This window comes from Malaya genurostris, chromosome 2, assembly GCF_030247185.1.
Source record: "Malaya genurostris strain Urasoe2022 chromosome 2, Malgen_1.1, whole genome shotgun sequence".
NCBI lineage: Eukaryota > Metazoa > Arthropoda > Insecta > Diptera > Culicidae > Malaya > Malaya genurostris.
Window position 1 is genome coordinate 41662892 of NC_080571.1, and position 576716 is coordinate 42239607.

General features: G+C 37.9%; 11 protein-coding genes and 1 long non-coding RNA gene across 37 annotated transcripts; 4 read left to right on the top strand and 8 right to left on the bottom strand.

The window, feature by feature from the left end:
- Window positions 1-119170: 119170 nt before the first annotated feature.
- Window positions 119171-208187, bottom strand: LOC131432430 (long-chain-fatty-acid--CoA ligase 4). Of its 8 annotated transcripts, none has more exons than XM_058598690.1 (11): window positions 207327-207536; window positions 206782-207048; window positions 162130-162659; window positions 144417-144552; window positions 128917-129562; window positions 128517-128851; window positions 128315-128454; window positions 128086-128258; window positions 127757-128020; window positions 127417-127692; window positions 119171-121473 (listed from the first exon to the last, which is right to left on the bottom strand). In XM_058598690.1, the coding sequence occupies exons 3-11, from the start codon at window positions 162150-162152 to the stop codon at window positions 121319-121321; spliced, it is 2148 nt and encodes a 715-aa protein (XP_058454673.1). In that variant the 5' UTR covers window positions 162153-162659; window positions 206782-207048; window positions 207327-207536; the 3' UTR covers window positions 119171-121318. The 8 variants fall into 8 exon arrangements, with proteins under 8 accessions (XP_058454673.1, XP_058454672.1, XP_058454675.1 ...); XM_058598689.1 differs by having other exon boundaries at window positions 206782-207051; XM_058598692.1 differs by lacking the exons at window positions 206782-207048; window positions 207327-207536 and adding an exon at window positions 208049-208187.
- Window positions 208188-214725: 6538 nt separating this feature from the next.
- Window positions 214726-216322, top strand: LOC131432339 (queuine tRNA-ribosyltransferase catalytic subunit). Its single transcript, XM_058598553.1, has 3 exons — window positions 214726-215082; window positions 215139-216041; window positions 216095-216322. The coding sequence occupies exons 1-3, from the start codon at window positions 214786-214788 to the stop codon at window positions 216239-216241; spliced, it is 1347 nt and encodes a 448-aa protein (XP_058454536.1). The 5' UTR covers window positions 214726-214785; the 3' UTR covers window positions 216242-216322.
- LOC131432340 (coiled-coil domain-containing protein 25-like) lies at window positions 216299-217301 on the bottom strand. Its single transcript, XM_058598554.1, has 3 exons — window positions 217083-217301; window positions 216869-216960; window positions 216299-216807 (listed from the first exon to the last, which is right to left on the bottom strand). The coding sequence occupies exons 1-3, from the start codon at window positions 217153-217155 to the stop codon at window positions 216346-216348; spliced, it is 627 nt and encodes a 208-aa protein (XP_058454537.1). The 5' UTR covers window positions 217156-217301; the 3' UTR covers window positions 216299-216345.
- Window positions 217302-217713: 412 nt separating this feature from the next.
- Window positions 217714-218546, bottom strand: LOC131432341 (coiled-coil domain-containing protein 25-like). Of its 3 annotated transcripts, none has more exons than XM_058598555.1 (3): window positions 218325-218546; window positions 218111-218202; window positions 217714-218049 (listed from the first exon to the last, which is right to left on the bottom strand). In XM_058598555.1, exons 1-3 carry the CDS (start codon window positions 218395-218397, stop codon window positions 217744-217746), a joined length of 471 nt encoding a protein of 156 aa, XP_058454538.1. In that variant the 5' UTR covers window positions 218398-218546; the 3' UTR covers window positions 217714-217743. The 3 variants fall into 3 exon arrangements, with proteins under 3 accessions (XP_058454538.1, XP_058454541.1, XP_058454539.1); XM_058598558.1 differs by having other exon boundaries at window positions 217715-218049; window positions 218107-218202; window positions 218325-218545; XM_058598556.1 differs by having other exon boundaries at window positions 217715-218202; window positions 218333-218545.
- Window positions 218547-224009: 5463 nt separating this feature from the next.
- Window positions 224010-320362, bottom strand: LOC131432337 (G-box-binding factor-like). Of its 6 annotated transcripts, none has more exons than XM_058598548.1 (7): window positions 261844-261985; window positions 245973-246440; window positions 245575-245826; window positions 244938-245505; window positions 244639-244796; window positions 244302-244474; window positions 224010-225450 (listed from the first exon to the last, which is right to left on the bottom strand). In XM_058598548.1, exons 2-7 carry the CDS (start codon window positions 246202-246204, stop codon window positions 225301-225303), a joined length of 1533 nt encoding a protein of 510 aa, XP_058454531.1. In that variant the 5' UTR covers window positions 246205-246440; window positions 261844-261985; the 3' UTR covers window positions 224010-225300. The 6 variants fall into 6 exon arrangements, with proteins under 6 accessions (XP_058454531.1, XP_058454534.1, XP_058454532.1 ...); XM_058598551.1 differs by having other exon boundaries at window positions 245973-246409; window positions 261844-261970; XM_058598549.1 differs by having other exon boundaries at window positions 261298-261927.
- Window positions 320363-333418: 13056 nt separating this feature from the next.
- LOC131432620 (protein ultraspiracle homolog) lies at window positions 333419-467809 on the bottom strand. Of its 9 annotated transcripts, none has more exons than XM_058599002.1 (8): window positions 415837-416445; window positions 384818-385309; window positions 344362-344770; window positions 343413-343620; window positions 343197-343346; window positions 334297-334467; window positions 334002-334227; window positions 333420-333934 (listed from the first exon to the last, which is right to left on the bottom strand). In XM_058599002.1, the coding sequence occupies exons 2-8, from the start codon at window positions 384909-384911 to the stop codon at window positions 333690-333692; spliced, it is 1503 nt and encodes a 500-aa protein (XP_058454985.1). In that variant the 5' UTR covers window positions 384912-385309; window positions 415837-416445; the 3' UTR covers window positions 333420-333689. The 9 variants fall into 9 exon arrangements, with proteins under 9 accessions (XP_058454987.1, XP_058454985.1, XP_058454984.1 ...); XM_058599003.1 differs by having other exon boundaries at window positions 333421-333934; window positions 343419-343620; window positions 415837-416417; XM_058599001.1 differs by having other exon boundaries at window positions 343197-343620; window positions 416210-416467.
- A 3415-nt stretch (window positions 467810-471224) lies between these two features.
- LOC131431208 (beta-1,3-galactosyltransferase brn) lies at window positions 471225-473135 on the bottom strand. Its single transcript, XM_058596790.1, has 3 exons — window positions 472868-473135; window positions 471796-472809; window positions 471225-471727 (listed from the first exon to the last, which is right to left on the bottom strand). The coding sequence occupies exons 2-3, from the start codon at window positions 472788-472790 to the stop codon at window positions 471532-471534; spliced, it is 1191 nt and encodes a 396-aa protein (XP_058452773.1). The 5' UTR covers window positions 472791-472809; window positions 472868-473135; the 3' UTR covers window positions 471225-471531.
- A 3810-nt stretch (window positions 473136-476945) lies between these two features.
- Window positions 476946-477688, top strand: LOC131426968 (uncharacterized). Of its 2 annotated transcripts, none has more exons than XR_009229225.1 (3): window positions 476946-477064; window positions 477189-477294; window positions 477353-477688. It is a non-coding gene; the product is annotated as an uncharacterized LOC131426968 (long non-coding RNA). The 2 variants fall into 2 exon arrangements; XR_009229224.1 differs by having other exon boundaries at window positions 476952-477064; window positions 477148-477294.
- Window positions 477689-477954: 266 nt separating this feature from the next.
- On the top strand, window positions 477955-480397 carry LOC131430929 (transmembrane protein 104 homolog). Its single transcript, XM_058596219.1, has 4 exons — window positions 477955-478195; window positions 478334-478848; window positions 478906-479865; window positions 479921-480397. The coding sequence occupies exons 1-3, from the start codon at window positions 478157-478159 to the stop codon at window positions 479861-479863; spliced, it is 1512 nt and encodes a 503-aa protein (XP_058452202.1). The 5' UTR covers window positions 477955-478156; the 3' UTR covers window positions 479864-479865; window positions 479921-480397.
- A 4520-nt stretch (window positions 480398-484917) lies between these two features.
- LOC131428489 (general transcription and DNA repair factor IIH helicase subunit XPD) lies at window positions 484918-495790 on the bottom strand. 2 transcript variants are annotated; one of them, XM_058592474.1, is made up of 9 exons: window positions 495177-495790; window positions 494929-495029; window positions 487036-487624; window positions 486848-486971; window positions 486680-486776; window positions 485937-486600; window positions 485356-485882; window positions 485149-485287; window positions 484918-485088 (listed from the first exon to the last, which is right to left on the bottom strand). In XM_058592474.1, the coding sequence occupies exons 3-9, from the start codon at window positions 487555-487557 to the stop codon at window positions 484951-484953; spliced, it is 2211 nt and encodes a 736-aa protein (XP_058448457.1). In that variant the 5' UTR covers window positions 487558-487624; window positions 494929-495029; window positions 495177-495790; the 3' UTR covers window positions 484918-484950. The 2 variants fall into 2 exon arrangements, with proteins under 2 accessions (XP_058448457.1, XP_058448456.1); XM_058592473.1 differs by lacking the exons at window positions 494929-495029; window positions 495177-495790 and adding an exon at window positions 487693-487849.
- Window positions 492778-523967, top strand: LOC131428488 (dynein axonemal assembly factor 5). Its single transcript, XM_058592471.1, has 6 exons — window positions 492778-493754; window positions 493810-494842; window positions 494990-495068; window positions 501533-501642; window positions 522686-523025; window positions 523259-523967. Exons 1-6 carry the CDS (start codon window positions 492940-492942, stop codon window positions 523372-523374), a joined length of 2493 nt encoding a protein of 830 aa, XP_058448454.1. The 5' UTR covers window positions 492778-492939; the 3' UTR covers window positions 523375-523967.
- LOC131428490 (uncharacterized) lies at window positions 496121-500510 on the bottom strand. 2 transcript variants are annotated; one of them, XR_009229387.1, is made up of 2 exons: window positions 500436-500510; window positions 496121-496456 (listed from the first exon to the last, which is right to left on the bottom strand). XR_009229387.1 is itself a non-coding variant. In XM_058592475.1 (2 exons), exons 1-2 carry the CDS (start codon window positions 500233-500235, stop codon window positions 496404-496406), a joined length of 930 nt encoding a protein of 309 aa, XP_058448458.1. In that variant the 3' UTR covers window positions 496121-496403. The 2 variants fall into 2 exon arrangements, 1 of the variants encoding a protein (XP_058448458.1); XM_058592475.1 differs by lacking the exon at window positions 500436-500510 and adding an exon at window positions 499359-500235.
- Window positions 523968-576716: the final 52749 nt, after the last annotated feature.

Here is a 576716-nt window from a genome sequence, read left to right on the forward strand (position 1 = left end):
TGTTTTGTTCTTCCCGCTAAAATATACTAGCCGAGAACAGTCGAAAGGCATTCATTACTGGTTAGTCATTATTTTCCTGCATGCTGCATAGCAGACAGAAACTTAACGGAGAAAAAGTAGCGCTTGAAATGTGGTATAACAATATTACCGGTAATCATTGTTATTTTTTTTTTTTTTATTCAATAATATAACTATTTTTTTAGGCACACTGCTTTAGCTCTAAGGTGCCAAGGACTTTTTCTAATTTTATTAACGACTAACTTAAAACTAGGATAGTATGATTGGATAATGTTGTATTGGGGTCGCAGTGGTCGACTTTGGCAGATCCAACCTTCAGCTGGCGATCGGCACCGGCCGGTGGGTGGAATATATCATGAGTCTTCCAGATGACGTTGGCCGCATCCCTCGGTCTGTGTGGGTCCGCGGGAAACACCCCCAGGCTACGAATACCCGGCGGGTGGCCCGCATGACTAGAGCGACCTTCCGTGGGCGATGATGGTGATGTAAATATAACGAAAAAATATAGAGAAGTAAATATTGCGGAAAACGAAGTAAAATGGGGATATGGGAACGAAATGACTAAGAACGACAGAGATCTAATTAGTTGACATCGAGATGGAGAAGAGACGGGGAGGGGGGAAGCGAAAAGGTTAGTGACAGCAAAAAGATCTTGTTAGTTCCGATGAAGATGGTGAACAGATGAGGAATCGGGATAATCGGCGGAAGTTAGTGTCGAGCCTGCAGGTGAAAATAATTCTTAGCCACAGTTGAAATAACGTCGATAAATAGGAGGAACTTTCTAAGCAAGATGTAACAGATTACACTTGTATATTAATGTGTTTGAGGAACTGGTATATCAGAAGCATATATGAACTATCCCGACTCGCCAACACATCCCGAACCGGAACCTCAGTCGGTCTACCTCGGGCCCTGAGGGATTCCAATAGCTCCGATCTGGCGTCGCGATACTCTACGCACGACCACACGACATGCTCGATGTCCTGATAACCGTCGCCACAGGTGCAGAGCCCGTTCTCCACGATCCCGATACGCCGGAGATGTGCGTTGAATGTATAGTGATTTGACATGAGTCGTGACATAACGCGAATGAAATCACGACTCACGTTCATCCCCTTGAACCAAGGTTTCGTCGATACCTTAGGGATAATGGAGTGTAGCCATCGTCCCAGTTCGTCATTCGTCCATGAAGTTTGCCAACTTTCGAGAGTTTTCTGACGAGAAATACTGAAAAATTCATTGAAGCAGATTGGTCTTTCATAAATGTCACCTTGTAATGCGCCCACCTTAGCCAATGAGTCTGCCTTTTCATTGCCCGGAATGGAACAATGCGAAGGGACCCAGACTAACGATATTGAATAAGACCGTTCAGATAAAGTTCGCAAGTGTTCCCGTATTTTCCCCAGGAAATATGGGGGATACTTTCCTGGCTTCATTGCCCGGAGAGCTTCTATTGAACTTAGACTGTCCGTGACAATGACGTAATGGTCTTTGGGCAATGTTTCAATGATCTCGAGGGTGTACTGAATAGCAGCTAATTCTGCGACGTAAACTGAAGCCGGATCACTGAGTTTGTAAGAAGCGGTGATGTTTTGATTGAAGATGCCGAAGCCTGTGGACCTGTCGATGTTTGATCCATCAGTGTAAAACACCTTTTCACAGTTGACTGTTCTAAATTTATTATAAAATATATTAGGGGCCACTCGAGGGCGTACGTGTTCCGGAATTCCACGAATCTCTTCTCTCATGGAAGTATCGAAAAACACAGTATAATCAGAAGTATCCAAGAAATGAGCACGGTTGGGAGCAAACGAAGAAGGATTAATATTCTGAGCCATGTAATCAAAATACAAGGACATAAAACGGGTTTGAGAATTAAGCTCAACTAACCTTTCGAAGTTTTCAATCACCAGAGGATTCAAAATGTCGCATCGAATGAGCAAACGATATGAGAGATCCCAGAACCGGTTTTTCAACGGTAAGACGCCCGCCAACACTTCAAGACTCATCGTATGAGTTGATTGCATGCAACCCAAGGCAATACGCAAACAACGATACTGAATTCTTTCCAGCTTAATGAAATGGGTGTTCGCGGCGGATCGGAAGCAGAAGCATCCATATTCCATAACGGACAATATCGTTGTTTGGTACAATCTGATCAGGTCTCCTGGGTGGGCACCCCACAAAGTTCCGGTTATTGTACGAAGAAAATTGATTCTCTGCTGGCATTTTTGTTTCAGATACCTAATGTGACATCCCCAGGTGCCTTTGGAGTCGAACCAGACCCCGAGATATTTGAATGTGAAGACCTGAGCTATGTTTTCACCCCCTAGTTGAAGCTGTAGTTGTGCTGGTTCTCGCTTCCTTGAAAATACAACCAGCTCAGTTTTCTCCGTAGAGAACTCGATACCCATTTGAAGAGCCCATGTGGATAAGTTGGCAAGAGTATCTTGTAACGGCCCTTGCAGATCGCCAGCTTTGGGTCCTATAATGGACACAACGCTGTCGTCGGCAAGTTGTCTTAGCGTGCAAGATGTGTTGATACATTTATCGATGTCGTTTACGTAAAAATTGTATAAAAGGGGGCTTAAGCATGAGCCCTGAGGAAGACCCATGTAACTGAATCGTATTGTCGACAAATCACCATGCGCGAAATACATGTATTTTTCGGACAATAGATTGTACAAAAAGTTATTCAAAATTGGTGAAAGACCATGCTGATGCAACTTCTCAGATAGGATATTTATAGAAACTGAGTCAAAAGCCCCCTTGATGTCTAGGAAAACTGACGCCATTTGTTCCTTACGAGCAAATGCCATTTGAATTTCGGTTGAGAGCAACGCAAGACAATCGTTCGTTCCTTTGCCCCTGCGGAAACCAAATTGTGTATCTGAAAGTAAGCCATTAGTCTCGACCCAATTGTCTAGACGAAACAGAATCATTTTTTCGAACAATTTCCGGATACAGGAAAGCATAGCAATCGGCCGATACGAATTGTGATCGGAGGCTGGTTTTCCTGGTTTTTGAATGGATATCACTTTCACTTGTCTCCAGTCATGTGGAACAATGTTGTCCTCAAGGAACTTATTGAATAAACTCAGCAAGCGCCTTTTGGCGGGGTCAGGCAGATTTTTCAACAAATTGAATTTTATTCTGTCTAATCCCTGGGCTTTATTGTTACATGACAAGAGCGCAAGTGAGAGCTCTACCATCGAAAACGGTGTTTCGTTTGTATTTGGTGTCGCGGCGCGGGTGATCTTCTGTTCCGGAACAGAGTCTGGACATACTTTTTTAGCGAAATCGAATATCCAGCGGTTAGAATATTCCTCGCTTTCATTCGTTGTGTTATGATTGCGCATTCGTCGGGCTGTGTTCCAAAGAGTGCTCATAGATGTTTCTTTTGTTAGGCCGTCTACGAACCGACGCCAGTAACCGCGTTTCTTAGCTCTAATCAAGTTCTTAATTTTAACGTCTAACGCCGCGTAATTCCGGTAATTATCAGGTGTTCCATTTTTTCTGAATATTTTATACGCGGAGGCTCTCTCCGCGTTTAAATTTGTGCACTCTTTGTCCCACCACGGGTTGGGAGGACGGATGTTAGTTTTTGCGCCGGGTACACGTTTCGTCTGAGCTTGAGTCGCGGTGTCGAGAATCAAGCCAGCCAAAAACGTGTACTCTTCCTCCGGAGGAAGTTGTTGTGTTCTTTCAAGTTTCTCAGATATCGCGGTCGCATAGCTATTCCAATCAATATTTCGTGTGAGGTCATAGGAAACATTGATTGTCTTCGATGGTTTTGAGCCGCTGGTGATTGATATTACGATCGGTAGATGATCGCTACCGTGGGGATCAGGAATTACCTCCCACGTGCAATCCAACCGTAGCGATGTCGAGCAAAGTGATAAATCCAGCGCACTTGGTCTTGCTGGTGGTGCAGGAATCCGTGTCATTTCTCCCGTATTCAAGATTGTCATATTGAAGTTGTCGCAGATATCATGGATCATAGTTGATCTGTTATCGTCGTGAAGACAGCCCCATCCCGTACCGTGTGAGTTAAAATCTCCTAAAACCAACGTCGGTGCGGGAAGGAGCTCAATGATATCACTGAGCCACCGATGCCCAACCGAGGCTCTTGGGGGAATATAGATTGAAGCAATGCAAAGATCCTTGCCTTTGATTGTAACATGACATGCGACAGTTTCAATACCTGATATCGAGGGGAGGTTAATTCGATAAAAAGAATAGCACTTTTTGATCCCCAAAAGTACTCCTCCGTAGGGATCATCTCGATCCAGGCGAATAATGTTAAAATCGTGGAAGTTTAAGGATATTTCAGAAGTTAGCCAAGTTTCGCACAATGCAAATGCGTCACATTTCAGATTATTTACTAGAAATTTAAGGGAATCTATTTTTGGGATAATACTTCTGCAATTCCACTGTAAAACAGTGATTAGATCCGTGACCTCGATGGATGATTTAGCCATCGAAGGATACAATCGCTGAGAGAAGGGGCCAATTTGCAGTCAACTGCTTTAAATATGTTTTTACTGTTGGCATGAAAGCAATTAAAATGCTTTTAAGAGGGTCAGAAATATTAAAAGTTGTAAAAATCCAGTCCACAACATCAGAGAACTTGATAAGTCCAGCACCTAGTTGGTTCTCTGATAGATTTTCAGGGACGTTTGGGGATTTTGTTGTCCCGGGAAGTGGTGGGAATTCCATCTCGGAACTGAGTTTTCCGAGACCAGGAGCCTTTTGCTTCGGTGGTTTGTCCCGATTCCCGTTAGCTGTAACTTTTCGAAGCCCTTCGGAAGACACCTTCGAGCCCTTACTAGGTAGCTTATGAGAGGATTTATTCATTCTTTTCCTACAGCTATGAGGGACCGCCGATGATGGACCTTCCAAAGGGTCGTCAGAATCGCTCTCGTCAGTTGACAAGCAGGCATATGGGTTCGTTGTCAGTTTAGGAGGGGTGGCACTCTTAAGCATCTCGGCAAAAGAACGCTTGGAGTGTTCCTTCAGGGAACGCTTCATCCGATCTCCTCGCAGCTTATACGCAGGACATGCCATTAGGTCATGCGGACCCTCCTTGCAGTAGAGACACTTTTCAGCATCCTTACCGCAAGAGCCATCCGCATGAGCCTCCCCACAGTTAGCACACCGGGGCTTATTGCAGCAATGAGAAGCTGTATGCCCCAATTGTTTGCAATTGGTACAATTCATTACTCGAGGTACAAAAAGACGAACAGGCAGACGAACCCGGTCCAAGAGGATGTTGTTGGGCAAAGCAGAGCCGGCGAAGGTCACACGATAAGAGTCAGATTGGGGATAAGACTTTGTTCCATCCCCGGCGATCGATACTGAATGCAATCGCTTGCAGTCCAGTATCTTGACGTTCTTAAGTGAGGGGTCCTTAAAACAGCCCTCTCCGTACTTAAGAACGTCCTCGCAAGTCAAACTCGAATCGGTGACCACACCGTCGATTTCTACTTCGCGAGCTGGCACGTAGACGCGGTACTCCCGCGTAAAATGGTCATTTTGAACGAGCTCATTTGCCTGCTTTGAGCTGGTGAACAGAACCCTGAGCTTATCTGGTCGTATTTTATCAATACTTTTTATAGTATTGTATCGCGAGGACAGATCCCGCGATATTTTCAAAACATTCAATTTTTTTTCTTTAGCCTTGGTCCGGAAATAAACCGAGTAAGGCCCGGCCGAGAGTGCAAGCCCATCGGGATAACTCTTTATGCGAGACTTATTGCTGCCAACAGAAGTCTCCATCTGATCATCGAGAACGGAGGGGTCGGGAGTCAAATTTGACATGTCGCGGAGTTACCTCCGCGCAGAAATAAATGATTCGAAGGGGGGGGGGGTAATGAACGGTCGAATGAAGAAGAAAAAAAAATATACAAAATAATAGTACTTAACTTTTAATCCAACGGGGGCCACCAAGGCCAAGCCCTCGTCGATCGGCGTATCGCCGCTTCGAGGGTGTGCAAAAAACCTCCGAGAGGAAAAAGCACACTCACTTATAATCCGCACAGTATAATCACAATGGCCACTGAAATCTGGCCTTGATCGATCAAACAATCACCGGCTAACGGTACTGTTTCGATCGTCCGCTCACAACAATGCACTGCTTAAGTATATAATGTACAAAAAACCTCTCACAGAAAAAAGCACTATTGTCTATTACACAATAGCGATATAATCTAGTTTTGATCGTCCGGTCACGTTATCACACACGGCACTGGTTTTTTTCGCAGTAAACACAAAGCACGTCCGTTCGCTCGGAAGGTTGAAACGGCAATGAATCATTGTTATTTCGAGTATCGAGGTTCAATAACGAGTTTGGAATACGATCTTTTGGAACTCGTTATAGACGTAATAATGATTTCTGATTAGTTCAAAACATTTTTAATGATCTAGTAAGAGTAAAAGAGAATTCATTCGGGTTGCATTGTCTAATGTAATTAATCACAATCCAAGGTAGCTCAGCAGCAGAGCAGTTCTACGAACGGAAGAGTTTTACTATTTCGGCAATGCTTCCGAAAGGGTTTTCGCAAAATTGATCTTCTGTGACTAAACTCATGTGATTATTATGCAAACAAAAATTTCAATCGGCGTACTGTTTTCTGGTTTGCGCTGCGGACGTTGGGTAGCACTTGACCACGAATAAATAAATCTAGAGACCGAAGTATATTAGTAATATAATAGAGCGATCAGTGACACCAAAAGCGTCATGAATTGGAGAAAAGTAAATCCTCTTCTCACTAAAAGCGCTGTCAGTGTCTTCGCACAGTAGGAAATCTACATTAATTTCCAAAAACTTTCACTCGTACCCGAGATTAATCTTTCTTCGCAAGCCGAATCCGACCCGTACCCGATAAAAAAAGTACAATCCTTACCCGTGCACAGTGGTTCAAAAGCGCAATTTCACGATCTTAATTGATAGCTCATAGAAACGTGGTTTTTGAGGTGCAGTATTTTCAGCAAAGTTGCTTTTGGCAAATTTTGTTTATGTGATTAATCCCCCTAAAAGTGAAATAAAAATATTATTTATGCTCAGGGCCAACATAGGGGCTAAGTTACTTCAACAAAGTTATGCAGAAAGTTATTTCAAACAATATTGCTGAAGGAACTGTTCCCGTAACATGAGTGTAATTCATGATATAATGTATTTTCTGAAAAGGTATCTTAAACCAGTTTTACCTTTTTCTATATATATAAAAAATAGGTATAGAATTCGCTCAAACTTTCGAAATTTTTTCCGAGGCCCGGAGGGCCGAATGACATATACCAATCGATTCAGCTCGACGAACTGAGCAAATGTCTGTGTGTGTGTGTATGTGTGTGTCTGTATGTGTGTTGTCAACTAAGAGGTCGAGATCTCAGAGATGGCTGGACCGATTTTGATCAAACTAGTCGCAAATGAAAGGTCTCCCCGTCACCCAAAACGCTATTGAATGGTTTTGAGATCGGATGTTTATTTTTTGAGTTATTCGAAGTTTTATGTCAAAATTTTCAGTTTTTTGACAGTATCTGTCACAATTGACCTTGAAAACGGAATATGTTTTCAGACTTAGATTCCGCACGATAATACCTATTCAACAAGCCATAGATTGTTAAAATCCGTCCATTTTTAACGGAGATATCGAAATTTTTGTGTAAACGACTTTTCCCCCTATTCCAGCAGTAGGAGTTTTGAGCGCTGTATGACAAAGAAATGCTTGGGAGCAACGGAAAACACGATTTTTTATACTGTTACATACAATTGTTTCTAAGTACCAAAAAGACTGTGTACAGCATCCTTTTTCATGACAATTTGCCTCGGACCGATTTTAGCACGGCTCGTTTTTGGCAACATAATCGTTCGAATATGACATATATAAACCAGATGATGGCAGATTTTTTTTAATTATATTGTTTTAAACTACTTACAGCAATAAATGCTGGAAGAACATAACATCCATATACCATTCGAATCAGTTCGTCGAGATCAGCAAATGCGTGTGTGACAAATAATTTCACTCAATTTTCTCTGAAAATTTCTTTTCTAAAAATTCAGATTCATACGAAAATTCGTATGCTCCCAAACAAAGTTCCTGAATTATGTTTGGTTCCGACCTCTGGTTCCGGAACTACAGGATGATATATGAAACGAAATCAAAATTGTGTAACTCATTCTTCTCGTAGATGGCTGAACCGATCTAAGATTCAAATGAAATCTAAGAATCATCTAAGATGCAAATGAAAAGTTTCAAGATTCTTTAAAACATCTTGCTCTTCAGTCAGATCCAACTTCCGGTTTCGGGGATACAGGGTGATTAGTATAAAAATGTCTATTCCACATAAATTAATCAGGTTTATCGGGTTAGCAGATTTGGATAGTCGATAAAAAAAATTAACTTTTTTCAGTTTTAGTGGTATTCAGTTGTCGATTCAGAAGGCACCTAAAAATTTAATTCATGCTATGATTTCTCAAAGATGTCTTCACTGATTTTCAAATATTTTGAAACAAATGTAAACTATACAGCTATTCAGGTGAATTTATCTGACTTCGGCCATACCAATTTTAGAATTCCGGTTCCAGTATAAAATCGTTTCTCAAAGCTCAATCGTTTTCTCAAAAAAGCCTAATCAAAATCTCTAATCTAATCAGAAACAAAAATTCAAATTGAATTAAACTTATATACAAAATTAATTAGTTTTATACATACATACAAAAATTAATGAATTTTATCCAAGCTTCAAAGTTGTACTCAAAACTGTAATTTATTCGTCATATGGCCATAGGAATCGGTTTGGGTTATGCTGGTTCCTGAATACCGGCTCTGGAAGTACCTTAAATTACCGTAAACTCTAAAGTGCAACTTACATATCATGGCATGTTTAATCGATTATCACACTTCTAGATTTAAATTCGATTGTTTCGACATTACAGAGTAATGAGTGATTACAATCTCAAATTGTTGCTTAAAACGACGGTCACTAAAATAATGTAATGAAAACTTAAACACCGAAGAATATTCATGCAAAAAACACATGCGAATTGATAAAAAAAGATATCATCTCACTGCTAGGTGGATTAATCACGTTTTTGTAAGAAAATATACTTATTTTCAATTTATATGAGTTTTTTATGTTCTACAAAGTTTTTCATCATTAAAAACGACACAACTTTCTCAAACATACTATGATGCTATAATTTCAGTTCAATGAAATAGAGCCATTTTTCATGATTTTTTTAACAAAATTCCAACTTGTCTATCATCAAAAGGCGCAGGAAGGTGCAGGTACCGTGGTTGAGTTACTCGTCTGCGATCGTCTGCAGGCGAGGTATGTTCATTTCAAATATCCTTGTCCTTGACATTTGCAATGATAAGGTTAATTGTATATCAGATCAGATTTCAGTATATATTCAATACCATTGCACAAAATTTGATTTTTTTTGCACATTGAAGTCTATAAATTGAATAGCTTAATAACTGTTTTGTCACGACTTTAAAAAAAGCAATCATCAAATCGAATTAAATTATGTCATCTTCTAGTAGAGCAAAGCATGTTCAAAACTCAATTTTTAGTTATTTGTATTTATTTTATGATAGCTGACAATGTTCTTAACCAGCTAAAAGACTCCTGGCATCATCCGACAGATTCTTCTTGGACTATTTTGGCCATTCACGAATATTTGTAACCAATGAATCCGATGAAACTAATAACCAATTCATGAAATCCCGATTCGAAATTCACATAATACTCTCGAAATATGTATGAAAGAAACTTCTTAATCATTGTAAACAGTACAATATAGCGATCTCCACTTCAATTGATGAATAGAGGATATTTATCCGCAGTCATCATTCAGTAAAAACCATTCAAGCGTTCGTTCCGCTGCAAACTCTCATATTATCAAACTGGAGCGAATTCAGTATCGTTGTTTGCGAAATGTTTTAGGCTGCATGCATTCGACAGCATTCGACACATACAATGAGTCTTAAGGTTCTGGCGGGAGTTCTTCCATTGAAAGATCGTTTTTGGGAGCTTTCATCGCGACTGCTAATAAGATGTGATGTACTCAATCCCCTGATTATTAATAACTTCGAAAGGCTAGTTGAGCTTTAATTTCAAACAAGATTCATGACAGTATACTTTAACCATGTGTCACAGGAAAGCGACCTTTTAAAATATATTCCTAGCCGTGTCAGCCCCCTAAATGTCCCTGACTTTTTCGACACATCCATGCAGCGCGAAGTGCGTGGAATCCCGGAACACCTACGATCGATGGAAATCCCAAAAATATTTACAAGTAAGTTCAGGCTTATTGACTCTGAGAAAATTTTTTACACGGACGGATCACGAATTGAAAAGGCTACTGTGTTTGGTATATTCAACAGTAATGTTTCGCCCTCATTCAAGCTTCAAGAACCTGCATCTGTTTATATAGCAGAGTTAGCATCAGTTTGTTATAGTTTGAGTGTAATTGTCACATTATCTCCAAACCATTATTTTCTCTTCACAGATAGTCTGAGTGCAATTGAATTCGCTCAAACGCTGCTGGCAAAAATGAACCGTTTTTCTTGGGCAAAATAACAGTACCTGAACGACATATTGAATAATAATTATCAAATTACAATAGTTTGGGTCCCGGCTCAATTCTCCATTCCAGGCAATGAAAGAGCCGATATTTTAGCCAAACGTGGTGCTATTGAGGGTGAAATTTGTGAGAGACCGATTGATTTCAACGAATTCTATAGCGCGTCTCGACAAAGAACACTTACCAGTTGGCAAGCTTCTTGGGATAAAGATGATCTGGGTCTGTGGATGCACTCAATTAGTCCTAAAATATCGACAAAGGTATGGTTCAGGGGACTGGATGTGAGTAGGGACTTCATTCGTGTGATGTCCAGACTCATGTCCAATTACTACACGTTAGATGCACATCTCCTTCGAATTGGACTTTCCGAAACTAATCATTGTGCTTGTGGCGAAGGTTATCGCGATAATGATCATGTCATTTGGACAGTATCGTGATGTCAGATCTCAACTAATAAATTCCTTGGGTACCCAAGGTAGACTATCCAATGTCCCAGTTCGCGACATTCTTGCTTGTCGTGACCTTCCTTACTTGAAACTTCTTTATTATTTCATTAAGTCCATTGGAGTTCCAATTTAAATTTTGTTTTATGTTAGACTGTTTTCTCTGCCATCTTACATTGAATAAAAGTGATGAACTGATACAAACAACCTTGAAATAGTTATAAGATCATGTACAAAATAAATGTATTTCATTTAATGTAATTTATAATAGCAAATCGCTTGATAAAAACAGTGTTTAGATTAACTAATGAATACCAACATACTAATATGATATTCGAAATGTATTAGGTTTAAAGTACTATGTATTGTGGATGCCACGGCGAAGAAAAACTTATGTTTTATTATGTTGTATGGTATCATACTGCATTGCATTATATCATATTATATTGTATTATATTATTTTGTATTATGTTATATCACAGAGAACAGATATCCAACAGACATTCATGCGTGCAAAGTCGTATGCAACGGTGATTTTTAACTAATTTCACATGTATGCTTTACACAGCTTTTTAAGAAGGTTGTACTAGCTTGGATATCTGTTCTCTGTAGTTATATATTTTAATATCATGATGTATTGAATTATATTATGTTATGTTGTATTATATTAAATTGTTTTACATTGTATTGTATGATATTATATTATATTCTATAATATTGTATTGTTTTATATTATATTTTTTATATTAATCTATATTATACTATATTATATTGTACTAACGAACCCCTGCACACTTCATAGCACAATAATATTAGATTAGATGTAGAAAATCAAAACCACTGATTAATTTTAATTATCATTGAAGAAAAATATTATTATAATGCTGTATGATAGTGGCCCCAACCTTTTTATATCGCGGCCAACAGGACAAAATATATAAAACCGATGGTTTGCCGAAACGCAAACAGGTAGCGTACAATTTACCATCCGAAAAAGACTCTAAATTCACGCTACAGACCCATAACGATTATTGACGGTAATAGAAAAGTTAAACGGATGAGAAAATGACGTTCAAATTGAAATGGCATAGCAGTTGGCATCGTTGGAATGCGTGGAATGAAAACTTTTTTTCTTCTAATTTGCCATTCAAAATTGTTGTCTCGACAACATTTGCGAATAACTTTTGAACTTTTGACTTTTTTCTGTACTTGTTCCTCTATTGTCTGCACTTTATTTTGTACTTTATGTGCTTGTTTCTGTAATTTGTGTGTTTGTTCCTGCTTGTTTCCAAATTTGTTTCTGTACTTTACGTACCTGCTCCAGTATTTTCTGTGTTTGGTCCAGTAACTTCTGTTCTTATATCTGTACCATCTGCACATTGTGTACCTTTTTATGTACTCAATTGTGCCAGTACTTCCTATGCTTGTTTCTCGCATTTCTGTACTTGGTTTTGTACTTTCCTCACTCACTCACTCACTCACTCACCTTCTTTATTTTTTCCTAAACTTAGCTTCTGTACTGTACTCCTTTTATTTCTGTACCTGTAGCTGTCCCTGTGAATTTCTCACAGCTCAAAAATTATCTTTGGATGGAAATTATTTCAAATACTCTTAAATTAGAATAATCGAACGACCTTCATGATTACTCGGATTTAGTGAAGTAGAATGGTAGAGTGTTCTGTAAAAATGAATCATCTGACAATTGTTTTTGATTCGATCTCAACATTTTTCCCCAATTCAGGTACACACGTACACAGCAGTTTTTACCTGCTCTGAAAAGTCTTAAATGATTCAAGCAAAATACAACAAAATCAGTTTGACGGTTTATGAGCAAGAGAGTGAATCATACGAATAGGTAAAACATGTCGATGAGTTCCCAAATCTCGGTTCAATCGATGTAATTTAAAAACAGAGGACAAACGGGATGGTTGGAGTACATTGGACTCAAGTTACTCAAATGAAAATAATTTGAAATTTCGGAATACTCTGGGTTGATATAATTCGAATCGCGTTTGGGCCAATTGAAGACGTTTGGACTCAAATAAATAACCGAACTTGCAATTTGAAGCAATTGACGAGGTCGTTTCGAGAAAAAAATATACAAAATCCCGTCCAAAAAATCCTTCAAAGGTATAGCACGGGAAATGCTTATGAAAAATTTAAGCCGAAAAAAACAGAAAACATCCTTCTAATTCGAATGGAATTGTTCCAAAAAGTAGAGAGCCGAACAGTTTTGGTGTTTGAGTTAACGGTCTTAATTTGAAGTGGCAGCTGAGGTGTGCTGATCCTGTTGTCTCAATGCATTGTGAAAGCAATAATTATATCTATCAAGAAGATACAATTCACATTTCTATAATTTTAGGAAAACAATGAATCATAAAAAAAACGTTAATCAGTTTCTTTTCTTATAGTCGTTTTATAATTTTACTTCACGGTATTGAACCCAAATTTATATATCGGAAAATGGAAACCTGTACGCTGTTCATGTGGCACCCTTACTTTATTGAACATGTGATTCTAAATAAAGAAACACGTGAATCAAGTAGGCTCAGTGAAATTTTTGCACAAATCAGCTCGTTAGACGCCAAACAGTTTTATTAATAATCTAGGATTCATATACCCAGTAAATCCGAGCATCGGACGCATCGTGCAAGAAAGCTTTTGACTGCGTTTCAAGCTTACATAGTGTATCGATAGAACAAAAGAGTGATGAAAATACCAAAGCAGAGAGCGGATGTCTTATACGCAGAGGATGGGATATATCGGGGTTGGATTTTCAACTCCGAGCATAGGGCCAGAGTTTTTCTGGCCCTAAGAGGCGAATGACCTTAAGGTTAAAGCCTCTATGGTCGAAACAAAAGAATGTTTAACACTATACCACACCTTATCGGGAAGACGTCGGCTTGAAAATGCCTTGTTTGATATTCCTTCGCTCTGTTTCTCTAGCGATACATAATGTAAAAATAAAGATTTCTTAGGACGACGCGGTTGATGCAAATGGTGCAGAATTGTCCGATGACGGGCCGATCGAAGCGCTACGATCGGCCCCATATCGTGCTCAATCGGTCCGATAATCGGGCCGATGATCGGACCGATACGGGTCGACAAATTTCATAGGGTATTGCTCTCCAGCCCGCATACGCATGGCTGCCAGATGGGTGACTAAACGCTGCCAGCTGGAAAAATATGGCTGGTAGACATTCTGATGACCGACTGCCTCACCGCTGCCAGATATACAACTCAAACGATACAACCGTATGCACCAGGATTTTTCCACATTGAACTCTTTGACATTTTCAGCGAATGTGAGAAGATGAAAACGCTCGGCTTACTTAGATACAGGCGACTTTGTTTCGTCAAATTGGATTTGGCAACCGTCACTGTATCAATTTTGGTAGCCGTCTGGTGGCTATGGCTGCCCAGGTAGCCAAAATACTATGCGGGAGCGGGCAGCAGCATTGCATAACTCGATACGCGCCAAACAATCATTGAAGATCTAGCTTGCATTGAATGGAAAATTTCCAATTCTAAACGAACCAATTTTCTAGTTTTTCTCTACTTTCCCGAAGGATTTTCCTTATGTACTATAACCTAAAATCTCCGCATAAACGTCACCTTTCGAACAAAAAAAATCATTTGAAGATCGTCCCACGCATACCAGAAAACATTAGCAACAACACTTTTTTCGCTATTATTATATCGACAACGGGGAGGGGCAGGGAGTGCATCAGGGTATCCTACAAGTGAATGACTGGATGATGGAGTGGATTGCCAACCGGAGTCACGTGGGGGAAGCTTTGTGTTTTTCCCTTAAGGTCTGAAATGAGTAAGACGCATCCTTCTAACAAACAAACCATCAGGCGGGTTTAAGCTGGTACAGCGAAATTCTTTATTATATAGTCGTATGTTCTTGCTGGAAGACGCCGGGTCCTCAAAAACCATTTTGGCCTTTTTAACTGCAATTATCTAAAAGTTATCTGATAATCAAATTCGGATCTACTGTAAGTCTACCCGTATACACTGGTACTGCCTTGAACTGATGGTGGCTTCACACATACATACATACATTACTCAAATTTGAAAAAGAAAATCTTGATTGAATCTTCTAGTGACAAAAAACATAAGTAATATGAGAAAGGCATCATTACACCAGCAGGTGGATTAAAAAATTAGAAGGTTGTATGCAAGACACGACCGAACACAATAACATTAAAAATGAAACGTTTCTAGGGTCTCCATAATAAATACAAAAATAAAGATGATAATGATGATGATACATTAAACTTAAAGCTTATTCAATTGACTAATTACAAACTTGCTCTAGTTTAAGCGCTTAGATTGTTAGCGAATGATAAAATTGACAATTTGCAATGATTTGGAAGGCGATCATAATTCCGGTCAGCCGGAACATTTGACCCTTTTTTGTGGAAGAAAACCATAGTCACAACAGGTTGGAGTTTCCTTCATTCGTTTTTGTGAATTTGTGTTGTTTTTTGTAATCTGAAAATCCATAATTTTAACCAAAAGAAAACAAACAAACAAAAAATTACCGAACAATCAGTTAGATCCAATTGGTTTACAGTTTTCGGTAGTTGTTTGACAGTTCAGCAATTACCGAACGATCGGTAATCAATTTAATTACCGAACGTTCAGCTGCTGGAAATTCGGTAAAAAATTACCGAATTCTGCGAAATTTTCTAAGTGTGTAGATGATAAATAAGATATTCAAGCGAACACGGTGTTGCGCAGACAGTCATCAGCTCACTGGACGAGCTACTTGTTTCATTCACAGGTAAGCATCAACTAGGCAAATAAATATTGTGCAGCATACACACTTAGAAAATTTCGCAGTATTCGGTAATTTTTTACCGAATTTTCAACAGCTGAACGTTCGGTAATCAGTTCGGTAATTGAATTGATTACCGATCGTTCGGTAATTGCTGAACTGTCAAACAACTACCGTAAACTGTAAACCAAATGGATCTAACAGATTGTTCGGTAATTTTTGTTTGTTTGTTTTCCTTTGATTAAAATTCTGGATTTTCGGATGTCAAAAAACAACACATATTCACAAAAACGAATGGAGAAAATGGTTTTATTCCACGAGAAATTTAAAACGTGTCAGATGTTCCGACTGACCGGAATTATGAGCGCCTTCCAAAACACTGAACAATCCGTCGAGTTCAACAAAAATTACCCTTGAACGATTTGTGTTGGCAGCAAGTGAACAAGTGATACAAAATTATTTTCTGCCTATAAGTAAACAAAAAGCTGTTAGTGGTTCTAATGTCTTAAAAACTTGTTATCATCTGTACCTCAATCCATCCGATGAACCCTTCAACATTTTTTTCGTTTGGTTAATAAAAAGACACTCACTGAATATTTTAATAACTGTTTGACAGTTAGCTTCATGACAATCAGTTTTCACAGAAGTTCGGTTATTGGAAGATAACTTTACCAAATGGACAGTATGATTTTTACCGTATTCGTCGACTATTCAGCTTTACCGTATCAATTGTATATCTAATACAGAATTCTGTAGTGAAAATTTACGTTAAACTGATCGTTCGGTGAAAATTTGCATAATTGTTGTAAAATAAAACCCATGTACCGAAATATCGGTTATTTCTATAGATTACCGAAAGATCTCGTCAAAAATATTACCGAACAAAGGAATTAAATCTTAGTGTGTATATTTATAGATTTCTCTTCATACTACGCAGAACGATGCGGTGTTTTTTATGCATGATGCCGAACAAGAAGCCTTCTATGCCGAACAAGAAGTTGACGTCATTTTGTACAACTGGGATTGGTGGATGAAAACATAGGTCCACTTTAACCATTTTTTTTCAATAGTATGCTATTGAAATACTGAAACGACGTTGTCATACATGTTTAAGTTAAAAGTTTCCGAATCGATTAGTTGTTAAATTATATCAATCCGTCAACGAATGACTGAGCTATTAACGTTCAAAAATTATGACACAAAAAAACGCGTTGTTTTTTTTACCCCGGCGGTTAAAAGCCTATTCACACTATTCCGGGACTATCTGGGACGTTTTTTTCCTCATCGGCGATGACTGAGCTGCCAGCGTGTGCATGTATTGGAATCCTGGAATATTTATCCCGGATCCGGGATTCCAATACATGCACACGCCGGCAGCTCAGTTATCGCCGATGAGGAAAAAAAACGTTCCAGATAGTCCCGGAATAGTGTGAATAATCTTTAGGGTTTGAAAATTTTCGACCTTAAAGTATCACCATAGGTGGGAGTTTTTTTATGTCGAGTGTCTTAGAGTGACATGAAAAGTCGAGATTTTAGAAACATAACAAAAAATAGTATCGAACAGCCAGTCAACAGTGATTCACAGTAACTTCCTACTTTCTATCGGCACGCTAAACTGTCTGTAACCTAGCCACATTAATTGAATTGAATCTGTGTGAGTACGACCGATAATTTAGTGAAGCAGTTTTGCAATTTTTTTCTGTTTCCTTAAATATTCCTAAATTTTGCTCTGTTTCCAATCTAATTTTAGATCAAAGCAGTTACGCCCCACTGGCCGCTTGCAACCACGCGAAATATTCTTTCCCAGCAGAACATCGAAACGAAATTGTTTTGCGCCCGGAATTGTGTTGGTTGAACCGGCGAAGGGAGGGCTCATTCACAAATTGATTAACGTTGCTGGATGGTGGTCACATGGCAAACAAGGATTCTGTTTACTGTAGGGGAAAGAGGAACCAACGAAGCTACTGTTCGCTGAGGGTTGCCTAGAAAGCGCTGCGGGGTAGAGTTCGAAAAAAAAAATGGAAATGGAAATAACTCAGATTATTCGATACAATTCTATTTGATGATCGCCAATCTAAAAATACACGGAGCTTCGAGAGTACGCATACTGCTGACGGTTCAAGTGACAGCTTTTTTCGGTTCCCACTTTGCTTTCTTTGCTTCATACATAGCAAAAAAAAGCCAGTATCGGATCGTAAATCGAAGCAAACAAAACGGATAATGTTTTAAGAGGCCATTAATTTTAGTTCACTAAATTTCATTGTTTCACTCTTGATTGCATTTGATTTCGGTTCTCCACTCCACTAAGACGGAATTCGCATCATCAATAAAAGTCAATCACACCGTTCATGACTCGAATAAAGTTGGTCGAAGAGGAAGAAGCGAACAGCTCAAATCAAATACCAGAGATATGCTAATTGAACAAGTCTCTCTCTTTTTCATTTAGCAACTTTGGCAAAGCATGTATTGTGTAATCGGACCATTATGTCCCGTCGCCAGAACCGAACGGGATTTGGCACGACTGGCAGCCGTTTCATGAGGCAGTGGCCAAAGCTTGCACAGGTGTGAATGACCACCGCCAGTCGTCGTTCAGGAGGTCCACGTTGCTGAATTGGACGAGTGATGGTCACCCAGCCCTCCGCCTCCCAACCCTGCGTGACGGCAGTACTCATCAACTATTCATTACAGGAGGCAGGTACCTAATGTGTGATCGTTCTGTGGCCGAACTGCAACGGCCAGCAACCGGCCTCTGGAATCGGATGGGGAAACAGACGAATAGAACAGTCGTGCCGTTTTTCCCCCCGGTTAATCGGGACGATGAGGGCGATGAAGCTGATGATGTTGTTAGACCACTTGAGCCCGTATGATCCGGCATGAATAAGCAAACTCGAGTGTGGCTAACCATCGTCATCGCCTTTCGTGCTGAAAAGCTCTTCTGGCAGGCTGCTTCTGCTGCTGCCTAGGTTCTGCACTCAGGTCTGATAACCAAGCCCAACAGCGAAGGTGGGCAGAATGTTGATGGCTTCTGTTAATTTTTTCAGCATAATAATCTTGTTTTCGAGTAGCGCCTGTTCTGGAGGATGTTGCCTCCCATCGAGAAAAAGCACTACAACTATAGGATGAGGATCGCAGTCCGGTTGACTCGTCCAGATGTTGAACATTTATTTGAGTCTCTGCGTTCGCCTGTTCGGACCCAGCGATGGAATGGCCTCTACAGCCCCGCTTGATTGCGTACTTGTTCAGAGAGGAACTTTTTATTGTTTCCTAGCAAAGGCAGAACAAAAAAAATCGCGAAAAACGTGTTGAAAGCCAACCAAAGTGGACACTCTTGGGAAGCGCACAGGAATGTGGCTACTGTTGGCTAGAAGGCATTGCACCCGTTCGGAAGATCGGAGCGATTACACAATGCCGCTGCCGGAGCATGGTTATGTCACGGAGTTCTGAGAATGGGCAACCGGTTGATTTGATAGTTTTGCTGCTGGTGGCAGAATACCTAACTGGATGACTGATAAAGCACAAATGAACTGGATGTGATAGAACCTGGTGGTCAATTAGTAATGCTTTCCTCTTATTTAGTGCAAAAATTGTGGGATCCAATTTCGGGATCCAGGCTTGTTCCAGACAAAATCTGGAAATAAATTTTAGAAAAAAAAACAAATTTCCTGTTTGGTCAATCCAATAAGGAGTGTATCGATTAGTAGTTAGCAACATTCAAACAGTTATTACTCTAAAATGGCTTAATTTTTTGCGGTGACATGTTTCTTTACATGTCAATAACAGCTGCGCAATCGATTGGTTTCGGTACGGTTTATCGTTTCAATGATGAGTCGAATTGATCCGGAAACGCGAAAGAAAATTCTGCACCCTTGGTGCTCAGAGAGTGGTGTCACGTACAACGGAATTGGAAACCGGGTGAAAGTGCACCACACCAGTGTCAAAAATATTATTGAGAAGTTCGGTAAGACCCTTTCCATGAAGGAAGCCAGCCCAGCCGGGACTTAAAAGTGGTTGAGTACATCAGGAAAAACCCATCGGCATCGACGCGGGATTTGGCCAAGCAGTTCAACACCAGCATCGGGATGATTCAACGGATCAAAGTTCGGAACTCCTTGAAAACGTACAAGAAACAGAAGGTGCCGAAAAAGTCACTGGTACAGCAAGTTCAGGCCAAAACAAGAGCGCGAAAACTGTATAACCGGATCCTACAGAATAAAGACGGATGCATCCCGATCGACGACGAAAACTACGCCAAGGAAGACTCTCGAGCGCTGCTCGGACCGCAATACTATACAAAATCGGTGTACCAGGACCTGGACGACGCTGACACCACGGTGGCGATGGAAAAGTTTGGGCAGAAGGTGTTGGTTTGGCAAGCAATTTGTACCTGTGGTTTTCGGACGTCGATTTTTTTAACGAAGGGCACAATTAACGCCAAGGTGTACGAGGAAGAATGTTTGAAGAAGAGAATGCTGCCACTGTACAGAAAGCATAAGGCTCCTCCTCTCTTCTGGCCGGATTTGGCTTCAGCCCCCTACGCCAACTCCGTTCTACAGTGGCTGTCAAAAAATAATGTACAATTCGTGAAAAAAAAAACATCAACCCACCGAACTGCCCGGATCTCCGGCCAATTGACAGGTATTGGGCAATTGTCAAGCGGCACTTTCGGAAGGAAGGTACAGTGTCCTAAAACATGTAGGAGTTAAAAAAAACTGGACATCTGTCTCCAGGAAAGTCACAAAAGTAACTTTGCAGAATTTAATGAAGAATGTCAAGTCCAAAGTGCGAGCGTTTCACAGAAACTAGGATTCAATATAATCAGTGAAATGCATAAAAATATAATTTTTCTACAATATATCGAGAGCTGATGTCAAAATATGTTTTCTTTTCGCTTTTAATCAATGTTGCTAACTACTTTTCGATACACTCCTTATGCATTATTAGTCATCAAAATCTGTGCAGAACTCTCTGCAACTTATTTACCTGCTTTTGTCCAAAACTTTCGAAATTTCTGTGGTATCCTGAGTTATGTGATAAGGAGTATATCGAAAATAAGCTATCCACATACATTTGTGTTGTAAAAACTGTCCCAGAAAGTATGGACGCACTTTGATTTCGCTGTAAATAATTAACAAGTGTTAGATATTCAAATTTTATTCGATATGCTGATAATATTAGACTACAACAACAGAATATTATACTCAACATTTGCTACTTAGCCATTGTAGACTAGCTGGCGCACCTTCTTGCGAACGTTCCTCATTAAATTCCGTACAGACTTTTTAACGACAAGTTTTGATACTTTTTTCCAATCTTTTTCGAACTGTTGAATGGTTTCGGCTGCCGAGACATGTTTCCTAAGATGTGCCTTCGTTAATGCCCAAAATTCCTCAATTGATCGAAGTTGTGGGCAATTTGGAGGATTCATGTCTTTTGGGACGAAAGTGACATTTTTGGTAGTTTACCATTCTACCGTTGATTTCGAGTAGTGGCAAGAAGCAAGATCTGGCTAGAAGACAACAGGATCCTTGTGGCTTCGAATCATGGGTAGAAGTCGTTTTTGTAAACATTCCTTGATGTATATTTCGCTTTTTGCTTTTATATTTATGACTTCTGGTCAGTCAGTAATTTTTACTTTTTTCGAGTTTTAACGATATCAAACTAACTATAGATTATAAGAAGAGAAAGAATATGAAATTATAGAGCCATAGTACTCTAGGAAGAGCAAGGATGTGAAGAATAAAGTGCGGAAAAATGAGACGTGACAAGGGTCATTTAAGTAAGCAGAAGGCATCTCGTATCTAAACTTTTACCTTCTACCAGAGGAGTCGAACTTAGGCATCTTAGCGATACGAGTCATCCGAGTCTCTGATATGCCAGAAAGTAAAGGCAAAGAAAAGACTCGGATGACTCGTATCGCTAAGATGCCTAAGTTCGACTCCTCTGGTAGAAGGTAAAAGTTTAGATACGAGAAGCCTTCTGCTTACTTAAATGACCCTTGTCACGTCTCATTTTTCCGCACTTTATTCTTCACATCCTTGCTCTTCCTAGAGAACTATGGCTCTATAATTTCATATTCTTTCACTTCTTATAATCTCTAATTAAATTGATATCGTTAAAAATCGAAAAAAGTATATTTCGCTGTTCATTGAAGCAGTGGTGATGAAGGGTTTCAAAATCTTACCGCAACTACAAATTGCTTGCCAGACCATAGCTTTCATACCAAATATTTCGACTTCAATCGATTTCTCGGACTGGTTTAAGACTTGCCCTTCTCGTACCGTATAATATTGTGGTCCCGGAAAGGATTTGTAATCGAGTTTCACGTAGGATTCGTCGTCCATGATTATGCAGTTCAAATTTCCAGCAAGAATCGTATTGTACAGCTTTCGAACCCTCGCCCTGATCGATGCTTCTTGTTTCGGGCTACGTTTTGGTTGTTTCTGCTTCTTATAGGTTCGAAGATTCAAATGTTCTTTAGCAAGAAGAACATTTGACTTCGAAGTGTCCACTTTTATGGCCACATCCCGAACTGAAACCTCTTTTTTTGCTCGAACGCCTTCAGTATACGTTTATCCAACTGCGGGTCAATTTTTTCGACCCGTTTTCGATTTATCCTCAAAGGTGTTATCCTCACCTAACTTCCTGATTGCATTTCCCACGGCTTTTTCACTTACTCTTTTCATTTTTGCTACTTTTCTCAGTGACAGTCAGCGTTCTGTGCACCATTTTTACACAATTTTTCGACATTGTTCTGCTGAAAGTCCACGCATTTCGAAACAACCTAATGAAAACGAATAAACAACTGCACAAGTGGTTAGAGAATAGTGTAAACAACAGGACGCAGCCATAAAAATTGACAGATTCTGAACCATTGCGAAATGGCAGCGGTTTTTGGTTGCGTCCATACTTTCTGGGACAGTCTTTACAATGAAGGATCAATTTTTAGTTTGAATAAAATATCGTTTTTTATCACAATTAGAAAGAAAAAATTGTGGATAGCTTAATAATTTGGTTGTTAGTCAACCGATTTTTGAAATTTGTTTATCATTGGAAAGGTACTACTTCCAGAAATAAAATGCAAACGAAAAATTGAGTTGTGAACTTAAAGTTATAATGAAAACTGTAGATAGATGACCTCAGAAATGGTGAGACTTTTTACAATGAATATCTCGAAATTCAAAGCGATGACCTATATATTTTTATACATCATTCGATTACTAGTGATACCAGTTACAATTTTCGCCCAACTACCATTCTTGCACTATCGAAAGAAAACCTTAAAAAATCAATAAATTTAGATGTATATATATATATGTATTTATATATAAAAAATTTATATATATATATATATATATATATATATATATATATATATATATATATATATATATATATATATATATATATATATATATATATATATATATATATATATATATATATATATATATAGATATATATATATATATATATATATATATATATATATATATATATATATATATATATATATATATAATTTTTTTTGAGATGACACTATATCTCGACTTTTCATGCAGTTTCAAGAGTTTCGGTATAAAAAACTCCCCCCTATGGTGCTTCTTCAAGAGGTGATCCCAAAATATTGGCACCCTTATATGCATAAGAGCGGAAAAAATCAACGTGTTTTGACGGTTACGGCACTTATACAATCATATCTCCGGAACCAAAAGTCACAGCCGATTGATATTTGAACTTGATCAATGGCCCAACAGTAGCTTTCAAACGAGCATAAGTTTGTTAAAATTGGTTCAGCCATCTCTGAGAAAATTGAGCGCGTTCAAATATCTTCTAAAAGTGCACACACACACACATTTTCCGATCTCGTCAAACTGAGTCGAATGGTATATAACACTATGGGTCTCCGAGGCTCCGTTCGAAAGTCGCTTTTTCCAGCAATTCTAATACCTTTCTATAGAGAAAGGCAAAAACGGCCTAGGTTTTTTACCTTTCTCATATAGGAATCACTGTGAAATTCACAAACTTATATTCAAATGGAAGGTCTCTGTTTCCCAAAGACTGCTATTGAATCTTATTCGGATCCGGTTCGAAAGTAACGGGATAAAATGTGCAAAAAAAGTGCAGTTTCTCTTTTTAGTAGAAAATAAATTAAAGCTGCTCATTAAATTTTCACAAGCATAGATTCAAATGAAAGGTCCAGAACAACAGGGTGAAGTATGTTTAGAATTTATACCGTCATGTAGAGCAAAAAAGTGAGAGAAAACTAATAAGTCCTGTAAACTTCACTCAAAACTATTTATTTTATTGGAAAGGTTGTGCTAGCGTACGCTTAAACAAACGTTTTCGTTTTAATTCAAAATTCAAAAAAAAATTGAAGAATCCCTTATTGATATTTTTTAAATATGAGTTATATGAGAAAGGACTTCATTGCACCACTTTGTGCATTTAATCAGGTTTTTCTTAAATAAATTATTTATTGCAATATGTGTAGAATTTAAATTGTAAAGATTTGAGTGTTCAGTCTCAAGTGGAGACTTTTCAGCTCTACTAATCGGACAAGTTTGAGAAATTGTTTTCAGAACCACTATATTGAGAAAAAAATTTAAGAGGAGTGATTTGCGAACCTACCATCCCGTATAATTTTTGATCCACTATCACCTCCTTTTGGATGTAACGCCTAGTACTAGTCACCGTGTATATAAAAATTAGTCAGATGAATGAGTCCAACGAACAAAAAAATGAGAATTATATGATGTATCGTTAAATTTAATTGAACAGATTTTAATAAAGTGAGATTTATTCTTCCACCAAACGCATAGAGAATTTCACCTTCGTTATGCTCTGTAATGTTGATTGTCTCCTGTTAAGAGGCCGGATTCTAGTTAATAAAAAGCGCATCTCCCGGATCTGTCGCCATCGGGCGAATTTATACCAATGTGTAATTTCAGTCACATTTGATTACACCCTTTTGAAAATATCATGGCGTTTCAATCACTATCATTAATTTGACTTATTCTCGGTGAGGCGTCTCCGTCGTGGCCCCTCACGGAGGACCATAAAGGAGGCAAACCCCGTCCATAGATCATACGATGCCGATGCTGATGGCCCCGACCCTTCAGTTGATAGCCATAACTTCCCGTTGAAGCGGAGTGAGAGTTCAACAGCCTCGCGATATTCTATCGTCCATCTATACCAAAGCCGAAGAAGAAGCCGCTTCTATTTATAGACTCATAATTTACCTCGCACATCGCATTTATCATTACTCTGTTCAACTTGGCACACACGTGCAGAGAGAGAGAGAAAGAGAGTGAGTGAGAAAGAGACAGAGAGGGGTGGTCATGATCGAATGGGGAAAGGGGGCAAACGGTCAATTATGTGTATACGCGAAATGCCATTGCTGCTGACGCCGGGAGATAGTAACTGACCACTGCTGCTGCTGCTGGCTGCGACTTCGACTGCGACGGTCTCTCTTTTGCTGTCCTGAAAAGATCAACCGCCCGATGTCCGGGAAAGCTTGTATCGCTTGTGTGCACGCCCGCATCTTCTCTGATTTATTTATAAATAACTCAGCCTGCAGCCAACTTACTACATCGGAGTCATTTGCGAGTGCGCCGCATCCGGTCAAACAGAAGCGCACTGGTTGCCCACGTTTGTGCAGCAGCTAGGATCCGTTTGCGAAAAGGCCATAAGAAGTTTACGAGGGGAGCAAAAATGCTGATTAGAACTTGCCGAGATCGTATCTCCTGAATGGTGCAAAATTGCCGAAGCCTTTTCTTCCTTCTCCTGTGGCAAAGTACTTTTTTGATCAACCGGATCTCGTTGCTGCTAGGCTTCCCAACGCATACGATGAACACCGGACAGTTTGTTCCCGTCGGGGGCTATAAGTATCCTTTTATGGTTATCTCTGCCGTGGGCATCAGCTTCGATTTTTTACTCTCCACTAGATTAAGTCTCAGATTATTTCTTAAGCAATTGGCATTGTGCTGCTTATTTCGATATAATACGAGAATTCACCATCAGATGCGATATTCGAAGCTACTCCCACGGATTGGACGGAGATTAGATGGGGAAAACAGTTTGCCATCCATTTGTAGACGGTACGAGAAGCTGAGATTATCTCGAATAGAATTAATGAAGTTTTATTTTATTTAAGAGTAAGCCTTGATTGTGCTTAGGATGTATAACTACTGTAGACAAACTAGAATTTCTGCTTTTGTCTGCATATCAGTTCAAATAGAAGACGAAACTCAAGGAAGTCTAAATATTCATGAGCACGTTTAATTGGAATTTAACACTCCAAATACCAAGCCTGAAAAAAAGTTGGAACGGTAACTTCGAGCTGTCATAGCTCAGCTGTTTTTCAACGAATCTCAAAAAATTTTACACCCTCGAATTTTGTGAAGTTCGTAGATTTATTCAAAAACTTTGTAGGAGACGAATGGTAAAGGAAAACCAATGAAAATTTGATTTTTCCCGTTCCAGGTTTATTTCACGCGCCCAATAAGGAGTGTATCGAAAATAAGCTATCCACATACATTTGTGTTGTACACATGTATTTGTGATAGTTTTTTATGCTCAGATCACAGCATGCTGTGTGTTTGGCTGTCAGCTTTCGTTTGTTTACTTGTTTGTGCGGTTGAAATTCTGCGTTTTCAAAATGTCGCATATTGAAAAGGAAGTGAAAATTAAGGTTCTGGCGAAGCGGTTTGGAATTTATCATGCCAGTGTTAAAACCATCATTAATAAGTTTGGGGAACACTATTCTTTGGATGAGCTACCAGGAAAAGGTAGAAAACCCGGTTCTTCCAACCCGAAACTGGACCAGAATGTGGTATCTCTAATCACGAAGAACAAATCAATGTCAATACGTGATTTGACCAAAAAAGCAGGAACGAGTGTCGGAATGATTCAGCGTATCAAGAGGCGAAATCACCTGAAGACCTACAAGAAGCAGAAAATCTCGAAACAAACTGTAGAACAGAAGAAGCGAGCAGCAACAAGAGCCCGGAACTAGTATTCGCTTCTTTTGCAGTGTCCGGATGCATGCGTTTTGATGGACGATGAGACTTATGTAAAGGAGGACTCAAAAACCCATCTCCAGAAGAGATGGCTGCCTTTATATAAGTAGCATAGTACACTCCACTGTTTTGGCCGGATTTAGCGTCGGCTCACTATGCCAAAACCACTCTCAATTGGTTTGCGGAAAAGGGTATAAATTTCGTTGAGAAAAATATCAATCCACCAAATTGCCCTCAGCTTCGACCCATCAAACGTTACTGGGCAATCGTGAAGAGGTTCTTCAAGAAGACTGGTAAGGCAGCTGTGAACATGCAGGAGTTCAAAAAAATTTGGGCTCAAGCGTCCAAAAAATGCGATGCAACACCGGACAAGTGAACTTGATGAAAAGCGTTCGATCAAAAGTTCGAAAATTCGTGTTGGAATAATTTAAATTTCATCTGGTTTTAATTATGCTCAAGTTTAACCTCGTACAATGAAGGGTAAATTTTTATCATAATTTGAAAGAAAAAATTGTGGATAGCTTATTTTCGATACACTCTTTATGCCCTATCTGCTTTCCAATTTTCTTTCCTTTGGCATAAACATCGCATAGAAACTTCACCGAGTCATAACTTTGTTGTTAGACAACCGATTTTCGAAATTTGTTCACCATTGGAAAGGTACTACATCCAGGAATAAAATGCAAACGAAAAATTGGGTTGTCTACCTAAAGTTATAATGAAAACTGTAGATAGATGACCTCAGAAAAGGTGAGACTTTTTACAATGATCGTAAATATCTCGAAATTCAAAGCGATGACCTATATATTTTTTATACATCATTCGATTACTAGTGATACCAGTTACAATTTTCGCCCAACTACCATTCTTGCACTATCAAAAGAAAAGCTTAAAAAATCAATAAATTTATAAATAAAGAGTGTATCGAAAAGTAGTAAGCAACATTGATTATTGAATAAAAAAGCTAAGAAAAAAAAAACATATTTTGACAACAGTTTTCGATATATTGTAGAAAAATTACATTTTTATGCATTTCACTGATTATATTAAAGAAAATCCTAGTTTCTGTGAAACGCTCGCACTTTGGACTTGACATTCTTCATTAAATTATGCACAGTTACTTTTGTGACTTTCCTGGTGACAGAAGTCCAGTTTTTTTTAACTCCTGCATGTTTTGGGACACTGTACCTTCCTTCCGAAAGTGCCCCTTGACATTTGCCCAATACCTTTCAATTGGCCGAAGATCCGGGCAGTTCGGTGGGTTGATGTTTTTTTCCACGAACTGTACATTATTTTTTGACAGCCACTGTAGAACGGAGTTGGCGTAGTGGGCTGAAGCCAAATCCGGCCAGAAGAGAGGAGGAGCCTTATGCTTTCTGTACAGTGGCAGCATTCTCTTCTTCAAACATTCTTCATCGTACACTTGGCGTTAATTGTGCCCTTCGTTAAAAAAAAATCGACGTCCGAAAACCACAGGTACAAATTGCTTGCCAGACCAACACCTTTTCCATCGCCACCGTGGTGTCAGCGTTGTCCAGGTCCTGGTACACCGATTTTGTATAATATTGCGGTCCGGGCAGCGCTCGAGAGTCTTCCTTGGCGTAGGTTTCGTCGTCGATCGGGATGCATCCGTCTTTATTCTGTAGAATCCGGTTATACAGTTTTCGCGCTCGTGATTTGGCCTGAACTTGCTGTACCAGTGACTTTTTCGGTACCTTCTGTTTCTTGTACGTTTTCAAGGAGTTCCGAACTTTGATCCGTTGAATCATCCTGATGCTGGTGTTGAACTGCTTGGCCAAATCCCGCGTCGACGCCGATGGGTTTCTTCTGATGTACTCAACCACTTTTAAGTACCGGCCGGGCTGGCTGGGACCCGTTTTCCTACCGGATCGGGGCAAATCCTTCATGGAAAGGGTCTTACCGAACTTCTCGATAATATTTTTGACACTGGTGTGGTGCACTTTCACCCGTTTTACAATTTCGTTGTACGTGACACCACTTTCTGAGCACCAAGTGTGCAGAATTTTCTTTCGCGTTTCCGGATCAATTCGACTCATCATTGAAACGATAAACCGTACCGAAACCAATCGATTGCGCAGCTGTTATTGACATGTAAACAAACATGTCACCGAAAAACACCCTGCAAAAAGTTAAACTATTTCAGAGTAATAACTGTTTGAATGTTGCTAACTACTTATCGAGACACTCCTGAATTCGGAGACATTCACCTTACGAAGAGACAGCGACTTTTAAAATACAAGCAACATATTAATTTTTAATCTCAATATTGAAATCACTGCTCATTTGTGCAAATGGCTTATACTGATCAAGATCTTGATTTTGCTTCTCGATGTCTAGTCTTTCAAAATAGCACAACGGCACTCGCAGAGGTTAAGTAACATATACATGCAGTGATGGTGTTTCGCTAGAGTGATATACGGTGGTGTAAGTTTTATGTCTATTTCTGGGTATGCAGCAAGCGAACACCACACTAAAAGAGAAGCGTCAAATAGACAGACTTTGATGTCGTTTTTCATCGATTCCACTCGCTCGGTGCCAGTGTTTTGCCCTGACAGTTGATCGATGAATCGGTTTTGTAAAGTTTGGTTTGCACGCTTGCTGCTCTGAAAAGAAGACGGATGCAAAATAGTTGCCCGCGAATTGCCCCGAAAGTGCGGTGCAAATAAATGAAACACAGTGCACCTGTTTTGATTGCCCGACTGTACGAAAAGTGCACGAATCGAGCAAAACTCTTCACGAGTGTTCTTAATGAAAAACGACATGAGTGTGTGATTGTGTTTAAAGAACAAAAAGCGAAATTTCAACGATAAATTGTATTTTTGCTGAATATGCATGGCTTGAAATATAGTCAAAACTTTTCGTCTTGTTTAAACGTACATAAATAACCTTGACAGGATGAGAAATGATATTATCGTCCATCTTCCGAAAGAAACGATTATAAATGATTGTACCAAACTGAAAAAAAAAATAATTTAATGGTTTAAATTTGGAACAACTAATCAACTCAGTGGGTTAAACAAAAATGCCTATTGTTATAAATGTATTTTTTAACTACTAGTCCCCTTGAAACATATAACGATGTAATCTAATTGAATGTAATTCTCAATTGGGAGACAGTTAATAGTAGACCTTTTTTCTACGAAATGTTGAAATCAGTTTAATTAAGACCGTTTTTGCATTGAAAAGGCAGTAAATTGCGCTGTTTGAATTGCGTACTTATACCTAGGAAGTTGCTTAAAATCTCGACACGAAATTTAGCGATAAACTAAAAATGCAACACCGGATTTTAATTAATGAGATAGAAGTTTTCGGCAAAATTTCGGAGCATCAAGTAGCTACTACAACACCTTAAATTGGCTCGTAAAAATAATGCTAGTACTTCAGCACTTATTTTCAAGCGAGAAGCATTTTCGGATACGTTGTCTTAAACTGCCCGAAAGTTTAAGACAACGTATCTTAAGCGTTCATTACGTGGAGAGGACACTGAATCTTCGTAGCAAAAATCGTAAAGCGAATGTTTCTTGTGCGATATAAAGCTTAAAGCTAGAAATTTTATTGGTACTAGTTAATATTACAAGCAATCAATGCATGTTCTTCCCGTACTTACAAAATCGGTTTTCGCTCAGATTAGAATAAGTAATACAAATGTAGGTTTAAGCATAGCATCTAATGTAGCTATAAGTAGTAATAAATCACCATACTATTACTAATAAGAAAATTTAGTGATAAGTAATATAGTTTAACGTACAAATATCAAATCTGACTTATCTACCACCACGTTTACTGTTGCGATGTAAACAATAATGAATCTACACCTCTGATGACAGCTAAACGTTTCCGCCAACGGTACTGTGTTGCTGACGTCTTCCATCCGCTGTCTTGATTCACAGACCGCCCGCATAGCGTTTTGGCTACCTGGGCAGCCATGGCCACCAGACGGCTACCAAAGTTGATTCAGTGACGGTTGTCAAATCCAATTTGACAAAACAAAGTCGCCTGTATCTAAGTTAGCCGAGCGTTTTCATCTTCTCACCTTCGCTGAAAATGTCAAAGATTTCAATGTGGAAAAATCCTGGTGGATACGGTTGTATCGTTTAAGTTGTATATCTGGCAGTCGGTCACCAGAATGTCAGCCAGCCATATTTTTCCAGCTGGCGTTTAGTCAGCCATCTGGCAGCCATGCGTATGCGGGCGGCAGCTTTCGACCGAGGGACATGGTTGACAATTGCCGTGGAAGTGCTGCTAGTGTCCGCAACATTACTATTTGCAGTATGGGTGTTCTCCGTGTGCTACGAACAATCCGAACTCAAATAATTGCAGTTAGATAAAAAATCTAAGCTATGGCAAATTTATCATTGTCATCCCAGTAATTGTCCTGTCCACAACATTATCGCCCAAGAATCCCGCTCTAACCGATGACCAACATTTCTCGATTTGCTTGAAATACAAATGGTTCGAATTTCTAGAGCAGCGATTTCTTATTTCTTCGAATATGGACGAGACATATAGGTTCTGTTATTCCATTCTATACTGCATTTTGCTTTGAATCTTCCGTTAATTGTGCACATATCTGAATTTTTCCATCAGTTTTCTTGTTCAAAATAAGCTATGATAATAGTAAGTATAGCTACTTTTCTCGCATGTAGTTAAAATTAAATCGAAACAATGTTTCGTAACCAATTTTACCGTTGACTTTATCTAGATTTTTTAAATTGAAAGGGACTGAAGAACAGCATCCTCCAAGAATGAGAAGCACTTCAGTATACTTCAGCATACCACATACTTTTGGGGTACCGAGAAAAAATTACCAATTGCCATTAAATGTCTTACGGAGCCGGCATTGCTGGCACTTTTCCTAAGTCTTAACAGGATTGTGTCACAAGTTGTAAAACATCAGCTGCTCGTTCTCAGCAGCCAGCCATCTTCCACAGCTAGTCTGAGATGCATAGTTTTTCGTTTTGTTCCATAAGACTTTTCAACTGGTGTAAAACGCACCGAGAGTCCAGATTACGCAGTCGGTTTTAAGTATACCTCAGTGACGGACGAAAACACTTGACAAATGAACATAAAATTTAGAAAAATTTACTTGGAAGAATTTAGAAAAAAATGTTTATAGGAAGTAAAGGTATAAACTATTATTCAAAACCCTGCACATTTTACAGTTTCCCCCTAACTGCCCCAGCTGACTGACTGTTTCTAGATAGTGTCTATATCGTGCCGAGATGCATCGCGAAAGTCTAGCAGAACGAAAGAGTTTAATCCAATTTTCTGTGCTGCTTTGCTTCTTAGCAAATTTCCTTCCGACGACTTATACATTTACTATCTATTTCATTGTTGGCGAAAACTAAAAAAAAATACCCAAAAGCACATCCTCTGAAATATTGCGTCCAAAGAACAAAGCAAAAGACTCTATCGAGCTCCATTCCGGGACGGCAACAATCGAGAAAGGATTTCCTTCCGAACGATCGTTTTCCTACTTGACGGTTGGATTACGACGGCGATTGGATAGCTGTTAGCCCTCTTTATTCGTTCGTCACTTTCAATTTATCCAACCAGTTGTGATAGAAACCAAAATTTTTCTCTGTGATGACAGAATCAATTTGTTTCAAAATAATATGGCGCATAGGGATTTACGTTTACGGTTATCATGTTTCGAAAAGTATTGCTTTCATGCTTTGTTTAAATAGATAATTTCAAGATAAAAACATTTTTGCGAATTTTAAATATGTAGTATTATTTCGAAGAATAATAAAATATATGCTCACAACATTTCTGATTTATAAAACGCCGGAGTATGAGATTCATGAATACCTCAAGTAAATTGAAATGATTAACTAAAAATTTCCATATCGTTCTGCGGCTAATCAAATTATTGGCTCTATTAGCTCCGCCTTATTCACTGTAAACGTGTGGTGACGTAGTATTTAAAGCGAATCTTTTCTTTCAGTTTGCGCCACTTCATTCGCACCGTACACAATTCTGTGACCGGGTAAATTTTTTGCTTTCGTATGCCACACCTGGTTGCAATGTGTGTTAGTCAACCAATTCGTACGACTATTGGTATAATGATTTTTAAATGAAGCGTGTCAGTTTTATTAGAATTCTCGTCATCCAGGTACGTTTCTAACAGTAACCACCCACCTTTTTTTTATTCGTTCATTTATACCACTCATTCAAGATTTGTAAATGCTAAACAGAATCGAGTTATCATATAAGTCAGTGGACCACTTATTTATAATATTTGAAACACTTCACAATTTGAACATTAATTTTGTTTTGAATTCCATTTGATTGGAAAAGGTTTATATAATATGTTGCAAAATATAGAGGAAGGAGTTCGGTTGCCGGCAACCCACTGCAACTTTTGACAGAAAGCAGATAGCGTCATTCCGACAAATATCATGTGTGTGTAATAACAGCACGTTCTTTTTTGTGCCGAATACCGAAGCAAACAGACGCTTGTACTTTTTGTTGCGTTCAAAACAAATTTCATTTGCGTGAAAATCAACACAAAAGTTTTTTCTGACTTTTTTATGGTATCATAACAGTTCGGTTGAAAAGTTCGTATCGTTTAATAGAAACACACATTTTTTTGCCAAAATTCGTTTCTATTGTTCAACATAATTGCCATCAGAGGCGATACAGCGATTATAGCGATCTTCCAACTTTTCGATACCATTTTTGTAGTACGATTTGTCCTTTGCCTCAAAATAGGCCTCAGTTTCAGCGATTACCTCTTCATTGCTTCTAAATTTTTTACCAGCGAGCATTCTCTTGAGGTCTGAGAACAGGAAAAAGTCACTGGGGGCCAAATCTGGAGAATACGGTGGATGAGGGAGCAATTCGAAGCCCAATTCGTTCAATTACAGCGTCTTTGTCTCGATGAAACAAAACTTTTTTCTTCTTCAAATGAGGCCGTTTTTTTGAAATTTCGTCCTTCAAACGCTCTAATAACGCTATATAATAGTCACTGTTGATGGTTTTTCACTTTTCAGGGTAGTCGATGAAAATTATACCATGCGAATCCCAAAATACAGACGCCATAACCTTACCGGCCGATTGTTGAGTCTTTCTACGCTTTGGGTTCGGTTCATCGCGTGCAGTCCACTCAGCTGACTGTCGATTGGACTCCGGAGTGAAGTGATGGAGCCATGTTTCGTCCATTGTTATATATCGACGAAAAAAATCGGTTTTATTTCGAAATATAACAGCTCCAAACACTGCTCAGAATCATCAATTCGTTGTTGTTTTTGATCGATTGTGAGCTCACGCAGCACCCATTTTGCACAAAGCTTTCTCATATCCAAATATTCGTGAATAATATGTCCAACACGTTCCTTTGATATCTTTAGGGTGTCAGCTATCTCGATCAACTTCACTTTACGGTCATTGAAAATCATTTTGTGGATTTTTTTCACGTTTTCATCGGTAACAGCCTCTTTTGGATGTCCACTGCGTTCATCGTCTTCGGTGCTCATATGACCAGTACGAAATTTTGCAAACCACTTACGAATTGTTGCTTCGCCCGGTGCAGAGTCTGGATAACACTCATCAAGCCATTTTTTGGTATCGGCGGCACTTTTTTTCATCAAAAAGTAGTGTTTCATCAACACACGAAATTCCTTTTTTCCATTTTTTTCACAATAACAAAAGTAGCTTCACTCAAAATGCAATATCTCACAAACTAATAATCAGACAGCTGTCAAATTTATACACGCATCTTTTGAAGGTTGGTACTAACTGAAAATGGTATGGATTTAATTCTAGTGGCGCCCTCTCATAGAAACGATACGAACTTTTCAGCCGATCTGTTAAATGAAAAGTCTTGTGGTCTTGTGATTCGTGAATATTATTTGGATCCGGCTTTCGGTTCCGGAATTATGGGGTAAAATGTGCCAAAAATTGTGAAAATAAGTGCACTACCTTTTCTCATAGATGGGGCGACCGATTTTCATAAACGTAGGTTAAAATAAAAGATCCTGTGGTCCCATACGTAGCTCCTGAATTTCATCCGGATCCGACTTCCGGATCCGGAAATATAGGGTAGAGTGTGTTAAAAATTTTACACCATCACTGAAAAAGACGGAAAACCGTAAGAAAATTTCTAAATCGACCTCAAATCTTCTCCAATTGATAGTTTTTATCAGTAGACGGTCATACAAACTGATTTCGGTTATTCTTTTTAGAATTGAAGAAAATTATTTTGAAGAATATCACAGTATTTTATATGCTAGTATGATTGACATGAGAAAGGCATCATTACACTACTAGGTGGATTAAAACAGGGTTTTTCAATCAAATGAATCAACTTTTTTTCTTAGTCAGTTGTTAGCTAGGGACTTTTGCTTTCCATTGATTAATAGATGTCCGCATAATGTGCCCTAAGTCAGAAGTTATGAGCCTAAAATAAATGGGTGCCGGTAACCGAACACTCTCCCCTATCATTTTTTTTTTTATTCGATACATCTATTTGCAACGTTTCATTCGTTGCTGTCGTTGTTGTTTAATCCAAAGCAGACTTGTCCAAAGTTGATCTGAGTTTTACCAATTTAAATTATGTTACAGCTGATTTCTGGAATAGGAATTTTAATTTAAGGCAATTATCTTCGCCACCTACATTTTTAGAAGAGAATTTTAAAGGAGAAACTGAATTTTTTCTTGTCTAATGTAATGATATTTGTAAATATAGGGCAACAAACTATTTTTTTAAATTTACTCACAAATTCAGTTTTATTGGATTCTTGGATGATTTTTTTTTTATAATAAAATTTTTATTCTGGCCTTTTTGCGTAAAAGCTTTCTGTGGCCGATTGGCTTACATTTTTGTTACTTAAAATTTTTTTCTTGCTATTGGATCTCATTGTCACCCTTTTTCTAGGGGGAGATGAGTTTCCATTTCCATCCAACGAGGATCGGGGGTCACTTCGTCCGCGGCCCATCTCATCATCCATTGATTCATCGTCGGTGTTGTGTGTGATTTCCGTTTTCTTTTCGTTTTCCTTGTTGATCGTAGTCTTGGGCTCGTTGAGAGTTGCTGTAGATGCGCCTTGTTGTACATTGGTTGCAATTGCTGGTTGGTTGGAGGGTAAGTTGTTAACTGCAGCTGGTGCACTTTGTTCTATAGGGGATGATGATGGATTCATTGAAGGGGATGCTTCATTGTTGTTGGTGGCTGTCACAGGTGTACTGGGGTTGCTTAGGGTTGGTGTGAAGGAAGCACCTTTTTTTTGTGTAGTTGTCTCGTTGTCCAGTTTATCACATGGCTTACCGTAGTGAACAGTTTTTTGGCAATATTGACATGTGGCTATCTGATTCTCATAGGTAACAAGTGATTTGCACGGAATTCTTGTATCCTGGCCGAAAGTCACATTAGAAGGTATAGGCCTCTTCAAGCGCATGCGTAACAAACGTACGCCATTTAGAATACCGGGAAAAAAATTCTTCCACTTTTCTTTTTCGATAGAGAGAAGCTCTCAGTATTGGGACATAGTTGCGCGAATATAAGAATCGTTGACGCTTGAGAGAAGATCATGAACACGCACTTCTATAGCACTATTTTCCATATATACTGGAATGTTGTACTTGATGTTTTCGTGCTCCACATAGTGCACATTGTTATTGTCTTTTGCGAATTGAATTGCGTCCAACTCTTTATAAAAATGAATTTAAACGACATTATTTGTCTTATTGCATTGAAGTAAATGCACACTTTTAATGTCAAGATGCATTTGCTCTCTTTAAGCAAATCTTCAAGTTCTCGTATCGAAGGTCGAATTTTGCACTGCCTGAAGTCAATAATAATTGTATACTTTCATAGCGGCGGTAGGTTTTGTTCGTTTGGTTCACTCATTTCGAGATCGTTCTATTGTTCACTACACAATACTGTACTTGGTTTCTTCCGTCCCGAACGTAAGCTGTTTTGTTTTATCGACTGACTTGGATGAGATGTGAAAGCGAACTGTCTTGAATGATTGTTTAGTTTAGTTTTTGATAAAAAGGTACTGAAAAAAATCTGCTTGGATAAGAAAATGTGTTAGTTGGAAAAACATTTTTCCCTAAAAGTGCCCATCTTGCAACGTTCCTTAAACCAAAACTACCGACCAAAAAAATTTGAACTTTATCATAGTACTTGTATAATCATATCCACGAATCTTGATTCTGTCACAGCCATATGATCTTCGAACTCGCCTAAAATAGCAAGCCTAAAATTATTGAATTCATATCAGAGAAAATTGAATATTGTCCGGAACCAGAAGTGATGGGCATTTCATCTTCAAACTTCTCCGAGTAAGTTCCTAGATAAGAAAATTCTTTGAAACGCAGTCTTCCCAAATAAACATCATGCACGCGAAAGTTCTGTTCTCATACAGAACTCTCAATTCCTGTACATTTGTACACGAACGCGTGCACATGTTCGGTGGTACAATCAAACACCATGCACGTACATCGTGTACGGACTCGATGTTCGCTTACTGCTAAACAGTGATTCCAGATTATCACAATGTCCATTCCGAAAGCTGTCAAGAATTTTCAAGTGAGAATATGAGAAATGTCATTTCAGAATCAACATCACTTGATACTGTTCGAATGCATTTTGTATGAGGGATCCAATATATTTAGAACCTCAAGCACTTTTTATGTTCGAAGGCTTTAATGATCACTCAAATAATCGATTCTCGTAAAACCTCCCAGTAGCTTCTGTATCGTACATTTCTCTGCAGTTTTTGTAAATGAATGATGTATAGGATGTTGTGCCACATTAATCAAACTTTGGATTGTTCTAGTACAAGATCTAAAAAATCGTAAAACACGGTACCGGCTCTGAACCAATATTAAACAAATTCGGAATACTATTTTTGGATTTTATTCTTTAAGAAATATGTGTAAATAAACGACAACAACAACATCCTCAGTTTTGTTTCGCTCCTATTATACTTACCCTTCTCTCACTCTGTTTACTACCGAACTGGTTTTGCTCTGTCTTTTCTCTATCACTGGTTCAACCGTATCTAGCATGCGCCCGGTGTGCGTGCGCGGAAACTTGAACCAATGTACGTACTGTGTCCGTTTGTGTACGATGCTCGGGATGAACTTAAACATGGACACGCAGTAAGTTTGAGGCTGTTGAGAAATGCAGAAACCCTATATGGAAGACCGGAGCTGGTTGGCCGAAGGGGCAGTGATTTTGGTGGAGTATTAGCTCACCTACAGATATTAAGGTAATTTCTGGTGTTTTTGTGTTGAAAAGGGCATTCAAAACCCTACAAATGGTACAACGGTTTCCAGTGTAACCTTTGTGTTGTTTACTGTAAATCGTGATTGTTCGCGAAAATATTCATTGAGGAATGTTGGCCGCTTTTAGCTTAAAACAATGTGCACTTGAATATTCGTGAATTTTTTTTACAAGAATTGAATATTATACTATTAGGTGTACAACTTTGCTTCCGCCGTTTTTTTCAATAATTTGAAGCTTTGTTGCGAAAAAGTGCTTACAGATGTATTATTCAAAGTATTGTCCGTCGCTAGTGACAACTTTCTCCCATCTTTCCGGAAATTTTCGGATCCCGGATTTCGAAAAAAAGGAATCCTTTTTTGACGCTATCCATGAAGCAATCCATTTTTCAAACTCTTCGAAGGATTGAAAATGTTGATCTGCCAGGCCGTGTGCCATTGAACGGAATAGGTGGAAGTCAGAAGGGGCGACATCTGGGTAATACGGCGGGTGGGCGGCTCGCTCTTGACACTGTGGCCGTTTTTCTTTTAGCGCACGACTAAGGCGCATCAGTTGCGTTCGGTAGCGATCTCCTGTGATCGTTTCGCCCGGTTTTAAGAGCTCGTAGTAAATTGTTATTCATTTTTAAAGGTTTTTTCTCTTCCACCATCATGATTGTATTCGACTTCGAAATCACCATATTTAAAACGTTGAAACCACTCCCGACACGTTCTTTTACTCAGAGCAGCATCACCGTAAGTTTCTGAAAGCATTCGATGCGCTTCAGTTGCATTTTTTTTCGAATTTTAACAGAAAAGTAAAACTTACCGCAAATGGCGAGAACTGGGCACATAAACAGACATTTTCTAGCGTGAATAATACGAAAACAAGAACAACTGTCACTGAAATAGCGATGACAATTCGTTAGGCACTGTACACACTCACTTTAAAGGCATTATCATCTATGTATTTTAACCAGCCTCAGCCGGTACAGCCACCTATCGGAAAACGGCGGAAGCAAAGTTGTACACCTGATAATATTGATGATTATTATGAAAAATATACTTAGTATAAGTAATAAATAAGTAAATAAAACAAAAATGGAAATGATTAACAAATAGAAACAAGATATTAGACTCATTAAAAGTTGGACATTATTGATAAAAAAATATTCTATTTTTTACTATTAAAAATTATCCATTGTACATTTCACACGTAAACTTATTCTATTACAGAATTACAACTAGCACAGAAGTAAAAAATTATTTTTTCTTTCAGAAAAATTGCTTCAAAGTTACAACGTTCGAGAAACATTAAAAAATGACCGAAAGTTATAGATTTCCAATAATAGTTAATTTAAATTTGCTATATCTTCAAAACAAAAGCATTTAGACAATATTTTTTAAATCCATTTCTATTGTAAATTGACCCGTGTGTGTGTATGTGTGTGTATGTAACAAAAATATGCACTCACTTTTCTCAGAGATGGCTGAACCGATTTTCTCAAACAAAGATTCAAATGAAATGTCTCATAGTCCCATAGCCTGCTATTGAATTGCATTCCGATCCGACTTCCGGTTCCGGAGATATAGGATGATATGTACCAAAAAAGTGAAAAAAATATGCACCCACTTTTTTCAGAGATGGCTGAACCGATTTTCACAAACTAAGATTCAAATGAAAGGTATTATGGTCCCATAGCTTGCTATTGAATTTCATTTGAATGTTACTTCCGGTTCCGGAGTTATATGGTAATATGTGAAAATTTGAGAAAAAGTTTACACTCAATTATCTCTGAAACAACTCAACCGGTTTAACTACGTTCAAAACTGTTCCAATTTGTAGGTCATATTCGTTGGTAGCAAATGAACCAACTTCGGTTATTCCGTTTATCAGAATTCAGTTTCGAAAGAATTGGAAATAGTGATTAAACATTGCAAAAAGGATCTCATTCACTTTTCTTGGAGATGGCTAAATCGATTTTCACAAACTTATAGGTTCAAAAGAAAAGTCTTACAGTTTCATACGGAATTCTTTAATTTGTTGTGGATACTACTTTCGGTTCCGGAACTACAGGGTAAACAGGATTTGTAGAGTTTGTGAGATTAGGTCCGATAAAATTTTCCTATTTCTATTCAATAAACAGTTGTTTTTGCGAATGTCACGGTTATATTGATGATGTAATGAGTAATATGAGAAAGGCATCATTACACCACTAGGTGGATTAAAATAGGTTTTTTTGCTAATATCAATCGATTTCAATCAATTTGGGGCAAAAGGGGCAGAATAGTAAATTTTACGGCTATTCTAATTATCATCAATCCGTTCTAAGGACACTTTGCGATGTTTGTAAGCCAAGTGAAACACGATTTTCGGTGTCTGCGGGACGAATTTTCACAATTTTAGAAGCAAATCTTGTTTTAAAAACATTACAAAAGGTATAGAATTCGCTCTGACTTTGGCAAACTTTTCCGTCATATTCCAATCGATTCAGCTCGACAAACTGAGAGAATATCCGTGTGTGTGTGTGTTTGGTTAACTTAATCCAAGCCCCACTGGTAGCAAAGGTTTACAGAAAAATGAAGTTTCCAAATGTGTTTTGTTCATACTAGCAAAAAACTTAATTCCAAGACTCAGGGAGATGTTGACTCAATCGAATTCCGATAACCCATTTCGTATACAGAGCAAACCGTGTTCCGAGGTCACAGTTCCATCGACCAGCCCTGCCTAATTGAAATGTTTTCATCAAATGGATTCAAACATTTCAGAACGACTTTCGATCTCTTGCAATTGGCAAGCAATCGACGCGTATTAAGTTTACCTTATGATCAAAAATTAGCCGGAATTTTATTAAAAAACCCAAAATTTCAATTTTTAATAAATTTCTTTATTATCGCCTTCAAAGTACTCTCCTCCTGCGGCAATACATGCATGCCAACGCTTGATCCAATTTTCCATACAAGTTTTATAGGCCGCCGAAGGTATGGCCTTTAGTTCACGCAGCGAATTCTCTTTTATGGTCTTTATGGTCTCAAAACGCGTTCCCCGCAATGGCAATTTGAGTCTGGGGCAGAGGAAAAAGTCACACGGGGCCATATCTGGAGAGTACGGTGCTTGGTTGATGATATTGGTCACTATCTGCGTTGGAAATCATCTCTTTGGCCACATCAACACGACGCTGTTTTTGAATGAAATTCAGCTTTTTTGGCACCAGCCGGGAAGCGACGCGTTTCAAACCCAAAACATCAGTTAAAATGTGTTCGGCTGATCCATAAGAGATGCCCAACAACACAGCAATCTCTCTAATCGGTACAGAACGATTTTGCAACACGATTTGCTTCGCCGATTCAATGTTTTCTTCAGTAACAGATGTTGTTGGGCGGCCAGGGATCTCATCATGATCCAAGCTTGTACGACCACCTTTGAAACGTTTATACCACTCGTATGCCTGTGTTTTTCTTAGACACGATTCACCAAAGGCCTTTTCTAACACTTTCAACGTTTCGGAACACTTAAATCCATTTGCAACACAAAATTTGATGCACGCACATTGTTCTAAATTTTCATCCATTATAAAAATCGTCACACGAAAATTTTTCAACTTCTTTGTATAGACGCCAAACAAAAACTAATCGTACAATATGCGTCAAAGTTTGACAGAATGTGTATAAAAGTGTTGCCAACGTTGAGAGAATAAAAGTTTACCGATTGGACAAGCGCGGGAATTTTAAAATGAAAATTCCGGGTTGGCGGTTCAAGGGCGCTAGTCTTACAAGCCAGTGGTCGTATGTTCGAGGCTCGACCTGGAAGGATCCTTAGTGTCAGTAGAATCGTAGTACTAGCCATGTAATTACTATGTACGCTAAGAATCGGCTGCGAAGTCTGTTGAAACATTATAAACTTTTCATCTGGAATGAAATATTGAATTTTTTGTCATTCGTGCAAATAAAATATGTTACGCAACTAGATGGGACCCATATGCGAGTACTTTTAATAACGAACGAAAAGATACTCGCTCACCGGTCCCATCCTAGCATGCTATGTTTCTCTTGCACGTGGTAAAATATCAAATTTGATTTTTCATTCGTATTAGACCCAAGATGAAACCTTTAATCGTTCGATACAGAAAACTTTCAAAATCTTATTTAGTTAACGAGTCCCGCATTCGAGGTCACCAATGACGGTTTCAAGTGTATTTAATTGTGGTGTTCTCTTCAATAAGGTGCGGTAATACACAGTAGCAATGTGATATTATCTTCACGGGTAAATTCCACTGGTGAACGGATGCTTATGGGCGGAGTGCGACCGAATTTAGACTAGAACAAAATTTTATGTCACCGCTACAAGACACGTGAAACCAAAGAAAGTTTCTGGTTCAATTTCAGTTGCGCTACAAGAATTTACTCAAATGCACTTCGAGGTGATACTAGAGTGACATAACCCACCCAACGCCATCGAGTACTAGCCCACTTTCTGAAGCTTAGACCGCTCGGCTCCGGCAAAAAGGGTGATGAAACTTCAATAGGTTCACCCTCCTGAGACGTGCCACATTTGAGCCACTAGTACCTAGCAGGTGCTGGAGTACCCATCGAACAACCAATGCACCGGTCTTTCAGACGTTTACCAAGCAAGGATTAGCAACGAGCAGCTTACTTTGAAATGATAATTTGTCGGTCGTCCCGATTCCCCCCCTCGGGTTCTCGCTTCTTTTGACAGTCAAGGAGCTACCAAATCGAGGGTACTTTCCGATATTAATTTTCATACCCAGCAAGTGCCACTCGGCATTGGCATCGAAAATGTGGCTTCATCTTTCCGTCGATGCTGTCGAGTCAAGTGTGGAAATGTTAATGAACCGCCAAACAATTATAATTATTATCGTAGTCTCGTTTCCTCTCGGGGCGAACCGGAGAGGTTATTCACTTTTTGACCGAGAAGATTCTGCGTTCTACGACGTTCCTTAATCGGTTCCGGATGACATAAATATACATTGGCGGTCAGACAGCTGCAGATAAAAGTCTTCGGAGAACACACACACACACCCCACCGTACGTACTAAATGCTAATAAAGTTTGAATAAAAAGCGGGCCTGTCCCGCTGCCAATGGCCCCGAGTTATGGAAGAACGGAAAATTATGTCTCTTAATTAAAACTAACGGTGAACGTGGTTTCACGCGATTTTACACCAGAACCAGACCACGCTCTCCCCGATGAAGCGCGAGGCGGAAGCTTTCACGAAGAGCACCATTTAGCGAGGTATGTTTTATAAACATAATGGTTTGCGTGTGTCGGCCCTTCCTCCTCCCCCTAGCTTCCTACCTCTCCCATTCTCTATGGCAGTCGTACGCTGATTACACACATCACTAGGTGGCGTGCCAATGCGGGGCACTCGACTGCTGATGCTCGCCGAAGAACAGTATCATCGTAAATCTAGGTGAAATTTTATATGTTTAAATATTTTGCCTCGTGTTCACGGAAACATTTAGCAACTTATTTGAAAAATCTTGTAATTATGCCTACGATCAACAGTACACGTATCAGTTACCATAATTGCCGTAGAATTCCAGCAAAGGGGAATTTTGAACTACGGCATTCCCCCATTGGAACTTCTTATGCAGAAAGTGGATCAACATGGCAACAGTTCACCGGCACAACAATTGCTGGTACTAATTTCCCAGTGACTGTAATGGCCCTAAGCGACAAACCTCATTCGTTTGTAATGCAACTGTAACAATGTGTGTCAAACAAATAACTCACGGCTGCGGCTACGTGTTGCAGTTTTTGCCCGTTATGAAGGTTAATTGAGGGAAATGTTTTGCAGTTGGTTGGTGCAATTCACCTGGATGTAACATCCGCATGGTTTTGCTTCGGGCAAGGATGGGAAAAATCACTTAATGTTCGATGGTAAACTGCAGTTGTGAAATTCAATGTTTTCCCGATCAACAGATCATAACAGGATTCTATCAAAATTATATATGATCCTGATATTTATATCTCATTATGTTATAAATATGATTCCAAATTTATTTATTATTTATTAAGATTATAGCAAGTCCAGATATTATATTAAGAGCCGTTATATTTCAGATAAAACTATACTAGAGAATTGAGAAAAAGAGAGTTCAAACACTTTTGTCGATCAGGTTTTAGACTTTCAACCCGAAAAATGTCTGAGGTCTGTTTTTTATGCGGTCTTTTTTTATGCGTTTTTTACGCGACTTTTTTATGCGAATTTTCAGAGTTATGCGGTTTTTTATACGAATTTTCAGAGTTATGCGGTTTTTTACCTTTCTCATATAGAAAGGTTATGCAATCACTGTGAAAACCGACTTTTGAACCGAGGCCCGGAGGGCCGAGTGTCATATATCATTCGACTCAGTTCGTCGAGTACGCAAAATGTCTCTGTGTGTGTGTGTGTGTGTGTGTGCGTATGTATATGTGCGTATGTGTGTATGTAACGTTTTTTTGCACTAACTTTTCTCGGAGATGGCTGAACCGATTTTCACAAACTTAGATTCAAATGAAAGGTCTTGTGGTCCCATACAAAATTCCTGAATATCATTTGGATCCGACTTCCGGTTCCGGAATTATGGGGTAAAATGTGAAAAAAAATGTAAAAATAAGTGCACTAACTTTTCTCATAGATGGCTGAACCGATTTTCACAAACTTAGGTTCAAATGAAAGGTCCTGTAGACCCATATGTAATTTCTGAATTTCAAGCGGATCCGACTTCCGGATCCGGAAATATAGAGTAAACCTTAAAAAAAACTCTAAATCGACCTCAAATCTTTTCCAATTGATAGTTTTTATCAGTAGACAGTCAAACAAACCGATTTCGGTTATTCTTTTAGGAATCGAAGAAAATTATTTTGAAGAATACCACAGTATTTTATATGATAATATGATTGATATGAGAAAGGCATCATTACACCACTAGGTGGATTAAAACGGTTTTTTTTATGCGGTACGTAAATTCGCCTAAAAAAGACTTCAGTGTACTTCAATAAACAGCAGTAACAAACATATTTTCCAATTCCACATTCCTGAAGATGCTTTTGAAAACAATAATTTGATATTTGATTTCAAAATGACGGCCTAAATTTCAAATGTGAGGACGTTCCTAAGTAATTCCTACTACAATTGTGTTTTATTCAAATATTAATTTTAAATTAAAACTAAATATTCTTCAAGATGATTTTTCGCTTTTCTCTTACGAACAACGAAAGGTAAGGTAAAAGCTTTTAAACTGGACTAAAAAATATTGGAAAAAGTGGATTATCGGTGACCGATTTTTGTTTCCGAAAACACAGAGTGATAAGTGTCAACAATTTCAAAACGTCTTCAAAAGTGACGCTGCAATAAACGGAAAACAAAATCTAAACTGGGCGCAAAACCAAAATCTAAACTCAGCCCCTGGCTCCTCCCTAAATCAAAAACAGATATATAATTATTTAGAAGGTCTCAGACATGTGTTACACAAATTACAAGACAGTAAACGTAATGAAATGTAATGCAGTATCAGTTCAAAAGGAACAGTTTAAAGTTTAACACCCGTAAAAGGCACACCGAGAATTAGATACATAAGCAATCTTCGGTAAAATTATTTTTAATCTTTGGGCCCCTCCCGAAAGGAAATCCTGGGTACGGGCCTGATTCATGAATGAGACAAAAACGATTTATCGCACCATAATACCTTCGATTTGGAAAGTTCAATCTATCTATATCTAATAAATTGATGATAGCCTCATTTCGTAGTACTTTGATTACTTCCATTTTGGAACCACGAGCTGGAATTCGAAATTTGCAATGTAGAGTTTAAAGCAACCGACCCGAATTATGAGATTTTCCATTTAAATAATTTTTCTGTGAGTCAATCTAAGTGGATATCTATCAATCAAACCGGAATGAAAGTTCAATTTTGATGGTTTTTGAACATTAATTGCTGGGCTTCTGGCTGCGGATATCGCAAACTAATGTGACTAGGCAATTGGTTGATGATCACTCATAAAAACTTGCTATTCGAATCAATGTTATGTACACTTCTTCTAATTTTTCACTGTCTTTCAAACGAATTTTTATTCTAATATAAATTTACGAAAATCGATTCAGCCATCTCCGAGAAAATAAAGATCACATTTTAATCAAATATGCCCGCCAATACACACATACACATACGACACACAATGGCCGACAGAAAATTCACTACTTCAAGTGAACGAGCGAGCTGATTCGAATGTTATTGGAAAGTCGGCCCTCTTGGTACGAAGAATAAAAAACTGAAAAACTATCATTCATTAGTTAATTTACTCAGATTCTATAAGGTAGTTTTGTTTCACTGAATTTAGTCATTTCCGTTCATTCACAACTTTTCGTCAGTACCAAAAGAAAGCTTGCTCATAATTCTAAAATAGCCCTTTTGTCATTCCTATGCCGGTTGAAAGGGAACGACGAAAGAGGGAGCGAGAAGAGCGATAGATTATTTTTGTAGTAATATGGACTTACACTAGTTATTATATGATGCCAATATATCCTTCCAACATCAGTTGGTTCTCATGCCCGATGCAATCGTAGCGTATGTTGGCAACTCAAAACTTCCCGGTTCGGAACCAGTCGCTTATAACCGTGCAAATCAAATCGCCTAAAGGTATGCAATTTCATCTCACTTCGTGAAATCTATTTTTAGAATTGCACGGTAAAGCCTTTCCCCCCCAAAAAATGAGTAATAACAGCTGATAATTCGTACTAAATTTGTAACAAATTTAGATTTAATATTGATATTTACATATCAAGGTTTGTAACAATTTTATTATCACCTAGGTTAAATTGAGTTATAATTTTTGTTATTTTAACTATTAACGAGGCCAAGATTATGACTAGTTTAGATAGAAAAAACAAAACAACCCCAGATACAATTTTGTTCTCCCTTGTTGATCGGGTTGCTTTTCAATTTATTACCGATTTGTTTTTAATTTTGATTAAATGTAGAACCGTTTTGAGATTAATTTAAGATTTTCATAAGCATTTAATTAGAGTAGGTTTTGCCGGATGAAGAAAAATTGCGAGTTCCAATCCCGTAAGTCCCGTTCACCCATTTTATGAAACTGTTTAACTTAACTGCGGTTTATGTTGAAATAAACTACTAATGCGCTGATGAGTCGAATTCAAAACGTAAAATTAAGCTAATTCGCACAATAATAATAATAATAATAATAATAATAATAATAATAATAATAATAATAATAATAATAATAATAATAATAACAAACATTATTACATATATAATAAATTAATTCGTACCCTCTCATTTTGCTAGTGGTTCGTAAGTCGATTCATGATTAAATTATAGAACAAACTGAACAATTTTGACAATGCCCCAAGACACAATTCACGCGTGATCTGTCAAAAATTGTGCCAAAAAGACACCAACATAAAAATCACCCTTAAATGTTTTTTTTTGTTGTGATATAGAAGGTATTAGAATTGCTGGAAAAACCGACTTTCGAACAGAACCAATTTCGAATGACTTAAACTCGTTTTTGCCTTTCTCATATAGAAAGGCTATACAATAACTGCAAAAACCGACTTTTGAACCGAGGCCCGGAGGGCCGAATGTCATATACCATTCGACTTAGCTCGACGAACTGAGCAAATGTCTGTGTGTGTGTGTGTGTGTGTGTGTGACAAATATTGTCACTCACTGTTCTCAGCGATGGCTTAACCGATTTTCACAAACTTAGATTCAAATGAAAGGTCCCACGGTCCCATTAAAACGTTCCTGAATTCATTTGGATCCGACTTCCGGTACCGGAGTTACAGGGTGATATGCACCAAAAATGTAAAAATAATGTCAACCTTTTTACTCGGAGATGGCTGAACCGATTTTCACAAACTTAGATTCAAATGAAAGATCTCCTAGTCCCATACAAAGTTTCTTAGTTTCATTAGCATCCGACTTCCGGTTCCGGAATTACCAGGTGATATGCACCAAAAAGGGGGAAAAATTCATTAAAAATCTGGAAAAAAGTCACTAAACTTTTCTCGGAGATGGCTGAACCGATTTTCACAAACTTAGATGAAAGGTCCCACGGTCCCATACAAAGTTCCTGAAGCTTACTTGAACTTATTAGTTGGGAGATGGAGGTTACCCTACTGAGCCATGGCTTCTTGTGCCGTCTGCCAGGACTATGAGACAAGCGGAAACCGATTTCAACACAGCTCATTGTAAGGCTCGAAACCCTATCGAACGGCGTAACGGTTGTCTGAAATCCAGATTTAGATGTATTTCTCGTGACTCGCTTCTGCGTGCGATATTATAAAGATCTGTGTGGTCAGATTATTAATTGTTGTGTGATAATTCACAACTTCCTTGTCAAATATCCAATAGAAGAAATATTGGATGAAAATCTGAATAATGAGGGTAACGACGTTATCCAGGAAGCGAATCAATTTGGTTATGATGATGATAATGATAGATTATTGGACGTAGGAAGAAGAGAAAGGCAATGCTATTGCTGAGAACTACTTCCGTTAAAATTTGTAATTCAACAGTCAATGTAATTTCCTTATAGTTTCCTTATATTACATTTTGGTGGGGAAAGGGTTCCAATCAGCTTTTTACAGCCCTGTCCAAAATGTATTGCCCTCCCCGTTAATTTGTATCAGGCCGAATTAGCGCATGCGCGCCATATAAACGCCTCTTTCAATATGAGAAAATTATATTATTACCCAACAGTTTCTATTATTTATTCATGTTGGTTTTCTTACCTTTGGTCATAGTTTATATTCTGTTTTACCTTAATTCCAGTGTTCTATTCAATTGTGTTTCGTAAGTGTCTTTTGTTGTCCTTCTATTTTATTTCCATTCCGTACTTTTGCTGATGTTATTTTATTCCCTGAAATGTAAAAGTTAGTTGTATGCAGTGGTGTTTTTATTCTTACCGATGTCCCATTTTGTATCTAAGATTTCCTAAGAATGTTAATTAAATTATTTTCCAATTTTCAGCTTCACATCTATCACATTTGTTCCTGCTTTTCTTGAGTATCTTATTCTTTATTCCGGATTTCTTGTTCATGCTCAGTCATCCATTTCCGAAAAAAAGAGAGACAAAAAAGGATTAGTGTTTTTTTAATGACATCTTTGTACGGCCGGTCATGATGGTTTGACGGAAAAAAACTGAGAACATGCATTTTTATTTAAATTATATTGACACTTGGTCCCATAAGTACTGCTACAGCATGTTCACATTTAGTTGTCTTCGGTTGATCCTTGACAGTGCTACCATCCGCTCAGGCACTTTTGAGCATCTGGTGTACACTGACCCACAATCGAAATGCATCACTACCAATTTGGTACAACGCACTCAAAGGCACGGTAAAATGTATATTGTATGTACACACAAAAACACATACATACACACACAGTCACACACATACACACATGCATACATACCCACATGTATTCCACACGCAAGAATTACAACATTGAGTTACTATTTCTACTTTGATAGATCCTAACTAAAACTAGTGTGCCAATAGTCATCTCATTAGTAGAGTTACCATGTCATTTTAGCGATCCCTCAACTTTTAATAAACGAATTGTGATAAATACAAAGTCTTTGCCTTGTCTCTAAGAAGCAATAACGCATAGCAGTAGTTCGGAAGTGGTTCAATACTGCTGTTTTAGCGAAGCAAAATGCTCCACAATTCATGTTACTTCTGAAATTAATCTATCAAACAGAGATAACAGATCTCACTATAACTAATGGTTCTCGTATGTGAAATGACTAATGGATTTGAGATGAATGGGGGTACCGTTACTCAATTTCTATCTCTTCTAATGGTCGATCGCTAATCCTGAGCTAAAACGGTGGTCTTTATTACCATTCTTGCATGCAGTTACTCTTACACTTCACTCACACATCATCCCACCCATCAGGTCCCAGACGATACATCCTCACAATACAAACTGGATGAACATCGTTTGACAGCCATCAGTGGTTTGTCCATTGGTTAAGTCATTATTATTTCGTTCTATTCTACAAATATTCTATCTCATTCAACAGTAATCCATTGTACACAAACCACCAATAAACGTCAAATATGGACTCGATTCACCGTTCACCTGCTGTCATCGTGTGAAACCCAATTGGGATACGTTCACTCCATTTAACTTCCACTTCACACTGGTAATAGGGACCGGTAGTATGAAAATAAAACATAAAAAGAGCTCAGTTAAGCCCTACCGGCCTCTCCAACCCCGGATGTTGGAGCGTAATGCAATCAACATCTCATTCACTCACAATCGAAAGGTATCACCATATACGGTTTGATACAACGCATACATTTATACATGTATAAATATATACAGGCACCAAGGCATACTGACGTACACACATATAACATACATACACACACATGTGTATATACATATACATATATACAAATATGTATTTCACACGCAAATATTGTAACATTGATTTACTATTTCTATTCTAATAGATTTTAACTAAATTCATTGTGCCAATGGTCATTTCATTAATAGAGTCACCATATTATTCTACCGATTACTCAACTTTCAATAAATGAATTGTGATGAAATCAAATACAAAATCTTCATCTCTGATAAGCAATACCGCATAAAAGTAGTTCAGAAAATGTACGATATCGCTGTTATAGCGACGCGAAATACTCCTAACCTCATCTCACTCTCGAAGTCAATCTATCGAACAGATACAACAGATCTCGCTCTAACCAATGGTTTTCATACATGAGATGACTAATGGATTTGAGATGAATGGGGGTCCCGTCACCCAATTTCTATCTCTTCTATCGGTCGATCGTTAGTCCTGAGCTGAAACGGTGGCCTTTATTACCGTTCTTACATTCTCTTTCACTTACACTTCACTCACATATCACCTCATCCATCAGATCCCACACGAACACCACACAACCTCATAGAATAAACGTCAAAGATGAACTTGATTCACCATTCAACTATTCCGTTATCGTGTGAAATCTGACTGGGGTACGTTCATTTCGCTTAATTTCCACTTCACACCGGTAATAAGGGCCGGTAGTATGAAAATGAAACATAAAAAAGAGCTCAGTTAAGCCCTACCGGCCTCTCCAACCCCGGATGTTGGAGCGTATTGCAATCAACATCTTATTCAAATCGTTTCATGCCTCACTCAATAAACTCAATAATTAAACTAAAAGTTATGACACATATTTATATTAAATTGTAACAATAATTAATCGTATCTGATGATGTTTGCAATACCGTCAAGCCCATCAACCACGGGAGGGATAATTCAACAGTCAATGTAATTTACAAGAAAAAAAAACAAAAATTATTCTTTACGTTCACATCATTCTCGATTAAGTATCAGTACGATTAAGAAGCATCTGTAGGGATTTGTTCATTGACATCAGTTCCTCAATTTTTTGTTGTTTGGTTACAAGCTTTGCCACTTCAATATTCAGCATTTTCTCCTTCAGCAGAAGCTTTCGCTTCATGTATTCTGTCTTGTCCGCTTGTATGGTTTCAAGGCACTTGAACACGCTGATTTCGAAGCTCTGCATTCTGGTATCGGAATATCGTTGGCCTCGGCCGAGTTGTCTTCCTCTTGGAAGTTCCGCAGTTATACTTGGCCGTCTAGCTGTAGGTTTTGAATCACCAACCACTTTTCCTTGGTTTTTTTGTTTAAGATCCCGCCACGATAGCTACTACTGATCGAGTGTCTTGGTAGCTCCTTCTATAGCGTTTAATATGTTGCTTAACGCAGTTCATTTTTGTTTTTGGAGATCTTTGCCTCGTGAAGACTGAAATCGGTTATTGGCGAAGACACTAAATTTTCAGCCATGTAGTCCACCAAATGCTTCTTTTGTTCCATGGACAGGTATTTTTCAAGCCTGCAAACAACAATAAATTGAAAAATTTATTGCAATTTCACCCAATGCTACTTACTCACTTACGCTGAGGAAGTTGCCATTATCAATATTTTGTTGTCACTTTTCCTTCGTTAACCCCCATATTCGAACTGCATTCGAATGTTCACAAAACAAGCTTTTCAACACAAACATGGAAAAACATCGCGGGTTACTTTGATGCGTGTGCAGTCCAAATTTCGGTGCGGCTCGTTATAGAATCTCTTTCTCGTCGATTGTTCGGAATACGTTGAGAAGAAAAGAAAATGTTTTAAAGAGAAAGACATTCTACGATTTTCTTCTCTTCTGCCAATGGAATTCACCGTAAAAGTAAAACAAGTACAAATAATTGGAACTATTGTTGTTTTTTAAAAGTACCATTTATTGTTATATGAGTTAACTTTAAATTAAAATCTAAGTTGAGTGTTCATCATAAGTGATCACAAACTCTATTATATATATATCTAAATATATATATATATCTAAATTATCAATAAATGCCTATATTATTTTTAGGAAAAATATGCGAACATTGTAAAGTTGAAGTTTTGTCATTTGTATACCTGACCAATGGGCCTGTTTTATCATCTAAAAGTGGTAAGAATGTGTTCATATTATAATCACCCTAAATAAATAGACGCGCATGGTCGTAAACTGCGAAGACTTGAAAATTTCAAAAAAATTTATCTCAAAAACAAAAAGCGCATCGCTAATTTTTGGATATGTTATGTAAAAATGTTTAAGCTTTCAAAAAAGAATATAGAATTACATAGTGCCCATCGGTCTACCTACCATGAAAACCGTTCAAAGGGTATACAAATGATGTTCTAAAACACAATACTTCAACTTTACAATATTCGTATATTATTCTTAAAAACTACAAACATTTATTGATAACATATTCAAGAATTAACAGAATCGATTTTTTTTTATCCAATAATCGGTTTTTTTATCTACCCTAACACAGAAATGGTCACCCATATGATAAAAAAAAATAATACTAATATTTTTCGATCGAGAACGATTCTTCCAAACATTACGGAATTCCGAGAAATACATACATACATACACACACATAAACACATACAAACATTTTTCGTACTCGACGAACTGAGTCGAATGGTATATGACACTCGGCCCTCCGGGCCTCGGTTCAAGAGTCGGTTATAATAACAAAATATCTTCCAGACCATGACGGGAATTCCAATTTAAGAAAATAGGTGAAATCTCTATGCCATTTTCTTTTCTTCAAAGAACTTTGTGAGCAAAGCTCAGCTGTTGAATTCGCAAAAAAGAAAAATAGATTTTGAGAAGAGAAAGACATTTTATGATTTTCTTCTCTTCGGGAAAATTGTGATAAATTTTTTTTGCCACCGGAATTCGGCTACTGGTTTGTCTTTCATCTATTATCTTGAACTAATTCGAATGCCTACATAAACGTCATTTGAAGGCCGCTCTCACACTGTTGAAAGAGATATTTTGTTACTTCAAGAGGTGGTTAAACTGAGTTTTGTTTTGAAGAGAATCGAATGAAGAACTGAATGCTTGAAATGATCAGAAAAAGGTGCAAATCCCATAGAACTGCCTGATAAAAGCTTATAGTTTGCAGAAGTTGTTAGTTTGTGGCACATACACTTAATACGGTACTACTGGCCCCCCTTTTCTTGTTCCGGAAGCACCGAAAGTAGTAAAGAAAAACTTCAAAAAGTAGAACTCAGTCCGATTTCTCAGCGATGCTTGAGCCGATTTTCACAAATCTTAGTTTAAATTAAAGCTCACATTGTCTCAAACGGATCCGACTCCCGGTTCCGCAGTTGCAACGCGACGAGTGTCAAAGTTTTCAAATCACCATATAGAATGACAATATAACAATAACACCGGTACGTGGAACGTGGAAAAAGAAAACACAAAACGAACGATGCGTGATTTGTTCTATTTTGTACACGCTATAAAGAAAACTACTGGTGTGTGATTATGGTAAAACGATAATAATTATAGCAACAATAGCAGTAATCCTACTACATGTTTTATGCTGCTGACTCATGCTGTTTAGTTTGATTTAGTTTAATTGGTTTAATCGAAATAGAACTGGAATTGGAATTTAAACAAAGTCTTTGTCTCTATAATCAATGCTCAGAATGAAATATTATTTCACGAAATTTTTGCTCTTCTCATATGAAAAGGTTATACAATCACTGCGAATATCAATCTTTTAACCGAGGGCCGCAATCCCGAGTGTCATATATCATTCGAATCAGTTCATTGAGTACGTAAAATGTCTGTGTATGTAGCACTTTTGTGCACTCACTTTTCTCGGAGATGGCTAAACCGATTTTCACAACCTCAGATTATAAGAAAAAATGTTAAGGTGTCTTTCAGAATTTAAAATTTATCCGATTTTCGTTCTCAGAATTACAATTTAAAAGTCATAGTTTATGACTACTTACTCACATACCTCAGATTTACCGATTTTCACAAACTTTGATTGAAATTGACCTTTTATGGTCTCATACAATACTTTCGAATTTTAGACTTTTGGTACCAGAATAACAGGGTAAAGAGTATTTAAAAAGTCACTTGAAGCGGCGAAGCAAAAAACGTAAAAATATTTCAAAACTGCGCTCGAAAATATTTCAATCGTTAGTAATTGTTAGTAGACGGCCTATCACATTAACTGCGGTTATCCTAGCTTCCGCTGATCTTTTTTGTCAGAAATGGTTGGAACGATTCTCACGAACTTAAGATCAAGTAGAAGGTCTTATTGTTTCATATAAAATTCCTGAATTGCATGCAGGCCCGACCTATGGTTTCGGATCTACTGGGTTAAGCGTTAAAAATTGTATACCGTCTACTGAAGCGACGAAATGAAAGAGGTAAAAATTATTTTCAAACAGGTTCAAAACTGTTCCAATTTGTAGGCCATATTTGTTGCTGGCCATACGAACCAACTTCGGCTAATCCGGTTTCGGAAGTATTGAAAATATTCGTCAAAAACTGCAACAAGGATCTTACTCACTTGTCTTCAAGATGCCCATATCGATTTTCACAAATCTATGGATTCAAAGGAAAAGTCTTACGGTTTCATATGGAATCACTGAATTTGATGTGAATGCTACTTCCGGTTTCAGTGTTTTGATTTGTAGATCTTGCTAGATCAGTTGTTTTTAAAAATCCACAGCAATATTAATATTACTTATAACATCAGTAATATGAATAAGGCATCATTACACCACCAGATGGATTAAAAAGGGTTTTTGTCATACGAAAAACCCTGAAAATTCCAAGCCATTCAATTTGATAACGTGATGTTTATTTAGTTTAGGAAAAGAAACACTGTATGAAAGAATTGAATTAAAAGCAAAGTATTAAAGGTTCTTATTAAGAAAATTTTTTTAAATAGGTTGTTTGAAAGCAATATTGATAACGTATATTGTATAATTCTTGCTCTAAGGAGTGTATCGAAAATAAGCTATCCACATACATTTGTGTTGTACGCAATGGTTTTCTATGCTGAGATCACAGCATGCTGTGTGTTTGGCTGTCAGCTTTCGTTTGTTTACTTGTTTGTGCGTTTTCAAAATGAAAAAGAAGTGAAAATTAAGGTTCTGGACACACGGCTAAGTGAGAAGGGTATTACTATGCGAAAATTAGTGAAGCGGTTTGGAATTCATCATTAATAATTTTGGGGAACACTATTCTTTAAATGAGCTACCAGGAAGAGTCAGAAAATCCGTTTTTTTTTCAACCCGAAATTGGACCAGAAAGTGGTATCTCTAATCATGAAGAACAAATCAATGTCAATACGTGATTCGGCCAAAAAAGCAGAAACGAGTGTCGAAATGATCCAGCATATCAAGAGGCGAAATCATCTGAAGACCTACAAGCAGTGCGGTAAAATTTCATTTTCAATCAAATAATTTAAGATGAAAATGATATTTATGGCCGCTGACCGTCAGCATATCCCTACTAATTCATTTGACTTTTGCTGCTATTTTCAAGTGAAGCTCTCGGAATTCATCGTCAGTTTAATAATCGTACCTAGTCATTTGAAGTTTTGCTTGCTCAATTTCGAGTGCCAAGTAGTCTAGCTCCTTCATTGCCTTCGCTCTTGGTAGTAAGCGAGTTCGAACGAATAGAATTATAAATGGAGTAAAGTATTAAAAATGAAAACTGAAGGAGGAAACAATTAATTTATGTGTATTCTGTGATTGATATTTCAGCTATCTGGTTTGTCTTTCATCTATTATCTTGAACCAATTCGAATGTTTACATGAACCTCATTTAAAGGCCGCTCTCACACTATTGAAAGAGATATTTTGTTACTTCAAGAAATCAACTGAAGGTGGTTAAACTGAGCCTCGATTGAAGAGAAACGAGTGATGAACTGAATGCTGCCCGTTCGGGCCGTCAGCAAACATTGTGTGTGTCAGAGAGTGAAGTTTACTGCATCAGAGAGATCGTCAATGTGTTCCACATTCAGTTTCAATTGAATTGAATGAAGTTTTACAGCACTGCCTACAAGAAGCAGAAAATCTCGAAACAAAGTGTAGAACTGAAGAAGCGAGCATCAATCAATGGCCCGAAAATTGTAATCCCGTCTTTTGCAGTGTCCGGATGCATGCGTTTTGATGGACGATGAGACTTATGTAAAGGAGGACTCAATAACCCTTCCAGGTCCACGATACTTTACTGTCGTCGTTGGGGAGTATGTGAGCGATGCGGACAGGTCGATTCAAGTGGATTTCGGTCGAAAGGTACTGGTATGGCAAGCAAAATGTTCCTGTGGTTTGAAGTCAACCATTCTTTACACTACCGGAACTATAAATGCAGAAATCTATCGATCTGAGTATCTCCAGAAGAGATTGCTGCCTTTATATAAGAAGCATAGTACACCTTCACTGTTTTGGCCGGATTTAGCGTCGGCTCACTATGCCAAAACCACTCTCAATTGGCTTGCGGAAAGTGTACAAATATCAATCCACCAAATTACCCTCAGCTTCGACCCATCGAACGTTACTGGGAAATCTTGAAGAGGGTCTTCAAGAAGACTGGTAAGGCAGCTGGGAACATGCAAGAGTTCAAAAAAATTTGGGCTCAAGCGTCCAAAAAATGCGATGCAACACTTGTCCGGAACATGATGAAAAGCGTTCGATTAAAATTTCGAAAAATTCGTGAAGGAATGACTTAAATTTCATCCGGTTTTCATTATGCTCAAGTTTAACCTCGTACAATGAAGGATTAATTTTTAGTTTGAATAGAATTTCGTTTTTTATCAAAATTTGAAAGAAAAATTTGTGGATAGCTTATTTTCGATACACTCCTTAGTTATTTTACTTTTAGTGAGTTACTATCCAACTAAAAAACCAATGGCTTAGCCAAAGCCCTACAAAGTTTTTCGTCCATGTTTAAAAAGTTTTATAACAGCTTCAAAAACAACCTTAAAACTATTGTATTACTTTGTCGAAAGAGGAATAATTTATAGCAATCTTAAAACACGTAGTCATTACTGAAACAAAACCCTCATGAATTTCAATTGAAATTTCAAGGAATTCAAATTGTTACTTGGGTATAGGTTATATGTACATAGCATGAACCACTACAAGAGATAGTACTTTGGATTTGTTCGATTTGTTGACGTAGGACAACACAAATATGATCGAAATCCCTGGTAATTCCTATGTCCAACAATTAGGCTGCTTTGTGTTTCTTATACTTATTTGTTTTGTGTTTCTTATACTTATTTGAAATATATTTTCTTTTTTTTTATTTTCCTCAAAAGTACTGATCGTTTGGTTATGATGGTGATGATCAGAGATGACATTTCACTAAAGTGATACACCAGGACGTAGGTTTCAATTATACACTGCGGATATATTTGCTGCGCTCCACACAAAGAGGAACTCGCACTTCTTCTCAGTGTCCAGACAGACAGACTTTGAGTGCGTGCTTGTGTTGAAAGAAGCTGGTGCGAGAGAATAACATTCTCTTCGCACGAATCGCTCTCACGTGCTCTCGCTTAAATACACTCAAGCGATCACTGGCGCGTGATGGTGAGCGAACACTTCTGTGAAAGTATCTGCATCCACCTCAGAGAATCTATTAGCTAATGCTCTAGAACTTTGGTGCGATTCAGTGGAGGAGGTAAAAGGAAATAAATAGATGCACTCATGATGCGGGCACACTTTATACAATAGTGGTGTATATGTGTGAAAGAGAAGAGGTCTCATTGAAGTTGTCAGTGCGAGGGGAGAAATTTTGCTCGCTTTTCGTCACACAGAGGAAATGGACATCTCTGGTGATGATCCTTTTTCCCGGCGTTAACGGACCCGCACAGAGTGCAAGTCGGTTCAGTACTAATTTTAATTGTGCGAAGAGACTCAGTTTGAATGCTTCCGTCCATGCTATGAAAAATTCAAACTGATCTTATGTATACGAAATTGTCGTCTCTGCTAGGAAAAGCTATGGAACAATTAAACATTGTATGTTACGTTTTTTATTGAGGTTTCGATTATCAATTATCTGAAATATATATTTGACCAGTATTTAACGGAGTAAACAGATTGGAGAAATGACATGTGAGTGAGTGCCCAACCGGGGAAATTGTTTTGCCAATTAAACTACCCCGCATATGAATTCACATGAAGAGAAAGCCTAATCGACTAGAAGAACCAAACATGCTTCGCTTTACTTGGCCACCACAGCATTCAATTTTTACAAATTTTTACTGAATTATTTCCTCCAACGTACGAAATTCCCTTTTTAGCAAAAACTTAATTACTTTTATCATCATCATCGTCGTCAATGTCAACTTGCACCGTTTCTTCATCATTTTAATCATTTTAATAATTTTCGTTTTCGGCTGGGATTTTCGTCAGACTCCGAATGAGACTTTCTCTCAACAATAATTTATTTTATTTTCTTTACAGTGAATTCATTGTTGTTCCGCTTTTTATCTAGAATCGTTAAACTTTTCAAATCGATAAACTTTTTGGCCACTTTGTTTTCCAGCCATGCCATCTTTCTCTCGAAAGCTTCATTGGAAGACGTGATCAGTCTCTCGATACCACTCTGCAGCTGAAATTACACAAGAAATCGCAGAAGTTATTAGACCGGCTTATTGGAAAAGTCGGATAAATGCAATTTTGTTCAGGAAACCCATTTATGTATTTGTATGGAAAAAGTTTAAGTACTTGAAATGCAAAAACCGGATAAAAACAATGAGTGCAAAAGCCGGACATAGTAACATGCAAAAATCATGGCAATGCAAAAATTGTTAATAAACATCTGTTTTCCATGAACCGGACAAAAACAAACTTTTATTGCAAAAACCGGACAAATACTATGAAACAAATGTTTCATTCGGTTCATACACTCAAAGTATGAAATAAAAACATTCGTGTCGAAAGAAATTTTAGTCCGGTCTTGGCATTTAAAGTTTTTTGTCTGGTTTCTGCAAAAAAGACGTTTTTAAAACGGTATTTGCTTTGCATGATCCGAACCCGGGTTCTTTTACACAATGTTTTTATCCAGTTTTTGCATTCCAAAATACTTCATCGGGTCTTCCAAGCTTATTTACGCCTATCTGATTGTTGCATTCAGTCGTTCATGTCTCAAAGGTATTGACTTTTAATAGAGAATGTTGCTTTAGAGAGACTCTTCCGGCTGCTAAATGTAAGACGGTCCTCGAATGATTAAGGAATAAGTCAATCGATCACTGTAATTATGACTAATTCGAAATACACGACTATCTCTATGGTTTTCCTGATATTGAGTACAGTGTTTACAAGCTAATAATTGAGCAGAATAGAAAACATAATTCGCATAGTTACGGAAAACACGAAACTCACAAGTTTTTGTCTCGTCCTCTGTTGAAGCCGTGATTCATCCCTCCCTATAATAGCAAGTCAACATCCATCAATTAAGGATTCCAACCGGAACGGCGTTGTTCCTTTGTTGTAATACGAAAACTGCTTGACAACGATCCGACCCCGTCCGCGCGTCGTCGCCTACTCCCACCATGAACCACGGGAACACCTAAGCGATCGGCTATGCCGTTGACATTTTCCCATCGAAGCAAATCGATTCGATTTACCCATGGCCCTGGTCTGAACCGTCGTGGGTACATAAATAAACGCAGTAAGTGCTTGTCTTTCTCCTCTTTCTCTATCTTTTTTTTCTTTTTCTCGTTCTTACTCGTGCTAGCTTTTTTTTCTTTCTTTCTTCGGTCTGCGTCTAGTCATTATTAAACACACCTCCTCCACCCACCTTCTAGCGTGCGGAAGTCAATCTTCTTTCGAGCATCAGCCCTACAGCATTGCGGCCGAGTCGACAGCATCTTCTTGCCAGCAGATTTCCATAGTGGAACTTGGAGAAGAATCGCTTCTCAAAGCCATGTGGCTGCAGCAGAAACCTTCCCAACGTAAGGTAGATGAGCCGGATACTCCCTTGATTTTTTTACGATTGAATTTCGCTGCAGAAGGTGCAAAACAGGAGCACTTACCGTACGTATGCTTCCGCAATTCAGCTCATCAATAAGTCATGATTTAAATGGGTAAGAGTGAAAATGAACATAAATCATGACTATCGGACGGGTAAGGACAGCTCTTTGTTCGATCATCACCATCTCAGCAGACGAAATGGCATCCTTTACCTTTACCTTGATCCTGAGATTGGCTCAATATTTACTGCTGCCATGCAACCGGTTCTAATGAAACCGGGCTATGCATATATTGGATCGTTTGTGTCTGGACCTGGACCCAACTGAACAGTAATTGGATGTCAGTTGAGGCTGACGAGGAATTCACCCTGGCCGGAGCTGAGAATGGCTTTTGTGTTAATCATTATCTTGTCGGATCAGAAAATCTGCCGTCCTGTCCACAGGAAGAATGATTTTAATTAAGACTAAAATTTCATTCATTTCTGGCCCCATGAATCCGTTGAAAAGCTAATCCGATTTGATAGGCAACCGGAATTGTACCACTTGAATATTATTACAGTTGCCGGTTACAAAAAAATGTCATTCAGACTTGTTGGAATTTCCTGAATGCGACAAATAAATAGAAGCTTGTTTTCTGAATTTTGCATAGCTCTTTTGAAATTGGCCGCTCTATAGACGTACCAGCTGAGCACTTCACTTGGTCCAAATAGTTGAATCTTTCATCAACATTTACCTGCTTTCGTTATTTGGAAACACTAGACGGAACATTGCCGGCGGTGGTTGATAAAGACGAAAATGAAACGAACATTTAGCTACAAAAGTTGATATTTTCTAGGCAAAGCTTTGTGCGGTGGAAATTTACGAAGCAAGGTATCTGAGTAAACGGGTTCTGATTTCTTTTCGAGTAAGTCACATCAATTTCATGAGGAAAAGACAAACGATCTCTCAGAAATTCGTTATATTTGGTGTGATCGTTCTTCATTTAAAACTATAAGAGTCGTGATTTTTTATTTTGCATAAGAGTGACCATTACCATGTCAGGGTGGATAAAAAAATCGCTTTGTTCGATTTTTTAAAAAAGCCAGACATAACTAGAGGATTTCACACCTCCGAATATTATTAATCGTTCATATTAGTTGATTGATCGTGTGAATTGTAAAGGGTGATTTTTTAAGAGCTTGAGAACTTCTTTAAACAATAAAACGCATAAAATTTGCAAAATCTCATCGGTTCTTTATTTTAAACGTTAGATTGGTACATGACATTTACTTTTTGAAGATAATTTCATTTAAATGTTGACCGCGGCTGCGTCTTAGGTGGTCCATTCGGAAAGTCCAATTTTGGGCAACTTTTTCGAGCATTTCGGCCGGAATAGCCCGAATTTCTTCGGAAATGTTGTCTTCCAAAGCTGGAATAGTTACTGGCTTATTTCTGTAGACTTTAGACTTGACGTAGCCCCACAAAAAATAGTCTAAAGGCGTCAAATCGCATGATCTTGGTGGCCAACTTACCGGTCCATTTCTTGAGATGAATTGTTCTCCGAAGTTTTCCCTCAAAATGGCCATAGAATCGCGAGCTGTGTGGCATGTAGCGCCATCTTGTTGAAACCACATGTCAACCAAGTTCAGTTCTTCCATTTTTGGCAACAAAAAGTTTGTTAGCATCGAACGATAGCGATCGCCATTCACTGTAACGTTGCGTCCAACAGCATCTTTGAAAAAATACGGTCCAATGATTCCACCAGCGTACAAACCACACCAAACAGTGCATTTTTCGGGATGCATGGGCAGTTCTTGAACGGCTTCTGGTTGCTCTTCACTCCAAATGCGGCAATTTTGCTTATTTACGTAGCCATTCAACCAGAAATGAGCCTCATCGCTGAACAAAATTTGTCGATAAAAAAGCGGATTTTCCGAATGGACCACCTAAGACGCAGCCGCGGTCAACATTTAAATGAAATTATCTTCAAAAAGTAAATGTCATGTACCAATCTAACGTTTAAAATAAAGAACCGATGAGATTTTGCAAATTTTATGCGTTTTATTGTTTAAAAAAGTTCTCAAGCTCTTAAAAAATCACCCTTTATAACATTTACTGCTTCTCTCCTAGAATTTTAACTGAGCATTTATAATGAAGTATGACTGGAACCAAATTTGGAACATAGGACTAGCTCCGAATTCAGTAGCAAAATTCAGGTTCGGAATCCAGATAAAGAATTCGATTCACTAATTTAGTTTCAGAACTCTAGAAATGAACTCATGTTCACAATTCAGGATCCAAATTTAATTCTAGAACTGAATACTGAACCTGAATTCCGAGCCCGACTCGAAACACTGAATCCAGTTTTAAATTCTTGTTCCAGAATTCAATTCTAGCATGCTGAATCTGAATAAGGGCAATGAACCTAGAAACTGGAATCAGGAGTTCTATCCAGGTTTTGAAATCAGTTTCAAAATTCTGGTTCAGATTTAAAATTTTGTTCCAAAATCCAGATCTAGAGTTCATATCAAGAATTCTATTTCAGAATTCTGAATTTTTGTTCTAGAATGAGAATTCTAGATACGAATTCTGAACTCAAATTAAAGCACTTAATTTAGTTTCACATCTAGTCAAAGAACCCGTTTTCAAAAATCTAGCTTCAGAATCTAGAATTAGAATATAGTTTCAGAGTCCAAGTTCTATCTTTTGAACACGTATTTTGAAACTAAATTTTGAAAATAAATTCCAAAACTATCCAAAATTCGGTTTTAGAATTCAGTTCCGAAATCCAATCCAAATGAGGCTTTACAAGCGAATGATAGCGCAACCTTCATATCTCACAGAAGGTCTTTTTTTTAGGTCTGGTTCCAAGTTTTTTTTCAAGCTCGAAATATGCCCTATCTGCATTATTGCGGCACCTGCATCGCGAGTAGGATATTGAGAACTTCGAGTCATAACTTTGTTGTTAGTCAACCGATTTTCGAAATTTATTTACCATTGGAAAGGTACTACTTCCAGAAATAAAATGCACTGAAAAAAAAACGAAAAACAGGGTTGTCTACCCAAAGTTATAATGAAAACTGTAGATAAATGAGCTCAGAAAAGGTGAAACTTTTTACAATGATCGTAAATATCTCGAATTTCAAAGCGATGACCTATATATTTTTACACGTCATTCGATTGCTAGTGATACCAGCTACAATTTTTGTCCAACTACCATTCTTGTACTTTCAAAAGAAAACCTTAAAAAATCGATGAATTTATAAATGTATATGAATTTTTTCATTATTTTTCACATGTTTGTATATAAATCAAAAATTAGAGCGATGCCATGTACATTTTTCTGCTCCAAAATATTTGCATCATTACCAGAAACAATGTATTGATGAACAAAATTATATATCCGTTCAAAGAATCTCAAGAAATTTGGTACAAATACGGAGAATTTTTCTTATTGGGGAAATTTTGCCAAACAAAATCAAATCAAGACTTTTGAATTTTATGACATATAATTTTTTATTATTTTAGATGGAAATTGATTATGAACAAAATTTACAGAATAACTAGATAAGCCATATTTTGATGTACATGGTATTAGGGTGGCTCTTATTATAAAAATTGGCAAAATTGTAGACAAACTTATATCGAGCAGCTTTGCTGAAGACACCATTGTGGTATCGCCAACAATTTTAGTGTTACAGCTATTTTTAAAGAGCAACTTAGGGTGTTCCTAAAAAAACAGATTTTTTACTGTAGCATTTTTTTTCACTTTTCGTACTAGGCATTTTTTAACATTGCTAAAACCAATTTTTTGATGACTGTCGCATTCAGGTAGCGTTTTCTTAACCGAAGCTATGAGCAAAACTAGTTCAAAAATGGATTATTTTTAAACTGTTATATCTAATATTGAGGCAAACGAAAAGATTCGGATTCTTGCATTTGACAGAAAATACTTTCGAGCATGTTTATAAATAAAAGGCGGAGGAGATATTTTTTTAAAAATGTTTAAATTGTGTTCAAACATTGGGTTTTTTCATTGAAAAATACTCTAGTAACTGTACTCTAAGGCATTTATTAGCTACATATGAAAATAAGGTATTTTTGTCTTCTAGAGTGTTAAAACTAATTCAGGTGCATATTCGGGAAGATGAAGTTTACTCACGTTGGTTGTTACTCTATTTGATAATGCTATCGATTATAATTGATGTCATTTAGGATAGCGGAAAATTTAAGACATGAGGTTTTGTTCTCAATTGCTTGTAAAACAAAAATCATGCAATGTATTGTTTTTAAATTGTAGTTTTTTTTGCCATGGGTTAGTATATTTTTACGTTCTATACCTTATTGTATAGAGCCATTGGAATGATTTAAAATTTTTGTATTATCACAAAACCTGTTTTTTTGGAAAAATTCAAATTCTACGTCTCTATAAAATAGATGAAATCAACATCCGTTGGCAATTTTGACATTTCCGATCTTCTACCGATTTTTTTGAGATTCGACGAAAACCTAAAACAAAATCAGAATTTTAGTAATTATCAATTGCGTTTGGGTTGTGCATAAAAATTTTTTTTATCTTTTGTCCAATAAAAAAATATAATTATTTGCAGAGTTTAGGCATATTTACCAAAAACTTTAAGATTGCCAGTGAAATCCAAGTTTCAATTTTTTTATAAATTTTTTTCATAATAAACTAGAATAATAAAAAAAAAATATGTAATACAATTTAAAAGTTTTGTTTTGATTTTGTTTTTGGCAAAATTATCCCAATAATAAAAATTCTCTGTATTTGTTCCAAATTTCTTGAGATTCTTTGAACGGATAAACAATTTTGTTCATCAATACATTGTTTCTGGTAACGATTCAAATATTTTGATAGTGCAAGAAAGGTAGTTGGACAAAAATTGTAGCTGGTATCACTAGCAATCGAATGATGCGTAAAAATATATAGGTCATTTCAAGATATTTACGATCATTGTAAAAAGTCTCACGTTTTCTGAGGTCGTATATCTACAGTTTTCATTATAACTTTGGGTAGACAACCCTATTTTTCGTTTTTTGGTGCATTTTATTTTTGGAAGTAGTACCTTTCCAATGGTGAATAAATTTCGAAAATCGGTTGACTAACAACAAAGTTATGACTCGGTGAAGTTGAAGTTTTCAATATTTTCTCTGCGACGTTTATGCCAAAGGAAAGAAATTTGGGAAGCAGATAGGGCATCAAATTTTCATTGGGTTTCCTTTGCCAATCGTCTGCTACAAAGTTTTTGAATCAATCTACGAACTTCACGAAATTCGGGGGTGTAAAATTTATTGAGATTCGTTGAAAAACAGCTGAGTTATGACAGCTCGAAGTTACCGTTCCAACTTTTTTTCAGGTTTGGTATTTGGAGTGCTAATGAGTCTTCCTCATTGTTTCCAAAAGTTTGAGAAAGCTTAGTTTTTGAACGATTTGTGTTTTAGTCTTTGTTAAGACGTAGAGTCGTCTTGAGCTAATTTTAAATATTTGTATGAAATTGGAAATTTCCCACTCACTGCATGCTAGATCTTCGTTAATTGTTTGGCGCGTATCGAGTTGCCGCTGTAGAGTAAAATATGAATACTAAATTATTCATAAGATCGTTTGACGCGCAACGAGCGGTTTTGTGTACTGAGCCTACTTGATCCATGTGCACCAGTATTTCGAACCACATGTTTAATTCAGTATGGGAGTCAAATGAACAGGGATTTTTATTAAGATTCGTGGTTTTCTTCAAATTTCAGAGATGTGAATTTCTACCTTCACTAATAGGATTGAGATGTGCATGTGGCAATGTTAACTCAATGTTAACTCAAACACCAAAACTATCTAGTCCTCAATCTTATGGAGTAATTTTATTTGAATTCGCATGATGATTTTTGACTTAGTATTCAAATGCAAAAACATATGATTATTTTCCAAAATACTTATTTATTTTGTTCGCAGTTGAAACTATACCGCATTGTAAAAATTGTTGAGTGTATTTTGATAATGACGTTTAAACAATCAAGCAAACAATTTTCAATACTAATCTGCGAGCACCCTCTTCTTCGTTACTTACCGCCATATGCATTTCGAGCAATTTTCACAGCTTACAATCACGTAATTTACGCATAAGGCGTAAACGCTGTACACTTAAAAGTTATCGAGATTTCAATTAAAAATTATAAATAAACATATAAATGCTACATGATGCATACGAATATAATGGTGTGGGCTTTTTTCAATAAGTATGTGATTTTCCACGTAAAACCAATGGGAGATTTTGGCTCAGTGTAGAAAAAGAAAATAAAACATATGCTATACATAATGGCAAAGACATCATATTAACAAGATATCCAGCTCTCACATTTCCCGAACAAATCATTGGCAACATCCTTTTTTGCGAGCATGGAGCCCTCAGGCGAGTCCGCATCGAATCTCGTACATGAAAAAAGAGGAGAGAAATGTCAAATCCGTGCGCGCCAAAGCAGCAGCACTGCGCATCCATACAATTGACATGATATGTTGAATGTGATGCCGTGCGATGGCGTTGCTGAACTGAAGATTGAGATCGCTCCAAGCTGACAGGGTCGGCTGTTTGCATCAGTTTCGTTAGCTTTACGTTATATTTGACAGTTCGTTAGTTCGTTTCATAGATGTCAGATATTTTCATATGAAATCTGTATTGCCCTGAATAAAAAATCTGTATATATCTGTATTCATAATTAAATCGAAATTCTTGAAATAAAATAATGTTGGAAGAATGTTATTGAAACATTTAATGGCTTAAGAATTAGGAATTCTATGAGCGTTCAATACTCATATCTTCATAACTCACTCTAAAACAACGAAATTAAATATATGTAAATATTTTCATTGCCAATCGGAATAAACAAAACATAATTTCTATTTCATGTACCTTCAAAATGTTGACTTCGTAAGCTCACGTGGGATTTCGGCGCATTACGTGCAACCTTAGGTCATGTCATCCAAATCTCAGTCTAACAATAACAATAAGTTTCAACTATTGATATCTATAATTCAGGGCTATCAACTAATTTTACAATTTTATGATCAATTCATGATTCGTCCATTGATTACGACACTTTTATCTCGTCACTGCTACCAAAGTGAGCTCAGACAAAAAAGTTTATTTTCCTATTTTTTGTGGAATCTGTAGAATTTGTATTGAATTTGAAAAATCTGTATAAAATCTGTATACCGTAAGTCCGTCTGTATGCGCATGTAAAAATCTGTATAATACAGATAAATCTGTATAAATGGCATCTCTGGTTCGTTTGGAACGGTACTGTTTAAAATGTGTCTTCCAAACGAACAGCTGTCGTCACTGTGGTTTTAGGCACTCTAAGATGAAAAAGTGCAGAATAAACAGGAACAGTTGTAGAAGGAATAGGAACTGGTCCAGAAAGTACTGAAACAAGAACATGAATCAGAAATACAAGTACAGAAATAGCTGGAAAAAATGCCAAGAGTGCATGAGTAGGCATAGAAAGTACAGAAACATGTACAGAGTACTGGAACACATAAAGAAAGTTCGGGAAGTACAGGAACAGGTACTAGAATCCAGGAAATGCCCTCGGCAACTTAGTGCTTAAGCAATGTGCCTTTAAACTTATATTATTAAAAAAAAATCCAGAAACAAGTACAGAAAGTATAGGAACCATATCTGAAAGTACAGAAGCAAGTTCAGAAAGTACAGAAGCAAATACAAAAATTACAGTAACAAGTACTGAACAAAAAATTTAAGTTTAGAAGTTGATGGCAAATATTATCGGGGCAACGAATGGTAAATTCAAAGGTGAAAAAGTTTTTTTGCACACGTTTCAATGATACTCTCTGATATGCCATTTGAATTTTAACGTTAATTTCCCAATCGTTATGAGTTGGTCGCGTGAATTTGGAGTTACCGAAAAAGAAAAAAAATACAACGAATAATATAATATAGTACAATATAATAAAATATAATATAATATAATATAATATAATATAATATAATATAATATAATATAATATAATATAATATAATATAATATAATATAATATAATATAATATAATATAATATAATATAATATAATATAATATAATATAATATAATATAATATAATATAATATAATATAATTTAATATAATATAATATAATATAATATATAACTAGAACTGATTTCATAAACTGAATTCTTGAATTGATTTCCTAACCTGAACTTTGCAACTGAATTCTGAGCATATCCCAGGTTCCAAACACAGTCCATAAATTCAGTTCCAGTTCCTGAATCCCGATCCAGAATTTAGATTCTAGTGTAGATGAATGAATGACAACAACAAGTTCTCATCAATTGTAAACATCAGATAAAGTCAATAAATCGCTTCTTTATAGAACCGTGAAAAAAGTCCAAAGGATTATGCGAAGTTAATCTGAGTATATAAATCGACAAAAACGCATTGTTTGTTATATATATTTACTCTCACTTGTTCCACGCTATTTAATTGTGTGGTAAAATATGTTTGTCATCAACAAGTCAAATTGTAGTATTCCGGTACAATTCCGGAAGCAAAACACATAAAATTACCGAATTCACGTAAACAAACAACTGATACGAACAATTATCGATATTCGAGAGCGTGAAAAAATCTTGTAAATTTTATTCGTAACATAGCTTTAATATCAATGTCATGTAAACAATTACTTCGATGATCACATCTTGTTTGGTCGTAATACTCCGGATCACAATTTTAAAAGTCTAACAACGTCCAAATTAGGTAGTTCGCTCAACAAAATAATCTCTTTCACATACTTCTCTCTCTCTCTCTCTGTCGATCGATAGAATGCACACTGCACAATAAAGTTCAATCAATTAGAATGACTTGTACAATCGCGATGCGAACCACGCAATGTAATAACAATGTAATGATCCTGATAGTAACTCGTCGCTCCGTGCGGGAGATTGTGCATTGAAAGCTTTGTTCCGCCTCGGGTCTTGTCCCGCCGCGGGAGAATCGGTTATCACTTTGCTCTGATCTTGCTGACCGTCCGTCGAGACGGGGCTGAAAGCAGAAGGAGTCCACAATGCCAAACCCAAATGCTTCCCAGTTGATGGAGGGGGAGGAGGAAGGGAAACTTTAAAGCTTGCTATTGAAATGGACGGCGAGAGGCGATAAATTTTCAACGCCCTGATAACGGTTCTAGACGTCGTCGTCGTCGTCGTCGTCGTCTCCGTCATTGTGTTTCACCGTTTGACCCAACGCTCGCAGTCGAAAGGCAAACGAGGCAAGTTTGGTTCGGTGGACGAATTCCCAGCCTGCGTGACCTCGATATCGGTGTGGATTAAATAACGCGAGGTTCGAAACTCGGATGCTGCCAATTAGTGAAGCTTTTAATCATCGCCATCGCTGCTGCATTAACTCACGATTGGAATCTGATTCGGGTTTGTCGCAAAGTGTCAAAGTAAATTGATTTTATTTAATGACACAACGCTGGAAGCGTTGCTCGTGGCGTACGGGGTGCTCCGTTAGATCCGATAATCATCTGAAACGGGACTGTTGAACCTTTTTTTTTTTTCGATGGAGGCGTTTTGCACTGTTTGCCGGTTTTCGAATGCAGCAGAATGTGCGACGAGAATAGAGATGTTATCCAGGAGGATAACGAAATGAAAGCAGAAACCATTAAACGCCGGAATCATCGATTATAGTTGATGATTATATTACTTTTTGGCGGTTTATTTTAAAATCAAAACTAAATCATTCCAGCAAACTGCCTGAGGAAACTAGTTTGTTATTCATAGGGGATTTCCGATATCATTATTTTCAATATGGGAATACAGCTAAAAAACGCAAAACTAAATATGCACGGTGATGTTATTTGGTTTTAAACGGTAATAACTAAGCCATTCCTGAATTCTTATTCAACATTTTCGTACCAATGCACAGTGGGAAAAAACCTAGAAAACCCGTAAAGAAATCGGAAACCATGGAAAAAGGTAACAAACAAGAGTGTTTCTTATGTAAAAAGATCCAAGAAATTCAATGAAATGATTTTTAATGGCCGCACGAATCGCCACCCTGCTCATTTTACCCCAAATTCCCAGAAGCTTTAAGGTTTTCTGTAGTATTTGTTCTGTAACTTGAAAAGAAATCGAGTGCAGTCTACTGAAATAGTTTGATTTCTTGTAAAAATGTCTGGAGAATCGAATGGAAGAGTGAATACTGGCCGCACGAAACGTTTTGGTGTCTATTTTACCCCATTTACTTCATTTCATGATATCTTATTGTAAATCGTCCTTAAATCTCTGTAAAACTTATTGGAAGTTACTTATACTAAATCTAGCTTATATACAACTTTGCTTCCGCCGTTTTCCGATAGGTGGCTGTACCGGCTGAGGCTGGTCAAAATACATAGATGATAATGCCTTTAAAGTGAGTGTGTACAGTGCCTAACAAATTGTCATTGCCGTTTCAGTGACAGTTGTTCTTGTTTTCGTATTATTAACGCTCGAAAATGTCTGTTTATGTGTCCAATTCTCGCCATTTGCGGGAAGTTTTACTTTTCTGTTACAATTCGAAAAAAAATGCAACTGAAGCGCATCGAATGCTTTCAGAAACTTACGGTGATGCTGCTCTGAGTAAAAGAACGTGTCGGGAGTGGTTTTAACGTTTCAAAAATGGTGATTTCGATGTCGAAGACAAACATGATGGTGAAAGAGAAAAAACCTTCAAATATGAATAACAATTTACTACGAGCTCCTAAAACCGGGTGAAACCATCACAGGAGATCGCTACCGAACGCAACTGATGCGCCTTAGTCGCGCGCTAAAAGAAAAGCGGCCACAGTATCAAGAGCGACATGGCAAAGTCATTCTCCAACACGACAATTCTCGGCCTCACGTCGCAAAAGTGGTCAAAAAGTACTTGGAAACGCTGAAATGGGAAGTCTTGCCTCACCCGCCGTATTCCCCAGATGTCGCCCCTTCTGACTTCCACCTATTCCGTTCGCCTGGCAGATCAACATTTTCAATCTTTCGAATAGTTGGAAAAATGGATTGCTTCATGGATAGCGTCAAAAGAGGACTATCGAGCCGAGATCTGAAAATTTCCGGAAAGATGGGAGAAAGTTGTCGCTAGCGACGAACAATATTTTGAACAATACATCAGTAAGCACTTTTTCGCAATAAAGCTTTAAATTTTGAAAAAAAAAAACGGTGGAAGCAAAGTTGTACACCAAATATATAAAAAAAAAGTCTGTAGAACCGTTTTGGTGGTTATCTTACGCCAATTCCTCTATTTCAGGATATCTTATTGTAAATCGTGCTTAAATCTCGGTAAAACTTATTGGAAGTTTACTAAATCTAGCTTATCTTATGTAAAAAGGTCAACAATAATTGTATTTCTTCGTAGCGGCGTACTTTTGATCGTTCGGTTCACTCATTTCGAGATCATTCTATTGTTCACTACACAATATTGTACTTGGTTTCTTCCATCCCGAACGTAAGTGAACTTTGTTGCTTGTTGTTTGTTGTTTGTTGTTTGTTGTTTGTTGTTTGTTGTTTGTTGTTTGTTGTTTGTTGTTTGTTGTTTGTTGTTTGTTGTTTGTTGTTTGTTGTTTGTTGTTTGTTGTTTGTTGTTTGTTGTTTGTTGTTTGTTGTTTGTTGTTTGTTGTTTGTTGTTTGTTGTTTGTTGTTTGTTGTTTGTTGTTTGTTGTTTGTTGTTTGTTGTTTGTTGTTTGTTGTTTGTTGTTTGTTGTTTGTTGTTTGTTGTTTGTTGTTTGTTGTTTGTTGTTTGTTGTTTGTTGTTTGTTGTTTGTTGTTTGTTGTTTGTTGTTTGTTGTTTGTTGTTTGTTGTTTGTTGTTTGTTGTTTGTTGTTTGTTGTTTGTTGTTTGTTGTTTGTTGTTTGTTGTTTGTTGTTTGTTGTTTGTTGTTTGTTGTTTGTTGTTTGTTGTTTGTTGTTTGTTGTTTGTTGTTTGTTGTTTGTTGTTTGTTGTTTGTTGTTTGTTGTTTGTTGTTTGTTGTTTGTTGTTTGTTGTTTGTTGTTTGTTGTTTGTTGTTTGTTGTTTGTTGTTTGTTGTTTGTTGTTTGTTGTTTGTTGTTTGTTGTTTGTTGTTTGTTGTTTGTTGTTTGTTGTTTGTTGTTTGTTGTTTGTTGTTTGTTGTTTGTTGTTTGTTGTTTGTTGTTTGTTGTTTGTTGTTTGTTGTTTGTTGTTTGTTGTTTGTTGTTTGTTGTTTGTTGTTTGTTGTTTGTTGTTTGTTGTTTGTTGTTTGTTGTTTGTTGTTTGTTGTTTGTTGTTTGTTGTTTGTTGTTTGTTGTTTGTTGTTTGTTGTTTGTTGTTTGTTGTTTGTTGTTTGTTGTTTGTTGTTTGTTGTTTGTTGTTTGTTGTTTGTTGTTTGTTGTTTGTTGTTTGTTGTTTGTTGTTTGTTGTTTGTTGTTTGTTGTTTGTTGTTTGTTGTTTGTTGTTTGTTGTTTGTTGTTTGTTGTTTGTTGTTTGTTGTTTGTTGTTTGTTGTTTGTTGTTTGTTGTTTGTTGTTTGTTGTTTGTTGTTTGTTGTTTGTTGTTTGTTGTTTGTTGTTTGTTGTTTGTTGTTTGTTGTTTGTTGTTTGTTGTTTGTTGTTTGTTGTTTGTTGTTTGTTGTTTGTTGTTTGTTGTTTGTTGTTTGTTGTTTGTTGTTTGTTGTTTGTTGTTTGTTGTTTGTTGTTTGTTGTTTGTTGTTTGTTGTTTGTTGTTTGTTGTTTGTTGTTTGTTGTTTGTTGTTTGTTGTTTGTTGTTTGTTGTTTGTTGTTTGTTGTTTGTTGTTTGTTGTTTGTTGTTTGTTGTTTGTTGTTTGTTGTTTGTTGTTTGTTGTTTGTTGTTTGTTGTTTGTTGTTTGTTGTTTGTTGTAGTTCTTTTGGTATAAAGTAATTTTCAGGGAACGGATTTCCATTTTTTCCTATAAACCCAGTTTTCCACTATAAACTTCATACCCATCTCAAATTTCACCCTTTCATCGATATGAATTTGTAACTCATTGGATTTGAGATATGCGTCGTTTGTGCGAACCAACCCTTGAATATTCAAACAAGGTTTACTTCAATTTTTTATGTAATGCAAGGCTTGCAAACCGTTAACTCTATAATACTCGTGTACATTTTCTCACATCGTAATTTTCTACCGCAATATTTTGCAATAAAACAGTAACTAATGCAGAGAATAAAATCTCAAATTAGCAAGCAACCATCAGACCGATTCCCTCTCATTTGGCCACATGCACACCAAAGAAGAACCCGGTGTGAATAAAACAAAATCATGTGATGCGTAAATATCAGAAAAAGTTACCGCCATAACTTGTTTATTATTACTTTTAAGTGTTATGATACAACTCAAGCCAAACTTGATGTTCTTTCGCATCACATCACTCTCTCGCACTCGAAATAACAAGCTCATACGAACACATCCATAAACTTTTAAGCTTCCTTCTGCCGGATGGTTCTAAATCCTAGCATATTTTTGCGAAAAGAACGGCCCCCGATAAGAAAACAAACTGCCGTCTTCGTAAGAGGCTTACGAAGGTACGGCCAATTGTCGTCCGGGTGTTCGCAAAAACAACGTCAACAAAAAACTGTCGGTGCACAATCAAAGCTCCGAAATACTATAAAAAGCTGCCCTTCTTCTGATTCAGGCTCATAAGGCGAAGACTAATTTCTAGGAAATCATTCCCAAGTGGAATCTTCACCGCCTTTTGTGACTCGACAAGTCAAGGCCGAAGTGTGTGCGGAAGAAAAACGGCAGGCCGAGAAGCCACATGGTGATGAATATAAAAATTACCCATGCTTGAAAAACCAATGATCCGTACCCGTAACAGCCTGATCTCAGCAGCCTGGCAGATGAGTTGTGAAAATCAGTTCGGGTAATTTTTCTTCCCGTTTGCTGACCCATCGATTAACAAACGAAAAAAAAATCCTTGCGTTAGACGAAATGCGTTTATCGGGGTTCGAAACCGTGAAAAAAAAACCCGACCGACCTGACCGAGTAGGCAAATTTTGGTTGATAAGGAGATTTTGGGTTTTTGATTTATTGCTTTCGCTCCGGAAATCGAGCCCTTGATTGTGAAATAATGGCAACAGCAAAATCGCATTAGGTCGGTAACCACCAGCAACGCTATAAACAAACTAGTTTCGCTAGCTGGTTAGGTTTGAAGTTTTGTGAGCTCAATACGCCGCAATGATACTTGTGCACATACACAGCTGCTACTCTCACAAGAAATCAATTTTATTTGTACCATAAAATGTTTGACAACTGGATAGCTGTTGTGCTGATTTCACAATTTTTTTAGGTCCGCTAATATTACTTGCGAGCTGTTGTCTGCTAGCGGTATTGTCCATTAAGGTCATTCGCCACATACTTACTCACATTATAAAATGTTTAACCCATTTACTGTGGATACAGTTGTAATATTAATGGAAGAAATAAAAACGACGAGTGCATGAGAAATTGTTTTTTCGTGGCGTTTGTTCACGATTAGGTCAGTTGAAAACGAATGAAAACTATAATTTATCCGATGAGTTCAAAACTATGCGAATATCAGTTTCAAAATGTTCCATGGGTGTGTAGCAAGAGCCTTAATAGGGGGTCATGACAAAATTCTAATTAAAAATGAATCGACACTGTTTGAAGACGATACATACTATTTACACAATTCTGATATGGTCTTAAAGGTATTTGTGAGGAACGGATGTAGTAAGTGTCTCTATAAAAAGGATATGGAGGGTGGATGTAGCAAGTGCCCTCAACAGTGGGCGGAGGGGCGGACTGGGGGACAAAGACCACCAAACTTGACACAAGTACAGTGGGGTCTCGTACAACGCGGATTCGGTTTTGCCGGTATTCGTTTTTGCCGGATTCGTTATTGCCGGATAATCGCGATAAACGGGACCCAAAGCATATGGGATTTCGACTGATTGGGGCTGTGAACGGTTATCTCGCTTCGGTCGACAGATAGAGCCACACAATCTTCGGTAAACTTGTTGTAGATACTCAGACCAACAATTTAGTGTAGTTTGACAGACAATTAGTTGAGAACTGCTCCACTAGGGGCGCTTTGAAAAATGCATGATATAAATCATTCGCTTTACACATACAAAACGATTTGAGCTTCAAGTAACTCGCAAATTATAGTATTTTGAAGAATGCGGGAATTCAAAGTTTGTCAAACAGCGAAAGTATTAACTCGGACTTACTCCATCAGATGTAGCTAGTGTGCTTGAATAGAAATATCAATTATCAGAATTATGTTCTTATAAAAAACCAAAACTTATAAAGCGGTTTTGTTTGTTGAAAAGTTGTTGGGAATGCTATAGTTTACATTATAAAAACTATGTTTTGAGAACTTGCCCACAGAATGGCGCCAGTGTGATTACAATCTTACGATATAAAATTTATTATGTGATATCTCTAAAACCTGATGATATAGATTGGCGGTGTTTTCGGAAAGAAAGTAGAGGAGGTAAAAACAGATTAAATAGTGTGAACAGTTGTAAAAAGTTTTCTCACTTGGTGACGCTGGTGTGCAATTCTGGGTTGGAAATTCCTGTAATCTTGATTTATTTGGATTTATTAGGATCGTTTTTTCGAGGGTTTACAAACTGGTTAGAAGATTGATAAAAGCTTGTGTGTGAATTTAAGAGCAGTGTATCTTCCTCAACATTGCTTGGGATATCAAAAAGTATTCGATAATGTGAACAGTAGTTCAATATTCGAAAAAAATGTTGCGTTATTGCGATCATGTTGACTTAGAAAGCTATTTTTTGAGAAAATTATATTTGTTTGTTTCGTGATTTATACTAGTTGACGGTAGAGATTTCTTCTACAATGCTTGTGTAGGAATTACTAGCTGTCTGGTCGCGGACAAACTTGATAAGAAATGCGATTTCTATATATTTTTCTGAATTTTTCGGTTTGCTAAAATAGCTGTTATTTCAATGGATTCGCAAAATGATGCAAAATTTTGTGTCATGCGATTCTCTAACAAATCTACTAAACATGCATCCTACGTAGGGATGTCGTAATATTGATCGATTAATCGAGTAATCGATTAATAAACCAGATAATCGAGTAATATTTAATCGAATAGCTTAAAACTAATATTCGATTATTGAGCTAATCGAATAATTTAAAAAATTCCCATAGTAATAATCGAATGAATAATCGAGTAATCGATTGATAACCCAGATAATCGAATAAATTTCAATCGATTAGTTTAAAAATTATACTCGATTATTGAATAATTGAGTAATTCGAAACTTCCGACATCTTTAATCCTACGCGACGCTATCGTAATTGTGTTAGTGTGTTTCTGCAGAATTACTTCATTGCATACATACTACTATATACTAGTTGAGTCGCGTTGAAAGCTAAAATATAAAAACAACTACAGTGCAACAGAGAGATTCGTTCTTTCGTTTCATTTGGTTGTGTTAGAGACGTGAATATGTAATTCTTTCCTATATATACGTTGTAGCTAACTTTCTGATCATCCAGTAGAAATCAAGCAGATAGGGCATTTTGGGCGCGTGAAAAAAAACCTGGAACGGGAAAAATCCAATTTTCATTGGTTTTCCTGCTACAAAGTTTTTGAATTATTTACGAACTCCACAAAATTCGAGGGTGTAAAATTTATTGAGATTCGTTGAAAAACAGCTAAGATATGACAGCTCGAAGTTACCGTTCCAACTTTTTTCAGGCTTGGTATTTGGAGTGTTAATAATGTAGCTAATTCACGTGCTTTAAAAAAATTGCAGCGTTAGAACAGCACAGTACACTACCGGAGCAATAAAAAAAGGCTGAATGACTCGAGAAATTTTCCAAAATTGGGTGCAAAACTGTTTCATTCCCGAGTTAGAACAATTTTTCTTAAATCGCAATATCGGATTCAAGGCTCTTTTATTGTTGGATAATGCCCCTTCTCATTCACCTGCATTCAATCAGTTTTAGTTCAAATTAAGTCATCAACGTTGAACAATTGCTGGATAAAACTACTTCCATCCTTTTTTTGGAGCCTGGTACACAAATCGATGATATTGAGAACGAAAGAATAATTTCTGAAATTAAGGATTTCGTTGAAAAGATGGGAGCTGAACATATTTCTCGTGAAGAAATTGATGACATCATCGCTGATAAATTGATTACGGCAGAAGAAATTGTCGCTGATGTTACGCAGATACAGATGATATAGACGATATTATCATTCCACAACCAAGTGCTGAAGAAATTAACTCAAAAATTTTGCTACTCAACGAATTGGAGAACTTTTGTTCTTTGGATAACAACATCGAACGACGAGAACAAATGCAACACATCCTTAGACAATCTAATACACAACTAAAGAACTTATTGATTGAATGGAAGAACTATCAAAGTGAACAAAACTAACCACAAATATAACTTACTGTACGATTATTAATTTGAATAATATCTTCATTTTCGACTATTTTTGATACTATTTGTTATTTAAATAAATTATTTAAATAAATTCATAACAATTCCTAAAACTAACTTTAGCCAATGATTTTAAATTAATTAATCCTTTTAAAGATCTGGGTAATATCAAATTCCTGCAGAAACAGTTCGATTGTTTTCTCCAATTTATGCGGTCTCAATAGAATGGTTTTCTATGCATTAAAATTATTCATAAATTCTTTCTATCGCAAACGCTCAACAGTCGTATTCGACCATATAGTTTCCCGAAATGTTTTCAAACGGAATTCGACCATAGAGGATTTGAGCGTCCTGTTGTAAACAAAACTTAATTTTGAGGATAACATCAATCCCTGATCCCTGTTCAATATAAAAGGTTTAATTCAAATAAAAAATAGAATGAAACTATATGAGCAATATATGTCACATAATTGTATAAATAATCAAAACATTAAGTATGAAATTCGAGTTTTCACTTTATCAAGTTCCTCAGATTTCAGATTGCGATAGCTTATTCATCTTAATACTTTAGTAACTTACTAACGCCTTCTAGAAAAACAGTTTAAAATCTGTCTCTCCTTCATCAACTAGTTCAAAAATTGATCGATAAGATCACTCTCATAAACAAGTATGGTATTCAGTTACAGAAGATCACATTGTAGAAACAATAAGAACTGTTTCATCAATCATTCAATAGGTATTGGAATCTTAAAACACCTTCTCGAAGAAACCATCTTAATAAGTCAACATGATTTTGAGTTGCAGGAATTTCGAACGATGAATTGCACACTAGTGTCAGCCATGCGAGAAATTTCAATTACTATTTACACCATTTGATCTGTTTTGACCTCCGGAACATTCTTTCCGAAAACACCGACACCACCGAAAATAAAATATTCACGATATTTCATGTTTAAACTGTTTTTCTATTGTGAACATATGAATTATTTCATGCTCTTTTCAAAGCGCTCCTGGCGGAGCAGTTCTCAACCAATTGTCGGTCAAACTACACTAAATTGTTGGTCTAAGTATCTACAACAAGTTTGCCGAAGATTGTATAGCTCTATCTGTCGACCGAAGCGAGATAATCGTTCACAGCCCCAATCAGTCGAAATCCCATATGCTCTGGGTCCCGTTTATCGCGGATTCGCTTTTCACGCCCCCGGTGTACCGCGTTATACGAGACCCCTCTGTACTAAAGGTATTTGAAGGGGGGTAAGGTTTAGTAAGTGTTCCTAACAAGAGGAGTCGAAATATTTCGAATTTGGTGAAAATCGATATTTTTGACGAGTACAAATCTGTCTTGCAACTCAAAGGTGGTCGTAAGGATAATTTTACGTGTGAAATGGTAGCAAATGTCTCTAACAAAGAAAATGTTTGCATGTTTCAGCATAATTTTGGAATGACTCAGTATCTTGACATACAAACACTTTCTGCACTTCAGAGAGGGTCAAAAGTGTATTTTTGGAGTAAGAGAGGGGTCGTGACATGTGTTACTAACAGAGATAATATCTGTCACTGTCAATTAGCTTATGTCACTGGACAGCTGCCAACCAGGCTCTACAAATCACCATGTATTGAGTGTCTGAGAGTGGGTATGTCAAACCTACAATTCTCTCGATATTTCACTCATCAGATCGCTCATTGATTACCGATGCAATTGATAACCGATTTATATTTCTGTTAGTACTCTCTTTGTTTTATTTACTTCAACAGAAAATAGGAGGATGTAAGAGAAAACTGAAAGAGTCGTTTGTCTTTGACTGAGTATACTTCTACATGGTCATAGAACCAAATACAAATAATAATACCCCTAAGTCCCATACAAATGTATCGCTTTTGTTTGGTTCACCGAATGTTCGATTTAGCCTAGCCTGTTTTACAGTTTTGTATTGACAGCTGTTAAGTTGTTGAAAAAGGTAAAACTGGCAACGTTACCTGGGGTTGCTAGGTTTGAATTTGCTTGTTTATGTGGTCATAACAAAATTGAAAATATAATCTTACAAACGAGTGTTTCGGGCGATTTACGAAGTTTGCTTGACGAATCCGAAAAATGTTTTAAAAATCCGCGAAACAAGTACGTTTGTAAGTTCATTTAAAGTGTGTTAAACTTATTATAGCTTTCAAAATTCCTAGATTCGAAACATTGCGCTTTACTAGAACCTATAGAACAGTCATGTGACTTGGACCTTAAAAATTTACCTAATACCACTGATCAAGTTTGCAGACCTCACTTTGCACCGCCCACTCGAAGCCAATCTTTCTAGACAATATGTACACTTAAATAGAATGAAAGGAAGTACACCTTAACTGTATTGTCCAGGCTTATTGTAACTAACCATTCTGTTCCAAAGAGTCCAATAAATTGTCTATATGGTGATAAAATAACTTAATGCTATGTATTTCGAACGAAGCGTAAATTCAGTATCAGATTCGAACCCAACAAACATTCTGTTTCTGAACCCGAACTTGAACCGTACCCATCAGATTATGATCGGAGCTCGGATGCAAATACCTGAAACCCGACCATCTATAATGCAAAATATATGCTTCCCCGATCGTTCAATGTTTAACTTGTAACAAAGTTTTATTGATTGTAAATGTAGTAATGGAAAATATCGTTTTACATCATCTATTTATTTGACTTGGTTCAAACTCAAACTCAACGTATTTTTACAATGAAATTTGGGTGGGATGTATCTCCTAATTCCAGCTATGGATTGACCATACTGCCTTACGAAATAAAACTCGACCTTCGATATTTTTCCTTCTTGGTGTATCTGGTCTGTATCTAGTAGAATTCGAACTGCTTACGTACCCCCGAACTATTCGTTCATTTCGTCTGAGCTTACTAAAGTGACTATCATTAAAATCTTCTATTAGGTTTTTTACCGTCACTGCTAACCTCAATCGGATGAACACTTTTTGACAGTCCAGCAGTACTGTTTGTAAACAGAAATTTCTTTTGTTTGTTTATTGAAAAATTGGATCAGACCATTTACGGTCCGTATCGCCTAAATAAAGTTTTAAAACATTTGTTCACGATTGAATACGGTTCGTTTTTGATATCTATTAAATAAAAGTGACTAGTTGCAAACTGTAAAGATGATTGTATTAGATGTGCTCTTCGATTTTTGTTTAAGCTTGTTTGTAAACAGTACCGCTGAACTGTCAAGGATGAATAATTATTCATTTGTGTCGTCACGATAAAAAACCTAATTCTCAGCACACCAAAGCGTTCATTGATCACCGAAAATGGAGGTTTGGGTGTACTCTGTTCTATATTTTGTCTCTTCATTAGATTTTTTATCATGACGTCACAAATGAACAAAAATTCATCCTTGACAGCAGCGATGCCAACCCTACGGATTTATCCATAGATCTACGGATTTCTGTCTTTTCTACGGATCTACGGACGAACCATTCAAAATCTACGGATTTGCCAACATTTTCCAGAATTCAATATATTCCACCTTCTTTCAACTAATCTGCACCCTCCTTTTTGGTATCCTGCATTTATCTCTCCAAACTGTGTAGTTATTGACGAGTGTGTGAAATTGTTGATGTTCCCACCTTCGAAACAGCAGCAGTTATTTTTCAGTATCTGCGTATATTTTTCCCAAACTGTGTAGCTTCTAATAAGCGTGTGAAATTGCTGATGTTCCCACCTTCAAATCAACCATAATATATTTTTTGTTTACAGAATTGCTGGATGCATTGGTTTGCTGCTATAGTGATTTTCACAGTCGGCTAGAAAAGATTGCGACGCGATAAGATAGCGACAAAATGCCGCAAAGATAGCGAAACTGTCATTCGCATCGATTCAACCCCTTCGAAACCACAAACCAGAAAAAAATATTTTTTAAATTGACCGTTACAATGACTAATTTTTTATTTATTATTAAGAAAACTTCAGTCATAATGAATTCATATTGATAATGCGTATGTGGCAGATTACGGCTACAACTTGCACGGATTTTTGAAGCGTGTGCTATTTATTTGACATAATGTGCGATTCGTCACCGTCACCGGAACGTCAGCTTTCGTCAAAATTAATTTAATACTTTCTTTACCGGAACGTTCACACGCTCCGTCCGTCCGTTACGAGTGAATGACTCCATAAGAATGCATGTAATTAATGTTGACGGTGCCGGTGGCGGAGATTGACTGTGACAAAAAAAGACGGATCGTCTGAATCGCACATAATGGTTATTTTGTGCTTAGTACACTGATAAAAGAACCATAGTAACCGCAACCTGTTTTTCATTGTCATTTCAACTATACGCTAAAATAGTAGCAAAGAGCATGATATATGACTATTCACCATCTGTATTGTATAAATTACTAGACTACGACTTAACTAAACTATTTGTATTTATGACTTTTCTGGCATGGTCATACTGACAATGGTAGTCATCTCAAATATAGGAACGAATAGTTAAACTCACAATTTCTAGTAAGGTGAAATTGCTCTTGAGACTTGATATATGAGAAGCGAAATAGTAATTGCTACCATGTGAATATGTTCACAGTATAATAATGTTACCATAAATAGATACATGGTTTGATAGACGATTATGAAGTTTGAAAACACTATTCATGTAGTCCATATCAACAGAATTTATGGAGTAAGCACATTATCGTGTATTCTTTGTTTTTTAACCGACTATGTATTTCATTTGTGCTGACTATACAAATTGTCAATAAACGAATGTTCTATGTTATTGTCACATAAAGTTACAATATAACGGAAAATTTCGTACGTGGGTAACACATCAGTGATTGATATGAAAAAATTAGAGGGTTGTATTCAAGACACGACCGAGCACAATAACATTAAAAATGGAACGTTTCTAGGGTCTTCGTAATAAATACAAAAATAAAGATGATAATGATGATGATACACTAAACTAAAAACTTTTTCAATTGACTAATTACAAACTTACTCTAGTTGAGGCGCTTAGATTGTTAGCGAATGATAAAATTGACAATCAGATTCTTTCTTGATAATTAATTATATTCAATTTTGATCATGTAAAATCGCAAGTAAACTTACCTTTAGTTTATCTTTGATACTATATGATATTGCATCTAATTGTACTGTATATGTGAGCCTGTGGAACTCATTTATACTACCAAACCGAGGAGGCCGCTTTTAGATAAGTTTCAGAATTTAATTTTGAATCTTTAGAAGCGTTTAATTCCTGGTGGGACAACAACTCGTTCAGTCACATTGTCACGTTTTGTTCGTATGGGAATGGAGATTTAAGTATGCAAACCGATCCGTTGACAAATTAAAACATTTTTAAGCTTACAATATTGAAGCTTTGGAATCATTTAAATGAGGAAAACCCATTAACAAATCATCGAGGAACAAGCGCTGCAAATTAGATCCGAATTAGATCTAGTGCCGTTAATACTAAATTAGCCTGATAGTTACCAGAGAACCAAAATAAAATACTCATTTCAAATAAATTTTTCGAAGGAATGCAATTGAATTATTCAAATGACGTTATCTCATAAGTTTAAGTTAAATGTTTCCGAATCGATTGGTTGTTGAATTATATGAATCCATCAACAAATGACTGAGGTGTGAGCGTTCAAAATTATGGCAGAAAAATATTACGCGATTAGTTTTGCATGTTTTAATTTGACACCCAGCCTCGGGAAGCGAAATATAAGGCATTTTTAATGGCAAAATCGACCAACAATTTGCTTAATACATGGGATATTTCAAAAGAACCGATAACCACGCTGATTCGGTTCTTCAATAGCTAGATGATATATAAGATATTCAAGCGAACACGAAGCGGTGTTGTGCAGACAGCAGGAAATTTCACCAACACATAATGCAAAAGCGACAATCCAGCAAGTGAACGCATATACAATCCAGTCATCAGCTCACTGGACGAGCTACTTGTTTCATTCACAGTCAAACATCAACTAGGCAAAGAAATATTGTGCAGCCTATATTTATAGATTTCTCTTCATACTACGCAGAACGATGCGGTGTTTTTTATGCATGACGCAAAGCCTCCTATGCCGAACAAGAAGTTGACGTCATTTTGTATAACGGGGATTGGTGGATGAAAACATAGGTCGATTCCAACCATTTTTTCAATAGTATGCTATTGAAATACTGAAATGACGTCGTTATACATGTTTAAGTTAAAAGTTTCCGAATCGATTGGTTGTTAAATTATAACAATCCATCAACAAATGACCGAGTTATTAACGTTCAAAATTATGACACAAAAAGGTTACGCGGCTATTTTTGAAACTTTTAATTGACACCCGGCCCCGTATAGTGAAGAGTAAGGCATTTTTAATGCCAAAAAATATTTTATATGATGACTTTGTGTATTTTGGTAGGTCTTGCAGGTGAGTAAAGTTTGTAGCCTTACTAGTTTCCGGCATTGAAATTCAATTTTTCAACCATTTTTCCGGCAACGGCTACGTTTTCCAGTGAAATCAACGTCTCGTATACGATTTATTATTCATTATCGGTCGCTGTAGAAACAACATCCAACATATCGCAGGTGGGTAACGAGGTTTACATCTGGACTTGGCTATTAATTTCTTTCATGCTGCTCATTCCTGCTTCAGGAAAAAATCCACCGGACATCAGAGCCTTTGATCAACTGCTGCTACCAAACAATGCTTCTCAGTGTCTACGTTGCTATTCAACATTTCACTAGGCATGTTATCATTTAATATGATGTGAAAATAAAATAAAATTCCATGAAACTGTTTTGTTGTTCTTGTTCTAGAATTCAAATTCATAAAACTTTTTAACATAAACTCATGTTTTGCTGATCTTCAGCATTGTTGAATCAACCACTGCCTTTAATTTCGAAATAACTAGAAGCGAAATGTTAAAAATACCATGGCTCTGGTTATAGCGAAAACTACAATGTAAATAAAGATTCGGTAATGGTTAGTCTAACCATCTCAATCGTATTAGTTATTCATACAATATACTGTTCAATATTACTATTCTAGAGCCGCTACCATTTATAGTAAACATGAACTTGACTATTGTTGAAATCATCAGATTCAATAGTCGGCTGAAAACCACTATACTCGCATGGTCAGATTGGCCCTCTATATAGTAACTGTTACCATAATATTTTTCTGAGTGTATGTTCCCTTGTCATTTATATTTTGTATTAATCGACCTTGGTTTTCAAAACCTCGTGCTTTATTCGATTGCGCTATTTGTTTACTCCAAAAAGTTGGTCGTCTTTGACAGATATACATTTGTTGATGCTTTCGATGAACAATGAAATAACAATTGTCGCTAAGGAATTTTACCAGTTGAAAATGCAATTGGCCTCAATCCAACAGCCGATTAATTTTTCTTTTGGCTCTAATGCTAGTTAATTTCAATACAACAGACAGCGAAGGGGTTAAAACAACTGTCCAATTTTCTGGCAGCGATGGCAGATGAAATTTTAGGCGTCTGCGTATTAGAAATGGTCCTATGCGACCTCAATATTTAGAAGTATGACGAAAAAACTAAACGAAAACCCTACAGTAATGGCAAATGTCATTAAAATGGACGATTGTTTATAAAAATTTCGAAAATCTGCAAAAAAGTCGGGTTAATTGCACAGTCTGCTAACAAACGAAATTGCAAATTTACATATCAATCTGCAAACCTGGCATCAGTGGTTCTGACGCTCATTATTTCGCTATCCTTCGACGATTCCGTCGCATTCTATGTCCAGCTGAAAACCACTATAACAAATTTAAAATTACAATGAACCGAATTATGCGAGGTTTCCTGAATCGAGGAGTATTAACGACGAAGCAAGGTAAGTTAATAGTACATGCAAACATAATATTGTGAAAGTACGAAAAAACGCATATTTTAGATTCTGATATTGTTCCACCGCCACTGAAACAAGTTAAAAGATGTGATGAAGAGGATCTCTCTGACAGTGAGAAGGAAGAAGAAGCATCTGAAAAGCAGAGCAAATCCGTTGAGTCTGTTGCGTTGGAAGACAGCGACAGTGTCAGCAACGATGGAAACAGTACGGAAAATGGCAAAAAATTGTCTGTGGAAAGGTTAGTTGAATCAATTTTAAAATGATCCACTTTTGATGACTTCGAGAATATCAATGTATCTATCAGAGCGTAGAGAGGTTGTTTCTCTCACCAAATGAAATAATGAATTGTAAAAATCTTAGAGTTCATTATTTCATTTGGTGAGAAATATATAATAATTCGCATAATCATTCACGGCAGATTTGTTCTTTCTAATTGTTATTTTCCTTTACATATTGTAGGTTCAAAACGTTATGAACAAAGGTTCAAATATTCTTGGGAGAAGGAACTCCCTTGGCTTAAAAATATAAACAAAAAGCATATTGTGAGGTGTGTGAAGTATTTTTAAAGTACGAAAATGGAGGTTTAAAAAATCTGAAAAACAAAGAGTGTCACAAACAGAACGCTCTTAAAACATTTCTCAAACCCTCTGCAAAAATATCTAATATTATGGTATCAGAAAATAAAAACATCGACGCCTGCATAAGATTACCCGAATAAAAAATATTGTAGGAAAACAATACGATTTACTGTTACAAAACCTGCCACAATTTGGCTGTGACCATTGAAAAATATTTTAATGTATTGTTATACACTATTCAATTAATTGTGAACTTGCTTTTTACAATAGAATATATAGGTTGTACTGTTTGCATATTGTTTCAAACACCACGTGTACAATAAATTCAATTGTAGAATCGTAGAAACAATATATTGAAATGTTGGAAATGAAAAAAATCTTGTCAAGATACAATAAAATGTATTGTAACCCATATATGTAATTGTGAATCAGTTGTTTATGTTGTAAAATCAATGGTTTATTTTTTTACGGGTATGCTTGTACGCTGTGGATAAAAATGTATCTTTCAAGGCTGTAGAGTCATTGGTTCCAGTTCTAAAAATAACATTTCCGGATTCTCAAATAGTTTCATCGTAGCTGTAACAGGAGAAACTCAAAAAGAACGGCTCATCAGAATTATACAAAAAGCTTTCTTCAGTATTATCGTTGACGAGTCTATTGATATATCCACGGAAAAGGTACTTTGTGTTACTCTACGTTATTTCGATGAAGATGTCAATAGCATCTGTGATGCATTCGTGGATTTGATACCAGTGGAATCAGCAAACGCAAGATCTTTATACAGTGCTATACGAGAAATATTTTGCAAGAATAATATTTCCTATAAAATCAATTTGATTGGGATTGGTAGTGACAACGCGGCAGTGATGGTCGTAGAAAATCTTTCTGTGACATCGTTATTACGAAAAGATTGTCCGCATTTGATTAATGTACGATGTATTTGCCACTCTATAGCGCTTTGTGCCTCATATGCAACAAAAAAACTTCCAGATCATTTGGAACAATTGTTGAAGGATATTTACAGCTACATATCGGCTAGTCCGTTTCGTTTGAAACAGTTCGAAAAAATACAAGATCTTTAAGAGTACAGACCGACTCGAATTCCCAGATTACATGATGTAAGATTTCCTTCACGAGAACAAGTAGTCAACGCAATTGCTATCCGTTTTGAGCCAATCAAAATTTATTTTGGTTGAGCAGCAAATGTAGACAATTTATCCAAGGCCATGAAAATTCACAATATATTGTTGGATCCAATAACTGAGTTGTATATCGAATTTCTGAATTTTATTCTTCCAATTATCGATGGAATCAAATTATTTCAATCGGAAAAACCTGAAGTTTTACTGTTATACAGCACATTAATAAGAAAAGTTAGACAAATTTTGGGATATTTTGTTAAACCAGAGATAATGAAATCTGCTCCAAATTTGCATGACCTAGAATTTAGTGCTAAAAATTTAAATATTTTGGCGTGCGAGTGACAGCGGTATTGAGCTCAAGAAAACTGCGGATCCCGTAAATCTTGAACACTTTTGTAAAAGGTGTCAGGACTTCTATATCGAGCTATCGACACAAATGATTGCGAGACTTCCATTCCAGAATCGACTGTTCTACAGTTGGAAATGTTTAGAACCGATTAACGTGAAAAACAGGAAATTCGACAGTGTTGGGTCATTATTACCACACTTACCACATGTGGTAGACAGAACCAAATGGCAGTCTTTGAATAATGAATATAATGAAGTTATGAGTCTGGATTTTGGAAATTATGCTTTGGAAGAAACAGTAAATGAACAAGATTTCTGGGTCAGTATTATTTCGATGAGGAGAAGAGATGGGCAACTGTGTTTCCCGTTACTACGAAAATTATTGTTGGCCGTTCTAGCAATACCTCATTCTTCAGCTGCAGCAGAACGAATTTTTTCGGCTCAAAACTTAAACAAGACAAAAGTTAGGAATCGTTTGTCTAACGAAACGATGGTTGGAATTTTGCGAACGAAGGATTTCTTGAATAATTTTGGATGTCCGAGCACTCTGATAATACCTTGAGAAATGAGGCAAAAATTAAAAAAGTCCATGTACGGGGCCTGAGATGTTTTGTTTGTCTGTTAACAATTTGGATGAGACCACTTACGCTCCATATCGCCTAAATAGAGTTTTAAAACATTTGTTCACGATTGGATACGGTTTGTTTTTGAGATTTATTAAATAAAAGTGACTAGTTGCAAAGTGTAATGATGTTTGTTCAAAGCGTGTTCTTCGATTTTTGTTTAAGCTTGTTTGTAAACAGTACCGCTGAACTGTCAAGGATGAATGCTTGTTCATTTGTGACGTCACGATAAAAAATCTATTGACAATTGCAAAATCAATAGATATGTTAGTTACTTCACAACATTTTAGATGAAACAAGCGGGGCGTGAAACAGCAATTGCAATATTGTAATGTTGTGAGCGTGTAAATTCCGAATTCAATCATCAATTCCTCAAGCTGTTATGAGCACTTCAGTGAACGAGAAATTCTTCCATTAAGCATTTTGATCTTCGTCCTAATTTCTGTGGCATCCTTAAAAAATCTAAACACGACCTGGAATTTTAATAACTAACAATTTGCAGTTATGAATCGAAATATTTGAATGAGCCACTTAGCCGAGAGCAGTTCATGACGTAGATGGAAACGATTGTGATTGCGCAGCTGGCATCCAAGATCGTTGGTTCCCGCAAAAGTTCGGCAGATAGATACTGGATCCATCCAGAAGAAGTACCATAAGTACTGTGATTGAAGCCCTTCATTGGCAACAAAGAACTGATCAGACACAAATGGACCAAAATGTAAAACAAATTATGGCTCATTGAAGCCAAAAACGAAGTACCAACCAAAGTTGGCACACATTCGTGGATTTCCACTTTTCGCTAATGCTCCCGGTGACCCCGTCCGTCTCTGCGCCTTGAGCCATTGGCAATGAAAGCCACGTTTATCCGCAACTCTCAAAAGGAAGGCTGCACGGAATCTATTGAACCCCTTTTCTAACGGTTTCCACCGTTTGTTACGGACAAATTATAGCACAGAAGAAACGTTGACTGCAATCCAAAACCGACAATAATACAGTAATTATAGAAATAAACAACAAAGAAGTGCACGTCTGTTTCCCTGGGCTGTGGGACGTGCCATGCCAGGCTTTCTTCGTGAGAAAATTGCTCCCTCCTCTGGGTACGGATCAGCACCAACTGCAGCAGCAGCAGTAACAGCAGCAGCACCTTGACTGCAGCTAACAGATAACAGCAACCAGATAAGCCTCGGTACAAAATGGCACAAGCGCTAGCAGGAAGAAAAGAAGGGTTTGTACCTACCGTGCCGAGACTGGCCATCATTTAACCATGAAAAGCGGAGCCACTTCCTCGATCATCCTCCCGCCGTCCTCCCCCATCATCTCTCACCTCGGATGGATGCATTGGATCCGACCCAGCTCCGTTCAAGAATCTCGCACCAATCACGTCGTCATAATTCATGTCGAGTTGCATGACTCGATACAACCAATAATTGTTCTCGATTGCCCATGCAACTATTCAACGCTGGCTGGTAGTCTCTTCAGTGTGTCCCGTTATGGCCCGCCCTTGTTAATCCAGTTGGGGACGAACCTGGGGACCCGGACAACACGGACGGTTCCAGTGTATATGGCAGTAAGTGGGACCACCACCGTCGGAGTAGTGTCCTTGTTTAACGACGAACCGGGAGGAAATCTCATCAATCTTTTCGTGGAGGTGGCTGTCATTTTCACGGCCCTCGTCGTTGGCTCATTAGGTGGCGTGTCTGTTTTAGGTCAGCTCTAAAATACGTAGAGTTAATTTGAAGTTGCAATTTTGACGCTGAAAGTAATAACAAATATTTCAGTTATAAAGGGTTTCGTTTTTGAGAAAACATTCGCTTATGAAATTAGAAAAGAACCTTCTTTCTTACCTAAAATTGAGTGGGACCTCAATTTTCTATTTTTTTTAGCGTAACATGTTTAAAAATATTATAGCTGACTAAAAGTAAATTCGTGATTCAGCAAGTTAAAAAAAGTCCATGGGTTGCTTTACGGTACTATTATTAAAATTGCAACATTACAGCATTAACATTGGTTACCTTTCTCCTGTTCAAACCAAATCTCGGACTTAACTCTTAATGGAGTCCACCAGTGCACAGTGGTTCAAAAGCGCAATTTCACGCTCTTAATTGATAACTCATAGGATCATGGTTTTTGAGGTACAGTATCTTCAGCAAAGTTGCTCAAAATGATAGACGCCATCTTTTGGCAAATTTTATTTATGTGATTAATCCCCCTAAAAGTGAGATAAACATTTTATTTTAGCTCAGGGCAAACATAGGGGCTAAGCTACTTCGACAAAGTTGTGCAGACAGTTATTTCAAACAAGTTTGCTGAAGGTACTATTCCCATAACTTGAGTGTAATTCAAGATATAATGTATTTTCTGAAAAGGGTGTCTAAAAACCAGTTTTTGTAAGAAAACATATATATTTTCAATTTATATGAGTTTTTCATGTTCTACAAAGCTTTTCATCTTTAAAAACTACACAACTTTCTCGAATATACTATGCTGCAATCATTTCAGTTTAATGAAATAGAGCAATTTTTCATGTTTTTTTAAAATAAAATTCTAACTTGTCTATTGTCAAAAGGCGCAGAAATGTGCAGATGAGACTACTTACATATTAAACTATTTCAAAAGAGCTTTCATATCGTGGTTGAATTACTCGTTTGCGATGGTCTGCAGGCTTGATATGTTCTTTTCAAATATCCTTGTCCTTGACATTTTCAATGATAAGGTTCATTGTATTTCAGATCAGATTTCAGTATATATTCATTACCATGGTACTTGCCACAAAATATAAATTTTTTTGTGCATATTGAAGTCTATAAATTGAATAGTTTAGTAACTGTTTTGTCACGACTTTAAAAAAGTCATCATCAAATTGAATTAAGTTAAGTCATCTTCTGGTAGGGAAAAGTATGATCAAAACTCATTTTTTAGTTATTTGTATTTATTTTATGATAGCTGACAATGTTCTTAATCAGCTAAAAGACTCTTAGCATCGTTCGACAGATTCTTCTTGGACTGTTTTGGCCATTCACGAATATTTGTAACCAAAGGATCCAATGAAACTAATTACCAATTCATGGGATCCCGATTCGTAAGTGATCTGGATTGCTCGCGTGTATAATACTCCCGACATCTGTATAAAAGAAACTTCTTAATCATTATGAACAGTACAATATAGCAAGCGTTTATCGATCTCCACTTTAATTGATGAATAGAAGATATTTATCCACAGAGCTTTTCTATAGAAAAAAAAACTTACCAGAAAATGACATAACGTAATTCGACATGATAATTGCCTTTTTTCAAAGTCGTGGCTTCTTATCTCACTTTTAAAAAACGTCGGACAGTTACTTTCAAAAAACAGTCTGTAATATTACTAAACTTTTCTATTTGTGAACTTCGATGTCCATAAAAACCTTTTATTGAAAGAGTTTCCATGGTAACGAAAATATACTGAAATCTGATCTGAAATACAATGAACCTTATCATTGAAAATGTCAAGGACAAGGATATTTGAAAAGAACATATCTCGCATGCAGACGATCGCAGACGAGTAATTCAACCACGATATGAAAGCTCTTTTGAAGTAGTTAAATATGTAAGTAGTCTCATCTGCACCTTCCTGCGCCTTTTGATAATAGACAAGTTAGAATTTTATTTAAAAAAACATGAAAAATTTATCTATTTCATTAAACTAAAATGATAGCAGCATAGTATGTTCGAAAAAGTTGTGTAGTTTTTAAAGATGAAAAACTTTGTATAACATGAAAAACTCATATAAATTGAGAATATGTATGTTTTCTTACAAAAACTGTTTTTTGGACACCCTTTTCAGAAAATACATTGGCCCTTATTACCATTCTCACTTTCACTTTCACATTCACTTCACACCTCACTTGATTTTACCTATTACCAGTGTCACGCATAGTGAAGTAATCACTGTTGTGGAAAAAACTTATTTTTTCAACAAAATGTTGGTGGCGTGATGTTCATAACGACATCAAGTTCTTCCAAGTAATTACTTTTGTCTCTGCAGCGACTTCCGTAATAAGGACCTACATTCACTTCACTTGATTTCCACCGTGAAGTGATACCCATAATAAGGGTCACAGTCATTTCACTTGGTTTTCACCGTGTAGTGATACCGGTAATAAGGGCCATTATATCTTGAATTACACTCAAGTTACGGGAATAGTACCTTCAGCAAACTTGTTTGAAATAACTGTCTGCACAACTTTGTCGAAGTAATTTATCCCCTATTTCGGCCCTGAGCTAAACTAAAATGTTTATCTCACTTTTAGGGGGATTAATCACATAAATAAAATTTGCCAAAAGATGGCGTCTATCATTCTGAGCAACTTTGCTGAAGATACTGTACCTCAAAAACCATGATCCTATGAGTTATCAATTAAGAGCGTGAAATTGCGCTTTTGAACCACTGTGCAGTGCCAGCCCGATGGAAACGGACATGGTACCCGTATTTATTCAATTTGCTGGATATCCTTGACTGTCTTGATTGCCCAGTATTTTTATTCAACAAAGCTCTGAGTAATTCGGATGATTGCTTAGCTTAGGAACAAAATCAATCATGATGGCAGCTTACCAGTCCAGATCCATCTTGAAGTTGTAATGATGCCTTTCTCATATATAATATTGTGGTATTCTGTTCAAAATTTTTCTTTTCCATTTTTGAAAGAAACCATGAGATTGTTTGTGCATTAACTAGTATAACATACAGAATGAAACAGGGGTGGAATCATGTAAGGTGATTATCACCAAGTTCTGTCACCACTGCTGAAAAGCTAACATCACTTTCAAATTTTTGGACAATTGGTTGCTGCTAATCATAGTGGATATTCGTAGTACCGGTGGATAAAATTTCCAAAATGGAACTAGCATTTGAAAGCTCCGTGAAATGCCATAATCGTAAAGTGAATGAAAACTATACACAAAATTATTTAACGGATTTTTCTCATTTGAGAGGAATGCCATCCGTTGTGAAACATCAAGAAGATCTAACAATTCGGGTCATTTCAAAGCTAGCAAATTTATCCCAAAGAACTGACTGTGACATTGATTTCCATTGAAAAATAAAAATCGGCACTAAATTAAACCAACATGTGAATTTTTTTATTTGTTTGTGTGCAGTTTGCCATACTCGCGATGCAATTTTTTTTCAACTTTACTCTTCGATCCATACAAATCATCATTGATAAACATGACTCGAATTAATGAAAAGGATTGAAAACTATAGGAATAAAAATTTAGATTTTAAAATATTATATGGGTATACGCCACTTTCATATGTTACTCCTCCTAATATCAACAGTATACGCCACATTCATATTTTACTCATGAAAAATTGACGTTTCTTGACAGGTGATAAATGGAGTGAAGTTGGCTCAATCACCGGTGATGGTGATAGTAAAAGTGATCACCTTCGGTGATTCCAAACATTCTGGTGATCACCTCTTTATCACCAGGAGGTGATAGTCACTTATCACCTCAGAGCCGTAGCAATTCAGTTTTTCGTGGGGGGGCAAATTTTTTAGATTAAATTTAACGTATATTAAAAAAAAGCTGCATTACATGCGTATCAAACAATCTAGATAGCAATTTGAGGCACCATATGCCTGCATATTGTACGCGACGAACGTCACTCACTGACAGCGTTTTCAAGTAAACCCTCTAAGATCACTCTGAGAGTGGTTTCGGATTCATTTCTGAGCAGGTTTCAGCAGCCATGAAAATGACAGATCGTTTCATAAAAAACGATGCCATTCTCACAGCTATCGATACAGCAAATGAGATGGATTTGGAAAAGCTGCAGCCTTTGACCGAGTTAGGCATCAAATTGCCAAATGAAATTGAGCTAAAAATTGCCAAAGAATACATTGATAAAATTCGTGCAAAAAATGAGAAATTGAACAATTTGAAGAGGCCGATAGATAAAAAAATTAAGACTGTAATACTGACAGAGCTGTATAAGGTGTGCCAAGGAATGGAAAACGTATACAACCTTTTTGCAACCATTGAAACTTTTCCGTCCGGAACGGCAGTATGCGAATCATCATTTTCGGCATTGACACGGATCATGCGGCCTCAACGTATTAGCATGTCCACTGATAGATTAAACAATTTATCGTTTCTGGCATTCGAGCACAAGCGACTGGATTTTTTAGACGTGGACACAGTCCTTTTAAGATTCAACGAACAAAAAAATCGCAAAGTGCAATTATATTAAAAAAGTGGTTGAATATCATTGTTCAAAATAATAAAAGAACTGTGAACGCAGTATAAACTATACAAATAGATCTCTTTATTGCTTTTTATTTTATAATTCTTTAATTTTTTTCCTTTCTACTATCAATTTCATATACGAGAAAAATACGTGGTGAGGCGGAAACCGCGTGGTGGGGCAAAGCCCCCCCTTGCCCCCTAGGTTGCTACGGCTCTGTATCACCTTACATGATTCCACCCCAGTACTTTGGTTTGCTTTCCAGCACCGGAATCCGAAAACCGGTATAATCGAAGTCGGTTCGTAACTCTACTAGTTTTTGTTCAAATTTTAAAGATTTTGTTTTCAATTTCGCCATCGTACTCTAAACGTCGATTTTAATTTTTTTTCATAAATACGTTTATTTCTTAAGGCAGTTTACATAAGTTTTTCTTCGCCGTAGCATCACTTTTACATACATTTCTTATCTTAATTTAATTCTAACATATTCACCACGATTTGAATTTATTAAAACATATTCCTCTTATCACTTAAATATCATCTTAGGTAATTCGTCATTAATTATGAAATCTACTCGGAAATATTATTTGAACCAAACGATTAACTTCTATAAATTATAAAATAAGCTGTTATTTTCAGACATTTTATTGATAATTTCATAAACTGTTTCGAGTTTGTTTGTATCATTACATAATTTCTATTCTAATTTAGCTATTGGTTGAACTCATGGACGCAGCTGGAATCAGAACTAAGTCTTAAAAGGGGCCTTTATTAAATTGAAACTTCAATTTTCTTTATGAAATGATAAATAAGTTTCATGTATGGAAGGTCACGACAAGCAAGAATGTCTCGAACTGGGGCATTGGATTGTCTACCTTGGGTACGCAAAGAATTTATTAGTTGAGATCTGACATCACGATACTCCACGCATGTCCAAACGACATGATCAATATCTCGATAACCTTCGCCACAAGCACAATGATTAGTCTCGGAGAGCCCAATTCGAAGGAGATGTGCGTCTAACGTGTAGTGATTGGACATGAGTCTGGACATCACACGAATGAAATCCCTACTCACATCCAGTCCCCTAAACCATGCCTTTGTCGATATTTTCGGAACAATTGAGTGCATCCACCGACCCAGATCATCTTTATCCCAAGAAGCTCTTCAGCTGGCAAGTGTTCTTTGGCGAGACGAGCTATAGAATCCGTTGAAAGCAATCGGTCTCTCATAAATTTCACCCTCAATAGCACCACGATTGGCTAAAATATCGGCTCTTTCATTGCCAGGAATGAAGCAATGAGTCGGGACCCAGACTATAGTGATTAGATAATTATTGTTCAATATGTCGTTCAGGCACTGTTTTATTTTGCCCAGGAAAAACGGTTCAGTCTTGCCAGTCATGTTTGAGCGAATGGCTTCAATTGCACTCAGACTATCTGTGAAGAGGAAATAATGGTTTGGAGATAATGTGACGATTACACTCAAACTATAATGAACTGCTGCTAACTCTGCAATATAAACAGATGCAGGTTCTTGAAAAAACGAAGCATTATCGTGTGGTGCTACACAAGAAACATCACACTTAATCGTCAGCAAGAGCTGCAACGCTGTATCTAAGGTCAGGTACAGACAGCGTACAGACCAAGCTCAGCGAAGACCACGACGGCAGAGCAACGGAGATAGAAGACAGCAAATTTAAAACAGTTGGAGCGAGTTTCAACGTGTACAACGTTTTTTTTTTTTTTCAATAGTATAATATATATTTTTAGGCACACTGCTTAAGCTCTAAGATGCCAAGGGTATTTCCTAATCTTAATTAACGACTAACTTAAAACTAGAATAGTATCATTAGATTATGTCGTCTAGAATTTTTGGAAAAAGCTTTTAGCTGGCGTTCGGCAGTGGTAGGTGAATTGAATATTGCATGACTTCCAGTTGGTGCTATCTATGGCCGCTTCCTTTCAGTTCTAACGTGTACAACGTTGTACGCGTACAACGATGAGGTGACAGACATGTTTTGCGCACAGAATGAATACTGTGAAACGAAAATTCTCAAAATTTTGCTTAATTTCCCAGCTCCGATGATCGATAATATAGAAACCAAAAATTTTTATGGTTTGAAGATTATTACTAGCAACTAATTTATGACAGATATAATCTTGTCTCTCTGTCTTAGCTATTAAACTATTTGCGTGTGAGTGTTCATTGGATGACAGTATCACTCATATCATTGTTTAAATGTAATTAGCATTAGAGAAAATAAGATCTACCGTAACATTCACTGATAAAAATAAAAAACAAATATAAATATAGAATGGAGGAAATATGAAAGGCTTTTAGAACTAATTTTCGGAACACGAGCACTATTTTTTGCAACGACGCTGATTTCTACCAAAATGGTGATGAATCACTAAATTTTGTTTGTAAATCTTACCGACTTTTGCCAAATCCGCATAAATTTCACGGTGTTCAGTCATAATTCCTTTTTCACCCGCATATTCACGTTAAAAATAATAGCGCATAAACTTTTAAGATTGAGTCTCAAAATAGTAAATAAATCTAGGATATTATTGGTATGTAACCATTAGAAACGGCATGGCACACACATATTTCAGAAAAATTCTGTCAACGTAACAGTTTATTCATCACGAAATTTTCATAAAAAGGATTATGTTCATCATAAAACTGAATTTAAAACCTTCTTGAATTTTAAATCATTCCGAAATAGATTTGACATTGGTTTGATGCTATTACATAATCGCAAAGTGCTTCAGAAATCTTATGAAAAACGGTCTACTACACTGGAATATAATCTGATAATGGTTTTATTATGATTTTGAGAAGTTTAAAGTTGTTATGCAATGTTCATGAAGTAACACTGAAAACTATTACAAGTATTTCTTAAATTGAATATGTAACTTGGTACGTGTTCTGCTTCAATTTACTCACACTGAAAGACATGATTCGCTGTTCTCTCTATTCATACCCAAAATAATACTCTTTCTAAACAATTTAAAAACAAGTTTTCTTTCCATCGAACGGCATTCAACCCGATGACACAAGACGAAGTAATAAGAAGATTTAGAGTTTCCAGAAGTGAATATAGGGGACCAATGTTATAAATGGAATTTCGATAGGTCATCAATAAACCGGATGATTACACAATTTGTTTATTCATGTATTGGATATTTATCGTTTATTATTACCACATGTGCATTTAAAATATGAATCATTATGTTTTTAAATCCATTTCAACAATAATCTTACTTATTATTGAATAGAAAACAATTACTCAATAGTGCTGATTTTTTGTACAAATATGAATAAATTGTTTTCCATTTGTATTTCAAAACTTCAACAAATGCTACAAAGTATATAAGTTTTATGCTGCTTGTTAACATTTTACCGAGATTTGTTTCAAAATATGACGATGGTTGTTTATTATTTGATGCTCAGAAGAAGGAAATATTATTTCATGAGTTCACCATCGCTCGCCAATGGCGCTGGTAGCAGTAAACAGTGATATAATTTTGCGCAGTACAACGATGAATGACCGTAGTACGGAAATCACCGTTGTATCATGATGCTCGCGTGATACCACCGTGATTCAGGGTGACAGACATGTGATTTCATGGTGTAAAGTGATACCGATATCATGTCTGTCATAAGCATAACAGGTAGATCTATAATTTTATTTTATTTCACTTCAAAGAATATTCTCGTTTATATAATTCAGTTGAGATCAATTAGTTAAAGATATTTATGTAATGGATGATCTAATGGATGAGAATTCAGGAGATCCATCTCTGCCACCAGGCGAAAATTTAACGGTTCCTAACTCGCAGAGAACGAAGTTTTACAATGAAAATTTCTGCGGGCCCATGGATAGTCTACTTTCGGCGTAAAATGAAGGCATTAAATTTATTTAGTATATCTAAAGAATTGACATCACGATTTCCCGCTTTTGTTTGTGAATTATTTACCCGCGAATATCGCGTATATATTCCTTCGAAAGACGTTGAAATAGACGGTGTTATCACCGAAGCGGGCCTTTCGGTTAAAGAGTTGCTTGAGCATGGAGTTGGACGTTTTAAAAACTCTATGCTTGAGGGAGTAAGGATACTCGAGTGCAAGCAATTGTACTCAGCATCTCCCGAAAAAGGAAACAAAACTTATCGACCTTCAGATTCGTATCGAGTAACATTCGCTGGATCTGCCTTGCCTAGCCATGTCCACATCGATAGAGTTCGCCTTCCTGTTCGGCTTTTCATACCATTTTCATTTTTTTTTGGCCACACAGCTACTTACTGTAGTAATAAGTCGAAATGTAAAAATGTCAAGGGCCTCATAAGGATAATCTTTGCGATAAAGACATTGAAAAATGTGTTTATTGTGGGAAGAGCCCTCATGATGATCTTTCAGTATGCGCTGCATTTAAGTTGCGTAAGGACAAAATGAAGCTTTCTTTAAAAGCACGGTCTAAGCGCACATATGCAGAAATGCTTAAAACGGTCATTGATGTCCCTCCTTTGGAAACCGAAAACGGTTTTTCAAATCTTGCGGAGCCAGAGGAATCTGACTCTGACGGAAATAGTGAAGATACCTCGTTTGTCACTCCTCAAGGGTCTATTAAGATTAACAAACCACAAAATACTAAAAAAGACACCTAAAATTACACATTAAAAAAAAGAGTGTGTTAAATCTAAAAAGCCAAATTTAAAACCAAAAACTGTGCCTCCTGGTTTGTCAAATTTACAAACCAATCCAGGAACTATCACAAGAAAAGACAATAATCCAGTGGGCTCCGTTTCACAGCCACCATCAGGATTACTGAAGTTTTCGGAAATTGTAGAATGGATTTTCGCAGCATTCAATATTTCTGAACCTCTAAAGACCATCATAACAGCATTCCTTCCAATAGCTAGAACTTTTTTGAAACAGTTATCAGCTCAATGGCCAGTTCTCTCAGGTTTTGTATCATTTGATGGATAATTTATCATCCGCCGCAAATGATTCAATCACTGTCCTGCAGTGGAATTGTCGAAGCATCATGCCAAAACTTGATTCATTTAAAGTTTTGTTACATAGTCAAAAATGTGATGTATTTGCTTAATGCGAAACATGGCTTACATCAAACATAGCCTTAAATTTTAATGACTCCAACATTATACGTCTCGATAGAGACTCCCCGTATGGTGGAGTGATTTTAGGAATGAAGAAATGTTATTCCTTTTATAGATTAAACATTCCTTCGACTTCTAGTATAGAAGTTGTTGCTTGTCAAATAAACATTAAAGGAAAGGATATTTGCATTGCTTCGGTATATATTCCTCCAAGAGCTCAAGTTGGACAGTGACAGCTTAATGAAATTGTCGAAGCCCTTCCTGCTCTACGATTGATTCTGGGAGATTTCAATTCGCACGGAATGATGTGGGGTTCCGTTTACAATGATAGCAGATCATCTTTAATATATAATATATGCGACAATTTCAACATGACAGTATTGAATATGGGTAGCATGACACGGATTTCAAGACCTCCTGCATGTCCAAGTGCATTAGATTTATCTCTTTGCTCGACTTAAATTCGACTAGATTGCACCTGGAAAGTATTTCCTGATTTACACGGTAGCGATCATTTACCAATCATCATCTCAATTAGCAGTAACAAAGGCATTACTAATTCAGTTAATATTCCATATGATTTGACAAAAAATATTGACTGGATTAAATACCAAAGTAATATTTCAAGTGTCTTTACTTCAATGGAAGAGCTCCCCCCACTTGAAGAATATAACTTCCACGTTTGTTCGATTCTGGAGGCCGCAGAACAAGCCCAAACCAAACGATTTCTTGACTCATCGCCTAACAGAAGGCCTCCAAACCCTTGGTGGGACAAAGAGTGGTCAGATGCTAAACATGCGAAACAAAATGCTTTCGAAACGTTTTTAAAACGAGGAGGAGGAACTCCTCAGAATTTTGAAAAATTCTTGACTTTAGAAACCAAGTACAAGAGCATACTTCGGGCTCAGAAATGTAGCTATTGGAGACATTTTGTCGAAGGATTGTCAAGAGAAATCTCAACGAGCACTCTTTGGAATACGGCCACACGAATGAGGAATCGTAACGTAGGAAATGAGAGTGAGGAATACTCGAACCGATGGATATTTGATTTTGCGAGGAAAGTTTGTCCAGATTCTGTTCCTACGCATAGCATTATTAGGGAGTCTTCTCCAAATAATGGTTCCATTGATAGCCCCTTTTCAATGATGGAATTTTCCATAGCACTCATGTCTTGTAACAATAACGCTCCTGGGTTGAACAGAATTAAATACAACTTGGTGAAGAATCGGCCCGACCTCGTAAAAAGACGTTTGTTGGAATTGTTCAACAAGTTTCTTGAGCAAAATATTGTTTCACCTGACTGGAAGCAAGTGAAAGTTATCGCCATTCAAAAGTCAGCTTCCAATCACAACTCATATAGGCCCATTGCGATGTTGTCCTGCATCAGAAAATTGTTCGAAAAAATTATTCTACGACGTCTCGACACTTGGGTCAAAACGAAAGGTTTGTCAGATACTCAGTTTGGTTTCTGTAGAAATAAAGGGACGAATGATTGCCTTGCATTGCTTTCGTCTGACATCCAAATTGCCTTCGCTCAAAAACAACAAATGGCATCTGTATTTTTAGACATTAAAAGAGCATTTGATTCAGTATCCATTGACTCCCAGCGGTTATAAATAATTATTTGCACAACCTTTTGTCAGAGAAGTGCAGCTTGTCCGTTTGGGCTGTTCATCTGGGTATCGAATTCTCTGCGGAGAAAACAGAGCTGGTCGTCTTTTCAAGAAAGCATGATCCCGCGCAGCTTCAGCTTCATATGATGGGAAGAATGATCCAACAGGTTTTGACTTTCAAATACCTCGGGGTGTGGTTTGATTCCAAATGCACGTGGAGAGGACACATTAGGTTTCTGATAACAAAATGCCAACAAAGAGTAAATTTTCTTCGAACAATAACAAGATCTTGGTGGGGTGCTCATTCGGAAGATCTAATAAAATTGTATCAGACAACGATACTTTCAGTGATGGAATATGGATGCGTTTGCTTTCGTTCCGCTGCAAACTCTCATATTATCAAACTGGAGCGAATTCAGTATCGTTGTTTGCGAATTGCTTTAGGGTGCATGCATTCGAAACATACAAAGAGTCTTGAAGTTCTGGCGGGAGTTCTTCCATTGAAAGATCGTTTTTGGGAGCTTTCATCGCGACTGCTAATAAGATGTGAGGTGCTTAATGCCCTGGTTATTAATAACTTCGAAAGGCTAGTTGAGCTTCATTCACAAACAAGATTTATGACAGTATATTTTAACCATATGTCACAGGAAATCAACCCTTCAAGATATATTCCTATCCGTGTCAGCATCCTAAGTGCCCCTGACTCAACTTTATTTTTCGATACATCCATGCAGCGCGAAGTACCTGGAATCCCGGAAACCTACGCTCGTTGGAAATCCCAAAAATATTTACAAGTAAGTTCAGGCATATTGACTCTGAGAAAATGTTTTACACGGACGGATCACGAATTGAAGAGGCTACTGGGTTTGGTATATTCAACAATAATGTTTCGGTCTCATTTAAGCTTCAAGAACCTGCATCTGTTTATATAGCAGAGTTAGCAGCAGTTCATTATAGTTTGAGTGTAATCGTCACATTATCTCCAAACCATTATTTTCTTTTCACAGATAGTCGGAGTGCAATTGAAGCCATTCGCTCAAACGCTGCTGGTAAAAATGAACCGTTTTTCTTGGGCAAAAAAAAACAGTGCCTGAACGACATATTGAACAATAATTATCAAATTACAATAGTTTGGGTCCCGGCTCATTGCTCCATTCCAGGCAATGAACGAGCCGATATTTTAGCCAAACGTGGTGCTATTGAGGTTGAAATTTATGAGAGACCGATTGCTTTCAACAAATTCTATACCGCGTCTCGCCAAAGAACACTTGCCAGCTAGCAAGCTTCTTGGGAGAAAGATGATCTGGGTCGGTGGATGCACTCAATTATTTCTAAAATTTCGACAAAGGCATGGTTCAGGGGACTGGATGTGAGTGGGGGCTTCATTCGTGTGATGTCCAGACTCATGTCCAATCACTACAATCCGAGACTAATCATTGTGCTTGTGGCGAAGGTTACCGCGATATTGACCATGTCGTTTGGACATGCGTGGAGTATCGTGATGTCAGATCTTAACTAATAAATTCCTTGCGTACCCAAGGTAGACTATCCAATGTCCCAGTTCGCGACATTCTTGCTTGTCGTGACGTTCCTTACATGAAACTTCTTTATTATTTCATGAGGTCCATTGGAGTTCCAATTTAAATTTTATTTTATGTTAGACTGTTTTTTCTTCCATGAGTTCAACCAATAGCCAGCTATCTTATATTAAATAAAAGTGATGAACTGATACAAACGAACCTGAAATAGTTATAAGATCATGTAGAAAATAAATGTATTTCATTTAATGTAATTTATAATAGCAACTCGCTTGATAAAAACAGTGTTTAGATTACCTAATGAATACCAACATACTAATATGATATTCGAAATGTATTAGGTTTAAGGTACTATGTACTGTGGATGCCACGGCGAAGAAAAACTTATGTATATTGCCTATGAAATAAACATATTTATGAAAAAAAGCTCTGGGTAATTCGGATGATTGCTTAGCTTAGGAACAAAATCAATCATGATGGCAGCTTACCAGTCCAGATCCATCTTAAAGTTGTAATGATGCCTTTATCATATATAATATTGTGGTATTCGTTTCAAAAATTTTCTCTTCCATTTTTTAAAGAAACCAAGATATTGTTTGTGCATTAACTAGTATAACATACAGAATGAAACAGTACTTTGGTTTGCTTTCCAGCACCGGAATCCGAAAACCGGTATAATCGAAGTCGGTTCGTAACTCTACTAGTTATTGTTAAAATTTTAGATTTTTTACAATTTCACCATCGTACTCTAAACGTCGATTTGAATTTTTGTTGTATCCGAAATATGCATTAATTTTTGGTAGGACCATAAGACCTTTCATTTTACCCAAAGATTGGGAATGACAGTTTTGTGTTTAGAAATATTTTTACTTTTTTTGTTTAGCTGGTTTAAGTGATGGTGTACAATATTTAACACACTTTACCCTATAACTCCGGAACCGGAAGTCGGATCCGGATGAAATTCAGGAATTCGTATGGGACCGTAGGACCTTTCATTTGAATCTAAGTTTGTGTTCCACACACACACACACACACACACACACACACACACACACACACACACACACACACACACACACACACACACACACACACACACACACACACACACACACACACAACAGAGAGAGACAGCAGTGGGACAACGCGGAGAAGGGAAGGTGGACGCATCGATTAATTCCTAACCTGTCGGTTTGGACAACTCGAGTGCACGGCTAGGTAAACTTCCAACTGACGCAATTCCTGTCTGGACATGGCTGTTTTAAGCAATATTTGCACAGATTTGACCACGCCGTTGTGTCTTGAGTGCCAGGACACAGAAGAAACGCCGGAGCACGTAATATTCAGTTGCCCACGGTTTATTCAACCGCGTAGCGAAATGACTGCCATCGTTGGCGCCGATGTCAGCGTGGAGAACATAGTTCAAAGGATGTGCAGTGAGGAAGGAAAATGGAACGCGGTGAACCGGACAGTTGTTCAGATTATGTCCACACTGCAGAGGAGTTGGCGAGAAGAGCAGCGTCAAATGACCTAGGTCCAAAAACGAAGAATGCCGGACTGTTTTCGGCATCCTAAGAAGACGGACGAAGCGTGTGGAATGCTGCTCGGTTTTCGGGATAGGTTTCTTCGCCGGGAAATTCTCCGTCGGGTAGGCTAGACCCACCACCGTGGGCTAGTTGAGTAGGCGCGTCGTAAACCGGTTTCGGAACGTCGGTTTCGAGAGAACTTCCAGCGTCGAGGAACTCTCTGTCGCGGTAGGCTAGATCCTTCGGCGGGGACTAGTCGAGTAGCCACCACAACACCGACTTGTGTCGTCGGGGCGCCAGCACCAGCTATGCTCCAACTGGAATCGCCGGACCGACCTCGGCACTCTCTCGTGTGTCCCGTGTGGTGCAATAGGGGACTCGGTGTCGGGAGAGCCTCTTTTGCCGGAGAACTCTCCGTCGGTGTAGTCTAGATCTTTCATCGGGGATTAGACGAGTAGATCGTGGCGTAGCACCGTTAAGATAGTCGGGGCACCAGTGAACCGGAAGCCATCCTCCAACCGGCATCATTGGATCGACCCAGGCATCCTTATGGTCGGGCCGTGGACGGGTATCGAAAACGTCGGTTTCGGGAGAACTTCCATCGTCGGGGAACTCTCTGTCGGTGTAGGCTAGATCCATCACCGGGGACTAGTCGAGTAGACGCCACAACACCGATTCGAGTCGTCGGGGCATCAGCGAACCGGAAGCCATGCTCCAACCGGAATCGCAGAGCAGACCTCGGCACTCCTTCGGGTGTCCCGCGTGGCATAAAAGGGGAAACTCTCAGTCTGTGTAGGCTAGATCCATCGTCGGGGATCAGTCGAGTAGTGTGGCGTGACGTAGCGGCATTGGGTCGTCGAGGCGCTAAAGGTGGATCGAGATGGATAAAGAGAGAAACTCAGTAGCTCATTTTCTCCCAAACGAAGAAGTGCATGAGCACAGCCTCCCCCGAAGTATTGAGCTAAGTTTAGTTCCGGGGGGATCGAGGCAAGATGTCCAAGGTGTTTTAGTGAGTAAGGTTCAGCCAGTCCCACTCGCTGGTTCACAATAGCGGTAGCTTGACAACTACCGAGCGCGTGAGCTGGGAAAGTACATAAGGTATTTCACCTTGTAAAAAAAACACACACACAAAGCTCGGTGGACTGAGTCGAATGGTAAATGTATGTGACACTAGTCTAGTCGGTTTTTTCAAATGATTGCATAAACTTTCTATATGAGAACGGCTAAATATTGCAAACTTTGATTTTTTTTCAACGGCCTTATTGAATGAATTTGTGATTTTTGATATGTTAAATATTTATGCCTTTGATTTTCATCATTTCCTCAAATCTTATCATGCTCTAAACTTTTTTATTTGACCAAGCACTTGACAATCGTTATGTAACAATGTTTCAAGCTAGAATCAACATGACGCTTTTTCTATGCAAATATCAAAAGTTGACAAAGTTGATTCCCTTCTTTACGAGACCTTTTGTGCGATTGAATGAATGGCAGAAAACTCTTCCGGAGACATTCTTTCTCGCAAAATTCGGCAAATGCGGAAATTCAAAGACGAAGTTTGAAACTCTCTGATATTGATATTGGTTGAAAGATTTTGTCCCTCTGAATTCAATGAAGTAAAATAAATCAATTACTTTACAGATAGGAATCAAATTATCCCGATTGTCCCACAAAGCGGAATGGAACCAGGGAGGAAATGGGAAACGAAACTGCTCCAGGGATGCAAGAGGAAGGGAAACAGAAGTACATACAGCCGAAATGAAATCTTGCAAACACAAAAGCTGCTGTTTCAACAAAGCAAATGCCTAAACAGGAAGCGGTGGAATTAATTGGAGCTGAAATTAAAAAGATCTAATCAAATCATCCGGAAGTGACCATGTTTAATTAATTTGCGGAAACATTTTTGACCTGTATTTAATCGTAGATTCACAGCAAAAAGACAAGAAATCTAATTTTCAAAGCTTCAAGTTACTAAGAACTTGATTAAGGTGATACTGAAACTTCCAAAACTTCAATCACCATAAGGTTTTTTACAAGTTTGACCTAACGTCAAACAGATTTGAGTGACACATAACGGAATACAGGTTAGTTTAAATCACTGATATACATTTTGCATGATTTTACTTCTTTACTATCAAATACTGTACAAATTTTACTATTTTTACAGAACAGCAACCTTAGTGGTTTGAGGAATAAAATCGATTTATAAAAACACGAATCTATTAACAACTCCGTGAACCGCACCTTCCGACAACTTCGATGACAATATATATGTGCATATTTTGGAATAATTTTCCGGATTTTTGCTTGGGGGATGCACAAATTGTTTGCGGTAGGATTCTCGTTAAAATACAATGTCTTCCAGCCACCGTCGATAGTACAAATAGTGTCGGTACGGTCAGTCAGGATACCACGCGATGCAACCGTTGCCGGGTCCCGGTGATGGGCTGAGTGAGTGAGGAATGTGGGGAATGTGAAAGAACTACCCGGTTAGGAAGTTCTTGGAAGCTAATTCCCATATCGGAAATCTCCACTTGTGCATTCTTATCGCAAGACTCAAATCGACAGGTCGTGGATGCGATGGTGAGTAAGTGACCGGTTCTTCCAGTCTTCCTACTGTGCACTTTTGCCGGCTGATACGAGCCCCGAACGGCCTGAACGAAATATGCAAATTTCGTGGCATCGCGGGAAGGCTTGAAATAAAAACAGCAAAACGGAAGCCAATCACGGATGCACGTTCGGAATTCGAAATGTATCGCGCTAGTAATATTTTTCTGATGCTCTGGGGTTCTGGCGTTACGATGATGTTTTGCAGATATGCAAATTCCAAACGCGTCTCGAATGTAATCACAGCACGCTACGATATACAGTATAACAACAATGAACCGAGATAAAGGGGCCAACCGTAGTTGGCTGTGACGCGAACTTTCGACATTGTCTGGTGCGGTTTTTCGTTCGAATTGACGACGTTGTACTGTATTTTGACTGCTCCATTCGAAATTATTCATATTGCCCCGTTTACACTTCTGCTGGCTGCCAGCATGCTGGCGTCAGTGTACTGCCCTCTTAGGAAAAAACGTTCAACTGTGGTCCAATGATCAAAAGTATTAGACCAACAAAGGACCACCGTTGAACGTTTTTTTCCTAAGAGGGCAGTACACTGACACCAGCATGCTGGCAGCCAGCAGAAGTGTAAACGGGGCATATCCTGCCTGAAGCGAATTGCATTAAGGTAAAAGTTACTCTTTAACTCGTCTCGGGGATTCTGAATTTTAAATCTCTGCTGCGATTGACTTTCAGTCCTCCAGCAGAAGCTACTGAATTTTCCTACGGATCGAAATTCACAATCTAAATTGGAAACATTGCTCGTAGCAAATTAGGACTTTTAAGAAAGCGCATATATTATAGTACTTGGGAAAGAGTGGCACATTCTTATCGGTGAATATAAATACACTGAAGCGAACCGGTTTAACATTCTGGTAGCTGCTACAAGTCTAATTCAATTAGGGACTTTTCAATTCGATTTCAATTTCTGTGCCATATATGGTAACGACTCTATATTTCATCTCATTTGTAGGGACGGTACCTCAAAAACCAGATTTAGCCACTGTAAAATCACTATAATTATTTCATATTTCTGCTTAATTCACCTTGTTCCACATTGGGAACTGATTCACATTTGTTGGAAGTCAAACTAGTATTCAAAACCTCGCTAAAAGCGTTTCTGATATGTTCACTATTCTGTTCCTAATTTCATCTCAATGGAGTTTGATTCATCCTATCGTAGGTCCTTTATTCATCCTAAAAATTAGCAATGGCGACAGCAATCAAAACAAAATATTGCACTATTACACCCCTCTCAGCAGGCCGTTCAATTTTGTTGGTTTCTGAGCGCTTGTTGAACGACATATTGCACGAAATATTCGTTCAATTTGCTGGAACGGTTTGTTGTTGTATTTTCTCTTGCAAAAATAGTGTGAAAATAAGTGTTACCTTTACATAGAAAGATAATTTGTTGTTATTCTACGTGAAGTAGAAGTATTGTGCAGGTATGTATTGTTAGTTTAAACAAATAAGTGGAAAAAACTTCAGAAATTCTGCAGTAAAACTAGTCCAACGGGGCTCCAACTCCTCATGTTAAAAATGGCTCAACAATGGACCTCTGTCTGCCGGGTTTGTTGAACGAAAAAAATGGCATTCAGTTCGACGGTCTGTTTCAAAATCGGCAAACGAAGGTCCCGTGTTGGCCTCCCGTTGAACGATTGATTGGACTTTCATTGGACCAATGATCCAACGTATTGGACCAATAAAGGACCACCGTTGAACGATTTTTTCTAAGCGGGACGCTCAGGTTTAAAATGTCAGAATTCTTCTTAAAAAAGGCCTAATGAAACCGATTAGACAACACACGATATTTTTAGGCTGTGAACCATTTCGCAGTTAATTTTAACTTTTGGTTAAAATCTGACACTCGAGCGGTTAATTTGATGTTGTCAAAAATAACCCTGTTCGAAAGCATGGTTATTTTTGACAGATCGATGGTTATTTTCCGACACTGAAAAAAATCTTGCAATGAAAATTCTAATATTAATTCTTTAGTTGAAATTATTTCCAGTGCAAAATGAACCCAAATAACTTTCCATCCGTCAAACTTTGAAATGGGCCGCAATTATAGTTAAATTTAACTGCTCGACACAAAATAACCACTCAAGTGTCAAATTTTAACCAAAAGTTAAAATTAACCGCGAAATGGTTCACAGCCTTAGAACCAGTTCTGAAACATATCGGCGTTCAATAATTTTCGGGCCGTTTTCCTTACCTTTCGTTTTAAATTTAAAATTTTAGCAGTAAATGAGCAGTTTTATTTGGTAACCTTAAAAAACAGTAATTGTTACTATTTAGACATTAGCCCTTCTACAGATTTGTCTGTATTGTATAGATTTTTGCATTCGCATACTGTTTTAAATCAGAGTACAGATTGTATATAGATGTCCTAAATTTAATACAGATTTGTACAGGCTCATAAAAAGTGAGAAGTAAAACATTAGACTTTTCTGTCTGAGTATCTATTAGTATTTGATTGCAGTGATAGTGATTGCAGTGATTGCAGTGATTGCAGTGATTGCAGTGATAGTTTATTAATCAACGGACAAATCACATGTTAAAATGTAAATCTTTTGTGCAGATATTTGATGATGAACACTGACAAACATTTATATTATAATTTTAAAACAATTTAAACGGATATATTAAATTCAATTGTTATTGAAAAAAAAATGTCGTTGAATATTCTAGTGAATGCGGCAATGACTTGCGAAGATATGAAGAATTATCTTTTAACATCATTTCATTGGTGAAAACGGATAGAGCAGATAAAGACTTTTTATGCAAAGCAATACATATTTTCTATGAAAATATCTGGCATCTCGATGAAACATATACACACTTAACAGCGTTATGTTGACGTATAGCGGAATGAAACCAGTGCTACTAGATTTGCCACAATGGTTATTTCATTAGTATTTAACACGCTCTTCCTGTTAATATTCGAAGCCGAAACAGTTTTATTGAAATAATAATATCAATAATATAATTAAACTAATGTCACGGATACCAAAAAAATACTTGTATTTTAAGGAGCAAGACTCTTCGCAAGCGTATGAGTAATGTCAAAAATGTGTGCGTAAAAACAAATTCCGGCGCTTCTTCTCCTGGTTTTAATTAACAAATCTTCCATATGGTTGAAAAATAAACCAATCGGATCATTCTGCTTAAAATTGCAATTCAAGAAAAAGAATTCTTAGTCTAAAACTCTTCCGATTTCCTTAAAACTGCTCGAGAAAAAATATTTCAGTTTCAGCTTACATCCACTAACACATTTGATTAGCGACAAACACATTCAAATATGGATTTCCTGTTGCAGAAATTATTGCGCTATAAAGATTTACGTACCTTCTATAAGTAAGGCAATGGGTATGGAACATTGTCATAAAACTATTTATTTTTCCAGAAAACTGCTTTTGTAACAGGAAATATTTAGTTTTGTTTATTTTGTGTAGCGCAATCTAATACAAATCCATTGAAGCAGTGTTGCTAACTTCTTATTAGGAAATTGAAATCTACAGTCATAAAATGTAAGCAATTTTCATCAAAGGGTGGTGAAAAATTTATCAAAACTGATATTTCATCCAAAAAGTCTGGCTTAACGTTCGTTTGAGAATAAATTATTGCTGAAAAAGATTGTTTGAAACTGAATCGTGCAAGCCACTTTGATAAACTGGTTGCACTGCATATATGAATACATAGATCTATGACATACGTACAAAATAAAATGTACGTAGTACACAAATTACCAACACAAGTTAACTTGGTTTACTCTTGATCCTTAATACGATAAATTAATGTCTCTCTCAGCTTCGCTTGCAAACTATGAGAAAAAAATTCATGTCCAGTCAATGACATAAGCGGAACAGTAGTTTCAAAATTGTGTTCTTTCTTTCATTTGCCTTCTCAGTCGTTTGCGGTTTTCAGTGAAAATCTATGCAGTATGCTGTGTCGATATTCAACCGAAGCTTTGAGAATCGAAAGAGACAGTAAAAGGTTTCACAATGACTTATACCTGTTGGTGCTTGAATCTGTAGTAGTTTTGGTTTCCAAAGAGGCTCTGGGATGTAATTACTTCGATTTGTCACATTTTAGTCACTCTTTGTAGCCAAGCCTCACAGATTTTCAATACATCGATGAAAGAGTAAGAATTGAAATTCCGCTGGTGCTTCCTGCAGACGTAAGTTTGGTTTCGTCATGTCATAAAGTAAAGAGTGACGTTGGCAATTATACCCTCTCATTTTTTCGATGAGAAACGAAAATGCTTCGTCTCTCTTCGTTTGTTCTGGTGTCGGTCATTTACGAATGAGGCAGAAAAATATTGAAAATAAGACTGTTGAATTGGATTCTTTCATTGAGAATGCGTGACAATTCTAGAGCTCTGGTACTTTTTATTGGGTGGAATCACTGCACTGATTTTCGGCGAACGATTAAAATTTTCATTAAAAGAAAATCAACACTTAATTCGATTTTTTTACCATAAAATGCAATCCAAAATACTTGCAACATACATATTTCTTTGTAAAAATGTCTCGCTTTTTGATAAAAATATTTTGAAAATTGAAAAACAATGATAATATCCTCAAACCCCACTATTTTAAAAAAAAAAACCGATTTTATTTTATATTTAACATTTTTAGTCGACTCCTTGTTGTTTTCCACATTTCAATCTTGAAAAATATGAGACTCTTTTTGGAACAAGAGCAGCTGAAACGCAAAAGAAATTACCAGAACATTGTATCTTACCCTGCAAAGTATTTAATTCACGCTCCACGAACAGAATCTTCTCACTTTAATTATTGGATGTTTTATCATTTGTCGTATAATCAGTTGAAACGGAATTTCTTCTTAGTCGCCTGTTTATCAAGGTGTGTTAACTATTTATAAGAATTTTCTGTATTACCAGTCTTCTTGAAGACCCTCTTCAGGATTGTCCAGGAACGTTCGATGGGTCGAAGCTGAGGGTAATTTGGTGGATTGATATTTTTCTCAACGAAACTTATACCCTTTTCCGTAAGCCAATTGAGACTGATTTTGGCATAGTGAGCCGACGCTAAATCCGGCCAAAAAAGTGGAGTGTACTATGCTTCTTATATGAAGGCAGCCATCTCTTCTGGAGATGGGTTTTTGAGTCCTCCTTTACATAAGTCTTATCGTCCATCAAAACTCATGCATCCGGACACTGCAAATGACGCAAATACAATTTCCGGGCCCTTGTTGCTGCTCGCTTTTTCTGTTCTACACGTTGTTTCAAGATTTTCTGCTTCTTTTAGGTCTTCAGTTGATTTCGCCTCTTAATACGCTGGATCATTCCGACACTCGTTCCTACTTTTTTGGCCAAATCACGTATTGACAATGATTTGTTCTTCATGATTAGAGATACCACTTTCTGGTCCTGTTTCGGGTTGGAAGAACCGGATTTTCTGCCACTTCCTGGTAGCTCATCCAAAGAATTGTGTTCCTCAAACTTATTAATGATGGTTTTAACACTGGCATGATGAATTCCAAACCGCTTCGCCAATTTTCGCATAGTAATACCCTTCTCACTCAGCCATGTGTCCCGAACCTTAATTTTCACTTTCTTTCCAATACGCGACATTTTGAAAACGCAGAATTTCAACCGCACAAACAAGTAAACAAACGAAAGCTGACAGCCAAACGCACAGCATGCTGTGATCTGAGCATAAAAAACCATCACAAATACATGCGTACAACTCAAATGTTTGTGGATAGCTTATTTTCGATACACTCCTTATATTTATGAAATGAGTTCTCCTAGGTCAAGGCTCAAACATACAAATGACATTGACTGGCACCGTTCTTCCTGGAATACAAACGTAATCATCCGTAAAAAAATAGACTTTTCCAGGACTTCAAAGGCTCTAACGGTCATTTTCAAGACCCTAAAAGTAACGAAAAGAACTTGATTAGAAAACGGCCTCTTAGAATACAAACGCAATCTTCCGAAACCAAATGGTGCTTTTTAGGACTAGAAACCTTAACCGGTCAAACGGTATCAAATCAGTTAATATTTATACATATTTCGAATGCAGTCTCGCGGTTATATCTCTGACATTATCTACTCCAAGTTTTATTGCAATTCATGAGCTACAATGATTGTAAAAAAAATGACGCAAATAAATGACAACATGAGCTTTTGATATGGAACCCATCTTTATTTTCTATATAGGGGTGCAAATCAGAAACTCAAGGAAAAATACACGTAGAAATGTGGTCAGGATTTAAGCACTTACAGCTCAGTCTATTTTGTATCAATTATTAATATTATTTAATCATTTGATTGGCAATATATTTAAGTTTCGATTGGAATGTATCAAGTCACGTATTTTCAATTATATATGATTGAAATTTTGAATAATAGCGAGCAGTGTCCTATTTTGTCTGCTAAAAATCTCCGACACACCGGATTTCCCTGCCATTGACAACGGTTTTGAAGGAGTAAGCGATATGTCAATGGGCAAGCGTCGCTCTGATTGGACAATCGATGCAAAAGCGAAGCATGATGGAAGCACGCGAATCTATAAATAGAAGCGAAATTATGCTAATGTTTCAGTCCTACGCGTAGCATGGTAGAGGTAGGTTGTTGCTAGTCAGTACGACGAAAAGTGTCATACAACAATTTGAAGCTTTAATTGGTATGCCCTGATCTTGTGTCATGCAAGTTCGAATGAAATTATGTCGTTTCGCCTGAGAAATTGACAACTACCCCAGGGTAAATTTTGAGTGCTTAAGATTATTTCTAATTAATATAAGATGAACTCGATTGATAATGATAAAAAGTTTATCGCTTCAACCGAAATCGCAGAATGGTAAAGAAACAACGGTATTAAAATAACTGCTTGCATACAAAACTTTAACACAAGCTTGGAGAAGAGAAGCTTAAATATTGAAATCCGTTTCGTAAGTATTTACGAAGATATAATTGCATACATTTGGGATATTGGTGTAATTTCGTCGGCTAGAAAACAATGTTCGGTGTTGGTTCCTAATCAAGATTAATCTAAACACTCTCGTGCAGTTGCAGATTCAAAAGTGTGACGTTTGATTGAACTGTTTGATTGTAGATCATTAGAAATTTTGGAAGTGTTGTTCTACATCAATGGCTCGAACAACCCCATGAGTCTGATCCTTGTAGTCAGAACTTCCAGCGAACGTCTATCTCTAAGAGAAAAGTAACCATGAGCGAATTTATTGCTATTTATCTGTCAAAACAATTTATAGTATTGAAATGACTATTTTTTATCAAGAAACTATATTCACAAAAAAAGACTATCGTATGAATGTGATTGTGGTAGGTTTAGGAAAACATATTGAACAATACGCGATGCGTTTTTTTAGTAAATTTTTGAATTCTTGAAAAAGTTTCATTCAATAAGCTGAAATTAGATGAATAGTATTCAGTCTAAAATTGAGTCAATAAAACTTCACCATTGAGTCTTTTTTTACAATTGAGTTGATATAACTCACATCAAGGTGAGGTAATTTCCCTGTAGCATTTCTTTTGCGATATAGTTTTTCTACTAATAACAGTTTCTGAGTAACATTGATTTGAAGAAGTTTCCATACTTAAATATATTCACATTTTCTTAAAAAATAGTCTCTTGTCAAATTGGTTTCTCCATCCGTGAAAAATAAATGGTTTGTCTTACTGAAGACATGTGCTCAGTTTCATCCAATTCGGAGCAAGTCAATCCTGATTATTCCATCTTTTCCATAGTTAATTATAGGTTCATAGTATCTCTACAAGTTTAAGACTAAGGCAAAAGTTAACTAGTTTTGCAGTAAGCAAGAGTTTATAGAGTACATTGCAATGGAAAAAAAATGCTTCAATCTCAGTTCGAAATGAGCAACTCGGGGTAAGGAATGCATTTCGATCCACAAGAGGGAGAGCTCCGACATCTATAATCTGTGCTGTTCCAAATAAATCGCTTTCCATCATCACCTCCTGCACGCAGTCTGTGTTAAGAGGCATTCCAGGAGTTTTCAGCTTAAACCGAAGCATAGATTACGAGCGCGTTAAGATCATGTGCGAGTAGGAGTAGGCAACAACTGAAACCATTAATCAGCAGCAGATTACAGCTCATCCATCATAACGCATAAGATATGGCACTGCTACACTACAGGTTTATGATTTTTTTTTCTCCAACTCGCATCCAAAGAAGGAGGATGCACTGTTTTAAGCGATTATAAGTTCTCAGGCGGGTTCTTGGAGTCAATATCAAATTAAACATTTCCTTCGTTTCTTTACATGAATGAGTCTCTGTTCATAGTCCCAAATTGCGATTAGTGTAGCCTAGATGGCAACATAATGAACCCATATACTTTGTACTGGGTTAGCTCCACTCAACAATCGTTTATCTTGGGACAGGGGTTGGAAACCTATTGAGTCGAAAGAACCTAAAACGACAATTTACCAAATTTCAAAGCTTTCAAAGAGTCACAAAATATTTGCTTATCAACTACCATATAAATAGTAATTGAGTGAATAAAGTTAAAACAAAAACTAACCAACTCGATGTTGCTCAATGTACTGTATGGTCCTTACTATTTGTGTTAGAATACTCTGACTATCAACTGCTGATTCATCTTAAATTGCTGAGCAATTTAAAACAAAATAATTTATGCACTGGATGTCTTCTGCAGAAAAAATAATTTCTCTTTGAAACAAACCAATTCTTTCATCGAAATCTAGGCTGAGTTTCCCTTAGAATGGTTGAAATGTCGTCACTCTGATATTCCAGGCATTCTGGTTTCCCTATTCTTGTAGTTTTATTTTATTTTACCAAGCACACATAGATTTTATTTCACTGATTTGTAATTTTTATAACAACAACTTTCGGAAACCCTAAAAAATGATCAATTTTTTGGTAAATCCAAATTATTTTACAGAGAATGTGCGAGTTTTTGCTGAACTTCGGTAAATGAAATGGCCAATGACGATTAAACGTCAAACTGTGCCTATTGAATAAATTTGAAAAGTGTGACACTTTTTAGAAACAGTTGAAAAGAGTGACTTTTTCTCTGAACCGGTGATTAGACTATATTAACTAATTCGAATTTTGAACTCTTTCAAACATGGGGTTTTGGTACCTCACGTGTACCGGTTTGTGCTAAAGTGCACAACACTAATTTAAATTATTTACGTTTCACATTCAGCTCATCAGTGCATTAGCATATTATGTTTAACTACTGTCACATAATCCGCTAAATATACGTGATTTCAATGTATTTTCAATTTACCCCTGATTGACAGCAATCTGTTGGCGGCCAGTTAGCCGTCAATTTGTCAATTAGAATATCCGCCTGGAATACATCGACACTTATCAACGTCTAACACATTATTTATTGCAATTTATAGCGTTGCAGTGGAAAAATCAATCAAATAAATAATCAGAATCAAAACATAACTGTTTATTGGTATTTGCTCAACAATTATCGAACTGATTACCGAACAGTCAGCGGCTGGAGATTTTGTAGAAAATTACCGAATATTTTGTTTTATTCTGCATTCATTTGCCGTTCTCTAATTGAAGGATATTAATACCTTGTTCATTGAGGAATGTATTTTTTCTATTGAAGCACAAAGTGAAACGATTGAACGTCGTACTTTTGGAAAACCTTCGCGATGGTCGAGGTCGAAAAACTAAGCGTCCATGATACAATGCCACAGAAATGTTCAAAAATCGTTGTGAAATGCTTGAGTTGTATTAAAATTAAGGTTAATTAACAGCGAATTTTGACGTATTTCGGGACTTTATGAACAAAAATGTATATTTTATTGAAAAATTTACCAAACCCAAATATTATTAACACTCAAACGCTCGGGTTGGGATTTTCATCGATTTTTTTTTCAAAAATCTGTAAGTACTGAATAAATTGACCGATCTTGATGCATTTGGTGTCAGAAAAACCGGCTATTCTTTAATTTTATTCTGCCATAATCGGTGTTGATATGGTCCAAAAACACCGGTGTTATTCCAGATCGCCTTGGGGTAAGTCGGTTTTGCCATTTGGGGTATTCTATCTAAAAAACTAATGTCGTTTTTTATTGATTCCACTCGCTCGGTGCCAGTGTTTTGCCCTGACAGTTGATTAATGAAACAGTTTTGTAAAGTTTGGTTTGCACGCTTGCTGCTCTGAAAAGAAAACGGGTGCAAAATAGTTGCCCGCGAATTGACCCGAAAGTGCACTTTTTTCGTTCGGTGCAAATCAATGAAACACAGCCCACTTGGAATAAAACGTTCAACGGTTGTCCTTCATTGGTCCAATACGTTGGATCATTGGTCCAATGAAAGTCAAATCAATCGTTCAACGGGAGGCCAACACGGGACCTTCGTTTGCCGATTTTGAAACAGACCGTTGAACCGAATGCCATTTTTTTCGTTCAACAAACCCGGCAGACAGAGGTCCATTGTTGAGCCATTTTTAACATGAGGAGTTGGAACCACGTTGGACTAGTTTTACTGCAGAGTTTCTGAAGTTTTCTCCTCTTATTTGTTTAAACTAACAATACATACCTGCACAATACTTCTACTTCACGTAGAATAACAACAAATTATCTTTCTATGTAAAGGTAACACTTAATTTTCACACTATTTTTGCAAGAGAAAAAACAACAAACCGTTCCAGCAAATTGAACGAATATTTCGTGCAATATGTCGTTCAACAAGCGCTAAAAAATCAACAAAATTGAACGGCCTGCTGAGAGGGAGTGCACCTGTTTTGATTGCCCGACTGCACGAAAAGTGCACGAATCGAGCAAAACACTCCACGAGTGTTGTCAATGAAAAACGACATAAAAATGTATATGGGAACAGTTCTGGAACAATCTGAAATGTGCAAGATTTACTAAAACGCATCAATTTGAATAAACTAATCATTTGGCAAACCATCCCAGATGGTACTGGAACCAGTTCCAGTACCCCGACAGCTGTTCGTTAGGAATGACAACTTTGTTCCAAACGAGCAAACGACCTGTCAGATACAATGGAAATCTATCGAAACTGCCAACATTTCGAATAAAATGTTTTGATTTGTTGCCAACATTTGTTTGGATAAGACATCGTCACTCTGGTTATAGGCACTCTACTTCACCCGCACTAACGAAACTACCCATGCAGAATCAATCATAGTGACCCATGAGTCAGCAGATAAAATTTGACAGCTTTATCAGTCGAACTCTAATCATGATGACAAAAAAACTGAAGCAACTCCGTTAAGAAATGTGTGCGATAAAAGAAACGGCATCCCGCCGTGTCGAAAACGTATATTATTCTTGCACTTTGTAGTCCCCGGCTACATTCGTTTCGGCATCTACAACATCTTGGCACTATTAGACAACAATCAGAACATCGAAAAAAAATCCCAGTTCCGGACTGCCGATGACTCTGAGCGACAAGAAGCCCCGAAGGAATCCGAAGAGGAAGACCGCGTGCGCTTGGCCGGGAGGTCGGTGCAACCGGTCAAACAGTGAAAAAGTACCTGGCGAACATGTCAGGAAACGGAAGTCACATCCACTGGTTTCGGAGCTTCAGGCAATGAAGCGAGGCGGTGGGATAGGTGACCTACGGGACCTATCTCACCCTGGATGGCAACGACTGTCAGGGCACTTCGTATTCTATTACCTCCACGAAGAAAGTGAGCTCCGCGGTGAAGTTCATTTTACACACCAAAATCCCCAAGAAGGTGCTGCTGTGGCTGATAATCAGCGTGAAGAGCGCTTTTCTCTCACTCCGAACCTGCCATGAACGGGGTAATTTATAGTACGAAATGCCTGCCGGAAGTTGCGTGGTTCATCAAGAAATTCCATAAAGGCGAAGACGCGATGTTCTGGCCGGATTTGGCGACGCGCCACTACTCGAAGCGATCGAAGCTGAATATCGATGTGGTACCAAAGGTCAAAGATCGATTACCCTGGAAATCTACTAGTTATTAGGTTGCGATTCGGACACAGAATAACAATATAATGGGCGAATTTCTTAAAGGCGAGAGCAAGCGGCTATACGACATATTCCATCACTTGATCGGTATGATCTTGAAGGGAAATTGGACTGACTGAAGACTTGGATTTTCTCAATATTTTCTTGCGAAATCAAGCTGCAACCGGTATTCTTTGTTCTATATATTTCGCCATCTGAGTTTTACGTAGGACCAGTAAAGATAATGAAATTTACGTGCTGCTTCCTTTCGTTCGTGTTACTACCATCCTAAACTAAACTAATCCATTCCTCTATTATATCTAGCCTTTTATTGTGTCCACTGGATGTGTTTCAATTTCATCGACTCCGTTCCTTTGATTATTTTGTCTTATTTTTTTTCTAGACTACAATCCTATCAACTGAAAACCGATCCGCAAAACAACAAGCAGTATATAGGGCTTTAACTTAGACCAAATAATACATACTCATTAGTGCTGCTTAGTCAATGGTTGAATATAATTGCTTTTCATTTCGATTGAAGTTATCCTTTATGTCGCCGGTGCAGTCTTACAAGGAATACTGCTGTCTCGTCACGTTAGAATTGAACATAACAATGATATGGAAAGATGTGGTGCCACGACGTTTCCGTTCTATTCCCACGAAGTAGGGCACACATTCGCCAGTCTAATTCGAAACCATTGCAATGTTTTTGGACATTCCAAAACTTCCAAGTAACGTCAACCTACAGGACTTAATCAAAGTTTAAAAATCTATCAACACTAAACCCGAGATTGGATTAAACTTGATCATCAAACTATTATTCTTCCGAAAACTTCCAAATAAGTTCCTGTTTCTGGAAAACCTTTGTTTGATTTTGGCATATACTCGACCAAACACGTGTTTATTTCATACGACCCTAGCCAACAATTTCAAGTGTTTCGATTCAATCGGTAAAAAAACCTGATGGTCATGGTTTTTAACATTGGGAATCCTGATCTCATACAGCTCGATAATTAAAAAAAACAAGACTTCTATGAAACTGTAAACCTGCAGGCCATGGGCTATCGTCTACCATAATCGGCTTTTACATGACAACACTAGAAACGACGTTCGCCCTCTATCCGTCAGAATAGCAAACCGAAGCGTTTTATAGCAAACTGAATACCCGGAGTTCGTTATAGCACCCTAGCCAGAAGAGAACGAAAGTAATTAAACGCAAAGCATTTTACTATTTACAAAATGTTTTCTCTAGTGCAATAAAAATCCACCTAATAGGAATTAACTACATTACTTTCTAATCAGACACATTCAGTCGTCATTTTGTCATAATTAAAAGATATTGAAAACCGACTCCAACTATGAAATAGTTGATGGAGTCTTTTTTTATTATTTACATATACGGAAAGTAGGTTCACGGTTTTCTCTTGCCCTCTGCTTATGCGAAAGATTATTTTCCTGTGTTCATCTTATGAACAAATTCTTTTTCCTAGGACTTACCAAGATAGGGATTAGATACACTAAGGTTGAAGGTTTCAATTTGTTAGTATTAACCATATCTACTTGTTTGTGATTACAATGCCCTTCCCCAGTTTTGCTCTCAAGCACACTGATCAAACTGTGATCCACTGGGCAGCGAAATCACACGCTACTGTTTCCATTTTGCACACCACACTCAGTCACCTTAATTTACTTTTCTCGCATTCGATTAGTTTATAGTTTTATGTTGCCTCATAGCGTGTGGCGGCCAAACAAACAAGTTGAGAGACAAAAAGTAGAAATATGTACAATATTTTCTTTATTGTTTGCTCGTACTACAGGTAAATAACAAAATCAAAGAGAAGAAGAATAATAACAAAACAAAAGAAAAAAAAAACAAACTAATTTCCGCTTACGAAATTCCATGACAAACGAAAAGAAAACAAAAGTTTGACAAACATTGTCAATTATCTCTATACAATTAATCGATTTTCCCGAAATCGATTCAAAAAAACTCTTTCACTCTTTTCTATCCATTCTACGCTGACTCTAGGTAATTATGATGATGCTGATAACAACCGGATGAAGACCGATGGCTTCGTTTGGGTCACACAATTAAAACCGCCACCGCCGCAAACCCGCCCGCAACTGGTAGTTAGACAGACGGTAACGTAGTGTGTGTGTGTGTGTGTGATCCGGTACGCGCCCATCGCGTCCTGAAGTTGTGTTGTGGTGATGTTTGAAGCTACAATTTATATTCGCCGAAAATTATGTTTGTTTGCGAGGTCGTCGATCGGCATCGAGGCCGCTCATCGATTCCCTCACCCCCCGCCATCCATCCACCGGCGGACCTCGACCGTCTACGACGCGTACATTCGGCTGATTTCGTTCTTGTACCGCTCCTGGATGTCTTTGCGTTTCAGCTTGAAGGCGGCCGTTACCAGACCCATGTCCGGCGTCCAGATGTCCTTACAGAGTGTTACCGCCGTGGGGATCTCGAAGCGATGTAGTTTACCTGTGGTAGGGAGAAAAGAAAATGAGAAACTAGAGGTTTGGAGATATTTGTTTAAAATCTATTCGTTGTGTTTAACTAATCATCCGCTTGTAAAATCCTGGGTTGCCTGGATGCTGGATGAAATCCGTCACCAACGTCCTAGAAACGGGAAAGTGAACTGGGAGCTTTTTTTCCAGCAATATCCGAACATTTCAACGCGAAATTATCGTTGAATTTCGTTCAGAAGGTCAGAGATGATTCGTATTGATCAGGCACAGGGCACAGGGATCAATGGTGAAACCAAAGGCTGATGTCGGACCAAAGACGGACTGACGGATTTTAATCAGTTTCCGGAATCAGACGGATTTCACAGGTAGGGAACAATTTTTAATGGGTAATCATCTCAGACGAAAGAAAATGACGAAAGTCGTCTCGAAGTATCCGATCTAGTAGGCCATAGCTATTTGTGTAACTAAACTCTCCATAAACGTAAAGAGTTACGAATCTTAAGTTTCTCTAAGCAGCGTTTTGTCGTTTCTAAAACTACCATGGGGACAAAAATAAGCAAATTTTGGTACGATTTTACATCATGCCATTACTCGAAAGCCGTGCAGGAGTGGTTTCAAAAGCGATGAAATCACCAAACTGCCTTGAACTCCATGCGATCGAAACCTATTGGGCCGTGATGAACTGCAAATTTCCGGTAACCAAAAATGAATAACGAATAATGAGAAAATGAAAAAAGGGGGATGGGTAATGTCAGAGACATAACTGGAAGGTCGTGAATACAAATAACATTGACAAGCTTCTATCAAATTTCCGAATGATCGTTGCATTAAATGATTGATTGATTTTATGAATTGTGAAACTGTGCAACACTTCAAGACTAAAGTACAACTTACACAAATCACACATATTCTGACACACAATACAACATATGAAATAATTATTAGTGATGTTAACGGTAATATTTTCAGACTGAACTTTTTGCTTGTGTCTGAGCGAGTTAATACTAAGTGTGAAGCTGCTTCCTGCTGAATACTGATGAAAAAAATGTTCACATCAGAAAAAAAAATTCACTGAATACGATTTGACACTAACTGAATCAAAAGGCTCTCTTTAAATATTCACGTCATAACACATTTACGCTCAATAAGGTAGATCTAACGGAACTAGAAACGGAACAAAACATTAAATAGATATTTGTAATCGGTTTTTAGTTGAAAGAAGTAAATAGTTCGGTTTATTCTATGTTGAACGAATAGCGGAACTGATATTCAGCTGACGACATTTAAATTATCTATGATTATCTCACACTGCTGAACTCTTGAGTATTATTACAGATCATTTTTCCGATTATATGGAGAAAGAATGACGTTATTACGATTGATATTACGAGACATTTGTGATCTAAAACGTCAAAAACATCGTTGTTTTTCTTTGAGAAAAATGATGGAGACTCTGGAAAAAACGAGTAATGATGCTATACAATATTGATGTCATTTGGATGGAATGTCCCACGCAGGGACAGCGGAGTATTCCTCCTCCAATTGAAACTGAATGCATGATATTGTATCTGAAACTGTAACTTTATTCAAGAACTGGATTCTTGATACTGGAACTGATATCTGGACCAGAACGAACTGAGCTGCTCAAGATGCGCGCAGATATGAAATGTCGCTTACTACCTCAAAACCGTCGTCGTGGGTATGAGAAAGGCAAACACTCGTCCTGGGATTACTTCTTTGATACTCGTTGATACCAAACATTGCAAAAAATTTTAATTTTGAATTATTTGATATTGTCATACAACTTAAGGAGCAAGTCTCTTGGCAAGCGTATGAGTAATGCCAACCATGTGTGCATAAAAACAAATTCCGGCGCTTCTTTTCCTGATTTTACTCAATAAATCTTTCATGTGGTTGAAAAATAAACTAATCGGTTCATACTGCTTGGAATTGCAATTCAGGAAAAGCGAAAATCTTAGTCTAAAACTCTTCCGTTTTCCTTAAAACTGCTCGAGAAAAATTATTTCAGTTTCAGCTTACTTCCATTGACACATTTGATTAGCAACAAACACATTCCTATATGGATTTCCTCTTGCAGAAATTATTGCGATATAAATATTTACGTACCTTCTATAAGTAAACCCGCAAAATAGGAACTTTTTATTTAACACGCGAAAGGCAATGGATATGGAATGTTGTCGTAAAACTATTTATTTTCCCGGTAAACTGCTTTTGTAACAGAAAATATTTAGCTTTGGTTATTTTGTGTAGCGCAATCTAATACACATGCATTGAAGCAGAGCTGCTAACTTTTTTATCAGGGAATTAAAATCTACATTCATAAAATGTAAACAATTTGCCATCAAACGTTGCTGAAGAATTGATCAAAACTGATATTTTATCCGAGAAGTCAGGCTTAACATTCATTTGAGGATAAATTATTGTGAAAAAAGATTGTTTCAAACTCAATCGTGCAATCCACTTTGATAAACTCGGTGCACTGCATATATGAATACACAGATCAATGGCATACGTACCAAATAAAATGTACGTAATACACAAATTACCAACACAAGTTAACTTGCTGTACTCTTGATCCTTGAAATGTAATCATTAATTGATGATCATATTTTTGATGGCATGTAGAAAAACGTATGTTGATACAAGTTGGGTACAAGAGATATTCTCGATCAAAATTTATCATTCTCTCAGAGGGTAAATTTTGAACATGTGGCCCATAGTAAAGTAAGATGTGTTCACGTAAATGAGTGAAATCGTCTCAAAAGTTCATTCCCTTACAGGAAAAATCGCAAAATTAAGTTGCAGGAGATAGCTCACATCGTAAAGATATCAAAAGAAGGTGCATTCACAATTTTCCAATAGCACTTGAATATGTTTGCCAAGTGAATGCCACGAAACAGCTAATCTGTGTCGCACTAACATGTCACAAGTCGATCGCTACAATGGCTAAACTCCATCAATTGAAATTCTAATTGCTACCGCATACACCATATTTGTCAGATTTAGCCCCTAGCGACTATTTTCTGTTCTTCTTTTTAAAAAACGAAGTTGAAAGTTCATCACTGAGACTGCGTTTTTTTTAGATTAAGAAGAAACCGTGGAATAAAAATGGTGTAGAAATGTTGGAACACCGTGGGAACAATTGGATTGCTTTTTAAAAAAAATATATATTGATGAATGAGGTGTTGTTTATTTTTTTTGTCAAACTAGGGACTCCTTGACCGACGAATTACGATTGATTACTAAACTAAGTACGTGCGACTATGGTATTTAGCATCGTATTGCTTGTTTATGCGGTAAAAAATTTTTTTATGAACAGAAGAATCGCATTGCTTGTTTCAATTTCTTTGCTATAACCTAAAGCCGTTGTCAATTAAGTGTAAGTGTAATGTTCTTCAATTCGCAATACTGCTATTCTAATTGGGGAAACCACATTTTGGTATTTCCCCGGCGAGCAGAACACCGTACACTCCTCACAAGCAAACATTCACACACTACCTAATTTAGATATCTGTCTACAACAGCATATGCCTTGTCAAATTTAAACTTGTTGGATGAAGCTGCCTTAAGCTTAATGAGGTAAAAATTTTTGTCCTGCTGGGGCACGCTTGTAGGCGCCGATAAAACTGAAATTGTTCTGGTAAAAAAGTTCACCGAACTATATTTTACGCGAAGCTAAACTTTTTCGCTAAATCACGGCCGGAGATCCCAGCATTTGATTTTGATGTTCATATTCCCAAGGGTATTAGCGACTCATGATTGATTATGTCCATCTGATTCCGCCAGATGACTTATTCTCGTGACCGATTTGTGTTACACAGTTACAATAAGTCATTTGATATCTGGACACAAAAACAAAACTGATTTATCTCGAAACTCTACAAATGAAAAGACAATGTTAAGTGCTTAAAAAACAAATAGCAGCGAAATTGTTCCAACTTGGTTTTAATGAAATCTCGAGCATTTCTTCGAATATCACTCGTAAGATACTCTGTTTGTTAACCTGAGCGGTCATTTCGTTTCACCATTTCTTCTACTATGTCGCATCTGTTTTATAACTGTCCAATAGATATAGGCAAAACCGTTTATTTCAAAGAACCGCTCAAAACTTAATAGTTCTACCGAAGGAAATAGTTTTATTGAACCTTTCCTCGTTCTTCTGAAACTTTGTATGTTTCTTTGAAAATGGCAAGAGAGCTACAAAAATAGTTAGTGCATTTTGCATGTATTTCTACCAATAATCATTCTCCTTTCTATATACATTTTCGAAGGTCGCGAACGTATGGAACTTCTATCAGATTTCTGAAACCAGCAATCGTTCCGAAAGATGCAACTAATTTGTATACAACCTCAAAGGATTCGATTACTTTCATTTCTATTGCGAAGAATAGAGAACTATCATTTTTCAATAAAGAACTTCAGTTCACTCATTCTTCGAGGAGAACAAGTTGTTTTGGACCGTTCGCAAACGCATTGCCCACTTCTACTGCCCAATATTTCTCAATTGGGCTGAATAAGGAGCAGTTGAATGGATTGATGCCCTTTCCGAAGAAATCCACCCCGTTGTCCCGATATTACTGTAGCCCTTCTTCTCTGCTGCGATGACAGCAGCAATGTGAGCATTAATGTACGAAAGATAATGCTTTTTCAGGTACTCCTACTTGAACATTTGGAGATCGATAGACTTGTTTGCCACGAAAACTTGTTTTTGTTTTGTCTGTAGCTGCAAATACCTTGTTAGATAACAAGCTTTCTTGAAAATTTATTGGTAAAATCAAATTTAAACTTGCTGGGGAAATCATCTCAAACAACAAGCGTATAGAACCTTTGCATGATTGATACCCTGATAGGTTGATAGTAACCTAACGCAATAGTTTAAGCAATTCACAGAGGAAGCACTTAACACCATAGTCCGAGCTAGATTGGTTTCCTGCATAAATTATGATTAAAATGAAAAATGTAATATTGCCTTTTATTGAAATAATTTTTTTGGGTGGCTTTAATTTTAGTTCCAAGAACCAAGATCTGGGACTACCATTTTATCAAAAGCAACGAAACCTCCTAGAAAGAATAAAATCTAGTTTAACTTTACAGTTACTAGCCATTCCAAATCCAAATCATATATGACAATCGCATGGAATATTTAAGATTTTACTTACAATCTTAGGAAAACAGCCGTAATTGAAAACCGCAAAAACAGTTTTCTCCGCTACTGCTCGATGAATCTTCAAAAAACATCTAAATAATCTAGAAAAATGTGCCAAACAAACTGATATTTCTCTCTTTTGAAATTCCGCTCAACGATAGCGAAGAAAACTAGGCGTTTTCTAGAGAGCTCTTCTTTTGCACTGAAGAAGTAAAAGTGGCACAATATCGATATTGAATTACGGAACCTAAGCTGATTCTGATTGAAGAGACTTCCCAACATATTCTTTTTAAATGAGACAGTTGCATGGTTAGCTCGCTATTAATGCTAAGAACCCTTCCAGATTGGAATTCTATCCTATGATAATGGGCATCTCTTGCGACGTACTCTACGTCTTTAGGAGAAAAAAATCTGCGCTCAACACTCAGTGGTAAAAAACAAAATGAAATATGGCCCAAACGCATGACTCCCGAGCTGTACCAAGTATACAAACATGCGGACATTGAAAGGCTGATAGATTACGGTAGACTACAGTGGACTGGGCATGTATCAAGAATGCCGAAAAAAAGAATGGCCTACGTGATGCTCGGCAGGGAATCTAGAAGAGGTTGTCGACTGTGGAGCAAACCTCGCACTCGCTGGGTGTGTGGAATCGAGGAAGATGCACGTACAGTGGGATTACAACTGGAGAACGAAGGCCCAAGATCGAGTATGCTGGAAATCTACAATTCGTTCGGTCATGTTCCGGAGACGGAATGTGCACCGTTGAAGTAAAGTAAAGTAGCTTACATTTCTTTCCGTGATCCGCCAATTCCTGCACCACGGCTTTCTCCATCACTGGCGAACTGCACAGTTGATCAAACTCCATACCCTTGAGACCTTGCCGTTCGGCAATTTCTTCCAAGTGCTGAGGATTCGGTACCACCAAGGCCACCGTGTGCTGCTTCGTTGATTCACCGTAAACACAAATATTCTCAACCACCGGACACGTCTTCAGTTCGGCTTCCACCTTACCGAGCGAAACGTATTCTCCGGCTTGCAGTTTGACGAGGTCCTTCTTGCGATCTGAAATAAAACAACAGAGTAAAATATTGCTATTCGCAAATTGCCCTCCCTCTAACGAACTCACCGATGATCTTCAGTACACCATCATGATGGACTTCACCGACGTCTCCCGTTCGGAACCACCGCTGACCGTCTTCTTCGAAGAATTCCTCTTCGGTTTTACCCGGCAATTTGTAGTAACCCTTCGACACGGTAGTTCCTCCAACAACAATCTCACCCTGTGGGTATGGTTTGTTCGTCACGCGATAGTTACCTTCCTCCCAGTTGATTAGCCGGATGTCGTTGCTTGAGCATGGTGCTCCAACCACGCTGTACTCCATGCACCATTCTAATGAAATTAAGTTGATAAATTTGAATAAGTTTCCCTCTAACCACAAACCCTAGAACACCTACTGTCCGTTACGGTAGCTCCAGCACACGTTTCCGTTAGTCCGTATCCCTGGATCATGTCCACACACAGGCACAGTGAAATCTGCTCGTGGGTGTCCGGAGCCAGCGGAGCACCACCGGACATGCAACTGCGAATACGTCCCCCAAGTAACCGGGCAATCTTCTTGAAGATGATTCTACAGTGAAATAAAACAAATGTGAATAGTGGACATGTGTAGGAAATAGAACATACTTGTCCAAAATTGGTGTCTGGAATCCTCGTGCAACCCACTTCGATTTGTACTTGTAGGCAAACTTGAAGAAAGCCTTTTTCATTGGTGTTTCGGCGTTCACTTTTGCGTTGATACCTTTCGAAATGCGATCCAGGATGAGCTGAAAAGGATAAGTTATTATCAGCTATGATTATTTACAACCGAGAAAAAAAACCAACTCACCGGTACTGATGTCATGCAGGTCGGTTTCAGCACCGAAGCGTCACCCTTGCAGCCACGCATGATCTTCGAACTGGAATCGATCAGAGTCAGTGGGGTGGAATATCCAATCGGGACACCGGTCAAAAGACAGACACTTTCGGCCAACAGCTCGAACACGTGAGCCAGCGGCAGAAATCCGATCAGCACATCGTCCGGATAGATTTTGAAGATATCGCAGAAATTCTTCATCGTCCCGATGCAGTTAGCATGCGACAGTAGGACTCCCTTCGGGGTACCGGTGGAGCCGGAAGTGTACATGATGATGGCGGTATCGTCGGCCGTGGGTGAACAACCAGCTGTTGAATAAAATGGAAACAGTTATAACTGAACAACAAACTTCCCAGTACTACAAAATACTTACCAATCTTACTTTTATCTCCTAGCTCTACCACCTTCGAAAACGGAATGATCTCTACCCCCTCCTTGAAACCGGTAGTGTCACTCTTGTGCAGCTGGTCTTCCATGAAAATGATCCTCTTCACGCTCGGCGTTACCTTCAGCACCGTTTTGAACTTGGGCAGCAGCTCGTGCGACGTTATCACCGTCGTCACTTCCGTTTCGTTGATACCGTGGGTGATGCCTTCGTCGCCGAGCGTGGCGTAGATCGTAACCAGCGGCATGTTCTGCTTGAAACACCCGTGGGCCGCAATCAACCACTCGGCTCGCGTTTCGGCAAAGATCACTATGTTCTCGCGGGGTTGCGAACCCAGCTCGCGCAAACCCCGTCCGAAACAGGCCGCCGCATATTCCGTCTCGATGAAGTTACGCCACATGTAGTCACCCATGTTGAACTTCTTGAACACCCGCCCGTTCGGTTGCATCTCGTCCTCCTCGCTGATGATCTTGCGCGTTCCGATGCAACGCTTGGTACTGTGCACCTTCGTCACGAAATTGAACATCCGCTCCAGCGTGTCGATGTTGTTCTGCAGCATCTTGATGTGCATCTCGTTGGGCGAGTCGACGCCACGGTACGTGATCGAGGTGGCATCCTGTTGGATTATTTTAGCCTGAAAGTGGAAACGACGTAATGGAATTGTAGTTATTTTCAAAAATCTTCATTTATTTCGTTAAGTTTCATATCATCTCTTATTCTTTTCTAACTTCACAATTTGCCAGAAATTCATATTATTCTTTTTCGCATTTCGCAGTGGCGTACCAAAAAAAATTGGCACCCGGCGCAAATTAAGATTTGCCGCCCAACTGACGCTGAACTCCCTATCCGGAGAGATCGGTATGACGAGTAAGAAAAAGGTCCCAAAGCTTGATTTGCCGCCCGATTTATTGAGTGCCCCCTTTCGCCCCTACTAGATACCCTACTGGTTAGAGTCGCCAAACCATTTCTGATCATCTTCGACATCATGGGAAAGATTCTGAAGGTAGGAAAATGGGTTCCTCGTGAACTGAACAATTGACAGAAGGAAAAACAAAAAACGGTATGCGAAACGGTGCTTTCTGGGTATGAAACAAAGGGTTTACTGCACCGGATCTCAACGGAAGATGACGAATGGTTTTGTTTTGAGAATCCCAAGCGCAGGAAATCATGGGTCGACATGCGAAACCAAATCACTTCGGAATGAAAACGATTCTGTGCATTTGGTGGGACTAAAAAGGTGTCTTTTACTAATAGCTTTTCAAACCAGAGGAAACTGTAAATACTGAAAACCGCTACCGCTACGAAGCATTACTAGAAAAAACGGCCTCAATGCTCCACTATACATGAGAAAGTCATTTTACAGTACGACACATAGCGAAAGCGATCAGATAGGAACATTTGTCCCACCCGCCATACTGCCCAGACTTGCCCCCTTCCGAACATCATTCATCGATGTCTCACACATTTGCTGAGCAGCACTTCACAATTCAAATTCTCTCGACGTGGTATTCGTGAATTGGTGGAAGGATGAAAATAATGCATAATTTTCGAAAAACTTACTACTCAAAGTAGTATTTTGAACCAGTTACTTTCAATCAATATGTGCGCTAGGTCTTTTTTATGCGATTTTTTATGCGAATTTTCAGAGTTATGCGGTTTCCTTTCTGCGGTTTTTTATGCGAAGTTTCAGAGTTATGCGGTTTTTCTTTATGCAAATTTTTAGAGTTATGCGTTTTTCTATGCGGTACGTAAACTCGCATAAAAAAAGACTTCAGTGTAGTAGCTTTCTAACGAGTCTAAGTCTTTCGATTCTTTCAGCTCCGAGAAATATTTTTGCCTAGAAAAATACTGGGATTTGTCGGTTACGTCATATAAAGGGTGATTTTTTAAGAGCTTGAGAACTTTTTTAAACAATAAAACGCATAAAATTTGCAAAATCTCATCGGTTCTTTATTTTAAACGTTAGATTGGTACATGACATTTACTTTTTGAAGATAATTTCATTTAAATGTTGACCGCGGCTGCGTCTTAGGTGGTCCATTCGGAAAGTCCAATTTTGGGCAACTTTTTCGAGCATTTCGGCCGGAATAGCCCGAATTTCTTCGGAAATGTTGTCTTCCAAAGCTGGAATAGTTACTGGCTTATTTCTGTAGACTTTAGACTTGACGTAGCCCCACAAAAAATAGTCTAAAGGCGTCAAATCGCATGATCTTGGTGGCCAACTTACCGGTCCATTTCTTGAGATGAATTGTTCTCCGAAGTTTTCCCTCAAAATGGCCATAGAATCGCGAGCTGTGTGGCATGTAGCGCCATCTTGTTGAAACCACATGTCAACCAAGTTCAGTTCTTCCATTTTTGGCAACAAAAAGTTTGTTAGCATCGAACGATAGCGATCGCCATTCACTGTAACGTTGCGTCCAACAGCATCTTTGAAAAAATACGGTCCAATGATTCCACCAGCGTACAAACCACACCAAACAGTGCATTTTTCGGGATGCATGGGCAGTTCTTGAACGGCTTCTGGTTGCTCTTCACTCCAAATGCGGCAATTTTGCTTATTTACGTAGCCATTCAACCAGAAATGAGCCTCATCGCTGAACAAAATTTGTCGATAAAAAAGCGGATTTTCCGAATGGACCACCTAAGACGCAGCCGCGGTCAACATTTAAATGAAATTATTTTCAAAAAGTAAATGTCATGTACCAATCTAACGTTTAAAATAAAGAACCGATGAGATTTTGCAAATTTTATGCGTTTTATTGTTTAAAAAAGTTCTCAAGCTCTTAAAAAATCACCCTTTATAACATAATATTTTTCCAACCGGAAATGTTCGTCACAACCTTTCCAAATTTGATTAACATTGTTAGCCTTCAAATAAGTCTATGTTTATCGAGATTTGTTGAGTCATCTTCGAGAGAATTCAGCCGTTGAAGATATGTGCGATTATTCGTTTACGTCACTTATACCATTATATGTTCGGAACCAGAAGTGCCAGCCATTCGATCTTCGAGCTTGGTCTATATATCAATAGTAAGTTTCAAATGAGAGCCTAGACTTGTTAAATACGATTGAACCAACACTGAGAAAATTGAGCGGTAAAAAACAACGTGTGTTGTCGCTTATGTCACTTGTACCATTATATCTCCGGAACCAGTGGCGTCTCGTGACAAAACATACGGGTTGTGCACTGATTATGTGGTATGACATATGATGTAACAGTTCGTTTTAAGTGAAAACTAAAGATCGAGGAAGGGCTACTCGACTGTGTTTCTCAATACAATGGAATAACGATATACTTTTGAATGGGAGTTTTTAAAAGCTCATTTTTGTCAATAATAATATAAATTAATAATCTATACAATAGAAGAAAAACTTCATCAAAAATCGCTTCGACGTTACAACTGAAACAACAATTTGTTTTCAACTACCATAAACATAAGCTACTGAAGCCTCTCCTGAAGGTATGCATACAAATTCTCACAGAGTCAAACGTGACAGAGAGAACAACAAATCTCAGAACTGAGCTGAGTAATTCTTCATTAACTTTTCGTTTGAGTGTTTGAACAGAATGATTTTACAAGGATAAATTATTTAATATTACCATTTAATTCTGTTATAAGTATATCACGTCACTATACAAATTCACTATGTATCTCACAACACTATAAATCATGTATAATGAATGTCACATCACGTCACGTCACATCACATATACGTATTTGTGAGTAATTCTTTCTTTTCTTGAATCTATGCTGTAACTCATGTTCACGGAAAAGACACTAACACTGCGACAAGAGATACTTGAAATTTCATGTTGGATGTATATGAGATGTGTGTAAATACACGCAATTTCAGTGCATAAGTTCGGGTTCAGAGCGTCACGTATTGACTACAGCAATGCGATATGAAAAGATCGTTTGGCTGTCATTGACAAGCAAACGCAAGCATCTTAGGGTTAATTTGTGCATATTGATCTGTTTTCATCAAATAAATAGAGAGAATACAGTTAATTCCTTCAATTTTTACCGATTGTGCAAAGCACGAGGTGCACATAAGGACGAGACGCCACTGTCCGGAGCCGGAATAACCGCCATTTGATTTTCGAACTTAATTAATAACTTAATAAGCTTAGGGTGGCAAGTAAAATGCCGATTTCGATTCCCCGTTTTTTTCAGTTTGCGAGATAAAAATTACCAGTTTTTAGAATGGGATCAAATTGCCTCTGTTTACATTGTGTCAATTCGTTTGCTATCACGTTTATTCAATGAACGATACCCTCAGAAGAATAGTCACGCCCGACAAAAAAAATCAAAGTCTCATCTCAACATAAAAATTTCAGTCAGGAGTGCAGGGCAGTCTATTTCGTGAATGTCGCAGGTTGTATTTAAGGTAGCAATGTAATATTTTCTTCATACCATCGGAATTATGTTCAGCAATTTAGGAAAAATTTTAAGTAGTATAACTCTAAATAACTCAAAACTGAAACCTTCTAAAATGTTTGGTATGAACGAGCATTAGGATAAAATTCAGTGCGCGCAAAATTCCAAACAACGAATCATCCCACAAAGCGTATCGTGCAAAACCGACACACGGAAATACGAAATATTTTTCAGTGATTGAGTGCATTGGGCTTACGACACGTTTTGTTCGCTAGTGAAACAGGCACTAACTATGGATGGTTTTGAACCTTGAGTATTTTTAACTGACTAACTGGGGGAGACATATTTGTTCATGCTGTTCAAGACGGTCAATTTAGTCATTCAATTTATAACCAAAATGCTCGTATAATTGAAATTGTTCATTACTAATCGATATCTTTGGCATGAGCTGTGTGCTACTCATTTGGTTCATAAGCAAGAGATGTGAATACTGAATATCATACTTGTTGTGGTCGACCTATACATCTATGTAAGTCTTTAAAAACTCTTTAATACTCGGATACATGATAGTTCTCAAAGACAATACGAGAAGTCAAAATTTAGCAATTCATAATAATACACTACAACTTCTTGAGTTGACGAATCCGATCAGTTTTTATAAATCTCCTAAAAATCTTTTTTTTCTAATATTCGAATGAACTTTGAGTTTTGAATTCATAAACTCATAGTTTTATTCGTATTCACGTCATCCAGTTGTCTCTGACATTACCCACCCGTCGTTTTTCTTAAAGGGGTTCTAAACGCTAGATATCTTTCCTGGAATAACCAGAAAAAAAACGACCAGAAAGTACGAGTTCCTCATATTCAACTCTCCGCTGGTTTCTAACCAGTTTTATTACCAAATAGCCCAACTAGTGCATCTTCTATAAGAAATTATCCTGCAATTGACCTGGTTTTAGCAGATTAATGTAACATTTGTAGTGAACTAATTACTCAAACTGACTTCGATTCATTAGTTCTATATTCTACCACCTAACAGGGTGACCGGCAAGTGAATAGCCGATATCAATTTTCCGGTTTTATCCCGGTTTTTTTAGATGAAAATTCCCGGTTTTGGAATAAGCTCAAATCGCCTCTGTTTAGTTTGTTTTACATATTCTTTAATTCAAACTTTAAACAGATATCCGATGTCCAAAAATGATCATTATAATTTGAAGTACTCTTCGGGTATCTCGATGTATAGAAGGAAATATTCATTATTACATGTGCATATAAGAAAAGCATACAGCCTTTTTCTAGCCATCTAGGGGTTTTGGTTACACGTAACCAATTTCTTCCGAGCGCACATGACTGTTTTTATTTTTTTTAGGTATACATATGATTGAAAATAAATCAAAAAGAAACAACAATCCCAAAAACGGACGCTTGCCACTCTGTACGGAGGTGAAAGGGGAATTTTCAGTTTGGCGGAAAATTTATAAACGGCATGATGGTACAGCGAACCTAACATAATATCGTCATTACCAGTGCTTCGGCCATGGTACAACAAATTGTCATATGGACATACGCTGTTTTAATTGTAGAAGTTCGTTTGTAAGGACTTCTGTTCAATGAACGATAACCTCAGATGAATTGTTATGCTCTAATTGTGATGGAAACCATAAAACTAATTATTAACAATGTCCCATCAAACCAAAAATTTTTAATTTTCATGTAATAAAATTTAATTTAAAATCCTTAGATGTAATATATCTAAGATTTAATGAAACCGTCTGGCTGTCACGACTGGTTCTTCTAAAACACCAACTTTTTTCTAATGTATTTATAGGTACATCATTAATTTATTTATAGGTACATCATGCCATTTAAAAAAAAACAGCATATTTACGATTTCAATGCGTTGATAAGCATCAAATGATAGCTGCAAAAACGCACAAGATATCGATCTATTTTTTTCTAATAGGATTCTAAGTGCCAAGCATCTGTCGTGAAGTAATCAGAATATACAAGTTCTTCATGCTGATTATTAGCCGGTTTTATTTCCATACAGCCCAACTAATTTCAGGGTTGTTACGAAAAAAATTTCGAAATCTAAACGCGCGAAATCCGCGCGAAGTCGAAAACTAAAACGCGCGAAATCCGCGCAAAGTTGCAAACTAAAACGCGCGATAATCGAGCAAAGCGTTTACACCATTATTTTTAAGCAGGTGTTACTTTCCGCAGAACTTGAAAATAATCTAAAAATCTGCATAAGTTTGTCATATAAACAAAATAAATAAGTCCGCATACAACACGTCAATTTGAGAAACCTCATCAAAACGTTATCTTTTCAATTCTCCATCTTTTTCGATGTCCTTAGTTAATATATACTCTCTAATGTACGGGAAATGTAAAAGCGAAAATAAAATTGTCCACAATTGTGTGATTTGAAAGAAGTTAAACAGATTTCAGCGAAAACAATTTTTTTTTTTTTGTAATTTGAAGGGGAAAAAGCTTGTTTTTACCCCCAAATTTATGCTAGGTGCACATAACCATTTTCTTAAGTTTACGTTTCGTCTTCGACTCATCAAGCTTTTTCCCCTTCAAATTACCACAATCTGTACGGCCAGTAAGCCGAAACTTGTTTCGTTCGAGACGTCACACAGTGGTTCGAATCAATAAAAACGTGGACAAAAATCAGTAGCTGCCAAACCGTTCTTTTAATGCATATAGTTGCTTTGAAGAAATTATTTACAAATATATACCGCGTAATTTGATCATATCATTAATTGTTCATGGCCTACTTTGACAAAAAATGTAACCATAACTTTTTTATCTGAAGAGATAGAAATTTTTTTTCTTCTACAAAGTTTTAGAACTATTAAAAATAATTAACTTTGTCAAATATACCAAAAGTCTAAGTCGCACCGTTTCGGATATACAAAGCATTTTTATGGCAACCCCCTTAAAATCAGTTTTTTATTCATAAATTGTTTCGAGTTATTTTGTTATGCATACTTTGTTTGGAATAATTTTAGAATTTATAAAATCGCATATTTTTGTTGAAGATAGTGCATAGGTTTGTTCTTTCTTGGCAAAGTTATGCAACATTTTACCTTTTTTTTACCTAGGATAAAACCTTGCACCGAAGCGAAATATGCAACTTTATGCAGCTGATTTTTACAAAATTTGTAGGAAAAGATGTGCCCAATATCATAAAAAAAAATCTAAGTGGAACTCGGTGGAACTTTTTTTTTAGGTCTTTTCAAAGTTAGTTTTAATTACTGAATTATGGCAACCCCCTTAAAACTAGTTTTCTAGTCATAACTTGTTTCGTGTTATTTTTTATGCATACTTCGTTTGGAATAATTGTAGAAAATATAGAATTTCATAATTTTGTAGAAGCCAATGCATAAGTTTATTCTTTTCTGGAAAATTTTTGCATAATTTTACCTTTTTCACCTAGAAAACCTTGTGCCGAAGCGAAATATGCAACTTAATGCAGCAGACTTTTATAATACTTATAGGAGAACATGTACCTTATCCAATTTATTTTCCAATGAGTATATCTTGAGCAGTGCTGTAAAACTTCATTCAATTCAATTGAAACTGAATGTGGAACACATTGACAATCTCTCTAATGCAGTAAACTTCACTCTCTGACACACACAATGTTTGCTGACGGCCCGAACGGGCAGCATTCAATTCATCACTCGTTTCTCTTCAATCGAGGCTCAGTTTAACCACCGTCAGTTGATCTCTTGAAATGACAAAATATCTCTTTCAATAGTGTGAGAGCGGCCTTCAAATGAGGTTTATGTAAACATTCGAATTGGTTCAAGATAATAGATGAAAGACAAACCAGATAGCTGAAATATCAATCACAGAATACACATAAATTAATTGTTTCCTGCTTTAGTTTTCATTTTTAATACTGTATTCCATTTATAATTCTATTCGTTCGAATTTGCTTACTACCAAGAGCGAAGGCATTGAAGCAGGTAGACTACTTGGCACTCGAAGCTGAGCAAGCAAAACTTCAAATGACTAGGTACGATTAATCAACTGACGATTAATTCCGGGAGCTTCACTTGAAAATAGCAGCAAAAGTCAAATGAATTAGTAGGGAAATGCTGACTGTTAGCGGCCATAAATTTCATTTTCATCTTATATTATTCGATTGAAAATGAAATTTTACCGCACTGATCTTGAGTACTCTTCGTGTGACTCATTTTCACTATGGTTATGCTGAAACCATGAATGGTTAAGAAACAGAGGGCGTCACGCGTCTGTTATTTCTGTAACTCACTTTTGCAGTGAGCGTCGCCCGATCAACATCTCGTCTTAAAAATCGTGTTGCTTCGCGATAACTCAATTTATTTACACGTTTAAACATGAAATCTCTTCGTAAAGGTTTGTACTTTAACAATACTTTATCATATTTTGTCTAGAAAACATTTTTCCATTTTTTTAATATGTGTTGAAGTTTTGATAATTTTTCGGATTTTCAATAATTAAAACTAAATTTGAAAAGGCTTAAAATTGCATCTAGTTCCACTTAGATTTATTCTAATATTGTCAATTGTAAAAAATAACAAAATAAAAATCGCAACAATTTGCTTAAGTTGCGCGTGCAAGCATGAACTTGTTTATGCGTGTTTACGCGCGTCCAGACTGGTAGTCGGAAATAGGATAGAAATATCTTTCATATATTTGCATACGTGCATAGCATGTATAGTAATAATCCATGGGGTATTTCACACAAAGCCTTTTTTCAACAGCCTGTAAAATATAACAAAGATACGAAAATTCGTCCAAGGCATGAAATGTACGGTTTTTTCTCAGGTTTCAAATAAGCGATTCCATAAAACAACCTTTATAGTTTATTGAATGAAAAAAGTTAAAAATTAATAAACAAATAAAAAAATCCAATCTTGGGCACGAGGAAAAACAGCCGTGAAAAAACGATGACAGATGTTTTTTGTAGACTCCTAGTAGCGTCTGACCCACTGATTTCGAATATTTATTACTAACCTATCAAAACTGGAAAGAAATTGTCACTGGAAGCAATTGATATGCTAGAACTTACAACAAAACAAGAAATTAGCGATACGGAAAACTCGGACGATAGCGTGACTGATACTGATTGATCGAATGCAATGCGACTAAGTGACATATTGTAATGATTTATTAGGTAACATTAACTACCTAGTTGATTGATTAGGTTGTGAAAAGTATTGGGAAAAGTTACTCATTTGAATGCTAACTTTGTAGTAGATACTTAGGTAATAGAGATAAGTTCTACGTAGGTAAATCCAAAAATAAGCTGTTTTTAAAATAAAGCGAATATCTCAAAAAATATTTTTTATACATTATTCATATCTTCAGAAAAAATACTTGAAATGTTTTTTTCTTTGAAATGAGATAGAAAAAAAAATGTTCGTCAAAAACAAAATTATTTTTTTTTTCGAAATCGGTGCTTAACAAAAATTAAGGTGCTACTTTCAAAAGAAGCGTTATATAATTTTGTAAAATTTCTTCGAAGACACATTAGCTCTTAAAAATCAGTGAAAGTCTGTACAGACTTGTGACCGTCTTTTTCTAGTTTTGGACCACTGTGCGCCCTCTGTTTCTTAATCATTCATGGTTTCAGCATGACCATAGTGAAAATGAGTCACACGAAGAGTACTCAAGATATACTCATTGGAAAATAAATTGGATAAGGTACATGTTCTCCTATAAGTATTATTAAAGTTTGCTGCATTAAGTTGCATATTTCGCTTCGGCACAAGGTTTCCTAGGTAAAAAAAAGGTAAAATTATGCATAAATTTTCCAGAAAAGAATAAACTAAGCTTCTACAAAATTATGAAATTCTATATTTTCTACAATTATTCCAAACGAAGTATGCATAAAAAAATAACACGAAACAAGTTATGACTAGAAAACTAGTTTTAAGGGGGTTGCCATAATTCAGTAATTAAAACTAACTTTGAAAAGACCTAAAAAAAGTTGCACCGAGTTCCACTTAGATTTTTTTTTATGATATTGGGCACATCTTTTCCTACAAATTTTGTAAAAATCAGCTGCATAAAGTTGCATATTTCGCTTCGGTGCAAGGTTTTATCCTAGGTAAAAAAAAGGTAAAATGTTGCATAACTTTGCCAAGAAAGAACAAACCTATGCACTATCTTCAACAAAAATATGCGATTTTATAAATTCTAAAATTATTCCAAACAAAGTATGCATAACAAAATAACTCGAAACAATTTATGAACAAAAAACTGATTTTAAGGGGGTTGCCATAAAAATGCTTTGTATATCCGAAACGGTGCGACTTAGACTTTTGGTATATTTGACAAAGTTAATTATTTTTAATAGTTCTAAAACTTTGTAGAAGAAAAAAAATTTCTATCTCTTCAGATAAAAAAGTTATGGTTACATTTTTTGTCAAAGTAGGCCATGAACAATTAGTGATATGATCAAATTACGCGGTATATATTTGTAAATAATTTCTTCAAAGCAACTATATGCATTAAAAGAACGGTTTGGCAGCTACTGATTTTTGTCCACGTTTTTATTGATTCGAACCACTGTGCGTCAGTTTAGACGTTGCACTCCTTTGTGTAATAAAAAAAGTGTCTTGCGAATAGCATTAACTTTATGTCTGCCTAGCGGATTATGTTGATCCGGGGGTTTGCGTCAGCATAATCTGCTGACGCACTGATGAGTCGAAGACGAAACGTAAACTTAAGAATTTTTTTTTGTTTCAAGATCTTCTTGCTCGACAAGCTTTACCTTCTCGATTAGAAGAATTTTAAAGTAGACTACATCAGGATGATCTGATTTAATATTTATAATTTCAGTTTCAATTATTTATCGCCTCCTGTTTAGCTTTTGTTTTCTGAGACAGCGCCTTCTCTTGTTGTCGGATTTTACTCTGAATGTCTTTCTTTTGCTCCTCATCTTTTATGCTTTTAATTGGAGCAGAGAAAAGCCCACTGGAGTTAGTTTCTGTCAAATTTGCTCTCTAGCAGACATAAAACCTCCTCATCTTTTGCATGAATAGATTACAATCATCCAAATGATACATTTCCTTGAATATAGTGCAATAGCTCAGAGCAATCGACTGAAGTAGGTCTGCCACAAAACTAGCCTTACAAACATCGCGACGTGCCGATAATAAATCGAGACTAATCAGTTTGCAGCGTTCATGGTAACTCGGTAAGTATAAAGGATATCTCCATGGAAGACGTCGGAGAGCTAATCGGACAAATTTGCGTTGAATCACTTCAATGCGTTGGATATCGTTTTGGTAATAAGATGACCAGATAACAGCAGCATATTCGTGAGTTGAGCGAAATGAAGCGCAATACAGAGCTTTCAAGCAATGTACATCCGAGAGTTTTTTAGTAGCACAGAAAATACAACCTAATAGCTTAGAGGCTTTAGAGACAGTAAACTCTATGTGCTCCTTAAAATTTAACTTGGAATCCAGAAGAACACCCAGGTCCTAAAAGTCCAGCTAAAAGAGATGACAGAGCATTTAGAGGCATTTAAAACAATTCTGTTGATGTTACACCAATTAGCTGAATTATACAATTGTTTTTATAAAAACTCTGAGTCAGCTACAGATTTCATTATATCGGCGAACGATAGTTTCATACACTTGAACGAAAAATTTGGATCGTTGAAATACAATAAAAATATAAACGGTGCAAGGTGAATTCCAGAGGTAAAAGCAAATGGTGAGGTTTTACAGTCTCATATTTTCACTATTATTTCACGACTAGTTAGATATGATCGAAGCCAATTAAAAATTATCCGTTAAGGTGAAATGTAGCGGAATGCGCGAATCGCGTTTTTGATCCATTATTCAAAAACTAGACCGATTTTCGAAAAACCAAAAACTTAACGATTTTTGCTTGATCGGAGAAATAGGTATAAAGCGAGAGGACTAGTGTTTGATGGACAGAGAAGATGTTTGGATAGAAGGTATCGGTCGGGCGACGGCCAGGATGTAGACCATGTTCGATGTACGTTCGTATGTCTGTCTGGCGTTTTAGAGTGACTAAAATAAGATTCAGAGTGGCGAAATGGTAGCGCGTATGCACGGAATGCATAAGAACGCAGGTTCGAGTCCTGTCTCTGAGCGTATCTTTTTCCAAAAATTCATCTTTTCTGTTAGTTTTTCTTTCATTTGGCTTCTCCAATATATGTTTCCGCTTAGTCATTGCAAAACCAAAAACTTCAGTTTTCAAAATCAAATTTATCACAACTAAGTATTCTTAGAATTTTGAAATGTATAAACGGTTACTGTTTCGTTCCACGGGGATGGTTTTAGAACTGAAAAGTAGTGTTTGTTGCAGAATTACACAAAGAATCCGCATTCCTCATTTTTTTTATTGCATGCGCGCTGCTGTTTCGTATTGAGGTGGTGTGAGAAATGCACGGTAGACTCGGTGGCATTATATCGTGAGCAAAAATTACATATCAAATAATGACGCGAATTTATGCATCATTGGGTTTTGTGTTGAAATAAAAACGAGTTGAATACAATAAAATGGGTATTGTAAGAAATCGTTTATTTTCTAAGTAACTGTCATTTATGATGCTAAAAATGTCTAGCTCTGTTGAGTTCAACGCTTTGATGTTGCTGAAGCAACAATGCTTGGCTGTGTAATATCATATAATAGGTATAATCTTAGATTGTAGCAATTTTTATAGCAAAACTAAAACTTCAACCTTGACAGGCTACTGAATGAAATGAATACAAGCCAAGTATTATCGTTCATGTAGGATATTTGAACATATAACTATAACTGATATATAACTAATACAAACAATGTGGCCTGGGATATCGAAAATACTTGAATGTTCTCTTGTCTTCAATCGTTCTTTTGAAGAAGAATCCATGCTTGCTACTAAACTCAGGCATATATATGGTTAGCAAGTTGGTCAATACATATACATATAACCTCATGTTAGTCATTCATAATTACTCATGATTCATAGCTCTAGTGTAAGAGTAACAATAACGATTGAATTAGCATATATTCGAAGTTTGAAAGATTCAAAAATCCATTACGTCCAGTTATTTTTACAAGCCAACATAACGAGAAGTAAGCCCACTGCGCTCAATCACTGAACAAAATTCTGCTTTCTATGTGTCGTTTTTTCTTGTTATGCTTTGTGCGACGGTTCGTTCAACTGAAGCGGATAAAATTTTGCGCGCATTTTATGACGCTACCTTTCACCTTAAATCCCAGTCTACTTCACTTGGAGATCGTTATGTGATGATTGATTTTGACGAACGCAGCAGAGAAATCGGTGTACACTGAGGTTTTTTTACGTGGATTTCCGAAGCTGCGCGGTTTTCTTGTTTTGCCTTATAAATGCATGTAACGTCTACAGTTTATCTGATTCTAGCAGATCAATGTCACATTTGTGGTGAACTGACTTTGATTCAGATTGAAAAAAAAATTTGATCATATACCAATATTGTTCAGGATTTCAAATTAAGGAATGATTAATTCAATTTGCATGATTTTTTTTTTCGATATAAAACCAGATCTCCATGTTTCCAATTCGTAGTTATGCCCCTGTTGAACACTTCTTACTACGAAACCCCAATTTTCAATTCACCCTTTGTTCCCGCTTCTGTATCTGCAGTATTTCTTTCGCAAATTTCCATTTCTGCTATTTATTTTCGTCAGTTCTTTCGCAATCTGTTTTCCCCTTTGGGTACTAATAATAGTGAAAAATGAAAAACAATTTGTGTTAGTCTGCTGCATCTGAGGAAAGACAACAGCTCGCCAGGACAAGTATAAAAATGAGCGAAAAAAGTTGTTAGAAAGGGTTCTAAGATACTAGTAACAGTATCCTAAATTCAGTTTTAAACGAAATGGGGTTTATGCAAATACATACCAATGGGAATTCAACGATTCAACGAAATGGTCTTCAAAAATCGATTAACCTAAACCTAGAAAAAGCGTTGGGATGAACTTAGTTACAACAGACTTTCGGATCGTGCAGCACATTCATAAATATACTTAAAGTAATGAGCTATGAATAAAAGATATTTTACTCGCTCATGCAAGCCCCAGGCGACGAATTACATTTAACATAGTTTCGGTTGTATGTATGTTCTACTTTTCCGTGAATTGTGTACCGCAAAACTTTCGCTATGTTAGCTTCCCGAAGAAAAAGCTCTGCACTTCGAATAGAGGACCTTGGATTATTTATAGCTGTCGAATTGCTTGTCGCTACACGTGTTCATGTGTCGTATGTCCAATTTACATCTTATTCATAACGTTTCTCATCTGCCTAGTGAAACCGTTGGAAAATAATTATACGGTCCAACAGCACGTTCGTTAAAGCCACTCTATGCAGCTCACTGGTTAGCAATAAAAGCAATTAACCCTCATTTAAAGGATGCTGTAACTCTGCTGGGAAATTTGAATACAGTACAGAAGTTGAAATTTTCCTGTCGCTTCCGAAAGACAGCATAACAATCTTAGGTACCACAGACGGATCCCACAAATGGCTTCCCTATTGAACGGTTACAAATCTCATAGCAAACCTTTAGTATAGGTTGGGCCTTGCCGATAGTTCATCCGAATGGAACGCAAACACGTTTCAAGAGCTATGCCGTCGGACACGCGAACGATTTAATACGACACGAAGCACGTACACGTGAGCAGTTTCAGGCAAAGGCGGGGGCGTAGAAAACCGATGCGGATGAGCGTGGCCGTCACATCACATCACGTTGTTTGTTTCTCTTTATTTTTGAATCCCAACAAATAAATTTAAAGATATTTAGTTTGGAAGTGAATTCCAAACGAAGAAAATTCTCCTATCACTAAGTTCGCTCCCGCCATCGAAATCGCATACCAAAAAGGAAACGCGTGTGTAATTACATTTTAATTTATAGCCCGAGCTGGTACGGATTTATCGTTTGGCGGGAGCAGCTTACCGCTCTAGGAAATCCCCACGGGCAAAAATAATCAGCTTCCTATCTTGCCACCACCACCGTTGACAGATTACCGAAAATCTTTTATCAGATAATCGGACAGTGAGTGATTGGTGGGAACCGTAACTGTTACGTAATTGTCAGGTGCAAATCTGCATACCTTGATCCGTTTGGCTAGCGCTCTCCGCTTCCAGGGTCGCTGAAGGATTAAGTAGATCGGCATAGTGATGATGTCGTAGACCATGGCGATGATCTTGATCGCCCCGATGGCGGTCTGCACCCAGAAGCTTTCCATGCTGAAAGTGGGGAAATTAAAAGAATTAAACATTAGCTGCCAGTTAATGGGTATTAGTTTTCGGGACGTATGCATGAATTAGTGTGTTAGTGAAAACGGAAATGTACTACTAGGCCAAAGATGCAACAAAGAAAACACATGCAAATAATTAATGGAGTTTTGTCATTGTCAATCAATTACATAAAAATTGCATTCTATATAGAATATAGCACGAAATACAAGAGATGTCGAGTACAAGGAAGAGAACTTCCGGATGGCTACGTTGCCCACATGAACACTATCAACGCAGAATCTATGCTTTTTTTTAAAAAATGTACGGTTGGTACTGTCACCAATCAAGTATTGATCTGGGCTCGATAAAATTCATGAGTATGCATGCCATTTTAAGAACACACGTGTTATCGAGAATTCGACCGCAATGTATCCGCGATTCACCGATTTGAAAAAAAAATCATCAGATGGAATTGCAAATAGAGCCAAGTTGGTTGAAAATTGATTATGCACTTCAATCTACTAATTTGGAAAATTTGTTGAAATTTCTGTTTTTCAATTAAAAGAAAACTTTCGAAATCGAAAAAAATCTAAAACAAACGTGGATTTTTTTATGCTAAATATCAAATGATTAATTTTTTTCTCGAGAAAACATCGGATCTCGACGATTCATGCCAAAAAAAAATATTATGTATTATTATGAATATTTTTTGCGATTAACGAAGGTCATCACAGTAACACTTCGATGACAAAAAAGGTTAGTAACCTTTTTTTACAGCCCAACAAAAAACTGTTTTTTAATACATGTGACAGCTTTTTCGATGATCGTCAAAAGGTGAGATAACTTAATGCTCTCAAGTTTCTATCCCATGCCTCCCCGTGTGTCTATTATGACACTTGGTCAATAGAACGTCCTCGACTGGGGGCTATCGCCTTCTGCGAATGAGAGGGTGCGAATTGGTTTGTATAAAGAGTGTATCGAAAATAAGCTATCCACAATTCTTTCATTCAAATTATGATAAAAGACGATATTTGATTCAAACTAAAAATTGACCCTTTATTGTACGAGGTTAAACTTGAGCATAATGAAAACCGGATGAAATCCAAATTATTCCTTCACGAATTTTCGAACATTTGATCGAACGCTCTTCATCAAGTTCCGGACAAGTGTTGCATCGCATTTTTTGGACGCTTGACCCCAATTTTTTTTAAACTCCTGCATGTTCCCAGCTGCCTTACCAGTCTTCTTGAAATCCTTCTTCATGATTGGCCAATAACGTTCGATGGGTCTGATGGCAATTTGGTGGACTGATATTTTTCTCAACGAAATTTATACCCTTTTCCACAATCCAATTGAAGTGGTTTTGGCATAGTGAGCCGACGCTAAATCCGGCCAAAACAGTGGAGGTGTACTATGCTTCTTATATAAAGGTAGCAATCTCTTCTGGAGACATTCAGATCGATAGATTTCTGCATTTATAGTTCCGGTAGTGTAAAAAATAGTTGACTTCAAATCACAGGAACATATTGCTTGCCATACCAGTACCTCTCGACCGAATTTCTCCACTTGAATCGACCTGTCCGCCTCGCTCACATCCTCCCCAACGACGACAATAAAGTATTGTGGACCTGGAAGGGTTTTGAGTCCTCCTTTACATAAGTCTCATCGTCCATCAAAACGCATGCATCTGGACACTGCAAAAGACGCGAATACAATTTCCGGGCCCTTGTTGCTGCTCGCTTCTTCTGTTCTACACTTTGTTTCGAGATTTTCTACTTCTTGTAGGTGTTCAGGTCATTTCGCCTCTTGATACACTGAATCATCCCCATTCTCGTTCCTGCTTTTTTGGCCAAATCACGTTGATTTGTTCTTCATGATTAGAGATACCACTTTCTAGTCCAGTTTCGGGTTGGAAGAACCGGGTTTTCTGCCTCTTCCTGGTAGCTCATCCAAAGAATAGTGTTCTCCAAACTTATTAATGATGGTTTTAACACTGGCATGATGAATTCCAAACCGCTTCGCCAATTTTCGCACAGTAATACCCTTCTACTTAGCCATGTGTCCAGAACCTTAATTTTCATTTCCTTTTCAATACGCGACATTTTGAAAAAGCAGAATTTCAATCGCACAAACAAGTAAACAAACGAAAGCTGACAGCCAAACGCACAGCATGCTGTGATATGAGCACAAAAAACCATCACAAATACATGCGTACAACACAAATGTATGTGGATAGCTTATTCTCGATACACTCCTTATATGTATGTATGTTTGTCGCGTTAATTATTGAAAATCTTTAACATAGGTCAAGTGTTTCGCTTTGACGTCTTATTGCTAAAGTGTATTTAAATCCATAATGTGACTTTAAATTGTCAACTATATTTTCATGAAAACCGCTTGCAGCATTCCTTATGATTCACAAATTAACATTTTTCACACCATCCTTACATACATTGACGTATAATGCAAAATACATCAAGCAAGAGTAACTGGTATAACAAAATAATTCTATAGAAAAAATATTCAGAAGTGTGCAATATCATACTATATTTCAAGGGTGTAATTGGCTGGTTAAGCAGACTGAAGGTTTGGAAAAATTTCGATACGGTAAGAAATGGAACATTGAATGCAAACTCGAGTATTGGTAGATTAGAAAATGTTAATTTTTCATAATTGGAAAACATGAACTAAATACGCGTCGGCTGTCCCGGGTTGGCGGTTCAATGCATTAGGCAATGGTCTTAGAAACCAGTTGTTGTATGTTTAAGCCCCGACCTGGAAGGATTCGTAGTGTCAGTAGAATCGTAGCACCAGCCATGCACTGGTTCTGTACACTCTGAATCGGCTGCGAAGTCTGTTGAAACAGAAGGTCAAATTCCACTACAGGAATGTAATACCAAGGCTTTGCTAAACATGCGTCGATTGCTTGCTGATTGCAAGGGATCGAAAGTCTTTCTATAATGTTTAAATCCATTTGATGGACACATTTCATTTAGACGGGGCTGGTCAATGGAACGGTCACCTCAAAACACGAATTTCTCTGTATACGAAATGAGTCATCGGAATTCACTGAGTCCTGGACTAAAATTATTTGTATGGATAAACAAAACACATGGAAACTTTTTTTTTCTGTAAACCGTAACAACCCCCAATATATAAAACATTTCTTCATATGCACTGTACGATAAAATAGGCTGTGAATTCGGTTTACATTGTTCTATTAATTGTTTAATTTCAGCCAAGTTGAACACTACTGCATAACCTTTGAATGACGATAAGTAAAAAAAAAGAACTAATTCTACACTGAACTTTGAACGGTTTGTTATTTCGATTACCGTATTGTTTATACCCCGGTAACCAACTGAACTGAATTAAGGCCGACTTTGACAAAATACACGGCTATTCATTGATAGTGCTTATTTATGGTTGGTGTGCATTATAAAAACTGAATTCTGATTGATTCGTTTGACCGTCAACGTATAATGACTACTGATTGGAGTAGTTTTGAGGCCGATTCAGATTTTTTTTTGCGATTTTTGTTTCGCCTCTTTGTGTGACGACAGAAACATTTTTAACACACTTTACACTATAATTTCGGAATCGGAAGTCGGATTCAAATGAAATTCACAAGTTTTGTAAAGGTGTTTTGTAAAGTGAGTAATTAATTTAAAATCGAAATTTTTATACTAATTACCCTGTAATATCGGAACCGGAAGTTGGATAGAGATGAAATTCAGGAACTTTTATACGATCATAAGACCATTCGTTCGAATTTGATTTTGTGGAAATCGATTCAGTCATCTCCGAGAAAAGTTAATATACATATTTTTCGGTTTTTAAATATTTTTCCCCATATCTCCGGAACCGGAAGTCATATCCAAACAAAATTCAGGAAATTTGTATAGAACCTGTATGCGTCGGGAATAATTCAAATGCAAACGACTAGAGTTTCTGGTGCACTCAAATCTAATTGTATGGGGTTTTTTTCTTATGCTACATTTTTATGCGAATTTTTCAAGTTATGCTGTTTTATTTTCATACAATTTTTCGAACCAATGTGATGTTTTCAATGTGGATTTTCGAAGTTATGCCGATTCTTTAGGACGTTCAAAATGTTCTCGATGTTTCATACATTTCTAAGAAAAAAATTGATTTCGGAGATCTTAGAAAAAATCCCTGTCGACTTTTTTTCAAAAAAAATCCGGGATAATACCAGCTCTCGTCGATTCATAAAGTTTGTATACATCTGACAGAATAAAAAAACATATTCCTTAGTTTGGTGGTATTTTATGAGATATATTAAAGCTATGCGATTTCTATGCGGTAAGTATCCCGTACACAAAAAAGGTTTGAGTGCGATTTGAAGCTACTACAAAGTACCGGGCGACTACAAAGTACCGGGAAACAAAAACTGAATTTATTACCGTAGCCAAAAAATAAAAAGCCTACACGGCTGCTCGGCCACCATTGGAAACTGATCTCTTTCTGAGCAGCCTAGATAGCCGTCGGTAGCGGTTCTCAAATGGCTAAGAATAATACTACGGTCCACCTGTCCCGGTGGTATAAGTCCACCAAACAGATAAGCCATGTGGCATCCGGCAGTATTATTTCAATACGATGAATTGATCCGATGGTTTCCTGTCCCATGTCGTAAAAGGCCACTAAAACGGGAGCTCGCAAGTCAAGGTGTATTTCCGTGCCGATGACTGAATGACTACAAGAGCCTAAAAAGGCAGTCCTAAATGGAAAAATTGTGGGCTTTTCCCTTGCGGAGCTCAAAACTTCGTGTCACAGTAAGACTGACTAATTGAAGGCCTTGACAAAAAATATGTCTATTTTTCGGCATATTTGCCGCATAACCGGTCTCCACCCAGCGATGACTTCATATTCTTCATATTATATGAATTCCAGTGGAGCTAAAGCCATCAATAGTATGTTCATTTCTGTTTATTTGCTCTCATACAATACTTAGTTGTTTATAGTGTTAATTCATCACGCTGCCAAGCAAAGTTTGTTATCCTACATAATCTTTCTTATCTCTCTTGAACACAGACGATTACGGATCGTTCGTTGTTTCTGCAAAGCAAAATTCTTTTGGTAAGGCTTGTTGAGATGTAACTTTTGCATCTTCATCCTACGAGACGAAACCTCAAAAGATGGATGATGCAGCTGGGATTTAACCCACCGTTGCAAATTGTCAGTCATCAACTATCTCGGACGAGTTGGCTAGAGCTGGTACCACGAATGAAAGATCGAGCTTTATCACTGTCAACTAGTTGGATAAAGCACAGGATTCATTCTAGGGCTACATCCAAACATGCCAACTACTGGCACGGCTTGCAAACTTGAATCTGAAAATGTTAAAATTTCCACTGCATTTTTCCAAGCAGGATTCTGGTTAGAGCTCTGACTGGACATTGCAAACCATCGACCATCACATGGTTACTATTCAGCGTACTGAGTATTATTTTTGTGATTTGTCTAAGTGCGATTACGGTTCTTCATATCATCTGTTATGTAACTGTCCCGCATTGACGCAACTACGTATCCGGGTTTTTGGTTCTCCATACTTGATTGAATTTGTGTATGGTGAGTTGAGATTGAAGGATATTTTATCGTTTTTCACCAAATATGGTAAGGACCTATAGTCGGTAGAGTTCATCGTTCTTCCTGGAGTGAATGAATCCCGTTCTATTTCTACCCTAAAAGTTTTAGCAGATTGTTTGGCATACCGTATGGGGTGCCGAATTTATTCCTACTCATACATATTGCGAATCGTTCTGCATTCTTTCAGGAATGCAGAATGGTGTCACTTTTGTAAAATCTCTAAATCTTCTCGGGGGTTGGATGTTACTTTTATGCTTCCCTTTATGTTCCATGTTCCTTTTCTACTTCCCTTTATATGATGAGAAGCCACGAAAAGACACAGATCTCCAATTAACTAGGGGAACGTGCCAATTAGTTTACATCCATCTAAATTCTGGTCCGGAGTTCAGATCTAACAGTTAATTTCCGATATAATATTCATATCATGCATTTTGTTCCAGTTGAAACCCTAAATCAGAGGCCTAGATTGCAATTTTAAACATAAATTAAGATACTAAATTCAGTTCCGAAATAAAGTCAAGACACCAGTTCTGGGACCAAGAACTAGGACTCAGTTCCAGTGTCATGGTTCTAGTTTCTGAACCAGCCTGAAACGAGATTCCATACCTAAAATTAAGTTTAGAATTTTGTTACAGATCCCGATCCAGAATTTTTTTCCCGAATCCAGAGACACCGCGACCAGAGAGTTTACGGCTTTGTACCACGCAGATCAATCTGTTTTTTTTTGCTGTTGTTGGTGGTAAGTCCTTACGACGACGTCCAGTAAAGTAAGACGTATTCACGTCAAAAGTGCACTCGATTTTCTCGAAAACCGCTGAACCAATTTTTGCAAACGTTAATAAAAATGTAAGGTCTTTTTGCCTTTCTCATATAGAAAGGCTATACAATTACAGCAAAAACCGACTTTCGAACCGAGGCCCGGAAGGCCGAATGTCATATACCATTCGACTCAGCTCGACGAACTGAGCAAATGTCTGTGTGTGAGTGTGTGTGTGTGTGTGTGTGTGTGTGTGTGTGTGACAAATATTGTCACTCACTTTTCTCGGAGATGGCTCAACCGATTTTTACAAACTTAGATTCAAATGAAAGGTCTCATAGCCCCATACAAAGTTCCTGCATTTCATTTGGATCCGACTTCCGGTTCCGAGTTGCAGGGTGATATATACCAAAATTGTGAGAATAATGTCACTCACTTTTCTCCGAGAAGGCTGAACCGATTTTCACAATTTTAGATTCAAATTAAAGGTCTCATGGTCCCATACAAAGTTCCTGAATTTCATTTGGATCCGACTTCCGGTTCCGGAGCTACAGGGTGATATATACCAAAATTGTGAAAATAATGTCACTCACTTTTCTCCGAGAAGGCTGAACCGATTTTCACAAACTTAGATTCAAATCAAAGATCTCATGGTCCCATACAAAGTTCCTGGATTTTATTTGGATATGACTTCCTGTTCCGGAGTTACAGGGTGATATGCACCAAAAATTTGGAAATAATGCATTAAAAATGTGAAAAAAATGTCACTCACTTTTCTCAGAGATGGCTCAACCGATTTTCACAGTCTTTGATTCAGTCTGAATTTCATTTGGATCCGACTTCCGGTTCCGGAGCTACAGGGTGATATATACCAAAATTGTGAAAATAATGTCACTCACTTTTCTCCGAGAAGGCTGAACCGATTTTCACAAACTTAGATTCAAATCAAAGATCTCATGGTCCCATACAAAGTTCCTGGATTTTATTTGGATATGACTTCCTGTTCCGGAGTTACAGGGTGATATGCACCAAAAATTTGGAAATAATGCATTAAAAATGTGAAAAAAATGTCACTCACTTTTCTCAGAGATGGCTCAACCGATTTTCACAGTCTTTGATTCAGTCTGAATTTCATTTGGATCCGACTTCCGGTTCCGGAGCTACAGGGTGATATATACCAAAATTGTGAAAATAATGTCACTCACTTTTCTCCGAGAAGGCTGAACCGATTTTCACAATCTTTGATTCAAATGAAAGGTGTTATGGTCCCATACAAAGTTCCTGAATTTGATTTGGATCCGACTTCCGGTTCCGGAATTACAGAGTGATATGCACCAAATATGTGGAAACAATGCATTAAAAATGTGAAAAAAAATGTCACTCACTTTTCTCGGAAATGACTAAACCGATTTTCACAAACTTAGATTCAGGTCTTATGGTCTCATATAAAGTTCCGGAATTTCGTTTGGATCCGACTTCTGGATACGGAATTACCGGGTGTTACCCACGAAAAATGTGAAAAAATGTCACTCACTTTTCTCGGAGATGGCTGAACTGATTTCCACAAACGTTCAATTTTCATTCGGCTTGAACCCCTGCTTTCGGGAGTAGGGTGCTTAGTGTAAAAATGACAGTTTCAAAAATTTTGTTTTTCACCTTTATTATATTTGCTAGTTAATTTCCCTGCTTGCCCACCATGAGAATCTATAACCAAATAAACCAACCATTGAAAATCCCGTAAAAGATCTGCTGAATTTTATTCAAGTCCGATTACCGGTACGTTTTTTCCAAAATTCAAGTCTTCATAGAGAATCATAAATAAATTTGTAGGTCATATTAGTGTATGGTTGAATGAACCGAATGTCACTATGCCGATATCTAGCTTTTGGTTGCGGAAGTACCAACAATAGTAATCAAATGTAATAGGGTAACAGATATTTTGGCCCACCTAACAAACTTTATGGATTTAGTCGCTTTAAAGTAACCCATGTTGCATCAATTTGAAGCTAATCACATTAAATTATCTATTGCGAAAGAGGTTTTCGAAGATATTACAACATTTGATGGATGTTTTTACAAAGTGGGCAAAAATAAAATCAATCCTAAAGTGGAGCAAAATACCTCTGTTACCCTAAAATGTAGCTCACTTCACTTTCTCAAATAGGATTGAACAGTTTTTCACCAACTTGAATTCAACTGTAGTGTACGAATGTAGCAAATTTATGCAACAGCAATCTTCAAAACTATTTTCTAAACTTTTTTAAATTGTAGTATTTTGGGGAATTTCTGCTGTGGTATACAGGAGGAAATGAAAATGAGAAAGGTCCACTAGGTGGATTAAAACAGGTTTTGTCACATAGCCACCAGTGCATTTTTTTCGGGTCCGACTGGATAACTAAGATTCCCAAAGATAGTTATGCACGGTGAGTACAGTTGACATTCATTCGATTCCGTCGTGTGTTCTGCTGGAATATATTCACTTGCCATCAATCTTTAACACTTCATTTAACGAATTTTCATACCAGAATTCGAATACTACATGGTAGAATCTCAAAACTGTATGTTGAACAGAAATAAACTGAAAATTATTGTGATCGAATTTTAAGGTTTGGTTAATGTACATTTTTTGAAAAAAATTGCTTCTGAAATGAGCACTACAAATGACTACCAGTGAGTTAGAGTACAATTAAAAAAATATGAGTATTCTTGGTTGGTTGCGAGATGAATGGCATTACACTGAAAAGTCCATCCGTTCAAAACTATTCCCTTGATGCTAAACGATATTACCAAATCCAGTCGGACTGCGTTGCAAGCGAACTAAACATTCGATAAAGTCTTCGACCTCATCATGACGTTTTGGAAAACAGCTACACATTACCGATTGGCATACGAAAACAAATATGCAAATGCACAGCCTCGTGTTCTCTTCCTTTCCATACTTGTTTCGGATCAATGAACGAACGTTTATTCATCCACGATCAAATGCTTACTTGTTCGTTGATCTGTTCTGAGCGGCTCAAACAAAATAAGAAGAAGAACAGCCGGAGTTCCACGCTACCGATCGACCTGGATTCGGAACTACCGCGTGATGAACGAAATACCACACACTAGGAGGTTTAGGAAACTTCACACTGCACCGAAGCAAGTCAAGTTTCGAACTAAACTCAAATCTGATGCCACAGTTACTAGTGACTTCCACTAGAGCCTTATCGATCGATATCTTATCGACGATATCCGTCACTGAAAGTGATAAGCAAGAGTGGCAGTCCCCAACCTGTCGGAAGAAGCAGCAGAACCACCATGAGAGTATCATAATTTGGCACAAGCCAGATGAAAATTCGATAAGATACCGGGAGCTTTCTATCTAAGCTACTATCTGAGGCAGATCAAGACAGACTGCAGAACTTTTTTTTTCTACACAACCAACGTCAGAGTTACTTGTTTTTAATTTACCAAATCTGATTACATAACCGCCACCATTCGAATGATATCGACAGAGTCTCGTTTCACTCCAAAGGCTTAAGTTGTAAGCCGCGGCCACTGCCCTCGGTAAATCTAGGAGATTGTACCGAGCCGGCCGGTTTGTGGTTGAACGTTGCTGTGCAGCCTAAAATAAACGGTTCGAATCAACATTGTAAATTATATTTGAAATTAAAAAAAAACTTATTGGAATGTCCGGTTCATACACGGCTTATCCAATGATATAAGTGATAATACCGTTTGATAGTGAGTCGATGAATTTCGATCCGGACAAATGTATTATCCGCGTTATCGGTGAACGAAAACTGTTACAGGCTGGACTTTGGTATGGTCTATAAAGATAAGAGCTTGGTGGTGTTTACGAGTTCAAACGCTTTACTGATATGTTAAAAGTTTTGAACTCTGCTTTGAATCAAATATTGGACATCACTAAGCCACGTAGATCGTTGAATGATAGCAGCCAACCGAACTGAGAAGCATAGTTTTCATCATTCTGAGTCATATTGCTCGATCAAACGTAAGTCCGAGTTACCGGTTCTTATCGCATACTAATAACCCACCACTCGGTAAATATCACTTATCACTCTATCGTGAAAAACGGATTCACATGCAAGGTGCAAATTTATTCTGCGGGTTTTTAAATTGATAGTTTCAAATGAGGATAATATTCTCTGAACTACCATGAAAAATGTTCTATCGAAAAACATAATTTCTGGGCCTTTTCGTCAACAATCATTCCACCGAATGAATCAAATCGTTGAGAAATAGTTCGTAGAATCGTAAAGGCTGTCCGCGTTAAATTTCAGACACTTTTCTTTCAGTGTAGATTTTCAATTAACTCGAAACTAAAACTCCCGAAAATTGCCGTGTTTTGGGTTTGCAAATTAAAGGCTGCGCGAAATGTGGCTCGCAAATACGTACGAAAAGTAAAGCAAGAACTGAAAGCGTATAAACTGATAAAATGCGGGTGGGAAATGTCAGAGACATAACCGGATTGACGGGAATACGAATAATATTGGCTCGCTAAAACTCGAACCTGTGCCCCTATAATGCCCAATAAAAAAATAAAAAAAACCTGTTTTAATCCACCTTGTGATATAATGATACCTTTTTCATATCAATCATACTATCATATCAGGTGTACAACTTTGCTTCCGCCGATTTTTTCCCAAAATTAATAGCTTTATTGCGAAAAAGTGCTTACAGATGTATTATTCAAAGTATTGTCCGTCGCTAGCGACAACTTACTCCCATCTTCCCGGCAATTTTCGGATCCCGGCTCGAAAAAAGGGTCCTCTTTTGAAGCTATCCATGAAGCAATCCATTTTTCCAACTCTTCGAAGGATTGAAAATGTTGATCAGCCAGGCCGTGTGCCATCGAACGGAATAGGTGGAAGTCAGAAGGGGCGACATCTGGGGAATACGGCGGATCAGGCAAGACTTCCCATTTCAGCGTTTCCAGGTACTTTTTGACCACTTTTGCGACGTGAGGCCGAGCATTGTCGTGTTGGAGGATGACTTTGTCATGTCGCTCTTGATATTGTGGCCGTTTTTCTTTTAGCGCGCGACTAAAGCGCATCAGTTGCGTTCGGTAGCGATCTCCTGTGATGGTTTCACCCGGTTTTAAGAGCTTGTAGTAAATCACACCGAGCTGATCCCACCAAATAGTTGTTCATCTTTGACGGTTTTTCCTCTTCCACCACCATGTTTGTCTTCGACATCGAAATCACCATTTTTTAAACGTTGAAACCACTCCCGACACGTTATTTTACTCAGAGCAGCATCAGCGTAAGTATCTGAGAACATTCGATGCGCTTCAGCTGCATTTTTTTTGGAATTGTAACAGAGAAGTGAAACTTCCCGCAAATGGCGAGAATTGAGCACATCAACAGACATTTTCGAGGGTGAATAATACGAAAACAAGAACAACTGTCACTGAAACGGCGATGACAATTCGTTAGGCTCTGTACACATTCACTTTAAAGGCATTATCATTTATGTATTTTGACCAGCCTCATCCGGTACAACTACCTATCGGAAAACGGCGGAAGCAAAGTTGTACACCTGATAGATAATACTGTGGTATTCTTCAAAATAATTTTCTTCAATTATAAAAAAAAATAACCGAAATCGGTTTGTTTAACCGTCTACTGATAATGACTACCAATTGGAGTAGTTTTGTCGATTTAGAAATTTTTTTAAACTTTTTGTTTCATCACTTTGAGTAATGGTATAAAACTTTTAACACACTTTACCCTATAATTCCGGAACCGTAAGTCGGATCCGGATGATTTTCAGGGATTCCGTATGAGCTTCCATAAAGGACGGGTGCTTTCTTTTGAATCCAAGCTTGTGAAAATCGGTCAAACCATCGCTGAGAAAAATGAGTGAGATCAATTTGGGCAAATATGATTACTATTCCCGGTGCCTCCAGAATCGACAACTGGGAACCAGGATAGCCGAAATCAGTTTGTTTGGTCGTCTACAATAAGGTCTCTTTCTATGCGGTTTTTTTTTTTTGCGGGATTTTAGAACAAAATTTCTTAAATTTTGCGTTTTTTATGCGCGGTTTTTTACGTGATTTCCGAAGTTACGCAGTGTACAAATAATGACTATCGAACGAAGTAGTTTAGAATTCTTTTGATTCGCTCTTTAATGATATATAATTTTTAACACACTGGACCCTGTAATTCCAGGAGGAGAAATCGGATTCAGATGAAATTCAGAAGATTTTTATAGATCCACAAGACCATTCATTTATTTCTAAGTTTGTAAAAATCGATCACGCCATCTAACACATGGATCAATAAGTCCCGAGACTAACAATGGAAACAACATTTTTTTTGCAAAATTTTTTTTTATTCATCAACATAATCACCTTTTAGGGTGATACAATGGTTCTAACGTTTTTCCAATTTTTCAATACCATGTTTATAAAAAAATTTATCTTTCGCTTCAAAATAAGCTTCAGTTTCAGCGATGACCTCCTCATTTGAGCTAAATCTTTTTCCCTAGAGCATTTTTTTAAGATCAGCAAAAAGCCAGTAGTCACTGGGGGCTAAATCTGGCGAGTATGGGGGGTGGGGAAGCAGATCAAAGCACAATTCGTTCAATTTCGCCATTGTTTTCATCGACTTGTTTTTGTTCCATCGAAAGCAATCGCGGCACCCACTTGGAAAAAAACTTTTTCATGCTCAATTTAGCATGAAAGATAGTAAATACACTTCCATATGATATCTGTGTCATCTCAGTAATCTCACGGAGCTTCACTTTACGATCTTTCATTATAATTTTTGTCACTTCACTCACATTTTCCGGTGTAACGGCTTCCACACGTCTACCCGAGCGTTCCGCGTCATTTGTGTCGGTACGACCACGTTTAAACTCGGCGAACCACCGACAAATCGTTGCTTTTGATGGACAAGAGTCCGGATAACATTTTTCAATCCATTGTTTCGCTTGCACGGTGTTTTTACCCATTAAAAAACAATGTTTTATCAAAACACGAAACTCGGTTTTTTCCATTTTTTAAACAAATTTCAAAACGACTTTACTCCAACCTCGATAACTCAGCTGTTTCTGGTCGGATCGACTTAATATTTTGACCCGTTTCAAGCAAAGGTTAGTACTCTAGAAAGACGTGGTTACTGGTTTACTACGAGCGCCATCTCTGCTTTAGTCTCGGGACTTATTGATCCATGTGTTATGAGAAAAGTGAGCAAGTAATTTGAAATTGTAATTTATACACTAATCACCCAATAATTCCGGAATCGGAATTCGGATTCAGATGAAATTCAGAGACCTAAAAATAAGACAACAAATGAATGACCGCACGAATCTTGAAGTTTTCTAAAGGACCATATGACAGTTCGTTTGATTCTATGTTTGTAAAAATTGGTCACGTCATCTCTGAGAAAAATTAGTACGCATAATTCCGTTTTTTTACACATTTTACCCCATAACTCCGGAACAGGAGGTCAGAATCAAACATAATTCAGAAATTTTTAATGGGGTCACAAGACCTTTCACTTGAATCTCTCGGAGATGGAGTAATTTGCTAAGTTCATATGAAGGTAATGAAACATCTATCTCAAATAAGCTTAAAAACAATAGAAATCCACTGGATAATATGTTGCTCATAAGTTAATAATTAACACAAGGGCTGAAAAGTCTCGGGCCTAACACATAGATGGCGCTAGTTTTTTTTTTTTTTGCAGTCACCTTTTTTCAGTCAATACTAACCTTTCAAAGACAGATGTTAAAATTTCATGATATTCTATTCATTAGTTTGTGAGTTATTAGGAGTTACTAAGAGTGACGCTACTTTCCGTTATTTTCAGAACAAAGAATCAAAAACAATTTCGAATTTCAATTTTACACTGCTTCTTGATGGAACAAAAAACCGTTCAAGCGAAGCAATGGCTTGAAGTGTTATGGAGACTCCGCTCCACCAGAAACAACAATAAAACGTTGGTTTGCTGACTTCAAACGTGGTCGTAGAGACTGCGATGATGCAAAACGCAGTGGATGTCCAAACGAGGCGGTAACACGTGTTGGCTTTATATTGCATGAACGTTTGACTAAAAGAAAGCTTTGTTCAAAGTGGGTGCCTCGTTTGCTCACTGCTGACCAAAAACGAGAACGTGTTAATGATTCTATGCAGTGTTTGGCCATGTTAAAGCGTAACAAACCGTAATTTTTGCGTCGATATGTGACAATGGATGAAACATGGATTCATCACTTCACTCCGGAATCAAAACGATCGTCATCTGAATGGACAGCAACTGGTGAATCGCATCCAATGCACCCAAATGCACAACAATCAGCTGCAAATGTTATAGTCTCGGTATTTTGGGATGTGCGTTGTGTAAAATTTTTGACAATCTTGAGAAAGGAAATACCATTGACAGTGAATATTATATAGCGTTATTGGAGAGTTTGAAGGCTGAAATTGCAAAGAAACGACCGCATATGGCAAAGAAAAAATATTTGTTTCACAAGTCAATCAAAACAATGGAAAAACTACATGAATTGAACTTCGAATTGCTCCCACATCCACCGTATTCGCCAAATTCGACTCCCAACGACTACTGGCTGTTTACAGACCTGAAAAAATTTCGCTCGTCTGAAGAGGTTGTGGCTAAAACTAAGGCCTATTTTGAGGCAAAAGATAAATCGTTCTACAAAAGGGGTACTGAAATGTTAGAGCGGCGCTGGAATGATTGCGTTACTCTTGATGGAGATTGCGTTGATGAATAAAGTTAATTTTGAACCAAAAAACGTGTTCTCTTTGTTAGGCTCGGGACCTTTCAGTCCATGTGTCTAACAAATCGAAAACATACCCTAAAAGAAAACAACATAATTATTTGCTCTAAGCGCAAAGAACAGAAATAACCCCTAACCAAAAAGTGAGTAGCCCATAATTTTTCATAACGATTCACACTTTGCAACATCCTACAACTATATGTTTGTATTATCAGCCTAATCTACAAAAATGTTTCAAGGAGTGTATCGAAAATTGGCTATCCACAAATTTTTCTTTCAAATTATGATAAAAAACGATATTTTATTCAAACTAAAAATTGATCCTTTATTTTACGAGGTTAAACTTGAGCATAATGAAAAACCGGATGAAATTTAAGTTATTCCTTCACGAATTTTCGAACTTTCGATCGAACGCTCTTCATCAAGTTCCGGACAAGTATTGCATCGCATTTTATGGACGCTTTATTTCAAATTTTTTTGAACTCCTATACGTTCCCAGCTGCCTTATCAGTCTTCTTGAAGAGCCTCTTCACGATTGCCCAGTAACGTTGGATGGATCGTAGCTGAGGGCAATTTGGTGGATTGATATTTTTCTCAACAAAATTTATACCCTTTTCCGAAAGCCAATTGAGAATGGTTTTGGCATAGTGAGCCGACGCTAAATCCGGCCAAAATCGTGGAGGTGTTCTATGCTTTTTATATAAAGACAGCAATCTCTTCTGGGGACACTCAGATCGATAGATTTCTGCATTTATAGTTCCGGTAGTGTAAAAGATGGTTGACTTCAAACCACAGGAACATATTGCTTGCCATATCAGTACCGATCGAATTTCTTTCCGACACTCGTTCGAATTTCGAATTTCATTCCGACATTCGTTCCTGCTTTTTTGGTTAAACCACTTATTGACATTGATTTTTTCTTCATGATTAGAGTTACCACTTTCTGGTCCAATTTCGGGTTGGAAGAACCGGGTTTTCTACCTCTAGTGTTCCCCAATCCTATTAATGATGGTTTTAACACTGGCCTGATGAATTCCAAACCGCTTCGCCAAATTTTCGCATAGTAATATCCTTCTTACTTAGCCATGCGTCCAGAACCTTAATTTTCACTTCCTTTTCAATACGCGGCATTTTGAAAACGCAGAATTTAAACAGCACAAACAAGTAAACAAACGAAAGGTGACAGCGCACAGCATGCTGTGAAGCAAAGCAAAGTCCTGGCATTACATTCCTTTTGTGGAATTTGGCCTTTCTGTTTCAACAGACTTCGCAGCCGATTCTTAGTGTACAGAACCATTGCATGGCTAGTACTATGGATCCTACTGACACTAAGAATCCTTCCAGATTGGGGCTCGAACATACGACAACTGTCTTGTAAGACCAGCGCCCTATGCATTGAACCACCAACCCGGGTAAGCATGCTGTGATCTGAGCATAAAAAACCATCACAAATACATGCGTACAACACAAAAGTATGTGGATAGCTTATTTTCGATACACTCCTTAACGAAACATAATTCACTTCTGAAAATTCTGAATTTGAAAATTAGAGATTAGGCTCCTTCTTAGGTACAAAATATGAGAAATTGTTCCAATGCGCAATTTTTCGAAAAGTCAGAACGATAATGAAGGTTTCGATAGACGACCAACTTGTCATCGAAGGTCGTCAAAAGGTGAGATAACTAAGTGCTCACAAGATCCTATCTCATGCCTCGCCGTGTGTCTATTCGGTGACATTTGGTCAATAGAACAACGTCGACTGGATGCTATCGCCTTCTGCATTATAAGCAGAATCAGATGGTGCGAATAGGTTTGTATGTAATAACTCATTTAAAATGTGCAACTTTTTTTAAATCCTTCAAACAGGTTAAGTATTTCGGCGTGACGTCCTATTGTTGCACTTTACAAAGTGGTTTTAAATTATCGTTAATTTATCCTGACCTTTTTTTTCAATTATTTTTTTCTTCAAACCTCTGTCAAAAAACTAAATCCATAATTCAATTTAAACTATCATCTAATGAGTGCAAACGGGTATGCGTAGAAAGAAAAAGGTTCACAATGATTCCAAAGTTTAATGGCTTGTCAAAATTTTTGTTTTATCACGTTTAATTATTTACGTATAAAAGCTGCAAAATGTTCCAATGTCATTGAATCATTCCATCTACGTCAGTTTACATATTTGTTGATCGCTTCCTTTTAGTTTTAGCTTCAAGTTTTAGTAAAATTTAGTTAAAATAAAAATTACGCATGCAAGTTAGAGTGACCAAATAATAATAACAGATTTAGAAACATCGCCAACAAAGCAATTGATCTATCGAAAATAAGAAAATTGATTAGACTAATAAAAAGTACCACTCACAAACCGAAAAAAACAGATACTACGTTGTTCGTTAGTTTCAGCTGAGAAGAACGTGAGCATGCATTAAGAAACATCATGCCTCATCGGTAGTAATTGGCATCTGCCGTTCATTACTTACTGGACATCTTCTTCGATAAACATTTTTGAAGCACTAGATTGTTTGCTACAATCTGACAGTAAACGTTTTACCTTAGGATTATTTTAATTACACTTATTTTTGAATAGTAGATTATCTACTGGCGGTTTCGCCGCGCAATTGGTAACACTAATATTTTATGGAATATTTCTGATATTTGCTTGGATTCACTCGCACACTCACTTTTTGCCTAAGGGCTATATTTTTTCTTTCTTTTCTGGATGACCTTGATCAAATCCGACGTTTGCTGCGCCGGTAGTCAACACAACAAACTCGTTAACAGACCAATCCTAAATCACGAAACCGCGGATTGTCTGGGGCATCCTCCAGGGCTGTTCTCGGATAGAGTGGGAAAAAAAGTGATGCTGACAGATTGACGAACTTCTGTGAACTGATCGTCGTGTCAAGCAACGAAGGGACTGCTGCTCGCGACGATAATTGCTCTGCGTACAGCGATCTGCTGATCGTCGTCGTCGTCGTCGTTGTTGTCGTCGTCACTGTTGTTAAGTTTCCTGCAAATAGAACAAAAAAGGACGGACATGAGTTAAAATGAATTGTTTAGTGGTGTGATAGATAATAAATGCCCAGTTGTGGAATGATAAAGAAAATTCTCCGGCTGACAATGAAATACGGTTTCTGAAGTGTGGGCCGCCGAGCGATCAAGATTTGCATTTGATAAGATAAGATGTTGAAATTTTTGATTTTTTTTTCTAGAAAAGCTGGTTCTAAAGCTGCGGACTATGTAGAAAAGAACCTTATCGGGGTGTTCACCTCAAAATCACTAATCAAGTAAATAACATACTAAATCCTGTAATGATCGGTAATTTTCTGTTTCCGGTAGCAAACGCATACTGTCTTACGTCTAAGCAGCATCTATCGCACCAAGCCGGAGCATAGTCTCAAAGTAATTTTTACACCAACACCATCGGGCGCTCTCCACTCGCCACCGGCTCATTAAATCAATAGTGCACACCACCCCCCTCACCCTCATTCGCGCCGTGTCTCACCCCCATGCAATGTGCGGCATTCTAGTAGGGGACGGCTAATCTATCAATTGCTGCCTTGACTGATGATAGCTCTGCAGGCGAGAAAAGTCTGATAACGATCGTATGTTGTATCTTATGGCGTTTTCGTTTTTAATTTGCACTACACCGGTGCAGTGCTACACTGAGGCATGAATAAACGAACAAAAATGACGAAAACATAAACAGTAACCATTGACTACAATACACGATTCCATTGCACAGAGCTACACCAAACTTTTGATGAGTGCTACACCGATGGTATCGGTGCAGAAAAAGTGTAGCACTGGTGTAGTGCAATTGGTAAAAACGAACGGTTTAGGTGGAGCTTTCGCTACACCGGTGTAGTGCAATTTGAAAACGAAAACGACATTAACTTCGTGTGCCCGTACAACAATCAAATCTCTTTGCGCCTTCAGCGCGTAAATTGAACTCGAGCGGCCGAGTAAGAAACCACCCTAGCCTACTAGTGCAGCACTATTTCTCTTCTTGATGAAGCGAGGGGTCGCCAAATGATAATCACTGGCAGATTTGGAAACGTTTTTTTTTTTTCGAGAGAAAATATAGCAAGAAGTGTAAGACGACCGCATTACACGCAGCCTACTAGGGTTAGTTTCTTGAGCAAACTGAGTTTATAATTGTTTTTCATCACTCTTCAGTTTATGACAGTTTATAATCGGATATGTCGAACAAAAACATGATTTTTATTTATTCAACATTACTCTTCACAAAATAGTAGTATGAGTTAGCAAAAGAAACATCCGAAAAAGCTGCACTATTATGGGCAAAATATGCGAATTCACGTTTTACGAATACTTTTTGTCGCAGTCGATGAGACACACAGAAAAAAATAAATGAATGGACTGCAAAAATTTTAAAATTTGCGTGACATCCTCAAAGGATGTCACTTTTTCTTTTATGTACCAGTTACGACCGAATCAAAATATTTTTACATTCAAGAATTTATTTTGGATTTGCGTTATGATAAAAAAGTCATCATCTACTCAGTTTTAACTGTTTATCCTTATTTGATTTGGCGAAAAAAATATAACCCAAAGGCAAAACTATTGCATCGGGTTACTTTCTGAATTGTGTTCCTGCATATACCTTATAATAAAAAAAGAACCGGAATTTTATTAAAAAACCTGTTTTAATCCACCTAGTGGTGTAATGATGCCTTTCTCGTATCAATCATACTATCATATATAATACTGTGGTATTCTTCAAAATAATTTTCTCCGATTCCTGAAAAGAATAACCGAAATCGGTTTGTTTAACCATCTACTGATAAAAACTATTAATTGGAGAAGATTTGTGGTCGATTTAGGAAACTTTTTACGGTCTTTCGCCCTTGTCAGTGATGGTATACAATTTTTAACACACTTTACCTCATATTTCTGGATCCCGAAGTCGGATCCAGATGAAACTCAGGAATTACGTATGGGACCACAGGACCTTTCATTTGAACCTAAATTTATGAAAATCGGTTGCGCCATCTATGAGAAAAGATAGAAAACATATTTTGATTTTTTCGTGCATTTTACCCCATAACTCCAGAACCGGAAGTCGGATCCTAACAATATTCAGGAATTTTGTATGGGACTACAAGACCTTTCATTTGAACCCAAGTATCTGAAAATCGGTTTAGCCATTTCTGAGAAAAGTTAGTGCACTTATTTTCACATTTCTTTGCACATTTTACCCCCTGATTCCGGAACCGAAAGTCGGATTCAAATAATATTCAGGAATTTTGTATGGCACCACAAGACCTTTCATTTGAATCTAAGTTTGTGAAAATCGGTTCAGCCATCTCCGTGAACATACACATACACACACAGACATTTTGCGTACTCGACGAACTGAGTCGAATGGTATATGACACTCGGCCCTCCGGGCCTCGGTTCAAAAGTCGGTTTTCACAGTTATTGCATAACCTTTCTATATGAGAAAGGCAAAACGCGAAATTTCAATTTTTAATAAATTTCTTTATCATCGCCTTCAAAGTACTCTCCTCCTGCATCAATACATGAATGCCAACGCTTGATCCAATTTTCCATACAAGTTTTATAGGCCGCCGAAGGTATGGCCTTTAGTTCACGCAGCGAATTCTCTTTTATGGTCTCAATGTCTCAAAACGCGTTCCCCGCAATGGCAATTTGAGTCTAGGGAAGAGTAAAAAGTCACACGGGGCCATATCTGGAGAGTACGGTGCTTGGTTGATGATATTGGTTGAGTTTTTAGCCAAAAACTGCGACACAACCAACGCTGTGTGAGCCGGCGCATTATCGTGAAATTCAGCTTTTTTGGCACCAGCCGAAAAGCGACGCGTTTCAAACCCAAAACATCAGTTAAAATGTGTTCGGTTGATTCATAAGAGATGCCCAACAACGCAGCAATCTGCCTAATCGATACAGAACGATTTTGCAACACGATTTGCATCGCCGATTCAATGTTTTCTTCAGTAACAGATGTTGTTGGGCGGCCAGGGATCTCATCATGATCCAAGCTTGTACGACCACCTTTGAAGCGTTTATACCACTCGTATGCTTGTGTTTTTCCTAGACACGATTCACCAAAGGCCTTTTCTAACATTTTCAACGTTTCGGAACACTTAAATCCATTTGCAACACAAAATTTGATGCACGCACGTTGTTCTAAATTTTCATCCATTATAAAAATCGCCACACGAAAATTTTTCAACTTCTTCGTATAGACGCCAAACAAAAACTAATCGTACGATATGCGTCAAAATTTGACAGAATGTGTATAAAAGTACTGCCAACGTTGAGAGAATAAAAGTTTACCGATTGGACAAGCGCGGGAATTTTAAAACGAAAATTCCGGTTATTTTTTGATCATAAGGTATGTGTATAGCTCATCGACTTACAACATCTCAGCTGTAAGAGTAAGAAGAAAAAGATCGAATCTTTGCTCTGACGCTAGTTTTCTGCAACGGTGCACTTTTACATTACGAGTTCATCCATCATTAATTACTCACTAAGGAAAATCAGCTCGACAATGCATTGTATTATTTGAGTTATTTGAATTATTTGTATGATTTGTATTATTTGTATTATTTGTATTATTTGTATTATTTGTATTACTTGTATTATTTGTATTATTTGTATTATTTGTATTATTTGTATTATTTGTATTATTTGTTTTATTTGTTTCATGTGTATTATTTGAATTATTTGTATTATTTGTAATATTTGTATTATTTGTATTATTTGTATTTTTTGTATTTTTTGTATTGTTTGTATGATTTGTATTATTTATATCATTTGTATTATTTGTATTATTTGTATTATTTGTTTTATTTGTATTATTTGAATTATGTGAATTATTTGTATTATTTGTATTCTTTATATTATTTGTATTATTTGTATTATGTGAATTATTTGTATTATTTGTATTATTTGTACTATTTGTATTATATGTTTATTGCATTATTGCAATGTATGAAGGAACAAATCGAGGAGAAAGGTGGTTTCAGGGAAGCACACTTATAGAGATAAACGCTTCGCCCATATGTTCAACGAAAATGATGAGAAATGTGCTTCCAATAACTTATGAGTTTGTAATGGAATTAGTGTCGATAGGATTTACTTGCTCCGATTTGGGTGCACACATCTTCAATGTGGCAAACCATTTGTTTTGCACAGATGGCGAGACCAATCCGAGCAAACTCTGAGCCGACTTTTAAAAACGGCCAATGTATTTATTTCACTTTCTTCAAATCAATGTAACTGAGAAACTTAAAAAAATACAACTTAAAAAAAATTATTTCCTTTTCGGTAATTGAAAAAAATCACGGTATCTTTTTTTTGTAATATTTTTATTTGGAACTCATTAGAAACAATATTTAACGTTAATTTTTATAATGCCTTTTTAAAATAGAAGCGATAACAGCTAAAACAATTTCATAGTATTCGGAAAGTTCGAAATTAAAAAAAAACATATTTTAATCCACCTAGTGGTGTAATGATGCCTTTCTCATATCAACCATACTATCATATGTAATACTGTGGTATTCTTCAGAACAATTTTCCGATATTCTTGAAAGAATAACCGGAATCGGTTAACTGATAATGACTACCGATTGTAGTAGTTTTGATAGCCATTTTTACATTTTTTACGTGTTTTGTATCGCCCCTTTAAGTGATAGTACGAAATATTTTACATACTTTACCCTATAATTCCGGAACCGGAGGCCAGATCCAGATGAAATTCAGGAATTCCGTACCACAAGAGCTTTCATTTGAACCTAATCTTGTGAAAATCGGTCAAACCAACGCTGAGAAAAGAGAGTGAGATCCATTTGAGAAAATATGATCACTATTTCCTTTGTCTCCGAAATCACAAACCCGAAACCAGGATAACCGAATACAGTTTGTTTGGCCGTCTACTGATAATGACTAACGAATGAAGTTGTTTTGAGGCCAGTTTAGAAAAATCTACGTTTTTTGCTTCGCCCCTTTGGTATAAAATTTTAAACACTTTTTACCCAATAATTCTAAAACCGGATGTCCGATCCAGGTCAAATCCAGAATTTTTCTAAAGGACCATAAGATCATTCATTTGAATCTAAGTTTGTAAAAATCGGTCATCCCATCTCTGAGAAAAGTTAGTACACATGTTTTCCTTTTTTGCACCTTTTAACCCATAATTCCGGAACCGGTAGTCGGATCTAACTAAAATTCAGGAATTTTGTATGGGATCACAAAACCATCCGTTTGAGTCTTAGTTTGTCAATAATCTCCGAGGCAAGTCCAAAAAAATATTACATACACACATAGACATTTTGCGTATCCGCGTAAAGAAGGCCTTTTTTAATCAACTTATTGCATAAAAAGTGGACAGTTGTTTGGTACCATTTTTTAAAAGTAGAAAAAGGTACAACACAAGAAATCTAGAAATACACATTCATTGAACATTCCTTACAGATACATATGAAATTACTTATCTAACACAAGCCCCACATAAAATATTTTATAAGAATTGCGAAACAGGAGTTTAAACAAGGTAAAATTGCTACAAAATAGTTTAAGTGGAAGTCAGCTCATCACCACCAATTGTGCAATGAAACAAATTAAGTCTTTTAGTCAAGTTTCCACACAGGAAAATATTGTTCTCCATCTAGCCGCTGCCGGGCGTAGTGACTCCGGATCAAAAAACAAACCATCGCGAGTGCACTTCGGAAGCATGTTTGGCCATGCTATTGCTGTTCGGGTGAAATTTTGGTGTCGATTGATGTTGTTTAAACCTGAATCCACGAGAACAGAATGAGCGCCCGGCAATATACTATAGCCGGTACAACTGTTCCGAAGCGACCTACGTTTTCTTGAATTCCCAAGGCATGCTTTAAAAACCATATACTGCGAGCATTACTGCGCAATATTGAAGCAATTTAAAGATGGAAGCGCTGCAAAAAGGCCTCGCTTGCAGCGAAATAATTGTTTGTACAAGACACACAAAGTTATCCCGTCTGCCATTGCCTTATTTACCCAATTTGACTCTCTCGAATTATTTTCTACTCCCAAACATTAAAAGATGACTATGAATTGAAAATAACTCTGGATCACTGACACCGCGAAGGAGTATTTTGCAGACCTTCCGAAAAATTAGTTTTCGGACGAGATAAAAAATTAAGAATGTTTTTCGGATTAGGATGTTTTGGGGTTCACGATTTTACTACAATGGTTACAATAAAATAAAATGCACCCCAAGTAGGTTATTTTTCCCTCCGCCTAGTAGAATGATAAGATAAAAATGGTTTTCTAGTATTTATTTATTCTAGTGGTTATTAAATTTACAAGTTCTGGATTGCAAATTTGTGTGAACTGCGAGGTTCCTTTTTCGTTACATCTTATGCGATGTAAAATCACAAGAGATTTTAGAACTCTGTAGGGATTAAAAATTATTCCAATTCATGGTCACTCTCTATTTTCCGTACGTTTCATCGTGAACTTATGAAAACAACAGCTCCAGCAGAGTTAAAGCTTCTGCTCTATATGAGAAACAACTACGACACAACAAATGCGAATCTGTTTGACACAGATAAGTCGAAGGCGAATCGTTCAAAATTAGAAAAAAATTATAGTTCTGAGTGATAATACCGAGAGACGAAACTCTGCTTCTCGCCGATACGAATGATGAACAATATATTTAATCGAAATCCATTTACAAAAATTTAAAATCAAAATGAAATTTGGAAGTATTTCAACGAATCATCCTGCTGGAAAAATCATAACTGAAACAATTTTATTTGAGTTTGTGATAAAAGTAAACGTACTAGAAATTATTATTTTATTTTTGCCTAATATTAAAACTAATACACTATTAATCAACAATCGCCTTCCATTCCTCTAGAAAAGCGATGTTTACAAATGGTTTATGAGTCGTAATCATGAATAAAAAATCTATATTCTGCACCTAAGCCTAAGTTACTTAGCTGGACCCCTCGCAAAAAATATAACAGCCAAGCAATATATTATGCTAGAGAAAAAAACCTACTTACAGCACATATCGGCAGACTGGAAACAACAAGAGAGCACTCATTTAGTTCGTGTCCATCGTCTGTACATGCGAGCGAGCAAAATGCATTGTTTTTTTTCTCGCATGACTGCAGCAAATCACTGCCGAGATGCGGGAATCACGTGTCGTAGTTCAAAGTACAAGCACGATTTGCGTTCTTCAAGTCGCCTACAAAACTTCCCATCTCTTCATTGCCTTTTTCATGGCGAGCCGTGAGTGTGGTGTTTTTATTTTTTCAAGTGACATCAGTCAGTCGGATTGGATGGCGGTCGTCGTGATTTTATAGCAACCAGCATTATTATGGGAATCGCTTAGTAGGCTGAAAGTTGCTGAAACAGTGCAGGGATGGATAAACGAAGACGCTCTCTGGGATTGCAGTGATGAGTTAACTATTATTATCAACGAAGTTTTTTCTTGAGAGAATGAGTGTCATAGCTGAGAGGTGTTTATCTCTCAAATGTTAAACGATTAGCACACATCTGCTTATTTTGCAATATTGAGAGAAGGAAACGATTTGCTAAACATAATCGCATTGAAATTACCTTGTTGACGACTAATTCTAAAAATAAAAAGTACCTGTTTGTTTGCACCTCTTTTATCGTTAAGTAAACAGTCTATCATGAAATGTTTATGACCCATTAGAGTTTATGCTGCTGATAACTTTATCGCACTTATATCATACTGGTAAATCGTATTTGCTGACGGCACCTTTTCCAAATGTTTCGTACTGCAAAAGCATTTCAATGACTTTAAAGTAAATTAGAAATTATCGAATGTTCACAGTCGCTCCGGAAGAACTAGTTCATCTGAAATACTACCTTAAAATAATAACTGTAAACAAATCCAATTCGCGCCTGTAAGGACTGCATTATTAAAAACCCCTACACAAGAGAAGCTTATTAAAAATTTCAGGCATGGAAATATCGTCGAATTAAGAAGTATTTAAATACATTTACTTGAAAAGCTAATTTACTTGACAAATGTGTTTATATTTTCCTTTTTTGTTCATTATGAAGAAATAAAAATAACTTAAAATCTTCGATTTTTTTCCGTGGCCCCTGACCGGAAAAAGCTTGGGCCCCGTTCCTCCTACCTCTCGGAGACCCTGTTCCACGAAAGCAACGTAGTACAATGTCTTTAGAAAAAGTCGAAAACGCGTTTTCCTTCGGCACATCAGTAAAGATATTGTACTTTGTTGTAAATCAAAAGTGTTCTGCAACAACAGAAAATACTTTACGTTAACAATAACACCATATCTCGATGATTCATAAACATATAAGGTTTATAAACACTATGAACGTTTTTTTTCTAAAGAAGCGATTTTCAGGCGAATTTTCGAAATTTACTAATAAATAGTTATTCATTCGCGAAATACATATAAATCAATTTTAGATAATATGGCATTCATCGATTTGTGATTCATTTAAAGTAAAATTACATGCTAAAGACTGTCCCAGAAAGTAAGGACGCAACCAAAAACCGTTGCCATTTCGCAATGGTTCAGAATCTGTCAATTTTTATGGCTGCGTCCTGTTGTTTACACTCTTCTCTAACCACTTGTGCAGTTGTTTATTCGTTTTCATTAGTTTGTTTCGAAATGCGTGGACTTTCAGCAGAACAACGTCGAAAAATTGTGTACAAATGGTGCACAGAACGCGGACTGTGACTGAGAAAGATAGCAAAAATGGAAGGAGTAAGTGAAAAAACCGTGCGAAATGCAATCAGGATGTTCGGTGAAGATAACACCTTTGAGGATAAACCGAAAACGGGTTGAAAAAAAAAGGTCATGCTAACCCTCAGTTGGATAAACGTATACTGAAGGCGTTCGAGCAAAAGAAGGAGATTTCAGTTCGGGATGTGGCCAAAAAAGTGGGCAATTCGAAGTCAAATGTTCTTCGTGCTAAAGAACGTTCGAATCTTCGAACCTATAAGAAGCAGAAACAACCAAAACGTAGTCCGAAACAAGAAGCATCGATCAGGCCGAGGGTTCGAAAGCTGTACAATACGATTCTTGCAGGAAATTTGAACTACATAATCATGGACGACGAAACCTACGTGAAACTTGATTACAAATTCATGCCGGGACCACAATATTATACGGTGCGAGAAGGGCAAGTGTTAAACCAGTCCGAGACATCGATTGAAGTCGAAAAATTTGGTAAGAAAGCTATGGTCTGGCAAGCAATTTGTAGCTGCGGTAAGATTTCGAAATCCTTCATCATCACTGCTTCAATGAACAGCGAAATATACATCAAGGAATGTTTACAAAAACGACTTCTACCCATGATTCGAAGCCACAAGGATCCTGTTGTCTTCTGGCCAGATCTTGCTTCTTGCCACTACTCGAAATCAACGGTAGAATGGTATACTACCAAAAATGTCACTTTCGTCCCAAAAGACATGAATCCACCAAATTACCCACAACTTCGACCAATTGATGAATTTTGGGCATTAACGAAGGCACATCTTAGGAAACATGTCTCGCAGCCGAAACCATTCAATAGTTCGAAACAGAGCTACTAAATGTCACTATCAACTAGCAACTTTGCACGACGAAGATTGGAAAGTTTATGTCACTGGACTGCTGCCAACAAGGCTCTACCAATCATCATATATTGAGTGTCTGAGAGCCGATCTGTCATAACATATTACTCACCAGGACGCTCATTGATTGCCGATGCGATTGATATTATTTTCATTTCTTCTGTCACTGCTTGATTACGATGTGACTAAATATTAATCAAGCAGCATAAACATTGAATTAAATTCATTTACACCAATAAACTCCGAAGTCCGATGCCTTTTCGCAAAGAACAATGAACTTTATCAATTTATGTTTATGTTTGTACTCTCATGGAATTTTTTTACTTCAACAGAGAATGAGAGAGAAAACACAAAAGTCGTCTGTCTTTGACTGAGTTTACTTCTACTTGGTCATAGAACTATCGAGTATCTCATTTGACAGACACTTTGACCGTACCGATTACAGTTGACGATGAATTTAGTCAGTCTGTCAAGGTCGTTTGACAAGACTGACAATTTGCAACTCTGGTTCGAAAAAGATTGGAAAAAAGTGTCAAAATTTGTCGCCAAGAAGTCTGTACGAAATTTAATGAGGAACGTTCGCAAGAAGGTGCGCCAGCTAGTCTACAATGGCTAAGTAGCAAATGTTAAGAATAATATTCTGTTGTTTTAGTCTAATATTATCAGTATATCGAATAAAATTTGAATATCTAACACTTTTGAATTATTTACAGCGAAATCAAAGTGCGTCCATACTTCAAAACCGCTTTTAGCTGATATTAGCCCATTTTCCAATAGATAGAACATGTATGGGAGAATTGGGTGTTTCAAAACTTTTCACTTCTTGAATCAAAACAGGCGGGTGAGTAGTGTCAGAGACATAACTGGATGTCGTGAATACGAAAACAACTGACATGTTCCTCAACACTTCCGAATATCAATTAGTTGATCAATTGTATGAATTATGCAAGCATTCCCCTTTTCCACATTTTTCGCAAAAACAAAGAAGGCTTCACTTGATCTAGATTATTGTGAATTTCACACAGCGAAAAGTGCAAAAATCAAATCAAACAGTTCTAGATTTGCACTAAATTGAGGATGTTTCCCTTCGATTTGCGAGCAAGAAATCCTAATAGTTCTTTAGAAAACTTTTAGAGCCATTAGAACAGCTGATTTTGTGTAATGCTCTCCACCGTTGCTTTTTCACCAATGCAAATGACTGGCAGCTGTGATGTAATCGCTCTTGTCGGAGGCGAAACTAGCCTTGCAAACGACACAAAATACATCTGCTCGCAGTGGCGATAGAATCCAAACTGATCCAATTTTTGTTGAGAGGCTTGTTTTTACCTGATTTCGTTTGTAGCTGTTTTACTAATGGGCGGTCCTAACGGCTATAAAAATAGCCGCATACAGAATTTTAATGTCGATTATTTCATTTCGGATTTGCATTTCATTGAAAAAAACTATCCGGATGCTGTACGGGATTCATTCCTGCCTTTCAGAAGGACCAAATTGTGGAACTCACTACGATATTGAACACTGTTCGGAACATTTTCTCGATCGATTTGTTGTACAGCAGCAAATATTTTATTCTCTTCCTCAGAACGCGTTCTGATTGGCTGGTGTTGACATGGGTAAAATGAGACAGGGTTTTCAATAGTGTACTATTGGAATACTTCAATGCTTCAAAAACTTATCACTCTCTCAGAGGGTAAATTTTGAAAAGGCACCCCATAGTAAAGTAAGTCGTATTCACGACAAAAATCATGATGCTACAGAAAATCGTTACTCAGATTTGAGCTAGAATTCGGTTTTAAACTACAAAATTTATTTCCGAAATTTAGTTCCAGAGTGCAGGTCCAGAATCAAGTTCCTGATTTCAGTTTCAGATTTCGGTTCCAAAATCCAGACTAAGAATTAAACTCTCAAATTCAGTTAAAGTTCCAGTATTCTGAACTTTGATTTTATCCTCGGATTCTGATTGTGGAACTGAATTTCAGAACTGAACTGAACTGCTGATCATAAGGCTCATTCCGATCGCGACACAATCTGGACAAATAATTGTGCATTATTAGTCATCTTAGAACTAATTACAGTTACTTGTTCAATACATACTTATCTTAAGTTACTTGTTCAGACTTGTTGTAGCTTATTGTTTACAATAAGAAAGTTATCTCTTCACGAGAGCAGGTCGCAAAGTCCGGGTAGTTAGGTGAATTCACCTCTTTTGGTACTACATGGACTTCATTCGTTTTATACCATTCCAAAACGTCTTTGACGTAGTGACTGTTTACGCATTTAGGTTCTGGTCGGCACTGCACTTGCGAATCACAGAATGGGAAGCTATCGGAAATACTAACTTAGATATTAACTAGAAAACACTTCGTATTGTGGACTGTATGATGCATATATTTTCACCGATCGGTGGTTGATACTCTACAGATTCGATTAAATGCTCTGTCTGAGCGAGGCTGGTGTGATCCTCATGGATCACTACTACTATAAACTTATCACAATAGGTAAAGTGGGTATAGTGACGGATTGATCTAAATTGGTACTGCAAATTCAATGCTTGCAGATAAATACGTAACAGTGACAAGATGCCAAATCTAGCCAAAATAGCGAGAGAGCGTCAAGGCTGCATAGAAATGGTAACAATCGCTTCGTTAGGCATTCTTCACGGTATATTTTCTTGTTTACCGTTCCGGTAGTGATGAAGGTTTAGGTTGCTCGACCACAGCTGCATATTGCCTGCCAAACCACATATTTTTTAAGAAACTTGGCCTTTTTCTTCGTCCTCAAATGCTCCTCTACACTGTTTTCTTATATGGTAGTATAAAAAGACATTCCGGGAAGCTACTTAAGTCCATTATCAAGCAGGAAAACTTCGTCAAACATTCAAACAAACAACAACTGACGAGCCAGGGTTTCAGTCGTCACATTTTGTTTATCATTTCGGTTCGGTACAGTGAACCTTTTGTAGCCACCGTACCGAAAGATCTGGACTTTTCTCACATAGTCCAATTACCAACAACATTGCTGACGATAGAAACCGCTATGCATACAAAAATTTAAAAAATATATTCGACTAAGCTTATGCTAAATCAAAAAGCACAACGAATTTCTCTTTGGGACTAATCGACGCCTCAAAGCACCCAATGTATTTCATTGATTAAAACAAATAAATCTGATGTTTTTTTTTCGAATAGCTATCAATAATTCGCCACCGGTCAAGTATCACTATTTTTACCACCAGTCAATTATTGCAAAACGAGAAGCATCATACGAGTATTGCGGTGCTAGCAGTTTCATAACTGGATCGGTACAGAAATTCTTCATCAATTCATCCCATACCAGACGTCTTCTCCAATAAGAAGCTTGACGATACGCGATGCGATGCGATGCTCCTACACTGTCCTGACCGAGAAGATATTTGAGTAAATTTACGTCAACGAGATAGCGAGATAACTTGAACTTGAACTTGTGGACTTTGAACGCCACCGACACCGCAATCAGTCGAACGCGGAAAGATGAGAGATGGGACTGTTTTCGGTTCATTCAAAATTCTAGCACGATACGAATAGGAACCAAAGAACACACCGGTTTGGTGGATACTCTTTTATTTCGGTCAAGTCATTCAGCTTTTATCAAACGGACGAAGAACCGCGGCACATACCCCCCGTAGACTTGTTTAGTTATGCAAATGGCTTCAAAATAAAACCGAGTACAGTGCCACCAAGACCGAACCAATAACAACAACAATTGGAATGTGATCTTCGTGCCCGGATCGAACGATGTAAACAAACGAACAAACGTGCCTTTGTGTGGGTCGAACTTTGCACATCACACAGTGGCCATCCAGTCAAGTCAAGTTTACCGTATGTCTATGAACTCATCAATTGCATGCGCCGTCGATATAGGAAGCGGAGCAGCAATCTTCGCTGATTGACGATCCGGTTTTCAGCGGGTTCTTGCCTCGGCAGTTTCGCTATCGCCGCGCGCCAGGCGCTAATTGACATCGAACTGGGTCAATTGTACACGCGTTAACACTTCTCGTGATACGTCCGTTCGGTCGGTGTCGATAAGCCCCGGAAGATTTATGCTCTCCAAGGAGATAAGGTTAAAAGAAAAAAAAATTTCTTTGAATTCAAAATTCCGTGTTTTACTGTAACGATAGCTGGAAGTTGACAAGGGGAACATTATAATAAATTTTATTGCTCATGATTTTGATACCGTGGAAAAAAACTGTAGATGCTTTAAATGCACAAACTCAAACAGCCCACGAGAATAAACATGCAAGATAGGGCTTGTTTACTTTCTCTCATCCGGGCTATAGCGTATCAATAATAGGAAGAAATCAGTTTAAATGCAAAATCGAACCGGAAAATAAATCAGTACACTCATTTCAGCAGTATTGATCAGTTCTTGCACAGTTCAAAACCTAGTTGCTAATCAGCCATGATGGATAGCAGAAAAGTACAATAGCACCGTGAACCGGTTGATGACCGTCGGTGATGTGTGAAAACTAACGACAAATCGAAAACAAACTCGCCACAGAGAAGGACCGCTAAGCGTACGGTGCTGCTTCATTAAAAAAAAAGATTCTACTTCAAAATGTCTGTCACCTTGTCAGTGTAGTAAACGAAAAAGTCTGTTTGTAGCTGCTTGCGATGGGACGATTTTCGTTAGACATTTGGTGCGAGAGTAAGTTTCCGTAATGTTACAAAAGATTGTATCGCCACCAACAGCCTCATATTCGTTTTTTTTACTGTCTCATTCGTAAATGATCGCATCAAAAACAAACGAAGAGTTACGAAGCATTTTCGTCTGCCACTGCAACTGAAGACAGTATCAATGCCAACGTCACTCGTTCCCCTACCACAGGACGAAACCAAAATGACGCCTGCAGGAAGAATCAGACGAATATCAATTCTCATTCTCTCATCGATACGATAAAAGTCTGTAAAGTTTGGCTATAGAGAGTGTCTGAAATATTATATATCGAGGTAATTACACCCCAGAACCTCTTTGGAAAGAAAAACTTCGGTAGATACGAGCACCCACAGCTAAAAATCATTGTACATCATTTTCTGTCATTATCGATTCTCGGAGGTTCGCTTGAACTGCACAAAAGGGTGCTAATAGTTAAGAACCTCGAAAAAAGTCCCAATGTAAAATTTGAGCTTTTCGATCTCCAAAAATCACCGTAGGGGTTGTGGGGGGTGAGGGAGGATATGAAATTTCCGAAATCGAAATTTTGTTTGATGCCAAAAGACTTATGGCATTTTTCACTGGAAAAACACTGGTGGTGTGGATTGCTCTGGTTTTACACTTTCGAGCAGAATTGTTGTTGACTTCAGGCAGTGCAAAATTCGACCTTCGATACGAGAACTTGAAGGTTTGCTGAAGGAGCAATTCAATGCAATAAGACGAATAATGTTGTTTACATTCAGTTTTATAAAGAGTTGGATGCAATTCAATTCGCAAAAGACAATAACAATATGCACTATGTGGAGCACGAAAACATTTAGTACTACATTCCAGTATATATGGAAGATAGTGCTATAGAAGTGCATGTGCATGATCTTCCCTCACCGATTCTTATATTCGCAAAACTATGTCCTAATACGGAGAGATTCTCTCTCTCGAAAAAGGAAGGTGGAAGAACTTTTTCCACAGTATTCTAAATGGCGTACGTTTGTTACGCATGCGCTTGAAGATGCCTATACCTTCTTATGTGACTTTCGGTCAGGATACAAGAATCCCGTGCAAAACACTTGTTACCTATGACAAACAGATGACCACATGCCAATATTGCCAAAAAGCTGTTCACTACGGTAAGCCATGCGATAAACTGGACAAGGAGACAACTACACCAAAGGACAACGGCGCTTCCTTCACACCAACCCCAAGCAACCCTAGTACACCTGTGACAGCCACCAACAACAATGAAGCATCCCCTTCAACGAAACCATCCAACGTATCCCCTATAGAACAAAGTACACCAGCTGCAGTTAACAACTTACCCTCCAACCAACCAACAACTGCAACCAGGCGCGTAGCCAGAGAAAATTTTCGGGGGGGGTTTTAGAACATGGTGATAAATCAACACATGTACAATTTATATCACAATGTTTCCCATGGGTTATAATTTTTTGTTTCGGGGGGGGGGGGGGGTTTGAACCCCTAAACCCCCCCCCCCTGTATACGCGCCTGACTGCAACCAATGTACAACAAGGCGCATCTACAGCAACTCTCAACGAGCCCAAGACTACGATCAACAAGGACAACGAAAATAAAACGGAAATCACACACAACACCGACGATGAAGCAATGGATGATGAGATAAGCCGCGGACGAAGTGACCCCCGATCCTCGTTGGATGGAAATGGAAACTCATCTCCCCCTAGAAAAAGGGTGACAACGAGATCCAATAGCAAAAAAAATGTTCTTAAGTAACAAAAATGTAAGCCAATCGGCCTACCCGCCATGGACGCACTTTGATTTCGGTGTAAATAATTCACAAGTGTTAGATATTCAAATTTTATTCGATATACTGATAATATTAGACTACAACAACAGAATATTATTCTCAACATATGCTACTTAGCCATTGTAGACTAGCTGGCGCACCCTCTTGCGAACGTTCCTCATTAAATTCCGTACAGACTTCTTGGCAACAAGTTTTGACACTTTTTTCCAATCTTTTTCGAACTGTTGAATGGTTTCGGCTGCCAAGACATGTTTCCTAAGATGTGCCTTCGTTAATGCCCAAAATTCCTCAATTGGTCGAAGTTGTGGGCAATTTGGTGGATTCATGTCTTTTGGGACGAAAGTGACATTTTTGGTAGTATACCATTCTACCGTTGATTTCGAGTAGTGGCAAGAAGCAAGATCTAACCAGAAGACAACAGGATCCTTGTGGCTTCGAATCATGGGTAGAAATCGTTTTTGTAAACATTCCTTGAGGTATATTTCGCTGTACATTGAAGCAGTGGTGATGAAGTGTTTCGAAATCTTACCGCAGCTACAAATTGCTTGTCAGACCATAGCTTTCTTACCAAATTTTTCGACTTCAATCGATGTCTCGGACTGGTTTAAGACTTGCCCTTCTCGCACCGTATAATATTGTGGTCCCGGCAAGGATTTGTAATCGAGTTTCACGTAGGTTTCGTCGTCCATGATTATGCAGTTCAAATTTCCAGCAAGAAACGTATTATACAGCTTTCAAGCCCTCGGCCTGATCGATGCTTCTTGTTTCGGACTACGTTTTAGTTGTTTCTGCTTCTTATAGGTTCGAAGATTCAAACGTTCTTTAGCACGAAGAACATTTGACTTTGAAGTGCCCACTTTTTTGGCCACATCCCGAACTAAAACCTCCTTCTTTTGTTCGAACGCCTTCAGTATACGTTTACCAAACTGAGGGTTAGCAGGACCTTTTTTTCGACCCGTTTTCGGTTTATCCTCAAAGGTGTTATCCTCACCGAACTTCCTGATTGCATTTCGCACGGCTTTTTCACTTACTCCTTCCATTTTTGCTATCTTTCTCAGTGACAGTCCGCGTTCTGTGCATCATTTGTACACAATTTTTCGACGTTGTTCTGCTGAAAGTCCACGCATTTCGAAACAAACTAATGAAAACGAATAAACAACTGCACAAGTGGTTAGAGAAAAGTGAAAACAACAGGACGCAGCCATAAAAATTAATTCTGAACCATTGCGAAATGGCAGCGGTTTTTGGTTGCGTCCATACTTTCTGGGACAGTCTTTAAATGACTAATTATTGTCGTTCACCGGGTTTGTATCAGATTGGGGTAGGGATTTCGGGGTGGTTGAGAGATATAAGGTGGGGGATTTAGGGGAAAGGGGGAGAGCTTTTACATAGTCAGTAATAATAGTTACATTTCATGGTATCGGTTTACATGTCATAGATTGTGATGTTTTACGGCATTAGTATTGTATGAAACCTCGAGATTTAATGTCATATCAAATGTTTTTTTTTTGACAGAAAGAACTTACTGGGAAATTTTTTTTGAGATTTCTAAAATCTAACGATATTTTTCAACACCCAAATGTCTGAAACGTCGAGATCTGGATGACATCTCGAATGTTTTTTTTTCGAAAAAATTCGACTGGGAATTTAACAGCTCCTTTTTTCTTAAAGAAAATCAAAGTTCTAAAAAAATAAGGGACGGGTATTGCGTGATGGCTAAGTCGATGCCTTTCACTCAGCCCACCTGGGTTCGATTTCAACCCCGAATTTTTCGATTTCGGAAATTTCATGTACTTTCCCCTATGGTTCGAAAGTCGGTTTTTGCAGCAATTCTAATACCTTTCTATACAGAAAGGCAAAAACTATACTAAAAATAGACCAATAAATCAAGTGACAAGCATTCAGAAGCTGTAGACTTCACAATGGAAAATATTTGTATTTCTATTCGATTAGCTAGTAAAATATTATCATCTAACTTATACTGAATCATACATTATTTGATCATCGATTTAGAATATTAGTTAATAATTTCAGATGATTATTGTAAGGAATCATATAATCTACTCGTGATTGATGAAAAATAAATAAATAGTAACCTACACAAATACTAGTATTTTGGACTGCTTTTTGCATTCTGCATAATACAAAGCATCATTCGAACAACATTTTGTAACTGTTTTATGGGAAAATATTGAGAAATAAATCGGCGAAGACATTTTTGAGAACGCTTCCTAAAAATCAAGATTTGCGGTGTCCACTGTATCTCAGCGCAAACTAATCAGAGGTCAACAAATCAAAGTAGCATAGACAAAAAAGATTAGAGTTTTTCTAGACCCCTACGTTTCTGTTCAATTTTTTTATTCTCCAATTGATAGTTTTTATCAGTAGACGGTCAAACAAACCGATTCCGGTTGTTGTTTTAAGAATCGAAGAACATTATTTTGAAGAATACCACAGTATTATATAAAGGGTGATTTTTTAAGAGCTTGAGAACTTTTTTAAACAATAAAACGCATAAAATTTGCAAAATCTCATCGGTTCTTTATTTTAAACGTTAGATTGGTACATGACATTTACTTTTTGAAGATAATTTCATTTAAATGTTGACCGCGGCTGTGTCTTAGGTGGTCCATTCGGAAAGTCCAATTTTGGGCAACTTTTTCGAGCATTTCGGCCGGAATAGCCCGAATTTCTTCGGAAATTTATTTATTTATTTATTTATTTATTATTCCTTCATCTGACCAGATATAGTCTACATGAAGCATTGGAAGGGGAAAAGCCCAATTGAAGATCCAAACAGAAACTATCTTCAATTTGGCATAAAAACCCCTTCTTCTTTTCTAATTTCTATGGTTGGCTGAACTGACAATATAATCAAAATGTTGTCTTCCAAAGCTGGAATAGTTACTGGCTTATTTCTGTAGACTTTAGACTTGACGTAGCCCCACAAAAAATAGTCTAAAGGCGTCAAATCGCATGATCTTGGTGGCCAACTTACCGGTCCATTTCTTGAGATGAATTGTTCTCCGAAGTTTTCCCTCAAAATGGCCATAGAATCGCGAGCTGTGTGGCATGTAGCGCCATCTTGTTGAAACCACATGTCAACCAAGTTCAGTTCTTCCATTTTTGGCAACAAAAAGTTTGTTAGCATCGAACGATAGCGATCGCCATTCACTGTAACGTTGCGTCCAACAGCATCTTTGAAAAAATACGGTCCAATGATTCCACCAGCGTACAAACCACACCAAACAGTGCATTTTTCGGGATGCATGGGCAGTTCTTGAACGGCTTCTGGTTGCTCTTCACTCCAAATGCGGCAATTTTGCTTATTTACGTAGCCATTCAACCAGAAATGAGCCTCATCGCTGAACAAAATTTGTCGATAAAAAAGCGGATTTTCCGAATGGACCACCTAAGACGCAGCCGCGGTCAACATTTAAATGAAATTATCTTCAAAAAGTAAATGTCATGTACCAATCTAACGTTTAAAATAAAGAACCGATGAGATTTTGCAAATTTTATGCGTTTTATTGTTTAAAAAAGTTCTCAAGCTCTTAAAAAATCACCCTTTATGATAGTATGATTGATATGAGAAAGGCATCGTTACACCACTAGGTGGATTAAAACAGTGGTGCAGCAGTTTGACGATGGACACGGAATTTCAAAACTTGGTGGAGAGGCCAACTAGAGGCAAGTCCAGCAACAAATTCACATATTTTCAAGGCTTTCAATTTTAATTGGTCGAAAATTAATCATTTGTGTTGTTTGCCGAATTGTTGGTTTAGAATTGAATATAACAGAACAGTCTATTTTCTCCAGTGCAATGACTTTCGGTCACTGGAGTTGTGAAATAACTGTTATTAGTCATTATTTTATTCTCTTACTACATTAAAAATTTTTTTTGTTGTTTTACGGACTGTTCAATGATTGCAATATTTTTGTTTGTTTAACCAAAAATCACTATATTGGCTAGATAGCGGCGCTGAAAAGTTTCCTTTGGTTGAAAATGTCTTTTTCGCAGTTTTCCGTGATAGCTGGTTCTCGTAGGAAACTAGCGTTTTACACAAAATCCCTGCAACCCAGACCACAAATATAAAATGGAATTGCTTTATGTAGTCGAATACGTAACACTCGCATGCCATTCTGGATACCGGAGAAAAAAACCCGCCACATTCCGTTTTGATGGAAAGAATTTTTCCGTATTGTTGTGACATGACAATGAGAAGATCATGTAGTAACCGCAGGGTTCCGACTCCTGGTTTAAAGCGAACCCTAGCCTTTAAAGTCATCGAAAACAACGAACTCTGCTGAGTCGTCGGTGTGTTGGTAAGTATCGGTAAGTAAGTTAAGTTCGATTACCTATTTTAAAAGAAGGTTTTCCGATAATTATTTCTTACCATTACCATTAGAACAGTTTAATACTAAGCAAGCGGAAAGTATTAGGTAGCAAGGTCTGTAGATTGCGGTTGACATAGTGAATTAGTGTAATTTTCCTTCTATGAAGGAGGAATGCAATTCCAACGTGTTTCGATAAATCAGAGGAAAAACCTTCGTACATTCGTGTTCTTCCTATGATTAATTAATATTGAATCCATTTTCCTTGTATACTAAAGCTCCTTCCCTGTGCCATTAACTCCAATGCGTTGCACATATACTCCGCTACTTCCGATCTGAAACTTGTTTGGTATCCTTGCAAAATCGCCACCGGTCAGCTGACGATGACGGGGTTAGGTGAACCACATAAACAATCCGAATAATTATCGCTCTGGAACGCCAGTACTCCAGTACTTAGAGCTAGTCTAGAGCGGACCCCCTGTTCGTCTAAGGTTCTAGTTGCGTTATTCGAGCGATTTATGTGCACGGATCATGAAACGTCACGGTTCGAGCGGTACAATCATGCTTTAAAGGGCATCCAAACAGGTTTCGCATTAGTTTATAATTACACTGTAATAAACCTGGAAGACCTTGGAAACCTAAAAAGGAGGGTACCAAGGGTGTTGCTCTCGCGGTGAGCTACTCGCTACGAGCTCCTGCGGTACGCCCGGTGCCGTCACGTGTGACGTGTGTTGCCGGTTTAGCCTTACTACTCTGCATACTCGTTCTAGGGCCAGACAGTGGATAGTCTATAAATAAACCTCAACAAAACTGCAAATATGCATCCGCAATGCATCATACGAACTTTGCCCACCTATAAAAATCTACCAACCGGCCAAAGTCTGTGAATGCACACTTTTGGCCTCCCGATGCGATTGGTCCTCTTGGCGGGGCTCGATGTTTTTTTGTTTTTGCTTTTGCTTCTCTCGCTAGCATGTTCTATTATTAACATTTTCTCATTGCAGTATTTGTCCGTCCACAGTCCAAAGTAGTTTAGTCATCCGCGGAAATTGGTGGACAAGTACGGTCTCCGAGTGCCATTCAAATGTTGTTTCTGACAGTCGTGTTCAAATGGGCGAATTTTACAAATTTTACGTACATGAATCGACGTACTCTGCTACTAAGGTTATTACTGGATTTAATATTCAGAAAATGCTTAGCTAACTTGCGCATACATTTCTGAATTCAATCCGTGCACTGGCCGTCGATGATTACAAAAGCACACAAGATAACTGGTTACCGGCTTTGACATGTGTTCTGCAGTCTAAGAAAGAAAAAAAACATCACGAGGCCGTTGACCGGTTGCTAGAAAAATGAAAATCTGAGTTCAGGTTGTTCGTTGAGTTTGTCAAATTATGAAACCGAGTAGTTGAGCAATTTTGATACGTTCGTTGCCTTGAAGCCGAAAGCCGAAGTGTTTACTCATTTTTGTAATTGACCGACCCCTGAAACATGACTACTGTTTATTTCTTGTTGGTTCTCGGTTCTTTTCGAAAGACACATTCTACGACATTCGAATGAACTTGCTCGTGTCGGTCCGTTGGATACCGGTTCTTGACAAAATACGAATGCCTACCTTTGTTTTGTTTCAAAGTTAAATGTAATTTTTGCTAATGTGTCTTTCCTTCGAAATAACATCTTCAAATATTCCGAGAATCGTATCGTTTGAGCCAAAATTGATTTGATAGTACTGTCATATGAGTACTAGATCGGAATCTGGAATCAACACAATTTGGCTCCGATAGCACGTTCTCCGTTTCGACTGTTTCAAGTGAAAATATTTATAGAGTACGTTTCGACTTTTTACTCTTCTACCATCAAGAATTTTGGTATGATCTCCTCTCCCGACGTTTCGATCCTTAGTGGATCTTCTATTCCTTAATATATGGAATCAGTGTTAGTGAAGTCCGCAAATTTGACAGAAGCTGCTCGATATTTATCAATATTGTATACAACATTGTCAATCCGGTAGAAGATGCTACAAGAACTCGAGTCTCTCAATGCATTAACCGCGAGAGAATTTTTCTACATTTCTTCGCTCCACTTCATACTCTGAGTATTTCATGGCCCTTAAAAAAATTACAGTCTGATAATGATTGGTGCTGTGTGGAATTTACCAAGAGAGAATCGCAAGTTGACAATTATCGCAGAAAATCGAATCGATGATTCGACTTGATGATTCTCATACTAGGTTGCAATATTTCAAACCCTTGTGTGGAGCATTCACAAACATTTTCATAGACAAAACTTATACAAAGGTTATATGCACATAGTTAGAATAAGTCGCAATAGTAAAATGATTCTATCGCAATTATCAACTGCCCGTATAGAATCGGATCGCGAAACGACAATTAGCGACCGTTTGTTACTTCAGAGAGAATCCCCACAGCAACGAGCTAACCTTTGATTCTAACAGGTCATCGAGAGAAATTCGCTCTCGCACTGGTGTCTAATTTTATGTTAAATGAACCATGCCGGTTTTTTGCTGCTGAGATGATATCCGTCTTTCTTTGATGGCACTGATTGAATCGTGTGAAGAGTTGCTAGTGAGCGTTCTTTGATACCATAAATGCCATCTTTTTATGGAATTGTAGAAAGGATTGCACAACTTCATAGAAATGTCATAGTACAGTAACAATCTGTAACAATACACTGACTCATAACACATTTTCGCGTTAGAATGATCTAAAAAATCTTTTGTTTTTTAAATGCGATAAATAATTGTTTTAAAAGTCTATATTTTTGAGATAATTAAACCAATATTTCCTTTGCCAGCGGAAAGACGAAGGAACAAGGGTTTGAAGAGTGTACTTTGACTATAGTTTCACACCACATTGGGTGAGAAACGAGAGAATATCCTTTAATTGTAGCTCCGCATACACAGACTCAATCATGTATGGGGAAACCCGGATACGTAGTTGCGTCAATGCGGGACAGTTACATACCAGATGATATGAAGTACCATAATCGCATTCACACAAATCACATGAATAATACTCAGTATGTTGAATAATAGCCATGTGATAATTGAGTTTGCAATGTCCAGTCAGAGCTCTGATCAGAATACTGCAATGATGTTTGGAAAAATGCAGTAGACATTTTAACATTTTCAGATTCAAATATGGTCAAAATGCTTTTGTCTGAGCGCAACTTTACAAGTTGCACCAGCAGCTGGCATGTTTGGATGCAGCCCAAGAATGATCCATCTCTGCGTCGATGGTTCCAAGCTCTTCTGCATAGTTTTCTTAGTCTAGCAAGTTCAGCATTTAACCAAGGAGTTTCTGTAGTAGCTCGCACAGTTTAAAGTGGACAAGCCTATTCATATGCTGCAACTATGAGTGACTTTGCCTCGTCGACAACATTTTCCAAATCAATCGAGGTTTCAATTGTTGCTTGTTACCCGTAAAAGCTGGTCGCCAAATCCTCTTCATAGAGGATCCAGTTTTTAGATTTGGTTTTACGATATGTGACAATATCAAATTTAACATTTGAATGATAAAAAATTATGTACTTTTGATCAGATAACGAAGTTTTGAGCTCATCAGAGACGTGCCAATTTACCAACTCATGCGCAATTCTATCAGAGCAGAGAGCCACGTCCAAAACTCCTCTATTCCAGATCTCGCAAAAGTTGGACGATTTCTTGCATTGACTATGTGCAGGTCTGCACTTCCATCATATTAGAGTCTCTCGAATTTATATTTGTGCTGCCCCAAACGATATGGTTAGCATTTACGTCACTACCGATTATAAGCGGTAAATCACTTTTGCAGCAGTATTATACAACCTTTTTGAAGTCATCGCTTGGTGAAGGTTGGTTATGCGGAAAATATACCGAACAATAGGCATTTTTCCTGTCAATGCCATCAATAGTCATACCAACTATGACAGCACAAATATCCCGAGTTGTGAGCTCCGATATGAGAGAAACATCGAGAGCACTATTTGCAAGTATGCATGCTCGAGGCATTTCACGTGGATTGGTCATACCGTTCTTGCTGAAGGCAACGAATGCTGGGTTTAACAACTTTCCAACGTAGAAATATGGTTCTTAAACCAAAGCTGTAGAAGCTTTACCTTCTCGCAAAAGTCTGGATAGACTCATAGTTGCTGCACTTTTATGCTGGAGATTGATTTGTGGTACTCTAACCATTGAAAATTAGCGGCTTATATTCGCCTATAGTGAACCATGAAGGGTTTTCTTGGGATAGTTCAAGAATTTAAAATCCTACGGAAAGGTCCACTGTGTCAGAGCATCGCCTAACACAGTAAGGGCAAATGCCAAGATATTCCGTTCACGGCTGCATTATTTAAGCTCCTGCAACCATTAACTAACATGACCTTTAAATTGAATTAGTCTTGAGTCCAGTTTAGAAGAGTTTTTACGGATTTTGGATAGCCATTCTAAACGACGATTTGAATCTTCAAACACTCATCAACGTGTAACTCCAGAACCGGAAGGCGGATCCGTAAAATATCAGGAGTATTGTTTGGGAGCATAGGATTAAATATTTTGAATCTTAGTATGTGAAAAATCGAGTTCCATATTGATGATTTAGACTACTACTACTACTACCTTGATCAAAAAGTTCTCGGAATTTATTCAAAAAATCAAAAATATAAGATTATTCATCTAAATCGATATTGTCCTTTTCAAAGTATTTCCCCATCGACTGCAACACAATTGATCCAATTCTCGAAACATTTTTTATATTCAGTTTTCGGTATGGCCATCAGAGTGGCCATCTGCGATTTTTCCATAATCTCATCCTGGGTGCTGAAACGCGTTCCACGGAACGGTTCCTTGAGTCGACCGAATAGAAAAAAGTCACAGGGAACCAAATCAGGTGAATTCGGTGGTTGCTGAATGGTATTCGTTTCGTGTTTAGCCAAATGTTCACGGACAACGATGGCATAGTGTGACCAGAGCTAATGAAAGTCATTTTCATTGACTCGAAATAGACGAAAATGTCGAGAAATTACTGTCACTCTAAGCTTCGCTTGCAAACTATGAGAACGAAATCCATGTCCAGTCAATGACATAAGCGGAACAGTAGTTTCAAAATTGTGTTTTCTTCTTTCATTTGCCCTTTCAGTCATTTGCAGTTTTCAGTGAAAATCCCATTGTATGCAGTGTCAATATTCAACCGAAGCTGTGAGAATCTAAAATGACAGAAAAAGGTTTCACAATAACTTTTATCTGTTGGTGCTCGAATTTGTAGTAGTTTTGGTTTCCAAAGAGGCTCTTGAATGTAATTACTTCGATTTGCCATATTTTAGTCACTATTTATAGCCAAGCGTCACAGATTTTCAATACATCGATGAAAGAATGAGAATTGAAATTCTGCTGATGCTCCCTGAAGACGTTAGTTTGGTTTCGTCTTGTCGTCTTGTTGGAAATTATTCTGTCTCTTTTTTTTTAATGAGAAACGAGAATTCTTCGTCTCTCTTCGTTTGTTCTGGTGTCGGTCATTTACGAATGATACAGTAAAATATTGAAAATGAGGCTGTTGGATTGGATTCTTCCATTGAGAATGCGTGACAATTTTAAGCTCTGAGTGTGACGATGCGTTATCGTGATGCAAGATCCACGAGTTGTTTGCACACAAATCTGGTCTTTTCCGACAAATAGCTTCACGCAAACGTCTCATAACGCCCAAATAATACTCCTAATAGTCAACTCGCAGTCTACGGTCATACATTCTTTGATTTTGTTGATGTTTTCGTCGGTTTTCGATGTCGATGGCCTACCGCTTCTCTCATCATCATTCACAGACTCACAGCCACTTCTGAAACGTTCGAGCCACTGATAATTCACTGTTTTCTTTAGAGTATCGTTACCGAAACACTCTTCTAACATTTGCAATGTCATTGAACCCGTTTTAAACGCAAAATCCAATGCAAACTCGTTGTTGCAACTTCTACAAATGTACAGGTATCAAGCTGAATATTTGATAGAATATCAATGACAGATTTCATTTGAGTCTCCGTTTGGTAGAGGATGAGGTTCAATGGGAGATTGCTAAGGAGTGTATCGAAAATAATCTATCCACATACATTTGTGTTGTACGCATGTATTTGTGATGGCTTTTTATGCTCAGATCACAGCATGCTGTGGTTTTAGCTGTCAGCTTCCGTTTGTTTACTTGTTTGTGCGGTTAAAATTCTGCGTTTTTGAAATGTCGCGTATTGAAAAGGAAGTGAAAATAAAGGTTCTGGACACATGGCTAAGTGAGAAGGGTATTACTGTGCGAAAATTGGTGAAGCGGTTTGGAATTCATCATGCCAGTATTAAAAACATAATTAATAAGTTTGGGGAACATAATTCTTAGGATGAGCTACCAGGAAGAGGCAGAAAAACCCGGTTCTTCCAACTCGAAACTGGACCAGAAAGTTGTATCTTTCATCATGAAGAACAAATCAATGTCAATACGTGATTTTATCAAAACAGCAGGAACGAATGGTCCAGCGTATCAAGAGGCGAAATCACCTAAAGACCTACAAGAAGCAGAAAATCTCGGAACAAAGTGTAAAACAGAAGAAGCAAACAGCAACAAGGGCCCGAAAATTGTATTCGCGTCTTTTGCAGGGTCCGGATGCATGCGTTTTGAAGAACGATGAGACGATGTAAAGGAGGACTCTAAAACCCTTCCAGGTCCACAATACTTTACTGTCGTCGTTGGAAAGGATGTGAGCGATGCTGACAGGTCGATTCAAGTGGAGAAACTCGGTCGAATGGTACTGGTATGGCAAGCAATATGTTCCTGTGGTGTGAAGTCAACCATTTTTTACACTACCGGAACTATAAATGCAGAAATCTATCGATCTGAGTGTTTCCAGAAGAGTTGGCTGCCTTTATATAAGAAGCATAGTACACCTCCACTGTTTTGGCCGGATTTAGCGTTGGCTCACTATGCCAAAACCATTCTCAATTGGCTTGCGGAAAAGGGTATAAATTTCGTTGAGAAAAATATCAATCCACCAAATTACCCTCAGCTTCGACCCATCGAACGTTACTGGGCAAACGTGAAGAGGGTCTTCAAGAAGACTGGTTAGGCAGCTGGGAACATGCAGGAGTTCAAAAAATTTGGGCTCAAGCGTCCAAAAAATGTGATGCAACACTTGTCCGGAACTTGATGAAGAGCGTTCGATCAAAAGCTCGAAAACTCGTGAAGGAATAACTTAAATTTCATCCGGTTTTCTTTATGTTCAAGTTTAACCTCGTACAATAAAGGATCAATTTTTAGTTTGAATAAAATATCGTTTTTTATCATAATTTGAAAGAAAAATTTGTGAATAGCTTATTTTCGATACACTCCTTAGTACTTATTATCTCTCTCCGAACAGGACCAGCCGAGATCCGGAGGCAAAATAAATGTAGCCAAGAGTAGATCCACTGGGTCCTGGCTTCCAAGTCGTAAATAGCCACAATTGAAATGCAAATTTTATAGATCTGGCACACATATTTTCTAGCTAAATATGCTGTTTTAATGCTTTGTTTAGTGTTTGTATGACCAACTAGGAATCTGTCCAGAAGAAATACGAATTATAAGTCTGAGTAATGATTTGTTCTAGTCTCGTTAAGATGAAAACCACGAAAAACTTACCGCAAAGACGGGACTCCTAATCGGGGAATTTTTTTTTTGCCGAATAAATTATCCTGCATATGAAAACACATGAAGAGACAACCCAATTGACTAGAAGAACCAATCATGCTTCGCTTTACTTGGTCGCCACAGCATTCAATTGTAGTCCTATCTCTATGGAAACACATTTAACAGAAAAAACGGCACACACTGCACCACAAGTCTTTCTACACTTCTGCTCTGCCGTTAGACGCTGAATTGAGATTTTGTTTTTGTCTCTTTCCACCCGTGAGTTTCCCGTGATTGATCAGAAAGAGTCTTTCTGATCAATCACGGGAAACTCACGGGTGGTCAACTAAGCTAAGCTAAACTTTCATCTGGGGAAACGAAAACTGGGACGCCAAAGTCGGTTCGATTGGTCATCAACTAACAAGGCTTACGAATTGGAATAATTGTCAGCCCAGTTCCGAAAAGTTTTAACTTTCCTAGCAACGCAACTTGGAATGACGGTTCAAAGTATTAAACAATCATCACCTTATAATAGGGGAAGATGTTCGGTTGCCGGTACCCCACCGTAACTTTTGACAGAAAGTAGGTAGCGTGCTATCAAAATTTATGCAACTAAAGTTTTTTTTTAGTAATTTTCAAAATGTCTACCGATTTCGGTTACCGGTACCCCATTTATTTCGACAAATCGCGAAAAATTGTCAGTGATATGCAGAGATGCCATGTCTGCAAAATTGACTTCAAATTATTAAATTTCTTGGTTAACATGTAAACCTTTTTTCGTCTAAAGACTTTTTACAGACTTTTGAAACTTCGATTGTTTGCAGACATTCGTCAGAAATTACAGACTTTTGAAAACTGGCGCGATCTGTTCAGTTTTGCTAGCTAAACTTAGTGTATTACCTGGCATTTCGGGTGATATGCAAAACGTGGACAACTTGACGGCTTCAATACATCCGTCATATAAGTCAAAACTTTGGTTCTCTGGTTCTGTTAGCCATGGCGACTTCAAACAAATCGTCCCAGTCAAGGAAAATGAACTTTAATGCACTGATTAATGCCATTAAACGTTGCTTAGTGGATAAGAAGCCAATAAATTCGACTGCAGCAATGTATTCCATCCTGCGAAGCCTGTAGAAAACCGGCCAAATCAACCACCATCCAAATCATTGGCCAAGAGAGCCAAGGCGAAGTCACCATCAGACAATGAAGACTTTTGTCTAAAACACCTCCGAAATAAAATAAATTCCGTTTTTTCTTTGAATAATTGCAGTTTTTACTTATATTTTTCCATTTTTAGCGAAATTTCTGGGGGTGCCGGTAACCGAACACCTTTTTTGAAATGGCCAAAATTTATCACTTTACTAAATTGATAATAATGTTTTTTCAATCGATGGATTCAACTTATTTTTTTATTCAGTTGTTAGCTTAGGGACTTTAGCTTTCCATTGATGTATATATGACCGCATAGTGTGCGTTTAGTCAGAAGTTATAAGCTTAAAAGAAAAAGGTGCCGGTGACCGAACACTCTCCCCTACCACAACCGAAAATCGGAACCAGATAAAATTTAGAGCATACCTAAAGCACCTTCTATTTAAATTCAAGTCTTTGAAAATCGGTTAGACATTCACTGTGATATCGATGTGAGTTTAAATGTAGAGTTTTTGATCATTTTTTTCCGATATAACCGGAACCGGAATCCGAGTGCCGAGTAAGACTTTTCATTTGAATCCTAGTTTGCGAAAATTGATTAAGCAATTTTTGAAAAATGGGAGAAATAGTGCCATTCCAAGTAAATGCTAAAGTTGATCACGAGACTAACAATTTTTCAAGTAGAACAAATTTTTCCGACAGTAAAAAGAATGCCAGCTCTGCTGCCAGTTGTGCGATTCTCCGCAAAAATAGTTCAACTTGTTTTTGTCCGACCGTTAGTTTCACAAGGTTGGCCATCACTCAGTCGGTGGCGTTTCAGCGTCACAGTTTTCGTCACTTTTGACAGCCGAGAGCCGAGACTGTGCTAGTTATAAATAGATTGCGGAAGACACATCAACCTGAGTGATGAACTACGATAGCATGTCAGCATGTTTTGTTATATTGTATTATTTGACTTGGAGTCGTAGTTTTGAGCTTAGAAGCGAGTATGCAAAAATGATAAAAAAATAACTGCAAGTTATAAATTATTGAAATCGTTGTTATCTTCGATGTGAGCTTAATACAAAATTCGTTTATTTTACTTTGCACGCTAGGATAATGTTTTATCCAAAGGTTTTTTTCGAATCAATCCACTATTGTTCGGTTTGATCTGCAAACAAACAATCAGTAAATAAAGCAAATCTTCCAGCTTGAAACCATTCCCTCTAACCTTGAACTGCAATTTGTCTACTACGACCGTCATCCATTTATTGTCCCTAACCTTTCGCAACATAAACCAGATTGGACTAGTGTATTGAGTTGGGTAGGGCAGCGTGTCCGATCGAATAAAAATACACGCACACATCGTTACACGTGTTGGTTGGAAGAATAACCTTTCTTTTCCAATGCATCATCCTCAGACCGCGTCGCAAAAAGCAGCCTCTAGTCCCTCGCTCCTTTCAGTTGGTTGCCCAAAATCGAACGTTCGTACTACGGTTCGTTCCAAGCATAGATAAGCAATGGAACAAGTCAACCACCAACCACCAGGTTTCAGTGAAGGAAAACTAAAAGAGATGATAAAAACTCAAAGTTGCAAAACCAGTTTCCGTTTTCTATATTTTTTCTGTTCGGTTTCACTCATTTTCAACCGATCCATCCGGATAAAAATGGTTCCAAACCCGTTATGGTGATATGGGAGCTGTTCGGGAAAGTTGTCTCTGTTTATCGTCGAACACAAGCGCAAACTCTCACAGACACCCCCCTCCCCACCCCCCGTTTTGGTGCGAGGAAATGTGTGCCAATGCCGGTACGTGTTTGTTATTGGGAACGAATGATGATTAGGTGATGGTTGGATTTGGCTTTGAAGAACGTTGGATGTTTTGTGTATTGAAAATGATCGGTTGGTGTTATACGCAAATTAGCCGAACATCATAAATTGGTATAAACAACGGAGTACTGAATCGTTTTTAAAAGAAAATAAATTACATTTCATTCTACTAAATTGGAAAATCTTCACTTTTTCGCCACTCATATCACGAATTAATAGCAGCCACAGATACCAGTATTTCGGTGTGCTATTTGCAACCTTCATCAGTGTATCAGTTCTTATTTTTGAACGAAGCATTGGTTCTAATTTTCGTGAAATGAAATGATTTCGTTAATTCATTAGTATACGATCAACGATGAATTTATGTCACGAAGATTAACTGGTAATTGGTGAGTCCCGTCCAAAAATGTATTATGATTTAGTATTAGAATAATATCTGGATTTGAAAATTATAATTTCATTACCGGTATCCGGTATGTGTACCCGAAATTCGACCCGACAGGTATTGGTCGGTTTCGGGTACAGAAAAAGATATTTATGTCGGGTCCGTCCCATGGTTCCAAGTAAACAAGGAAAACACACACATCTAATATTTCTTTTGCTGTACATGCAGTGATCACTGGCAATCTAACAAATGGACTGAAAAATCTCCGGCCTAACACATAGATGGCGCTAGTTTTATTGCAGTCACCTTTTTACAGTTAATACTAATCTTTGGAAGACAGCTGTAGAAATTTCATAATATTCTATTCATTAGTGTGTGAGTTATTGTGCTAAGAGTGATGCTACTTTTGTTATTTTCAGAACAATGGATCAAAAACATGTTCGTGTTTTAATTTTACACTGCTTCTGGATGGGAAAAATTACCGTTCAAGGGAAGCAATGGCTTGAAATGTGTCATGGAGACTTACAATAAAACGTTGGTTTGCTGACTTCAAACTTGGTCGTAGAGACACCGATGATGCAGAACGCAGTGGACGTCCAAATGAGGCGGTAACACCCGAAAACTTTTTAGGAAATCCACAAAATTGTTTTGAACGATCGAAAAGTGAAGTTGCGTGAGTTAGCTGACATCGTAAAGATATGAACAATTCCAGAAATGCTTAGCAGATCATCAGACTCGACCTTCTCCGATTTGGATGAAAATTTGCACTATGGCTTCAGTATGGCAAACCATAAGTTTTGAACCGATTGAGAGGTCAATCCGACTCACGACTGATTTTTAAAAAGGGTGTATGTATTTTTGCATTTCACAAAAATAACCTTTTTTCAAATCGTTGTAACTCGGAAACCGTTAATTGTAGAAAAAATGGCGTTCAGGAAGAAGTTGTAGAGAATCGATTGGGCATTCTAAAAAAATATACACTGAAAATTTTTTTTGATTTTTTTCTCAATAATTACAAAATAATCCGAAAAAGTTAAATATAAAAAAATCAGGATTTTAATTTTTTTTATAGTTTTTATTTTAAAGCTGTTAGTAAAACCTACAGAGTGATGGCTATCCCATCCGTGCCTTCTGAAAAATGAAGAAGTTGCAGCTAAAACAATTTACATATATTCGAAATTTGAAGTTTTCAGCCATTAATCCGTAGGTTTTAATAAGAGCTTTAAAATAGAAATTATCAAAAAAAAATCGAAACCCAATTGTTTTTTTTTACCGTAAAGACTGTCCCAGAAAGTATGGACGCAACCAAAAACCGCTGCCATTTCGCAATGGTTCAGAATCTGTCAATTTTTATGGCTGCGTCCTGTTGTTTACACTCTTCTCTAACCACTTGTGCAGTTGTTTATTCGTTTTCATTAGTTTGTTTCGAAATGCGTGGACTTTCAGCAGAACAACGTCGAAAAATTGTGTACATAACGCGGACTGTCACTGAGAAAGATGGCAAAAATGGAAGGAGTAAGTGAGAAAGCCGTGCGAAATGCAATCAGGAAGTTCGGTGAGGACAACACCTTTGAGGATAAACCGAAAACGGGTCGAGGTCCTGCTAACCCTCAGTTGGATAAACGTATACTGAAGGCGTTCGAGCAAATGAAGGAGGTTTCAGTTCGGGATGTGGCCAAAAAAGTGGGCTCTTCGAAGTCAAATGTTCTCCGTGCTAAAGAACGTGCTAAAACGTAATCTGAAACAAGAAGTATCGATCAGGCCGAGGGTTCGAAAGCTGTACAATACGATTCTTGCTGGAAATTTGAACTGCATAATCATGGATGACGAAACCTACGTGAAACTCGATTACAAATCCTTGCCGGGATCACAATATTATACGGTGCGAGAAGGGCAAGTGTTAAACCAGTCCGAGACATCGATTGAAGTCGAAAAATTTGGTAAGAAAGCTATGGTCTGGCAAGTAATTTGTAGCTGCGGTAAGATTTCCCCTTTAATCACCACTGCTTCAATGTACAGCGAAATATACAACAAGGGATGTTTACAAAAACGACTTCTTCTCATGATTCGAAGCCACAAGAATCCTGTTGTCTTCTGGCTAGATCTTGCTTCTTACCACTACTCGAAATCAACGGTAGAATGTATACTACCAAAAATGTCACGTTCGTCCCAAAAGACATGAATCCACCAAATTGCCCACAACTACGATCAATTGAGGAATTTTGGGCATTAACGAAGGCACATCTTAGGAAACATGTCTCGGCAGCCGAAACCATTCAACAGTTCGAAAAAGATTGGAAAAAAGGGTCAAAACTTGTCGCCAAGAAGTCTGTACGGAATTTAATGAGGAACGTTCGCAAGAAGGTGCGCCAGTTAGTCTACAATGGCTAAGTAGCAAATGTTGAGAATAATATTTTGTTGTTGTAGTCTAATATTATCAGTATATCGAATAAAATTTGAATATCTAACACTTGTGAATTATTTACAGCGAAATCAAAGTGCGTCCATACTTTCTGGGACTGTCTTTATATTTTTTGGTTATTGTGTGTGAAATGCTTTCTTGTGAAACGATATCATATGAGTGAGACTATCGTTGCGTTTCCTAAACAGGTACGTAGTTTTCTTCAACCACGTAACATTTTGAATTGGGCTTCATCACATCCAGAGTAGTTCAATTGGCGAACGTAGTTCTTCCATTAAGCACTGTTTAAATACAATAGTGTTCTACTAGCATTGCACATTCTTCTAGCAGTAAATAAGCAGATAATCACTTTAAATGCACACTACAAAATAAATAGCCAAGTAGCTTGCCAAAAATGGCTTTACCGCAGCGATGACAGATTTACGGATTCGGAGATTTTCTACGAGTCTACGGGCTAAGTGATATGATAAGTTGTATTGATTTTCAATGTGTGCGCGTGTGTGTATGTGTGTTTGCGTATAAGGAAATCGGCCGCGTTCAGTACACAACCCTATGATTTTTTCAGAAAAAGTAGGTAATTTTTAACCTCTATGCTTGTAGTAATTCTGTAATATACTAATTTTATATCGTACTACATTGTGTAAAAAAAAAACAAACTTGGCAGCGTTAGGAAAGTAGACGATTGATTTCAGTCTGAAAAAATTGTCGAACGCACCTGTTATCTTAAAGAAGAAGAAAAAATCGATAGGTAATGTCAGAGACATAGCTGGGTGACGTGAATACGTGAATATCTTCACACTTCTGAATATCTGAAATCGTTCTCATATATTTGTATGTTGTGTGAATTGTTCAAGGTTTCATTTCATTACTTGCATAAGTGTAACGGTGCACCTATACCAAAGAAGAAAACCGAGTTATTTGTGATTTATGAAATTTTTTTCATGAATTGCTGATCATATTTCCGATAGCATACAGAAAAAAAATGTTATTGGGTTAAGAACAACAAGAGATTTTCACGATTGAGTTCTGCTCATTCTTGTACAGGGTAAGTTTTAAAAAGGTGCCCCATAGTAAAGTGAGTCATATTTACGACAAAATCAATTCCTGCTATTATTGCTTACAACTCAATATCTCTATCCAACAAGAAATACTTTCAAATACCAAACAGTAAAAATGGAAACCTACGGGAAAATATTCCTCAGGGGTAGAACTGTAACCAGCGACCATATTCAAACCGTGGAAATGCTTTACCATTGAGCTACAGTGAAACGCATATTCAAGCAAATTAGTTTGTTTTAACACATGAACAACCGCGTATTGAGTGCTGCGTATAACAGTTAATTGCTTTTATGTTTTCCTGCATACTATTAAATGAATAATTATCGTACGATGCTTCTCAAAATAGATATAATCAGTAAAGCCGATCGCAGTGCATTTTCAGTGGCGTGAAGGATGTAGCACAAGGCCACAACAACCGCGCCAAATGCACTTGAAAAGTCCAGTCTGCAACGCAAACCAACGCAACAGGGCACACGATAGACGCACTGGCGGAACACGGTTCACCTGTACCGGAGTAGAGAAAGAAATAGAAAGAGATAGAGAGAGAGCAAGTCAACCCTTATCACGTGTAAGGAAACGTGGCAGAATCGATGGCCAGATTGGTTACCTGTGGGCGTACGACGTACCGACGGCAGTTCCATGGCCGAACCGGAGCGAGAGAAAAGTACGGCGACGGAGCGGATCAGAAGAGGTACTGGACCTGCGCCGTTTGGTGTCAACATCGTACGATATGTGCCGATGTGCGTTGTTCGCATGCATTTTCGTAGCAGAATACCGCTACCAGACGGTGGTGGTGAGCAAGAATGGGTGGGCGTAATCAACATCTGATTTTCAGAAACCACGACAACGGCATCGAATTTCATTGTCGGAGAGTTTCCGGAGACGTCAGTATAGACAAAAAATAAAATGATTCATTCCCACGCGAGAGAAGTATACAGTTTCATTAGCTAAATATTGCGGCAATTTCCAATAGCGGCCCTTACACGATCATTAAAAGTGTCATTACTAAAAAGTAATGGCACTTTTAATGATCGTGTAAGGTCTACGAGTTCAGTAATGATGGAATTGTGGATTTTCCATCATTACCAACATTATTTCTTCTTCTTATTTTTTTGTGGAAGTGATGAATATCTTTAGAACTATACGCGAAAAAATGACAAAGTGTAGATTTAAATTGTTAATATTTCATTAACCTTAACGTTTCAATGGCAAATCAAATTTATTTTCAGCTAAACGAAAATAAAAATATTGCTATTGCTGGAGTAGTTACAAATACTCATCATTAATAATGAACGTGTAATGCTAAAAAGTAATGATGTACAGTAATGCAGTAATGACGAGCGTTTGAGCAGAAGTGTCATTACTTAGTAATGACACTTTTAATGATCGTGTAAGGGCCACTAATGGATCGAAGAATCGCAGCAAACAGTCACGAATGCGCTGACATAAACAACGGGAATTCCGAGCCATCACACCACGTACCGAAGAAAATCTGCCGATTCGAGAGAAAGAGTCCAAAGAAAGAGGGAAATAATAAAAAAAAGTGGGACATGCACAGCACATGGTTGCGCACAGAACGAATCTGTGTTGCCATAGCGTAGGAAATGAAACTCCGATCAAATTCGTAACAAATTTCGCCTGTCAACCATCATGAATGAACAATGTGATTTACAGTGAAATTATTAGAAAACATGATGTTTCACTACAACTGTACCTTGAAGGACAGCAATGAAGTGAGTCTGTTTGTCGGCAAAATAGAATTGTTCGCTGTTAACAGCTCGTCGAAAGATGAAAACATTGACAAGCGAAATTTGAATTAAATAACGAAAACCTGTTTTAATCCATCTAGTGGTACAAAGATGCCTTTCTCATATTACTCATTACATCAAAAATATTACTGTGGAATTCGCAAAAACAACTGTTCATTGAATATAAATAAGAAAGTTTGTTCGGACTTAATGTAACAAACTCTACAATTCCTGTTTACCCTGTAGTTCCGTAACCGGAAGTAGTATCCACAACAAATTTAGGAATTCCGTATGAAACTGTAAGTCTTTTCCTTTGAACCTACAAGTTTGTGAAAATCAATTTGGCCATCTTGAAGGAAAGTGAGTACCCTTTTGCAGTTTTTAATCATCATTTCCATTTCTTCCGAAACGGGATTCAGATGACCGGTATAGCCGAAGTTGGTTTGTTTGTCAGCAACAAATATGACCTATAAAATTGGAACAGTTTTGAACTGTTCTCCCATGAAAATTAATCATGGTTCGAAAATGCGTTACTTGAAGAATGCATTTCTTTTGAAGCTCATAACTTTAATTTCTTACTCGGATATCACTTTGAACCCTCTGCTTCAAACGATGTCATAGATTGCTTTATAGATTAATGGTAAAACAAAAAGCAGATATTGAAAAGCAAGAACTACTGAAAATGTTTACTTGATCCTGAAGCATGTTCATTTAATAATCGTGTTGTTTTACCCACTGACTGATAGAGAACGGCTACGCTTTTCATTTGAAAAACATTAATGTTTCATTTTGTTTGAATGTATTCTTACATATTTGATGTGACCGTTGTTGCTAGAATAATATTCCGAGAGCTAGCGTAAACCAAAAAATAAATTCGATTGTGAATTTGGAACACCATCTAACAAAAATCAGAAAAATATTTTGTTCAACCACTTTTATTAATTTGTTTCATAGATATAACAACACAAGCTGTATTTATTTACCTAAATATTATAAATAAGACTATTTTTTTGCAAGAATTCGACATAGAGTTTCTTTTTAAGAGGTTGGATTCACACGTGTTTTTTCGTGCAGTTCGTTTAAGTGTTTAAATTCTGAAACACAAAATCAAAGCTCTAGCAATGAACGCAAGTAAACACGTTATTTTTCCAAAATTGCTAAAGCCGGGGTAAAATAAATGATACAAAAAAATAATAATAAACACGTTATTCTGGGCGTCGTCGTTTTTCAAAAAACATAATATTTTAATTGTTAATGATTTTGATTAAAAGAAGTTCGTCGAGCTTTTCACTGAATTTATGTTGCAAAAATCACACTTAACGCCTGAATTTATGTTGCAAAAATTACCATCGTAGTAGAAACACGCCTGAAGTTATACTCAACAACGTCAAGTGCGTTACGATCAAATTTCAGCGAAATCAGTCCAAATACATCATGATCCGAGAAGTTTTAATCATGGTGTATTATCGTAACATGAAAATATAATATTTTCCCCAAATCATGACTCGTTTTGCTCATTTTTAAAATCGGAATTTTGCCCGTGTGAGCCTCAATTCAAATTAAGATATGTGAAAATCGGTTCAAGCATCACAGAGAAATCGAAGTGAGTTCTATTTTTTAAGTTTTTCTGCACCACTTTCGGTGCTTCCGGAACAGAAAAAGGGGGGACCAGTAGTGCCGAATTAAGCTTTTATGCTCACAAACTAACAAGCTCTGCAAACTAGAAGAATTTATCAGACAGTTTTATGGAATTTGTACCTGTTTTGTGAAAAAATACTGATGAAATTGGTAATTTTCCACTTATCACGGTTTAGTTCCAGAACCGGAGGTCGGATCTGGATAAAATGTTCTAGAAATTTTTAGGAAACTATAAGACCTTTCGTTTGAATCTTAGTTTGTGAAAATCGGTTGAGCTGTTTCAGAGAAAATTAAATGCACACCTTTTCTCCAGTTTTTACATATTACCATGTAACTCCGGAACCGGAAGACAGATCCAAATGAAATTCAATAGCTGGCTATGGGACCATAAGTCTTTTTATTTGAATCTTAGTTTGTGAAAATCGGATCAGCCATCTCCGAGAAAAGTGAGTGCATATTTTTGTTACATACTTACACACATACACACACAGACATTTGTTCAGTTCGTCGAGCTTAGTCGAATAGTATATGACATTGGGCCCCTCCGGGCCTCGGTTGAAAAGTCTGTTTTCACAGTGATTGCATAGCCTTTCTTTATGAGAAAGGCAAAAACAAATGAACCGAAATTCACCTCGACATCAATATCTGACGAATCTCAGTGCGAGGCCAGTCGAAATGTAATCTCAGCAAAAAAAATCATGATTCACCACTTGTTTGTCTTCAAGACTACGAAGAGTTCTGTCGGTTAATGAAAGTCTCTCTTTTGTTCACTTCCTCTTTCAATTTATGCTACATTTTGGCACATATCGGAAGATGGTTCAAGTCATCACATTATTCAAAAATCGGAATGAAAATGTCGAAACTTAGTCTTATATAATCATTCAGAAACCTTACAGTTTAAAAATATTTCCATTGTGACTAATTATCGAAAAAAGATGCTTTCGAATTGATGGAAATGAGTGTTAGATAGAAGATTTATTGAAGTTTTGTATATTTTGAATTACAACTTAAAACTTGGAGTAGATAATTTCTGAGACAAAACCGCGAGATTGACATAGGGCTGCTGTCGAGCTAAATATTGGATAAAAATCTGTGTCTTAATACTACTCGAAATCCTGTAGCTGATATTTCGAATTTGCCGAATACGTTCTCTTTCGATGTTCTGAAAAGAACCGTATGAGGCTTCAATTTTGGTCTACGTGATTTATAAACGAACTCAAAGCTGATTCCAATCGTCCGTTTCCTACTAACGCAGTAGGCCAGGGAAATACTTGCAGTTAGCTTTGTTCATCCGTCCGGCAGCAGAACTGCTCACAATGCGGATTGATTCAATACTGAAGCAGTTTTGTGAAGGGTTTTCTTTTTACGCGAACACTGTTCGGTGCATTTTTCCTGTAGCGCAAAGTAGCTGAATGTTGATTTGTTTGGTGCAAAGTTCGTTACACTAAAATGATGATTTTCACTTCGGATCCACAAGTTTTAACAGTTGAATAATACTAGCTTTTTTGTAAACAATTAAAGCCCTCAGAAGAGCTGATTTGTGCAAATTTCTCCGCTGTTCACTTTACGGTATATTTTGCTCCAATGAAAACGACCAGCAGCGGGGCACATTGTCGCAAAACATAATTTCCGGTGGCGACACCTGCCAATGAAAAAAGACGGGTGAGTAATGTCACAGACATAACTGGAGGACGTGAATACGAATAAAAATGATAAGCGTTTGCATTAGTTGATTGTGTGAGTTTTGCAACTTTTACTGCTGCCTTTCTACTAAATATTGACTTATTGACAACAAATACTTTCTACCACACAATTAATCAACGCGGAACAAATGAGTCCAAAAATGTTGTACGGGATTATTTTTTGGCATTCATTCCTCTACGATCCTAAACACTGTTTTGATATAAACGATATTATTTAATATATCTGCAAAAATTGCAGTAAGCTAATCAAATTATGCAGATTTGCACAATACTGATGGTTTTAATCTCCGATTTGCAAAGAAGCCATTTTAATAGTTCTTTAGATAACATTTGAAGCCATTAGAAGGGCTGATTTTGCATAATGTTCCCCATTGTTGTCCGTTTTTCGTTGTATTTTACATCAACGCAAACGACCAGCAGCAGGATGACGCAATCGATCTCCTTTGAAACTGGCTCTGTGAACGTCCCGCAATTGATTCAATACTGAACTGAATTATTGGTACTGGAACTGAGCTCTGGACTTGAATCAACCGGAATGATAAATTTACATAGTAAGAATTCATAGTTTAGTTCTTTGGGAATATATTAGTTCTATAAAGAACCGATTTATAGAATTCAGAAAGTGGACCTCAGCTCAAGAACTAAACACTACTAAAAAACTGGCAATTCAGTTCTAGAGCTGAATGCTGAATTTAAAGTTCGAAACTGAATTTAGCAGTTCAGTTCGGTAGAGAGCGCGATCTGACCGTTTGGGGTTTTAAACAACGACAAAAGGTTTACAACGACAAAAGGTTTATATTGCCGACGACTGCTACTACTGACGACCGAAGTCCAAATCAGAGCATTATGTCTGATTTGTTCTGCTGGTGGGAGAACCTCACCTCGACATTCAGTTCCGTCTGAAGCACTAGAAGAAATGAACAATTTTCAAAGTTTACCTTTTATACTCGTCCAGTAGATATTCGGAACTGAAATGTGCCTGACTATCTCAAAAGCTTCATCCGGATGCGAAAAAGCGTGATGAATTTTCCTTATTATTTTCAAAAGTTTTAGTAAACTTTGATTTTCAGTTATTTATGGTTCTCTCACGATGTTGAAAATTTAATCACAAATTCCTTATCATATTCCCGATAGCTTGGAGAATATTATTTAATGCATAGAACACTGGTCTTACAAACCAGTTGTCGTATGTTTGAACCCCAACCAAGGATTCCTATTATCAGTGAAATTGATATGAATTGGATGATTGATTTAAGGTGCATTTTTTTGCAATACTCATTTTCACTTCAGATATTTAACCTGGACTTTTAATGGCGTTTTCGTTTTTAATTTGCACTACACCGGTGCAGTGCTACACTGAGGCATGAATAAACGAACAAAAATGACGAAAACATAAACAGTAACCATTGACTACAATAAACGATTCCATTGCACAGAGCTACACCAAACTTTTGATAAGTGCTACACCAGTGATATCGGTGCAGAAAAAGTGTAGCACTGGTGTAATGCAATTGGTAAAAACGAACGGTTTAGGTGCAGCTTTCGCTACACCGCACAGTGGTCCAAAACGGCAATTTCATGCCTTTAATTATTTTTCAGCAAAACCGTAGACTTTTCATCATTGGTGTCTTATGAAAAGTTGCACGGGTTGTTACTGCGGTTTTATATCCACGGACGGCCATGTTCCAGTACACGTGTAAAGACAGATAAAAAAATTAACTTTTTACTGGAAGCAGCTAGAGAATTTTCGTCTTCGACAATATTGTAGAAAATTAAATTTCGTGTAACTTTACTTAAGAAAAATTTTTTCTAACTCTAGCTGGTTATTAATTTTAGGTGGTTTAAATAATAAAGTTTTAAAAATCAGTTTTTTTGTTCTAACAAGTTTTATATTCTTCTGAGAGTAATGAATTTTTCTACAAAACTAGATTTTGTGCAAATACTTAACAGTCTATAACATTTCAAAGTGCTATGATAAATTTCAAAAGAGTTATGAATATTTTTATGTAAAATACAGTCGAAATTCAAACTTATATATAGCAGAAGAGTGCAAAAACTAACAGATCAAACAGTTTAGGTTGGATAATAATTTCGATTTAGAACAAAACCTCGAAGGAATGGTTTGTATCCGATTGTATCCAAGGATTTCATCAATAAATATAACTGGAAAATTTGAAGCCGCTGTAATATAAAACGAATATAATAATAATAATAATAATAATAATAATAACAATAAGAATAATAATAACGATAATAATAATGATAAAATTAATAATATGTAACTGTGAATATCTTCAATATATTTTAGAAATATTTTGTTTTTTATTAGCGATTTTTATTCAGCGATGCTGGTGGAGACATTCAAGATGGCGACGGAATGAAATTAATGTATATCTTGCACGAATTTCATGTTTTTCTTAGTTAAAAGTATTTGTTCGCCCAAAGTGGATCAATATCATTAATAAGCATGATGATTTAAGTATTTTAAAGATGTTTTTTATTGTTTTTTATAGTTTTTACAAATTTTTCCAGCAAGAAATTTCCAGCAATAGTGTAAACATTGCCAGCTGCTGGCGTGTCAGTATACTGACACCAGCATGCTGGCTACCACCAATAGTGTAAACGCCACATTTGTCTTTGTTATACAGCACATCCACCAATGTTCACAGGTTAGAGCTCGAGAATCGCCGGTTGCTTTGATGTTGTGTTATTTTCAAATTGGATTACATTTACAACAATGTGTTAGCTAAGAAAAATTTATTTAATTATAATAAAAAACAAAATATTTCTAAAATATATTGAAGATATTCACAATTACATATTATTATTTTTATCATTATTATTATCGTTATTATTATTCTTATTGTTATTATTCTTATTATTATTATTATTCTTATTATTATTATCGTTATTCTTATTCTTATAGATATTATTTTTATTATTATTACTATTATTATATTCGTTTTATATTACAGCGGCTTCAAATTTTCCAGTTATATTTATTGATGAAATCCTTGGATACAATCGGATACATACCATTCCTTCGAGGTTTTGTTCTAAATCGAAATTATTATCCAACCTAAACTGTTTGATCTGCTACTTTTTGCACTCTTCTGCGATATATAAGTTTGAATTTCGACTGTATTTTACATAAAAATATTCATAAATCTTTTGAAATTTATCATAGCACTTTGAAATGTTATAGATTGTTAAGTATTTGCACAAAATCTAGTTTTGTAGAAAAATTCATTACTCTCAGAAGAATATAAAACTTGTTAGAACAAAAAAAACTGATTTTTAAAACTTTATTATTGAAACCATCTAAAATTAATTAACGGCTAGAGTTAGAAAAAAAATTTCTTAAGTAAAGTTACTCGAAATTTAATTTTCTACAATATTGTCGAAGACGAAAATTCTCTAGCTGCTTCCAGTAAATAGTTAATTTTTTTATCTGTCTTTACACGTGTACTGGAACATGGCCGTCCATGTACATAAAACCGCAGTAACAACTCGTGCAACTTTTCATAAGACACCAATGATGAAAAGTCTACGGTTTTGCTGAAAAATAATTAAAGGCATGAAATTGCCGTTTTGGACCACTGTGCACCGGTGTAGTTTTTTTTTTGCACAATCGACACGATTCTATACTAAAAAAATGTCTGCGTAAAATGAAAGTAATTGTTCTCCCAAAAATTCCTTTAAAATTCAAAAGTTGAGCACTTTTTCGTAATCAATCATCAATGAGATGATTGAGATCACCTCTCATCAGTATTTCTGGCTACCTTGCCAACCAAACCAGCCACGAAGCAGTCAGCCGGTTACTTTCGCATTCTGTCGGTACGCACCACACGAAGAAACGGTGGAATGTACCGCCTTGCGTATGTGCGGGGCACGATGGTGGTCGAAGCAACCGACCTGTCCTACGCCTTTCACCATCACAGAAACAGGAAAGCGAACACGGTTTGCAAGAAGAAACGTCAAAAGTGAGGTTAGAAATCCGGGGAGTGGAACACTCTGAAGTATTGATTTAAATTGCTTTCTTCACTGTAACAATCGAGCCTCCCGAATGCTTCTTACTTCCGGGGGTGGGTTTTCGGCATTACCTTGTGGAAGGTTGTTTTTCACAGTATCGTTTGATTGAGAAATGAAGTTGATACATAAAATCGAGGAAAACATTACCTATGCGTTAGCTGCGGAATCCAGTATCGATTACGTCAGGATGTCTGCTCATTAGCACTTTATTCCAACTAACAATGATTGAATTTTTCTATATTCCAACAATTTTACATAAATTTAGACTCAAACCACAATTTTTCAATAAACTTTTCACTATTTTGTCCATTAATTTCTTTATATGGTTTATTAGGGAACACTTTCACAAGACAACACTTGCTTCCTTCCCACGTCAGACGATGCTGAACTTTTTCTTGCCGATGGCGAAATAACCTACTGAACAAAAATACTGTTACTTCATTCGCTCGCAATAGTTCTTCGAATTGCCAACTGTGGAAACACGTCAGACAATTCTCTCTACCGAAACCGAAACTTCCGATTAGTGCTAAATCAAGCAATATGATTCACCCGTTGAACAAAGCTTCCAATAAAGGAATTCACACTACATCAGTCCCTGTCCTTTCACCATCAGCAGTTCTTCTGCTGCGGTACTCGTTTTTCGCAATGTGTGCAAGTATCGATTTGACACACAAAAACGGAAACAATTTTACCAATTCACCGTACGACCACGCAACACCGGATAACTAATTGAGTTTGATTGCGAACTGAGGTTTATTCGGCGAGGACAATCGACCTGCTGAAAAATCACGAGATTATTGTTTCATCCGCACTCATCTGATGCTGATACGTAAATAGAAGACCTCCTCACTAAACGAGAAAACGAATGGGGCAAAATGCGAGAGCGCGCAACGAGAACGAAGAGAATAGAGCGAATGCGCGAAATCGATACAAAAAATAACAAACTATCCGACTAGTGAAAAGATATCCATTTTTAAACATGTCATGTTTTTTTATAACTCATTACCTAGCACAAATAACCATTACTTTTAATCACATTCCACCGAAACTTACTTGTAATGACGATTTTCAACCAAATCATCCGCGAATTGACGTCGATCATTCAATCGAGGTGATACTTGACAGCGTGCCACGAGAGAACACACAAAATAGTTACTGCACATGGACGGAGTGAGAAACCAACGGATCGGGGAAAAGCGGACCAATCACGAAACGGAAAATAGTGGCGTGATGTTTACGTCATCATGTTTTTGTATGCTCTCCGTTGTCTATTCTCTCCTTTGCGATTTGTTTGTCAACGAACTTTTGACAGCTATTTGCACCTGGATCTTTTTTCGTTTCACTATATTGTCAGTTAACGGTTCGGATTATGATATTCCGTTCAATCAACGATTAAAAATTATCCTAAACTTACCTCTATTACACTATGGCATTATATTATCGATTAAAGCCCTCACAATTTCACTGATAAAACGTCGTTATCAAAGAAACGAATTGAACAAGCGCGCAATAAATTTTGAATCTCGTTTCACTTCGCTTTGTTTTGTGACCCACTGTTAATGAGCTAGCGAAATGTACACGATACGAACAAACTACCCATTACTTTAAATAATTGTGTTCATGTAAAACAGGGTTGACATTGATTACGATTTATGGCAAAAAACATTTAAGAAAAATGAACTGAAATAACTTCGAATGATCGTTTCTTTTATAATTGTAATAACGTATACGAAAGTACTTGATTCATAGAGTTTTTTTTTCCAAACCACAACAATAATGAGGCCAATATAAGCAAACGATTGAATATGTGAAGTGCATATTCTTAGAGTAACAATAGCCAAAAGTTAATTTGCAACAATCGTTCTAACTGTTTTTAAAGTGACTTGTAAAGAAATTGAAAGTAATATTCGAAGCGAACAGAGTGATACGCTTTCGTTTGTATTACAGTTCAAGTTTTATGTTTTATAGTTATTTTATTTTATGTACCCTGGTGGCAAGATTGTCTTCTGCACAATTAGCTTCAAGCCGATTTTTTTGGTTCTTTGGTTCATTTTCGATTGTTTAAGAAGTGTTCATATCTTTTTTCATGCGTTTACACCAATACAAGAAATCTGCTTCGAAAGAATATAATCTAACTAGAATAAATTTGTTTTCAAATTCAAATGGAAGTTAAATCACATGTTTTATAGAAAATAAAATACTAGAATTATATTAGTATTGAATGTAACATAATTTTACTGGGATTCGATTGTACTAACTTTTTAACATCAATACTTTATCGTTTATTCAGAACCACATTAACTACAACAGTGTTTCCGGATTTATGGAAAGCTTCGTTTATGTATCCGGTTTACAAGAAAGGCGACAACATGAACAACTACCGCGGTATCAGTTCTCTTAGCGCAATTCCTAAATTATTCGAAAAAGTCATTCTGACTCAAATTTTTAACCATTGCAAGCAGTACATTGATGATACTCAACACGGGTTTAAGCCGAAGCGTTCAACAGCTACTAACCTCGTATCTTTCACATCTTACATAACAAACGCTATGTCAGACGGGCTGCAGATCTCTCTTCTGCTTTCGATAGAATCAATCATGACATCACAATTGCAAAATGAAATCGACTTGGCTTTGGTGCAAACGTCATTCAATGGATACAATCGTATCTCAGCAATCGACGTCTTACTATCAAAATTGATGATTGTGTTTCCGAAGAATTTGTTGCAACGTCTGGAATTCCACAGGGGAGTCATCTTGGCCCTTTGATTTTCTTACTGTATTTCAATGATGTAAATCTTTGTCTGAATGGACCACGAGTTTCTTTCGCTGATGACCTCAAGATCTATAATACCATCCGCAGCTCAGAAGATGCGGCATTCCTTCAACGGCAATTGGAAATCTTTGCGAATTGGTGCAAAACCAATCATATGATAGTGAATACCGAAAAGTGCTCAATCATTACGTTCACAAGGAAAAAGTTACCGTTCAAATTCGAATATTATCCTGAGGGATTCATGATTAGTAGATCGACATGCGTCAAAGATCTTGGTGTCTTTCTCGATGAGCAGTTATCATTCAAACAGCACATTAACTACATTGTTGCAAAAGCTTCACGCTGTTTGGGATTCATATTTAGAAAGGAATAATCCACATCAACTGCCGTGCTATGAAAGTCGCGGATTGCTGATTGGTCTTGACACACTACAAGTACGACGAGAGCTGTCGCGTGCTTTGATGATAGCTGATGTTTTGAATGATAGGATTGACTGCCCCGCTTTGCTCCGTGAGGTTAATATCAATGTTCATCCCCGTGCTCTCCGTAACAACGCCTTTCTTCGACTACCTCTACGTCGCACCAACTATGAAACAAACGGCGTTATAGGCTTGCAAAGATCGTTCAATCGTGAATCATCTGGATTTGACTTCAACCTTTCACGGGAAACAATTCAAGCAAATTTTTTACTTAGTATTAGAAATTATCATTAGGACTACAATGTGTCTGTTGATTTTACAATAATAATAATAAAGTATCAATACTCTACTCTCTTGTGTTAACATTCAAATATTACCTAATGAAATTTTCAAAATTGACATGATTCTGAAACACTAAGCCATTTCTTGTTTACAGGGTGCGCCGTGTAACTTTTTTTTAAACATGCAATAAAACACAAACGGTTCATCCGATTTCAAAATTTATTTTTTCATATTAAAGTGCAATCCTTCCGGTTAATTGTGAAGTATAATTTCATTCAAATGGCTACGGTCGGTCCAGTTTTTTAGTACATTTTCGATTGTATGCAGCTTTATTTCAGCTATGGCTGCACGAATGTTGTCCTTCAAGGCTTGAATTGTCTCTGGCTTGTCCACATAACACTTATCTTTGATAGCCCCCGAAAGATAATAGTCTAACGGCGTCAAATCACAGCTCCGAGGCGACCAAACGTCATCCGAATTTCGACTGATAATTCGATCTTCGAAGACTGTGCGCAGAAGATCGATCGTAGCGCTGGCTGTGTGGCACGGAGCGCCGTCTTGTTGGAACCAAATGGTATCCTCTTCAAGTAACGGGAAGAACCAGTCGCTAATCATGGCGCGGTAGCGCTCGCCATTGACCGTGGCGGCGGCTCCTGCCTCATTTTCGAAGAAAAATGGTCCAATGATGCCGCCAGACAAAAATCCGCACCAAATCTTCACTCTCTGAGCATGCATCGGCTTCTCCATGATAACGTGCGGGTTTTCCGTCCCCCAGATGCGACGATTTTGCTTATTAACATACCCGCCGAGATGAAAATGTGTCTCACCCGAGAAGATGATTTTTTGACAAAAATCGGCGTCTTCTTCAAGTATTTTCTACCATGATTTTCAAAGTAAAGTGCACTATTTCCACGCGTTACCAATGTCGAAATAACCGCTAGTTCAAAAAAACGTTGGATGGCGGACCCTGTATATAGACCGGTTAGAAGAAGAAGTTTTGGAAAATCATTTTATTAGCTAAGATATTCTCTAATTTCGCTTACATTTGAATTTTGTACAACTCGACATTTCATATCTGCATATAACCATAAATCAAATCTTGTTTCCGTTCGGCACGTCAGGAAAGACTAAGCACTTCGGTGCATATTACAAGTGTGTTGCAAATAGCAATAACATTACGTCTGCTAAGCGTTTCAAATTGAACTGTTTAAGTTTGCAGTAAGCAGTTCAATTTGAACTGCTGTGCATTGGTGAGTCTAAGACGAAACGAAAAGATAGTGAAATTGGTTATGTGCCCTAGCACAAAACAAGGTTAACCCCAAAATGATTATTTTAACATTTTTAGTGCATTATTTTCACATTTTTTATATACATAACCCTGTAATTCCGGAACCAGAAGTTGGTTCCAAATGAAATTCCGAAACTTTGTATGGGACCATAAGACCTTTTATTTGAATCTAAGTTTGTGAAAATCGGTTTAGCCATCTCTGAGAAAAGTGAGTGACATAATTTTCCCATTTGAAATGCATTATTTCCACATTTTTTGTTCATATCACCATGTAACTCCGGAAGTCAGATTCAAATGAAGTTCATGAACTTTCCATAAGACCTTTTATTTGAATCTAAGTTTGCGAAAATCGGTTCAGCCATCTTTGAGAAAAGTGAGTGACATTATTTTCCCGTTTTTAATACATTATTTTAACATTTTTCGTGCATATCACCATGTATTTCCGGAACTGGAAGCAGGATATCAATGAAATTCTGGGGCTTTATATAGGACCATAAGACCTTTCATTTGAATCTAAGGTTTCGAAAATCGGTTTAGCCATCTTTTAAAAAATTGAGTGACATTTTTGGTGCATATCACCCTGTAACTCCGGAACCGGAAGTCGGATCTGAATGAAATTCAAGAACATTGTATGGAACCGTGAGACCTTTCATTTGAATCTAAGTTTGTGAAAATCGGTTAAGCCATTTCGCGTGACAACATTTGTCACACACATACACACACAGATATTTGTTCAGCTCGATGAGCTGAGTCGAATGGTATATGACATTCGGCCCTCTGGGCCTCGATTCAAAAGTCGGTTTTTGCAGTGATTGCATGTACACTGTAGTCTTTTTTATGCGACTTTTTTATGCGAATTTTCAGAGTTATGCGGTTTTTATGCGAAGTTTCAGAGTTATGCGGTTTTTTTATGCGAATTTTCAGAGTTATGTCGACGACACGACCCGACACTCAGAACAAAAATTGGTTCGAAAAATGTCCATTGATGATTTACCATCAGTTACCAAAAATTGAGCGATCCCTCGTATTTGATAAAAACTATCTTTTCAAGCAACACTGTTTAGTTGCTTCGAACTAGTTGCCAAGGATTCCCAATACAAACAAACAAACAGTTTTCGGAACAGAACATGGATTTGCTGCAGGTAAATAATAAAATGCTATCATAAAAAAGCAAAGTCCTGGCATTACATTCCTTTTGTGGAATTTGGCCTTTCTGTTTCAACAGACTTCGCAGCCGATTCTTAGTGTACAGAATCATTGCATGGCTAGTACTATGGATCCTACTGACACTAAGAATCCTAAAATGGTATCATACTAACGACGAATCGGTCCTGAAACTTTTTCTTTCAGGGCACGGTGGTTGTTCAATCTCTACACATTCACGGAAAATCGATTGTATGTTGCAACAATGAAGATTTTTTCGAAACAGACTTGCACCAAGAGTACGAGCCGAAAACGACCTCCCCGTCTGGTGAGAGTATTCTCTTCTTCTTCTTCTTCACTTCTGGTGGCGTCACTTCACTTGAGATGACGCCGATTGATGGCACAGCGATTTAGCTATATTGCCAGTTAGTTTTCGTTTATAGTCCAATGGGCTTTCTTTTCACTGGACTACAAGTGAAACCCTCGCTATGTGACAACGTGGAGTCACCGAAATACGGATGAAAATTCTTTCTTTCTCGCGAAATACTCGAATTTTCACCGCACTAACACGATACGACGTGTTCACTCGTTGAGGGTTTCACCGGAAGTGAGAGTATTCTCTGATGGCGTTTTTAATGAAATAAAAATTCCTGGTGTTTATGTTACCTGAAATGTCTAGCAATTAAATCGGATGAATTTTTACAAGAAATAAAATTAAATTTCAGTACAAGAACAAAGAAAAAGTTGTATCAATGTCTATTTTTTTTAATTATACAATGTGAACACTTTCAATTCAGGATGTAAATATTGAAATAATGTCATTGTGTTGCGATAGCTGCTCACGCATCGTCGAGATATTGATCGTCATGGAGACCATGCTGAGGTGTGGATCGCTACCGGCTACTGTACCGACATCTTTGTAGTTTTTACTATTGCCCAGATCATATCACTGTTTGATTGAGGACCAGTCCTTGCCAGTGTTGTTTTGATGTGCGCAATGCTCCATGCTGCAGTGGCGAGTGAATCGTTTTGTAACTAGCTACGACGCGTGGGTCATGCGCTATCTAGAATAATCAGAGTTAGATGCAGAATCACTGTGATGTTTTATGCATCGGACCAACCTTCTGCTCGTGGGGCATTGACCTCCGCTGGTAGAGTGGAACAGGGGGTTATCATTGTCAGAACTAATAGACTCAAATTTTGTAGGCCCAGTAGGAGGTCTTAGAATTAATTTCGCATTTGATTTAGAAAGCATATAATTGCGAAAGCTGGTCAGATGATGTTGAGCAGATAATTCCAGTTGCATCTGTACTAGGATATGGTTTTGCATTACCGGTAAGCCTACGATAATGTCCGCTAGATACCCACCAGTGTACTTCAATGCGATATTCGATTGTTCTCCATCGGATTTGGATCTGAGAAGTAAAGATGGATCGCCGTTTCCTTCACGATGCGTTTAGTGTTGCTTCACCGCGACCAATAATGAATGAACATCTATTTTCATAACGACCTACTTTACTTACTTCCAAAACCAATGACAATGCACAATTACACCCAATCATAAATTCAAATACTTTTTCAATCATATGCAATTTAGTCGTCCGCACACGAAACTTGTATCTTCATATGATAACATTGGACACTAAGGTAACTGTTATTTGAAATCAACAATTGTTGGCCTTTGTTGCCAGTTTCAATAAATTTTCAAGCGATTTCATTTTGACATTACCAGTTACTGAGGGGTAGTTAAATTTGCGATACAGTTTTGATAGACGAGTGGCAGGTCGTGTCGTCGGTTATGTGGTTTTTATGCGGTTTTTTTAATGCGGTACGTAAATTTGCATAGAAAAAGACTTCAGTGTATAGCCTTTCTATATGAGAAAGACAAAAAGTAATATTTTATTTGTAATACTTCAAAAACCTTAGATGCGAACTAATCACCCCCCTTCCCATACGTACATATATTGAGAATTGACGAATATCAAATGAAGTCGAACAATAAATATGAAGTCTCTCACGTCCGGTGAGAGAATGACGCAATTTCGACAACAGCCGAAATGCAGTAGACGGTTGCCAGAATTTCTCACAAGCGGAAAAACTACTGTCATTTGCTTTTACGATCTTTTGAAAAGTTAGCATCGAATTGTTCATTGAATTAATGACAACCCTAACTATTATTTGGAATTCGGCACAATCAAACCAAAACACGAGCATGAACGACTCGCTTAGTTCCTAAAGAAGGTTATGTTTACATCTGCGGTCCATGCTGGTAACATAAAATACCGCTTAATTAGATCGTACCCACGTTGCCGGTTGATGTTGCATTTGCTACCGACATTGAAGATAAACCACGTGTCATCAAGTGCTGCCACAGATCTTGGTAGCTGCAACGCAGTAGAAATGGCTGAGGACACCGCCACCGGACCACCGCTGCAGTACCGAGTTGTAGCAAAATGTTCTAAAACAAAGGCCCGCGTCGGAGTTATGACGTTAAGGCACAGTGATGTCGATACGCCAGTGTTTATGCCCGTGGGTACTCAGGTAAGAGCTAATCAATGTTGAATGTAAGAGCGGCCTGAGTAAATATTTTATTATAGGGTACTCTTAAAGGGTTATTACCGGATCAGATCTTGAACTTAGGTTGTCAAATTATGCTCGGTAATACTTATCATCTGGGGATGAGGCCTGGAACAGAAATTCTAAAACAAGCTGGTGGACTGCACAACTTCATGGGCTGGCCTCGAGCGCTGCTAACAGATTCGGGTGGTTTCCAGATGGTGTCCCTGTTGCAGCTGGCAGAAATAACGGAAGAAGGTGTAAAGTTTGAGTCACCGTACGATAAAAGTGAGTGCATGCTAACTCCAGAACGATCTATGGAAATACAGAATGCGATCGGTGCGGATATTATGATGCAACTGGATGATGTGGTCAAAACTACGACCACGGGACCGCGCGTGGAGGAAGCAATGCAACGGACTATCCGCTGGTTGGATAGAAGTATATCGGCACACACTCGTGACGATCAGCAGAGTATTTTCCCGATTGTTCAGGGTGGTTTACAGCCGGAATTACGAAAACTATGTGCCGAGGAACTTACCCGCCGGAGCACACGTGGATTCGCCGTTGGTGGACTTAGCGGTGGCGAAAGCAAAGATGAGTTCTGGCGAACGGTTAACCTCTGTACCGATTTGCTTCCCGACGACAAACCACGATACTTGATGGGTGTCGGATTTGCAGCGGATCTAGTCGTTTGCGTGGCTTTGGGCATTGACATGTTTGACTGTGTGTTTCCTACCAGAACGGCACGTTTCGGTTGTGCATTAACTCGCCAGGGGCAGATCAATTTAAAACATCAAATCCACAAGCTGGATATGAAACCCATTGATGAAGAGTGCGATTGTTCCACTTGCAAAACCTACAGTCGGTCGTATTTGCATCATATTGTGACGGTGGAACCGGTTGCGTGTAGCATTCTGAGCATCCATAATGTTGCGTTTCAGGTAGAATTACATCATTATTTGTTTTGTGCTTTACAAAAGCTTTTATTTTTTAGCTCAAATTGATGAATGACATTCGAAACAGCATTAAGACGGACACATTTCCTGAATTCATTCAGACGTTTATGAAACAGCGCTTCTCTGATGGAAATGTTCCACAATGGATAGTGGATGCACTAGCAGCAGTCAATGTTCAAGTCTAGAAAAAATCTTCAGATATGCTTAAAACAAGTAACCCTAGTTGTAAGAACCGAAAACAATTACAACATAAATTATTTATTCCAGCTCTCTTGTTTATTCAACGATTTCACATAAACTCATCCGAGTCATTTCCCGCGTCATAGTTACTGGACATATTCTCCGATTTCATTAGCGAGTTGTAGCTCCACAAATCGGCCTCGTCTTTTCGACGTTTTTCTTCCTCCTTCTCCTTCTCGCGTATTTCCCGAGCCGCTCGTTTCTTGTCCGCCCGTTCATCAGCATCACGTTTCTCCCGTTCCGCTCGGAAGTCTGGATGTTCCTCACGTTTGGTTTTGTTGAGTCGGTTAACGATCTCATTGACTCGTTTCTCGACGCGCATCTTACGAACCTCCTTGTCCTTGTGGAATGAAACCTGGCCAACTTCCATAGCCGGGGTCTTCTTGAGATTCTCCCACATGGTGTAAACGATGTCGATGTTGTTCATTTTATTACCGTTAATACTATTGGCCTTAACCAGCTGGCAAGCATCTTCCAATACAACTGACGGGATGTCATCGAGTGTTTGGCCCTGGAAACCGATCAAGTTGTAATAACTATTGAAAATTTTATTGCTTTGAGGCCCAACATACCGGTTGCAATCGTAAATACACATGCGCCGATGAAACTTTATCCACATGGAACCACACATCCTCCGGCCAACCCCACTTAATGAGTTCTTCGTCTGAAAATATAATAAAACCAATTACTGAATGTTGAATAGGCGCAGGACTTCATAATTTATTTTAATAACACATTGTAATAATATTAGGACAGTTTCTTCTGGTTTCAAAACTGATGACTAACTTTCATACTTATCAAATCCCATGAAGAGGGTCACCGGCGGCTGAACAACATTACTGGAGAAATAGAATACCATTGCTGGTCTACTAACACTTTGGAAAAATTATAGTAGTTTATCGATATTTCATAAAAACTTCCCAAATTTTAAAGTTTTTGGCGTTCGCATATACACAACGCAAACAAAATATGGCAAATTTTGTGGGCCGACAAATGTCAAAATAATGTATAACTATATATAGCACACGGTTATTAGAATCCATCTCCGAACCATAAATGAACACAGGGTTGTGCTATTTTATAGAAGCAAACAATGTGCGCCCGGTTAATATTTCACAGCGTGAAATTCACACAGTGTGCATTATTAAACCCATTTCAGCTGTTTTTCAAAGAAGGACGAATCTTACGAAAGTAAACAAATCGAGTTTCTCTCTCCTACCAATAAATGCTTCAAAATCCTACAATTTTGCCTAAAAATTCGGATTCTACAAAAATCTCAATCTTAGTAATACAAAGAACTATAAAGGGCGAAAATGACATTCCATTTGTTTACATAAGTTTCGCCTTCCGTGTTCCATAACAACAAACGGGGCGATACTTCAATTGCTAGTAAGGAAAGGTGAAACTTTTTTTTTTCTTTAACATATTTAATATATGTACATAAATTCTATTCGGTATATTCGGTCAGAATCCATTCCCGTTCCGCTCGGAAGTCTGGATGTTCCTCACGTTTGGTTTTGTTGAGTCGGTTAACGATCTCATTGACTCGTTTCTCGACGCGCATCTTACGAACCTCCTTGTCCTTGTGGAATGAAACCTGGCCAACTTCCATAGCCGGGGTCTTCTTGAGATTCTCCCACATGGTGTAAACGATGTCGATGTTGTTCATTTTATTACCGTTAATACTATTGGCCTTAACCAGCTGGCAAGCATCTTCCAATACAACTGACGGGATGTCATCGAGTGTTTGGCCCTGGAAACCGATCAAGTTGTAATAACTATTGAAAATTTTATTGCTTTGAGGCCCAACATATCGGTTGCAATCGTAAATACACATGCGCCGATGAAACTTTATCCACATGGAACCACACATCCTCCGGCCAACCCCACTTAATGAGTTCTTCGTCTGAAAATATAATAAAACCAATTACTGAATGTTGAATAGGCGCAGGACTTCATAATTTATTTTAATAACACATTGTAATAATATTAGGACAGTTTCTTCTGGTTTCAAAACTGATGACTAACTTTCATACTTATCAAATCCCATGAAGAGGGTCACCGGCGGCTGAACAACATTACTGGAGAAATAGAATACCATTGCTGGTCTACTAACACTTTGGAAAAATTATAGTAGTTTATCGATATTTCATAAAAACTTCCCAAATTTTAAAGTTTTTGGCGTTCGCATATACACAACGCAAACAAAATATGGCAAATTTTGTGGGCCGACAAATGTCAAAATAATGTATAACTATATATAGCACACGGTTATTAGAATCCATCTCCGAACCATAAATGAACACAGGGTTGTGCTATTTTATAGAAGCAAACAATGTGCGCCCGGTTAATATTTCACAGCGTGAAATTCACACAGTGTGCATTATTAAACCCATTTCAGCTGTTTTTCAAAGAAGGACGAATCTTACGAAAGTAAACAAATCGAGTTTCTCTCTCCTACCAATAAATGCTTCAAAATCCTACAATTTTGCCTAAAAATTCGGATTCTACAAAAATCTCAATCTTAGTAATACAAAGAACTATAAAGGGCGAAAATGACATTCCATTTGTTTACATAAGTTTCGCCTTCCGTGTTCCATAACAACAAACGGGGCGATACTTCAATTGCTAGTAAGGAAAGGTGAAACTTTTTTTTTTCTTTAACATATTTAATATATGTACATAAATTCTATTCGGTATATTCGGTCAGAATCCCGATCCGAAACTCACTCATAATCCCAATTTCTTAAACTGAAACGACATTATCCAACAAACGCCGTCATCCGACTTGTTCATTGAATATCTCGCCTTCAAAAGCATGGATCAAAAATCTATCCTGACAATCTCTAGATACTTCAATTTAGATGCGATTAGTGCATAAAAACATATATGTTGTTGCGATAAAAATGAAGTGAATGATATTTTTATTTTAGTTATCACTTCATCTAACTCTGCTGCTTTCGTTTTGAGTAATTCTGGATCTTGTTCATCCGCCGGGAACCCAATATTTGTTTTTTTATACCTCTTGAAATGTCCAAATATTTTTCTCGAGGATAATTCACATTCCGGGTTTTCTTCGTTGATATCGGAGACACGTTGATTCCTGCGATGCTCTTGTTGAAGAGGTCAATGTTGTGTGCTCTTGAATACTCCGCCGCGACTGATGCTTCAGAAGATGCTGAGTTGATTGAAGCTGCTGAAGGTACTTCCTCTAAATCGTATTGCGATGTGGATGGTTGTGGCTCCGTTGTTGACTGCCCTTCTGTTTCTGACGTATGACTTTCCTTATAAGCCAGCCTACAACAGCGATCACAAATGCATAGCGTGGTATTCAATTTAACTTTGCACTTTTCAGGCTTCTAATTTTCCAACTATGGTTTCTGTTAATTGGAAAAATTTTCCGGTACACACAAAACCAAGAAAAGGTTTACAACACTTTGGGAAAACCATTTTGTAGTAATGTAACTGTTTCGGAATAGATTAGTTATAAAATGATATCTGTTCTACAATGCACAATGGTTGGTAAATGACTGGACAATGCGCAATTCAGGCCCCAATGTGGTTCTTACCCTCTTGTCCAGTAACTCCTATCCCTACCTCCCCACGGTGCCGGCTGGGGTACGAGTAACCATAGGAAAGATCGGGTAACCAACCCCGGTGGGACCTTGGTCGTATGATGACAGGGAAGGGGGGGGCTTGCCTTCTCTTTACAGAGAGCGAGCCTACCCGAGCGTCTGTTCTCCATGTAGGGGCGGCTCGAAACAGCGTCTGTTCTCCATGTTAGGAGCGGCTGAATACCGTCCTTGTGTCAGTGTGGGACTCTAAACAGTGCTGACACGATGGCCCTCCGGCGAGACAGGAGGTTGGTGCAGGCCTAACAAGCCGCCCGGAAAACACTTGTTACGAATAATCAGGATATAAATACGACTCGGAATAATCGGCAAAGACCTACGCGACGAAATAAGGACTACGATTGGTTGGCACATGGAACTGCAAAGCGCTTGGCTTCCCAGGATACGACCGAATGCTGCACGATGAGCTTCAAATCCACGGCTTCGATGTCGTAGCACTGCAGGAACTTTGTTGGACGGGACAGAAGGTGTGGAAAAGTGGGCATCGAGCGGCTACCTTCTACCAGAGCTGCGGCACAACCAACGTTCTAGGAACGGAATTTGTAGTGTTGGGCAAGATGCGCCAGCGCGTGATTGGGTGACAGCCAATCAGTGATAGGATGTGCGGATTGAAGATCAAGGGCCGTTTCTTCAATTACAGCATCATCAACGTGCACTGCCCACATGAGACGAGACCCGATGACGAGAAGGAAGCATTCTACGCGCAGCTGGAACAAACCTACGACAGCTGCCCACGGCGGGATGTAAAACTCGTCATCGGCGACATGAATGCTCAGGTAGGTCGGGAGGCAATGTACAGACCCGTGATCGGGCTGGAGAGCCTGCACGCGGTAACAAACGACAACGGTCAACGATGCGTAAACGTTGCAGCCTCCCGAGGAATGGTAGTTGTAAGCACTTTCTTCCCCCGCAAAAATATCCACAAAGCCACCTGGAGATCACCTGATCAACATACGGAAAATCAAATCGACCACGTTCTCATCGTTCTTCTCCGACGTCATCAATGTCCGCACCTACCGCAGTGCCAATATTGATTCTGACCACTACCTTGTCGCGGTTTGTATGCGCTCAAAACTATCGACGGTGCACAATACTCGTCGCACAAGAACGCCGGGACTAAATCTCGCGCAGCTACGTAGCATTCGTACTGCAGAGGAATACGCGCAACAACTGGAGCTAGTGCTACCAACGGAAGAGCAGCTTGGCGCGGCGACTCTTGAAGACGGCTGGAGGAACATAAGGTTCGCCGTGAGTAGCACTGCTGCAACCGTTCTAGGTACGAGGTTATCGAATCGAGGAAATGACTGGTTCAACGGCGAATGTCAGCAGTTGGTCGAAGAGAAGAATGCAGCAAGGGCGAGGATGCTGCAACACCGCACGAGGGCGAACGAGGAACGATACAGACAGGCACGGAACAGTCAGAACACTGTTTTCCGGAGGAAAAAGCGCCACCCGGAAGACCAAGATCGCGAAGCGATGGAACAGCTGTACCGTGCAAATGACACTCGGAAGTTCTATGAAAAGGTGAACCGCTCACGTAAAGGCTACACGCCACAGGTCGAAATGTGCAGAGATGCCAGTGGTAACCTTCTCACGAACGAACGTGAGGTGATCGACAGGTGGAAGCAGTACTATGACGAGCATCTGAATGGTGAAGCACAGGAAACAGAGAACGACACAGGAATCAATCTGGGTGCACGCTCAGCCGACGACAGATTCCCAGCACCTGATCTGACGGAGATAAGTGAGGAGATCGGCAAGCTGAGGAACAACAAAGCCGCGGGCAATGACCAGTTGCCAGGCGAGCTGCTCAAACATGGAGGAGAGGTACTGGCTAGAGCGCTGCACTGGATGATTTCTACGATTTGGGAGGAGGAGATTCTACCGCAGGAATAGATGGATGGAGTGGTATGTCCCGCCTACAAAAAGGGCGATAAGCTGAATTGTTGCAATTACCGCGCAATCACATTGCTCAACGCCGCCTACAAGGTACTCTCCCAAATCCTTTGCCGTCGTCTATCACCAATAGCTAAGGAATTCGTAGGGCCGTACCAAGCGGGATTTACTGGAGCCCGCACCACTACGGATCACATATTCGCGATAAGACAAGTACTCCAGAAGTATCGTGAATACAACGTACCCACGCATCACCTATTCATTGACTTCAAAGCGGCATACGACACAATCGATCGAGAACAGCTATGGCAGATCATGCACGAATACGGTTTCCCGGATAAACTGACGCGATTGGTCAAAGCAACGATGGATAGAGTGATGTGCTGCGTCTGAGTATCTGGGACGCTCTCGAGTCCCTTCGAATCTCGGAGAGGGCTACGTCAAGGTGATGGACTTTCTTGTATCTTGTTCAATATTGCCCTGGAAGGTGTGATTCGAAGAGCGAGGATCGACACGAGTGGCACGATCTTCCGAAAGTCCGTACAACTTTTTGGCTTCGCTGACGATATTGATATTGTGACACGTAACCTTGAGAAGATGACGGAAACCTACATCGGACTGAAAGCTGAAGCTAGGCGTATCGGACTGGCCATAAATGCATCGAAAACAAAATACATGAGAGGAAGAGGCTCTAGAGAAGAAACACTTCGCCTCCCACCACGAATATTGATAGACGGTGACGATATCGAGGTGGTTGACAAGTTTGTGTATTTGGGCTCACTGGTGACCGCCGATAATGACACCAGCAGAGAAATTCATAGACGTATTTTGGCAGGGAATCGTGCGTATTTTGGACTCAGAAAAACCCTCCGATCGAGAAAAGTACGCCACCGCACGAAATTGACCATCTACAAAACGCTAATTAGACCGGTTTTTCTCTATGGCCACGAGGCCTGGACTATGTTGGCAGAGGACCAACGCGCCCTCAGTGTTTTCGAAAGAAAGGTACTGAGGACCATCTATGGCGGAGTGCAGATGGAAGACGGAACGTGGAGACGGCGTATGAATCACGAATTGCAACAGCTGCTAGGAGAACCACCCATCGTACGGACAGCTAAAATCGGACGTCTACGATGGGCTGGGCATGTCATAAGAATGTCGGACGACAGCCCAGTGAAAATAGTTCTTGAATCTAATCCGACTGGTACAAGAAGAAGAGAAGCGCAGCGAGCAAGGTGGATCGATCAAGTTGAGGATGATCTCAGAAGCATCCGTGCCTTGAGTGGCTGGCGACGAGCAGCCATGGACCGACTTTTGTGGAGACGTATACTTGATACAGTAAAGGACACCCCAGGCCTATAGCTGTTAGGTGAGGTAAATCTACAATACATAGCTATTTATATGTAAAACGGGTAGATTTTAGGTAAGCAATTCGCCGGTACGTACGTTGGTTGTAAACAGTAGGTAGTCAACTGGCACACCTCTTTGATTCTATGTTTATTCGTTTTGACGTAGTTACGTTAGTTCTACTGTTTAAATGATTATCTTTCAACGAGAACTTGAAATTTCGAATATATCTGTAAATTGTTTTAGCTGTAACTTCTTCATTTTTTAGGCACGGATGGGATAGCCATCAATCTGTAGGTTTTAATAACAGCGTTAAAATAAAAATTATCAAAACAAAATTAAAAATCTGATTTTTTTTATTCAACTTTTTCGGATTATTTTGTAATTATTGAGAAAAAAACTAAAAAAAATTTTTCAGTGTATATTTTTTTAGACTCCCTACAACTTCTTCCTGAACGCCATTTTTGTACAATTAACGGTTTCCGAGTTACAACGATTTGAAAAAGGCAATTTTTGTGAAATACAAAAATACATACGTCCTTTTTAAAAATCAGTCGTGAGTCGGATTGACATCTCCATCGGTTCAAAACTTATGGTTTGCCATACTGAAGCCATGTGCAAAGTTTCATCCAAATCGGAGAAGGTCGAGCCTGATGATTAGCAGATCTGGAATTGCCATTTCTGGAATTGCTCTCCTAAATTGTGAAAAAGAAATCTATATTCAATCGAGAACGCAGCAGTACTCATGACTCGTTTTTCTTCTTCTAACTTTTATCTGGATCGACAAACGTAAGTATATTTGTGTTTTCGGTATGTTTTTAACCAATTAGACGGACTGTCTCAATTCACTTCGGATTTTATTTTCTTATCCTCTTTTCCAAGTTCATTCACAAATAACACTACCCTTCTTCGAGTTTAGCCCAAATCTTGCAGTAATGATGGCTAGGGGTCAATACTTTTACAATACTTCAACATTTCTATTTCAACAAATAAAACTTTCCGTTCCTCGTTTGCTTGGCAAAATAATTCTCTGCTTTTTTGTGTTCATGCGTCATGAACAAACGTGAACAGCATTCTAGTTCCTGCCTTAGCCAATCCACACAATGTGTAAATTTTTCGCGTTCGTTTAAAAAATGATCATTTCACTCTAAAATTTTACAACTCAACGCGTATGGCAAAACGAAATGATAACGGTATACATGTCTATCTGACTCGCTAATTCTCACTAAAGGAAATGGTCTAAATAGTTTAATGATTCGAATTTCACTAAAAACGTTTTACGCTTCCTAGATTTACAATTCTAGCACGAAATTTATGTAGCTTCAACATTGAACGGTTCCGGTAGGAAATGATATATATGATATTCTCTATCGCTGCTGTATCGGTAGTTTTGACGGGAGATTAAGCCTATGGGTTTAAAAAGTTTTTTTTTCTTGAGATTGTAATAAAAATGTTTATCGCCTCTACGGTTAGCGCTTGTGTTCTGTTTAGTTCAAATGTGAAAAGTTAGTTTCTCCGTTTCGTAATGATAGTATGATTTATGGTTCTTCACAGAGGAAATCTATCAGTCTTTGTAAATGTGTTTTCTTTTATCTTCCGTTGTCGAAATATGTGATTTGCCGTTATAAATAACATTTACTTTCTCTCGATTTTACGATACTTTCGGGTTGGCTTTACACCATCGGGGCTTTCAACGACTAACGATTAAGCTTGATATTGTTTGTGGAGAAGACTGCTTCTATTTTTTTTTTTTTGTTTTGAGATGAGGATCACCACTGTTGTCCGTTCGAAAGAAGTGGCGATTCTTCGCGTTACTCGAACTTTGTTTCAACATTTACGAACGATTAGTCTGCTAGCGTGATTATTGTTAGATACGATAGTAAATGCAAAATGCACATTTGTCCTTCCACATGCATCGAACTGTGTAAATAACTAGTAAAAAGTTCAGTACCCCTCGGACTAAATAGAGCTTGTGGAAGAAGGATCCCAAATTTATGTCTAGCTTCTTCTACTTCGGGTAGCATAGTCTCAACATTTCTCTACCAATAAAAAAAACACATCCAATGCGTAAGGATATAATAAACTTGTTGGTTTGCACCGGTCCAGACGTCCTCCGCAACGAAGAGGATTCACAGTGCAGTCCGTTCGTCGTACACTACGACTGCATCCTGATCGGCCAGCGGCAGGGATGATAAATTCTGAGATCGAGATCGCGACAGCGCTATAATGGCCGCCTCGTCGTTACGCATCCGATTGCGACGTTTTTTGCTAAAATTCACCTAAAATTGATAAAAAGAATACATAAATGACATAAATCTCATGTGGAAAAACACAAAATTTCAAAGTTTGAATTCAAAGTTTGTTCAAAGTTTTATTATATTCTATCTAAAGCTATTATTTGTCTAACTAGTTTTAAGGGCTGAGGACAGTAGGTCGCGTATAACCACATGTCTCTCTCTACGTATTACATTTCTCTCCATGCTCTCTCGCATATGTGCAAAATGACTCTCGATGGACCGGCTGACCAGAAAAGTTTCGATATTTTCGGTTACAAGTTTGCATAAAATGTGTCTGCATCCAATAAAACTACCGCTTGTTTGGTAGCCTTGCTGAGCCGATTTTATTTCTCTCTCATGTTTCGTTACGTTACCGGGAAACTGGAGCAGAAAAAATGGCGCCGCCATAGAAATCGACTTACCTTCACAAAAATAACATTCACTTCATTTTTATCGCAACAACATATATGTTTTTATGCACTAATCGCATCTAAATTAAAGTATCTAGACATTGTCAGGATAGATTTTTGGTCCATGCTTTTGAAGGCGAGATATTCAATGAACTAGTCGAAAAACGGCGTTTTCAGCTATGCAATTCTTCCTTCAGAAAAAAAGACTTTCCCGACCGCTAAAGTCAATGAATCATTCTGGAATTTCCACAGAATTATCTAAACTAATTTTCAAAGAGATTGTCAGTTGGTTTTTTTTATATTCGTCACCGTTTTTGAGAAAATCAGATTTGAAGCGTGAAAATAGCCTTCTAAATCACCCTAAAACACACTGGCCTCAGGACCTTAATGAAATTCATTACAGTTGTAAATAGAGAATTCAGCAAAAAATTACATATGATTACAAATTGAGGATGCACTGAGCTGAGACGGCGGTTGGGTAATGTTGTTTTTTAGTTTAAGAAATCGGAATTATGAAACCGAATTTTGGAGTCCAGTGTTAGAACTGAATTCTGGATCTTGACTTTGGAAATTAAATTGGAAGCTGAATTCTGAACTTGAATGTTGGAACTGAATATCGAAGGTGAGTTTCGGATCGGGATTCTGAAACTCAATTTTGATGCTAGATCCTGCACACTTAAAAAATATTACAGAACTCGGTACTTTTTTACCGAAATTTCAACAGCTGAACGTTCGGTAATAATTTCGGTACGAAAACCGAATTAATTTGTAATCCGAAAATAGCAAAGCAGCCATGATTATCGATCATTTCAGTAAAAGTAAGTGTCATATTAAACGTCAAATGTACCGAAATGCTCTGTAAATAACACAGTTAAATCTGCAGTTCGAAAAAAAACGAAGCTGTAAACATGATTTTTTAAACTGATTTAAAAAAATCTTTATTGTTTTTGTAAATGCTTCTCAAATCAATAACAAAATCAGTAAGCCTTAGCGCTTAATTATGAAATCCATGTAAAAACTTTGTTCCAGTGGTGCCAAGTGCACCTATTTCCAGTACAACACTTTGAATAAAAAAAGAAAATTGTTCATCGGATGGCGCCGGTGGAATATTGAAAACAATGTATGTTTCCATCAATATTTTGAAGGCTGATCTCAACTCTAGCAGAACAGGAATTCTGTACATTACAATACATATTGGGCAATCGTTTGAATCCTGCAAAAAGGAGCCTCGTACAAACAGTTTGGGAGAAATTCTTCATGTGTTAATTCGTCTTCTACCTGTAAAATAAATAATACAGACTTATTTATATATGTAGTTTCATACATAACTAACTTAGATAGTATAACTCCTGATCTTTCATGCGTTGAATGATGTCATCCATTTTAATGCGCACAATTTTTAATTTACGCACTTTAATAGACTTTACACTGAGACTAAGAACTTTTTCCCCGGGAAAATAAAATATTTTTTCAAGTACAACACTTCCGGTAGATATGATTACAGATTTCAGTTATATGTTCCAATACCGACTAGTTCGGTAATGAAGTTTACAGAATTCGTTAAGTCGATAAACGTTTTTAAAAAAAATCGCCGACCTTTCGGTGTTTTTCGTATTACTGGTTATATTCGGTAATTTGTTTTCCGGAACTCCGTATGATTTTTTAAGAGTGTGGAACTGAAATTTGAACCAGACCTCGGAAACTTAATTCTGGATCTAAATTGTTGAAATTGAACTGAATTCGAGACCAGGATTTTGGTTCGCACTGTACTCTGGACCTAGATTCTAATTTGTAGCTGAGTTTTAGTTACACAATTTCGGTCCATAATGCAGTTTTCAAATTCGGATCCAGCATCAAGTTCCTAAACTCAGTTACACCTTCAGGAATGTGGAACTAAATTTTGGAATCAAATTCTAAACCTGCACTCTGAAACTGAACTTTGAACCAGAATTCTGGAATGCATTTAAGAACTGAATTGTGATAATACAATTAAATGTTCGATCTAAGTCTGAAGTACCAAAAATTCAGATCCAGCACTCAGGTGAACCTGGATTCTGAAATTGAGTTCTAGATCTAAATTCCATTCAGGAATATATTATAGTTCCAGAATTCATTTCCGAAATTCAGTTCCAGAGTCCACGTCTAGATTAAAGATCCTGATCTCAGCTCCAGATTTCGGTACCAAAATATCAAGAATCAATTTCAGAAATTCGATTTCTGTTCCCGAATTCTGGAACACGATTCTGTTGTTGGGCTCAGAAACAGAATTCTGATCGAGGATTTAAGAACTGAATTTTCGTTGGGGAATTTGCAAAACTGGATTTTAAAACTGAATTTCAGAACTGAACTCTAGACTTAGACTATGAACCTGGAGTCTGGTCAGAGCGGAACGAGTAAGCTTCGCAGGCTAGAATGAATGTAGCATCAAATTAATACCTACTTTACTTATCCACCATTTTGAAAAACTTTCAATTGCGAGTTATTTGTGGATATTTCATACTACTGAAAATTCTATCACCAATGATATCTCCAATGACGTGAAAAATTGTTTTGTTGTTACGTTAAATAAAACAAGAGATATTAACGATCTAAAACTTATCACTCTCCCAAGTGATAAATTTTGAAAAGGCACCCTTTAGTAAAGTAAGATTCACGTCAAAAAAATTATACTAGTTCAAGTGCATAGATTGCATTTTGTGATTAAAATTGTATCAACTTTAGCCCGAAAAAGTAGAGTTAAATAATGATTACACTTCGGCTTCCTTATTGGAAATAACAAATACAGTGTCGATTGAAAGTTTCCGTACATTTTTCCAGACAATAAAAAAAATTAAAAACGCAATTTTATAAAAGTTAAGGTGACCATCGAAGCAAGCCACATAAGAGGACTGAGATTCCGCCCACCTTCGAAGCCATCTTTCAGTGATTTTCTGATGCAACGGATGTAAACAAATCAGTAGTCCTCTAAACAGATTTATCTACGCAAAGGTTTAGGTTTTCTGACCTTAAGGTAAAATCTCTATAAATAGAACAACAATAATCATGTGGACCTGCGTTTTCGATAAAATATCAACTCTGAAAAATGTTTTTCATTTTTACGTTTTGTCTTCGACTCATCAGTGCATAGCAGTTCATGCCGAACTGTCACGTCAACTCAACAGTTCAATATAAAGCCCTGAGCACTCGTGAAGTTATTTCTGTTGAAACACTTAGGTTGTACCGAAATGCAGTACCTTTACTGATGAAGTCCCGATCCTAAATAAGTTTACGACATACTGGCTGTTAATAACTGATATGCACTGAAGACGAAACGTAAAAAATAGACATCATAAGTACAAACCGCTTACCAAACCGCTAAACAATAATTTGTGCAAAAGTATTGCTCACCTTCATTGAAGGTTTCTTATTGGATGTAGCAATTGCAACATGTTGAAATTTTCCCAATTGTCACTGAACAGTTATTTTTTCTGATATGATAGATAAATAAGTTCACCGGTTTTTGTAACACATTTGAAAATCATTTATATAACTCAGGCGCGTACCCAGAAAAAAATTTCGGGGGGTGTTTCAGAACATGTTGATCAATTTCCATACAAATGGAACTTTTTATATAATTATTTGAAATTTTTTTATTGTGGAGTCGTTTGTTGAAAATTATTCATTTTATTTTTTACTTATTTGAAAAAAAAAGAGTTTACATAATATCATACTTTTTTGAGTTTCGGAGGGGGTTTGAACCCCTAAAACAACCCCCCTGTATACGCGCCTGATATAACTGCATGCGAAACCTATTCAAAAAATCCAACCGGGTTATGTTCCAAATCCGTTTTTTTCTGATTACTGTACAATGTTAAATTTGAGCAGTTGCATATCCGATTTTCTTTTCAACATTTCAAAACGATTTTCCTAACGTTTCGGCTTAGGCAACCTAGATAATTTTAGTCTAACATATCTTCTGTTCTCAAAAAAGTTACAAGGAAATTTTTGAAAAACTCACAGTTGTGCTTTTCAATTTTGCAATATTATTTAATATTAAATATCGCGACGTGGTTTAGCATTGATAATGCTACCTTTTATATTGACAGTGCTGCCATAGCTAATGAAAAAAAAGAAAAACTTTCAGAAGTACTCAGAATGGATTCATTTTTCATTCCTAACTGCTTTCTTACAACACCATTAGAAGCTTCATATTTTCCGAAAATAATGAATACATTTTCATAATTTTTATCGCAAACATTATTTCTACTCCAAGTTACCTGCAACTCTGTTCCTTTATCTACCGTAGTCAAGGGGGTCAAAAAATAAACAAACAGTTGAAGTATTGCAGGCCTTTCATTGATTCTATTCGCTCTGAGCCAGTTTTTTGCACCGAAACTTGACCAATAAAACAAGTTTGAGCACTCGAGATTTCGTTTGGATGTGCTACGATACTGCTGCTTCGATATTTTACATGTTTGACATAATATACCTTTTAGTTGTATTCATGCGCTAGAAAAATTGAAATGGCTCAAATTAATCTAGACGAATACGAACTTATCTAAAAGTCACCTAACGAGTTGTTGGTTGAAAACGAAAACGTTTTCATACAACATAAAACGAGATAAAAATAAGGTAAATTCCATCACATACTGATTCTAACGATGATGAAGATATGGAAAATTTCGGGATACCAAACACTGAAATCTCCCTCCAATCTCTCACAGGAATAACAAACTGTTCGTGAAACGATGGAGCCACCAATTACGTGCTGGAAGCATATAGCAATGCGTTATCGAACGTAGGACCGATGAGACAATATCGAAAAAAGAAAGAAAATGTGTTCTGCTCTGGCGGCTGAAGAGAACAGAATGTTCAATTCCAATTACAATGGTTCACAAGCTGAGAACGGTTCTCAAAAGAACAAAAAACACAACATCCAATAATCGAACCAGCGGAACTCAGCGATCCATCGACCCTTTTGATTCTGAAAAGGCAGCGATTATCCGAGCAGACGATTCTGTCGTTCCAGATGTGAATCTAAGTCAGCATCGAATCGTAAGGAAAAAACCGGCTCCAGAAACCTGCCAAGCGTCCCCACAAGTACAGAAATCAACTTCTTTCAAAGGATCAACATAATGAAGCGGACATGGCTCTAAGTCCTCATTCGTCAGTGAATTAATAAAAAAAAGAAAAAATGCACCGCGTGCAACTGGAATCAAAACAAAGAAGACACAAAGAGAAAATGGAAATTCAACAAGCATAAATTGTTTTGTTACAGAAAAATATAGCGCTGAAAGAGAAAGATTTTTGAAAAATTTAACCAGCTGAAATGCTTCAGTTCTACTCTCTAAAATTGACCAAATTAGATGACAAACTAAAACTTATTATTACTAATGCCATAGTAAATATTGTAAATACCAGCTGGATTTTCAAATCGAAAGAATTTGATACAGTGACATGATATTTGAGTAAGTTTTAAATTAAAGCGATTTGTTAATTTTTAGTTGGTTTGACGTAAAGTTACTATAGCTAAGTTCAGTTTTGCAATGACTGAAAGAAAACATATATCGAAGAAGCCGAATGAATGAGAAATTCACAGAAAAGATGATTTTTGCGAAAAAGATACACTCAAAGGCAGTACTCGAACCTGCATTCTTATGCAATCCGTGCATACGCGTTTTACCATTTCCGCCACCCTGTGCTGTGATAGATACAGTTCTACAACAGCACCGAGTAGAGCGAACATCGAACAATGGTCTAAATCCTAGCCGCCTCACGGCCGGTACCGTATATTCAAACATCTTCTCTGTTCATCAGACAACAAACACTAGTCTTCTCGTCTTAAATTGTAATTTTCTGAAAAGCACTTAGATTTTCATAATCTTTGAATGGAACTAAAAGATACTCGCTCAGGGAATATGCAGCATCACCAAGGATGTGAAACTGCTGACCACAAATTTGAGATTGTTTTTCGCTTATAAAAGAGTTCGAAAATTCGAGCAGCATACGAATTCGAGCAGCATACAACTAGAATGAATGTATTTTTATAAAGTTTTTCAGAAGTTTATTCAAAGTATATAGTGTTGATAGTTTAGATCCGATTTCTAATGTTGATAATTTCCTGATCTTTTGAGTCATCAAAGAGCCATTGAAGCATAATTCATCATACAAATATGCTCGGTTCGGTTAAATAACTTTCTTGACAAATTCAAACCAATCACTTTCAAAAGCGAGTGTAATTTCTGTAGAATTTGTTGGTTTGTATTTCTCGAATATATCATGAGCGCACATCAGTAATTCCAGAATAGGTGTATTTGTCAATTTTAGGGTCACTAATTCTACTGCATGAATACTTGATGTTGTTTGGAACATCATCTGATATTTTTCGAAACTTTTCTTTTCGATTTTGAATCGCATTGAGTTCAACTACAAAAAAAAATGACATCGTAAATTCAATCATAAAATTTGAAAATAGTGATGATTGTTTTATATTTTAAATATTCATCAGTCTGCGAAGAAATTCACCTATTTAAGCTTGTCTAGATTTTGCCACGAACAAGCCTTGTCACCCAACGAAAAAGTTTTACGGTTTATCAGACAGAAAATAAGAGGAATAACTCGTTTTAGCCACTACCAGGCCAGGCAAACAATGTGGTTGTGGTTGGTAGTTGTACTCGGGCATTTCCGAGTGGGTATCCTACCCACTGCTAGACATACACGGAACACCAAAATAAACTAACTTTAAGTACATTCCACCCAATTGGGGGGTCCGTTCAATAACCTAAATTTAAGTAAAGAAGCTCTAGGTAGTTTCCGTAAGGCACGTGCATAACTTCGAAGTCGTTCTCAAAACATTTACATTAAAACCATGTTTGTAGTGGAAAGTATACCATAAAACTGTTTATATTTCCTAGTTAGTTAAGTTTTTTTTCAATTCCATCCCAAAATCCATATTTCAACCTAGATATCAAAATTCTTGGAAAAGAACAAAACACTACATGGGACAGCCCAATTGGGTTGACGTAGGACTGAACAATTATTGTCAAAACGTAGTTTTCAACGTAACCATTCATCTCAGCTCCAGTAGTCAACTCATATACGAAAACCAATAATTAGAGTGAGATCTGTTGTCTCTGCTCGATAGATTGACTTCAAGAGTAAGATGAAATCAAGAGCATTCGCTTTGAGTTTTCGCGAAGCTTTAACAGCATTATTGAACAATTTCCGAACTTTTTTTGCGATATTGCTTCTTAGAACCGAAGCAAAGATATTTTATCTGATTTTATAACAAGTCGTTGATTGAAAGTCGTATAATCGGTGACTTGGTGACTCTACTAATGAAATGACTATTTGAACAACAGCCCTATTTGTACTGAATATTTAGGTACACATTTTTTTTTGTATTCCATATAAACTTATTTGTGTATATGCAAAAGTTTTTTTTTTCGAAAATAATTCTTTAAGAATTTTGCATACCCTGAAGAGGATCGTTTAGTTTATTGGTGTTGATAGTGAAAGGTGCGGATCCCGTTCACCCGGCACTTTATGATCGAGGCCATACTGCGTTTTCCACGAAAGTAAATAAACAGCGGAATTTCGATGTCAAAATATATAGTTACACTACTAGTAAATTGATAACTTATCTCATTGCAGTTTTGTTGGGAGCTACAGGATTTACCACAATTTTTATTGAGAATCATCAGTTATAAGAACAAAATTATGATCGCCATTAGCAAAATCTACCGTATCTTTTAAAGTAATATATTTAAAACTTATTACTAAAAGAGAAGAAAAAATTATTGAAATTCAAATCCTATTTTCAATAAGGTTTGTTGCAATATTCAATGCTCAATGGAATATTGATTTATATCAAAACGGTGATGAATCACATAAAGTATTTTCTGTTTTTTTTTTGTAAATTTTTACTAAAACTGTCAGCTTGGAGCGAAATCGATCTTCAGTTCAGTAACGCCATCGCACGGCATCACACTCATCATATCATGTCAATTGTGTGGGTGCGCAGTACTGCTATTTTGGCGCGCACAAATTTTACATTTCTCTCCCCTACTTCTATGTACGAGATTCGATGCGGAGGGCGCCGTGCTCGCAAAAAAGGAGGTTGCCAATGATTTGTTCGTTAAATGTGAGAGCTGGATATCTTGGTAATATGATGTCCTTGTTGAGTTTTAGATAAATCAGAAAAGTTATTGTAAATTATTGTTAGAGTCATATAACCCAATCATCTTTTTCAAAAGTATATGACACACACACACATCACTAGAAATTCGCCTCGCAAGAACGTAACGTTATTTATTGTTTCTGTATGTTTGCTATGTAATTTAATTTATCCGAATCTGTTTATTGCTAACATTAAAGCGGGTTTATTATTTAAGTTAAAAGGGATAAAAATTTCTAGCATGTTTAAACCACTGTTCAAGAGAAATGACACAGATTTACACTAATTCTGAATTTTGATTTACAAGCCCGTACCTAGAACTTTATTTCGGGAGGAGTCAGTTGACTTCACCAATTTCGGAAGCACAGGAAAAAACGGTCAAAAACATTGAAATAAATTTCTCAGATATTGCTTGGCCTATTTTACGAATATAATTCAAATGAAAGGTGGTATTATTTCATACGATATTTGATTTAATCGAGATCCAATTTCTAGGTACAGAGTGATGTGCGTTGAACATTTTAAATAGTCATTAGAAGTAACGATGCAACAAAAATAGAGAAATTTACTTTACTTGGGTCAAAACTGTTTCAATTTCAAGGTTATTTTAGCTGGTTATTATATAAACTTTGACGGTTTTCAGTTCCGGAAGTAGCGGTCAAAAATTCCAAAACCGAACACACCTAGATTTACCTGAGATGATTTTTATGATGATAGGATGGATCCAAATGAAAAATTTCATCCGAATCCGGCTTCTGGTTCCAGAAATACAGAAATTTGAGTGCCCAAAATCTCAATCTGTTATATACGTTTATAAGCTCGCGATCGAGAATTATACTCACATTTTTAATAGACAGTACTTTTCCATTTGGAAGTGTCATTATTGAGCATTCAAATAAAAATGACGACTGCCCGAGATCATATTACTATATTCCATATATAAATAAATAATAAATCAAGTGATTTACATGTTATAAGATTCACATAAATGGAGCCTCGTATTTCACACAAATTTGTATGTATTCAAGAACATGTAAAATTGTTACATGGTTGTTACGATTGTTGAAAATTATATGGCTTGAAATCAAATGAAATAAGAAAAAAAAAAGACTTGAACCAAGAACGTCATTTAATCGACTGAACCACCGAATCCCATATCTGCTTTATGAATAATAGATACATATAAGTCCATACAGCAGCACTTGGTAGCCGAGAGCAAATGATGTTCGGAGCCTGTAAAATTCTGTACGAGTGGAATATTGCGCCATTTGAAAAGTTAAGTAGTTATGAAGTTTTTAGAATTATGTCACCTGTAAAATTCATAATTTTTTCTGTGTACATTTCATTACATTACAAGACTTCATAATGATGCTATAGATTTTGCAAGGTGATCGAAGATACCTTCCTTACTCCGATTCGTGGAGAACGGAGAACATGTTCTAAATTTGTAGTTTATACTAGCTGAATCACCCGGCGTTGCTCGGAAATGTTTCGTGAAGGGAAGGCCGAAAAAAATTCTCGAAGTTGTCCTGCTAAGTGAAATACTTTTTTTTTTTTTTTTCAAACAAAATTTTTATTAGGCTCATTTGCTTTAGCTTAACGTGGCCGATTGTCTTGTTGTTAGGGAGAGAGAAAGGGATGCCGTATTACGGGGCGGCATACTCCCCAGTTAGTAAGGGGACATAGGGAGGGTGGGACCTACACAGTATTGAATTGAAATTTGAATACATCATTGGTTTGTGGCATACATCTTTTAGACACATTTTGCGTTCGATGAATCTTCATGTTTTTCAGCTTGTAGCAATGAAGAGATTATTCTGGATTGGGATGCTTCGTTGGTGTGTTCTGACGTTGATGTGACGTTTTTGGGTAGCTTCCAGCAACTCAGTCAGTTCAAGGCAGGTGCATGCTCCGAAGCATCGTTTACACAGGCCATACTTCCAGCAACGTAAAGAAGAGTGCGGTAGAGCTGTAGACGAGAAAGAGATAGGGAGAGCACTAAATTTGAGCATTGATAGTTTTCAAGAAGTTATAGATGAGAGTCATATAAGGAAGATTTCGAGTTGCCAAGACGTCGCGGACTGGTACGAAGGGTGGTATACCTCGGGCCCGAAGGGAACCTATGAGTTGGGACCTGGCATCACAATACTCGACACATGTCCAAACAACATGTTCGATGTCATGATAACCCTCACCGCAAACGCAGACACCACTCTCAGCGAGCCCCACACGACGGAGATGCGCGCTGAACATATAATGATTAGACATGAGCCTTGACATTACACGAATAAAGTCTCGGCTCACGTCTAACCCCCGGAACCAAGCTTTCGTCGATACCTGTGGGATTATTGAGTGTAACCATCGTCCCAGAGTTCCACTATTCCATGTATTCTGCCAGCTAGCTAGAGTTTTCTGACGACAGCAACTGAAAAATTCATTGAAGCAGATTGGTCTTTCATAGATATCACCTTCTAGTGCGCCCACCTTGGCTAACGAGTCCGCCCTCTCATTGCCCCGTATGGAACAATGTGAGGGGACCCAAACCAAGGTAATCTGGTATGATTTTGCAGATAAAGCACTCAATTGTTCCCGTATTTTCCCCAGGAAATACGGTGAGTGCTTTCCAGGCTTCACTGAACGGAGAGCCTCAATGGAACTGAGACTGTCCGATACAATGAAGTAGTGATCTGTGGGCAGAGTGTCAATGATCTCAAGGGTATACTGAATTGCAGCTAGTTCTGCGACGTAAACTGAAGCTGGATCACTGAGTTTATAGGAAGCGGTGAAATTTACATTGAATATACCGAAGCCAGTGGACCCGTCTAGATATGATCCGTCAGTGTAAAACATTTTATTACAGTCGACTTCTTTAAATTTATTATTAAAAATTTTTGGGATCTCTTGAGGGCGTACAGGATCCGGGATTCCACAAATTTCTTCTTTCATGGATGTGTCGAAAAGCACAGTAGAATTAGTATCCACAAAATGAACACGATTGGGAACAAACGAAGAAGGATTTATATTCTGAGCCATGTAGTCAAAATACAAGGACATAAAACGGGTTTGTGAATTAAGCTCGACGAGCTTTTCAAAGTTTTCTATCACCATCGGATTCAAAATGTCGCATCGGATTAGCAGTCGATATGAGAGATCCCAGAACCTGTTTTTCAACGGTAAGACGCCCGCCAGCACTTCAAGACTCATCGTATGGGTTGATTGCATGCAACCCAAGGCAATACGTAAACAACGATACTGAATTCTTTCCAGTTTAATGAAATGAATATTCGTAGCGGAGCGGAAACAGAAACATCCATATTCCATTACTGACAATATCGTCGTTTTGTACAACCTGATCAGGTCTCCTGGGTGAGAGCCCCACCAAGTTCCGGTTATTGTACGAAGGAAATTGATTCTCTGTAGGCATTTTCGTTTCAAATACCTAATGTGACATCCCCAGGTACCTTTGGAATCGAACCAGACCCCGAGATATTTAAATGTGAAAACCTGAGCTATGGTTTCACCCCCTAGTTGAAGCTGTAGTTGCGCAGGTTCTCGCTTCCTTGAAAATACAACCAGCTCAGTTTTCTCCGTAGAGAACTCGATACCCATTTGAAAAGCCCATGTCGACAAGTTGTCGAGGGTATCTTGCAATGGTCCTTGGAGATCGGCAGCTTTGGGTCCTATAATAGACACAACACTGTCGTCGGCAAGTTGTCTTAGCGTGCAAGATGTGTTGATACATTCATCAATGTTATTTACGTAAAAGTTGTATAAAAGGGGGCTTAAGCATGAGCCCTGAGGAAGACCCATGTAACTGAATCGCTTTGTCGTCAAATCACCATGCTCAAAATGCATGTGTTTCTCGGACAATAGATTATATAAAAAGTTGTTCAAAACTGGTGAAAGACCATGCTGATGCAACTTCTCAGATAGAACGTTAATGGAAACTGAATCGAATGCCCCCTTGATGTCGAGGAAAACTGATGCCATTTGTTCTTTACGAGCAAATGCCATTTGAATTTCTGTTGAGAGCAACGCTAGACAATCGTTCGTTCCTTTGCCCCTGCGGAACCCAAATTGTGTACCTGAAAGCAATCCATTTGTTTCGACCCAATTGTCTAGACGGAAGAGAATCATTTTCTCCAACAATTTCCGAATACAGGAAAGCATAGCAATCGGCCGATACGAATTGTGATCGGAGGCTGGTTTTCCAGGTTTTTGAATAGTAATAACTCTCACTTCTCTCCATTCGTGTGGGACAATATTACCCTCGAGGAACTTGTTGAATAAATTCAACAAGCGCCTTTTGGCAGAGTCGGGCAGATTTTTCAACAAGTTGAATTTAATTCTGTCTAACCCCGGGGCTCTATTGTTACACGACAAGAGCGCAAGTGAGAACTCTACCATCGAAAACGGTGTTTCGTTTGTATTCAATGTCGTGACGCGGGATATCTTCTGTTCCGGAACAGAATCAGGACATACTTTCTTAGCGAAATCAAATATCCAGCGGTTAGAATATTCCTCGCTTTCGTTCGCGTGATTTCGATTGCGCATGCGACGGGCCGTATTCCAAAGAGTGCTCATTGCTGTTTCTCTCGTTAATCCGTCAACAAACCTTCGCCAGTAACCGCGTTTCTTAGCTTTAATCAGACTTTTCATTTGAAATTCTAACGCCGCGTATTTCCGATAATTATCTGGAGTTCCGTTCCTTCTAAACGAGATGAAGGCTGAAGCTTTTTTCGTTTTCAGCTCTGAGCACTCTTTGTCCCACCATGGGTTGGGAGAACGCATACTAGTTTGCGCGCTAGGTACTCGTTTCGTCTGAGCTTGAATTGCGGTGTCAAGAATCAAGCCAGCCAAAAATGTATACTCTTCCTCCGGAGGAAGCTCCTGTGATGTTTCTAGTTTCTCAGACATCGAGCTCGCGTAACGTTTCCAATCAATGTTTCGTGTGAAATCGTACGAAACATTGATTGTTTCCGATGGTCTTCCACGGTTGGTGATAGAAACTATGATCGGCAAGTGATCGCTACCGTGAGGATCACAGATTACCTTCCACTTGCAATCTAACTGTAGCGAAGTCGAGCAAAGGGATAAATCCAGCGCACTTGGTTGTGCTGGCGGTCTAGGGTTCCGTGTCATTTCTCCCGTGTTTAGAATTGTCAAATTGAAGTTGTCACACAGATCTTGGATTAACGAAGAACGATTATCATCATATAAGCAGCCCCATCCTGTACCATGCGAGTTAAAGTCCCCTAAAACCAGCCGCGGTGAAGGAAGAAGTTCTATGATGTCTGCAAGCCGACGATGCCCTATCGAGACTCTGGGAGGAATGTAGATAGAAGCTATACATAGATCTTTGCCTTTAATATTAATTTGGCAAGCAACAACTTCAATTCCCGGTGTCGAGGGGAGGTTAATACGATAAAATGAATAGCACTTTTTAATCCCTAAAAGTACCCCTCCATAAGAGTCTTCTCGGTCCAGGCGGATTATGTTAAAATTATGGAAGTCGAGGTTGATGTTAGAAGTAAGCCAAGTTTCACTCAAGGAGAATACATCGCAATTATGAGTATGTATTAAGTGTTTGAAAGAATCAAGTTTTGGGATGATACTTCTGCAATTCCACTGAAGCACAATGATCATATCTTCGATTCTCAGTGGTAAATTATCCATCAAAAGATACGATCGCTGCAAGGAGGGGCCATTGTTCAGTCAACTGTTTTAAAAATGTCCTTACTGTTGGCAGTAGAGCAGTTAGGAAGCTTTTCAGAGGATCAGTAATATTGAAGGCTGTTAATATCCAGTCCACGATATCAGAAAATTTCAATAATCCCGCGTTTGTTGGATTTTCTGGTTGTGCTTTGGGGTCATTCGGGTTTTTTGATGCCCCAGGAAGTGCTGGGTACTCCTTATCATCCCTAAGTTTTTTGAACCCAGGAGGTGTTTGCTTCGGTTTTGAGTCAGCACTTTTTGTTTCCGTTTGGTTCTTTTGTGACGAAGAGGACAGTCTGAGGCCTTTACGAGGAAGCTTGGGAGAAGCCAGATTTTGTCTTTTCCTGCTTCCTTCAACCTGTGTGTAGGAAGGTCCTTCGCCTGGGTCGTCAGAGGTATCCTCTTCAACTGGCAAGATTGCAAACGGGTTCTCAGGGGTCGATGGAGTGGTTCTTTTTAAGATTTCCGCATAAGAACGTTTGGAACGTTCTTTCACGGATCGCTTCAATTTCTCCGCACGCTGTATGTACGTAGGGCACACCGAAAGATCATGAGGATTCTCCCCGCAGTAGCAACACTTTTCCACTGCTCTTCTGCAGAGATCGTCCTCATGGGCCTCTCCGCATTTGCCGCATCGCAGTTTGTTGCAACAATAGGTTGCCGTATGACCTAACTGTTTGCAGCTTGTACAATGCATTACCCGCGGTACATACAGCCGAACAGGTAGACGAACTCCACTCACTACCAAGTAATTTGGAAGTGCAGATCCGGCAAAAGTCACGCGAAATGAGTCCGATTGGTAAAATTTACCATCTATCGATTTGGAGTGCAATTGCTTGCACTCCAAAATTTTCACTGATTGAAGGTCGGGGTTTTTGAAACGGCCTACCCCGTCCTTCATCAGATCTTCGATTGTCAGACTTTCGTCACGGACCACACCGTCGATCTCCACCACATGAGACGGGACGTACACGCGGTACTCCTTCGTGAACAACTCGCTGGTAGCAATCTCGTTTGCTTGCTTCAGGTCGGACACAACAACGCGTAACTTGTTTGGCGAAACCTTATCTATTGTTTTTATTGCCGAGTAATGTTTTTCCAGGTCCCGAGCAATATTTAAAACTCTGAGAGACTTTAATTTGGGCCGGAAGTATACCACCCACGGACCCCCCGAGCCGTCGTCTTGGTAAACTTTTTGGCGAGCAGGCAATATCTTAGAGGGAGATGGAGGCATCGGAGAGGGAGATGGCATTGGAGAGGGAGATGGTATCGGAGGGGGAGATGGTATAGGAGGGGTAGATGGCATCTCGGAAGCAAACTCAGCCTCTAAATGTTCTTCGTTCATTCGTTCAGCTTCGCCCTCCTCCGAGACACCCCCACTGTCATCAATATTCATATTTAAAGTGCGGGAGTAAAGAAGTCTCCCGCACTTGAAATGAGAAAGAAAGAAATAAAATGAAAAGAAAATATATGAATAGTAAAAGTTGAAAGAAAAAGTTTGATAAAATACTTAACAGTATGTCACGGTAAGCTGTTAGGTAAGTTGCTCCTTCACTCCTTCGTTGTGCTTCAGCGTGACCTTGACTCAGGATTTGGCTGCTGCGATGCGGGTAGCAAACAATAGAAATAACTGCTGCCCGAGGATAGCACAATAGCGTCTACTGTCGATACCGATACAAAACCGGTGCACAGACAGAACTCACTTGCGGGGATGCTACTTTTTATCACTTTTATTTAATGCCTATACTACAGCCTCTGCTGTGATAGGCACCTTCGTCTTACCGATGTCGATTGTTAAAAAAACGCGTGTGCTCACTTCGAACATTCGGTTACGAATGAAGTGAAATACTTAATGAAACATAACTTAGACGGAAACCCGATCGATACTCCATTCATGTTCAGACTGCGAATGATCAGTGTCCCATCTCAGATCTCACAATAATCATAATTTTCATGGTATTCTCGACATATTGGGTCAGTTTTATATTTCATCAAGTTATATGAATTTTTCCATAACCCCTCCTTGGTTATGACTCTTGCTACGCTCCCTCCCCCCATAAAAATACGCTTATGACCATCTCTGAAGAGCAAGAAGTACATGTGCCAAGTTTGATAGCAATCCGTTCAGTGATTCCGGAGTTATGCCATTACAAACATTACACCCCCCTTTTTAAAGGCACTTGCTACATCCACCCCCCATATAATCATATCTAATATATGCAAAATGTTTCTATGGTCTTAATAAAGTATCTATTCTCGTCAAATTAGACAAATTTTCTCATGAGCTCCCCCTGTTAAGAACACTTACTACGCTTCCTCCCCCATAGAAATACGCTTATGACCATCTCAGATGAGCAAGAAGTATCTGTGCCAAGTTTGGTAGCAATCTGTTCAGTAATTTCGGAATTATGCCGTTTTAAACATTACATCCCCCTATTTAAAGGCACTTGCTACATTCACCCCCCATATTATCATATCTAAGGTATGCAAAATGGTTCTACGGTCTTCAAAACGTATCGATTCTTGTCAAGTTATATGAATTTTTCCATGACCCCCCCTTGTTTATGATACTTGCTGCGCTCCCTCCCATATAAATATACTCCCTAAACCATCTCTGAAGTACAAGAAGTACCTGTGCCAAGTTTGGTGGCAATCCGTTCAGTAGTTCCGAAGTTATGGCGTTACAAACATACAAACTTACATCCATTTTTATATATGTATATAGATTAGTTACTGACCATACAAACTTACTTTGGCTGTAGCTATCTAAAATTCCAAAACGAAACTCACATCAATTTCTCAGAGATGGCTTGAGGTTTGGGAACAAATAATAGTTCTAGGAAGCCATCCAGCCGAACATATATTCGTAGTGGGCTTGCGTCCGTCTTTTTAGTTTCAAATAGATGCAGAATATCTTTTTCATTTGCAGAATCTTTCCGATCATCCAGTACAATTTTATGTATTATTATCATTGTCATTTTTTGCCCTGGTTTTAACCTCAATTTCATGTAGTTTGAACACTGTCAGTGGTAGTGGAGTTTCGAAATAATAATAATGAAACTTTTAAAACCACTAGCTTACGGTGTAATCTGCAGGATCAACAGCCCTGTAACATTCAATAAACTTTCTTTTTGTTTCCATTTTTGATTTCGGGAGGGGTCAGGGTTGGTAAACTTTGCTGGGTCATGGTCCATTAAAGGTTGGCAATTTTAATACAAGTTTAAAGAAATAACCACCTTTCAAACTGTTCACCTTTTTTTGACATTAAACTTCTTTTTTTTTAATTTATATGATGCCCGCTGTACAATGAAAATATACAATTACCCATTCGGACTAAATTTGTTTACCGTAAAGATAAAAATATTTTGTGAATTTACATCAATTTTCATGCACATATTTGGAGCAGGCAATTAAATGGAATGTTATTTCAAAGTTGCTTAGTTTTCAATATAATTCGAAAGCAAAACTATGCGTTTTTTTCTCAATATACAGTCTTGTTCATTGGAAAATTCATGCATTCCATCTAAATTTAACATCGACCATGGTTTTAAAACTGATTTTCGATTCAACTGACGTCTAACAGATCGGCTGAAAAGTTCGTATCGTTTCTATGAGAGGGCGCCACTAGAATTAAATCCATACCATTTTCAGTTAGTACCAACCTTCAAAAGATACGTGTATAAATTTGACAGCTATCTGATTATTAGTTTGTGAGATATTGCATTTTGAGTGAAGCTACTTTTGTTATTGTGAAAAAATGGAAAAAAAGAAATTTCGTGTGTTGATGAAACACTACTTTTTGATGAAAAAAAGTGCCGCCGATACCAAAAAATGGCTTGATGAGTGTTATCCAGACTCTGCACCGGGCGAAGCAACAATTCGTAAGTGGTTTGCAAAACTTCGTACTGGTCATATGAGCACCGAAGACGATGAACGCAGTGGACGTCCAAAAGAGGCTGTTACCGATGAAACGCTTTGTGCAAAATGGGTGCCGCGTGAGCTCACAATCACAATGTCACCGTATTCTCCAGATTTGGCCCCCAGTGACTTTTTCCTGTTCTAAGACCTCAAGAGAATGCTCGCTGGTAAAAAATTTAGAAGCAATGAAGAGGTAATCGCTGAAACTGAGGCCTATTTTGAGGCAAAGGACAAATCGTACTACAAAAATGGTATCGAAAAGTTGGAAGATCGCTATAATCGCTGTATCGCCTCTGATGGCAATTATGTTGAATAATGAAAACGAATTTTGGCAAAAAAATGTGTGTTTCTATTAAATGATACGAACTTTTCAGCCGAACTGTTATTTCATAGTACTTTTGATTTTCATGTCGTGTAAATTCCATTATTTTTTTCGGTGCGGGCTCGCAAGTCTAAAAATTTTATCCGAAATGTTGGCAATCTGATTTGTCGTCTGCTCATTTAGACTGACACAGACACTTTTAACAGCCACTGTGCCGCCCATAAGCTGAATGTTACCACCCACTTTCGAAGAGGTAACGCTCGCCGGTGGGCGGCACGGGTCCACTTTGCGAATCAATTATCAGCTAGTTCAGAAGATCGACCCATCGACTTACCTTCGTATACAGTTCCTCGAGGTCATCGGCATTTGACAGTGGCCGCTGTTTATTTTTACCCCACGACGGCAGCGATCGCGTCCGGTAGGAAGTGCTACCAACCCCATCGTCATCGTTGTCATGTCGACCATCACCGCCTACTCGTCCGCCCGCGGAAGACGATTCGCTGATAACTGGTCGTGTATGAATTGAATGAACAGTAAAAGCGGGAGAGAGAAAGAGAGAGAGAAAACAATAACATTTATTTCGAGCATGCAGAAATGTCACCGGAGACTTGTTTTGTCCGGCGTAGAATTATTCAGAACTAATTACATACTACGAAACCGCGGATACCTACCCCCGCTGGAAGCATACAGTGGATTAATGGCCCACATGGATTTGTGGTGCACCAATTGGCTTTGCTGCTGGTGGCGGTGGTGTTGCTGCTGCTGCTGTTGCTGTTGCGTTTGATGGTGATGCTGTTGGTGGTAGTGATGCTGCTGCTGCTGCATCTCTCTGCAAAAAGTGTAAATTTGATATCAAATAATCATGGCAAATTGTCACTTAATAATTAATGCGGACGCATGGTGTTTGTTTTTTTTTCTAAAAAACAAATTATCCATCTCCGATTAAATTCAGCTGGAACACGTCGCTCACCTCTGTTGATGCTGCTGTTGTTGTAGTGCCTGTTGCTGAGCCGGATGCATGTATTGTGTCAATTGTTGATGCTGTTGCTGTTGTTGCTGCTGCTGATTGTAATACTGTTGTAGCGTTTGCTGATGATTCTGTGCATATTGATTACTCTGTTGTTGTTGCTGCTGTATGTGAGCGTAATGAGCATGATATTGTTGTTGTTGTTGTTGTTGATGCTGTTGCTGCTGTTGTTGCTGATGGTGAATGCATTGATGGTGATGCTGGTACTGTTGCTGCTGTTGATGATATTGATGAGCGTACTGCGGTGAATTCCCGTATTTACCGTGATGCCCAGCAAGTTGATTGGTGCTGTTACTGCCACTGCTGCCTGGATGACACGAGATTGCGTTCGATGAGCCCGGACAATTCTGCTGATTGGAGTGATGATTGCTGCCACTACTGGTTCCACTGCTACTGCTTGTAGGGGGAGGAGGTGCACTGTACTGTGGTGGACATATACCGATCGACAAGGGCATCACTAGCTGGTTAGAATCACTGGTTCGAGATTTCGGCACGATTGTATTGTGAGATACTGCAATTGGAATAAAACGTAAGAATCGAGTTCGTAGAAGATACTGATTTTATCCGCAAAACCACTGACCAGTGCTTCCGGTGTAGTAACTGGAGGCAAGTAGTTTTCGTGTCCTCGGTTGTAGCCAACAGCAGAAAAATAAAGTCGCTAAAATCACGAGCAGTATAACTATGGTCCCGATCAGAATCGCCCAAATCAGCGTCGGTAAGCCCCAGATTGACTTCGCCGCGGTGGCCTCAATCGGATACATCCGGGCGGTTAGCGTCACCGACTGCTGGTAAAGACCATTGGAACTGTTGAACAGTTGAACGTCCTCTGGCCCTGTAGGAAAGATAAATTAAAGTAAAAGAAATAATTAACTAAGTTTCGGAACGCCATAAGTTAGGTGTATTCAAAGCATCCCCTGAAGATAACAAACTTTTCCAAAAAATGATATACACCGAAAACTGGCAAACATCGTTCATTACCTGGCAGCACCACAAATTCATCCACGGGCGATGTTATGAGTGTTGGTATTGGGCTGGGGGAGACGATGGCTACCGTCGAGGAGGTGACATTGAAGGCGTCTAACAGCACTTCCGTAGGCGACAAAGATGCCGGCACCGGCGCCACCGGTACAAAGGGACTCAAAGAGGAAGTGTGAAGTTTGTCGAACATATTCAACGCATTAACGCTGGCTACGTAACCAGACGACGTCATTGTACGGTCGGATAAGTGCAGGCCTGAAGCCTGAAAGCGAATGCTTATTCAAGTGCAGGCTACGCCACGTGTGAAATCGAAAAAAGATTGGCGACGTCGACGTCGAATGAGCTGTTTTTTTTGAGTTTCACTTGTTGCTGGCGCGATTACTTAATTCAAATTCTGGATTTACATTTTCAATCCACCCGTCGCTGCACTTTTCCTGCTATTATTATTAGATTACCGATAGTCTCTACCTGGAATCAGGTGTTGAGCGATCCAATCATCGGGTGAGACATTTTTACTATATTCGTAATCGGTTTATTGTAATCATCCTACACGGTCAGTCGGAATCCATTGCGAAAAAAAACGTGAAGCACTGTTGGCTTACTATCAACGTACTTCGTGAAGCAGAAACGCTCACTTGAATTAGCAATTTTCCTCGTTTGGGAACACACTAACAGGCGCAACAAAAAAAATCAAGACTCCATGTATGAATGTAAACGCAAATAGTGATTTCATTTTCGTTTCCCTATTCTGTTGACTACAGAGAGGAGTAAAATATACTTGCCAATGGATTTTTTGGCAAACTTGAAGCGAATGGGACAAGTTATTTGTCATGATACAATAACGAGCGTAGTAAGCTACTGTTGTTACTTTAAATATCCAGTTAACTAAACTCAATTCATTTTTTTTTATTCATTCTAGGCTTACGATATGACGTAAAAGTCGCCATCAACACAGTTTCTGCTTTTTATCACTGCTACATACCTAATTCACCGAATCTGGCGCGTATAAAAGAAAGAGGGGAGGGGCTGGCTGTTAGGGGTTTAATCTCCTTCCGAAACATAAAAAAAAGGTTATGAAAATTCTTCTCCATAAATATGACGAATTTCGCGCCAACTCGAACAAATGTTAGCAGCACCCTCTCTTATTTGAATAATGCTTCCTGGACATGTACACTTTGTCCCAGAAAGTCTCTTTCCAAAATTGATCGAGACTGTCTTTTGAAAAGGGTTAAACATTTTTAATTATTTTTCTCAAATAGTAATTGTCGTAAATGATAAAAGTTTTATACTATTGATTTTTACATGATCAGTAAAAGTTTTCAATTAAAACACTGAAAAAATCCTTATCAGTCCTACACTGAAAAAATTTGATTTTAAGAATTAAAAATCGATTTACAAAACAACACCATCATTGATTTTGATAAAATTTTGTTCCAAGATTGGTGATTAAGGTGAAATGTAGCGGAATGCAAAAATCGTGTTTTTGATCAATTATTCAAAAATTAGACCGATTTTCGAGAAACCAAAAACACTTAAGTTTTCGAAATCAAATTTATCATAACTAAGTATTCTTAGAATTTTGAAATTTTGCTTTGGCGAGCCATAATTGGTTTTTGAAATGTATAAACATATACTGTTCCGTTATACGGGGGTGATTTTAGAACTGAAAAGTAGTGTTTGTAGCAGAATTTCACAAAGAATCTGAAAATGCAACTCAAAATTATAAAATATTAGCTAAAACAACCGAAATTGGAAAAAGTTTACGTAAACTTTTCCGCATTTTTTTTTATTGATTGCGCGCTGCTGTTTCGTATTGAGGTGGTGTGAGAAATGCACGGTGGGCACGGTGGCATTATATCGTGAGCAAAAATTACATATAAAATTATGACGCGAATTTATGCACCATTGGGTTTTGTGTTGAAATAAAAACGAGTTGAATACAATAGAATGGGTATTGTAAGAAATTGTTTATTTTTTAAGTAACTGTCATTTATAATGCTAATAATGTCCAATTCTGTTGAGTTCAATGCATTGCAAGGTCTTGGTATTAGGTTTATTGTTGAATATGACCATTTGTTTCAACAGATTTCGCAGACAAGGAGTGGCGGAACCGTATTGGGAGAATACTAAATCCACACCAGGAAAATGTCTGGGTGTGGAAGTCTTGGAATTACATTCCTTTTGAGAAATTTGGCTTTTCTGTTTTAACAGACTTCGCAGCCGACTCATAGCATAGCTTCGATTACACGGCTAGTGCTACGATCCTATTGACACAACAGAAATAATACTTTCTACTTATTCGAAGATAATAATGAAAGTCAATTAGAATGGAATATATTGGCATTGAATGTATTCGATAAGTAAATTCAACCGCGCTCTATCATTCGAGTCAAGTAAATACTTTTACGTAAATTCTATCTCATCGGCGGGAAGGGCCTGGTGAACGACTGGAAAAGATATCGAAAATACTTGAATGTTATCTCGTCTTCAATCGTTCTTTTGAAGGAGAATCCATGCTTGCTACTAAACTCAGACATATACATGGTTAGCAAGTTGGTCAATACATTTACATAAAACATGTTAATCATTCATAATTACTCATGATTTATAGCTCTAGTGTAAGAGTAATCACTAACAATAATGATTGAATTAGCATGCCAATTGAAAAAGTGTTTTGCAAATAGCATTAACTTTACGTCTGCTTTACGGTTCAAATTGAACTGTTTAAGTTTGCACTAAGCAGTTCAATTTGAACTGCTCTGCACTGACGAGTCTAAGACGAAACGTAAAGAAAAGTAAAAACGGTTCTGTGCCCAAAGCACAAACTTTGGATAACCCCTAAATGAAAAAAGAAGTTTAAAAAAGTTTATCCCTTTTCAAAAGACAGTCTGGATCAATTATAGAAAAACAAAGTATGCAATGTGACATTTTAGGACAAAGTCTAAATGCCCAGAAGGTTTCATTCAAATCTGAGAAAATTCTCCCAACTGCGAATGTGATTTAGTGCGAAATTCGTCATATTTAAGTCAATATAAAATGAACGATTTTCTACAAACGACTTTATCCAGAAATATGTCTATGCGTATGATAATTAATCATCATGTACCGAATAGATAATTTCCCCGAAAGAAAATATCATATAGAACATAAATATCGCTTATCCCTAAATATGATTTAAAAAACCGTACATACGATCCCAAGTAGCAATCTGCAACAAGTTCTGATACGACTAACGGGTGGCAACTAAAATTTTGGAATTTTTTTCTCAAACTGTCAAAAAAAAGACAAACATACTTGGAGAAAATCTGATTTATTGAAATTAAAGATACATTGTTCATTGTTGAAAAAAAAATAGTGAACATTTGAAAACGGTCCGTAATTGGATGTTCGGCGAAGCTTCCGTTTGATGTCGGAACAGGAGCGTTGTACGGCCTTCATGTCAACTTTGCGAATGCATCTCTTGATTCTACCAATCAACTGTTAGCAATTCGTGGCTCTCCAGTTATTTTTGTACACCAAGGAGCTCAAACCCCCGAAGAAATCTTCGATTGGGCGACACTGAGGTAGACTTATCGGGTTGTGGTTTTTGGGTACAAATGGGATCGAATGGGTATTCAGGAACGATTGTTTTTTGGCGCAATGCCATGACGTTTTATCCGGCCAAAACACGTATTGTCCATCAGCATGATGTTTTTGAAAAAACGGGATCAAAGCTTTTTACAAACATTCGTTCTGGTACACATCTTAATTGATTGCCAACCCAGATGGCTTGAACCATGGCTTAGAAATACCTTTCTCGGAAATGGCAATGTACAGCATCACTTTCTGTTCAAACTTATGTTTAAACTAATATTTTATGATCGGATGTACAGTAGAACTATCCGTTGAATAGTATCGATCGTTTGCGGGAATCTGCGTTTTCGAAAGAGGGAAGTAACTTTCGTCGTCCAAAACAAAATTTTTTTTCGGTAACATTTTTAATTAACTAGCGACATTGGGAATTCAGCGTTGAAATCTGTGCGTACTTATTTTCCGGGGCTCGTGTCTTCTTTCAGTACTTTATTCCGAGTCTTTTCAATGTTTGGCAGAACAGTTGAACTTTTTTGCGGCATCCTTTTGGCTCAGTGAATCCTTGTTGTTGAAGGCCCGAGAAAGAGAACGAAGTCCTTTTGCGTCCATAATTTTAGCTGCTCTTCCACTACCTTCCTTACGAGCAGTTGTTGGGCATCTTAGGATATTGTAAACTATCGAAGCCGCAACATTTTTTCTTTTAAAATGTTTTACCGTATACTATTTGCCGAGATTTCTGTGCAGTTCGTAGAACTGTACAATGCGCTCGCGAAATACTTCTTGTTTCGACGGCATTTTGAGCAAAACTGAGCAAGCATGAACAAAACAGAAAATACTAGCAGAAAGTGGAGAAAGAGAGCTAACACATACACACTCTTAGTTCTCTCCGAGCGCGTTTGTTGTTGAGCACACAGGCCTCGAAAAATTCCAAAATTTTAGTTGCCACCCGTTATACATAGCTATGAATATTAAACCATAAGTTACTTAGAAGTAGTTAGGCGAGAAAAATTCAATGTCTTTTATAAGATGGTGTTCTAGATTCACAATCGAATGTATTCTACTGTTTTTACAGCCATCAAAATGTTATTCTAAGAACAACAAAAATATAACAAACAAACAATACATGGAACAATATTAGAATTTTCATAATACATTTATTCAAAATAACAACTAATAAGAATTTAGTGTACATGGATAATTTTGAGCATGTAGGGTAATTTCATAGTTTATTTTTTATATCTATATCTATAAACAGATTTTGATCGGTGGCGCTCCACAAAACACTTAATTAGAATTAGTGTTGAGAACGAACCGTGATTTCAAAAATCGCGACAAGTGATATTCTGACAAAATGAATCATCAATCAGAAAACTGACTGAAGAAAAGTTCACTACTGATTTGCAACGCGATTTTTACTGAAACTGATCTCACGTGGCAAAATATTAGTTGTGAAAAGTTCTCAAGCGAATATTCTCCTCGAAGGAACCGGAAGACGGATCCGGATGAAATTCAGGAATTCCGCATGCGACCACGAGGTCTTTCGTTTGAATCCAAGTTTGTCAACTTCAGCTATCTCCGAGAAAACCTAGTGAGATTATTTGACACATACACACAGACATTGCTCAGCTCGATGAACTGAGCCGAATGCTATATGACACTTGGCCCTCCGGGCCAATTTTTGCTAGTCAATTTTTAAAGTGATAGCATAACCTTTCTATATGAGAGAAGCAAAACGTATTTTTTTCAAGAAAAAACTATCCAATATCCCAATCCGCAATATTATTACCTGTCGTAACCTTCAATACATGAAACATCTTTATCGTTTTTCAAACAATAGCATTTTTTTATTTTGAGTTCGGCCCTTTATTCATTTTAAACCCAACTCAGTTCGCAAATATCTTGTGATTTTACATCTCCAAAGATGCACATAATTGGTGCGTCGAATTTCACACAAATCTGTATTCAAGAACATGTGAAATGGTGCGATTCGAAAATAACATGGTTTGAAACCGAATGAAATTAAAAAAAAAAACAAAAAGTCAATAACGACAGTGCGACTTGAGCTTAAGCTTGAGCGAGCACCCCTGGTTGCTACTCCGTTACTGATCAGGATTAGCTGAAATTGTACAGGGAATTTCTAGATGATCCAATTCTGGTAACCCCGTATATACTACTGCGCACTCTACAAGTGTCACGGGAGAAGGATATTTGTTAGTATAAATTTCAGTAATGGTAGTATTCACGCGCGACTCAGTATGTTCCGGTTTCAAGATGTTCGGATGCACCGCTAAACTTACTGACTTCCCGAGTGAACGTTTCAACAATATCCGACACTGAAGTCCCGGGAAGTTAGAATAAATAAACAAAATAAACGAGTGAATAGGATTTTGACATAATAGTTGATTCATTGCATTGACATATTCTACACAGTTTTTAAAAAAACATTTTAAATCACCAAACAAAGGTCAAAAGATTTCACGTGCGACTTGATTTTTAATTATTTCTGCTTCATTATTTTAATTATTTATCAAAATTATTAATTGGTTATATTGGTTGATCTGGGCAGCCGGCTACCGAGAGAAAATTATTAATTTATCAAACAAACAAGTATTTTTTACTATTTATTCAATATACCGATATATGTTATCTCTGTTATTAGCATCGCAATATTAACGAATTTCCGCAATAGTTGATTTTTATCATTCAGTTTATAATCTTGAAAGACAAGCAATAACATAAAAGAAGAAAACATATCAAATAAAACTTCTATCCAAAGCTAGTCGCAAATTGGTAAGTTGATTGAAGTGGTAATTTAGTAAAATAGAGCAATAAGAAGTGAAACGTTGAAAATATCTCTCGGTTGATTTTTCAATAGGGCGTATAAGCAAGCGACAGTTTCTCTTTGTTTACTTTCTCTTCTATTAATTACCAAGCGATTCCCACGTTTATCACTCAACTCTTTGCATGAAATGATACCCGAAACTTTCGACTTTCAAACAGAATAGTGATATCAAAGAAAATCTTTTTAATCACATCACAATAATCGAAAGAGAGAGTGATTAAAGAGAAACTGTCACTTGCTTATACGCAATACGCCCTATTGGAAAATCAACCGAGATCTAATAACTGAAAGGAAAAAGAAACTACTGCAATTGTCGCCTTTTACGACATGGAAGCACGAACCCAGTGGATCTATTCTTGGCTCATTTTTTCCACACGGCATCTAGGCTGGTACTGTCCGGAGAGAGCTAATATGTAGGTACTATCAATCTCCTAGTGGACGCCAGCCTCTTCACTAACGACAGTGTGACTTGAACCGAGAAACATTAGATCACAAAATACGTCCCTTAATCGACTGAGTCACAGAAGCACATATCTGCTTTATGAATATTTGATACATGCCCAAACAGCGTCAGCAAATTATACTCGGAGTTTAAAAAATTCTGCACGAATGGAATATTGCGTCATTTGACAAATTAAGTTTTTGTAAATTGTAAAATTGTAAAATTCGTATTTTTTTTCTGTGTATCATTTACTTCCTTTAGATCTGCCTCTAGCAATTTGAGTTTTAATAAAAGAGATGTCATAAAACGAACAAAACTGGAATTATTTGTAAGAACATATTAAATAAAAAAAATCATGTAATTTAATGTCGTTTTGGTTTTTAGTGTTGTACTGGTGCAGTGTAGCACCGACTATACTCGCTCCGATTTGGGTGTAATCAAGGCATCCTTTCCTGCCATTACACCGGTGTAGTGTCACCATTGAAAACGAATGAAGTGTATGATTCGCCGGTTATTCCATTAAATATTACATAATAAATCATATTTTAAAATAATATTTTAAGCGGACATGATAAATTAAGGGGCGGGTAGGGTCCAACATTTTTGCAAAATCATTTATTTTTTCTTCGTATTTTCTTATAGTGAAACATTTCAAAAATCGATTCAAAAAGAAAAAAAAATTCTATTTAATTCCACTATATTTTAAAAGTCTTTACTAATGTTACGAGATAAAAAAAATAATTCCATTTAATTCCACTATATTTTAAAAGTCTTTACTAATGTTACGAGATAGTAACAGACACAGATACCGCACTTTAAAAAAAATGAACTTTACGCTTGATGTAAATTCAAGCAGGCCATAATTTCTTCGGTGATGACACAATATTACATCTATCAACATGTAAAAATAATTTTTGAGTGTGTATCGATGTAAACTTCAGCTAAATTAATTATGAAGTTATTACTATGACTTATCTTCACATGATTTAAATTGTGAATTTAAGTGAATTATGACGCTCCTTTAATGTGCATCCATAAAGGCATAAATTTACGTAATTTTTTGTTTGAGTGCACTATTTCGGTGTGCTATTTGCAACCTTCTTCAGTGTTTTTGTTCTAAGTTTGAAAAAATATTCTTGAAATGTTTTATTATAACAAAATACAACGAAAAAATATGATTTTTGAGAAGTATTCAACCCTACCCGCCCAATAAAAAGCTAAATTATTACAGATTTTATTGAAAAACAAACTTTAAATGCGTTTTCTCAGAAGTACGTTTTGCAATTCCGTGTCCTTCGTTTTAAAAATTACTTCGTTATTTATTTTCAAATGTTGAACACACTTTCTACAAACAAAATACCCAAGCCCAACGTTTTCCTTTTTGTTTATGGTTACTTTGGGAAGTTTTGACTTTGAGCAACCACCAAAAAATCATAAACTTCTAAAAAAAATCAAATTAAAGCAGGGATCTAAAAAAAAAACTTCTACTACAATAATGTCGCTTAAATTTTTTGAGTTCCGATAATTTTGCACACCAAAAAAATTGAATTAATCCCACATACGATGTAATTCATAAAGACCTAATTTCTCAAATGACAGAAAAGTTCATTCGTAATGACTTAATGTTAGATAAGCATGAATTTTACTGGTTTCGACTGCAACTTGCATTCTGCTAGCAAGTGCTACTGTATGGATTTGAATTCACATTTTACCCGCCAAGCAGATGTGTGCTTCTGTACCTCAGTCGATTAACGGACGTACTTTGTGGTCCAATGATTCTCGGTTCAAGACACAACATTGAATGTTACTCCAAGTGAATTTGCGAAAACTTCGACGCTCCATTTGTGTGCATCTAATAAGATATAAAATCTCAGGGTTTTTTCGATGTGTGTGCTTTGAGATACAGTGGACACCGCAAATCATGATTTCTAAATAGCGTCCTCAAAAATACTTCTTCACCGACTTATTTCTCAATATTTTTCCACGGAACAATGACAAAATGATGCTTTGCACTATGCAAAAGATTTGAATTTAGGAAGCTTAATAATTAATAAACAATTGTGTAGTTTCCAGAATATAACAGCGACAACCTACGCTGTTGTTTTTTTTCGTGGGCAGTTGATTTTATACCATCCCGCCTCGCACAGAACACAACACGGAACAGAGGAAAACCGAAAAGGCAGAAGAGCTGGAGAGCGTGAGTACGTATTGGAATTATTCTTTTTTTTTGCTACTGTCTGTTGTTGATGCCATCCGTAGCGAACAGGTTGTTGTCATCACCTGAAACTGAAAACGGCAACGGACAGGCGGCAGCACACGACACTCGATCGATGGCCAAATTCGATAAACAATTTAGCCAAATTATATGGCTTCGCACATTCTACTTTCAATGTCATCCAAGTGACGGGGTGTCAACGATGCGATGGACGTTGCAAATATGTTTGCTTTGGGGGTACGATTCGATAATCAAACCGCAATCGTTCCGAGTAAATGATAGTAGTAATAAAGAAACCTGAAATTACGGTGCCTTGATGAATCCATTTCTTTCGGTGGATTGTTGTTCCACGAGATGAAAAACACCGCAAAAGCTCTGGAGTGGAAAAGGTTGCTCGGAAAAATAATGCAATGCTATTACCGAGGCGAGTTTTTCGCTGGCACACGAATGGCAGAAATTAATGAATCGATAAAACTGATGCCATCTGTCTTCGTTTAACACTGGAAGAACTTTCTACAAAACTCGATGTTTCAAATGTCATCGCCACAAAACAACCAACCCTTTTCAAATAACAGCATTGTTGTTCTAAAAATTGAAAACGTCAACCAGGCGTCTCCATACAATGCAATATTTTAACGGGAATTCGTTCTTCCAGAGCCTACTTCTCTATCATGAATAGAATGGCGGTAGAATACGTGATTCATACGTAAATTTCATTCAATAAAACTTTATCTTTCAACTGTTTCAGTTATTTTACCCGACATATTACAAAAACGCCCGTCTTTGTGGAATCGAAGGAAATATCCTGATAATTTGGCTAATCATCCACGTAATCAGAAGGCTTTTCTCGCTTTATGGGTTGATGTTGGGCGTCATTGAATTTGATAGCATCACATTTCGAAAGGCTTAGGTAATATGCATCCATTCGAAGGCAAACTGTTCCATCATTGCAGGTTAAATGGGGTGTAACTATTTGCAGTGTTCTTGAAGCTGATCCCCTCATTTATGGCGAGTGGCTAAATTGGAAATTTAGTTCATGTTTTGCAAGCGGAATGAGAATTTGAGTTCACGGAAAGGATGAGGAAGGATTAATTTATAAACGACGCTGCCGTGGAATTGTGTTTTATTACAATGTAGAAATATCTTAAAATTAAATGTACCGGAATTTCTATGTTGAAGATGGAAAGCTATATAAGCTATAATTTTCCGTTCTATGTGACATAAATTTACGAATGTTTATTCACATATCGATATGTAATTAGTGAGACTAGGTGGAAAAAAATGTCCTAGGTTGCCAGTTCAATGCGTTAGGTGCTGGTACGACAAGCCAGTTGTTGTATGTTCGATCCTTTACCTAAAAGCATTCTTATTGTTCGTATGATCTAAGCAGCCGTGCAATGGTTCTGTACATTTAGAATCGGCTGTGAAATCTATAATACGTACCAAGAACTATTATCTGAAAAAAGTGCACACTGTAAAAAAATTGATGTGTTTATATTTTACCCCAAAGCAACTTTTCAATATAAATCAGAATCTCTGACTTTTTGCCTTAAGCAAAATGATTTTGCAATTACTGTGAAAACCGATTTTGGAACAGAGGCCGAATGTCATATACCCTTCGAGTTCTTCGAGTTAGTTCGTCGAGTACGCAAAATGTCTGTGTGTGTATTTGTGTGTGTGTGTGTGTGTGTGTGTGTGTGTGTGTGTGTGTGTGTGTGTGTGTGTGTGTGTGTGTGTGTGTGTGTGTGTGTGTGTGTGTGTGTGTGTGTGTGTGTGCGTAGCGTTTTTTGCACTAACTTTTCTCGGAGATGGCTGAACCGATTTTCACAAATTTAGATTCAAAAGACAGGTCTTGTGATCCCATACAAAATTCCTGAATATTATTAGGATCCGAGTTCCGGTTCCGGAATTATAGGATAAATGTGTAAAAATTGTTAAAATAAGTGCACCAACTTTTTTCGCAGATGGCTAAACCGATTTTCACTAACTTAGGTTCAAATGAAAGGTCCTGTGGTCCCATACGAAATTGCTGAATTTCATCCGGATCCGACCTACCGATCCGGAAATATAGGGCAAAGTGTGTTAAAAATTTTATACCCTCACTTAAAAGGGCAGAGAGCGTAAAAAAAATTCTAAACCGACCTCAAATCTTCTCCAATTGACAGTTTTTGTCAGTAGATGGGCAAACAAACCGATTTCGGTTATTTTTTTAAGCATCGAAGAAAATTATATTGCAGAAAACCACAGTATTATATATGATAGTATGATTGATATGAGAAAAGCATCATTACACCACTAGCACACTGCGTGCTTCGTTCGCCCGGGCGGTGATGTTTTCTTCTTCCGTGCCACCGATGGTACCGATGCGTACCGATTTCGCAACGTTATTTTGTATGACGGTTTGAGAGTTTTGACACTCATCGCGCTATAATTTCGGAACCAGAAGTCGGATCTGCATGAAATTGCACAGTATCTTTTAAGACAACGAGAGCTTTAATTTGAATCAAGATTTATGGAAATCGTTGCTGAGAAATCGAAGTGAGTTCCATTTTTGAGGCTTTCATTCACTATTACCGGTGCTTTCGGAACCGAAAACCGGGGACTAGCAGTTCAAAGTAGATCTGCCAACTATACGAATTTACCAGCAAGTTTTCAAAAAAGTTTCACCTCACCATCACTTGTGAAAAATACTAACGAAATTGAAAACTTTTCACTAATTGCGCTGTAATACCGAAACTGGAAGTCAGATTCGGATCAACTTTACGGGGATTTTTCGAAGATAAAGATGCAATTAGATGGAGTCGGATAAAGATGCAATTTAGTAGCAAGCTACTGAACCATAAGATCTTTCGTTTGAATCTAAACTTGTGGAAATAGGTTCAGCCATCTCCGAGAAAAGTGAGTGACTATTTTTTCCATTTTTTTTACGTTCATATCACCCTGTGAATCCGAAACCAAAAGAGGGATCGGGATAAAATTCAATAGCAGCTTATGGAACCAGAAGACCTTCGGTTTGAATCTAAGTTTGTGAAAATCGGTTCAATCATCTCTGAGAAAATTGAGTGACATTATTGGTCACATACACACACATACATTTGTTCAGTTCGTCGAATGGTATATGACATTCTGCCTTCCGTGCCTCGGTTGCAAAGTCGGTTTTCACAGCGATTGCATAGACTTTCAGGTTCTTTGATGACCTGGATTTCTCGAATCAAATGTTAAAGTCGAATGCTAGAACTGAATTCTCAATCTCGGTAGACTGGTTTCTGGAGCTTAATTTCGAACATCGAACTCGGGTACTGAATTCTGAAGCTGGATTCTAAAACTGAACTGTTGATTGTAGAACTGATCATTGAACCCTGTGTTGTGGAACTGAACTTTGGAACTGAATTCGAGACCAAGATTGTGGTTCGGCACTGAGATCAAAACATGAACCCTAGCAGTGATCTCTGGGCCAGCTCTTGTCAACAGCTAAATTTTGATTACAGAATTTAGGTTTCAGATTTCAAATTCGGATCTAAAATTCAGCTCCGGAATTCTGTTCTAAAATTCAGACTTGGAATTTAGTTAAAAAATATTCTCATATTCTAAAGGGTGATTTTTTAAGGTATCTTTTTGGTAACTCTGTTTTTGACAGATCACACGTTAATCGTGTTTTGTGTCATTGTAAAACTTATTCGGTTTGGTCTATAATTTAATCTTGAATCGTCGTTTGGTCTATAATTTAATCATGAATGGACGTTGGCAAAGTTGGAGGAAGATCCACTTTTCTATCGAAAAATTGTGTTTTCAGCGACGAAGCTCATTTCTGGTTAAATTGATGCGTAAACAAGCAAAAGTGCCGCATCTGGAGTGAAGACCAGCCAGAAGCATTGCAAGAGCTACCAATGCCAATATTGGATCTTGGGCATGGGCCATCTAAAGCGGAGCTGCGGCCAACATTTTCATGAAATCATCTTCAAACATTAAATTATATTGATCGTTCTATCGATTTCAACGATGATTTCATCAATTTTCTCAATATTTTTGTGTTTTTTTTTATGAAAATAAAATCTTACACCTCTTAAAAAATCACCCTTTAGTTCCTGAATTCAGGAACACTTTTAGAACTTGTAGAACTGAAAGTTTGATCCCAATTCTACGCCTGCATTCTGGAACTGAATTTCGTACTTGGATTCTGGAATGAATTTGAGAACTGAATTTAGAAAATACAAATGAATTTTTAATCTGAATTATGTTCCTGTATTTCGGTCTGGTGTTCCAGAACCTCAGTTGCAGAAATCTGTTTCAGAATTCGGAGTCTGAATTCCGGGCAGAAATTTTTTAATTGAATTCTGATCTGCACCTCACTTTTAATTCCAGAATTCAGTTTTAAAAATAAGTTTAATTTTCGAAATTTAACTCGACATTTTAGCTGGTTTCCGTTTCGGTATTCTGGAACTCGATTCTGGCCTTGGATTCAGGACGAAGAACTGAAATTTACATCTGGACTCCAGAAACGAAAAAGAAAACTTGGTCTTGGATTTCTGAATCTGAATATTAGAACTTTTACTCTAAGAATTGAATTCTAGACCTGGATTCTGAAGTTTGAACTGAACGAGTCAACTACGAAGGCTAGAATGAATGAGAGGCATCAACTTTTTACCTCTTTTACTTATCAAACATTCTAGAAAACTTTAATTTCGATTTATTTGTGGTTAGCTCATACTACTGAAAATTATACGTGGGGGTGGTGTATAAGTAATGGAAGTTTTTTCTGGAACTATCGTTCAACAAAATAAATTCAAATGTTTTGCATGATAAAAAGCATTATTCGAACAACATTTTGTAATATTTTCGTGGAAAAATATTGAGAAATAAGTCGGTGAAGAGGTATTTTTGAGGACACGTCTTAAAAATCAGAATTTGCGGTGTCCATTGTATCTCAGCGCAGACTAATCAGAAGTGAACAAATCAAAGCAGCATAGTTAGAGTAGAAGTTTTTCTAGACCCCAACGTTTCTGTTTGATTTTTTTTTAATTTTTGGTGGTTGTTCAAAGCGAAAATTACGATTTTTCACGAAAAAATCCGACGTTTTGTAGCTGTGAAACCTTCCCAAAGTAACAAACAACGCAAAGGAAAACGTTGCGGTCTGGTTTTTATATGTAGAAAGTGTGTGCAAAATTTGAATAAAATTTGTGCAGTCGTCGAGAAAAACGCGTTTAAAGTTACTTGTCTATAAAATCAATGGAAACAATTTATTACTCAAGGGAGCCCTTAGGGTCTAACAATTTCCAAAAATCTTATTTTTTCTTTTATAATTTGTTATAATGAAACATTTCAAGAATGTTTTGTCAAGTTTTTTAGTCAATCGAAGCAGAGATCTTGGGCCTGTGCGCCTCATCGCAGTATGACATAAGCAAAGATAAAGGCCCATAACTTGCTGAGTTTTGTTCTGATAGGCTTGAAAATTTCACAAAATATTCTTGAAATGTTTTACTATAAGAAAACACAAAGAAAAAAAATTAATGCTTTTTCAGAAGTGATCCTACCCGCCCCTTGAATGAAACAAGAGATGTTCACAATCAAGAACTTATCACTCACCTATAGGATAAATTTTGAAATGGCGCTTCAGGGTAAAAGAAGACGTATTCACGTCAAAAATTGGCAAAATATGTACAAATTCTACATACGAGCTGCCAGCAAAATAATACAAGCAATGAGAATGCTTCGTGTGACAAGCCATTCAATGAAACCATGACGTCAATAACTTCAATGAAGGTTCAACGTGGATTTTTCACGTATAATAATTCCAGTTATGCAGTAAAATATGAGATAGGTTTAAAATAAACCATCTAATTGCGAAACTATTTACCGTCATGTAATCCAATGTTCTATTGAACGATTCCTCTACCAAAAGAAAACGCCATATCAAATATCTTGACTTTGACTCATTTGAACCGAACAAAAATTAATTCACATAAATAGCTATCAATCTGACAGTTTTTTCGACTCGATCACAGCAACCTTGATCCGTGCTAATTGGAGTAATCATGATGCATCCAACTGAACCGATTACATGGATGATGATGATGATGAATTTGACCGGTTAGATTTAGCATGTCAATAAGCCGACTCAGAATATAAAAACTCAACGATCCACGCAACGACGAATCGCCAGTAGTAATGGGTAATTCCGGACACACTGACACCGCACAAACACACGACGATGGGAACAATACGGCTTCGAGGTCACCCTGCCAATTGTGTTGCTCACTTCTGTACACACAATGCACCAACGGGCGACGGACGGTGTAGCATCTCAACTCAACGACAGCCCATTGCTTGGTAATAGCCGCAACTGAGCCGGCTCACATCGAGCGTGATGTTTTTCCAGAAAATGGCTCTACGGCGTGGCGATGCACCAATAAAACCCGCACTGCCTAACCACACACTACCATATGATACGTGATGCTGTTGCTCTTTCGTGACACAATAAATCGCTGTGAAATAGTCACTTGAAGCCTTCGGTTCACTCGGGGCACATCCTCACCGTGGGGCTTATAAATGTTTAATGCCGAAACCGATTGTTTCTGTCATAACACGCCACTCGAAATTTTGTTCATTAAACCAAGCAAAAAAAAATACAAGTTATTTAACTCCCGACGAGGAATATCCCAAACCGATTTATCGGCAATAATCCGTTCCGTTCTAGGATTGGAACACCGGCAAAAAAATATATTCTAGAACACTTCTCCCGGGACGATCCAACGGTGAAAGTAAAACACACGCGCGATTTGTGAACAGCCAATAACAAACTGACCGTAATCCTGTAATCCTTTTCGGGTTGACATGAATCGCATCGCACACGTAACAGTCAACAACTCTGAACCGCACCAGCCGAGACCATTTGGTAAACTGAGAACCTTCATCTAGCCATGTGTGCTGCTCGGTACGCTCTATTTGAAATGCCTGTTTCGACGTCGTCGTCGTCGCCGTCGTCACCGTCGTCACCGGCGGTGGTAGCGTCGTCACTCGGTCGTCAGTCGATCCGAGCTCTGCTGATGAAGTCAGCCGCTTACGACCGACCGACCGACCGACACGGCGAAAGAAATGAATCATACCTCGCGCGCAGTTAGAACGGAATTTATTCTACGAGACCGTCCCGAAATCGTCCGCATAGTCGTAAGTCGTTCTCCTCGTACACTAGCGACGTCTATAGCTCTATATATGAGTACGGAAAAGTAAGTACATCATCTAGTAGTCGGGGTTCGAGCGAAGAGTCAAATAAACTGTCCGGCTCTCTGTTAGGTTTGTGTATTTGCATATCACACATGGTCGGACGAATCAAACGAATTACCATTTACAGCAGGATAACGATACACCGAAAACATCGTAACATCCAACGGTGGGTTTGAAAGCTGGGACTCTTAATATTCCTCATACTTTACTATGGGGCGCTTTTTCAAAATATACCTTTCAAATAAAGAGATGGCTTTTTGGTAAATTGGTTTCTCGTCAAAAAATTTATTTTGCGTTGAAGGCCAACATTTCGAAGGTTTTTATGCCTTTAACGAAAAATAAATGTTTTGATAAGAAACCAATTGACCAAAAACTCATCTCTTTATTTGAAACATCATTAATTTTTTTTTTTTGCCCTCCACACCCCCCCGCACCAAAAAGCTCACATTAGGAGCCCTCTGGTTGCGGACACATACAGTCCTCAGCTTGGGGAAAAAAATTCTACTAACAAAAAAAAACGCGATTTTATCAAGCTGAGGTTATTATAAAACGAAGAAGGCTAACTATTTGTACTAAGCAAGAGCTCCCAGTGGAATGTAAGATTCCTGTTAAGGGGCACTTAATATGTTAAAAAATAAACTGTTCTAAAAATAATATTTATGTATTCGTCTATTGGAGCAGGAAAAATCCCCCTTGAGCTGACCGTTGAACCAGTACTTACTCAAAGGGCACAAAAACCTCCTCCTCTTTTTATATTTGATGAATAAGTTAAATGAAAGAATTAATAAATAAATTAATGAATAAGTAAATAAATGATTAAAGTAATGTAAAACGAAATTTATTTCATAAATGAACAAGTGAATGAATAAATGAATGAATAAATGAATGCATTAATGAATGAATTAATGAATGAATAAATGAATGAATGAATGAATGAATAAATGAATGAATAAATGAATGAATAAATGAATGAACAAATGAATGAATAAATGAATGAATAAATGAATGAATATATGAATGAATTAATGAATGAATGAATGAAAAAATGAATTAATAAAATGAATTAATAAAATTAAAAAATTGAATACAAAACCGGTTAGAATGATAGTAACAGAGTAACAATACTTGGATACAATAATAAATCTTGAAAATAAGCACAGCACATTATTACGACAACAGAGGATACCTCTGACGGAAGCGATAAATAAAAAAGGGACTAAAAATACACACACACACACACACATCCAAAAACCAGGACATACAACATACAAACCACAGCATGCGGCTGATACACCTACACAATATAATCAACTATCTTCGATTTTACATATTGTTTCATTTTAGTTTTAAACAAGTCAATATTCATGATTTGTTTCAGACTTATAGGTAGAGAATTATAGATAGTCGGACCGTAGAACGTTATCCGAGTTTGACCGAGATTTGTGGATACTCTAGTTCGCAGTAGTGAATTAGCTTGTCTGCTATTTCGCTGCCGTGCAATAACCGATAGAGGTGAATTGCTATGAACCCCTGGTTGGTATAGCGCCTTATGGACGAACATGATTGTTTGCATGTCTCTCAATGCCAGAATGGGCAAAATGCAGTGACTAGTGTTGGAATACAGTAAAGCTGTGGGATACAAATGAGGCAACTTAAAAATAGTTTTAAGGCATCTATTTTGCAATATCTGAATTTTTTTCAATTTGGACTTAGGTGCATGACCCCAAACGATTATTAGATACTGAATGTGAGAATGAATACAAGCAAAGTAGAAACTCAATAAAGCCCTCCTTGGAACAAAATAGCTAACTTTGCGCAATGCGCCGGATAGTGCGGATAATTTTTTTTCGATAGCCTTTATATGTACATCCCAAGAAAGAGTTGAATCGAGATGTATACCTAGGTATTTGAAATCGTTTACTTTTTCTATTGCAATTGTCTCAAGACATGGATGAGGATGATTTGGTAGTTTTTTTCTCGGGGAATGAAACACCATGTATTTCGTTTTTAATAAGTTCAAAGACAACAAATTTGCGTTGAAATATTTAGATAGGATCCGGAGGTCGTACTCAATCAACGGGATTAATGTTTGTACGTCCTTGCACGGATAGAACAGTGCAGTATCGTCAGCAAATAACCTAGGTACACCTTTTAGATTCAAATTCTCAATATCGTTAATATAAATTAAAAATAACAATGGTCCTATGTTACTACCTTGAGGTACTCCTACACTAATGGAGCGATATGAACTAGATGAATGACCAATAGATACGAACTGTTTTCGGTTGGATAAATAGCTTTTGACTATGTCATTTGCCACCCCTCTAATCCCGTATCGATCCAGTTTTTCTAAAAGGATTTTGTGATCTAATGTGTCAAAAGCCTTTCGGAGATCCAAGAACAATGCACCAACAATTTGTTTGGAATCAATATCACCAATGAGACAATCAACCAGCTCAGCAATAGCTGTTGTTGTACTACATCCAGATCTAAAACCGTATTGGAATCTATATAAGATATTATTAGAATTTAGGAAGTCGAGCATTCTGTTCACGAGAAGTTTCTCCAAGATTTTATTGAAAATCGATAAAGTAGAGATTGGACGGTAGTTGCAAGGATCGCACTTATTTCCGGTCTTGAAAATGGGTGCTACACGGGCTATTTTTAGGCAATCAGGATAAACACCAGTTATTAAAATTTTGTTAAATATTTGAGCTAAAATTGTTGAGAAGGAGCGAGGATTACTTTTCAGAAGCTTTGCAGAAATATTGTCATAACCATTACATTTGCTGGAATCAAGTTCGTTAATTATAACAATGACTTCATTTTCAGTGGCTGGACGTAGAGAAATTGAATTTGTGACAGAATAAACATTTTCAATAGGATTTGAAGTGTTCAAGTTCGAAATTTCGTCAGCTAGAGAGGCGCCAATACTTGAAAAATAATCGTTGAATGTTTCACATACTTCCAATTCGCTTTTTGTTTTTATTCCATTTATTACTAGTTTTATTTGCTCTTTTGATTTAGTGCGACCCATAATTAAATTAACATTTTTCCAAAGTCTAGAATGATATGTAGTATTCAGAATTGTTTTACTGAACCTTTAAAGACCATCTTAACGGCATTCCTTCCAATAGCTAGAACTTTTTTGAAACAGTTATCAACTCAATGGCCAGTTCTCTCAGGTTTTGTATCATTTGATGGATAATTTATCATCCGCCGTAAATGATTCAAATTGTCGAAGCATCATTTCAAAACTTGATTCATTTAAAAATTTTGTTGCATAGTCCAAAATGTGATGTATTTGCTTTGTGCGAAACATGGCTTACATCAAACATAGCCTTAAATTTTAATGACTTTAACATTATACGTCTCGATAGAGACTCTCCGTATGGTGGAGTGCTTTTAGGAATTAAGAAATGTTACTCCTTTTATAGATTAAACATTCTTTCGGCTTCAAGTATAGAAGTTGTTGCTTGTCAAATAAACATTAAAAGAAAGGACATTTGCATTGCTTCGGTATATATTCCTCCAAGAGCTCAAGTTGGACAGCGACAGCTTAATGAAATTGTCGAAGCCCTTCCTGCTCCACGTTTGATTTTAGGAGATTTCAATTCGCACGGAATGATGTGGGGTTCCGTTTACAATCATAGCAGATCATCTTTAATATATAATATTTGCGACAATTTTAGCATGACGGTATTAAATATGGGTAGCATGACACGAATTCCAAGACCTCCTGCACGTCCAAGTGCATTAGATTTATCTCTTTGCTCGACTTCAATTCGACTAGATTACATCTGAAAAGTATTTCCTGATTTACACGGTAGTGATCATTTAACAATCATCATCTCAATTAGCAGTAACAAACGCATTGCTAATTCAGTTAATATTCCATATGATTTGACAAAAAATGTTGACTGGATAAAATACCAAAGTAGTATCTCAAGTATTTTGAACTCAATGGAAGAGCTCCCCCTACTTGAAGAATATGACTTTCTCGTTTGTTCGATTCTAGAGGCCGCTGAACAAGCACAAACCAAACGATTTCTTGGTCCATCGTCTAACAGAAGGCCTCCAAACCTTTGGTGGGACAAAGAGTGCTCAGATTCTAAATACGCGAAACGAAATTTCAAACTTTCAAGACGTCTTTAAAACGAGGAGGAGGAACGCCCCAGAATTTTGAAAAATTCTTGACTTTAGAAACCAAGTATAAGAGCATACTTCGGGCCAAGAAATGTAGCTACATTTGGCCAAATGATCCGTTTTTCTTGATCACAATGAAACAGTGCCTGAACGTCATATTGAATAATAATGATCAAATTACAATAGTTTGGGTCCCGGTTAATTGCTCCATTCCAGGCAATGAAAGAGCCGATATTTTAGCCAAAAGTGGTGCTATTGAGGGTGAAATTTATGAGAGACCGATTGCTTTCTACGAATTCTATAGCGCGTCTCGCCAAAGAACACTTGCCACCTGTCAAGCTTCTTGGGATGAAGATGATCTGGGTCGGTGGATGCATTCAATTATTCCTAAAATATCGACAAAGGCATGGTTCAGGGGACTGGATGTGTGTAGGGATTTCATTCGTGTGATGTCTAGCCTCATGTCCAATCACTACACGTTAGATGCACATCTCCTTCGAATTGGACTTTCCGAGACTAATCATTGTGCTTGTGACGAAGGTTATCGCGATATCAATCATGTCGTTTGGACATGCGTGGAGTATCGTGATGTCAGATCTCAACTAATAAATTCCTTGCGTACTCAAGGTAGATTATCCAATGTCCCAGTTCGCGACATTCTTGCTTGTCGTGACGTTCCTTACAATTTAAATTTTATTTTATGTTAGACCCCTTTCTCTTCCATGAGTTCAATCAATAGCCAGCTATCTTACAATGAATAAAGGTGATGAACTGGTACAAACAAACATGAAATAGTTATAAGATTATGTACAGAAAATGAATGTATTTTATTTAATGTAATTTATAATAGCTTGATAAAAACAGTGTTTAGATTAACTAATGAATACCAAAATACTAATATGACATTCGAAATGTATTAGGTTTAAAGTACTATGTATTGTGGATGCCACGGCGAAGAAAAACCTTATATATATTGCCTTATGAAATAAACGTATTTTCGGGAAAAAAAAATTAATTGGTCGCACCCGCATCAAATCAAAATTAACCCTCTGAGAGAGTAATAATTTTTTTATCATGAATAACGTATCAACATAATTTTTGCAACATGCCATCGGAAATATGATCATGATTATGATTTATGATTAACATTTTCTGTAGTATGCCATAATCACAAATAATTCAAAACTAAAGTTTTCTGAAATGTTTTGTATCAACAAGTATCAAAGAGGAAAACTCATGACGCCTTTCTCGTATCTGGATAGGTATAAAAGGTTAACACTTGATATGTTTCGATCATTCTAGCCTGCGCAGTTGACCTAGCAGGAAATAAAGCAATTGCATCATCATTCCTATTGGTTCAGGTCCAGAGGTTAGTTCCAGTATCAATATTTCAGTTCAGTATTGAATCAATTGTAGGACGTTCGCAGAGCCACTTTCCCTTCAAAGATGTTCGACTGCGTCATCCTGCTACTGGTCGTCTATATTGCAGCATAATACAACGAAAAGTGGACAACGATGGGGAACATTATGCAATATCAGCCCTTCTAATGGCTCCAAATGTTATCTAAAGAACTATAAAGATTGCTTCTGCAAAATGGAGATACAAATCATCAATTTAGTGTAAATCTAGAAACTGATTAGCTTTGTGCAGTTTTCGCAGTTAAAAGTGTGCGAAACAGTTCATATTGGTGAACAACTCCGAACCGATCAGTTCACCAAAGTGAGGTGATGTATCAGCTCGTCAGCTCATTTATCTTGAACTGAAATACTCTGCGCTGATTTGATTTCATTAGACTTTCTGACAGCTCACTTACAACCACAAATGAAATGAGATTGGTTTGTTTTCATCAGGAAACGCCAGCATTAAACACAATTCAGACGTTTAATCAACTTCGGTCGACGTCAAGATTAATTCAATTATTTTTAGCAGAATATTGCTCACGTACCCGACGTTAACTTGCTCTGTTCCGTTGTTCCATAAACTTGACGTAGTGTCTCTTCCAGAGCTTAAAATTGTCACGCATTCTCAATGAAAGAATCCAATCCAACAGCCTTATTTTCAATATTTTACTGTCTCATTCGTAAATGACCGACACCAGAACAAACGAAGAGAGACGAAGCATTTTCGTTTCTCATTGAAAAAATGAGAGAGTGTAATTAAGAACGTCACTCTTTGAGGAAAGAGCTAAGCGTCACAGATTTTCAATACATCGATGAAAGATTCTTTCATCGACGTATTGAAAATGTGTGACACTTGGTTATAAAAAGTGACTGAAATATGGCAAATCGAAGTAATTACATCCCAGAACTTCTTTGGAAACCAAAACTACTACAAATTCGAGCACCAAATGGTAAAAGTTATTGTGAAACCTTTTCCTGTCATTTTCGATTCTCACAGCTTCGGTTGAATATCGACACTGCATACTATGGGATTTTCACTGAAAACAGCAAATGACTGAAAGGGCAAATGAGAGATAGAAACACAATTTTGAAACTACTCTCCCGCTTATGTCATTGACTGGACATGAATTTCGTTCTCATAGTTTGCAAGCGAAGCTGAGAGTGACAATAATTTCTCGTTATTTTCATCTATTTTGAGTCAATGAAAATGACTTTTATTAGCTCTGGTCACATCATATGAATTGCTATCAACTAATGTAGCTGTTCCGTAACCGTTCCATGCCGGTGATAGTCGCCTGATGTCACGTGTGAATCGCTTTCACATATTGTTTTGTTTTCATCAGGAAATATATTGGCCATTTATTTTTCACTGGGCACAGAAACCTCAATGTGCATGCATGGTTCATTCTTCACAGAAAACAATGGAATTCAAACTTTTTTATCTTTATTTGATGCGGATCAGGGTCATTTCGCCGAAAGAGTAATTTCACCGAAGCCATTTCGTCGAAAGGGTAGTTTCGCCGAATTCTTCATTGTTCTTATATGGTGATTGGAATTGATAAAATAAAGATGAAAAAAAAACAATTATTTTAACTTCCGTTTATTTGACCTACAATCGTACTTCTGAAATGATCCAGAGATCATTTTTGTAGGTTTATTCTCCTCAGAACGGAGTTCCCTAAAAAAAACTTATTGACTTTATTAGTGTACCTATCAGGTAATTGTTTGGGGTGTTTTCTGATAACTGAGTGCATATGAAAAAATATTTAATGCGGTTTCGCCACATCGTTTTATTCGTATGCTATCCGACCTCGCTACCGCTCGTTCGGACCTAACTGAGGCAAAGAAACCCAGGTTTGAGTAGACCGGGCAAGCGATGCGCTTACATGTTTGTATGCAAGAGGCCGCTGCTTCCGACGGCGTTATGTATTCAAAATTACCCTTTCGTAAAAAAGCCCATTCGGCGAAATGGCGCTTTCGGTGAAATGACCCTTTCGGCGAAACGACTTTCGGCGAAATGATCCGCTCCCATTTGAGTAAGAGTCCCGGTAAGAGTCAAATGAATTGCATAATTTTTTAGAAGAATTATCCTACTATTAAAAATTAGCCAAACATCATGCCACATTGAATACATGTAAAAGTGGCATCTCTGACTGTAGCTCAGTACACTGGGCGAGAGGTAAGACTCCTTACAGTGTCTCATTCAATCCGTTAATGAACACAATTCTTCTAGTTTAGAGCTCGCTCTTCAGCAGCTGCCATTCAACTCGTAGCTTGTTGCTACCTTGACAATGCGGCGAACTGGATAGCAAATGAGTGAGCTGTGGTTCTTTTGAAATGACCTGTCAGCTCTCTGATTTACTTGTTTCAGGTTTTTACTAATGAACAGATTCCAATCTACACAGAAATTACTTCAAAACCTAGAACGAAAAGTATGACTTCCGGCATGTGGTTTTCATACGCGCCGGTTGTTTCGAAGCGTGCATTCGTCAAAGCTCATGGAATTTTCCAATGCACGTTGCCGATATTTGCTTTGGAAAATTTCATGAGCGAAAATCAGAACTTGTTATCCCTCTTTCAGGCAGTTTATGAATACTGAGCCAAAAAAAAGAAGTTCGTCTTCGAATTTTTCATCAACCATAATCCAAATAATTTTTGATCGGAACCACAACGTGCGGCCAAGCATAGTCGTGATGAAAAAATACTGTCTGTTTCTTTTTTTTTAACCGAATCAGATGAGTTAACGAACATGATCAAGTTGTGGTTCGAAACCTTGGACAATCCCAATAACATTAGAACTAATTCCCGGGAACTGAGTCCTAGCTCAAGATTTTGGAACTAGATTGGTTTCTTGACTAGATTTTGAAGCTGAGTTCAGAGCCCTAACTTAAATTCGGAATCCGTATGCGGAATCCTGATTCGGGAATTCAACTTCAGATTTCTGGAATAAAATTCAAGATATGAATTCTAGGTCTAGATTCTAAAACAAAATTTTATAATTTAACTCCGAATCAGAGTTTTGGAACTGAACCCCTTTTCAATCCCAATTCTAAATTCATTTCCAGAGTTCAGAACCTGCATAATGGATTGAATTCGGAACTTTGGGTTCTGGAATTAGATTTTGGAACAGAATGCAGTTCTTTTATTAAAGTTCGGAACTAAAGTTCACAATTCAGTTCTACACAGAAAAAAATTATGAATTTCTCTGGTTACATAATTCTAGAAACGTACAATTCATAACAGCTTAACTTTTCAAATGACGCAAAATTAAATTTGTGCAGAATGTTACAGGCTCCGAGTTAAATTTGCATTGATTTATATATGTATCATCTATTCATTAAACGGATATGTGCTTCTGTGGTTCAGTCGATTAACTAACTCGATTTGTAATCTAATGTCTCTCGGTTCAAGTTGCTATCGATCTTTTGGTTTCTGTTTCATTATATGTGCGTCTTATAAGATGTAAAATCACAAGATTTTTTCGAACTGTGTAGAAATAAATTAGGAACCTAGATTCTAAAAATGAGTTCTGTTCCAAAACAGCCAGTCCCGAGTTCCAAATTTGATATTTTAATTTAGTTCCAGTTCTGGAATATTTAGAATTATGGTTCTGGTGTAGATGAATAAATGTTGGCAAAATTCACTCAACAGTTGTAAACATCTTTTTTGTTCTAGTCACCGTGATTTTTTGTTGATGTTTTTCGGTGAGAATTAAAACGTTGTTATTCGCGTTTTTTATTTAAACAAACGTTTCGGCTTACTATGCTTCAATAACTACATACGTTTTACAATTTAAATACAAATAAACATCAAATAACAGTCACAATAAAAGCAAGTATTCGATTTACATTCAAAAAAAAGGTTGAATGTAAGGCGATTGCTTGCTTTTGCTTCATGCGTGACGTTTTTAGTTTTAGTTTCATGGTTTTTAGAATTGACATAAGTTAAAAAGTTCATACACGAAAGCTAAATAGAATGACTTATGATCTAACTTTCTACCTGTTGTTATAATCATCGGCAAAAGGAAAACCCTACCATCAATACCAGGAGAAGATATGTAAATGTCATTGTCCGCTGCTTATTAATCTATTTTAAACGCAAAATAAGTCAAAACAGCTTGCCATATCTAGAACTCTGAATGGGTCCTGGGTTCAATAAAATACTTAATACAAAATAGCTATCGAAATGAAGAGTTTCATCTATTACTTGTTGATTTGCACAATATATTTTCCTTTTTGTTACAGGCCAACGATTCAAAGATATTCCTTCATCTTCAGGGCAAACGAAATTGTAGGTCAGCTCATGGAAAACCTGACAGAAATGAGCACGTTTCATGTGTGTTCCACTGAACTCAGAATGGCGCTAATAGTGTATATAAACGATTACTAAACAAAAAGATTGCAAGAGAAAACTCATAACGTTAATTATGGTCTTCATTTATGCATCCAGCAACATATTTGAAAGGAGCGCAATTTTCTTATTGTGATTGAAACGATGCAAGAATTACGGAATAAAATGAAAATATTGAATTTTTTTCTAACAACGCTACATGGTAACAAACTTATACATAACACTTGCGTAATATATCTCCAAACAAGCGTTTTTTCCATCTTTCCATATTTTAAATGACTCTACCCAAAATCTTCTCTTGGTTCTGAAACGATAGCTAATAAATGTAATTGTAACTATAAAGTTTAGAGTGTGTCGAAGTCGAAAAAAGGTTTTTTTCCCTCAATTAAATGGTTATTTTATCCTTGAAAAATGATTAACAACAAGATCCAGTAAAAAAATCAAGCAATGTTATAAATTTCAATATTTTCAACTCCATTCCCGAAACATCAACCCACCGCGCAATCATATGATTTCGTTGACTTGCAGTAGGTACCACAAGGCAAAAGAACAACTGAATGCTAGAGAAATAAATAAGAAAAACCATTTCACTCTCGTTGAAAGCACAGCTCTATGGGTACTACATAAACATTCGCATGACTTACTCCATACCGCAAATGTCCGTATGAAAACGCATGGCGCGATACATCGCAAACAAACCTTACGGGGTGTAACAGCCTACTAGGTGAAGTAGGTTAAAGTGCATCTCACGGGCATGTTAACGTCACCTTTGAAATATTCAAAAGAAGAGAAATGTGCACAGAAACAGATTCTACCTCCGGCCATTGTTAGGAAGAAACTAAGTTGGATCCAAGTTTCGAACGATATGAACAACGCAAGAAATATCAAATTCATTGTTTGAAAATAAACAATGAACTTGATATAGCCTATAGATAACAGGGATCACTAGACAATTGATGGCCTAATTAGTGCACATGCCGTCCTGGAAGCAGTGCTTCTTCGACGTAGCTTCAATTTCATCCTTGCCTAACGATGCATATGAGTACATCCTGGCTATGCACATACGGGCTAACGCGATCCCGTTTCAGTTTACTTTGGAAATTAGGTCTTCCCTGGAAATTTTTCACACCTGTTCATATGCAGGTCGCAAGGAAAAACAAACAAAGCAACCTCTGGTCGAACCGGGGACTGTGCATGAGGGACTCATTTGCGGCATTCGTCTGCTATTACTGCACGGTTTCCTCTTTATTCTGTGCCGAACTGGTTTCATATTTAAACATTGGAAAGTGAAATTACGCTTAGTGGAGTGCCCGTCAATAGGACATGAAGATAGGTGACTTAGGAAAGATTAAGTAATTTAGGTAAAATTTAACCAATGCAATGAATGTTATTGAATCAATTGATTTAGTAATTATTTGCCACAATTGTAACGAGATAAAATAATTGATTTCAAATAATTAAGGGAATTATTATGGAAGAATTCAATTGTCAATTTTATCATTCGAAAACAATCTGGATTAAGTTTCTAATTGGTCACTTGAATAAGTTTTAAATTTAGTGCACTACCATCATCTTTATTTTTGTTATTTTGATGAGAACATCTTTGAATTGTTTCATTTTTAATTGTGCTCGGTAAAAATTCGAGGAAAATTAATAAACTTTTACAACTGAAAAACAATACCAAATGAACCATTTCAATTAGCATATCTACATGTACAGCTAGGTATCTTTTCAATTCTTATCCAATCCTTGTAAACGATAGGTAATTAATTTGAGTCCTGTTGCCTCTGCGCTGTATGGGTAGCGGCACAAAAGGATGGCAGCCTGGTTGAAGAATTCAATGTTCCAACGACAAACGGGACATGCTGACATAACTTCATTCTTAATTACCGATCCTATTTTACATCGCTCACCGGTTGTGAGCGGTTGCATTATTATATGGCACAGGAGGGTATTTGTTTTCGTGAGCATCGTAATGACAGTCTGGTGATCACCGGGAATCCATTGATGCGGGGGTTTTTCGAAGCCATGATTTTATGGGCGTCGGTGGGTGGTTAATTTGAGAACAACATTTGAGGTAAAATGTAGTTACAACAACCGCCGGGCGGACCCGAAGGGATTGTTTCGTTACAAATAATCCAAAGTCGATTATTTTCAAACATATTTGTTTATCCGTTGGACCGACAAACACCTCCTACGCTTTTTCGGGTTTTTACTCAAACGCATTGTGATGATATCTATAATAGTGATAACTATAGGCTGAATAAGATAATCTGCATATCAGTTATAGTTATTTATTCCTAATTATTATGCATTTGAAATAGATGCATAATCTAATTAGGCAAACTCAAATTCGATTTTACTTTCAATGAACATGTCATCAACTGAGCATCTGTTAATCCATCCAAATAGTTATCTATCCGAAATATTTCAATAAATAATCAAATACTTTATCATGCATTATGAATTAGAATAAGTAAAAATCAGATGGAGTTATTTCTGTAGAATAAGATGGGTTTGGATGCAATCTCCTGTTACAAAAATACCAAAAAATCAGTGCTATTTCGGGAATTAATACAGGAGTATAGTTTCGTCAAGAAGAAAAAATCATTATGTCAATTTTGGAAATTACATTATCGGGTCTGATCAGTTCTTCTCATATCAATAGGGTCGTATCACTAGGGAAATAATTGTTCACACAACGATTCGTTTGACGTTATCATGTTTGTGTAAAGATCAGTCTAATCAGACCCTGTCAGCTTGGAGCGAAATCAATCTTCAGTCCAGCAGCGCCATCGCACGGCATCACATTGAACAATTGCATTGGAGCGCAGTGCTGCTATTTTGGCGCGCACGAATTTGACATTTCTCTCCCTTATATACGAGATTCGATGCGGACTCGTCTGAAGGCGCCATGCTTGCAAAAAAAGGATGTTGTCAACGATTTGTTCGGGAAATGTAAGAGCTGGATATCTTGTTAATATGATGTCTTTGGTCTAATGCAGTGCAGGGATGTCAGGTTCACAGATTAATCTGTGTTTCACAGATTTTGAATTTTCTGCACAGATTTTAAAAATGAAATGAATGAATAAATCACAGATTTCTGAAATCGAGCACAGTTTAGCATCAAAAAGTACAGAGCGGAAAAAGGTACAGAGCGTGACCTTTTTGTTTTTTTTTGCTCACTAAATTGAATTTCGATCTGCTATAATGGTACGGAAAATGGGTAGTGAGACCTTTTTTTTTGCTCACCATATTGATTTTGAACTGGTATTGGGGTACGGAAAACGGTCACAGATTTTCACAGACAGGTTTTGGGTTTAATCACAGATTTTTGAAAATATGACCTGGCATCCCTGATGCAGTGGTTCCGAGAGGAGAGTTGGCATCACTGGAAGTGCGATACGGTGTCCTGGTGCTGCTTTCAAAAAAGTATAAGTTCTATGTGTTGTTTGATACATATAGTTAAAAATTTGGTTGAAATAGTTATTTTGAGTGATAGTGCAGGTGTAGCAAGTGTGTGTTTAGTAGTGAGAGTGCTATTTATTGAATAAAATTGATCCGCGAAACTAAAGATGCTCAAGCGGCGGAAACTGAGAATTTACCACCCCAAAATTCAACGATGTTAACCTGTTAACCGATCGAAGCGCCGTCTGCATGTCATTGTCGGTGTTGTCGGATTTCTATGGAATGTGCGAAAGTTCACAAGTCGATCGTGTCATTCAGACTGAATGTCAAGGGTTGGTCTGCAGCGGACCCATTCGCGAGTGTTTTTATTTTATTCTTTCAGTGGTCGTGTTTCATCTCGCGTTTCTGACAGCAGAGTGAGCAGGAGAAAAGGGATACTGGTGAGATCGTTCCTTGGAGATATTTTATAATTTTCTTATTTATTTGAGTATCGAAAATCAGGTTTCATTGAGATCATATTGTTTACCAAAACATATCCGGATCTCTTTCCCTCTCTACTAACAATTTTCCCTCCCTACTAACAATTTCCCTATCCCCTATTTTGCACTTGGACTGTGAGCATGGATTGAATTCTGGATCTGATTTCTATAGAATTCCTCAATACTAAACTTTAACCTAAATTATTGACAAGAGATTCTAAACCTAGACCAGGATTCGGAAACAGGACCCTGGAGTTGGATATCCGACAAGGTTTCCAGTATTCTGACAGAGATTATGAACCTGATATTTATTTATTGAAGGTTTTGGGTCTAAATCTGAAGCAGGATTCTGGAGCTGGATTCAGGATTCCAAACAAGATTTGTACTTAAAAAGTTTGACAGAGATACTGGAAATGTACCAGAATCGTGAACCTGGAACTTGAACAGACTTCGTACGACTCGTACCGAAAGGAAAGGACGTCACTGGCATGTCGTTCGTTTCATTCAAAATTGGTCTAGATCCCAACTTGAAAACTAAAGCGTTTGATCCTGCATCATGGCCTGTTGGACTGCTCTTTCGTGAGTTTATACCTCAGCCAAAAAACAACGACCGTCGAATACAACCCACCAACTCAGAGACCATGTAAACAGGCTTGTTTCAGTGCGTTCGGCAGATGACGGTGGGAACCTACGGGTTTCCACCAGAGGCGAGTATTATTCAATGAATTCATCGATTCCTACATTAAACGTTCCCGTCTTGCAGCATGACGATCCTGAAGACGCTGTGATATGGATATATTACCAAAATGTTCGTGGCATGAAAACGAAAATCGACGATATATTTTTGGCCTCGAACGATTGTAACTACAATATCATAATACTGACTGAAACCGGACTTGACGATCGCATTAACTCTCTGCAACTGTTTGGAACATCGTTCAATGTTTTTCGTTGTGACCGTAGTACCCTTAACAGTAACAAAACAAGTTTTGGGGGCGTGCTGTGTCACAAAAGCACGCCAGCTCAAAGATCGAAACAGTGAATGGTCAATACTTAGAACAAGTGTGTGCAAGTGGCACTGTTAAGGGGAAAAAATGTTCATATGTGGTGTGTACATCCCTCCTGATACGAGTCAAATCGTCGAAGTAATAGAGGCACACATTTCCACTGTTATTGAATTAAACTGTAAGGCATCTGCTGATGAAACTATTCTTGTTTGCGGTGATTTTAATCAGCCTCGAATTGTATGGGATTATGGACTGGATACCACGCATTGTTTTAACTCTTCTTCGCTGCCCGCTGCGAGTACGGCGCTGATCGATGGCATGGATTTTTTGAATCTTCACCAGTCGAACCAAAAGAAAAATCATCTCGGACGGGTACTCGATACAAAGAGAGATATTAGAGTGACTAAGTGATACAAAGAGTGATATTAGAGTGACTAAGAATTTAATCAGCCTTTTTAAAGGCTAGCTATTCAAAGACCTATTATTCAAAATTCAAAATTCCATTCATTTAAAAAATGCCTGCGTCCAACCGGAAAGGCAACAAGCCTAAGGCTAAAAATAATTCAATACGGAATAAATCACAATCCGTTATTCAACATTTTTCCAATAACATTCACGATTTTATAGAATCTGAATGTAAAAATAAAAGACAACGGACGGATTTCCCTTCCGTTGATCCTATGCCGTCTAACAATATTTACGAGATTCTTCCTGAATCCGATTGTAGCGACATAGAAGAAAATTCTTCAAAAATTCCCAAAATGGACGCTTGTCGTTCTGGGAAGAAACAACAATCTATGCCATCGGACGAAGAGTCTCCTCTTCGTCCGATGGCATAGATTGTTGTTTCTATGTCGAGTCTTGGTTGATGGATTGGAAGATTACGAACGACTTATTCGATATTTGTCCGAAAAACTTCATAAATTTTATTCATATGATATAAAATCAGACAGACCCTTCAAGGCTGTCTTGTAAGGCTTATCAAATGATCAAAGTGTTGATGAAATTAAAAATGAAATCAAAGAATTGCTTGGTTTTGCCCTTCCCAAGTAATACTTATGAAAAAAAGAGTGAATGGTACTTCTAAACCACGCTCTGGAATTTCCCATGAACTTTACCTAATACACTTCAATCGAAGTGATGTAAACAATTTGAAAACTTTAGAAAAAGTACGTTTCATTTCCCACATTAAAATTCATTGGGAACATTATAAACGGCATAATCGTATTGCAAACTTAACGCAATGTCGTCGTTGCCAAGGCTTCGGTCATGGAACCAAAAATTGTCATATGGATGTACGGTGTTTGAATTATGGTAAATCGCATTCGAAAGACGTTTGTCCAATGAATGAAACCACTGATAAATTTTCATGTTCAAATTGCAATGGAAATCATAAATCCAATTATTTGAACTGTCCTGTCAGGGAAAAAATTTTAAACGCTCGTTTGCTTAGACAACAAGTCAAATCAACGACCTTAAATTTACAGAGCATACCTGAAAATCAAAAAACCGTTACAAATGCCACGCCTAATTCTTCTAAGGCACCTATTTCTTCGAATTTAAAACAAAAAACAGGTACGCCTGCCAATTCGTCTTCTAACGAAAACAATTTATTAACAGGTAGATCGACCTCGTCATCATCTTCTTCTAATGTCAGTTATGCTGGTATATTAGGTAGAAATCTACCACCTATTTCTTCTAATGTAAATAATCAAAACACAGGACCGCCTTGCAGTCCATCGTCTAACGAAAACAATTTATTAATAGGTAGACCGGCCAAATCATCTTCTTCTAATGGCAGTCTACCTACAAATATTCCTTCAATGCCATTCGCTTCTTTAAATGAAGTTGATTTAGGCGATATAACTGAAAATAAAATGATCTACCTACAAGATCAACTTTTTCAAATGATCATCCGAATGAATTCGACTTCATCACTTTTTGAAGCATTTCAAATCGGATAGCAAATAATATAATGAATTCATAATTTAACAGTGATGTTAAATAATCATTTGAATATTTTAAATTGGAATGCTCGATCTTTGAAATCGAGTGAAGATGAATTTTATAATTTTCTCGAAGTTCACAAAATCCATATTGCCATTGTGACAGAAACTTTTCTTAAACCAAATGTGAAATTGAAAAGTAATCCACATTCTGTGGTTCATCGATTTGACAGGTTTACTGGAATGGGTGGTGGAGTTGCCATTTTTGTCCAACGGCAAATTAAACATCGAATTTTACCTTCTTTCAATACTAAAGTTATTGAAAGCTTGGGAATCGAAGTTGAAACCATTCATGGAATTTATTTCATCGCTGGAGCATATTTGCCATTCCAATACACCGGCGAACAATTAAATTTCTTTAAAGGCGATTTGCAAAAACTTACAAGATATCGATCGAAATTTTTCGTAATAGGGGACTTAAATGCTAAGCATGTCCAGTGGAATTGTAGGCAAAATAACAGTAATGGTAAAATACTTCATAATCAACTCTCAGCTGGTTACTTCACAGTTCTTCATCCCAGTAATCCTACTTATTTCTCTTCCGTGAAAAACCCGTCTACAATTGATCTGGTTCTAACGGATCAAAGTCACATTTGTAGTGAACCGATTACACATGCTGATTTTGACTCAGATCATCTTCCTGTAACATTCAGACTTTCCAACGAAGCTATAAATAATCCAATTAGTTCTATATTCAACTATCATAGAGCTAATTGGTTGTATTACAGATCTCACATTGAAAATCATGTGGATCATGAAACTATTTTAGAAAATTCCGCGGACATCGACACAGCAATTGATAATTTGAATCATTACATTATCGAAGCTAGAAATCTTTCAGTTCCCAAAGCTCCAACTAAATTAAATTCTCCTATCATCGATGACAATCTTCAACTGCTCATTCGGTTGAAGAATGTTCGTCGACGACAATATCAACGTTCTCGTGATCCTGCTATGAAAAACATAGTTAAGGATTTACAAAAAGAAATTAAACATAGATTTACTCTTTTGCGAAATGAAAATTTCGCTAAAGAAGTTGAACAAATTAAACCATATTCTAAACCTTTCTGGAAACTTTCTAAGGTTCTTAAGAAACCTCAGAAACCAATTCCTGCTCTCAAGGAAGGAAATCAAATACTTCTTACGAATGGCGAAAAAGCTCAAAAACTTGCTCAGCAGTTGGAGAGTGTACATAATTTTAATTTGAACGTTGTGACTCCTATTGAAAATGAAGTCTCACTGAAATATGAGCATATTTCAACCCAAGTGTTATCACACGATGACATTATTGAGACGAATTTTGACGAAATTAAATCAATTATTAGGAAACTCAAAAACATGAAGGCTCCTGGTAATGATGGAATTTTTAATATTCTTATTAAAAATCTTCCCGATGTTGCCTTGAGACTCCTGGTTAAAATTTTAAACAAGTGTTTTTCATCATCTTACTTCCCAAAAAGATGGAAAAACGCTAAAGTAATTCCTATCCTCAAACCTGATAAAAATCCAGCAGAAACGTCAAGTTATCGACCAATTAGCTTACTTTCTTCTATCAGCAAAAACGCAATTAATTATCTTTCCTCATAAGCCAAGAGCTTCTTTTCTTAAACCAAACAATAATCACATTCTCAAATTGAATGGCTTGGAATTGACATGGTCTGATCAAGCTAAATACTTAGGTTTAACGTATGACAAAAAACTCACTTTCAAGGATCACATTGAAGGAATCCAGGCAAAGTGTAATAAATATATTAAATGTTTATATCCTCTTATAAACAGAAATTCTAAGCTCTGTCTAAAAAACAAATTGTTAATTTATAAACAAATTTTCAGACCAGCCATGCTTTATGCAGTACCAATTTGGTCAAGTAGTTGTTCCACCAGGAAGAAAACGCTTCAAAGGATTCAGAATAAAATTCTGAAAATGATTTTGAAGCGTCCTCCCTGGTTTAGTACAAATGAGTTACACAGACTCAGAAATATAGAACCATTAGATGTAATGTCACATAATATTATAAGCAAATTCCGACAAAAATCGATGCAATCTTCAATTGAATCGATTCGCTCTCTGTATTAGTTAGTAAGTTAGTATATCCTTTTCCCCATCACACAATACAAGTAGGTTTAGAATTTTCCCTACACAAAAATCTCAGAATTGCGGAAGCAAATAATGTCCTAATGGTAATAACCAAATCATATATATAATTGGGCTGAAAAGTCACCACTTGTGGCTGAACACCCAATTTAAATCTTAATAATTTAATTTTAACTCATATTCCAATAAATAGTTATTTAAAAAAAAAAAAATCTCGGGTACTCGACCTAGTGTTTTGTTCCTGTGACCGCTCATTGTTTGTTAACGAGTGTGTAGCTTCGCTCGTACCCGTTGACCCGCACCATCCACCTGTAGTAATTTCGTTGCCCATTGAAGACAATAATTCACGACACGCAGCAAGTTCGGGAGACACACATTTACGGTTAAATTATCGAAAAATTGACTTCTCAGCTCTGATGGAATGATGGAATCTCCCGAAATGATCAGTGCTGCAGCAAAGAAACTGAAGAATTCGTACTCGGCTGGACCTGATGGAATTCCATCTGTCGTTTATACTCGCTGTGCAACTGCTCTGCTCGAACCATTATGTTACGTGTTCAACAAATCGTTCGATCATGGAATATATCCAACGATATGGAAGCAGTCGTTCATGTTTCCAATCTACAAAAACGGTGATCGAAAGGACGTGAGAAATTATCGTGGTATTACGAGCCTATCTGCTGCTTCCAAGCTATTCGAAATAGTTGTCAGCTCTGTTGTTCTTTCTCGTACAAAAAGTTATATATCAACCGATCAGCATGGATTTATGCCAGGGCGATCCGTTAGAACAAATTTGCTTCATCCCCGTTTACGAATAAATCAGGAGTTTCGCAAGGCAGTAATATGGGTCCCCTTTTGTTCGCACTGTTTTTCAACGATGCCGCTTTGCTGCTTGGTTATGGATGCAAGCTGATCTACGCCGACGATTTGAAGCTGTACTTAGTAATTCGTAATTATGAGGACTGCGTCCATCTTTAAGAACTGCTAGATGAATTTGTCGCATGGTGTCGACGAAATCATCTTGTGATCAGCATTGCCAAATGTCAAGTAATTACATTTCACCGAATACTTCGTCCATTAATCTTCGACTACAAAATTGATGGACAAACACGTACAAGAGTTGACCGTGTTAACGACCTTGGTGTTGTATTGGATGCAAAACTCACATTTAATCAGCATCGTTCTGCTTTAATATCTAAGACAACGAAACAACTCGGATTCGTAGCTAAAATCAGCAGAGATTTCAAGGATCCACATTGTTTGAAGGCGTTATACTCTTCTTTAGTGCGACCATTGCAGGAAAATGCCAGTTTGGTATGGAGTCCATATCATCTCGTTTGGAACTTGCGGATTGAGCGTGTTCAGAAAAGATCGGCTTGCGCTAAGAGACCTTCCCTGACGAAATCCCATGGATCTGCCACCGTACCCTGATCGATGTCGCCTGTTAGGTCTTGACACCCTGGAGTGACGAAGAAAGATTCAACTAGCTGCGTTTTTGGCGAAGATTATCAACGGCGAAATCGACTCTTCAAAGATCCTGTCTCTCATAGACTTCCGGGTTTCACAACGAACTCTACGATCAACAGGTTTGCCAAAACGAAGATTCCATCGGACATCGTTTGGAGCCAACGAACCTATTACAGCGTGTGTTCGAACTTTCTCCCTAGTTGAAAATTTATTCGATTTTGGTGAATCATCGCATAAGATTGTTCAGAAAGTGTCGCAATCCTCGAATTTATATCTTGACCTTATATTCATTAAGACTTTTATTGTCAGATGGAACAAGCAAACAAACAAACAAGCAAACAAATTAGATCTGAAGCTGGACTCAGAAAAACATAACTCTGGAATTAAATTCTGGGTCAAAACTTTGAAGCATGATTAAGGGCCTGATTTCTGGATCTGAGTTCTGGACCTGCATTCTGATCTTGGATTCTGATTCCGTATTCTGAAACTGAAATAGAATTCTTTATTTGGATTCTGAATCTGGTCCTGGATTCTGTACAAGGATTCTAAGCCAAGATCTGAATTCCAGACCAAGATTCCGTATTATAATTGGATCTCAGAAACTGAATCTGAATTGAGTAACTTGACTTAACCTCTGAACATGAATTTGTGATCTGAGTGCAGAATCTGAATTCTGAACCTAAAATCTAGACTTCGACTCAGATTCTGGACCAAAATTATTGATAGACATTTTTTACCTGAACCTGAATTCTGGGATTTAATTTTCAACCTGGATTTGGACTTTGGTTCTGGGCCAGAATTCCGACCCCGGATCAGCTCCTGACAGAGTTTTTGAACCTAAAACTAGATCCTGACCTGAGTTCTGAATTTGAATTTTGTACCTAGTTTCAGAACATGGAGTTGGATTCTTGAACGAAAATCGGGATCCGAATTCTTGGCTTCCATTTTGGACCTGAATTATTAGACTTAGGTTTTCGTGTCTTTCGGACACGAGTGCTGATCCCAGGCCTAGATTTTTGGTCTGAATTCGTGACAGAAATTTTAGATTTGAACGTAAATTTTGAATCGGGAAGCAGGATTCTGAACCTGAATTCCGAAAATGAATCTAAATTCTGGATCTGAGCTCAGGATTCTAAAAATTAATTTGGACTCGAATTCTGAAACTCATTCTGGCCATCTGGATTCTGGACGTGGACCTGATTTTAATGTGGAACATATTTTGTCGTGAATACGACTTACTTTACTATGGGGTGCCTTTTCAAAATTAGCCATATGGAAGAATGGGCAGAACTTAATCGTGAATATCTCGACTTGTATTAACGGTAGCAACATAATTCTTTCACCATTTCATCAAAAATATGATCAGGAATTTAGGATAATAGTTTGAACAACGTGAGATAACCACAAACAACTCAAAAATTACGTTTTTTCAAACTTTGAAAACAACGCAGAAAACTCTTTACTTTTGCTTGGCTTTTTCGCGCAAAGCCGACGATTTGGAGGTATTCAAGCACATATCTTCGACTGACTGCGTATAAAAGGGGAACCATGGTCGAAAATCGATCATTTCTTCTTGTGCGTTGGACGGAAGCAGACGTCGTGGGACCAGCAGCTTCGGAGAGTGCACCTTCTGCGTGGTACCAAACCTCAAACGCTCAGGTAGTGCTCTCATTTGGACTTCAGCCGTCAGGTGGAGCAGTGGTCAATGAAAGCAGACCTTTTGCGTGGTATAAAGCCTCAAACGCTTAGGTTGTGCTTTCATTTGGACTTCAATCGTCAGGTGGAGCAGTCGGCAATGCTTTTCTATGGACTTCGATCGTCAGGTGGAGCAGTTGGCAATGAAAGCAGACCTTTTGCGTGGTATAAATCCTCAAACGCTCAGGTCGTGATTTCATGTGGACTTCTATCGTCAAGAGCAGCAGTCACTAGTAATGAAAGCAGACCTTTAGCGTTGTACAAAACCTCAAACGCTCAGGTCGCAGTGCCAGTTTCCCTTCGAAGAAGATCGATTACATCATCCTGTTGGTGGTCGTTTACATTGGAGCAAAATACAACGGGAAATGGACAACAATGTGGAACATTATGCAAAATCAGCCATTCTAATGGCTCTAAATGTTACCTAAAAAACTATAAAGATGGCTTCTTTGCAAATCGAACATTATTTTATCATAAAGAACTATACTGGTTATTTTGTAATATTTGTGTGTCAGAATGTTTGATGTAACTAATCTGTACTGTAGTTTGGGTGTATCGTTTCAAATTCTAGTAGTGCAAAATGGTAAAGCTTGCACAATTAACACAATCGATCAACTAATTGATATTCGGAAGTATGAAGAAAGAGTGTCAGTTTTATTCGTATTCACGACATCCAGTTATGTCTCTGACATTACACACCTGTACTTTTTTTTTTCTATATAGGGGTGCAAACTAGAAACTCAAGAAAACTACACGTAGAAATGTGGTCAGGTTTTGAACAATTACAGCTCAGTCAATTTTGTCTAAATTATTAATATCATGTCACCATTTGATTGGAAATATTTCTACGTATTGATTTGAATGTTCATAGCCATGTAATTTTAATTGTATATCATTGAAATGTTGATTAATAGCTAGCAGTGTCCTATTTTGTCTGCAAAAAATCTCCGGCATACCGGATTTCCCTGCCATAGTCGACGGTTTTGAAGGAGTAAGCAATATATCAAAGGGAAAGCAGCGCTCTGATTGGTCAATCGATGCACAAGCGAAGCTGTTGGAAGCACGCGAAGCTATAAATATAAGCAAAATTATTGCTAACGTTTCAGTGCTACACGTAGCTTGCTAGAGGTAGGTTACTGCTACACAGCAAAACAAAAAGTGCCATAAAACGATTTGAAGCTTTAATTGCTATGCTCTGATCTTGTGTCATGAAAGATTGGATGAAATCCCATGTTATGTCGTTTCGCCTGAGAAATTGACAACTACCCCAGGATAAATTTTGAGTGCATTAGATTAATTTCTTATTTAAATGAGATGTACTCGATTTATAATGAGAAAAAGTTTATCGCTTCAACCGAAATCGCAGAATGGTAGTAATGGTAGAGAAACGCTATAAAAATAACTCCTTGCACACAAGCTTGGCGAAAAGAAGCTTAAATATCGATATCTGTATCGCAAGCATGTACAAACATATAATTGCCTACATTTGGGCTATTGATGTAATTTCGTCGGCTAAAAATCAAATACAAATCATGACAAATATAGTCTTTATTCTGGGTTCGCGTGTTCGGTGTTGGTTCATAATAAAGACTAAGAGGCTGTCCATAAAAGACGTCACACTTTTTTGACGATTTTTTACTCCCCCTCCCCCCTTTGTCACAAATTGTCACAGAAGCAAAGACCCCACATGTCACGAATTCAAAATAAATAAAATTCATCTCAAAACATTCAATATGTATGACAAACCATACAAATATGAGGGAAAAATCGATATACATATATTATTGTTTTAGGTAAAGAATAATATTTTCTTAGTGTAGCATACAGGGCTGAGAAAATAAAGACCAAAACCTCATCTAAACGAGATCACTGCCGGAGAATCTTTTCATGATCAGTTGATCAGTGAAATTTAAATCACCGATCGTCACACAATGGGTAGTGATTTTGAGCTAAAATGATTCTTGATTTATGTAAGTTCAATCATTGGATGATTCGATAAGCTTTGATGTTGGTGGAGGAAAATCACAGATGATCAAAATAAGACATGACATGATCTACGTCTGAAATCGTTGATCTCCCGCCCTTTTTCAAATGGAGTACAATTGAATAAACTGCATCAGAATCAGATAAGAGAAATTCGCTCCTCCGTGCACTTTTGCTGATCACAACAGAAATGATTTCCTGCATCACTAATTTCCGAATTTACAAGAAGAAGCTTTTACATCTACAAATACACGTTTTCCTATAGAATGTAAACGTTTATTGTAGAGATTTTTTCAGGAAATAGGGCAAAGCAGTAATATAATTAGGTATTTCAAAAATGCGCTCATTGAAAATATTGGACGTCGTGGGGACGGGTATAGCGTGATGGGTAAGTCAATGCCTTTCACGCAGCCCGCCTGGGTTCGATTCCCAACCCCGCACATAGGGCCAGAAAGTTTTTCTGGCCCGAAGAGGTGAATGACATTAATGTTAAAGCCTCTATAATTGAAACAAAAAAAAATATTGGACGTCACATTCCAAAAACATCCCCCCCCCCCTGTCACAAAAGGTCACGTTTTATGAAACACCCCCCTCCCCCTTGCGGCGTGACGTCTTTTATGGACAGCTCCTAAGCAGACTCTCGTGCATTTGCGGATTCAAAAGTGTGACGATTAATTGAAAATGTCGATCATTAGAAATTTTGGTTGCCTTGTTCCACATTAATGGCTCGAACAACCCCATGGGGCTGATCCTTGTAGTTTTTTTTTCTATATTTTGTATGAATTCAATTTGATTTGGATTTCTAATGAAACATTGAAACTATTTACACTCATTTTTATTTGACCAATTCTTGGTCGTAACAGCATTTAAATTTTCATCTTCTTACTTTCGTTTTTTTTTTCCTCACAAATCTCACAAGAATTGAATGATGCGTTAATCACATTATTTTTGCAACAAATAGATTGGAATGGAATTGTTTTTCGCACCCACATGTCTATATAAATTTGTAATGAATTCATTTCACTCAGGGCCGTTCTCAGAAAGATTTTTTTGGTATCGAAGCCCAATTTTTGCGACTCATTGCCCACCGGTTAACAATTTTGAATCTACTAACCACTGACAATGAGCTAATGCCCACTAGTGGGCTGTAGGGACCAGTTTGGGAATCACCGGTCTAATGTGACATGAAAACGACGACGACCTTTTCCCAGTTGGCCGTGTCGGGCGGACTTAAGATTCTAGATGTTAGAGAAAAGAGACCTGCATTATGGTGATGTATAGTTTTTCTCGGTGAAACGCCACTTCGGTTTGAAAAGCTATTTTATCGTTCTGCTGGCAGAATAGTTGGAAGCAGCATCGTTGACGAAGAAGGGGAACAAAAACTAGTTGACACTTCTCGAAACAATGAACCCTCATGAATTATCAACACAGTCATGCTCGGTCTAGTATTTATTCGTTCTGGCTTTTTTGTTATGAAATTTTCACTTGATGAGTAGTAGACAGCAGTCAGCAAAAGATATTGGATTTTTCATCATTTTTACTATTGCCACTGCGAACCAACACGGACTGTACCGAAGCAGAAATAATATTATTTTTACGTAACGCTACCTTTGTCCCCCAAACTCCCTGCCTTAGTCAGAATTTGTTATTATAACTAAAGCTTACAATACAGATGGGGAAAAAATTCGATTGCCATGCTAGTAATGAGTCCCTCCTGAATTCCTCCGCCTGTCCCGGAAGTGCAATAACACGTACGTTGTTCGATCACCCCAAAAGCTAATAACCGTGTTTGAAAATCACTAGCTTTTTTGTTTGTTTAACTACCAATATCGCAGTCGTTTCCGTGTACAGATTCTAGCTTCTATATAGGCAATATTTCTGCTCAATATCCAGCAATCTCAATCGAAATGCCACCCGATTAGGAAGGATTGGTGCAAAACACATTCAAATTATTGCGGATTTAGTGTGTAATCCTGGAAGATAGAAAATAAAATGGGTGACAGTATCTGGGAACGAACTAGGCTATAGTCAGACTCAGACATGTTTTCCTGCTTGTCGTGGTCGTTTAGAAACGAATCCTTTTTGGATTGCGAAAAGATCGATATCGACTGATAAGCACGATTGACTGTCGACGTTTATTTTGCGACGATTCGTAAAACGTGTCAAAGCTGTGATGTTGTGCCAGTTTTCGGATAACGTGAGGCTCTACCCAATGCATGTCGACAGGAAACTCACCCAGTATTCTGCGAAGTGTGTGTGTGTGTGTGTGTGTGTGTGTTTGTCGAGGATGAATCGTTGTTTATTAGCAGATTACTACTGAGTGGCAACGAAACGTAATCACAAACGTATGTATTTATTAGCTTGAAGTTCGCAGTCAATTTTACAATCCGAAATAATTTTGAGACCAGTTTCAAAAGACTTGGAGTAGGTATTGTCAGAGACATAACCGCGAAATTGGCGTAGGACTGCAGGTGATATTTTGAGTTTTCCGAATGAGTCTTTCATGACATTTTTTGGGTCCTAAAATAGACCATATGAGGTTTTGAAGATCTGAAAAGGGATTTTTATTATATAAATTGATAATATTATAATATTGTCAATATTATTTTTGCCAATGTTTAAAACTGTTAAGTGAGTTTCCTTCAAATGTAAAGAATCACAATGCAGATTGATTAAAAAATGGAACAATTTTCGTAAAAAACATTGTTCAATTGAGGCTTTCTTTGCAAATGATCTTTACTTTCTTTTCAAATGATCGGTTCTAACGAGTGCAAAAAGCACTAAACAAAATATTATTGTTAATCATTATCTGTCGGAAATGTTGAATTATTTCCGATATTGAACACTGTTCGGTTCGTTTTTCTCGAACGCAAAGATGCTGAATGTTGGATTTTGGCGCCCGTTTTTTTCTTGAATTTGGAGTTTTAACGCAGGTTTATACTGATTCTTCACTTTGCTTTATAAACCTTATGAAGAATGGTCAACTTGGCAGGAACATGCTCTTATAGAGATTTTCAGTAGGCTTTCGTGGAGTTTAAAGTTTTAATGCAAAATTTATTATGTTAAAAATGTTACTTGGGATAGGAGTTTTTCACTAAAATTTCCGATGCTTCCGGAAGTGATTATTTAGGTATCATGATCGTTGTAGCATGTTCGTGCTGATGAATAAATAAATATATTTGAAGACGATCTGCAAAACCTTACAAGATATCGATCTAAATTTTTCGTAATAGAGAACCTAAATGTAAAATATATTGAGTTCATATTCAACTCTCTGTTTGTTATTTTTCAGTTCTATTTCCAAATAGTCCAGCGTGTTTCTATTATGTGAGGAAACCTCGTGCAGTCGATTTGGTTCTAACAGATCAAAGTCACATTTTCTTTTTTTTCGGTTGTGGAAGTTTCAACCTTGAGGTCTATTGCCTCTTCAGGTCAGACAAACATCGAATTTCGTCTCGCCTATAATTCATATTTTCGGACGCAGTGTGGTCAAACGGGCTACAATGAACGGTTGCAACGAGTTCATCGACAACATAATAGTTTTGCAGGCTCAATTATAGACTAAACACGTTTAAAATTCATTGACAAATCCTTGGAGATTATCGGAAGGAATGTATTTTGTGAGATCGGTTGTTCAAAACTGCTTCAATGCAAGTCTGGTGATTCTACATAGACATGTTCGATGAATGTTCGTAGCATTGCGATCACAAGATCAATCTTCGAATAAAATTTTAGCGAGAAAATTTTACATTCAATAATTAAAACGATCATTTTATCCATACAGTGTCCATTAACTTGTACATGAACACTAAATTCGTCAAATAACCATATCAATAGTCATATGATTAGTTGAGTCACAACAACATTTTGCTGAATACTCCGTCTAGAGTTAGGGAATGACTATAAGTTAGCTTCTGAAAATTGATAACAGAAAAAATATGTATAAAAAATTTTCAACACTTCTATTGTAGCGAAGCGAATACACCAGTTGTCGTCTTTTTTTTTAGCGAATTCATTAAACAGGGGAAGTAGATCTCACAACTAACAATTTAGGGGAAACATGTTTTCTTTATTTCTGGAGCACGGAAAAGCTTACTGGAGATAAGTTATCATCAATCTATTATTGTCTCCAGTAGGCATTAAACCTCCTCATCTTTTGCACCAACAGATTACAGAATATCAAAATGATACATTTCATGTTATTAATCATTATAACTATATATTCATTTCTATCAGATATGATATTTACGATTTGCATCACCCAAAGTTCGAAAAGAGGGTATGATTTCTTAAGCTACGTTCAAAGTTAGTGGATAGTATCCAATGCCGTCCGTTTTCAAGTAATTATCCACAGTTTAAAATTCAAGAAAGCAAGAAAGTTAACTCACAACTTGTTCTGTACCTTCAAGTTGCCAAAAATTCCTCGTCTACTTTAAAGCAGCAAGGAAGTGGTTATTTTCATATGCTGTGAAACTTGTGGTTGCTTGGGGAGACTCCGCTATAATTTTAATTTGATCTTTATCTTACCAATTTGAAATTACTTCACAAAAATAAGCAACATTAAACACCAATATCAATCTATTATGATAATCATCATCTAACCATTAGCATTCAAATGTCACTTATTATATGCGCCTATCTAAATAATTTGTAAGTTAAATGCTAAGGATCATCTCTTTGTTTGTCCTCACTGTTTCAACAGCAGAATTGTATCATTGATTCGTACAATAATTTCATTTCCCCACGATGGTCAATATTATTCATCTAACAAATTACATTGCACACATTGCATCTAGTATTGGTAATCGAAATCAACTAACTAAAATAGTCATATGCATTCCACCATTAAGTCATTTGGTGAGCAATGATTTCGATACCCTATTAAGCTCGAATTCGAAATGACGAATCACATGGCTCAAGCATGCATGTAAAATCTCTGCCTTCTGGGCAATCACTTAACTGAATACGAATCGTGTACAAGTAGTTCGCTTCCAAAACATAAACTCTGAACCAATTAATGTAATCTGGCGTACCTCAGGGCTCTCACCTAGGGCCTCTTCTTTTCATTTTACATATCAACGACATTTCCTTCATACTCTAAAATCTAAAAGTGCTTATATATGCAGACGACATGAAACTCTTCATGGAAATTAAAAAAAATCAACGACGCTGTAATATTCCAGAACGAAATCAATCTGTTGTCGACACATTTTGAAGTGCAGAAGCATGTAAATTTACACGTCTGCTTTAAAAGTAGTGTACCCTGAGGTCTCTTTTTACGCGGGGATACGTTCCGCGCAAACAAAAACCGGGTAAAAAAATCGCATAACTTTGGAAATCCTCGTAAAAAACGTGTAACTTCGGAAATCCGCGTAAAAAAAGCCGCGCAAAAAGAAACTGCATTTAAAAAACCGCGTAAAAAAGACCCCAGTATGTTCGACACATATGTAAATCATTCTTGTAAAATTCAGTCATTTTACAAATTACGTTCTTATAATTTGAATCATACGCGGATTTATGTCATCAGTAAATTTAATAATTTTTTGCTGTGTACTCCAACTCAATATAAAAAAATGTAACACAATAACTTTCAGTAACTCTTTAAACATATTTTTAACTCTTTAAACATATTTTTAGGAAATCAAATAGTAGAAAAAAGTAAAATTGTACGAGATTTAGGTGTAATCTTGGACTCCAAGCTGACATTTGGGGAACATTACAATACACTAATCAAAAAAGCATTTAGTATACTGAGCTTTATCAAACGCTTCAGTCATAACTTTCAAGACCCATGTACTATAAAACTGCTATATAGTACATATGTCCGACCCACTTTGGAATATTGCAGCCTATTATGGAATCCATATAATATTAGTCACGAAGAACGCATTGAATCGATCCAAAAACAAATTCTTTTATATGCACTTCGTAAATTAAATTGGTCAGCATTTCCTCTACCATCATGCTGCATAGAAACAGTTAAAGAACACCGCGACTTTGCATCTTGACCTTACTATGTCAAAAACTCAAATAAAATCTCAGCTTTGTCGTAGAAATAATGCGTAGTATGTAAGTAAACATTGTAAACCATTTATATGTAGTCTACATTTGCTGGACTTAATAAATAAATAAATAAATAATAATAGTTATAATAATAATAGAAACATTAATTAAAAACAATCACAAAGCATGTTATGCAGCTGATTTAAATATACAAGCCACTAGCTTATCTTGAATAAAGTACACAGAAGTAACAGGAGCGCAGGCTTTAGCTTCACCCATTCAAACCCTGCGTCTGCTGTGTGTTTGAGACATGCACAATGCTGCACTCCTGTTACTACTATAAAACAAATTCATGCTACATAGCGTTTTATGGGGTTTAATGTAAACAGTGCAACCAACCAGTTGGAATTAAAACAATCTTTTTTTCGCTAAAAAACACTATTTTGAATGTAAAAACTATATTTCTGTTCATTTTGACCACCCTACGAGCATTGAAAATATCGCAGTCATTATTTCTCAATTGCGATCTGGTTGCGAATTCATTCAGTAGAGAGTACTTGCACGAATCACTTCGGTGTCGAACTGGAAATTTAGCATCGAAATATCATCGGAGACTCCTCTCCGATTCGATTATCTCTTTAGCGATATTTCTGTAGATTTTCACCATCGTCATCAAGTTTCGCTAACACAAAAAAATCACTTGTGAATTTCGAGGTTCAGAGTTTTGTGTATGCTTGTTTTATGAACGGAAATTCTCGGAAGTGATTTTTTCAGTCACTGAGTGTTTTTAGAAAATCACTTGAACTGATTTATTCACGAGTGACAGTGAAATGAACCTTTCCTGACCATGATTTTCCCAAACCCTGGTAACTCGATCAAGTGAAGTGCTAGGAAAGTGACTTCTTTAGCAGAGTTGCTAAAGCTATAATTTCCTATAACGTTGCAATAAAGTGCAATCAATTTTAAATTCAATTTTTATGAAAACTCCAACCACCACAAAATAATATTTAATAAAGAAAATATTTGTGTCTCGCTAATTTCCTGTTTCGGGTCACTGTGCACAGGTACGTTGATGTTACTGTAATTAAAGAAATGGGCTTTAATTTTTAATAAGCGTATCTGGCCATCCCGAATTTTTTTTCATCTAACTATTTTTTTTCGGTAAAGAACTCGAAAATATTCGACACGTTTTGTTTTATTTCAATATGGTACGTGGAATTTTCGAGATATGATTTTTTTCTGTTTCGCGTTTACTAAAAAAAAACTTTTTTCAACAGCCTATACTGTAAAATCTAATAAAGATACAAAAATTGGTCCAAGACATGAAATATGCGTAAATAACCGATTCCATAAAACAACCTTTAAAGTTAGTTTCATGAAAAAAGTTAAAAATTATTAAACAAATAAAAACATTTAAAACTTGGGCCTATTTTTTTTATTTTCTTTGTTGAAAAAAGAAGCTTTGGGGTTTAACTCAATCTTGGCAAAGTTTCAGAGTGGGAAGATTAATACTTTCGGAGCAGTGATTTTTTTCAATCTCGACCCGCACCGGCGCACAGTGATTCAAAAGCCCAATTTCACTCTCTTAATTGATAGCTCAATAAAACGTGATTTTGGAAGTACAGTATCAGCAAAGTTGCTTAGAATGATAGAGACGCCATCTTTTAGAAAATTATATTTATGTGATTAATCCCCCTAAAGTGAGATAAAAATATCAGTTTAGCTCAAGGCCAACATAGGGCTAAGTTACTTCGACAAAGTTGTCCAGAAATTTATTTTTAACAAATTTTCAGAAGGTACTATGCCCGTAACTTGAGTGTAATTCATGATATGATGTATTTTCTGAAAAGGGTGTCCTAAAACCAGTTTTTGTAAGAAAACATATATATTTTCAATTTATATGAGTTTTTCATGTTCTACAAAATCTTTCATCATTAAAAACTACACAACTTTCTCAAACATACTATGCTGCTATCATTTTTAGAATTAATCATATTTGCCCTCCGGTTATCTTACCGAATTGAAACAAAAAAGTTTTGCCAAAAAAACTGGAGTATTCGTAAGACAGCGCATACGATGAACACATCAAGATATTTTATTACGAAAATAGGGAATCTCGTGAGAAAAAAATGTTTATTGCGATTACGAGAACAACAAGTAAAAACTAATTTTTGAATCAAACTTTTGATGTCTTTACATTAAAGATCATGAATAATCATATTTTACAGAAAAACAATTTCCTCTGAAGTAATAATTAAAGCCATACAATTTTACACGGTGCACACAAAACATCGTTTGCTTGCAAAAAATCGAATTTCTCAAGAAGGGAAGAAGAAACTCGACGCAACGAATGTTTTTGAATTTTGAATTCATTTTTACACCGCGGTCTTAACTGAAACGTTGCTAACAATAAACTGTCAAAGTTAGGATCCGATCAGTGGTGCGACATGTGTCGACAAGTTAAGTCCGTATCCGAGCGAGTTGTGCTGCTGTACGTTCCGCGCGTGCGGGTCGTGATTTGAAAAATACACTACTCCGAAAGTATTAATCTTTTCACTCTGAAACTTTGCCAAGATTAGGTTAAACCCCTAAGGCATCTTTTTTCAACTAAAAAAAGAAAAAAAATTATGTGCAAGTTTGAATTTTTTTATTTGTTTATACATTTTTAACTATTTTCATGAAACTTACTTTAAAGGGTGTTTTATGGAACCGTTTATTTGAAAGCGAAAGAAAAGACGCACATTTCGTTCTTGGGCCAATTTTTGTATCTTTATTAGATTTTACAGTATAGGTTGTTGAAAAAAGGCTCTTTTTAGTAAGGGGCTGTCCATAATTTCAATGAGCGCATTTTTGAAATACCTAATTATATTACTGCTTTGCCCTATTTCCTGAAAAAAATCTCCACAATAACCGTTTACATTCTATAGGAAAACGTGTATTTGTAGATGTAAAAGCTTCTTCTTGTAAATTTGGAAATGAGTGATGCAGGAAATCATTTCTGTTGTGATCAGTAAAAGTGCACGGAGGAGCGAATAATTGGCGAAATTAATAAATTTTGCCTAATATGAGTAAAAAAGAAAAAGATGCCTTCAAACGGTTTAACTTAAGTTATGCACTGACATTTTTTTCAGTAATTTGATTTTCTAGCATTGATAATAGTATATCATAAGAATTTCTCTTATCTGATCCTGATTTATTCAATTGTACTCCATTTTAAAAAGGGCGGGAGATCAACGATTTCAGACGTAGATCATGCCATGTCTTATTTTGATCATCTGTGATTTTCCTCCACCAACATCAAAGCTTATCGAATCATCCAATGATTGAACTTACATAAATCAAGAATCATTTTAGCTCAAAATCACTGCCCATTGTGTGACGGAAGATCAGTACCGATATTGATCGATGTGATTTAAAATTCACTGATCAACTGATCATGAAAAGATTCTCCGGCAGTGATCTCGTTTTGATGAGGTTTTGGTCTTTATTTTCTCAGCCCTGTATGCTACACTAAGGAAATATTATTCTTTACCTAAAACAATAATATATCTGTGTACCCCTAGAAGGAATAAAACAGATGATTTAAATGTTTCATCAATTTCAACCAAATACTTTTGTTAATTTATATAATTGATCTTAATAAAATAATTCCGATGATTTTGTAGTTTTAGGGATATTAATCTAATGACAGCATGTAATAAATCGATTTTTCCCTCATATTTGTATGGTTTGTCATACATATTGAGAATGTATTGAGATGAATTTTATTTATTTTGAATTCGTGACATGTGACATAGGGGGGGTGGGGGGTCTTTGCTTCTGTGACATTTTGTGACAAAGGGGGGATGGGGAGTCAAAAATCGTCAAAAAAAGCGTAACGTCTTTTATGGACAGCCCCTAAACGCGAAACATAAAAAATCATATCTTGAAAATTCCAGGTACCATATTGAAATAAAAAAATATGTGTCGAATATTTTCGAGTTCTTTATCGAAAAAAATAGTTAGATAAAAAAAAATTTGGCTCACTGATTTTGCGTGGAATGCCCCATATATTATTGGTGAAAAGTCACCACTAGTGAGTCAACCTCGGAGTCAACACTCTTTAATTATTGATCAACATCGCAGTAGCAATGGACACTAGCTTGTCTAATGTGCTAATGTTGCCATGGAAATAAATGTACTAGAGCGATGATTATTGTTATTATTATATTCCAAAGCATAGCGAACGGTGAGAATTGAAATGCTACATAAACATTGTCCCGAGACTGATTGGACACCGAATGACAGCCGGTTTCTGCAGTGCATCTTGTTGCTGCGGTCGCCACGGGAAATCTTTGCCAACCCAGCGCGGATTGCATGTCCCCGGTGGCGAGCGAACAGTAGTAACATATCAAGAAACGCGAAACCAAGAAGTAGAACATCATACTGTGCTGTGCTGCCTGTGATGTTATTCCTGTGCACCACAGCTGCTGCTGCAAGCCATTAATCACCGGGAATGTGTTGTGAGTGTGTATGTGTGTGTGTGCGTGTGCAGAAATAATCAGCGGCAGGTCTGAGGAAAAATTTGCATTTTGTGCACTAAAATAGTTTTGCCAACCGGTCAAAGTACCAGGCGTCTGCTTTAATTTTGTAGGATGTTACTTTACTCATTTCAATTTCGTTTCAGCTACCAAGAATCATGGTGCATCACGGTGAACCATCATCAATCTTTGTCTCAAATAGCAACCAACTCAACGTTGACCTACATGAACGAAAAAAAAACATGTCTCGTAGATAAAACATCCATTACCGTATTGTTGTTTAGATTCCGTTGCAGTGCAAACAATAAACTTGTTGTCGGTGGAAAGGTTTTTTTGTGACCTCCAGCCATCACTGACAATCTGGGACTGTGTGTGCTTGGAGCATCCTTGCGCTTCACTCTATTTGCTTTTCCGATAGCACGAACGGCTGTATAGTCACGTCAAAATACAATTGTTTTCCATTCGATTTGGCCCGTTGCGACCAAGGACATTCAATCTGAACGCAAGCATTGTTTTAAAAAGCTGACTCCGAGTGTTTGACATGCGTGTCAAAATGGTAAAATGTGCGTATCGTTGTATGAAATTGAATTTCTTTTTTTTTGTTTTGTTATCATCGGTGATCTCGGGACATGATTTTAGCACCGATCAAAGTTTCAACAATTATTTAGCTCATAGGAAGCGCCATGGTATCGCGCGATATAAAACTTGATGTTATTTTTATGTATAAACAAGAGGATTATCTTAGCTCTATTATTAATTATCATAATAATGATAACAATTAAAACATAATGTAGTTAATAATCATAAACGTTGTCCTATTTTATAATGAACCCAATTCTGTTATTTTTTTCAGGTAAAAATTTCTGCGGAAACCGATTTTTCAATAACTTTTGGTTGGGATGGCACCCACTGCTCGGTTTGCCCCCACTATTGTGCTACGGCACTGATATGTACAATTGTCATTATTTCCGTTTATTTTATATATTGAGGGGCGGGTAGGGTCTAACACTTTTGAAAAATCATTTATTAGTTTTTTTTATATTTTCTTATAGTAAACCATTTGAAGAATTTTCTGTGAAATTGTCAAACCTATTGGAACGAAACTCTGGAAGTTATGGACCTTTACCTATGGCTATTCTCATTCTCATTGACTTCCAAACAAAACATTGTTGAAATATTTCATTATAACAAATTATAAAAGAAAAGATATGATTTTTTGAAAGTGACAAAAACCTTTAAACGCGTTTTCCTCGAAAGCAAGTTTTGAAAGTCCGTGTCCATCGTCATTTAAAAACTACTGCACCAGTTTTGTCAAATTTTGTACACACTTACTACATATAAAAAAACATACCCCAACGTTTTCCGTTTCGTTGTTTGTTACTTTGGAGAGGTTCAACAGCTACAAAATGGCGGATTTTTTCGTGAAAAATCGTAGTTTTCACTTTAAACAACCACGAAAAATAAAAAAAATTAAAAAAAATCAAATAGAAACGTTGCGGTCTAGAAAAATCTCCACAATAAAGGTTTACATTCTATAGGAAAACGAGTATTTGTTGATGTAAATGCCTCTTCTTGTAAATTCAGAAATGAATGATGCAGGAAATCATTTCTGTTTTTATCAGCAAAAGTGCACGGAGGGGCGAGTAAATTAGCGAAATTAATAAATTTTGCCTAATATGAGTAAATAAAGATGCCTTCAAACGGTTTAACTTAAGATATGCACTGACAATTTTAGTCAATGTATATGAGTTTGAGTGTACCAATCGTTTGTAATAAGGGATTTTTTAACTTTCGGAAATCTAATGATAGCAGATGCGGAATATAAACCACATAAAGAATGAAAGAATTTCAAAAAGTTTGTTTGGTCGGTCGCATCGAAATTTTATGCTTCTTGATGTATTTAAAATTCTTGCACCAATATCATGTTGGCGGAGTGATATCAATAAAACCAGCAAATAACATATATGCATGTTCAATCATAAGGCATGTCAGGCAGCTGATTAATTTACCCTGTTTAGCTTGAATATCATACACAGAAGTAACAGCCCGGGTAGAAGTGATTTGCGAACCAATTATTAAAACCAAACATCTCAATGGTAGAAAATAACATTATTTCGTTTAAAATAAGAGTAAAAATATAAAAAATTATTGCAAAATCTTAATGAGAAATCAGAAATAAAATATTAAATTCTGCCATTGTAACATCAAAGCAAAAGCAAAACATTTATAGAAGACGATTTTTCAGTAATTTGATTTTCTAGCATTCAGATTTCTCTTATCTGATTCTGATGCAGTTTATTCAATTGTATTCCATTTGAAAAAGGAACCACTAAATCAATTGTACTTAATGAAATTGGTATGCCTCATCAATAACGAAATAAGATATAATAACAAATCTTGATGCTAAATAGATATTGTCTAATCTATCAAGAAGATTCCTTCGATAAAATATCAAGGAAATATGAAGTATTGCTATGACAACACAGGAACATCAAGACAAGATATGATGGTAAAATTTGTTATTATTTTGATTTTTGTTTACTGCACCCGGCAAGAGTGTAGGTTTTACTACGGCATTTCAAACGCTTTACTTTCATAAATTAAATTCATGCATCATCTTAAACATCATCATCAGCATCAACCAGCTGGAAAAAAAAACAAAGTCTTTTGTCGCTCTAATCACTATGTGGTGTGAAATATTTTTCTAAACTAACCTTGCATGGAGCATTGCTATTGCGTAGAGAATGCTGTCAAATTAACAATATCAATGTGATTACGATCCAAAATTATTACTTGCATGAAACTTTCATCTAGCATTTATTTCTCTCAATCTAGTATTCATTTTATTGCGAATGAAACAACGGTTGTGAAATCGAACCCGGGATGCATCAAACGAGCATATATGTTGAAACTACGTAACCCGTGCCGTAACGAACCCAGTATTTTCCTCAACTCTGTTGATAAGGAGTGTTAAAAGAGCATTTCCCAAAGATACAAAATTGGATCTTTGCTACTGTGACAATTTATGACAAAGGGATGGTGAGGAGTCAAAAATTGCCAAAAAGCGTAACGTCTTTTATTGACAGCCCCTAGTCTGCGCTGAGATACAGTGGACACCGCAAATCATGATTTTCAAAAATACCTCTTCACCAAATTATTTCTCAATATTTTTCCACGAAAAAATTACAAAATGTTGTTTGGATGATGCTTTTCATCATGCAAAACATTTGAATTTATTTTGTTGAACGATAATTCTGGAAAAAATTCGAAAAATAGAAGATTTTTTTCATCGCTAGCAAATCTTGCATTTTATTACATCCGTAATTCCGAAACCGGATTGCGGATTCATTAGCAGTGCAATAATAATTTATCGAAATATAATGAAAAACAAATACAGGTTGGCAAGTAGATTTCCGATTTCAATTCCCCAGTTTTTCAAATTTCCTAGACCCAAATCGCCTCTGTTGTTTTTTTTTTAAATATTCTTACGATTCAAGCTTTGAACAGAAATCCCAAGTCAAAAAAATCTTTTTAATAGGCCCGCTAGTTTAGCATTGAAGTATTTTTCGGGTACCTCGATACATAAATCGGAAATATTTATTATTACAAGTGCATAGAAGAAAAGTAAAAGTCCTTATTTTAGTCTTCTAGGGGTTTTGGTTATAAGCACAAGTGACTGTTTTTATTATTTTTGCCATACCTAAGGTTGAAAATGAATCAATAAGGAACAACTCTTCTCCCGTAAAAGTGACAAAGAACAAAATTCTTCCAAAATTCCAAAAATTTTCAAAGCATTTTGTACTGAGCTTTCTTCGTTCCTTCCGGAAGTGAAAGTGGAAATTTCAGCTCGATGGGAAAATTATAAACGGCATGATGGCACTGCGAACTTAACACACTATCGTCATTGTCTGGACTTCGGCCATGGTACAATAAGTTTTCATGTGGACATCCGTTGTTTAGGTTGTGGTAATTCGCTTGCACTACGTTTGTTCAATGATTCTAACCTCAGTTCTTGTTGTAGTTCATTCATTTTAGACTGCCATAATCGAGTTCCAGAATTCAGAAACGAAATTTGAAACAGAGATCGGGATCTAGATTATAGACCTGGATATTGGATCTAAATTTTGTAAATGAATTCTTTATTTGGATTGGAATCATGAAACTGAATTCTGGAATTGAAATTGAGGTTCAGGCTAGACCTCAGTTCAAAAATTCAGTTGTACTCTCAGAATTCAGTTCTAAAATGCATCCCAGGATTGGTTGAGAATTTAGTTCCAGAAAGTAGGCCTAGTTTTGTACTGTATTCCGGATCTGGATTCTAAAACTGAAAAACTGAATTTCGGAAATTGAAAATGGGATCCTGGACTGGAATTCTGTAACTAAAATTCAGGCGCAGTTCAGAATTCAGATCGAGAGGTCAGTGCTAGGACTCAAGTTCAGAACTCAGTTCCAGAGCACAGGTTCAGTGATCAGTTCAACAATCCAGATCCAGAACTCAGTTCTATGGCTCTGTTTCAGAATTCAGTTCCCAAGTTTGAATTCAGTATTCAGTTTCAGAATCTAGCATGAAAACCTTAGAACTAATCAGCTTCATTTTCCCGATTATCCCGCTCACTTGCCAACCTGCAAATACTATGCAAGCAGAAAAATATCTTAATAAACATAATCCGGGCTTTGTTTCAAGCAAATTAATCATAGTTGACTGATATGCTGAATTTAAACGTGGTCGTGCTAACACCGATGATGCACCACGATCTGGTCGTCCAAATGAGGCTGTTGCACTGGATATCGTCTCAAAAGTTCATTCCATCATTACGGAAAATTGAAAAACGAAATTTGCTTAGATAGCTGACATGGTAAAGATAACAAAAGGAAGTGTGTTAACAATTCAGTATTATCGGTTGATTGGTAGTCAAATGGTAAGTCGTCACTCACAAGTTCCTATCTCATACCTTCACGTGTGTCTTATGATGACCGGCGTCGACTGGGTGCTACCGCTTTCCGTGGTAGTAGCAGAATTCGATGTCGTAGCACTGCAGGAACTTTGTTGAACAGAAGGTGTGTAACAAGCGGACATCGAGCGTTTACCTTCTACCGAAGAAGTGATACGTTTAGTGTACTAGGAACCGGCTTTATTGTGTTGAGAAAGATGCATCAGTGACAGGATGTGTGTATTGAAAATTGAAGGCCGATTCTTTAATTACAGCATCATCAGCGTACACTGTTCACGTGATACTAGACCCGATGAAGATAATCTCCGACGTCATCGCACCTACCGCAGTGCAAACATTGATTCAGTCTACTCTCTTGTCGCGGTTTATATGCGATCTCACAGCTGATCAAATGTACCATTTCACAAGTCGATAGTTAAAATCGCTAAATTCTATGAATTAAAATGTGAGTTGCTACCGCTTTCACAATATTTGCTAGATTGAGCCCTCATCGACTATTTTCTGTAATCAGATTTAAAAAAAAGCTCGCTGGAGTGCGATTTGCAAGTCATCACTGAGACAGAACCGTCTATTGAGACTAAGGAGAGGTGACATAGAAATTTTGAAACACCGTTGGAACAATTGTATTACTCTTCAAATAACACATTGATTAATAAAATAAAATTTTTGAAAACAATCTGTTTTTTTTTCTTTGTCTGACCAAGAACTTTTTGACCGACAGAAAATGGAGGGCATATTTTTTGCATATTTTGCACATGTTACCCTGTAACTCCGCAACCGAAAATCGGATCTGGATAAAATTCAACGGGATGCTTTGGGACCGCGAGACCTTTTAATTGAATCTAAGATTGTGAAAAACAGTTGAGCCATCTCCGATCAAATTGTGTGCACATTTTTATCCCATACGCAAACATATATATTCGAGAACACAGCTTGGCCGCCAGTGGTGGTAAATTGCGAACCGAACGCCGATGCTTCTGCAAATTTATTCAAATATGTTCATCGAGCGTAAGCATGCGATAGGTTCGAAAACTATTCCCTCGGTTAATGCGAAGGTGTTCTGTGCTCGGTGTTCGGCGAAGCAATCTGATTCGAACCGTTCGGTTGGCGGACCATCGGCGAGGGCCGAGTAAACTGCGTTCGATACGATGGTTTGTTGATTTCAATTCTCGCATCCTGGTTTCAAAATTATCAATGCACACGTAATCAGCACAAAAGAAAATTGTTTTATTCGATTGATAAATCGATCAAAAGCAATTGAAATGGCATTATCTTGGACATTATCAGTGGGCGTAGGGTGGCTCGATATGGAAAATAGTAAGTTTTGGATCTTTTGCAAACTTTATGGTTTTGGTTATAGAATCTATAACAATAAGAATTGAATATTTTGGAACATTTCAGCAATCGTAGAGTGGCTCAAAATGAAAAGGGATTTTTTTTACTCTTGCAAACTCGATGTTTAATAAACTGGTGAGTCAACAGCAAAGAAAATTGAGTAATTTCAGGTATTTTCAACGAGCGTATTTAAATTTGATGTTCTATTGATTGTTGAATCAATAGCAGTTCAACTTGGATAATTTAGACATTTTCAGAGAGCGTAGAGTGGCGAAATTTGAAAATTTTTTTACTAAATAAATATTAAAAAATCTTTGGAATTTTAATTGAATAGTAAACAATGTTTGGAAATTATCTATTCGATGGTTTGTTGATTGTTGGATCAATAGCAGTTCGAATTGAATAATTTTGGGCATTTTCGGTGAGTGTAGGATGGCGCAATATGAAAACTTGTAAATATTTTGACTTTTGCTGATAAAATGTTTCATTTAATAGTGAATTAATGACAATTACAAATTGCTCATTTTTGAGATTTTCAGGGACCATAGGATGGTTTTATCCGTATAATTGTAAAGTTTTTGACTAATGTCAATTCGATGCTCTATTTACTCTTACTCTTTCAGTCGTAGACCACGCGGGTCTCTGCTGTATACAGGAGGCGTCTCCATTCAACTCGGTTCATTGCTGTTCGCCGCCAGCCTCGGTAGCTGCGAAGGGTCCGCAGGCCGTCCTCAATTTGATCGATCCATCTTGCCCGCTGTGCGCCTCTTCTTCTTATACCGGTCGGATCATTGTCGAGGATCATTTTAACCGGGTTGTTCTCCGACATTCTAACAACATGCCCGGCCCACCGTAACCGCCCGACCTTGGCCGTTTGGACGAGGGTTGGTCCTCCCAGCAACTGGTGCAGTTCATGGTTCATTCGCCTTCTCCACGTACCGTCTTCCATCCGCACTCCGCCGAAGATGGTTCGCAACACCTTCCGTTCAAAAACACCTAGTGCCAGTGCTGTAAAACTTCATTCAATTCAATTGAAACTGAATGTGGAACACATTGACGATCTCTCGAATGCAGTAAGCTTCACTCTCTGACACACACAATGTTTGCTGACGGCCCGAACGGGCAGCATTCAGTCATCAATCGTTTCTCTTCAATCGAGGCTCAGTTTAACCACCGTCAGTTGATCTCTTGAAGTAACAAAATATCTCTTTCAATAGTGTGAGAGCGGCCTTCAAATGAGGTTCATGTAAACATTCCAATTGGTTCAAGATAATAGATGAAAGACAAACCAGATTGCTGAAATATCAATCACCGAATATACATAAATTAATTGTTTCCTCCTTGAGTTTTCATTTTTAATACTTTACTCCATTTATAATTCTATTCGTTCGAATTTGCTTACTACCAAGAGCGAAGGCATTGAAGCAGGTAGACTACTTGGCACTCGAAACTGAGCAAGCAAAACTTCAAATGACTAAATACAATTATTCAACTGACGATGAATTCCGGGAGCTTCACTTGAAAATGGCAGCAAAAGTCAAATAAATTAGTAGGGATATGCTGACGGTCAGCGGCCATAAATTTCGTTTTCATCTTATATTATTCGATTGAAAATGAAATTTTACCGCACTGCCTAGTGCGCGTTGATCCTCCGCAAGCATTGTCCAGGACTCGTGCCCGTAGAGGATAACTGGTCTAATCAGCGTTTTGTAGATAGTTAACTTCGTACGACGGCGAATTTTGCTCGATCGAAGCGTCCTGCGCAGTCCAAAGTAAGCACGATTTCCTGACAATATGCGTCTCTGAATTTCTCTGCTGGTGTCATTATCGGCAGTCACCAGTGAGCCCAAGTACACGAACTCGTCGACCATTTCGATTTCATCACCACCAATCAGAACTCCTAATGGGTGGCTGACGTTATCTTCTCTCGAGCCCCTGCCTTTCATGTACTTTGTCTTTGACACATTGATGTCTAATCCGATCCGCTTGGCCTCAGCTTTTAGTCCGATGTACGTATCTTCCATCTTCTCAAAGTTGCGTGCTATAATATCAATATCATCAGCGAAACCAAGTAGCTGGACGGACTTTCTGAAAATCGTGCCACTCGTGTCTATCCTCGCTCTTCTTATCACACCCTCCAAAGCAATGTTGAATAGCAGACACGAAAGGCCATCACCTTGCCGTAGCCCTCTGCGAGTTTCGAAGGGACTCGAGTTTATCCCCGATACTCGAACAACGCACATCACTCGATCCATCGTAGCCTTGACCAATCGTATCAGTTTGTCCGGGAATCCGTAGTCGTGCATGATTTTCCATAGCTGTTCTCGATCGATTGTGTCGTAGGCTGATTTGAAATCGATGAATAAGTGATGTGTGGGCACATTGTATTCGCGGCACTTTTGTAACACCTGGCGGATGGCGAACACTTGGTCCGTGGTAGCGCGTTCGCCCATAAATCCTGCCTGATATTGTCCCACGAATTCGTTTGCAATCGGTGAAAGTCGACGGCATAAGATTTGGGAGAGTACCTTGTAGGCGGCGTTCAGCAGAGTTATCGCGCGGTAATTGCAGCAATCCAGCTTATCGCCCTTTTTGTAGATGGGACACATGATTCCTTCCATCCATTCCTCCGGTAAAATCTCGTCCTCCCAGATCTTGGTAACGACCCAGTTCAGTGCTCTCACTAGTGCATTACCACCGTGTTTTAGTAGCTCGCTTGGTAGTTGGTCAACGCCAGCGGCCTTATTATTTTTCAACCGGCTTACCACCTCCTCCACTTCTTGGAGGTCTGGGACCGGCAGTCTATCGTCCTCCGCACGCGTTCCCAAGTTCGTTACCGCGCCGCTACTTTCGTATTCTGCCACATCGCCATTGAGGTGCTCGTCGAAATACTGCCGCCACCTCTCGATCACCTTACAGTCGTTCGTGAGAAGATCCCCGTTGGTGTCCTTGCACATATCGGCCTGTGGCACATGGCCTCTGCGCGAACGGTTCACCTTCTCGTAGAACTTCCTTGTGTCATTAGCACGGAACAGCTGTTCCATCGCTTCGCGATCTCGGTCTTCCTGTTGGCGCTTTTTTCTACGGGATACCGAGTTTAGTCTGTTCCGCGCCTGTCTGTATCGCTCCTCGTTTGCTCTCGTCCGGTGTTGCAGCTTACTCGCCCAAGCTGCATTCTTCTCGGCCACTAACTGTTCACATTCGTCGTCGAACCAGTCGTTCCTTACGTTCGGAGCCGCCGTACCTAGCATTGCTGATGCAGTGCTACCTATGGCAGAACGGATGTCTCTCCAGCCATCTTCAAGAGTAGCTGCACCAAGCTGCTCTTCCGTTGGTAGTGCCACTGCCAACTGCTGCGCGTAATCTTGGGCTACTCCAGTATCCCGGAGCCGCGCGATGTTAAACCGCGACGTTCGGTTTCGACGTTGGGTAGCCACCGTCGAAAGTTTTGAGCGCATGCATACAGCAACCAAGTAGTGGTCCGAATCTATATTCGCACTGCGGTAGGTGCGAACATTGTTGATGTCCGAGAAAAATTTTCCGTCGATTTGGTTTTCGGTCTGTTGGTCAGGTGATCTCCAGGTGGCTTTGTGGATATCCTTGCGGGGAAAGAAGGTGCTTCTGACTACCATTCCTCGGGAGGCCGCAAAGTTGACACACCGTTGGCCGTTGTTATTCGATGCGGCATGCAGGCTGTTCGGCCCGATTACCGGTCGGTACATTGCCTCCCTTCCTACCTGGGCATTCATGTCCCCGATGACAATTTTGTCGTGAATACGACTTACTTTACTATGGGGCGCCTTTTCAAAATTTACCCTCTGAGAGAGTGATAAGTTTTTGATCGTGAATATCTCCTGTTATATCTAACGAATCAACATAATTCTTGCTACATGCCATCGGAAATATGATCACAATTTTATGATAAAACTTTCAGTTGTGTGACATATTCTTAAATAGTTCACAATGAAACTTTTCTGAAATGTTTGGTATAAACGAGTATCAAAGAGGATAATTCATATGGCGCGTTTGCCTTTCTCGTATTTTGAAAGCTCATAGCTCAGTGATTTGTAGAAGGATTTATATAATCTAACTACCAATAGAATCGAAAATCTTCAACTTGAACGTGTATTACAACAATATTGAAGTTTTTCAATAGTACACTATTGAAAAACCTGTTTGATTTAACCCATGACAGCACCAGCCAATCAGAACGCGAGATGTCTGTATCTATACAAGAGCATCCATATAAAAGTTGAATGGTTCACTTTTCCTATCATTTGCTGAGCAACTCTTCCCGAAACAAGACACACGATAGCAACATCGAGGACCTGTCGTCTCATTGTTTCCCGATATGAATGCACGAGACAGCGTCAGCACAATGACACCGAAAAAGGCAGCCAAAAAGTCCAGCAAGGCCCATTGCCGAAACAAGACACACACGAGAACCATGTCAGATCTCAATATTTCCTACCAAAAGATTCATCAAGATGGGAGTTAAAATAATTTGCACCGTCACTAACACATTGAATTACGAACGGCAATGCGAAAGCGAAAGTGATGATTTTGAACACATCTTTATACTAGTTTACAAATATGCCGTGCGAAACAGATTTGCCACAGATCAATATGTATTTTTGTCGCGATTACTTTAGTATGCGGCCGAAAACAAAAATTGTTAGAACAAATGTTTCCACTTGATTTGCGCATTCTACTTTCCAGGCGTATCAGAACTGGCTAAACTTAAAGCAATTCTAAATATTTCTTTATCACAGTAATGTGGTCATCCTGAAAAGGACGGGGTTTTCAACGGATGGCCAGCTGCAGATGGCGAGGGATGATTTTCGTTTTCGTTGTCATGGGCAGCGTTACCGGTCAACTCCAACACTTCGGCAACCAAGTACTCCATCACTGCCGTCAGATAGACCGATGCACCAGCACTGACACGCTTCCGAGGCAAACGATGGATTCTGCCGTCAACTGGGCACTTCAGACCAGCACGGTTTGAGCGGGACTTTACCTTGCCCTTAATTGTTCCTCCACAACATGCTGTTAGCAGCTCGACGACCCATTCAGTATTACTGGCTGCCGCTCTGCTAACTCTCTCTTTTATATCGTTTCATTGTTTCCCGTTCTGCGTATAGGAAAGAATTCTAACAAAGGGGACGTCCTACCGTGCTACCACTAGCACGTATAAAAGGAAATGTGATGTGAGAAATAGCGTCATTTAAGTTAAAGCAGCTACTCTGTACGTACGAGGCACCGTCAGAACGATGGCTCCGAAACCAGGTAGAAAAACAGATTTGTACCGTCACTAACACATTCAATTACGAACGGCAATGCGAAAGCGAAAGTGATGATGTTGAACACATCTTTATACTAGTATGGGGTCGTGTGAAAATATGCCATGCGAAACAGGGTTGCCATATATACAGGTTAATCTGTATTATTATTATTACTATCATTATTATTATTAGAATCACTCTTGCATACCGAAGATCGTAGATACATTTCAGACCAGGCCATTGCAATTGTCTCGTACTGAAATTTCGAGAAGAATCAGATATCTTCAAACTTCATACCTTCAATAAAAATAAACTACAAATTTGTCGTACCCAGCTTCCTATATTAGCAAATTAAAAAGGAATTGTTTCAAGTTTGGAATATATAGTTGTAGAATAGTAGCTGTTTAATGTAACTAATCTGTACTTTAATGTAGGTGTATCGCTTCAAATTCTATTAGTGAAAAAGAGGAAAGCTTGCACAATTCATACAATCAATCAACTAACTGATATTCGGAAAAGTGATGGGAGCGTGTCAGTTTTTTCGTATTCACGACATCCAGTTATGTCTCTGACATTACTCACCCGCCTTTTTACGTCTCTGCGTGGGCAGCCGTCATAGGCTTGTTCCAGCTGCACGTAGAACGCTTCTTTCTCGTCCTCGGGCCTCCCTTCATGTGGGCAGTGCACGTTGATGATGCTCTAATTGAAAAAACGGCCTTTAATTCTCAACTTACACATCCTAGCGTTGATCGGCTGCCACCCAATCACTCGCTGACGCATCTTGCCCAGTACTATAAAGCCAGTTCCCAGCTCGTTCGTTGTGCCACAGCTTTGGTAGAAGGTAGCCGCTCGATGTCCGCTTTTCCACACCTTCTGTCCCATCCAACAAAGCTCCTGCAGCGCTACGACGTCGAAGCTGCGAGGATTTAGTTCGTCGTATATTATCCTGTCGCAGCCTGCGAAACCTAGCGACTTGCAGTTCCATGTTCCAAGTTTCCAATCGTAGTCCTTTTTTCGTTGCGTGGGTCTATGCCGATTGTTCCGGGTCGTATTCTCTCCTGTATCATTCGTAATAGGTGTTTTACGGGCGGCTTATTAGGCCTGCGCCAACCCCCTGTCTCGCCGGAGGATCATCGTGCTTGCTCTGTTTAACGTCCCAACTAGCACTAGGACGATCCCGTTGGTGGGGTTGCCACCTTGGATTTAGCTGGACGGGAAACAGCATTTCATACTCAGCCGCTGGATACCAGAACAGACGCTGTTTGAAGCCGCTCCTAACATGGAGTACAGACGCTCCGACATCCTCTAAAGAGGACCCCCTTCCCTGTCAGCATACGACCAAGGTCCCACCGGGGTTGGTTACCCGATCTTTCCTATGGTTGTTCGTACCCCAGCCGGCACCGCGGGGAGGTAGGGATAGGAGTTAATGGACAAGAGGCTAAGAACCACATTGGGGCCTGAATTGCGCATTGTCCAGTCGTTTACCAACCATGCTCGATGCTCTATTGATTGATGAATTAATTTAATTTTCATGATGATGTTAAGAACATTTTCAGCGATCGTAGGGGGGTTTAATATAAAAATTTGAAAATATTTTGATTTTTACTATTTTAATGTTCAATTGATGAGTGAATCAGTAGCAGGTAGAATTGGATGATTTTGAACGTTTTTAGCGAGTGAAAGACGTTTGTTAGTTTTGGATTATCTTAGCGAGCGCTGGATGGCTTTATATAGAAATTGTAATTTTTAAACTATTTACAATTCCATGCCAGCGGTAAATCGGAAATCGAGCACCAATGCTTTGTACATATTTGTTTAGAAATGTTTTCCTAGCAAAAATATTCAAAAGCTATTCATTCGGTTTATGGTAAAGTTCGCTTGCTGTTCGGCGGAGCAATATGTTCCAAACCAGACCATCGGCGAAGGTCAATTGAGCTCTATTCGATGCGTAGTTTTATTATTTATGGTTCGATGAAATGCCTACCTACAGCATCAAAACTAAATTCTATTTCAGTTGATGAGCAAAGCAATAGTGCGTTAAAAATTACAGTCAAAATTACAGGCACTTCGACGATTTGCATGTTTAAATACGATTTGCATGACAGCATCCAATTGCTATCTATTAAACATTGAATTAGCAAAGGTAAAGCACTCTCAAATTTTTATATTAAGCCATTCCACGCCCACAAGAAATGTTTAAAATTATCCTATTCGAATTTAATTCATTCACCAATCAACAAAGCATCGGATCTGCAAATTCAAATACTATCATTTTTCAAATAGGACCACACTACGCTCGCTGTAAATTGGAAATCCTATTGGAACTGCTATTGATTCACCATATAATAGGACATTGAATCGACATTAGTCAAAAATTTTAAAATTTTCCAAATAGCACCACCCTACGCTCGTCGAAAATGTCAAAAATTATCAAATTTACATTGCTCTTGATTCACTATTAAATGGAACATGAAATCAGCAAAAGTCTAAATATATGCAAATTCTCATATTGCACCACCCTACGCTCGATAAAAATGTAAAAAATTATCCAATTCGAACTGCTATTGTTTCCAGAATCAACAAACCATCGAATTAGTCTAAAATTCGATTTTTGTCGATTTTTTTCAATCAGAACCACCCTACGGTCGCTGAAAATGTCCAAAATTGTTAAATTTTAATTGCTTTTGAATCAATATTTAATAAAACATCACATTAGTAAAAATCAAAATATTTACAAATTTTCATATTGCGCCACCCCCGCTCGGTGAAAATTCAAAAATTATCCGATTCGAACTGCTATTTATTCACTATTCAATAGAGCATCGAAATGAGATTAGTCGAAAAAATTTCTATTTTCCATATACAGGCACCCTACGCTCGTACTCAATTTTTAATGCTATTGACTCACCAATTTATTCAATATCGAATTTGCAAATGTTAAAACATTTTCAATTTGTCATATTGAGCCACCCTACGCTCGCTTGAAATGTACAAAATTACCATACTCTGCTAAGCTACCCAAAAACTGAAACGTCCAGTCGCAGCTGACAAAGTTCGGTTCATCCGAGGCAACAGCCTATAGTACTCGAATGGGATGTTCATGAACATACTAGTAACGATAGGCTTACAAACTAAAGCATCGGTTCTTGGTTCGGCGATGCTTGCTCGAACGATGGTATCGGCAAATTTATACTCGCGATGGTGGTTCGCTTTTTGGTGTTCGGAATCGACGCTTTACCACCACTGCTGGCCGCTTTTACATAGGGGCAGTTGGGGCAAGTACTACGGGCCTCTCCGAAACCGCTGTACGAATTTTCACAAGCTTAGATTCAAATTAATGGTACTATCCCATAGAATGTTATTGAATTTTATCTGAATCTGGCTTCCTGTTCCGGAGTATCGAGTTGTGTGAGCAAAATTGTAAAAAAGTGCACTCGATTTTCTCAAAAGCCGCTGAGACGATTTTCACAAAAAAAATGCATTCGATTCTCTCAGTCAGTTGAATCAACGTAGATTTTTTTTTTTTCATAAATACGTTTATTTCTTAAGGCAGTTTACATAAGTTTTTCTTCGCCGTAGCATCACTTTTACATAATATTCTTATCCTAATTTAATTCTAACATAGTCACAACGTTTTGAATTTATTAAAACATATTCTCTTATAGCTTAAATATCATCTTAGGTAACTCGTCATTAATTATGAAATCTACTCGGAAATATTATTTGAACCAAACGATTAACTTCTATAAATTATAAAATAAGCTGTTATTTTCAGACATTTTGTTGATAATTTCATAAACTGTTTCGAGTTTGTTTGTATCATTACATAATTTTTATTCTAATTTAGCTATTGGTTGAACTCATGGACGCAGCTGGGATCAGAACTAAGTCTTAAAAGGGGCCTTTATTAAATTGAAACTCCAATTTTCTTTATGAAATGATAAATAAGTTTCATGTATGAAAGGTCACGACAAGCAAGAATGTCTCGAACTGGGATATTGGATAGTTTACCTTGGGTACGCAAAGAATTTATTAGTTGAGATCTGACATCACGATACTCCACGCATGTCCAAACGACATGATCAATATCGCGATAACCTTCCCCGCAAGCACAATGATTAGTCTCGGAGAGCCCAATTCGAAGGAGATGTGCATCTAACGTGTAGTGATTGGACATGAGTCTGGACATCACACGAATGAAATTCCTACTCACATCCAGTCCCCTGAACCATGCCTTTGTCGATATTTTCGGAATAATTGAGTGCATCCACCGACCCAGATCATCTTTATCCCAAGAAGCTTGCCAGCTGGCAAGTGTTCTTTGGCGAGACGAGCTATAGAATTCGTTGAAAGCAATTGGTCTCTCATAAATTTCACCCTCAATAGCACCACGTTTGGCTAAAATATCGGCTCTTTCATTGCCAGGAATGGAGCAATGAGCCGGGACCCAGACTATAGTGATTAGATAATTATTGTTCAATATGTCGTTCAGACACTGTTTTATTTTACCCAAGAAAAACGGTTCATTTTTGCCAGCAGCGATTGAGCGAATGGCTACAATTGCACTCAGACTATCTGTGAAGAGGAAATAATGGTTTGGAGATAATGTGACGATTACACTCAAACTATAATGAACTGCTGCTAGCTCTGCTATATAAACAGATGCAGGTTCTTGAAGCCTAAATGAGGCCGAAACATTATTGTTGAACATACCAAACCCTGTCGCTTCTTCAATTCGCGATCCGTCCGTGTAAAACATTTTCTCAGAGTCAATATGCCTGAACTTACTTGAAAATATTTTTGGGATTTCCGTCGAGCGTAGATGATCCGGGATTCCACGCACTTCACGCTGCATGGATGTATCGAAAAATAAAGTTGAGTCAGGGGCACTTAGGATGCTGACACGGATAGGAATATATCTTGAAGGGTTGATTTCCTGTGACATATGGTTAAAATATACTGTCATAAATTTTGTTTGAGATCGAAGCTCGACTAGTCGTTCGAAATTATTAATTACCATGGGATTCAGCACCTCACATCTTATTAGCAGGCGTGATGAAAGCTCCCAAAATCGATCTTTTAATGGAAGAACTCCCGCCAGAACTTCAAGACTCATTGTATGTGTCGAGTGCATGCAGCCTAAGGCAATTCGCAAACAACGGTACTGAATTCGCTCAAGTTTGATAAAATGAGAGTTTGCAGCGGAACGAAAACAAACGCATCCATATTCCATCACTGAAAGTATCGTTGTTTGATACAATTTTATTAGATCTTGCGGATGAGAACCCCACCAAGATCCTGTTATTGTTCGAAGAAAATTTACTCTTTGTTGGCATTTCGTTATCAGATACCTAATGTGTCCTCCCCACGTGCATTTGGAATCGAACCACACCCCGAGGTATTTAAAAGTTAAAACCTGTTGGATCATTCTTCCCATCATATGGAGCTGAAGCTGCGCGGGATCATGCTTTCTTGAAAAGACGACTAACTCTGTTTTCTCCGCAGAGAATTCGATACCAAGATGAACAGCCCAAACGGACAAGTTATCTAAGGTATCTTGCAATGGTTTATGCAGATCAATAGCTTTGGGCCCAGTAACTGAAACCACGCCATCATCTGCCAATTGCCTTAGTGTACATGGGGTTACTAGACAGCTGTCAATGTCATTCACGTAAAAATTATAGAGGAGCGGACTGAGGCATGAGCCTTGCGGGAGACCCATGTAGCTAATTCTGAATGTTGCCAAATCGCCATGTGAAAAATACATGCACTTCTCTGACAAAAGGTTGTGCAAATAATTATTTATAACCGCTGGAAGTCCATGTTGGTGGAGCTGTCTGAAAGAACATCAATGGAAACTGAATCAAATGCTCCTTTAATGTCTAAAAATACAGATGCCATTTGTTGCTTTTGAGCGAAGGCAATTTGGATGTCAGACGAAAGTAATGCAAGGCAATCATTCGTCCCTTTATTTCTACGGAAGCCAAACTGAGTATCTGACAACAAACCGTTCGTCTCGACCCAAGTGTCGAGACGTCGTAGAATAATTTTTTCGAACAATTTTCTGATGCAGGACAACATCGCAATGGGTCTATATGAGTTGTGATTGGAAGCTGGTTTCCCCGGCTTTTGAATGGCGATAACTTTCACTTGTCTCCAGTCAGGCGGAACAATATTTTGCTCAAGAAACTTGTTGAACAATTCCAACAAACGTCTTTTTGCGAGGTCGGGCAGATTCTTCACCAAGTTGAATTTAATTCTGTCCAACCCAGGGGCGTTATTGTTACAAGACAAGAGTGCTATAGAAAATTCCATCATTGAAAATGGGTTATTAATAAAACCATTATTTGGAGGAGATTCCCGTATAATGCTTTGCGTAGGAACAGAATCTGGGCAAACTTTCCTAGCAAAGTCAAATATCCATCGGTTCGAGTATTCATCACTCTCATTGCCCACGTTACGATTCCTCATTCGTCTGGCCGTATTCCAAAGAGTGCTCATTGAGGTTTCTCTTGACAAACCTTCGACAAAATGTCTCCAATAGCTACATTTTTTGGCTCGAAGTATGCTCTTGTACTTGGTTTCTAAAACCATAAGTTTTTCAAAATTCTGAGGAGTTCCTCCTCCCCGTTTTAGAAACGACTTGCAAGCATTTTGTTTTGCGAGTTTAGCCTCTGAGCACTCTTTGTCCCACCAGGGGTTGGGAGGCCTTCTGTTAGTCGTTGGCCCAGGAAAGCGTTTAGTTTGGGATTGTTCTGCTGCCTCCAGAATCGAACAAATGAGGAAGTCATATTCTTCAAGTGGAGGGAGCTCTTCCATTGAATTCAAAATACTAGAGATTCTACTTTGGTATTTAATCCAGTCGATATTTTTTGTCAAATCATATGGAATACTAGCTGAATTAGCAATACATTTGTTACAGCTAATTGAGATGATGATTGGTAAATGATCGCTACCGTGTAAATCAGGCAATATTTTCCAGGTGCAATCTAGTCGAATTGATGTTGAGCAAAGAGATAGATCTAATGCACTTGGGCGTGCAGGAGGTCTTGGGATCCGTGTCATGCTACCCATATTTAATACCGTCATGCTAAAATTGTCACAAATGTTTTGTATTAAAGATGATCTGCTATCATTGTAAACGGAACCCCACATCATTCCGTGCGAATTTAAATCCCCCAGAATCAATCGTGGAGCAGGAAGGGCTTCAACCATTTCATTAAGCTGTCGCTGTCCAACTTGTGCTTTTGGAGGAATATAAACCGAAGCTATGCAAATATCTTTGCCGTTAATGTTTATTTGGCAAGCAACAACTTCTATACTAGAAGTTGAAGGGATGTTTAATCTATAAAAGGAACAGCATTTCTTAATTCCCAAAAGCACTCCACCATACGGAGAGTCTCTATCGAGACGTATAATGTTAAAATCATTAAAATTTAAAGCTATGTTTGAAGTAAGCCATGTTTCGCATAAAGCAAATACATCACATTTTTGACTATGCAATAAAATTTTAAATGAATCAAGTTTTGGCATGATGCTTCGACAATTCCACTGCAGGACAGTGATTGTATCATTTGCGGCGGGTGATAAATTATCCATCAAAAGATACAAAACCTGAGACAATTGGCCATTGAGCTGATAACTGCTTCAAAAAATTTCTAGCTATTGGAAGGAATGCCATTATGAGGGTCTTTAAGGGTTCAGATATATTGAATGCTGAGAAAATCCATTCAACAATTTCCGAAAACTTCAGTAATCCTGTTGGTGGCTGTGAAATGGAGCCCACAGGATTATTACCTTTTTCTGTGCTAGATCCTGGATTGGTTTGTGAATTTGACAAACCAGGAGGCACAGTCTTTGGTTTTGACTTTTTTTGTTTAACACGGGGATCTTTTTTTGAAGATGAAACTTTAGGTGTCTTTTTTGGTAATTTGGAAGAAGACTTCTTTCTCTTAACTGACCCTTGGGTAGTGAAAAACGAATTACCTTCACTATTTCCGTCAGAGTCAGAGTCCTCTGTTTCCTCTAGATTTGAAAACCCGTTTTCGGTTTCCAAAGGGGGGACATCAATGACCGTTTTAAGCATTTCTGCATATGTGCGCTTAGACCGTGCTTTTAAAGAAAGCTTAATTTTGTCTTTGTGCACTTTAAATGCAGTGCATACTGAAATATCCTCATGAGGACTTTCCCCACAATAAATACATTTTTCAATTTCCTTGTTGCAATCATTATCTTTATGAGGTCCTTCACACTTAATACATTTTGGTTTATTGCTACAGTAAGTAGCTGTGTGTCCGAATTTTTTGCAGTTCGTACAATTTATTACATTTGGAACAAAAAGCCGAACAGGGAGGCGAATTTTATCGACATAGACATGGGACGGCAACGCAGATCCGGCAAATGTCACTCGAAACGAGTCTGATGGGCGATAAACTTTTTTTCCCTCTTCATAAACTACTGAGTACAGTTGTTTGCACTCCAGTATTTTCACACCCTCAAGCATAGAGTTCTTGAAACGACCAACACCATGCTTGAGTAAATCATCTACCGAAAGACTCGCTTCGGTAACAACACCGTCAATTTCGACATCTTTTGAGGGTATGTAAACTTTATACTCTTTATTGAAATGTTCCGAAGAGACAATATCATTCGCGTGTTTCAAATTATTTACCACAACACGAATTTTATCGTTATTTACTTTTATGATCTCTTTGATTGAAGAGTATCGTGATGTCAAACCTTTAGAAATTTGGTAAATGTTTAATGGCTTTGATATACGTCTAAAAAAGACTATCCAAGGCCCAGAAGAGCTCTCCTGATATTTTTTCGTTCGTGGGGGTATAGGATTCATGCTAGGATTTACGTCCATGGATTCATCCATCACATTAAAATTTTTAATCAAACTTTAAAATAAAAAATGAAACCAACACTACACAGTACTCAATCAAAAGGAAAAGAAAAAACTTCTACCTTGAAATTGTTGTCTATCTCCGTTGCACTGCCGTGTAGATCCTCGTTGCTCTAGATGTTCTTGTTGGTTGCTGATTGTTGGATGTGATGCTACTGCTACCTGACATCCAGCACCACTCGATCTCCGATTTACTTTTGTCTTCGCCAGCTGCAACCAGCGCAGGTCACCGGTGTATACCTGCGTGTTGTATGGCAGTGGAAAGACCGAGTTGTCTTGTCTCCTTCTTCCTTGTGCTCCGCACCGATATGCTTCTGCACCGAAGTGCCTTCGCACCGGTGTGCTTTTGCACTCTCCTGCTTCTGTGTGCCTTTGCACTCTTCTTCTTCAATGTGCCTTTGCACTCTCCTGCTCAGCACTTGTGGCTGTATATTGTGGCCTGGGTAGAGCTTGGGAAACGCCCTTTGTTGTTTCCTTCACCAGCTTGGCCCAGCACTAGGGCTCTCTTATGCAGCACGATTTTACGTTTTAACGGCTGCTGCCAACAGGTCTCTACCTGTAGTTCAACCGTTGTCGTATTTAACGCGTGTAAACTAACCAGCGTTATTAAACTGTACGCTTCTATACACAACCTTCTCGGTTGAACGGCTATTACTGAATCCACAAATTTTGAATCAACGTAGATAGCTTGGATTCAAATGTAAGGATCTGTAGCCCCATAGCCTGCTATTGAATTTCATCCGAATTCGACTTCTTAATCTAGAGTAACATCAAATACAAATAATAATACCCCTAAGTCCCATACAAACGAACCGCCAATGTTTGGTTCACAGCCTGAACAAGTAAGCCTAGAAAATTACTCCCTTTCATTGCGATAGTTTGAAAATGTGGAAGGAGATCGTTTCTGGCAACGCTTTATGCTAGTTGCTACGGTGCAAAACAAACTTGTTTGTTTATGTTTATCGTTGCTGTATTAAACTGCAACAATCAGTCTAAATATCACCGGCACTAGCACAAAAGATGAAAAATGAACACAAACACCCACGAATCTACAAATATCAATACATTCATGGTGGCTTAACCGTTCTAGATTATTGTTTAACTTACATTTCGCTTGTGATCTTGATTATCAGATAAAAACTGTTTGTTTATTTATTTTTCACTATAATAAACATTAACTATGGTGAACTTGTTCTTACCCTTCAGTGTTGCTAGTTTTATAGAAAACTCGTTAAAGTACATTGTCACTCTGACAATGTATCATGACAGTGTACCGCACGATGCAAAATGAGTCCTTGAAAATTTGTCGAAGTATTCCGTATTATAATTTGTATTTGGTAACAGGGTAATAATGATAAAAAGTGCACTCGATTTTCTCAGAAACCTCTGAACCGATCTTCACTAGCTTTGATTTAAACGAAAGGTCTTGCGATCCCATAATCTGCTATTGAATTTTTTCGACTTCTGATTTAGATGTTATAGGGTAAAATGTGCATTAGAAAATGTAAACTTAATTATCTGATAAACGGCTGAATCGAGTTTCATGAATTTAGCTTTCAGTGAAAAGTCTTACGATTTCACAACTTCCTATTGCATTTTCTTAAAATCTAACTTCTACATTCCGGAACTACTTAGCTCTAAGGGGAACAGGGTGTTGAAAACAGCGACTTCCTTTAAAACTGAACACCAATTCTTTCCGATTTGCAAAACTGATTAATTGATGACTGATCAAAACCACTACGGCGAGACTGGTCTCCGATTTTCGATTCCAAAAGTACTTCAATTTTGTCCGGATGCCGACTTCAAAATTACAGCAAAAAATTGAAAAATTCATTACATAAGTGACGATGCGAAAAAAGTCCGATATCCTCAAAACAAGTCTTAAAGCCTTTTCGTTTGGTAGATCCTGTATCCTGTACTAGATTTCCTGTTCCAGGAAAACCACAAGTCATAGTAAAAATACTCCGGAAAAATAAATCACATCGATTTCTCAGAATTCAAATGATTCGAATCTAAGATACTGTGATTCCATCAACTGTTTTTGAAGACCCGTTCAAATAAAAGTATTTCTCATCTCAGAACAGCTATCGAATGTAACCACATATGTAATAAATGCTTGAAAAAATGAAACAAAAACTGAGGTGAAAGTTTCAAAACAAATCCCGCTCGGACACTGCCAGGACGATTCATCACAATCGCAACTGTTTGACTCTGACCTACAAACAATACACGGCACATATGTGATAACATCCGAATCGTGATTGCAGTTTTACTGAGCGGTACTGAGAATCTGTCGCTCAGTTTGGTGAAGTATCCGAAAAAAAAGCTAGACAGATGATGGCGAGGGCAGAAAACGGCGTGTGACCCGCACTCGACCGAATCCAAGCTAGAAGCGCGAAAATCGATTTTTCCATCGTTCATTCTTAGCTTTCTCATCGCCTACTACCCCCGCAGTCGTTTTGAGGGCTATGACATGATTTCTTAGGGTAGGACACGTGTGGGTAGAAGTGACGGGGATGACTCTGACAGGCGACAGAAAATCCAAACAAAGAAGTCCTACAAATGGATATTCGAACCACTGCTGCTGCTGCTGCTGATGGTGCGTTTTTCTATTGAACTTGTCGCATACCATTGTTGGAAAAGCTATTGCTCTATGACAGAAGATGCTTGCTCTAATGTTTTGAAATACTTACATTACTGTTGAAATCTTACATAATACTTGAAGAGGAGAAGTCCGTGCGACAATCAATTGTGGGTCGATGAAAAAATCCGTGCTGGTGTCCTAGCAGCTAATCCGTTTTCCGTATCACCATTCACAGAGTACACAGTTTTTCACACGGGATCAAAACTTGATTTCACTTATCGTTTCTCACGTTGGAAAAGTAATCGTCCCTTTATTGCGCTGTAAAGGAAGGACGAAATTTCCGCTTCTCGTTAACGAAATTTCAATTAACTACAGGAACCGAAAAAATCAGAGCAAATTGTTCCAAAACGAAAACTCACATTCACATTCTATGTTCGTACCTATACGTACCTCTCGATTAGTCGCATCGCACAAACAACAACATAGAGGCACTCTCGCGCTGCTTTGGAAAATGCGATTGCGGGGGGTGACACTTTTCCAGCGGCACTCAATTCGGCGGTGCAGGATCTCACCTACACAGACGCACCATGCCGTGTTAGTTAGAAGTCACATGTGTCATTTTGAGTCGCAGCAGAAAGCCTTCGCTATGAGAAGTCAGTGTAGGTGTTTGTGATTGTTTTTACCTTTCCGAACTCGTCCTTTTGGTTCCCAATGCGATATACAGTTTTTTGCTGTTAGGATGAGCCTGGTAGCGTCCGAAATCTGACAGCGACACATTTCTGTCCGATGGTGAAAGGTAATCAATTTAAAACTTATTTCCGGAGATTAAGCTAGATAAAAACTCATGTCGATTACATCGTAACGTGAATATACACTGGGCCGTATGAATAAAATGTAGTAAAGTCTGTTGTTTGTAGTATCTTCTCAAAAACAAAGTCCACAAAGTATAACGCGGTTTGGTATGTATAAAAAAACAAGTTCGAACATGTAGTTATGCTGCATTCGAATTTGAGCATTTACTGCATGCCGTATCGCCACGGAGCCGGAAAACCTACATAAGTATGCACAAAGCAAGAAACGTACTTACTGCTGCAAAAATGTTGCTGCAAAAACTTTGTTTAATTTTTCTACTTCGTTTTATCAGCAAACACACGCGTAGCAACCTCTAGAGTTACCTACCGAAAAATTGTAGTAAATACTACATGTTCGAATGTTGTTGTGTAGTAAAGTCTCTGATTTTGACAGGACCGTGATCCACATGTAGCATTTACTACCGAAATTCGAGTATGCTACGTTTTATTCATACGGCCCACTGTCGTGATTCAGATTTGGAGGAAAATGCCTCCGTTCTCCATGGAATTCGTCGAGTCAATCTTGTCATTTTTTTTTTGTTCCAGGCTACTGAGACTGAAATTTGTCTGACTCATATGTCGTTTTCGCTCGATGCAAAACCCACCGCAGTTTCCAAATGTATGGATTTGACAGCAGTTGAGGTTGGAACTGAGTTAGTTTTGGCTTCAATAAAAATCGACTGTAATAATTAGGTTTTACACGAACAAGACATAACCTCACAAAATTAACAGAATGAACTTTTTTTGACAGTCGCCGTGTATTTGTTTACAGTTTAAAAGTTCATCAGAGGTTCATAATTTAATTTCAAAATTGCAAGTCGCCACACACTAAACAGATTTATACAAATATCGTTCTTTGATGCTGGAAACGCATACAGGGCTATCTTTTTAGTTCTTTTCACTGTGGAACACGTTTTCAACAGGCACTTTTTCGTCATTTTTTAATTTTCAATTTGCAGTTGAAAAACAAAACAAACCACCGACAGCTGTCAAAGATGAACTTGATTCATCGTCAAATCATTTGTGTCGTCATCGTGTAAAACCTGATTAGGTTTTACTAGCCTCCTGCTGGGCCGCCATGTTCTTGTGACCATAATCTTTTCCGCAAAGGCGAAAACAACGAAGAAGTATGTAAACATAAATAAAAGTTTGTTGGAGCTAAATATCCGTGATTTGTAGAAACAAAGTTGATTTCCATGTTTGATTTGAATTGTGATATCGTTATGAAACGTGCGGTGCCAAATTGTTATACTGACTTTCACAATCGATGATGTGTTGTATTTTTCTTCATTTTGTTTACTTTGCTCTCAGTGACTTGCTAGCTTTGAAAACCCCAAAGGACCGAGATGTTGGTTACGATCAGAGCTAATAAAGTTATTTTCATTGACTCAAAATAGGCGAAATGACGAGATATTAATGTCACTCTCAGCTTCGCTTGCAAACTGTGAGAACGAAATCCATGTCCAGTCAATGACATAAGCGGAACAGTAGTTTTATTTGCCCTTTCATTTGCTGTTTCCAGTGAAAATATCATAGTATGCAGCGTATGGATGAAGACCCAAAGCTTTGAGAATAGAAAATGATAGAAAAAGGTTTCACAATGACTTTTACCTGTTAGTGCTGGTTTCGTATTGTCATAAAGGAAAGAGTGACGTAGGCAATTATACTCTCTCATTTTTTTCAATGAGAAACGAAAATGCTTCGTCTCTCTTTGTTTGTTCTGGTGTCGGACATTTACGAATGAAACAGTAAAATATTGAAAATGAGGTTGTTGGAATGGTGTCTTTCATTAAGAATGCGTGACAATTTTAAGCTCTGGCTACGATAGCACTGGCTAGAGCGCCATATTGTTGCCACCGGGCTGGGTTTTACTCGATGACGAAACAAATACACTGCTGATGAATCAAGTTCATCTTTGACAGCTGTCGGTGGTTTGTTTTGATTTGCGACTACAAATTAAAAATTAAGAAAAACAATCCTGTTACAAATGTGTTCCATAGTGAAAAGAACTAAGACGATTGACCTGCATGCGTTTCCAGCATCGAGGAGCGATATTTGTATAAATCTGTTTAGTGTGAGGCGACTTGCAATTTTTAAATTCAAATGATGAACCTCTGATGAACTTTTAAACTGTAAACAAACCATCGGCGGCTGTCGAAAAAAAATCATTCCGTTCATTTTGTTATGTTCGTGTAAAACCTAAAAGAAATCAATAAAAAATACTTGTTCAGTAATCGTGAACCGATGGGCTAATGTAATGGCATGCTTTTATTAGCCTCTTGTACAAAACGTCGATAAACCAAAGTTAAACTTAGGATAGAGTTGTCTGCGATTTCTCGTGCATCATTTAAATAGGACCCTTCGATGAATTTGGTTCACCGTTAGTTTCAGTTTAATTATTATTTGAAACAAATCAACAAGCGTCTACGCGCTTCGAAACTATCACAACGTTTGTTTATGTAGAATACAAGTTGTAATATTGTAACATTTTCGTTGCCACTCTCGAAAGAGATTTTGGATTAGCTGTATTTACTAGCCCGGTGATCGCATGACGATGTTGCTAATAGTTTGTAAATAAATTTACAAGTGGAGATTTGTTTTTCCTTGCATTTTGACGTTCGATCGTCCATCGAAATCCTTGCAGTTTCCATATCACATCACTAGAAGAAACACTTTCGAGAGACTGTGCAATCGCTACGATAACTTAAAAATCAGAGGTAACCTAACTGAAATATGAATTTTTGATCAAGTTTCATAGACTTTCATACACAACAATAGCTCACTTTGACCAAGCGTTTGCAAACGCCAACTAAACTGTCACTTCAAATATTCAAGGGCTGTTCGATATCACGGGAGGCGCACAGAAGTGAGAGAAAATTATGGCACTCATTCTCTTCGCTTTCGGGTGGTTTGAATTTATTGACAAGGGCGAACCAATCGTCCAGTCGTCTCATCCGTAGTTGGTGTGATGGGTTGAACTGAATAGACTGAAGAAGCTTTTTTGTTAACATGAATCGAATGATAACAGACTTGTTGACATATGTTGCTCCTTCTCGTTATACACAGAATGGAAGAGGACGAGGAGGATGAGGAGGAACACCTCGCCACCAATTGAGGTGTTAGATCGACGCAAGTTAGAACGAAGCGAGAAGCCTCCAAGTCGCACTTGTTTGAATTTTTTGGATGTGCAACATAATTCAATACGGAGAAATATGTAGGGTAAAGTATTATAAAATGTCCTCTTGAGAAAATATGGAGATACTCTAAACACAGACTAACAGACAGGACACTCAAATTAAATTTTTCAATCATTTTAACGGTCATTTCGAATATTCCTTTATTTGGGACAGTACTCACATGCGTCATGATGGCGCCACGTTACCCTATCAAAAACATCCTGTCTGTCATCTAGACTGTGTTTTTTTTTTCATTTACCAACAGAGTTGCCATTTATACAGAATCACCAGTAATGTATTAATTTGTATACGTCCATGCGAATTTCATGCAGGATACAGATTTAATACATATTGCCAAAACCATATACATAATTGTGCCTACTTCTCATTCTCCAACGAAATATAAAATCGAACCTGTTTTGTTACAATATTTACTTGCTTCTTGTCTGCCGCCACTTAATTTCGGGTGAAAATTACCAACACAATAAAAAATAGTCTAGATGAGCAACGTTGAGTCAAATAAATGGTTACCTTCCAACATCGCGAAAAAGTTAAATATATTATCAACGTAATCCAATAATTTATTGTGACGATTCCTTTTCAAATATTTCGATGAAATCAGGCATCCCTGCAAGCAGCTGATCGCTGTTGACAAACGAGGGGAAACCAACTAGTAAAAAAAACTTTTACATACCACAAGGGGTGTACAGATAGTAAATAGTTCGCGCAGTACAATATAGGTGGAACTAGTGCATCACGAAAAATTATTTTTATAAGAATTTACTCATACTGTCATGTCTGTTAGTCTGTGCTCTAAATTTATGAAAATATGTTCTTCTAAAATGTGGGTATTCCATTGCAATACGGCTGAGAAACATAATTTTTCATGATTCTGGTAGAAGTGATGAAAATTGATTGATAAAACACATTTTTAACGACCACATTATCATTTATTTCATTTGCTTAATCGGAGTTATGTCCCAGGGCCATAGCCCTGGTTTTTTAACGAAAACCACGGACACGAACACACATTATTTTATATTTCTGTATGGTTATCCCAAGTAACATTTTTTTTTAGTAAATACTGGTAGCAGCCTTGAGTATTACATCATAAATCTCGCATTGAAACAGTAAACTGCATAACAACATACTGAAAACCATTATAAGATCATACTCCAGCCGAGTTTGTGAAGCAAAGTGAAGAATCAGGGGTGGAATCATGTAAGGTGATAAGTGACTATCACCTCCTGGTGATAACGAGGTGATCACCAGAATGTTTGGAATCACCGAAGGTGATCACTTTTACTATCACCATCACCGGTGATTGAGCCAACTTCACTCCATTTATCACCTGTCAAGAAACGTCAATTTTTCAGGAGTAAAATATGAATGTGGCGTATACCGTTGATATTAGGAGGAGTAACATATGAAAGTGGCGTATACCCATATAATATTTTAAAATCTAAAGTTTTATTCCTTTAGTTTTCAATTTTTTTAATTAATTCGAGTCATGTTTATCAATGATGATTTGTATGGATCGAAGAGTAACGTTGAAAAAAATTACCTGCGCACAAACAAATAAAAAAAATCACTTGTTGGTTTAATTTAGCGCCGATTTTTATTTTTCAATGGAAATCAATGTCACAGTCAATTCTTTGGGATAAATTTGCTAGCTTTGAAATGACACGAATTGTTAGATATTCTTGATGTTTCACAACGGATGGCATTCCTCTCGAAAGAGAAAGATCCGTTAAATAATTTCTTGTATAGTTTTCATTCACTTTACGATTATGGCATTTCACAGAGCTTTCAAATGCTACCTCCATTTTGGAAATTTTACCCACCGGTACTACGAATATCCACTATGATTAGCAGCAACTAATTGTCCAAAAATATTGCCTTATTTAGTTCAACTCACAAGAAGAAAATTAAGAACGCAGTTTAATCTTTTTTACTCGTTCAGTTGAACGAGACTGATATGTCGCTTACTAAGTCACGGCCATCTAATTCTACTGAAAATGTTAGCATAGATTTTTTTATGTTACGTTATTTGCAACAGGAGATGTCTACATTCATAAACTTATCACTTTTCCAGAAAGCAATTTATTTTTGACTTTACGAATACCCCAATGATATTCCTTAAAATAATAATTATAACATAAATGAATTACATTCAGTAATAGCCGTTCAACCGAGAAGGTTGTGTATAGAAGCGTACAGTTTAATAACGCTGGTTGGTTTACACGCGTTAAATACGACAACGGTTGAACTACAGGTAGAGACCTGTTGGCAGCAGCCGTTAAAACGTATAGTCGTGCTGCATAAGAGAGCCCTAGTGCTGGGCCAAGCTGGTGAAGGAAACAACAAAGGGCGTTTCCCAAACTCTACCCAGGCCGCAATATACAGCCACAAGTGCTGAGCAGGAGAGTGCAAAGGCACATCGAAGAGGAAGAGTGCAAAGGCACATAGAAGCAGGAGAGTGCAAAGGCACACCGGTGCGAAGGCACTTCGGTGCAGAAGCATATCGGTGCGGAGCACAAGGAAGAAGGAGACAAGACAACTCGGTCTTTCCACTGCCATACAACACGCAGGTATACACCGGTGACCTGCGCTGGTTACAGCTGGCGAAGACGAAAGCAAATCGGAATTCGAGTGGTGCTGGATGCCAGGTAGCAGTAGCATCACATCATATTCTATCGCTACAGTGAGCTTCAGCATTGTATCAACGTCCAGATACATCCAACAAGAACATCTAGAGCAACGAGGATCTACACGGCAGTGCAACGGAGATAGACAACAATTTCAAGGTAGAAGTTTTTTCTTTTCCTTTTGATTGAGTACTGTGTAGTGTTGGTTTCAAATTTTATTTTAAAGTTTAGTTAAAAATTTTAATGTAATGGATGAATCCATGGACGTAAATCCTAGCATGAATCCGATACCCCCACGAACGAAAAAATATCAGGAGAGCTCTTCTGGGCCTTGGATAGTCTTTTTTAGACGTATATCAAAGCCATTAAACATTTTTCAAATTAATAAAGGTTTGACATCACGATACTCTTCAATCAAAGAGATCATAAAAGTAAATAACGATAAAATTCGTGTTGTGGTAAATAATTTGAAACACGCGAATGATATTGTCTCTTCGGAACATTTCAATAAAGAGTATAAAGTTTACATACCCTCCAAAGATGTCGAAATTGACGGTGTTGTTACCGAAGCGAGTCTTTCGGTAGATGATTTACTCAAGCATGGTGTTGGTCGTTTCAAGAACTCTATGCTTGAGGGTGTGAAAATACTGGAGTGCAAACAACTGTACTCAGTAGTTCATGAAGAGGAAAAAAAAGTTTATCGCCCATCAGACTCGTTTCGAGTGACATTTGCCGGGTCTGCGTTGCCGTCCCATGTCTATGTCGATAAAATTCGCCTCCCTGTTCGGCTTTTTGTTCCAAATGTAATGAATTGTACGAACTGCAAAAAATTCGGCCACACAGCTACTTACTGTAGTAATAAACCAAAATGTATTAAGTGTGAAGGGCCTCATAAAGATAATGATTGCAACAAGGAAATTGAAAAATGTATTTATTGTGGGAATAGTCCTCATGATGATATTTCAGTATGCACTGCATTTAAAGTGCACAAAGACAAAATTAAGCTTTCTTTAAAAGCACGGTCTAAGCGCACATATGCAGAAATGCTTAAAACGGTCATTGATGTCCCTCCTTTGGAAACCGAAAACGGGTTTTCAAATCTAGAGGAACCAGAGGACTCTGACTCTGACGAAAATAGTGAAGGTAATTCGTTTATCACTACCCAAGGGTCAGTTAAGAGAAAGAAGTCTTCCTCCAAATTACCAAAAAAGACACCTAAAATTTCATCTTCAAAAAAAGATCCCCGTGTTAAACAAAAAAAGTCAAAACCAAAGACTGTGCCTCCTGGTTTGTCAAATTCACAAACCAATCCAGGATCTAGTACAGAAAAAGATAATAATCCAGTGGGCTCCATTTCACAGCCACCAACAGGATTACTGAAGTTTTCGGAAATTGTTGAATGGATTTTCTCAGCATTCAATATATCTGAACCCTTAAAGACCCTCATAATGGCATTCCTTCCAATAGCTAGAACCTTTTTGAAGCAGTTATCAGCTCAATGGCCAATTGTCTCAGGTTTTGTATCTTTTGATGGATAATTTATCACCCGTCGCAAATGATACAATCACTGTCCTGCAGTGGAATTGTCGAAGCATCATGCCAAAACTTGATTCATTTAAAATATTATTGCATAGTCAAAAATGAGATGTATTTGCTTTATGCGAAACATGGCTTACTTCAAACATAGCTTTAAATTTTAATGATTTTAACATTATACGTCTCGATAGAGACTCTCCGTATGGTGGAGTGCTTTTGGGAATTAAGAAATGCTATTCCTTTTATAGATTAAACATCCCTTCAACTTCTAGTATAGAAGTTGTTGCTTGCCAAATAAACATTAAAGGCAAAGATATTTGCATAGCTTCGGTTTATATTCCTCCAAAAGCACAAGTTGGACAGCAACAGCTTAATGAAATGGTTGAAGCCCTTCCTGCACCACGATTGATTCTGGGGGATTTAAATTCGCACGGTATTATGTGGTTTTCCGTTTACAATGATAGCAGATCATCTTTAATACAAAACATTTGTGACAATTTTAGCATGACGGTATTAAATATGGGTAGCATGACACGGATCCCAAGACCTCCGGCACGCCCAAGTGCATTAGATCTATCTCTTTGCTCAACATCAATTCGACTAGATTGCACCTGGAAAATTCTGCCTGATTTACACGGTAGCGATCATTTACCAATCATCATCTCAATTAGCAGTAGCAATTGCATTGCTACTTCCGCTAGTATTCCATATGATTTGACAAAAAATATCGACTGGATTAAATACCAAAGTAGAATCTCTAGTATTTTGAATTCAATGGAAGAGCTCCCTCCACTTGAAGAATATGACTTCCTCATTTGTTCGATTCTGGAGGCAGCAGAACAATCCCAAACTAAACGCTTTCCTGGGCCAACGACTAACAGAAGGCCTCCCAACCCCTGGTGGGACAAAGAGTGCTCAGAGGCTAAACTCGCAAAACAAAATGCTTGCAAGACGTTTCTAAAACGGGGAGGAGGAACTCCTCAGAATTTTGAAAAACTTATGGTTTTAGAAACCAAGTACAAGAGCATACTTCGAGCCAAAAAATGTAGCTATTGGAGACATTTTGTCGAAGGTTTGTCAAGAGAAACCTCAATGAGCACTCTTTGGAATACGGCCAGACGAATGAGGAATCGTAACGTGGGCAATGAGAGTGATGAATACTCGAACCGATGGATATTTGGCTTTGCTAGGAAAGTTTGCCCAGATTCTGTTCCTACGCAAAGCATTATACGGGAATCTCCTCCAAATAATGGTTTTATTAATAACCCATTTTCAATTATGGAATTTTCTATAGCACTCTTGTCTTGTAACAATAACGCCCCTGGGTTGGACAGAATTAAATTCAACTTGGTGAAGAATCTGCCCGACCTCGCAAAAAGACGTTAGTTGGAATTGTTCAACAAGTTTCTTGAGCAAAATATTGTTCCGCCTGACTGGAGACAAGTGAAAGTTATCGCCATTCAAAAGCCGGGGAAACCAGCTTCCAATCACAACTCATATAGACCCATTGCGATGTTGTCCTGCATCAGAAAATTGTTCGAAAAAATTATTCTACGACGTCTCGACACTTGGGTCGAGACGAACGGTTTGTTGTCAGATACTCAGTTTGGCTTCCGTAGAAATAAAGGGACGAATGATTGCCTTGCATTACTTTCGTCTGACATCCAAATTGCCTTCGCTCAAAAGCAACAAATGGCATCTGTATTTTTAGACATTAAAGGAGCATTTGATTCAGTTTCCATTGATGTTCTTTCAGACAAGCTCCACCAACATGGACTTCCAGCGGTTATAAATAATTATTTGCACAACCTTTTGTCAGAGAAGTGCATGTATTTTTCACATGGCGATCATTCAGAATTAGCTACATGGGTCTCCCGCAAGGCTCATGCCTCAGTCCGCTCCTCTATAATTTTTACGTGAATGACATTGACAGCTGTCTAGTAACCCCATGTACACTAAGGCAATTGGCAGATGATGGCGTGGTTTCAGTTACTGGGCCCAAAGCTATTGATCTGCATAAACCATTGCAAGATACCTTAGATAACTTGTCCGATTGGGCTGTTCATCTTGGTATCGAATTCTCTGCGGAGAAAACAGAGTTAGTCGTCTTTTCAAGAAAGCATGATCCCGCGCAGCTTCAGCTCCATATGATGGGAAGAATGATCCAACAGGTTTTAACTTTTAAATACCTCGGGGTGTGGTTCGATTCCAAATGCACGTGGGGAGGACACATTAGGTATCTGATAACGAAATGCCAACAAAGAGTAAATTTTCTTCGAACAATAACAGGATCTTGGTGGGGTTCTCATCCGCAAGATCTAATAAAATTGTATCAAACAACGATACTTTCAGTGATGGAATATGGATGCGTTTGTTTTCGTTCCGCTGCAAACTCTCATATTATCAAACTTGAGCGAATTCAGTACCGTTGTTTGCGAATTGCCTTAGGCTGCATGCACTCGACACATACAATGAGTCTTGAAGTTCTGGCGGGAGTTCTTCCATTAAAAGATCGATTTTGGGAGCTTTCATCACGCCTGCTAATAAGATGTGAGGTGCTGAATCCCATGGTAATTAATAATTTCGAACGACTAGTCGAGCTTCGATCTCAAACAAAATTCATGACAGTATATTTTAACCATATGTCACAGGAAATCAACCCTTCAAGATATATTCCTATCCGTGTCAGCATCCTAAGTGCCCCTGACTCAACTTTATTTTTCGATACATCCATGCAGCGTGAAGTGCGTGGAATCCCGGATCATCTACGTTCGACGGAAATCCCAAAAATATTTTCAAGTAAGTTCAGGCATATTGACTCTGAGAAAATGTTTTACACGGACGGATCGCGAATTGAAGAAGCGACAGGGTTTGGTATGTTCAACAATAATGTTTCGGCCTCATTTAGGCTTCAAGAACCTGCATCTGTTTATATAGCAGAGCTAGCAGCAGTTCATTATAGTTTGAGTGTAATCGTCACATTATCTCCAAACCATTATTTCCTCTTCACAGATAGTCTGAGTGCAATTGAAGCCATTCGCTCAATCGCTGCTGGCAAAAATGAACCGTTTTTCTTGGGTAAAATAAAACAGTGTCTGAACGACATATTGAATAATAATTATCTAATCACTATAGTATGGGTCCCGGCTCATTGCTCCATTCCAGGCAATGAAAGAGCCGATAATTTAGCCAAACGTGGTGCTATTGAGGGTGAAATTTATGAGCGACCGATTGCTTTCAACGAATTCTATAGTTCGTCTCGCCAAAGAACACTTGCCAGCTGGCAAGCATCTTGGGATAGAGATGATCTGGGTCGGTGGATGCACTCAATTATTCCGAAAATATCGACAAAGGCATGGTTCAGGGGACTGGATGTGAGTAGGGATTTCATTCGTGTGATGTCCAGACTCATGTCCAATCACTACACGTTAGATGCACATCTCCTTCGAATTGGGCTCTCCGAGACTAATCATTGTGCTTGCGGAGAAGGTTATCGGGATATTGATCATGTCGTTTGGACATGCGTGGAGTATCGTGATGTCAGATCTCAACTAATAAATTCTTTGCGTACCCAAGGTAGACTATCCAATATCCCAGTTCGAGACATTCTTGCTTGTCGTGACCTTTCATACATGAAACTTCTTTATCATTTCATAAAGAAAATTGGAGTTTCAATTTAATAAAGGCCCCTTTTAAGACTTAGTTCTGATCCCAGCTGCGTCCATGAGTTCAACCAATAGCTAAATTAGAACAAAATGTCTGAAAATAACAGCTTATTTTATAATTTATAGAAGTTAATCGTTTGGTTCAAATAATATTTCCGAGTAGATTTCATTATTAATGACGAGTTACCTAAGATGATATTTAAGCTATAAGAGAATATGTTTTAATAAATTCAAAACGTTGTGACTATGTTAGAATTAAATTAGGATAAGAATATTATGTAAAAGTGATGCTACGGCGAAGAAAAACTTATGTAAACTGCCTTAAGAAATAAACGTATTTATGGAAAAAAAAAGCATCATTAGAACAATATTTTGTAATTTTTTCGTGGAAAAATATTGGGAAATAAGTCGGTGAAGAGGTATTTTTGAGAACGCTTCTTGAAAATCATGATTTTCGGTGTCCACTGTATCTCAGCGCAGACTAATCAGAAGTGAACAAATCAAAGCAGCATAGTTAGAGTAGAAATTTTTCTAGACTCCAACGTTTCTGTTTTTTTTTTATTTTTTTTTTGAATTTTTGGTGGTTGTTCAAAGTAAAAACTACGATTTTTCACGAAAAAATCCACCATTTTGTAGCTATAAAACTTCCCCAAAGTAACAAATAACAAAAAGGAAAACGTAGGAGTCTGGTTTTTTATATGTAGAAAGTGTGTGCAAAATTTGACCAAATTGGTGAATGACGATGGACACGGACTTTGAAAACCTGCTTACGAGAAAAACGCGCTTAAAGTTTTTTTGTCTATAAAATCAATGGAAATAATTTGTTACTCAAGGGAGCCCGTAGGGTCTAACATTTTCAAAAAAATTTTTTTTTCTTTTATAATTTGTTGTAATGAAACATTTCAAGAATGTTTTGTCAAGTTTATAAGTCGATCGAAGCAGAAATCTTGAGCCTGTATGCCGAGCTCTTACTTCTGTTCCGAAAGGCTTGAAAATTTCAAGCAATATTTTTGAAATGTTTTACAAATAATAATAGTAGCTCAGAAATGCGTCGAAGATTTTCGAGATCTTGCTTGCACAATCTTGTTGAAATTGGTTCAGTTCGTTTTTCGATTACTAATATATCTTCGGAGCCGGAAGTGATAACTTTTTTATCTTAAAACTTGATCAATGATTCAATAGTAGCTTCCAAACAAGCCTAAGTGTATTGACCATGTTTTCAGCCATTTTCGGGAAAACTAAGCGGAGGGAAAAAAATTCGTTTTCTAGGTTACGTTACTTATACCCTTAGAATCGGTAGTGATAGCCATATGATCCTCGAGCTTGATCAATAAACCAATAGTAGCTTTTAAACAAGCTTAATCATATTCGAAACACACTTACACATAAACATTTTCCAATCTCGTCGAGCTGAGTCGAATGGCATGGAGCACTAGAAGTTTCCGGGACCCCGATCAAAAGTCGGCATTTCCTGTAGGTCTATATCTCTTCAAAAGAGAAAGGCAAAAAGATTACTGCCAACTTATTTCTGTCATCGAATCTTAACTGTTGTTAGTGACACTTCTAAACCAATATTAGAGATCAGTAGTATGCGAATAATGTTAAACTTTATTTTCATCTTTTTTGTATCAACAGAGTTTTTGTAATCATAAATCGATTTTTCATAAAATCTATTTGCACCTTTGTTTTAATTTTTTTACTTTAGTTCATATTTAATATATATTAAAATATATTTATCATTTAATAAGTTACTGAGTCCTACAATTTGCTTAAAACGTCATAGTACTGTTTTTTTTCTGAAATAAGAAAAGTCCTAACTTTCAAGCTTTCTACAGCAGCAGAAAGTAATCCTATTAGCAGCGATAAAAATAATAAATGTGATGAGGAGAACAATACCGTAAGTGTGTCAATATTCTTTTTTTGTTTGTTTTTACATCGGCATATCGAGCATCTCAATAATAAAATTATCCAAATGCTTATCACTGAGCAACCGTATGAAATTGAGATGATCGAGACACTTGAGACTGATCGACCGTAAGGCCGGCAGCCTCAGTAGCAACTGGGCGAATCGTCCCTCCTCCGCCGGGTGCTGCTGCTTGCAGTGTTCGTCCAGGCAGGAGTAGATTTTTTCCCGCATCTGGTCGATCTCTTTCTGGCTCTTCAGTCCTCGAATATCTGCCGAAAGCGAATGTGGTAAGTATTAAAAAATCGTGCGAACCTACTAACGATGCACTCTACATACCAGGATTGAACAGGATAATAGCCTTGAGAACGCCCAGCTCGGCCCGTGTTACATCTAGCCGTTTCATTTTGATACCGAGCTCACACAAAATACGATCGAACAGCGTGTCCACCCCAGCCTGCAGGGCGCTGTTCCGATGAAGGGTAAAACCCGGTCCTAAACATAGCTGCTGTGGCTGCCGGATCATCACCCGGCTACCGTCCGGCGAGCGTTCGGTTTCGATGTACTGAAAAAGAAATGCACGATTTCACAATTTGTGACGATAAACGGTTTTTTTTGTAGGTGCAATACAAACCTCCATGCTTCTCCAGGCAACGGACGCAATCAACATCTCGTTCCAGCCGCATCGAAGCAACATCACCTGGTCGTCCCGGTGGAGATTGGTGAAGTTGGGCATCCGTCGAGCGTAGTCGATCAACTGGTAGATTTGTTTGTTCACCATCTGACACAGGTGTGACACGGGGATCTGGAAAGTGAGGGTATTTGTTATTTAGGTATGATTGGAGTGGAAAGTATACGAGTAGTAAACGTTAATAGTGAATATTTATGATCAGATATTGAAAAGAACTGGAATCTGAATAACAGAATATCTATGTAGATAATATATTGTATATTGATAGACGCATGACAATATTGAGTACTCTACAAATGGTCTCGGCGATAGGTATGTCAGGAGTAAGATTGCCTTATCCAACGCATCTTACGTACGACAGCAAATTAATTTGAGGAAATCCTCATTCCTCAGAGCGATATACTTGAGTACTGATTATACCATGTAACTAACAATGGAATAAACAACTGGTAGGTTAACAGTACATGAAAAATGCGCATTGTTTTGTCTGTGTGGGCTGTCTTTTTGGTGGATTATACGTACCGCATGACTATGAGAATCTGCATTAGATAAAACTAATATCGAAAAAAAAATTGTATTCCAGATGACTTAGAAATATGTGGATGGCCGAGGTTTGGTGTAATCTAAAAAAGTCGACTAGAATTCTGAGACTCACAAATTGTCCAGAAACGATTTTTTTTTCAAAACTAATTTTTTTTTATCTAAGGTATCACGAGATTTTTATTTTTCGTGTATTTTGGAAATATCTGAATCCTGTTTCAATAATTACAAAATTGCCCTACAGAGTCGACTTTGTTGGAAACAATAGTTATATTATTGAATCGATTTTATGCCCTCGATTTTTAGTTCTTTCATATTTTATATGAAAATGGCGAAAGTTTCTCTATGAAGTGTAAACGCCTTTCATAGAAGTCTTGATTCCTAATGGCGAAAGACTCAAGTAATTGATTTTCATACTCTTCTATTAGGGTCAATTTTTTATCACAATGAATTTTATTCATTGAATAATACAGATAGTAATCGCTTGGAGCCAGAACCGGGAGCTATATGACGGATGTATCAAAACTTCCCAATCGAACACCAGCACCGTCATGTGCTCTGCATCACCCTCTAACAGGGAACCATCCGTGTGACAAACAATCAGCTCATTAAATAACAAGACTTTGCTTCTAGTCATCCAGACAACCATTCCTCAAGATGAGAATGTCTCATAACGCCTTTTTTAAGAGAAACTGCAGAATCTCAAACGTGAGACTTTCGTTTCGGTTACTGTTCCAAAGTATCCTATACTCTCGAAGCTTGAAATTGAGCGGTTTTTCTGGTAACAAACTGCATAGAGCATGCTAAATAGACATTATTTCTTATTTCGAAGACACATTGGAACGTCATCTCTCACATGCAGTTTTCCTTTCAAAACACTCAATGTGAGATATGCTCTTCGTGAGGAATGGTTGTCTGGTTATTAGGAACGACAACTTGATGAACACATAGTTTTTTATACGGACGGTTCTCTGTTGAATGGTCGTGCAGGTGCCGGTGTCTACTGTCGTGAAATGAGACTAGAATAGTCTCATTCACTTGGTAAATACTGCACTGTGTTCCAAGCAGAAATCTACGCGATTTTGTGTGGAATACAATCGGCATTTCAGCAGAGAAACTGTGATACACGAATTTATTTTTGTTCCGACAGTCAGGCAGCTTTAAAAGCACTCAGTTCGAATGATTCACGGTCGAATCTAGTTATCGCATGTCGAGCTCAAATTGAAGACCTTAGCATCTCAAATACTGTTTAATTCTTATGGGTACCCGACCATTCTGGTATTACTGGAAATGAATGGGCCGATGAGTTAGCTAGAGCTGGTGCGAATGATTTCGTTGGTCCTGAACCAGCTTTACCACTTTCAACTAGTTGGATAAAGCACAAGATTCGTTCTTGGGCTGCATCCAAACATGCCAGCTACTGGCGCATCTTGCGAACTTGCGCTCAGACAAAAGCATTTTCACCAGATTTAAATCTGAAAATGCCAAAGTGTCTACTGCATATTTCCAAGCATCATTGCAGTGTTCTGGTCAGAACTGTGACTGGACATTGCAAACTAAACTGTTACATGGCTATTATTCTGAGTATTATTCGTGTGAATCAGTCAATACGATTACGGTACTTCATATCATCTGATATGTAACTGTCCCGCATTGACGCAACTACGTATCCGGGTTTTTCTTTCTCCATATATGGTTGAATCTGTGTATGGGGTCTAAAATTAAAGGATATTATCGTTTCTCACCCAATGTGGTAAGGAGCTATAGCCAGAGAGGTTCATCGTTCTTCCCGGTTCCTTTTTGTATTGACCTTAAAAGATTTTAGCAGATTGTTTGGCATCCCTTATGGGGTGCCGAATTTACTTCTGCTTATACATATTGCGAATTGTTCTGCATTCTTCCGGTAACAGAGAATGATGCCGCTTTTATAACATCTTTAAATCCTCCCGAGGGATTAAAGGTTTTATGAAATATTCATTTTGTCACCAACCGATCGTTCAACATCCTTCTGAACTTCAGAAAAAATGTTTGTGCAGTTTTCTGGCCTCACCCACTACACAATTCCAGTTCATGTTCCTTTTATCCTTCCCTTTCCATCAGGAAAATAATTAGAAGCCTCGGAAAGATACAAACCTCCAAATAACTTGGGGAACGTGCTACTTGAGTTCTGATTCCTGATTGCACTGGTAATTTTCCCTAACTCATTCAAGTTTTGTAAAAAAAATTTCGAAAAATTTAATGTCGATTTACAAAAATAACCATTTTTGATTTTGATTAAATTTTGTTATAATATTGGTACCCTAAAACCGTTCACATATTGCAAGATGAGCACTATGAAGGAAAACAAATTTTTCTAGTCCAAACTGATTTTTTCCAGTGCATTTTAACCAAAAACTATAATAAACTGAATGTCATAATCATTCAAGAACCTAGTGGATTTTTGTGTTGTTACGAGATTTCACAAAATATTATCAGTGACCGCATTACGAAACTCGACTCTGTTGTTAGGTTCATTCAAACGAAAGTTCGAATCGAAAAATATATATTTTTGAGAATTGAGCACAGCGTTGAGAAAATCATGATTCATTTCATTATCACTCGTGAAAAAATCATTTCCGAGATTTTCATTTTTTTAAACTAGCATACACAAAAACCCTCAACTACGAAGTTCACAAGTGATGTTTTGTGTCAGAGAAACTTGATGACGAACTTTCACCCACAGAAATATCGCTAAAGAGATAATCGAAAAGGAGAAGAGTATCCGATGATATTTCGATGCGGAATTTGCTGAAGAATCTACTGAATAAATTCGCAACTGAGATATTATCACTGCGCGTGGGGTGGTCAATACGAACAACAACTTTTTTTTCCCCATATTCCAAATAGTGATTACAGCGACAAAAGACTTAATTTCAGCTGGTTGATTACATTGCACTATTTAGATTAAACCTAATAAAGCGCTATTGAGCATGAATTTGATTTATAGAAATAAACGGAGCACAGAATTTTGCAAGTTTCGAACACACAGCAGACGCAGCGTTTGAATGGCACGTTTGAACAGGCGTTGCAATAACCTGTATTCCTGTTACTTCTGCGTATGATATTAAAACTAATTTGGGTAATATTTATTTACAGCTACAAATTGGGTAATATTTTTAAGGGTTTAACACTTTTGAAAAATCATTAATTTTTTATTTTTCTTTATATTTTCTTATAGTAATACATTTCAAGAATATTCTGTGAATTTTTCAAGCCTATCGGAACAAAACTTTGTAAGATATGGGCCTTTATCTTTGCTTATCTCATACTGCGAAGAAGTAAGAGCTCGGCACATAGGCCCAAGATTTCTGCTTCGGTTGACTTGACAAAACATTCTTGAAATGTTTCATTATAACAAATTATTAAAGAAAATATATGTTTTTTGAAAATATTAGACCCTACGTTTTCCTTGAGTAATTAATTGCTTCCATTGATTTTATAGACAAAAAACTTTAAACGCTTTCTGCTCGAAAGCAGGTTTTGAAAGTCTGTGTCCATCGTCATTCAAAAACTACTGCACCAATTTTGTTCAAATTTTGCACATACTGTCTACATATAAAAACGTTTTTTTCACGCGGTACGTATCCTCCACGTAAAAAGAGACCTCAGTGTATAGAAATTATCTGTCTGTATTATGATCGATTTCGAATTTTCCTTCATGTTACTTCATCATTCGTCGCAAGCTCCGGAGTCCCCCAAGGAAGCCATCTGGGGCCGTTCATATTTCTTATATAGGGTGATTTTTTAAGAGCTTGAGAACTTTTTTAAACAATAAAACGCATAAAATTTGCAAAATCTCATCGGTTCTTTATTTTAAACGTTAGATTGGTACATGACATTTACTTTTTGAAGATAATTTCATTTAAATGTTGACCGCGGCTGCGTCTTAGGTGGTCCATTCGGAAAGTCCAATTTTGGGCAACTTTTTCGAGCATTTCGGCCGGAATAGCCCGAATTTCTTCGGAAATGTTGTCTTCCAAAGCTGGAATAGTTACTGGCTTATTTCTGTAGACTTTAGACTTGACGTAGCCCCACAAAAAATAGTCTAAAGGCGTCAAATCGCATGATCTTGGTGGCCAACTTACCGGTCCATTTCTTGAGATGAATTGTTCTCCGAAGTTTTCCCTCAAAATGGCCATAGAATCGCGAGCTGTGTGGCATGTAGCGCCATCTTGTTGAAACCACATGTCAACCAAGTTCAGTTCTTCCATTTTTGGCAACAAAAAGTTTGTTAGCATCGAACGATAGCGATCGCCATTCACTGTAACGTTGCGTCCAACAGCATCTTTGAAAGAATACGGTCCAATGATTCCACCAGCGTACAAACCACACCAAACAGTGCATTTTTCGGGATGCATGGGCAGTTCTTGAACGGCTTCTGGTTGCTCTTCACTCCAAATGCGGCAATTTTGCTTATTTACGTAGCCATTCAACCAGAAATGAGCCTCATCGCTGAACAAAATTTGTCGATAAAAAAGCGGATTTTCCGAATGGACCACCTAAGACGCAGCCGCGGTCAACATTTAAATGAAATTATCTTCAAAAAGTAAATGTCATGTACCAATCTAACGTTTAAAATAAAGAACCGATGAGATTTTGCAAATTTTATGCGTTTTATTGTTTAAAAAAGTTCTCAAGCTCTTAAAAAATCACCCTATATATCTTAACGATTTGAATTTTTCGTTGAAATGCATGCAGCTATCCTTTGCCGATGATTTTAAGCTATCTCATCTCATCAAGAATCCTGATGACACCGGTTTCTTGCAGTCTCAATTAAATGTAAAGACTGTCCCAGAAAGTATGGACGCAACCAAAAACCGCTGCCATTTCGCAATGGTTCAGAATCTGTCAATTTTCATGGCTGCGTCCTGTTGTTTACACTCTTCTCTAACCACTTGTGCAGTTGTTTATTCGTTTTCATTAGTCTGTTTCGAAATGCGCGGGCTTTCAGCAGAACAACGTCAAAAAATTGTGTACAAATGGTGCACAGAACGCGGACTGAAACTGAGAAAGATAGCAAAAATGGAAGGAGTAAACGAAAAAGCCGTGCGAAATGCAATCAGGAAGTTCGGTGAGGATAACACCTTTGAGGATGAATCGAAAACGGGTCGAAAAAAGGTCCTGCTAACCCTAAGTTGGATAAACGTATACTGGAGGCGTTCGAGCAAAAGAAGGATTTTTCAGTTCAGGATGTGACCAAACAAGTGGGCACTTCGAAGTCAAATGTTCTTCGTGCTAAAGAACGTTTGAATCTTCGAACCTATAAGAAGTAGAAACAACCAAAACGTAGTCCGAAACAAGAAGCATCAATCAGGCCGAGGGTTCGAAAGCTGTACAATACGATTCTTGCTGGAAATTTGAACTGCTTAATCATGGACGACGAAACCTACGTGAAACTCGATTACAAATCCTTGCCGGGACCACAATATTAAACGGTGCGAGAAGGGCAAGTGTTTAACCGAGTTAAGTCCGGGACATCGATTGAAGTCGACAAATTTGGTAAGAAATCTATGGTCTGGCAAGCAATTTGTAGCTGCGGTAAGATTTCGAAACCCTTCATCACCACTGCTTCAATGAACAGCGAAATATACATAAAGGAAACGACTTCTACCCATGATTCGAAGCCACAAGGATCCTGTTGTCTTTTGGCCAGATCTTGCTTCTTGCCACTACTCGAAATCAACGGTAGAATGGTATACTATCAAAAATGTCACTTTCGTCCCAAAAGACATGAATCCACCAAATTGCCCACAACTTCGACCAATTGAGGAATTTTGGGCATTAACGAAGGCACATCTTAGGAAAAAAGTGTCAAAACTTGTCGCCAAGAAGTCTGTACGGAATTTAACGAGTTCGCAAGAAGGTGCGCCAGCTAGTCTACAATGGCTAAGTAGCAAATCTTGAGAATAATATTCTGTTGTTGTGGTCTAATATTATCAGTATATCGATTAAAATTTGAATGTGAATTATTTACAGCGAAATCAAGGTGCGTCCATACTTTCTGGGGCAGTCTTTATTCCTTAATTGATGCAACGTAAACAGGATGGTGCTAAATGCTTCAAAATGTTCCGTCATTTCTTTTTCTCGCAAAAGAACAACGATCATGTATGATTACCAGGCCCGTACCCAGGATTTCGTTTCGGAAGGGGCCCAAAGATAAAAAAATAATGTAACTGAAGATTGCTTATGTACCTAATTCTCGGTGTGCCTTTTACGGGTGTTTTTAACAGACACTTTAAACTTTTCCACTAGAACTGTTATTGTGTTACATTTCTATAACAGATCGGCTGAAAAGTTCGTATCGTTTCTATGAGAGGGCGCCACTAGAATTAAATCCATACCATTTTCAGTTAGTACCAACCTTCAAAAGATACGTGTATAAATTTGACAGCTGTCTGATTATTAGTTTGTGAGATATTACATATTGAGTGAAGCTACTTTTGTTATTGTGAAAAAAATGGAAAAAAAGGAATTTCGTGTGTTGATGAAACACTACTTTTTGATGAAAAAAAAGTGCCGCTGATACCAAAAAATGGCTTGATGAGTGTTATCCAGACTCTGCACCGGGCGAAGCAACAATTCGTAAGTGGTTTGCAAAATTTCGTACCGGTCATATGAGCACCAAAGACGATGAACGCAGTGGACGTCCAAAAGAGGCTGTTACCGATGAAAACGTGAAAAAAATCCACAAAATGATTTTCAATGACCGTAAAGTGAAGTTGATCGAGATAGCTGACACCCTAAAGATATCAAAGGAACGTGTTGGACATATTATTCACGAATATTTGGATATGAGAAAGCTTTGTGCAAAATGGGTGCCGCGTGAGCTCACAATCGATCAAAAACAACAACGAATTGATGATTCTGAGCAGTGTTTGGAGCTGTTATATCGAAATAAAACCGATTGTTTTCGTCGATATATAACAATGGACGAAACATGGCTCCATCACTTCACTCCGGAGTCCAATCGACAGTCAGCTGAGTGGACTGCACGCGATGAACCGAACCCAAAGCGTGGAAAGACTCAACAATCGGCCGGTAAGGTTATGGCGTCTGTATTTTGGGATTCGCATGGTATAATTTTCATCGACTACCTTGAAAAGGGAAAAACCATCAACAGTGACTATTATATAGCGTTATTAGAGCGTTTGAAGGACGAAATTTCAAAAAACGGCCTCATTTGAAGAAGAAAAAAGTTTTGTTTCATCAAGACAATGCACCGTGTCACAAGTCGATGAAAACCATGCTGAAATTGAACGAATTGGGCCTTGAATTGCTCCCTCATCCACCGTATTCCCCAAAGTTTTGCCCCCAGTGATTTTTTCCCGCTCTCAGACCTCAAGAGAATGCTCGCTGGTAAAAAATTTAGAAGCAATGAAGAGGTAATCGCTGAAACTGAGGCCTATTTTGAGGCAAAGGACAAATCGTACTACAAAAATGGTATCGAAAAGTTGGAAGATCGCTGTAATCGCTGTATCGCCTCTGATGGCAATTATGTTGAATAATAAAAACGAATTTTGAAAAAAATGTGTGTTTCTATTAAACGATACGAACTTTTCAGCCGAACTGTTACGTTTACTGTCTTGTTATTTTGCAACACATGTCTTAGACCTTCTTAATAATTATATATCTATTTTTGATTTCGGGAGGCTGTAACATATCTCCTTGAACCAAAATAAATTATAATCGAAACGAAATTTTTTTTTCATATATTTTGTTCAGAAACAAATGCTAGTGGAAACTTTAAATGGCCCACCCTGTACAAGTCGTTGATACTCTCTGTTACATTAGATTTTCGAATGTAAAGTAGGTAGTAGTACTAACTAATAGTGGGGTAAGAACGGACATATCACAGTGGTCTATCCATGTAGCACGAATGCTGGAAAAGATTGTTGACGACGTGGTGCTTGGAAAATACTATGGACGATATCATTGTCTACCTGACAGACCTCGCACTCGCTAGATGTGTCTAATCGACGAAAAAGCGCATATGCAAGGTTGCATAGAACTGTAGAATGTCTAGCATATCATAAATTCCGCGTTGTAAGATGGGATGTAAATCATAAATAAGATTTGGATGAACAGATAAGGTAATTAAGAGTCCAGGTAAGTAAGAAGATCAAGTTTCGTATTGGGTATAAGTGTACAAAACTTCAAGTCTCATAATCTCAAGCATTTCGCTTTTCAAGCGGAACAAAACGATCTATAAATAGTACAGGTTTAATTACTCAGTCAATGCCTTTACCGGCCACTAAACTACGCACCTTGAATTCCGGAGGAATCATTGAATTCGACCCGACCCGTAAGTATGGAATCGCATTATCACCACTCTTCTGTTCGCTCAGCAGTTCAGCCTCATGGATTCGCTCGATCGTAACATCACGCACCGAACTGGTTGAGTTGATTTCCTCATTCTGGAAAAAAATCAAACTTTCAGTATCAACTTGCGCGACTGATGTCAAATGGGCTACCACCGGTACCTTTACCTTTATGGAGAACTTGGAACTCCGTTGCCGTTCCTCCTGGACGGCTTCCCGTTTCATGCCGCACGCGAGACACTTCTGATAGCGACAGTACTGACAGCGGTTTCTTTGGCGTTTGTCTATCGTGCAGTTTTTGTCCTCCCGGCAGGCATAGGACAGATCTTTCCGCACCGTTCGTTTGAAAAATCCCTTGCATCCTTCACAGCTGCGGCGGCAAAGAAAAGAAAACATTACGTTACAGTTTTTTTTTCTCTTCGTATTCGGGCAGAAGCAATAAAGTACGGTGTCTTTAATGGGTGCAGCAGCACCAAAACAAATTAGCAATGGTGGCGCAAAAAGATATGCTAATGAACGATGATAAATTTCTGTCAATTTTGTCGATGCAAATTGTGAGTGAGCATAAACACCAAATGAAGGTGGCAACATGCTGGAACACGTCTAAATGTCACGCGGCTTGCGGTTTGCTTTGTGCCAGCCAGGTATTAATTATGACCTGTTTAAAGTGTAGTGCATTCGTGACCGATGTTAGAAATTCAAAATAATGATCGTAGTTTACAACTGTGCGATCATCAGAGCCTAATCTAAACTTCCGCATTAAACGAAATTTCTCATTCTAGCTTGATGACGCCCGGTGGAACTATCGTAACCGAGTAGGAACCCGGTCACGTTTCACGGTAATCATTTTCTGGTTAGATTAGCAAGCATTACTTGCTCCCATCCCATCGAACTAATGTCATACGAAGCGTGAAAATCAAATGCCGAGGTCAACTGAATAATTTCCTTCCTCAGTGGAGTGCTACACCCCCACAAACGCGACTATTTTCAATGCAAGAAACCCGCAAGTTCTGCTGGAGCATTGTGCATACCACCGCGCGAACGGTCGAGAGATCACAATTTGCATCTAGTTAATGAGGGATGAGGATGAGGGCTACCTTCAACGACTAACCTATAGACACCGTAGTGCTTTCCACTGGCCCGATCGCCACAGATCGAGCACAGATGCTTCGAACCACTGAGCGGATGATTTGGTGGGTAGTGTTGGCCTGATCCGACACCACCTCCACCTCCGCCACTTCCAGCTCCACCGCCACCGCCTCCACCACCGCCGTTGCCAGAATTTTGCATCTGCTGCTGTGGACTGTTGAGACTGCTTTGACTGTTGACATTTTGCTGCTGCTGTTGTAGAACTGCCGCGACCTGTTGATTGAACGCTCCCGGGCTGCCCGGGCCGCAGTTATTACCGGGCGAGAACGGACCTACACTTCCATTCAGCAGTGAGATGTCCGGTTTCAGATCCGGTTTCATGTCCTGCGGCGACAGCGGTCCCATGTGACCGACGAGGGCGGCATCGAAACCTGAGGAAAAACAAACGGAAGAACAAGAATGATTAGTCGATGGGAAGTTTTGCGTTTGCTAGATGTTTCAACTTGTTTATCAGTAGTAAGGCAGTCGATTAAACTTATCAATTCCATCTATTAAATTAAGTGCAACAAGTCGGAAGTTCTACAGTTATTGAGCTTCAGGATAATTAGCCGAAAAGGACAAGATGCTCGATATCTTTTTTGGATTATGGTTCCAGCTACCGGAAAAAATGGAATTTCGTTTTGAAACACCGTCGAACTTTACCATGGGCTTTCGTCAGTTTTTTTTTGCTATAGTAATATTTTTGACACGAATCTTTTGTTGCGGTACATATTTAAAATTGTTAGAAATTTTCAATCGCATGTGAGTTATCTCAATTCATATTTTAAAAAAAAAAAACCTGTTGCAATCCAACTAGTAGTGTAATTACACTTTTATTATGTTATTCAATATCTCCTATATATTCACGCAAGATTCATCCAAATACTACAAATTAAATGTCTTATAGTCCCATAGATTGCTATGGATTTTAATCTGGATTCGACATTCGGTTCGGGAATTACGGGGTAAACTGTGCAAAATGAACTAAAACGTGCAATCGATTTTTTTCAGAAACCGCTCATCCAATTTTCACAAGTGTAGATACAAATGGAAGGTCTTACAACCCCATATCACACTACCGAATTTTATTCTCACACGACTTCCGGTTCCGGAATTACAAACTGATAGATGTAATTTTTTTTCTTGGGGCATGTTTTGCCTTTCTCATATAGAAAGGTTATGCAATCACTGTGAAAATCGATGTCAATCGAAATAGTGTCATATACCATTCGACTCAGTCTAAATTTCATCCGGTTCCGGAAGAATAGGGTAAAGTGTGTACCCTTAGTTAAAGCGGCGATACAAGACATAAAAAATTCTAAATTGACCTGAAGCCATTATTAGTCTACATTTAGCCATACAAACCGATTCCAGCTATCCTGGTTCCCGGTTTTCTAGTAACGACGGAAGATAATAGTCATATACTAAAAAAAGGCATCTCACTTTCTTTCCTTAGAGATGGCAGAACCGATATTCCCAATCTTAGGTTCAAATGAATGATCTTATGCTCCTATTAAAAATTAAGCATGTTCTTCGGATTCAACAAAAATTAACACCGTCGTTTAAAATACAATGTCAAAATCGTATTAAATCACTTAAATTTGAATAACAACTAGTAGAGTTTGTACGTCATGTTGACGGTCATACGAACCGACTTCGATTATACCGCTTCTCGGGTTTCAGTGCGTTTCCGAATTTCCGAAACCTGAAAACTGAATAAAGACTGTCCCAGAAAGTATGGACGCACTTTGATTTCGCTGTAAATAATTCACAAGTGTTAGATGTTCAAATTTTACTCGATATACTGATAATATTAGACTACAACAACAGAATATTATTCTCAACATTTGCTACTTAGCAATTGTAGACTAGCTGGCGCACCTTCTTGCGAACGTTTCTCATTAAATTCCGCACAGACTTCTTGGCGACAAGTTTTAACACTTTTTCCAATCTTTTTCGAACTGTTGAATGGTTTCGGCTGCCGAGACATGTTTCCTAAGATGTGCTTTCGTTAATGCCCAAAATTCGTAGAGGTCGTTTTTATAAACATTCCTTGATGTATATTTCGCTGTTGAAATCTTACCGCAGCTACAAATTGCTTTCCAGACCATAGCTTTCTTACCAAATTTTTCGACTTCAATCGATGTCTCGGACTGGTTTAACACTTGCCCTTCTCGCACCGTATAATATTGTGGTTCCGGCAAGGATTTGTAATCGAGTTTCACGTAGGTTTCGTCGTCCATGATTATGCACTTCAAATTTCCAGCAAGAATCGTTTTGTACAGCTTTCGAACCCTCGGCCTGATCGATGTTTCTTGTTTCGGACTACGTTTTGGTTGTTTCTGCTTCTTATAGGTTCGAAGATTCAAACGTTCTTTAGCACGAAGAACATTTGACTTCGAAGTGCCCACTTTTTTGACCACATCTCAAACTGAAACCTCCCTCTTTTGCTCGAACGCCTTCAGTATACGTTTATCCAACTGAGGGTTAGCAGGACTTTTTTTTCGACCCGTTTTCGGTTTATCCTCAAAGGTTTTCATTTCGCTCGGCTTTTTCACTTACTCCTTTCATTTTTACTATCTTTCTCAGTGACAGTCCGCGTTCTGTGCACCATTTTTACACAATTTTTCGACGTTGTTCTGCTGAAAGTCCACGCCATTCGAAACAAACTAATAAAAACGAATGAACAACTGCACAAGTGGTTAGAGAAGAGTGTAAACAACTGGACGCAGCCATAAAAATTGACAGATTCTGAACCATTGCGAAATGGCAGCGGTTTTTGGTTGCGTCCATACTTTCTGGGACAGTCTTACCAGTATAGTGAAATATAGATCATTAAACCATCAGATAATATGAACTACAAACTGAAACAGTTTCAAACCGAATTTAAAAGAATTTCCAAACTTCTCTGTACCTTCGATTTAAATGGCGGTTTAACAGGTCCAGTATAACTAAAAACTAACATGAACTACAAATTGGAATAATTTTGAAAATATATCACATTGTAATGTTTTAATGGGACTATCAGATCTGTTATTGAATTTGATTGATTTTGTTGTTGAATTTGATTTTGTGAAAATTTGATATGAGATATGATATGATATTATTTATTTGATCCTAGACTATCTTTATCTGTAAGCTAGAAAAAAATATTAGCCAATTTGAAAGATTCGCTACTCATCACACGATTACTAAGGAAAAAATTTTCTTTAAACTGTAATTTTAACTCTAGACACCCTGTCTCCGAAACCGTAAGTTGGATCTGAATACAAATCAGGATATTCCTATGCTATCTGAAGACCTTGCAGTTGAATCTAAGATGGTAAAAATCGGTTGAGCCATCTTCGTAAAAAGTTACAGAAATTTTCATTTTTTTTTCTGGTGTGATTCCGGGATCAAAAGTTGAATCCAAATGAAAGTTGGGAGCTTTATATGATACCACAAGTCCTTCCATTTGAATCTGAGTTTGTGAAAATCGGGTCAGCCATCTCCGAGGAAATGGAGTGAAATTATTTTCACTTTATTGGTACATGTCATTCCGGAACTGGACATAAGGATTCAAATGAAATTCAGGAACTTTGTATAGGACTACAAGACCTTTCATTTGATTCTAAGTTTGTGAAAATCGGTTTGGTTATATTCGAGAAAATTGAGTGATATTACTCTCACTTTTGGCTGCATATCATCCTGTAATACTAGAATCGGAAGTCGGATTCGGTTGAAATTCTGGAATGTTGCATGAAATCAGAAAATCTTTAATTTGAATTCCAATTTTTTGAAAATCGGTCCAGCCATCTACGAGAAAAGTTAGTACATATTTTTTGCACTTTTTACCCCACGATTACGGAAGTCGTGGAATGATTTTTTTCGAAATCGAACATTTTTTTCTGGTGTCAAATGTCTCCGTCAAACGTCGAGATCTGGTGTTGTCTTGATTTTTTTTGAAAGAACTCGATTTTTTTCAATATATCATTGCAAAATAAAATCCAGAATCAAGCCAATCTATTAGTTGTAAGACTGATGTGATTAGTGAATCATTGAATTGAGTAAGAAAATGAAAGTGAGAAGGTCAATATTTAAGTGGTGTCACGGTCAAAAATGAGTTTAAATGTTTCATTACAAATTCAAATCATGTCTTTTTTCCAAATTCAATCCATATAAAATACCGGAAGGAAATTCAGGTTCAGAATTCAGAATTAGAATTCAGGTCCGCATTCATGATTCAGATGTATGCCCCGGATCTCTATTGAATTTTCAGAACTCGAGTCCAAAATCTTGTTCAAATCCAGAATTAAGGTCAAGAAGCCTGCTTCCCGGATAAGAATTTAAATTTCTCCAAGAACTCAGATCCAGAATCTAGACCTGGGATAAGAATTCATGTTCAAAACTGAAGTCCAGTTTTAGAATTCAGGTCACGGAAATCTATGAATCCCTGTCAGGAGTTCAAATCTAGAACTACAAAATTCAAGCATAGAATTCGGTTCCCGATTTCAGCTCATGAATCCAGGTTCATGTTCTGAAACTAGGTCCAGAATTCAGGTGAAGAGTCAAGGTTCAGGATCTAGTTTCAGGTTTCAAAACTCTGTCAGGAGCTCCGGTTCTGAATCCAAATCCAGGATGATGATTCTGGCCCAGAACCAAAGTCCAAGTCCAGGTTGAGAGTTATTGTCCAGAATCCAGGTTCAGGTAAAGACTCTATCAAGAATTTTGGTCCAGAATCTGGATCCAACTCGTCGGACCTGGGGTTCAGAATCCTGTTCTAAATTTAGCATCTCTCTCAATAAGTCAGGTTCAAGTTTAGAATTGAGGAATCCTAGAGAACTCAGGTCCAGAATCCAGTCCAAATTCACAGTCTAGGTTCGAAGTTTAATTCCAGAAACTCTGTCAAAAGTTCCAAGATCCCAGTTCAAGTCCATGTTTCGGATTCAGGTTTAGATTCAGAATCTAGGTTAATGTCTCTGTCAGGAGTTCAGATTCACAGTCTCGGTCCAGGTCTAGAATCCAGATCCGTGTTCCGAATCCTAGTACTAAATTCTGGTTCCAGTTCATCCATATCCGGATAACGAATCTAAGTCCAGAATCCAGGTTCAGATTCAGTATTCTGATTGAGAAACCTTGTTTGATAACCAGATCCAATGTTCAGGGCCAGAATACAGATCTAGATATCGTTTAATTAATTTTGAGTGAGAGGACTCGCGAGTTTTCCTAACAATCAAGAACAAAATACTGACAAAAGTAATAAACACAACCATTCATATCTTTATCCTCAAAACTTATTTTCTGTCTTTATTTTCTTCTCCGTGGAGCCTTTTGGGTCGCAAATAAACTGTTTGATTTTAAATGTTTTGGTTTTTTTCTTACACAAGTAAAACAGAAACCAGAGCCTAAAAAAAACTTAGTGTTACATACGCGACAAGAAAACACACCTAAGGCAGAACTTTTCTTTATTACCCAACGAAAAGACCGACTGAAATTATGACTGATGAAAACAAAAAAAAAGAAAATTAAATCCAAAAACTGACATCACAAGCGCTCAGAGACAGTTACAAACCGAATCGTTAGAGGAAATCGTTCTGCCAACTGAAAGAACAGCTTAGAAGACTTCCCGCGGTAACAAAGGAACTTGATATTTGATCTGACTGTTCACGGCCGGTGTGGTTCACATTTTAGTTGATCCCCTGTGGTAGAATTTAGCACACAAAAACTTATTGCACATTTCCACTACCCGGCGATCTCTCTTTAATGCTCCGTTTGAGCAGTTGTGTGCTAGATTTCGCTGTGTCTATAAAATGATTATTCGATTGCCGGAGAATTTTTTAATTTTGTTTCTATTTGGTGGGCAGTAGAACGAACATTATATTCGAAATGGGCATTCGACCAGAAAAGTTTGGGAACCACTGATCTACTGATAACTGACAAGGGTTCTCATATTGAAACTTCCGAGATTTACAATTTTTAAAATTATTATTTTTTGAATTACTCGATCGCTCCTTCTTTTCCCTCAGCTTGATTTCATGCATTGAGAACCCAACACGCAGTCAATTGTTTACTGAATAAACTTGGAGCTATCAGTTGTTTAAAATTTCTATTTCTATTTTATTTTGGCACTCAGGTGAGGACTGAATAGATTCGAAATTTTACAAAATTATCAATTTCATTACCTAATGAAGCAGTGAATAGAAAACATTTCTGCGAGCTTGATATTCAAATAACGGGACCTCGCATGCCTCATTTTCAAAAAACAAAGCGTTGATCAATATACACGTCCGCAATAGAGACCTTTTTTCTCTAGAAACACCCAAAAACCACTCGTCGCGCTTCGATCAAAACTCCAAACAAATTGCCGGTTCCATTTACCATGCCAAACCTATCACAAATGTTCCTGACCTTGACGTTTGCTGAAAGCCCCGATGAAAAGCAACTCAAAACTATTTGAATAGCATCGAGCGAAAAGAAAAAAGAAAAAGAACAAGTCGCGATTGCGTGGCGCATCGCAAACCTCATCATCATCAGCTACTCAACGATGCAGGCAGGCCCGGCAGACAAATAGACAAACCGCCACCTTCTAGAGAGCTCTAGGCGCAACGAAAATTTCCTATTTTGTAATTCCAAACATGCTGCGGAATTAGCAATTTAAATAGGCTCCAATAAATTTCGGTGCTACCTTGAACTATATCCGACGGTCGCCGGTGGCTGTTCAGCAGTCAGTTCATCCGCACGAAAACAACCGGGCGCCGAAAGTCGACCGTCGTCGTTCGGCTCCCCGCGGATTTCACGGCGACTTTTGCTTGGGCGACTAGTCGATTTGTGTTTTTCGCCGGAGGATAAATAAATTGATGTGATCTGCCAGAGGTTCGATAACGCGTTCGACAGCCATTCGGTACATCAAGCATTGATTTAAACAAGGCATCGTTTCGTGGCCGGAGCTGAGCGAGCACACCGACACGGAATCCAAATTTCATTATTCATTCAAATTAACTTCCGAATCATGAGGATTCACACCACCACCACCACCACCATCATTTCATGACGACAAAAACAAACCGGGGGAAGAGTAAAACAACAGAACAAACGAGGCAGAGAATCGACCCCGGAACCCGGAGGCAGTGGAAACAAAACGTAGAACAATTATATCCACGTAAAATCGAATCAGCGGCTAATGACACTCATCATATATGCGATTTAATTAAGTTTATGTGTATTCAATTTGCCACCTTCCAGGTGCGGGGTTTGGACCGGCAACAAATTGGTCCCCCTTCACCGTCGTGGGTTGTTTGGTGGCGGTGAGAAAATTGTGTGAATTTGGCACGGGAATGAATGAGTTGTCACGGAAAACGGTTTCATTGTTTTACAGAGTTTTCCCGAAATCCAACTTGATGCGGAGTAGATTAAAGGAATAAATTATTATTTCATTTATCCAAAATGTAGAATGATAGAAGTTGTGCTTTTTAGGATTTTCCATCGATCTGAGTTGGTTCTTTGCTGATGTCACAAGTCACTACTGCCTATTAGATGAGTTTATTGAGTTACTAACGAGGCTGTTGTATTCAAACGACAAACAGAGCGAAATTTTTCTCAAATTTATGTAGAAAAATGAAATTTCTCCGAAAAGCACTGCTTCTATTGTTCAATATCAAGAAAAGTGTGACTAAAGCCTGTCTTTCATTTCTGGTAGCTAATGGGATGGAATATATTGTATAAAGCTTCGACTAGTCGTGAATTGAAAATGCTATTCAAAAGTGAGGAATTTGATAAGAAGCCAAATAACGCTCCGGAAGGCTTTTAAAAATGAAGGATAGGAGAATTTGGGTCCTAAGATGTTTAAAAGCTTTCAGTGTCACTTTAAAATACACAAAACAGAAAAAAAATATTATTTTTCATTTTTCTTTGTTCGACTATAATTTCTCAAACGAAATCATTTTCTTTCCTAAAAAACGGATTAGGGTCATTTCGCCGAAAGCCGTTTCGCCGAAAGTCATTTCGCCGAAAGGGTTATTTCGCCGAATGACATTTCGCCGAATCCTGAAATCGTAATTAGAATTGATTTAAATTAAAGACAAACGAAAGATGATAGCGTTAACGCCGGTTTTGTTAACTTACCATTGTACTTCTTAAATAATGATTGATTGTGGTACTCTTGAATAAAGATTGATTCATGAACCTCTGAAAGTAGTTACCAAGAAAACTTGTTGACTATTAGCTAGTAAGCATCAAAGCAATTGCATAGGTGTATCTACCAGGCAAATGTAGGTGGTATTTTCCGTTTATTAAGTAAAAATGAAACAATACTAATGCGGCTACGCCACATCGTTTTAGTTCATGTGCTGTCCGACCTCGCTACCGCTCGTTCGGACCTAACTAAAGCAAAGAAACCTAGCTTTCAGTAGACCGGGCAAACGAGGCGATTACAGGTTTGTATGCAAGAGGCCGCCGCTTCCGACGGCGGGTCGCCGGCCGACTCAGCTGGCGTCGGCTCGGCGGCTTTATGCCGCCGAGCCATCTTGGCTTCGGTTATGTGGCTGCGCCACATCAGTTATACAGGAGACATAATATGCAGGAGATATGACCCTTACGGCAAAATTACCCTTTCGGCGAGATGACCCTTTCGGCGAAATGACACTTTCGGCGAAACGACTTTCGGCGAATTGGCATTCGGCGAAACGACTTTCAGCGAAATGGCTTTCGGCGATATACTGGTCTTTGATTACCGTTTCTGGAAGTACCATAAATAATGACAAAAACTTTAAAGAGGAATTCGCTTCTACATCTCATGGAATCCATTTAAGTTTAGATTGAAAGGACTAATTTTAAGGTTTTATACAATTTCTATCTTTGATTCGTCTTGCAGTTTAAAAATTAAAGTTACAATTTATTTAAAACGACAGTCGTTAAGATAATTTCATGGAAACTAAACACAACGAAGAATATTCAGGTGAAAAACACCTGCTGCTTGTTAAAAATAATCTCACTGCTAGGTGGATTAAACACGTTTTTCACAATGAAGTTTCAATTTCATAAGAAAAATGGTTCGAACTTATTTAACACTTGTTTCAATCTATGCCGAAACGCTCTTATGGACGAAATAAATTGCTTCTATGACTCAAAAAGACGAGAATTTTTTCCAATACTATTTAAAAAAAATCAACAGAAACCTTATACATTCTATATTAGTACATTTATTACTATTATTATTTATTAGCGGTTTGAATTGCTTTTAACCCAACAATTTACATAACTAGTGCAATTGAAAGGATGATTGTTTAAAAGTTTTTCCTACTAAGCCACCTAGAATAATCTGAATTTTTTATATCAAAATATTTAAGTTTCCTATTTCACATTTGTTTTTTTTTCTTTTTCCTCTATAGGCCTCCATTGCTAAGCACGGGCCATAACACCCAACGAGCCAGGCTACGTTCCCCACATGATCACTATAAACACAGAACATCATCGAAATGATTTGATTATTTGTTAGAAATGTACTTGGTTCGGTCATTCGATTTGGGGCTTACGTGTTTAAAGTATTACTCGTGGTAAACTTCGCGCACTTATGCATCCCGGAATTTTCTAGTGAAAAAAAATTGTTCTATCGCGTCTGCTCACGCGAGCTAAAATTTTTTTTCTGACGGTACGCAACTGATCGCTTGCTTACTTATCCTTCTCGATACGCCTAAAATCACGAGCACGTAAGCGGGTTTGATTGAACATGCGATTGTTCGTTCTTTTGAGCGTAAAAATTTAGACTTTCGATCAGTAATCTTATCTGATCTGATATTCAGTGAAATGATAGATGCGATCTACTTCTTACAGCGCATTAACAAAATTCAAATGAGTTTATAGTCCAGTATAGTTTTATAGTCAATGATTGCCATATAATGAAGAACACGACGTGAAGAAGATAATAATCGATGAACCCGTGAATGCGTAAAATGTCTATAGGAAACAAGATTTCTAATAAACCGCAAACCATGAGTAGCTAATGACCAATGAATAACCGCTACTTTTCATTTGGAGTATGGCATTGCGCTGAAATCGATGAAATTTTAAGATTAAAGTAGAACTATGAAGCAGTTCGTTTAATTGAAAACCGTTCCTTTGAATAAGTCTTTTTACCGAAAAGAAATTTGCCGGATGTATTATTTAACGTAAATATCGTGTACCGCACATATGTCTAGATTTATCAATTTTGTCATGTTTACCCAAGACTAGTTTATGTGGCGTAGTTGAAGAAGCCGAGCCAGTAAGATAAAAAAAATATCCAATTATTCGACTACATGGTACACCAAAGCTTATGTTATGATTTTCAGAATTTGCATACTTGCATTGCGGACATTGTTTACTGTACGCACAGATAGGCAAATGACTACTGAATCAAAAGAACAAGTGTCAAACTCATGGTTACAAACTTTTCAACGGCATGCGCCGGTGGCAGTAACAGTTGCATTGTACCCATAGACATACTCTAATTTCCATCAGATTACAATCAGAAGAAAACATTGTCTGGTGGATGTAACTTCAAGTACAAGACAAGTAAACAACATTCCTTCGGTGAAAAGAAGAAGTTGAAAGAAGAAAAAAACGATATATGAAAGACCTTCACAAGTCGCTAAACATCTCCACAACAAACCAGTATTGTTCAGTGTAGAGGATCCACCGCCAGCAGCCGCAGCATTGGATGAAAAGTGAAAACTGTGCTGTCTTGGAGAGGGGTGAGGTGGCAGTGAGAGTGTGAGTGGCACAGCGCAGAAAAGCAGAGCACATATTAGATGCATGCCTGCAACGACCGTTGCAGAAACCCTGATGCAGTCCACTGCATGAGAACGGTTTAGATCGTCGTATAACGGCACTTGGCTGGTGGTAGCCAAAGGTTCGGATAATTGAAATATCCTTGATATTGGGCATGGTTGCGTACGACTGGGTGGTAAGTTTCCACCCAGCTCCCACTTCCCTTCCCGGGGTGTGGTACGATTATATGCACACACCGCCCACTAGCACCAATACCCGGGGATTTGTTTACCAGAGAGGTAGTTCCCAGCTGCGAAAGAGAACCGCATTAGCTTCGGGCTAGATAATTTACTGGGCAAGATTAACTTGCTGAAGGGTGGTCAGTTTTTGTGTTCCCTTTTTCTTGATTCTAATTTCTGTTGAATTATACATAACAGGATTAGCGTTAAATGTAATTTAGTTTTGTAAAAAGTTTGAGTCTTACGTGCTGAAGAATTCTAATGAAATATTGCTGGACATTTCGGTGAAAAAAAAACCAGTGAAACCTGAACACCCACCACCGTCTTGTCTTGGCCGACATGATCTGTAACTAAATACCGCACTGGAAAAACCGCTGTGGCACCACCCAACTGCACAGAGAATGGAATGGTGCATATGGAAATTAACTGTGCAATTCTCTGTGGTGCTTGCTGCTTCAACCAACCACCAGTCAAAGAGAAAGAAAGAGAGAGAGAGAGAGAGAGAGAGAGAGAGAGAGAGAGAGCGCAGGAAGGAAAGACTATGTTAAATAGAAATGAAAACAATCGAGTCGGTGCAGCGCGCAAAACCATTATGAAGTGGCGCGGGCGGATAAAAAGAAAGGAGCGACAATTCCAGCAACGTTGAATCAGTTGATCATACAATGATGGTTTTTCGAAACATGCAATTCCGTCCAATATGCACTTCGATGCACATGATGATTGTAATAAATGGGAGGATTGGTTGCCGTGATGAAACGAGGTAAGGTGTCATCGAAAACTTTCAATGTCGGAATCTGGTTGGAAAGTCATCTGGACGGAATTGTAATGACGAATCTTTTGTGGTTAAATATATGCAACGAGCAGCCAACAAATCGAATGTAATAATCCCACTCAATATGTCATGACGCATTCAATCGAACAATGATGATGATGATGATGATGATGATGATGCTGTTGAATGATGATCATGATATTGCCGTCACGATAAACTTGAAACAATCCAACACAACCACTGCCATCACCATTGATAACGTATATAAAACGGACATGCGCATAACAATTTCATCATCCCCATGTAGCATGCATCCTCCTTCCTCCGTTTGGATGGATGGAGCACGAAACACATAACCACACAACCTGCCCCGTTTCATCTGTCCCCAAGAGCAGCACCAGACGGACAGAGATGGCAGCCAAAACTTTCTTCGACGAATATCCTCCGCATTTGCGACGAGGCCGCAGGACGAGGTCCACGTGGCAGAACGGTGAGGACTAACCACCACCATCCAAACAGACCAGCTCCGACCAAGGTTTGAATACATAGTCGTTATCGATCCCGAACAACCTTCATGACCTTAGTCAATTTTTTCTCGATTGAGTTGCTCTGCGCGCTTGTTTTCCCAAGGACTTTTGGCTGCTCGTACCGAAAGCAATGTAGTGTAATGTAATATAGAGTTATGTGCAAGCTGGTACGAGGTGCTATTTTGACGGACGCAACTGGTTGCCGTCCCATTGGATCCACACTGAAGGTGACGTTTGCGGGTGGATAATGGCTCCACCCTTGATGGAGCAATTTCGCAAAAATTGCGGAGGATTTTTTCTTCCATTTATTTACTTTTTTTTTATTGAGGTTATTTGTCAAGAGAAAGAAAACCCCTTTCGTTTTATGTTTTGCCTGGCATGTGGAACTCATGCCGAACCTTAGTTAGATTAGCTGCCACAGAGAAATGAGTTCGGGTAGGACCAAATTTTTCTACCATAAGGACCGCCAGGTAAAAATTATGCAGTTTTAACCACGTTCAAACGAATGAAAAGTTATGGTACAAAAATTCCTCATCTACATTGAATAAATGACAATATTTCATGTTTCTATGATCGCGTCTAAAGTACAACATACACACCAAAAAAATTTGAATATTACAGGTGACTTAATTCCTCATACGACCTAATTCGTCAAATGACGGAAAATTTCATTTGTATTGACTTAATGTTAGATAAGCTTGAATTTTACTGGTTTCGACTGTAACTTGCATTATGGTGGCAGGTGCGACTGTATGAATTTAAATGCACCTTTTACCAACCAAGCAGATGTATGCTTCTGTGGCTCAGTCGATTAACAGACGTACTTGCGATCCAATGATTCTCGGTTCAAGTCGCGGCTGTTGCTATCAGTATTCTTTTTTTATTTCAATGAATTTCATGTCATTGAGTTTTAGGCACAATTTTAAATGTTCTTCCACGTGAATTTGCGTGAACAGCGACGCTCCATTTATGTGCATCATATAAAATGTAAAATCACAGATTGTTTTAAGTGTGTACAATTAAATCCGAAAATATATGTTTTGATCGCTTAAAAGAATCAATTAAATGTACAAAAATCCTTTTTTAATCCACCTAGTTATGCCTTTCTAATATTACTGATATTTCCCAAAATATCACTAAAAGATTCTCTCAAGAATTTTTTTTTAATCTTGATTAAAATATGAAACTTTCTTTGGGTATGAACTAGTATTACCTTTTCAATTTGTGAACAGTTATTTCAAGTTGATAAGAATTTTGCTTTATTTTGCATCGTCGCACTAAATGATTAAGCACACATTAAACAGCAACCTAAGAGACTATATGAACTTTCATTTGAGCCTAAATTTGTGGAAATCGAAAAATCATCTCTAAGAAAAATGAGTAAATCTCATTTTAGAGTTTTTGACCACAATTTCCGGTACTTCTGGGGCCGGGAAATGGGAACCAGTATAGCCGAAGTCGGTTCGTTTGGCAAGTAACTAATATAGCCTCAAAATTAAATCAGTTACTCTAAATAACGGCAAATAACAATTTTAAACACACTTTACCCTATGAAAGCATGTTGAAACTCAATAGCAACCTGAGTGCCATTATTTGACACATAATCACACACATACAGACATTGCTCAGCTCGATTAACTGTGTCGAATGGTATAGAACATTCAGCCCTCCGGGTCAATTTTCACTAGTCATTTTTTCAAGTGATTGCATAAATTTTCTATATGAGAAAGACAATAAGTGTACTTTTATAAAATATATATAACCAACAAGTAGGTACAAATTGAGTAAAAAAAAAAATAAAAAATTTACGTATTTTTCACCACAAAAATATAGATTTAAATGTGGCAACCCTGTATGCTATACGAAATTGAACAAAGCACGCTGCGAACGGATCAAATCCCAGGGTGGCAAGTGAATTGCCGATTTCAATTTCCCGGTTTTCCCGGTGCGCGTGACAAAAAATTCCCGGTTTTTTGAACAGGCACAAATTGCCCATGTTCAGTATTTTTTTGAATATTTCTAGAAAGCCCATATCCAAATATATTTGGATATGGGCTTTCTAGAAATATTCAAAAAAAATACTGAACATAGGCGATTTGTGCCTGTTCAAAAAACCGGGAATTTTTTGTCTCGCGCACCGGGATCGAGAGTTGAGAAAAGAAATATTTTTTAGGTATCTCGATTTAGAAACATAAAATATTCATTATGCCAAGTGCACATAACAATGGCAATAAGTCTTACTTGGCTTTCTCATATAGATAAATTATGAAATCACTGTGAAAACCGATTTTGGAACCAAGGCCCGGAGGGCTGAGTGTCATATGCCATTCGAATCAGTTCGTCAAGATCTGAAATTGTGTATGTATCTATGTAACGTGCGATCAGTTTTCTCAGAGATGGTTGAATCGATTTTCTGAACTATTCAGTCTTTTGTAAGACTACCACTAAATAAGTCTTATTTAGGCTATCTGAAAATCAGTAGTTCTTAAGACTCTTAGGATTCAAACTAGGAGTGTAACCTAGAGATTGGCAAAACCTTAAATTACAAAGAATCGCTCAAAACTTGATAGTTCTACCGAAAGAATTAGTTCTGTTGAACCGTTCTTTCGTTCTTCTTTTTTTATATATCATTTGTTTTATCCCGGTTTTAACCTTTTTGATTTCGTTCTTCTGAAACTTTGTATGTTTCTTCGAAAATAATATAAGAGATACAGATTCAATAATAGTGTGCAGTGCAGTAAAACTTCATTCAATTCAATTGAAACTGAATGTGGAACACATTGACGATCACACTACTGCAGTAAACTTTACACTCTGACACACACAACGTTCCCTGGTGTACCTAACGAGCAGCATTCAGTTCGTCACTCTTCACATTTCCAATCGAAGCTCAGTTTCACCACCGTCAGTTGATCTCTCGAAGTATCAAAATATCTCTTTCAATAGTGTGAGAGCGGCCTTCAAATGAGGTTTATGTAAACATTCGAATTGGTTCAAGACAATTAGATAAAAGACAAATTAGATAGCTGAAATATCAATTACAGAATACACATAAATTGATAGTTTCCTCCTTTAGTTTTCATTTTCAATGCTTTACTCCATTTATAATTCTATTCATTCGCACTTGTTCACTACCAACAGCGAAAACAATGAAGATCTCAGACTACTTGGCACTTGAAACTGACCAGGAAAACTTTAAATGACTAGGTACGATTATTCAACTGATAATGAATTCTGGGAGCTTCACTTGAAAATGGCAGCAAAAGTCAAATGCATTAGTAGGAATATGCTTACGGTCAGGGGCCATTAATTTCATTTTCATCTTATATTATTCGATTGAAAATGAAATTTTACCGCACTGATAGTGAGTACTTTTTGCATGTATTTCTACCAACAATCATTCTCTTTTCATACATTATCAAAGGTCACGAATGTGTGTAACTTCTACCAGATTCCTCGGACCAGCAAACATTCCGAAAAACGCAACTAACTTGTATACATCCTCAAAGAATTCGATTACTTTCATTTCTATATAGCGAACTATCATTCTTAAATAAAGAACTCCAATTCACTCACTTTTCGAGGCGATATGAACGGATTGCCCATCTCTAGTATACTCCAATACTATATTAGCCTAGTATAGTCTAAAAAAAGTATACCTAAGGTTAAAAATGAACAAGAAACAATTCTCCTCCCGATTCCATCTAACAACATATACGAATGCTACACAATAAATAAATATCATACTCAGGACCAATTTTTTTCTTGTTGGTAAATTAAATTCGAATCGAAACCACGGCATTCGTCTATTCGTGCGTAAACGAGAATGGGACTTTTCGTTCGTTCGAATGATGTTCGAATACCCGTATCGTTTGAAGCTGAACTGGCATACATTCTAGCGTTTCGCATATGGTTAAACACAAAAATTGGACTGATTTCATCAAGGCTTAGCCTTTATTTGAAGAAGTTTACTGATATTTGAATATTTTGTGGCAAACGAGTCATGTTCGAATTCATTCGAGTGAAAACAAGAATGGCTTATTCCAGTGGCGTCTCGTGAAAATTTACGGGTTGTGCACTGATTATGTGGTACAACATATCATGTAACAGTTCGTTTTAAGTGAAAACTAAAGATCGTAGAATGGTTACTCGAATGTGTTTTTCAAGACAATAAAATTACGATATACTTTTGGATGGTTTTTTTTATTAAAGCTCATTTTTGTCAATAATAATGTGAATTAATAATCGATATAATAGAAGAATTAGGCACGTCGAGCAAATCTGTGAAAAACTTCATCAAAAAATCGCTTCGACGTTGCAACTGAAACAGCAATTTGTTTTCAACTGCCATAAGCATAAGCCTCTGAAGCCTCTCATGAAAGTGTGCAAACAAGTTCTCACAGAGTCAAACATGACAGAGAGCAACAAATCTCAGAGCTGAGCTGAGTAATTCCGTCTGTATTTGAATCCGTGCAGTAACTCATGTGTACGGAGGAATAGAGAAGCAGTAAATTTTTTCAATTTGACCGGTTGTGCAGTGCACGAGGTGCACATTAGGACGGAACGCCACTGGCTTATTCGTATTCGTTCGAAAAGATCGATACGGACGTAAACAAGAATGAGGGTGAATATCACCGACATGGCTGGAAGACGTGAATAAGAATAAAACTGACATGCTTCTTTCGCACTTTCGAGTTGAGATAATCTTCCAGAATGCATCTATACTAAAATACGAATTATTGACGAAAAAACATATTCTACCACTCAATTAAATACGGAAATAATAGTTTTTTTCTAGTAGATTTAGATACACAGTAAGAAAAAACTATGTATTACTAGCAACACAGCTGTTGCTAGTAATTGTTTTCTTTCTAAAAAACACTGATTTTCAGAATTTATCCAATGTTTTCAACTGTTTAGCATGTTTGTTTTGTTTTTTTTTTATTCGGCTACACTAGAACTGAAATTCTGCAGCAGTTCAGTTGCAAATTTCAGGTTTGGAGTTCAGATTTAACCTTCAGTTCCATCATCCAGATCTAAAATTTAAATCCTGAATATTGTTCATGAAATTAAGGAAATAAATTTTGTTCCAAAATCTAGTCAAGAAACCAATTCCAGAATCATAATTTTTACATCAGTTTTAGAATTTAATCCAAAATTCAGTCCCCCCCCCCTGCTGCTGCTGGGTAAATGCGACTGCTCGCCATGACGTTCGAAATGCGAATCAGAGAACGACCTGAGCATTTGAGACATCAAAGACTGTCCCAGAAAGTACGGGCGCAACCAAAAACCGCTGCCATTTCGCAATGGTTCAGAATCTATCAATTTTTATGACTGCGTCCTGTTGTTTACACTCTTCTCTAACCACTTGTGCAGTTGTTTATTCGTTTTCATTAGTTTGTTTCGAAATGCGTGGACTTTCAGCAGAACAACATCGAAAAATTTTGCACAAATGGTGCACAGAATGCGGACTGTCACTGAGAAAGATAGCAAAAATGGAAGGAGTAAGTGAAAAAGTGCGAAATGGAATTAAAAAGTTCGGTGAGGATAACACCTTTGAGGATAAACCGAAAAAGGGTAAAAAAAAAGGTCCTGCTAACCCTCAGTTGGATAAACGTATACTGAAGGCGTTCGAGCAAAAGAAGGAGGTTTCAGTTCGGGATGTGGCCAAAAATGTGGGAACTTCGAAGTCAAATGTTCTTCGTGCTAAAGAACGTTTGAATTTTCGAACCTATAAGAAGCACAAACAACCAAAACGTAGTCCGAAACTAGAAGCATCGATCAGGCCGAGGGTTCAAAAGCTGTACAATACGATTCTTGCTGGAAATTTGAACTGCATAATGATGGACGACGAAAACTACGTCAAACTCGATTACAAATCCTTGCTGGGACCACAATATTATACGGTGCGAGAAGGGCAAGTGTTAAACAAGTCCGAGACATCGATTGAAGTCGAAAAATTTGGTAAGAAAGCTATGGTCTGGCAAGCAATTTGTAGCTGCGGTAAGATTTCGAAACCCTTCATCACCACTGCTTCAACGAACAACGAAATATACATCAAGGAATGTTTACAAAAACGACTTCTACCCATCCTGTTGTCTTCTGACCAAATCTTGCTTCTTGCTACTACTCGAAATCAACGGTTGAAAGGTATACCAAAAATGTCACTTTCGTCCCAAAAGACATGAATCCACCAAATTGCCCACAACTTCGACCAAACGAGGAATTTTTGGCATTAACGGCATTAACTGCTCGACTGTCAAATTTTAGCTAAAAGTTCGCGAGTTCGTTGAGAGCCTAAGTTGACCTTTGACACTGAATTTCATCTTAATGATACAATACAGTTTAGAAAATTTCAATGTTAAGCTATCTTTGGTTATTTCATAGAACTGAAAATTATGTTTTGAATTGCTGATTATATTTACGATAACATGGAGAAAAACATTATACTATTGGTTTCAGTTTAACGAGAAATATTCACGATTAAGTTCTGTCCATTCTCGAACAGAGGAATTTTGAAAAGACATTCCATAATAAAGTAAGACGTATTCACGTCAAAAAGAAACTCCTGCAATTATCGTCTTTTACGAGAGAAAGAGATGGACAAAATGTGTTAGAAGCGAGAGCCAATACTTTGAATACAAAATATTTCTGGAAAATCAGGAAAACGACTGTCTCAGTCTTATAATACAAACCAATGTTGTTTGATGTCCGACGTTTCGGCCTTTGGAAAACTGGAAAATTATTGTGGTAGTCTATCGTTCAATTAAGTCAAGTTAACTAAGTAGCTGTGACACTGTACGTAATTCACGTAAACAAAATATTTGTTATGCAGTCAATAGTAGGAGTTTTTTTTATCGTTTATTTATACCCAGTTTTAACCTAATTGTTGTGGTCATTCACCGGGCCAAGTAAGAGTTTTTTTTAAATAGTTTTCGATTTATAATTTATGTAAATGACCATTTGTTTTCGTAGTATCTCAAAGCATGTTTTCAAATTGATCGTAGCGTCAGACATCGACAATTTGACTATAAACGATAGACTTTAGTAACTATCACATCGTATCATTTATTCAACGCTTTATGGTTTTGTCAATGTAACACAATAAATTTTCCAGTTTTCCTTGAAAAAGGCCTACACCAAAGGCCGAAACGTCGGACAGTAAACAATAATCGTTTGTATTATAAAACAGAGACAGCCGTTTTTCTGATTGCCCACAATTACCACCCCAGTCGAAATCAAGCATAACCACAAAGCATTTCGCCATCGATAAAAATTGGCCATCGTTAAAAGTTAGCTTAGTTGGCCATTTGTTACATTTAAAATATTCATTTCACGTTAACGGCCAACGATGAAGGAATAAACCTTCGAAACGTTGACCGTTAACGTGAAATAAATATTTTAAAAGCAATAAATGACCAAAAAAATTCAATTTCTTCGCGTTTCGCCTTCGACTTATCAGTGCCTAAAGCAGTTCAAATTGAACCGCCATCTCCACCTAACAGTTCAATTTGAACCGCTAAACAGACGCAAAGCTCACACAATTTATGAGACACTTCAAGGATATTTCACCGTAGACGTCTGTGCCCGAGACGTCAGACAGGATATGGCACCTAGTGAAATTTCGCATGAATTGTGTGAGATTTGCGTCTGCTTAGCGGTTCGAATTGAACTGTTAGTATAAACCAAAAAAACCCTAAATGTTTAATAATAGTTGTTGATAGATGTCCAAGTTTTCATTATGACACATGAGATCTGCCATTCCTACCCGAAATTCAGTGGTGGTGCCATCTCTTGAGAAGCGCTGGAATTTTTTCTCCAGATTCATTTTTTATGCGCATTATTTTACCAATTTCTGTTATCCGATCAGCTAAATAGTTATAACAAGTTTTTCTCGTCTCTAAATTTTCAATTGAAATAGAATACAGAAATGACTGTGCTCGGTATTATCAAATGGCTATCCTAACTTATCCATCTGATTCGAACAAGAATTTGTAAAAAGGTTTTATGATGACACATGACATTGTTAGTATGCTTCTATATAAGAGAAACAACAGCAACCGTGTCAAAACGCAAAAGGTGCAAGATTAGTCAAACGCGCATGTAAGTTGCCGAGTCGATTAGATACACACACTCGTACTTACCGTGGCAGCTGTTTCCTTCAGTTCAGTTGCATCCAATTTGCGTTCAATTCACGCCACTTAGTCTGCGCGTTAGGATTTTCGTATCGCGTATTCGTTCGCCTCCAGAGATGTGCATTCGGGAGGAGTACCGCGTCTCAAAACATGCATTACGCGTACCAGTATAAATAATAAATGTTGCATGTGCTAGGTACCAGCTGTCGTCGCTAAAACTCAAACCGTCCGGCGGACGTCTGGGGCCTCAGGACTTCGGTACCTGAAACAGCAAACCAGCCAGACGGTTTTGTTGAAGTAGAATGTAAGTGAAATTTGCTTCCTTCACTGAAATTACATTTTGCAGACATGCAGTGTCCACAAGAAGGAGAAAAAAAAACTAACAATTACCTACCGAATCAGTGGGCCAAGTTTCGGTAGACGGATCTTCAATTTGTGGTGGGGGGGAGAGAGAAAGACTGGTCAGCAGCAGGGGTACAGACTTCCCCTCATGCGTCGGCTCTTGTCGTCTTCCGGTTCAATAAGCCGCCGATTGAAACAGTCTGATAAATGCACTTTCCGATGCATTTATCTGTGCACCACCACCAGATGCCCGGTACATGAGAAGTTTAAGCCTTTCGGTGTAACCATCTGGTGTGATTTTCGTTAGACTCTTTAGAAGGTTGGACGGTATAGTATTTTCCACACTGTAAACAATAATTGTACTTTGCAAGTACTGCTTAAGGGTGGGCCGGCTGGAATTGATAGCTATTAATAACCCAGTGTTTATTACGTACGGTCCCTTCAGGGTCGACTGGAAAGGGTCAATTTACAACTATGGGAATCTGCCATTCTCTCTTTTTGCGATAAAATTACCGAGTCGATTGAAGCTAGGAGAAATGTCAGTTCGCGGCTATGCGCGAGGGGCCGATCGAAGATGATCTAACGCCGGATTTCAAGGTCAACCGGCATTCGCCTCTTTCTTCGCCTTCGCAGGACCGCATTTACGTGGAGAAACTGTGTGTTGTAAAGCCAACGCAGTCATCCGATGCTTGCTCGCCGTCTGAGGCTTTCTGGTAGGATTGAAATTAAAGCATTCAACCTTTTGTGTTCATCTCGTTGTATATTCCATGGTTGTATATTTCAGTAGCAGTACGAGTTGCTTGTCAACAAAAAGCCATTCGGAATGGTAAAAAAAATGCAGTACTTTGGTGCAATTTTTATCGTCACCTTATGACGTTGTTCCTTTGTTGTCAAAACCACTGGAAAGAAGATCGGTTGTGTTCAGAAATATGCATTATCCAAAAAGAAAACTTGCATCGATTTTGTAGTGCTTTATTTGTGTGCGCCTCATTCATACGAAGTCGATGAAAAAAATAGTATCGGCAATGTTTCGAGAAATTGGCTACCAAGTATCGCCTTACTGCCCCCACTGCCGCTTTCTGATAGATGGGACTCGGCACTCGGTGAAATATGACCCCAATGTTGTTTTCGCTTTAGTTTCTGTGGAAGTCGTGCGAGTTGAAAATGCACGACATCGTAATACAGAAACAAAATTGTACACCAATTTACGCTGGGGGAGGGGGGAGGCTTTTACGCGGGAATATGAAATTCAATATCCATGACACGTTTTATCGAGTTTTGCCGCGATAAGCCGAAGCTCCATTTTCATCCGGGAAAGTTACGGGATTCAACCGAGCCTCACGTTCTCCGGAGTCATGAGAATTCGCAGTCCCAGACGTTGATCGATTGCACTTGTTGTTCTGTGTTTTACCACAACGTGACGGGTTCATGAATTATTATGTCAGAACAATTTTCGCTGCGTTAGAGCATTGCCGAAAGTGGCTCTTCTTCACCACACGTTTTTTTGCGAATTATTTATTACGTTTGGATAGCTAATGATTGAACAAATTGCGCATACCAACATAATTCAGATTTTTTTTAAATTCAGTTTCAGAACTCATTTCCTGAATTTTGGTTCAGAATTCAGAACCTGCATGCTGAAATGAGACTTTGGAACTGGATTCAGTTCCTTAGTTCTGGATCGGAGTTCAGTTCTAACATTAAATTCGGTAGATGGATTCTGAAAATGAGTGTTCAGTACCAGAATTCTAGAACTAATTTCATGAACTGAGTTCTTGAGAGCTAGATTCCGCAACTGAATTTTGCCACTGAATTCGGAGTCAGACCCAGGTTTCGATTTTTTAGTACTTGAATCGAGTTGGTAGATGATAGAAAAAGTACTTAACAGTTGTAAACATCGGATAAATTTCTAAAATCGGTTCATATTCCCAAAGAAACACATTTACGTCCTCCAGTTAAGTCTCTGACATTACCCAACCTACCTTTTTTCAAAAAAATATTTTTACTGTGAGCTTTCATTCATTTAAAACTTCCAATCTGTCTTTCCGCTTAATCATTGCAAAAACAGAATCTACAGTTGCTTGAATTCTTCTAAACTTTTTTGAAAACCTTTTAACACGTGGTCTGAAAAGCCCCGTGCCAAACAAAGAGAACAATTCATGTAGTTTTGCCATCGTTTTGATTGATTTGTGACACGCTGTGTTGTCTCGTTAAAACAAAAAAAATCTTTGCCATATTGGTTCGTTTCTTTGCAATTATAGCCTTAAAACGGTCCAATAACGCTATGTAATATTCCCTGTTAATGGTACTTCCTTTCTGAAGATAGTCGATAAATAGTACACCACGCACATCCCAAAATACCGAGGCCATAAACTTTCCAGCCGATTGTTGTGCTTTCGGATGCTTTGAACGAGGTTCACCAGTTGCTGTCCACTCAGGTGACGATCGTTTTGATTCCGGAATGGAGTAATGAATCCATGTTTCATCCATTGTCACATATCGACGCAAAAACTGTTCAGAATTATCGACACATCTTCGTTTATGGTCAACAGTGCACAAACGCGGCACCCACTTTAAACAGAGCTCTCTCATAGTCAAATGTTCATGCAATACAAAGCAATAACACCTTCTTTTGATATCTTTACGATGTCAGCTAACACACGCAACTTCACTTTTCGATCATTTAAAACGATTTTGTGAATTTTTTTTTAATGTTTTCTGGTGTTACCGCCTCAATTGGATGTCGACTGCGTTCTGCATCATCGAAGTCTTTACGACCACGTTTGAATTCAGCAAACCAACGTTTTATTGTTGTTTCTGATGGAGCGGAATCTCCATAACACTTTTCAGGCCATTGCATCGCTTGAACGGTATTATTCCCATCAAGAAGCAGTGTAAAATTAAAACACGAAATTGTTTTTAATCCATTGTTCTGAAAATAACGAAAGTAGCGTCACTCGTAGCCCAATATCTCGCAAATTAATGGATAGAATATCATTTAATTTTAACAGATGTCTTTTAAAGGTTAGTATTAACTGAAAAAAGGTGGCTGCAATAAAACTAGCGCCATCTATGAGTTAGGCCCGGGACTTTTCAGCCCATGTGTTAATTATTTTAAGACTTGATAGAAACCATTTGAAGTTTGTAGAAATCGATTAAATTTGCAAGGAAATCATTTGGCAAGGCATCAGAAATCACACGTTGATAACGGAAAAGATTCTGGAACTAACAAAACTACCTGAAAAAAATTTGAACAATTTAACAATTCAACTGCCGAGAGCAATTAAATTAAAGTAACAAATGATTTCGACATTTTTACTGTCAGGTCCTTCGACTAAGAACTGAGAAAAAAGTTTGGTAATGATGAATAATGTCAATGCATTAAATTTATTGAAAATAAAGTAAAGCAGGCAATCGTGTCAGAGATCTAGTTTTCATCAAGCTATGGAAAAAGACGCACCAGCGCATTCATGTATAAAATCTACGGTGAAATTGATTGGTTTGAGATATGGATTAGTCCACCATATTCTCCAGACCTGGCCCTTAGCGACTATTATCTAAAATGTTTGTGGTTTGAGCGGTTAGTGGAATGAAACTAAACCGTTTTTGAAAAAAAAAAAAAGAAAATCAAAGCCTTGGTATTACATTCCTGTAGTGGAATTTGACCTTCTGTTTCAAAAGACTTCGCAGCCGATTCTTAGTGTACAGAACCATTACATGGATGGTGCTACGATCATACTGACACTACGAATCCTTCCAGGTCGGGGCTAAAATAAAAGTCCCCTTAAATTCCACAATGAAGAATTTTAACTGTTTCGTTATAACACTAACGTAATAGTGACAGTCAGTAATAGCCGTTCAACCGAGAAGGTTGTGTATAGAAGCGTACAGTTTAATAACGCTGGTTGGTTTACACGCGTTAAATACGACAACGGTTGAACTACAGGTAGAGACCTGTTGGCAGCAGCCGTTAAAACGTATAGTCGTGCTGCATAAGAGAGCCCTAGTGCTGGGCCAAGCTGGTGAAGGAAACAACAAAGGGCGTTTCCCAAACTCTACCCAGGCCGCAATATACAGCCACAAGTGCTGAGCAGGAGAGTGCAAAGGCACATCGAAGAGGAAGAGTGCAAAGGCACATAGAAGCAGGAGAGTGCAAAGGCACACCGGTGCGAAGGCACTTCGGTGCAGAAGCATATCGGTGCGGAGCACTAGGAAGAGGGAGACAAGACAACTCGGTCTTTCCACTGCCATACAACACGCAGGTATACACCGGTGACCTGCGCTGGTTACAGCTGGCGAAGACGAAAGCAAATCGGAATTCGAGTGGTGCTGGATGTCAGGTAGCAGTAGCATCACATCATATTCTATCGCTACAGTGAGCTTCAGCATTGTATCAACGTCCAGATACATCCAACAAGAACATCTAGAGCAACGAGGATCTACACGGCAGTGCAACGGAGATAGACAACAATTTCAAGGTAGAAGTTTTTTCTTTTCCTTTTGATTGAGTACTGTGTAGTGTTGGTTTCAAATTTTATTTTAAAGTTTAGTTAAAAATTTTAATGTAATGGATGAATCCATGGACGTAAATCCTAGCATGAATCCGATGCCCCCACGAACGAAAAAATATCAGGAGAGCTCTTTTGGGCCTTGGATAGTCTTTTTTAGACGTATATCAAAGCCATTAAACATTTTTCAAATTAATAAAGGTTTGACATCACGATACTCTTCAATCAAAGAGATCATAAAAGTAAATAACGATAAAATTCGTGTTGTGGTAAATAATTTGAAACACGCGAATGATATTGTCTCTTCGGAACATTTCAATAAAGAGTATAAAGTTTACATACCCTCCAAAGATGTCGAAATTGACGGTGTTGTTACCGAAGCGAGTCTTTCGGTAGATGATTTACTCAAGCATGGTGTTGGTCGTTTCAAGAACTCTATGCTTGAGGGTGTGAAAATACTGGAGTGCAAACAACTGTACTCAGTAGTTCATGAAGAGGAAAAAAAAGTTTATCGCCCATCAGACTCGTTTCGAGTGACATTTGCCGGGTCTGCGTTGCCGTCCCATGTCTATGTCGATAAAATTCGCCTCCCTGTTCGGCTTTTTGTTCCAAATGTAATGAATTGTACGAACTGCAAAAAAATCGGCCACACAGCTACTTACTGTAGTAATAAACCAAAATGTATTAAGTGTGAAGGGCCTCATAAAGATAATGATTGCAACAAGGAAATTGAAAAATGTATTTATTGTGGGAATAGTCCTCATGATGATATTTCAGTATGCACTGCATTTAAAGTGCACAAAGACAAAATTAAGCTTTCTTTAAAAGCACGGTCTAAGCGCACATATGCAGAAATGCTTAAAACGGTCATTGATGTCCCCCCTTTGGAAACCGAGAACGGGTTTTCAAATCTAGAGGAACCAGAGGACTCTGACTCTGACGAAAATAGTGAAGGTAATTCGTTTATCACTACCCAAGGGTCAGTTAAGAGAAAGAAGTCTTCCTCCAAATTACCAAAAAAGACACCTAAAATTTCATCTTCAAAAAAAGATCCCCGTCAAAAGTCAAAGTCAAAACCAAAGACTGTGCCTCCTGGTTTGTCAAATTCACAAACCAATCCAGGATCTAGTACAGAAAAAGATAATAATCCAGTGGGCTCCATTTCACAGCCACCAACAGGATTACTGAAGTTTTCGGAAATTGTTGAATGGATTTTCTCAGCATTCAATATATCTGAACCCTTAACGACCCTCATAAGGGCATTCCTTCCAATAGCTAGAACCTTTTTGAAGCAGTTATCAGCTCAATGGCCAATTGTCTCAGGTTTTGTATCTTTTGATGGATAATTTATCACCCGTCGCAAATGATACAATCACTGTCCTGCAGTGGAATTGTCGAAGCATCATGCCAAAACTTGATTCATTTAAAATATTATTGCATAGTCAAAAATGTGATGTATTTGCTTTATGCGAAACATGGCTTACTTCAAACATAGCTTTAAATTTTAATGATTTTAACATTATACGTCTCGATAGAGACTCTCCGTATGGTGGAGTGCTTTTGGGAATTAAGAAATGCTATTCCTTTTATAGATTAAACATCCCTTCAACTTCTAGTATAGAAGTTGTTGCTTGCCAAATAAACATTAAAGGCAAAGATATTTGCATAGCTTCGGTTTATATTCCTCCAAAAGCACAAGTTGGACAGCAACAGATTAATGAAATGGTTGAAGCCCTTCCTGCACCACGATTGATTCTGGGGGATTTAAATTCGCACGGTATTATGTGGGGTTCCGTTTACAATGATAGCAGATCATCTTTAATACAAAACATTTGTGACAATTTTAGCATGACGGTATTAAATATGGGTAGCATGACACGGATCCCAAGACCTCCGGCACGCCCAAGTGCATTAGATCTATCTCTTTGCTCAACATCAATTCGACTAGATTGCACCTGGAAAATACTGCCTGATTTACACGGTAGCGATCATTTACCAATCATCATCTCAATTAGCAGTAGCAATTGCATTGCTACTTCCGCTAGTATTCCATATGATTTGACAAAAAATATCGACTGGATTAAATACCAAAGTAGTATCTCTAGTATTTTGAATTCAATGGAAGAGCTCCCTCCACTTGAAGAATATGACTTCCTCATTTGTTCGATTCTGGAGGCAGCAGAACAATCCCAAACTAAACGCTTTCCTGGGCCAACGACTAACAGAAGGCCTCCCAACCCCTGGTGGGACAAAGAGTGCTCAGAGGCTAAGCTCGCAAAACAAAATGCTTGCAAGACGTTTCTAAAACGGGGAGGAGGAACTCCTCAGAATTTTGAAAAACTTATGGTTTTAGAAACCAAGTACAAGAGCATACTTCGAGCCAAAAAATGTAGCTATTGGAGACATTTTGTCGAAGGTTTGTCAAGAGATACCTCAATGAGCACTCTTTGGAACACGGCCAGACGAATGAGGAATCGTAACGTGGGCAATGAGAGTGATGAATACTCGAACCGATGGATATTTGACTTTGCTAGGAAAGTTTGCCCAGATTCTGTTCCTACGCAGAGCATTATACGGGAATCTCCTCCAAATAATGGTTTTATTAATAACCCATTTTCAATGATGGAATTTTCTATAGCACTCTTGTCTTGTAACAATAACGCTCCAGGGTTGGACAGAATTAAATTCAACTTGGTGAAGAATCTGCCCAACCTCGCAAAAAGACGTTTGTTGGAATTGTTCAACAAGTTTCTTGAGCAAAATATTGTTCCACCTGACTGGAGACAAGTGAAAGTTATCGCCATTCAAAAACCGGGGAAACCAGCTTCCAATCACAACTCATATAGACCCATTGCGATGTTGTCCTGCATCAGAAAATTGTTCGAAAAAATTATTCTACGACGTCTCGACACTTGGGTCGAGACGAACGGTTTGTTGTCAGATACTCAGTTTGGCTTCCGTAGAAATAAAGGGACGAATGATTGCCTTGCATTACTTTCGTCTGACATCCAAATTGCCTTCGCTCAAAAGCAACAAATGGCATCTGTATTTTTAGACATTAAAGGAGCATTTGATTCAGTTTCCATTGATGTTCTTTCAGACAAGCTTCACCAAAATGGACTCCCAGCGGTTATAAATAATTATTTGCACAACCTTTTGTCAGAGAAACACATGCATTTTTCACATGGCGATTTGGCAACACTCAGAAATAGTTACATGGGTCTCCCGCAAGGCTCATGCCTCAGTCCGCTCCTCTATAATTTTTACGTAAATGACATTGACAGCTGTCTAGTAACCCCATGTACACTAAGACAATTAGCAGATGATGGCGTGGTTTCAGTTACTGGACCCAAAGCTATTGATCTGCATAAACCATTGCAAGATACCTTAGATAACTTGTCCGAGTGGGCTGTTCATCTTGGTATCGAATTCTCTGCGGAGAAAACAGAGTTAGTCGTCTTTTCAAGAAAGCATGATCCCGCGCAGCTTCAGCTCCATATGATGGGAAGAATGATCCAACAGGTTTTAACTTTTAAATACCTCGGGGTGTGGTTCGATTCCAAATGCACGTGGGGAGGACACATTAGGTATCTGATAACGAAATGCCAACAAAGAGTAAATTTTCTTCGAACAATAACAGGATCTTGGTGGGGTGCTCATCCGGAAGATCTAATAAAATTGTATCAGACAACGATACTTTCAGTGATGGAATATGGATGCGTTTGCTTTCGTTCCGCTGCAAACTCTCATATTATCAAACTGGAGCGAATTCAGTATCGTTGTTTGCGAATTGCTTTAGGGTGCATGCATTCGACACATACAATGAGTCTTGAAGTTCTGGCGGGAGTTCTTTCATTAAAAGATCGATTTTGGGAGCTTTCATCACGCCTGCTAATAAGATGTGAGGTGCTGAATCCCATGGTAATTAATAATTTCGAACGACTAGTCGAGCTTCGATCTCAAACAAAATTCATGACAGTATATTTTAACCATATGTCACAGGAAATCAACCCTTCAAGATATATTCCTATCCGTGTCAGCCTCCTAAATGTCCCTGACTCAACTTTATTTTTCGATACATCCATGCAGCGCGAAGTGCGTGGAATCCCGGATCATCTACGTTCGACGGAAATCCCAAAAATATTTTCAAGTAAGTTCAGGCATATTGACTCTGAGAAAATGTTTTACACGGACGGATCGCGAATTGAAGAAGCGACAGGGTTTGGTATGTTCAACAATAATGTTTCGGCCTCATTTAGGCTTCAAGAACCTGCATCTGTTTATATAGCAGAGCTAGCAGCAGTTCATTATAGTTTGAGTGTAATCGTCACATTAATTCCAAACCATTATTTCCTCTTCACAGATAGTCTGAGTGCAATTGAAGCCATTCGCTCAAACATGACTGGCAAGACTGAACCGTTTTTCCTGGGCAAAATAAAACAGTGCCTGAACGACATATTGAACAATAATTATCTAATCACTATAGTCTGGGTCCCGGCTCATTGCTCCATTCCTGGCAATGAAAGAGCCGATATTTTAGCCAAACGTGGTGCTATTGAGGGTGAAATTTATGAGAGACCAATTGCTTTCAACGAATTCTATAGCTCGTCTCGCCAAAGAACACTTGCCAGCTGGCAAGCTTCTTGGGATAAAGATGATCTGGGTCGGTGGATGCACTCAATTATTCCGAAAATATCGACAAAGGCATGGTTCAGGGGACTGGATGTGAGTAGAGATTTCATTCGTGTGATGTCCAGACTCATGTCCAATCACTACACGTTAGATGCACATCTCCTTCGAATTGGGCTCTCCGAGACTAATCATTGTGCTTGTGGCGAAGGTTATCGAGATATTGATCATGTCGTTTGGACATGCGTGGAGTATCGTGATGTCAGATCTCAACTAATAAATTCTTTGCGTACCCAAGGTAGACTATCCAATATCCCAGTTCGAGACATTCTTGCTTGTCGTGACCTTTCATACATGAAACTTATTTATCATTTCATAAAGAAAACTGGAGTTTCAATTTAATAAAGGCCCCTTTCAAGACTTAGTTCTGATCCCAGCTGCGTCCATGAGTTCAACCAATAGCTAAATTAGAATAAAAATAATGTAATGATACAAACAAACTCGAAACAGTTTATGAAATTATTAACAAAATGTCTGAAAATAACAGCTTATTTTATAATTTATAGAAGTTAATCGTTTGGTTCAAATAATATTTCCGAGTAGATTTCATAATTAATGACGAGTTACCTAAGATGATATTTAAGTAATAAGAGAATATGTTTTAATAAATGCAAAACGTTGTGACTATGTTAGAATTAAATTAGGATAAGAATATTATGTAAAAGTGATGCTACGGCGAAGAAAAACTTATGTAAACTGCCTTAAGAAATAAACGTATTTATGAATAAAAATAAAATAATAGTGACAGACAGATACTAGTATTTCGAATGCTATTTGCATTCATCCTCAGTGTATCAGTCAAAATTCTTCATAGTGGAATTTTAGGGAGCTTTCATTTTTTTTTTTCGATAACGGTTTAGACTATTATCTATTTCCAAACCTGAAAAGGTTTCTTCAGGGCACGTAAATTACTTTTTCTTTGTTAGGCACAGGACTTCTCATTCCATGTAGTATACTTTTCAAAAATTCAAAAGTTCCAAGAATTTTTATTCAAATTAATCTCGAACACAGGGTGGCAAGTGGATTATCAACTTAAATTTCCCATTCCTTTCGTGACCGTCGTATCGATCGGATGGTAGTTTGCATTAGAGCAGCTGTGCGTTAATCCATTCTAATCCGTTTCAAGGTCATTTAATATCAGATCTTTTGTTCGTGAGCTTGTGCAGTAGATCAATACAGTATAAACAATAAATACCGTTAGACAGTGCCGGGTGCTATTGTGTTAAAACAATAAGAACAGTGAACCGACGTTTAGTGTGGTGCCGTGAACCGGTGCAGTGTGCATATTTATTCTCGGAGGTCGTTGTAACTAACGCTTGGCCTCAGCGGCCGAGTTGCTACGGATCATTAGCTAAGTATAATATTTTTTTTCCTTCGTGTCCCTTTATCGTCTTATATTTTGACTCCCCCTATAATTTGCGCGGAACCTCAACCGCGCTATGGCAAGTCCATTAAATTCTCCCCTGCCCCCCGAAGATAAAATGGAAACAGATTTTAAATCTGCCCCAAATAGTAAGACTCACCGGGTTAAACAGTATCCCGAAGAGCCTTCACCCTCGGCCGGCCTTTATGTGGTTTATTTTCGGACCAAAGAGAAGAATAAACCGCTTAATATTTTGAAAATATCTAAAGACTTGGAGTCGAAATATACAACATTGAAATTTATTTCAAAAATTCGTCCCGATAAGCTCAGGGTCTCGTTGACCAGTCTGAAACATGCTAATGAGATCGCTCGAAACGATCACTTTACGCGGGACTACCGCGTTTATATACCAGCTCGCGAAGTCGAGATAGACGGAGTGATCACGGATCCAAGTCTGACATGCGAGGACATTTTAAAACATGGGGTCGGATGTTTTAAAGATCCCTTGCTTAAGAATGTCAAGATACTGGACTGCAAACGTTTGCATTCAGTATCGATCGCCGCGGATGGGACAAAGTCTTATCCCCACTCGGACTCGTATCGGGTGACCTTCTCCGGCTCGGCTTTGCCGAAATTCGTTCTCCTGGCCAGGGTTCGTCTACCTGTACGACTTTTCGTACCACGGGTAATGAATTGCACTAGTTGTCAACAACTAGGACACACAGCTTCCCATTGTGGAAATCGGCCCCGCTGCTCGAAGTGTGGAGAGAGTCATGCGGATGGCGTTTGCGACAGAGACATTGAAAAGTGTCTTTACTGTGGGGCGGCCCCGCATGACCTCACAGCATGTTCTGCGTATAAATTGCGTGGAGATCATTTGAAACGATCTCTCAAGCAACGATCAAACCGCTCGTTCGCAGAAATGCTGAAAATCGCCACACCACCTGAACAGAACCCCTACACCTGTTTGTCTGCGGACGATTGCGACTCTGACGATCCTCAAGAAGGTACATCTTCAACTGTCCCTCGTAGTTTTAGGAAGAGGAAAAATATATCATCTCCTAAACTCCCTAGAAAGGGTTCGAAGATATCTCTTGAAGGCCCTCCAAAAGTAACAGCAGAAGGAAGTGTTGGTAAAAAAAACGAAAAGAAGAAGCCAAAAGCTCCTAGTTCCGGAGACTTGAAATCGGAGAAAGAATATCCAACACTTCCGGGGACACCCAAAACCCCGAAAGTCCCCAAGGAACCAGAAAACACATCAAGTGCTGGACTTGTAAAATTCAGTGACATTGTGGACTTTATATTTTCCGTCTTCAACATTTCTGACCCCCTAAAAGGTATTTTAATGACTTTCCTGCCAAAAGTTAAAATGTTTTTGATGCAGCTGACTGCAAAATGGCCCCTCCTCTCAGCAATCGTTTCCTTCGATGGCTAATTTTTCGAACGAGGTCAAGGATTCGATCACTGTTTTACAGTGGAACTGTAGAAGTATCATCCCGAAAATAGATCCTTTTAAATACTTAGTAAATAATCTGAAATGTGACGCATTTGCATTGTGCGAAACTTGGTTAACTTCTGATGTATCACTAAACTTCCACGATTTTAACATTATTCGCCTGGATCGAGATAATCCCTACGGAGGAGTACTTTTGGGGATCAAAAAGTGCTATTCCTTCTTTCGAATTAACCTCCCCTCGATATCAGGTATTGAAGTTGTCGCATGTCATGTCACAATTAAAGGCAAGGACCTTTGTATTGCTTCCATCTATATTCCCCCTAGAGCCTCAGTTGGGTACCACTGGCTCAGCAGTATCATGCAACTTCTTCCCGCACCGACGTTAGTTTTAGGAGACTTTAACTCTCACGGTGCGGGATGGGGTTGTCTTCATGATGATAACAGATCAGCTATGATCCATGATATTTGCGACAACTTCAATATGACAATCTTGAATACGGGAGAAATGACACGAATTCCCGCACCACCAGCAAGACCAAGTGCGCTGGACTTATCCCTCTGCTCGACATCGCTACGGTTGGATTGCACGTGGAAGGTAATCCCTGATCCCCACGGTAGCGATCATCTGCCTATCGTAATTTCAATCGCCAGCGGATTAAGACCATCGGAAACAATCAATGTTTTGTATGACCTCACACGAAATATTGATTGGAAATGCTACGCAATATCGATATCTGAGAAACTAGAAACAACACAAGAACTTCCTCCGGAGGAAGAGTATACGTTTATGGCTGGCTTGATTCTCGACACTGCGATTCAAGCTCAGACGAAACGTATACCCGGCGCGAATACTAACATTCGTCCTCCCAACCCGTGGTGGGACAAAGAGTGCTCATCACTGAACGCGGAAAGATCTTTAGCATTCAAAAAGTTCAGAAAATATGGAACACCAGATAATTATAGAAATTACGCAGCGCTAGATAAGCAAATGAAGAACTTAGTTAAAGCAAAGAAACTAGGTTACTGGCGACGGTTTGTTGACGGATTAACAAAAGAAACATCGATGAGCACTCTTTGGAACACAGCCCGACGAATGCGCAACCAAAACACAACGAACGAAAGCGAGGAATATTCTAACCGCTGGATATTCGATTTCGCTAAAAAAGTATGTCCTGATTCTGTTCCGGAACAGAAGATATCCCGCGCCGCGACTTCGAATACAAACGAAACACCGTTTTCGATGGTAGAGTTCTCACTTGCGCTCTTGTCGTGTAACAATAAGGCCCCGGGGTTAGACAGAATTAAATTCAACTTGTTGAAAAAGCTTCCTGACTCTGCCAAAAGGCGCTTGCTGAATTTGTTTAACAAGTTCCTCGAGGGTAATATTGTTCCACACGACTGGAGACAAGTGAGAGTTATCGCCATTCAAAAACCTGGGAAACCAGCCTCCGATCACAATTCGTATCGGCCGATTGCTATGCTTTCCTGTATCCGGAAGTTGTTCGAAAAAATGATTCTCTTCCGTCTAGACAATTGGGTCGAGACTAATGGTTTACTTTCAGATACACAATTCGGCTTCCGCAGGGGTAAAGGAACGAACGATTGTCTTGCGTTGCTCTCAACCGAAATTCAAATGGCATTTGCTCGTAAAGAACAAATGGCATCAGTATTTCTAGATATCAAGGGGGCTTTTGATTCAGTTTCTATAAATATCCTATCTAAGAAGCTGCACCAGCATGGTCTTTCGCCGGTTTTGAATACCTTTTTACATAATCTATTGTCCGAGAAACACATGTATTTTGCACATGGTGATTTGTCGACAATACGATTCAGTTACATGGGTCTTCCTCAGGGCTCATGCTTAAGCCCCCTTTTATACAACTTTTACGTAAACAACATTGATGAATGTATCAACACATCTTGCACGCTAAGACAACTTGCCGACGACAGCGTTGTGTCCATTATAGGACCCAAAGCTGCCGATCTCCAAGGACCATTACAAGATACCCTCGACAACTTGTCGACATGGGCTCTTCAAATGGGTATCGAGTTCTCTACGGAGAAAACTGAGCTGGTCGTATTTTCAAGAAAGCGAGAACCAGCACAACTACAGCTTCAACTAGGGGGTGGAACCATAGCTCAGGTCTTCACATTTAAATATCTCGGGGTCTGGTTCGACTCCAAAGGCACCTGGGGATGTCACATTAGATATCTGAAACAAAAATGCCAGCAGAGAATCAATTTTCTTCGCACAATAACCGGAACTTGGTGGGGTGCAAACCCAGGAGACCTGATCAGGCTGTACCAAACAACGATATTGTCCGTAATGGAATATGGATGCTTCTGCTTCCGATCTGCCGCGAACACCCATTTCATTAAACTGGAAAGAATTCAGTATCGTTGTTTGCGTATTGCCTTAGGTTGCATGCAGTCGACTCATACGATGAGTCTCGAAGTGCTCGCGGGCGTCTTACCGTTGAAAAACCGATTCTGGGATCTCTCATATCGATTGCTAATCCGATGCGATATCTTAAATCCGATGGTGATTGAAAACTTCGAAAGGCTTGTCGAGCTCAATTCTCAGACCCGTTTTATGTCCTTGTATTTTGATTACATGGCTCAGAATATTAATCCTTCTTCGTTTGTTTCCAACCGTGCTCATTTCTTGGATACTACTAATTCTACTGTGTTTTTCGACACATCCATGAGAGAAGAAATTCGTGGAATTCCGGACCACGTGCGCCCTCAAGTGGCCCCAAATATTTTTTATAATAAATTTAGAACAGTCAACTGTGAAAAGATGTTTTACACTGACGGATCAAACATCAACAGGTCCACAGGCTTCGGAATCTTCAACCAGAACATCACCGCTTCGTACAAACTCAGTGATCCGGCTTCAGTCTACGTCGCAGAATTAGCTGCTATTCAGTACACCCTCGAGATCATTGAAACCTTGCCCAAAGACCATTACTTCATTGTCACGGACAGTCTAAGCTCAATAGAAGCTCTCCGGGCAATGAAGTCAGGAAAGTATCCCCCATATTTCCTGGGGAAAATACGGGAACATTTGAGAACTTTATCTGAACGGTCTTATTTAATATCGTTAGTCTGGGTCCCTTCGCATTGTTCCATTCCGGGCAATGAAAAGGCAGACTCATTGGCTAAGGTGGGCGCATTAGAAGGTGATATTTATGAAAGACCAATCTGCTTCAATGAATTTTTGAGTATCTCTCGTCAGAAAACTCTCGAAAGTTGGCAAACTTCATGGAGCAATGGCGAACTGGGACGATGGCTGCATTCCATTATCCCTAGGGTATCGACGAAACCTTGGTTCAGGGGGATGAACGTGAGTCGTGACTTCATTCGTGTGATGTCTCGGCTCATGTCAAACCATTACACCTTCAACGCGCACCTCCGGCGTATTGGAATCGTGGAGAGCGGTCTCTGCGCTTGTGGTGACGGTTATCAGGACATCGAGCATGTCGTATGGACGTGTACGGAGTATCGTGACGCCAGGTCTTTATTAAAGGACTCCCTAAGGGCCCGAGGTAGACCACCTGAAGTTCCGGTCCGAGATGTGTTGGCTAGTCGGGATATCTCTTATATGCTTCTTATATACCAGTACCTCAAACACATTAATATCCAAGTGTAATCTGTTATACCTCGCTCAGAAAGTATAATCTCCACCTACAGGTTCGACACTAACATCCGCTCGATTCTCTCGATCACCGTCCCTGTCCACCATCTTCATTGGAACTAACAAGATCTTTTTTTGTCACTAACTTTTCGTTCCCCCCTTCCATGTCTCTTCACCATCTCGACAACTAATTAGATCTCTGTAGTTTTCAGACATTTTGTTTCCATACCCCCTATTTACCTCGGTTTTCACAATATTTACTTTTTTTATTTTCTCATCTCTTCGTAACATCACCATCACCGCCTACGGTCCTACGCTCCAGACGATGACCAGCATGCGGGCCACCCGCCGGGCCTTCGTAGCCTGGGGGTGTTTCCCGCGGACCCACACGAACCGAAAGGAAGCGGCCATATATAGCACCATTTGGAATTCATGCAATATTCAATTCACCGACACCTGCCGAATACCAGCTAAAAGCTTTTTTCAAAAACTCTAGACGACATAATCTAATGATACTATTCTAGTTTTAAGTTAGTCGTTAATTAAGATTAGGAAATACCCTTGGCATCTTAGAGCTTAAGCAGTGTGCCTGAAAATATATATTATACTATTGAAAAAAAAAAAAAAAAAAAAAACTTAAATTTCCCAATTTGCGATTGTTCAATGAACGAAACCCTCAGATGAATTTTTATGTTCATGTTGATTGTAATAGAAACCATAATTTAAATTATTGACAGTAGCATGTCCGACAAAACAAAATTGATATATCATCAAGTAAAACCCTATTTTGAATACTTATTCAGTTGCATTTACATAAAAATTCGTTTGGATTATACTACGTATATTGTGAAAGTCAACCTCGGTAGGTATTCTATTTAAAGTTTGTGGTAGACCAACAATAGCACCGTTGTATTCATAATCAGTACCGCTTAAAGATAATCGAACAAAAACATTATTCCGAAGAATTCTGCCAATTAGTCAATAAACGATAGGTACATCCGTCATATAATCGCATTTCTCAAATGCGATATGTTTGCAATTTCAATGCGTTGATGAGTGAATCAATCAAATGACATTTTCAAAAACGCATAAGATATCGACCTTTTTTGTGATGGGGTTTTAAATACTAAGATACTCTCGTGGAATAACCAGAAAAATGATCAGAAAGTACGAATTCTTCATAATAAACTCTCCGCTGGATTCTAATCAGTTTTATTTCCAAACAACCCAACTAATTTATCTTCTATGAGAAACCCTTCTACAATTGATCTGAATTTAGAGGATTAATGTAACATTTGTAGTCAATGGATTACTCAAACAGACCTTGATCCAGATCATCTACCAATAATATTCAGGATTTCAAATAAAGCAATGTGAATTCTGAAATGGTTTCGGCTGATATCGATTGTTCAAATCTGTTTATGATTGAAGCTCGAACTAAATTTAATTCTCCTATCATCAACGAACAAATCAAATCATATTCTAGAAAAAACGGTTCTTTTCAGTTCTCAAAGAAGTAAATTAAATACTACCTGCAAACGATGGATAAAGTCAAATTCGACAACGTTTTCGATTGTGTGAGTCCTGTTGAATTCAATATCTCACACAAATATGAGCAAAACACAAGTATTGTCTCAAGATGACATTACTGAAAATCTTTGATGCTTTCTGATTGATTGCCGTTAAACACTTAGAAGATCGTTGGGCGATACATGGGGAGTTGGCCCGGTTTCCAATGGATCGCTCAACATAGAACCTGTATGAGATAACAAGTTGTTCAACACTTTTACTGAACTCTTCGCCCAAACGCAGAATTGGGTGTTGCCTCCAATTTTTCATTTTCAATTTTTCAATATAAAAAGTAAAAAAATGCTGAAAATTGTAACTCAGTGATATTTTTCCCGAATTTGCACTGAAATTCCCGGTTTTTTACTGGTGAGCCAAATTCTCGATTTTCTCCCGGTCACTTGCCATCCTGCGAAGATAATCTCGATTGCAGTGTTCAAGTGGGCAACGTAGCCTAGTTTTTTCTGGTATGAAATTATTCGTGAACCACAAACTTTTAAGGGATTACAGAAGAACATTCTACTTACAATGAACCAAGCTTTATGCGCTTTATATACTTTCCCCATCCGGTTAAAATCTACGGAATTGACATGACAACAAAAAGGATTTTATCAAAAATGACCTCCACTCGTCCTTCATTGTTCTCAATTTCGTCCGATCAATGACTTCAATGACAAATTCAAAAAACATTGGAAAATTGGATCGGGTTATTCGCCTGGTTTTACGAAAAGTCTGAGCAAGGGTGGCTAAAACTATATCGCTTTCTAGAATTTGCAGCTCAACTCAGACCACTAGAAGAAGGTAATGTAAGCAATGCGTTGTAATGGAGCCGATACTATACAATTCTGAATAACTTCGAAAAAATCTCAAAAATTCATGACTCAATGTGTCATCTGGTGTTATTTTGAACAAGAATTAACTCTTGAAACATATCGATTTGGAAAAACTTTGAGATCAGCCCAAGAAAAATTTTGAGATTTCTGAAATAGAATTTTTTTATGTTTTAGAAACGCATTCAATGTCCAGATATGTGTTATCACGATAAAAAAATACAAAAAAATATTTTTTGTGGAGCAACTAGAGTCAACTAGGAACAATTATTTTTTTCGAGATAGCACTTGATCTCGTTTCGTGCATTTACAACACAAGAAAACCACATAACTTTGAAAATTCGCTTAAAAATCTGTAGAATTACTCAAATTCGTATGAAATTTTCGCACTATGCTAAAACAATTTTGAAAATTCGCATTAAAAAACCGTATAACTTTGAATATTCGCAAGAAACGCATTATTTTGAAAATTCATATTAAAAAATCGTATAAAAAACGTACAGTGACACATCACTCAATAAGTCGTGTGATTGACCCACATATGGTGCTATCGTATGACGTTTACAAAGTACCAACTTTCAAAAGACTATGTGTGAAATTTCATGACATTTCGATTAGTCAGCTATTTGAGCGAAGAAACTTTTACCATTTTCAAACCAATGGATTCAAACAAGTGTTATCCGGACTCCAGTGCTCCATCGAAAAGAACCGTTTGTTATTGGTTTAAATTGAATTTAAACTTGGTCTTGCAGACACCGAAGATGGTAAACCTTCTGGTCGTCCGAATGAGGTGGTTACTCCAGAAAGGTGTTTATATCTAATCGTAAATTGAAATTACGTGACGTAAAGACATCAAAGAAAAGTGTGTTTACAATTATACATGAACATTTGACCCTGAGAAAGGTCTTCTCGAAATGGGTGCCGCGTCACACAATCGTTGATAATTCAGACCAGTGTTTGGCCATGTTTACAAGTAATAAATTAGACTTTTTGTTTTTGCGTCCATATATGAGAATGGATGAAACATGGATCCATCATTTCGCTCCGGAATTGAAACGATGCAACATGGAATATGTTTCTAAGATATAAAAAACGAGCTGTGGGTGAACGGAGTTAAACGAATGTTCATAGACACTTGGGGTTTGGGCAGGAGCCTTCATCATTCATTTTGAATCTATGCTTGTTAAAATCCGTTAGCCGTGCAACACACTTTGAATGACGCACCTAGCAACATTTTGGACCTGCAATGTCGCCTCTTGATATTCGGGTTCAAATCATACGACACTCAATTGATGATACAATGTACGTTTTGATACTCTTTCTCATGAAGCAAAAGATTCGTCATCAAAAATTCCGTATTTATGGTAATATTCCCAGTTCTAAAACCAACTTGAAAAGAAATAAAGAGTGTGGAAAACAATTTGAAAAATTTTGTCTGAAATAAACTAATAGTGAAAGTTTTAATTTTACTTTAGTTTACTTTACAATTTTACGCATTATTATTAACACTCCAGAACTTCAAAATACAAACATGATTTAAAAACTAGACAAAAACCCTTGCACAGCATTCAAATACTGAAAACTTTGCCCATCTACGGCGAAACCCTGATGCAACCAACTAAAAAAAACTGATCTAAACATTTGTCAAATTACCTGCCAGCCCCGCCAACGGGAGCGTTCGATCCCATCGTCCCTGTGCCTGAATGATTGCCGCTACCGACAGCATGGGTTTCTCCTTTTTCAACATTGCTCGGTTCACAACACGATCACACTGGACGAAAGACTCCACGACGAGATCGATCGAGATGATTCAGCACTTCGGGAAATGCGGGGTGCGAGAACCGATCTTCAGTTGAACACTGCTACTGTTGCTGTTGCTGCTGCAGCCGTAATCCAAAGTTCAGGCTATTTCAGCAGCAAACCTCTTTACCTTTTCTGATCACACACCACCATGCGAAAACGTATTCGTTTGCACGAGTTTGTTCACTCAATTAGCACAATCACTCATTTTGTACGGGTTGCGGCGATGACGCGAATTCAACTGGAATCATGGAATTTCGCTGTTTTTTTTGCTTTCGTTTGCTTTCTTGTTGGTCATTGTCTTCTTCACATTCTGCAAAGTTGGATTGGCAAGAGGGCCCCCAGCTGGAATGGATTTGTTTTTTTTTCTTCTACGCCAAACAGCTAATTACTATAGGTTCCCCCCCTTCACCTAACCCACAATAACACAGTGGATTAGCTGTTTGCCGATGATTCTTTCTGTTCGTATCAAAATTTCCTGCTCCGAGAACAAATTTCTTCCCCGAACATACAAATCTCTGCACCGGATGCATGGTCAGATGTGATCCCGCGCGCCACAGGAGAAATAACACATTCAATTGCACGAAATTGCATGCTTTATTATCATCGCATCCGACGACGACCAGCTACCAAACCACCCTCCCCCTCCCCTTTCTGCTGTCTGTCGGTCCAATGGTTGAGAACTGGGCGAGAACCGATAGCATTCAGAGCGGCGGAGATACAGACACAGATGCACTGAGCCGGGAGCACATTTATATGCACAGGATGCAAGTGTTAGAAGCAGACAACCTTCGGGAGTGCGGTCCAACCGCAAAGTGCATGCTCGCGAGTCACTGCCGTCGGTTACCACGACAGACCGGGAATTGGGTTAACTGACGTTGTGACCCTGAGACGGTACCGATTGTGGATGGTGATGGTGATGATGACGATGATGACAATATCGAGAGGGTGGTATGTCGATCTAATTAACATTATACAAGTACAATATTAGCTGCATATGTGGTGCTAGTTCGATTCTATTATGGGCAGTAGTTACCGGCATCGAAACTTATTTCAACTAGCATCCATTTCTTATCACAACACGGAAATGGAAGCGGCCAGTGAACAAAGAAAGCCCGGAACAAAGCAACCGGGCGTTATCAAAGGATGATCATTATGATGGCACTGTCGTTTTTTTTTGTCGTGGCACGCGACTAAGGAATTTACGTTATTTGTTCGAAAAGTGGAACGAATTAGTAGTTGTTACTTTCCTTATCAGGAGTGAGTCATAAAACGTGAACAAGGAAAAGGTTGTTTGGAATACTGGAGTTAATTCACGGAAATATCTATTTTATCTGACAGGTTCCGTCTTAATAGAAATCTAATCAAAAGTTTGATAGGACTTTTCAGATAAGGGATCGGCAATAGTTTAGATATCTAGGTTTTAGGTGGACTGCGAAAAACTTGGAGTAGGTAATTTCAGAGACCCAATCGCAAGGCTGACGTAGGATTGAGGTAAATAAAAATTCTGCGTCCTAATACTTCCCAGGTTCCTACAGCTAATATTGCGAAATATTCAAAAAAGTTTATTTTTGGGGTCCTATGACTTTAGAGATCTCAAAAGGACTATTTATTATATGAATGAGAATGTAATGTAATAATATCAATATTATCATTCCGATGCTGTTAACTGTTTAGTGCATTTCTCTCAAATGCAAATGATCAGTAGCAGAATGTCGGTGTGCAAATTGCCCCGCAGCAGAACTGCTCACAGTGTAGATTGAATCAATACGGAAGCTATTTTCGTGAATTTCTTTATCCTTCGCTTTTGTTTTTTCATTCAGTGCGTGGATCAACAGCAAACTAAGGGATCAATTTTTATGTGGTTATTATTCTTTATTAGAGACTGCCACAGTGTAAATTTTATGCAAAAACATCGAGTTGTTCCTGAGATATGGTTGCTCAAAGTAGCCCAAACTGTCAAAGTGATGGGCACGATAATTGAAGAAGAGCTTGATTGATTAAAATGTTTTATATCAGATTAACGCGTATTAAATTTTAAATGTAGCACTGTTGAGAAAATTGTAAAAGAAAATTTTCTATATCACATTAAAAAAAATTGATGAAAATCAATGAACATTTGGCAAATGTAGTGTTTGTAAAAATCATTAGAAAAATCAAAACTGCGACAATATTGTTTGTTCCAGAATCATTTCCTGAGGCTTATCGTTTACTTCTGCGAAAATGGCATGCCCCACTATGAGCAACCATATCTCTGAAACAACTCGACATTTTTACATAAAATTTAAACAGTATCAGCCTTTAATAAAATTTAAAATTATATAGAAAATTAAAGATTCGGCAACCCATAGTTTTTTAGTTTCTTTCATTTACACTTGAAATTAAGGAACGTAATACTTTTTTTTCATAATTTATTTCACCCCGGCTTTAACCTTCTTGGTCGTTCACCGGGGGAAACGAAAAACTCCGTTTACAGGAGAAGCTCCCCTAAATCAAAATTGACGACCGCAGAAAGCAACAAACAGAATTTTGTTTATTTTGGTGTACAACTTTGCTTCCGCCGTTTTATTTTTCAAAATTAAAAGTTTTATTGCGAAAAAGTGCTTACAGATGTATTATTCAAAGTATTGTCCGTCGCTAGCGACAACTTTCTCCCATCTTTCCGGTAATTTTCGAATCCCGGCTCGAAAAAAGGAGTCCTCTATCCATGAAGCAATCCATTTTCCAACTCTTCGAAGGATTGAAAATGTTGATCTGCTAGGCCGTGTGCCATCGAACGGAATAGGTGGAAGTCAGAAACGGCGACATCTGGAGAAAACGGCGGGTGGAGAAAAACTTTCAATTTCAGCGTTTCCAGGTACTTTTTGACCACTTTTGCGACGCGAGGCCGAGCTTTGTCGTGTTGAAGGATGACTTTGTCATGTCGCTCTTGATATTGTGGCCGTTTTTCTTTTGGCGCGCGACTAAGGCGCATCAGTTGCGTTCGATAGCGATCTCCTGTGATGGTTTCACCCGATTTTAAGAGCTCGTAGTAAATCACACCGAGCTGATCCCACCAAATACAAATCATAACCTTGCCGACGTGAATATTCGGTTTAGCCTTCGACGAAGTAGCATGCCCGGGCTTTCCCCATGATTTTCTGCGTTAAGGATTATCGTATCAAACCCACTTTTCATCTCCGGTTACGATTCGATGTAAAAAACCCCTCACGATTTTGTCTCTGAAGCAGTTGCTCACATACAAATAGACGGCGCTCGATGTCCCTCGGTTTCAACTCGTACGGCACCCAGTTTCCTTCTTTCTGAATCATGCCCAGGGCCTTGAGACGTTTTAAAATGGCTTGCTGACTCACTCCCAACGATTCGGCAAGCTCTTCTTGGGTTTGGCACGAATCTTCATATTCCACCACCATGTTTGTCTTTGACATCGAAATCACCACTTTTAAAACGTTGAAACCACTCCCGACACGTTCTATTACTCAGAGCAGCATCACCGTAAGTTTCTGAGACCATTCGATGCGCTTCAGCTGCTTTTGTTCTCGAATTGTAACAAAAAAGTAAAACTTCCCGCAAATGGCGAGAATTGGGCACATAAAATGACATTTTCGAGCGTGAATAATACGAAAACAAGAACAACTGTCACTGAAATGGTGATGACAATTCGTTAGGCACTGTACACACTCACTTTAAAGGCATTATCATCTATGAATTATGACCAGCCTCAGCCGGTACAGCCACCTATCGGAAAACGGCGGAAGCAAAGTTGTACACCTGATATATACACGGATTTCGCGCTAAATAGTATTCGGAGTTGGCAGTCAAATGTAATAAATGAAAATACTGACAAAAGTCCAAATCGAGCTCTGCACTGAAAAAGATTGATTTCGAAAATTTTAAACATTTTGATGAAATGTCCCAAGATAATTACGTTACCTACCAATCATTCGTACATTGCAAGATGGGCACTTTAGAGATAAAAAGTTTTTCTAACAAAAACTTTACTTTGTTTATATTGATTTTTTTTCAGAGTGTTTATTTACCGAAAACTACCCGAATAAAAAATATTGTAGAAAAACAATACGATTTGCTGTTACAAAACCTGCATAAATTTTGCTTTGACCATAGAAAAATATTTTAATGTATTGTTACACACTATTCAATTAATTGTGAATATGCTTTTTACAATAGAATGTATAGGTTGTTAAGTATCGTAACAATTCAAATCATAAAATTTTCTCATAGATATTTTCTTGGAAAACCATCAAATGTACAGTTTGCGTATTGTTTGAAACACCACGTTTACAATAAGTTCAATTGTAGAATCGTAGAAACAATATATTGAATCGTTGGAAATGAAAAAAATCTTGTCAAGATACAATGAAATGTATTGTAACCCATATATCTAATTGTGAATCAATTGTTTATGCTGTAAAATCAATGGTTTATTTTTTTACGGGTAAACTGAACTGAATGTCATAATCATCCAAGAATCCAAAGAAATTTAATTTGAGAGGAGATATTACAGAATACTATATCGCAAGTTGCCTGATATTTGCAAAAAGTATCTGTACTGGACAAAATTAAATTTTATGAACATGAACTTAGTGAGGCACCTCTCGCCGATAATAACGCAAATAGGTGAATAATTTGTTGCTAATTAGTTACAGTAATTTTAAATTAGTTGCTCAATTTTTTGAGTACTTCGCTAAGTTCATATGAAGTTAGCAAAGCCCCCTTCCAAATATGCTTCAAAACGAATCGTAGCCCAGTGAATAATTTGTTGCTTATTTGTTGCTAATTAGTTACGATAATTTCGAATTTGTTGCTCAATTATTTTTTTAATTTTTTTTTGAGTAATTCGCTAAGTTCATATGAAGTTAGCGAAGCCCCTCTTTTCAAATATGCTTCAAAACAGTTCGAAGGCCAGTGAATAATTTGTTACTAATTAGTTACAGTAATTTTGAATTTGTAGCTCAATGATTTTTTTTTTTAGTTTTTTGAGTACTTCGCTAAGTTCATATGAAATTAGCGAAGTCCCTCTTTCAAATATGCTTCAAAACAGATCGAAGCCCAGTGAATAATTTGTTGCTTATTAGTTACGGTAATTTTGAATTTGTTGTTCAATTTTTGTTTTTATTTTTTTGAGTACGTAACGATAATTTCGAATTTGTTGCTCAATTTAGTTTTCATTTGTTTGAGAACTTCGCTAACTTCATATGAACTTAGCGAAGTACTCAAAAAAAATGAAATAAATTGAGCAACAAATTCGAAATAACCGTAACTAATTAGTAACAAATTAGCAACAAATTATTCATTGGGCTTCGATCTGTTTTGAATCATATTTGAAAGAGGGGCTTCGCTAACTTCATATTACCTTAGCGAAGTACTCAAAAAGCAAAAAAAAATTGAGCAACAAATTCAAAATTACTGTAACTAATTAGCAACAAATTATTCACCTGGCTTCGATCTGTTTTAAAGCATATGTGAAAGTGTTGCTTCGCTAACTTCATATGAACTTAGCGAAGTATTCGAAAAAATAAAAAAATCATTGAGCAACAAATTCAGAATTATCGAAACTAATTAGCAACCAATTAGCAACAAATTATTCACTGGGCTTCGATCTGTTTTGTAGCATATTTGAAAGGGGGCTTCGCTAAATTCATATGAACTTAGTGAAGTACTCAAAAAATAAGTTGAGCAACAAATTCAAAATTACTCACTCAAAACTCAAAAGTACTCAAAAGAATTAAAAAATAATTGAGCAACAAATTTGAAATTATCGTAACTAATTAGCAACAAATTATTCACTGGGCTTCGATCTGTTTTGAAGTATGAACTTAGTGAAGTACTCAAAAAATAAGTTGAGCAACAAATTCAAAATTATCGTAACTAATTAGCAAAAAATAAGCAACAAATTATTCACCTATTTGCGTTATCATCGGCGAGAGGTGCCTCGCTAAGTTCATGCTCATTTAAATTTTAGTTGAGAAGATGATTTTTCTTAGAAGTTACCATCTTGCAATATTTAGCCGAGGTGATAGGAAAGATAATAATAACTGATATTTTTTTGTAAATCGAGTTTTTAAAATCAATTTTTTCTGTGTACAATTCGATTGGTAATTTTCTCTATATTTTTATACAAAAATTTAACTAATTTTGAGAACATTTTTAGTACAACAGATTGCTGAAGAATTCATCATATAGCGACTATAGCCGTATGAAGAAAAAGTAAGAAAGTTTGACCGAATAACAGTCTAGATCGATTTAAAAAAAAATCGGCAAAGTACTTTATGTGACAAAGACTACATGTCCAGTAAGCTTCATTAAAATCTGAAAGGGGACTGCCAATATTCGTTCGAGTCGAAGCGATATTAGTCTATATAAACTTCATTTTCCGTCTTCGACACGTCGGTGCATAACGGATTATGTTGATCTGTTATGCCATTTGGCAGTTCTACATAAACCGCTAAGCGAACATAAATTTTCTGTTACTATCAGAAAAAGGCCTAAAAAAAGAAAATTCTGCTACATTGCATTTGAGAAAAATGCACTGAACTGTACAAAATATGGATGAAATTCAACAAATCGGTCCTTCTTAGGGTCAAAAATAGATCCTAATAAGTTTTACGGATTTTTTTCATTTTTTATCCCTTTATAGGCTACTTTGGCCGAGGATGAAGACCGGTCACATAACCATTTTTATACATTTTATGTTTCGACATTGCACTTCGCTACAAACTAATGCAGTTTTCTGCAAGCAGCAGTAGCTTTATGTCTGCTTAGAGGTTTATGTTGAACTACTGAGTGGCATAACAGTTCAACATAAACTGTTATGCATGCACTGACGAGGCGAAGACGAAACATACAGTATATAAAAATGGTTTGTTACCTTTGCACAAATACCCCAATGGACAAAAAAGGTTCTCCCTAACTGAGAATTTTGTTAACGTTTTTTTGTCGTGAATACGACTTACAATTCTATGGGGAGCCTTTTCCAAAGAGTAATAAGTTTTAGATCGTGAATATCTCTTGTTGTATCTAACGTATCAATATAATTTTTACTACATGCCATCGGAAATATGATCATAAATTTAGGATAACATTTTCAGGTGTATGACATAATAACAAATAAATCAAATTGAAAGTTTTCTGAAATGTCATCGAGTATCATAGAAGCAAACTCACGACGCCTTTCTCGTACCTGGGTAGGTATAAAAAGTTAACACTTGATTTATTTTGTTCATTCTAGCCTGCTCAGTTGACTGAGCAGGATGTAAAGCAAGTGCATCATTTCGGTTGGTTCGGGTCCAGAGCTCAGTACGCAGAGCCAGTTTCTCTTCAAAGAACATCGATTGCGTAATGCTGCTGCTGGTCGTTTGCATTGGAGCAAAATACAACGAAAGGTGGACAACTATGGGGAATATTATGCAAAATAAGCCCTTCTAATTGTTCCAAATGTTATCCAGAGAATTATAAAGAAAAAAATCATCGTTGTATCACCAAACGAATGCGAATTAAGCCAGCATTTGACGACAAGCACCACTTAAATAATGCTGGATATAGTTTTGACTCACTTTGCATGGAAGGCGGTCTTCACACACGAAACGACACCCTCCATAGTCAAACGTAGAGTTTCATTGTTTTGGGACCATTTCGTTTTGTTTAGTAAAACAATTAAAGATACTAATCAAAGAGGAAAACAGTTATTAAAAAATAAAATTTGGAGTAAGTTCATAACGCTGCGAAATAACACCCAAGGTAGTACAGTAAAGAAAGACGTAGTTCTACGTCAAACCCAGATCCATCGTCAAAAATAAATCAACGAATTGAGTGGTCAAGCACTGATTGGAATCTCAATTAAACCCATCATACTTTCATAAAATAGACCAGGATTATTTGACCGAAAGTCATTTCGCCGATTGCCATTTCACCTTAGGGGCGGTCCATAAATCGCGTAGACCAAAATTTGGTACCCTGTTGGCAAAATAGTAATTTTTGTAGAAGATTTTTCTATTTTATTGAAAATCGAAAGAAGGGTAATTTAAGTTATCAGCGATCGAATCTCATGATAATGTAAACAAAAAGTTACTCGGATTTGAAATGAGGAGCTTATTTTTTAGATCGTTAGATCGTTATTACCGTTAAGGAATTGTTTGTTTATTGTTTACAAGTCATGATAATCTATTTGTCTTCGAACGTCTCCATAAACTATCAGTTATTCAAGACACACCAGCGGCAAAGGACTACAATGATACTCAAAAATCTTCACTGGATAAACAATGAAAGGAAATAAAATGTGTTTTTTCCTAGAATAGTTCAAATGAAATGTACGGGAGGGAGAATGTTTTTATGTTAGAATTTAGTGTTTGGGGTGCATTCTCGAAAAATTTTACTTTCTCAATTCAATCCTTTCGAAATCCAAAAATTAATTAGCGGAATCACGTAAATGTTTTAAAATCGCAATAAAATTGATTTCATATTAAGAAAAATCAAATGAGTTGGCACTCAAACCCTTTTTGCTAACCCAACATCTTAAATCTGAAATTGGGCCTATTCAAAATAATGGACTTATCTTCCATGATAATTTTTTTCAGAAATGACAGTTTTACACATTACTACCCTAAAAAAACGGATTTTGGTGTCTATCACCGACCACAGAGGTGAGATGAGTGATTATTTTTTAGTAGTTTGAGATAATCATGAATAACTCTGAAAATGAATGCAGCCAGATACGTATCGGTCCAACTAATCGACTGCACGAACAAAAAAAAAAATTACGTTTGGAATTAATTAATTTCTATGTATGTGTGTTAGATAGAAAAGGATTATTATCCCCCTGGAAGTAACAAGGTCTATGATCATAGCGCAACAAAAAACCGCCATCAATGTGAATATAAAATATACTAAACAGCGATTAAGGTCTATTTAGTTTCTGTATCGTTGGTATCAAACCAATGGTAATTTTTGCATCGATTTTCAATTGACCCAACACATTTTATGAGAAAGCCTCAATTGCCGTTCGCCCTAAAAAAAATTGGAAATTAAATTCTACATTGTTCAGCTTCGTTCCGCAATTTGGTTCTTTCAAGCAACAAGAATCGTTTCGCAAGTGATTTTCAGACAAAAAAAATCATCGAACAGAAAACTCATTGAAAAAAAGTTCACAACTAATTATTTGCAAACGCGATTCTCACTAAAACTGATCTAAAAGGGAAGATTTTTTGAAAATGAGTTTTCATAGCCGTTATTTCTCAAAGTGGTTGAAATGAAAAAAATAGCTTATTTTTTAGCTCTTGCAATTTGATGCTCTGTAGATAAGTGGATCAGTAGTGGCAGTAGTGAAAAAAAAACAATTACTGATTAAAAAATATTTTTTAGGTAGAATGTCTTATGCAGAAGTAACAGGAGCGCAGATTATCGCTACGTTAAAACAGTTATTAAAAAATTCAAACGCTGCACCTGCTGTGTGCTCGAGAAATGGAAAATGCTGCGCTCCTGTTACTTCTATAAATCAAATTCATGCTAAATAGCGTTTTATTGGGTTTAATTTAAATAGTGCAGTGTAAACAACCAGTTGCAATTAAACGGCCTTTCGTCGCCGCTATAATCACTATTTGGAATGTGGAAAAAAATATTTTTGTTCATATTGACCACTCAATGTACAACGAAAATATCGCAGTCATCATTTTTCAGTTGCAAATTTATTCAGTAGAAATAATTTTATTAATGAAAATATGATAATTGTCTCTTTCGGTTCTCCCTTTCAGAGATGTCCATCTCCTCTGTGTGACGAAGGGCAAGCAAAATTTCTCCCCTCGCACTGACAACTTCAACGCGAGCTCTTCTCTTTCACATATATACACCACTGTTGTATAAAGTGTGCACGCATCATGAGTGCGTTTGTTTATTTCCTTTTACCTCTTCCACTGAATCGCACCAAAGTGCTAGAGCATTAGCTAATAAATTCTCTGAGGTGGATGCAGATACTTTCACAGAGGTGTACACGCCCGGTGAGCACTCTGGTGTATGGTTTGCGTAGAAGAAGCGTGGGGCACGCAAAATCAGCAAAATAAAACAATTTATTGTTAAATTTTCAGTTTTCATTGCAAATTTTTCATAGCAAGGCCAGAACCACTCTCTATTAATTGAAGTTCACAGAAGTGTTCGCTCACCATCACGCGCCAGTGATCACTTGGGTGTATTTAGACGAGAGCGCGTGAGAGCGATTCATGCGAAGAGAATGTGTTTCACTCGCGCCAGCTGCTTTAACCACAAGCACACACTCAAATGCTGTCTATTCAACACTGAGAAGAAGTGCGCTTTCCTCTTTGTGCGATGCTTCGTTCTTTGCATCCTCGGTGTGGACAAGAATCTGACACCAGCGTGTATCACTCTGGTGAAATGCCATCTCTGCTTCCTTTAACGATATTTCAGTTGGTGAAAATTCGTCATCAAGTTTCGCTGACACAAAAAATTTCTTGAGACTTCGAGGATCACTGGGTTTTGTGTATGCTTGTTTCATGAATGCAAATCTCGGTAGTGATTTTTTCAGTCCCTGAGTTTTTTTAAGAAAATCTCTTGAGCTGTTTTTTTACGGGTGATAATGAAATGAACTTTTTCTGATCATCACTTTCCCAACAGTGATGGTCGGATTTTTTTTCTTTTTCGGTGTTTCCACCTTATTGACTGTAAATGTGCAATGGCGCAAGTATTTAAAGGAGGCCTTTTCATTCAGAGGAAGCTTCGGTATTGATATAACTTGCACCTTGTGCAACGCTCAAATCGGTCAATTTTATTACCTTACGTATTACAAACACCGATGAGGAAACCAGTTGGAAAATTTGGCGAAGAGAATCACCGAACGCAGTTTTTTTTCTTGATTCGTGAGAAGAATATTACGAGTTTTTCCAAGCTGAATATCAATTTTCAGAAAAGTACCTAAGTTCCCAGATTTTCTATTTTAGAATCGACATACCGTTCACTGCGTAAATGTTTAACCTAAACTGTTTGGTTACAAGCCAATCGTCAGTTTGTCTACAAAAAAAAAAAAAAAAAGAAAAAGCGTTGCGCTTTGGTGCATTAGTTGTGATACTCTAAAAGAGTATACTTTTACGTCTTATTTAACTAGAACTGCTAAGTTGCAATAGTTCCTCTAGTTGAAATGCTGTGCCATAGAGAGTTTAAGACGAAACTAAGAAAACTAAATGAATTCGTTAAGTGCATTCAGCAAATAAAATTTTCCATGAATGAAGTATTTGGAGGAATTTTGAAGTTCTAAAAAAATAAAACATGACACAGTTTTTCACAGCACCAAACAAAGTAGCTATATGGAGGATTCAATTATTTTTTAATTGTCTCAATTAGTGTTCCAGCATGCTTGAGGGTAGTAGTGTTGTATTGTAATGTTCTACATGGAATGAGAAGTCCCGGGCCTAACTAAGAAAAAGTCGATTTTTTATACAGTGAAAACTTTTTTATTCTTCAGTATAATCTGCATCTAGAGCGATACACTTGATGCATCGGTCTGTATATTGATGCCCTTTAAAAATAAAAAAAAAAGATTTGTCGAGGCCTTCCGTTTCTGCAATGACCTCAGTATTCGACGAAAATTTCTTTCCCTGGAGTAACCTTTTTAGGTTTGGAAATAGGTAATAGTCGCTGGGGCTGGATCTGGAGAATACAGGGGATAGTGGACTAATCCGTACCGAAAATCATTCAATTTCACGGTTGCTTTTATGCATAAATGCGCTGGTGCGTCTGTTTTCATAGTTTGATGAATACTAGAACTCGTCTGACACGATCAGATGTTATTCAAACACTAGTGGATAGATTTTCATGAAATTTAGTATTGGGCCAAAAGGATGAAGGATTATTCTCAACAAATATATACACGGTTCGAAACTATTCACATCTTTTCTGCGAGAGACCCGGGTCTTTTCATTTTATGTAGAAGTGATTTTTCATGATACATTGTTCGGTTCAGTGTGTCGCTCATATACAGAAGAGTTTCGCTCTATTAAATTATAAGACAATTCGGATGTGGTGAAGGAACGCATTATGTCAATTATGGCAGGTGACAATCTGATGTTCGTAAGTTTCCTTGAAACATGATCCGCAGTGTTGAAGGTAAATTATGAAGGAATTTCGTGGTCTAATTTGTTAGATTTTTAACGCTACACATATGGTAAGGGAATGCAAAATCATTTTCTATTTCGAATATCTCAAAGGATTTTTTAACAATTCCATCTTTTGATGGAGTTAAAAGTAATAGCTATAAAAAGATTCATCTTTTGGATAGTTAACTAATTCGCAAGTAATAAAAAATGACATTGAAATTGGATTTAATCTACAGCTTCAGTTAGTACCCAGGAGCAAGTTTTGTGCAGAGCAGAGAATATTCATAAAATAGAAAAAAAGTTACTGCCTGCTAAGAAATTCCATCCACACGGAGAACCCTTCGATCTTAAAATTGCGATATCGCAGTTTTTGATTTTTGCGACAGTTGATTTAACTAATTTCTTTTTGATTCAACCAATATGGTTTTTGATTTGCATATATTGAAGTAGTTAAAAAATATGTTGTTTTGAATGCTGTCAAATGCCGGAGACAGTTGAAAGCAAAACAATAATCGCAATGCAAAATCAACAACTTTTTTAGTTGAAATCTGTTCGCGTCGCTTCAAAATGTCAATGAAAACAACATCGATGGTTAAAGCGTTTGGTGAAATTGTGTTCATTCGATTTGAGAAATTTATGATACCAAGTGTTTATCCTATTATTAATTAACCTTGTTTAAGATAAAAAAGATTTGGTGAAAAATTTGAAAATGATCATCTCGTAATGTTTCAGGTATGCGCAAAAATTTTATGCTTCAAATTCGATCATTGATTTACTTCCAGCAGACTGTTTTACTTCCAGCTGTTTGATACCGACGATTATGTTCATGCATTAGCAATAAATCGCTTTTTGACATGAATTTAATTTATAAAAGTAACAGGAGCGAAGGGTTTCAAACGCACAGAACGCGCTGCGATTGAATGGCGCGTTTGAATTGCCGTCGCAAAATTCCAATTCCCAGCGGTTGATGCACCAAAGCTCATATAAATTGACTAAAATTATCAGTGCATAACTTTAGTTCAACCGTTTGAAGGCATCATTTTAGGTAAATTTAATAATTTCGCTAATTTACTCGCCCCTCCGGGCACTTTTGCTGATTAAAAACGTTTTTCTACATCAATCATTTCCGATCGAATCAGAAGTATTTTTTTTAGAATTTAGATCTTTACTGATCTCAAAACAAACAAACAAATAAAACCGATTTATTTTTCAACTAACAGAATTTTGTTTCAATAACAACACCAGTTATTTCAACTAAAATATTTGTTGAAATTGAAAGGTATGTGTCCTAACTAATTGACAGCATTTTTTTTAAAACAGTTGAATTAGTTGTTTCAACCATCGTTTCTGCTAATCGAAAAACAAAAATGACAGTTTAGTTGAAACAACAATCGATTAGTTGTACCAAATTTTAACCAATCGAATTCAGAAAAACAACTAACATTTTGGTTGTTTCACGATCGCGAGGGGTTCCGTGCAGGTCTGCAACTACATACAAAAAAAAACAAGAAAAAAGCAAGATTCTGTCTGGGATAATTTAGAATCGTTGGTTCCCCGACTTCTTCCCATCGTCTCGGTTTCACTCGCCGGGCAGCTCCGAGTAGATGCACTTTTCATCACGACGCGTGTTCAGCGCTGCTTGTTGTTTTTATTGTGGTTACCGTCGATGAGTGTATACACGAAGTTTCTCGCGCGTCCATGATGACTCCCAACTGCTAAGAATAACGCTACGGTCCACCTGTACCGGTGGTATAAGTCCACCAAACAGGTAAGCCGTGTGGCATCCGGCGGAATTATTTTTTACCAAGAATTGATCCACTGGTTTCCTATTCCATGTCGTAAAAGGCCACAAAAATAGGAACTCCTAAGTCAAGGTGTATTTCCGTGCCGATGGCTGAATGGCTGCAGGAGGTTAAACATTGCAGTCGTGAACGGAATATCTTGGGTTTTTCCCTTACTGGATACACGCAATGCTTAGCAATCAACTTCTTTGAGCATCGCTTCGGTAGGCCAGAGATTAGAAAGCTGAGTGTCTGTGGGTGTCCTCAAGGTGGTGTACTATCCCCACTTTTATGGAACCTAGTCGCTGATGGTTTGTTAAGGAAACTTTATAACCTTGGATTTCCGACTTATGGTTTTGCCGACGATTATCATATATTGATGACCGGTATAAGCATTAACACTCTCTTTGATTTAATGCAGCAAGCCCTGCGATCTGTTGAACAATGGTGTTGTCAGGTTTGGATTATCTGTAAATCCGGGCAAAACATCAATGGTGCTTTTCACTCATCGTAGGATAATTACAGGAGCTCGTCCGTTGCAGTTCTTTGGTTCAGGGGTCACTGTGGTCGATCAAGTTAAATACGTCGGGGTTATTCTTGACTCAAAACTGAATTGGTCTGCTCACATTGATTTCAGGATTAAAAGAGCTTGCATGGCTTTCGGCCAATGCAGACGAGCTTTTGGAAAATCATGGGGACTCAAACCCAGATATATTCATTGGATCTACACAACTATCGTTAGACCAATTTTAGCATATGGATGTCTTGTATGGTGGCAGAAAGGAGAAGTCGCGACAGTTCAGTCAAAGCTAAATCATCTCCAAAGGATGGTCCTAATGGCGATGACAGGAGCATTCACGACAACTCCTTCTGCTGCTCTAGAGGCGCTACTGTGCATTAAACCACTACATGTGTTCCTAAAACAAGAAGCATTATCTTGTGCATACCGTCTTAGGGTTACAGGGCTTTGGAACAGTAACCCATTAGAATATGCTACCAGTCACACTCGCTTGTGGTCTCAAATGTTTCCGTGGGATGAGTATTTACTCGCTCCTAGTGACCTAACTCTCACAAGCAGTTTTCCTTTTAAAACATTCAATGTGAGCTATCCTCTTCGTTAGGAATGATTGTCTGGTTGTCTGGAACGACAACTTGATGAACACATAGTTTGTTTTACGGACGGTTCTCTGTTGAATGGTCGTGCTGGTGCTGGTATCTACTGTCGTGAAATAGGCTGGAGCAGTCTCATTCACTTGGTAGATGCTGTACTGTGTTCCAAGCAGAAATCTACGCAATTCTGTGTGGAGTACAATCGGCACTTCAGCAGAGGATCTGTGGTAAACGTATTTATTTTTGTTCCGACAGTCAGGCAGCCTTAAAAGCACTCAGTTCGAATGACTCACGGTCGAATCAAGTGATCGCATGTCGAACTCAAATTGAAGACCTCAGCATTTCAAATGCTGTTTACTTCATATGGGTACCCGGCCATTCTGGTATTACTGGAAATGAATGGGCTGATGAGTTGGCTAGAGCTGGTGCAACGAATGATTTCGTTGGTCCTGAACCAGCTTTACCACTTTCAACTAGTTGGATAAAGCACAAGATACGTTCTTGGGCTGCATCCAAACATGCCAGCTACTGGCGCAGCTTGCAAACTTGCGCTCAGACAAAAGCATTTCTACCAGATTTAAATCTGAAAATGTCAAAGTGTCTACTGCATTTCTCCAAGTATCATTGAAGTATTCTGGTCAGAGCTCTGACTGGACATTGCAAACTCAATTATCACATGGCTACTATTCAACGTGCTGAGTATTATTCGTGTGATTTGTGTGAATGCGATTATGGTACTTCATATCATCTGATATGTAACTGTCCCGCATTGACGCAGCTACGTATCCGGGTTTTTGGTTCTCCATACATGGTTGAGTCTGTGTATGCGGAGCTAAAATTGAAGGATATTCTCTCGTTTCTCACCCAATGTGGTAAGGAGCTATAGTCAGAAAGGTTCATCGTTCTTCCTGGAGTGAATGAATCCCTTCTGTATTCACCTTAAATAGGGTTTGGCAGATTGTTTGGCATCCTCTGAGGGGTACCGAATTTACTTCTTCTCGTACATACTGCGAGTCGTTCTGCATTCTTCCGGGAGTGCAGAATGGTGTCGCTTTTGTAAGATCTCTAAATCCTCTCGGGGGTTGGAGGTTTTATTAACAGCAGACTGTTCGGGACCTCGTAGAGGTTCAGAATTTCCTTCTGCTTCCACTAAATGTGATCCTCAGCAGATTGTTCAGCATCCCTTAGGGGTGCAGAATTTACTTCTGCTTTTATGTGTTTTTGTGTCGTCAATTTTTCCCATCCTCCTAGTCCAACCCTTACCATTTCCTTTCAATCCTTCCCTCTTATATATCGGGAAAATGATGCTAAAAACAAATTGATGGCAAGGCACAAATCTCCAAATATCAAGGGGAACGTGCCATTTGAGCCAATTTGTTCTGATTCCTGATTCCCCGACTTCTTCCCATCGTCTCGGTTTCACTCGCCGGGCAGCTCCGAGTAGATGCACTTTTCATCACGACGCGTGTTCAGCGCTGCTTGTTGTTTTTATTGTGGTTACCGTCGATGAGTGTATACACGAAGTTTCTCGCGCGTCCATGATGACTCGATCTTTGTCACATCACTCTTGGCGGCCGTAGCACTTAATTTATATGCGAAACAGACGTGATTCGGTCGCACACGGGGCCACATGCGAAATCCGCAGAAGAAAGGGAAAACAACTGAATGAAACGAAGAAGAGATAGGAACAAAAAAAATAACACTGCAACTGAAGTGAACACCGAAACGATGCAATAAAAATTAAAAATGTGTGCAATAAACCAGCAGAAGTTGCCAGAGCGCGAATAAAGGGAATGTGACACATTTATCCCAATCGAGGCCCATTCTCACACGCACACACGCTGGTCGCGAAATGGGCACGAATGCGACTAGAATCGGTGTTTTGCCTCGCGACGATGCTCGTACATTAAAACAAACAAACAAACAAACGAACTGAACTGCTGGCGCTACGGTTTTATGTTTGGTGGCAAGTCAATTTCGTGGAACTGATACCCGAATCGGGGCACACGCTTACGACTGCACCGGTGACATTCGGTTTGAGATGCAAAAATCGCTGCACTTGAAAAAAAACCTCGTGTCTCAACATGACTTACCTCATTAAAGTTGAAAGCATGTTGTTAATCATACGATTTTTGACATGGATTCTCGTTAATAGGATGGACCAAAATGTCCCCAGATTTCAAGAGATATACTCCATAAAATTTTGTTGCGTGAACAGCTTATACCAAATGTGTAATGCATAAATTATACACACGAAACTGCGACTATAATCCTGTCAAGTCAACGCTTCTCCATACTTGGTATGGTACGTTCTGCCTTTTCGTTCTAGCCGACATGCAACGAATCGCCAATCGCGTCCAGGTGGGATTAGCATGTTTGTATTGATAAACACTAGCGGTAAGGGTACGGAGCCATAATTTGGTCCGTGCAGAAGAGCTTCGTCCTTTGGAATTATAAGAAAATTCGAATGTTGTAAAGAAAAAAAGCACTATGCCAATTATGGCAGATGGCAAACTGATGTTCGTAAGTCACCAATGTTTCCTTCCCACATACTCCGCAGTGTTGAAGGTGAATTTTGAAGAAATATCGTGATTTAACTTGTTGGTTTTTTACGCTCGACATATTGCAAGTAAAATAGTAAATAAGTTACAAACACAGATTCAGTGATGAATAAACTGATCAAGGCCTAGAAGGAGTACGTCCTCCCTAATCAAACACGCCAAGGCCATCCATAAACTGCACACCAGTTTATAGGTTGAATAATTGCTAGAACTTATTATTCTGTAGCGTAGTTCAGTTCCCATTTGAACCTTTAAAGAAATTTGCGTGTAACTGTTATGGAAATGAGCATGGGTGGCAACACGCGATGCATCAAAATGTCAAGTGCTGTTCAGATGATTAGTCAGGATCAAGCGGAAAACAATGCAAAAAAAAACGACGTAATGCATGTTGCTAATACATATCACCTTGAATGACAGATGTGAAAACGAATGTTTAGTTGATTCACATTGCGCACGAAAAAAATCCGATAGTTCAATCCTTTCCTCTCACATTTATCAGCTTTGCCGTCATAATCCACCAATATCACAACCCGTACGAAGTTCAACCGAACCCATGGTGGCGGTTTCCTTTTTTCCACTTTTCCACTATTCCTGCACGATCCTTCCCCACGACCTATAAAAGGTCCCCGTCCGTCTTTCCTGTTGAACACCGCAGCATGCGAACGTTGCGGTTACGGGTGGTTATGTGACCTTGAAAAACCGCGAGCTCTCGCGGTTTTGTTTTTATTTATTTACTTTTTTTCTGTGCTCACTCGATCGTACCACTATTTCTTCCAGTCGAAGCCGGCTCATGAATAGTTGCCTGGGCTGGGGTTGATTGCTAGGAATAGCGCAACTAAAGCTAGCTGAAAGTCAAAGCTGCAAAGCGTCCGCCGCGCATGTCTGTGTGAAAAAATTGGATTTAGTCTTGTAATGGATTGCGAGGCGCTGTTCGGGTTTTGGATATTGATGAATTATTCAGTGTAATAAATTGAAGCATTCGAACAATCTGGATCGCATTTTTTCAGTAATTTACACAAACGGAACTGATTGGAACATTCCAACAATACGATGCTGCTTTTGACTCGAGGAGAGGTAACAAAGAATAGAATAAATCTGTGTACAAGAATCCATACAATTAGTTCATATCCCATAGCAACTCGCAACGCATACTGTTATGCAACCAATTTCTGTTGTTTATTAGAACCTCATATATTCAGAAAAAAAAACTCAACCTGTCATCGAAGCCATGTTAATTTCTATCCGACTTAATCTCGGTTCAAATTTATTTAACTATTTGTTATATACGAACATACATGCAGAGCTGATACCTGTCACCATCAACTAGCAACATTGTACGATAAAGATTGGATAGCTTATGTCACTGGACCAGGCTCTACAAGTCACCATAAACGAACAGCACAAATAATGAAATATATTCATTTACTCTAATAAACTTTTTTTTACTTCAACAGAAAATAGGAGAATAAGAGAGAGAAAACGAAAAGAGTCGCCTGTCTTTGACTGAGTATATTTCTACTTGGTCATAAAACTATCGAGTATTTGACAGTCACCATCACAGTACAGACTACAGTTGACGATTTATCAGTCAAAGTCATTCGACGTGACTGACAAATTGTAACTCAACATACATGTATCAATAAGAATAAAACTTCCCAGAATGTCCCACCTAGATATTTGAAATGATGTTTTTCACATTATGAATGAGCGCCATTAAAATTTCGAAAACATTAGTCACATACGAAAACCAAATATAAAGTCGCAAAAACTTTCAACTAGTAAAACCTTGCCACAGATGACAATAGAACAGAATTTTTTACATCGTTTATTTCGACCTGACTTTAACCTAATTATGGTCGTTCGCCGAGCGGGAAACAGAACTCATTAGAGAACAACCTACTATCGTATAGAGCAGAGTTTCTCAAACTCTCCGTTTCACTGCGGCAGCGCAGGGAAACGTATTACACCTTACCAAGTGTTGTTGCGCGCTGGTAGGCTGTGAAGACCAGTTTGGGAATCACTGGTATAGAGAGGTATGAATTTATTTCCCTGGAGAAAACTTTTTACGTTTGGAAATACAGAGTGATTTTTTAAGAGCTTGAGAACTTTTTTAAACAATAAAACGCATAAAATTTGCAAAATCTCATCGGTTCTTTATTTTAAACGTTAGATTGGTACATGACATTTACTTTTTGAAGATAATTTCATTTAAATGTTGACCGCGGCTGCGTCTTAGGTGGTCCATTCGGAAAGTCCGCTTTTTTATCGACAAATTTTGTTCAGCGATGAGGCTCATTTCTGGTTGAATGGCTACGTAAATAAGCAAAATTGCCGCATTTGGAGTGAAGAGCAACCAGAAGCCGTTCAAGAACTGCCCATGCATCCCGAAAAATGCACTGTTTGGTGTGGTTTGTACGCTGGTAGAATCATTGGACCGTATTTTTTCAAAGATGCTGTTGGACGCAACGTTACAGTGAATGGCGATCGCTATCGTTCGATGCTAACAAACTTTTTGTTGCCAAAAATGGAAGAACTGAACTTGGTTGACATGTGGTTTCAAGAAATGGACCGGTAAGTTGGCCACCAAGATCATGCGATTTGACGCCTTTAGACTATTTTTTGTGGGGCTACGTCAAGTCTAAAGTCTACAGAAATAAGCCAGTAACTATTCCAGCTTTGGAAGACAACATTTCCGAAGAAATTCGGGCTATTCCGGCCGAAATGCTCGAAAAAGTTGCCCAAAATTGGACTTTCCGAATGGACCACCTAAGACGCAGCCGCGGTCAACATTTAAATGAAATTATCTTCAAAATGTAAATGTCATGTACCAATCTAACGTTTAAAATAAAGAACCGATGAGATTTTGCAAATTTTATGCGTTTTATTGTTTAAAAAAGTTCTCAAGCTCTTAAAAAATCACCCTATAGATAGTAGTCGCTGTGGGCCAGATCTGGAGAACACGGAGGATGGTGCACAAATCCGTATCACAATTTATTCAATTTCACCGTAGCTTTCACGCATGAATGCGCTGGTGCGTCTTCGTCCATAGCTTGATGAAAACTAGATCTCGTTTGACACGACTTCTGTTTTTCAAACACTAGTGGATCAATCGTCATGAAATTTGGTATTGGGCCATCTAGAGACTTGTTCTCAACAACAATATACACGTTTCGAAACTATTCACCCGGTACTTTTCATTCCATCTAGTAAGGTTTTTGTCCCACAGTTGTGGCATATTCGATCTTGATGACTAAATTTATTCAAAACAGTAACGTAAACTAAAGAAGGACTATGTTCAAGACACGATCACTAAAGAAAATCTGCTAAAGAAAAAGGTCGTATCTAATTTCCTAAGCCGGCAGTGCGCAAGCACTTCAGCGTTTCAAGAAAAATCCTTTTGCAAAATTTGTACTAAATCGAACATGTGTAGCAGACGCCCGGAAACGGGAAGCCGGAAAAAACTCAATTTTTTTTTAAATTTTAAATGCATAACATTTTTTTAGCTTTCATATAAATTGAATACAATATTCTCGACAGAACAGACAGAATGTTTCTAAATTGGGTAATTTTGAAGTTTTTGCTACCCAAAAAACGTAAAAAACGGTTAGTGGAATGAAACTAAATCATTTTTGAAAAAAAATAAAGTACCCTTAAATTCCACTATGAAGAATTTTAATTATTTCGTTATAACACTAACGTAATAGTGACAGACATATACTAGTATTTCGAATGGTATTTGCACTCATCCTCAGTGTATCAGTTTAGAAATCTGTCTTCAAAAACGATCTGTAACTTTTTTTTTAATTTTCCTTCGATTTGAGCAAAAATAGTTCGAAGGTCACGGAATACTAATCTCACATTTATCAGGTGTACAATTTGATTCCGCCGTTTTCCGATAGGTGGCTGTACCGGCTGAGGCTGGTTAAAATACATAAATGATAATGCCTTTAAACTGAGTTTGTACAGTGCCTAACGAATTATCATCGCCGTTTCAGAGACAGTTGTTCTTGTTTTCGTATTATTCACGCTCGAAAATGTCTGCGGGAAGTTTTACTTTTCTGTTACAATTCGAAAAAAAAATGCAACTGAAGCGCATCGAATGCTTTCAGAAACTTACGGTGATGCCAAACATGATTGTGGAAGAGAAAAAACCTTCTAAGATGAATAACAATTTACTACGAGCTCTTAAAACCGGGTGAAACCATCACAGGAGATCGCTACCGAATGCAACTGATGCGCCTAAGTCGCGCGCTAAAAGAAAAGCGGCCACAGTATCAAGAGCGACATGGCAAAGTCATCCTCCAACACGACAATGCTCGGCCTCACGTCGCAAAAGTGGTCAAAAAGTACCTGGAAACGCTGAAATGGGAAGTCTTGCCCCACCCGCCGTATTCCCCAGATGTCGCCCCTTCTGACTTCCACCTATTCCGTTCGATGGCACACGGCCTGGCAGATCAACATTTTCAATCCTTCGAAGAGTTGGCAAAATGGATTGCTTCATGGATAGCGTCAAAAAAGGACTCCTTTTTTCGCTAGCGACGGACAATACTGTGAATAATACATCTGTAAGCACTTTTTTGCAATAAAGCTTTAAAATTTGGAAAAAAAAACGGCGGATGCAAAGTTGTACACCTAATACTTGACCGAGTAAATGCATAAAATATACATTTTTTGTTTAACATAAAGTTAGTTGCAGATGAAACAACACTAATCATTTTCTGTTTACCATACCGCGCAAAATACATAAATAATGTCAAATGGATCGTATTACTTGCAATAGATGGTGAAATTTCTGTATTTTTTTCTTAGTCTAAGTCTTGTTTTGTCCTACGCTGCCCAAAGAAATAAAAAATAAGCCTTATAACCTTAATTTCTACACTACCAATCGAACCGTTAGGTGGTGTTAGCAGTTCATTTTAAACTGCTAATACAATGACGAGATATCATTGCCGTTTCAACCTTCCGAGCGAACGGACGTGCTTTGTGTTTACTGCGAAAAAAACCAGTGCCGTGTGTGATAACGTGACCGGACGATCAAAACTAGATTATATCGCTATTGTGTAATAGACAATAGTGCTTTTTTCTGTGAGAGGTTTTTTGTACATTATACACTGAAGCAGTGCATTGTTGTGAGCGGACGATCGAAACAGTACCGTTAGCCGGTGATTGTTTGATCGATCAAGGCCAGATTTTAGTGGCCATTGTGATTATACTGTGCGGATTATAAGTGAGTGTGCTTTTTCCTCTCGGAGGTTTTTTGCACACCCTCGAAGCGGCGATACGCCGATCGACGAGGGCTTGGCCTTGGTGGCCCCCGTTGGATTAAAAGTTAAGTACTATTATTTTGTATATTTTTTTTTTCTTCATTCGACCGTTCATTTCCCCCCCCCCCCCCCCCCCCCCCCCGAATCATTTATTTTCTGCGCGGAGGTAGCTCCGCGACATGTCAAATTTGAATTCCGACCCCTCCGTTATCGATGATCAGATGGAGACTTCTGTTGGCAGCAATAAGTCTCGCATAAAGAGTTATCCCGATGGGCTTGCACTCTCGGCCGGGCCTTACTCGGTTTATTTCCGGACCAAGGCTAAAGAAAAAAAATTGAATGTTTTGAAAATATCGCGGGATCTGTCCTCGCGATACAATACTATAAAAAGTATTGATAAAATACGCCCAGATAAGCTCAGGGTTCTGCTCACCAGCTCAAAGCAGGCTAATGAGCTCGTTCAAAATGATCATTTTACGCGGGAGTACCGCGTCTACGTGCCAGCTCGCGAAGTAGAAATCGACGGTGTGGTCACCGATTCGAGTTTGACTTGCGAGGACGTTCTTAGGTACGGAGAGGGCTGTTTTAAGGACCCCTCACTTAAGAACGTCAAGATACTGGACTGCAAGCGATTGCATTCAGTATCGATCGCCGGGGATGGAACAAAGTCTTATCCCCAATCTGACTCTTATCGTGTGACCTTCGCCGGCTCTGCTTTGCCCAACTACATCCTCTTGGACCGGGTTCGTCTGCCTGTTCGTCTTTTTGTACCTCGAGTAATGAATTGTACCAATTGCAAACAATTGGGGCATACAGCTTCTCATTGCTGCAATAAGCCCCGGTGTGCTAACTGTGGGGAGGCTCATGCGGATGGCTCTTGCGGTAAGGATGCTGAAAAGTGTCTCTACTGCAAAGAGGGTCCGCATGACCTAATGGCATGTCCTGCGTATAAGTTGCGAGGAGATCGGATGAAGCGTTCCCTGAAGGAACACTCCAAGCGTTCCTTTGCCGAGATGCTTAAGAGTGCCACCCCTCCTAAACTGACAACGAACCCATATGCCTGCTTGTCAACTGACGAGAGCGATTCTGACGACCCTTTGGAAGGTCCATCATCGGCGGTCCCTCATAGCTGTAGGAAAAGAATGAATAAATCCTCTCATAAGCTACCTAGTAAGGGTTCGAAGGTGTCTTCCGAAGGGCTTCGAAAAGTTACAGCTAACGGGAATCGGGACAAACCACCGAAGCAAAAGGCTCCTGGTCTCGGAAAACTCAGTTCCGAGATGGAATTCCCACCACTTCCCGGGACAACAAAATCCACAAACGTCCCTGAAAATCTATCAGAGAACCAACTAGGTGCTGGACTTATCAAGTTCTCTGATGTTGTGGACTGGATTTTTACAACTTTTAATATTTCTGACCCTCTTAAAAGCATTTTAATTGCTTTCATGCCAACAGTAAAAACATATTTAAAGCAGTTGACTGCAAATTGGCCCCTTCTCTCAGCGATTGTATCCTTCGATGGCTAAATCATCCATCGAGGTCACGGATCTAATCACTGTTTTACAGTGGAATTGCAGAAGTATCATTCCAAAAATAGATTCTTTTAAATTTTTAGTAAATAATCTGAAATGTGACGCATTTGCATTGTGCGAAACTTGGCTAACTTCTGAAATATCCTTAAACTTCCACGATTTTAACATTATTCGCCTGGATCGAGATGATCCCTACGGAGGAGTACTTTTGGGGATCAAAAAGTGCTATTCTTTTTATCGAATTAACCTCCCCTCGATATCAGGTATTGAAACTGTCGCATGTCATGTTACAATCAAAGGCAAGGATCTTTGCATTGCTTCAATCTATATTCCCCCAAGAGCCTCGGTTGGGCATCGGTGGCTCAGTGATATCATTGAGCTCCTTCCCGCACCGACGTTGGTTTTAGGGGACTTTAACTCACACGGTACGGGATGGGGCTGTCTTCACGACGATAACAGATCAGCTATGATCCATGATATCTGCGACAACTTCAATATGACAATCTTGAATACGGGAGAAATGACACGGATTCCTGCACCACCAGCAAGACCAAGTGCGCTGGATTTATCACTTTGCTCGACATCGCTACGGTTGGATTGCACGTGGGAGGTAATTCCTGATCCCCACGGTAGCGATCATCTACCGATCGTAATATCAATCACCAGCGGCTCAAAACCATCGAAGACAATCAATGTTTCGTATGACCTCACACGAAATATTGATTGGAATAGCTATGCGACCTCGATATCTGAGAAACTTGAAAGAACTCAACAACTTCCTCCGGAGGAAGAGTACACGTTTTTGGCTGGCTTGATTCTCGATACTGCGATTCAAGCTCAGACGAAACGTGTACCCGGCGCAAAAACTAACATCCGTCCTCCCAACCCGTGGTGGGACAAAGAGTGCACAAATTTAAACGCGGAGAGAGCCTCCGCGTATAAAATATTCAGAAAAAATGGAACACCTGATAATTACCGGAATTACGCGGCGTTAGACGTTAAAATTAAGAACTTGATTAGAGCTAAGAAACGCGGTTATTGGCGTCGGTTCGTAGACGGCCTAACAAAAGAAACATCTATGAGCACTCTTTGGAACACAGCCCGACGAATGCGCAATCATAACACAACGAATGAAAGCGAGGAATATTCTAACCGCTGGATATTCGATTTCGCTAAAAAAGTATGCCCAGACTCTGTTCCGGAACAGAAGATCACCCGCGCCGCGACACCAAATACAAACGAAACACCGTTTTCGATGGTAGAGCTCTCACTTGCGCTCTTGTCATGTAACAATAAAGCCCCGGGATTAGACAGAATAAAATTCAACTTGTTGAAAAATCTGCCTGACCCCGCCAAAAGGCGCTTGCTGAGTTTATTCAATAAGTTCCTTGAGGACAACATTGTTCCACATGACTGGAGACAAGTGAAAGTGATATCCATTCAAAAACCAGGAAAACCAGCCTCCGATCACAATTCGTATCGGCCGATTGCTATGCTTTCCTGTATCCGGAAATTGTTCGAAAAAATGATTCTGTTTCGTCTAGACAATTGGGTCGAGACTAATGGCTTACTTTCAGATACACAATTTGGTTTCCGCAGGGGCAAAGGAACGAACGATTGTCTTGCGTTGCTCTCAACCGAAATTCAAATGGCATTTGCTCGTAAGGAACAAATGGCGTCAGTTTTCCTAGACATCAAGGGGGCTTTTGACTCAGTTTCTATAAATATCCTATCTGAGAAGCTGCATCAGCATGGTCTTTCACCAATTTTGAATAACTTTTTGTACAATCTATTGTCCGAGAAATACATGTATTTCGCGCATGGTGATTTGTCGACAATACGATTCAGTTACATGGGTCTTCCTCAGGGCTCATGCTTAAGCCCCCTTTTATACAATTTTTACGTAAACGACATCGATAAATGTATCAACACATCTTGCACGCTGAGACAACTTGCCGACGACAGCGTTGTGTCCATTATAGGACCCAAAGCTGGCGATCTGCAAGGGCCGTTACAAGATACTCTTGCCAACTTATCCACATGGGCTCTTCAAATGGGTATCGAGTTCTCTACGGAGAAAACTGAGCTGGTTGTATTTTCAAGGAAGCGAGAACCAGCACAACTACAGCTTCAACTAGGGGGTGAAAACATAGCTCAGGTCTTCACATTCAAATATCTCGGGGTCTGGTTCGACTCCAAAGGCACCTGGGGATGTCACATTAGGTATCTGAAACAAAAATGCCAGCAGAGAATCAATTTTCTTCGTACAATAACCGGAACTTGGTGGGGTGCCCACCCAGGAGACCTGATCAGGTTGTACCAAACAACGATATTGTCTGTTATGGAATATGGATGCTTCTGCTTCCGATCCGCCGCGAACACCCATTTCATTAAGCTGGAAAGAATTCAGTATCGTTGTTTGCGTATTGCCTTGGGTTGCATGCAATCAACTCATACGATGAGTCTTGAAGTGTTGGCGGGCGTCTTACCGTTGAAAAACCGGTTCTGGGATCTCTCATATCGTTTGCTCATTCGATGCGACATCTTGAATCCTCTGGTGATTGAAAACTTCGAAAGGTTAGTTGAGCTTAATTCTCAAACCCGTTTTATGTCCTTGTATTTTGATTACATGGCTCAGAATATTAATCCTTCTTCGTTTGCTTCCAACCGTGCTCATTTCTTGGATACTTCTGATTCTACTGTGTTTTTCGACACATCCATGAGAGAAGAGATTCGTGGAATTCCGGAACACGTACGCCCTCGAGTGGCCCCTAATATATTTTATAATAAATTTAGAACAGTCAACTGTGAAGAGTGTTTTACACTGATGGATCAAACATCGACAGGTCCACAGGCTTCGGCATCTTCAATCAAAACATCACCGCTTCTTACAAACTCAGTGATCCGGCTTCAGTTTACGTCGCAGAATTAGCTGCTATTCAGTACACCCTCGAGATCATTGAAACCTTGCCCAAAGACCATTACTTCATTGTCACGGACAGTCTAAGCTCAATAGAAGCTCTCCGGGCAATGAAGCCAGGAAAGTATCCCCCTTATTTTCTGGGGAAAATACGGGAACACTTGAGAACTTTATCTGAACGGTCTTATTCAATATCGTTAGTCTGGGTCCCTTCGCATTGTTCCATTCCGGGAAATGAAAAGGCAGACTCATTGGCTAAGGTGGGCGCATTACAAGGTGACATTTATGAAAGACCAATCTGCTTCAATGAATTTTTCAGTATTTCTCGTCAGAAAACTCTCGAAAGTTGGCAAACTTCATGGACGAATGACGAACTGGGACGATGGCTACACTCCATTATTCCTAAGGTATCGACGAAACCTTGGTTCAAGGGGATGAACGTGAGTCGTGATTTCATTCGCGTTATGTCACGACTCATGTCAAATCACTATACATTCAACGCACATCTCCGGCGTATCGGGATCGTGGAGAGCGGGCTCTGCACCTGTGGCGACGGTTATCAGGACATCGAGCATGTCGTGTGGTCGTGCGTAGAGTATCGCGACGCCAGATCGGAGCTATTGGAATCCCTCAGGGCCCGAGGTAGACCGACTGAGGTTCCGGTTCGGGATGTGTTGGCGAGTCGGGATAGTTCATATATGCTTCTGATATACCAGTTCCTCAAACACATTAATATACAAGTGTAATCTGTTACATCTTGCTTAGAAAGTTCCTCCTATTTATCGACGTTATTTCAACTGTGGCTAAGAATTATTTTCACCTGCAGGTTCGACACTAACTTCCGCCGATTATCCCGATTCCTCATCTGTCCACCATCTTCATCGGAACTAACAAGATCTTTTTGCTGTCACTAACCTTTTCGCTTCCCCCCTCCCCGTCTCTTCACCATCTCGATGTCAACTAATTAGATCTCTGTCGTTCTTAGTCATTTCGTTCCCATATCCCCATTTTACTTCGTTTTCCGCAATATTTACTTCTCTATATTTTTTCGTTATATTTACATCACCATCATCGCCCACGGAAGGTCGCTCTAGTCATGCGGGCCACCCGCCGGGTATTCGTAGCCTGGGGGTGTTTCCCGCGGACCCACACGGACCGAGGGATGCGGCCAACGTCATCTGGAAGACTCATGATATATTCCATCCACCGACCGGTGCCGATCGCCAGCTGAAGGTTAGATCTGCCAAAGTCGACCACTGCCACCCCAATACAACATTATCCAATCATACTATCCTAGTTTTAAGTTAGTCGTTAATAAAATTAGAAAAAGTCCTTGGCACCTTAGAGCTAAAGCAGTGTGCCTTAAAAATAATTATATTATTGAATAAAAAAAAAAATGACGAGATATGAATGTAAGAAAATACGTAAATTTTGTTCTCGCCACCCTTCAATACCAAACACTCTTACTTATTAATTTCAACAGATTCTTCAAAAAGAAATTTTAAAATTTTTGTTGCAGTGAAACGGTACATCTCAAGAATATCAGCTTACAAGTACAAGTGTTAGTTATGAATGAAAAAAATGCCAAAAATTTAAGATGGTTTTTTTTTATTTAGTTCTCGGTTAATTTTTCAAGTCTTGTAAAATCATTTAACTTTTTTCAATGTATATTTTTTAGAGCGCCCACTTAATTTTCTTTTTGAACGCCGTTTCAATTCGATTTAAAGTACACACGCATATATACACAGACAGTCGCTTTACTCGCCGAGCTGAATCGATTGGTATATGAAATGAGCGATCAATTTTTTCATTTTTAGAAAAAAAGTTAAACAAAAACAAGAGAAAACTTAAAAAACTTTAGTAGAAATTTAGTAATTGAATTGGATTTTCAAACTGTGGAAAACCTAAACTCATAAAATGTCTTTTAACCAATCGGAATCGAAAGAGATATTTTCCGTATTTTCCAATCGGAATCGAAAGAGATATTTTATTGTGAATCGTTATAAGTGTTGCTAAGAATCGGTGATTTTTTCGGCAAAAAAATCCAGGCTTTTTCCGGTCTAAACAAAAAATAAGACCAATCAAAAATTTCGTATTCCTCAAGGCAGCAATGTTCGTCCTTCATTTTACGTATAATTCTCAAAAACCATTTAATATTCTATGTTGTATTATTATTACATTTTTGTCACCGTCACGTTGCAATAGTAAATTATATAAAATTCAGAATAACAGAATAAGTTAATAGGTATTTCAACTTAAGCTGAAAGATTGACAAAAAAATTTGTTGTCCGAATTATCTCCAAAAAGTATTCCTGATAAAATGCTGCATGTAAAAGTGTTTGTTTGTTTTGTTAGATTATAGAGGTTTTAACCTTAAGGTCATTCGCCTCTTCGGGCCAGAAAAACTTTCTGACCCTATGTGCGGGGTTGGGAATCGAACCCAGGTGGGCTGCGTGAAAGGCATCGGCTTACCCATCACGCTATACCCGTCCCCATGTAAAAGTGAAAACACTGCGGCGTAGAGTTCGTTAAAATTTAAAGATCAAATCAAGCCAAACTTTACATTTTACCGGCATCAATTCGACAGTGGGTAACAGTTAAAATTGTACTTCTGATGTACCATACTAGATTATTTTGTACCGACAGGCAGAAATTCGCTGTCCATATTTGATACCATTCGATAATTACTCGGATCGTTGTTTGTAAAAAGATCTCGACTTCTATGGCTCCTTCTTAAAGCTTAAAAGACGATAAAATTGATTCGAATTTCATAAATTACCAGATTAATGTGCGAAAATTAAGTTAGCGATTAATTCACATTTGAAGAAAAACTCCAGAAGATCTCTATTCAATTTTCACACCTAGAAAAAGATCGTGTAAATTTGTGTTCTACACAGAAAAAATAAGGAAGTTTACACGACATATAAATCAATAATACTGTGAAATCGACATCAATTGAATCGAAGATTTGAACAAAATTGAAATGCATTCAAAAAAATGCATGAAAAAGATTATATATTTAAGTTAATATTTTGTTTTGCTTTTACAGCATATTGGGAAAATAAAGAACCGTGAAGTCATTTTATATTCAATTTCCTAACCCAGATATGTACTTGAAAATATATGTAAGTTTACAAATTACTCTTGTGACTATATCATCAAATTATTTCACACACTGGACATGCATTCTGGTATATTCCTAAGCGGTATCTCATGTCAATTTACGCCCCTACAAAATCTGGCTTGGCTATATTTGCTACAGATTTGAGCCACTCTTGTTCAATACGGAATAAAACTTTTTTTTTTCAGAACACAGCAGAAAAGAAGCACAGAATTTTAACAAATGATAAATGTTTACGTTTTCCTAACCGAATAGAAGAATTTTATCACATCATTTATGAGCATCTGTCCAAAAAAAAATGCATGAAGTAAGGTGTTGATCTGCCAAACCAGTTGGTTGTCGCAGAGTATCTCGTGGGATCACAGTACTGACCATGCAATTGTTCCGGGCACTCGATTCTTGCTCAGTCGAAACAAAAAGTCAAGTTTCGTTCTGGAATGTAGCACCGATACACAGTAATTCCTCACTGTTTTGCTGTTGGGAAAAATTTCACTGCCTCAAGATGACTGTAACACACCAGTAGAATCTTTTGCTCACGGTATAAAAAAAAACACTCAGATCCGCACCGAATGAAAGCGAAAACGGAACGGGGGTATACGTCAATGAACACTCGGAATGGCAACGTCAAACAAAACTGCACTATTTGTTTCTTTCTTCGCTGATGCACCGCTGGAACACCGTGTAGTAGTGAAACTAACGTTGATGAAAAATCTTAAATTTTCATTTTTCCGTTTTCTCCTTTTTGCCTGCACGGATTTTCCTGAACCACCACGACCGGCAAGCAAGGCAACGATCAATCGCTCCGAAACGTCGAAACGCAGAGGCGCGCGCGAATCGTACCACTGTTGCTGTGGCTGCTACTGCTGCGTTCCCGCGACCGTTTGGCGAACCGGCTAGAAGTGAACTGAAGCCTGAAGCCACTAGCGACCGACTGAGCCGAGCCGAGACTTCGAACAAGGTAGACCAGAATTGCAAATTGCCTTTCAATGTTCGCCTCGTGCCGAGTGTGGTTGTCGCTGGCTGTTTGTTGCTACTGACTGCCGTCGCCCCGTCGTAGTCGTTCCGAAGCCGACGTCGCTGCCATTACCAACCAGCCACAGCCACCGCCGCCGCCGGGTGCACCAAATCAGAGGAAAGGTTCGTGCTGACTGGCGTCGGCGTCGCCGTCACCGTCATCGTACAATGCATACAAAACAAATGCTTAGTGCGATCCACTCTTCAAGCACTCGCGGTCCAGTGGAAGAAGTTCCTTTATAAGAGCTTTATTTGGCTTTGATCTCTGAGCGAACGAAAGCGAGAGAGAAACAACGAGAGATGCTGCTTCGCGTACGCCGATCTGACCACCACCACACTAGGAGGCGGTTACTTTATGGCATGCACTACAAAATCAGTTGTGTGTCGGTATGTGTGTTCACTAGTATCAGTTTACTACCAGCGCGAATTACAGCTGGTGCTACCGGTCCCTTGTTTATATCGGCGGCTTTGGGCCCCGGTGGACGAAAGTGAATGAATTGAGCTGCAGAACATCATTGATGATAAATAGGAGAAGAGAATGTAAAACACACTGCAGTGCAGTTTTAGCCAATTTGCATATATCATCTAGATTCGGAGCTGGAGTCGTAACTTACACACGATTGCAATGATTCAAATTTCCTAAGCTTCGTTTTGCAGGAAGGTTGTTTTCACTTAACACTCTGTGTCGTTTCAGATAAATAAAACACAATAGATGATTAGAAGAAAACTTTAACCACACTTGGAGGTTTTTGTCTAGAAATTTCACGCCCATTTTGTTAATCTTAAATCCTACACACACAAAAAATTGAATTTGTAATGACTTAATGTTACATGAGCATGAATTTTACTGGTTTCGACTGCATTCTGCTAGCAGGTACGACTGTATGAATTTAAATGCACCTTTTACCAGCCAAACAGATGTGTGCTTCTATGGCTCAGTCGATAAACAGACGTACTTTGTTATCCAATGATTCTCAGTTCAAATCGCGACGGATGAGGGGCTGGGGTCCACTAGGAGATTGATATTACCTATTAGCTCTCTCCGGACAGTACCAGCCTAAATGCCGTGTGGAATCCGGCGGAAAAAAAATGAACCAAGAATAGATCCACCGGGTTCCTGCTTCCATGTCGTAAAAGGCGACAATTGCAGGAGTTTCTTTTTTCCTTTCAGTTATCAGATATTTTCAATGTTTCACTTCAGATTACACTATTTTTCTAAATTATCTCTTAATTCAACCTATCAATTTCCGTCTAGCTTCGGAGAAGAGTTTTATTTGGAATGTTTTCTTCTTCCATGTTATTGATTGTTTTTCAGGATTATAAATTGAATGATAAAAATCAACTATGGCGCAAATCCGTTGATATTACAAAGTTAATAACAGAGATAACATATATCGGTATATTGAATACATAGTAGAAAAGACACTTCATATTAATATTTCAAACAATAAATTAATATTTATATCGGTAGCCGGCTGCCCAGAGCAACCAATATAACCAATTAATAGTTTTAAAAAATAATTAAAATAATAAAGCTGAAATAATACAGAATCAAGACGCGCGTGAGATCTGTTGACCTTTATTTGGTGATTTAAAATGATTTTATAACAACTGTTTAGAATATGTCAATGCAATGAATCAACTATTTTGTCTAAGTCCTATTCACTCGTTTATTTTGTATCACGTAATTTCATTTATAAAAATAGGGAAGTTTTTATTCTTTACGCGATAGTATTGCAAATTTTTCTTCAGTTTCCTCGAACAAGAGCTGTGAATCAAGACTTCCCGGGACTTCAATATTGAATATTGTTGAAACGTTCACTCGGGAAGTCAGTGAGTTTTGTGGTGCATCCGAGCATCTTGAAACCGGAACATACTGAGTCGCGCGCGAAAAATACTAATACTGAAATTTTTACTAACAAATATCCTTTTTCCGTGACACTTGTGGAGTGCGCAGTAGTACACAACACGTGTTGGACTAACATACCTTCCTATCCCTAAGCGGATCCACAACCGGTCCTGGCCGGCGCCGGTACTGATCAATGAATTCTGGGGCTACCAGAAGATGTACATTGAAGGATGATTTACCAGTCGCAGGTTGGATCATCTAGAAATTCCCTGTACAATTTCTGCTAATCCCGATCAGTAACGGAGTAGCAACCAGAGGTAGTCGCTCAACCTCAAGCTCAATGATTCTCGGTTCAAATCGCTGCGGATGCTATCAGTATTCGTTAATTTTTTTTTTCAATGAATTTCGTGTCATGAAGTTTTAGACACAATATTGAATGTTTTTTTTTTCATAAATACGTTTATTTCATAAGGCAGTTTACATAAGTTTTTCTTCGCCGTAGCATCACTTTTACATAATATTCTTATCCTAATTTAATTCTAACATAGTCACAACGTTTTGCATTTATTAAAACATATTCTCTTATCTTATTATCATCTTAGGTAACTCGTCATTAATTATGAAATCTACTCGGAAATATTATTTGAACCAAACGATTAACTTCTATAAATTATAAAATAAGCTGTTATTTTCAGACATTTTGTTAATAATTTCATAAACTGTTTCGAGTTTGTTTGTATCATTACATTATTTTTATTCTAATTTAGCTATTGGTTGAACTCATGGACGCAGCTGGGATCAGAACTAAGTCTTGAAAGGGGCCTTTATTAAATTGAAACTCCAGTTTTCTTTATGAAATGATAAATAAGTTTCATGTATGAAAGGTCACGACAAGCAAGAATGTCTCGAACTGGGATATTGGATAGTCTACCTTGGGTACGCAAAGAATTTATTAGTTGAGATCTGACATCACGATACTCCACGCATGTCCAAACGACATGATCAATATCCCGATAACCTTCTCCGCAAGCACAATGATTAGTCTCGGAGAGCCCAATTCGAAGGAGATGTGCATCTAACGTGTAGTGATTGGACATGAGTCTGGACATCACACGAATGAAATCTCTACTCACATCCAGTCCCCTGAACCATGCCTTTGTCGATATTTTCGGAATAATTGAGTGCATCCACCGACCCAGATCATCTTTATCCCAAGAAGCTTGCCAGCTGGCAAGTGTTCTTTGGCGAGACGAGCTATAGAATTCGTTGAAAGCAATTGGTCTCTCATAAATTTCACCCTCAATAGCACCACGTTTGGCTAAAATATCGGCTCTTTCATTGCCAGGAATGGAGCAATGAGCCGGGACCCAGACTATAGTGATTAGATAATTATTGTTCAATATGTCGTTCAGGCACTGTTTTATTTTGCCCAGGAAAAACGGTTCAGTCTTGCCAGTCATGTTTGAGCGAATGGCTTCAATTGCACTCAGACTATCTGTGAAGAGGAAATAATGGTTTGGAATTAATGTGACGATTACACTCAAACTATAATGAACTGCTGCTAGCTCTGCTATATAAACAGATGCAGGTTCTTGAAGCCTAAATGAGGCCGAAACATTATTGTTGAACATACCAAACCCTGTCGCTTCTTCAATTCGCGATCCGTCCGACATTTTCTCAGAGTCAATATGCCTGAACTTACTTGAAAATATTTTTGGGATTTCCGTCGAACGTAAATGATCCGGGATTCCACGCACTTCGCGCTGCATGGATGTATCGAAAAATAAAGTTGAGTCAGGGACATTTAGGAGGCTGACACGGATAGGAATATATCTTGAAGGGTTGATTTCCTGTGACATATAGTTAAAATATACTGTCATGAATTTTGTTTGAGATCGAAGCTCGACTAGTCGTTCGAAATTATTAATTACCATGGGATTCAGCACCTCACATCTTATTAGCAGGCGTGATGAAAGCTCCCAAAATCGATCTTTTAATGGAAGAACTCCCGCCAGAACTTCAAGACTCATTGTATGTGTCGAATGCATGCACCCTAAAGCAATTCGCAAACAACGATACTGAATTCGCTCCAGTTTGATAATATGAGAGTTTGCAGCGGAACGAAAGCAAACGCATCCATATTCCATCACCGAAAGTATCGTTGTCTGATACAATTTTATTAGATCTTCCGGATGAGCACCCCACCAAGATCCTGTTATTGTTCAAAGAAAATTTACTCTTTGTTGGCATTTTGTTATCAGAAACCTAATGTGTCCTCCCCACGTGCATTTGGAATCGAACCACACCCCGAGGTATTTAAAAGTTAAAACCTGTTGGATCATTCTTCCCATCATATGGAGCTGAAGCTGCGCGGGATCATGCTTTCTTGAAAAGACGACTAACTCTGTTTTCTCCGCAGAGAATTCGATACCAAGATGAACAGCCCAATCGGACAAGTTATCTAAGGTATCTTGCAATGGTTTATGCAGATCAATAGCTTTGGGTCCAGTAACTGAAACCACGCCATCATCTGCCAATTGTCTTAGTGTACATGGGGTTACTAGACAGCTGTCAATGTCATTTACGTAAAAATTATAGAGGAGCGGACTGAGGCATGAGCCTTGCGGGAGACCCATGTAACTATTTCTGAGTGTTGCCAAATCGCCATGTGAAAAATGCATGTGTTTCTCTGACAAAAGGTTGTGCAAATAATTATTTATAACCGCTGGGAGTCCATTTTGGTGAAGCTTGTCTGAAAGAACATCAATGGAAACTGAATCAAATGCTCCTTTAATGTCTAAAAATACAGATGCCATTTGTTGCTTTTGAGCGAAGGCAATTTGGATGTCAGACGAAAGTAATGCAAGGCAATCATTCGTCCCTTTATTTCTACGGAAGCCAAACTGAGTATCTGACAACAAACCGTTCGTCTCGACCCAAGTGTCGAGACGTCGTAGAATAATTTTTTCGAACAATTTTCTGATGCAGGACAACATCGCAATGGGTCTATATGAGTTGTGATTGGAAGCTGGTTTCCCCGGTTTTTGAATGGCGATAACTTTCACTTGTCTCCAGTCAGGTGGAACAATATTTTGCTCAAGAAACTTGTTGAACAATTCCAACAAACGTCTTTTTGCGAGGTTGGGCAGATTCTTCACCAAGTTGAATTTAATTCTGTCCAACCCTGGAGCGTTATTGTTACAAGACAAGAGTGCTATAGAAAATTCCATCATTGAAAATGGGTTATTAATAAAACCATTATTTGGAGGAGATTCCCGTATAATGCTCTGCGTAGGAACAGAATCTGGGCAAACTTTCCTAGCAAAGTCAAATATCCATCGGTTCGAGTATTCATCACTCTCATTGCCCACGTTACGATTCCTCATTCGTCTGGCCGTGTTCCAAAGAGTGCTCATTGAGGTATCTCTTGACAAACCTTCGACAAAATGTCTCCAATAGCTACATTTTTTGGCTCGAAGTATGCTCTTGTACTTGGTTTCTAAAACCATAAGTTTTTCAAAATTCTGAGGAGTTCCTCCTCCCCGTTTTAGAAACGTCTTGCAAGCATTTTGTTTTGCGAGTTTAGCCTCTGAGCACTCTTTGTCCCACCAGGGGTTGGGAGGCCTTCTGTTAGTCGTTGGCCCAGGAAAGCGTTTAGGTTGGGATTGTTCTGCTGCCTCCAGAATCGAACAAATGAGGAAGTCATATTCTTCAAGTGGAGGGAGCTCTTCCATTGAATTCAAAATACTAGAGATACTACTTTGGTATTTAATCCAGTCGATATTTTTTGTCAAATCATATGGAATACTAGCGGAAGTAGCAATGCAATTGCTACTGCTAATTGAGATGATGATTGGTAAATGATCGCTACCGTGTAAATCAGGCAGTATTTTCCAGGTGCAATCTAGTCGAATTGATGTTGAGCAAAGAGATAGATCTAATGCACTTGGGCGTGCCGGAGGTCTTGGGATCCGTGTCATGCTACCCATATTTAATACCGTCATGCTAAAATTGTCACAAATGTTTTGTATTAAAGATGATCTGCTATCATTGTAAACGGAAACCCACATAATACCGTGCGAATTTAAATCCCCCAGAATCAATCGTGGTGCAGGAAGGGCTTCAACCATTTCATTAAGCTGTTGCTGTCCAACTTGTGCTTTTGGAGGAATATAAACCGAAGCTATGCAAATATCTTTGCCTTTAATGTTTATTTGGCAAGCAACAACTTCTATACTAGAAGTTGAAGGGATGTTTAATCTATAAAAGGAATAGCATTTCTTAATTCCCAAAAGCACTCCACCATACGGAGAGTCTCTATCGAGACGTATAATGTTAAAATCATTAAAATTTAAAGCTATGTTTGAAGTAAGCCATGTTTCGCATAAAGCAAATACATCACATTTTTGACTATGCAATAATATTTTAAATGAATCAAGTTTTGGCATGATGCTTCGACAATTCCACTGCAGGACAGTGATTGTATCATTTGCGACGGGTGATAAATTATCCATCAAAAGATACAAAACCTGAGACAATTGGCCATTGAGCTGATAACTGCTTCAAAAAGGTTCTAGCTATTGGAAGGAATGCCATTATGAGGGTCTTTAAGGGTTCAGATATATTGAATGCTGAGAAAATCCATTCAACAATTTCCGAAAACTTCAGTAATCCTGTTGGTGGCTGTGAAATGGAGCCCACTGGATTATTATCTTTTTCTGTACTAGATCCTGGATTGGTTTGTGAATTTGACAAACCAGGAGGCACAGTCTTTGGTTTTGACTTTTTTTGTTTAACACGGGGATCTTTTTTTGAAGATGAAATTTTAGGTGTCTTTTTTGGTAATTTGGAGGAAGACTTCTTTCTCTTAACTGACCCTTGGGTAGTGATAAACGAATTACCTTCACTATTTTCGTCAGAGTCAGAGTCCTCTGGTTCCTCTAGATTTGAAAACCCGTTTTCGGTTTCCAAAGGGGGGACATCAATGACCGTTTTAAGCATTTCTGCATATGTGCGCTTAGACCGTGCTTTTAAAGAAAGCTTAATTTTGTCTTTGTGCACTTTAAATGCAGTGCATACTGAAATATCATCATGAGGACTATTCCCACAATAAATACATTTTTCAATTTCCTTGTTGCAATCATTATCTTTATGAGGCCCTTCACACTTAATACATTTTGGTTTATTACTACAGTAAGTAGCTGTGTGGCCGAATTTTTTGCAGTTCGTACAATTCATTACATTTGGAACAAAAAGCCGAACAGGGAGGCGAATTTTATCGACATAGACATGGGACGGCAACGCAGACCCGGCAAATGTCACTCGAAACGAGTCTGATGGGCGATAAACTTTTTTTCCCTCTTCATGAACTACTGAGTACAGTTGTTTGCACTCCAGTATTTTCACACCCTCAAGCATAGAGTTCTTGAAACGACCAACACCATGCTTGAGTAAATCATCTACCGAAAGACTCGCTTCGGTAACAACACCGTCAATTTCGACATCTTTGGAGGGTATGTAAACTTTATACTCTTTATTGAAATGTTCCGAAGAGACAATATCATTCGCGTGTTTCAAATTATTTACCACAACACGAATTTTATCGTTATTTACTTTTATGATCTCTTTGATTGAAGAGTATCGTGATGTCAAACCTTTATTAATTTGAAAAATGTTTAATGGCTTTGATATACGTCTAAAAAAGACTATCCAAGGCCCAGAAGAGCTCTCCTGATATTTTTTCGTTCGTGGGGGTATCGGATTCATGCTAGGATTTACGTCCATGGATTCATCCATTACATTAAAATTTTTAACTAAACTTTAAAATAAAATTTGAAACCAACACTACACAGTACTCAATCAAAAGGAAAAGAAAAAACTTCTACCTTGAAATTGTTGTCTATCTCCGTTGCACTGCCGTGTAGATCCTCGTTGCTCTAGATGTTCTTGTTGGTTGCTGATTGTTGGATGTGATGCTACTGCTACCTGACATCCAGCACCACTCGATCTCCGATTTACTTTTGTCTTCGCCAGCTGTAACCAGCGCAGGTCACCGGTGTATACCTGCGTGTTGTATGGCAGTGGAAAGACCGAGTTGTCTTGTCTCCTTCTTCCTTGTGCTCCGCACCGATATGCTTCTGCACCGAAGTGCCTTCGCACCGGTGTGCTTTTGCACTCTCCTGCTTCTGTGTGCCTTTGCACTCTTCTTCTTCAATGTGCCTTTGCACTCTCCTGCTCAGCACTTGTGGCTGTATATTGTGGCCTGGGTAGAGCTTGGGAAACGCCCTTTGTTGTTTCCTTCACCAGCTTGGCCCAGCACTAGGGCTCTCTTATGCAGCACGATTTTACGTTTTAACGGCTGCTGCCAACAGGTCTCTACCTGTAGTTAAACCGTTGTCGTATTTAACGCGTGTAAACCAACCAGCGTTATTAAACTGTACGCTTCTATACACAACCTTCTCGGTTGAACGGCTATTACTGAATGAATATTGAATGTTCTTCCGCGTAAATTTGCATGAACAGCGACGCATCATCTATGTGTTCTAATAAAATGTAAAATCACATGTTTTTTTAAGTGTGTACATTTGAAATATTTCCTATTTAGAGTACACTAAAACTCTACTCTGAAGACATTTTTTACGCGGGAGATACGTACCGCAGACAAAAAAGCCACGTTACTTCGAAAATCCGTGTAAAAACCTGTTTTAATCCACCTAGTGGTGTAGTGATGCCTTTCTCATATCAAACAAACTATCATATATAATACTGTGGTATTCTTCAAAATAGTTTTTTTTATTCTTGAAAGATCAACCAGAATCGGTTTAGTTGACCGTTTACTTATAATGACTACAGATTGGAGCAGTTTTTTGGCCGATTTAGATTTTTTTTCACAATTTTTGGGTTTCGCCTCTTTAAGTGATGAATTTTAACACATTTCACCCCATATATCCGGAACCAGATGTAGGATCCGGATGAAATTAAGGAATTCCGTACAAAACCACAGGACCTTCCATTGAAACCTAAGTTTGTGATACCATTTGAGAAAAAATGACCACTATTTCCTGTGCCTTCGGAATCGTAATCTGGGAACCAGGATAGTCGAAATCAATCGTTTGACCATTTCAGAACAAATTGGCTCAAATGGCACGTTCCCGATGTAAAATGCCCTCCAAAATTCATGAAACCTCGAGATCTGGTGTTATCTCGACAAAAATTTGTTTGAAAAATAGACTTTGGGACTTAAAAAAACGAGATTTCCGAAATCAATTTTTTGCGAGTTTCTAAAGTTATGCATTTTTCTTGTTTTGTCTTAGAAATGCATGAAACGTCTGGTGTAAGTTTAAAAGTTATATGTTTTCTAATCGAAAGTTTTATCAGATTTGTCCGAGAGTTGACTTAGAACATTTTTCGAGATAACACCAGATCTCGACGCTTCGTGCATTTCAAAGATAAAACAAGAAAAGCGCATAACTTTGAAAATTTGAATAAAAAACCGCGTAACTTTGGAAATACGCGTAACTTAAAAAATCCGTGTAACTTCAGAAATCCGCGAAAAAAACCGCAATAAAAACTGCGTAAAAAAGTTCAATGTACGCGAAATTAATTTACGTAATGTTTTTTCGCGTTTTATTTGAAATAACGCGATTTTCGATTAAAATTAACGCGATTATCGCGTAAAACAGTGTTTGCATGGTGAAGGAAATTTTAATTCATGGTGGTGGTGAGCTCGCTTCGTCCGCTTCCCTAGTCGTTATTTTTTTAAATAGCGATTCGTCAGTAATATTATTTTTTGATCAGTTTATATATCGTTGCCAATTCAATTTTTTTTATAATTTGATCATCAGTTGCATATTTTATGTGGTCTAACGCAGACATTTTGCGTACTCGACGAACGAAGTCGAATGGTATATGACACACGGTGAAAGCGATGGCATTGTAGGGGATCACTTATCCATTGGGTGACGCCAATCAAGCACACACATTTTCTTAATAAACTTACTCACAATACAAAATCAATTGAAGCGAGAGCACCAGTACATCAGGGCATCGAATGAACTTATTGAGTAGTGCATATGGCGCTGTAATGAACTATGTTGTCGTCAAGGATGGCTTTCATCGTATCAAAGAACGTTCATTGGCAACTCTTCAACGATTGAATCAGTGCCATCAAAGAGAAACGGAAATCATCACAACAGCAAAAACCTGGCATGGCTCATTTAACATAGAATCGACACCAGTGCGAGAGCGAATTTCTCTCGATGACATTTCTGAGAATCAAAGGTAAGCACGCTGCTGTGGGGATCCTCTCTGAAGCAACAAACGGTCGCTTATTCTCGTTTCACGATCCGACTCTGTATGGGCAGTGGATAATTGCGATAGAATCATTTTACTATTGCCGCTTATTCTAACTATGTGCATATAACCTTTGTATAAGTTGTGTTTATGAAAATGTCTGTGAATGAATGCTCCACACAAGGGTTTTGAAATATTGCAACCTAGTATGAGAATCATCAAGTTGAATCATCGATTCGATTTTCTGCGATAATTGTCAACTTGCGGTTCTCTCTTGGGAAATTCCACACAGCACCAATCATTATCAGACTGTAATTTTTTTAAGGGCCGTAAAATACTCAGAGTATGAAGTGGAGCGAAGACATGTGGAAAAATTCTCTCACGGTTCATGCATCGAGAGACTTGAGTTCTTGTAGCATCTTCTACCGGATTGAAAATGTTGTATACAATATAGCAACTTCTGTCAAATTTTCGGCAATCACCAACACTGGTTGTCGTAAAGTATATTGTATCATATTATATTATGTTGTATTATATTATATTATATTATATTATATTATATTATATTATATTATATTATATTATATTATATTATATTATATTATATTATATTATATTATATTATATTATATTATATTATATTATATTATATTATATTATACAGGGTCCGGCACTCTAAGTGTAACCAATTAAAAAGGCCATAAATCCAGTTTGGAAAATTACTTTTACTTAATTCGAAGTACAAAATGTGTAAAAATAATACAAAATTCAGAATCAATTCACTTTTGCTCGATGTGACCACCAATTAAAAAGATTGGTTACACTTCGAGTGCCGGACCCTGTATTATATTATATTATATTATATTATATTATATTATATTATATTATATTATATTATATTATATTATATTATATATTGTATTATAGGTGTACAACTTTGCTTCCGTTGTTTTTTTTCAAAATTAAAAGCTTTATTGCGAAAAAGTGCTTACAGATGTATTATTCAATGTATTGTCCGTCGCTAGCGACAACTTTCTCCCATTTTTCCGGCAATTTTTGAATCCCGGCTCGAAAAATAAAGTCCTCTTTCGACGCTGACTCTAACGGAATAGGTAAAAGTCAGAAGAGGCGACATCTGGGGAATACGGCGGATGGGGCAAGACTACCGATTTTAGCGTTTTCAGTTATTTTTTTACCACACTCACAACTTTGCTCACATACAAATAGACGGCGCTCGATGTCCCTCGGTTTCAACTCGTATGGCACCCAGTTTCCTTCTTTCTGAATCAGGAATCATGCGTTTTGAAATGGCTTGCTGACTCACTCCCAACGATTCGGCAAGCTTTTCTTGGGTTTGGCACGGATCTTCATCAAGCAATGCTTCTATTTGTTAATCTTTGAAAGTTTTTTCTCTTCCACCACCATGTTTGTCTTCGACATCGAAATCATTATTTTTAAAACGTTGAAACCACTCCCGATACATTCTTTTACTCAGAGCAGCATCACCGTAAGTTTCTGAGAGCATTCGATGAGCTTCAGCTGCATTTTTTTCGAATTGTAGCAGACAAGTAAAACTTCCCGCAAATGGCGAGAATTGTGCACATAAACAGACATTTTCGAGCGTGAATAATACGAAAACAAGAACAACTTCTTTCATAAAAATTTTGTTGGAAAATATAATACAAACATTTTTATGATTTTCAAAAATTTATATTATTTTGAAAATATGTAACTTTTTCAAATATTATTTCTCCATAAAAAAAAACAAAAATACATTTTTGAGGTATTTGAATTTGAGGTGTTATTTTTACCGAAGCCGATGCAGCATCAGAATCATTAACTTCTTCAGTCATTTTTCGGTAGTAGTAGTAGTAGTAGAAGTAACAAATTTGGTTATTGCATTAAACTGACGGTATTCAACGCTTCTTGATATGTAAATAAAAAAAAAAGTTCGGCTCCTGTGCGGAATCCCGAGAAGTACGAGAGCCACCGACAAACGGTAAAACAGGAGATTTCATTTACTTGTTGTTATTTATGCGGGGGAGGCTGGCTTAAGTGAAATGTATATACAAACACAAACACACACACATCGAAACACACATTTTCTTCCACGGCAGCAACTTCTGTGCTTTTGTTATGTCGGTCGGTGGGGTATTTTTTTTCTCTATTCTATCGTATGGAACCTTATGTTTCCTTTATAGACATTGGAATATAGGACTGCAACTGCCAGACGGTGTCTCTTCTTATGGTAAAAGTTTCGATAGTCGAGATAGTTGCCCAGACCGAGACAGAGACTTCAATTAATTTCAATTCAGCATGGACTACTTTCGCGAAGTTGGTAATTTAATAAACATTAAATTGAGGAACATGAATGAATAGGTAAGAAGCTTACTTACTATTGTTTACACTAATTTAGGGATTGCCATGGGACTCTCACTAACCTGAAAAAGAGGAAAACATGGTTTAATAAATTTGTGATGGTGATGATTTACATTGGTGAATTCAATCTAATTTAACGATATTTCCTAGAAAAAATTAGGTCTAGAAGCAAATGTTTCTCGCATTGTTTTTTCTCAAAATTTGAATATATATGAAAAACATTTGTATCTAAATTTTCTAATTTTTTTTCTGAAACTATAACTACTATCCTATTAATCGAAACAAGCGGTAGTTGGATGGTGCCAAATCTGGACTATATAGCGAACGAAACTAAATTATCCATCTACTGTTATCTTAAGTATCGTAATATCATAACAAATTTACTTTTCTTTTCTTATGGCACTCTATTATTATCATAGCAGCCATATTAGTTCTAGTTGTACCTGGGTGTGGCCTAGACGTTCTACAAGCACATGTTTGATAATAATTAGAATTCGACAGAGTATCAAGTAGAAGTGAGTAAATTAGGTGTGTCTAATTGACCAGTTAGTGTCGGCTGCTCAGCTGCCAATTGTCTTCAAAATGCCTTTCTCCATATTAACGATAGGAATTAGAGCTGATGACTTTTATAGGACTCAATACTTCCTATCACTTTCTCGGAAAAGTCATGTGACACCAACAGAAATGCACTAATATGACAATGCCATGTTTTTGACAGATGTTCAACGGCCGATTATTGGTGAAACTCTGGAAGCTTACTTCTAAGCCCAATATTGTTTGGTAATGTAACATCTGGACAGCTGGCTGCCGAGAGATATATGTTCTTTTATCTTTCATGGTGCCAATACCAAACCGATCATCATAACGTTCGAGCAGAGCCTAAAACAAATTTTTCTAAGAGAATTGATAATTCATTCAATTTATTTTAACAACAGAATTTGGCAAAAAGAAAACACTAACTAGCCTTGTATGGAATGGATACACTTTAAAGGGTGAGTCGATGATTGTGACATAGAAAAGAAGCTCGATATGTTGAGAGATAGGGCAACACTTATTTAAATACGTTAAATTCAACATTAGCATTGAATCCGTGTCGTTTTTTGCATCTCTAGATGAAAGTTTGCTAAAAGTAGTTGATTATGACCATGTCTCCATTGAAATGTTCGAGTCCCGTTTGAAATGAGCATGCAGCACTCGCCCTGTTTCGTACACGACCATTCACATTCGAGGGAAATGCATTCAGCATTGTTTAACATTAAAACAATCTACATTTTATTGACCTAAGATTAAAAACCTGTTTACGATATTTCCTGCTTATGAAATCAGTAAATACAGTGAATAATCAACAGTCAATTTTGATAAGAGCATTTTGGCTTGCGTGTACTCCGCCTTTTTGGTTGCAGTTATGTAACAATATGAATATTTAAAGAGAGCCTTTTCACGCAGCATATATCCGTTTATAACCGATTCGCATCGTGTTATGTTCTGCGGATAAAAACGATTACCCCCGATCGGGTTTTCAATCAATTCGTGGTTCAAATTATTCATTTGTTGTCTGTAGGGATAATTATTAACAGGTTTCAGTAGATCATGTAACATTACAGCAAACACTGAGCATTGCCTTCTTGCCGAATCGTTCTGGATTAGTTCCCGATTTAACACATGTTTTTTCTGTTTGGAATTTTTGAAACAAATCCTTTTTTTCGTCACCTATAACAATTCGATTCTAAACTGATTATCTTTCGTGTCTTTGAAGGAAGCAGTATTTTTTTAGGTTTTCCATCTGTCTGTCATTCAATTCATGTGGCACATATTTTACACACTTTTTAACTTTTCCCATAGTTTTTAAACGACCAGAAAGTGTTAGTTGTGCATCATTTAACACCAATATCATTCGCTTAGACTAGATCTTCATCCAACTTTATGGTACAAAATTTGTCATTTTAACATGATAAAAAAATGATGTTGTTTGTTCAATGAGTTGATGTATATTCAATATGTGTGTCAGATGTCATACCAACCAAACAAAACAAAAATTAAGGCTCGTTCACACCAAATGTTCATTCGTAAAGAATTCGACGTATAAAACAGAACACGTTTTATGATCAATAGTAACTGTTTGGGTATAAATAATCTTTTTATTATTATTGTTAGTGTCTTTTGGTGAAGCGCCTATAGAAAAATATCCGCATGCGTGCAATGTCATATTATGCCCTAAACTGGAGTATTGGTAAAATCGGAAAATGTAAATTATTCATAGGAAACTGAAGAACCTAAACGGAACATGCGTCGATTGCTTTCCATTTGGAAGGGATCAAAAATCTTTCTGTAATGTTGGAATCCATTTGATACCACCATTGCATTGAGGCGGGGTACGAATTACTTCGTATACGAAATGAGTCATCGGAATTCGATTGAGCATTAGCCAAGAACACGAAAGCATCTGTTTCCAATAAACCGCTACCAGACAGTGGAGCGAAGGATAGGTTACACACACACAAACGTCAAAAAGTTCATTTCGCATAAAAAAGTAATTTTAGCATCTAGAAGAATAAGCAAGGAAATTTTTATTTAGTTTCCTACTTTTTTTGTTTCAATTATAGAGGCTTTAACATTAATGTCATTCGCCTCTTCGGGCCAGAAAAACTTTCTGACCCTATGTGCGGGGTTGGGAATCGAACCCAGGCGGGTGGCGTGACAGGCATCGACTTACCCATCACGCTATACCCGTCCCCAGTTTCCTATTTCATACTACATGTATTTCCCAGAATAAATGTGTTGTTCTAATTTCCTTGTAATTTTTCTATAGTATTCCATCTTTTGTGTAGCATATGCGTAGGATTAATAGGACATAATTTTTGTATTTTATTAAACTTTTTTTACGCGGAGAATACGTACCGCACAAAATAAAACCGCGCAAAACAACTGCGTAACTTCGGCAATCAGCGTAAAAAACTGCTTAGGTTTGGATATCACGTGAAAACTTTGAAAATCCGCTTAAAAACCTCGTAAATGGATTGGAAATCCGCGTAAAAAACTGCGTAATTTGGAAATTAGCGTAGAAAAAAGAGTAACTTCGTAAATCTGCAAAACAAAACGCGCAATTTCGGTAATCCGAATAATTTTGAAAATCCGCATAAAAAAAACTGCGTAATTAAGAAATCCACAAAAAAATTGCGAAACTTCGGAAATCAACGTAGAAAACAAAACGCGTAACTTTAGAAATCCGCATAAATTTGAAAATCCGCTTAAAATACCGCGTAACTTTGGTAACCCGCGTAAAAAAACTGCGTCACTTTGGAAATCAGCGTAGAAAAAAACGCGTAACTTCGAAAATTTGCGCATAAAAAAACTGTGTAACTTCAGAAATCCGTAAAAAAAATGCGTAAATTTGGAAATCCGCGTAACATCGGAAATTTGCGTAATTTCCACGTAGAAAACGCGAAATCAGCGAAGAAAAAAAACGCGTAACTTCGGACATCCGCGTTTAATAAAACTACGAAAATTCAAGAACCCGCGGAAAAAACTATGTAATTCTGGAAATCTACGTAAAAAACTGTGAACCTTCGGAAATCCTCCTAAGAAACGCGTAACTTAAGAAATCCGCCTAAAAAAACCGTGTACTCTCGGAAATCCGCATAACTTTGAAAATCCGCCAAAAATACCGCGTAACTTTGGGTGCCCGCGTAAAAAAACTGCATAACTTTGGTAATCAGCGTAGAAAAATAAGGCGTAACTTCAGAAATCCGCGCAGAAAAAAACGAGAATCCGCGTGATAAAAACTGCACAACTTTATCAATCCGCGTAATTTCGGAAATCAGCGAAGAAAACGCGTAACTTCGAAAATTCGCGTAACTTTGGAAACCGCGTAACTTTGGAAATCCGCGTAAAAACTCGTGTAAGTTCAGAAATCAGCGAAGAAAAAAGATAGCGTAAATTCGGAAATCTGTGTAAAAACCTGTTTTAATCCGCCTAGTGGTGTAATGATGCCTTTCTCATACCATTCATACTATCATATATAATACTGTGGTATTCTTCAAAATAATTTTCTTCGATTCTTGAGAAAATAGCAGAAATCGATTTGTTTGCCCGACCTATCAAATGGAAAAAATTTGAGATCGATTTAGAAATTAATTTTTGCGTTTTATTTTGCCCTTTTTAGTGATGTTATAAAATTTTTAACACACTTTACCCTATATTTCCCGATCCGGATGAAATTCAGCAATTCCGTTTGGGACCACAGGGGACCTTTTATTTGAACCTAAGTTTATGAAAATCGGTCGCGCCATCTATGAGAAAAGTAAGAACACATATTTTTATTTTTTTTCTGCACATTTTACCCCATAACTCCGAAACCGAAAGTCAGATCCAAATAAAATTCAGGAATTTAGTATGGGACTTAAACAGGTTTCTTTTTTTTTCTTTATTTAATAATACAATATAATATTAAGGCACACTGCTTAAGCACTAAAATGCCAATGGTATTTTCTAATCTTAATTATCGTCTAACTTAAAACTAGAATAGTATCATTATGTAATGTAGTGTCGGGGTCGCGGATTCTCTAGAATCCAGCTTTCAGCTGGCGATCGTTAGTGGCCGGTGAATTGAATTTAGCATGAGAGTCTTCCAGATGGCGTTGGTAATTATCTATGTTGGCCGCATTCTTCGGTCCCTGTGGGTCCGCAAGAAACACCCCCAGGCTACGAAGGCCCGCATGCTGATCATCGACTGGAGCGATCTTCCCTGGGCGGTGATGGTGATGTGGAAAACGGAGTAAAAAAGGGGGTGTGATGTTTGAGTAAAAAAGGGGGTGAAATGTTTGAAAACGACAGAGATCTAATTAGTTGTCATCGAGATGGAGAAGAGACGGGGAAGGGGGAACGAAAAAGTTAGTGACAAAAAAAAAAGATTCTGTTAGTTCCAATTAAGATAGTGGACAGGGGCGTGGATCGAGATAATCGGGCGGATGTTAGTTTCGAACCTGCGGGTGGAGATTATACTTTCTGAGCGAGATATAACAGATTATACTTGTATATTAATGTGTTTGAGGTACTGGTATATGAGAAACATATATAAACTATCCCGACTCGCCAACACATCCCGAACCGGAACCTCAGGCCCTGAAGGATTCCAATAGCTCCGACCTGGCGTCGCGATACTCTACGCACGACCACACGACATGCTCGATGTCCTGGTAACCGTCGCCACAGGTGCAGAGCCCGCTCTCCACGATCCCGATACGCCGGATAAACAGCTTTCATTTGAATCTAAGTTTGTGAAAATCTCTTTTTTTTTTGTAAACATAAATAATAAACAAACTTGAAATTGATCTATCCTGGTGTAAATCAGAGAGGTCGGAGGGAACCATCATGGCACCCAATAGATACGTATTGGATAGCGAGAGTGGAAATGCCAACTTCCTACTAACAATATTTTATTTATAAGCAAAACTACCAAAGAGAGTAAGGTCGTTTCGAAATAAAACAATTGTATCATAGAATGAAGAATGCTACTATGAGAATTCTGGATACCACTAAGAAGAACGTTTCCATTTAAATCCGCAGTTTGAAAGACCAGTTTCCAGTTTTTTTGTTTCCAGTTTTTGTGATTATTTTACTGCAGTATGCTTTGTTTTCGATACTTCGTTTTTATGATCAGTCTGATGTATGTACCCACCATCGTTTCAAAGTTATCGACCGAATGCTAAAACAGAACCACTAGTGTCAATGCTCACTCTTTGAATTACGTTTGCTAAAACAATTTTGAACTGTAATGCTGAGCTGTACAAGCGATAATGAAGTTAACAAAATATTATCCTATTTTCGCGAAAGTTCAAGATACGAAACACTTATTGTATGTGCCAAGTTTCAATCTGTGCACCGTCTCAAGGCTTACGGCAGCTAGCTAGATACAATAAAATGTAACTTCAAGTCTATGCTTGTGCCATCCCCCTTGTATTATTTTGTGTGCAATTTTCCCTCAACGAGCATTCCATTGACTAGGTCTCGGTTCTGGGAGCAGTAAAGGACGTGTTCCCCCCCTCCCCCACATTGACGACAGACGAAAAACCGAGCATCCTCTGATGGAGAGATCGGTGACGGGACCGGAGCTGGCAAGAGAGCTGTTGCAAAACTTTGTTTGATTTATGTCTATCGCACGGATGTCCATTTATTTCTATTTTCACAATATAATGTGAACCTCCCATCTCCTCTATACCCGCCGCAGACTAACGAAGTGAGACGAATACATAACTCAGTCCCCGAATCGGATTCCGTTCCATCCCAGTACGGAGTGCGATGGCACTGGATTGAAGGTTCGTAGAACTGGGCGCTTTTTGGGCACAATAGCGCAAGAACCTCTCGGTGCGTTCAGCCACCTCGGTGCGGTAGCAGGGCGAATGTCCTTTTCTCCAGCTGGCTGTGGCACCTTACGTAACTATGTACTCCAGACATAGACGACAAATCTCCCTCATTTGCGGTGCCTCCGCCGTTAATATACACAACATCAAAAATTTATTCAATTTCTATTTACCCCGGAGCTGTTTCGAAAGTAAACCCGAATCCTGCCTGATCGCTACTCGTAGTAACGTACATACCGACATACAACACAAGTTCTGCTCCTTTTATTTTTCTGCTTTGCTGCCACTCCTGAGCTACATATTGATATCAAAAGCTCCGGAGTGGCATTTGTTGTGTGGCCACGGGAAAGTGAAAGAGAAAGCGAGATGCCAGCCCCATACAGGGGACTGATGGTGTGATGCAATAAATTCTGCCGAATTGGGCAAACAAGCTGCTCGTTTCTAACAACCTCAAACCGAACCCTGCTCCCCGCCTCTCTTTGGTATTAACTATTTGCACGGGAGACCGTGGATTATGTGTGGCGGCTTTCACTACCAAAAAACAGCTTATGCTAGGTCATGGCCCTTCGGTGCTGCATGGATGGATGGATGGATGGAAGCAAAAAAAAAGCTCTAAACTCATCGCCACCCTCCCCATTTATTTAATCGCCATTTCTGTCAGCTGACAGGGAGTTTGACGATAGCTCGCGTGTGACGTAGCGATTGATTCGTTGGGAACTGTGTGAGATAGGTAAGCGAAAGGTAAAGTTTTTCAGTTTGTTTTGAAACATTATTCTCGGGTCATCGATTGCTGATGGGGCGTTGGTTGGCATTACGATTAGTAGAATTAGTGCGGAGACTAAGTCTTGGGGTAGGTCCGGTTGTTGACTTCGTGTTCATCTGACCAGATGTGGGGTGTTTGGTGTAACGGGCGAAGTGCGAAAAATGACCATACCTCCTCCTAGAGGTGCGAATTTGTATTACGCGACACACGAATGTGGTAGAAAAGCATCGCTTAGCACAGCAAACTGTTGTGATGCATATAAAAAATGTATACTGACAGATACCTCGTTACCTCGTGTTTACTCGAAAAAAAAATGTTTTTGACTTTGGGACTTTTTGAGATCGAATTTTTATATGCCTAATGCTTTACCAATGGATGAAACGTCGAGAACTGATGTTAAAAAGTCGAACTAATTTGTTTTTAAAAAGCTTTAGATCTTGACGTTTCGTGTATTTCTAAAACGAAACAAGAAAACGTATAACTTGGAAAATTCACACATAAAACGCATAATCACAAAAAAATTATACATTCATGGATAGTGCACAAATACTTAATCGTCAGTTCGGGTTTACATCTCATCCAAGTCAGTCGATAAAACAAAACCGCTTACGTTGGGGACAGAAGAAACCAAGTACAGTATTGTGTAGTGAACAATAGACCTCGAAAATGAGTGAACCAAACGAACAAAAGCTACCGTCGACACGAAAGAATACAATTGTTGTTGACTTCAGGCAGTGCAAAATTCGACCATCGATACGAGAACTTGAAGATTTGCTTAAGGAGCAAATGCATCTTGACATTAATCGTGATGTGATGTGATGTGATGTGAAGTGAAGCCACCATCAGTTCAAGGACTTGCCAGTGGATGCGGGTAGACTTACAGTAGCCCCGATATGACTCATCCATTCACCTTCTTACTATAGCTGTTACCGAAAAGCAAACAAAAAGGGTTGGGCGGATACGTAAGTAGAGTCACTTACTCGTATTCCGCGGGAATAAAAGATGCTCTTCCAACCATAATATCCAGTGCATGGATGAAGCATATCGCTATACATGATTGAACCCGCCTGATGGTTTGTTTGAGAAGGGCGCGTTAGACTCATGTCAAACCTTCAGAAGGAAACAAGTTTCCTTCAAGTGACTTGGGCTGGCTATCCACAATCCCTCGTCCAGTCATCAATTCGTCCGATGCCCTGATGCTCCCTCCTCTTTACGCCCCCGTGCAAAATGTTTTATATTGATAAATACAATGAAACATAGTGTAATGAAATTAATATAACATAAAATGATATAATAGATTACAAAATAATATAATATACCATAATATAATATATTTTAATCTAATATAATATAATACAATGTCATACAATATAATATAATATATTACAAAACATGATATAAAATAACAGTTAATGTAGAGTGTCAGTTATGCTCTTCTATCTTCGCAATACTGCAGGAAGTAGAATATTTCTCTTCTAATAACAATAATAATATCTACATCTATAAAAATAATATATGTTATTATTATTGATGACAAATTAATAATAATAAGAATAAATATAAATATGAAAATAACAATAAAAAATTAATAATAATAATAACAATAATAACAATAACAATAAATATAATTATGAAAATAACAATAAAAAACAATATAATATAGTACAATGAATTATATAATAAATAATAGAATAAATAAAATGATATGTTGCGATATGCTATGATATTATATTACTTGAATTTATATGTCATTTCTCATCCTCTCATTTTGCCATCAACGCATTCCATAGACCATTTGTCACCACACACACGTGTAGGCATGAAACAGGAACCAGTGAGAACCAAGCTCACCTTGTGACGACCTTGATATTTAGTTGAAAGTTACTTTAAAAATGATAACTTATAAGGAAAACAAATTTATATTTTGCGCAGAGGTACGTAGTACTACTCATAATAAACCCTATAATATAATATAATATAATACAATATAATGTGATATAATGCGATGCAGTATAATACCATACAACATAGTATATAATAACATAAAATAGTGTAAGACGATAATATATGAAATAAATAGCATATTATTCAATATAATAGTTAATGTCGCAGTGTAAGTTACGCTCTTCTAATAATAATAATAATAATAATAATAATAATAATAATAATAATTATAATTAAAATAATAATAATAATACATGATGTAATAAACAACAGAATTATATGTTGTAATATACTATGATAAACACTGCATTTTAGGATGGGCTTCAACCTACAAGCCATTTTGCACCCTCTCATTCTGCTACTAACGCAGAAGGCGATAGCACCCAGTCGACGCCGTTCTATTGACCAAATGTCATCATAGACGCTCGGGAAGGCATGAGATAGGGACTTGTGAGGACTTAGATCTCACCATTTGACGACCAAATGCATCTTGACATTAATCGTGTGCATTTACTTCAATGCAATAAGACGAATAATGTTGTTTACATCCAGTTTTACAAAGAGTTGGATGCAATTCAATTCGCAAAAGACAATAACAATGTGCACTAGGTGGAGCACGAAAACATTAAGTACAACATTTCAGTATATATAGAAGTGCGTGTGCATGATCTTCCCTCAAGTGTCACCGATTCATTTATTCGCAAAACTATGTCCCAATACGGAGAGATTCTCTCTATCGAAAAAGCCACATGTCAATATTGCCAAAAAGCTGTTCACTACGGTAAGCCATGTGATAAACTGGACAAGAATCGATACTTTTTGAAGACTACAGATACTTTTTGCAAAACTTGTATATTGTTATAAAGATATTCGTGTGGGGTGGGTGTAGTACGTGCCTTTAAAAAGGGGGGGGGGGTGTAATGTTTGTAGCGGCATAACTCCGAGACTACTGAGCGGATTGCTATCAAACTTTGCATATATACTCCTTGCTCTTCAGAGATATTCATTGCTGAGGTGATCAAAAGAGTGGAGTTTGTAGCAATGGGTTGTTTGTTGTACAATTCATCTTATTTGGCGACAGACATGGGAGGTGGGGAAGAAATTTAGACTAGAAGGAGCCTCCTTCTTGTTGTTTCTGTTGATTTGAATGCAACGCAATATTTTTAAAATTATTTTCGAAGGTTCTGGTTCCATTTTGATGGAGAATTCAAAGAATTAGGAGAAAATAATCCTTTTCTACCTAAGAACGCGCGTGTAGGTAAGTTTCAGCATAACTACGAAACAACTAAACAAAGGTGGGAATCGATATTTTTTGAAGAGCACAGATATTTTCTACACTACTCAGAGGTGGTTATAATGGGAAATCATGGAGGAGAATTGTAGTAAGCTCACTAAAATAAGTGGAGTTCAATATAAAATTTATTCGATACGATGTTTATTGACAAATACAGATACTATTTATATGTCAAAGGAGATTATTAGGTCATTTTAAGGGAGAGGGAGTGTAGCAAGTGCCGTGTGCCATGAGAAGTGTAAGGTAAAAATGATTGGATTTTTCTAAAAACATAAAAACATATAACTGATCCAATTTAACGAGAATAGCGTGAACATTATGATTATTGTGATATCCGAGATGGGACACTGGCTGTGCGCAATCTGAACATGTACGCAATAAGGAGTGTATCGAAAAGTAGTTGATTAATGAATAAAAAAGCGAAAAAAAACATATTTTGACATCAGTTTTCGATATATTGTAGAAAAATTACATTTTTATGCATTTTACTGATTATATTGAAGAAAATTCTAGTTTCTGTGAAACGCCCGCACTTTGGACTTGACATTCTTCATTAAATTCGGCACAGTTACTTTTGTGACTTTCCTGGTGGCAGCTGTGCAGTTTTTTTTTAACTCCTGCATGTTTTGGGACACTGTACCTTCCTTCCGAAAAGGGCCGCTTGACAATTGCCCAATACCTTTCAATTGGCCGAAGATCCGGGCAGTTCGGTGGGTTGATGTCCTTTTCCACGAATTGTACATTATTTTTTGACAACCACTGTAGAACGGAGTTGGCGTAGTGGGCTGAAGCCAAATCTGCCCAGAAGAGAGGAGGAGCCTTATGCTTTCTGTACAGTGGCAGCATTCTCTTCTTCAAACATTCTTCCTCGTACACCTTGGCGTTAATTGTGCCCTTCGTGAAGAAAATCGACGACCGCAAACCACAGGTACAAATTGCTTGCCAAACCAACACCTTCTGCCCACGGAAACCCAAAAATGACATTGCGAAACAAATGGTATTGTGATTCAATGTTATTGTTAGCATTTTGGTGCTGCAATGAAGGTGAACATCTGCTGAACGTTTGAACTGCTAAGTTGTACTACCCGTTCCATTCGCATTGATAAGCGCTAAAGTGTTGAAGACGATACAAGCGAAGCCGATGAGAAACCATGCAAAAATATTGCAAAATTATGAGAGTTCGAGTGTCTCATCTTTTTTTGCTTTGCTGTAGTGAAATCCTTTCATCGAAGCAGCATTTCACACAAATCACACGTCAACGTCAAAGGCCTTTTCCTGTCTTCGCAGCTTCAGAAGGAAGCAACAAATTAAATCGCAAAATTTGTACCTCGAACCTAGTAAATCATTTCGCTTCCCAGTATGCAAAGTAGCCTCCGTTCGAACTCGGCTTATGCCGTGTTTCCACGAGAGCTCTATAGCTGTCGGACGTCAAGGTCAACTGGCTGCGAATGTAAATTTCCCTTCGGACGAAGAAAGAAAGAAAGAAGAAAAAAACAACAACGAGTAGCAGACCAGATCTGCAATCTGCTGCTGCTGCTGCTGCTGCTGGACCAACAACTGCGAGAAACTGAATGCACCCTGCTGTCGTTGCAGCAGTAACAGTAATCGGCGAGACCAGCAGCAACAGAATCAAAACTGGACCACTTGCTTGCCGGGGTAGTTCCGAACTGAACACAGCAAATACAGCGGCATGACTACCGATGCATCTTCTCACCAGTAGCATCTATCTATTATGAACTAATCCAGAACTGGTTCCGTCATGCCCATCGTGTTGTCGGTACTGCTTTTCTGCATCATCTTCTACACATCCATTTACGCAGGGGACTCTAACACACATGTACCCACGCGAATCCGGTCCAACTATGAATGAGAGAATCGGTTGCACCTTTGCCGATGACGTTGCAGCAGTTGGTCGATCGGTGCATGGAAACTTTTCATTATTTCGCCGCCGGGATTCCCGGGTGTGTTTTCTTTTGGAGCTCAACAAAAAAAAAGAAAAGAAACTGCAGATGTTTTCCTGTAATAAGAACACTTTCACTTGTTCGTTCAAGTAGCAGGAAAATGACACTGTGATCGTAGCGATTTTGATATCATCCGGAAATGTTAATAAATCACCTTGGAACAACATGTTAAATGTTAATTTACAATCATTGCTCGTGACATTTGCTGGGATTCACGTTCCGTTCAGCGCAACGATTCGACCGAGCTCGAATTATCAATTTATATTCTAATTGGTTGAATAAAATTATAATGCATTATACCGTTTTCAATCGAGGTGTGTGTGTTCATCGAACCGCAGTAATTAGCAATCCAAAACAAATCCAATCCGGTCAATCTCCTCGAGAGGGCGGATTAACCTTTCCACAGGTGCTTTAGCGATAGAAAAAAATGGGAAAAAACTTGACAACCATTTTGCACCTGAAAGCAAATGCATGCACTTTAATAGATAATGGATCTAATCTGTTCCACGACGACGACGACGGTTCGTGTGACTCCGCAAGTGACCTCTCGCCACACGGAAATGCGATGAAGCGGTGAGCTTCACAAACTGAGACATTCCACAACAAACGATCCGACCAACCACATGTGGCGTTTGCATTCCACCATCGGCATCGGCAAGCAGCGGCAGCTGGAGAAGAACTTGCACATTGGATGCCAGGAAATTTCCGCTTGTCGCACAATAAACCATTAGCAACTGTGGTATGTTAGCTTTGGGTAGGCAATTTTAGGCAATGGAATGTCACCAGTGTTCTAAGCGATTTTTTTTATGGGACATCGAAGGTTTGCTTCACAAACAAGTAAAAATATGTCGAATTCCATGAATATATTTACTACTTCATACCCTGATAAAACGAAAACAATGTGGTAGCCCTTCAGTTCGGAAATGACAGGAACCTTTGCTAATGACAGATGCTGCAATTGTTTATTTATTTATTTATTTTGGGGAGCAGGGAAAAGCCCGATGGAGATAGCAATCTCTCTCTCCAGCAGGCATAAAACCTACTCATCTTTTGTATCAACAGATTACAATGATCCAACAGATACATTTACGTTTAAAACTAACATTTAAAGCTAAACCACTAACCCTATAACTAGTTGATGTGTTGAGATGATTACAGCATTACAGAGCAGCTTCCTTGAATGGCAAGATAGAAGAGAAAAGTGGATATAAAGATGGAAGAAGAAGGTTAGTTGAGGGAGCAATGAGTGAGCGTGGACGAACGACGGGGTTAGAACCGACATATAGATCTAGTTAGTGATCCAAAAGATGCTGGAAGACGGAAAAAATGAGAGAGGGGACGAACAGGTCAGTTTCGGCGAATCTGATTAGTTTCCAATGAAGATGGTGAACATTTATTTACTGGATAGTTGAGGAATCGTTGAATAAGCGTTTTATCGCATTACGCGAGAGATGAAAATCAAAGACCTGCGAGCAACTGTTAAACAAACGACACATACTGAGAAACGGTTCATTATATCCGTAGTTAGTTCTAGCACGAGGGATTCGTAAAAATGGATGTGAACGAAGATTGCGACGATGGATGTCAAAGTTGACCAATCGTAGGAGATCAGGGCAATCAATATGTGATTGTATTAAATCAGCGATGAAAACAGACTTGTAGACGTTTCTACGAATACACAGCGGATCCAGTTCGATCAGTCGGTAACGATCATTGTAACTTGGAAGGTTTAATGGGTCTCCCCATGGTAGATTTCGGAGAGCAAACCAAATGAATTTGTGTTGAACAGCTTCAATACGATCAATATCAGTTTGATAATAAGGTGATCAAACGACAGTCGCATATTCAAGCGATAATCGAACTAGTGCACAATAAAGAGTCTTCAAGCAGTGTATGTTAGCAAAATTTTTGGTTATTCGAAATATAAGGCCTAAGAGTTTCGATGCCTTCGAAATCACGTAGTCAATGTGATTCTCAAAATTAAGTTTATCATTAAGAATAACTCCTAAATCTTTCACGAACGATTCACGCTTAAGAACATTTTGCGAAAGATTGTAGTCATATCTTATTACTGAGTGCCTGCGGGAAAATGATATGACGGAGCATTTAGAGGCGTTTAATCTTGTTGGAGTGACACCATTCCACGAATGCATTGAATTGAGCTTGCAAAAAGTGCGCATCTTCGTGTTCTTTGATCAGATGGTAGAGTTTGAAGTCATCCGTAAATAATAGTTTGAAACATTTCAGTAAGAAGTGCAGATCATTAAGGTAGAGTAAAAATGTATACGGTCCTAAGTGACTTCCTTGAGGTACTCCAGAACTCACAGCAAACGGTGATGTTGTACAGTTTCATATTTTTACCGACATCTCACGACCAGTAAGATATGAACGCATCCAATCCAGTAAAGAACCACCAAAGCCAGGAATCAGGAATCAGAACAAATTGGCTCAAAGTAAAGTAAAGAACCACCAAAGCCAAGTCTGTCAAGTTTAGCAATTGTTATTTGATGGTTTATTTTATCAAATGCTGCTGAGAAATCAGTGTAGATAGCGTCTACCTGTAGACGAGATTGCATGGATTGCGTGATAAAAGATGTGTAAGTTACCAGGTTAGTAGATGTTGACCGTTTAGGCATAAATCCGTGTTGATTTTCAGATATATAGTCGTTGTACTGATGAGTTATGAAGTCGAGAACAATGATTTCAAATAACTTGTTATCTGATATTTCGTTGCACAATTGACCGTTTTTAAAAACTGTTACTTCATCTCACTGCTAGATGGATTAAGCACGTTTTGCCTTTCTTAGAAAGGTTATGCAATCACTGTGAAAACCGAATTTTTAACCGAGGCCCGGAGGGCCGAATGTCATATACCATTCGACTCAGCTCGACGAACTGAGCAAATGTCTGTGTCCGTCCGTGTGTGTATGTATGTAACAAAATATTCACTCTCTTTGCTCAGAGATGGCTAAACCGATTTTCACAAACTAAGATTCAAATAAAAGGTCTTATGGTCTCATAGCCTGCTATCGAATTTCATTTGGATTCAACTTCCGGTTCCGGAGTCACATGGTAATATGTGAAAATCAGAGAAAAAATGGGTACTCGAATTTCTCTGAAACGGCTCAACCGATTTCTACAAACTAAAATTCAAATGAAAGGTCTTATGATTTCCCAAAAATTTCTAGGACATTTTATCCGGATCCGACTTCCGGTTCCGGAACTAAAACGTGATAAGTGGAAGATTACCAATTTCATTAGTATACTTCCAAGAATTATGGTCAAAAACAGGTACAAATCCCAAAAAACTGCCTGATAAATTCTTCTAGTTTGCAGAGCTTGTTAGTTTGTGAGCATAAAAACTTCATTCGGTACTACTGGTTCTCCTTTTTCTGTTCCGGAAGCACCGAAAGTGATGAAGAAAAACTAAAATTTACTTCGATTTCTCTGCGTTGCTTGAACAGATTTGCACAAATCTTGATATGAATTAAGCTCATATTATCTTTAAAGCTACTGTAAAATTTCATCGGGATCTGACCTCGGGATTCCGCAGTTACAGGGCGATGAGTGTAAAAGTTTTCAAATCGCCATATAAAATGACAATATGTACAACACCGGTACGTGGTGGTACGGTGGAAGAAGAAAACATAAAACGAACGATGCGTGTTTTGTTCTATTTTGTAGACGCTATTAAGAAAACAAAACAGTTACGGATGTCTGCTACTAGTGTGTGATATTGGTAAAAGACGGTGCTGCTGTTGATAAAAATTTAAGCTATTTTATGATAAGTGTGACCGAAAGAATAAAGAATGTAAAGTCGGGGTAAAATAAATGATATGAAAAAATAAGAAAAGAATTTCAATGAATTAAAGTTTATTTGGAAAAATATGCAATTTTCACATACGGTAGTGCAGTAATACCGTGACGGTGGTATAGTGATGTCAATAATAATAGTAATAGTAAATAGCTAAATACGGTGATTGCGGAAATAGTTTGATCCCAAACTCACTTTCTTACTTTGGGTCATTTAGTCGAATATATTGCTATCTTTCATAATATCAAAATGTCGGTAATATAGAGTCGGTACTCCTTGTCTGTAGTCCGCGAAATCCATGGGGGCCACACATTATTTTCATTAAGGGGGGAGTAAGGAATAATTTAAATTAAAAAGCACTTTTTTGTAATTTTTACGAAGAAACAGCTAAGCTTAAACCAAAATGGGGTTTTAACCAAAACCCCTAAATTACCAAAAACTGTTGCCGGCCAGTAAAGTCGCCAATTGCGTTTTCCATCACGACGTCCGATTAGACATTGCGCTTCGGCGCAATTGATGAAAGTGTTTCGCAAATAGTGTTAACTTTACGTATGCTTAGAGGTTCACATTGAACTGCCGAGTTTTGCATTAAACAGTTCAATTTGAACTGCTCTGCGCTGACGAGTCTAAGACGAAACGTAAAGCTTAAGGAGTGTGTCAATAAGTAGTTAGCAACATTCAAACAGTTATTACTCTGAAATGGCTGAATTTTTTGCAGCGTGTTTTGCGGTGACATGTTTGTTTACATGTCATTAACAGCTGCGCAATCGATTGGTTTCGGTACGGTTTATCATTTCAATGATGAGTCGAATTGATCCGGAAACGCGAAAGAAAATTCTGATGACTTGGTGTTCAGAAAGTGGTGTCACGTACAACGAAATTGCAAAACGGATGAAACTGCACCACACCAGTGTCAAAAATATTATCGAGAAGTTCGGTAAGACCCTTTCCATAGAGTATTTGCCCCGATCCGGTAGGAAAACGGGTCCCAGCCTGCCCGGCCGCGACTTAAAAGTGGTTGAGTACATCAGGAAAAACCCATCGGCGTCGACGCGGGATTTGGCCAAGCAGTTCAACACCAGCATCGGGATGATTCAACGGACCAAAGTTCGGAACTCCCTGAAAACGTACAAGAAACAGAAGGTGCCGAAAAAGTCCCTGGTACAGCAAGTTCAGGCCAAAACAAGAGCGCGAAAACTGTATAACCGGATTCTACAGAATAAAGACGGATGCATCCTGATCGACGACGAAACCTACGCCAAGGAAGACTCTCGAGCGCTGCCCGGATTGCAATATTATACGAAATCGGTGTACCAGGACCTGGACGACGCTGACACCACGGTGGCGATGAAAAAGTTTGGGCAGAAGGTGTTGGTCTGGCAAGCAATTTGTACCTGTGGTTTGCGGTCGTCGATTTTCTTCACGAAGGGCACAATTAACGCCAAGGTGTACGAGGAAGAATGTTTGAAGAAGAGAATGCTACCACTGTACAGAAAGCATAAGGCTCCTCCTCTCTTCTGGCCGGATTTGGCTTCAGCCCACTACGCCAATTCCGTTCTACAGTGGTTGTCAAAAAATAATGTACAATTCGTGGAACAGGACATCAACCCAATGAACTGCCCGGATCTTCGGCCAATTGAAAGGTATTGGGCAATTGTCAAGCGGCACTTTCGAAAGGAAGGTACAGTGTTCCAAAACATGCAGGAGTTAAAAAAAACTGGACCGCTGCCTCCAGGAAAGTCACAAAAGTAAATGTGCAGAATTTAATGAAGAATGTCAAGTCCAAAGTGCGACCGTTTCACAGAAACTAGGATTTTCTTCAATATAATCAGTGAAATGCATAAAAATGTAATTTTTCTACAATATATCGAAAACTGATGTCAAAATATGTTTTTTTGGCTTTTTTATTCAATTATCAATGTTGCTAACTACATTTCGATACACTCCTTAAGCAAATTTATTGAAACCTTTTTTTACATTATAAAGCATCCTTCAAATAATATTTAGTTGAATTTTCGTATATTAATATTGAAAAATAATGCGGTAACAGAGCATTCCCCAAAACCTCTTTTGAGAATCACGTTGCGCGGTAAACACGATAACTCAGCGTAGAATTATCTGAAATCAAAATTGTTCTTAAATTTACATAAAGTACGAGTTATTTCTTTCCCTTCCGTCGTTCTCAAGTAAATATTTTGATTTTTTTTAACAGTTCGTGGGATCTTACGCTAAATTTTCCGTCAATTTTGAGGTGAAAAACTACCATAATATGGAATAATGGATAAATTTTAAAAACGTTGGAGGGAGGCATTTTTTTACCAATAAAGTATGTTCCAAGTTTGAAAAGAATCGGTACAGTAGATTTTGCAGGATCGTGTTCACGGACTTCGAAAAATTGATTTTCAGTTCAGATTGACGCGTTTAATTTTGTTTTTAAAGTAAGCAAAAAAATAATTCTGGTAATTTACACTGAATTTTGATACAATATTTTTGAAATGTTAAACTACAAGAAAATGTTTAAAAAAATGTGTATCCCTTACCTCCCCTTAACAACTTTTTTTAATTAGCAGTTGTTTTTTGTATCGTTTATTTATACCCGGCTTTAACCTAATTGTGATCGTTCGCCGGGGGCGGAAGTTGTTCTTAGCAGTACGTGTTGTTGTGTTGCCTAATTTTTTTTCCATTTATGGGCTACTCTGGTCGAGGGTTGGAATTTACAGGTTCCACTCTTTTCATACCATACGGACTAGGCTATTGTGCCCAAATGAACACTAGTAACGCTGAAGGAAACCAAGGTCATCATCGAAATGATAGGATAACTTGTGACCCAAGCGACAGATTCCTTTGCGATAACCAAGCTGCAACCAACGATACGAATATCTTTTATTCCAAGTTGACCAGAGAATTTGACATTTGGACAGGAAATATGCTTCTCTCGGTCACCCGTCAATCATTGGTTCCTGCATCTGTATCGTATCGGTATTTTGACATCCTATCAACTGCTTCATCGATTTTAATGTCTTCATTAGTGAAACTTCGGAGAACTTCGTATTGTATCCATTTCGGTCTTGGTTCTACTTTCCTATATGTCTATGATTATTACTTCAATTATTTAAAAGAGATATCGAAATTGTTGGTCTACTAACACAAACTTTTCTAATCTGCTCTGATTGTTTCTATCTTTGTCGATATTATGCATGAATATACTAAGCATTCTACAACGCAATCTAAGAGAGAGCTATCATGCAACTAAACTACTAGGTGTGCAGATTTTGAACCATTTTGTCCACACCGTTTGCGGCTCCCAAAGGTAGCAAAGAGGGCATTATTTGGTCACCATATGGTCAAATTACTGCAAGAGAGATAGGATTTGATTAGTTGATCACAATCGAAAGCGTAGTATTTGTTCCAGCAAGGACATGGACAATGTCTGTCAAGTTGGACATATTCAGAATAAGGAACATATCCATTTTATTGATCCTCTTTTGTACATTGTTGCCTCTTTTTGTCCCTGGGACCGTGACAGGATCATTCAATCTGTCTTAAGGTTGTGTCAATGCCCAGGGTTTATCAAAACAGTATCCCTTTTGTCATGCATTTTCCTCAAGATTGCTTAATGCGTTGATAGCGGAAATAGTATATTTCCAAATTAACTTTCTCTCATTTTCCACCAGAATCACTATCATCGAATGAGTTATTTTGTTGAAGGAGTGTTTTCACTTTAAAAGTAGTCATTAATTGAGTGGATAATGCAGAGATACCTCCAACTAAAATCCGGTACGGTCAATCATAAAGCTCGACTAAAGGTAAATTGGTAGACCCCTTGCGTGTCGCTAGCACGCTGTATATGTTTTGATATAAACTTCAGCTAAATGAACTGTGCAGATAAAAATATGAATTATCTTTACATGCTTGAATTGTAAATTTAAGTGAATTACGGCGCTCCTACTATGTGCATCTATAAAGATTTAAATTTACACGATTTTTTCTAAGTGTGTAGCTATAGTGATGCAGATGCCAAAAACAATAGTATGTCGAGTGGTCACAACCTACAAGGAAACCCTGAGCGTGAACAAGAATCAGTGGACCAATGAAAAAACTGGTTGTTGAGGTGCGTTAAAGCCAGTCCCGGTGCGTTAAATCCAGCTATCGATCTGAGATGTGGCCAGAAGATACAACACAGACTTTCAAATGGTGCGACACATCGGAACGTTTTAGCGAAACACAAGAGTTTTTTCATAATTTATAATATATTTGTTTAGGACATTTCCTAATTTTAATTTAATTAGTTTCTTAAAAGTAGTACAATTTCATTAAAAGAAATAACGTCGGGTTAAGGTCGAGGTGATGAATTCTAGGGAATTCAGCCTCCAACTGGGGTCGGTAAAGGCTCCACTTTTAAATATTTTAGGCAGCTTCAGGTTTTTACATCGCAACTTGAGGCGGGGATGTACCGGAAATATTCAAGTTCGTGTTTGTCATTAAGCTCGTGAAGAAAGTCATGATTTGGCAAGCGATTTACAATTGCGGTCTGAAAACGAATACATTCGTCACATCCTCGACGATGACATTCCATGACAGGTTTCATCGGTGAATGCCTGGAAACAGGTGTATGGCCGTTCATCGGCCAGCATAGAACATAGTCACATTTTGGCACGATTTGGCCAGTTGCCGCAGCTTCCAGACGGTTCTGGAGTGGTATGCTGCCAACAAGTGTTATCGAAAAATTTTCAAAATTCCTTTGATTACGTTGAATAAAGTTTTCCAGCAAACTGGAACAATCATGACCAAACCGTATACAATAACATGGCAATCAAAATAATAGACGCATTCATTTGTTTGTAACATTTTAGGATGAGAGTAGTGTTACATTCACTCCTGCGAAGTTTCATCACAAGCCTTCGACGCTGTCTGAAATCAACAACGAGTAAATATTCCAATGATGACTGTCTCTAAAACCAGCTCAAGCTTTTATTAGTCTTACGATGTCTAGATACTACATTGGCCGAACTTGGCATCTTACCATTGTGCTGGGGCACATCAATGATGTCGACCATTATGAAAGCATTATGCTCCAAAATTCCTAAAATTCTGAGAAGTGAACTACATTTAAAGAAAAAAAGGTGGAATCTGTCGAATATATCAATAAACATCATTTTCTGAGACAATAATTTATTTTCGGCAATAGGAAATTATAACATTGAGTTTAATAAAAAGTTTAATTGCGTCAATATGGAATACTTCAGTAAAAAACATCACAAATCTAACTAATAAAGTACCACTGATTAAAAATGGTACTCCTTGTACCAGTGTAATTTACCTCAGCAACTACCAAGCCATCGCAAAGCGTCCCAACCTGTCTTAACCAAAACATCCTGTCCTCTCCTTGATCTAGTTCCATCGAGTGGAAGAAACGTATAAAAACCGAGCAATTATCTCTAGCTGTCCCATTCCCGATTGGTTCGATCGCCCAAAAACGTCACAATCGCCCTCGATGCGCTGCCACGCACGGTAACGTATTCGAACGCAACCAGGTTTAAGGTTAACCTTGAAAAAATCAAGTTTTTACGTTAGCGCAGGTATGGGGGAAGAGAGCAGCAGCGCAAAGAAATGCCCGCATGCATCCGCAGTAAGACAACTGGTGGTATGTAATAGTTGTACACAACACAAAACAGACAACAGCGTTCCAATAGTTTTCAACGATCGAGGGCTGGGCGGAGTAAAATGCGCTTTGCGAGACGGACGGCTTTGAATCGAAGATGGTATATAAGTAGAGCTCTGAAAAATTATGTTTATCTCTTTTTGGGGGATGCACTTGAACAATTAGAAGATTAGTAACAATTTGTAACGAAGGATGGACTGTATTTTGTTTATAAAAAAAAGTATACAGAAATAGTATACTCGAATTCGCGGGTTTCTTCAATTCGGTGAAATCGTTCTGTCAATTGAACTACTTTAGATGTGACGAAGTATAACCCAAAGTGAACATCATTTGTTGCACAATTCGTTTTCGAATCACAAGTACATTAGCAGTGTATGTCGCACTGCTAATGTCATTTCGTGATTCAACATGGACTTACCTGCAGAATGAGTGATCTGAAAATAACAATTGTTTAGCGATTTATTTATTTTCATACTCTCCTACCCAGTGCTTGAGCGAAAAATAGGTATGGAGCGAGAAGACTAGTGTTTGTTGTCTAATGAACAGAGATGTTTGAATATACGGTACCGGTCGTGAGGCGGCTAGGATTTAGATCATAGTTCGATGTACGCTTATCAACTCAGTGCTGCTACCACAGCTCATGGTGGTGGAAATGGTAAACGCGTATGCACGGATTGCATAAGAACGCAGGTTCGAGTCCTGTCTCTGAGTGTATCTTTTTCCAAAAAAATATCTTTTCTGTGAGTTTCTCATTCATTTGGCTTCTTCCATATATGTTTCCACTCACTTTGTTCACAATAGTGACTTTCAAAACGATGGCGATATTCCATTTTATTATTACGTCACAAAGTAAAATAATAGATCAAGCATGTTGTCTTTCGGCATATTTTTGCTTGCATTAGTCCCGTTTTCATTAGTGTAAATGTGTAATGCCACGAATATTTAAAGAGATCGCTTCCTTGTAGCCAACATAGATATTCAATTAATTCTCACTAAGTGCAGTTTATCGAACGGCAAACTTTAATACCTTGCTGACGATTACAAAAGATACTACAATTCGGCGAGAAGAATATTGTGCCGATTTGCTTTGTGCGCTTTTCGCATCGAACAAGTGGAAAATATTTTCATCGATACTTAACTCCACTGAAAACATGTTTGAGGAAGATGCATTCAACAGTGTGAAACGTCAAAGAAATCTCATTAATCAGTTTTTTTCAGGACCACTAAATCTTTCCCAAAGAGTTAATTTGAAATCTTACAGCATTTTCACAAGTGAACAATTTCATTTGAATTCGAATAAGCTTTTGGTAGCTCTCAATTTTATATCCTTTCTATAAAGAAAGGTAAAAAATTGATCTTTTCGAGAAAGTTTTTTTTCGGAAATTGTTTAAATAATTTCTTTCAAGGGTTTTGAACTCGAGTATGTAAAACCAGAAAAATGTTAGGTTTCGACCATGTTTCTTCTAGATGCTACCATTCCCGAGATACAACGGTTCAAAAATTCCATTTGCTACACATTTAGATTCTTTTATCGATTTCGGATATTTTTCTTACCTAAACCATTGCCACGGACGCAAACAAATCAATAGGAGAAACCGTTTTTGAGGTATGTTATTTAAAAAAATCACAAGTAAATTTTTGCTTAAGCCCTTCCCAAAAGTAAGACTAGAGTCAAAATCAGGGTGACAAGTGAATTGCCAATTCAATTTCCCGGTTTTTCCCGATTTGCGAGATTAAAATTCCAGGTATTTAGAATTGGCTAAAATCGGCTCTTTTTAAATTGTGGTAATTCGTTTGCAAACACGATTGTTCAATAAACGAAATCCTCAGAAGAATTTTCATGCTTTGATTGTAATAGAATCCTTAAATTCAATTATTGTCAAAGTCATGTCCGGCAAAACAAATTTAAAGTCTCTTCTCATTTTTTCTCAATCTTTTTTTCTTAATGGGGTTTTAAATGCTTAGCATCTATCGTGGAATAACCAGGAAAATGATCGGAAAGTAGGAGGACTTCATAATGAACTCTTCGCTGCTTTCTAACCAGTTTTATTTCCAAATAGCCCAACTAGTTTATCTTCTATGAGAAACCATCCTACAATTGATCTTGATCTAGAAGATTAATGTAACATTTGTAGTGAACATTTCACTCAGAAAGACTTGATTCAGATCATCTATCAATAATATTCAGGATTTCAAGTGAAGTAATGGTTATTTTAGATAGTTCTGTATTCTACCACCCAAGAACTAATCATCTAGGATACAGATCCATATCGGAAGCAATGTGAACTCTAGAATTGTTTCGGGAAATTCGGCTGATATCGATACAGCAAAAGATTGTTTAAATCATTACATTGAAGTTTCCATGGATATCTACATTTTTGTGATCCTATTGTGAAATCCACAATTGAGCACATTCAAACGAAAATTAAACATACATTAACTGATAATCAAACCGTATTCTAAAAATAATACATGGTTCTCTTCAGCTCTCAAAGAAGGAAATTAAATACTCCTTGCCATAGGTGGATAAAGTCAAAGTCAACAATTTTCTTTAATTTTGTGAGTCCGGTTGAAATCAATATCTCAAACAAATATGAGCAAAAAACAAGTATTGTCTCAAGATAACATTCTAGAGATAAATTATGATTAAATTAGGGCAATCATTAGTAAAGTTAAAGAAAAGCTCTGATGCTTTCTGATTGATTTAAAACTGCTTTTAAACCTTTAAAAATCATCGGACAAGACATGCACGATAAACTGGATGCACCTAGAAATATATACACTGAGGTCTTTTTTTATGCGGTCTTTTTTTATGCGGTTTTTTTTTACGCGACTTTTTTTATGCGAATTTTCAGAGTTATGCGGTTTTTTTTACGCGAAGTTTCAGAGTTATGCGGTTTTTTTTTTATGCGAATTTTCAGAGTTATGCGGTTTGCCCTTCTGCGGTCTATTTTTATGCGAAGTTTCAGAGTTATGCGGTTTTTTTTATGCGAATTTTCAGAGTTATGCGGTTTTTTTTTATGCGAATTTTCAGAGTTATGCGGTTTTTTTTATGCGGTTTTTTTTTATGCGGTACGTAAATTCGCATAAAAAAAGACTTCAGTGTACTAATGTGGTACTGCGACAGTTATTACAAAAATAATCCAGAATTTGGATATATTTTCTGGAAAATACTAGCAAGTGACCGTCTTGTTAATTTTATTTACCCATAACTGGTTAAAAGGTATCTCAATAATTTGCCTAGATTCTGAGTTTGTGCACTTTTATTTCATCCTGGGTGCATTCTACTAAGAATACAACAACAAAACACATACTTAGGTAAATTATTGAGATACTTTTTAACCAGATATGGGTAGAGATTAATAAGAAAATTATTTGTTCTTATTTTCCTCTAAACTTCGGTAAATTCTAGATAATTTTTCTACTAATTTTATGAGTACTACAGAAGCATTTATTTCTACGTGCATTTAGATTACCGTGTGGGGTGTTGACTCAATTACCAATGACTTGTTCAACTTAGAATAATAAGTTAATTCAAAATTTTTGCTGAAAGTGAACTTCTCACTCAAACGCAAAATTTGACGTTGCCCCCAACTTTTCACTTGTTGAATAAAAATAATTCATGATACTAAAAATTGTTACAAATATTTTTCCCGGTTTTGCTCTTTTTCCCGATTCTTCCGGCCACCCTGCAAAATGCTAAATCAAAGGTGAAAATTGTCCTTTTCGATCAAGCAATACTCGTACAAAATTTTAAGCCAAATCAAAAAGTACAAAAATTAAATTTATAACATATCGAGAATTCTGATGGCATCCCTCATCCATCCGTCCATCATTTTCATCCGAGATTTTAGATTTTTTATCATTATGGCCGCAGGTACCGTTTCAAATTATGGCATGCAAAGAGAATTCCCACAATCCTACAAACAATCGTTACTCGGAAAAGGGAAAGAAGAGTTCCTATTTTATTCGAATTCTTGCCAATTCGGTTACGAGTCTGATACTAACCACCCGTTTTTTCATGATTGTAGCATTTTCTGAGCGTTCTTTGGCTGACGGCTTCCTACGTTGAAATTTTCCTGCACATCAAACGAAGCGTTCAGACAGGGAAATAATAGTGTTTGGGTCGTGCGGCAAATTAAAACTGATAAGGCTTAGATGTTGAATTTCTTTTGTTATACTTTACGTAACGACATCATTGTTTGTTCCTTGCCATCAGAAATATGATCTAAATTCCATGAACATTAACTTAGCGAAGCACCTATCACCGATGATTACACGAATAGGTGAATAATTTGTTGGTAATTAGTTACGGTAATTTGAAATTTGTTGCTAAATTGTTTTAAATTTTCTTGAGTTCTTCGTTAGGTTCTTATGAAGCTTGAAAACAAATCAAAACCCAGTGAATAATTTGTTGCTAATATGTTGCTGATTAGTTACTGTAATTTTCAATTTGTTGCTCAATTTATTTTTGTTGAATGCTTCGCTAAGTTCGTATGAAGTTTACGAAGAAGCCCTCCTATATAAGCTTGAAAACAAATAAAAACCCAGTGGATGATTTGTTGCTTATTAGTTACTAATTAGTTACGGTGATTTTGAATTTGTTGCTCTTTTTTTAAATTTTGTTTTCAAGCTTGTTTTAGAGAGATGGTTCTTAACTTCTTATGAACCGTTCAGGGGACAGGTGTAGCGTAATGGGTAAGTCGATGCCTTTCACGCAGCCCGCCTGAGTTCGATTCCCAACTCGCACATAGGGTCAGAAAGTTTTTCTGACCCGAAGAGTTGAATGACCTTAAGGTTAAAACCTCTATAATCCAAACAAAAAAAAAATCATATGAACTTAGCGAAGTACAAAAAAATATTGAGCAACAAATTCAAAATTACCGTAACTAATTAGTAACTTGTTAGCAATAAACTATCCACTGACTTTTGATTTGTTTTCAAACTTATTGAAAGGGGTGCTTCGTTAATTTTATATGAACTTAGCGAAGTACTCAAAGAAAATTTAAGAAAATGAGCAACAAAACCAAAATTACCGTAACTAATTATTAACTAATAAGCAACAAATTATCCGCTGGGTTTTGAATTGTTTTCAAAATTATTTAGAAGGGGTGCTTAATTGACTTCTTATGAACTTAGCGAAAAAAAATTAAATTTAGCAACATATTCAAAATTACTAAATTACAAAATTCAAACTTATTGGCAACAAACTATCCAATGGGTTTCGATTTGATTTCAACCTTATTAGGAAGGGGTGCATCGTTACCTTCATATAAACTTAGCTAAGTACTCCTAAAAATTAAAAAAAAAAATTGAGCAACAAATTCAAAATTATCATAACAAATTAGCAACTTATTAGCAACAAATTATTCACCTATTTGCGTTATCATCGGCGAGTGGTTCCTCGCTAAGTTCATGTTCATGACGAAAACGCAGGTCGACCGCGATCATGGAGAGCTGGAAATCACTGATTGTGAAGCACCTTTCATCACCAACACTAACAAACTAAATGGTCATTTTCAGGGCATCTTAAGTTCTAAAAAAAATGTTGCGAAAAACTACTACCTAAACATTCAACACAAATTTTAGCAGTGCTTTTGACAATAGCTGTATAGTCCTACAGTTCGCGCTAACCCGTAGGGCTGTCCCTTGAATTTTTTACTCTCTTTTTCCCCGCCTTATTTAAGTGAGTGTTTAAATAATTACGACGTGAATAAGCCGTAGTTTAGTTGCACAATTGACACATCACAATCAAAAACTTGCATGAAACAAGTTAGTTTTACTCGTTTTCAGGTCATCCAGTTATAAATTTTTGGTTTCTTTATTTTGGATTTTGTATTCAGGCCTAAATATCTTCATTTAATGCTTATTTTAGGTTTTCTTTTGAAATTTTCCGTCACCGTTTTCCTGGTCGTATTTATTATTAATCCTTTACATTCTTTTGATAGTACGAAACTTAACCTACTATTGATGGACATTTCGCACCGATTCACCATTGCAAGACTGAGGTGACAGAGTAGTTTAATGGTAGTGGTAACAGTTGCTTGACTCCGCTGAAAGCGAGGCGAAAGGAACAGAAAACACAGAAAAGAAAAGCACTGATTGCGAAGAACATTCACGGCTGATGCCAACTGGCCAACTGAAGAAGGTAGTTCCGCAAATATGGAAGTGACTGACCAGTGCTGCTAGAATCCGGGAGTTCTCAAGTGATATTAGAAATTTATTGTGTGTCGTCGACAAAACCTGTCGATGGAACAACACAGTATTCGGACAACCGATCAGAGTTTCACCGATACAACCGTTTTGGCTCAGCTCTGACGCACTTATACTGATCTAATAAGCATTCGTAAGGAAGCTCGAAAGCCGCTATCTTCAGCTCGCATTCGTCGGTGTCCGGCCCAGTAGAGCACTTAATGTTTTCGATATTCGCTTTTGTTGTTCTTTTTTTTTTGTTTTGCATTTTCATTAGTTCCAAATACTCTGCCCCAACAGCCCCCGTGTTTCCTCCTCCTGGCCGACACCCGAATCGCAGGTATCATTAATGTTGCTTCCTCATTCTTGATGAACACGGTGTTGATTTTTTTGTTGTTGTTGCTTCCACCGATGTTGAATTGACGTTGTTATCTCCGTCAGCAGCTTCATAGAGTCCATTAGTTTCTGTCCAGAAAAAAAATCTTCCAGAGAATAGATTAACAGTATAAGATTATTCATTTTTAAGTAGCCCTCCAATCATTTCGAAAGCAAGTCAACGTTGTTTCTTCAAGGTAACTCACAAACACATGAATATCAATAATCATCCGTCGTTCGTCCACTGACGCGTAACTTTTTTTTGCCAGTCCTATCTTCGCCTTTCCTATTCATCATTACAAAACACGAACAATGCGTGCCTGCAATTTCCAATCGCAAACGCAAAACGTGAAGTTCACTTTCTTTGCCCCGCCATGACTCACTGAAGCTGATAACGAACCGGGGCGAACGGAGATATGGGTCAAGGATTTTGGTTTTGCCAACAAATCGCCCGGCAGGGTTGGCCCGAATCGAACTGCTCGGCCCCACCTAGCTCTGGCTTTGTTGCATGGCACCGCCATCGCCCAGGTGGTCGTCCTCCGTCAATTAGCAAAAATTCACTTCTTGTTCGGTGGCACCTTTCTCTGTGTGGATGGATGTTGGAGAGTTGGAAAGCCACCGGTCGAAAGTCCGATAATGTCCGATCATTCAAAACATTTCGCAACACACTGACCAATCACTGTCAACGAAATCGTGCTGGTTTTCGTTGGAAATGAAATAAAATGAAACGCGTCTCGTTAGTCCAGTGCGGCCGTGTCACTTTTATCAGTTTTTTTAACCAAATTTCTACCTGATTTCGCCGATGGTGACGGAATTGTTGCTGCACTTTTCGTTCGCTCAACTGGTTTCCCACTATCGTCTTTCGGCGTTTTGGGCTCATTTGGTTTTCGGGTTCGAGAGAGTTGAGCTGCCACTAATTGGACATGATTTAAGAAGGTGTACAACTTTTTCCATCCTAAATTTGAGGCTTCATTGCAACAAAATGGCTAGTATGTAAGATGTTCAAAATACTATTTATGTCCAGTTCTCTAGCCGCTTGCAGATCTCGTGACCGGAAAAGTGACCATCTTTCGGGTCGATCCAAGTGCCAGTCCAATTTTGGTTTTGTTCGTACGAACAGAAGTATTCGTAATGGTACACCAAGCGATCGGAACCTAGTGATAATCAGATAGTGCAGTGTCCGAAGAGTTTGGCGCGTGAGGTAAGTGACTAAGACCATCACCTTTCACACAGCCTACCAATGCACAGTGCGAAAAAAAACGATCGAAAACGCAAATTTACTCAATAATTTCATGAAAACCTAAGCAAAAATATTCAAAGTTGGTATTTCTTATGCAAAAATTACCGTCGAATCGATTGGTGATAGCTTTAAGATCGGAAAAAATCACTATCATGCCCGTTTTGATCTAATTTCATATTTTACCTTTCTCATATAAAAAGGTTATGCAATCACTGTGAAAAGCGACTTTTGAACCAAGGCCCGGAGACTGCCGAGTGTCATATACCATTCGACTCAGTTCACAAAATAACAAAATATCTGTGTGTGTATGTATGTATGTATGTATCATTTATTTGCACTCACTTTTCTCAGAGACGGCTGAACCGATTCTTACAAACTTAGATTCAAATGAAAGATATAATGTTCCCATACAAAGTTCCTGAATTTTATTTCGTTCAGACTTCCGGTTCCAGAATTACAGGGTGATTAGTGTAAAAATTCCTGTATCAAATTACTTCCTCAATTTTCTCAGAGATGACGATTTCAACAAACTTACAGGGTGGCAAGTGAATTGCCGATTTCAATTTCCGGATTTTTTCCCGGTTTTTGGAAAAGGCTCAAATCGCCCCTGTTTAGTAGTTTTTATATTCTTTAATTTAAACAGATATCCCGTGTCCAAAAACGATCAGCTAATTGAGGATTGAAATACTTTTCAGGCATCACGAAGTATAGATAGGAAATACACCCAAACCTCCATTTACGTAATTTATATATGTATATATGTATTAATATACGTACACATATGTGCAAATATTAGTATTTCTTAATACATATAAATATTGGTGAAGTAAAAGCGATCATTATATAAATGATAAATATTTACACATATATGCAGACGAGTGAGTGTGTAAGCATACATACATACATATATAAGGTTCGTAAAAGGAGGTTTGGGTGTACTCATTATTACATGTGCATATAAAGAAAAGCGTAAAGCCTTTTTCTAGCCTTGAAAGGGTTTTGGTTACACGTAACCGATTTCTCCCGACTATTTTTATTTTTTTTGTATACACATGATTGAAAATAAATCAATAAGGAACAAAAATCCCAAAAACCGGACGCTTGCTACTTTGAAAAAAAACACAACAATCTATAGCTTCAAATTCAAAGCAATTTGTACAGAGCTTTCTTGGCTCCTTCCGGAAGTGAAAGTGGAAATATCGGTTCGGTGGGAAAATTATAAACGGGATGATGGCACAGCAAACCTAACACAATATCGTCATTGTCAGGTCTTCTTCCAAGGTACAACAAATTGTCATACGGACATACGATGTTTAAATTGTGGTAATTTGCTTGCAAGCACATCTGTTCAATCGACGATACCCTCAGATGAATTGTCATGTTGCAATTGTGTTGGAAACCATTAAACCAATTATTAACAATGTCCTACCAGATCAAAAATTTTAAATTTTCATGTAATAAAATTCAATTTAAAATCATTAGATGTACATATACCTAAGGTACATCAGTCATGTCATCCCATTGTTGGAATGCAACATGTTTACGATTTCAATGCGTTGATGAGCAAATAAATCAAATGATAGCTGTAAAAACGCACAATTTTTTTCCTAACAAGATTCTAAATGCCCGTGGAGTAATCAGAAAGTACGAGTTCTTCATGATGAACTCTCCACTGGTTTTAAGTTTTATTTTCAATAGCTCAACTAATTCATCTTCTACGAGAAATCTTTCTAAAATTGATCTGATTCTAGTAGATCAATGTAACATTTTAGTTTTTCGGATTTTCGGACCAACAATCCTTATATAGACTGTCCCAGAAAGTATGGACGAACTTTGATTTCGCTGTAAATAATTCACAAGTGTTAGGATAGTCAAATTTTTTTCGATATACTGATAATATTAGACTACAACAACAGAATATTATTCTCAACATTTGCTACTTAGTCATTGTAGACTAGCTGGCGCACCTTCTTGCGAACGTTCCTCATTAAATTCTGTGCAGACTTCTTGGCGACAAGTTTTGACACTTTTTTCCAATCTTTTTCGAACTGTTGAATGGTTTCGGCTGCCGAGACATGTATCCTAAGATGTGCCTTCGTTAATGCCCAAAATTCCTCAATTGGTCGAAGTTGTGGGCAATTTGGTGGATTCATGTCTTTTGGGACGAAAATGACATTTTTGGTAGTATAACACATGGATCAATAAGTCCCGAGACTAACAATGGAAACAAAATTGTTTTTGCAATTTTTTTTTATTCATCAACATAATCACCTTTTAGGGTGATACAATGGTTCCAACGTTTTTCCATTTTTTTTTCATCGACTCGTTGCTGTTTTTGTTCCATCGAAAGCAATCGCGGCACCCACTTGGAAAAAACCTTTTTCATGCTCAATTTTTCATGAAGGATAGTAAATACACTGAAGTCTTTTTTTATGCGAATTTACGTACCGCATAAAAAAAACCGCATAACTCTGAAAATTCGCATAAATTAAACCGCATAACTCTGAAAATTCGCATAAAAAAAACCGCATAACTCTGAAACTTCGCATAAAAAAAGACCGCAGAAGGGCAAACCGCATAACTCTGAAAATTCGCATTAAAAAAAACCGCATAACTCTGAAACTTCGCATAAAAAAAAACCGCATAACTCTGAAAATTCGCATAAAAAAAGTCGCGTAAAAAAAACCGCATAAAAAAAGACCGCATAAAAAAAGACCTCAGTGTACACTTCCATATGATATCCGTGTCATCTCAGCAATCTCACGGAGCTTCACTTTACGATCTTTCATTATAATTTTTGTCACTTCACTCACATTTTCCGGTGTAACGGCTTGTGTCGGTACGACCACGTTTAAACTCGGCGAACCACCGACAAATCGTTGCTTTTGATGGACAAGAGTCCGGATAACATTTTTCAATCCATTGTTTCGCTTGCACGGTGTTTCTACCTATTAAAAAACAATGTTTTATCAAAACTCGAAACTCGTTTTTTCCATTTTTTAAACAAACTACAAAACGACTTTACTCCAACCTCGATAACTCAGCTGTTTCTGGTCGGATCGACTTAAAATTTTGACCCGTTTCAAGCAAATGTTAGTACTCTAGAAAGACGTGGTTACTGGTTTACTACGAGCGCCATCTCTGCTTTAGTCTCGAGACTTATTGATCCATGTGTTACCATTCTACCGTTAATTTGAGTAGTGGCAAGAAGCAAGATCTGGTCAGAAGACAACAGGATCCTTGTGGCTTCGAATCATGGGTAGAAGTCGTTTTTGTAAACATTCCTTGATGTATATTTCGCTGTTCATTGAAGCAGTGGTGATGGAGGAATTCGAAGTCTTACCGCAGCTACAAATTGCTTGCCAGACCGTAGCTTTCTTAACAAAGCTTTTCGACTTCAATCGATGTCTCTGACTGGTTTAACACTTGCCCTTCTCGCACCGTATAATATTGTGGTCCCGGCAAGAATTTGTAATCGAGTTTCACGTAGGTTTCGTCGTCCATGATTATGCAGTTCAAATTTCCAGCAAGAATCATATTGTACAGTTGTTTCTGCTTCTTATAGGTTCGAAGATTCAAACGTTCTTTAGCACGAAGAACATTTGACTTCGAAGTGCCCACTTTTTTGGCCACATCCCGAACTGAAACCTCCTTCTTTTGCTCGAACGCCTTCAGTATACGTTTATCCAACTGAGGGTTAGCAGGACCTCTTTTTCGACCCGTTTTCGGTTTATCCTCAAAGGTGCTATACTCACCGAACTTCCTGATTGCATTTCGCACGGCTTTTTCACTTACTCCTTCCAGTTTTGCTATCTTTCTCAGTGGCCGTCCGCGTTTTGTGCACCATTTGTACACAATTTTTCGACGTTGTTCTGCTGAAAGTTCACGCATTTCGAAACAAATCAATGAAAACGAATAACCAACTGCACAAGTGGTTAGAGAAGAGTGTAAACAACAGGACGCAGCCATAAATATTGACAGATTCTGTCAATATTGGGGAAATTGGGAAATGGCAGCGGTTTTTGGTTGCGTCCATACTTTCTGGGACAGTCTTTAGCAACCCTTTTTGCCTCTCTCATAAAGAAAGGTTATGCAATCACTGTGAAAACCGACTTTTTAACCGAGGCTCGGAGGGCCGAATGTCATATGCCATTCGACTCAGCTCGACGAACTTAGATTCAAATGAAAGGTCTTTTGGTCCCATAGGTTGCTATTGAATTTTACTCAGATCGGACTTCCGGTTCGGGAGTAACGGGATAAAATTTGCAAAAAAATGAAGAAAAGGTGCACTCGATTTCCTCAGAGACCGCTCAACCGCTTCTCTTCAACAAAGATTCAAATTAAAAGTATTATGGTCCCATAGGTTGCTATTGAATTTCATCTGAATCCGACTTCCGGTTCGGGAGTTACAGGGTAAAATGTGCAAAATGAACTAAACACGTTCTATCGAGACCTCTCATCCAATTTGCACTAGCGTAGGTTCAAATGAAAGGTCTTATAACTCCATATAATCCTTCCAAGATTCATCCGTATACGACTTCCGGTTCCGGAGTTACAAACTGGTAGGTATACAAATTTTGTTTTCTGGGGCGTGTTCTTATACATAACACAACTCATGATGTGGACAGATTTTGTTAGTTTATGACCAAATACATTGATTTTGGGTATACCGGATCTTCGTTTCAGTTTCCGGAAGTATAAAAAAAGTGATCGTGTACGGAACTGTAAACCGAAAATCACTCCAATTTCCTAAAAGCGGATGAACCGATTTTCACAGACAGGTCTTGTATTCGCATATCTGATACGACTTCTGGTTTCGGAATTATAGGGTAAAGTGTGTTGAAAATTTTATACCATTACTTAAAGGGGTTAAAGACTTAAAAAAAATATAATCCACATCAAAACTGCTTAAATCGGTAGTCATTATCCGTAGACGGCCAAACAAAGCTATTCCGGCTATTCCTTCAAGAATCGGAGAAAATTATTTTGAAGAATACCACAGTATTATATACGATAGAATGATTGATATGCGAAAGGCATCATTACACCACTAAGAGGATTAAAACAGGTTGTTTTTAATTAGCCGCAGCTTAAAGCTGTAATAACGGTTTATTTGAAATATAGTCTTCATTTTATGCCAATATGCTTACATATTTTGTTTCTCCTGTTTTCTCACGACTTTCCTGTGGAAAGCAGAGAGTCTTGGTCACCGAAATCCGTGACGAATTACTATTCTAACTAAGCTTTTATATGAAAATAAGAAACAGACTAATGCCTATAGTTTTAATACATTTCAATAGTTTAAACTAATCTTAAGTGAATTCAATGAATAGTAGCACAAATCCTGTACCACGTGAAAAAGTTGTGCTCCGAAAGCTCTCCTATTTCCCAAAAGTTGTTTGCGAATATATAAATTAAAATAAATCTAGCTAATTCACTGGTGACCTCGACGTGATGGTGACTTTGATTCAGAACATCTAACAATAACAATCAAGGTTTCAAATTAAGAAATCATTAGTTCCACTAGTTATAAATTCTACCACCTCAGAACTAATCGACTAGAATACAGATCTCATATCGAAAGCAATGTAAACCCTGAAATTGTTTTGAGCAATATCGATACAGCCATAAATAATTTAAATTATTACATTATTGAAGTTCCAAAAGCTTCCATTCACCTTCATCTACATCAATATTAACGTTCTTGTAATCCTACTATGCACGCAGAGAAATTGAGCATGTTTAAAATAACAAATCGATTAGTAGATTTTCGAACTTGATTTCTGTTTATTTCAAGCTAGATCATGATTGTTACAAACCAATTTCTCCCATCAACATTAAAAATAATCTCTGTTTAATTTGAATCAAAATTTTGGTATAACCAAACGAAAAGTATATTTGTTCCGGCTGAGTTTATTGTTGAAATGAACTAACTATTTATTACATGTCAACCAAAGTTGAGTTAATGTTATCAGCCATGTCCTTGTTGATTCAACTCAGCTATATCTTCAAAACAGGAGAAAAAATTGGTTCGATTTATATATGATTTTATTTGTGTTAAGATACAACTAACTTTACCGTTTAAATGAACCGTAATAGTTTTATTTCTTGTGAACCAGAGAATTTTTTTCCCGCGCGAATAAACCAGGGCATTCTTTCTCGCGGATAAAGTTTGTACGCGTTTCATAAGTAAAATTTTATCTGCTTATTCATTCTCGTTTAAGGTTTTCAACAATTCAAGTGTACATTCTCTTCACAAAAAACCGGACTGATGGAGCACCTAATCGTTGGATGTTATAAAAATCGAAAAACCTTGATTATGGTATGTGAACTCGTTCGCTGATCGACAAAACTCCTGAATATTTTGAAAAATTCATGATGAAAAAAAAATTGTTTTTCAGGAATTTTATAACAAATATAAATCGAAATAAAAGTTGTATCAAAAATTACCTTGTAAATTAGTTTGAAAGAAATCTTTTCATTCTTAAAAACGAACAAAAATGTATGATTTCAACAATCAAACACGTTAGTTAAAATAGCTAAATTTAAGGTAATTTATTTCAACTAAAAAGTTTGTTAATTTAAAGCGCAACATTTCTTAACTTTATCGAAAGTTCGTTCATTCATAATAAATGTTTCAAATTGAATTCACTGTGAAATTGTTTGTCAAAAAAATGACAAGAACGCACACGAGAAATATTTGTTGTTTTTATCAAAATGTCGCTTGAAACAAACTAACCCACTGAGTAAAATTGATTATCATGTTTTGTAGTTTCAAGCAGCAATGTTTTCTATATCAAACCAGATTTTCTTTTGTCACTATTTTAACAAAAAAAATCGTTGCGAGAAACCCGAATTTGGTTATATTTACAATTTTTTTCTCTGCGTGTGGAATAGTTGAGGACTTTCAAAAGAAAATTAAACATTCACTGAACAAACCAATCCATATTCTGAATCTTTCTAGGCTTACATACTGTTCCTCAGAAACCATTTTCAACTCCTCAAATCAAGGAACCCAAATACTCCCTGCAAACAGTGGTAAGATCAAAGCCGACAACTCTTCCAATTTTGTGAGTCCATCTATTGACATCTCTCAGAAATATGAGCATAACACAAGTATTGTCTCAATATGATATAACTGAGACGAATTGTGTTGAAACAAGGGCACTCATCAGCAAACTTAAAAACATAAAGAAAGTTTTATAATTTTATTAAAAAATTTTCCTATGTTACCTTGAGACTTAGCCAACAATTTTACAAGTGTGTTGAATACTTATTCCAAAACTTAATCAAAATCCAACAGAAGCATCCAAATTATCCTTATTTTTCAAAATGCGCATTCATTGTGCTGTTATCGATAACAACTAAGAAAGCTCTGATGTTTCCTGATTGATTTAAAACTACTATCCAAAATTTTTGTAATAACGCAGAGATAGTCAGAAGAGAAAGTAAACAAAGAGAAACTCTCATTGGTTTATGTGACCTGTCAATGGCTTTTAGGCCCTATTTGAAATGTTTACGTCATTTTCACTAATCAACACACACACACTTGCCATAGCTGCACTATCATTCAAAATAACTGTTTCGGCCAATTATTTTACTATAAGTTGTTTGACACATATTGCAATTAGACTTTTTCGAGAGCAATACTTGGACACCGCATCGTACTCCCAGTGATGCCAGCTCTCCTGCTATTCAAAATTACGATAACTAATTAGCAACAAATTGTTCATCCTATTTCCGTTATCATCAGCGAGAGTTTATCTTCATAACAATCGACTAAGTTTTGATGACTATTTGAGGAATTGAAGAACTGGGAACCCGTATTGAGTTGCTAAGTGACGGAATGAAATTCACCTTTTGCTCTACAACTCCTTAACCGGAAACCGGAATTAAGTTAAATTCAATAGTTGCCAATAGATTTGATTCGTTAACGAAAATAAATTCTTTATTCTCGATGACAGAACAGCAATTTCGATCTAATATTTGTGTATCGATATTCAACGAGAAAAACGGACAATTAAAATAAACGAAATACAGAAAAATTGCGAGAAGCATCCCTTCAGAGCATAAACTCACTCGGTGTTGGCCACACTGCAACACTGGGTTGCTTTTCCTCAAATCCAAATAGTTTTATGAATAAACCTTTCTGTTATTCTTATGTCCTTGTATTGTAATCATTCGACAGTTTTCCTAAATTGTGTATTTCCAAAATACACCTGCACCGGTTTTTTAACTTGTTCAGAGAAAAACCTATCAACATTACGAAAGGGCCGGACATACACAAACGAGGTCAAATCCGCCTCTTCTTTACAGCGTTCTCTCACACCCAGACTGCACAGCCAGCGTGAGTAAACAGCACCGAAATTGGTGTCACCCATTCACCAATATCTCGGACCGTGCCGAACCGACCCAATTTTTTCGCCCGCAGCCCGATATGGTACTTAAAATAGAATCCTCCTCGAAGAAACTTACCTCGATCGCTGGTATCCATCGCCGGGAAAAGGTTACGCAAAACCGCTGGCTTCGCTCCAACTGGAATAGCAATTTCGCCTCGCGCAATGGTCGGTTTCTACCAGCAACACAGAGCGGCAAGAAACAGGCCGAAAGAAAATGCAACCGAAACCTAACGGGAACTGGTCTCTTTTTATCAACAACACCAGCACCGTAGCAGCCAACTAGCACATTAACCAGGGAACGGCTACTATCACGCACGAAAACACTAAGCACTTGCTGAGAATAACAAGTCGAACTTACTAGTGTAGAATGTAAACAAATTCGATAAACCGATTAGTGAATAGGAGACAGTCGATCAATCACATCAATTTCGGAAATGCTGAAAACATCCAACCACTTCATTCACTAGGTCCGCTCACTATTCAAAATTGTGTTTTTGTATAACACTAGCATAACCAGCTACACTCGAAGTAGCAGCACTGAGCGAACTCGAACATGGCGGCGTCCGGATTTTATGCTCACGATACGGAATTTGACGTTCCCTGCCACACCGCAGATTACCACTGTCAAAAATTGCAGCACACAGAGCGTCGTCGAATGGGTCGATGAACTACTCTCGTTCGCTTGGTAAACTTTAATCACACTATTTTCAGCACAATCAACGCGAAATATGCACTTCAACACAAACAAACTATTGCACGAGACTTTAACTAGATAAGGAACAGAATTACTCAAACATTGGATAAATTTAAACAGCTATTTTTTAACATTTTTTCTCTAGTCAATCGACCATAATTTTACAGCACAACACAATCGAATGTTCTGTTATTTTTCCCGTGACGCGATCGACCAATGAATGGTTGCTTAGAGAGTGAAACACGAACTCCGACAGCGGCGCGTACAATGATGCCAATTTTCGTATTTTTTTAGATAAACTATTTTTCTGAGTACCGGACGAAGACCGGATTAGCCTTGGGATTAGCCGAAGTTGGTTCGTATGACTAGTAACAAATATAACCTAGAAAATGGAACAGTTTTGAACTTAGTTGAAAAGAATTGTATCTACTTTCACTTCATCGCTTAACCATCTATGAAAAAAAATTAATTTTGGAGTATTTCAATACTATTTTCAGTACTTCCAGAATCGGAAATCATTTTTGCGATTTTTTCCCAGAATTATCATTCAACAGAATAAATTCAAATATTTTGCATAATAAAAAGCATGACTCGAACAACATTTTGTAATTTTTTCGTGGAAAAATATTGAGAAATATGTCGGTGAAGAGGTATTTTTGAGAACACTTCTTAAAAATCATGATTTGCGGTGTCCACTGTATCTCAGCGCAGACTAATCAGAAGCAAAGACACCATATTAACAAGATAGCCAGCTCTCACATTTCCCGAACAAATCATTGGCAACATCCTTTTTTGCGAACATAGTGCCCTCAGGCGAGTCCTCATCGAATCTCGTACATAGAAGCAGGGGAGAGAAATGTCAAATTCGTGCGCGCCAAAATAGCAGCACTGCGCACCCATACAATTGACATGATATATTGAATGTGATGCCGTGCGATGGCGTTGCTGAACTGAAGATTGATTTCGCTCCAAGCTGACAGGGTCTGTCAGAAGTCAACATATGAACGCAGCATAGTTAGAGTAGAATTTTTTCTAGACCCCAACGTTTTCTGTTTGATTTTTTTTAATTTTTGGTGGTTGTTCAAAGTGAAAACTACGATTTTTCACAAAAAAATCCGCCAATTTGGAGCTGTTAAACCTCCCCAAAGTAACAAACAACGAAAAGGAAAACGTTGGGGTCTGTTTTTTTCTATGCAGAAATTGTGTGCAAAATTTGAAAAAAATGGTGCAGTAGTTTTTGAATGACGATGGACACGGACTTTTTTTTTTTTTTTTTGTTTGTGTTGTTTCCTGCTTTCGAGAATAACGCATTTAAAGTTTTTTGTGTACAAAATCAATGGAAACAATTTATTACTCCCGGGAGCCCGTAGGATCTAACATTTTCAAAAAAATCATACTTTGTCTTTAATAATTTATTATAATGTAACATTTCAAGAATCTTTTGTCAAGTTTTGAAGTCAATCGAAGTAGAAATCTTGGGCCTGTGCGCCGAGCTCTTGCTTCTTCGTAGAATGAGATAGCCATAGATAAAGGTCCATAACTTTCGGAGTTTCGTTCCAATAGGCTTGAAAATTTCACAGAAAATTCTTCAAATGTTGTACTATAAGAAAATATAAAGAAAATAATAAATGATTTTTCAAAAATGTTCACATCACTGAGAAATTTAAGTGAGTGCGTTGATCCTCACCACTTTCGGTGCTTCTGGAACATGAGATGGGGGACCAGTTCTGCCGAATTAAGTTTATATCAGACCCTGTCAGCTTGGAGCGAAATCAATCTTCAACACAGCAACGGCATCACATTGAACATATCATGTCAATTGTATGGAGGCCCAGTGCTGCTATTTTGGTGCGCATGTATTTGGCATTTCTCTCCCCTATACTTCTTTGTACGAGATCCGATATGGATCCGCCTGAGGGTGCCATGCTCGCAAAAAGCATGTTACCAATGATTTGTTCGATAAAAGTGAGAGCTCGAGAGCGTTGTTCATCTAGACTATTTTTGTTTGTGTTGGTAATTAAGTGGCGGCAGACCAGAAGCAAGTAAATATTGTAACAAAACGGGTTTGATTTTGTATTGCGTTGGAGGATGAGAAGTAGGTAAAATTCTGTATATAGTTTTGGCAATATGTATTAAATCTGTATCCTGCATGAAATTCGCATGGAGGTATACAAATCAATACATTACAGGTAATTCTGTATGAATGGCAACTCGGTTGGTAAATGAAAAAAATAAACACAGTCTACCCAACTAACCAAAAGTTCGGATAAAAGGGACTGATTTGGCTTAAGCAGCTCTCAAAGTTAATCAATAGCATTCTAAGCAGCCCATTTTTTAAGTAATTATCCACACTTGAAAGTTCGCGCGACGCAGCGGAACGAACTTCTAAGCTGCTTCTAGAATACATTGTTCAGCTTCTATGCAGCGAAAAAGTTCACGCGGAACTTGTTCTGTACTTTCAAGTTGCTAAAAGTACCACGTGCACTCTTAAGCAGCGAGAAAGTTCACGCGGAACTTGTTCTGTACTTCGAACTGTCAAAAATTGCCACGTGTTTTCTTAAGCAGCTAGAAAGTTCACGCGGAACTTGATCTGTACTTTCAAGTTCTCAAAAGTTCCGCGTGTACTTTTAAGCAGCAAGAAAGTGGATTTTTTAAGTAATTGCGGAACTTCTGGTTGCTTGGGTAGATGACAGACATGATGTTTTTGATAAGGTAACGTGGCGCCATCATGACATATGCGAGTACTGTCCCAACTAAAGGAATATTCGAAATGACCGGCCTCCTGTCACGACGCCATCTTGATGAGATCAAAATAGGAACTTCAAAATCAGCTGATTGAAACGTAAACAAACAATCAGTAATGCAATTGTTTTACGGCTTACCTCGTTTAGTGCACGAAAATTAGTGAATTTTGAGTTGACTATCTCACAATAACTTGTCGGTTGAGTTAAAATACAGCAGACACAAATCAAATCAAACAGTTCTAGATTTGAACTAAACTGAGGACATTTACCTTCGATTTGCGAGCAAGAAATCCTAATAGTTCTTTAGAAAACTTTTAGAGCCATTAGAACAGATGATTTTGTGTGATGCTGTCCACCGTTGTCTTCTTTTCGTTGTTTTTTCACCAATGCAAATGACTGACAGCTGTGACGTAATTGCTCTTGTCGGAAGCGAAACTAGCTTTGCAAATGACACACAATACATCTGCTCGCAGTGGCGATAGAATCCAAACTGATCCAATTTTTGTTAAGAGGTTTCTTTTTACGTGATTTCGTTTGTAGCTTTTTCACGAATGGGCGGTCCTAACGGCTATAAAAATAGCAGCATATAGAATTTTAATTTCGATTATTTCGATCAAAAACTTATCACTCTCTCAGAGGGTAAATTTTGAAAAGGCATCCCATAGTAAAGTAAGTCGTATTCACGATAAAAGATATAAATTGGTAACAACATGTGAAAAGGGCGTATAGAACGACAGGCGAAAATTTTAAAAAAAATGTCCATGAATATAATTAAGCCGAACCGAAAGATCTAAGAGCAACTAATAAACGATTATTTTAAGACCATAAAGATCAAGATGATAAGGGTTCAGTGATATATTTTGCAAAATACGCACTCAAATAAGTTTAATTAATGTCTTGAATCTTAGTAGATAATGTACAAAAAATAATTTAATGGCCATCTAGTAAATGTATTCGTTATTGAACTTGTATATCACACATCAGTCTACAAGAAGTCTAAAAACTGACCTCCGAACTAGTAGCTTCTTACTACGATGAATTCTTACCAGCGATTAAATTATACGAGAAAACGTGTTCAAAGTCTATTCATTATACAATAGAATAAATTTTTCGTTGGTTGACTACAGAATATGCGGATATTCAATTCTCATTAGCCTTTGTTTTATACGACGGTTTACGATTAACCTCTAAGCATAGCCAGCTGCGCGAACTTCGTTCCAGATTTTTACCAGTTCCTCCGGGTCATCATAGCCGTGCGAAGCCAGTACGTATTTGTAGCTCTGTGGTCCCAAAAAGGGAGCTTTGTGGAAGTAGAATTCCTCCGAATGCAGTGGCTCGATTCCGGCCTTCAAGGAGACGATTCCCAAATAAATGTCGTCGAATCTTGAATGATTATTTCAAGAATTATTAGTTAAATAAACAACGATGAGAAGCAAAAAATATCAACTTACCTGAAATGCTTAGTGTACATGCTAACGTAGTACATCTCGAAGAGAGCCTCGTGGGACAGCAGAAAGGCTCCTGCCGTCACATAGGTAGGCCACATATCCCACGGATACTCCTGCAGAGATATGTACCACTTGCTGCTTCGATGTCGGTGAGGTGCAGATCGGAACACGAATCCCGAAAACAGCTTCACATCGCTCGGTAACTCCATGTCCATGTTCAGAATCTGCCGCTTGGATCGTACGTTCAACGAACTTACGGATGAGTTATCCAGCTGTTGAGAGCTGTTGCTGTTCGTTGTTTGACTCAGTCTTCGAGCCAGTTTGCGTAATGCTTCGTCGGTTTCTTCCAAATATTCCGGATAGTTTACCGGATTGCGAACATATTTTAGTAAGTTCTTTGAAGAAATGTAAAAATCATCATCGGCAAACATGTAAAATTTTGCACGTGGGCAGTAGCTCACCGCCCACCGGAAGCCCATCATAGTTTTGATTGTGTTGTTGAAGTACGCGTCAACAAAATCTCCCTGGACAATATCGCGATAGTTGGCATACTCGAGATCAATCAAAGATTGTAGCCTTCTGTCCGGTTCTGCTGGGCGCCCCAGCACAAATATGGTTCTTATTTTTACATCCGAAAAACGCTTTTCCCAGCCCCAACTTTTCCGAATCGCCACCCGTCTGTCAAAATTCTCAATAGCGGACTTCACTATCAGCACCAGTCGAGGGGCTATAAGCCTATCGTCTTCCTTGCACTTGTGCTGGCAATCCGTTATGTAGGAAAAGTTATATACGTTAATTGGATCTACCGCTGGTCGTTGTCCATGTCGCAATTGGTACACATTAGAGAGGATGTCCCCTTCCATGGGGTAACTGAAAGTTCGCTCAAAGTCCGCTTCGAACATGTGTGTGAAAGCTCCAAAGTAGTCCAAGAGTAGGACGGTTATTGCCACCGAGACGATGTACTTTAGCTTGAATTTTATACAAATGCGGGGCAGCATCTTGTATTTGGTTTTGGTTCTAGTGACAATCAGTAATAGTGTGAAACATAAATTAAATATTTAATAAGAACATTTACCTGGACTAGAATTTGACGACAAAGTGTTTACTCGACTTTCCGACTTACATAATTAATTAATTTAATTAGGAGAGTACAATTTTATCTATTGAGAAAATCTATACTATTAATCCATTGGTAAACCATAAATCCAACGAAAATGGTGTATAAACACTTTATTGTAAAATCGATTCAATTATTTTGTTAATTATTCAGTTCACAGCAGAAATCACAGAACTACTCCTGAAATTCCTGTACACAAATTTGACATTCTGCAGTTTACAGCATTCGCTTTTCTTCTATACTTCGCTTGTGGCAGATAAGAGTGAACTCCGACAATTTGTGACTTGTACTAAAAACTTATTACAATCGAACACTCCCAGTAAATTTGAACATCATACGGATAGTGCACGAAAACTTATAACTGCGCTTCGAACAAGATTAACGATTACATTTGCTAGAGCAAAGAATGAAGCGATACCAAGTCTCGGTTGATTTTTCATTAACGCGTATAAGCAAGTGACAGTTTCTTTTTAATCACTTTCTCTTTCAATTATTGTGATGTGATTAAAAAGATTTTCTTGGAGTTCACAGTTCAGTTTGAAAGTCTAAAGTTTCGGGCATCATTCTATGCAAAAAGTTGAGTGATAAACGTGGAAACCACTTGATAATTAATAGAAGAGAAAGAAAACAAAGAGAAACTGTCACTTGCATCGACATTAGTTAGCTTTAGGGGTTACCTGTTAGACATAAACATTAGTATGATATTTATCGCAATGCCATTACATCTTTAAAGTTTACTCCAAACTTTCGATTCTTCATGAATGGCTTAGTGCCATGCTAACCTAGTGTTTTGACTAACATTTTTCCGAAATACGAAATATGTACGAGGTCTGTTCAAAAAGTACCCGGAATTCTCATTTTTCGAAAAAAAAATATTTATTTATTCGTCTACATCTATATGGTCCCATTCAAAGTAATCCCCCCTAGATATAATACACTTATGCCATACACCCCTGATAGTCACTTTTTGTAATGCTTTGTAGCACTCTCAGCGATTCTGCCTTTATCTCTTCAATCGATGAAAAACGCTGTCCTTTCATGGGTCTCTTCAACTTTGGGAACAGGAAAAAATCACACGGAGCGATATCTGGTGAATAAGGAGGTTGAGGCATGATTAAAGTGTTGTTTTTAGCCAAAAAATCACAAATAAGCAAGATCAAAATTCAGCAGTTTTGGAACGAATTTTGCTGCCACTCGTTTCTGTTATATACTGTTATATAACTTAACGAAAAAATAGAATTAAACATCAAAAGTTCTGGCAACACGGAACGATCAAAAAACGTTCACAAAATAAAGTTGCTCGACCAAGATCGAGTCAGTTCTTACAAGACTACTAAACTGTTTAGATCAACAAAGTTATCACAGTGCCCTTTCTCAAAGTGTTCTTTCCATTTGTGATTTCCACTTAGTGATATTTCCACTTTGACCTTTTTATCCTAAGGTGAGTAGTATATAAAAGTTTCATGCCCAAAACATTTGAAAAAATATGATGGCATGAGCCAACTGATATGCCAACTTCATCAGCAACTTCTCTAATAGTGATTCGGCGATCATCCATAATCATTTTTTCCACTTTTCCCACATTTTCATCGATTATTGACGTGCTGGGTCGACCGGAGCGTTCGTCGTTTTCAACGTCTTCGCGGCCATCTTGGAAACGCTTATACCACTCGTAAACACTTGTTTTTTTCATAGCAGACTCACCGTAGGCTCTCTGTTACATTTCGCACACTTGGTTACACTTCATTTCATTTTTCACGCAAAATTTAATACAAATTCTTTGACTCTTCAATTCTTCCATTGTTTAAACTAACAAAAATCGCCGAGCTCAAAAAAACACGTCACACAAGACAGAATGTAAACAATGAATACAGCTGAATATTTCACCATACATTAGGGACATATGTATCAACACAATAAAAAAAAATTTTGACCACCGGACTCTCCAGACGCGCGCAATTAAAAAATTCCGGTAACTTTTTGAACAGACCTCGTATATTTGAGAACATAAGCAACCGTGTTTATGTGCAAGTACAGGACAAGTCAACTATAATTAGCCCCCGGTGAAAGATCTGATTCTATAACATTTCCTCGAAAACTATTCTCCAAAACATAAAAAATCGAAGCTTTTTCCCTGGAAAATAATGACCCAGAAAGTAATAATCTTCAGAAATACAAACTCTAGAAAGTTCTAAAATCCAGAAAACAATTCCCAGAATGTACCAAAGGTGTTGAAATTTGAATCCATATCACATTATTTTTGAATCTAATATACATTGCCACACTAAATTTGATTCAAAAAAAAATTTTTTGATTCAAATTTTAATTCAAACATAATTTTATTTGATTCAAACAATTGTTTGAAGTTGGCTTAAATTCTCAATATATTAGAATCTAATGTGTTCTATTTCTCTGTATGAAGTAATAAAAATGTTTTTACCAATAACTCCAATTAATTATAATAATTTATTAAATATGTATCAAATCCGGAACGATAGAATTGTTGATAATTGACCGAATGACAGGTAAAAATATTCCATCTAGCTAATTCCGGTTGTATTCCATAATATATCAAAATGTTGGTTACGATCAAACTTGCATGAGCCTACACTGAGCAAAATACCACAGTAACCGTAGCCTGTTTTCCATTGTCATTTCAACTATACGCTTAAATAGTAGCAACAATCATGATATATGACTATTCACCATCTGTATTGTATAAATTACTAGACAACAAAGACTACGACTTGACTAAACTATTTGTATGTATGACTTTTCTGGCATGGTCTTCCTGACAATGGTAGTCATCTCAAATATAAGAACAAATAGTTAAAATCACAATTTCTAGTAAGGTGAAATTGCTCTCGAGCCTTGATATATATGAGGAGCTAAATAGTTATCGCTACCATGTAAATATGTACACAGTATAATAATGTTACCATAAATAGATACATGGTTTAAATGAAATTATGAAGTTTGAAAACACTATTCATGTAGTCCATATCAACAGAATTTATGTAGTAAGCACATTATCGTATAGTGTTTTTTAACCGACGATGTTTTTCATTTGTGCTGACTATACAAATTGTCAATAAACGGATATAAAAGGTGATTTTTTTGAGGTTAGGATTTTCATGCATTAGTATTTGCTCAGATTTTTTGAGGTTATGATTTTCATGCATTATTATTTGCTCAGTATGCTCTGACATTTCATCATGAATAGACTTACTAACGAGCAACGCTTGCAAATCATTGAATGGGCCCTAGAAAAGTTGGCAGAAAATCCGCTTTTTTATCGACAAATTTTGTTCAGCGATGAGGCTCATTTCTGGTTGAATGGCTACGTAAATAAGCAAAATTGCCGCATTTGGAGTGAAGAGCAACCAGAAGCCGTTCAAGAACTGCCCATGCATCCCGAAAAATGCACTGTTTGGTGTGGTTTGTACGCTGGTGGAATCATTGGACCGTATTTTTTCAAAGATGCTGTTGGACGCAACGTTACAGTGAATGGCGATCGCTATCGTTCGATGCTAACAAACTTTTTGTTGCCAAAAATGGAAGAACTGAACTTGGTTGACATGTGGTTTCAACAAGATGGCGCTACATGCCACACAGCTCGCGATTCTATGGCCATTTTGAGGGAAAACTTCGGAGAACAATTCATCTCAAGAAATGGACCGGTAAGTTGGCCACCAAGATCATGCGATTTGACGCCTTTAGACTATTTTTTGTGGGGCTACGTCAAGTCTAAAGTCTACAGAAATAAGCCAGTAACTATTCCAGCTTTGGAAGACAACATTTCCGAAGAAATTCGGGCTATTCCGGCCGAAATGCTCGAAAAAGTTGCCCAAAATTGGACTTTCCGAATGGACCACCTAAGACGCAGCCGCGGTCAACATTTAAATGAAATTATCTTCAAAAAGTAAATGTCATGTACCAATCTAACGTTTAAAACAAAAGAACCGATGAGATTTTGCAAATTTTATGCGTTTTATTGTTTAAAAAAGTTCTCAAGCTCTTAAAAAATCACCCTGTACTTTGTTATTGTCACATAAAGTTACAATACAGCAGACAATTTCGTAACACATCAGTGATTGATTTGAAGAAAAAAAAGTATATTGTGACATATATTGTGCAATTTGGAAGGACTTGCAGGTGAGTAAATTTTGTAGCCTTACTAGTTTCCGTCGTTGAAATTAAATTTTTCAACAATTTTGCCGGTAATGGCTGTTTTCTAGTGAAATCGACGTCCTGTATAATTTTTATTATTCGTTATCAGTCGCTGTAGAAACAACATCAAGCGATTGATTAAAAACGACGAACATCATCCGATTTCCGGATTCAAATCGCTCGAATCCGAAGGAAAAAATAACAATATATGGCAGGTGGGTATTGAGGTTTGTTTCTGGACTTGGCTATTAATTTCTTCCATTTCTTCTTCAGGAAAAACTTCACCGAACAGAGCCTGGGATCAACAGTTGCAACCAAGCAATGCTGCTCCGTGTCTACGTTGATAATCAATATTTCACCAGGCACATCATCATAATAAAATTGTAATAATTGCAAAAATAAAATAGAATTCAATGAAACTATTTTGTTGTTCTTGTTCTAGAATTCAAATTCATAAAACTTTTTAACATTAGCTCATGTTTTGCTGATCTTCAGCATTGTTGAATCAACCACTGCCTTTAGTTTCGAAATAACTAGAAGTGAAATGTCAAAAATATCATGGCTCTGGTTATAGCGAAAACCACAATGTAAATAAAGATTCGGTCATGGTTAGCCTAACCATCTCAATCGTATTAGTTATACATACAATATACTGTTCAATATTACTATTCTAGAGCCGATACAATTTATAGTAAACATGAACTTGACTATTGTTGAAATCATCTGATTTGATAGTCGGCTGAAAACCACTATACTCGCATGGTCAGGTTGGCCCTCTATATAGTAACTGTTACCATAATATTTTTCTGAGTGTACTAGGTACAATCTATTTGATACGCCCTTTTCTTTTAAAGTTTGATTATTTTTCACCTCTCGCATGTCGGAGTTTGAGTGTTGTATCATTTCTCGTCTTATCGTATTTCTGCCACCCGCATTCATTGTTCTGTTCTTTATTGTGTTCTGTTGAATAAGCAAAGTTAGCAGGAGGAGAGGATTGGTCTTGAAAATTTATTTCCATGATACCAAAATATTGATCGAAATAATAGTGAATGAGCAAGCGGATAGTGCGCAGCTGAAATGCCTAACCGAAGCGCACAGGAGGAATATCCAACTTGGGTAAGTGCTGTCCTCCATGGCGTTCACTTTCACTGAACAATAATGTTCTAAACAAAAACTGATGATTCATCGTGGAATGTTGATAGGGAACCTACAAAAAGGCACATTTTTTTATTTCTATCTTCGTTATTTTTGCAGATTGGGTTCGTGTTCGTCTTCAATCTCATTGTTGGAACGGGAGCGCTGACACTTCCGTCGGCCTTCAGTCACGCGGGATGGCTACTGGGAACAATCGTGATTGTGGTGCTTGCTTTTGTAAGCTATGTAACGGTAACATTCGTAATCGAAACGATGGCCTGTGCCAATGCAATACTGAACTGGAGGCGACTGCATTTTATCAAGCGTGATCGCGTTATCGAACAGGACGAGGATAGCAACGTGGAGACAATAAGGGAACCATTGTTAGTGCGAGAATCCAGCACGCTAGACGATCAGCTGACGGAGGCCGGTATCGAACAAACCCCACTCAATATCATGTACTGCCGGAACCAGTATTACAGTTTGTCCACAAAAATCGAAATGGGAGAAATGGCGAATCTATTTTTCGGTCGCATTGGCAACTATTTGTTCTACTTCTGCCTGGCAGTGTATCTGTATGGGGATTTGAGCATCTACTCGGCCGCAGTCGCAAAAAGTTTGCGGGACGTTATTTGGTATGGATTGTTGGAACGTTTCGGGATAATATGTTAACTAAAATGTTACTGTTTCAGTGCACACAATCACTCGGCAAACGCGACTGACAGTGACGATATTACCAACCGCTGCTGGGAAAACAGCGTGCTCTCTCGATTCGACGTCTACCGTCTGTGTTTGGTTGTTTTTCTTGGGATTTTGGGACCGTTTGTTTTCTTCAACGTGCAGAAAACCAAATACCTACAGCTGGTGACGGTTTTGTTTCGTTGGTTGGCTTTTTCGGTTATGATCAGCATAGCAATTCATCGGTTATTCGCAGAGCAACCGGATCCGCCAATTGTTCCTAAGCGTGCTGACATCAACGGGATTCCGTATCTATTTGGCACGTGTATTTATTCATTTATGTGTCATCACTCGCTGCCAAGTCTACTGACACCGATCGAGAACAAAAGAAGAGTCAAGTCTCTGATTTCCTTAGACTATTTGTTGATATGCGCGTTCTACTTGTCTTTAGCTCTGACTGGGATATTTGCTTTTAATGAAATTAAAGACTTGTACACGTTGAACTTTGTCCCGAACTCCAATCAGGACAGCGGCTTCCTGAAGGCAATCGAATATTTCCTAGCCCTGTTTCCGGTGTTCACCCTTTCGACGAGCTTCCCGATTATCGCTATAACACTGCGTAGTAATCTGCAGACACTGTTCCTCGATACGACTCAGTTGGATTCGTATAATTTCTTCCTGCGTCGAGTGTTTTTCCCACTGCTAGCGATTCTGCCGTCGATCACGGTGTGTTTCTTTACCGAGAGCGTTATTTCGCTGGTTGGATTCACCGGATGCTACGCTGGTACGGGCATACAGTATTTGATTCCGGTCTTCCTAGTGCTCTACGCTAGGCGGACATGCGAGAGCATAATCGGTCGTGGAATTATCAACGATTTCCACAGTCCGTTCAGGGGAAACCTGTGGTTAGTACTGATATTGAGCTGGGCCAGTGCCTGTCTGGTTCTCGTGACAATCGATCTCATGAAATAGATGTAAGTAGGTATTTTTTGCCGCAACATAGCGTTTTCTAATTATTGCTTCCAATAGGCAAACGCACACAATAGTATGGTACTTTACAGTGAGGAAATCAACCTACAACACGTACGAGACTGAACATTGGAGGAACCGATTGTTAAATTTTATTTCTCCAAACATTAATTTTAGAATCCGGAAGAAAACGCGCAAGTGGATTGTCACTGACGGGTAATCCGTTTTAGTTGAAGTGGTGACAATCAAATCTCGTGTTTTTTCCTTCTCGATGTCCACCAGAAAAGTTCGACTGTTCTTCCCACAATACTGCAGCCTCCCGAGAAAAAGAAATTGAAGAGTAAAATAGTGCGGCAGTTTCGAATGACTATCAATCGACTAACAGAAAGAGAACTATTTTAAAACTATTTACTACGAGTAGACAAACCTTAAATGTTATCGAATAGCAACCGTAGAAATGAGTGTCGTTTCCTATCGGCTTGTTTCAGCGACGCATACAAATGTGTATATACTAGAAATAAAACTACTAATCTGAAACCCGCATGAGTTTTATTATCCCCTTACTTACTTTGCTTTAATGATGACCATGACTCTGATTCGTCAAATTAATTTAGGTTTTCCGTTGAGTATCACGTAAGTCATTCTCCTATTCTGCATTCGTGCTAAATGTCCAACTTATTTTAAACCACCATTGCAACCGACTGCCAATGTCATCGTGTTCATGTACTTCGTAATCGGTATAGTGAAATTCGGATCATCTAAACCAGCTATGAACTACAAACTGAAACAGTTTGAAGCTCAGTTTAATGTTAAATTGAAAACAAAATGGACAAAAAAAACAATTTTTCATGAGTTTACCTTCACCCGCACTACCGAAACTACCCATGGAACATCAATCATTGTAACCAGTGTTGGTGATTGCCGAAAATTTGACAGAAGCTGCTATATTGCTATCTATATTGTATACAACATTTTCAATCCGGTAGAAGATGCTACAAGAACTCGAGTCTCTCAATGCATGAACCGCGAGAGAATTTTTCTACATTTCTTCGCTCCACTTCATACTCTGAATATTTCACGGCCCATGAAAAAATATACAATCTGATAATGATCGTTGCTGTGTGGAATTTCCCAAGAGAGGATCGCAAGTTCACAATTTTTGCAGAAAATCGAATCGATGGTTCAACTTGATGTTTCTCATACTAGGTTGCAATATTTCAAAACCCTTGTGTGGAGCATTCACATACATTTTCATAGACACAACTTATACAAAGGTTATATGCACATAGTTAGAATAAGCGGCAATAGTAAAATGATTCTATCGCAATTATCCACTGCCCATACAGAATCGGATCGCGAAACGAGAATAAGCGACCGTTTGTTGCTTCAGAGAGGATCCCCACAACAGCGTGCTAACCTTTGATTCTCAGAAATGTCATCGAGAGAAATTCGCTCTCGCTCTGGTGTCTATTCTATGTTAAATGAGCCATGCCGGGTGTTTGTTGTTGCGATGATATTAGTCTCTCTTTGATGGCACTGATTCAATCGTGTGAAGAGTGAGCGTTCTTTGATACGATAAAAGCCATCCTTGATTGTAACCCATGAGTTAGTAGACAAAATTTGACAGCTCTATGATTTGAAGTCTAACCAAATACAAATAATTTGTATTTGCTCTAACTGTGATGGCAAAAACAGTGAAGCAATTCCGTTCAGAAGTATGCGCGTTCAAAGAACGGCACCCCACCGCGCCGAAAATTCGCTTTCTGGATTCGAATTTCGAACTTAAAATACAGAATTACATTATTTCTTATTTTTTCAGTCATGGACCGCGCGGGTCTCTTCTGTATACAGGAGGCGTTTCCATTCAACTCGATTCATGGCTGCTCGCCGGCAGCCTCGGTGGCTGCGAAGGAACCGCAGCTCGTCCTTAGCTTGATCAATCCATTTTGCCGTTGCGCGTCTCTTCTTCCTATACCGGTCGGATCATTTTAACTGGGTTGTTCTCCGACATTCTTGCAACATGCTCCGCCCATCGTAAACGCCCGACCATGGCCGTTTGGGCGGGGTTGGTCCTCTCAGCAACTGGTGCAGTTCATGGTTCTTTCGCCTTCTCCGTGTACCGGCTTCCATCCGCACTCCACCATAGATGGTTTGCAACACCTTCCGTTCAAAAACATCCAGTACAGGATGATCTAACACGAGCATTGTCCAGGACTCGTTCCCGTAGAGGAAAACCGGTCCAATCAGAGTTTAGAAGATAGTTAACTTCGTACGACGGCGAATTCTTCACAACCGAAGCGTCCGTAAGCACGATTTCCTGACAAGACGCGTCTCTGATGTCGTTTTCGTTTTTAAATTGCACTACACTGGTGTAGCGAAAGCTGCACTGAAACCGTTCGTTTTTACCAATTGCACCACACCAGTGCTACACTTTTTCTGCACCGATACCACTGGTGTAGCACTCATCAAAAGTTTGGTGTAGCTCTGTGCAATGGAATCGTTTATTGTAGTCAATGGTTACTGTTTATGTTTTCGTCATTTTTGTTCGTTTATTCATGCCTCAGTGTAGCACTGCACCGGTGTAGTGCAAATTAAAAACGAAAACGCCATGAATTTCTCTGCTAGTGTCATTATCGGCAGTCGCTAGTGAGCCCAAGTACACGAACTCGTCAACCATTCCGATTTCATCACCACCAATATGAACTCGTAATGGGTGGTTGACATTATCTTCTATCGAGCCCCTGCCTTTCACGAATTTTGTCTTTGACACATTGATGTCAAATCCCATGTACGTTAGTGTCAACATCATCAGCGAAAGTAGCAGCTGGACTGACTTTCTGAAATCGTGTCACTCGTGTCTATCCCCGCTCTTCTTTTTACATCCCCTAAAGCAATGTTGAATAGCAGATACTAAAGGCCTTGCCGTAACCCTCTGCGAGTTCCGAAGGGTCTCGAGTTTATCCTCGATACTCGAACAATGCACATCACTCGATTCATCGTTGCCTTGACCAACCGTATCAGTTTGTCCGGGAATACGTAGTCGTGCGTAATTTCCCATAGCTGATTTCGATCGATTGTGTCGATCTTGTTAACGATCCAGTGCAGTGCTTTCACTAGTGCATTACCACCGTGTTCTAGTAGCTCTCTTGGTAGTTGATCAACGCCAGCGGCCTTATTATTTGGAGGTTTCTTCCTGGAAGTTTGGGGATGGTCACTCTCGTTTTCCGCCAAATCATCGTTGAAGTGCTTGTCGAAATACTGCCGCCATCTCTCGGTCACCTCACAGTTCTTCGGGAGAAGATTCCCGTTGGTGTCCTTACACATATCAGCCTGTGGCACATGGATTTTGCTCGAACGGTTCACCTTCTCGTAGAACTTTCTTGTGTCATTAGAACGGAACAGCTGTTCCATCGCTCCAGGTAGATTTGTGGATGCCTTTCGAGGGAAGAAAGTGCTTCTGACTACCATTCCTCGGGAGGGCGCAAAGTTAACACATCGTTGGCCGTTGTTATTTGATGCGGCATGCAGGCTGTTCGGCTTGATTATCGGTCGGTACATTGCCTACCTTCCTACTTGGGCATTCATGTCACCGATGACCATTTTTACGTCTCTACGTGGGCAGCCGTCATAGGCTTGTTCCAGCTGCACGTATAACGCTTCTTTCTCGTCATCGGGTCTCCCTTCGTGTGGGCAGTGCACGATAATGATGCTGTAATTGAAAAAACCTTTAATTCTCAACTTACACATCCTAACGTTGATCGGCTGCCACTCAATCACTCGCTGACGCATCTTGCCCAGCACTATAAAGCCAGTTTCCAGCTCGTTCGTTGTACCACAGCTTTGATAAAAGGTAGCCGCTCGATGTCCGCTTTTCCATACCTTCTGTCCCATCCAACAAAGCTCCTGCAGCGCTACGGCGTCGAAGCTGCGAGGATTTGGTTCGTCGTATATTATCCTGTCGCAGCCTGCGAAACCTAGCGACTTGCAGTTCCATGTTCCAAGTTTCCAATCGTAATCCTTATTTCGTCGTGGGTCTATGCCGATTGTTCCGAGTCGTATTATCTCCTGTATTATTTGTAATAAATATTTAAGGGCGGCTTATTAGGCCTACGCCAACCCCCTGTCTCGCCGGAGGATCATCGTACTTGCTCTGTTTAATGTCCCAACTAGCACTAGGACGATCCCGTTGGTGGGGTTGCCACCTTGGATTTAGCTGGATGGGATGCAGCATTTCATACTCAGCCGCTGGATACCAGAACAGACGCTGTTTGAAGCCGCTCCTAACATGGAGTACAGACGCTCCGACATCCTCTAAAGAGGACCGCCTTCCCTGTCAGCATACTACCAAGGTCCCACAGGGTTTGGTTACCCGATCTTTCATATGGTTGCTCGTACCCACGCCGGCACCGCAGGGAGGTAGGGATAGAAGTTACTGGACAAGAGGCTAAGAGCCACACTGGGGCCTGAATTATGCATTGTCCAGTCGTTTACCAACCAACCATTTTAATAAACCAATATTTAGTCATACCAACTGTGACAGCACAAATATCCCGAATTGTTCGCTCCGATATGAGAGATACATCGTGAGCACTATTTGCAAGTATGCATGCTCGAGGCATTTCACGTGGATTAGTCATGCCGTTCTTGTTGAAGGCGTAGCGTAGCGACTCACGTTTGATGTCTTCAATTGACTTTATTCGGGGAAAAAGTTTGCAAGCTTTTCAATTTAATCATATCACCTACAGCATCATTCCTGTAAGAGTTCAGTTTACGTATCGCATCACTAGTGTAATTCATTTCCCGCTCATGCCACCAAACACTGATTTATTTATTTTTTGTTAGTCTCTTTCGCTGCTTTTGAGGTAGACTATATAGTAGCCTAAAAGATATTACACAAGCAAGTTGTGCTACTTGGGAAGGAACGTGCCACTTGAATAATTTCTTTTTAATTTTAAAATAAGAGTTGTTTCTTATCGGCTTGCTTCAATAACGCATACAAACAGATGTGTACTTTACAAAGTGCTGGAATAAATAAAACTACCAATCTAAAAAACCGGTATGGGTTTTATTAAATATCTTTAATAACCGAATCACTTCTTTCCCTGAGCCTGTTTCTCCAGTTTCTCCTTTTCGGTATTCTGCAGCTGTTCCAGTGTGAGAAGTGACACTCCCAGCTGGTCCTCTCGAGTGAAGGGTTGTGCCATTTGACGGAGCCAACGTTTGGCGAGCTGTTCACAATTTAATTCAGTAAATAGTTTGGACTCAAACTGCAAATATTCGAAACATACCTGCATCGATTCCTCCGTACTAAGATTGCAGTGATTATCCGTCAAATGTTCCTGGATCCATTTGGGCAGCTTTCCTCGTTTGTCTTGCCGTGAGAAGCGTTTATCAGCGAATATCATAATACCGTAATCTGTTTTACCACTATGAAAATAAAGAAAAATTACTTGTGGATAGCAAATTAAATCTTAGATCGATTAGTTCTCTGTTACCGAATGGCCCGCCCAACGCACTGAGCCGCATGTCGTAGGGCATCGAAGGTGAGAAAATCGTTTTCTCTTATTTGAAACTGATCGCGTAGATAATCTAGACGAGCTTTCAGTATCCTAGACTGCGTGTAGACGTACGGAATGCCAAACATCAGTACTGCCCTACCTAAGTGATGATCAAAATCTACACCTTCCGAAACGCGTCCACGAGCAACGGCCAATAGAACGGCTCCACGGCCACATTCGCATGCTTTCACGTAGTTCATCAGTGCATAGGAAGTCTCTGCGCTGTCCTGCGTTTCGATAAATAGCAATTTGTACCGTAGCAGTGTGTCGATGATACCCTGATCGTACCACGAGGCAACTACCGATTCCAGGTATAGGTACGATGTGAAAAAGCAAACAACTCCATCCGGGACGGTTTTTGCCGTTTCTACCAACAGTTGGCCATAGTTTCGTGTCACCGCAGTGTCTTCTCGGGTTTCGAATTTCGATGAAATCGCAACCTGATCATTTCCTCGGGAAACAATCTGATCGGTGAAAAATAGTTAGAATAAATGATTTTCCATCAGTCCGCTACTTACCATTGGCAACAGACACGGTCTTGCCAGTGTCATCGTAAAGGAACTCATAACCACTGGTTCAAAGTCTAAAATTTTCGGATACATGTCCATAGGGGACAAAGTACCGGAAGTGATAACCACACTTTGAAACCGCTGGAAAATCGGCTTCATCGCTATGGATGAGTCCATGCAGCTTAAGTGTAGGATTGGATTCGATACTGTAGGTGTTTTATCATCGAATGGCTCAATGATAATCGTAAATCCCTTGGTATAAGTGGAGACAAGCGTTGCAAAGGAGGTGATAACCGTCAAAGCGCCAAACTCCGTAAGATCGGTTATTTCCAATGTTCGTAGCAGTGAGGATAAGCGTTCGGCGCAGAAACGCAAAGGCTTTCGCTCGATACAGACCTTCGTCTGTACGTCCTTGAGGAACCCTGCAGGACTTTCTTGAACAACGTGTTGAACGCGTAGCCGTGATTTGATGTACTCGATAAACCTCTTCAGGAAGCTTAGAAAATGATCTGCATTTCGGATATTTCCGGGAACAACTTCCTTAAGGATCTCGGATGGCAGAACCGGGTTCGCTAGTACCATGTCCGTTTCACGGGCAAATGAAGCATCTTTCAATCCTTGCACCAACCTCAGATATTCATCGTTCAGTCGCTGGCGGTCGTCCTCTTTCATCCTTTAGGGGTAAGGAAATAATAAAAGTGTTGTCAACAATCGATGAATCAGAAACACGAATCGTAATTCCACCGACTTACTCTGAAACATATTTCTCCAACGTGTGAATGCCGGTAGTGCTCTTTTCAATCAATCTTCGATTTATTTTAACACTCATTGAGTCGACACAAACATTGTCTGGACGAACCCGAAAAATAAACCAAATCATATAAAGTGTGTATATTTTGTTTCATTCAAATTGTAGCTACCAATATTGTGAGCTTCATCGCAGACCACAACCGATTCTTTCGCGAGTTCCTTAGAAACAACTTCCGCTATTTTCGGATCCAGTAAATAGTGATAACTGTAAACGACCACCTGTGCTTGATTAATCTGAAAAAAAAATCAATCATAGTTCAATATATCTACATCCGAGTCGAAGACATTCAACACAAACCGCGAAACGAGACATGAAATACGGGCACCAGTTTCGCTCCCGCCCAAAGTCTTTCATATCGTCTATCGAGTAAACGCCCGGTGGCAGTGTGGTTTCTTTTCCCTCCGCTTGGAAACCTTCGTAATACTGACACACTGCCACCGAGTCATCCGTTGAGGCCCGATCCCGAACGTAGCTGGCCGTCATGCCGTAGCACTTGGCATCGACAATTTTTCCATCTCGCTCTTTGCTGACTTCTGAATGAATGCACATATTTTTTCGGGAGCTCAACACCAGCCCCGTGATGTTAGGCATCACACCGGTTTGTTTTTCATAATAGTTCATCAGGTGTTTCAATTCGGCAATGACCTTCTCAATTTCCGGCACGGTACGTGAGCAATAGATCAGTTTCCGTACAATGTGCGGATATTCCATGATATAGGCAACAATCAGTGACAGAAGAGTTGTGGTTTTACCAGTCCCTGAAGGCATCTCCAGTAGGCAGTGGCCTTTGGCATCGAAGGTACGCTTGAGCTCCAGCATGTATGCGTACTGTTCCGGATAGATGTACTCGTACGGAAAGTACACCAGCAACCCATCCACGCTTATTCTAAGAAAGATATTAGTAATGTTATTACCCGTTAGAGATGGCGAGATTGTTTATTTATTTCAAGATACCTCATTTTACCGGGTTTAGATTGTATCACCGGCAAATCACTAGATAATTATGCAAAATATAACGAATAGTACAAGCAGAAAGCGTGATTATTTACACTAGTCGGAGCGTTTTGACATTTCCTCGCAGTTTCGTTCCAAATTCAGAGCACAGTGGGCTTTCATTACGAAAATGCTCGATCAACTTCCAATGAGGTTTAGAACTATTTCAAATACGAATTGCAGCGCAAATCATGTAACTCTAAATTGGTAAAATTTCAGAATCCATAATGCATCACAAAATTTAAGCATTGTAAACACGACTTTCAAACAAAGACAAATAATAAGACATGACGGTGCCGAAGAAAAACTGAAATTGTTTATTGTTTATTATTGTAAAATCAACAGACACATTGTAGTTCTAATGATAGTTTCTAATACTAAGTAAAAAATTTGCTTGAATTGTTTTCCGTGAAAGGTTGAAGTCAAATCCAGATGATACACGATTGAACGATCTTTGCAAGCCTATAACGGCATAATTGCGATTCATTGTAAAGTTCTTCCGGTGCCTTACAATATGACCAGTGACCACTTAGCGGCGCACAAGAATCATTTCGATTGGGAGTGTGCCGTGAGTGAAAATAAACACATGTTAACGTTTTCGTTAATGGTAAGAAATCGCTCATTTTTAAAAGTGGACAAACTTTGTGTTCTGAAAAGCTGTCGGAGAAAATTTTCTACTGTTTCTTTGTTCAAATTCCCAAAGGAAATCGAATGGTAATACATTATAATTTTGTTATATTAAAGTGGATTGATGAAATGATTGTAAAATGCGCTTATTTTTCCTTGTCTTGAAGAATGGACTCGAATTTGTGTGTTCAACGAAGTGAAAGAAGAAATTTCAAATATAAAGCATCGGAGGCATTCCAACCCTTTTCAAAGATCAGTCAAATACAGAAAAGTGGTAATCAAATTATTTTTCTAAATAATTATTATGGCCGTTACTGTATTCAATCCAATGCTAAGACAAGACCTGACAACTGGCTTCTTATTCTTCCTTCCGAATCATCCTTCTCGTCATTTTCGCCCTGTGGAATAAATACCAACGTATCGGCTACAGTGTAGCCATATTTACAGATTTTTTAATAACTATGCTAGGAAAAAAATATCCACAGTGTGGAACACAACAGTTCATTATTCTCGTAGAACTAAACACACTTTCGAGTTTATACTAGTTGAACAAATCTTTTTTGGTTACACTTTAATTCACTAAAAAGAAAAACGGCTTGATGCTGATTTTAATTACACAGTGCTGCCATTATAAACATTTATTAACAATGAGATTGAAAAAAAGTGAAACATTCTCCGAAAATTTTCATTTTCATTGGTGAGCTAAAATTATACATTTTAATAAATTTGTTTTCTGATTTTCTTTATACTTGGCATCATTGCTCGCGTACCCTGCAAAAGTTTTTTCTTTTCACAATGTGCAGGTAGCAACATCAAAATCAGCCAATCTGGTCCATTTTGGAACAAAAGCAGCCACCCCAGATGCCAGGTCTTGTCTTAGATCCAATGTAGCTTGGTAGATTTCTGCACAGTAAAAAAAGGAAAAAGGCAGACGGAGAAGAAGGTTGCTAGTTTGTCGGCCATCGTGGAGGATGCGTCGTTTCGGAGTTTTGGTTCCCTTTTTTTGGTGTACCAGAGGTGACCGCACTCGGTTGGATTACCTAGTGAACTGCTTAGTTTGTTTCAAGGGACTCGAACAGTAGTGCGGAACGGATCTGGTACGTATCAGTGCCACTCTCGCTCGGTTTAGTTCAACGCGGCCTGTGCTACGTTTGTTGCATTTGGCTTCTCCGATTGGCTTTGGCATGGGAGTACAACATGAAGACTGCTCTCATGCTGAATGGACAGATCAAACAGAATAACTGCCAGCTCTACGGAAACTGTTGAATTATTTATTAAGGCCTGAGAACAGTGGGTCGCGTATAGATTTTAAATCTCCTTCCCTGACTCCCTCAATTCTCTTTTCGTCTGTGTGTAGGAACCTTATTGAGTATTCTCTCCTCTTCTTCTTTCCCCGAACACTACCAAAAAATTAAAGCGATTAAAATGGCGGACGCATTGAAACTGCCCACTTAGAAAAAAAACGTTCAACTGTGGTCCTTCATTGATCCAATACGTTGGATCATTGGTTCAATGAAAGTCCAATCAATCGTTCAACGGAAGGCCAACACGGGACCTTCGTTTGCCGATTTTGAAACAGACCGTTGAACCGACGACACGACCTGCCACTCGTTTATCAAAACTGTATCGTAAATTTAACTACCCCTCAGTAACTGGAAATGTCAAATCGGAAACGCTAGTGAATTTTTTTAAACTGGCAGCACAAGTTGATATATTTATTGATTTTGAATAACAGTCACCATAACCTTGGTTACTGCATATCGAAGGCAAGATGAATGTAAACAAAATAAATTTCAGATCGGTTATTATATTACGGAACATTTTAATGGATTTACCTGACTCGAGCGGAATGTAAAAATTGAGGAGTATGAGTTATGTCTTTTATAAAGCCAAGTTCAAAATTCAGACCTTGACTTGAAACCGTTGTGTGAGAAGGAAGACATGGAAATGACCGACAACGAGCTGAGCGAGGCTAGTGCTCTGCGGTACCTGCATAACGTACGGTAAAATGATTTCTTTTTGGAATTCCACTAGTAATCCTCGAATAGTGGCCAAGGTGAAATACTGTTTCCACTGCTGCGCAATCAACCGACACAAAACAATTTTGACACCGGCATATTACACCGAAACCTACTGCCTAGAAAAGCTAGCAGTTGAAGTGTACGAATGAATCGCTGGATGTAGATCATTGTCCTCGTTCGTTGGTTTTATCCATAGTTTCGATTAAATTCCGAAAATCGAGTTCATTTAAATGCATTTCTGCTTAATTTGGACAAAGTTTAACACTAATGGAACTATTCCACCGCTTTCAAAACATGTTTATTTGTTTTGGGGTTCCTTGGTAACTAGTCCATAGCAACTTAAACAGTGTTGCTCGAGAAGATTATTTTTATCATTTACAAGGGGTCGCTAGATTTGTGGTAACTGGCGGTGAATCGTTAGCGAACAGTTTTAATGCTGATTTTTCTTCGGAGTGCCTGGTCGTGTCGTCGGTTGAACCGAATGCAATTTTTCGTTCAACAAACCCGGCAGACAGAGGTTCATTGTTGAGCCATTTTTAACATGAGGAGTTGGAGCCCCGTTGAACTAGTTTTACTGCAGAATTTCTGAAGTTTTCTCCACTTATTTGTTCAAACCAACAATACATACCTGCACAATACTTCTACTTCACGTAGAATAACAACAAATTATCTTTCTATGTAAAGGTAACACTTAATGTTCACACTATTTTTGCAAGAGAAAAAACAACAACAAACCGTTCCAGCAAATTGAACGATTATTTCGTGCAATATGTCGTTCAACAAGCGCTCAAAAACCAACAAAATTAAACGGCCTGCTGAGAGGGTGATTGTGTTTTTTTTTGTACTAATCGTATCTAAATTATTTAGATTTTGTCACGGTAGATTTAAGATATAAGCCTTCAAAGTCGAGATATTTGATGAATAAGTAGAGGAATGTCATTCCAAGCTTTGCAATTTCCAGCAGTTCTTCAGTCAAAAAAAAAATGCGACAATTCGATAACTTCAATGAATTATTTTGAAAATTTCACAGAATATGCTCAACTAAATATCGAAGACATTGTCTGGTGGGTTTTTCAATATTCATCACCGTTTTCAAAAACATTACATTTGAAATGAATAAATAGAAAAAAAATAAACCTACGTCTTTAAGTACCAGAAAATGAAAATAATAGAATGATAGTACTCAACAGAGAGCAAGGATGTGAATATATGGAACGGAAAAGGTGAGACGTGACAGAGGGTCATTTAAGCAAGCAGAAATCTTTTAGTAACTTAACTTTTACCTTCTACCAGAGGAGTCGAGCTTGGGCATCTGAACAATGCGAATCGCCCGACTCCTTCGGTAGAAGGTAAAAGCAGACCCTGTCAGCTTGGAGCGAAATCAATCATCAGCTCAGCAACGCCATCGAACGGCATCACATTCAGCATATCATGTCAATTGCATGGGTGCGCAGTGCTGCTATTTTGGCGCGCACGAATTTGACATTTCTCTCCCCTATTTCTATGTACGAGATTCGATGCGGAGTCGCCTGAGGGCGCCATGTTAGCAAAATAGGATGTTGCCAATTATTTGTTCCGAAAATGTGAGAGCTGGATATCTTGTTAATATGATGTCTTTGGTAAAAGTTAAGTTACTAAAAGATTTTTGCTTGCTTAAATGACCCTCTGTCACGTCTCTCCTTTTCCGTTCTATATATTCACATCATTGCTCTCTCCAGCGATGCCAGATAGTAGTAGTGTCATTTCCGTAGATTGGCATTTTTCTCGGAAGCTCTCGCGGTGAAAAGCTTTTTTTTGCTCGTTAGACAAAACTAGTTTCCGTAGTTCTCCGTTGATAAATTTAAATTTCCGTAGATTTCCGTAGAAAAAATCCAATTTCCGTAGATTTTGTCTACGGATCCGTAGATCTGTAGAAAATGTTTTAATCCGTAGATCTACGGAAATTTCCGTAGATCTGACATCGCTGTCTCTCTTGAGTACTATCATTCTAAAATGTTCATTTTCTGCTTGTACAAAAATGGTCTCTGGTTAGGTGAACATCGCATAAAAAAGAAAAAAAAGAAATATTGACTTAGTCGTCAAAAAGAAAGAGTAAAAGAAATACTTATCAACTAGTCAAATATTGTTCGGAAATATACTTAAATTTGAGAAAATTATATCGACATTAAATCGTTTTTCTTTCTGTTTTTTTAAAACATAAATAAATCCGTTTTCTTACTGTTTTTCTCAATTTGATATGAATGTATGTTCCGCCCTACTTCGAAACAGTCATGAAATATTTCCTGTTTATCGAATGTACTAATATGTCATTCTTTGCGTCCATGATATGAACGCTCTCCAACTCCGACAAGTTTGTTCTACGCATGCTTTTCTTTTTAGTTTGAATACGAATCGTAACCAAAACAAAACAGAAACACGTGAATGGGCGGTGGGTGTCCAATTTCAACCGTTTTCGCCAACAGCAACAGTTACTATGGTTACTAGTATACCGATTTGCTCATAATAATAATCCAGTACATTCTAAAAAGTGCGGAAGAATCTATTAGTGTTTTATGATAAAATGGATGACGACGAGTACAAAAATCTAACAGAGAGCTTTTGCAGCAATGCTCAAAGCCCCGAAAGAATGGTTCGTCAGCGATCACTGAAGGCGTTTCTGGATTTCGTTCATCAAAAACTAACGGCCGAGCAGGCACCGGCAGTTTTTGACTGTACTTATCTGCACATCCTACGGTGTTACGGTGATCGATTCGAGATGATTCGAAATTTGGCAATCACGCTCATTGGAGAACTACTGGACAAGCTTGCCGCAAACGATTTCTATTTGGGTTATATTGTTCCCGTGATCAGTCGTCGAATTGGTCAATCAGAGTTAATCGAGGAAAGTGAAGAAATTCGTCTACAATTGCTGGAACAACTTGAATGTATAGTTCGGAAATATGCTGATCCAGATGGGAGTCGTGGAGATCCATTGTTGAAATCATATGACAATATTATCGATATCCTAGTGAAAAGTTTGAAAGATCCCTATCCAGCTGCACAGAAAAAAAGTTGTGAGCTGGTGAAATTGTTGGCAGAATCAACCCCAAGTATGCACTTTCGTGCCGAAGCCTTAGTCCGTCCTGCTACCGGTGTGCTAAAACATCGCCACTCTGCCAACAGGATTGCGGCTATGGAAGCATTAGGCATGTTGTCACTTCATATCCATTCGAATTCAGACTGCGTGTCGCAGATAATAGTTGATATTTCACCTCTGCTTATGGACGATGTCCCCTTTGTGCGTATGGCATGTGGAAGGGTCGGATGTATGATGTTCATGAAACTAAGAGATCGATACTCCTTGTTTCCACGGATACTACCGCTGGTGTTGAATTGGTAAGACAGAGACCTCTTTTCGAAGGGCTTACATATAACTTATAATTGTTTTCAGTCTAACCGATGATACACCCGACGTTTACGAGGATATTCTTCCACGCTGGAAAGAGGCCGGCGAGTTGTACTACACGGAAAATGAGACGGAGCTTTCGAAAATGAAACTGATTGACAAGACTCCGGCTAACTACCCGCTGGAATACGAACGTCCTACTCTTCCCTGCAGGGCAATTGTTCAGCGTAGCCTACGAATAGTCAATCTTATTCTTCATGAAATGGAAGAGTGGACGGAGTCTATTCGGTTACACTCTACCAAGTTGCTGAAATTGGTGGTTCTTCACTCGGAAAAGGCGATCTCTACTCTATTTCTGGAAGTAAATCCTGTACTTAGCAAAACGTGCATGGATACTGATGTACTGGTGAAAGAAGAAGCTTTGAAAGTAGCTCGCCTTTGCGGCATTCTATTAGAATATGACACTTGGAGTAAACATACTTTTGCCGAGTTTAAAAAGTTCCCCACTTTGGGTCATTTGAGGTGTCTTAGAGTTATGTATCAATCTTCTGGTGTGGAGAAATTGAGAGATTTGTTGAAAATAGTATCCTTATTAACTGACACAGATGTTTGTCATAACAGGAAACAGACTTATCAGTTGGAATTGCTGGAATTTTGCGATGCGCTTGTTACCGATTATCATCGTGTGTACAACGCAACCGAAATCGAAGGTCTTGATAATGAAATTGAACAACTCAAGGTGGAAAAAATACTGTACACAGTAGTACTGAAACTAGCAGCTTTTAGCTATGAAGATGTTGGCCCAGTTAGGGATCGTGCTTTGGATGTTCTGCTTAAATTGGGTGATTCTCGAACGGCACAACTTCACGAGCGTCATCTGGCAGACGTTTGCGAATCGCTGGAGAATTTGGAATCGTCCAATTCGGATTCAGCAGAAAGCATTATGCTGCTGGCCGGACTGGTTTTCGTGTGTGGTTTTCGACAGTCATATCATCGAGCCGTTAAGACGGCGCTGGAAACTGCACTCAAGCACGCGATTCCACAGGGAAAAATCAAACTTTTCAGTTCGATATCTATCGTGAGTAGTATTTTGCACTAGTGCTGAACAGGTTTCACGTTATACTTTGGGAGGGTAAAGGCAATCGGGATTTGCTCGAAACTTACCAGGCAAATGTTTGCTGCTTTTTCTTTGCATGTGGTTTATCTTCCGGTACGTGATGCACAGGCGATGCTGCAGTGGAATAAAACGATGCTAGATGTGACCCCTGCGGAACAGGTCGCACTGTTACGAGAATTTATCGAAGGTTTGTGTTTGCTTTGAGATAATAATCACCTGAATTATATTTTTTTAGTGAATACACTTTAATAAAGCTTCTTTAAGCTTTAAAAGGATTTAACTATCCTCAACTCACCTCTATACTAATCTTTCCAGCCAAGGTCCAAAGAACAAACTCCAGATTCCTCGAGGCTTCACCACTTTGTTCAATAGGAATTTCTTTCACTTTCTAATTTCAGGTAAAAAAAACACTTGTGTCCGCTAGCAGCATTCAACTAGTAATGCCGTCTCGAATAGAGATGGGCAATTCGCTCCTGAGCCGTTCCAGTGAATCGAATCTTTAAAGTGAGCTGACAGCTCACAGCTCTTTTTAAAAGATCCACAGCTCACCAGTTCACCGCACTGGTAAGGTGGAAACAAGCTATGAGCTGAACGGATCTTCGGCTCTTGAATAGCGAGTTCTAAATGAGAAGAAATGTGTGCTTTCATTTGTTCTACCAAATGTGCATCTATCCTTCTTTAACAGATTGAATGTGCCATTGTCAATAAGAAATCTTACCTCTCACTCAGTAGGCTAAGGTACATTTAGGGATGCCAACAAATGTGACATAATAATGATTCGCACACAAATTAGTTCGCATAGCATTGTTCTTTGTGCATTAATGATTTCGATCATGCATATGAAAGAAAAACGGAGTAAGAGAAACGGCACAAGAAAAACGGTGCGCTCAAAACGAACCTTCAGTTCAATCTAAATGAGCTGATGAGCTGATGCATTGCATCGATTCACTTTAGTGAGCTGATCGGATCGGAGCTGCTCACCGGTATGAGCTGTTTCGCACATCTCTAGTCTCGAACTGCCTATATTTCCTTTTTCTATTTCAGACCGCACAGTCGTGCGTTACGAAAATTTCATGATGATACACTGAGGGTGTACACATCAGCACTTCTCCCTTAAGAAAATACTAATTCAATTATTCTTCATGATTACAAAAATAATCGTTCAAATATTTCAATATTTACAATTATAAAATACAATACAATGCAAGATATTCTTGCCAATTCAAACTATACCCTTATTTCGAAATTACATCAAGTAAAACAAAAAAAATTAACTCGAGCAATCTTTGATTATACAAAATCACTGTCGAAATTGGATTTCCGCAAACGTTTTGATTTTCTAATCTGCAAATCCGACGATTCCGCCGGCTCCAAGCAGAATTTTCTCTTTTCTCCTTTACTCGTCTGGTCTTCATCAGGGAATCCCCTAAATTCCTCCTCATCACTATTGCTCTTCTCATCATTGTTTTTGTCTTCGCATGGCACCCAGGAAACCAGCGGGTTTCTTTCTCTGGAGCTGTCCCTAATCCGCATCTGGGAACGGTGTGCCATTACCAGGACGTTTCCAATTGTAATCTGGAAAATGTGTTTAGAAAAACGTTTCAAAAAGTTTGCTTTCAGCCATCTTCTGTGGTCGTGAGGGTTATGGTTTTTATACCACACCGCATCACCCTCCATCAGATTGTCATAATGATCAATATTATTATGCATTGGGAATTTTGATGACTTTTCATCACTGGGAGGGTGTGGTAACTTCTGTTTATTATGCCTCTTGGGGTTTAATAAATCAATAAGCTTCTTTGGAGTGTAATTTAGAATTCTCTCAGAAGGAAACTCTCCTCCACTAGTCAAACAACCGTTCCTGTAGTTAAACAAAAATAAATTTATTTGGTCCTCCCAATCCAATGTCTTAGTTTCTGGTTCTATCAAAAATTTCTTTAACACGTCTTTTACCGTTCTCACTAGTCTCTCAGCCTGTCCATTACTGGATGGATTGTAAGGTGGGCTTTTGAGAACTTTTATTCCTTGTTTTTCTAAAAAACTCACGAAACTGTAGGAATTGAATGGAGGTCCCCCGTCAGAAACTAAAATGTCCGGTAAACCAAACCTAGCAAAAATAGCCACCAGTTTTTTCAGGACTTTTCCCGAGTCTGTACCGTATCTCATGTATTCGACTTCAATCCATTTGGAGAAGCTGTCCACTACCAGCAAAAATGGACGATGTTCAAAGTGAAAAAAATCTATGTGTATCCTACTAAACGGTTTTGTAGTCGGTGTCCATTTGGATTCTATTTTTGTTTTTTTTACTACAGCCATACTACCACAGATATCACACTGCTTTACAAATTGTTCAATGTCCAAATTTATACCGAACCAATACACGGATCGCCTAGCCAATAATTTCATTTTTAAAATGCCTGCATGATTGGCGTGTAATAATTTGAGAGTTTTATTTTGCAAAACCTGCGGAATAACAACTCTGTCCCGATACATTAAACATTCATTTATTATCTCTAATTCCTGTTGGTTGGAATATACGTCAATAAGTTGTTTATCTACTTTTTTTGGCCATCCAAACTTCATATATTTAATAATGTCTTGCAAAAACTTAGTTTTTAGTAAATTCGGCTATTTTTGCTGAGTCTAAAGGAAATTCCCCTCCGAAATTGATGTTTCTGATCAATTCTTCGTCTAAATGTTGTGGAACTTCTTCCTGCAATGGGAATCGCGAACAGAAATCCGCATTTCCCATTTTGGACGATGGTCTGTATTGGATGGTGAAATTGTATATAGACATTTCTAGTACATATCGCTGAAGCCTGGTTACAAAAATTGCATTTTTCCCTTCTTTGCCAAATATGCCCACTAATGGTTTATGATCAGTATAAACCATAAAATGCTGTCCGTACAAAAATTTATGAAATTTTTTTTATTGTAGAAATCAATGCCAGAGCCTCCAAATGCAGGATAGGATAATTTTTTTGTGCTGAATTCAGAGAAAAAGATGTGAAACATATTGGTTTCTCGGTGCCATTTACGACGTGTGCAATTACTCCACCAAGACCATAGCTTGATGCATCTGATACGATTACAATGGGCTTTTTTGGATCGTAAAATTCCAGAAAATCAGTCTTTAGTAGTGAATCTTTACTTTCTCGAAATGCTTTGTAACAATTGGCGTTCCAAACAAATTTCGTATCTTTTCTTAAAAGATTATATAAATGATAAAGTTTTGATGATAAATGCGGTATAAATTTATTGTAATAATTTATCAATCCCAAAAATGATTTCAACTCAGTTATATTTTCTGGCACTCTTGCCTCTTTAATTGTTGAAATTTTATTAGGGCACGGTAATAATCCTTTTTCACTTATAATGTGCCCCAAATATGGTAGCAAGTTTACGAAGAATTTACATTTTTCCCAATTAACTTTTATGTTTGCCTCCGATAATCTCGTCAAAACCATTTCCAATTTGTTTTTACAATCTTGCAAGTCTTTACCCGCAATGAGAACGTCATCCAAGTAGCAATAAACTTTATCTAAACCCTGCAATACTTGCTCCATAATCTGTTGAAAAATCGATGCACTAGAGGATGCGCCTTGAGGCAATCTGTTATATGTATACAATCCTTTGATCGTGTTTATAACCATGAATTTTCTGGACTTCTCCGATAAGGATAACTGGGTATATGTCCCCTCAAGGTCCAGCGAACAAAAAACTTTGCTTCCTGCCAATCCGGCGAATAAATCTTGTGCCGTAGGCAAGGGATAAGTATTTGCAATTAAACATTTATTTATTGACACCTTGCAGTCTATGACTAATCTTATATCATTGTTCTTTTTTATAACAATTACCACCGGGGATGCCCACTCACTGGTTTTTAAGGGTGTTATCACTTTTTCGCTCTCTAATTTATCAAGATAGAGCAAAACTTTTTCCCTTAACCTATAAGGAACGTTATAGGCTTTTTTAAATATTGGATTTTCTTCTTTTAAGATTAATTCCGCTTCATAACCCCTAATGGGTACAGAAAAATCTTTAATAAACACGTTAGAAAATTTGGTCTTGATTTCATAAACCATTTTAGTTCCATAGTTTCCAGTATCATTTTCTGTTATTGAATTTGTGAAGAAGTGTCTCCAATTAGGGAAAAAGACATCCAATCCATCACGTCCTAATAGAGGAATAAAATTATTTCTGCATTTCAAAACTACCAGTGTCAAATTCGCTTTTATAGTATTATACATTATAGAAACATTTATTTCTCCCATGATTTCTAAACTATCTCCATTTACTACCAATAATTTCTTCCCTGATTGTTTCAGAGGCATCGAAAAATTCAAATCATATTGATGTTTACCCATAACTGTTACAGACGAACCACAGTCTACCTCCATTTGGATAGCTTTTCCCTCCATAATAACATTAATTAAACAAGGATTATTTATTTTGTTTACAGAAGTTACCAACATACACTGTATATCACCTGCTTCAGGTTCGTCATCGCTGTCCTCCTTTGTTGACATCCTGTTGAAAATCTCATTCAGTGATTTACTTTGGCTGGTCCCAGGCTTCTCGTAACCATCGCCGAAATTCACCGCATCTCTTTTCAAGTTTTTCAGCTTGAAACATTTCTTTTTTATATGCCCCTTAATTCCACAAAAGTCGCAAATTAAACTAGAGTAGTCTACCTTTTTCCTTTCCCACGGTCGGTCAGGAAAATTAGCTCTAGCTTTGGGAGTGTCTCCCCTATTGTATGGCTTAAACCCTAATCTTGATTTTACTGGCCCTCTTGAAGAGCCAGGGGTGCCAACAATGTTACTAGCTTGTGCATTATTCAAAGCACTTAACAGTTTTTGCCATGTTTTACCCCGGGGAGAATTTGCTGGATTTATTGATGAAACTAATTCAGGTTTATTTCCTATACCGAGCGACTTCGCGTTTGATTTAGCCATCTGCCATGTAATTATAATTTTTTCCGTGGCCTCCGCACTAAGATCTTCATCCTCATTGAGTATCTTTTCTTGCAAAGCAGTATCTGTTATACCAGAAATTATTCTGTCCCGTATAGCCTGATCTTTAAATGTTCCAAACGCACAAAACTCCGCTTGGAGTTTAATAGCAAGGACATAATCTTCCAAAGACTCATCAGGGTGCTGTACCCTGTTGGAGAATCTTAAACGTTGTACTAAACCAGATGGTTTTTTATCAAGGCGAGTTTTTAATTTTTTTATCATGTCATTATACAACACTTCATCTAAATTCCCCATGGGATACTGAAGTTTCAGTTCCGCATACACAAGCGGGCCCCCTAAGTAATTTTTTAAGTTATCATCAACCTTATTGGCCATAAAGCAGTACTCTAAACGATCTATCCAATCACAAAAAGCGGTGCCTTTCCTATAAGGCTCAATGAAAGAAGCCATGCCCATTTGAGACATTCTGTTATAATTCAAACAATACACAATAAAATAATTCAAAATTAGGCCTCTCAGTCAAACCAGAATATTCAAAATGAAATATAATAAATATGGAAATCAAATTGACTCACCGCAAAAATCCAAATACTCGCTTTCAATCAATCCAAATACTTGCTTTCAATTGATGTATTCTTGGTTTAAATCTTATAATCATAAGCGCCTTTGCCTCCTCTTTTGTAATGTTAATTCCAGCCGGAACTCAAACACGTTTGCTTCGTTATTCAGTTATATAACTCAAATCAACTTGTCACTTTTGCTATACCGGATCAAAGAACAAAAAAAAAAAAACAAAAATTAATTATTCCGGCATATAATAAGATTACAACGCAAACAATATATGCATACAATTGAATAATAGGGATAAAATACAGTCTAGCTTTTGTAATTTGCTCCGATACTTAATACAAAGCTATGCCGCCGAACAGCAAAATGGTTGTCATATAATAAAAAAAATTGCATGCCCTTAATTATTTTACACCATCTACAAATTTGCTCTATTGTACTTACTCACACACTCGTGATATGAAATAGAATAAAAATAAAATGGCTTCTCCACACTTATGAGCAAACCACGCCACGCCAAATCTATTGTTAGAGAAAATTCAATCGCTCACCGCCGTTTTAATCTGCATTCTTTTTTTTCTCTAAAGATTAGCATTCGTACATCACGAATTAAAATATAGAGCACTCTCTTTTTCCACCAGTGAAATATAAAAGAAATATAAATGCCGTCCAAACGGCGTCGTTAGTCAAACAATTTCTTTATCCTCGTCGCCAGTTTTAGTGAATACACTTTAATAAAGCTTCTTTAAGCTTTAAAAGGATTTAACTATCCTCAACTCACCTCTATACTAATCTTTCCAGCCAAGGTCCAAAGAACAAACTCCAGATTCCTCGAGGCTTCACCACTTTGTTCAATAGGAATTTCTTTCACTTTCTAATTTCAGGTAAAAAAAACACTTGTGTCCGCTAGCAGCATTCAACTAGTAATGCCGTCTCGAACTGCCTATATTTCCTTTTTCTATTTCAGACCGCACAGTCGTGCGTTACGAAAATTTCATGATGATACACTGAGGGTGTACACATCAATTTTAAACTCTCCTAAAGTTAAATTTATTTTTAAAAATATACCAATTTTTTAATACTCAGCTGCTTCCTTTGCTTACAGACATTATATCACCTTACATGGTATGGGCCGCCGGTAGAAGTGCTGAATCAATTCGCTCGATGGCCACAGCTTGTTTCTGTTCCATGTCCCAGGGAGTTGAAAATGCTATTGTAAGTATTTAATCTTTGTATTGTGTTTTACGCCTTCGATATAGTTGAGATCACAGAAGCTTATATTTTATATTATTCATCGAAAAACAAAAATTTTTATTTAATCTTACTAAACATTTTTATTTAAGAATACGCTTAGACTGGACAATGCGTAATATAGGCCCCAAAGTGGTCTTTAGCCGCTTGTCCAATAAGTTTTATCCCTACATCCCCGTAACCAACCCCGATGGGACCTTATTCGTGTACTGACAGGTAAGGAGGGCTTGTCTCCTCTTTTCTGAGAGCGAGCCTATCCGAGCGTCTGTTCTGGGGTGGCTTATTGTCGTTCTTGTGTCAGCGTGGGACTTTAAACAGGGCTGATACTATGGCTCTCTGGCGAAACAAGAGGTTTGTGCAGGCCTAACAAGCCGCCCGTTAAACAGCCGTTATGAATAATCAAGAAAAAAAAAAACGATTCGGAACAATCGGCAACGACCTAGGTGACGAGCAAAGGACTACGATTGTAAGCTTGGCACATGGAACTGCAAATCACTTAGCTTTCCATGATTCCGCGGCTTCGATGTCGTAGCACTGCAGGAACTTTATTGGACGGAACAGAAAGTGTGGAAAAGCGGATAACGAGCAGCTACCTTCTATCAGAGCGTGTTAGGAACGGGATTTGTAGTGGTGGGCAAAATGCACTAGCGCGTGATTGAAGAATTGAAGAAGGTAGCGCTGGCCGAATTGAAGATCAAGGTACGCGGAAACAAATGACAACGGCCAACGATGTGTGAACTTTGCAGCCTTTCGAGGAACGATAGTCCAAAGCACCTTCCCCCGCAAAGATATCTACGACCTCGTTCTTATTGACGAACGATTCTTCTCCGATGCCAACAATATCCCCACCTACCGCAGTGCCAACATAGATTCTGACCACTATCTTGTCGCGGTTTGTATACGCTCAAAACTATCGACGGTGCATAACAATCGTCGAACACAAACGCTGAGACTTAATCTCGAGCAGCTACGTAGCGATCGTACTTCCGGGGAATACGCGCATCTGCTGAAGTTAGTGTTTGCAACGGAAGTGACTTTTGAATATGCCTGGGTGAATAGAAGGTTCACCATAAGTAGAACTGTCGCAACCGTACTAGGTACGATGTTATCGAATCGAGGCAATGACTGGTTTGACGGCTAATGCCAGTTGGTCGAAGAATGCTCCAAAGACGAGGATGCTGCAACACCGCACGAGAACGAGCCAGGAAAGATAAAGACAGGCGCGTAACAGACAGAACTTGGTTTTCCGGAAGAAAGAGCACCACCAGGAAGATCGTGATCAAGAAGCGATGGAACAGCTGTACCGCGTAAATGATACACGGAAGTTCTATGGGAAGGTGAACAGCTCACGTAGAGGTCACAGGCCGAAATGTGCAGATACGAACGAATATGAGGGGATCGACAGGTAGAAGCGGTTCTAAGACGAGCATCTGAATGGCGAAGCGCAAGATATAGAGAACGACACAGGTATTAATCTGGATGCACACTCAACCGACGACAGATTCCCAGCCCCTGATCTATCAGCGATAAGTGAGGAGATCAGTTAGCTGAGGAACAACAAAGCCGCGGGCTATGACCAATTACCAGGCGAGCTTTCTCAAACATGGAGGAGAAGCACTGGTTAGATGTTCAGAAGTGTCGCGAATACATTATATCAACGCCATTGAATTCAAAGCGACATACGACACAATCGATTGAAAACAGCAATGGCATATTATGCACGAATTCCGGATAAACTGGCGCGATTAGTCAAAGCAACGATGGGTAGAGTGATGTGCTACGTCCGAGTTTCTATGATGCTCTCGAGTCCTTTCGAATCTCGAAAAGGGCTACGGCAAGGTGATGGGCTCTCTGGTCTCTTGTTCAATATTGCTTTGGAAGGTGTGATTCGAAGAGTGAGGATCAACATGAGTGGTACGATCTTCCGAAAGTTCGTACAGCTTTTTGGGTTCGCTGACGATGTTGATATTGTGACACGTAACCTTGAGAAGATGATGGAAACATACATCGAACTGAAAGATGAAGCTAGGCGTGTCCGACTAACTATAAATGCGTCAAAAATAAAATATATGCGAGGAAGAGGCTTTATAGAAGAAACACTACGTCTCCTACCACGAATATTGATAGACGGTGGCTGACGAGTTCGTGTATTTGGGCTCACTGGTGGTGTATTTTAGCAGGAAATCGTGCATACCGCGGACTTAAAAAAATTCTTCGATCCAGTAAACTACGTCACTGCCCGAAATTGACCATCTATAAAGCGCTTATTAGACCGATTTTGTCGTGAATACGACTTTACTATGGGGCGCCTTTTCAAAATTAGCTATATGGAAGAATGGTCAGAACTTAATTGTGAATACTTCGACTTATATTAACAGTAGCAATATGTGACCTGGGATTGTTTCCCGTGGACCCATTGAAACGTATAATCGTCATCTGGAAGACACTAGTGTCATATTTAATCCACCGACCATTGCCGATCGCCAGCTACAGACTGAATCTGCCAGAATCGACCATTGCGACCGGAATTAGCCACTACCCTAATGATAATACCCTAGTTTTAAGTTAGTTGTTAATTAAAAAAAGAAAATGCCCTTGGCATCTTAGAGCTTAAGCAGTGTGCCTTCAAATATGTTACTATTGAATAAAAAAAACAGTAGCAATATAATTCTTTCACCATTTCATCAAAAATATGATCGAGAATTTAGGATTATATTTTCAAAAATGTTAAAAATTAAGTTTTCTCAAACTTTGAAAACAATGCGGAAACCTCTTTACGACGGTTTTGAGGTAGTCAGACACATATCTTTAACTGAACGCGTATAAAAGAGTGTGGTCGAAAATCGATCATTTCTTCTTGTGTGTTGGATGGAAGCAGACGTCGTGAGAATGATTTATCATTTGCTTTACGGTCGTCGAGGGAGCGGTATCATCAACCAACAGCGACGGAGAGTGCACCTTCTGCGTGGTTAAAACCTCAAACGCTCAGGTAGCATGATTTATCATTCGCTTTCCGGTCATCAAGCCGAGACTCTGAGTCTACTCTTAGTTCTAAATTTAGTTCTTGAACTCAGGTCCAGTTCCTTATTCCAGAATTCTTCTGTTCGATTCTTTTTAGAATCATAATAATACTCCCAAAGAATTATGTGACATTTTACTGTACTCTATGCAACCCATTTTGGCAGTCGTGGCGAGATATCGTCTTCAAGCTTCAGAGCTTAGTTCCGGAATATGGGTTTAGAATTCAGAGCCTGCGTGCTGAACTGGATTCTGGAAAAAGATTCCGGAATTGATTCCAGTTTTGAAATTGTAGTCTACTAAAATCCAACTGAATTCTGAGTCTGTTCTAAGGTCTGAATATAGTTCTTGAGCTCAGGCCCAGTTCCTAATTCCAGAATTCTTCAAATCGGTTCTTTTGCCCTGAATACGACTTACTTTACTATGGGGCGCCTTTTCAAAATTTACTCTGTACAAGAATGGGCAGAACTTTACCACGAATATCTTTTGATGTACTTAACCCAAGAACATATTTCTTTCTACAAGCTATCGGTAATATGATTAGGAATTCGTGATTAAATTTTCAACAGCGTGAAAAAAAACCTAAAAATAATTGAAAAACAATGTTTTCTAAAACTTTTGAGAAAATTCATCACACTTGCTTGCCTTTTTCGCATCCGGACGACGGTTTTGAAGTAGTCAGGCACATATAAGAATCTACTGAACAAATAGAAAAGGAAATTTTTTAATAAAAACTGTTCATTTCTTTTATTGCTACAGACGAAACTGGATGTCGAGGTGAGGTTCTCCCACCAACATCAGTAAGAACAAACCAAGTATAAAGCGTGAAACGCTCAGGTCGTCTTCTCATTTGGACTTCGGTCGTCAGGAGGAGCAGTCGGCAATGAAAGTAGACCTTTTGCGTGGTGTAAAGCCTCAAACGCTCAGGTTACAGAGCCAGTTTTCAGGATAATTTGATGTGCAATTTTCGCAGTGCAAAATTCGCAACAGTGTTTAATATCTTAGAGAATTACACAATTTGGCCCTTCTGAATGCCAGAAATTTATCTCGTACGGAATTTTGATAACTTTTTTCACTGAAATATTTAAATCCGAAACGAGATGATTGACATAAAAATTCTGTATATATCTATTTAGAACAATAATTGTATACCCAAAGAATTATGCGAAATTTTCTTCACTACACTGTATACGGCCCATTTTTCAACCACTTGTAGTTTGTAGTAGAACTTTCTGCTGATTTGCTATATAAAATGCATAGCACCGATTTAGAAGCCATTAATGAAAGGTTCCTTTCAGAACCACCATTATTTTATCATAAAGAACTATACTGGTTATTTCGTAATATTTAATTGTGTGTCAGAATCTTTTATGTAACTAATCTGTACTTTAGTTTAGGAGAGTATCGTTTCAAATTATAGTAGTGAAAAAAAGGAAAGCTTGCACAATTCACACAATCGATCAACTAATTGATATTCGAAAGTATAAAGAAAGAGTGTCAGTTTTATTCATATTCACGACATCCAGTTATGTCTCTGACATTACACACCCGTACTTTTTCTATGGCCACGAGACCTGGAATATGTTGACAGAGAACTAACGCGCCCTTAGTGTCAACGAAAGAAACGTGCTGCAGACCATTTATGGCGGAGTGCAGATGAAAGACGGGACGTGGAGACGGTGTATCAACAGCACGAATTGTAACAGTTGCTTGAAGAAACACTGGGCATGCTATTGGAATACTGGATGGGAACCTAGTGAAAATGGTTCCTGGATCTGATTCGGTAAGCACAAGAAAAAAGTGGATCGATCAGGTGGAGGGGATTTACGAAGTATCCGGGCCTTGTGTGGCTGGCGAAGAGCGGCCATGGATCGAGCCACATGGACGCGTGCGCTATATACAGTAAAAGACGGATGTACGTTATTTTGCATAATAAATTTTATATGGAATTAAGTCAAATGAAACAGTTGGAGGAACAAACGACCAAATTTACCGACCACGTTGAAACCGCGTGGATACAATTGTACAGACCGAAGAGCTCAAGAAAAGAACGTGCTGTCTCACAGATAGAATTCAATAGACTGATTTTATTATAAGTTCATGAGTACAATGATATGATCGGTTTGATTGGTTTGAATGTGTGTGTCAGGCGAAGCATCGTATTCACAGGTGACGTGAGTTTAGATGCTAGGTAGTAGCGAGGGTTGTTCATCGATTACGTTCGAACATAAGCCGCCCACCAAATTCCGGTCCGGAATTTCATTACTTAATCGTCTTGAAACGTATTCATCGCTGTCCATGGGTATCAAACGAATTCGCCGGATGTCTCGTTGTGTGATTCCGTTGCCAGTTTTCAGAGATGCTACTCGGACCAATCCATCAGGTCCTGGATGAACTTCCACTATCCGTCCAAGCGGCCACTGCTTCGGCTTATCGTTTTCGCCAACCAAAAGTACGAAGTCACCAACCTTCACGTTAGATGCAGATTTTTGCCACTTCGTGAATACCTGCAACGATCGTACATATTCCTTCTGCCATCTTGCTCGAAACTCCTGAGATACACGCTGAACAAATTGCCAACGCGACATAGAGCTGACACGGCGTTCGAGTTGGTTGATTTCCGGTGCTGTTGTCAACGGCCTCCCAATCAGAAAATGCGCGGGGGTCAATGGCTGCGGGTCCGTTGGATCATTGGAAATCGGTGTGATGGGACGAGAGTTCATGCATGCCGAAACCTGTGCCAAAAGAGTCGACAATTCCTCGAACGTGTATGTGAAATTACCTGAAATTTTACACAGCAGCTGCTTGGCGACCTTGATACCAGCTTCCCAGAGCCCTCCATGGTGAGGAGAGCGTGGCGGAATAAAGTTCCACTCGACACCCTTATCGGCAAGAAAATCTGCCACGATCGATTGGTGTGCATTGGAATTGAAAAGATTTGCGACGTCCTTCAATTGCTTTGCTGCTCCACGAAAATTTGTAGCGTTGTCGCTATATACCTTTGCTGGCATACCGTAGCGACTGGTGAACCTGGTAAACGCCGCCAGAAACGATGGTGTACTGAGATCCGATACTGCTTCCAGCCATACCGCCTTTGTAACGAAACAAACGAACAAGGCTATGTATCCCTTGCTCGATGCAGCTCCACGTACCTTACGGCTTATGATATTCACCGGACCCGCATAATCTATTCCTACTACAGAGAACGGAGGCTGTGGATCCAAACGAGATGATGGCAACTGACCCATTTGCTGACGTAAAGGTAGAGGTTTCATTCGAGCGCATGTTACGCATTGCCGAGTGATTTTACGAGCCGCACTTGTCCCATACGGTATCCAAAAACGTTGACGAGAAATTGCTAGCAAAGTTTGCGGTCCGCAATGAAAGTTGTTGATATGGGCGTCATATAATATTAGAGAAGTGAATATAGAACGCCGAGGTAGCAGTAGCTGGTGTTTTGTATCATAATTTAGCTTCGATTGACGGATACGGCCGCCCACCCTGAGAAGCCCGTCTGCATCCAAGTAAGGATCGAGTAAACGAATAGAACTTCCGCTAGACACAAATTTCTTTCAAGCGGTTGATATCATTCGAGAAGTGAGATTTCTGTGTGTGCGATACATATATTAAAAGAGCCTTATCCAACTCTGCAGATGTTAGACGTTCAGGTCCACGGGAACCGAATCTCAAAAGACGAGCAGTGACACGTAGCAACATTTGTTTGTTTGGGTAGTAACGATTTAACATCTCATCTAAAAAATGTTTTTGATATGCGACCATGAGACCGACTGCCATAGATTTTCGTTCACGGTCTACTTGTTGCCTTTGTGCATCGTTAAGATCTCGATGTGGTGATGAATGCTGCCAATTTGGACCATGCCACCAAAGATCATTCGTTTTCAAATTAACAGGAAGAGCACCTCGCGATATTATATCTGCAGGGTTGTCGTGGGTACCAACGTGATACCAGTTGATCGACGGCAAGAGAGTTGCGATTTCGGCTACGCGATTTCCAACATATGTTTTCCATCTAGACGCTCCGCCAGATATCCATGCCAATGCTACCTGGGAATCACTGTAGGCTCGAATTTCGTGAAACTGTTTTGCCAAAGCTGCAGTAACATTGCTGATTAGACGTGCCAAGATCACCGCCGCATTTAACTCCAAGCGAGGTATGGTCGACCGACCCTTCCCGATCGGTGCTGTTTTCGATTTTGCACAAAGAAGATGCGATGAATGGTTGCCATCTTCGTCGACGGATCGAATGTATATGCAGGCGCCCATTGCCTTCTCGGAAGCGTCACTGTAGCCGTGCAGGTAGAGTCGTGTAAGGCTTCGAGCGTAGACGACTCTTCGTGGTATCTGAAATGAATTGAGAGCGAACAGATTCTGTGCTAAAACTATCCAATCATCAATCAACTCACCAGGGGGAGTTTCATCCCAGTCCACCTTCAGCTCCCACAAACGTTGCATCACCAACTTCGCCTTGACGATGATTGGAGCGAGCAAACCCAGAGGGTCGAACAGGCTGGCGATTTGCGACAAAAGGATACGTTTAGTGGGCTGAAGGATCTTAACTGGTTGATAGGAAAACAAGAGCTCATCACTGCACGGCTGCCAGTGAATTCCAAGGGCCTTGATGGTTTCGTTTCCATTTAATTCGATCGGGATCCTAATTTCGAGGTCTGCTTCGGATACACCTTCAAGGGCCCTGTTACAATTAGACGCCCATTTACGCAGGTGGAAACCTCCAGATGCAAATATTTCCGAAAGCTGTTGTCGTAACTGTTGAGCTTCTTCAGGAGAATCTGCACCGATCAAAACGTCATCAACGTATGTCCCCTTCAATGCCTTCTGGACCGCATCCGGGTAGTTTACAGCAAAGAGATTGAGCAACTGTTGAACGCATTTTGTCGCGAGGTACGACGCCGGTTTTGTTCCGTAGGTGACGGTGTTTAGAGTGTACTCATCGATGTCATCTTCAGGTTTCCATCGCCATAAGATTCGTTGATAATCACGATCCTCCGTTGCAACTTGCACCATACGGTACATCTGCTGTATATCACCAGTAAGTGCAATAACTGGGACACGAAACCGTAGCAGAATGTCGATGAGGGAATCTTGTAGGACAGGACCACTCATTAGCACGTCATTAAGTGATTTTGAACTAGTCGTTTTGGCCGAAGCATCGAAAACGACACGGCATTTGGTTGTAGTGCTGGACTCCTTCAAGACGCAATGGTGTGGGAGGTATACTGATCCAACCGGTGCTGGTGTTTTGGCGAGAGACATATGGCCTGCCTCGAGATACTCACGCAGAAAGAAGTGATACTGTCCCTTAAGCTGATGATTTTTGGCCAACTTTCGCTCAATTTGCTCAAGCCGTTTAGTAGCGATTTCACGAGATTTTCCTAGTGATTTTGGATCTTCTCGGAAGGGGAGACGAACTTGGAATCGACCATTGTTGTCGCGAACGGTGTTCTGTTCGAAATGTGCCTCACACATCCTTTCTTCTTCACTGAAGTGGGGACCTGGATGCGTGTATTCCTCCATCTCAAAAAATCTTTGCAATTGTTGAGAAAGTGTATCATCAACGAAGGTGATTAAACAAGTAGAACTGATAGGGGCCGCTTGCGGTGGTGTTTCATAACGACCTGATACCACCCATCCTAGCTTCGTATTTTGAAGAATAGGCAGACGACCTGCTGGATCGAGAACAATTTGTCCAGGTTCCAATAGCTCTAAAAACGGTTGAAGGCCCAAAAGAATGCTGATTCTTCCAGGATTATGAAATTGCGGATCAGCCAAATGTACGGAATGTGGAATTGGCCAATCTTCGATATTCACAGGACACAATGGAAGGTCGGCAGAGATTTGATCCAATATGGCACACGGAAGGCTAAACTGGTAATTTGAGCACCTGGAGGCAATTGTTACGGTAGCGCCTAAACTGGAGTGTGTGCTTGTAGACGATATTCCTTGAAAATCCAGGTTTATAGGCGATTTTTCAACACCGAGCTGACACCGTATTTGTCGAAAACGTCAATAGTAGCCGTCAAAAGAAGCACGTTCGTACCATCGAGATGATCAGATAGGTTAATAGCTGATATAAGCGCTTGCGGTGATGCAGAGGTATTTTCTTCGAGTGGTGTCACTTGGGCTGCTGGTTGAAAAGCGTTGTGAAGCAACGTATGATGCATCTGTCCACATTTTCGGCAGAAACCCGCCTTGCATTCTTCTCCACCATGGTTCCTTAAACAATTCTGGCATAGCTTCTGTCTAGAAACCATAAAGAATCGATCAGCTGAGCTAGTGTGTGTGAACTTACCGTATTGGTACGGTTGATGACCAGGTCTCGAACAAATGCCACAGATGACTTGTGTTTGTTTAGTAGCAACTAATGCAGAAAGTTGCTTAGATTGGGGCCTTAATGCTGGAACCTTATTAGCTGGGATGGTGCTAGAGATCCGGGACCGTTGTGATGATTGCAGGGCTGAGCTTCGATTATCAATAAATTTCAACAGTGCGTCAAAACTTATATCATCCTCTTCAAGGTCCACAATCCTTTGACACCACAGTTCTTTAGTGTTCGAGTCCAACTTTTCATACAGAACGTGTAGTAACCAAATGTCTCTTTCTTCGCGTCCGAGAGCTGCTAAAGCGCGAATCACTTCATCCGAAACATCGTGAAGGGAGCGCAAACCAGATGGGGACGACGCTGTCAATGATGGTTGGCTCAAAATACGAGTGATGTGCAGATTAGCGATTGCACGCGGTTTATTGTATCGCTCTTTTAACTTTTGAAGAGCTGGTTGATAGTTAGCATCCTCAACATTTAGATGCGAAATCAGTGTAGCTGCTTCTCCCGCCAAATGCGTTTTGAGAAAATAGAGTTTCTGACTGGGACGAAGTGATGGATTTTGATGCACTGATCCACTGAACAGATCGTAAAACGATTGCCATTCCAGAAAATTTCCGTTGAAGATCGGAAGACTCATGCGCGGCAGCCTTAAGTCCGGCAGTGCGGTATTATCGGCTGACGTACCGTTGCTTGATGGCGGAACTAAAGTCGTTGACGCTCCTACGTTGGATGTGATTGCTTGAAGAAGCTGTGTTTGTTGCTGAACTAGTGCTTCGATGACGCTAGTGTTGCCACCATTTTGTTGGTTGAAAGTGACCTCGTGTTCGGCTGGCTCCAAACGTGTCTGAAGCCTACCCAAACCCTTTTTCAGTGACAAATACTCCTCTTCGAATGCGATCTGATGCGTCATTGCTTCCTCGTAAACAGCTTCGTCGTCTGCCAAATCAAGAATTTTATGATGAACAGATAGATACGATGACCAAATGCTGTTGAGGTTATCTATCTCCGTGAGAACATCTTCGGCTTCAACATTTTCGGAGTCTTCCATTTTTTCAAGACAACGACCTACTCGTTCCAGCCGCGGGGCGTACGATTTTCTTGTGCGGATTAATTTATCCATGACGATATTTAGCGGCAGTAAAACTCCAATACACACGCGGTGTGCTTGCACACGTTATCTTCGCTATCAACTCGTAAATGTCCACTAGTCGTACGAGAGCAACGTAAAATCGACAAATAAACTCGCGTTGCTGGTCAAATTATGGTTATCCGGTTCGAAGAACCAGCTTTTTGGAGGAACAAACGACCAAATTTACCGACCACGTTGAAACCGCGTGGATACAATTGTACAGACCGAAGAGCTCAAGAAAAGAACGTGCTGTCTCACAGATAGAATTCAATAGACTGATTTTATTATAAGTTCATGAGTACAATGATATGATCGGTTTGATTGGTTTGAATGTGTGTGTCAGGCGAAGCATCGTATTCACAGGTGACGTGAGTTTAGATGCTAGGTAGTAGCGAGGGTTGTTCATCGATTACGTTCGAACAACAGTATGTCACTTTATTTTAAGCCAAATAACGTTGTGCCAAACAAACTTATGCCAAATATCGGACACCGCAGGACTATAGCTGTTGGGTGACTATAGCTGACGACGTTTATATTGTGATACGTAACTTTGAGATGACGATGGGAGCATACATCAGACTGAAAACTGAAGCTAACCAGATCGGATTAGCTTTAAAGGTATCAAAAGCCAAATGTATGCGAGAAAGAGGCTCCAGAGAAAAAAAGTGTCCCAGTTTACAGCATTTTTATTTTCACTACCTTGAACAGTCTGAAAATACACTATTCGCAGTATGAATTTTAATCAGTTATATTGCAGAAATATCTAGTCTACAATATCTACATGAAATGATAAATATGTTATAGGTAACGGTTGATTATCATTTAAAATTTACAACATGAAATGTTTCTGGTAAAATGAATAGAGATTTTTGTTTTTCGTTTTGCTGTCTTCCTTCTCTGCTTACTGACAGCATGTGATAACAGCAATTTTGTTTACCTAGCTACTAATTATGAGAAATTATAAATGATGTTTTGGTTGAATTAATATTTTAGCAGAAAAAAAACTAAACAATAATTAAAATATTGCAATTTTGTGATCTGAAGGCTCTCTGTATTCATGCAAAAAATGACTTGCAATTTGTTTGATATCCGATTTTTTAATATGAGTATTGATAGTAAATAAATTGTATTGCTTAAAGTTAGCTATATAGCAATACTGTCCAATTTGAATTACTAATGCTTATTTTATAGCTTTTCAAAGACTTGTACGATTAAGAGCGATAAATTTGAAAGTGCGATCAATGACGTATAAATAAAATAAAAAATGACAGTTTAGACAAAAAACAACAATCGAGCCCGCGAGTCATTACCGAAAGTAGAGTGTAATTTTCCTACTTTTTTCATAATCGTTCTGGTCGTCAACCGGAATGCCAACCATCGTTGAAGGCAGGGTGAATAAAATTTTCGCAAAACACACCCTCCGAACATCACGAAACTATACAGAGAGCAGGATAACGGTAACGATGAAGCATATAATCCTACCCGAGTCGTCAAGTCAAGCTGGAAATGGGTTCACTAGTAACTGACTACAGTCTCAACCAATCTGACGCAAGAACGGTAGCTACTTCTGGTGGTAACAAAAGGGCACAACTGCACAATGATGAACAAGTGTCGCTAATTTCGGAAAACGATCCTCATTGCCCGTAATCTGCACAAGCAAACTATGGATTAAGCTTCTTCTAGCTCCGCCGGAATCAACTGCCACCAGTTTGGGAAAATTGTGCACAAAATTGAAAAGTTGGTCATTTAATATATAATTTAAAGAGAAATTGATTTGTTTTGCGTCAAATTTTAAACAATCTAAACCAGTCTCGTGACAAAATTTATGGGGTGTGCACTAATTATGTGGTATGATATTAGATGTGACAATTCGTTGTAGGCAAAAACTAAGATAAGTGCAGACGCAATAGGACATTTAGAACCGAAAGTAAACTCGTTACCGATCACCAGGAGAAAAAGTGGTATGTGAGTATTATAAATTATTTTTGATTATCAGTATTGTCACTCGGACCATTAAATCGATAAGGAAGCTCACTAACCCGAAGTTTGTGTTGGAAAAATTCACACATTGTTCAAGGATATATTTACGATCTGCACGCGGTTATGGAGCAGAGACCCCTCATTTATTTTAGTTTCCTCATGTTCTTTCAAATTGTGATATTCTTCGCAAAAGCACTAAATACTGTCTGTTTTGCCAAATTTTGATTTTGATACTCTATTAAAGCGGTTCGAAATGACGAATCATATGGATCGAGTATGTAAGTAAAATTTCCATACAAAACTGTTTGCGCACGGTTTTGTCAAATGATCTAGTTTTCTTTTCTTCAACGACCAAATATTGAGCATTTCGTTGCACGCCAAACACCTATCTTAGATTAAGCAAGCATTAACGACTTTTTTCAATATACAGAAAAGTCAGCGATCGCTAAACAACTAAAATATTAGTTGTTTTTCTGAATTTGGTTGGTTAGAATTTGGTACAACTAATCGATTGTTGTTGTAACTAAACTGTCGTTTTTGATTTATCGTGCTGGCAGCTTAGCAATGACACCCAGCAAAGACACGCACCACGAACGAGTAACGAAACGTTACAGACGAGTAACGAAACGAAAAGTGAAACGTTTCAATGAGGTGTCACTCGTGCAACTGAGCAAAAAGTAAAAAATGTCTCGGTTGGTTCAACCAATTATTCAGTTATTTGAACTTAAGACGCCTATTGCAATAAATATTTCTTACTGTTAGTTTCTTCGGGGGGCAACTTATCGTTCACTGCTTGAACAACGAAATTTTACCTAAGTAGCCGCTTATAGCTTTATCATTAAACTCACAGATGATAAAGAAAGTCAACAAAAGATTATAATTACCAAGAGGGAATTCACCAGCAAAATGTTCACAGGACATTAAGAAATCTTTCCTCCACTTGCAGGAAGAGCTTTTTTGATTCCGTTTATAAGAATGTTTCTGACAAGCCAATGCCTCCCCAAGTAGCAAATGTAACTTATTGAACTTTCAAGATGTTTTACAATTGATTTAGAAATGTTATTAATGTTAGATATTTTTAGAAATATATATTGAAATTGGTTGTGCAACTTACCCCTGTTAAGTTTCACAATACTACCGAAAAAAATCATTGTAGAACAACTTTAAGTACATCTAAAACAATTGTGCAGTAAATCACCAACTTGTTAATGTTTCACTAGAAGCTCTACAAAAAATTTCACATCGTCATGTAAAACGGGAGTAACTATAACAATTGTGCAACTTATCAAAAACTTTCCAAACGGCTGTCATAATTGTACCGGGCACAATATACGTCGAAATTGCTAGAAATCTCTTGTGGAAGAAAAATTAGTGAAATGATTGATGCTCTCCGCAAGGCAAAAAATGCTAAGCCGAATTGATAACGTTGCTGTAAAAAATATATTTCTGCAGAGCCCGCATTGTTTTTGCTGCCTCATGAATTTTTAGATCAGTGTGTGCAGTTTTCTTCAGTTTTAGAAAAACACTTGCAAAAAAAATTGTGCAAGATTTGTCTGTTTGAATTGAACGCAAAACTTGCAGATATGAGATTGTTATCATAAAAGTTGCAGGAATACAGCGTTACATACGCAATGAAAATAAAAATCAATCAGATAATTTGTATTTGATTTTCATCTCGGGATAAAAGAGCAGACCTGACATTACTTTTTAAAGATATTGAACGAAAAGTTAATTTCATCATAGTTACTTCCATAGTTATATATTACCGCTTGTGCAACTTGTTTTTGCAACTCTAGCACACGGACTTACCAAAATAATACCTACAGTGCGTATCACAAAAGTCGGGCCCGCTAAGATGAATGACTATACTGTATTGTTGTTTAATTCAACTAGAAGATTGAAACTGATAGAAAAAAACAAAACGTGGAGCATTTCGTTATGTCATTACGTTGGGTGAACCATTTTCTATTCAACTCACTGTTACTATCGATGCCATATTGGAAAATAATCCAGAAAAATTCATTTCGAGATTTTTCAGGTTTAATTACACATTAGTTTGATCAAAATCTGAGAATTTTAAAGAATGTTTGAATACACGTATTTTAAACACCAGTCCGATGATTCTCATTAAAAATAATAGACTGTTATTTTCACAGAAATTGGTTTATAATCATTAAAACACTGACATATGAACACAATGATGTAATAAAAACCGCGAAAATGTTACCGCAGCTACGGGACTCGAACCCGTAGCTAACTCCTAACCGGGGAAATTGTTTTACCAATTAAACTACCCTGCATATGAAAACACATATTCTTCTGCATACTTTCACTTACAAGAAACCGCCATTACGTAAATGACGTTCATTTGTCATTGAAAATTTTCAATATGAAACGTTTCTGGTGAAATGACGAGGATTTTTGTACTGCGTTTTGCGGTCTTCGTTCTCCGCCAAGTGACAGCATTTGAATACAGCAATTTCGTTCACCTGAATGGTTATGACAAAATCAATAGATATTTTAGATAAATCAACAACATTTTAGTAGAAACAACCAAGGCGTAAAACAACAATTGCAATATTGTAGTTTTGTGATCTGCGTGTTCTCCGTGTGTGGAAATTCCATTTTCGTACAAAACAACTTTATGGATTTTCTTTTCCGGCAAATATTTCCAGTTGTTCTGATGTACAAACCAGGTGTGGAAGAAAATGATCCAAAAAAAGAAGAATGATGTAAATTTCTCTCCAGCTAATGATTTGCAGCTAATTGATATATTAGATTGAAAGTGAAACTGAGATGATTAATTTTCAAAGGTTTCGCGACTTGTTCGTCGTTGCAGACGTAGAACTAACCCACTTGTACCCACTTGTTTCCGGCACAGAATTTCGGCTAGCGGTTATTATCGGTTCTGTTTCTGTCGGATTCTTGCCATACAAGATTGGCAGAACCGTTTTGAATCGGTTCTACATTTTTAGCGTCTTGGTTTCATTTTTTCAACAAAAAGTACATATGAAAGACAATCAGTTATTGCCCTTCATATATACTAATTATGTAAAATGTTATTGCCAATAACATTGCTTTCTCACTACCAAACATACCCATATTTCAATCTCATTTACCTCGTCTCAAGATTCGTTTTTTGTACGTACATGCGAGATTGACGAATATCAAATGAAGTCGAATAAAAAAAAAAAAAGAAAAAAGAAAGAGGAGGGAAATAAACAAGACACGTACGCAAGATAATGACGCAATTTTGCCTGGACAATTTTGACAGCAGCCGGAATGCAGCCAGCCTTCTGACGATTGCCAGAATTCCTCACAAGCGGGATAGATTTATGTTTTCATATATGCAGTGCAACCAGTTTATCAAAGTGACTTGCACGATTGAGTTTCAAACAACCTTTTTTTAACAATAATTTGTTCTCAAATAAATGTCAAGCTTGACTTTTTGGATGAAATAGCAGTTTTGATCAATTTTTCACAAACGTTTGATGAAAAATTACTTACATGTTATGAATGTAGATTTTAATTCCTTAATAAAAAAGTTAGCAACACTACTCCAATGCATTTGTATTAGATTGCGGCACACAAATCAAACAAAACCAAATATTTTCTGTTACAAAAAACAGTTTTCCGGAAAAGTAAATAGGGTAAGGGCTCCCTATTTCATCTCATTTGTAAGGACGTCGCCTTCAAACCTCGATTTAGCCACAAAAATCACTATAACTATTTCATATTACTGCTTTATTCGCCTTGCTCCACATTGAAATTTGATTCACATTCCTTGGAAAATAAAATAATGTTCATAAAACAGCAAAAAACACTTTTGAAATGTTCTCTACTCTGCTCCTAATTTCATCTCAATGGATTTTTATCCATCCTATCGTTGATCCTTTATTCATCCTATAAATTAGCAATGGCGACAGCAATCAAAACGAAATATTCCACTATTACACTCTCAGGTTCAAAATGTCAGAATTCTTCTTAAAAACGGCCTAATGCCAACTATGAGACAATATACGATATTTTTAGAACCAGTTTGAAATCATTTCAACGTTTAAAAATTTTTCAGTCGTTTCCGTTACCTTTCGCTTTAAATTTAAAATTTTACTGAAAAGTTAATTTGGTGAACATTAAATAAAAACAAAACTGTGATTGTTACTATTTATTCATTAGCCCTTCTTAAAACAAAGTGTAGAGCCAGAGATGCCATTTATACAGATTTATATGTATTGTATAGATTTTTGCGTTCGCGTACTGGTTTAAATTAAAGTACCGATTTTGTAAAGATTTCCTAAATTTAATACAGATTTGTACAGGTTCATATAAAGAAAGAAGTAAAAAATTAGACTTTTCTCTCTGAGTATCTATTAGTATTTGATTGCAGTGATTCTTTAAAAGTTTATTAATCAACGGACAAATCACATTTTAAAGTGGAGATCTTTTATGTAGATAATTGATTATGAACACTGACAAACATTTATATTAAAATTTGGAACCAATTTGAACTATTTGAAGCCAGATATTTTCATAGAATATGTATTACGTTGCATAGAAAGTCTATATCTGGTTTATCTGTTTTCACTAATAAAATGATGTTAACAGATTTTATTAGTGAAAACAGATTTAACATCATTTTATTAGTGAAAACAGATAGACCAGATATAGAGTTTCTATGCAACGTAATACATATTTTCTATGAAAATATCTGGCATCTCTGTGCACAGCCGATGAAACACACACACTTCACAGCGTTGACGTAAAGCGGAATGAAACCAGTGCTACTAGATTTGCCACAATGGTTATTTCATTAGTATTTAACATGCTCTTCCTGGTAATATTCGAAGCCAAAACAGTTTTATTGAAATATTAATATCAATAATATAATTAAACTAATATCGCGGATACCAAAAAGCATACTTTTTGATGAGATTTTGATGAAAAAAATAAACAATTTTTGTTTTGTAACATTATGAGATAACTTGGCAACTTTGTGAAACCAAATGAGATGAAAACAAAGCGCAATCAAGTGAACTAAGTGAAAAAACTTTCATTTCATAGTTTTAAAGACTTTTATTGTTTGTCGGGTAGTTTTTGAAGCATTAAATCGTTAATTAAACAAGTAGCAAGTGAACATTACTAATTATGTAGTCATCCAGCATTCAATGGTAGTGTAATTGTGCGAAAAAGTGATCATGTTGTGAGACGAATCGATTAGTAGATAATCAGAAACATGACGAACTGTAAATCTTGAGACGAAAATGTGTCCTAAATTGAAAAGTGAGTTTATTTGAAATGAAAAAAACGATAACCGAAGAACTTAAAACCATTTCTTTCAATAGGAAAGTGTGACAATAGCTTTTATAATCATTTTAAAACATTTCACAGTTTGGTTCAGGTAGGTTTTAAAATATTATTCATGTTCAAAGTAATGAGGTGAAGGGATGAGATGGAAATAGGAGCTCAGATGAAATAGGGAGCCGTTACCCTAGTTTTACGACAACATTCCTTATCCATTGTCTTTCGCGTGTTAAATTAAAGGTTCCTATTTTGCGGGTTTACTTATGGAAGGTACGTAAATCTTTATATCACAATCATTTCTTCTAGAGGAAATCCATATAGAAATGTATTTGTTGCTAATCAAATGTGTTAGTGGAAGTAAGCTGAAACTGAAATATTTTTTCTCGAGCAGTTTCATGAAAAACGAAAGAGTTTTAGACTAGAACTTTCGCTTTTCTCGAATTGCAATTTTAAGCAGAATGAACTGATTAGTTTATTTTTCAACCATATGGAAGATTTATTGAATGAAATCAGGAAAAAAGCGCCGGAATTTGTTCTTACGCACACATTGTTGACATTACTCATACGCTTGCAAAGAGTCTTGCTCCTTAATTGTAGACTGAAGATGCTTAAAATTCAATGGCATACATCGGGATGGAAATGAAAAAAAAAATGGCGAGACCATTAATCTTACTACTTTGAAAATGCTTTACAAAAATATGAAATTTAAAATACCAGTAATAACTCAGCGTTGAAGCGATACTTCATTGGCATGCAACTGTTACTTAAGATGTGCACTTTCAAGGAGATTCTCTTATGTCGTTTTTAAAGCTTCATTCTTCAGCTTCATGCTTCATTTAGAATTGGAACAAACTTTTGCTCATTTTGTGACGATTCTGGTGGACGGATTTGGAAGTTCATGGCGCCCACGTGTCGGGAATTTTGTCAGCTTCACGTATGAACATGGAAGCCAAAAGAAGGGAAAAAATGGTGCACAGTTATTTGGAAAATCCATTGTGGTCTGCATCTAGGCTAGCTAAACAGCTGAAATTGCCCAGAAATACCGTATGGCGCGTTATCAAACTGTATAAGAAAACATTGACGACGATTCAGAAGCCTCAAGCCAATCGTCGGAGTGGAACTGTCGACCGGAAACTGTGTGGTATGATTTTGAAGATGATTAAGAGGAATCCTAATCTGTCGGACCGTGATTTGGCCAGAAAATTCGGTGCTGCCCATAGTACCGTGAGGAGAACTCGACTCCGGGAAGGAATCAAGTCGTATCGAGCTAGCAAACATCCAAATCGGACCATAAAACAGAATAGTGTGGTCAAAATTCGTGCTCGAAAACTTATGACCAGGTGCTGATCAAGTTCAACGGGTGTCTTCTGATGGACGATGAAACCTATGTCAAGGCTGACTTCGGGCAAATCCCAGGTCAAAAATTTTACTTGGCAACGGCTCGGGGGGATGTTCCAGCCAAATTTGAATGTATTTTTGCCGATAAATTTGCAAGAAAATTTATGATTTGGCAGGGCATTTGCAGCTGTGGCAAAAAATGAAAGTTTTCGTTACAAATAAGACAATGACATCGGAACTATACCAAAAAGAGTGTCACCAAAAACGAATTTTGTCGTTCATTCAATCCCACGACTATCCCGTAATGTTTTGGCAAGCTGTCATTACAGCAAAGTCGTTCAACAATGGTATGCAGAGAAAGGGGTACAGTTTGTTCCGAAAAACCTTAACCCACCCAACTGCCCCTAGTTCCGCCCTATTGAGAGAAAGTTGTCAAAGACATCAATCGGATGACGACCTGGTGGAATAAGGTAGCTAAAACGATAAACGAAGAAGGTGTGCGCCGCCTAATGAGCCGTGTTGCAGGAAAAATTCAAGAATTCCTTCGAAACCGTGACGAACAATTTTTTCTGTATTTTTTCTTAAAAGTATGAAGAAAACGCTACAATTGTGTAAAAAAGATCTTGAATTCAATAATAAATAACTGAAATACATGCAATTGTCTTTGTTCCAATTCTATCTAAAGCAAGCTTTACAGCAGAAATTAAGGTAGGAAGGTAGGCAATGTACCGACCGGAAATCGGACCGAACAGCCTGCATGCCGCATCGAATAACAACGGCCAACGATGTAACTTTTCGGACTCCCGAGGAATGGTAGTTAGAAGTACCTTCTTCCCCCGCAAGGACATCCACAAAACCATCCGCCAGGTGTTGCAAAATTGCCACGAATACAATGTGCCCACACATGACCTATTCATCGATTTCAAATCAGCCTACGACACAGGTGATCGAGATCAGCTTTGGAAAATCATGCACGACTAAGGATTCTCGGAAAACTTATACTGTTGGTCAAGGCTATGATGGATCGAGAGATGTGCGTTGTTCGAGTATCGAGGATAGACTCTAGACCCTTCGAAACTCGCAGAGGGTTACGGTTATGTGCCCTAGCACAAAATTTGGCTAACCCCTAAATGACCAAACCTGCATCGGCCAGAAATAGTCGAAAACACGTTTTCGTTCGGCACGTCAGAAAAGACATTGCATTCCGTTGCAAAAAAGTGTTCTGTTAATAGCAGAAACTTTACGTCTGCTTAGCGGTTCAAATTGAACTGCCGAGTTTAGCACTAAGCAGTTCAATTTGAACTGTTCTGCACTGATGAGTCAAAGACGAAACGTAAAAATAATAAAAACCCCTAAATGATGAAGAAAACGCTACATTTGTATAAAAAAAGATGGATGACTTTTTCAACGGAAAATTACACCAGATTTGACGTAACCAGACTTTTTTTGTGGAGCTATTTGAAATCCAAGGTATACGCTGGTATGCTAAGAACCATAGTTCAACTCAAAGACAACATATGACGTGAAACTGTTGCTATATCGACCGATACATTGGTCAAAACGATCGAACACGCCGAAAAAGGGCACATTTTGTACTCAAGGCCAAAAAATAACTGTAACAAATCGCATTGAACCAAAATAAATTATAATATATATAAATAATTTTTTTTGTCATATATTTTGTTCAGAAACAAATGCTTCCACTTTACGTGGCCCACGCTGTAGATATGTGTCTATTTCTTCCCTGAGAGTTTCAAAGATCTTCCACATAAAATGAATTTTTGGTGATCATTTTTGTCTGTTGTATTTTTTCGAGCATGTAAATATTTTATACTATGCCCAATGATGCTATTTATGCTATTAAAATATTTTTCTTTCAGTTCATTACCCTACTACCAGGTCAGCTCAAGACCTTGGTCGGGTTGATCGAAGACCACAGTATTGCGACTCGGGCCTACGCACTGAGGACTTTATTGGCGATGAGTCCCATGGATTTTGCGAACTTGAAACTGGTTGCGTTTCCGATTGTCTCCCGGTTGGATGATCCAAGCAGTGAAGTTCGCGAACTAGCGGCCAAATGTTTGGGTTGTTTGCGTTTGGTGAACGCGGGCGCTGAAGAAGCTGAACACACCCACTGGGAGGAAACGTTCAAACCGATTCTTAAAATCATGTTTCTACACTTGGAAAATCCAGAACTGAAACTGCGCAAAGTGATACTTGGTAAGTAGGCAGCATTTCTTCAGTACTCATATTTAAAAAAAGGGGAAATGAAACGTGGAAGTCATATCGCGAGTTGTTTAGAACTTATCAAACGAGCAACCTTTTCATCGGAAATATTTTTTCTTATGTGGTTAACTTTTGTGTTTAATGAAAAACGGATGAATCCCGAATTCCGTACGATTACCAAGTCTATTTCACCAACTCTCGTTTTTTTTTTGCGATTTATTCGACAGATTCCATCGCAAGTCAGCTCGTTCATCATCGTGCACTAATCAAAGACCTGGCTAATGAAGTTGCTTCGGGATGCCCATACAAGAAGGATCTGGATGAAATCCTCACCGGCCAATAAACACTGCTATGACTCTGTTGCTCTCAATTGAAGAGCATCATCGTCATCATCATCATCATCATCATCATCGCCATCAGGAACCGGAATGCCGTTCGAATACAAAGCCAATCGCCAGAATAATTGATTCAAATCGAGTTTCAGTTGAACGGAATCGTCTTCAGTAGCGGCATGCAACCCTAGATGTTCCGAATTGTGTTTTTTTTTGCAAGGCTCACTCTTGATTATGAAACTGGCTCATCAAAGATTCGAATTGATGCATAACATGGAAAATAGGACTGCGTTTTGGAGAGATTTTCGAAAGATTTTTATTCCACGTCTGCGCTTTTACTGGTCTCACCACAGCCACATACCTCCCAGAAATCCAGTTGCATTTGCTGCTACACCGGGACTTTTTGCTCGTGATTACAATTATAGATTTTCATTTCTTTCATCTATCGCGCGGGGAAAGGTAGGAATCGACAAGCAAAAAAAAAAGCGGAAGCCATTCTTTCCTATTCTAATTTTAGCATTTCTGATGGATTCCGATCCCAATTTGGTTCAGGGTACATTTTAGCTGTGTAATGCATCAATAAACATAATTTATTATTGGTTCATCTTCGACTTATCCATTCGAGTGAGTTTTCTCGCGCTCTTCCCACTATCGAGCTTTATTTACCCTTGATCAATCAATTTTTTTTGCCATGGATTGTGGAAGCTCGATTGAATGATTTTTCCCCATTTCGGCGTTGTCGCATAATTTTATACTCTTTGTGTAATTTTTTTTCTATCTCCTTCTACAATGTGTCGCACGTCGAAGGAAGAAAAAAAAACGAAGCCAAAAAGCTTTTAGCGATTTTTGTCCCTCGATTGTTCCTTTGTGATGTGATGAAATGCTGTTTTGTGGACAAGGCAATGCTCGGGCAAATAGAAGGTATTTTTTGCATCCGGCATTACTGTCGTTTTACACCTTGTTTTCTTCTGTTCAAGTAGAAAAAAAAGGCATTGTAATTGAGTTATCTATCTTTGGTGTGCGCATTCTAATGGCAATATCGTGGCACAGTATGCGTCAGTTTGAGTGGAAATTTATTATGTTGGTAGCGACCAACTGATTTAGCTTATCGGATTAAAGCGAGAATTATGGTACCTTGGAGCTTTTATTGCGATTTATGTTCAATAATACAATAATTGAACTAGTTGATTCCGAAAATCGATTTAATAACGCAAATCGCTAATGAGCCAGCGAAAATGGATTTGAGTCGTACCTTTTACGGAAAAAATGGGTGAGTAATGTAAGAGACATAACCGGATGACATGAATACGAAAAAGAAGGAGTTTCCTTTGATGTTAAATACTGTTTTTGAGTACACCTTTCAATGTAACATCGTGAAAATTAAGTAACGCACGTCAGTAGGTTTAATTAAAAATAAAAGCAGTTCTAGACTGCATTACTTTTTGGAAACCGCAACTGTTTACAAGTGTTTTTTTTAATCTATCGGAGCTCTGCCGAAACCTGTCCCAGGATTCTTTCTTTTTCACTTTCTGGCTGGTTTGGATTTTTACCTCTGGACATCAGGATAATTAGTTGACTAGGTGTGTTGAAGGATCTTGATTTGATCCTTAAAGGAGCCTTTGAAGGCCCGTTTCTGAGTGCTACGAAACAAGATACTGTTAAGTGCATTTACTTGGAATTCGAAAGACCGGTTTAACCTGGATTTATCATTTGGCTGGACCAAAGCCAAATCGAGATCCAGATTTTGAGAGCTATTCTTACTTGATCCACATTCGTAATGTGTGTGTAAGTCTAGATACTTGTTCAGTTCCAGTTTCTTTAATTGTATGATAGGTTCAAGTCCTAGATCAGGATCTGGACATGGACCAGTAATAATGTCTAGGACCAGGTTCAGGTCGAAGAACTGGATCAGAATCTGAAAATGAATTAATCATATGGTAACTCCAAGTACAGTCCCAATCCTTGGCTGGACTAAAATCAGATTTCTGACTCTGGAATTCTGGACTTGGGATTCTGCAACTGAATTTCGGAACTGCAGGTCCAGCATACTATTCCAAAATGTAGGCTAAGTATACAGTTCAAGTACCCAGGTCTAGGATTCTTGACCTGGATTCTGGCATTGGGCTTTTGAATTGAATCTTTTGTCTAGATTCTGGTCTGAAACTGAATTTCAAATCCAGAACCTAGCTCCAGGATTCAAGTCCAGAATTCAGACCCTGAATTCAGGTCGAGAATCTAGGCCAATTAGTATACTTAGTATACTTAGGAGTACTTATATGGAAGAGACGTTCATAAAGTAGTGATGTTGAAACATAGTTATTATGTTGAAACACATTGTCCAAAACAGTTTGAAATAAATCATGCTTCAACTGAATTTTTGAATTGCACTTGAATAGAATTGTTTGTAAAGTTAAGTTTTAGATAAATTTACTGCGTGTTCTGTTCTATTTATCCTAATCAAACTGATTTTGATCGACTAATCAATTCATCATAATTGAAAGATAAAACAAGTAATCCATAAGCCTAAAAAGATGTCAGATTTTTGTTTCTTATACATATAAAGACCTGCCATTGAAGACTCATCATTCCTACACGCTACTATAAAGCTGACATAAAATCACGTGAGGCGAAATACTTAGCTTTAATAATGCAGAGATTGATTGCTTAGATTTTTGCACTAGTAATGTTATTATAAAACACCTTGTACAAATGTCAAAATAAAAAGACCGAAAATAACTTTTCTAATGCTATTAAACATATGGAATTTATTGTAAAAACTTTACCTGATTTCTTTTTGCTCCTTTATTAAAAAAGAATTGCTCAGCAGAGATGTTCAGCTCCTCTGTACGACGGAGATCTAGTGTAATTTCTCCCGTCGCACTGACAACATCAATGAGAGCACTTTTCTTTCACACATACACATCACTGTTATACAGAGTATGCACGCATCATGAGAGCGCGTGTTTATTCTTTTTCGCCTCGAGCACTGGATCATACCAAAGTGCTAGTGCAGAGCTCTCAAATTCTCTGAGGTGGACGCAGATATTTTCCCCGAAGTGTACATGCCGGTGCGCACTCTGATTTACGATTCGCATAAGAGAAGCGTGGGTTACGCATATTTAGCAAATCAGTGTTAAAATTTCGCTTTTCTTGCAGCGGAAAAAAAATTCTTGGCAAGGCCAGCGCTATCTTCTATAAATAAAAAAAAAAAAACAAATCACAGAAGTGTTCTCTCACTGGCACGTGATCACTTGGGTGTATTTAGGCTAGAGCGCATGAGAGCGATTCATGCGAAGAGGATGTGGTTCTCTCGCACCAGTTTCTTCAGAAGCACGCTTCGGTGAACGACCACAATTAGGTTAATAACAGGTGATTTTTAAATGGTATCTTTTTGGCAAAACTGTTTTTGACAGATCACGCGTGAACCGTGTCTTGTGTCATTGTCAAACTTGCCCAGTTTGGTCTATAATTTGATCATGAATCGTCGTTTGGTCTATAATTTAATCATGAATGGGCGCTTGCAAAGTTAGAGGAAGATTCACTTTTTATCGAAAAATTGTGTTTAGCAATGAAGCTTATTTCTGGTTGAATGGATACGTCAGCAAGCAAAATTGCCGCATCTGGAGTGAAGACCGGCCAGAAGTATGGCAAGAGCTGACGATGCATCCCAAAAAGGTTACTGTTTGGTGTGGATTATGGGCATTTTCTAAGGTTAATGAGAGCAAATCCTTCGTACTCTGCTGCACTGGACCATAATAATCACCAGACAGCAAAGCTCGATAGGCTTGGATTTGCCGGTTACTTTCTGAATTACCATGAATTTGACTATATTTTAACGATTTGGGAAAATAAACTTGACGTGTGTAATTATTTTGATTACCAACCCATACGAGACAGATTGAGACAATCACCCCGATTCTGTATTTCGTTCGAATCGGATTGTTTCGATCGAATACAAAATTTAGCATTCTGTAGCTCGATCGAGTTCGAGTTTTCCATACAAAAGCATCACTCGATCGAATTAGAAAATGCAAATTTTTACATTCGCTTGACCAAATCCGATTCGATCGAAATACAGAATAGGGGTGAATATGCACGCAGTGAAATTGAGCTTGTTTAAAATAACAAAACAGTCAGTAGATTTTTAAATATGATTTCCGTTAATTTTAAGCTAGAATATGATTTTTATGAACCATTTTCTCCCTTTTATATCAACAATTATATCTATTTGATTTGAAGCAAAATTCTCATCCTGGCTAACGAAAAAATTGTTTGTTTCGGCAGATTTTATTGTTGAAATGAAATAATAGCCATTTATTACTTGTCAACAAAAGTTGAGTTGATCATATTGGCAACGTATTTGTTGATTCAATCATGTTTTACATTTACAGGGTCCGCCATGTAACTTTTTTCAAAACATGCAATAAAACACAGACGGTTCATCCGATTTCAAAATTTATTTTTTCATATTAAAGTACAATCCTTCCGGTTAATTGTGGAATATCATTTCATTCAAATGGCTGAATCGGCTGGCCTTGCAGTACGCCATACGGTCGGTTCAGTTTTTTAGTACATTTTCGATTGTATGCAGCTTTATTTCAGCTATGGCTGCACGAATGTTGTCCTTCAAGGCTTGAATTGTCTCTGGCTTGTCCACATAATACTTATCTTTGACAGCCCCCAAAGATAATAGTCTAACGGCGTCAAATCACAGCTCCGAGGCGGCTAAACGACATCCGAATTCCGACTAATGATTCGATCTTCGAAGACTGTGCGCAGAAGATCGATCGTAGTGTTGGCTGTGTGACACGGAGTGCCGTCTTGTTGGAACCAAATTGTGTCCAAGTCTTCGTCTTCAAGTAACGGGAAGAACCAATCGCTAATCATGGCGCGGTAGCGCTCGCCATTGACCGTGGCGGCGGCTCCTGCCTCATTTTCGAAGAAAAATGGCCCAATGATGCCGTCAGACAAAAATCCGCACCAAACTGTCACTCTGAGCATGCACCGGCTTCTCCATGATAACGTGCGGGTTTTTCCGTCCCAAAAAGCGACAATTTAACATACCCGTCGAGATGAAAATGTGCCTCAGAGAAGATGATTTTTTGGTAAAAATCGACGTCCTCTTCAAACTGATCGCAAGCTCAGTATATACACAATCATTTTCGTATACATAACAATTTTCGTTCAGCGGAAGGATAAAACTAAGTTTCTGTCAAATCAGAAGTAACAATAAGGTTACCAATGTCGAAATAACCGTTAGTTCAACAACAAAAAATGGAGGACCCTGTATATCAAGAAAAATATTGGTTCATTTTATCTCTGATCTTAATTATGTAATGATACAACTAAATTTATTGTTTGAATCAACCGTATCAGTTTTGTTTCTAATAAACCAGAGAATTTTTCTCCTCCGTGGATAATCAAAAAAATGTTTTAAAAGGAAAATTATGTGCTTTTTTCGTTTCCTTGGGGACTTTTAACAGTTCAAGTGTATGTATGGATAATTCAAAATATCACTAAACTTGCATTACATTACATAAAACTTTTTTTTACAGAAAATGCAGGATGCAGGAATTCTTTCTTGACCAGACTGATGGAGCACTGAATCATTACTAATAGTACTGTTGTTTTACCGTTGAATTCCACTATGTTATATCACGTCATTACACTCTCACAAAGTCACTATTTTCACAGTCACTATTTTTCCGAAAGTGTTTCAAACGTTATAATACAGATACGTATTTCGGAATGCTATTTGCATCCTTCTTCAGTGTATCGGTTTTATAATCTCCTGAAGAAGGATGCAAATAGCATTCCGAAATACGTATCTGTATTATAACGTTTGAAACACTTTCGGAAAAATAGTGACTGTGAAAATAGTGACTTTGTGAGAGTGTAATGACGTGATATAACATAGTGGAATTCAACGGTAAAACAACAGTACTATTAGTGAGAACATCCTACTAACAGCTCAAACAGAAATTTAGTGACTGAATCATTAGTTACAATAAAAATTAATAAGCTTGATTGTGGCATGTGAAAAAATTGATCATCTCACGACAAAAGGGCCCAACTGCTATCGAAAGCAATTAACCATTTAAAAATAGATAAAAAATGGAATAAATGTAGTTAAAAAATGACCTTGAAAATAAGTTTGAAAGAAATCTATTTTTAAAAATACTGACAAACAAAAATGTATGACTTTAACAAAAAAAGCGTATGTTGAAATACTAATTATTTTAGGTTTAAATCTTATCATTCATTTCAACTGCCAAATTTATAAATTCAAAGCACTAATAATATTACCTTTATCTAAAGTTAGTTTATTTTAAACTTATTTTGAAAGTTAAATTTATCATGAAATTGTTTGTCAAGAAATTGAGAGGAACGCGCAAGTAAAATATTCGTTATTTTTAACAATCCACTGAGCAAAATCGAATATCTTGTTCTGTAGCTCCAATATTTGTAATTTCAAATCAGATTTTCTTTTGTCACTATTTCAATAAAATAAATCGTTGCGAAAAACACATAATTTAGTTACTTTTAAAATATTTTTCTCTTCGTGTGGACAAAACAACCAACAGAATATATGTTGCCGTTTGGGTCTTTTTTTACAGGGTGAAATGCATTTACGAACGGAGTGTGGGTCTCTCCACAGGACTACCCAACTGTTGATTGGAACTACCCACTAAAACACCACCAGATCCACTCCAACCCTACCTCCCCGGCACCACCGCTAGGTATTACTTCGAGGTGGAAGGCTATTGGTGCTCACAGCACCCTCCCCAGATTTATGCAGAATGGGGATCAGCATCCTGCTCTCAAGGGATCGACCAGTTGGATGACGAGGTTCACTGGCGCCTCGACGACCCAAAACTGATGCTACGTCGCGGAACTACTCGAATAGTCTCCGCCGAAAGATCTAGTCTACACCGACGAGGGAAGTCCTCCCGAACTGACGCTTACGGTACACGTCTACGACCCGACCGAAAAGATGCCTAAGTCGATCCAATGATTCCGGTTGGAGCGTGACTTCCGGTTCACTGGCGCTCAGACGATCCTAGCGGTACTACGCGACGATCTGCTCATCTAGTCCCCGACAAATAATCTAGACTACTCCGACGAGGAGCTCCCCGGCGAAGGAGGTTCTCCCGGACCGACGTTTATTCGCTGATCCCTCTTGAGACTACTACGGTTGCACGCGACTAGCGGTCGCGGCTGCCTGTTGTTGCTCCGCACTCCATTTCCGCTGCAATATGCCCGCAATTTGGGATGCTGCAGTCGACACTGCGTTCCAGTTCTCTACGCAGTGGCACAGGTGGATCAGGTTCTCCGGTGTGGTGTCAATGCCGCATGCCTCCAGTAGCTCACTCCTTTGAGTCGCGAAACGGGAACATGCGAACAAGACGTGTTCTGCCGTACTCCCGCTGGACGACCGCTCCCAGGTTCTCTGCTAAACATAACGTAGGCCATTCTCTCTTCCGGCATTATTGCTACATGTCCAGTCCACTGTAGTCTGCTGTGTTTTATAAGCCTTCCAATGTCCGCATCTTTGTATACTTGGTACAGCTCATGGTTCATGCGTCTGCGCCATTCTCCATTCTGTTCTTTGCCGCCGAGTATTGAGCGCAGGATTTTTCTCTCAAAGACGCCGAGTACTTGAACATCTGTTTCCTTCAACGACCATGCTTCGTGGCCTTATAAGACAACAGGAAGTATTAACGACTTGTATAGAGCAAGTTTGGTGCGTGTGTGCAAGCTACGACACTTAAGCAGGTTACGGAGCCCGTAGCAAGCCCTATTAGCAGCTGCAACAAGCCTTTTTACCTCGCGGCTAATATCATTATCGCATGTCACTAGTGTTCAAAGATATATGAACTCGTCAACAACCTCGTATTGTGCCCCATCTATCTCCACCTCGGATCCTACACCGTTTGGGCTGCCACTTTCTCTACCAGCCACCATGTACTTAGTCTTGGTAGAGTTTATCGTCAACCCTATTCTCGCAGCTTCTTTCTTGAAGGGCACAAAAGCCTCTCCCACAGCTCTACGATCCACACCAATAATATCAATGTCGTCCGCAAAACCAAGAAGCATGTGAGACTTATTGATGATGGTACCGTTTCTTCGTACGCCGGATCTTCGTATGGCACCTTCGAGCGCTACAGATTTGAGAGCGCGTCGCCCTGCTTCAATCCATCTAACGTCACGAAAGCATCGGATGTCGTACTAGCTATCTTGACGCTTGATTTCGATCCATCGAGCGTCGCACGAATCAGTTTAATTAGCTTTGTCGGAAAGGCATGTTCTAACATGATCTGCCACAATTCGTTACGTTGAGTCCGCAAGTTGTACTCCCGAAACTTATCGAGAATTTGTCGCAAGGTGAACATCTGGTCCGTCGTTGAACGTCCTTCTCGAAAGCCGCATTGGTATTCGCCGACAATGGATTCTGGCAATGGGCGCAGTCTGCTGAACAGAACTCTAGAATGTACCTTGTAGGCGGTATTGAGAAGTGTTATGCCTCGATAGTTTTTATAATTGAGTCGGTGACCCTTTTTGTAGATAGGGCATATGATACCATCCAGCCAGTCCGCAGGCATTTTCTCTCCTTCCCAGATCATTCCAATTACTTGGTGCAGTGCATAATACAGCTGCTCGCTTTCGACTTTGAGAAGTTTAGCCGGGATCCTGTCCTTCCCAGCGGCCTTTCCATTTTTAGGCTGTCTAACCGCTTTTCGTATTTCGTCTAGCTTCGGTGAGTCCACAGCTTGTCCATCATACTCAATCCCCATTCTGTTCGTGCTCTCTTCCATTGATTATTCATTCAATAGTCGCTTTCACCTGGTAGCCGCTGATGTGTGATCGGTCAACAGATTTCCGTCTCGGTCGTTGATCATAACTGGTACGGGTGTACCCATTTTTCTCATGCTGTTGACCGTTTTATAGAACCTCCGAGCGTCGTTTCTAGCGAAAGAGTGCTATGTGCCTCTGCAAGCACTCTTTCATTCTGTTCACGTTTCTTACGCCTGTGCAATTTTTGCTCAGCTGTTCTCAACCAGGGCCGGTGAAAGAGGTGGGTACGGTGGGTAGTACTACCCACTCGAAAATTCCAAAGGTGGGTAATTACCCACCTGAAATTTCGAGCGAAAAACAACGATAATATTAGTATTATTCATAACAATAAGAATATTTTTATAGTAATTAGGAATAATAAATAAAATCCAAATTATAGAATGCTAGTTCTGAAGGTAGAGCAAAGATGTGAAGATATACCGCAGCAAGATGAGACTTTTTTTAACAATATATTTATTAAGATGAAACTTGACAAGGATCATTTGAGCAAGCAGAAATCTTTCAGTAACTTAACTTTCTCCTTCCAGCAGAGGAGCCGAGCTTAAGCATCTCATCAATGTAAATGTGAGAATAAGACTTGGGTGTCTCCGATATACCGGAAAGTACCGATAAAGGTCTTTTACACTTTACTATCCGAACCGGGAAAAGAAGAATGCAGTAGCAAGAAGAAAGTAACAACTTCTGGTTGCTTTCACGAATCTAATAGTAAATGGTAGAAGGGGTTTATCGGAATTTTTCCAGTAGATGTTTAAGCTCGACTCCTTTGGTAAAAATTGATAGCTAATGTACTAAGATACTTGTCTCGTCTCAGCTTCTATATTTTCACATAAATAAAATCACTCAACATTTTTTGACGTAGGATTACGTTTATGTTTCCTTCACCATTATGCAAATTCAAAATACAGAAAATAATACCGTTCAAACAGGTTTTGAACATTAATATCTCAATCATTTTGAATTGATTTTCAATATCATTACACAAACGCATATTTCAGATAATTGATGATTGAGACATTCTTCGAAAATCACTGTCATTTAGCAAATAAGACAATTTCGTCTGTACACGGTTTTCATAAGATTTCTGGGTTCCAATGAGTGCGTTCGCATTTAATAAAATTACTCATACAAAACAAGATTCTGTATCGAATAGACTCCATCCTTATAGAATTATTTGTCAATGACATGAACATAGACTTCAGTTGTACTGATGACTGTCTCGTTCGAGCCAAATATTTTTCACTTGCGAGTCTTTTTCTGATCAGTAAAGAACAAGCAGTCACCGGGGGCTAGGTTATTGTGGATAAGGTGGGTGAGGAAACAGATTGCAGCCCAATTCGTTTAATATTTTCATTGACTTATGTCACGATGCATTGTCTTGATTAACGGTTATATTTTTGTTCATTTTATGAGGCCGTTTTTCACTATTTCACACATCAAGTGTTTGGCTTGCGCTGATTTTTCCCTTTAAAAAGCAATGTTTTACACGGATTTCGTTATTTCCATTTTTCATAGATGAATTTGTAACATCGCTTATATGTAACGTCACTTATATTCAGTGTTTGTGATACTATTGATGTGAAAATTTGACACATGTTCTCTGAAAGTTGGTACTTTCGAAAAATGAGATTAGTTCGACATCTCAAACGTCATCTCTGGGTCAGTCCCGGGATTTATTGATCAATGCGTTACGTACATCAGCGGCTGGACTGTTCATGGATTTGATTTATGCGCCGTTCGACTCGCGCCACATTTTGATCGAAGATAGGTTGTTTCTTTGTATTCAAGAAAATGCTGGATGACCTAGAACCAAAATTCTCAAAGAAATGATTTCGAAATTTCGCAGACACGAATAATCACAAAACACTGCTGCCGTTGTATTGAAAACAAATGTTGGCATTGATTTTGAAACTAGCTGGGTAGTTCAACGTTACATGCAATGTTTTATAGAAACAAAATATTAGGAAAAAACGACCTTGCACTTTTACGGGATAAATATAATTTCCGTTAGAATAAAGGAATACACTGGAACCTTAATTTACGCGCAGAGCCGGGGGTGCGTAAATTAAATTTCGCGTAAATTGAATGAAATTTCAAATTTTTCGCGTGAAAAAGGTTTTTAAAATTTCATTTGATTTTAGTGTAAATAAAATGAACAATCCTACTACGTCCGATGCTTTAGCGCCTGATGGCCAAGATCCAAGAACTACTTGGAGTATGGTTCTTAGGGACTACACTGTTTCACATCAAGAACTACAACGACGAATGCCTTTTTTGTTTGTAGTTCAAACTTTTAGAGCTACACATTACTTACTTGTCTATATATAGCTGTTCCAGGGAGGTTCCCAGCCGTCCAAGTACTTCAGTGAAAACAGATCTTAAGATCTATACGAGCATTCAGCAGACCGAGAACGATAAGTTTGATAATACACTTTGTTACACAGGTAGATCTCAAGGCCTAAACTCCAGGAAGTTTTCGGATAGATCATCGGTTACGTTGGTAGACCTTGAGGCCTTTTCCGAGGAGGTTTTAAATGAGCAAGTTCTTCTACAGATCTTATCACTGTATGTAAATTTTCTGTAAATAGTACTACGAATACATACCGCACTCAATAGTTATATAAGAGTGATTATATAAAATATTTGTTTTCCAGATAATTCTTGGATGCCCACGCTCTTATTTAGATTATTTGAAATTAAACAATTCATTAATGTACATTTCACAATATTCAATTACCTGAAGCATGTTTTTTGTATATGTATTTAAATTGAAATTTTCATCACTATACAAAAACCTTTTTTTCGCGATCATCGCGTAAATTGAATAAAAAATCGCGTTGTTTCAAATAAAACGCGTGAAAAAAATCGCGTAAATTAAATTCGCGTAAATTAAGTTCGCTTAAATTGCGGTTTTAGTGTACTTTAAAATAGTGGGTCGTTTCCCCCGGTATGAAAAATTACCCACCTGAGTTTTACATGTTTCACCGGCCCTGCTCTCAACTCCCTACATTGCTCTCTGTTTTGACGGGTCGCCGCGGTAAGCATTCGGCTTCGAGCTTTTTTTTCGTTTGTGACTCTCTGGCAGTCAATATCAGCAGTTTATGTATACTTTTTCAATTCTGTTCATAATCGTAGAGCTATATACCGCTTTTTTCCTGCATGTGGTAACACAAATATGGACCGAGAACGATAATTTCGTTACTGCCCTTATTCTTAAGGCCTGAACTCCAGGTAGTTTTAGGATGGCCTAGAGCAATCACAATTATTCTATATTGGACCGAGAACGATAAGTTCGTTACTGCATTGTGTTACACATGTAGATCTTAAGGCCTGAGCTCCAAGTAATATTTGGATGAACCAGCACTTCCTAATAACTCGTCACAGTGATTGCATAAATTGATTGAAACACAAAAAGTATAGACAACAATAAACAAACTCGCTAAAGTCATCGGTTACATTGGTAGACCTTAAGGCTTGTTCCGAGGAGGTTTTGGATGAGCAAGTTCTTCTACAGATCTTATCACAGTATGTCAATTTTCTGTAATTAGTCCTACGAGTACATACCACACTCAATAGTCATACAAAAGTCACCCGTTAAGTGATTTTATACAATATCTGTTTTCAAGAGAATTATTGGATGCCCAAGATCTTATTTAGATTCTTCGAAACTAAACAATCTATTGCTATACTATTCATATACTATTCACAACATTCAATTCTCTGAAGGCAGAATTATTTCAAATAAAGCGCGTAAAAAAGTCACATAAATTAAATTCGTGTAAAAAAAGTTCGCGTAAATTGAGGTTTTTAGTGTACCTCTTGAAAAATCACCCTTTACAAATAATAATTTATATTTTTTTTTTATTCAATAATATAATATAATAATAATTTATATAATTTGTATTTGGTAAAACTTAGGTCTGTATTGAGGTTTATATTGAACTGCTAAGTCGTATTAGCAGTTCAACATGAACTGCTAGTGCACTGATGAGTTGGAAATGGAATGTAAATAAGGGAGCATGACATTTCTTTGACAGTTTTATAGTAATCAAGAGATTGCCATTGAGGAATGGATATCATGCACCATAACATTTATTTAGACGTTTGTGGGTTGAGCAGATGTTTGAAGCATTGCAAGAAAATTCGATTTGTTTGCCCTTACTTGTGAAATAAAATATCTGACCGAAGCTACACGTACTCGTAGCACTCAAAAACTTCATCCTGTTTTATTTTTGATCAGCTATTTCTGAGCTCCGGTAAGTTACATCTCCGGATGAAGGATTGAGTGGACGGTGACCTTATATAACATTATCCGAAAAAAAAAAACAAAATTACTCAGAAACCATACCGTCGATACACCAAAGTAAGTAAGCACTTGTTCATCTATTTCACCCCAACTGGTAACCGATACCCATCAAAGTTAAAACATATTGGATCATGCTCCGGACAGTCCGGACAGAAAATGTCACACAGAGTGGATGGACCAAATTGATTCGATTTAAAGTTTCATCGCCGGAACTCGATGTCTCTTCACATTCGGAGCGGGCATTAGAAAGTTGATATACTCCACGAGAGAACTGGGTCATATCTATCACTCGGACCCGGCGCGTTTGGTTTTGCTGTACACCGTAATGATGAAGTTGGTAATGATATGATGCAATTTGAGATGTTTTTGCATGGATGCAAACTGAATCAAGGCTGGCCCGTTTCGTTGCGGGGAGCACACAGTGAGTGCCGGTAAAAAAAACTGACCTAAAACGGGGCCGTAGTATCATGATTTACTTTTTCTAGTATAAAATGATATTAAAATTTTTGAATATGTATATTTTTAGGTAGGTTCAATTTTCTCTACATTAGAGAACAATATGATAAAAAAAAGATGTAGACTATAGATTCTTCTACGCTGTCCCTGGTCCCTGCTGTGGACGGGGTTGTAATAAGTGCTGCTGCTGCTCGACCCTGATGAACCGGCACCGTTTCGTTGAAAATATCCACACATTAGCAGGATAAAATTGGCACTCGCCCGCATCCATCATCGTCAGTTTCGTCGGGGTGTCGTCGTTGGCATCATTATCGGAACCAACGGCAGCAAACGAAGGCGTGAATGCAGCAAACAGCAAGTAGCAGCTCTACACTCCAAAATGGTCCGATCGTTCGGTTTGATACAAAAGAGTAATTATGCATCGGGGGTCGTACCTCGTGCTAGCTGACGCTTCCGGGCGCTTCGTCACAAGTTGAACCTAATTGATTTAGTTTAATTAGTTAACAACATTCGAACCGGAAAGCACAAATTTGCTGCAGCGCAGAATAATGACGGGAAGCGAGCAGTTGGCCGGACGGCTCGTTTCGGTTCCAGCGAGCAGAACGTCAAGACCAGTTTACGCAATTAGCAAAATTAGAACTATCGAGAGACTTTTCGCGTCACGGCGTTGAAATTAGCCCAGCCCGTTCAGTTATTTTATATTGGCCGGTGTCCTCATTGAACGATTTACTGGAATCAGTAAAAATCGACATCTGCATAAATTCTCTGAAGTATCTTATGATTAGGCGACTGAAAATGGGCATTCCTGCAATATATGCAAAACCCTACTGGGATGTACTCCGACATTCAAACTCAATAGAACAAATGTTAAAATTTTTAGTCCCCCAGAATGATCAGGTTTCAATGCTTTTTACTGTCATTATTTGATTCAATTTTCAAATTTCTCATGATCCATTTGTAGTTTTTTTTTTTCGAATAATCACTGGAGTGAGACAAGGATTGTGTGAAGAAAACCCTGTTTAAGTTCGAAAGTGAAGATTTGAGTTGTCGTGTTGAGGAAGAGCCGTGCCAAACGCATCTGTTGATGTATAAAGCCAATATATTATATATCAATATGGATCACCTTAACGAATCCAATACAAATCGAAGAAGACATCACAGTAACATCATCTCGTGACGAAAAAGGCTATTAGTATAGTTATGCTAAGCAGTTTGCGTTTAGCGTGCACCTAGAAGTGACATGTCAAAAATAATTGAGAATGATGCCCACATAGAGGTGTAAACTTTTTTATATTGAAGTGTGTTTTTTTCTGGCGAAAGTAAATATTTCCTATAAATAATGTAGAATAACACCTTTTTCGACCTATCGTTTTCACTTTCAAGAATTATAAAGCAGTATTCAACTTTGCTCGTGAATGTTATGAATAGTGCTGAAAAGACGAAACCTATAGCCTATGAGGGCGATGTTTGGCAGATCACTTCTCGGGTAATTTTTCAAAAGGGCGTATAAGCTAGTGACAGTTTCTCTTTAATCACTCTCTCTTTCGATTATTGTGATGTGATTAAAAAGATTTTCTTTAATATCACTATTCTGTTTGAAAGTCTAAAGTTTCGGGTATCATTTCATGCAAAGAGTTGAGTGATAAACGTGGAAACCGCTTGGTATTTAATAGAAGAGAAAGTAAACAAAGAGAAACTGTCACTTGCTTATACGCCCTTTTGAAAAATTAACCGAGACTTCTGATATATAGAATATATCAACAAAGTTAAAATGAAATTAACGGTGTATTACAAAGTTACTTTGATTGCAATATTTTTTTCTTTGCGTTTATGACATTGAATTTAAATTAACTGCACATTATCTTTTCTCTCAGGGAAAGTTAGAATATAAAAAAAATTGTCATTTTTATAGATTGTCTATGAAATAAAAGTTCATATACTAAGCGATCTGACCCTTGCTTCGAGCTGTTTTGCAAGTAGTTTAAACTTTAAGTAAAAATTTCAGTTTTGATATTTGTTTTCTAAAAAGTAGTTGAATTTCACTCAACATGAAATTTTTTTGTTTTTTGATGCCAAAAGTCTTAGAATTGCATGAAACGTCGAGATTTAGTGTCATCTTGAAAAAATTTTTTTTAGAAAAATTGACTTTCTGGGACTTAGAAAAAAAATCTCAAAATTTTTCCAGAAAGACGATTTTTCGAAAAATTTTTTTTAGATAAATCTCGACGTTTCATGCAATTCTAAGACGTTTGACAACAAAAAAAAAATTTCAATTTCGGAAACCTCATTTACATACACACACACAGACATTCTCCGATCTCGTCGAACTGAGTCGAACGCCTTCGAGGCTCCGTTCGAATGTCGGTTTTTCCAGCAATTCTAATACATTTCTATAGAGAAAGGCAAAACTTGGCATAACTTGACACGAATCGATACGTTTTGAAGACCATATAAACATTATGCATACCTTAGATATGACTATACGGGGACTGGATGTAGCAAGTGCCTTTAAAAAGGAGGGGTGTAATGTTTAAAACGGCATAACTCCGAAACTACTAAACGGATTGCCACCAACTTGGCACAGATACTTCTTGCTCTTTTCAGAAGGTCATAAGGGTATTTTAATGGGGGAGGGAGCGTAGTAAGTGTTCTTAACAGGGGGGGGGGGGTGTCATGAAAAAATTTGTCTGATTTGACGAGAATCGATACTTTTTTATGACCATAGAAGTAGATTGCATATATTAGATATGATTATATAGGTGGTGGATGTAGCAAGTGCCTTCAAAAAGGGAATTGAATGTTTGTAATGGTATAACTCCGGAACTACTTAACGGATTTGTATCAAACTTGGCATGTACATACTTCTTGATCTTTAGAGATGGTTATGAGAATATTTTTAGGGGGGAGGAAGCGTAGCAAGTGTCCTTAACAAAGAGGGTCATTAAAACAATTATTTAATTTGTCGAGAATCGGTTCTTTTTGAAGACCATAAATCCTTTTTTGCAAAACTTAGATATAATTATAAGGACATTTGGTGGGGCGAGTGAGTAGTAAGTGCTTCTAAAAAGGGAGTGTAATGTTTGTAACGGCATAACTCCGGAACTACAGCACGAAATGCTATAAAATACAGAATACTGAACGGATTGCTATCACACTTGGCACAGATACTTTTTGTTTTTCAGAGATAGTTGTAAGGGTATTTTTACGAGAAGGGAGCGTAGCAAGTGTACTTAACAGGGGTCATAAAATATTTATTTTATTTGACGAGAATCGGTACTTTTTGAAGACCATAGATACTTTTTGCGCACCTTAGATATGATTATAAAGTTAAAGGATTGATATCAAATTTGGCACAGATACTTCTTGCTTTTCAGAGATGATCATTAGGACATTTTCAGTGTGTAGCAAGTGCCCTTATCATGGGAGGAGGGGATTTTTGACAAAATTTATATAATTTGAAAAGAATCGACTAAGGGAAAATAATCTTTATCTGTTTATGAACGCGAGTGTATTTAAGTCTCAGCATAACTACGAAACAACTAAACGAATCGTAACCAAGTTTGGCACATGTACCAAAAGTGGGAATCGATATTTTTTGAAAAGCACAGATACTTTCAGGGTGATCATGGAGGAGATCTGTAGTAAGTTTACTGACAAAAAGGAAGTTAAATCAAAATAGATTATAAGGTTATTTTGAGGGTGAGAGAGTGGAGTAAGTGCGCCGAACATGGAAAGTGAAAGGGAAAATTGATCGGGTTTTACGAAAAATTGGTACTTCTTTACGAGTACAGCAAATTTCAAGCAACTAAGTGAGGTTCACAAAAATATTCGCAAAAGGGTGGGGAATAAGTATTCTCAACATTGGTGCACATTAAAAAAATTGTAGTATATTGCACAGTTCACACCAAATCGAACTGCACAGTATGAAAGTGTGCTGGATCAGAAGTGTGATCATAACTGCAACTGCTCTGTACTGACAGAACTCTGACGTCTATAACGACAACACAATCATATGGTTGTGTTTTTTTCCTTAATTTCTTTTTGCTCGTTGTCAAATTCGTGAGCAGGGTTACCAGTTATGCAGATATTGAAGAAAGCTCCATAGAAAAACTATTTTTTTCGTTGTTTTCTCAACTTTTTTTCGGCAACCATGTTTGAGCAAAAAATATTGTGGTTAAGAAATTCTGTCAAAAGTTCAGCTTTGAAAGCAATCAGCAATATTAGTAACCTTTTTTGCCATCGCACTTTACTGTGATGTCCCTTGTAAATCGCAAGAGAGATCCATATTTATATATAGTATATTTGTATAAAGACAACAATTGATGCGTTTGAACAGAGCATTGTGGGAAAAGCGACTGCAAGTTACAGATCGACAAGACAAAGCAATTTTACTTCATTAGAATAGAAGACATGTTCCGAAATGACCCAAAAGCTCTGCCTTGCCCGTCATGTTTATCGGTCATTGCTCAATCCGATTACAATTAACGTGTCAGAGCAGCATTTTTAAAACTATGAAATTTCTAACCATTCATCGAAACTAAAAATAGATTTCTTTTAACGCAGTATCTGAGCTTTATCATAAAGATGGTAAAAAGTAGTGGATAACTTTGGACAATACTTTGAATAACTTTGAATTGATACAAATGATGAGGAGGTTTTATGCCTGCTGGAGAGAGAGATTGCCAAATTTCATCTCCATTGGGCTTTTCCCTGCTCCAAATAAATAAATAAATAAATAAATAAATAAATAAATAAATAAATAAAAAAATAAATAAATAAATAAATAAATAAATAAATAAATAAATAAATAAATAAATAAACGAATAAATAAATAAATAAATAAATAAATAAATAAATAAATATCATAACTGTACAGCAAAAGCTCTCATAATAAATCATTGAGACTAATTTCAACAACTGATAGTATAACCAAAGATAAATACAATCCATCGTTAAATGCTAGATCCGTTGTACCCGTGAACCAGTAAGCTCAGTAATAATGTACTTTTTGACTTTTCTTCAATATGTGTCGATAAACATTGGAAAATGTCGGTGAAATACCATGGTAACAGTACAAGTTTGGATGAATGTACACGTGTGCAAACATCGCGTACGAAATATTTTCTTGTTATCATTGACTTCAATGCTTCATTGATTTTAATGCTTTACACTAAGCACCCTACCCTGGGTTGGCGGTTCAATGCATAGGACGCTGGTCTTGCACGCCAGTTGTCGTATGTTCGAGCCCCGACCTGGAAGGATTCTTAGTGTCAGTAGGATCCATAGTACTAGGCATGCAATGATTCTGTACACTAAAAATCGGCTGCGAAGTCTGTTGAAACAGAAAGGCCAAATTCCACAAAAGAAATTTAATGCCAAGACTTTGATTTGACCCTACCTCCGGAACCAGGGGTTTGATCCGAATGAAAAATTAGATATTCTTATGGCATCGAAAGACCTTTCAGTTGAATCTAAGATGGTGAAAATCGGTTCAGCCGATTATGGTATGTGACATTTCGCTCTCCGGGCCTCGATCCAAAAGTCGGTTTTCACAGTAATTGTATAGCTTTTCTATATGAGAAGGACAAAAATACTGAAAAAAGCCCTAATCGATTCATACACTGAAAAAAATAGCTTTAAAAATTTAAAAACGGATTTGCAATAAAATTTTGTTCCAAGATATATAATTATGTTCCCTACTAACCGTTCATACATTGCAAGATGGGCGATATTAGCAGGCTTGTTTACATTTCCCATAATACGTATTCAAATTAGAATGATCACGTAAACAAACCACCGATAGCTGTCAAATGATGTTCATTTAGTGAATTTTGTAAGGTTATGTCACGTTCGTGCAATCCTTATAGGTGAATTTCGTGTCAAATCATGTTCGGATTTGGCAGCACCCTCTCAAATTTGAATAAAACTCCCGACGTATAGACTTTATCAAAAAAGCTGGTATCAGAGTACGATACGGTGTCTAAAGATTGCTTAAGTCTAATTTCAATGTGTATCAAACAACTTATAGTAAAGAAATTTATCGAAACAGTTGTTTTGTGAGCAATGGAAAGTGTCAAAAGGGTTATTTATTGAACATTGATTCGCGAAACAAAATGTTCTACAAAAAAAATGTTTTGCTAGTGATATTCACAAAAATTAGATAAATTTTCGAATGATAACACTAAAAGCAAAATGAATGTGTGCACTAAATTTTCTCGGAGATGGCTGTGTCGATTTTCACAGAACTAATTTCAAATAGATGCCTACTATTGAATTTCGTCGAGCTTCGACTTCCATTTCCAGAATTACATGGTAATATGTGCAAATAATTGAAAAAATATGAACTATTTAAAGCTGGCTGCACCGATTTTCGTCTTACATGTGCACGGAAAACTTCTTATTTTTGTGTGGATCCGAAGCCCGGTTTAAGGCAATGCGTGGAAACATTTTAAATTCATGAATATTTGATATAAGGGACGATGAAAAAAGATGCAAATTCCTATAAAGTGGGAGATAATTTCTTCAGGTCTAGTTAGTTAGTATAAACATACATCAATACTACCAGTTTCCGATTTCCGGAAGCACCGGAAGTAGTGTCAAAAAACTCCAAAATGGAACCCACTACGATTTGTCAGTGATGGTTGAACTGATTCTTACAAACTCAAATTAAAGGTCTTACGGTCTCATAGACTGTTGTGCAACTTTATCCACGGAAAACCCTCCAATCAAAAAATTACGATCTCGCAATTTTTTATTTTTGAAGTTGTTGTTTTAACTAATAATTAGTTGATTCAACCAATTTGCTATTTGAGTTGCACATATTGAAGTAGTTTGAAAAATATGTTGGTTTTAATGCTGTCTAATGTCAAAAACAGTACAAAGTAAAACAAAAATCGCAATGGTAAATCAACCATTACTTTAGTTGAAATTCAAACGCGTTTCTTAAACATTTTCATGCAAACGTAATTCGCTTATTATACGTTTGTAAAACTCGTGAAGAGTAACTTTTGAATGATAGTAAATTAATGTTTATCATAACACTAGTTGTCGGAATATTAATGTGATGATAAATTATCTACATCTTTACTGCTCTGGTGTTACAAGAAGAAACGATTGATATAAGGTAGTGCTATGCACAGAACTGATAGCCGTTAGAGATATTGCAATTAACAAAACGTGTTTAACCAAAACTAGAACCCAGTGAATTGTATGCGTTTGAATTTTGGTCCTCAAATCAACTTGATTCTTCATCGTGAAATGCATGTTAATGAATGAGCATCATGTTATCTTCAAGTCATCTACAAAGCTTGTATGAACAAAGTGATTAAATTGAAAATGTTTAATATTCATTCATATAATCTGTGGAAACTGTGAGTTACAATGGCTCAAAAAATAAAAATCAGTGCAATCGGTTCGACTTTTTGTTCGTATGTAATATAGTGGTCACAATTAGAAAGTTTCGTTGACACCAGCACTACTAAATGACAGTATATTATTTATATTAAATATTTCCATTTTTTTAATACATCTTAACATACCGAATTTTCATTTAAAAAATCAGAAAGTATATCAATAAGGAATGTTTTATTGTAATTCAAAATCAATAATTTTGCTTAAGTTTAAATAACTAATCGTAATACCTAAAACAACTAAAACCGATTTGTTTTTCAACTCACATAACTGTTAAATCAAAAACAAGGTCGGTTGTTGTAACCTAGGACAGGACCTGACAACTGGCTTCTTTTTCCAGAAAAATATTTCTCTTCTTATTCCGGTTGCTCCCTGCTGTAAATAATAAATACCTCGCGATCACTGTTGCCAGTAGAGATAATTATTCATTCTGAAAACTTTCTCCCCTTATAACATGCAATTATTTATCATTTGAAAACACTTAGACAAATGTTATATCGGTCAAAAATATAGCTCTGGATTCATTTTGATCAGATGTTTGTTTTGAAGAAAACGTTTAGTTGAAACAGCTTAATAAAATTTTTCTAAAACACTCAATTTTGGGTAATTATTTCTTGCAGCTTTATTAACTAAAGTATTCAACATATTCTATTTGAGAAAAATAATAACATACAGAAGTATCCAAAGATTCGGTGCAATTCTCAACCAACATAATCAATATTCTCGTCCATATCACACTTCGTGATTTCAGGCTTTCTCTTTGTATCATCCAGTGATTGTTAAATGTACTCGTATACTTTCCGCAGTGACAGGACTTAAAAACAAATTGAACTTAAATCCTATTGAAATTAATAATTTTGAAAAGATGACCCGAAAAATAAAATATCCAATATCAAGCTACATTGTTACCGACGATACTGACAACACTTTTTCTACCACCCTGCAGTAATATTGATTTCAATAACTTGTACTTGCTAATGTCAATTTCAACCAATGACGAGCTGGTCCGAAATTGGTCCTAAAAGTGGATTAACAATTGTCAGGTCCTGTCCTAGGTTGTAACTAAAATCTTTATTGCAATTAAAAAGGTGTGTGTCTTGACTAACTGACAGCATCTTTTTTTTTCAACCAAAAATTTTGTTATTTCAACCATCGATTCTGTTGATCGAAAAACAAAAATGACAGTTTAGAAAAAACAACAATCGATTAGTTGTACCAAATTTTAACCAATCAAATTTAGAAAAACAACTAATATTTTGATTGTTTCACGATTGCGACGGGTTCTGTGTGGATCCGGCTCTCGGTTCCGGAGATACAGGGTGATGAGTGTCAGAAATTTCGTACAGTTGCATGATAACACGTATAAAATCTTCGACATTGAGCCCAAAGCTGCTATGATTTTGAAGTCATATTAGTTAATGGCCAAATGAAGCGATTTCGTCTATACCGAATGCCAGTGGAGCTCATATAAATTCACAAAAACGACTGAACCGACTTTCACAAACTTAAGATCAAATAATATTGTTGAATTCCGGTTCCGGAATTACAGGGTGGTGAGTGTTCAAGATTTCTAGTGACGATGTAAGGAATGTCTCATTTAATAGATCTAGTTATTTGCTGGCTATACAAAGTGCCCTCCGCTCTACCCGTCCTATTCACAGGCTCTGGAAATATACAAAAAAGCGATCGAAAACACTCAAAAAGAACTTTCCACTGTTGCGTAAATTGGTCGTTACTTCGAATTCCCATGGAAAAATTCCATTTAACTCGTTGAATGGGCGTAAAATTATGAATTTTTTTTGAAACTCATGCTACATATTTGACATCCACATCAAAATGAGACGAAATATCGATCACGTGAAAACCTACATCAGCTTCACATGAATGTCAGTCTGTTTTGCATATTGATTTCAATTGTTGATTAAATCTAGTGTTATTCTTTAAAGTGTACATTTCGAATCGAAACAACATGTTTATGTTAAGTGGACACGGACATGAATAGATTTAAAGAGAATTTTTTCATGTAATATAGTTTTTCGTTTGATATGTGAAAGTACTTTTAAAGTTTTATTTTACACAATGCAACCGTCTCTATTATTATCAGTGTAGACAGCACACAAGATATTCAAAAAGCACCGCGTTCTGCCATCGATCCGCAAATGATGGAGACGCATGGTATTTCGTAGATTAGTTGTAAGATATTTTCAACTGAAATCAAATCTGCCTTCACGGGAGAGCAGTCGGCTTTAACAAACAACCTTATAGTGTTACTAGGTTCTACGAGTAGTTCTTAATCCTTTACCATGGGGGAAAAAAGGCTCTGCTCGTTGTTTGACAGCCGTTGCCGGCAGGATAACGAACGCAAAAGCAATTTAATCGCCAATCACGCCCAGTCAAGTGTAAGACGGCTCACTTGATTCTTCGGAATCGGAAGCAATATGCATTTTTTGAATCGGGATTTTCCATTGCTAGTGGCAATTCTCTTTGTTGTTTTTGTTTTGTTTTTGCGTGTGAATTCGAAATTTCACGTGTGGATGCTTGAGACGTGTAAGCGAAGCTATGAATGTCACTCACTGTTCTTGGAGATGACTAGATCAGTCCGTGACGTGTAATTCTTTGATCAGTCCTCCAATCGTAGTAATCGTTTCTGAATTCGAACGAAGCCGAACACACACCACCCAGTAAATTCGAACATCGGACGCATCGTGCACGAAAGCTTTTGATTGCGTTTCGAGCTTACATAGTGTATCGGTAGAACAAAAGAGTGAAGATATACCAAAGCAGAGAGCGGATATCCAATACTCAGGTGATGAGATATATCGGGGTTGGATTTCCAACCTCAAACATAGGGCCAGAGTTTTTCTGGCCCTAAGAGGCGAATGACCTAAAGGTTAAAGCCTCCATGATCGAGACAAAAGAATGTTTAACACTCTTGCACACCCTATCGGGGAGACGGCGGCTCGAAAATGGCTTGTTTGATATTCCTTCACTCTGTTTCTCTAGCGATACATAATGTAAACATAAAGCTGTTTTAGGTCGACGCGATTGATGCAAATGGTGCAGAATTGTCCGATGACGGGCCGATCGAAGCGCTACAATCGGCCCTATATCGTGCTCAATCGGTCCGATAATCGGCCCGATGATCGGACCGATGCGGGTCGACAACATCCACCGGGCATATGCACACATGGTACCATTTTCGGAGTGTACTATATTCACGTTCACGCAAAGCAAATTTGACGAAACGAAATTTGCTGCTGCTAACGTGGAAGGTAAATTTGTCCGTCCATGGAAAAGTTAGCTTCAACTAATGAGATAGAAAAATGATGTACAGCACACCGGATGGAAAGTTTCTGCCATTGTGTCGTACGGCATCAGCTCGTTGGGAAACTATGCATAGCTGATAGGGGGAACCCGGGCTTTCGCTCACTGTGTTCGCTCTGGAAGCCCACTTTCTCGGCTGCACACAATCAGCCCTGGTAAGGGCTTCTGCATAATGAATTTACACTGAAGCTGAAACTTTCGAGAGCACCTTGTTTCCGTTGGCATGCGTACCTCGCTGGACAGTCTCCGCATACTGAGCCGGGTAATCCTTTCGACTTTGCATTTCGATGGAGATTATTATTGTATTATGGCTTACAGATGGTTTACTATGATGCATCGAGTTCGAGGTTTTTTCGAAGCTGCGAAGGCAAATAGTTCGTAAGTTTCTTTCGGAAGGAGATTTGGGTCGATTGAGTGGCTCATTCTTTGGGAAAATGATTATTCATTGGATTGAGACGGTCGCTTATGGGAGAAAAAAAAGGTTCAACAAACTGGCAACACTGACTACAACAAGTCTACTTTGTGAAATTGATTCTTTTATTCATGAGTAATCAAAGTCTTTTGAAATTGGGAGTTATGGCCATCTCTATTTCATTTTATACTGATTGCATAATTTTCCATATACGCAAAACAAAACATTGTTTTATTCCTCTTCCGGTTTTACTCTTGTGGTAAATCTCCGGAGGAACACCAAACCAAACATACAAAATTAACTCAAAAATCCATTCCAACATCTCTTATACTTTATGTTTCGTCTTCGACTCGTCAGTACATAACAGTTTATGTTGAACTGTTTTGTAACCTAGCAGCTCAACATAAACCGCCAGGCAGACATAAAGTTAAAGTCCAACATATTAAAATAAATTTTTTTAATTCAAATCTCTTATGATTTTTTCAGGTTCAATGTTTCATTTATTTGTTTTAAGCAAACTGAATTCAACATTAACCTATTTGATAAAAATGACACACCGTCAATCTTCGGTCATTTTTGATCCGTTTGATCAAGACATCTGGAAATTTGCTTCATTTTGTACCGTTTCTTTTACATCTATCAAGTTTCGTAGTTATTGATACGGCAGTTCTAGATATGAAACAGGAAAAAATTACAAGGTTGTGTACAAGACATGACCGATCACGATGACATTGAAAATTCAATTTCAAACTCACTCATCAATAGATTAGAATTTAGAAAAATAACGCGGGTGAGTAATGTCACAGACATAACTGGAGGACGTGAGTCAACTGCGCAGGCTAGAATGAATGAAATATATCAAGTGTTAACCTTTAGTACTTACCCAGGTATGAGAAAGGTATCATGAGTTCTCTTCTTTTTTTAAATGTATTATTTATTGCAAAATGAGTTAAATAAAGTTATTAAAATTCAAATTGAGTGTATAGTCGCAAGTTGTGACTTTTTAGCTCTAATAAATACATGATTTGGTTATTACCATTGAGACATCATTTGCATCCGCAATTCTGTGACTTTGGTGTAGGGAAAATAGTGAACCTACTTGTATTATGTAATGAGAATGATAATTAATTGGGGTTTGGCTACATTTGGTGCAATTTTTCATTCTGATAGATAATGATAGATAGAAAATATTTAAGCTTTTTTGTAGGCGACTGCAGATCACTCTTAGGTTCTCTTAGGTTTCTACCTGTGGCTAACAGACTTGTATCGTCACAGAATAGCAATTTATGACAACCATCGGGTAGATTTGGAAGAACAGAAGTGAAAATATGTTAAATGCTTTTTCTATGTCGAGAAGAGCAACTCCAGCGGATGACCCGGAAGATTTATTTGCTTTTATCATATTCGTTACTCTTACAAGTTGATGAGTAGTTAAATGTTCATGACGAAACCCAAACTGCTCAAGGTAAAAAGGCGGGTGGGTAATGTCAGAGACATAACTGGATGACGTGAATACGAATAAAATGGAACCGCATTTTTTATTCGAATGCTAGAATTCTGAAACTCAATTTCGTTGCTAGTTTCGGGAATTGAATTCTGAACTTGAACTCGGTAACTGAATTCTGAATAGTTAAACTTATTACTGAACCTGTGTTGTGAAACTGAATCCGAGACTAGGATTCTTTCTCGGCTCTAAATTGTAAGCTTGAATTCGAGCACTGAACTCTGGACCTGGATTCTGATCCGCAGATAATTTTAGTTATAGAATTCCGATCCAGGATTTAGTTTTCAAAATCGGATTCAGAATTCAGCTCAGAAGATCCAGAATTTAGTTCAAAAATCTTCCGAATCTAGTTCCTAAATTCAGTTACACTTCTAGAATTGTAGAACTGAACTTTGGAACCAAATTCTAGTAGAATAATATTTACACAACATTCAATTCTGCTATATGAAGTAGAATTGAATGGTGTTAAAATTTTATTCCAGTGAAATTATTCTACTAAACGCTCAAGTGATAAATTAGTGACCAAATTCTAGACTTGCATTGTGGTCTAGAACTTCGAACCTGGACTCTAGAATGCAGTATAGAACTCAATTATTGAAATGCAACTCAATTTTGGATCTGAGTTCTGTTCCAGGATTTAGGTCTGAAAATCCATTCGTTGGAAAGTCTGAATGTTACTGGAAGATGATTTGAGTCAAAGTCAGCATGTGTAATCGGTTCACTACAAATGTGACTTTGATCTGTTAGAACCAGATCAATTGTAGGCGGGTTTTTCACGGATGAGAAACAAGTCGGATTACTGGGATGAAGAACTGTGAAGTAACCAGCTGAGAGTTGACTATGAAGTATTTTTCCATTACACCCAAACCTCCTTTTACGAACCTTATATATGTATGTATGTAGGCTTACACACTCACTCGTCTGCATATATGTGTATATATTTATACATATAAATGATCGCTTTTACTTCACCAATATTTATATGTATTAAGAAATACAAATATTTGCACACATGTGTACGTATATTAATACATATATACATATATAAGTTACGTAAATGGAGGTTTGGGTGTACTGTTATTTTGCCTACAATTCCACTGGATATGCTTTGTATTTAAGTCCCCTATTTCGAAAATAATAGGGTCGATGTCTTGTGAGTTTTTTTAGCAAATCGACTTTAAAGAAATTTTTTTATTCACCGGTGCATTGGAATGGCAAATATTCTCCAGCGATAAAATAAATTCCATGAATGGTTTCAGTTTCGATTCTCAAGCTTTCGATAACTTTAGTATTAAAAAAAGGTAATATTCGATGCTTGATTTGTCGTTGGACAAAATGACAACTCCACCAGTAAACCTGTCAAATCGATAAACCACATAATGTAGATTGCTTTTCAATTTGACATTTGGTTTAATAAAAGTTTCTGTCACAATGGCAATATGAATTTTGTTAACTTTGAGAAAATTATAAAATTCATCTTCACTCGTTTTTAAAGATCGAGTATTCCAATTTTAAATATTCAAATAATGATTTAACAACACTGTTAAATTTCAAATTCATTATAATATTATTTGCAAATTGCCATCCGATTTGAAATGCTCCAAAAAGCGATGAAGTCGAATTCATTCGGATGATCATTTGAAAAAGTTGATCTTGTAGGTAGATCATTTTATTTTCAGTTATATCGCCTAAATCAACTTCTTTTAAAGAAGCGAATGGCATTGAAGGAATATTTGTAGGTAGACTGCCATAAGAACTGCCATTATAAGAAGATGACGTGGCCGATCTACCTATTAATAAATTGTTTTCGTTAGTAGATGAGCTTGAAGCCGTTCCTGTGTTTTGATTGTTTACATTAGAAGAATTAAGTGGTAGTTGTCTACCTGTTATCAGAGCGTAACTGTCATTAGAAGACGATGATGACGAGGTTGATCTACCTGTCAATAAATTGTTTTCGTTAGAAGACGAATTGGAAGGCGTACCTGGTTTTTGTTTTACATTCGAAGAAATAAGTGCCTTAGTAGAATACGACGTGGCATTTGTAACTTTTTTTTATTTTCAGGTATTTTCTGTAAATTTAAGGTTGTTGATTTGACTTGTTGTCTAAGCGAACGAGTGTTAAAATTTTTTTCCCTGACAGAGCATTTCAAATAATTGGATTTATGATTTCCATCACAATTAGAACATGAAAATTTATCAGTGATTTCATTCATTGGACAGACGTCTTTCAAATGCGACTTACCACAATTTAAACACCGTAACACATGGATCAATAAGTCCCGAGACTAAAGCAGAGATGGCGCTCGTAGTAAACCAGTAACCACGTCTTTCTAGAGTACTAACCTTTGCATGAAACGGGTCAAAATTTTAAGTCGATCCGACCAGAAACAGCTGAGTTATCGAGGTTGGAGTAAAGTCGTTTTGTAGTTTGTTTAAAAAATGGAAAAAACCGAGTTTCGTGTTTTGATAAAACATTGTTTTTTAATGGGTAAAAACACCGTGCAAGCGAAACAATGGATTGAAAATGTTATCCGGACTCTTGTCCATCAAAAGCAACGATTTGTCGGTGGTTCGCCGAGTTTAAACGTGGTCGTACCGACACAAATGACGCGGAACGCTCGGGTAGACCTGTGGAAGCCGTTACACCGGAAAATGTGACGAAAACTATAATGAAAGATCGTAAAGTGAAGCTCCGTGAGATTGCTGAGATGACACAGATATCATATGGAAGTGTATTTACTATCCTTCATGAAAAATTGAGCATGAAAAAGGTTTTTTCCAAGTGGGTTCCGCGATTGCTTTCGATGGAACAAAAACAGCAACGAGTCACCCTGCCACAAGTCGATGAAAACAATGGCGAAATTGAACGAATTGGGCTTTGTTCTGCTTCCCCACCCCCCATACTCGCCAGATTTAGCCCCCAGTGACTACTGGCTCTTTGCTGATCTTGAAAAAATGCTCCAGGGAAAAAGATTTGGCTCAAATGAGGAGGTCATCGCTGAAACTGAAGCTTATTTTGAAGCGAAAGATAAATTTTTTTATAAACATGGTATTGAAAAATTGGAAAAACGTTGGAACCATTGTATCACCCTAAAAGGTGATTATGTTGATGAATAAAAAAAATTTTGCAAAAAAATGTTGTTTCCATTGTTAGTCTCGGGACTTATTGATCCATGTGTTATATCCATATGACAATTTTTGGTTCCATGGCCGAAGCCTTGGAAACGACGACATTGCGTTAAGTTTGCAATACGATTATGCCGTTTATAATGTTCCCAATGATTTTAAATGTGGGAAATGAAACGTACTTTTTCTAAAGTTTTCAAATTGTTTACACTAAGGTCTCTTTTTACACGGGGGTTACGTGCCGTGCTTAAAAATCCGTGTAAAATAAAACCGTGTTAATTGCGGAAACCGTGCAAAAAAAAACCCACTTGGAAAATTTGACGTAATCATTCCAAAAACCGTAGATTTGAGTATTTGTTTGTTTTGTTTTTGATTAAATGTAACTTAAGTTTACGTTTCGTCTTCGACTCATCAGTGCGTCAGCAGATTATGCTGACGCAAGCCCCCGGATCAACATAATCCGCTGAGCAGACGTAAAGTTAATGCTATTTGCAAGACACTTTTTTATTACACAAGAAGTGTAACGTCTAAACTGACGTCTCGAACGAAACAAGTTTCGGCTTACTGGCCGTACAGATTGTGGTAATGTAATAAAAAAGTGTCTTGCAAATAGCATTAACTTTACGTCTGCTCAGCGGATTATGTTGATCCGGGGGCTTGCGTCAGCATAATCTGCTGACGCATTGATGAGTCGAAGACGAAACGTAAACTTAAGAAAATGGTTATGTGCACCTAGCATAAATTTGGGGGTAAAAGCAAGCTTTTTCCCCTTTAAATGTAACTGTTTTTTCACAATAGAAACGGAAATCTTAAAACCAGACTGAGGTTACGAGAAGGTCTAGTCGTACTTGATAAAATACATTGGATGACAATTAAAATTAGAACACTCAGGAAACACGTTGTACGATAAGCAAATTTATCTACATGGTTCATGCCTTCTGTGTAATGAATTAGGTTTTCAAAAGAAGGATAATACGTACAATTTAGAACGTTCGACTAAAGAAGTGCTAATAATACCACCCTAAAAACACTCTCACTGCAAATAAAGCTTGAGAATAAGTTCTTTTCAATTCCGAAGATTCGATGTGTAGTAAACACTAACGATCTTAATAGTCATTTTTTTATTTAAACTGAGTGGGAAGACATGGGTATTGGATGAAGATCTATGCACGCAGCGACAGAATTAAAGGAAAAGAGTTCATAGAGATGAATATGGATCAAATTAGAAAAGGTATTACTATGTGTCATGCTGAAGCAACTCATTTCATCGGCGAAAATCATAATACTAATAGAGCTATAGAATTCAAATGGGTATAAAATACTGTACTGCTCGATATGATGAAGAGTTGAAGAGATTAGTAAACCCGACTATTTCTTCAACGCTACGAAATTCTCGATGATATCAATGACGATGCTGACATCTTACACCACAACTGAGCGGAAGAGACGTTGTCGTGTAATTTACAACAGGGATTGAAGATCTAAAGACTGATTAATCATTTTATGGAACAAAAGTCAATGATCTCGTGATTTGTTGAGTGAATGATTTTAGTTAACTTTCAAACTTTAAATTAGCTCTCACAATCGTTTTCTTTTTTTACCTGTTCCCATTTTTTAAATTTTTCTCAAAATACAAATGATAGTGCTATTTGAACTCTCATCAGAATCCGTGTAAATTGCGAAAACCGCGTAAATAAAAACCGTGTTAATTCCGGAATCCGTGTAAAAAAAGCCGTGTACAAAAAAACCGTGCAAAAAAATACCGTGTAAAAAGAGACCTTAGTGTACATCACTTCGATTGAAGTGTATTAAGTAAAGTTCATGGGAAATCCCAGAGCGTGGTGGTAGAAGTACCATTCGCTCTTTTTTCATAAGTATTACTTGGGAAGGGGCAAAACCAAACAATTCTTTTAGTTCATTTTTAATTTCATCAGTACATTGATCATTCGATAAGCTTTTCAAGACAGCCTTGAAGGGTCTGTCTGATTTTATATCATATAAATAAAATTTATGATGTTTCCCGGACAAATATCGGATAAGACGTTCGTAAACTTTCAATCCATCAACCAAGACTCGACATTCTCCTCTTCGTCCGATTTGAAATGAGACTTTTACATCCGGGAGAAAAGTAGAAAGCTCAGTACGGAATGCTTTGAAGTCGGAAATCATCACCGTCACTGGAGGCATAGATTGTTGTTTCTTCCCAGAACGACAAGCGTCAATTTTGGGAATTTTAGAAGAATTGTCGCTACAATCGGATTCAGGAAGAATCTCATAAATATTGTTAGACGGCATAGGATCAACGGAAGGGAAATCCGTCCGTTGTCTTTTATTTTTATATTCAAATTCTGTTAGAAAAAAATGGAATAACGGATTGGGATTTCTTCAGTGTTGTATTATGTTTTACCTTAGGCTGTCGCCTTTCCGGTTGGGGGCATGCATTTAAGAATAATAATATAAATTAACTAGGCTAAATTAGTCTTCGAATAGACTTTTCGGTTAAGTCTTGATAAAGACTGATTTTGTGGTAGTCTTAAGAAAAACTGATTAGTTCAAAGAATAAATCTTTGGGTGGCTAGTCTTAAAAAAAGTTAATTGGTTTCTCAATCTTGAAAAAGACTGATTAGATCAGAATATCACTCTTTGTATAGCCTTAAAAAGGTGGACTAATTATTAGTCTTCAAAAAGACTGTCAGTGATTCAGGTAGCCTTGAAAAAGACTGAAGCCTAGAATCGATGCAACTCTAGGATGTAATTTTTCCAGGAACCAAGAGCTATTCTTCTTCGATACTCGTTGATACCAAACATTTCAGAAAACTTGAATTTTGAATTATTTGTGATTATGTTATAAAACTGAAAATGTTACTCGCTGGACGAGCTACTTGCTTTGTTCACATGCAAGCACCAAATAATAAAAAAAAGTTATACAGCATTTATTTAAAGATTTCTCTTTGTGAGAAAACTCATATTAAAGACTGTCCCAGAAAGTATGGACGCAACCAAAAACCGCTGCCAATTTTTATAGTTGCGTCCTGTTGTTTACACTCTAACCACTTGTGCAGTTGTTTATTCGTTTTCATTAGTTTGTTTCGAAATGCGTGGACTTTCAGCAGAACAACGTCGAAAAATTGTGTAAAAATGGTGCACATAACGCGGACTGCCACTGATAAAGATAGCAAAAATGGAAGGAATAAGTGAAAAAGCCGTGCGAAATGCAATCAGGAAGTTCGGTGAGGATAACACCTTTGAGGATAAACCGAAAACGGGTCGAAAAAAAGGTCCTGCTAATCCTCAGTTGGATAAACGTATACTGAAGGCGTTCGAGCAAATGAAGGAGGTTTCAGTTCGGGATGTGGCCAAAAAAGTGGGCACTTCGAAGTCAAATGTTCTTCGTGCTAAAGAACGTTTGAATCTTCAAACCTATAAGAAGCAGAAACAACCAAAACGTAGTCCGAAACAAGAAGCATCGATCAGGCCGAGGGTTCGAAAGCTGTACAATACGATTCTTGCTGGAAATTTGAACTGCATAATCATGGACGACGAAACTTACGTGAAACTCGATTACAAATCCTTGCCGGGACCACAATATTATACGATGCGAGAACGGCAAGTGTTAAACCAGTCCGAGACATCGATTGAAGTCGAAAAATTTGGTAAGAAAGCTATGGTCTGGCAAGCAATTTGTAGCTGCAGTAAAATTTCGAAACTCTTCATCACTACTGCTTTAATGAACAGCGAAATATACATCAAGGAATGTTTACAAAAACGACTTCTACCCATGATTCGAGGCCACTTCGATCCTGTCTTTTGGCCAGATCTTGCTTCTTGCCACTGCTCGAAATCAACGGTAGAATGGTATACTACCAAAAATGTCACTTTCGTCCCAAAAGACATGAATCCACCAAATTGCCCACAACTTCGACCAATTGAGGAATTTTGGGCATTAACGAAGGCACATCTTAGGAAACATGTCTCGGCAGCCGAAACCATTCAACAGTTCGAAAAAGATTGGAAAAAAGTTTCACCAAGAAGTCTGTACGGAATTTAATGAGGAACGTTCTCAAGAAGGTGCGCCAGCTAGTTAGAGTGGAAACTGGGTTAGGTTCGGCATCAAGCGAAAACGACATTATAGTGTTCCCAAGGCCTACTGTGAAAAAGAAATCTTCTGTCGTACTCGTTCTTGAAAAACAAGGTTTCTGGTAGTTCTAATGATTGGAATGTATCTATTTGGTATTCTGTATTTAACGCTATTCACCTGGATCCCGCTGTCTAACGGTATTAAAACAAAATTCGCTAGTCCGACAGAAATCTACAGCAAATGAATCGCATGTTTTCCATCGAATTAACCATCGACTAGGGCGTGCATTTCGTGCTACATTTGCTGATCAATTACCGCAAAACCGCAATCCTACGCAGTGAATAGATTATGGATGATCTCATTAACATGCTGTTCCATGTTCAACACGGTGCACCGGTTAGTACATATCGTCATGATTGTATGATTGGAGACCAGCCGTTTGATTGTGCACCGAGTACTTCAATCGGTTTTTGATTATTTCAGAATATTGAAGCTTTACTCGACGGCCGGCGTTTCAGTGGAAGCTGCACTTGTTAGTGTCATTTCTGATAGGTTACTGATTTTAGTTCCATGTTTGATTTGCAGCCGAATTGCAATTATTGTTTCCACGCCCACTCAAACAATCTCTTCAATTTCCAATTGATAAACATTAAATTCCCTGATTGATAATTGTGATAAACATCGAAAAATCTGCACCGATTATCGTCCATTTGGGGAACATAAACCGATCGGAACGCCAAGTCGGAATGTCCCTTGGTTTCGTGATGGGCACTCGACGGTAGAGGTTATTGGTTTCCATTAACGGTCCTACCACAACCCAACAAACACACACACATACACTCCCAGACAGACACAGTCACATGCACATGCGATCCATTGAGTACGGATGCCGGAGCCGACAGCATCCGCCAAACCGCGCGCATCCGAAGCGTGTCGAAAAGACGAAAGAATTTATTCAAATTGAAAAGCGGTAATTCGATTTTCCATACATACAAAATAGATGGTGTCCTGTTCGAGAAAAAAAACCACTGGAAATGGAAGTGTGGTAAGAAGAGCAAAACGACGGAACGTTCAACGAATCTTCCAATAAGATACAACGCGGTCTAGCAAGGATGAACAGATTCAACATGTGCTTATCGGCTTTGATCCGGTTTATTCACCGTTTCTGTATCTTTATTCACTGGATCAGGATTTTTGTTGTGATCCCATGGAAATAAAATTTCGTTCAATTAGTCGTTGTGCATTAGAACAGCCAGTCTACAAACTATGCTCTATTTGAACTTTAAGCATCATAGAACGGATACGAGTTCTTCCCGAAATGCATTGCTGGATTCACGTATGATGGATGATTCACGGATAACTCGTAATCTGCTACCAAACTAGACGAAGCATTAATTCGCCACTTGAGCTGCCATGAGGTTCCCACTTACCCCGATCAGCTAATGCTGCCAGCCAGTAAGTGTATTTGTTTGTTTGATTATCATAAAGTATGAAGCTTTTAGTTGTAACTTGAAAGTCCTTCCTCGGAGCCGGCACGGAGCGGTGCCGAAAAGACAAACGATAAAAGCTACATTACGTTGTTAGCAGTTTCAGTCTGTGTGTGTGTGTGTGTTAGTTATGTACGTGAAAGCATGACCGGGTATTTGCATGAAAGTTATTTTTCCTACTAGTTACTTCGATGGGTTCACAGACAATTGAATCTCACTGTTCCGGTTGGTCTGCAGGAATCTTGTTTGCCTTGCCGAGAACTTGTAAAATTCTCTAAATAAATTTATTTTTCCACCCGTGAACGCAAAATTGAAAAACTGGCAACGCAGTACATATAAAAAAGCCCAACTCATAAATATAAATTTTCGCAGATTTTCACTTCTACTATTTCTAAAAATTTCTTTTTCCGGTATGACTTTTTGCCTTTCTCTTATAGAAAGGCTATGCAATCACTTTGAAAACCGACTTTTTATCCGAGTCATATACCATTCGATTCAGCTCGACGAACTGCAGGCCCGTACCCAGGATTTCGTTTTGGGAGGGGCTCCCAGATAAAAAAAAAACAATGTAACGGCAGATTGCTTGAGGAGTATATCGAAAATAAGCTATCCACAAATTTTTCTTTCAAATTAAGATGAAAAACTATATTTTATTCAAACTAAAAATTAATCCTCGTACAAGGTTAAACTCGAGCATAATGAAAAGCGGATGAATCGGGGTATTCCTTCACGAATTTTCGAACTTTTGATTGAACGCTCTTCATCAATTTCCGGACAAGTGTTGCATCGCATTTTTTTGACGCTTGAGCCCAAAGGGTGTAGCCGGGTTTTCATATAAAAACTGATCCCAAACAGAACAAAAATTGATATACGCTGGTTGAAAGGGTTTATATTGGAGATGATTTTCCCAAAATTATAACCCTTTAACTGCCATATTGGTGTAGTTAGGGTGGTTGTTCTGATTTTTATTTTATTTAATTTTTTCAAAAACCTTTTTAGCAAAAAAATTGAAAAAAATCAGGAATATTTTAGGAAACCTCTCTGATATTTTCCAGAATTTTTCAAAATGTATTTCATGTGAAAAAAAACGTTCAAAATTTTCGATTTTTTTTAATCGTACCTACAATTTTTGTACTACTCTAGATTTTACATAAAAAATAAATCATTTATGAGTGCATTACGCTGTATTTTTTCAGATTTAAAAAAAATGTGGACGGGTATAATATCAGACTTTGAAAAAATAATTCATTCGGAAAACCATGCGTCTCCATTAAATTGTCATCATCCGATGGAGACGCATGGTATTTAGTTCTAAAATCATATATCACATGCCCTTAGAACTAAATACCATGCGTTTCCATCTACAACTTGAGTTCAGGGCTTAAGAAAGAATTTTCATAAGGAAGGATCGGTGAGAGAAACATGAATCAGAATTAATGAATTGACAAATATTTAGGTTTTAATATACGGTTTAAAGTTTTTATTCATGAACTGATAAGTCATTTTACATTTATTGTATTCAAATTAAATAATAACTATATTTAGTAAAAATTCTGAAGGGCAATCAAATTATAGTTCTTTTGCAAAAAAAAAAAGTATTCCTAGATACCAAGCGCAAAATCAAGGAAAATTAGAAACCAAGCGAAATCTAAAAAACTATCAGTTTTAAGGTAAAATGTTCGTCAACGGTATGAATAGCCAAGTTGCCAGAAACTGCTCAATAAGACAGCTGAAGTCAAACGGCTTAAAAATTAACACCTTCCTACTCGAAAAATAGTACATGGCGACGATATCGTGGTGGTTCATGAATTCGTGTATTCATTCATTCCTGTCATACGTCCAGCTGAAATTGGACAGCTACGATCGGCAGGGCATGTCATCAGGATAACAGACGTCAAATATTTGAAAATGGTTCTTGAATGTGATTCGGCAGACTCAAGAAGAAGAGAAGCATAGCGAGCAAGGTGGATCGATCAAATGGAGGCAAAGAGTGGTCATAGTCTGAGTTGTATGGATACGACTTCTAGGTACATAATAAACGGGCTCCACGAAACACCAGAAAAAGATCACTAAGTGCAAGTAAATTCGATGAACTATATTTGCGAAAACGTTTGAAATTCGATTTTTACACATAGCTTAGTTTCTCATTCATTCTTAGTTAATAAATATTTCGATTAAAGCAATAAAACAATACGATTTTCCGAAACTTGTTAATAAAGAGGTCCTCTTCAGGAAATAGCAAAAAAGTGAAAATATTAAGTTTAAAAGAACATTTTGTTTGTATAGAAAATCGACGATGCGAAATTATACGTTCTTTTTGGGTCTTCGGGACTTGCTGCAGGTGCTTCGGCTTGATTTCTATCTGGTTTATAATATTTCTTAGGAATGATAATAGTTAACCTCGAAATCTACAGACTATCCCGCAAGATGTTGAAGTTAGAAATGAATTACAACCGTGCGCTGGCACACATGTTCACTAATTAGAGATGGTCGGGTATAGAAATTCTTATACCCGAACCCGACCCGTACCCGAGTGATCAGCAAAAAAAATTACCCGTACCCGACCCGTACCCGATTAAAAATTTAAAAAATTAACCGTACCCGACCCGTACCCGATCAATAATAAAAAAAAATTACCCGTACCCGACCCGTACCCGATAAAAAATAAAAAAATTTACCCGTACCCGACCCGTACCCGATTAAAAATTACCTGTACCCGTACCCGACCCGAATGAGTAGTAAAAAGTTTACCAAAATTCAGGAAGGAAAAAATAAAGTGTTTTAGATAGCGAGCTAGATAGAGCGTATCAGGCTCTAGTTTGTAAGTAAAATACATTAAAATGCTTGTTTACATTTGAACATATAAATACACTGTGCAGCATGAATAGATTTCCAATGTCTTTGGTACTTTATACTCATTTACAAATGTCAACAAAAGGGAGTAATATCTACTCAAATTTTTCGAGAAGCTTATTGATCCAAAATGTCGTAATACCCGTTGTATTCAATTTTGGGTAGGTATGGTTTTTACGAAACAGTGCGACTTTTGATCTAATTCTTTAGAACCACAAGTAAGCGTGCTCATTATCTTGACACACAAATAAAAATTCACATTAGAATCACTTGAAAAATCACGAACATCCCCTAAAATTAATAGAGTATCATCGTTTCGTTTACGTGAATTGTCCAAACATCAAATAATTCACGTGTATTCCCGGTGTGAAAAATTCAATTTGGAAAATGGTGAACTGTGAGTCCTTCAAGTGTAAGTAGTTTGAACATTTGTGAGAAATTTTTGTTGGTTACATTTTTTTTATTACAAAGCAAAATGAATTATGATTTTGATTTAAATTAATCTGTCAAATATGCCCGTTTTGTAAGCTTCACAAACCCACACCAACGATGTTAACGGGAGCTGGTGGTTTTTACAGCCATTGAACTTCTATTCCACCTCCCTTGGAACCCTCAACGAGTGAACACGGTGAAAATTTGAGCATTTCGCGTGAAAAGATTTTCACCCGTACTTTTGCGACTGTCACGCATCGAGATTTTCAGTGAAAAGAAACGTAAACTAACTCGACGTCAACATTTCAAAAGGGCCTAAAAACAATTGACAGATTTTCTTTGTTTACTTTCTCTTTCGACTATATCTGCGTTATTATACAAACGTTCGTTACATATTTGGTAATGTTTGAAACATGGAGATATTATCTTTCATCCTACACGAATACTTTGTAGGTACACGTGAAAATTAAGCAGATATCCACAAAAGCGAAAGTAAACAAAGAGAAACTCTCATTGGTTTATGTGCCCTTATGAAATGTTGACATCGAACTGGCAATATAGCTCAACTTGCTGTGCCATCAATCGGTGTCATTTCAAGTGAGGTGACACCACCCAGAAGTGAAGAATAAGAAGAACTTCTGTGCAGATTTTCTGAAATAAATGTTCATGTTTTTATGGGTAGAATCTAGAGATGGTCGGGTATCGGGTATTTTACCCGAAACCCGACCCGTACCCGTACCCGACGGGTTTTTGGTCGGGTACGGGTAAAAATTTTTATTTTCAATCGGGTACGGGTCGGGTACGGGTAAAAAAAATTTACTACTTACTCGGGTACGGGTCGGGTCGGGTAAAAAAAATTACTACTCACTCGGGTACGGGTCGGGTACGGGTAAATTTTTTTTTCTGATCGATTACCCGACCATTTGTACTTCACATAAATATGTTTACACGTTGACGAGAATTTTTTATTGCAAAACAGTTATTCCGAAAAATAAACAATTTGATTCAAGGGGTTTTGACATTCGCGCCTAGAACCAGACCTGAAAACTGGCATCTTTTTCCAGAAAAAAACATTTCTTTTCTTCATTTAAAAAAAAACGATCAATCATAGTTACGTGAAAAGTTATGTGAATATTTTCCACCCTACTTTTTTATAACATATTTTATAAGATACACTGCCTTAGCTCTAAGATGTTGCGGTCAGACCCTACTTTCCACGTAGGTTTTAATGGACTGCCATTTTAAAGCTGTTTAATGCACAATCCAGTAAAAATTATTTGATTAATATATAAAATGTAGTGTAGTACTCATATCACATTCAGATACCAGAAAACTGTTATTTTAAATATGGTTGAGATTTTCAAAATTTACATATAAATCATTAGGATTCTAACCATAAAAACATGAACATTTATTTCAGAAAATCTGCATAGAAGTTCTTCTTATTCTTCACTTCTGGGTGGTGTCACCTCACTTGAAATGACACCGATTGATGGCACAGCAAGTTGAGCTATATTGCCAGTTCGATGTCAACATTTCATAAGGGCACATAAACCAATGTTTACTTTCTCTTTTGTGAATATCTCCTTAATTTTCACGTGTACCTACAAAGTATTCGTGTAGAATGAAAGATAATATCTCCATGTTTCCAACATTACCAAATATGTAACGAACGTTTGTATAATAACGCAGATATAGTCGAAAGAGAAAGTAAACCAAGAAAATCTGTCAATTGTTTTTAGGCCCTTTTGAAATGTTGACGTCGAGTTAATTTACGTTTCTTTTCACTGAAAATCTCGATGCGTGACAGTCGCAAAAGTACGGGTGAAAATCTTTTCACGCGAAATGCTCAAATTTTCACCGTGTTCACTCGTTGAGGGTTCCAAGGGAGGTGGAACAGAAGTTCAATGGCTGTAAAAACCACCAGCTCCCGTTAACATCGTTGGTGTGGGTTTGTGAGGCTTACAAAACGGGCATATTTGACAGATTAATTTAAATCAAAATCATAATTCATTTTGCTTTGTAGTAAAAAAAATGTAACCAAAAAAAATTTCTCACAAATGTTCAAACTACTTACACTTGAAGGACTCACAGTTCACCATTTTCAAAATTGAATTTTTCACACCGGGAATACACGTGAATTATTTGATGTTTGGTCAATTCACGTAAACGAACCGATGATACTCTATTAATTTTAGGGGATGTTCGTGATTTTTCAAGTGATTCTAATGTGAATTTTTATTTGTGTGTCAAGATAATGAGCACGCTTACTTGTGGTTCTAAAGAATTGGATCAAAAGTCGCACTGTTTCGTAAAAACCATACCTACCCAAAATTGAATAAAATGGGTATTACGACATTTTGGATAAATATGCTTCTCGAAAAATTTGAGTAGATATTACTCCTTTTTGTTGACATTTGTAAATGAGTATAAAGTACCAAAGACATTGGAAATTTATTCATGCTTCACAGTGTATTTATATGTTTAAATGTAAACAAGCATTTTAATGTATTTTACTGACAAACTAGAGCCTGATACGCTCTATCTAGCTCGCTATCTAAAACACTATTTTTTTCCATCCTGAATTTTGGTAAACTTTTTACTACTCATTCGGGTCGGGTACGGGTACAGGTAATTTTTAATCGGGTACGGGTCGGGTACGGGTATTTTTTTTTTATTTTTTATCGGGTACGGGTCGGGTACGGGTAATTTTTTTTTATTATTGATCGGGTACGGGTCGGGTACGGGTAATTTTTTAAATTTTTAATCGGGTACGGGTCGGGTACGGGTAATTTTTTTTGCTGATCACTCGGGTACGGGTCGGGTTCGGGTATAAGAATTTCTATACCCGACCATTTCTAGAATCCTAATGATTTATATGTAAATTTTGAAAATCTCCAACCAATATTTAAAATAACAGTTTTCTGGTATCTGAATGTGATATGAGTACTACACTACATTTTATATATTAATCAAATAATTTTTACTGGATCATCTTAGAGCTAAGGCAGTGTGTCTTATTAAATATGTTATAAAAAAGTAGGGTGGAAAATATTCACATAACTTTTCACGTAACTATGATTGATCGTTTTTTTTAAATGAAGAAAAGAAATGTTTTTTCTGGAAAAAGATGCCAGTTTTCAGGTTTGGTTCTAGGCGCGAATGTCAAAACTCCTTGAATCAAATTGTTTATTTTTCGGAACAACTGTTTTGCAATAAAAAATTCTCGTCAACGTGTAAACATATTTATGTGAAGTACAAATGGTCGGGTAATCGATCAGAAAAAAAAATTTACCCGTACCCGACCCGTACCCGAGTGAGTAGTAAATTTTTTTACCCGACCCGACCCGTACCCGAGTAGGCAGTAAATTTTTTTTACCCGTACCCGACCCGTACCCGATTGAAAATAAAATTTTTTACCCGTACCCGACCAAAAACCCGTCGGGTACGGGTACGGGTCGGGTTTCGGGTAAAATACCCGATACCCGACCATCTCTATCACTAATGCATTCGCTACATCATTGCTTGGTAAATCGAGCCCGGCATGTGTAAATAACTTAAGGAATAAAAATTTTTTTTCATTATTAATTACGTCAATACTCAAGCCCTGAGCTCAAGTTGTAGATAGAAACGCACGGTATTTAGTTCTAAGGGCATGTGATATATGATTTTAGAACTAATTACCATGCGTCTCCATCGGATGATGACAATTTGATGGAGACGCATGGTTTTCCGAATGATTTATTTTTTCAAAGTCTGATATTATACCCGTCCACATTTTTTTAAAATCTGAATAAAATAAAGCGTAATGTACTCATTAATGATTTATTTTTGATATCAAATCTAGAGTAGTTACAAAATTGTAAGTGCCATTAAAAAAAATTCGAAAATTTTGAACATTTATTTTCACATGAAATACATTTTGAAAAATTCTGAAAAAAATTAGAAAGGTTCCATATAATTCCTAAAATATTCCTGATTTTTTTCAATTTTTTTTTCTAACGAGGTTTTGAAAAAAAATAAATAAAATGAAAATCAGAAGAACCACTCTAACTCCACCATTGCCAATATAAACCCTTTCAAACACCGTATATCTATTTTTGTTCTGTTTGGGGGCAGTTTTTTTTATGGAAACTCGGCTACACTCTTTTTTTGAACTGTTCCCAGCTGCCTTACCAGTCTTCTTGAAGACCCTCTTCACGATTGCCCAGTAACGTTCGATGGGTCGAACCTGAGGGAAATTTGGTGGATTGATATTTTTCTCATCGAAATTTAAACCCTTTTGCGCAAGCCAATTCGAAGTGCTTTTGGCATAGTGAGCCGACGCTAAATCCGGCCAAAACAGTGGAGGTGTACTATGCTTCTCATATAAAGGCAGCAATCTCTTCTGGAAACACTCAGACCGACAGATTTCTGCATTTATAGTTTCGGTAGTGTAAAAAATGGTTGACTTCAAACCACGGGAACATATTGCTCGCCATACCCGTACCTTTCGACCGAATTTCTCCACTTGAATCGACCTGTCCGCATCGCTCACATCCTCCCCAACGACGACAGTAAAGTATTGTGGATCTGAAAGGGTTGTTGAGTCCTCCTTTACATAAGTCTCATCGTCCATCAAAACGCATGCATTCGAACACTGTAAAAGACGCGAATACAATTTTCGGGCCCTTGTTGCTGCTCGCTTCTTCTGTTCTACATGTTGTTTCAACCACTTTCTGGTCCAGTTTCGGGTTGAAAGAATCAACTGCTTTTTTCAAAAGTCGTGACAAAACAACTACTTAACAATTCAATTTATAGACTTCAATGTGCACAAAAAAATAATATTTTGTGGCAAATACCATAGTAATGAATATATACTGAAATCTGATCTGAAATACAATGAACCTTATCATTGAAAATGTCAAGGACAAGGATATTTAAAAAGAACATATCTCGCCTGCAGACGATCGCAAACGAGTAATTCAACCACGGTATGAAAGCTCTTTTGAAGTACTTGAATATGTAAGTAGTCTCATCTGCACCTTCCTGTGCCTTTGGATAATAAACAAGTTTATTTTATTTAAAATAACATGAAAATTTGCTCTATTTCATTATACTGAAATGAAAGCAGCATAGTATGTTCGAGAAAGTTGTGTAGTTTTCAAAAATGAAAAACTTTGTTTAACATGAAAAACTCATATAAATTGAAAATATATATGTTTTCTTACAAAAACTGGTTTTTGGACACCCTTTTCAGAAAATACATCATATCTTGAATTACATTCAAGTTACGGGAATAGTACCTTCAGCAAACTTGTTTGAAATAACTTTTTGCACAACTTTGTCGAAGTAACTTAGCCCCTATGTTGGCCCTGAGCTAGAAAAAAATGTTTATCTCACTTTTAGGGGGATTAATCACATAAATAGAATTTGCCAAAAGATGGCGTCTATCATTCTGAGCAACTTTGCTGAAGATACTGTATCTCAAAACCCACGATCCTATGAGTTATCAATTAAGAGCGTGAAATTGCGCTTTTGAACCACTGTGGAGTGGTCCTCATTTATATTGAAATCTGAAATCTAACTTTCTTAATTGAACTCAAAAATGATTTTGTGGTACAATAAAGTTGCAGGAAATTTTATTTTGAGCAGCTTTGTTGAAAAAAGCACCTCTCTTCATTTGATCGAGTTACATCAATTTTCCCGAGTAAAAGTAGGGTGGCTCCTGAAAAATCACTTTTTTCGTTCTAACTTTTTTGTGAAACGTTCCACGGAAAAGTTGCCTTCAGAAGAGTTGTTGTGCACAATTTTGCTCAACCAAGCTTTTTCTTATGAGCTACCAGTAAAATGTTATGATTGTTTATTCATTAGAAATTGGTCAAGCTTCAAATATCAATATTCATTAGATGCCAGATCGATAAAAAAGTATCATATACGGTTCCTGAAAGGTCATAATATAAGTAACAATTTGAGAGAAAACTGGAAGGGTGTAATTGTTTTTAACTTATTTAAAGTGGTCTTAAAAACACCTTTAAAAAATTCAAAAATATTGCATAACTATTAAACGCCTTAATGTATCAACATACTTTCTTCAGCAAAATAATAGTATCAAATTAGTTCTACAAATATTCCATACATTGTCCTTTCGAGAAATGAAACACGCAAAAACTATAGCCGAAAATAGATTGCAGAACAGTTTTAATTAATTTATTACCAAAATAACTACTTTAATTGAGTTTGAGCAACTGAGGATTAGAGATACTGTGTAATATGGTTATTCCGAACTAGTTGGCCATGATAAATCTATGAACAGAAATTTTCATGATTTCGAAGAGTGGTGCTTTTTTCAACGAAGTAGCTCAAAATAAAATTTCCTACACACGGAGAACCCGCAGATCACAAAATTACAATATTGCAATTGTTGTTTCACGCCCTGGTTGTTTCAACTAAAATGTTGTTGATTTAACTAACATATCTGTTGATTTTGACATAACCATTCAGGTAACCGAAATTGTTGTATTTAAATGCTGTCACTTGGCGGAGAACGAAGACAGCAAAAGGCAGAACAAAAAACCTCTTCATTTCACCAGAAGCGTTTCATATTGAAAATTTTTAATGGTAAATGAACGTCATTTATGTTAGTTACGTAGTGGTCGTTTTATGTAAGTGAAAGTATGCAGAAGAATATAACAGTTAATTGTAAAACAAGTTTTCCATGTGTTAAATAGATATTCCTACAGTATAAATGTTTTAATTTCATCTGAGAGTAATGTATTCTAGGACAGTTCATGTCAATGTTATTAAAACCGCTTAACGCTTAAAAATTTGCTGCTAAAGTGAAGTGGTACTATTTGTATTTTGTTGAAAGTGTATCTGTAGCTTTAGGTTTACCAGCGAGCTATTCTGCAAGTGAAGGAAAAAAAATCATAATTCCCTGTGACCATTTTCATTTCTATATCCTTTGTGAGTTTAGTGATAAAGATATAAGCAGTTAATTAGGTAAAATTTCGTTGTTCAAGCAGTGAACGATTAGCTGCCCTTGAAGAGGCTAACAGTAAAAAATATTTATTGCAATTGGCGTTTTAAGTTCAAATAACTGAAAAATTGGTAGAAACAACTGAGACATTTTTTTGCTTTCATGCATACAAGTAACTTTGCTGGGATTGTGTGTTTGCTCAATTGCACGAGTGACATTTCATTGTTCGCTCAGGGTGTTTGGCATTGCTCAACTGAAACGTTTCATTACTTGTTGGGTGTCGTTGCTAAGCTGCCAGCACGATAAATCAAAAATGACAGATTAGTTAAAACAACAATCGATTAGTTGTACCAAATTTTAACCAATCAAAATCAGGAAAACAACTAATATTTTAGTTGTTTTACGATCGCTGGCTTTTCCGTGCAACTTTATGCACAACAAAATCACTTTTAATTTAATTTAAGATAGTTAGATTTCAGATTTCAATCTAAATGAGGATCACCCTAGTTATCTTTTTTCATCAAAAGGAGCGCCAGTTGATTATAAACAACTTTTGTAAAGACACTAACTACAAAAAACTAATATTTAATAGTGAAAATATTTTTGTCACGCTAATTTCCCGTTTCGGACCACTGTGCATTGGCATGATGAATTCTAAACCGCTTCGCCAATTTTCGCATAGTAACATAATACTCTTCTCACTTAGCCATGTGTCCAGAACCTTAATTTTCACTTCCTTTTCAATACGCGACATTCTAAAAATGCAGAATTTCAACCGCACAAACAAGTAAACAAACGAAAGCTGACAGTCAAACGCACAGGATGCTGTGATCTGAGCATGAAAACTATCACAAATACATGCGTACAACACAAATGTATGTGGATAGCTTATTTTCGATACACTCCTTACTAAAGTATGAATTATTGATGACAAACATATGCTATCATACAATTTAATATGAAGGAAAAAATACAGTTTTTTTTGTTGATTTAGACACCCAATTGAGGTAAACATCGCATAATTATTTGGGGATATTATAATGATTCTAAAAACAACCGATTTGCGGAATTTATCAGGTGTACAACTATGCTTCCGCCGTTTTTTTCCAAAATAAAAGCTTTATTACGAAAAAGTGTTTACAGATGTATTATTCAAAGTATAGTCCGTCGCTACCGACAACTTTCTCCCATCTTTCCGGAAATTTTCGGATCCTGGCTCGAAAAAAGGAGTCCTCTTTTGACTCTATCCATGAAGCAATCCATTTTTCCAACTCTTCGAAGGATTGAAAATGTTGATCCGGCAGGCCGTGTGCCATCGAACGGAATAGGTGGAAGTCAGAAGGGGCGACATCTGGGGAATACGGCGTGAGGGGCAAGACTTCCCATTTTAGCGTTTCCAGGTACTTTTTGACCACTTTTGCAACGTGAGGCAGAGCATTGTCGTATTAGAGGATGACTTTGTCATGTCGCTCTTGATATTGTGGCCGCTTTGCTTTTAATGCGCGACTAAGGCGCATCAGTTGCGTTCGGTAGCGATCTCCTGTGATGGTTTCACCCGGTTTTTCGGATCTCGTAGTAAATCACACCGAGCTGATCCCATCAAATACAAATCATAACCTTGGCGTCGTGAATATTCGGTTTTGCCTTCGACGAAGTAACATGCCCGGGATTTCCCCATGATTTTATGCGTTTAGGATTATCGTATCGAACCCACTTTTCATAACCGGTTACGATTCGATGTAAAAACCCCTTACGGTTTTGTCTTTGAAGAAGTTGTTTACATACAAATAGACGGCGCTCGATGTCCCTCGGTTTCAACTCGTACGGCACCCAGTTTCCTTCTTTCTCAATCATGCCCATGGCCTTGAGACGTTTTGAAATGGCTTGCTGACTCACTCCCAACGTTTCGGCAAGCTTATCGTGGGTTTGGCACGAATCTTCATCAAGCAATGCTTCTAGTTGTACATCTTTGAAGGTTTTTTCTCTTCCCCCACCATGTTTGTCTTCGACATCGAAATCACCATTTTTAAAACTTTGAAACCACTCCCGACACGTTTTTTTACTCAGAGCAGCATCACCGTAAGTTTCTGAGAGCATTCGATGCGCTTCGGTTGCATTTTTTTCGAATTGTAACAGAAGAGTAAAACTTCCCTTAAATGGCACATAAACAGACATTTTCGAGCGTGAGTAATACGAAAACAAGAACAACTGTCACTGAAACGGCGATGACAACTCGTTAGGCACTGTACACACTCACTTTAAAGGCATTATCATCTATGTATTTTGACCAGTCCCAGCCGGTACAGCCACCTATCGGAAAACGACGGAAGCAAAGTTGTACACCTGATAGATATGAAATCCACGACAAGCTCAGAATTCAGTTACGAAATTCAAGTTTGGAATCAAGAAATCAGGTCATCAATTTAGTTCTGGAGCTATGAAACTGAACCCATTTCCAAAATCCGAATTTAGTTCTAGAACTGAAATCTAAACATGACTTGCGAACCGTTCCAAAGGAACTGAATTCTGTTCTAAAATCTATCTCCATGTTTCGAATTTAATTCCCGCATCCAGCTCGGAATTAAGGAGTCGAATTCTGAAACCTAATTTAGAAAATAAATTTTGAAACTGAATTCAAGAATTAAATTCTGGATCATGAAATCAGTTCTGCAACTTGAGTTCGGAGTTCAGATCCAAAATTTAGTTCCAGAAACTAGATCTAAAATTCATTTGCATGAATTCTGAAGTTGGAATCTTAAATCAGAATCCCGGATTTGAATCTACATTATGGAAATAAATTCAGTTCCCAAATCTAGTGAAAAACACCAGTTCCAGTATCCAGAATTAGGATTTAATTCCAGAGTCATACTATTTAATTCTGAGTCTGTGATCTGGAACTAAATTCAGGTGGACCAGAATCCGGATTCTGAGTTTAGTTTTAGAATTCAATTCTAGAAATAAAATTCAGTCCCCTGTTGCTCTTGGTTGAAATCTATAGAACAGGGACAGCAGATCTCACTCTAACCAATGGTTTTCGTACATGAGATGACAGTTACCCTGAACAGGGTCGGTGAAACATGTTATGCCTAGGTAGGTAATTTTTCGTACCGGGGGAACGACCCATTATTTTGAATTTTTGAAATGATATTTATCCCTTAAAAGTGTAAGGTCGGTTTTTATAATGTTTTGTTTCGATATAAATTTACATAAAATACGTAAATTTGAAGTTTGAAGCGTTTTAGGAATTTTGCTTCGAAACAAAATTGCGTATTTATGGGCTAAATACGACATAAAACTATTGTGGGATTGTGTGAACTGCTGACGTAGGACTACCCAGCTAGTTTCAAAAATCATTGAATATATTTGTTTTGAATACTAAGGCAGCAGTCTTTTCTATTTCGTATAAACTTATTTGTGTCTGCGAATTTTTAAAAATATGAGAATTTTGGTTATCCTGACCGTTCAGTTTGTTGGGCTTGATGATGAAAGGTGTTGAACTCGTTCATCCAGTATTCCATGATCGAGATCATCCTGCATTTTCTCGAATAAGAAGAAACAGCCTGATTTTCGATCAAAATGTGTCTCGCGAGAATTGCCCGGCACACCAAACTAATCCACAAACAGTCCAACCGCTGCTGTCCATAACACATTGTTCAAAAAGTCTCGAGACTGACCCAGAGATGACGTTTGTAATTTCAAACTAACTTCATTTTTCGAAAGTACCAACGTCCATATGACAAACGCAAATTTTCTCGTCAATCGCACAACAAACACTAAACCTACCGACATATAAGGAGTGTATCGAAAATAAGCTATCCACATACATTCGTGTTGTACGCATGTATTTGTGATGTTTTTTTATGTTCAGATCACAGCATGCTGTGAGTTTGGCTGTTAGCTTTCGTATGTTTACTTGTTTGTGCGGTTGAAATTCCGCGTTTTCAAAATGTCGCGTATTGAAAAGGAAGTGAAAATTAAGGTTCTAGACACATGGCTAAGTGAGAAGGGTATTACTATGCGAAAATTGGCAAAGCGGTTTGGAATTCATCATGCCAGTGGTAAAACCGTCATTAATAAGTTTGGAGAACACTATTCTTTGGATGAGCTACCAAGAAGAGGCAGAAAACCCGGTTTTTCCAACCCGAAACTAGTTCAGAAAGTGGTATCTCTAGTCTTGAAGAAAAAATCAATGTCAATACGTGATTTGGCCAAAAAAGCAGGAACGAGTGGTCGGAATGATTCAGCATATCAAGAGGCGAAATCACCTGAAGACCTACAAGAAGCAGAAAATCTCGGAACAAAGTGTAGAACAGAAGAAGAGAGCAGCAACAAGGGCCCGGAAATTGTATTCGCGTGTTCGGATGCATGCGTTTTGATGGACGATGAGACTTATGTAAAAGAGGATTCAAAAACCCTTCCAGGTCCACAATACTTACTGTCGTCGTTGGGGAGGATGTGAGCGATGCGGACAGGTCGATTCAAGTGGAGAAATTCGGTGGTTTGAAGTCAACCATTTTTCACACTACCGGAATTATAAATGCAGAAATCTATCGATCTGAGTGTCTCCAGAAGAGACTGCTGCCTTTATATATGAAGCATAGTACACCTCCACTGTTTTGGCCGGATTTAGCGTCGACTCACTATGCCAAAACCACTCTCAATTGGCTTGCGGAAAAGGATATATATTTCGTTGAAAAAAATATCAATCCACCAAATTGCCCTCAGCTTCGACCCATCGAACGTTACTGGGCAATCGTGTAGAGGGTCTTCAAGAAGACTGGTAAGGCAGCTGGGAACATGCAGGAGTTCAAAAAAATTTGGTCTCAAGCGTCCAAAAAATGCGATGCAACACTTGTCCGGAACTTGATGAAAAGCGTTCGATCAAAAGTTCGAAAATTCTTGATGATGAATAACTTAAATTTCATTCGGTTTTCATTATACTCAAGTTGAACCTCGTATAATAACGGATCAATTTTTAGTTTGAATAAAATATCGTTTTTTATCGTAATTTGAAAGAAAATTTTTTGGATAGCTTATTTTTGATACATTCCTTAAGTGACGTTACTTATTCATTTTTGGAAACAAAAATGGAGATAACGATCTCGGTGTGTTGATAAAACATTGCTTTTTAAAAGGAGAACCCCGCGCAAAGTTAAAGTTAAAAACAAAGATTTGTGGTATTTTGATATTAAATGTGGCCAAATGAAGCTATCTTCCGGGAAAAATACAGCAAGTTTCGAACATCATGATAGATGAACGTCAAATCAAAGCTCATGAGATTAGATGAGCAAAGATGAATAGACTTTCGCGAAAATCTGGGCATGAAAGTCTTGTTCAAATGGATGTTTCATTCGCTCACGACCAAGTCTATCGTCAATATAGACAGTATTTTTTTTTCTATTAGAGATTGTGAAGAACTCATAGTGTCTGAGAAAGCTGCCGCTTGCAGAAAGTTACAACTTCTGGTAACTACTTTCCGGCATACCCGAGACTCGAGTGATTTGCATTGATGTGATGCTTAAGCTAGACTCCTCTGGTTTAGGGTTGCTAGAGAGATTTTGGTTGCTCGAATAACCCTTGGCACGTCTAACCTTTCTGTTGTATATCTTCACATCCTTGCTCTACTTTGAATACAAGCAATCGATAATTTTAATTTTATATATTATTCCTAGTAACAATAAAAATATTCTTGATTTTATAAATAATAACAATATTACTATTGTTTTTCGTTCCAATATTCAGGTGGGAATTTTCGGGTGGGTAGTTTTACCCACCATACCCCCCTCTTCCACCGGCCCTGACCCAAAAGCTTTTTCCATGGTCGCATCGGTTGGTTAAAGCGAATTACATACCTCATACCTATTTATATCACCAACTCCGCGACACTTATGAAAGAGTCTGATGAGCCGTTGTCCTGTCGTAAAGTAGGGGAAATATCAACATATCACATTTTTCATAACATTCATCGTTCTCTGTGAACGATGCAGATATGTGAACGATGTTAATACGTTCAGTCTGAGTCAATTACCAGCAAACATTGTGCAATTCGCCAAGAACATCGTTACAATGCAACGCCAATTCATTCTATTGTTTTCAGTAAGTGCAAGACACTAAAAGCGCTCTGTTTGCGGACCGAAAATTGATTTCGTTAGGCATCCATTATTCTGTGACGATAAGAATCCATATTGCAATAGAGAAAGTTTATGGCGAAAACGGAGACGGATGAGTAGATATTATATTGTCGGTGCTTCTTTTTGGAAAGTAACTTCGTAACGATTATGAAATTAGGAATGTGAAATTGTTCTTTAAATGTAAATATTGAATTTAGAGCACGTTCCATTGTTTTAGGGATGATTCTGGTGGAAGAGAAAATCCGGTTTGCTGGAGTATATGAAACCATTAGGCTGAAAAAAAATTACTATATCAACACGAAATCCAATCATCGGGCCCCCCAGTGGAAACGCTTTTCTTTCATTAGATCATAATTCAAGCACCCACACGGATTGCCAGCAAAGTGCACTCTGAACTCTGGCGGATAAAATTTTCCCGGTACTGCAAAAACCTGCCAAAATTTCGGTTTACTTCAATTCCCACCCCATTAGGGAATCAGCCGTCAGTTCGGAATCCGAATTGACATTGTGTCAAAGCTTAAAACGGTTCCATCACCAGGCTTACCATCGTCACCACTTTCCAGGACTCGGTACGAGCAGTTACTCTTGGTGTGCTCCCCATGCCGGCCACCCCTCCCACCCTCTGGATCGGTCCATCCGAAGAAGCTATGCTGAAGTAAATGGATTTGGTTACTCGTCGAACCGAACCGCTAGTGCTATCGAGCCGCAGCTTCTGCCATTGGCTTGTTCCTCTGATAGGGTGTCGAGGAATAAAAAAAATAAAAAAATCTGTTTCACCATCAGCTACTAACACCGCTGCCACTACAATCCTGAAATTGAACTACTTGAACTATGGTCGATGGTGAGACTAGCTGCGGCTAGCAGCGATCTCCGGTCCTCGACGTGCGGAGACCCGGCCAGAGGATGCAAATCCTGGGAGCGTCATCGACAAGAATTTTCCATTATTAAAATCAACAAAGAAAATTACCAAAATTGATTTTATTCAAAACAGATTTTTTTTATCGTTTCATTTAAACTGGGACGCGCTGGTAAAACCGTTGATTTATTTGGCAAAAAGAGTTTGAACAAAGAAATTCGCCTTTCGAAAGGAGCTGATTTCGGATTATCGAATTTGATTATCGGATAGTTTTCGTTCCGCACATCTCCGCTTTCAGATGTTTGCAGAGGATTGATTGATGCAGCAATACGCTGATCAGCTTGGAATGGTTTTCAAACACTTGATGGTCCTATTAATGTTCATTTTTACCTGCAGTTGATCGTCGTAGGTTCCAGTTGACGCTAGGCTGAGAGCTTCCTAATAGTTATTTTTATCGTTCAGAACCCCAAATAAAATTCGAGCATTGGAAATTCGGTTTGATTGGAAGAAGTGTTTGTGGGATACGACAATCAATCAAATCAAATCGAACGATCAATGCGTCTCCTATAAGTCTGAAGGGTTTCAAACTTGACAGCCGCGTCAGTGTCGGCCTTCGACGCAGCAATCCTTGACCACGTACGTTAGCCACTGGTATCGACCTTTTTCAACCATAAGCCACAAGCTGAAGAGGGAAGACGTGGTCGCAGTAGACCTGACGTTCGGAGTGATTTCCTGTATTTCCATACTCACAGAATTCCCACAGATGTATTTTGGATCGTTGTTCTACTGGAAAATGTAGTTAATTTTCAGGCCTGTTTTTATGTGCCAATTTATTTACATCAAACCATGTTATTCCTACATCCATACTACTTTGTGGAGATGGTACTCGGAAGGCAAAGTATCGATACCTAGGGTCAGAGATATCCATCTCCTCTGTGTGACGAGAAGCAAGTACAATTTCTCCCCTCGCACTGACAACATCAACGAGAGCTCTTCTCTTTCACGCATATACACCACTGTTATATAAAGTGTGCACGCATCATGAGAGTGAGTGTTTATTTTCATTCAACTCTAACACTGGATCACACAAAATTCCTCAATTGGGGCAATTTGGTGGATTCATGTCTTTTGGGACGAAAGTGACATTTTTGGTAGTATACCATTCTA

Excerpts from the sequence above, each read along its gene's own strand:
- LOC131432341 (XM_058598555.1), bottom strand. The coding sequence starts at position 218,397 with ATGGTATTCTATTTCTCCAGTAATGTTGTTCAGCCGCCGGTGACCCTC. Across the intron at positions 218,203-218,324 it reads GGGATTTGATAAGTATGAAA|ACGAAGAACTCATTAAGTGG; the intron begins GTTAGTCATCAG and ends TTATATTTTCAG. Across the intron at positions 218,050-218,110 it reads TGTATTTACGATTGCAACCG|GGCCAAACACTCGATGACAT; the intron begins ATATGTTGGGCC and ends ATCGGTTTCCAG.
- LOC131428489 (XM_058592473.1), bottom strand. Across the intron at positions 486,972-487,035 it reads ATTTCATGTCTCGTTTCGCG|ATTAATCAAGCACAGGTGGT; the intron begins GTTTGTGTTGAA and ends TTTTTTTTTCAG. Across the intron at positions 485,089-485,148 it reads GTACGGAGGAATCGATGCAG|CTCGCCAAACGTTGGCTCCG; the intron begins GTATGTTTCGAA and ends AATTGTGAACAG.
- LOC131432339 (XM_058598553.1), top strand. The coding sequence starts at position 214,786 with ATGTTTACATCTGCGGTCCATGCTGGTAACATAAAATACCGCTTAATT. Across the intron at positions 215,083-215,138 it reads TTATGCCCGTGGGTACTCAG|GGTACTCTTAAAGGGTTATT; the intron begins GTAAGAGCTAAT and ends ATTTTATTATAG. Across the intron at positions 216,042-216,094 it reads TCCATAATGTTGCGTTTCAG|CTCAAATTGATGAATGACAT; the intron begins GTAGAATTACAT and ends TTTATTTTTTAG.
- LOC131428490 (XM_058592475.1), bottom strand. The coding sequence starts at position 500,235 with ATGGCCAATAAGGTTGATGATAACTTAAAAAATTACTTAGGGGGCCCG. Across the intron at positions 496,457-499,358 it reads TGAAGCAGGTGATATACAGT|ATTACAATTGGAAACGTCCT; the intron begins GTATGTTGGTAA and ends CACATTTTCCAG.
- LOC131432620 (XM_058599001.1), bottom strand. The coding sequence starts at position 384,911 with ATGTTGAAAAAGGAGAAACCCATGCTGTCGGTAGCGGCAATCATTCAG. Across the intron at positions 334,468-343,196 it reads TGATTCCTCCGGAATTCAAG|ATCCCCGTGTCACACCTGTG; the intron begins GTGCGTAGTTTA and ends CTCACTTTCCAG. Across the intron at positions 333,935-334,001 it reads TATTATCCTGTTCAATCCTG|ATATTCGAGGACTGAAGAGC; the intron begins GTATGTAGAGTG and ends CGCTTTCGGCAG.
- LOC131432337 (XM_058598548.1), bottom strand. The coding sequence starts at position 246,204 with ATGACGTCGTCTGGTTACGTAGCCAGCGTTAATGCGTTGAATATGTTC. Across the intron at positions 245,506-245,574 it reads TTACTACACCGGAAGCACTG|TATCTCACAATACAATCGTG; the intron begins GTCAGTGGTTTT and ends TTCCAATTGCAG. Across the intron at positions 244,475-244,638 it reads ACTGTATGCTTCCAGCGGGG|TTATCAGCGAATCGTCTTCC; the intron begins GTAGGTATCCGC and ends ATACACGACCAG.
- LOC131428488 (XM_058592471.1), top strand. The coding sequence starts at position 492,940 with ATGGATGACGACGAGTACAAAAATCTAACAGAGAGCTTTTGCAGCAAT. Across the intron at positions 493,755-493,809 it reads CTACCGCTGGTGTTGAATTG|TCTAACCGATGATACACCCG; the intron begins GTAAGACAGAGA and ends AATTGTTTTCAG. Across the intron at positions 495,069-501,532 it reads GTTACGAGAATTTATCGAAG|ACATTATATCACCTTACATG; the intron begins GTTTGTGTTTGC and ends CTTTGCTTACAG.
- LOC131431208 (XM_058596790.1), bottom strand. The coding sequence starts at position 472,790 with ATGCTGCCCCGCATTTGTATAAAATTCAAGCTAAAGTACATCGTCTCG. Across the intron at positions 471,728-471,795 it reads ATGTACACTAAGCATTTCAG|ATTCGACGACATTTATTTGG; the intron begins GTAAGTTGATAT and ends TAATCATTCAAG.
- LOC131432430 (XM_058598692.1), bottom strand. The coding sequence starts at position 162,152 with ATGTTTATCGAAGAAGATGTCCA. Across the intron at positions 144,553-162,129 it reads TTTATCGAAGAAGATGTCCA|CATGGAAAGCTTCTGGGTGC; the intron begins GTAAGTAATGAA and ends CCCCACTTTCAG. Across the intron at positions 121,474-127,416 it reads GGCGGATCACGGAAAGAAAT|GTAAACTACATCGCTTCGAG; the intron begins GTAAGCTACTTT and ends TCCCTACCACAG.
- LOC131430929 (XM_058596219.1), top strand. The coding sequence starts at position 478,157 with ATGCCTAACCGAAGCGCACAGGAGGAATATCCAACTTGG. Across the intron at positions 478,196-478,333 it reads AGGAGGAATATCCAACTTGG|ATTGGGTTCGTGTTCGTCTT; the intron begins GTAAGTGCTGTC and ends TTATTTTTGCAG. Across the intron at positions 478,849-478,905 it reads AGTTTGCGGGACGTTATTTG|TGCACACAATCACTCGGCAA; the intron begins GTATGGATTGTT and ends TTACTGTTTCAG.
- LOC131432340 (XM_058598554.1), bottom strand. The coding sequence starts at position 217,155 with ATGGTATTCTATTTCTCCAGTAATGTTGTTCAGCCGCCGGTGACCCTC. Across the intron at positions 216,961-217,082 it reads GGGATTTGATAAGTATGAAA|ACGAAGAACTCATTAAGTGG; the intron begins GTTAGTCATCAG and ends TTATATTTTCAG. Across the intron at positions 216,808-216,868 it reads TGTATTTACGATTGCAACCG|GGCCAAACACTCGATGACAT; the intron begins GTATGTTGGGCC and ends ATCGGTTTCCAG.